The sequence below is a fragment of the Struthio camelus genome, chromosome 1 (assembly GCF_040807025.1).
Source record: "Struthio camelus isolate bStrCam1 chromosome 1, bStrCam1.hap1, whole genome shotgun sequence".
Classification (NCBI taxonomy): Eukaryota; Metazoa; Chordata; class Aves; order Struthioniformes; family Struthionidae; genus Struthio; species Struthio camelus.
Genome location: NC_090942.1, coordinates 154,556,412 through 155,133,127, shown reverse-complemented (window position 1 = coordinate 155,133,127; position 576,716 = coordinate 154,556,412). Strand labels below are relative to the sequence as shown.

The 576,716-nt window shown below is 40.5% G+C and overlaps 2 protein-coding genes and 1 long non-coding RNA gene across 12 annotated transcripts; 1 reads left to right on the top strand and 2 right to left on the bottom strand.

Moving 5' to 3' along the window:
- The first annotated feature begins 198,763 nt into the window (after positions 1–198,763).
- Positions 198,764–385,201, top strand: ST6GAL2 (ST6 beta-galactoside alpha-2,6-sialyltransferase 2). 10 transcript variants are annotated; one of them, XM_068925573.1, is made up of 7 exons: positions 198,771–198,865; positions 344,587–344,733; positions 355,685–356,687; positions 361,006–361,103; positions 364,306–364,407; positions 365,432–365,606; positions 380,056–385,201. In XM_068925573.1, exons 3-7 carry the CDS (start codon positions 355,742–355,744, stop codon positions 380,322–380,324), a joined length of 1,590 nt encoding a protein of 529 aa, XP_068781674.1. In that variant the 5' UTR covers positions 198,771–198,865; positions 344,587–344,733; positions 355,685–355,741; the 3' UTR covers positions 380,325–385,201. The 10 variants fall into 10 exon arrangements, with proteins under 10 accessions (XP_009663805.1, XP_068781674.1, XP_068781679.1 ...); XM_068925578.1 differs by lacking the exon at positions 344,587–344,733 and adding an exon at positions 289,753–289,918; XM_068925530.1 differs by lacking the exons at positions 198,771–198,865; positions 344,587–344,733 and adding exons at positions 329,755–329,773; positions 330,493–330,577.
- Positions 326,280–328,015, bottom strand: LOC138064166 (uncharacterized). Its single transcript, XR_011137465.1, has 3 exons — positions 327,278–328,015; positions 327,051–327,131; positions 326,280–326,565 (listed from the first exon to the last, which is right to left on the bottom strand). It is a non-coding gene; the product is annotated as an uncharacterized lncRNA (long non-coding RNA).
- On the bottom strand, positions 372,635–463,925 carry LOC104138067 (parapinopsin). The gene is made up of 5 exons (XM_009665507.2): positions 463,850–463,925; positions 458,192–458,973; positions 433,986–434,311; positions 399,690–399,923; positions 372,635–377,763 (listed from the first exon to the last, which is right to left on the bottom strand). The coding sequence occupies exons 2-5, from the start codon at positions 458,526–458,528 to the stop codon at positions 377,536–377,538; spliced, it is 1,125 nt and encodes a 374-aa protein (XP_009663802.2). The 5' UTR covers positions 458,529–458,973; positions 463,850–463,925; the 3' UTR covers positions 372,635–377,535.
- Positions 463,926–576,716: the final 112,791 nt, after the last annotated feature.

Below are 576,716 nucleotides of genomic sequence, written 5' to 3'. Positions count from 1 at the left end.
CCTGATTCTGGACTGGCACTTCACTGTATGCGCTGCATAATTATATACTAGTTTCAAATGCATTTGCATATAAGTAGTCAAAATGCAATCCCTCCCTCTCTGCTTAGAGTATCCAGTGCATGGAATAAAACTGAAAGGCACACATTCAGCTTCAGCTGTTAATTTTCCTGATTTTTTCAAATTCTTTTTGTTACTTTTAGCCAGGTTTGTGGTTTAATCTGAGACACATAATTTGGCACAAGGAATTATATTAATATTTATAATATTATATTAGTTAATACGCTTCATAGTTATTAATTGATGAATTTATAATGTAATAATTAATAATAAATAACTTTGCATTGCTTTATACATTTGGAGATCAAAAATTTCATTGAATTTCCAATAAAACTGTTATTTTTACCTTTTTTCCCTTTTGTGGCTTATGAAAGCAGTACCAGCTATGCTTCTGAGGTGCTCAGCACCATGGACAGAAACCACGTGACACTGTATATAATATTCTGATGGCACCTGAAAAATCAAAACGCGCAAATGTCAGAGCTATCCCAAAGGACTGACCACCAAAACAAATCTCAGCTTGCAGCAGAGCCTATCACTGGAATTATGTATCATCAGCTTCATTCACCCAAACAACCCATTTGGTGGAAACTGGAAGATAAAGATTAGTGTGAAGGTCTCTTGAGTTCTAAGACCTCAGAATATATACTATGGAGAGAAATGAAGTAAGTCATATTTTCCTGGCTAAATAGACTGTTTCCACTGTTTTAACTCTTTGAAGTAAGGATTGTGTATTCCATTGTTTTTAGACAGTGTCTAGAATTTTGCAGATTCTCTTGAAATATGATAGGGAACCTTTTTTGATAATAATACTCTGAGCAAATAATATTAGTCATGACCCTCTGTTTGTCAAGTAACAACTATTAGATTACTACAGACTGACTAGGATGCTAATGAGACCGCTGACCACAAACTTTTCTGACCAACATCTGAGAACAACTTTGGTCAAATTAACAGACTATTTTGTTCCTTCCCTCTTTAACCCTGGTGGTGACTTCCTGCGGTCAAGACCAACACTGGACAGGATCACTGGAAGTGGGCTAGACACCCCGACTAAAGAAATGTCAAAGGATGTGTGGTATTTGATGCTGCATTTATTATAAACAAATCTTGTCAAAGGCATTAATTTCTCATGATTCAGATCCAAGCATGGTGTGGAAAATAATTAAATTCCCCACTAGGTGAACTGAAATCTGGTATCAAAATGCAGCTGCTGCTAGGGCAGTAGGGTCTGCGGTTCTCCCATGACTGCCTTAACCAGAAAATAAGCTTTTGCATCTAATTCCAGACACCAATAACATAGATGTCTTCAAGTGAGCTAGTCACTCTGGGCTCCCTTTGTGGTAAATATAGAGAAGTGTCCATTTTTGGGGTGCCATTCATCTTAACCTTGTAGACATCTGCTGAAGATGAGGCGAACTGAGCTCTTAAAGTTCCTGATTCTGTCCAAAAGCTAAAAATGGACACTAGGGTGACTGCTTCAGAAGCACACACATCTATTGCAGATGCCTGCTTTTAGCCAGACAGATCCCTTGAACACTGATATGAAGCAATGTTCAAGGGACTTGACATCTGGAAGTGTCAATGTCTTCATTGGGATTAAGTACTTGGGATTGGGGAAGCCCTACAACTCCACACTTACCTGGAAGATGTGCCATCAGCTGATAGAGGAGTTAATAAATAACAATGGTGGTGGCCATGAAGGAGAAAAATAAAGAAGAGAGAGGATACAAACCAATAATCAGAGAGGAGGGATTGTTCTTGTGTTTAAAATCCTCAGGAAATCTGAGCTCTTCAAATACTTCTGCTCATATAGAAATACAATCTAATGGAAAAAGTCCACCAACTACCATGTGTAAACTTCTTTTTTTATGCATTTTTATACCTCAAATGTAAGCCTCTGACAAGAGTATTATATATGAGTCCCTAACTAATTTAGCTTCACATTCCTGTCACTCTCTTGAATGCTGGTTATACTTCAGTAGGTTATCTGATTTTTCAACATCCCTCCCACTACAAAATTTCACTCACAACAAGTGAAATGGCTCAAGAGACATTGAAAGCTGAAAAACATTTCTGAATTCAACTACCTAATATTTTTGGAGGTATCTACCGCTAATACAAAAAATATAGTGAAAAGATAAAGAGTGTTTAATACTTCCGATACAAATATCCATTATAGGATAGAGGTGCTTAAAGGAAAAGTATGCAAACCCCCCTCTCTTGGATCCAGGGTCTGCTTTGAATGAATCTTCCTCTGTTTATTGATCTAAAGAAAATTAAACGCTGAAGAAATTAATGCAGTGTTGTCCTTTTGAATCTGCAGACAGCCTGAAGCAGTAGTTCTGCTCCAAAAAATAGGAAGGGCACTCTAATGCCTTGGTGTAGGATTTGTAGAGAGGATTAAACCACACGTTGCCATGAATAAGTTCTATTGTGGTTGCCGTTGTAAGGATATACGCTGCCACAGTGATAGGCATTTACAAATGGCTATGATATACTAAACTATAAATTTGATGACAACCTAAAATATAGGAAACATTTACTTTTTTAAAAATGGAAAAGAGTTCACAGCTCCACTTGATCTGTTCATAAATCTTGTATTTAATACAGGAAAAGTATTACCTCTTTATCATAAGGAAGTTGCTCTGGCTTCTCCACTCTCTTACCTAGGGCACCTCCACAGCTCTTGCCACAAATTTGAGAACCACCTGGAGGCATAATACCATCAGGTTTCATGAAGCAGGTTTCATCCTCTGCTCTGCTCTGCTCTCCTCCTAACAATATAATTTGCTCTCATTAAGGAGTGGGGCATAACTGTGCTGTAATAACAGCAGATCAAGAAAAAGCAATGACTCTAATAGTCGCATTTTTGTTCCCTGCTTCTGCTTTGCTCCAGGGGAAGTTGTTTGTGACAGTCCTACTTTATGCCTAGATTACATCTCACTCTTCAACAGCTGAACTACATTGGGAGGCCATTTCCCTCTTTCTCCCCGTTCCCCACTGTTCCTTCCGCTTTCATTCCTAGTTCACTTGCAGAGATGGAAGAGTAATAAACCACAGATTGCAGACCATACTGCCCTATACCAGTGCATTATGTAGGTGGCAGATGTATACAAAAAAAAGTCAGCTGTTTGTTTATAATTTTCCTAAATATTACCCACAGCACAATAGCTGTTCAGTTATCATTTAAAATTTAGTGTTGTACATAATTTAAAGACAAATATATTACCATCTAGGGACCTGGATGCTTATTATTCACACATCGAGAGTCAGACTGGGAGTGTGCAAGCTGTCTTGGGTGGAGGGAGACATGTAGCTGCTGCAGTGCTAGGGCTCAGTGAAAGGAAGGAATCCATCCTCAAATAGGCACACTTCCAGTTTGGCTCCAACTTTGTTCCCATGCGCTGTCGGTCTAGACAAAAAGGAGGAATAATAACACCTGTATACTTGGTGTGAAGTAGGGTTCATGTCAATTCCTTACCAGTTTTCCTGGTCAGCAGGAGGAGTAACAGGCAGCCACCTGCCCCAGCACTCCAGCCTGTGGTGTATGAGGGTAGTAACTAGATTATGTGTCCCTAAAGCAGGCACATAGTCTGGACTACAATCCAGCACAGGGGGTAACAGCAATAGTCAGAGTTCAAGGAGGTTCTCACTCCAGGCTATTGCACACAGTTTTGGTTATTCAGGAATAAGGTGCCAATACTGTTGTAAATAAAACAAACAAACAAACAAAAAGCCAAAGAAGTATATACGGTGGAACTGAATGACTTCATTAGTTGTTTTTTATGTTTTGCATTGCATTGTAATGAAAACTAAACAGAAATACAGTTTTAGTTAGTTTACTTTTTCCTGCAAAACAAATACAATCTTAGCATTTTCAGATTGAAATACAGCTAAATTTCAGTATTGAACCACTGAAGTATGACCCTACAGGAACAATGAAATGCATGTAACTAACACAATGATTTTTGGAAAGACCAAGCAAAATCACTGTCAGCAAGGAAGATATTTCATGGGGACCTGACACTGACTTTTCAGTTTTCTGTCCCTCCCCCCACACTTTTCCCTTTTTCCATCTCCCTTGAAAGGGCTGCATGGAAAATGTAGCTCATTGTTAAATGATCTGAGAAAACAGATAGAGAAGAGAAAAGGGTAAGATAATTTCACTTGTATAGATGAGCAGACAGAAAAACAATAACAAGGCAATCAGTTGAGCAAACAGAGGCTGTGTCAGTAGCAGACATGATTATGTATACACCAGTCTCAAAATTTGAGATGGAAGCTGAAATTTGTATGGGAGATATTCATCAACAAATCAAATCAAATCAATAAATCAAATAAATCAAATTTATCAAATAAATTTGCTTATAGATTGATGTTTTATCCATGCCTATAAACCACTGAAATATTAAAAAAAAAAATCCTATCCTTACATGCAAGATTTGTATATTTTAATAGAGCTGCTTTTCCCTACTCAGTTACAGTTTTAGACTAGATCTCCCACTAATCTAAATCACCATACTTCCATGGCATTCCTGGTACTTTGTTGATGTATATTACCTGAAAGTTTGGTTCTTCGTATGTAATTTAGTCATGGTGAAGAAGTCACAATAGAGTTCTGGCAATGAAGCTCCTTCGCTATTCAAGATATGAACATACTCTGGACAGTGCAAACCTTCCTGCAAAATCACATGAAGATATCAAAAGCAAGAAGGCAGCAGCAGAAAACAGCATACAGATATCACAGTGTTTTCAGGAATGGACCCCAAGAGGCCATCTAGTCTATTCTGCATTCTGGTTTAGCCTTTGGCTCTGAGTTAGTGGACATTTTATGTTAACAGTAAATGTTCACATTGGTTCAAGTACGTCTTAGGTCTGGCTTGTATAGAGTACGTTCAATACACAGATCTGGTCAAATTTAGTAGCAGCTGACCACTTAATTCCTTCAGTGTTACTTAAAAACTATTTTGATTAAGGTCAACTTTCAAAATGCTCTTTGATATTGAATGCCTGGCATCCATAGGCATCTTTACACTAGAGCCGTTTCAGGGTCTAGCTCAAGTCAGGAGATCATTTTAATACATGCTAAAGACCCACTGAAACAAGCAATTATTAAGTTTATGTTTAAAATTAAGAATATGGAATTACAGAAAAAAATAGCCTTCCGTTCTATGATGTGGCTGCAAGGTAGGATTAGTTATACCTAGAAGTCTGAAAAATGTTTGTCTAATATCTTCTTAAAGACCTGCCAATGAGGAAAATTTGACAGCCTCTCCAAGCAATCTGTTTCAGGGTTTGTCTCTACTGTTAGAATCAATTCTATAATGTCTAACCTTACTCTTCATTTTTATTATGTAAGCACACGACCCACCAGTGAAGAAGAGGTTCTTCCTTCCTTCTTTAGAGCAGCTTTTAAGTATGCTGAGGTGGTTATCTCAGTCTTCTTTTATACTGACTCTCTTTTATGCAATTTTTTCTTCACAGGTCATATCATATGGCCTTTGGTCATTGTCTTTACTTTTTTTCTCTTTGATGGACTCATATCCTCTTCTAAATTTTGTGCCCAAGTAATATGTAGTACTGTACTATCAGAACTGAGTGCAGCAGGTGGATTACTTCAACATCTCAGAGACTGTAATCTTGTTAGTATTCCCCAGAATGGTGTTTGCCTTTTCTGCAGCTATATTGAGTAATATGACTTGCAGTTGGTTTATAATATTAATTATCTTTTCTCCTTTTTTTGCATTTTCTATATCTTAGTAGAGGCAGCTGAAAATTAAAGACTGAAATACTTGCCCTACTGAATTCAGAAGTAATTTTGCCATTGTATTCAGTGAAGCCTATAATTTATTGCAAGACAGCCCAATAAAGAAGCTACTCATAAGAATATCACCTTGAAGCACTATGCATTTGAGGTTCTTTTCTGATTTAAATTATTTTGTAAGCAGCCATAAAATACTATACACACATATGTATATACTTACTGCAACCAACTCCACTTTCTATTAAATTTTTGAGAATTGAGATGTTAATTAGTAGCACACACATAAATGTCAAAGAAAGCTACTCATTTATATTTAGAATATAATGTATATATATTTGGATATTATTATTCTATATATACTTTCTAAGAGTTGAAAGTATTACAGATCTCAAAGGAAGTTAAGCAGGAGTAGCCTTGTTTCACTGAAAAAAAGTCCTGAACAAAGAAGGCAGCTGGTAAAAATATACTTGTAATAGACGGTCAGTAATGTTAATACTATGTTAATTCAGTCAATAATGTTAGTACTACGTTAATGTTAATTGCCTAGGATATCAACTGTGCTGAAAATAGCCCTTTAGCTCATAATAACATCAGAATTTCTCAATCAAGGAAACCATCCCGGTGATTATGGCAGAAAGATTCAAGTGATGAAGGTGGACAGGACCACAAACAAATATATTGAGAAAGTTATATTTGCTTGGTCACTTGGAAATGTGAAAGCAGCCCATTTCTGAAGTGGCATGACAAGGAAATATTTTTCTCTAAACCATTTAAGATATACCTGATGATTCTCAAAGTCTTTGAGATATCTTGTTCTCCATGATAAGATATGCCAGCTTCATTTCAGTGAGACTGAGAATCAGTAGGAACATGCATCAAGTTACATATCCAGGAATTGATTGTGGTGATCTGCTTAATTCCAGTTTAAGAAAGCGTTATAAGGTGATACATTTTACAACGAAAGGTCTGACTTCCAGGCGTATATTAACACCTCTCAGTGAGCAGGCTATACAAATGGAAATGACCTTATGAACATTTAATGAGGAGGCTCATATAAACTTTGAAGTAAATACAGCAAAGTTTTCTTCAAACAGTTCAGATTTAGAACTTCAATGCTCTTTGATATCTGCCTCAACTTCCAGCCTATTAATGGGGCTTACATTCAACTGTTAGCGTACACCATGTCTGCTTATATGCTACGATATTATTTGCTTTACTTTACTGTGCTGAACCTGCCACAGCTAATATGACCCATCTTCTCTGGATAATGCCATGTTTAATAAGAAGAAGCTAATGAGCAATACAGCAATGTAGATTTTAGAGCAGTTGTGAGAAGAAAGAGTCACAGATAAAGTGGAACTCACCAAAATCACCTTTAATTCTGAACTTTTTCATATGTCTTCTATTTTTTAAAGGTATTTTATTCTGGAAAGCTGAGCACACCCCCATTAGCAATATGTTCAGTCTCAGAAGATCTTTACAGGCATAGACATAAGATACTGGAGGAAGTGGATTTACAAGTCAGCTATGCCACTGCTATTGATTATTGACACAAGCGTGCAATGGGAAGGAAAAACTTCCCATGCAGTAATGCTAAAGGAGACATGGGCCTACAGGAGAATGTTTGGAAAGAGAGACAGCTCAAAAGAAAAGGCCAGTAGAACATGTAGCTTGGTAGAGGGGAAGGGAGGGCACACGAGGACATGTATCAGACGCTGGGGAATGGCAAAATGGATGAAATGACTCCAGAGGCAGGATTTACAGGAAAAGTGGAACAAAAATGACAGATCTTCACCTGGGGTGTAGAAGGGGCTCGTCAGAGGTACCAAACAGCAATTAACTGACAGGTGAAAACATCAAGGGGAAAAATCAATTATGATTTTCTATTAATTAAGCAAATAATTTTATAAGGAAAACCAGAGGGACTATTCTGATAACATGATGCATTTTAGTAGAGAAGGATGAATCAATTGCCCTGTGTGGCATATGGAAAAAGAGAGTGAGAAAACAATATGCTCAGTCAAGAGAAGCTAAGGGAATATATTTGTTGTATTTAATAATAATAATAAAAAAAGCAACATATAAGTGTTCCCACATTTTCTTTTGTAGGGGATAACAAGGAGCAGCTGTACTGTAAAACCTCATGCTTGCAGAATGCAATCCATCAGGAGAAACGTGTTTTGGTTCATCTGAGAGAGAGATGACTATAAATCACCAGGTGGCAATAGCAATTGTCTGGGAAAGCTCTGCTCAGCAGCAGCAGGATGGAGGAGCAGAGGAGAGCTCAGTGGAAGAGCTGGCCTCTGCCCACCTGCCACAGCCTGGGCTGCATGCACTGTCACTCCCTTTGTGCCCTTACTGCAATACACTCCCTATTTCATTTTCCTGCCCCAGCACGTGGGTAGGACAGCTTCCCCCCCCCCGCTCTAAACTATGAATCTCTTGGCAGAGCTCCCTCCTCCCCAAGCAGCAATGTCTTTGCCTCATTTCCTCTGCTTTTGGAAACGGCAGTGCTTTCGCCTCAAGGACAATTGCCCCTGGCAGTTTCCTAACCCCTGCTTCCCTGAATAGGCTGCAGAGTTGCTTTATTTACTGACGCCACATTAGGAGCTGCCTTGCTGTTAATAGGTGTGATCTCATCAGCAGAGTACCCCTGAAGACCCTTGCTGCCTTTAGCTCAGGAGAATGCAATGTTCAACATAGGTGAGAATGAGCTCCTCAGTATTATGAAATGATTTTATAATTGAGGTTCAGACCTTGGAGGTGGCGAGAAACATCAGTGGGTAGGGTTTGACACTGGATAAGGTTGTACATCTGCTTTATATTAATGGAGGTGCGAAGCTGTTAAGAGCCGTGATTACCTCCCAGCAGTGTAAATGTAGATACTTTCCAAAATCCACTGGAATAATTCAGCTGCTTTGTCACTTCCCAAAGGTCCTGAAAAATGAGGTTTATTTGTAGTCGCCTGTGATTTATTCACCTTTCATTTGGTATAGGAAGGCAAAACTGTTTTAGATGCTCTGTTCTTTCTTTTTCCGCTTATAAAACCTATCATCTGTCTATCAGTCAATGGCATCTTGCCTTGCAAAATATTCCTTCTGTTGATGTTTCTTCCTAAAGTTAGATTTTGAACAAATGCCTTGTTATTCAGTCTATTTTGTCTTTTATTCATGGTAGAGAGTCAAATTTTGGCCCCAAAATCCTGATGTTAGGTGTTTGTTAAGATAGAGCATTGGATGTAAGATGTTTTTAGAACAGCCATTCTCTTGCAGTAGAAGTGCTGAATAATAAACATCCTTTGATGTTTGCTTTGAGGTACTGAAATTTGATTATAAAAGAGAAGGGTTAAATGGATTGTACTGAAGTGATTACTTTTATGTCTGTCCATCTTACTTAAAAATATTTGTGTGTCACAGGCCTAATCTTTGGAAGTTATGCATGTGTATGGTGAAATACTGTATTTCAATACAATCTCTGAGATAATTCCATCACTACAAATACTTGCAGATAAAGCCCCACATACATAGTGTAACAATAAAGTCCTAGAAGCACTGGAAGCAAGCAGATGTGACTGGAGCTGCTACCAGGGATCCTTTTATCCTGCTGCTGACCTTCATTTTAGACCCCAGAGAAGACTTCTCTGGTGTCTAACAGGCTATTTTGTATGCTCTGTGACTGGGAACTGATGTTACAGGATGAGGTCTGCAGAGCTCAGCTACACATCCACAAATGTTCGGACTCTGTGGCCAAGGTGGCTGACCATTGACTCCCTACCGAGGCACTGCTGCATCAGGATGCATCTAAAACTCCTTTGGGAGCAGGAAAAAAAAAAAAGGAGCAGTTGAAAGGCTCTGTGACTTCAGATCTTTTCCCTGAGAAGAGGCACTTGAGAGTAGTAAAGATTACAGTCAAGTACGTGATATCTGCCAGAGTGTGAAAAGCTCAGGATTAGCTAAGGCAATTACTCACAAAGCGGCAGCTCAGGGAAGGGGAGCTGCTTCCACAGAGCCATGCAGTGATAACTGCAAGACAGTCGGCGGGGAAAGGAAACACTGATCAGCACTCCTCACCATTTGGTGGAAATGGGGCTTCCTTCCCCTCAGCAAGTGCAAGAGGACATGGATGCGGAACTCATTCTTTACTTCTCTTACCAGAGTTTTTAAGATACCCTGAAATGGCTTGTATTCCCTGGCTCACTCAGAGACAGCAAAAACAACAGGGGTATAGTTTTCACTCCCTTCTCAGACCTTTTCTTTAGAAGAAGCATTGTGAGAAATAGGACCTGTTTTCCAGGGTTTTATGCCTTTTATCTCATCTAGTACTGGCATAAAAACTATATCCATAACCTGCTATTGAAGATGGACATTTACTCCCAGTTCAGCTTAGGATCTTAAATGTCTAATCGTCAAGGATTTTGTGAGGATCTCAGAAGATTTTTACAGGCATGGACATCAGATACTGGAGGGAGTGGATTTTCAAGTCAGCTATGACACTACAATTGATTATTGACATATTCTGTCTCGTTGGTAAATGTGAGACAGATTTATTTCACTTTTAGTGAGAGATAAGCTCTGTCTCTGTTATCTTGTGGTAAACACAAGCTGTTACCACAGTGGAGCTGACATCTTATAAATCGGTACCTTAGTTTATGCAGGGGTATCTTATTCTTGTGCCAAGAACCAAAATGATGTGCCTGCTGTCTGTCATATGTCGGTCTTTCTTTCCCTTGCAAGTGACTTCAGCAAAGACACCACTACTTGGATGACCTATTCAAAGGACGTATTTTGCTTTCCTGGTAACGAATTCCCTTCTTTGCTTACAAGGTGCATCTCGGTCTGGAGCTGAGAGGATTTATCACTTAGATGACTGTCACTTAGGGACAAAATGCCAAAAGGAAAAACAGGTGGAGGGTCAGAGCTGGCTGTGTCAGCAAAAAGCTGGAAGCCAAGTGGGTGGGAGAACTGTAGTCATGCTCAGAGACTTGTGGTGGACTTTGTAGTGGAGATCAGTGGGGATTTTCTAGCTCTCCAGAACTCAATAATTTCAGATAAATGATGATTCAACTTTTAGACTTCATGAATATATATTTCTTCCCCACCAAACAAGATCTTTGTCTTTGAGTCATATTGGTAGTATGGTTTCTTAAGAATTCCTCTCACAGCTCAGGGGGAATTGTGGTCAGTTGGAGAAGATCAGAGATGGGAAGTGAACAGCCTTAGGCATAACCACCTCCCCATCAAATGATAATGGTATAACGGTATTATGTCAGGTTTTAGAACTTACAACAAAGTTTGGGAAAGGCAAAAGGAAAGATCCTCAGAAGCCGTATGAAGTTAGGTGTGATGTCTACCCTGTATATTTTATGATACAATATAAAACCTTTATAGTAAGGTATAAATAATAGCTTTCTATAGTAAAATATAAATTACCTTGTAATAACAAAGCAAAAAAAAATTACTTCAAAGTAAGGTAAAGATTTAATGAGACAACAGGCATTTTGATATAAGACTATATAAATCATGCTTATATATTGATATATGTGTAGCTGTGATGGCAATTTAGCCTTTAATATTTAAAAACAAAAGGTTAGAATCTGGAGAATGATGAATGATGAAGCCAAAATTCCCCAAAAGCTTAAAATCTGTGATGTCGTTCATTCTTTATGTTATCTCTTCTTCTGTGGCAAGCCAGCGAATGACAGATTTGTCTGGGAGAAGAAAGGTAAATGACAAGCAGAAGAGTAGGAGTGTTGAACAGAAAAGCCCCTGGGAACGACAGAGCTTCACAGAAAGACGACTGGGGAACAGTCACAAGCACTTCTGGGGAAGCAGCGGTGCTGAACTTGGAAACCAGAAGCTATCCCATGTGGGCAAAAATCAACCTGGCACACATATGCATGCGATGGGAAGGAAAAACCTCCCATGCAGTAATGCTAAAGGAGACATGGGCCTACCAGAAAATGTTTGGAAAGAGAGACAGCTCAAAAGAAAAGGCCAGTAGAACATGTAGCTTGGTAGAGGGGAAGGGAGGGCACACGAGGACATGTATCAGACGCTGGGGAATGGCAACTCTCTTCCCACAGGACTGTGCTGGTTCTAGGTCTCTCCTTGTTGGTTACAAATGGATGAAATGACTCCAGAGGCAGGATTTACAGGAAAAGTGGAACAAAAATGACAGATCTTCACCTGGGGTGTAGAAGGGGCTCGTCAGAGGTACCAAACAGCAATTAACTGACAGGTGAAAACATCAAGGGGAAAAATCAATTACGATTTTCTATTAATTAAGCAAATAATTTTATAAGGAAAACCAGAGGGACTATTCTGATAACATGATGCATTTTAGTAGAGAAGGATGAATCAATTGCCCTGTGTGGCATATGGAAAAAGAGAGTGAGAAAACAAAGTTATAATAAAGGAACTATATTAAAAAAATAGTTGTCTAAAGCTGGGCTTCTAAATCCTCATTACAGTGCCTAAGTAAGAACTCTCATTTTGAAAGGTGTTAAGTGTTCAGGTTTTAAAGGATAAAACTCTAATCTATTGTCCAGAGCTGCTTCACCAGATACACCTGAATCACTACAAACCTTTTTGGGGAACTTAACAACAATGAAGGAAAGGATCCAAGTTCGCCATCCATTGGTGAAAGAGGGAGACACATGGGAGATGCAAGATAAGTGCTGACCGTGGTAGTCCCAAAACTGGACCTCGTGTTCCTTCTCAGCAAAGTCTTAACTTTACAAATGTGAAGTGCAGAGCTGCCACCCCTCTTCTGATGCAATCCCACATTTTAGAAATACCCCCTCCGCCTCTCCCTCTGGCAGTGACCAGCACCTCATGCTGCAGAACAGGGGACCCTGCATCATGGGAATATGATATTTAGTGGGGACCCTGTACTCAGAGGTCCACTTCCCAGCTGCAGCATATCATTATGATCCTTGCAGTGTTTCCTGATTTGATAAGCCCAATGCAGGACATAAGGCGGCTCTGTCTTGGTTGTTCGAAAGTCCTGAGAGGGCTGCTGCTAAGCTGAGGAAACACCGATGCAGGCTGATAAAGGTATTCCGGCACTGAAGAGCTAAGAGTCAGGTTGGCTCTGTTCAGAGGGGATGGAAAGACCAAAAAAGGCCCCTGCATGACTGTGCAACTAGCTCAATCTGTAACCACCAGTGAACTTGAGTCTCCTGCTGCCTTTTCTCATCATGAAAGGCAACGAGATGCTCTGACTCTGCCCTGGCCCAGGCTTGGAGACGCTCACACCATCTGACAGTACACCAGCAGCAACTCCGCCTGCAGAGACCTCTTTCACACCTGCCGCTCCTGCTGCAACTGTGGCTGACGTTGCAATGTGCTCCAAGCCTTCACCCAAGAGAGATACTTGTTAAGGTACTATTGCTAGGGTGTTTGTACTACAGTAATATCCAGGGGCCTCATCTCCTGTGAAGCCCCAGTGCCTGGGCTTGCGGACCACCACTCTGGGCAGTACTCAACATCCTCTCAGGTCCTGTTTTTACCCCAGAAAGCCAGCACTGATTTGGTAGGTGTCCTCAGAGAAATCAGCATCAAGACCAAGTTTTCCATGGTGCTTAACAGTGAGAATCGTTCATTGGTAATAACAGATGGCTTCATAAATGTCCTATTTGCCTGTAGACAGGAGGAAAAACAAACACACTTATCAAAGGAGCTGAACGGCTCCTTCTATTTTTAGAACACTTCGGAGCTTCATTTGCTGTTGGGCAATGAAACACAGCACATCACAGGAAATAATTTTCTCTCCCCCTTTATTAAAAGGTCATACACACCGGCAAGTGGGGTTACTGGTAACAGGAACAATGATGAAGACTGAGAACAGGGAACTGGGGAGCCTGCGCTGCCCCAGCGGCAAAGCCGAGCCTGGCATATGGGCAGTCCTTGCCTTTCATTTGCTGTCAAGTGAATCCGTAGGAGAAAAAGAAGTGGTAGGGTTCCACCTGCCGGACAAACAATTAAACCGATTTCTCCTGAAAATAGGGTAAAGAAAGATTCAATCTATACTTAAATGGTTTTCACCTGTGTGAGGCAGAGGGAGAGAGAGAGAACCTAACAGCACAGGTCGAACTTCATTGCTATCCATACCCAACAACAGTAACTGCTGCATGCAGAGGGGTTTTGAGTAGTGCAATGTCCTCATTTGCAATGATTTTCTCTTCAAGTTGGTAAGTTAGTATTATAGTCTTCCAGATTTCGTAGTTAGCTACAGATCCGAAAGAAATCAGCTCAGATCTGTTTACTTGTATAAACCACGTTAATCCTACCTTTTTTATTGACGATTGCTGAAATGAATAATACAGCTAATAAGGAGTCCTCTTCCTTCTGACTAATAGGTGCTGAGAACTGCAGGGCACAATGTTCATTATCTAATAGGAGGATTTTTTCCATGTGAGTCAGAGCTAATCCAGTGCCCCAACTTGGAAAAATGAGACTCAGTGTTTATTATTCATGTGTCACGGAAACAGAAACTTGTCACTTTTAGACACAGAAACTTTGAATACCGAATTACAAGTTACTGCTCTCCTATCTCCCTACAAGTATTATCCAAAACGTCACCTGCAGCTGGTTGAATTTCCTGCAAGTCCCACTTGATATGATTCACTACCTTGGCTCTTGACACAGTTCTGTGATTTTTATCTCAAGTTATTTCCTTTGTCCTTAAACATACTGAGGCAGAAGCTGTCTCATACTGGGGATTAGAGCTGTTCCAAGTCATACTACAACACAGGCAATACTAGATACAGCTTTCCACCATGCTAGGATTCTTCTGGAAGAAAGAAGAGCTAAGTATATACATATATAAAACACTCTCTATGCATATTATAAAGAGTTAGCACTGATTTCTTACCTAATTTCTTGCCTCCTCTGGAAAATTGAATTGGACATGAGTAGAAGACACTGGAAAACTGTGCACAGACTGCTATAAAGTCAGTGCTTTCTTTTTTCTCTCTAAAACGTACATTTTCACAATATATCCTGCAGCAGAGCAAATCAGTAATGCCAATTAGTGAACAAGTTTTTACCAAATCTTGTGTATGTCAGGAATGCCAAATGAAGACAGTAAGAGTAAAAAACAAAAAAAAAAAAGAAAAAGATTGCATTAAGGCCAGCAGATGAGTCTTCTGCTCATATAATACCATAAAAGCATCAGACACAAAGGCAATACCAATCTGAGGAATGCAAATCTGCAGAAGTCAAGGATGCCCGCAGTTGTAGTATGTAAATAGTATCTAGGTTTGCAGCAGAATTGATTAGAAGCACCACTTGTCCTCAAAAGAGCCAGCTAACATATTTTAAAATCAATCTTTAGCCGAATAAATGTATAGTTGAAAAGGCTCATCAGCTCTCCAGGCCTAATGTGTTCTTGCTACAGGTTAGCCATGATGTAAAGACAATATTAGTTTTCCCTCATTGCCCTCTTGGGACTCACTTTCTCATGTGCTATATATCAATCACAGACTTGATAGGAGAGAGAGATACTACCTTCTGAAACTGGTTAGGTGATCCCTCTTGATTTCAGATTTATTGTCTCAGAAAAATATTGTACATCCATAGGATGTAGAGATAAAACCAAAGGTCCTCTGTGTAGGGCTGCCAAGAGTTGACTGATAGGCATAATCGTTAGAGTAAACAACTTCCAACTCAACACATAAGGGAGGGACTAGTCCAAAATGCAGATCCGAGCCTTCCAGCAGATGGGGTATTTGCAAGCTGGCTTCATATTCTCCTACTCCAGCAAGAACGCTCATTAAATGCAAGAAGTCAGATTCTGCCTTTGGCTTTGCACATACAGTAAGAAAATAATATGGACCTGGAGATTACAGTGAGTGTCTTTAGGAAGCGGGGGAGGAAAGGCAATTACGTCTACTGTTTACCTCTACTTGAGTTTTATTGGTGGTGCATGGAAAACCTATCATGTGCAGCACTAGCTGCTCAGATATGGAGATTTAAATTCATTTATGCAACCTGTAACCTTTACATCAGTAGGACTGCAGTAGTCTGTTTTAGGGAGCTGCATGGCCATATACAGTGTACTGTCTGCATTTTCAAGGGAAGGAATGTGACTCACCTAATGTGAATTACTATTTTTGACATGCTGTTGCAGCAGAAGATCGTGTCAGCACGATGTAGATAATTGCACTAGCTGTCAGTCTCTGTACTGTTACTTTCTATAATAAAAATTAATTGAGATGCAGCTGACAGAGGGACCTGAATCCAAACATCCTCCAAGATACTCTTTAAAATGGAATAACCAAATCTCATTTACTAGTCAGAGTTAATATAGGACTGACAGCAGCAGCCTGGATGCTACCGTCCGAGTTTATTAATCAATGCATCTGATTTTTTTTTTTTTTTTTGAGTAAACTAACTATTCTTGAGCGATCTGTCTTTTTAAGTCCCTGCCCTCTGGCGATCACCAGCAAAGGCTGAGTCACCCCTGCTTCTGCGAGCTGAGCAAAAGGGCGCAAGAAGCGCGGAGCAGCCCTGATTTCCAAGATGCTGTGCGCTGCGCGGGGTCCTGTTTATTTAGGGAGAGAGTATGTCGCGGGGTGCAGTAAAGAGGAGAGGGGAAAGAAACGCCGCCGCGGCAGGCGACGACTCACCGCACCGCGGCCCGGCGGCTCCAGGGGGCGGCAGAGGCCAAGCAGCCGCGGAGCCGCCGCCGCCGCCGCGGAGCCGCCTGAAGGCAGCGCGCAAACGGCAGCAGAAATCAGACTTTTCGCTTCACGCCGCCTTAGGATAAGCTGGGGGGCCGCCGGCGCGGTCCTTTGCGTGGCAAGGTGTGATCGCCCCTGGGTTTAGCCCCTCGGAAAGGCGCGTCTGCGCACGGAAGAAGCCCGCTTATTCCGCTTTCTAATTTATTTCCCCCCTTTCATTTTTTCAGGGCCGTTTAAAGAGACCCTGAGGAGGCTCTTGCAAAAATGTTTGGGAGTCAAAATATACAAAAACCAGTATTACTGCATACAGTATACGAATCCTTTTAGTGGGCTGGCTGCATGCCACATGCTCGAATAATTTCTCCCTTATTCCTGCCTGGGAATGGATGACTGGGCACTTGTACCCTGCTTGTGAAAGGAGAAAGTTTCTCTTCAGGCCCGGGCAGAAAGCTGGCATCTGCAGTTTGCATTCCCTTGTGTTATTTTGCCAGTGCCATCAATCTACAGCACCCTTTTTAAGAGCAAAAAGCAATCTGAGAACAGTCGAGTTCTTGAATCAAAATAAACAATAAAACAAAATAAACCTAAAATCAAAATAAACAAACAACGGCAGATTAAACCTGTAGGAAAACCCCTTTTGCTCCAGCCCTAACTGTAACAATAATATCTTTAGACTACCCTGTCAGAGGGGGTCCTAGCGAAGAAGGACACTTGGATTTATGGATGCAGTTCCTATTTTCTGAATGATGCTGCGGTTCTGGGAGTGAAAGAGCAGCGGGGTCTTGCACTAGATGGCCAGGACAAGTGCTGATATGGAAAAGCTGTTCCACTGTCCCTTGGATGTGAAGGCTACACCCAGCCGGGAAGTGCTTCACACACTTGTGGGCAGGTCAAGCAGAAGGAGCGGTTGCTGCGGAACTGGTAAGTGTGGGAAGGGAGCAGGGAGAAGCTAGAGCAGGAAGGAGGAGGAGAGAGAAAAAGTGGGGGTACATAGTGCTCTTTGGGGAAGAGGGGGAAGTGATGCAATAGAACTGACCTATAAAGGAAGCGAGCAGTCAAGTATATCATTGCAACCGGGAGCAGTAAGAGGGTTTTTTTTTTTTTTTAAATACAGAACAATCAGTATTTCATTCCATTTCAAAATGGAAAGCTGTTCCTTATTTCATTAAAAATGTACATTCCATAAAATATGGATCAGCAGCAGGCCCCTCTGGTGAACAGTGAGTTACAGTCCTCCCAATTTGAACTAAATTATTTGTGTTGGTTTTACGATCTGGAATGCAAAGTCGCGTGCTCCAGTGTTTCTTTCCAAAGTTTTTAAAAAATTTTCTTATAATACTTGCAGCTTTTTAATGTCTGAACAAAGTAATACATTCAGGAGTTACGAGAGGAAAAGGGGAAAGCAGACCAGAAAAAGCACCACTTAAAATGGAAAATAATAATAAAAAACCAGTAAAGCAGTCTTATGTAGAGGGAGAGGGAAGAAACAGTTGGTAATGGAGCCTTAAAATGCAACCCCTTCAAATTTTAAGTGCTTCATACTGAATCATTTGACTAGAATCTGAATTTACAGTTAAATTACAGGTCAGAAGATCTGCAACATGAAAGACATTGTTCCCTTTTACGGATGCAGACAATTTTGCCCAAGGATCCTCCTTTCAAACAGAATCTCAGTTCAGCGTGGTCTTGTACTGCAGCTCAACTGATCTTGTACGACATACATCATTAGATACAGTCACGAAAGAGCATCAGGAGAGAAGATAAAGAAATGGTGAATTTTGTCACTACACTACAGAATCAAGCTCAAACCTGACTTCCTCTTAGATTTTAACTTCCAAGGTTTATTGTCCAAGTTTGCCCAAAATCAAAATTAGAAAAGCTCTTGGGCTGTCCTGAAGTAAAAGCAATTATAACATCTAAATCTTAAAGTAGAATAATGATGCAAAATGTTTAAATTTTCTTTTTCTTTCAAAATAGTTTTGTTTTTAAAAAGTGTACAATATCTGTATTTCTTCATTCTTAGCTTCTAGGAAATAAATCTGACTTTTACTCTCTACTTAAAATGTGTTGTTTTTCTTTTCTGTAAGCAAGTAAAACAAGTTGAAGAGAACTCCTTTCTCTTCTGATTAATGAAGGCTCAAGCTTGAAATCCATGTGAAGATTAAGGGCACTGTCTTCTCTATGGAGTCACACTAAATTGAATGTTATTTATAATTTATAGGAACGCTGAGTAGGAGGAGACTCCTGCAATATATAAGCTTTCATCCCTTAATTTAATGAATATAATTATTCCCTGAATCTTATAAGCAATTCCTTCTGTGTTAGAGGAGTACTCTGTACAGATTTTTCAGAGTATTATCACTAAACCTCTTTAAGATTTGCTCAACTTCTGTTATTTGAGATGCAAAGAAAATCACCTCATTCTTCTGGGTACTTCATTACTACATCCTTACCACACATATTCATAAATATTGTAGTGCAAACCACACATTAGATAGAATTATTCACCAACCAGACATAAATGTGTTTTACTCCTAAGGCCTGAGCTGTGTCCCCCCCCCTTCTCTGGCTGAAAATTGATGAAATGTGTTTGAACTTTAAGCCTGGTCATCTGTATCTGATGCAGCTCCCACTGGAGTGAATGTGAGCTTTTCTACTGATTCCAGGGAGCGCTGATTTTGCTCTACAAAACAAATACTGCAGTGCTTACCAAACGAGATCACCCGTTGGGCAACTGTCAGAGATGTTGCTGAGTAAAGACTGCAGGCTCAGACCCATTGCCATTCCACCACCTTGATTTGACTTTGATATATATATATTTTTTTTGTATAGCGACATGAGGATGTGATACATCTTGAAGAGACAGATTTTCAGCTGGTGGAAGTCAGCACAGCGTTGTGGTTCCTATTAAAGAACATGACTGAAAGACTCAGGACCAAAAGATGCCTTTCTGAATAAGCACAGTATAATTCAAAAACGCTGGCAGATCCTTAAAGATATTAGGGACAGCAAAACTTCTGTTAGACTCTTCCCTTTGAATCTCACAGATACCTGCGCACGAATCTGTTTCATAATTCCATTAGAAGCTTTAAGTGCAGTCATTACTATGTGTTCCACAATGTGCAGTTGTAACTTTGTCTTCTAGTATTTGAACCGTTCAGTCTGTGGTCGTTAGTTTCATAGATACAATTTGCTTAGTATAAATCAATTCTTATAAACAATATAATTTCAACAGGCAAAACGGCTAGTCTATCATTAACAACTACTGTTTAAACCCTACCCCATTCACAGGAATGTGCAAGTTCTCTCTTGAGAGTAACGTCTTTTAAGTAGTATTCCTAATTTTTACTGCCACAAACTTCTGTTGCTGTATCTTTGAAACACCTCTGATTTACCCATTTCATCTTCTTTTCAAGGTTTTAATACTTGGCTGTATATGTTCACAGCTGTGACAAATTTCACCTCTAAATCTTAGAGCTTTTTTTCCCACCAATATCTCACATAAATATATACGGTTATTCTTAATTTAAAGGAGTGCAGAAGGAGCAGCATACCAAATAGAGATATTTTTCTGCATTTCTGCAACCCATAACAGATACCTGAGGAATTACAGTTAGGACCCATTCCAAGTGGGATCTGGAGACAGAAATTTAAGGGGTACGGTGTTCAAGCTCCACGAGTGTTCACTGAAATTTACTGGAGCTGAAGTTGCACGGTGCTTCTGAAAGTGGGGAAGTTCTACCACTTTTCCACTTTTCCCTCTGGAGAAAAAGGGCTGCTGCACATCCGCAGAAGGTCCATTGATCAGCTGCTAAATACAGAGCCTGAAAAGGGCAGAGCTGTGAATCCTTTTCTTATAGCGACTGGGGAGGAATGTTAATTACTATATGACTGTGACAGAAAATAACTCTCACTCCCCATAAGCATTTATGAGGAAGTATCAAGGCAGAGCTGCCTCATGGCCAGTAAGAACGGTATTGCCATTGCTAATAACAGACACAAGCCTTTTGCTCTCTCTGCCTTATGCTAACTGTGCCAGGCCCCAGTCTTGGCCCGTGAGGCTTGCAATCACCTTGTTGTGAGAACATGCTGTGTGAACCGGAGTTTGGCACCAAGAGGTTCTTGTTACGATATACAGTGTAAGTATGGGATAACTGCAAAGGCTTTGAAAGCACGGGCCCAGGCTGTATTTAGACACAACTCTGTGATGGACAGCTACTGGTTACTGAAGAAGTGCAGCCTTGAGAGCTAGGAAGAAACTGTTGTAGGTATAACAAAGAAAAGAAGGAGTGGCTAAGCAAGAACGAACAAACAAACAAAAAAGCCGCTGATAACTGGATATGGCACCTGCTGTAGCCTAGGAAAGTAACATCCTCCAGCATCACCCAGGACTTCGTCCAGTGGTAGAGGCCAAAGGCTAAGAGCAGTCTAGAAACGCGAGCATCTTCTAAAAGGCATAGGTCTTGAATTTGGGGAGAGGAGTGGGATCACCACCATGAGAAATGTTGGGGCACTACCACGGCACTATTGGAGCTGAGAGTGTGCTGCTGTTCTCCCTGCCAGCTCCCAGAAGCCAGCTCTGCCTCTGTCCCGTGCCTGCCACCCTGTCCCACATGACGTGTCTCGGCTGACCCACTCTCGAAACCCGGGGGTCCCTCTACCTGTCTGCCTGCTCAGGGCACCCTGACTACTCAGGGGCCTTTTGACCTGCCAGCTGATTTTCCAGTTTTGCCTACAGCTGTATGAGAGTGTATGTGTGTTTGTGAGAGCGTGATTTCTCACCAGTTCTGCACATTTCTCCTCTCTGATACTCTAACCCATCAATAAAGCCTTATTGTATATTAACTTTTTTTCATTGCGATTTTGAGCAACGGTAGGAGAGTCCTGCCAAAACTGTAACAGGTTTTACCACAGGGCAAGAGCATAGGAGAAGAATAGGGTTAGACATATGGGGCAAGACCTCCAGATCCTAACCTGTATGGGCTTTAGAAGGAAGGGGCCCCCCGGGCCAGGCAGGAACACTGAGGTACCTGGAAGGTGTGACAGAGGCAGCAAAAAGGAGAGCTTGCTGAGTTGGGGTTTTAGTAGCAAATTCAGGGATTGTTCTGTGAAGTCAGTAACTGGTACTACTGAATAGGTCTCAAACACTTACATCGTTGTCCTCTGCCTTACTGGTAATAAGTCTTACTACTTTTCATCCATAGCTCTTTGCAAAGGTGTCTGTCATCCACATCTGACAGATAAGGAAATGAAGATGTGTAAACACTGAGGCCCATAAAGGTACCTGCATGTCACTGGTTCAGCAGGAACTGCATGCTAGAAGGCAAACACGTGAAGATGTTTGTGAGTCTGTCTAAATGACATATAAAGGGTTAACATGAAATAATTAGAGATCCAGAGGAGGCTTAGGACTTTGCTACTAAACCCTGCTACTCAAGGAGATATATGAGCGTAACAGGTAGGAGGATAACAATGCATTCAAATGAAATTTCCTGCTTTATAACACCTGCATAATTGTCCTATCAAGATTTTAATACTAGAAAAGTGAGACTGAGGAATGACCAAGCAGAAAAAATGTAAGATTGTGATTGAAAAGTGATTGAACATAACATAGAGGAAAAAACAGTTATGATGAGAAGATGTAAAGAGACAACTGAATCCAGCATATGCAACTATTTTATGCATGCTGATTTCTACTTAAAACCCTTCCAAGTTATAAGCAATTGCTAGAATGGATGTGGATACTCCACTGAGAAATTAATTGTAGGGCTGGGCACCTGAAGCACTCAGAGCAGATCCAGGTTTCCTTGTTTGAAATCCAGATGGTGAAGGGACAGACCTCAGAGCATTCCTCCTATAGACTTGGCACAATACTTCACACCTTCCATTGTTAGCTGCTGGAGGAAGGAAATCAGGTTGGGATTTTCTGGGAAGAAGGATAAAGTGATCTACTTATACCAGAACAGAGTAGTTGCGCTCTTTGATTCAGAGCCTGTCCAGCCTAAACCCCAAGGGAGAGCGAGACTCACTGAGTTATACAGAGTTTGTTGGGTCTGCTGACTTTCAATCTATTTGTCTAAAAAGATGGGAACCCAGAATACCCAAGTCCACACTTGGACTGGTTAAGGATGAAACCAAACTCTGGCCCGTTCTCAGTCTCCTGGTTTTGGCAAATAATTTTACTAAAAATTTGGGTTACCCTAATGCCAACAGAAATGTGGCATTCACATCCTGCAATAATTGAATCATATCTGCCTCGTCCACTGTGTTGGGGAAGTAAAGCAGTTGGACTGTAGATATAAGAAAAAAAATTAATAAATTTTCCCCAACCTGAAACCAAGAATAAACAACTGCAACAGAAGATATCCTGACAATGTGACTAATTCAAGAAATGAAGAAAGACACAATAGAAAAACAAAGCCACAAAATGTGGCAAAAATGCAGAGCATCATCTTTAGTAAAGAATAAGTTTGGACCTGAAGTCAGTGGAACTGCAGGAGAGCAGCACCTCTGGAAAACACAAAGAAAAGTCCGTGTGTTTTGGGTGGGAGGCCAATACATAAAACAGTGGAGTGTGAATCTTCCGAGGGCTTAAAGAATATAGAAAGAGTGGTGCTTACTAATTATCTATAAATTGACTAATATGTCACCTGATGAGTATGTACCTCTGCTGGGCCATCTGGGAGTTTAGAAGCTGCATGAGATATTAAGTTACATTACAAAACATGCAGGAATTCATTACCTGGGACAATTCTCTATCAGCCATCAAGCTATTTCCCCTACTCAAAGCCAACGAGTTTACTTTCCCATGAAACCTACTCTGTATTCACTCCCTAAAATAAGTACCAATTAGCTAAAGATAACAGTAAAATAAACCACTCTAATTGGGAAACAGAAATTGGCAGTTAAACATAAAAGTGTGCATGTAAATATGCTGATTAAGCTCAGGTTTGATAAATCATCTCTTTTCTCTCCAGAATGCAGGTATTTCTTCCTCCCAAACTGTGAGAACACTGCTATCATCTCAGTGCCTTAATTAAATAAATTGAAAAGGTTTCCCCCTTCCCCCTAATAACTAAACTCACACCTTTCTATCTGTCTGAGAGATTCTTTTTTTTGGTCTTTTTTCCTTGGTAGTATACTCCTCCAAGTACCTCTGGTCAAAAGCTGGAAGAAAATCTACCTTTGCATTCCTTCTTCATGACTAGGAATGAAAAGTGAAAAATTCTCACAGAGCAAGTTAAAAAGTGTGAGAAACATTGACATACCTTTATTGAAATTCTCCCGTCTGAGTTTCTTGTTTTGAAACTTATATTCTACATCCTGTGTTTCAAATCTGAATGAAACAAAATAAAGATTTATGACCATATTATACTTAGAATTTCAAGATTATTCAAACAAACTGCTTGAATAATTTTCTGTCCAAACCATAAAATCACTATAAAAGGTGTAAGTTCTGGTGAAATGTCTCAATTTCCGGATCATTTTCTGGTGGAAAAACTTTCTACCGCATTTGCTGAACATTTTCAGCCACCTCCACTCTCGAATCTGACAAGGTCCTTCTCTGTGAAGCAGCAAGGTCGTTGAGTAATTATCATTTGTAAACTCCTCGGTTTTATTAGCATGAGTGTCCTTATTACTGAGACACTATTCTCCATTTTGTGACAAAATTAACATATGTGAATATGACAATAGGTTACATCTGCTTGGACTGAGCTTCATCTGATGGTGGGCCTGATTTTTTGAGATACTTGAGCTTGCATTAAATTTAAATAGCACAGAACTCACACAGCTGAGCAGGTGCCTAACTGTTGCAGGGTTTATGCCATTCACAAAGCTAGTGATACTACATTTGTGGTGAAACTAGCATGAGATCAGCGCTAAGCATCTAAGTATAATTGTTTGTTTTGAAAGAGGAAATCCAAAGCAGATACTGAGACAACTCATGTAAATTTATCACAGAGTGGGTGACAGTTATCTTAAACCATGCCTGTGAGCTTAGGGCCAGGTGAATATCTACTTTAATTTCCATCAACAGCTTGTGACCTCCTGCCTGCCTTGCAATAACCAGGAAGCCTTTGGAGACCATGGCCCTGAGGATATCTTTATCCCCTTTTGGGGACAGACTTCAGTCTGTTCAGGCACCTGGTTGGAAGAACCCCATGAGACACAGTCCTGATGAGAAGAGGGGTCCATGAGGGGTTGATTTTTGAGGATCATTTCCACCAAACTCAAGAATGGTCCATGCTGATGAGTAAGAAGTCAAGTAAAGGTGACAGGAGGCCTGCATGGATGAATAAGGACCTCCTGACTAAACTCAAACGTAAAAGGGAAATGCACAAGAGGTGGAAGCAGGGACAGGTGAGCTGGGAGGAATATAGGCACTTTCTGAGCAGGGGTTAGGGAAATCAAAGCCCATCTGGAGTTGAATCCAGTGGGAGATGTGAAGGACAACAAGAAGGGCTTCTACAGGTATATCAGTAGCCAAGAAGGCCTAGGGAGATTGTGGGCCTGATGCTGAATGGGGTAAGTGACTAGGTTGGTATTATTGTTATTAAACCTCCAATCTCCCTAGCCTCCTGCCATTCAGAGAGACTTCAACAGGCTGGAGAAATGGGCCAACAGGAACCTCATGAAGTTCAGCAAGGGGAAATGCCAAGTCCTGCACCTTAGGAGGAATTATCCCTGCACCAGTACTGGGGGCAAACCGTCTGGAAATCAGACTTTCTCTGGGGGTCCTGTTGGACACCAAATTGAACATGAACCAGCAGAGTGCTCTTGTGCCAAAGAAGGCTGGTGCTATCCTGGACTGCATTAGGAAGATCCTCATTAACAGATGGAGGAAGGCGATACTTCCCCTCTACTCAGCCCTGGTGAGGCCACATCTGGAGTGCAGGATCCAGGTCTGGACTGCCCAATTACAAGAGAGGCATGGACATACTGGAGTGAGCCCAGCAAAGGCCCATGAAGGTGAGTAAGAGATTGGGGCATCTGACATATAAGGAGAGCCTGAGAGAGCTGGAACTGTTTAGTCTGGAGAAGAGAAGGCTCAGAGGGGATTTCATCAATGCATATAAATATCTGATGGGAGAGTGTAATGAAGACAAAGCCAGATTCTTCTCAGTGGTGCGCAGTGACCAGATGAGAGGCAATGGGCACAGACTGGAACACAGGAAATTGTACTTGAACGTGAGTAAAAACATTTTCACTGTGAGTGTAATCAAACATTGGAACAAGTTGCTCTGAGATGTTGTAGAGTTTCCATCCTTAGAGATATCCAAAACCCAACTGGACAAAGCCTTGAGCAACCTGCCGTGGGTGATTCAGTTTCCAGCAGGGATGCTGGATGAGATGATCTCCGAAGGTGTCTTCCAACCTCAGTAATTCTGTGGTCCTGTGATTTATTCAGCTAACCCTTTTGCTCTTGCAAGAGGCACTGGGATATGAGTGCTACTTTGGGTTTCTGGTGTCTCTTACTGTAAACAGCAAGAATACTCTTTTGATTCTTTAGTGGAATTGATAAAAAATCACATCTATTTGACTGAAACCCAGATAAATTATTTTTGGCCAATAAAAAATGCATTTGAGGTTAAAAGAAGTTTTATTCAGCCAGAAATATATTTTTTGGGGTATTCCTAATTACAAGGAAATAGTTATGAAAAAGAAATGGAGAAATACTTTCTTGCCCTTTCTGTTCTGTCCCTTCATTCCTTTTTTCTTAGTTTTTTATGCTTAATGGCCAAGACACACACTTGATATGGAGAAACCTGCATCCATATCTTACTTTTCCTGTACAGAGAAGAGGTGCCAGTCTTCCATCCTCTTGAGATAGGTCATTTGCCACTAACCAGCAAAGACTGTGGTGTAACAGGACCAGAGAGAGAAAGAGCCTCCCCCTCACTTTTATGAGTAGATGTAAACTGGTGGCAAGGCCTAATAAACTTCAAAAGTTGAGGATTGCATGGCCATTAAAAACCTCTGTCGTCAATGTAGGCTCCAAGTATGTAGGCTTCAACTTGTGGCTGAAAATCCGCAAATTAGCATGACGTCTTTATCTTCTCTCAGTTATCACTCACTCACTTCAAGCCTGTAGTGTCCTTATTGAATTCATATAGAAGCTTTTCTTTCCAAAATCCTTAAGACTATCTTTATTTGCCTGTTTCCAAAAAATAGCAAAAACCCTGTTCATGTAGACACAGAGGAAGTAAGACAGCAGAAAGACAAAGTACAAGTACTTGCTCATAATCATTCCTAGAAAATATCCATTAGAAACTGCAAAGTACCTAATATGAAATGCTTTGAAACATGTTTGCCAGAATAAAAGTTGCATAAGAGGTTAAAAATACTTGGAAAGCTACACATGCTGCAGTGTGTATTCTGTGGTGAGGAAGTACTGCTGGAATGAATAGGGCTATATTTTCAGCTGGGTAAACTATTTTCCATAGATTTGCACCGTTTTCTGGGGTCTCCACTCCTGTTTCCAGTTAAGGCCTTTTATTTTTCCTCATTCCAGTGGAAGAAATGTGTTCCCAACATCAATGTCACAACTAGATTTGATTTGAAAGTTCCAAAATCTGGGGTGAATAAAAAAAGAGGAATAGATTAAAAAAGAATCCTATTTTCAAACCAGCTATAGAACTAATTAAAAAAATAGCGAGATAATATTTTAACAGACTACATTTTTTGCTTATTCTCTTCTGGACATCAATGACTAAGTAAGATACCACAGATATCAGCTGTTTATGGTCATTGACATATTGACTACTTTCACTTTTCAGAGAACATACGAAGAGCTATGTGATTAGAGCAGCAGGGTTCCTGTAGTCTTTTAGTCCCAATCAAGACAGAGGCCAACAAGATGTTATTGCTACTACTAACGTGAATGCAAAATTCCTACTGGCAGAACTAACTGCAGTATTGACTGATTTATCAACTCCATCTGGTACCTGCTCTTATTTTCAAATCCTAGCACCTCTGCACAAAGGAATCTCCTTTTCTGCAGGCAAAGACACCTGCAACAAGGGGAAACTCTTGCAAATGTTAGTTAGAGGGCTGGATGAGACTGCAAATGCTACTAGCAACCTTGCACAAACTGTGGCTAGTTCACACAGCTGAAAACTCTGAGTGATAAAAACGAAGTTGCAGCGTGACTTTGAATCCTAATTGCCTTTGCTAGCAAAAGCTCCCTATGCAAGTATGCCAAAATACATCATCAGCACGATGTGGCAGTGCCGGGTGAAGGGATGCACGTTGTTTTCATCATACTGCAATGGCAAAAGCACTCACTAAGAAGTGGATTTCAGGTTCTCCTCAGCCTGATGATGTTACAACCCCTGTCCCTCGTGGGTGTCACCAGGCTTGGGAGCAGGCTGCAAGGGGACAGAGAGGAGCACCTCTTCTGTCAAAGACAACCAGCCAGGACTGCCTTCCTTTCTTGATTGGCAAACATTGTGGAGAGCTATCTTTACTAGGTCTCAGCTTTTACCTGTGTCCAGGACCCCTTAGCATCAGGCTTCACGTATGGGCATAGCACTGAGCCAATTAATGATCTCCTCAGGGCCATGGTCACAGTGTGAACATTTGCACTTACATTTTTAGAAGAGTAAGCCACAGGAGATCAAGAAGTACCGAGACACCCAGCAGGGCGCACATACGTGCACCTAGCTGGAATAAGATACTTTGATTTCTGTTATCGTGTGGTAGGGCATTTACTCACTTGTTTTTAAGTTGTTCCCTCTGCCCCCAGTTAAATGCGTTTTCCCTCATGGCAGAATTGATTTTTGGTCCCAGAAAGGTGAAGGTTGCTATTAAGAAGAAGAGGAAGTGTGCTTGCTGCAGGGCTGAGGAACATCGTGTTCAGGGGAGCTGCAGACACAGCACGGCAATTCATTTCTTTGCTACTCCGTTGTTTTGTCATGAAAGTAAAACCTAATTGAAGATAGTTAGTCTTTAATGAATAAAGCACTCTGTAATTTCCAGCTGTGGCCATGTAATCAGCATTTATATGCATGAAAAGGATTTTTTGTGCCCATATTTCATTTTGATGTGCATCTGTGCCCATATTTTGCCCTTCTGATCTGGTCAACAGTTTTCATCTTTATTAGTTCTGCCTTTCATTTCTGTCTTCACATTTCTGTTAAAAAGCAGAAACAGAACCCCAGAAAACCCCAGATATCACCCCATAATGCAATCGCATTATGTAATAGTTTATTGAAGTATTCCTCTGACCTTGATCATTTAAATTAATTAAATTCTGTTTGTTTATACTTACTATTTTACAAATCACATTTTTGTAGTACCTTAGATCTTTTCTATCCTGTTATTTTTGGTCACTCTCTCTCTCTCTCCAGCACCACTGTGCCACTGCAACACACTTTTTAATTAGTTTCACCACAGTCATCAGCTTTGTGATTATCTCTGCATCTTGAACACCTGGTCTGACTTTAGAAATGACTTGCCATCTGGTCAAATACTGGGTAATTATAACAATTTAATGGCAGGATAAAACAGTGTTGGTTAAGAGACTTGATCGTTCCCTCCATTCCTTCCCCTCATGCAGTTTGGTTGCATTACTTCAAATTAAATTAAAATCCCATCATCAAGTTACCACTCTCTCGCTCTCTCTCTCTTTTTTTTTTTTTCTTCATTCACAATACTCATAAACATCTCCTGGAGATAGTTTAGTTTAGACTCCAGACATTATGGCTCTAAGAACTGCGTGAATTACTACTATAGATTCACTGATATGATACTTATTCTATAACTTCCACTGCATATCAATAAATGAAGCAGTAAATGGGTCTTGTCTGGCAAGTAAATGCTGAGACAACTGCAGGGGAGCCATTTGTCAGGAACATACACAAATGGAATCTCACTAATGTGCTACAAAATGTTTTTTTCCTTATAGTTTAATATTACTATATGCATAGACTTGGCAGCTGATATCCTGCACCACACTATAAATAAGCTGATTCTCGTGAAAAAGTCAGTGGATCGGATAATGAACTTCATGCAGTCTGGTCATTTTATGATTGGCTCGTTTTATGACACTTGGGTGACTAAGTTTTTTGCCCACTAGATATTGGCTGAAAAAAGTATTTGTGAAGCAACTTCTCAAGCTTTTTATTATACCACTAACAGCAGGCTTAGAAAAATAAATAAATGTGGTTTATATAACTTTTATTTTTACATTACGCAAAGCAAAAAATGTTATCTAGATTTTTTTATTAAATTCCTTAACTCCTTTCAGCATTTGTGCTTTCCCAAAGTACATTGTTGTAGTTATTCAGACTGTGATAATTACAGTAACAAAAGCTACAATAAAATATCTTTCCGTTGGGAAATGAATGAGAAGAAGAACCCTTTTGTAACTCTTCTTTTTAGGTACTACTGGCAAGAAAAACAGCCTATTTAATTTTCTAGGGATTCTCTTTTTAAATAAATACCACAGAGTATTAGATTGATTTTTCATCCAGGACCCTGGGAAACTAAATACTTTTGTCATGTAATACTTCCTCCTAGCAAACACCAAGTCTAGTCTATAAAAGCACCAGGTCTGGTCTGTAAAACAAAGAGAACATTATTAGAGGTGAAGAGTGGAAGGGGACATGGAATAAATCTGGAAAGCCAGTGATAACAGTATTATTTGTGTATCAAATAAGAATCCCCTTATTCTGTCCAACACACATAGGATGTGGCAGGGCAGTCTGAAACTTATCCTCACCCAGCAAAGCAAAGACCCAACAAGGCATTGTTTCCACTGGGATCCCTTCCTCCCACGCACCACCACTCGCTGTGGTCAAGGTCACTGTGTCCTGAAAGAAGGGCTGGACACTAGGTGCGGCCTAGGGACTGCAATTCTCTCCATTGCTGCCTGCTTCATGCCCAGTACCCTTGCTTCTGCTATGGTGTGGGAAGAGCTTGCAGGTATACCCACTGTGCAACTTCACGCTACCTGCTGCACCCTTTAGCCGGGGCCATGACTCCTCATCCGAGGCACGTTTGCTTCAGGTCTTGTGGGTGTCTCTCTTGTTGTTTACTCCGCCGCAGAGATATTTTTACCCAAACTCTTAAGACCGAAGTTAGACCAAAATACCCTCCAAGCTGACATATAGCAGAGATCTGTATGAGACCTGGCCCTTTCAACAGATGCTGACAAAACATCAGCCTCTCCATCAGTCTAACATGCTTTTCCTTGCTCACTCAAAGATGTCGAGCTCCCTGCTCTCCAGAGCTTCAGAGCCTATGTTTGTAACACCCAAACTCTTGAAAACTAATTGGAAGACAGAAAGGAGAAAGAAAAGGGAGGCTTTCTTAGTATAAATGTGCGTCACCAGTACAACCTTGACTTTTCAGGAGAGGAAAACTATTTTTACAATAAATTGTATAATCAATCAAAACTCAAACCATTCTTATTTAATCAGGATACTCTGAGAAACAGAGGATTTACCTAAAGTATCTTCAGCAGTACCTTGCCACTGTTATACACTCTAGTGGGTAAATTTAGGACTTAACTTTGCAATCAGTTCCATCTGGATAAGCTCTTACACAGAACTGCACTGGCTTCTGATTGCAGAACTAGGGTCACAGCAATACAACTACACTGTGGCCCCAGGTTCCTTACGGCATTTTCCTGAATGACAAATACCTCAATGTTCTTCTGATAATTGCCTTACATCTAAGAAGTCTGAGACAAAACCCCGAGGTTAAAAGGGGATAATTTTCTGTATTTTTTGTAAAGATGTGGTATCAAGTTAAAAAAAAAAACAAAACTAAGGAGAGAGAGTTGAGAAGAGAGATGGTTGGAGTGCCGAGATTTCTTTCATAAATAAAACGCTCTTCTGTGAAATAATAAAAGAAAGGATCCAGCTTGTCTTGCTTAGGTATCTAAATTGCATGTATGTTTTAGATGTTAGGAGAAGCAGCAGTGACTGCTTCCCACTGTCATTTCTAGGTGGCATGAATGAGGTGCTGCAGAATGGAGCAGGCCACACTCACTCCTCTTGTTCCACTGCTTCCCAAGCCCACTTCTTTTTTCTCTTGTGTTTCCTTTCCCGACGTGGTTGTGGGTAGTTATTCCTTAAACCAGAGCAAGAAGCCAAAAAGCCCAGTTAGTTTTCACGTAGACTGGTTCCCCAGCCTATTCCCTGCCTTGTTCTTGCAGAGCAAAAGGCAGGGAGCAGGCAAGAAGAGCTCTCCCTTGGGCAACTTTCCGGGCTTATGCTGGCTGAAGGAGCTTGTGGAAGTAGCAGGTGCCTTGTATAGTTACAGTTGTCACGGTCTCTCAGAAGCCTTCCAAAAGCATTTTCTTCTTCTTCATGGCTAAGCCAGCATGACCTTTGCAACCATGCTTTCAGTAGGGAGCTATACTGAGTTCCAGGTTTGTGCCTGAGTTGAGCAAATTATTTCCCTGCTGCTCCAAACACATCAGTACAGTTTTGGTAGATATGCTTGATGAAAGTCAGAAATAAATGCAAAAGCTCCACTAATTGCAACAGGGACAGGATATCACTTGGAAGAAGAATGAAAACAATACACAGAGATGGATTTCATCTGATAGGAAATAAATTCGGGGTGTGAGGCAGGTGATCAGAGGTAGACATAGTACCGAATAAAATAACTGCTAGAGGAAGCTTCGAGAAACTCGGGGAATAAATTTTATTCCTAAAACTGTTGAAATGTTGGTACTATCAATTTATGTTTGAGTAATTTTATTTCCCATATCTTCTGTTTTATTTCCTAATAGTTAGGGCATACCGTATGTTCCAAAATCATAAATTTGAAGCCGCTAAACCTAACTTCAGTTTCAAAATAGCAAAGATCTAGACTGAGAGTTTCACAGGGTTGATCACATTGTTTCCAGTGAAAGGTGAGACATTCCTAGCAGAGGATTAGTTTTAGACCAGCTTGCTTATCTACAGGTATAATAAGCAAAGGAGCTAAGACAGTTTGCAAAGACCATAGGCACTCCATACAGGCTAGGAAAATAAGCCCTATTTGAAAGCATCAGCATGTAAGCACAACTTTACATGTTCACATTCTTAAAGATATACTGGCTGATCTTGGCTGAAACTATTAGGGGCACAGGGAAGTGAAAAAGGAGAGAACCCATTCTGTATTCCCTGTTACTGAAGGTACTGTGGCTGTGCCTACAGGTAGGACTCTGCTTACAGTGTTGCCTTTGTGCTTTGTGCAATAAAAGGGTTGTGGGAAACAGAGAAACAAAAATTTTGGGGAGTGCGATGAATCATATGGCTTAACCTCTGGATCTGATACAGCGATATCAGCAGGAAGAAGGGGAGATACGTACTCTGCCCCTGGCTGCAGCAAGCCAGCCCCCAGGGAAACTTGCATACGAATCGCTGATGAAAGTATCACATTGGCGCAGAATCCCTCGTGTTAGACACATCGCCCTTTAAATGTTATGACTTCAGAGAGTGAATTCAAACTTTTTTTCTTGCCTCTCCTCTGCTCCTCTCCTAATACACTTTTTTCTCATGTTGCCAATGTAACATAAGGCTTGGCTGGACTGTAAGCAAGGGCTGCACTTAGGAGCTGAAAGCGTGAGGCTCAGCCAACTGAAGTGAAAGGACAAATTCATTACTTCAAAGGTTATGGCAGATTCAAAGTTTCAGGTGAAGTCTAACCATTCCTGGGAGAAAGACAATAAGGCCATGGTAGCATGAATTACTCTAGTGTCTCACACCCCCCCCCCCCCCCAACTAGCATCCTCATGGACTGGTGATGACTGTGTTAGATATAGCTGAACTACAGAAAAATTCTGTTAAACTTGAGGTCTTCCTGGTGCAGACTCAGTAACTATGAAGATGAACACAAAGGGAGACCTCATTGCAAGCCAGATGCTAACCTCAAACAAAGCTTTTCTATGCAGGTATATAATTGTTACCGTTTCAGATTTGATCGGTGATCCATCTAGTTGGATACTTTTTCTCTGAATATTTCAAATGAAAGGACAAGAAATCCTTGTTATTACAGTGGAATAACCTATTATTTCCCATTGACTCGTATTAGACTTATGCCTCAAAACAGGAGGATTAATATTTCTTCGGTGAAATCTCCTACTGTTATGGCAGTGCCACCAGATAACATTGATGCACAGCCTGTTGTATATTCTTAGTATTTTACCAAGTTTTTCTTCTTTCAGGAAATACTACACTATTGCCTGTTTTGAGGTGCAATGAGATACAACAGATCAAGTTGTCTGTCTGTCCTGTTCACCATATCTGTAGGCAATTCTTCAGACAGAACAGCTCCCTGGGGGCCAGGAATTGCCTGGTAGCTTCAGATTTCTGTAAACCACTTCCTGTGGTTTGTTTTATAGAATTCATGTATGAATACAAACAGAGCAAGATGAGCTATACCTACTATGCCGTATCATTGACTTATCCTTTTTGATAAAACGATATAGTGTCCCCCAAATCCTACTATTTTGCAAATGAGTGATGACCGTGTCGGAAGTGCCTGAGATAACGGTATCTCAAGAAGAGTCAGCATGAGTGTAAGTATCAGTATTCTTTTATGGACAATGAAATGCAGTTGCTCAAGAATACTATTCATTACGTTGAACCAGCAACTAGGATCGATGATAGCATTATTGCTAAGGTATTTCTGATGCAGTCTGAACGGCCACACTAGCTCCCTTTGCTAGACAGAATCCTTACAGGCTTTTTCCTCAGCCGAGTGCAGGAGCGCAGATGCCCATCTGCACGGGACACTGTTTCTGAGCAGTGTCTTTGTTCCCCTGTTGTTCATTCTCCTGGCCAGATGCAGTCCATCATCACCATGATGAACCGTCAGGCATCATGCGGTGGGCTGCTGAGTAACAGGCTCTTGCTGTTGCAGCCAGCTCACCTACAGCTGGTCAGAGACTCTCTAACTCCAGCAAACATGTTTCAGCAGAACAATGGTGCCTTTGTTAGGTGCTAAGAGCATTTGAACAGCTGCAGTTCCATAGGAATATAGCCCCCAGATAAAGCTTGCCTGTATTTAGGCCCAAACAGAATCCCTCCTTCACACCCAATTTCAGGGGCTAAAGATTGAACCCAGTATTTACATTTCATATACAGGCAAGATGTCTGGAACCCTTATAAAAACATCATTATATTTATAGTCTGTATATGCAGAACCATAGGTTCATTATGTCAAAGTGATGCCAAATCAGAGACTAACACCTACGCCTGATTATGAAGCAATAATATTTTTTACTAAAAAGTATTTATATTATATATGGTATTTCCATCGTGTGTACAATAGCACCAGTGATCAATTATAAATCTTGCAAAGCTTACCTGTCTCACTCGTCAAGTGGATTATTGTGAAAAAGTCCCTAAAGACCATCAAGTGACATAACTTATTTCATATTAAATGGAAAATTGATCTAGTGGCTAAAGAAGCTAACTTTGAGATGTTTTCTGTACTAGAAATCTTGAAATTTCAGCTTGCTACAGCTTAAAAAGAAATCTTGTGCACTTCATAATGATACTACAGTATTTTCTAATGAATATTGCTGTAAGAAGAGAACTATTAGCATTCTTTTTAACATTTGTAATGCACTAATAAGCTGTAGATACAAATAACAATAATTCCTAAATATTGAACCATCTGTCTTCAATTTGCTTGACGTATTTGAAAACTCCCTGAGAGGTTTTCTTGTTTCTGTGATCTGCTGCCATGCTTAACATTTAGTTTCAGTACACTGCTGCTTTCTGTCTGACACAAAAGCACAGCTCTGCATTGTATAAAGTGCTAACTCAGTGACCTTGGGAAGCTCTATTGACAATGACACCCCTTCGCCTATCAGTGTGTCCCAGACCGAATCTCTCACTAACTCCCTTTGACATATGGACTGTGTTCAAAACTTCAGAGCTAGATATTTTTTCCTAAATGTTTTTGCTTCCACTTTTAAAAATACACAGAATGCACCCTTTAGGAAAGGTGCAGAATAAAAAAAAGAGACAATGTTTCTTAAGTTAAGGGTGGGTGCATAATGCTGGGTATTTTAGTGATCATCCAGTGACCATCAGGGTGCAAAGAGGATATTTGAGCATCTGGCTTTCTGGCAGTGACAAAGACTGCAGATTTCTGTTGAGGCAGTCTGTCAATGCAGCTGGTGGGAATGAAGAGTTTGTTAATATGCTCAGTAACTATCCTATATCCTGACTGCTGTATCCTTGAGGTCTCATAAACAACATTTCATTTATAAAACAAGCGTTACAAGCAAAACCAATGCAATATACAAGCGCTCTCTCCAGAAAGCCTGTGGTATTGTATCTTAGTGAAAGAACAGTCATGACTTTTAAATCTGAATATGTTTTAATATTTACAGAGCTATTATATACATATGCAGTGTAGAAGAATACCCCTTGGTGAAACGTGAAATAATAATTACTCTAACAAGCTAGAGAGCATCATATATTTCTGAAGGAAAACCCTCTTAGGATCCAATTAGATGTCTGAAACTTCACCTGCTTAACGATTTGCATACTTAACACAATAGCGTGGCTTCCCTTACCTGCTCCCAAGCCGTTGCTCAAACAGCTCAGGTGCAGTTTGAAGAGCTCTTTGCCAATGGGGTCGGACTAAGTTCTAAGCAGTTTAACAAGTGCTTTAACCTCCCTCCATATCTGGGTTAAAGAACGTTATTCAGATCTGATCATGCTCTGGTTAGATATCAAATGTAATAGCCACGGTTTTCCTTAAAAGTGTTTTTGTAGTTTAGGCAGGGCCTAATGAAATATAGCATGTCTATCTGATCTACATTTTTGTCCACCACCGTCATCTCTCAGGTTCTGAAAAGAAGGATAACTTGCTAGCTCACATTTCACTCAGAGGTATATCTCATGCCTAGCAGAACTACAACTCCATATTTCACTTTGCACAATAACTTTCTAGTTCTCTTTTTTTCCCATTTATTTGAAAAACACTTCAATGAAAAGACGAATATCATATATCAAAGACAAAAAACAAAAAAACAAAAAAGGCAACACAGTATCACAACCCCCTTTTCTGGCAAATCCGCCAATGTCACCCTCTAAGATGTGCTCAGTGCTGAGTCTGACATTTAGGTGCTGTGTTTTTTGGGATGCAGATTTCTTTTTCTTATGCAATCTAGACTGTACTGTCTTTGTGCTGTGCATTGTTATTTACTATTATGCATGTGCAAGTGGTTCAACTAAAAGTGGAGAAGAGTAGCTGAACAAAATACAAAGGCAGGAAGATTGGGAGGTGGCACGTAAGTGAAAAGATGTTGGAAGGTACTTAAATAAACATTACACACATTTTAGCCACCCAAAGCCAGTGTCAGCCATGAAATATGTCTTCCTTATTATCCAGAGCAGCTGTTCTGGTTGATATGTGACATCCTCAATGACTGCAGTTACCCATGCAGCTACTTTTCATGCAGAGTTGTGATTTTTTGTTACAGGCCTTTCCGCTGCAGTGGTGTGGCAGCAGAGATGATAGCCTGAGCTGTCCCACAGTGACCAGGTCTGCTCGGCACAGTGCGACCGGCTCAGCAGTGTAGGTGACTGGTCCAGGCATGTCATCTGCTGATAAACCAGTGACATGTTGCCCCTCCTGTGCTTTTGAGAAGTGGCAACAGTGTATCACTGATTTTATTCAGGAGGTGATTCTGATGTTAAAGGGCAAAACAGTAAGAAAGCAGCTATTGGTTCATTATTAGTCTCTTAAACACTATTACTATTCTAATTTTCCGATCCATTTGCTCATCAGCTGCTTTTGTGTGAGAAACGTTTTGCTTCCCAGGAGCACAACTTTTACCACCTGAATAGCAGAGGGCTATTACTGACTAGCTCAGTGTTTGCACGCTAACCTGAGCTTGCATGTCTATTTTGGAGACCCTTGTTGCTTTTCATGTTTTGAGCTGGCTAGGGAAGAAAGTGTTTCTTGGGAGCTTCACAATCTAGAATTGTACCTTGATGTCCTGACTTGGAGCTTGTGCTTACTGTAACCCATTCAAGAAGAAACAGAGTTCTTGCGATTGCCTGGCAGGACTAAGGTAGAAACATGATGACACTGTCCTTGCCATGCCACCATGGGGTTTTTACCTTTCTGGTGGCTGTGTCCTAGCGCAAGATACCTTCAGTTTTTTCTAAATCTCTCTAGATGCCATAGCCTTGCTTCAACGGCCTGAAGATTGTTGGGAGCAGAACCTTCATAACAATTTCAAAAAGCTGAGAGAGGAACAAGTTTGTGAGGGAACTCGTTCATCTGTAATTTGCATTTGCTCTGTCTATTGACAATCATTGCTATGGAGATATCTGTCTGAAAGCATCATTTCTATAACAACGTCGTAGCACCTTTGCAATTTTGGCCAATAGGGCAATATGCCAGTTGGCAGCAAGTGCTGCTGACAAGTAAAGAAAAATGGCCATTATCACTGTTTGTTACAAAACTGGAAGAGAATGGAATCTTTTCTGCAAAAGCAATAGGGGTAAGATAGTGACAACAATATTCAAGGTATGACTTTGGCAAACAAGCTCAGAAGTGACGTCACCTGGCAGCTAGCTGGACAGAAACTCTTCTGGCGTAACAATCACCTCAATCTTATGTGATACCTCAAGTAAACTTGTCCTCCCAAATGCGATGTGATATTCAAAGACAATCATGTTGTGTTATTAAGTGGTATGGGCTCTTGAGAAGGCTTCCCTCCTTTAGATGACTTAGCATTAATCAGGTGGAACCAAAGCAGCAAACGGCTGACAGACTCCAGACTAACTCAATCCTGATCACAGCAGTTGGTTTGATATTTGCTGGTATTCACTTTCAGTCTTTCAAGTAGTAATGAAAATAGGCTTGTTCCTTGCCAGTAAATTCACAGCAAAATGCTACAGCTTTGATATTATAATCTTTGCAGAGAGCAAAATCAGTCATTGGTCATATGGAAGATTTAACACCTCCTTTGCCACAGTGTAGCAAATTATTCTCAGTGAATGTAAACTTATGAAGGTTTTCAGGGCCCAATAGACACTTAGTAAAGTCCCACTAATACAAAAAATTCAATAGCTGTCCAGGTATATTCAGACTTTCAGCAGAGAGTCACACAGCTCAAAGAATCTGACAAAAATGGATGGGATCTTATAGGCAGAGATGCTCCTGTAATTGTATGTATTTATGATTATACACATACCCAGGGACTGAAGTGGGAATTTAGAAGCAATAAGGCAAAAATGCTGCTCTCCTGGCATGCTCCCTACTCTGCCTTGCTTTTCTTTAGCAAAAAATGCTTGTATTTACACATCTAATGCGGTAGCACAGCGTATCGGTGTATGGTGGTCTGCTCAAGCACTGCAGGACTGTCATAAGTGATTGGGAGGCCCACGGCGCAGAACACAAACATGGACTCATGTAAATGAGTCTGATCTCAGACACAAGACCAGACATAAGTCTGTTCTCACTGCTCACATGTGGTTGGGTCCTCTTCATGGCACATACCTCAGCTGTGACCATGCATAGCAGTCCTAACGCACCCAGGATGGCATCTTCTGCACGTTGCTTCGGATTTGGGGCTGACTCAAGGCTTCAGTCCTGTAGACTCATCCCGTAAGATGCTCTGAAGCATCCTATATGTGCTGTCGCTGTCCCTGGTTTGCCTTGACCGTGGAAGCAGATCTACCTGCCTGCTGAATCATCTCAATAAGAGTTTGGCTGTTACCAGCTTCCAGCTGGACTCTAAGAAGCTTCTTGACCAGTCAACATTGCTCTGATTGAGAGAGAAGCAATGATCCCCGCAGACAACAGCCATCCACAGAGCACAGCAGAATGACAGAAAATTAGTGGAAAATTTACTTTAAAGTTAATCAACAAGCACATAATGTGCCTATGACATAACGCTCACGTAGCTTATGCTCAGTCCTCCAAAGCAGTCCTTGAAGCAGGCACCAAATCCATCTCAGGCAGCTGTCAAAAGACTTAACGTCCCTTTCCTAGGTGAGGAAATTGCAAAACCTCTGAAGCAATGTGAAGTGACCAGGGTTGGCAAATCACCTTCAACTTCTTCTCTGGAAGAGGGGACATGACAAGGTCCAGCAGGCAAATACAGAAACTCATAGAGAAGCTTCAGATAGCCCAGAAATTACTGCTCACATGCCAGCATAAAATATCTCTCATGCAGTCAGTTCTACTTTCATAAAGTCGATGAAAGAAACTGCAAGTAGTGGAAGTGAATGGGGAAGTTTAATTCAGTAATATTTCACTCCCACTTAGGAGGCATGCAAATGACTACACAGAGCTCAGTAGAAAACAGAATGAAAAATCAGGGAGGTGAGATTTAGACATCAGTGTCAAGTGGAGTTGCTCATTTATTTCTCTCAAGATCAATCTGCCTCCTGGGATATCATATGAACAGGTTAAAGGTTTTGATTTCCAAAGAACGGAATCAACACTCTTCAGATTTAACACTTTAGTTTTCTTAGTGCCGTTTTTGTTGGCAAGATTACTAAGTGCTACAGCTGTCCTAGACTCGCTTTTGCAGAAGGAAAGATGAATATTCATACCAAGGGCTGGGAAGCCACGCTTGTGCCCTGTACTCTAAAGCCAGCTGTTACCAAAAACCTGGTGAGTTCCTAGCTCTCTTTCCTGTTAAGAAGTCCATGATAGATTATCTGATAATAGCTATTTTAATATAAAAAATGCATTTCGTCTGAAAAAGTGACACTTTTCTGAAGTGTGTACAACTACGTATTGCCACAGTAAGTTTCTTTTTCAAGTATTTGCTGTCTTTCTAAGAGGTCATTCTGTGCAATTTTAATAGATTTAGTTAAAACTAAAAAGGCAACTGAGCTGATTTTAAAGAAGGCAAATGCTGTGTTTTATGGAGTTCTACTAGTTTCTTTGAAATGCAGATATGTATTAGCCGAGCATGGAATAAAAGGCCGTGGTGGCTGTACATGAGAGATAAGTAGGAACATTGGCATATTAATGCTTCCCCTCTTTTTGGGGGTGGCTTTTGTATTTACATTACTATGGGCACTGCCTGAGGGGTAAGAAAGACTGTCACCTGCATTTTTAGGCACAGTGAGTGAAGCATATTAAAGGATTATATTACTGCTGCTAATTTCTTTGTAGCTTTGCCCTTTCTGCAAATAGCCCGAAAAATATCTCCTTTCGAAGTAGGTACTTTCCAGACAGAAACTGTGAGGTCTTACAGGACATTATATTCTTTAAAACACTTTTGGCTTCCCATTTTGGAAATATCTGTACCTGGGGTCTTGTTAACTGTTCAACTCAGCCCACTCTGGCAAGCACTTTAAATAAGAGAGCATGTTAATTTTCTAGGCAGTTTGCATCAAATAAGTAAACATACAAATGTTGATAGGATCAGAGGACAACTACCTTGTATTAATTCATCATTTGTGTACCCAATCAGAATACATACTGACAGCAGTGACATGTCACATCCACTTGGTTTTAATAGTAACTGAACATACAATACTCAGTGCACTGAAGAGTGAAGACTCTAATTTTAACTTTATTCAGCTAAGCCGCTATATCCAAGCAATCCATTTCCTGGCCTATGCAACAGAGTAGCATGGGAATGCATAAGCTCAAAAGTCTGTTTTCGCTTGAATTGTAAACAAACGCTCTTCAAATCTTAGCTTTCAAGTTGTGTTGATTACAATTACTGAGAAGACCTTTGAAGTGAAGACGCTAGTTCTTTAATTTGCTGACATCCAGAACTCACACTCGGTAAGTAACCACTTCCCCTTCCTTATTTTCCTGGAGGAAAAATCCTGGAAAAAAAATTATCTTTAATGAAGCTCTATAACATTTTACTGACCTGTTTAGCAGCTTATTTTAATAGCTGTATTAGTATGCTCCTAAATGGAAGCTCATGAACAGCTGAAAGCAGGTGCTATAAACTTTTTGCCTTCTATTCAGCTGCTCTCCCCTCTTCTTCCATTAAAACTCATTTACTGAAGGGATCAAACAATACCACACAAAACTTTTTACCTATTCCAACAGAAAATACTCCTGAAAACAGATCTGATGCTAGTTTTCAAAATTCCCCAGAAAGATGTATGTCATACCTTACATCCATGACAGAGTTTTATAACCTATATACCTAAAGAATCCAAATCGGATCCACTTAGTGCTCCAAGCATGAAACGTTAATAATTTTCTTGGGAGAAGGGACAGTTAATAAACCTTAGACTATATCTAAGTGATAACTGAAGCAACCCACAATAGTTGTGCTGTTGGGCTTATATATGGTATGGTTTTACTGGAAACAGATGCAGGGATTTCAGAGACCTAGCAGCAACCCTTAGAGTAAAATGTTTTTCCAGTAGAACCTTTGTTGTAAGGTTCATTCCTTTGTGGAACAGGCATTTCTTGTCTATTTCTTTTATGCTTTATCACAGCTTTACCAGAAGGAAAAAAGTATTTTTAGGACCATTAAACAAATAAACAACTCTACCTCTTTTGCAACCCACCAGCCTGAAATGAGAAAACTGCAGTTTTGCTGGGGCTTTGTTGTCATCCTCTGGCTGCAACTGAACACTGAAATAGGATGTAATTTGGGTTAATACTGATGTGGATATATGCAGTAAGACTTTCTGCTACAAGATCATTGAGCGTGCATCTACAAGATAATTAAGATTGGAATTAGGCATACGAAATAATTTTCTGCAGCTAGGGTCAAGTGGCTAACAAACTCTGACTGAATCCAAGTGAGTCCAAACATGCTTTTCAAGTTGTTTGGGAACAGGAACAACAGATTTGGCTACTCACAAAACGGCCTTTCTTAGCTGAGAACGTACAAGGGCAGGAAACACCTGAGAAGCACCACTCTGTGGCAGGGAAGGTGTGGAGCAATGCAGGACAGACTGCCTACAGGGCTGTCTGAGGAGGACGGAAGTTCATTGAAGGGTTGAGGGTGGATAAGGAAGACTGGGGTGAGAGGACATGTGAATATGAAAGAGATGGGAATGTTCCTCTAAACAATAAGAATTTGGTGAGGGGTTAGTGGGGGGAGGGACAAGCTGGAATGTCACTTATCATTTCAAAATATCATTTCAAGAGCTATAAACAAAATAACCTGTTTAAGCTTTTATTGTAATTCAGCTCTGAAGAGATGATCAGACATCTCATATCTGCAAACTTATTTCAAATAGCTGAAAGAGTAAAATTTAATGAAAATATGCTATCAAAAAAGCATCACATGGCAAACTATCAAATTAAGAAAGTGGTGTATTTATTTCACTCATAGCATATTTAGAGTAAACTATTTAGCAGTAACTTCCAGTGAGATAAGCATATTTTAGGAGCCTGAAGTTTTATTTGTAATGAATTGCGTGCAGAACGGTTCTCTTATAATGAAAATAGGAAATATGATGAGCATGAATGAATATCTTGCTACCAGTCTGGGAATAAAATGCCATCTTACTTTTGTTGGAATGTGTGTCTAATAGGTTCAAATAATGTCTATGTTATTTCTCTAGTATTGCATGTGCTTCTGTAAGTACTCCCCTTTCTCTTCTTTCAACATTTATGCAGATTGCTGCAAGTGTCTATCCCTTTAACTCACTTTTGTGAAAAAAACTCTTCTCCCTCTTCCAGATTCCCCCTTACTATTATCCTGAAGTTTTAAATGGCTACTCAGGGCTATTCAAGATCTGAACACTCTGAAAGACCAATATTCTGACATTTCCAGAAACAAATGACTAATTGACTCATTTCATGTGCTGCTTGACCAAAGCCAGGTTAGCAGAAATGTCTCGCTGTGTGTGGCTATGAACAGCAAGCAGTTCATTAAGCTAACTGATGAAACTATCGTCTCATTTCACCATGGGGAAAATGCATACGGCCATTTCCTCCTTTTGGACCAAGTTTTGTCCCCTAATGAAAATGTTTACACAGTCCTTGGGAATGTGCAAATCTCTCAGTGAATCTGAAGTGAGTCAATAAGTAAGTATAGCAGGTTTGGATACACATTGATCTCAAAGCACCAAAAAAGTAGAGCTGTATTAAATCATTCAAGAAAACATGCAAGAAATGCTCAGGACTAGGCAAGCAGGGAGGCAATATTCTATAATGGAAGTTCAGCACCAAAAATGCTGAGGTAAAGGAATACAGCATTATGAAATTAATCCTGAGTTTGTATGCATGGGAGAAGATAATGACTATTTATCTCAGTACCATGAGATAGTATGACGTTTGATAGTATGATAGCATGATAATATGATAATATTAGAAACCAATACTTGAGATTCCAGTGAAGAAGTCGTGTAATGACTTTTGTAGTAACTTATGTCACTACAGATTGTTACATATAACAATTAAAGATGCAACTTTACTACCTAATATCCCTCACCATAACTTATGGGTATCCCTCACCATAACTTATGGGAACAATGACTCTCCTTCTCTGTTACAAAGCATAATACCATTACATTTGGGCTTCACATACAGGCATAGTAGAGGCGAGAATAGCATGAATTCATTTACTACCAGAGTTTGGTGTGCTCAGCTGGAGCAATGTTACATGAATGTTCATTGTTACGTTGGTGGAAATATGAAGAAGATGACTTGCTGGGGGGAGCAGGGGGAAAGAAGGTAGTCGCTTCTGGGATCCAAAAGATTTCTCCCCTGAAGGGTCAAACTCAGAGCACAGCACTGAAGTTTGCTCTGGTTCCACATCCCCAGGGGCTACAGCAATCCACCTCACCGGAAGCAGCAGAGGAGCTTTGCTTGCTTTCAGATATAAATATATTGCACGTGTCATTCCACCTGAAGGAAAGAGTAATAGCTGATAAAAAAGCCATTCCAATCCTTTGCAAAGTATGATTGTGCACAGCCCACTTCACCCTGCAATATCTTCAAGCAGCCATTGGGAAGCACAGAAAAGTTTGGAACTTGTCAAGATTAGTCAGTCGTCGTTTCTAGCTAAACTTGGACATGATCTGAGCCTATAGAGCTGTTTTTCAGTGAATTACTGCTAATGACATTTATTACCAGCATTAACAGTAATTTACCCACCATTAATCAGAGCAGCCAGTTTTCAGTACTTCTCAATCATTCTGAGTCCTCACTTTGCTAGTTGACTAAAATATTTTATATTACCATTAGTCACAAAGCCTCAACAAACAGCCAGTAAATTTAGACAGAGCCTGGGATCCTGAGAAGATACGCTCTGTTTGTGTCTAATATATTGTCACCGTTTATGTTTGTGCCAAGACTTGGGCTTTCCCACTGATCAAGATTTGAAATACCTAGTCATAAAGTGTTCTCTTGGAGTGGGCCATCAGATTAGTAAGAGAAAACTGTGTTCTGCTTAGTGGACACATTAGCTGCACATTCATTACGGAATAAAGTATATCTTCCTAGGCTGATATGTATTGCTTGGGTCATTTAACTCATTCCCTGTGGGTCTTACCGAAACTTTCATTCGTTTCTGTATTCATTGAACTTCAAGACATGTTGCAAGTACAGTAGCACAGGAGACATGCCCAGGAAGTTAGAAAAATCACTCACTAGAAAAGTGTCTGCTCCCTCCCCCTCCCCCCCCCCACCCCCAAATCCATCACTCTTTACCTTGAAAAGAAATTCCATTGCAAAAACATCTTTTGTGTGTCAAGCCATAAAATCAGTGATAATCAGTCTCCCCTGAAAAAAGAGAAAGCAGAGAGGGTAGCAATGAAAGGCAAAATAATTTCAGGTTAGTTCTTCCTTAAGTTGTCAGAAAAAGCAGCTTAGCAGTGATGCACTTGTAATAAAGATACCCAACAGGAGGGACAAAGTCGACCATGTGCTTTTGTTAACACACCTACTAATTTGCTATTAATTCTTGCCAGAAGTGCAGTTTGTACTCCTTTCACAAAGCTTTTGTATCAAAAAGCATTTTAGAAGTCATATGTTTTCTGGAAATCATTTTAAGATGGCCACTGTGCTTAATCAGCATGAAGTTCAGTCCTGCATCAGATTACTAAAGCATACCATTACCCCCCAAGGGCTTAAAATTCCTGCAGTTTCATATCAGTCACTTTGCCATGAGCAATGCAATTCCCATAACATGATCCAGGTCTTGGAAATAAGGGTAGGAACACTTAAAATATCAACATTAGCTTGTCTGACATAGGCTACTCTGATAAAATATGTATTTCCAGATGTTTGGCTTCAGAGAGTCATTCAAACTGTCGTATTGTGCAGATTTATCTTTATTCAGCCTATATGTCACAACCTGGTCAGACACAATGAAAACAAAAGATTTCTTTTAGAATAAAATGGGAATATGTTGAAACGTAAGACTGGAAGTCTGTCCAGTTTTGACAGTGATTCACCAAACTCGAGATCGGACTCTACCGTAAACCTTCCAGCTTCCCTGCCAGCTTGCCTACCCGGTTTCTTGGCATCTCAGAGGGGCAGTGGGTGCCTGGACACCTGGATGCTTTGGACCTATGGCCTGGGGAGGCCATGCCTCAGAGCAGGGCGGCTGTCCGAGGCACGGTTCCCAGAGCTGCACGGAGAACAGTAATTCCTTCTCCCAGATCATTCTTTAAAACAACAAAGTTTCTTGTTCAGATTGGAATCAAGGCAAAATATATATGCCCTCCTAAAAATGGAGTTATTCTCTGCCTGAGTCTAATATCAATTCCTTGTCTATTTGTAGACAGGTAAAAATTACAGTGTTTCAGTAGTTACCATGGTCTCAGGTTATATGTGAGTACAGGCTTGTAGGGATAGATAATCGCTTTAATTAGATCTGGATCTGGGAACCAAGCTGGACCAAAGAGATACATTTAGGCATCCAGTCCCTTCTAGAGATACGAAACACCAGTCTGTGTAGGACCCTGCCTAATAAACTGCTTACAGTTACTTTTCTAAAAAGGTCAAAGCCTTTATAGCGCTTCCTTATAGCCCTCTGTGCACCCATTAAATACATATGACTGGTTTTGGTAACAAGAAAGCCTATAATCACTGTGGCACATATCTGGGATCCTGGGTAATTTCCCAATGAAATACAGATAAGGAGGACTCTGTTCTGAATTTAGATGCTCAAACTGACATTGAAGGCTGTCTTTCCAAGTTCTTAAATATCAATTAAAGGCACTAACAGTGGCACTGGATGCCCCAATTTAGGCTGCAGAGGTTAGACATAGAGCTGTCTTCGTACTGGCATATTCTTTCACGCCTTGCTGCATACTAGAGAGGTCTCCTGGTTATCTCCTGTCACTAGTTGCCCCCTCTCCCCATCACATGAGACCAGGTCTTAACCTGGCTTATGGTTCTTACGGTCTCTCCCCGACCCACTGGCCAGGCTGGGGAACGTGTTGGGGGAGCGAGGTGTATGGTTCAGTTGTCCCATTACCCCCACTTGTAGAGTTGTGCAACACCCCCAGGTGAGGAATGCTTTACCGTTAGCCAGAATTGCTCTTAATTCAAGCCACATTAAGGTAAAATGGTAGGGGAGTCAGTGGAAAGAATGGATTTTCTTACACAAAATTGACAGCACAGCTGCCAATGTTTATAAAAGACACGGGTCAAGAAATGAAAGAAAAGAACATGCTTACTCTATTTAATTTAATCAAAGAGGTTTCTCTCACCCTTCTGCTGGCTGATTTGCTGTAGACATTCGTAAGGCTACCTGGTCAGAGATTTTGTCTTTCTGCATATTTTCTGTCTCACGTTGCATCCGCTACAGAGGAAAGTACTTCCTGATGGAGCGTATTTGTTTTCCCAGCTAATCTTCCTTTCAGATTCCACTGATTTAATCTTTCTCTCCAGAATGCATTTCCTTTTTTTCTTTTTCAAGACATGCAGTCTTGCTGCTCCCTCCTTAATTAAAATAAACAATGTTATAGTCACTCTGCTAAACCAGCTGTCATCCTTGCTTGATTGTAATTAACTATTGGATGACAGTGGTACAGTGTTACTAATGCCTAAACCAGAAACTTCAGAGGAAATTTGGAAGGACCTACCAAAAGGAGATAAGAAGTCAGAAGGGTGACAAATATAAGCCAAAGCAGAAAGTAACTCATATTGGAAGGAAACTTCAAATTTTTTCATCAAGTCATTTAAATTTACTGTCAAAATGGGGATGAAAAAATATATCCTTAAATATCAAGGAAACATCTGCCCTTTGCAGAGAAGCAGTACAAAACCAGATAATTAAAAGAGATTGCATTTATCATGGCTTGAAAACAGCTTGTAAGTCAATGCTATTTCCTCATGCTACAGCCTGTATTCAGCTCTGGTCATCCCTGTCACTAAAAGATAAACCACAGTCTGGACGAAGTAATGAAGTGATTGCTGAAGTGAAAGCTTTCTACGTGATGTTAGGGTCAGAGCTAAACAATATAATTTTAATTTTTTTTCTTAAAAAGTGAAATATTTTAACAGATGATTTTTGTGTAAGCCCTTTTTTTTGACTAGCTACTATTATGACTAGTCTAGAGAAGAAATGTATAAGGTGATATTAAACTGTCATCTAAAATAAATGGGAATATATGGGTTGGATACAGGAGCTGAAAAGAAAAAAAATCAATTGAAAAAGGAAACATTTAAAAACTAATACTTAAAACCAGAGTACATAATTCACTTGTGTAACCCCATGACAGATATCAGTCAAGAAAAGCACTTTGCAGAAGGTTAAAAAGGATTAGACACAGGTAGGTGAACAAGATGAATATCATTCAGTTATACCTGTTAAGATTAAATTTATAAGGAAACCAAGCTATGCGTCAGCAAATAGCTCCCTGAAGCGCAGGAGAAACTTCCCCATGGTCGGATCGTAGTGTAATTTAGTTCATTATAGATGGTTTTCACCTTGACTTCAACAGTTGCTGCTGGGCATGGAATGCCAGATCGAGACTGTTTGGTTCCTGATGGCAAGATGGGGGTGACCTGTTCGAATAGCTTTCTTGACTGTTTTCTTGAACGAACCTTTTACATCTTTTACTCCTCCTACTGCTTCCATTTTATGTCCCACTTTTTCCTATTTCTGTTTTCTATTTCTCCTCCAACAGCGCTTGCCATTAAACCTGTTTCTCTCAGTCCCACTCCAGATGGCTTGGCCCCTCTCAGCAATCCTTGTCGCTACATCTGACTCATGTTGTACATTTCTCTTACACTTAATGCAGAGCAGTTTTCCCCTTGTTGTTGCTGTGTTTCACATACATACAGGGATAATCTAATAACTTGTCCAAGCAGACATGTTGTGGGCAGAGGTCAGAAACATCTTGAATCAACGAATCACTGGACTTCCTCTAGCCATTTGAATTTCTACTCTTAAAGAAACTTAGCACATTAGCACTGTCACATTTTTGGTTCATATATATCAAATGGATCATCACATGGCAGCATCCCCAAAGAAAACCAGCTAAAATTCCTCAGATTTTCACTGCTTTCCCAATTTTGTGGAGTTTAATGAGTGACTCAGCCGATGGCAACACACTCTTTGACAAAAGGACGAACAAGTCCTTTTGTGGGCTGCCACTTTTTGGCCCAGTAGTGTTTCACAGATAGCTAGCCTTTTTTAAACATCAGCTCCCTTAATATTTATTTCCTTCCCTTAATATTCAGCTTGAAAGCAAAATCACAGTTGTATTGTCATTTCCCCCCAGCTGCAAAACCTATGAAGATTATCTAGTGGAACAAAGATACAGTGGAGACAATCTTGATGTTTATAGATGCCTGAATTCTTATCATGGCTGCAGCAACTTTCAATGCATCGGACACATATGCATGAGAGATGAGAAACCTCTTGCTGATGCATCTAACCCATCCCTCTTTCACACAGTGAATGTGAAAGCAGCAGCAGCAGCTCTGAGACAGGGACAGTGACTCCAGCTCTTAGACTAATGGAGCTCTATGGCTTTGTCTGTGAAGATTTATCTTCATCCCTTGTGCCGCGGAGAGATTGGTCCTGGTTCCTGGCTGCACACGAACCATGCTTGCAGCAGTGGGTGTGCGGGAGGGTGGGCACTGCTGGCTGTCCAGCTCCACTGGTGTGCTGCTGCACAGGAAGGTGTAACGGCTCATGGTGCATCACCGCGTGAGTGCTGTTCCCAAACAATTTCTTTCACCTGCTGGTTCTTACACAGCTGACAGGTATGAATGTGTCTGGCATAATGAGAGGGTTTTAAAAGACCATCAGAAAGGCAAATTGAACTAATCAAGGAAACACTGAATCTTTATTACAGAAAGTAATCAGTAATCATTCTTTTGATGTCATTAGGGTAGGTTTGCCCATGGGATTTTGCTTGTTTGTCTTTTTTTGTTTTCTTTTTTATTTTCAATTGAAAGTAAGTGGAAGGAAATGAAAGACATAGGCAGAATAAAATCCCTCTGACCTCAAACCTGAAATGTTTCTGCTTTGGAAATTCATGCAATTACCTCAGCAGTGTTAAAGCACAGTAATACACAGAGGCATGGATAGTATTGTATATAGCACATTCCACACCGTGTATGTGCCAGCAAATACTCTTTAAACTACAGAGAGAGACATTCTAGCACTTTACTGTTTTGTTTCAATGAGCCAATTTATAAGAAGCTAGTTCCTTCATCTGAAAGGTCTGAGACCTCAAATTATCTGCATAGATTCACTTTGTCCAGACTTGACAGGTTTTAGAGATTAAATTAAACCCAGGCAGTCTCCACACAGATAAGAAGGGAGCTCCTCGCCCATAGAAGTCACAATCAAAGGGTGGACAGATGGGCAAAAAGGCAGGGGGGGAAACTAGGAGACACAAAGCTCAGCATAAATCGAGAAGATGAATTAAGGAAATACTTTTAACCCATTCGATTCCCCAAAATTGAATAGTTACATTTATTATTTTAGCAGCTTTTTCAGCTGCCCCTCCTCTTCTCTTTTCCTTGAGCTTTTCCAGTGTCTGTTTCCTTTTCTTTAGTTGGTGCATAGCTGACCCAGTGTGTGTGCAACTGTAGGTGCTTAAGGCAATGGCTAAACCTTAAAAGGAATTCCTACCTGCAATCAGTGACTGCCTGAGAAGGATTTTTCCCCTGCCCAATAATTGTTGCTCACCTATGACCCCTTTTTGGTAAACTCATAACTGGCTCATTATTACTTAAAAAAAAGAAAAAAGAGTGCTTGGAGTAAGAATGTGTTCCATTAAGCGGGCAAGTCTAAGCGAGTGTCTAACACTAGCGCCCATGAAGTTCATCAGAGGAATGCTGATTGATTTTCTTTAAATAGACTAGACGAGGGGTAGAGCATTAGGCTTGCTTAAACAATATGCAAGTCTGCATGGGGCTATGCAGTTTCAAGGAGAGCAAAAATGGACTTGAGCCAACCGCGTAGTGCAATGCTGAGAATAACCTAGGTGTAGGAATTCAGGCTCAGACTTTTAAAGGCACAGTTTCCTACTCTTCATGAAGAGATTGTTGTACTTTTAAAACCAGGTCATTAGCACCTAAGTATAATTTATGCTACAGAGCTTCTGCTTTCTCAGTGTCCCAAAGGATCTTAAAATGGTTGCCAAATGTTTACTCATAAAGAACTATAAAGGGGAGCTGAACCGAATGAAAGTCACCTTGGTCCCGTAGAACTAGACTCTTAATGATTTTAGTATTTGAAGATGCATTAAACACCTAGAACAATGTTCGGGAAGTTAGGAGGTGTCTTAGGCAGCAGTCTACATCTTTATGTGTTTATATCCTAAACAGAGGCAGAGTCCAGAATCCTAGTGGCCCAGCAAGTCATGAACCACCTCCTCCCACCCGGTAATTTTACGCTAGAAGAGCATCTAGCAAAATGGAATTTCCTATTGAATGGGAAGAGATCCATAATTTGTCCCAGTACCTCAAACCATTTGACCCTGTCGCAACAATTCTAAACATAATTGACATGAGTCCCCAGTCTCCTTGGGCCTCCAGCTGTCCGGCTGTAGTGCTACTCAGAAGCTCAGCATCTGGAAACCTTTACCTGCCCTGATTTTCTTCCCAGGTTGCTGGGGCCTCTGAAGTCACCAGGCTTCCTGCTGCGGGGTACAGCCCTAACTCTCAGGATGATCTGGCAGAGAACCAGGCAGGAAACACTCGGTAAAAGTCTCCATCCACTGAGAAGCAAGTTCAGACTTGTTTCTTATTTGACCTCAGCTGATAGGGCAGAAAAGCCTGAACTGTTTAGCCTTGGGGACAGAGCAACAACTGCTCTGTCCAGAATGTAGTTGTTTGCTTAAGCTTCTGCTCCAGGATATCGGGTGGAAAAAGGAGTTGTGTTTTTAAGAATAACACTGGTTATCACATTTGGGTTGTAGTTCAGGACGTAGGTAACATTAGAAAATCTTTCAAATACATTTTCCTTGGCATCTTTCCCTGGCAGAGAAAAAAGACCTAAAGCTCCATTCTGCTCTTCTGCACCAACACCCAAACTCTGCTTTTAGCTGCAACTCCTGTCAACAGAGAAAACCAATCCAAGGCAGCACAGATAAATCACCTTCTTTGCTTTAAATTACAGTAAGACCCAGCTCTCGTTTTATTGCAGTAGAGGAGAACACTCAGTTTATTCTGGGGCATTTAGGAACAAATTCGTTTATGTATACTGTCAATCAATTATTCAACTTCTGTTCTGTCCTTGACATAACTCATAGAACTAATATTTCGTAGGTACAGGTAAGAACTGTCACCCTCTCTCAGCTTTTTGCCTGCCCTATTAACATGAACTATGCATTGAATTGCATCAGTTGTAAATATAGGGTCAGATCCTTAGCTGCTACAAATTGGGCCTTGGGTTTCTTGAACTGCCTGGAGGTAAGACTGTGTGCCTACACTTCAGCAAGCACACCACTGTGAGTATCCAGCTGCACAAGGAACAAGGTAGCGGAGTGAGTGGGAGAGGAGATGCCATTCCAGGAAAAAAAAAGAAAAAAAAAAAAAAGGAAGGATAGTTCCAGTATAATAGCAGCTTTAGCACCTTTATTTACTGAGTAGCCTGACAGCAGGGTGCTGGCAGAGCAGGGAGGGAAACCTTGATTGCAGGTTTTAATCTCATATGTAGCCACTTGCAGGACAAGAGGGGTATGAAGTGAACAGCAGCTACATAACTGACGCTTTTGGAGAACTCTTTGCTCTTTAACTGTGGGGTATTTGTGGATTCCTGCTGCCACTGCATAGCCCCTCATGTTGCTGTGCACACATGCACTCATTGTGACTATCAGAAGCAGTTTTTAAGTTTGGTGATGACAAGTTCTCCAGGTGGCTGTTTAACCCAGACCAGAGATGTGCCTGTATCTTATTCAAGTCATCCACATACCTCATTCTTGGCACAGACTACAAACCCTTTGGTATCTAAGGAATAAAAGATATGGGCTCAGTGTGCACTGTAGACTTTCAAATGCACCTCAATTCATTTCAAGTAAATCTCCTTCCATGCTAAGACAGAAGATAGTTTAGAGTCTGCATCTGTAGATTACATCCATTATCATTTTGGTGTAAATATGAGGCAAAGATCAGAACCACATCCTAAATGCAGGATGTAGATTTAAATAAAGCTTGATTTTCAGAAGCTTGGCTCATTACTAACTCATTATTTGCGTTCCAGTATACTTACCACTTTTTGAAGGTATGTACTTGTTGCACAAATACTGTGAAACAGGATCCCCTAGGTTATTTAGCTAGTACAGCCCATGCAAATGAATCACCTCTGCGGCAACGAATATATTCTCATCCATTTAATCAGATCATGATTCTGCAGCTTGATTCTGCCCCAGCTTGGGAATTCCATGTCTGTTGACTTTCCTGTGGATGGTGTGTAATTCTAAAAGTGATAATTTGCTCAGAGTTTGTGGTTATAACAGTGGTAATATGAAAAGTACACAGTTGGAGGTTCCTTTTTCTTCTTTTACACCAGCCAAATTCACTTTTCCATATTTCCCTTATCACAGTCACTTGCATCAAAATTGAAAATAATACATAATGGTGTGAAGGTGCAGAAAAAGACACATTTAGATACTCATAGAAGGGGGTAGAAATGATTATAAAGAATGAGCTTTTCCTACCTTTGGATTTTATCTCTTCTAAAATGTAATACTGCAAAGACAGAGTTCATTCTATAATATTATATGACTTAGGAAATTCTCCACAGGCATTTCTTCTTTTCTTTTCTTCTTTCTTTTTTTAAGAAGTAATTTTTTTTTTTTCACTGAGATTTCATCTTTGTTCCCGTGTTTTCATGCACTGGTTTATTATCTGTCACTCAAGAGAAAACATGAATTCCTTGCTTCAGGACTTCACGGGTATATGAGGAAGAAATGTGCCTTAAGGCTCATTATCTTTACATGTAATTTATTTGTAGTTCTAAAGCCAGATCAACAGTTTCATTGGTACTACACTGATTATCACTGACCAAAGATCCTGCTCTGCCAAGCTGTGTTGCTCTTGATTTGGGATATTCAAGAACAAGTTAAAACTGAAAACTGGCTTTTGTTAGTTTACATTTCTTCGTTAGTCTTTTTTTTTTCCTGTTGATACTGTTTTTTACATTCATATGCAAGTAATGAATTCAGGCTGCATAAACTGAACCCCAAAATAATCCTTACAGATTCTCTAGGTTTACAAATTGCACTCTGCTGTATTTAGTAATGATAACAAGACAAGCAGTGAAGCAAAAGACCTTGGCAAAGCTCTGAGCTCAGTGACAACTGTGCAGGAGAAGCTTGCTAGGTGAGATCGTTCCGGATTTGGAGAGAGGGCATCTTAGAGATGAAAATTACCTATCTGTCCACGTAAAATCATTCTTAAAAACTCAGTCATTTCTTAGAACATATAACTTTCATATAAGAACATACATTTCAAATAGCTGTTTCTGCATCTCTGTCTTCTTTCACAACATTTATAGTTTTCAGCAGAAAGTCTTAGTGTTTACCAAAATGTGTCCCAGCATTTTCTCACTCACCTTTCAGATTTACAGTGTCTTTGGGCTGACATATTTTAAAATCATAACTCAATTCCAAAAAGATAAAAAAATAACGAAAAAAAAGTTCTAAACCTGTCCTCTCAAACTCTCAAAGTTTTCAGGTGTAAGCCTGCTTTCTTTTCTGAGATGTCCTTAGTTTCTCTGGCAAATCTTCTTCAGTACTGAAATGGCCAGGATGGCAACCATATGCAGAACTCTAATTAGAGAGAGAAACGTGCCTGTGGAGAGTCACTTAACGATACACATCTGCCTACAGTCATGCTACCTGCAACTGGCTGATGAGGCAGTCATTTCCAGTACTTCCTGAGACGCTATACTTATGAGTTTCATTATGGATCCATCTCTGTGAAGCATGCCATGGAGCTCTGCTCCCTCAGCAGGGTTTCTCCTGAGGCACAGTGGGAGGAAAAGTTTAAAAGCATCTGTGAAATACTAACATTTCACATGTTTTTCTCGGCATCTCTTTGTTCTATTAGAGTTCTTGGAGGACCCTAAAGATTCTGCATTTTAGTCTAGGTTTTCTCAAAATCTGGTAGCTGTAATAAGTTGAATGCCTGTGGCCTGTGTACTGAATAGCTATATTCTGGACATGACCGCAGCAGCCCAACTGGAGCTATGGTGCATGCTCGCTGTGCTGTGCAGACATAAAGTCCAACACGTTTGGGAAATGTCATACTAGCTGCACTACACAGCCCTTCTCCTCATAGGCATCAGATCTGGACACACCTAGGAGAGAGCTCATATCTGAGTATGGGCCAAGCACATGCTGGAAGCCTAACATGTTTTGAAAGCATCCACAGAATAACTGGACAGGTTGTTTGGTGATTACCAGAAGGGTTGGACTGACTGGGCAAGAGGCACATGTGCAAGGATTTCTTCCTAAGAAAATGACGGTTGTTCTTTTAGCAGACCAGGTTTCAGGAACTTTCCTCTCAGGTGCAGGGTGCTGATGGGTGGGCTGGAGTGTGGTGGTGGAGATAGAGAGGAGATGCATGACTCTTAGGGGAATCCACGTGGCAGAAGTGATGTAGTAATATAGTGCACCTGGAATACTTTCAAGGAACAAGCCCAAGTGAGGGAATTTTCCTATATATTTAGGAAAATATAAGGTATGTCACATTGGTTACTGAAAGATATAAACTCAATAAGATATTCAAAATGTGCACAATGACTGTAAGCACATACTCCGTGGAATAATCCATTTTGGCATGAATCCTATCAAAATTGGCTGCTCTTGCCCAAATGTTGAACAGATACTGTCGTAGAAGTATGCTCAAAACATGCACACTAGCTAATGGATACGGTTACGTGATTTCTAATCCAGACCTGCGCATGCTGAAAGGGATAGCAATAAACCTGGCTTGGCTTTAGAAAATAAGATTTGTTTTTAAATACAGCATTACAAGTGCACAACATCCAAGACAGTGCAGAAGATGGCCGGACTTGGTGAGTAACTGTTTGCCATAGTAATTCAAATACAAAATATCTCTGTTTGTCCCCTCAAGGGGATTGGGGTAGGAACAAATGTGAACACACCTGAAAACAATTTCACCAGATACGCTACTATCCGATAAACTCAAAGTGAGGCCAAGGCTGTAGAAACATTTATTGTTAGGTTGCTGCATAGGTACAAAATCTGAATTTGTCAGCTTCATTTGCAAAAGCTTCTCTAATGGGCAAAAGGAAAAAAGCTGCGATCTCTTTTTTTTGCCTGTTTTAACCATTTACTACTGCTTGATCTAGACCTGTACCAGTTTATCTAATCTTTGTGGTTTTCATGAGTGCTATGAACTGACTGCTACTTGCATCACCTTCGAGATACAGGCACTGAATTAGACTACTACCAACAAAAAGAAGAACATCTGTGGCAATAAGTAATTCAGTGGTGCCATTCATTGTGCTAGATTGTCTTTCATACTTCTTCAGGAAAAGGCATCTAAATTGTTCTGCTGTAAAGCAGAGTGTTAGGATCTTTATTTGTATTGAGGATCCCCAGGTATGTGAACTGGTGGTTGGTGAGGACAAGTGCTAGACAGGGTAAACTATGAAATGTAAAGACATACGATCAGTTTAAAAAAAAAGTCAGAAGAAGCAGCAAAGAGCTAGGGCAACACCTCAATATGGTATTCAAGCTTCTTTCCTAGTGGATTTGCTGAAATTCAAGCTGCTCTGGACTCCAGGTTATGTTATGTTTTCCTTCTTACGCTTAGCATACACAGTTTTCCTTTTCTCTGGAGGACAAGTGAGCTGTCAGATAGCAGAGGGTATGACCTGTGCTAGCCCAACATTATATGAGCAAAGGTTAGAACAGCTGGAATAAAACACAGGGATCTGGAAGCAATTTTCATGTAAAAAAAAAAAATCTCTTTTCATTCTGAAGTTTACATATTTCTGCCCTCAACATGGTGTTTTTAGGGGATGTATTGATAAAATCTGCAATCTTTCTGGTACTTACTGTGGACTCCATGGGAGCCCAGGCCAGGCCAGGAGACGAAAGTGGGGAAAGAGAGTGCTGCAGTTTCATCAGCTGCAGGAACCTCTCAAAGCCAGTCCAGGACGGTACAAAAGTGCAAAAAACACAGTTCAATCAGTATGTCAGAAAGCCTAGCCACAGCTAACAAAGGAATATTTGATGGGGATGTGCTCTTAGTGATTTTTAGAACTTGCTCCTGTGGCCAGTGGTGTATCTTGCCTATGCATTCGGAGTTAAACCAATTGTCTGATCTGGATATAGCAAGGATTTTTTTCCCCGAATTATAATGGCAAGGACCTTTGATTTGTGGATTTTGCCTTCCATAATGTGGTACACGGTTCACTTGCCAGGATCAACCAGGCATTTTCAGTTCACAAATTTCTCAGTATTTCTTAGTTTTATATCCTGTTTGCTGGCAGGATGTTATTTTGAGAGGTTCCAGTCATTGTACTAACAGGTTCAAGATTATTGTAGAGTGTCAGGGAGGATATTAAAAATAATATAGAATAACGTTAGCCAATCAGGCTGCATATGTAAATAATGCCTTCTGATTCACCAAGCTTGCTCAAAATAGCAGTCATCAGTGATTAACCCATCCAATAAACACAGGCACATTTTCTTCCTGACTAGTCTTAAGTACCGAACAATAGTTCTTTCCCCCTCCCCAACACTCCTAAAGCACAAATTCCGTTTCTCAGTTTTAAAAGAATACTCCCACACAATAAATTCCTAGTTCTAATGGAGAGACTTCAAGGCCTTCTGATGAAAACATTCAGCACCCACTTCCCCAGTGCTTTGTGCAGGGAACTGTGGACGAGTTAAACCAGAAAGCTGTGCTGAGAACCACTGCAGAACACAGCCTTGAGGACACACAAAATTAACTAGATTCCTGCTTGTAAATGCAGAGAGGTGTGTGCTTGGGGAAAGACCAGAGAATGATGGGGAGCAGGTTGTTTTATACTAGTTTTAGCTGGTGTGGGCTGGAATAGGACAGCCAGAGATGCCAGGCGGCTGGGTATATTACAGTCATGTATCTTTTCCACAGTCACATCCTCCATCTGGAGCCTAAAAAAGGACACTAAAATCGTTCACTGGTGGTTTTACACTTGCTGGGAATTTGTCCATACAGGTAGAATCCCAGGGATCTTGTTAATACAGCTTTAATTTTGCTTCACGTTTTTGAGAAAGGCTCAAAATCTATGCCTCTGACCTTTTGCTTTAAAGAGAACAAAATTTATTATCCCTCAGTTGGGGTTTGACCAGTGTTTGTCTTCTGGATTAATAAATCTTATTGTTTACTTCCTAAAATATTTGTTTGAAGAATATTTTACTTCTCTGAGTGTCGTATATAGATATGCATACCAAGAAAAACTCCACCTGACCCTTTTCTTCAATCTGTGTAGCAAAACAAGTCCATATGAGAACTGCAGCTTTAATGTAAGCTCATAAAATCGTTCATTTATTATTTATATAATTATTTGCAGAGTGCTGTTGCCATGGCAACTTTTACACACAGTGAGATAAATCCTTACATATACAGTAGTCACGACTCCAAGCACAATCACATGCAGATAAGACTGCACGGACATTTCAGGGCTTGCCAAGTTTTTCTAAAGTAGTTATTGACATTAAAATAACTTCCTTCTGCTAAATTAGGGAGAAGATGCTGTTTTTAGCCTAATTTCCTTAAGAAACTAGGCTAGGCAACCATATTCTCCATCCATCTGTCTGCTTGTCCCCTCCTATTACCTTTGGCAAAATTTCAATTACCTTTCACCAAGAGGCTTCAAAGATAGTTAAATTTGACGCATTTGATAAAAAGCGGTTGTATGAAGGAGTGAGAGTCCTAAAATAATGTGTCACAGTGGGAAATGTTCCACCATAAGCTCGAAAGTGGTGAGCTCTTTTTGGCTTGTTAACCAAACAGCATCAAACTGGTCACAATATGTACTATTTCTTCTACTATTAAAGGAGCAGGGGGAAACCAGGCAGAAGTGGCAGAGCTGTGGCAGGATGGAGAGACAAGGAGTTCTGGTGGAAGCTGGAAACGTTACAGTCAGGATGCGAGGAACAGAGGGTTGTTATAGTGATGGAGGGTATGGAGTTGCAGGATGCAACAACGGCTGATATGAAACAACGGCTTCATCAAATCTACTACTCAAGGACAATGCTTATAAACAGGTCTGGCCATCTTGGTTGCAATTTGTTTGCACCTCCCTTTCAAATAGTCTACTGCATTGTATCTCACTTACAGCATATTGGAACATTTTCAACCAATTGCTTTTTGTCAAAATATGTCGATTTGTTGAAGGAGAAACACCTGGAGGAAAAGAGTTCTTTTCAGAAAATGTTATGATAGAACACAGACCAGTTTCCTGCCACTTAAACTGGTCAGCCTCTCCAAATCCCTGGCCCAGGGGCAGCATTGCCATGGGGGTTACCTCAGACAGGAGTCTATAGGCTCCACAGCTGTTGAGGAGGCTTACCGTGTGGATTGCCTCAGAGAAAGGGCTACTTCAGACCAACTGTTTACCACAGCACAGGTAGTGAACAATCATTTCAGTTATCATGTCATTTCCGTGGCAAAAAGCCTGAGAGTTCGCACTCGCACTCAGGGCTTCTGCACCATCTGCCAGTGTCAGAAACCTAGAAATCCTTGAGGTTTCCAAATTTTGCAGCTCTAGAGTACCTCTGTTTGGGTACCTATGGCTTTGTGAAACCTGCCTCAGTCCCACTCAGTTCCTGCAGTCTGGCTCTTTTGGGTGAAGATTTCCAAGCATAATGATTTTGCTGCATGTGCGCAGGTCAGTAAGCCTGCACATCAGACAATCCAGACAGCCTGGTGCTTTGATAGCCATGACCCAAGGCAGACTCTGGGCTGAGACACCTTGAGCTGAAATGGACTTTGACCCATTGACTGAAATTAGCGGAATTCTTGTGAGTTTCTCAGCTGTTCACATTTAACAACACTAACAAAAGAGGCAAGAATCCCATCTGGTGCCTGGGCAGCTATCAGATTCTGGGGATTGTGTTTCATATTCAGAAACATAATATGACTTTATTTGGAAACATAATATAATGACAGATATGAAAATGTTAGACAGTTTCTATAGAGAGAGAATTGCATATGTGTGTATGCAAGTATGTATAACATTAATTGTCCCAAACTGGCAGGACGCAGGGCAAGAGACAAATTTTTGAAATACTTAAATCAGGCCAATTCCAATTACAATGTTCCAAAGCACTGGAAAATAAGGCTAATATTTTGTACCATAATGTCTAAAAGTATTCTGTGTTTTCAATATAGGTACACTTCATTATTGAAGGTTTTGACCTCCCTTTTGCCTATGATTTGGGCTCAGCATATTTGAAAGTCATTTCAGCTTTAGGAGCCTGAATATAAGTTTGGTGTCTATATTGAAACATTTTGTTCTAACTTAATTATTGTTCATTACAGAACAGGTCAAAAGCGTTAGAGTAAATCAGAGAACTGGAAAATAACTGTGCAATAATGTTTTTTCTTTTTGGACAGAAGGTTTAGTAAGGTTTTTTTGAATTACCTAAGAAACGGGCAGTAATTCTTTTTATCCTGAATCTAGATATAACATCTAAAAATAAAGAGATTAGACACTAATAAAAAGAATAAACTATTTCAATATTTTCCAGAAAATGCTTCCCAGAAGCTGCTACTCAGATTGTGTGGGAAGTGCTTGCTCCCGCCAGAAGACATGGCAAAAGGCAGGTGCTCCTTTAATGACTAAATTCATAGTGTGCATCTTTTTCTATATGTGTAGATAAGACCAAGAGGACTAAAAGAGTTACAAAAAAGTAGGTCCAGTTCACAGAGCAGATCAGTGATGCAGGAGGACCATTTTCTTTTACATCTTAATCTACTGGCTTTGCTCCCTAACTTCTGCCTTATAGCACTTCATATTCACGCTTCAACACTCCCTCTTTTCCACTCTAAAGGAAGCTTAGCAGTCAAGGATGAGAGAGTCAGGCACTGCCCGATTTCTTCTTCAAAATTAAACTACATAAATTCTCAAAATTCAAATGAAATTAAAACATTTTCCAAGAATATAAACTAGTCCAGATAGCCAAACAGCAATGCAAGAGGTTTGCAGGCAGTGCAGAAATGGCCACTGAAACCAGCCAGTCAAGGCTGCCAAGAAACCAGATGCTGCAAGAGGAAGAGCATTTTTCGTAGCTTTCAGTCAGTGTCATGTGATTTCCAGCTGAGGAAAGAAAGAGGGCACTCTAATGATATTTATTTGTTGAGACTGGTGATACCTAAGTGTTTAATTTCTTGCACATTTTCTTTAAAATGCAGTAGTAATTTAAGAATAATTAAAACCACTTCTGATACCTGAGTCTGATTTTGGTAGCCTCATCCAAATCCCTACTCCTTTGTGTTACCTATCCACCACACATAAGATAATAATTCATTATCTAGGCACTTTTTGGTCAGGAGAGATCCAGGACTGGAATATACAGGATTTTGGAGATCAGGCTGTAGGTACTTGAGCAAGGTTTCCCCAATAGCTCTTCCACCACTTGCCAGCACTATGCCTGGTTTGAGCTAGTATTGATAATACTTCATTTTCATATGCACCACCTTCACTTACAATTTGTCCAAAAAAAAAAACCAATGCATGCAATCATCAAGTGGAAAACACATTATCTGTGAGTATTTTCATTCCCCCCTGAAGAAAATTAAAGAGCTCTCAGGAATGGGCAAATAGAACTAATATTTTGGCATCAGATTTGTGCAAAATGTTTGCAACAACAGAGAAGAGCAGGTGATTTTCATCTGTTTTTGAAATAGCTGTAGTGATAATAATAATATCTTTGGTATCAGGTATCTGTATTGCTCATGCTGCTGAGAATGTCATGGGACTTAAGGGAAACAAATAACAAAAGAAAACAAAAGGAAAGAACTTGGAACTACTTGCCTGTTCTCACAAACATGACACCTCATTAAATGTGGTTGCCACATAAAGGGCCTATCTCCTTAGGAATACTTCTAGGGGAAATCCTGGAGATTCTAGGACAGTGAATACCACTTTGGTAGAAAATAGGCCTGTTGAAAACCACCACTGCTTTAGTAAAAGAAAATATTTTTCTAAACCAGTGATTTTTCTGAAAGTGTCAATAAATAAGGCAACAAAAGTTGACGTATTTCCTGGATACTATTGGCTAAGGCATCAACTTCCTTATTTCTCTGCACATAACTTTTTATATAAACTTTGGAAAGCTCCCAAGAGGATTTAGATTTAGACCTATCTTTCCTTAATGTGAATAGATTCTCCTACCTGCAACTCTCATGTTAGTATAATGAGGGCCATTTTCACTGCTAGAAGGCTTTTAGGAATTATTCACTAAACAAACCACCTGTAACCCTCAATTAAGTTCACAACTCCCTTATTCTGAGTGAGAAAAATCTTACAAAAATGGAGAATGCTGAAGGAAGAAGAGATCATACCTAGTGAGCCAGAGACAGTGAAGTAAAATAAAAAACAAATATATTCTGCCTAATTGTAGTTGGGCTGGACATACCCCATCACTACCAAACACTTAACACTTCTGGTAGCTAAAGAAAGAGTGGGGAGAGTAAAAGGAAATGCATGCTGCAGAATAAAAACATAAACTTATTATCTTTATTTTCTGAGGAAGAAATATTCCAGGCTTCCAGTGACAAAGGGACTTTTCTTCTCAGGTCCTTTTCAGCTGAAACAATGAGAGTCTTGCCCCACTATTTGACTTTCTTATCTCAAACTACAGGAGAAAGAAAGTTATCTTCCTGCAAAGATGATGTATGTGAAGTTAAGAGTAAATCAAGGGCCTGAGGACAGTGGAAAGTGGTGAAAATCAATTAATTCATTTTAGCAAGCTAAGGTTTACTTTAAACAGATAACAGCAGGATATAACTCTTCACCTCATTCTTACAATCATGGAAGTAACAAGTGTAGGGAAATGGCTTTTTTTCTTTCCCATCTTTCCACTGCCTACAGCAATTCTCAGCCTCGCATTCCAGAGCACTGGAAACTTTCACTTCTCTCTCCAAGAGAAACCCAAGGGCAATACATGCCCCAGATTTGTCACACTGGAACACCAGTGCAAAATAGTAATCTTGGTTGGTATTTGCTGTCAATTAAATCAACAAACCAGTTTATCTACCTTATCACAGATCTGGAAAGTTATTCTGCCTGAAGAGCATAAGGTCATTACGGTGTGTTTTGCTCTTCCTATACACCCATTGCTGTAGCCATGCAATATTCCCTTGGGAACAGCAAGAGAAACCAAGCTGCTCAAGCTGTCCTTGACCACATCGACACCTCTGCAGAAGATGAGAGTCTGTGATGAGTTCTGTTTTGCTGTGATTCTCACCTCATTCCTGAACGTATATATTGTGTGAGCAACCCATTTTCTATCTCGAGAATGACATAATCTCTCAACCGGAAAGACTTCTTGAAAGGAAACTGCGCTCCCATTCACTTCCCAGAACAATTTCTCAGTGACTTCCAGAAATTGAAAGCTATCAGGAGTAGCCAAGTACATATTGCTGCATTATAGGAGGCTGCCTGTTGCTACCTGTCTTTCTGCCAGAACAAAGCATCTCTCTCAGCTTCATTGAAGCCGTTGTGGGATGCTGGCAAATTCTAAGGTAAACAGAGCTTAATCCTTGGGCCCTGTAGCAAAAAAAGCCCAGATACCAGCAGCTCAGTCTGAAAAGCTAGCTTCTCAGAGTGAGACACATCATAGACAAAGCTGGATGGGAGCTCACTGTCTCAGGGTGTTGTTTTTGAGTGGGGAAGGCAATTTCATTAAATTACACCACATAGGATGCCCTGCACCTCCCTTTTCTGCCCACCCTGGTGCTTTCTTCAGTGTATTTCCATTGTGGGGATGGCTCTAGCCTAGCCTAGAGTGCCCCCACACAGGGCACTACAACTGCAGCTACTGCCAGGCACCAGGACAGCTCCAATGAGTTCAATTCAGTATGAACAAATACATATGTATACAGTGACTTTCCTAGTTCACTAGTGTAACACCTCTGTCATAAGGCACATCAGGGGTATCTGCTGGCAGATGTTCACCTCCTGTGCTCCTAGAGAACCTCAGGCTTCCCCAGACAATGAAGCACATTTTTTCCTCCTTCTTAGGAAAGATTTACTATGGCATTATTTCACTTTTCCTGCTTTTTAAGTCCGCTACTTCTAGTCTTGACTACTATGGTCATGCAGCACAGGTTCTTCTCTTTGTCCTTTCCGTAACCTTTTCCATCTTTGAAAATTGTTATTGTATCCTCCCTCAGACTCCTCTTTGTAGGCTGAAATACCTCAAGTTCAGATTTTTCTTACAAGTCATGAATCATTCCTATTTGGCTTAACAAAACTAAAAAGGCACATTTGATGCAGCCGCTCTGAGAAATTTCATTTGAAACAAAGGGTTGCTTCAACATTTTCAAAATAAAGTTTGGGGAGGGTTGTTAATGTCATGAGTAATTTATGAGTTTATATCCTGAAATGGGACGAAAATAGATAAAAGACTCTCTGAATTTCTCATAGGAATTAAATTTTAGCATCCAGTTGACTCCAGTCACTGATTCATCTCCCTGTGGCTGGAGGTCAGATGATGCACATGTACCTGCAGGTCATCAGGCTAAACACTGAAAGATGGAACAAATTACTGAAATGCAAAACATCTATTCTGTTGATTGATACTCTAATAGGCAAGCTATCATCAGTTTGAAGTACCAAATCTGTCTCAGAGAGATCTTCTCAATGTGTTAAGATCTCATACACTCATATCGTAACTGTACATGAATTAGCAGCACAGTCTGAAGCCCTAGTCTTGCAGCTCCCTGGGGTTCACATTGCTTTTGTACCTGGGTCAGAGCCTTTACCTTGGGTCAACTGTTCGTTTCAATGACTATAGTCCTAAGCATCTGGCTTTTCTGACCTTAATGATGTTGTTTCATGATGGGCATAAGGTGGTTTAAATCCCTACAGCTACTGACAGGGCTGCTCCTACCCCTATAGATCTAAATTCTGAGCCCATGCAAGGTGAGGTCATAATCTTCCCTTTCCTCCTTCTTATCATTTAACACCACTGGTTAGGGGAAAAATGCTCCAAGCTTTCTGACTGCCTTCCAAGCCAATGCCCATCAGAAAGGTGAGCTGGCTGGGAATTAATCATTTGCTAATGTTGTTGTACTAGTCTTCAGCCCCGCAGTGTGTAACTCTTGTGTTCACGCAGCAGAAGTGCTGGAAATGTGTGACTGGAAGTGAGGTAGGGGAGGAAACCTTTTCTAGTCGAAGCCCAGAGTTTGATTTAGGTTATTGTGTGACCTCCATCAATTTAACTAACTACTAGCTACCACAATTTCTCCTAATACCCTATTGCTTCTGGCACTTGTTTGGCCCTTTACTGAGCCCCAGAGCCATGTGCTAAGCCAGTAGAAAACTAACTCAAGAAAATGAAATTAGTTTACTGATGTGGCTCAGCAGAAGGTTAAGGGAGTACTGGAGCAGCACAAGCAAGGAACGGGACGGTGGCACACAGCAAGGGAGTCAGCTTTGGCTTCTGTGAATCATCAGCTGTAGATCAAGTCAAACCCAGCACTTCAAAACCCTCTGATACCTTAGGGAGAGCAGCAACAGCAGGAGCACTTGCTTAAGCCCCCCTGTATGCAGTATGCCTATGCTAGTGTACAGCTGATCACTTTTGAAATACCTTCATTCTCTGAATTTTGTGCTGCTTCTGTTGTGAATTTTCTCTACTTCCCAGCTTTCCATTTGTAAACAATATCTTCCATTCCTTCATTTCTTATGTACTCCTGGACAACATTTAGTTTCAGCCTCATAAGTTCTCATATGCCACCTCATACAATGTCAAATGACTGCTCTCGTAATAATAGAAAGAAATCTCTGTAGAGGTCTAAATTAGATATTGGCAGGTAGCTGAAAATTAGTAGTAATGTGTTTAACTAGGGCTGGGCAAAAGAGAATGTGACTTAACACTCTACTTATTGCTAACAGAGTGGCTAAAAGATTTCCTACAGTGATTTTGCTACATGCTTGTAATTTCTTCTGAGATGTGAACAAAGCTATAGAACAACTTTGGGATTCATCTATCAAATGCAGATTTCTACATCAGAGCTAGTTACTATAGACCTCCTTTATAATTTCTCCTAATGCAGAGAAATTACCCTTGCCAGACGGCACCTGACAACATCCTTCACTGGATGTATAAAATAGGTTAGCTGAATTGCACCCTTAAAAATATACTGGCTATATTGGGAACTTATAGCTACTAGCTCAGATTTAGTAGTATTTTGCTGTGGGTGTGGTCATCCAAGAGAAAAGCAGAGCAAGATTTGTTAGTAGAGATAATACTTCTCATTAGGCTGACTAGAATTGTTGGAAAAATTAGACCAGCTTTTGGGCACATGAGCCTTTTTTCAGCTCTGAAATAAAATAAGATTTCAAAGGTAAATACAAATTGAGAAAGATTTCTCAGCATCTAGCTAAACAGGTGGAAGAGATGCAAAATTAATAGAATCTCTAGCCCAAGTTATTGCTCTGCCATTAGGTTACAACATCCTATATAGCAGTGATGAAGACAGGAGAAGATCACAGAATCACAGAATCACAGAATGGTTGAGGTTGGAAGGGGCCTCTGGAGATCATCTAGTTCAACCCCCCTGCTCAAGTAGGGTCCTCTAGAGCACGTTGCACCGGATCACGTCCAGGTGGCTTTTGAATATCTCCAGCAAAGGAGATTCTACAACTTCTCTGGGCAACCTGTGCCAGCGCTCTGTCACCCTCACAGGAAAGAAGTTCTTCCTCAGGTTCGGACAGAACCTCCTGTGCTTCAGTTTCTGCCCGTTGCCTCTTGTCCTGTCGCTGGGCACCACGCAGAAGAGACTGGCCTCATCCTCTCAACACCCTCCATTCAGATATTTGTATATATTGATGAGATCACCTCTCAATCTTCTCCAGGCTGAACAGGCCCAGCTCTCGCAGCCTTTCTTCAGAGGAGACATGCTCCAGTCCCCTCATCATCTTCACAGCCCTCCGCTAGACTTTCTCCAGTAGTGCCATGTCCCTCTTGTACCGGGGAGCCCAGAATTGGACCCAGGACTCCAGACGTGGCTTCACCAGGGCTGAGGAGAGGGGCAGGATCACCTCCCTCCACCTGCTGGCAACACTCTGCCTCATGCAACCCTGGATCCCATTGGCCTTCTTGGCCACAAGGGCACACTGCTGCCTCATGCTTAACTTGTTGTCCACCAGGAGTCCCATTGTCCTTCTCTGCAGAGCTGCTTGCCAGCAGGTCAGCCCCCCAGCCTGTACTGGTGCTTCCTGTTAGGGGGTTATTCCTGCCTAGGTGCAGGACCCTAAACTTGCCTATGTGGAACTTCAGGGGGTTCCTCTCCACCCAACTCTCCAGCCTGTCCAGGTCCCTCTGAAGGGCAGCACAGCCCTCTGGTGTGTCAGCCACTCCCTCCAGTTTTGGATCATCAGCAAACTTGCTGAGGGTGCACTCTGTCCCTTCCTCCAGGTCATTGATGAATGCATTGAACAAGACTGGACCCAGGACTGACCCCTGGGGGACACTGCTAGATATAGGCCTCCATCTTGACTCTGCACCACTGACCACAACCCTCTGAGCTCGGCCATCCAGCCAGTTCTCAATCCACCTCACCGTCCACTCATCTAGCCCGCACTTCCTGAGCTTACCTATGAGGATGTGATGGGAGACAGTGTCAAAAGCCTTGCTGAAGTCAAGGGAGGCAACATCCACTGCTCTCCCCTCATCTACCCAGCCAGTCATCCCATCATAGAAGGCTATCAGATTGGTCAAGCATGATTTCCCTTTGGTGAATCCATGCTGACTACTCCGGATCACCTTCTTGTCCTCCACATGCTTAGTGAGGACCTCCAGGGTGAGCTGTTCCATCAGCTTTCCAGGGATGGAGGTGAGGCTGACAGGCCTGTAGTTCCCTGGGTCCTCTCCTTCTTGCCCTTTTGGAAGACTGGGGTGACACTGGCTTTCTTCCAGTCCTCAGGCACCTCTCCTGATCTCCAGGACCTTTCCAAGAGGATGGAGAGTGGCCTAGCAATGATGTCCAACAGCTCCCTCAGCGCTTGTGGGTGCACCCCATCAGGGCCCATGGATTTATGGATGTCAAGTTTGGACAAAAGATCTCTAACCCGATCCTCCTCAACCAAGGGAGAGTCTTCCTTTCTCCAGACCTTCTCTCTTGTCCCCAGGGTCTGGAATTCCTGAGGACTGGTCTTAGCAGTAAAGTCTGAAGCAAAGAAGGCATTCAGAAACTCTGCCTTCTCTATATCCTTCGTTCCCAGGGCACCTGCCCCATTCAGCAGCTGGGCTGACATTTTCCCTAGTCTTCCTTTTGCTATTGATGTATTTGAAGAAGGCCTTCTTGTTGTCCTTGACATCCCTTGCCAGATTGAGTTCCAGCTGGGCCTTAGCCTTCCTTGTCGCATCCCTGCACACTCTGACAACGTCCCTGTATTCCTCCCAAGTGGCCTGTCCCCTTTTCCGCATTCTGTGTACTTCCTTCTTCTGCTGGAGTTTGGCCAGGAGTTCCTTGCTCATCCATGCAGGTCTCCTGCCCGCTTTGCTCGACTTCTTACTCGGAGGATGCACTGCTCTTGAGCCTAGAGGAAGTGATGCTTGAATATTAACCAGCTTTCTTGGACCCCTCTTCCTTCTAGGGCCCTACCCCATGAGATTCCCCTAAGTAGGTCCCTGAAGAGGCCAAAGTCAGCTCTCCTGAAGTCCAGCGTTGCAATCCTACTCATTGCCCTGCTCCCTCCTCGCAGGACCCTGAACTCCACCATCTCATGGTCACTGCAGCCAAGGCTGCCCCCAACCTTCACCTCTCCAACTAGACCTTCTTTGTTCGTTAGTACAAGGTCTAGCAGCGCACCTCTCCTCGTTGGCGTCTCCACCACCTGAGTCAAGAAATTATCATCAATCCTCTGCAGGAATCTCTTTGACCATTTGTGCCTAGCTGTGCTCTCTTCCCAGCTGATGTCAGGGCGGCTGAAGTCTCCCATGAGAACCAGAGCCTGTGAGCGTGAGGCTACTTCCAGCTGTCGGTAGAAGGCCTCATCGATGACTTCCTCCTGGTCAGGTGGCCTGTAGTGAACCCTCACAACAGTGTCACCCGTATTAGCCTGCCCTTTAATCCTTACCCATAGGCTCTCAACTTGCTCTTCATCCACCCCTAGGCAGAGCTCCATACATTCTAGTTGCTCCCTCACATAAAGGGCAACTCCACCACCTCGCCTTCCTGGCCTGTCTTTCCTAAAAAGCACATAGCCATCCATGACAGCATCCCAGTCATATGAGCTATCGCACCATGTCTCTGTAACTGCAATGAGATCATGGTCCTGCGACCGCACACAGATCTCTAATTCTTCCTGCTTATTCCCCATGCTGCACACATTGGTGTACAGGCATTTCAGAGGGCCAGTCGAGAATGCAGGTTTCCCAGGAGAGGTGCAAGAGGATCTTCCATAGGCATGTCCCATGCTGCCTCCCCTGGCTGCTTGCACCCGCTGGAGGCATCCTGACTTGAGCGGTGTTTTACTGAGTACCCTGTCACTGTACCATTCCCCTTCCCCCATCTTTACTAGTTTAAAGCCCTCCTTACCAGGCTGGTCAATCTGTTGGCAAAGACGCGCGTGCCCCGCTTGGGGAGGTGGATCCCATCTCTCTCCAACAGCTATTGATCTTCAAACAGGGTTCCATGGTCATAGAAACCAACACCCTGCTGCCAACACCAGCAGTGCAGCCAGCTGTTAACTTGGAAAACTCATCTACTCCTCCTCCCGTCCTTTCCCCTCACAGGCAAGATTGAGGAGAAAACGACCTGGGCTCCCAGACCCTTGACCACCATTCCCAGAGCTCTGAAGTCCCATTTGGTGGTTTCCAATTTACCTTTCGTGTCATTAGTGTCCACATGGAAGAGCAGCAGAGGGTAGTAGTCCAATGCATGGACAAGCCTTGGCAGTCTTTCCGAGACTGCTGAGATCCTACAGGGCACAAAACATCAGACCTGGGACAGGCTTGACTACCATTAGAGAGGCAAAAGCACACACCAATGCTCATTGCTTTCATCAATGCTAATGACAATGCTGATTTAAATAATGTTTTCATTAAGTGATTTTAATTCCTATTCTTCTCTTTCCTAGTAGTTACAAAGTTCTTCTATTTCAGAGGGTCTGGTTCTCGTTTCGTGGGTTGTTATTGCCCATACACAGGATATTGGGGAAAATCAAGAAAGAACTGGGAAAGAGAAGAGATGTTTACTCTTTCCCAGTGGTGTGCCTTAACCAGGGCTTTCTGTGAACACTTCCTGGTCATCCTCATGTCTCTTCCTGACTCCTTCTTTCTCCAGACCCAATGTGCAGGTGTGAAATGGTACCTCAGGCTGGGTTCTTCCTCCTTCCTCTGGGTCGGAAGTCTCTATCTGTGACTAGGGTAGGAGAAGGCCCAAGGAATGAATGAACTCTGGGAGAAATTGGGTCAATCTCTGGGCACTGTGACAGCCCTATGTGGTGTTGGGGGATAAGGCTCAGCAAAGGGAAAAGTAAAGGGTCTTGCAGAACAGACTCATGGAGATGCCTTGATCTCACTTATCAGTGTGAAATCACAGGGCTCTGTGATCATGCTCACTGGGAGCTGAGGCACATGCTGGGGCAGCTCTGTGGAGCTGCAGGCAGGCACCCAGAAACTGCTCAGCGCTGTGGCTTGGAGAGGTGAGCTCTCTGTGTCTGGCAGTGACCCCTTTCAGAGCTCACCAGCTGCTTATGAGACAACAAACCTTCACAATGATCAACATAAAATGACTTTTTTGAGTCCATGATCCAAGTTACAACGTAATTTACATTTAATAAATGTTTGTCAAGTGTTAATGAGATAACAGTTGGTAAATATTAATTATTTAAGGCTTGACAAATATGATTTGATGGCTACTTGGCTAAATTTTCAAGGGAACAATTATCCAGCTAGTGAATTAGAGCAAACTGCATGCTTTTGTCCATAGAAACTGGCTAGTTAGACGGCTCACTAAACAATTCATAGGTGCAAATTTGACCACATATACTTTTGGATATGCATGGGCTGTAAGCAAATTTAAAGCTTACATTTAAGAGAATAGTCCCCTGTGATTTGACAAATATATCTTAATCTCTATAATTAGATAATTTCCTATTAGCAATTTTTCTCTTCAGCAGATTATATTTTGTAATATAGTTTTTCTATTTCATTATTCTGTAAGAAATACATTCTCGATTGTAAACTATTTATTTTATATAAATTAAATATCTTAGTAAATCTAGCTTAAATGGACTTAAAGACTGTAAGTGCTACTTAAACAAACAGGCAAATCAAATTACATGGAAAAGTATAATCCAAAATCAAGTTTATTTTGGGCACAGTTTTGTTTAGATTTTTATCATGATTTTTGCATACTAATGGTTTTAATAGGATTCAAGAGCATGCCATATACTCATTTGAGAAGCTGAGTATCTTGTAGAATGAATCTTTTACATCTGCTAGCTCTGTGATTCCACCACTTGCTATTGAATAATGTATTACACTTTTCTAGGCTCCTTCTGTTTGCCAGATGAGAGCTGCAATGATTTCTTTATTCTCTACATTCGAGTAATGTCATATTGCAGCCACAATGCAACCATTGTTAAGCAACATCAAAATCATAAATAAACCGGAGAACCAGCCTAGATTTGCCTTTCCACATAAAGCAAAGAAAAGACACCTGGTATTCGTCTATCAGCTGTCTCCTTCTAATGTATGCCTACCTGGATTTGAAAATACTAACTATGATGCATGGAGAGCTACTGCTCTACCTTCCCCTAGGAAGTGTTAATTCCAGAAGCAGAGGGGTCAGGTGTTCTCCACAATAGCACTTATTCCTCTGTGCTTAGATCCGCTGTTCTGCCTTTTTCATAGTTTCCAAAGAAGCTTGCATAACACCCGGTGCTTTGATCATGTAAGTTTTTTAATGGAAAACAATTACAGTAGGAAAATTTCCTTTTCCACTAATATTATGATTTTCATTATAATTTAGAGCCTTAAATAACGCACATGTATATTCCATTACATCATTGCTTGCAACTGAGACTGCAGATGTGGCATGAGTAAGGCTGACAGGTATTAGGGGAAACTAAGGAAGCTTGGCACATGGCAGAGAGTAGTCACTTTGTCACTCAGTACATTCACGTGAACAACATGGGATTCGTTTAAAGGGCTACTGGAAGTTAAATTTTGGAAAGCAAGGGTATGGTCAACATGCTTGTGTGTATGAGAAGTGGATGTGTCTTCTAGCTAATGGGTTAGGAAGTAAGTCTCGGATTGCCTAAATACTGTAGAGGAGAAAATGTCTGGGATTGGAAACAGTCTGAATAGACAGGAAGAGTAAGAAAAAGGAGACCTATAGGTGATCATAAGGATGTGGAAGGGGGAACAGATCAAGCATGTTAAAGCAGAACTGCGAGTCATCAAAACATAAAAATCATGTTAAGACATCATGAGAGAAATACTTTAATCCTATGCCCAAAAGAGGACAGATTTCTTAGAGAAGAAAGGAACTTTCTTCAGCCACAGACTTGATAATAACTATGACAATGTGTAAAGGTATTAATCTATTGCGTGAACCCAGCTACAAGGTTTCATGAAATCCTAGTGCTACACAAATACTTATCACTCAGTAATAAAGAAAAGAGTGGCAGAAGTCCCAGGAATAGCCATTCACTCCAGAAGCAGAATGGAAGAGGACAGTCTATATATGCTTTTGAAAACACAATTTCATCAGGGACTACTCCCATAGATTTTACTTCCATTCAGAATGCGGCATGGTGGAAGAACAGTATTTTTGAAATTCTAATCTGAGCAAAGCGGACACCGGTATATGTAGCTATTGCACTGCACTGCACTAGCATGGATAATCAGTAATGATGGCCCTTTTTCAATGAGACAGAAAGACCACAACAAACTAGGGTAAAATGTGCTCTCGGGTTTGAAGAAATTTTACAGCTCCAGAAACATTCATCACTGGTAACTCAAGGCTAATAGCTGTGAAATTTCTAAAGGGAATATTTTGCTTCAACATTCAAATGACCTGAGGTTTAACAAAGTTTCATTGAAGCTGAATTAAATGTTTTGATATCTGGAGAAATGATGCAAAACCCACCCCTAACTCATGCTGCGTGCTTTCTGTAGACGTGTTAATTCTGTTAGTTTGATGAGAGAGATTGTTGGATGTTTAGATTTTCTCAGGAAAAAAGAAGTCAAAGAAAGCATCTGTAGTCTTAAGTTTCTGATTTTTTTTTTTATGAAAAATACCCCTAAGCTTAAAAAAAGTATCTCCAAGGAAATTGTCAGATGTAGGTCACCGTGTAGTCCTGGGAACACACTCTCTAATTCTACTGAGTTAAAAAAAAAGAAAAAGTTATATGAAGCCATTCAGCTAATGTGTACATTTTGGGGATGATAAAAATCTTTGGAGTGATTCTTCAGTGAATTAAATTCAAAGGAACTGTTTCCAGGAAGATGAAATGAAGCTTAATGATTGCCATTCGCCACAATAGCTCATCAGACTCAAGGGCACTATTACCAGAGGGATGACTAAAGTCTATTATTAATGATGAACATTTGGGGGGAAATTTACACATCCAAGACCCACTTGACATAGGTTCATATTTATCGTTGCCTGTCTTTTCTGTGCTTCATTAAATTAGCATAAACATCTTACAGAGAGATTAAGTATGATACTGACGTGAAACAGGTTGCAGCACCTTAAATGTTCTGTTGAAGCCTCTAGCAGGGCAAAGGCCAAGAAGCAAAATGAAAACCAGCCATGATGTCTCATACAAGTGTCATTAGTCAATTATTGTTTATTTTTAGTCAGACCTTGGTAATAACGCCCAGCTCTACTTTTATCGGTTAATACCTTCCACCTCTGAAGTTGTCCCAGATAAGCTTGTAAGGCTGAATAGAGACTATAATACAACCCTGCTTATACAAATATGACAAAATCTGACCTTAAGAAAAATATCCATCCTGGCCCTGCTGCCTTGCCTACTCTTTCCCACACAAGAAGCAAAGTACCAGCCCTGCAGAGACTTTTCACCAGCATTTGGGATCTTTCACGGAAGCACCAAAACAAGATATAAATTTGGACAGTTGGAAGAACAAGGTTTTGGTGTTGTGTGTGTGTGTATGTGTGTTGTTTTTCATAGCCACTGCATTCAATTTTTTCATTGCCCATAACTTTACAATATCAAATAGAGCAATTCATGTTTTTTAATGAGGGCTTTGCATTAAGGCTGAAGTGATTTGAACTCTGTATGCTTCCTTTCAGCACAGCATGGAGCCTTGGCAGCTAGTCTACTGATCACTAGGAAGATCGAGAAGAAAGTACGTTAGGGCAAATTAGGGCATTCTGGTGGGAGCTAAGTTTTGTCTTCTACCACCAGTGAAGACTATATTTTATTTGCTGAATACATCCAGCTGTGCTGCTAAAGTAGTGTAATTGCAGATCTGCATGCAGTTCCTTTTCCTACAAACTCCATCTCATATGTAGAAGCTGTATGAAGTAATATAATCCAGCAAACCCAGGGCTCTAATCAGCATACATGAAAGTGGGGAGAAGAGAAAAAAGTAATCTGTCCGAGTTCATAGCAAAGTAGCACCAAGCTTCTTCCTAGAGTTTGGGGATATTTTACTGTCAATTTTTATTTGCCTAGTAGCATGTGGTCTTTTGTAAGTGCTCCGTTAGCTTCAGACCTTCATGCAGATCAGGTTTCTTGGAAGAGCCATCATCATATAATAAAAGAGGGGAGAAATCAAAGCAAAGCAATAATAGAAAAGGCAATAATGTGAAAGAACAACAAGAAGAAAGCAGAAGTACAAAAGAACTCTGCTTGAACACGATAGGGGATTTTTTCTTAATATAATTCAAGTCTGTTTCACGTCCTGAGAGTTTTTAGGGATTTAATGATCTTAATTAGCTTAATTAAGTGGTTTTTTTACATGTAGAGTACAGGAAAAGGGATAGCATGTTTGCATTTATTTTTACTCAGAAAATGGTGTTTATTTAGAAGTTTTGCAGTAACACACCATTGACAACACTTCTCACTGCTATTGGTCACTTCTTGGAGAGATCCTCATGACTCCTGTGCACTGCAAAGAGGGAGTTCAGATGGCTATATCTCAGTCGTAAAAAAAAAAAAAGATAGAAGATAGTACGACCCCAGTTGTTTCAAAACCATATAAGAACTTTTTTTTTTCTGGTAATGGACAAGAACATATGCCTTCTGCAGGATCAAATTTCAAATAGGTTGATAAATGACATCTTTCTGTGGATGATGTAGTGTTTTAGACTTTTAGGATATTCATCTAAAGACCTCTAACATTAAGCCACATCCAGGATATCTTGCCCAGCCATTTCCAAGGGAACCCCTGCATAAGAATAGAAAGATTTTACAATTTGGCTCCCCATTGAGGAACTTTGTTCCCAGAAAGAGTTGAAAAACTATAAAAAAAAATTTTATTGTCACTGATGGAAAAAATGATAAAACAGGCCAACAGTTGCTACCCTTATACAATAGGCTTCTTTTTATTGTATTGGCAGCATTTTCAATTTCTAAGAACTTTTGATCACCAGAAAACTGGGCTAGAGGGAATTCTAGGTCAGGTTTGAATATTTAACCATATGGACGGGGCATACAAATTCAGCGTACAGCTCAAGCTTAGCATGAAGCTATAGCCATACTCTAGGTTTTCTTTTGCATTCAGATGCACCTTACTTAGTAAGAATCATTTTGTGCCTCCTTCTCCTTGACTCTTGACTGATCTTACATTTTTCTGGTTTCTTTCTCCATGTTTCAGCAGAGCAAACTTTTCTTGAAACTCTTTTTGAATAAAAATCAATGGACTGACAGAGGGTTTGAAGCAGAAATTGAAAAAAAAAGCTGACTGAAAATTCATACTTGCACTGGATTTGATTCAATTTAAATTAACTTTACTTTAAACTGGGACTAACAGTGAAGCTTTACAGAAGGCATCACTCTCATTTACCTTCAGTAGCAATCACATTGTATTATCTAGGGAAAAGGGTAAACCACAACTCATTATACTCTACGATAAAGAATTGGAAGATGTTGAATAGAGGAGGAATTGAGGCAAACCCAAGACAGATGTTGGAAATGTTGGCATAAAGTAAAATGAGATTTAACCTAAAAAAATTGCTGACTAATGTATTCAAGGAAGAAAAAACTCACATCAAAACAAAAACTCAAACATGAAACACACATATGGCAAGCAAAGGAGGAACCTGGAAAAAGTCCTAAAATGGCAGAAGTTCTTAAGTGATCTAATCTTGGCTCTACTTTAAGGAAGTCTGGTTTCAGGAGACAGCCTATCAAATTCTTGCAGTTCGTTTTAGCTAAAATAAATAGAGGAGGTTAAATGGAAAGTGTCGTTTTCTACCATTGCATTAGGAGTGTATTACAAATGCATGTAGTGCGGATGCAAAACAGAATTTGAAGCAGTTTGTGCTTATTGCACCTAGAGAGACATGACTCAAAGGTGTAGAGCAAAAAGCCCCACCCAAAACCAAAGTAGCAGCTTCCCTTCTGCCTATTAGAAGACATTTAGGGACTTTGAAATCCTTTCTTCTTTATAATTTCTGCTTGTTTGTCTCCTTGTCTCTAAGAGAAGACAGAGAAGAAAAGCAGATGACTGCCCAAAGTATTCTGAATGCACTAGCTTTTGCTTGCTTTCTCAGTGTTATGTATGGACAGTCCTGCTTAGATGTCAGAGAATGCCACATGGGAGTGACAGGTGCTCAGAAAATATGTGTTTTTCTGGAAACATAACGAACTTAAAGCGTTCAGTCTGCTTAGCTTATCAAAAAGAAGACTGAGAGGTGATTTCATTACAGTGTGTAAGTACCCTCATGGGGAGAAAATACCAAAGGGCTCTTTTATCTAGGGGAGAAAAGCTTAGCAAAAAACAGCCTTAGGAGTGAAAGCCAGGCAAATTCACGTTGGAAATAAGGCACCATTTTTTGAAAGCAAGGATATTTAAGGACTGCAATAACGTCCTAACTGCAGATTGGAGCTGCAGGCTCCATTTCTTGTTTCTTCAGGTAAGAGAGCATGTTTCTCTGTAATGTATGCTTTAGGCTGGTGGACTGATTACAAGGAAAATGGAGTGAAACATAACAGGCAAGGTACATGGGAAATAGCTTCGCGCTTTAAAGGTCATATCTGCAGGTGAGCTAAATTCCACTTAAAATCTCAGTTTTACCAAGCTCAGTTTCTAAGCCAGAGCAGATTGTCCAAGATGCCCCCTGCTCTCATGTGCCTTTGAGGAGCCTCAGATCAGTCAGTACCTCCCTGCTGATCCAGCTGGCACATTGGCCTCTGTTGGTGCACAGGCTCCATAACACCTTGCTCTGGGGCATGAGGAACTTGTCCCAGAGTCAATCAAGCAGCTTGCCTTTGTACAGTGGCCCAGAGCACGTGCGCATGAGGTGGGGACCTACCTGGATTCTGGGCCTGAGAAGATGGGGACTATGGTCTCACCTTCTGGGTGTCACAATCATCACAAATCCAGCATAGGACCATATTCAGGGCCTGAAAGGGCCTGAGCAATATATAGTCTGACTCTTTAGCTAGTGGGTATCTGCAGACCTTGTTGTGGGAGAAGTTGCAATTCCTCTTCCTGGTGTGCTTTTGGCATTTGGGCCAATGAATTTTAAACACAGAAATATAAAAGCGTTTCCTGGAGCTGCAACTTGGTGTTCCTCCTCTACCCCAGTCAGACTCGTTCAAATACCTACACTAGGCATGAAAACTTCCTATATAAGTTAGGAGGGTACTCATTTGTTGAGAGTTATGCACACATTACTTCTGGTATGCAAAGCAGTCCTTGAGCCAATTCCTATAACACCATAGCACAGCAGTCACACATTAGACATTGCTCTGCACAGTAGCACACAGTGCTTAATGGAGAGAAAAAGCTGTCTCCACAGAGCTACATTAGGTTTTATATAAGGAGGCCTTTTCTGGTATGACTTAGAGGAAGCCAAGGTAATGGGCCCAATTATATCTAAGTTTGCTATTGTTTTCTGGGACTGAAATAATAACAGATTGTCAGAGACTGCGCATATGTGGGCTTATGTTCTTTCCCATTCAGTTAATCAATAAAAATAACTATGAGAACAATTTCCACGTCAAAGAGAGATTGTATTGCCCTTTCTCTCTGAAATACATCAAATGTGGGGGGTGGGGGGACAGCAAAAGGCAGCAATTTTAAATTATGAAAAGAGGTAAATGGATGTGTTCAGCCTTGGGTAAAATGACAAGAAAAAAAGGAGGAAATTAGAAGAATGAATCAAAACTGACTCAGCTACCCTAACTGTTTTCTTTTTCTAAATGAGGCATGCCTCATCTTATACTTAATAGGACATTGACCAAGTCTCCCCCACTTCTAAATCCCACTATAACTACTGATACACGTCTAGAGCTCATTACCTCAAAATCATGTTTCCTCACAGGGAACATGGCTAATCTGGCTAATGAAAACATATTTCTTGGGGTAGTCAGACTCATAATGGCCAGCTTGGGGTTTCCTTTCTCTGTATCTCATTTGTGGCCAGAAGCTGAAGTGAAGAGATATGGATCAGGCTAGGAAGCCTCATCTTTATAAATGGGATGGGTGGGTAAGGCTTGTCTTCCTCATGGATTAGGCATGTACAACAGGAACGTATTAAGACAATAAGCCATATCTTATTGCTGGTGGGGTGGTGGTGGTGGTGGTGGTGGGGACAGTTGCAACAGGGCAATGGTTTGGAGCCTAGCAGAAAAGGGATAGAGGTGAAGAAGAGGTGAAATGAGGGTTAAGTGACAGGAGAACAGCTTGAGTGGGGTGAAGCTGCCATTGGGAGACACAAGCAATGGACTTCTACTACTTGATTTGCAAGTTTGGATGATGTAATGAGAAAACAAGCGGATATGAGCCTTTAAATTGCTGGAAGGTGCCTGGATAGCTGTGTGTGCTGTGATACAGAGGATCCAAGTCTGGGAGAAGGGCATGTCTTAGACATAATAAGCCAACAAGCATGTCAAATTTTAGAAAATAGTTTGAAGTTTTACACCAACAGAGAGTGTGTGTAAAAGAATCTAGTTACAAAAGGTAAACAAACAGAAGTCTTGTCTACTTTCTGCTCTTTCAAACAGGCTCATCATGTAAGGACTTGATGAAAAAAAGAAGCATTTTTATACCAGTCCGTTACTTTTTCTAGGGTAGATTTGCTTTCCACAAGAGGGTCTCCTACAGAAATTTACCAGAATATTGATCTTAAACCTTTGGATTTCATCTCGCTTCTCCGTGGATGCCTACACTGAGGGCTTTAAAATCTGAGTTAGACATCTAGATTTCATGCCTGGTCAATGCCTGGTCAACAGAGAAAAATAAACAATTCTAGCACACAAGTCATCTCCTCCTAAAAGGGTAGCTAAAATAAATCAGTTGAGCCCTAAGCCAAAAGTGCTTATTTCTCTTTATTGACTATGAAGGGAGTTGGTGGTGATATAGGCTAAAAGCTTACCCAGATGATGCTACCCATATTTTATTTTCTGAGCATTGCTCAAACAATTTATTAATCAAGCTGTAGCCACCCTCTAATTGTCAGTACCAGAAGTAAGCAGAAAAGGTTTCTGGAGAGCTCAAATATTGGGTTTCTTTCTGATTTGGAATTGAAGACCAGACTGTCTGAAACTGCCTGCAAAAGAGAATGGAGATTCCTCGCAGTATCCTAAGGGTGTGTATACATGCCAAGGAGGGCTGCTAGAAGGGCTGCTGAAGGGCTGAGGGGATATGCTGGAAAAAAATCAGGCTGGTCATGTCCATGTCCTGCTGGGAGACCATCACAATAGAGATCTTCCCTTTTTGATGGTTTATGACATTTCATGATGTTGTCTTCGCTTCATGGGCAAACAACATGCTTGCTTTGGTCATGCTGACTCTGCACATCCTGTCTTTGCAGGAGCACTGGTGGAAAGACTTTTAGTTGCAAGATAAATGGCACATAGCTATGTCCATTTTATAAGCTTCAGATTCCCGTCTTTGGAGTATGCTACTTATACCCATGGTCTACTTTGGTGGGAGTACAAACAGAAGCGCTGTTATCCCTAGCGCCCTTGCACCTGCTCACTACCAGCTTTTTTAGTATGATGACACACCCGACTTGAATTTTACACATACATGGTAACCTTACCTCTCTGGAGAGCTGAAACACAGAGGGACTGACAAGAACCGTAGATATATCATCCATGAGGCAGCCTATTCTTTTCCCTATACCCCAATGACGCTTTGATTTATTTCAGCCTATTCTCTGTTGAGCAATGGTTTTGGGGTCCTACTGCATTCAATAGCAGAACCACATTATCTTGCAGACCTGAGACACCGTGAGCATGTGCAAAACTTTAAGGTGATGCTGGGCCCTGTAACAGAAAGTTAGTGACTTTCCTGCGGTGGGATTATACCTCCTGCAGGACCCCCACCTTGGAGCCCTGGAATGTAGCCATTGCTTTCAGCTTCCTGGCCACTCCTGGCTCACATGTCCCTCCCTGAGCAGTCAATCTGGAATGGGGAAAATGGCAGCTGGGGTAGGAAAGAAAGAGTCATATGATGCTCCCTGACACAGTCATCTCTGATGTCAGTGACATACTTTGGATCATAGCTGGTCTTCATATTCTTACCCGGTGCCCACTTTTAGGGATTTATAACCGTTAACATAGAGAGACAGTGCTCCATAATTCTGCAGGCCGTTATAGAGCATGTGGGAGCGTGCTTAGGCACCTCAGCTGGATACACTGGAAGAACATAAAGATATCTGGTCTGCTTGAGGGTCGATGTCTTATCTGCACATGGTAATGATACTTACACAGCTTCTGTTGTCTAGTTTATACACCCCACTTCCCTGGGTCACTCCTAGGCCACTTACCACAGCATAGTATTAAGCTTTGGTCAGGGGGCAGCTGAATGCATCACCAACAATCTTCAGGCTGACCTCCCAAGCACCAGTCATATCACTCAAGCCTGCAATGCCCCGCATAGCTTGAGGCTGTGGAGGAGCCATTACAAGCAATGCACAGAGTAGAGACCTAGAGCCCTTAAGACCCCCGCAAGGTCGTGAACCCTTGTGGAAGAGCAGGGACACCATTTGAACCTGCACAGGAAAAAGGCAAAGAGCATCATGGCTATGTAGGCCCATATCAGCAGGAAAAGTTGTTCCCCACCATCATCACTGTATTAAGCATCTCCTCTCTTCTCCTGGTTCCTTGTAAATGAACTTCATCATCTTCCTAAGAGAGATATGCTTCCCCTCCACTACCCCCTAGCCTTTCCTTTGCAAATGATAGTCTAAGCAGAACCTGAGTACATATGAGGCCAGCCTATCTAATAGGAGAACTTCACTAGTCCAGATAAAGTTTCTATTTCAAGAGTACAGTTCCTGGGCGCATGATGATCCATGTCTGTAGCTCTCCACATATTTGAAGGGACTCATTTACCTTTCAAGGGTGGCCTGTATGTCATCTGTCGCCTATCTCCCTGTTGTGGAGTCTTTACTGGGGTGTTCCTCTCTAGAGGGGCCAGCCTGTTAATTCAGGTGGGGAGAACTAGAAGGAAAATATCCAAATTTTCTCCCCAGAGCCTTGCCTGGCTCTGCAGGGAAAACCCCTTGTCAAATCTCAAAGTGGACCCTGAGCCCATAGGCTATATGGATGATTAGGGAACCATCAGCGAGATGCATAGTCAAGCGTCCATTAACAAGGATATGTTTTTCATCAGCAGGGCAATACAAGTACACTCACACAGTCTCAGCAAAGCATTAGGTACTGCTTCAAGTTACATTGTGACTGATTTTTTCTCTAAATCACTATTTGAAAGCTGAGATCAGAATTTAGAATGCCTAGCTTTAATTCCTGATGACTGAACAAGTATACCAGAAAAGAGAATGTAAGAGAAGATGGATAGCATTGGAAACAATTAGGAAAAAGCGGTGAGAAGTATGGCAAGACTGAAGTAAGAGCCACGAAGAAGTGGTCTTAGCAGTTGTATTTAGGATCTGATTTCAAGTCCCCAGAAAAGTCCAAGTCGCTCAGTTGATGATTCCACCCTTCCCTCTTCAATCTACTTTTCACAATGCAGGAGTCTTTCTGCAAAGGAGGCTCTATTTGCAGAAGCAGGGTGCCCTTTGCTAAACCTTATCTGCATATCCAACCACTATCTTCCGCAGCCATTACAGTGAATGCAGTTAGTAAAACTGCTTGTACATCACTGGAGTAAGACAGAAAGCCACATAAAAGCTTCGGGACACATATTGTGAGAAACGTGGGTGAGAAAAGAAGGTACAAATGAACAAAGGGGCACAAGAAAATCTCTCATGACCATCTGACTGGTACACAGAGGTCTCATTTGTTGGGAAAGACATAAACTCACCTCCAACAGAGTATCCTACAGCAGTCCTGTCTCTGTAAGGCTGAAAGAGAGGCACTAAGCTTGGGACACCTCTGGGCCAAATGCCAAATGACGGGCAAAGATAGAAAAGAGGAAAATGCTGCAGCCTAAAGTAGATACATGAGGACAGGAAACTCTAGGAAAATTATCCTCCCCTGCACTCTTTTTGTCTAGATGAAATACTTAACTAATAAAATGGGTTGTATTTTTCTTGCAAGTGGAGCTATTTAGAGTAAAATATCTTAACAGCTGTTTTGTATATAAGAATGCAGAGGAAAAAGTCTACCCACATCATCATTTGCTGAAATGTCATTTTTTAAAAGAAAAACCCATTCTACAGTCTCTTTCTAAGGTTTTCAGCTAAAGTTGTTTCCACCTCAGAGCAAAGCAAGCCTTTGGGCCATTTGTAAACTGAGAAAAGAGGCCCTGTATATATACTCCAGTACCCCTAAAAGACTTTAGAAATATTTCACAATCAAAATTTTTATTTCTATTCCTAGCCTTGATCAATTTATATTTGAAAAGGTACTTCCAAAACTCTCTTTAGACTCAAAAAACACAGTAATTATGTCACAGTAATCTTCGATACTTTAACTTAAACAGAATGGAAACTCGTTAGTCAAAGAATGAAAATACAGTAATCTTACTTTTTTGTCCAAATACATTGATCACCCTAATCACAAACTACAGGGGAAGTAAACAGAAATAAGGAATTTTCTTTCCCATTGAAAAAAAAGTCCCCATAAAAATGAATTTTCAATACACAAAGCAGACTGAAAGCAAAGGATGTGACCACCCCTTTCAAGCCTATGCATCAATAGGCTGGTACTGGCAGGGAGCATCAAGATGGAAGATCAGCTCCAGACCATCTTGCACTGTTTGACAGTCCAAGCCAACAAGATAAAGGCTACATGGGAGAAGTTAGGGGTGGAAGAAAATCATTCCAATTTTCCTTCCTTTCCAGGTGCAGTTTAACAAGTCAGTGCAACTAACTCAGTGCTGCAGAGCATGAGTGCCTGGAAGCTGTGGGACAGTACTTGCTATAGTCATCACCTGAAGGCTAGGCCTGACTGCAGCTCTGAGCTCCTATAAATGGGTTTTGGAAAGCGCTCACTCCTGTGCTTGTTCCTGTGGTTTCTGAGTCTTCCAGCTTCTTCCTGGTATCTGTAACAATGTCAACGTTGGCGATTCTCCCTCCTGGCAGAGAGAGATGGTATAGGACAGGCACATCATTGGCTTCAGAAGATAAATAGCAGTACCTAAATATTATGTATTGCTCCAATATATTGCTGTACTTGTCATTCCCTACAGTTTTCAAGGAAAGGAAGGTATTTCAATTTTCAAGTAAGAAGGAATTCCCTACAATTTTCAGAGGGAACCTGAGAGAAATTTAAAATCTGCCCACACATTTTAGATGGCCAGCGTTGGAACTGAGATCCCCTGAAACCCTCCAACATCTGCTCGGAGTCAGACAAGAGAATGGTCATCACAGACATACGTGAATAGATGTGACTGAGAACCCATAACCCTTTAAAAAACTAATACAGTTTTGTAGGAACCGCAATTGCAGGTAAGAGAGTGTTTTCAGGTAAACTTTCCCTTCGAGGCTTGCATATTCCTAAAATAAATACAGAAGAAGCTCAGTCAAAAAAAACAACACTATTGCCTGCTTTTAAAAGGAAAACAGGTGGAAATAGGTGACTTTGTCAGAACTTAGTAGGCCAGATTCATGACTCTGCTGACTTCAGAGAAGAATTTAGGTCTTTACTACTGACTGTAACTGTTTGTGTTTTGATAATAAGACATCATAGGGGAGCTGAGTCCCTGGAAACAGGACCTTGCCTTTCTTGAAAATTTTATGAACCTTTCACTGAACCACTGCTAAATTTTTCAGGTTTGCAGTGAAACTTGATATTAGGGAGGAAAACAGCAAAATGAGTTAATGTGTGCCAGAGATATGAAAGCAATACAAGAGCTTTTGGAAGCTTACCAGAGGGAAGAAAGCAGGTCTACTCATAAATAAGGAAGACATGAAATTAATAATGTCTCAAAAGTGACTGAGATAACTTACAGTGATATCAAGCCTGTCATCAGGAAGAATATACATCCAAAAGGCTGAAATATTAGCAACAGAGAAAAACTACTAAAATATCCTGGAAAATATGAACGCATACAATCCAGCTGGTCTTGATGATATCTTAGGGCAATCATCCCCCAGAGTTAGGTAAGCTTTAGGCCTCATCTGCAGTTGAAAGCTACAGCAATAAAATTGATAATGTGGCCCCATAAGTGAGTGCGATTGAATTACTGCAGGTAAGCAAGTTATTACATGCCAGCTGAACCATGGTAACCAGCTCTACACCCTCTCGGCTAAGTAAAGTCTGCTCACTTTCACTAACAACATAATGGTGTGATTTAGACCAATTTAGAGAAACTAAAGCAAATTCTTTGAGTGGGTGCTCTTATTTCAGTTTAAGAATAGTTTATTTCACTTTGGGATAAGCTGACTCACGATTTGATTCAGGTAAACTAAAATGTTGATATAGGTTCAGAGGTAAAAAAGTTCTTAGGTAAAGGCAACTTGCTCGACAACTGGTAAGAGTAAATACCAAAGTGATTTTCAGAAGAAGAAGAGATTCTCTTTGGAAATATTCTGTCAAAAAGATTATTTCAGGAGGTTTAAGTAAAAAAAAATACATATATAAGAAAAATGGCCCTACAACCTAAGAGCTGGATTCTTCCACATTTAATTTGTGAGCAGATCTCGGTTTTCGAAGTGATCGTACTGATTTTCATTCAGCATTTTGTGGACTAAAATATTTTCAAAGTCTGTGAACTGATCAAAATATGGTTCCAGTGAACTGTGTACTAGACACTGTGTGGATTGGTGAGGAGCAAATGCTGGCCAGCAAACTTCTTTCGTTAGAAATATTAAGAGCCATGGTAACTGACCGTGCTAAGACTAGCATAAGGAGCACTGCAGATATTTGTAAATTTAGCTAAGCATTAAGTATCCTATTTTGCAATATATTACCTGCAAGTGAGTTCAGACAACTCTGGATAGAAGCTATCACTTGAATTGAAAATTTGGAAAGAAGTGATAAATGCCAGAATGAGTTTTAGAAGTACTGTATTTGGATGCTACTGATGTTACTGATGTTAGACAAGTTTCTTTTAAAAGCCTTACTAATGAGCAAGTAAGCAGCACATTCCTGAAAACTTGCAGATCATACTAAACAGAGATTTGTACTACTATAACCAATTCAGGTACTAGTTTACCACCATAAAGTGCAGAGGTATAACAGAAAGGCATTTAGAGAGATAATAAATCCAGATTCAATTGGAGACTACTCCCTGCAATCTAACAGACATTTGGGATGAGCAGAAGAGAAATCTGAGAGCCAGCAACGCTGAAAGATGCAGAGATGGCAGAAAACGGCATGCATACGCTTGAAACGTAAGGCTGCAGCTAAAAAGGCCAATGCAAGTTGATGCAGTATACCCGAAGACTTGGTACACAGCACAGGAGATAACTGTCTTTGTGTTCTCGTGCAGTGGCTCGGAGGTATCATACCCCGCTCATGCATCCTCGAAACCCAGGGATGCCAACAAGTTTTAGGAAGCAGAAACCAGGTTATGAGATTGAAGTATTTAGGAGCATTTGAGCTGTATCATTTAATGAAGCCATGACAAACCAAGGGAGACAGGGAAAGAAGGGGAATGTGTGGCAACTGCTTAAAGACTGTTGAAAGTAAAAGAAGGCAAATGACTTAAGAAATGGAAAAAGCAGATTAGACATTAGGAATGAAAAATGGTAAATGAGGTTTCTTTTTAGCTTCTGGAATAACCTGTAGGTAGTCAAAGTTCTTTGGCTTGTTGTTTTCCAGACTAGAAGCCAAACTCATCAGAAGGTCTTTAGTATGACCCACGTATTGGCAGTAAGCAGGTTAATGGGATCTAACAAATCATTTTTCCACTATTATTTTTACCATTTTTTTCTCTCATTCTGTAACTAAGTTTCCTCATATCTCCAGTTATGAGACATATAAAGTGAAAAAACTGCTGGTGTTTTTTCTGGATAGTCATGGTTCTGTGAATATACCTTGCATGAGCTGTATAGAAAGCCTTTCCCTTGTGGGAGACTGCTGTTTCCAATCGGTTACATAAAAATCAGGTCCTTTCCTCTCTTTTGCTTGCCAGCAGTTTTAGAAAGCCTAAATGTTCCAAATCCACATTTCATTAGCTTTCCCTTGTTCAGCAGTTCTCTCAGCATCTGAAACCACCATCTTTTGTGCCTTATGCAGAGACAGTAGTTTCTCCAAAGCAATGTCTGTGTAACTAAGCTCATTTTCTCCTTTGTTAAGTTTGCCAGAGCTCAGTCAATCTGTCTGAAATTTCACACACGCATTTTTCTGGCAGAGCAGACTTTAAAAAAGTTGTAGAAGGAAGTCATCCAGGTTATTTATTAGGAATAGTAGCTTGAAAAAAAATAATGAGGACTGCACTCTTTGAAAAAATGAAAATTTTTTGAAGGACTATTGCATCTCCAAAATAACATAGCCTAAAAGCCCAAAGTCTATTTGATTAAACAAGGTCTGGTGCCTTTGGCTGTATTGAAATAGTTGGTCCGTCATTTTTCAAAGTTAAATAGTCCAGATTTTATAAATGTGTCTTCAGTGGAACAGGTTAGGAATGATGTCATTGTGAGCTGCATGTTATGGTCACTCTCAGAAATGAGTGTGCAGTTGTGAAGGCAGAGGTCTTCCAAAACCGACTAGTCTAAAACCAATAGACTTTTCAGTTGAACGTGAGTTTCCGTATTTCCCACCACCAAATGAAAAGAAATAATTTTCAAGGTTTCTCATAGAGTGAAATGTCATTTTGAAATTGCTCTAGTTTTACTTCACTCAATGTCTTTCTACTCCTGTTCCTACATTATTGGAGTTTCAGGCTTTTTTTCTTACTTTAAATCTATTAAGGAGAGATGTGATTAACGCATCTTACTTTTTTCTAGATCTAAAGATCTTTCCTGCGTGGTAATGAGTAACTTGAGTGAGGTATGGGTTTTCTTTCGCCAGCTATAGGAGTGGGGATCAATTCAAGATTAAGATGCCTACATTTATGTGTCAGCAGTATGAAGGAACGTAACGTGGAGCTCCAGGCAGTTGTCCACATGGAGATTCCCTGGGGTATCTGAGCCATCTGCCTGTGGCAGGCAGGGAGAGCACAGCACCTAGGGGAGAGCTATGCTGCTCTGGATTAGCACTGCATGCCATCCGGGATATCCCATGGCTTCTCAGGTAGCCCTGGCTGCTACATTTAGGCATTGGGATTGTTCTCCAAGCTCTGTTGACTGTGTGGACTCCGTTAGGAGCTTAGACATTTAGTGCACAAGTAGAGACCTAAATTCAAGTGTCTTAATCTGGAAGTGAATTGCACTTTAACAAGGCCTGCTTCCTGTAACATGACTATGAGGCGATTTAGCCGTCTAACATCAATTAGCCGTTGAGAGTTCTAGCCATCTAACATCTATTTTATGAGATGAATCCCACTTAGAGTGCCAGGCAATATTCATAGCTGCTGCTCTTAAAGGTTAAAACACTGAATTTATTTTTTAGTTAGGGCATTCTCCAGGTTGGTGTTTGTAATGTCTGATACAAAAGGCATGATTAGTGATATCACAAAATGATATAAGCATGTACAAGTAAAAGAGCTCCATACCATTCAAAAGTAACATTTATAATCTTGAAATCTGGGAACTTTCTAAACAGGAAGAATGTCAATGCAGCTTTTTTTGTGGGAACTTTTGCAGAATTATTATTAAGAAATGTTTTGATGGTGCATTTTTGACACTTCTACTTTTTGAAGGAAGTAGTAAAATTATACAAAGCAATAGATCCAATATGACTGGTAGATGGGTGGTTATTGTTAATTTCACCAGTTCTCATTTCTCTTGCCGTATATGTGAGTAGCAGTTTGGGACATGCCATGGTATATCTCTTGTTATTGGTACATGAAAGAAATCGAAGATTAGAATGAGAAAATGTCATTAAGAAATATGGGGGTGAAGAACATGTTCTGCAAATGCAAAGTGCAGTATAGCAAAGAGGAAAGTACCAGTAAAATTTTCAAAGGTGTTCAATTATCAGTCTTACAGTGCTCACACTGGAGTAAGCAGTAAATATCCTACTTGTTTCAAGAGTCAGGGTGTTACATGCTTTGGAAACAATCCTACCCTATCATGGAGAGAGAGAGAGAGAATGAAAGGCCTAATTTTGTAATCATATGACTTCAGATGCTGAGGGAATGGATTTATTTTAGGAGCCTGTTCCAAGACTTTCCTATAATGGAAACACATAGGTGGAGGAAAATGGAAATTTCTTCCCAGCTATGGAATTTCCCTTCAAATTACAGTGGCTTAGATCTGAAGACCCACCTCAGCTTAGGGTCAATGGTAAAATTAAGGTATAAGTGCCTTGCAATGTAATAAATAAGCACTTACTTACTCACTAGATAGATAGCCATTGGAAGATGTGTGTCCCAACAGATACATTGGTCCAGGTTGTTCAGTTAGTGGACTAGAAAATTCACTTAAGAGGATACTGCAAAGCATTTAACTGAAACCCTTCATCTGCACACTGCCATCATCTCCCTCTCCTTTCCTTATCCCCAGTGATGCATCTCTGCAGGGAACTGGTACTCTGCTTAGATCAATTTCCTTCACGGTTGTTATGACAGAAATTGGATATGAATTAGTGGAAATGATTTTTTGTTGCTTCATTTTGTTTTAAGAAGGTCCAAAGAAGGCTGCTAACTAGAGATCAAGCCTTATGTTTTGTTCTTTTCTTTCTCTGCAAAGAAAGCCTTTGCAATCTTACTTCTTACTGAGACACATTTGTATTTTCAAATTGCCTGTGCTGAGGTTTTTCATGCTCCAGCAGTGACATCCGGTTTCTCAGTCCGTAACCACTTTCCAGCAAGACTACCAATAGAGCAGTCCATATTTATCAGTTATTTGTCTTCATTTGTCCTCATTTATTCTAGAGAACAATTATTCATACTTGAAAAAACAGTAACTTTGGAAAGTGCATTAACACAGTACATAAAAAAAAAGCTGGAGGCTTGTCCTTTTGAGGTCAATGGGAAAACTCATTAAAGAGAAGCAGAAATAGGCCCTGAAACCCAAAGGTAATAGGACAGGAGCTAGCTAAAGAGAGCCATGCCCATCAGTTACCAAGCCTCCATTCCCTTTCTCACCTCAGTATTCTTAAAAAACAACTATAGACATCTAAAGTAAAAATAACAGACTATAATTCTAGGCATTTGTTTTAGCTCGGTATTGAAGAAACTGAGGGATACAAGCTGGGATACATAAATACAAGCCGATAATTTGGTGAATGCTCAGTATTAATTAGAATCATCTTTCTACATTAAGCAAACAGAGATCATGTCCTTGGGACACCGTTTCCTCGCCTGCAACATGAGTAACAACATTACTGTTACCTGTAGCATGTTTGCTCAGCCAGCCCTGTGCTTAACACCCAAGCCTGTCTCTCTGACCGGTTGGCAGGGGATGTGACGGCTGCACCTCCATAAGTAACGGAGCTTCTTCTTTGTGTGTTGTATGTGTCTTTTGTGCGGTAGGCGGGGAGGGAGATGAGAAAAATACTTCATCAATAAGAATATCTGTCCAAACAACGTGTAAACATCCGTGTCTAAACACCACTTAGTTTTATTCCAAATAGAGACAGTTGATAGAGCGGTAGCAAATCATTTCAGCTGCTAACCAAGACGGAGGAATAACATTTAAAAACAGAATTGTCAGGTGAGGACAGAAATATTTCCTTCCTAAGTACGATGTAAGATTAAAGAATTTCACATCAATATATGTGAGAATCTCAGTAGGAATTCATACCTTTCTGCTTGCTCCCTCAGTTTCTCACTGCTAGTAATTAAAACTAAAATTGTCTCAATTTACCAATGGGAAATTGAGACAATACCTATATTAAGTACCATGTTATAAGAAACACAAGAAGCGGTGACCGAGCTAGGAACTGAACCATATCTTAAGCTGTGTACCAGTATCTAGTTCTTTAAATTAAAAATACACAAAAATTTTGTTAGTCAGATCTCCCACAGCTGAGCACTCATCTCTCATCTACGTTATAGGAGTGTCCTAGATACACTGTAGAGGATACACAGAAAATACACTATAGAGGAGTACAAGCACTGGATGATACCAAAGGCCTTGAAAGCATAGGCGCAGGAAGATACCAGTGGCCCCAGGGTTATAAGTAGCTGCCTAGGGGTTAATTACTGGTCATCCAAGGAATGCCGCCTTGGGAATTGGGTGAAACTGGTTTTAAGGGCTACAAAGAGAACAAAGAACAAGTAACCGACAAATGTAAAATTCACTAGAGGTAGTAAATTTGAATGCAACATGAACTTGCAGACCAGTGAAGAAAGTGAAAGATGTAAAGGGTTAGCAAACATATAAAAATCAGGCAAACAGGTCCTAGGCTGATGAGGAAGAAATGATCAACCTTGCACTCCACCCAGAGAAGAACTCAAGATGCTGATGACTCACTGCACACCCTCAGCTAGCAGCCATCAATCTCAGGGCTCTGAGGGGCAGTGGAAGGATAGGTTAACACCAGAGAAAGGAGTAGATGCTAAAAAGCTTGTGTATATATCTTTTAACAGTATATAATTGGAACTATAATTGTTAGCACCATTGTAACTGGAATAATAATTTTTTGACTAGACTGTTAAGACTTTAATTAAAATAACAATAAATTCTTGGCTTTGCCTGTGTGGTGTGTTCATTTTGCCCATAACAAGATTTCAGAGCACAAGAAGTTAGTGAGAATTCAAGCAAACTATTCGATAACTTGCATGCAACCAGCTGCTAAGAATATGTATCCCAAAAGCTCTCCAGCACCTTTGATGTGTGTAAGGATCGCTGCCATGTTGCTGCCCTTCAGCTGATTTCACCATGGTAGGATGTTGCAGTGTGTAGTCACAAAGTTGGCAAGAGAGAAACTGAAAGTTGCAGCAGGTCTGTAAGCAAGAGGAAGAAGCAAGAGACACTGAGGGACTACCTTATCTCTGTTGCTACAGTCCTAAGACTAGCACCATTTGCAGGCTGTCACTCCCCAGCGTAGTAAGAGGGACTATGGATGACTGCTGATGGGCTGCCATATCATGCTGACCTTGAATGTACACTATCAGCAGCGCCATCCTGAACCACAAAGTGTTCCAGCTGTGGGTTACTGCACAGCAAGCTGTGTGGCTCTGGATGAATGGAGCCACAGCAACGAGCTAGCATTGACTACAAAGCAGCAGTATTCCCATTTCTGGATCTTCATTCCGGTACAGTATTGATGAATACGGTTCTTAAGAGGCCGAATTCATAATAGCATATGGCCAGTGGTTTGGCTTTGGTGAGTCCATTGTGCAAGTCATTGCAAGGAGGTGCACAGCAGCATGTGCCACATCTGGCTTAATGTGCTCTATGATACCCCAGGCATCATCTCAGCATTTAAGAGGAGTGTCAGGCTCCAGCCTGCTGATGATGTTTGTAGGAGACATATTCTGAAGGCGAGTGGAAGGCAGCAGCTGTTACAATTGTGAAGGGTTAAAGCTCACTAACCTCTACCACTCCAGAATTTCAGAAATCTGGAACCTTCCTCTTATGACAAAATGCCACCCTCTTCTTGTACATGAGATTGGTGTGGATGGTGTGATGACACTCCTAGCTCAGTAGAGGCAATTATTCCTTGTACAGTAGCAGATGTGCCTGATCCATGGATCCTTGCTGGATGTTCATCAGCTATGCGTTTGGGTAGCTCATGTCATTGTCTGTGAGATCAGTTCACTGGCAGAGTGAAGAACAACATCTTCACCACGGCCTGCTGCACGTTTCACACGCATTGATGCCTCATTGATGTGGCTGAATGAAGACCAGGCATGCTATTGGCCCCCACCTATTCTAAGGTAGATTTGAGGCATTGCTTCAGCAACTGCAGCAGTAAACACATTGAAGGGCTGTGGAAGAAGAGACACCGTGCCATCTTCCCTGAAATCACACTTATCTTGGGAGGGGAGGGGATACAATTGTTTTAGCAATACCTCCCACACACCCTTGCCCATCTCCTGCTGAATATCTACCTTTTTTCAACACATCTTTTGCTCACTGTTGTGCAAGTGCAAATCTTGGCTCAGGAGTTTGTCCGAAGTTCTGTGTAACCACCTGCTCAAGGTAAGCTTACGAGCTGCCCTATGCTCCCATATTTTGAGCAAGAGTCATCCATGCATTTTCACTGTTCCCCAAGTCCTGAGAGTAAATGAAGATTGCATATGTTACCCTGCCTCCACCATTGCCCTGATGTGCTGCAGGAGGCTGCATGCTAGATGCAGATTCAGCCAACGACCTCCTCAGACAAGCCTAAGTCCTAAATGGTGAATCTTGCACTCTCTTTCAGTTTTCAGGGCAATAAGGGCAAGAGTATCCCCATCAAGGAACTGGACTAATTGTGGAGGCTAAGCTGCGTAATTGCTGTCCAACACAAGCCTAGTTGGAATATGGAGTATGAGTTCTTTTAAGAGAAAGTAAACTGGCGGAAGGGTACACGTCAGCCAGTTCACAAGTAATAGCTTTATTAAACAGGATGTTTCTCCCACTGGAAGAACAAAAGCACTCAGAGAGGGTTTTGTTTTGGTTTTGGTTTTGCTTTTTGTGTCCTGCACAGAAGGTGATGCTGTCTCATAGAAGCCTTCTTTGTTTTGGTCAAGCTTTGAATAAAGGCCATTCTTGTTAGGATCAGATTGGTCTCAGAGTCCACAGGGACAAATGATTTTCAAACAGGTTATCCTTGACTAGTGAGGGTAGCTCATATTAATCATAGTCACAGTCAGCTGGGATTGTTGTGGCATCATCGAGAATCCTTGAATTTATTCAAAAGAGCAACATCTCTATACACCCTCTCTAGCTTTTGGTAAAGGAAACAAAGACAAAGCCTCTTTATTTATTAGCTCTTTATTATCTAGCTCTGCAGAGAAGGACCTGGGAGTGCTGGTGGACAACAAGTTAAGCATGAGGCAGCAGTTTGCCCTCGTGGCTAAGAAGGCCAATGGGATCCTGGGGTTGCATGAGGCAGAGTGTTGCCAGCAGGTGGAAGGAGGTGATCCTGCCCCTCTCCTCAGCCCTGGGGAGGCCACGTCTGGAGTACTGGGTCCACTTGTGGGCTCCCCAGTACAAGAGAGACATGGCACTCCTGGAGAGAGTCCAGCAGAGGGCTGCAAAGATGCTGAGGGGACTGGAGCACCTCTCCTCTGAAGAAAGGCTGAGAGAGCTGGGCCTGCTCAGTCTGGAGAAGAGAAGACTGAGAGGTGATCTCATCAACGTGTACAAGTATCTGAAGGGAGGGTGTCAAGAGGATGAGGCCAATCTCTTCTGCGTGGTGCCCAGTGACAGGACAAGAGGCAACGGGCAGAAACTGAAGCACAGGAAGTTCCACCTGAACATGAGAAAAAACTTGTTTCCTGTGAGGGTGACAGACCATTGGAACAGGTTACCCAGAGAGGTGGTGGAGTCTCCTTCCCTGGAGATATTCAAAACCCGCCTGGATGTGATCCTGGGCAATATGCTCTAGGTGACCCTGCTTGAGCAGAGAGGTTGGACTAGATGATCTCCAGAGGTCCCTTCCAACCTCAACCATTCTGTGATTCTGTGATTCTGTGATTAACAAAGAAAGAATCTATACTGGAATTAGAAGACTTCTAGATGCACACATGGGATCAAGTGCTACTGGTACCGGGGGAAAAACAGATATTTCTGAGTATGATACCTGATGAATTTGTTCATCAAAGAGTCACTAGGAGAGCAGAGTCACTAGGAGAGCTAGTTGTGGTTTTGAAGAGTCATGAGAATGTCACAGAAGGTCATGGAGGGTGGTCTTGGATTAAGTAATCACAGATTTTTTTTAAAGAGAGCAAACGTTCACAAACTAGGAAAGCTGATCAGGAAATTCAGATGACCTGAGAAAACAGGGCCTGAAGTGACTTAGGATTTCTTCAGGTCAAAGTTACTAAAAACTGTCAGAAATATGTATGACAAGCAAGCTCCAAGCTTTGCTGCATTAATAATCTCCTCCCCTTCCTAAGAGAGTTACTAGGAGGAAGCAAAGAACTTGCAATGAGTGGAAAAAGCATGATCAGCTCAGGCTAAGACTATGTTGCTTGCCTGGGAGCACTTCCAAGTTCCTCAGTCTGGATATGCACCTCTGATACATTCCAAATCTCATCTCGTCATCCTCCAAACATACTCTGATTACTACGCTGAAAAAAGCTTCAAAAAATGTTTGATCTGAATTACTGGAGGACAAAATTCCTAGCACAAGCTGCAGGTAAGTCTGTGCATGGCCAAAGAAAGCTGGAGTCAGAAAGCATAGGGAGAGAGCAAGAATTCTCCATGGTTGAGCTGAGTTAGACTTTTGTTAATACTAAAACAAGAGGCAGGTTGTTTTTTGGCTATCAGGTAACAGGAAACGAAATGGGATGGTAATGCAAAAAGGATGCATGGAGAATAATTAGGACTGTTCTTGGTTTATTCTTAATGAGAGAGGCAATATTGGTCAGTAAAGATGCAAGGCCGATGATCTTTGGAGACAGAATATCAGAATAAGAACAGGGAAATGGAAATCGTTATAGGCAAGCTAAGGTGACACTCAGGCTATGTTGACAACAGTAGTGCAGAGATTTTTGAAATGATGTACCATCTTGGTCTAGAAGTAGTCTAACCATGCTTTCAGGACACTCAACACACTGTATTTTCCCACATAGGGAAGTAGGAGGACTGGGAAAAGGTGCAGTGAAACCCTCTTTTAAGCCCCACATGGCTCGCAACACTGGCTGAAATGTCCCCAATGCACTTCTTACTCAGGGAGGAGGTTACTCACAGCTCAGAGGTGTCCATCTCAAGTGCAGACACAACCTGGAAAAGCTGACTCAAGTCAAGAGGGACTGTGATATCAAACAGTCTCCAACACTGAAGCTCAGAAGGAAGACAGTACTACAAACTGAAGGACAGCACCTGAACCTTCGACATTGAAAGACACAGGAAAAAATCAGTACAAACTGACTGAATAGGCAGAGACTGGACACTGAAAGATTTTGATATATCAAGGCAGAGCAGTTCCAAAAGAATCCTCCAAAAGCAGTAAGGGAACCAAAAAAAACTAGCTAATTTTCTGATGAGACTTGGCTGGATTATACAGATCTTGTTGGAAAATTTCCTTTCTCTATGTGCAGTTTCTTGAAGGCTTAACTTGGAGAATGTTCCTTCAAGGGAACCGATTCAGTTTACTTATTAATGCCACTTTGAACTGGGTTGTTCTTAATCACAGGAAGCAGCCAAGAATAGCTCTAGGTCAGGGCTGGGAACCATTGAAGGCTGGAACAAAAGTCAACTATCAGCTCAAGGAGATTTTCACAGTTTCCCATTCCTTTTATCTATATAATTTTAAGATTATTAGAGCTGGAAGAGTACTTGCCTTCTTCCTACATGATATGTGAGAACTGGTGATATGCTTTGGAAAAAAAGCCTTCATGGAAGTGGTTAAGTTTAAATCCAAAATGCTGAATCACATTGCCCTCACTGTGGCAAGCTGATTGCCTGGTGTTACTTGTATGGTCTTCACAAGTTTGCTTTGTAGGCAGTTTGAAGCAAAGAGACAGAGGGCAGGGAGAATGAGTGAGGTTCCTCATAGCCCCCTTGTTCTCTCTGGCTTCCTGGACCTGGGCTGTAGGAGTGGAGAACTGAAGAAAGCAGTATGAGAGTCTGAAGTTTGGTGGTGGTGATGGAAAGTGGAGTCCAAATAGCCCATGAGCCCATTTCCGTGAATAAGCATTTGATAAGTACACTAACCTATTTTAAAATAATTCCTTTTAGTTACTGCTGTAGCTTATGCTGCAAAGGGTCATAGATTTGCTAGAGTCAGTAGCAATACAGATTTAAATGGTATTATCATAAATAATAGCCGTTCTTTGGCTGATTCTTTTTTTCACAAGACAGCATTAGCTATGTGTCTTCATGGGTGTGATCTTGCTTGCTTCCCAATGTATTATGCATTAGAGAGGAAAAAGCTATGATCCCAAGCCCCCTTCAAGGACAGGCTGAAGAAATTTACTTTTACAACAGAGTCTTATAATGATCTCTCAGCTCACATTATGACCAAGATATTAACATTGGAATTTACTTTCTGTTATTACAGGAGACACTCACCTATATGTTAAGTACCGTAACTCCATTGTTTCAGTCAGCTCCCACATTTCCTAAATTGAATAGAAGTGGTATAGGGCCTGTGAACACTTCCCTTCAGAGACACAGGCTTGCATTTTAGTTAGTCAAAAAAAAGTTCTTGTTTACCCTGCTGAGGAGAATGAAATCAAGTATAATACACACTGAAAGTTAACCTGTGAAATCTGGATCGTATTTTCGGGATAAAGTCATAGAATAATGTATTGCATTGACATTCTTAATATATTGCATCTCTGTGGGACAGTAACGTCTCTCACCGCTGCACCAATCCCTTGCAGCACCACAGCAACCCACAATGAACTTGCGGCTATTGCTTACTCTGAGCTACAATAGCTTTTTAAAAGAAGCAAACGGCATCTCTGGACATCCACCTTCACTTTCTTATGGATGTTTGATACATAGCTCATATATGTTCCCAACCAATAAGCTGAGAGCCCCTGACATGCTCCCAAGAGGTTAGCACAACTATTTAGTCTTCAGGCTGTGATATTCCCTGCTAGTTGTAATCCTTTCTGCTTATTTGCTACAGTCCTAAAGAATATATTAGCAGAATCGTATTTTATAAATATTTAACCCATCCTACAGAATGCACAACTATATCCCCCGTATAATTTTACATAGAAAATTGAAAGAAATCTTACCACATTAAACTGAGTTTCATGCATTTGAAAGCAATTTTTATATAACCCTCTAAGGTTTTATCTTTAGAAAATGCTTGTAGACTTAAGGACAAGACTCTGAATTTCAAGAGGCTTTTCATGACAGAAAAGGCCAATATTTCCATATAGTCATTCTACATATACCTTTAATTTGTAAGTGTAAATTATAATTAATTATTAGGTTTACTGAGACCTGTTTCTGAGAGATGGATTAAACCTATGTGGAAAGATCCCAGACAATGGTATATAGACTGCTGCTACTCAACATCTAGCTAAAATTCATAAAGGAGAGAAAAAAGTCTCCCAGCTACCAATCCTGCTTTATTCCTTAGAATCTTAGTCAGTATGCAGGGCTGAACTCTTCACAACCTATTGAATTTTATTATCATACTACCACAGTTGAGCTTTACTGGTATTATTATAGAGATATCAGTATATGGTTGGCAAAGTGCTGAGAAGCAAACAGTAATTTCCATATCTGCATTTCTGAAGGCTACTTTGGCCTCCTGTCCATTAACTAAACTAGGCCAGAGCAGTTCAGCCCTTGGAGACGAATGCTTTATTAAAACATGAGGTGACCAGCTACTAAATGCTCTAAATCAGAAATCAGAAAGGTGTCTAAGAGTGGTAGGAGGGAGATTTCAACAGCTGGAAATCCTGTCCCTCAGGTGATGTTTGACCCCACCCCTGTTCATATGAAAGCCCAGTAAAAAGTACTATTTCTACAAGAATAGGGAGTTTATCTCCGGGATTCTGGCTAAACTCAGATGTTATCACGATGGAGGTGGCAAGGAGAGAGTATGCCTTTTATTAGAAAATTAATATAGTTAAAAAAAAAAAAACAGATGCTTTCAGGCACATTGCCACTTTTCATGTTTGAAACAGGTATCCAAGTGCCTACACTTTTCTAACACTTCAGTGAAATAAAGTAGTCACTGTTTGTGCTACAGAAGATAGACCCAGAAAGGACCACAAGAGGTCTTTTTGTTAATGTCCCTACCCAAATAAAAGTTCAACCATGTGAGGGAGAAACAAAGTGTCTGGATGTAGTGGGCTCGGCTACCCAGAGCCCCAGAGCAACTCCTACCTCGGGAGTGAATGAGATGAGAAGAATGCCTCATTTTGCAGAAAAAAAAAATCTCATTTAGAGCCAATTCTGGATGAGAGTAAATGAAGAAACACATTCATGTAAGGGATGTCATTGGGATTTGAGCAAAGTATAAATGCAAGATGAAATGTGGCACATCGGTATAACCTAGACACCAAAGTTTCTTTTTTTAAGACAAACCTTAAGCCAACTTTAATGTTTCCCCTCTCCTCACCTTCTGCTAAAAGCAAAAACTCTTTAAACCACAAAGACTATTTGTGAAGTGCAGGTGTATTTTTCATTCCCCTTGGCAGGAGGAACACAGCAGGAGAAACGCTAACAGTGCTTTGCCAAGACAAAGAGTTATACCGCACTGATTAAAAATAGATGTTAAGATTTCCATTGTTAAATTGTATTATTGGGGTATTATTTGGTGAGACCCTTGAAGTCAACCAAGTGACCAAAGTGAGTGGGGCAGCGGGAGAGTGGGAGGTAGGCTGCCCAAGCAGAGATCAGTGGAAGACTAGTGCTTGCTAGCTGCTGCAGCAGACGGGGACAGATTGGGTTTTGTAATCCACAGCAGTAGCTATGGAACCAGTGCCTGCAGACAGATGAGGGCTCACAGGTTGTTCTTATCTCATCCCACCAGACATTTTCTGCAGATGAAAAAATTTCAAGCAGACCAAGACCCGTATTTCATATGTTGAGGGGTTAAGCCAGCTCTTCTGATGGAGAGTTGGTCTTGAAGCTCTACAGGGGTTCTTTTAGCCTCATAGATCCTCTATTGCAACTCCTGTTCTTGTCTTCTCGCCACCTATCCCCAGCAGAATAGGGGAGAATGGATTTCCTTGGCATCTCCAGTTTGCTTTACTAATCTGAAGCCTAAAACAACTCATGGAGGAGGCCTTACAAAGATCCTTTTAGTAGGAGTATTTAATCTTACAAGCATGGATATATGTATTTTGAGGAGAGATATTTTCAGATATTTTCAATGGCAATTTGAGAGAGCCTTAATGGTAAAAACAGAGAGATTCAGTATGCAGTTCATTCTTTCCTTTTGTTGCAAACAGCTACCAAAATTTGGCACAATCGCATTTGTAAACTCATAGTATGTGGAGGGGAAGGGCACTCTCTGAGTAGATTTTACAGATAGATGTTAAAAGATAACTCTGATGAGATAACAGATTTGAATCGATTACCTAGATATACTCTTTTTCTCCTCCTTCCCTGCAGCTTTTAGAAAAATCTATTGCAAGCAGATTTCAGAGACTCTCAGCCCAGCAAACAAATCACCAAGGCAACCTTGACACTGATGTCTTGGAACCCAGTGTGGAGAGAAACAAAAAACACCTTATATCAGTATCCCAGGTCTAAACCCCATTCAATATTTCATAGTGCACACAGCAAAATTGGCTTCTGAATCAGTTGACTATACTTATTTTTTAAAACTTCTGCTTCTACTTCAGAGGTCATAGCCGCTCCTTGAATGACCCGTGGGCTCTTATTATAAACAAAAATCTTATCTATTAATCTCACAGACAGATCTTAATTAAAGGATCCTCCCCTCTCGAAATCTTTAGCTACAAGTTTGAAAGCTCTAGCATTACAAATACTGTGTCTAATTGGAAATGTGCATTTTGAATCAAGAGAAATGGATAATTGAATTGAATGCATTCAACTCACCTGTGTGAGGAAGCAGATACTTTTAAAAAGCAGCCATTGGGCCAGTGGAATAGCATTTGAATTGTTTGTTTCCTCTGCATGAAAGCTACATATTCTTGATGCAAGAATCTTGTATTTGAATAGGTTCATTCAAAGAAGCATTTGTTATGCTATTTAAGTTACTGTATCATTGTTTAGCCAGGCTGAAGAAAATGGAGCAGAATAAGAACACTCATCAATTCACTTTGTCTGTTTGCATTAGATTCTAGGTTATCTGTTGCAGTTCTTTTATCACATCTGGAATTTCTAAATTCTTTCCAGAAGCGCATGGGATTTTGCAAATTCCACATGCAGCTCTTTCACCTATGTTTTTTATTTCCTCTAAACAGGAAATCAAAGAGGAATTTGAAGTAGAAATTTGTGCCAACAGTATTTTATAGGTGCATTTAAATCAAAGTTTGGGACACGTAGGACTTTTGACTGAAAATAAGAAATTTGCCTTCAGTTGTACAGGGAGCTACTGAAGGCTCATGTCCATCTGAAACAAAGACGGGAGGTCATTTTACCCTACGAAACAAGCTCTTCCCTGCATCTGGTAGCGGCTTTAACATCACGCTGATATGTTATATGCACCCAGGAATTTTAACTTACATACAAAAAGCTTACCTCAAGGGAGCTCTACAGTTCAAAGCAACACACGTCATTTTTCTCCAGTAAAGCTAAGCTTCAGCAGTATAAAACTCATTTGTGCAAACTGTGAGGTATGATTTTTTCTGTTATTTCTTTAAAAATACTACAGGCTAACCCTCATAGCTGAGATGCAATTCTTTCTGCACTCATCAGTGTTGATAGGGAACACGCATTTGTTTCCTCTGCTGCCCTGAAACAAATAAAAGAGAAACTAAGAAGTTTTTCTTGATGTCTGGATTGCACTCTGTCATAAAATCCTTCCATATAGTAGGTCATTTAACAAAGCAGCAGGCTTCCACTTAAAATCAGCTGATAATTGCTTTCTGCTGAGTGACTCACCCTGCCAAGCAGTGTGCCTTATTGTTGAGACTTCACTTTTAATTTTTTTTCAAGTTACCCTGAGTGCTCAGAGGTGAGCCTAGGAAGTCTGGCTGTATATTTATTGTATGTATTGTTTGATGCCATTTGTTTTTATTAGATAAAGGAGGACCCTTCATGTGTCACTGTCATTGCTGGTGGTGGCAAGAAACAGCTCTTCTGCCCTAGTCATCTCTTTTCCTTACATTTTCTATCAGTCCCTCCGTTCAGTACTAATCCCGTTAACATCAGGAAAAGGAGAGTTGACTGCTTGCCCGCACAGGTGTACTACGACGTAGTTTGGCATATGGATGCTTGAATATTTCTGTCTCAGCATACAAATATATCTATATATGTTTACAGAGGTGCGTGTGTGCATGTGCCTGTGTGTGTGTGTCTGTGTGTGGGTGTGTTTGTGTGTTTAAAACACACTGCAAGAGCTCCTGCTATGGTGCTCCCACGTTATTCAGGAAGACACTCATCACTGCAGTGACTGGGACCACTCCTGGGCTACAGACATACCACTCGAAGATCTCCTCTCATGCACCAGAGGTAGAAGGGGTTTGCTTGTCTGTCTTCCTTCTCCAGACTGTTCACAGCTTACCTGCTTTCAGCCTGGGAGCTAGTCCACTTCAAGCTGCCTGTCAACCAACCCGCTGGCCCCAACATGGAGGCATCTCTCAAAGAGTTAAAGTCAAAGGTCCCCTCTGCCTCCTCCCACCAGTTTGAGGCTGAGCAGAGCTTTTCCCTTTTGATCCTCCCTTTTGCAAGGACAGTGCAGCAGTGGATCAATCCTCACAGCTATTCCTGACTCTTAGGCAGGTAAAAGCATCGGTACCCAAGTAGAGATGAGGGAATTTTCAAAGACCCATTAAATTCATACTTTCAGTTAGAAGGTTTAGAAGTGCTTACAGCAAGTACTGTCCCTTACTCCACTAAGGCATAGAAAATAAATAGTAGGGTCCGTAATTTTAAAATGTAGCATAAAGGAAAAGGTGGGCCTCTAACAGCATCTGATGCTTGCCATACCTGACCATGCCATTGCTCACTGTCTCAGGTACCTCTCCATGTTCCTGTCATCTTTCTTCAAACAGCCAGAAAGTGGGAAGTTTTCTGTGTCCCAGATATGGGGCATTCAATATAACTTTGTTGTTCTTACAAAATTTTTTCATTCCTCCTACTCTTCTTTTTAGTTAAACCTCTTATCTGGAGGTCCTTACCTAGTCTTCCCTACAAAATTGCTCAGCAGGACTCAAGAGTGAGACACAGCTTTTCTCTAGCCAGCATGTCTTTACTTTAGCCCCTGCAACAGCACCTATCTCACAATTCCCACACTTATTTGCAAAGTGGATCAGTGCAGGCACTTGCTCCACTCTGAACCCTTAGCTAGGCATTCACTGCAGTGCGTGAGGAAGAGGGCCCTCCTTAGGGCGCTGCTCAGGCATTGACTCAAGGATTCAGTGCTCCTCTTCCTTCCCAGTGATTGATTCCAGTTCTTGGAGTGCCAGGAGAAACAGTGGGCTTTCCTTAGAGAAGCCAAAGAAGATAAGTTATGCCCTCAATTGCTATGACTTTGTCTTAGGGTGCACTGTCATAATTTTTTCCCTTCTAACTATTTCCAGGTGACCTTATCCCTGCACTCTCCTCAAGATGGCTGATAATAGCCTATCCTAAGAAGGCAAAAGAAAAATATTGAAGGACAAGGCTCTTTTAAAACAAAACAAAATGTGTCTTTGTTTCCCAGATGTATGCATAATAGGAAAGTCAGATGGGAGAAGATTGTCATTGGAACTAGTATCTGACAGCAAGTAAAACAGATAGCTATAAATGTCACCCAGACATATACGTGAACAAAGTGGGGGAGAGCAATGAGTCATTTTGGAGCAATAGGAGAAGCAGAATCTTAGTTATGCATTTTAATGTCATCTGGGGTGGACTTTCTCCTTTCTGAAGGGAGGGTTCAGCATTTTATACTGGATCCTCATTTTGTGTACAAGTGGTAACTATTACCTTAAGAGGACTTGAGTGAAATATTAGCCAATTTAAAACTATGTTCCACAGAGGGATGTAGAGTTTATGGATGGCTGCTGTGCCAAGAAAATTTTAATATCTGGAAGCGGTCTGACAGATTGGGACTGGAACACAGATATGCAAAGTGCTGCTTGAGAGAGGATCAATAGCACTCTTCAGTTTTAATTTGGTCTGTGGTGTGTATTCTGGCCAAAACCCCTCAAACTTTTATATCTTAATGGCTGAGGTCTGGAAATAAAGGGTTTCATAGCATGAAGGCATATACTCAGTAATTGCTTCTGCTAGGACTATTTAATCAACATCAGAACAAGAGAATTATTCAAATATGCTTTACATTTACTATACGGAGACTCCTCAAACACTATTCTGCTCAGAGATTCTAGCTCTGAAATCTGTCTGTGTTGCAGTCGAAGACATGACTGAAGGTTTTGTAAATGCCTGAGCTAGCTTTAGGAAAAGCAGTTGAATATTGACATTAGCTTTCTAAGTATTTTCCTCAGGCCCCAAGCAGACTTACAGCTTGCACTGAACCACTTATTGCTGCAGAAGTCCTCACTGGCTACCCAATTGTACTATTATAAGCTAAACACGGGTGTGCTTAGGCTATGCTGAGGTCATAACTTTGGCTGCAGCATAAACCCACTGTAAGACAGTAAACACATGTAATCAAGAAAGTCCCTATATTAAACATAGAACAGTTCAGCGCAGCAGACCCTCCCTGTTCTCAGGGTGTTTGGGAGTTGGTCCAGAACCTGCATATCTTGATCTCTAAGGACTGGTAATTGTAGGGAAATTTGCACAAGCACAGTTATTCGTAATGCTGAAGCAACCTTTACTCTGCAAAGTGGGAGAGTTAACCACTCCTGCGCATGTCTAATCCTCACCAGTGCAGTGGATTTATGGCCAGAATTGCAATGGCATAGTTGTAAGGCAGAACATTTCTCTACAGCTCGCAGGCCCTTAGTCTTGACGTTTAATTAGCTAGGCCCCAAACTGTTTTCAAAATAAAAACTCTATAACCATCCTATAACTCTAAACCATCCTATACATTTATTGATATTTTAACTTAACACTTTAACCTACCAACACATCTGATAGTGTTTGGCTATGAGATGATGCAGTCTAGAAGAAACTAGTTTTGCTGTAATGGTTGGCAGCTGTATTCTCTCCTGACACTACACTGGACTTTCGTTATACTTGTGATAGGCACCCTGAACAAATAGGACAATGCAGACTCCCATCACATCTCCACCAACATCAGCTAAGTTCAGAACAACACGTATGCCTGGAAATGTAAACAGGTGGAGCTGTTCCCTCCCATGTGTCATTTTCCTCTGGTCTTTTCTATCTCACAAATAACCTCTGCTCCAAAGAAAACACCCCACCTTTTGCATCTTGGATGTAAACCCTCCGACAGAAAAGATACCTGAAGCAGGTGGACACTCGTAGGGGTCGACCAAGTCTCTTCTGGGCACATCTATAAGACTGTAGCGTACCTGGAGCTGGAGACCACAAGATCACATAAGCAGCATGTCCCATGCAACCTAGTGTAGCCTCCACAGAGTGGAGTAGCTGCAGCCAAGCATCAAAGTAATGAAGTGCTATGGCATTCAGGCCCTGAGTGAGTGTGTCTATGTAGCCCTGAGCTGCCCATGCATGGGTACCAGTTGGTTCCCCTTGAGCTGTGCTAATAAGCTACTCAGCACCCTGGACAGAAAGCTGGTGGCGCTGAGGAGAGCGTTTTGGGCCTCTGCCTCATAGCCACAACTGGTAATTGACTGGAAGAAATAAAATTCAAACAGTTACCATTCTTGCTCTCTAACTTGATGTAGTTTCCACCTCCTCAAGGACTGTGTGACCATATACTGCCCTTGACAGAGAGGAGCAGAAATCGTTAGAAAGGAGAGGGAGAGGAGCGAAATGCTATTTGACTAATCATTAATTTTTGCCTCCACTTGCAGAGGAGAGGAAAGGGATAGGGCAGCAAAAGAAGGGTAGGAAGGAAATTAGCAGCTTGGTAGAAATCTCTTAAAATGATAGGGAAAAGCTAAATCGCATGTTTCTCTTTAACAGCCTTCATTGCAAGCTTGAGATAGCATATGACATGAACTCTGTTTTCTGTATTTTTCCCTCTCTCCTTTTGTTTGTGTTTGCTTTATCTCAGATTAAGAATAGGACTGAACATACCACAGCTCAGACAGTTTTGGCTATCTTTGCCTTTCCCCCCATCACAAGAAGGCAGCAAGCCTCAGCTGTTTCCCCACTAAATATGAGCAACCATTCAAAGCTGACTGAAAAGAGGGTGGAAGAACTCTTTTAAAATGAAGGCTTGCACCAATCCCTTACACTACAGATGCAAACATTTGCTCTTGCTACTATACAAGGACTAGAAAACGTATCGATGGTTGTTTGGCATGGTTTTATCGAAAAGTGCGAGGGGCTTTTTTGCCTCACTCCATTTTACCTCCTTACATGCCGTGGGAGATCTGCAGAGCTGTGCATCTTCTACACGCACCTTTAGAAGTTGCTGTAAGGGGCGCAAGACAGGAAGAACTGATGTGATTGTTGGACACACTGCAAATGTTCCATCAGGAGAGTTTTGCTAACAGCTTATGGCTTTCTGGGCTCAAGCAACCCCATTTGCTATGTCTTTTTCTTGTAGGCTACTCTCTTGCCCCCTTGTCTTTGCCCATTTCTCTCTTGCTGACTGAACCCAGCTGAAGTCCCATACACTTGCTTGTTCACTGTTCACATATTACCCACAGATGGTCTTTGCTCTCAGCTCCTGAGACCAACCCCACCATCCCTCTTGCCTGCCTGACACACTGCCATTGCCATTGGGCGAGGTCACCCTTTTCTGGTGGAGTATCCTTCCCTGCACCTTATCTGCATGAATCTGCCCCTCTCTCCCAAGGATGCCTCTGCGATGCTACTGAAAGCTTAGTTTATTGAGCACATAGGATCAGGTTTGACAGTCCACAAGCGCACTATGTGGGCTGAGTATTGATCAGCCTATGGCTGTAGTGACACATGGGAATGGTTCCTGGTACTCTATATAGTGTGGCCCTTCTGGCTTAGGGCACTGAGAACATTACGAATTCCTGCACTCTGTTGTCTACGGTGCTATCAGTGGGTTTTTTTTTTTCTGTATTCCACTATTGTCACTATGCTCGTACAGATTAATTTATCCATTTTTGCATTCTCCATATTATCCATGTTGGATAAAACAAAATTTTCTCCTTCTTATTAATGAAGCCTACTTTCCAATGGATGTATGTCTCATGCTCAACTGACTTTTTAATTAAATTATACCAAGGCTGCAACATGAACTCAACCCTTTCAGGACACTGGTGAATCCACACAGGAGAGACTACCTAACTGGATCCTCTGATGCCAAACAAGGTAAGAACTAAGCCTGAAAGACTTGCCCTGCACTTCCCTCGGGTAATTGATCACTAAGTGGCTGTATAATATTCTGTGCTCCAGTTCCTTAGGAAAGCAAGCTAAAAATGTGGTAATTGAAACGGGCAAATGCATTTCTAATAAATCTTTATGGAGATCTTGAGTTATATATTATATCTCTTTCTGTCATCCTTTGTCTCTTTTACTTTAGACTGTGCAATCTGCAGAAGAAACACTGTGCGTTCTACTGAGTTGGAAAAGCACCTAGAATATTTTAGGTCCTAAAACAATGAAAGCAGCGATAATAATGAAGCTAACTGGATGCTGCAGACCAAGACTTGGGCATCAAAATCCTAGAATTCATGGGTATCAGATGTAGACAGTAATTCAGAACTGTATTCAATCTACAACCTTATACATGGAGAATAAATCCATTATTTTTTGCTGGAGTAGTTCAAGGGACTTTAAATTTTCACCCAAACTGCTGAAATCAGAATCTGACCCAGGCTGATAGATACTATGTAATCAGAAAGCAGGAATAAGAGAGCAATAAATCATGTATCAGAGAGCAGGAGAGTTCAGACTCTAACTGCAGAATTTAAGAAACTGTACTATAAAGTATGGGATCTGCTTTAATATTATATATTTTTCATTAGATGATTTTCCTGTTAGACTGCCTCACACTTGCCAACTGATATGAAAGTTACACCCACTTTTATCTACTACCTAACCCTCTTAGAGAGGAGACTGGATCTTTCCCAGACCTGTGCAGAACTGAAGCCGTGTATATTTAAGATAGGAATCCGACAACCTTCTCCTGATATAGGTGACTGCATTTTACAGTTTATTGCATCTGTATGTAGAAGTGGGGTAAGCATGTGAGTCATTCCACGTGCCAGCATCTGCAGACAGGCTTACTGTGCCGTGCACCCTTGTGCTGATTTCCTTTCCATAAACCACAAAGGTACCATTCACTTTCTTAAGAAGCATATTTAATTTTTTGTCTCCCTGACCCTTCCCTGATGCTGTGGATCAGTCAAAAGGACTTTGAATTATATAAACAAATAACTAAAGTCAGCAGGGGAAGGAAGAATCTCCTTGCAAACCGTCCTCACAGTTGCAGTAACCTTCTTCCTATTGCAGAGTCTGGGGACTGGAGGGCAGGCAGATGAGAACTTGCTGTTTTATTAATGTGTTTATGTCTCATTGGCATTTTCGGAGAGCATGCTTGATAGTCCTGAATACTGATCACTGGCCACATTACGTTGAGGTTTTTACACCCCTTACTTTTATTCATGTGTATGCTCTCACTTCCAAGTAAAAAACAGCAGCCCAGTGGAAAACTTGTGCACAGAGGATATGAGAAGGAAACAAGGGAGTGATGCTTATTTGATGGGTTTTATATTTACGCATCCTGTTCAATATGGCATATAAAACATGCAGCACACAAAAACATTGTAAACAGAGTAGCAAGAAGTAGCTGCCAGTTCTTTTTTTATTCAACATTATAAGTCTGGGGAGGGGAGAAGATCTATCTTTGCAGTTAATTCCCTTTGCTAATTCAGCTGACTAAAAGTGCATAAATCTACCCTCCCTGACTTCTTCAGTTTTGCAACAGTGACCCATCACCTCCCCTTGAACTTTCTTGCAGTGTAACCAAGGGTTCCTAGTAAGTATTCTGGAACATTCGTGGTAGAAAGTATTTTATGGATCTACATTGCCTCCACCTTCGCATTCTCTAGCCACTCATCTTTCATGGGAAGGTATCTTGTAAGTACAGCAGATAGACCTCTTTCTCTACAACCCCCCTACAGAGTGAAAAAAGAAGTGTTCTGAAAGATGATGAAGCTCAGATTATGTAGACATATCTAAATATTATGGGAACTTTTCTTAGTGACAAAGGAGACTTAAGATTATTGAAAGATGGAGATTTTTAGGAACCTTGGGAAAAAATAGTTTGACTATTTTTTGAGGCTTGTTTGATCTAAACAAGGGGACTGACATCTTACACAAGACTCAAATCAAATTTCCAAGCTAGGTCACAAGGTTACCTGGCCATAAGCTAGGTCAAACGGTTACAAATAAAGTACTCTCCAAAGTATTTTGGTGTCTTTTCTGAATCAGAAGTTCAGAAATATATTCCTTTCCCCACCCTCCTTGTCCTTTTAAATACACAGAAGTTTTAGCTCTGGTCAGCCCAGACCCTACTCTAGATATTTAAGCTGAAATACTTTTTTAAATGGCTTTCTGTAATTAGAAAGGATGATCCAGCACAGCAGTGTACACAGAATTGTTAAATGTGCTGAAGTAAGGAAAATATGTATGTCACAGAGTTTGTGCAGTAAGATATCACTGTAAGTTTACTGGAAGAGAAATTTGCTTCAGTAAATGCAATATATCATTATCACACACTTGGTCTTTATACCCAGTCCTGAGAGGTGCCAAATACCACCTAGAAGGTGCTGATAGGGTGTTGAAAAATACGCTCAACCCAGAAGATTGAGGCCTGAGGGCAGAGGGGTTTCTTCCAAAGGCAGTTTAATCATGGAACTGTCTGAGCTGTCATTACACATTGCTTTCTGGAACAATATTTTCCTGCCCCTAACTACATTTAATTAGCCTTTTGCTTTCAGTAATGGGGCTCTAAAGAAAAATCATTAGCAAGGGTGTGTGAGTCAGTGGCAGCCAAGAACTCCTTGTAGTGATTTCCAAACTAAATATTTCTACAGAAAACTTCAGACTCAGGCCTGTGATGCCCACGCAAAAAAAAAAAAAAAACCTGCTCACACTGAATAGCCATTTGATCTTATGGCTGTAGCCTTCTACATCTTAACTGCAATTGGGATACAAGCATGGTAGCGAGGCAGAGTCCAGTGGTTGGAAAGGCTTATGTGTTGGCAGGGGAGTGACCCCTCCGCTCCCCACCCCGGGAGGGGGTGACCACTAGCAGCTGGCTGGACAAAGGGAGGTGCCCCATTCCTTTCACCAAGGCCTATGCCGTATATGCTGTGCTCTGGTCCTGGAAGCATATCTACCTGCTGAAGGGCGTGCTGTTCTCCTCATTGCAGTGCATGCTGAGCAGCCTCTGAGATTTGCACAGAACGGCACCAGATGCGGTTGAAGGCTGAGGCACTCAGCTGAAGGCAGCACCACAGGGCACTGGGATCCATGCATCAAGAGACACACTTGGTAAACAAAGACTTTTCAAAAGGCAGGCCAAGCATGAGCATGCATGGGCACCGGAATGGACAAAAAGGGAGTACTGCTATGCTGTACTGCTCTCTTTGATGTTTTGGCTTGTGCAGAGCTTTCCAAGCCCGGGGTGTTCCTAACATCCATCTTTGCGCAGAATCATCATGGAGGACATTGCAAAGCCTAAAGTTTCCCTTCCAATATGTGAACGGGGATATCCCTGAGGGTCCTCCAAATGGAAATGTGGACAGTCAACAGAATCTCTAAAGCTTAAAGGAAACCAGTATTAAAATAACCTTACTGGATCACTTTAAAGTGAAACATGAAGGTCTTGGTAGAGTTAAGGTTTTCTCTATTAAAAACACTTTCATGACAGTTGTGTACTTTCAATTAAGTGCAAAAGCCTTTGCTTTCTTGGATTTCAGTTAGAGGAACATATTGTGCTTAATTTTCCTCTAGGAAAAGGTAGACGGGACCAATAGGGAACACATGCGCACAAAAAAGATTTTTCAAAAGCCAGCTCCTTTCAAAACAATTTTTTGCAAAAATAAAGACATAAAGCTCATTTATTATGCTACCACGGGGTGATTTTTTGAGGAGTTATAGAACCAGCTGAGAAACACAACCAGTCTGCAGTAAAATGAAGTGCTGAGGCAACGCAACATAGCTAGAAAGCTCTGACAGCATAAAGCTAGAGTCAGCATGAAAAGTACAGAGAATTCGCCTATTATGAGTTTATAATAAAGAAAAAATAATCCTATTGTAGAGCTCTGTTTAATGGATATTCTCAATACACAGCTGTTCAGCATGTCTTTGAGAAGCTGATCTGTTTATCTTCTCATTTGTAGACGTGCACAGGAGCTCTGCAGCTCTGCATGCCTGGCAGGAATATCCCTTGGTATATGGAACGCTGGGGAGTTGAACTTTCATTTAAATAAAGAAATAAAAATCTGAAACATACTCTTTCCCCTTTCTTTTCAAATTTTCCTGCAAAAGGAGTCTGAGAACAATAAAATCCAAATTAACTGTTATGATGCCAGAAAAAACTGCCATGTGAGAATAGTGAGAGAGGTGACCAGCCTGTGCTTTCGGTTTGTTTACTTTATATTCCAACTTTGAGATGAGACCATCTCATGCTCTTCTGCTCCTCTTTCTCTAGCCATCATTGTCTTGTTTCTCATTTACCATTAGCAAAGCTGCATTTTCTAAAACTGAGTTGAGAGAATATCTTATAAGCTTTTAACTCGTGTGGTTTCAACTGGAAGACTGGGTTCTTGGTTTGTAAGCCATCTGAGGTAGAGGTTGTCTTTTAAGTTGTGTGTCTGAGTGGTGCCAAAATGAGTGGTAAGCTCATTGAAATGGTAATTCATATTACTCATGCTAGTTGCTATGACTGCCCCAGGCTTGACATGAACACCTAGTGTAATAATAAGGCCCATAGTCAAGGTCTATTTTCATACCAGCCTAGAGCTAAAGATTCATATGGTTATTTAATAGTTTCCTGGAATATATTTTTAACCCCGAACAGTTATCACAATGTCCACTAAAATCCTGATATAGTATGTCACTCCTTTGGTATAATATGGTGAGCAGTGGAATTGTGCATGCAGAGACCTATAGGATTTGGCAGCAGGTACCGGAATAGAAAGAACTTCCTCTACAATCCATTTTGGGTTACGTGTGCTATGCTATATACTGCTATACCCTCTCTTCAAGCAAAAAGAAACCTGCATAAGTCATAACAAGCTTTTATCAACAGAAGGAGAATGATGTAGAAAATCTCACACAAAATAGTACCTTTTCTCTAGTAAATTTAATGAGAAAAAATAAGAACAGTATCCTGGCATAAGCAGAGAACATTACTTAAGAATCAGAAAGTCAGTAAGGAAGCAATTGTCTCTCTTCTGTGTATATCGCTGTATCACAAGTGCATAATCCAGGTTTTATAATGTGTTGACAATCCTCCTTCTGCATTAGAACACATACGTAGCTTAAGTGTTTTTTGATTGATAGATTGCCATTTCAAAAGCTCATTTTCATTGAAAAGTACCCACTTTTCTTAGAAAACCATGTCTCTACTTTGTGTTTTCATTTTTAAATAGATAGAGAATGGCTCACTTGTTTCTTCCTGGGGTTAAGAGGAGTGAAGGCAGACAGCCTTGCTCATTTTCTGTGATCTTCCAGTACAAGATATATAAGACAGAAATCTTATGTGTAATAAACCTATTTGTTTTCATCTTTCTAAAATCTGTATTCATCCCTGTAGGGGGATTTTTTTTTCTGTCTTAGGAAAAGAACTTGGCATCTGTTATAAATCAGACAATAGCAAAGTTCTTCAGTCGTATCTCACAATCTTTTCTTATGCATAATATTCCCTGCGGAGTAACTGTAGCTTGCCCAAGTTCGGACAATGGGATTGTGCTCTCCTTCCTCCTTTGTACTCATGGATCCCCTTCTCTCAACAACAGGACACTAGCTTCACCTACACGCTGCAGGCCCCTTGCTAAAGCTCAGAGCGCTAGCCCGCCCTGAAAAAAAGGTCTGTTACATAGCGATGCTGCTGTTCTATTTATTATTAATACTTGCCACATAAGAAAATAATCTTTTTCATCACGTGATTTTACTTCTTTTTAATGTTGTAACAGCCTGTGGATTTTACCCAACTGGAAAAGAAATGTCTATTGAACTGGAGAATAAACACAATTTTTGTGCAATGAGTCTGGCCTTATCCAGGGCGTGCCTCCAAATACTACTCCTTGGAGGCTGCTTGTGGGGATGAAAGGGTAGGTAAACATTCATTCAGTTCTTGGCTTCTTCTTTTAGATAGTATAAAATAGGGGGACTTAGTGAAGCACGTCTAGACTCTTCAAGGCTCGTCATAGAAGACCTGCTAAGCGGATGCTGAGGGAAGGTCTAGCCAGGTGAGGGTTTGCCAGCAAGGGGAATTTTGCAGCTGTTTTGCACTGCTGAAATCTCCAGCAGTGCCCCTGGCTGACCTCCTGCCTCAAGGTCCCTCTGGTAATCTGTGTCACCACATGCCAGCCCGGAGAGTGGAGAGAGAGAGAGAATTAGAACAGAGAAATTCCATTTTGCTTGGAAAATAGGAAGGAGGAAATTCTTGCCAGCTTCCTTGAACATGTGTCCAACCTCAAATTGCCAGGCCCATATTGTTGCGCAGCTCCTTCTTTTCATTCATTCTAATAAATGATCAGTATGAGAACACACCAATGAGTCTCAGACCATGCTGAAAAGCACATCTTCTGAAATAGCTAAACAGCCAGCATAGGCTTTGACAATTTCAGACAATTTTCCATTAGAATTTAAGCCTCTGTGAATAGGGGCTTTAAATCTCTCTCCAAAATAATGATTGACGTACTGGGGATACAAAGAAGACTTAATATCTCAACGAGCTATATGGGTGAAGGATGTGAAGTTTACAGAGCTATTTGCTATATGTTTCCAGCCGACTGAGATACTTTGATGAATTTAAAGCATATTAATGAGAATATTAACAGAATGAAATGCTGTCTTCACAGTATAATGAAAATTTCAGAGATGACATTGTCTTTAGATTTTTCTGAGTAAATGAAATAAACTGGAAGATTCTATTTCTGAAAAGGAATGGACAAGGACAATAAAAACGTAGAGTTATAAACCTAGCTAGTTAAATTTTCAGTTTTCCGTGATCCTTAATTTTAGATACTACAACACAACCTTTTCTTCAAGGGCAGGATTTTTCAGAAGCAATCAGTGTTTACGTGCACCTGCTCTTAGTGAAGTGGATGACCAATGGCAGATGTAAGTTTGCTTGAGGGAAGGTAGGAAGTGGTTAGGAAGGAGGGATATAACCCCCAGCCCTTGCATGACTCCTAGGTGATGTGTTTTATGTCACATGGAACAAGCAACCTTCTTTTCCCTTATCCATCTTGCTCCTGCACACGCTGGTGGAAGGTGAATTGGGCACAATGTCGAATACATCTGGAGATCCCCAAAAGCATTCATAATAAAACTGGATAAATACATGTGCAAGCACCTAGCATAAATAGTCTGAGATGAAAATGGAGTGCATTCATATATGACTGTACAAAAATGCCACAGTTTTAAGGTCCCCCAGCTTTTGGAAGTTCACCTGTGGAACTTCAAAATTCTCTTAAGATACAGTTTTCCCTTTGTAGATATTGCCTACAGTTTTACAAGAAAAGGCTTAAAAGACATTTACATCCTTTTAAAATGCATCTTTTGTCTAAATAGCAATATCTCACATCTTATAAACGAAACGACCCTGGTGATTTTTTAGAGTATCAAATGAAGCTAGTTCATGTATTTCACAATATAGGCACTTTTCCAATTATTAATGCTATGCAGTAAATAAAGAAATATGTAGAACCACAATGACAAGATGAATGTGCAGGATGATAATGAAAGATGCCTACATCGAGCCTTAGGAGACTGTGTCCTGTAAAATACTGTATTAGACTATATCCAGGAACATAGCAGAACTATCTCCTGGGCTTCACCATATATGAATATTTATTTATAACACAGCTTTATCTCATAAAGTATATTTCCATTAGAATAGAAATATTTTCTTCAGGGACACCTCCTCTTTGAACAACCTCGTGTTATATACTTTCTTACCTTGTCCCTGTATTCAGTGAGAAAAGCAAGAAAATATTGAAAAATCACATAATATTTCTTAGTTTACATATCACATTTTTGCGGGGGTAGGGGAAATGGAACACTGGTACATTTAAGAATAATAAACTGCAGATAAATAGTTCAATCAACTTTTTGAAAACACATTATGTATCCTAGTTATTTCAAAGGAGCCTTTCATGTTCGTATCTCAGCACCAACTTCTTAAGAAAAAATTTCTTGTGCCTCCTGTTGTCATCTTGGATTGATGAAGATAGACAATAAAGATTTTAAAGTCTTGGGTTAAGTTTAGCCTTAAGTTGCCCTTCTTTGCTCCGGTGTAAGTGGATATACCTAAAACTACACAAGGGTGTCTTTCTCTGAGGGCAAGGTGGAGGGAATTTCACCAAAACGATGCTTTTAAGAAAATATTCCCCTCTTCTTATATCCTCTGGTCATTGCTACTAGCCAAGACAAAATAACATCAGCCAGTAGCCCTCAAAATAAAGCCAATCTATAGAGGTGATAGAAGGAGCCAGCTGTCTTACAGTGCACAAAGAATGCTACCCCTGTCTATTCAGTGTCATACGGATGAGTCATCTTGTCATCATTACACGGAAAATGACTAAGTTTGTTAAATATGCCACCTAATCTACTAAAGTTTGATTTAATGGCAATCAGTATAATCTATTATACATCACATTAATCCATTAATGAAAGCAACATCTGCAAGTCAGCTGGCTCTGCCTTTTTGTCTGTATTCAAACAGGCAGCACATTTAAAAAGAGTGCCCAATAAAATGTGACTATTTATCAAACTATAAGTGTTTTATTCATAATTTAAGCAATTGCTCATTCATAATCTTCCTTTGTGTACCTTAATTGAGCACTGGGTAGACGAGTGGCACACCTATATAGAGCGACTAAGCAATACATTTTCAGCCACAATTTTAACCACATCACTTGAATGATTGAAAGTTTTCCTCTCATAATGGATACAGGCACCTGAGTACCTTCTGCTGTAGCTGCCAGCTCCAGCTGCAAAGCTTTTAGTTAGTTGCAAATGAGCCTTAGACATTTCAGTCAAGTAAACAGTATAACCAGAATGATTGGAGTGTCCCCCGAAGAAGAACACTGCTGGAGAAGTGGCAGAAGTGTGATCAGTATCCATCTTGCACCACTGGACAGTATCACACCTGGAAGTCAGAGCACTAACTGTACATACGTGCAGCCCCACACAGGCATTTTGAGGAATAATGCCCTGCTAGCCCCCTAGCTCTGCAAGCTACCAGTGTTGGTCACTACATGGGTGACATCTTGCAGCCGAATGGTCTCCTTCCTTCATGATTTCTCCCTACTATCTGTCCTGGTCTCCTAATAGCTCTCTGCTGTTTGGTGACAGATCCCTTTCCTCAGTGCTCATGGAGAGTGGTATCTGCTATCTCTCCCTTTCTTTGAGTTTCCTACTTCTGATCTCAGCCAGACTTGAAGCCTTGCTGGTGGAACCAGTGGCTCAGTTCCTGCCAGGAACCAGCAGGCAATTTTCATGGCAGAGAAGTTAGACCAAACGCAGCAGTTCCTCCTTGTCCCAAGTATGACAGCCACTTCCACACAACCCATTCCTCCTTTAGCAGTCTTTTCTAGATTGCAGGTGCATTGCCAAGACTTTTGTTAAAAGAGACCAAAATGTCTCCACAGAGTTTCTGTCCCTCCCTTTTCAGTCTCCTTTCCTCCCTTTCTCTTTTATCTTCATTCCTGTGTGGCTCTGCAAACTTTTCTTGTAAGACTGTCTTACAATTCTGACACCATAGCTAACATAATTAAGACCATTTATTCACAAAATCAGTTTGCGTATTACTGAGAAATGTTTATGGGGAGTAATAATATCTTTTATTAGAGCAACTAATGCAGCTGGAAAAAAAATACATAAACTTCTGCACACACAGTCCTTTCTCAGAGCTGTTGTTCAGGTTACATGTTTCTCTTTAATAACAAGAGAAAAAAGCTGTAGAGGTTTCATCATTAATCTCTGTTTGAAGGCTTTCACACCCAAACACTTTAAGAAACAATCAATGATGGTCTGCCTCCACCTCCCAAGGAGTGCATAGTCAAAGGTAATTTATGTTTCACAAAAGTAATCTCCTTCTCTTCCTTATCTTCCTTCCTTTCCCCCTATCTGTTATGGTCTGTTAGCACAAGAAAGAATTAGTGGTTTAATTTAGGATTTGAGCCTTCTTTTCACAAATTCTTAATTTAAGGTGAATTTCAGGAATGCAAGAAATAATACAGAATAAGGCTTTTCACCTGTAAGCTCCAGGTAGAAAGATCTCAGACTGACCTGCCACTAGTGTAGATTAGCACAATTAAGAAGTAAAGTCTGTGCGGAGTTACACAAATTTACACTGGTGACTGATTTTGCTTTTTGTCTGCTTTCCTGTTTGCAGGATACTGTAGGTGTTGTACAGGAAGTGAATAGGCAACATGGGATCAGCTATGAAATTTTGGGCAGCAACGAACATTTATTTACATAGATAATACAGTGGGACCACTCAACCTAAGCACTCACCGGCATGAGTATGGTTTTATAGTGATCTGCTAATACCACAGGAATCAGGTGTCATTGATGTTGCTTTGGCCCCTGTTTGATGTTTCCTTGTAGTAGTCTAGCATTACTGTCCCTCTTGCTTTTTCATGGGGGCAAAGCAGGAACAAAGTGGACAGTATGATCAGGACGGGAAGCAGACACATATATATGAAAATGCCACAGACACTTTTGTGTATTAGTGGAAGGGAAAAAGAGGTGAAAGCAGAACACTTTTGCTGTCACTTACACATCTTCCTACTCCATTCCTCATTTCCTTTTTCCTGCCTCCATCCTCAGTGGAGCAGGTGCTCTGCTCTTGTCACCTATTTTTCTCTTTGTTCCTTTCACCTCCCAATACTTTCCATTTATACTTTCTCTTCCTATGCAACCTCACTCCCAACGTGGAAAGGTAATGCAGACCGATGTGCCACCAACAACCATACTTCACTGTCTCGAGGTGCTCTCCCCTTCTGCCATGCTAGGATGACTTGCCTATTTCAAATGTCTGTCTGTTCCATGTGTCCTTTCAGGCCCATTCACGGCTGTCCTACTTTCACTGCCATACATTTTGCAAATAAACCCTCAGTTTTTATAAATCTGGAAACAAAGATTAAAGGCTATTATCTTCACTCTGTCACATGTGACTACCCCACACTTCCCAGTGCTGTTCAGGTTTCCCAGCAGCCCAGTTTTGATGCCTGCCCTTGCCAAGGCTCAGCTCCACGTTGGGAATGCATGTTGTCTTCTCCACTTAGCACCATGGTACTACCCAGTGGAAGCAGTTGTACAGGCATAGAATGAGCTATGATGTTCTCCGAAAGCCTCTCTGTGTATAGAAGTGGAATACGAGAACCAGGATGATAAGCTGCCCCACAGAGCATACCTATCCCTCAGAATAGTCGTGGCTACTCTAGAATAATGGCAAAGTCAAAATAATAGTGACGTACATGCCTTCAAATTGACAGCTCTATGCTGCTGCATCTAGGTTTCACTGGCTTCCTGTTGGAGACACTGGGCAGCCAATAAACCCTCCTGAAGATATCATCTGCAGCTGCAATGGTCGGTTCTTTTACCAGTCACACCTAGGGATCTAGAGCTGGGTCCTACCACGGAAGAACCCTGAGTTTTGGTTGGCTCTCAGGATTTTGGTGTGACTTGTTTTATGCCTTCCAAAAGGCATAAAACCTCTGCACATGGTAAAGGCACAGTTAAAATACAGATAAAATATCAGATTCAGCATCTCTAATGTCAATGTCTTTCCTTCCTTCCTGAAGTCCTTTACCTTGCTCTCAGCACACCTCCTAATAGCTGCATTCACTGCACAATACACATGATGCTGAGTAGCATCTGGCCTGTGTGTTGAATAAAGCAGGTGTCTTTGGAAACATAAGATGTTACAGAGCAATTAAGACTGTATCATAGATACAGAAGAAGTAAAGGCAGTATGAAAACCTACATTTGGCATTTGCTGATTTCCAAGCTCCTAATTTGGCAACTTATGCTAAAGAGTTCTTTCAATGTAAGGGTTTAGTTTTAGTGTAATTCTCTCTGTTGTTTTAGTAGGAAAGAAGGCAATATGAAGCCTAGCAAAACATCAGTGCTTATCATCATCTGAGCTTGAACTTCCAGAATAAACTGCTACCAACTAAAAGGGGAAGAGAAAGTTGTTATGCTGGAGGGATAAAACCCTGCAACAGGTCTAAGAAGCAGAAGTAGGAAGCTTCTTTCCTCTTCCTGTACTGTCCCACAGACAACGATTCTCCAAGACCATGCACTTCTGGAAAGGGAAAAGTCTGCTACCGTGACTGTGTGACAGGCCAAGGAGGGCTGCGTAGCTGCCAAGGGAACTGTCCCCCTGCACCACGCTGAGCTGCTGAGCTGTCTTCCCCCATTCCGTGTGCTGCCTCACCCAGCATCATTAATTTGGTAGTTTTAGGTACCCTGAGTCAGACTGGAATGCTTATGTTCAGTTACTCTTAACATGCTGATACAGTTGAACTCACAATGCAAACAGGAGAACTGGGATTTTTTTTGAAATTTTAAGTGCCAGCTTAACCTGAAAAGAATTTCATGGGGTATTTCCTGAGCCCAGAGGCTTTCTTCTTGCTCATTTTGAAAGGCCTGCCTGATGCCAGCAATAGAAGTTTCTCCAGAAAAAGTTACAAGAATCTTTTCTAACAGAAAACGGTAGGCAACTTATATTTATGGATTGTGGCCATATTTTTCAGTGAGAAGTTGACATAAACAAATGGAGTTAGCTTAGTATAAAACTGGATAAACACAGTGGTGAAAAAGCTGTATCTGTGCGGTTGTAAACCACTGATGTATTAGAGTTCTCTCTTTTGTAAGAAATACACATCGCAATTGAAACTAAAAAAAATCAGTAAATATTACTGTCTAAGTACGAGGCTTAGAGCTAAGTTTCCCCCAGCAGCTGTAACTCAGGCCTTCTTGTGCATATGTAACATTTACTATTATTATCTATAAATAAATAGATAAATTCTGTGCCATTACTTTTCAGCTGTTTACCTTTTTTATTATTTACTTTTGCGCTTGTGACAACAGGCTTATCTGAACACCTGGTTGCACATGCACATGCAATTAAAAATAAGGCTATTGCATTGGATTGACAAAAGTCCTTTCTAAAACATCCCTGCAAATCCCAAACATCCTTTCCAGCACTGTGACTTAGTCATCTTGCCTCAAGCAGAGGTAGAAAAGTAAACCTTGAATTGTGTCCTGAAGTTCAACATTTCTCATTGGTAGTACTAAGCTAAAATAGATTTTTGCATCTCATTTCCTTCTGCTTCACAAAAATGAGATGATATCTCTGCTCTTTGGAGATAGCATTAGATATAACGCTTTATCTCCCAGGCATTAAATACCTTACCATACCATACCTTAAATATGTTAAGGCATTTGGATCTCTGTATTGTGTATCTCACAATCTGTAATATAAAAATCCCTACAGGCTCTGTTGGAATGACAGCTATTTTGTAGAGTAAAGCACAAATATCTGAGGTAAAGTTCTAAAACAGTCCTTCATAGATGTATGAACAACAGCAAAATTTTAAAGTCATAGCGGACAAAGCAGTTGATTGGAAAAGCATTGAATTTTACATCGTGTTCAAAAGTGGTAAACAAATTTAGCATTAAAAAAGAAAAAAAAAATCAAACCTTCTAACTTTTTTAAGTCCAGGCAAGAGTGTGGAATGTGGCAATTGCAGGTGATGTAGAGATGTCCAGACTACAACTGGAAGTAAAAGAGCTATGACATGCTAATGTGACTGGTTTGCTTGCAGACTTAGGCTGGCATCACTACTATTGCTGTGATACATGATTTCAGCTTTCTAGATCAGATGGATGCAGGTGGACAGCAACTGAATTGCCGAGTGTAGATATGTTTATTGGTCCCACTGGTTTCAGATAGGAGTTCACAGCAGTCAAAGCATCACAATGGAAGGTGATTCCTGCTTTGATGCACTGACAGGATTGGTTAATAGATAAAACAAAATAAAATAGAAAAATAAAACAAATGGTAACAAAACACAACATGCTACATGCATGAGTCTCAGGTTATAAAATGCTTTGCAAGGGAAGCAGGCTTTTTAAGGAGATTATTTTTGCTTATTGTGACATTTGTTGCAAATGCATAGGATAATTGCTGTAATATTCAATTCATTTGGTTGTTTCAGGGCATTAGGAAAAAGTATCAGGTGCCTGGGGGCACTGACAGCCCTGTCTGTCCCTGCCCACTCCTGGGCCCCACCTCTGCCCAGCCCCAGCCCCATCTCAGCCCAGCCTGGGGCCGTCAGTTGCTGCCCTGCGATGCCGCGGTGGTGCAGGCTCCAGCCCCGCCATGGCCCAGCCCCTGCCAGGACACGGGCCCCCAGCCGCAACGCTGGCCCTGGCCCCATGACGGTGCCTGCCCCCCAGCTGTCTGTGGGGACCTGCTGCCTCGGGACTGTGGTGGTATTTGGAAATTGGTAAATAATTATAAAAATTTCATTTTACAAGGTTTTTTTTCCCCCCTCATGAAAGTTAGAAGTGTTTCAAGGTAGGACTTAAAAGGAAAGTGTATCTTCAATCACAGTGATGCCATCACTACCGTGAAGTTATAATCACAATAAGAACTGCTGCATAAATCCTATTATAGAGGAGCGCATCTGAGCTCATCACTACCAAAGTTGGTCAAATTTCAACCAGCAACCTCATCCAGTGTTCCTAGACACCCATTCCCCCAGGTCCCCTTCAGGCTGAGTATTAGCAGTTTCTTACTGAAGCAAAAGCTGAGTCTGAGCACCAGCAGCTTCTCACCGCCCAAACTGCACTGCCAGCTGAGCGGTGGTGCCCACCATGCAACAGTCACTGCTGGCATTTTGCATGAGAAATTTAATTGTTTTTAGTTACTTCATACTGTGGGAGTTGCAGAAAGAATAACTGCTCAGTGTTTGCTTGCCTCTCCCCAAAAGGCACCTAGATTAAATTTTTCAGAAGCTGAACATTCAGTTTTAATAACATCTTGCAGCTAAAGGAACTCCACGGTTAGCTGCAGAGCGGTGACTGTTTATCAATCCTATTCCCTCTCTCTGCTCTAGCTTATGGCAAGATCACTATCTTCTTACAGTGATGAAAGAGAATATTAAGTACATATATCAAAATGAAAGACATGATAAGTCGTTTTTTATCTTACTGTTTATTAAGACTCTTCATTCCTGATTTATTAAGAGTGGTACTTTTAATTGATAGCAGTGCAAATTAAAGCTTTGTAGTAATAGATTATATCAATATCTGCTGGTACCCAAGACTAAAAGCTAAAAACAATTATTTACTCCTTTTAGGGAAAACATCAAACTGCTTATCTGCATATGAGAAGCCAGTCTCTTAGGTTGTACTTGCAGACTTAGAGTGGTGGCATGGAAATGTAGGGTGATAATTCTGATATGCTGGTACAACGGGAAGTCATATAGAAACAAAAATTAGGAAGACTGATGAGTGAATACCATAAGGGAGAAAGACTATGTCAGTTCTTGGGCAATTAGGTGGAGAGGCAGGTAAGATTGACCAAAAGTCATCCATCTGGCTCTGTACACTGCTATGGAAACAATCACACGTATTCAAGTGATCATCTCTGATAACACTTTCCCTCTTTTCCACTCACATTTTAAGTCTAGACTCTTTCAACAAGAATAATGCAGATGATCTTTTCTGTGAGAACTGGACTTGAAGAAAAAGGCATTTGAAATACATCCAGAGGCCAAAGTATTCAGGTATTCAAAGATTTATTTCAGCATCCAAACTGAAGTCAAGCAAACTTGAGAAGAGTGTGCCTGTGTTTCATGTGCATAAAATTCTAACTTTAAGAGAAATGGCAGATACTTCCACCCATACTCATCTTTAGGATGCAATAAAATGGCCTTTGGGTTTCCAGCATTGTTTCGCTGGGCCTAGAGCTCATGTGGACTTCACTTCTTCAGTGTCCAGCCTTGGATAACAGCCAGCTGACTAAGTTATTTTTTAGATAAGAGTAAGGTGATTCTCATGGGCCTACTAAACCTTTGGGCAAAACGGTGAAAATAACATGTGTTCCCTGGGAGATCAGGGAACATTCTTTCCCCCGTTCAAAGAAAGGTAGGTAATATCATGTAAAGTGATCTTAACTATTTATTTGCTTGTTCCCGTTTTTATAATTTCCACAGTACCTTGCCACTGAGGTCAGTCCGTTTTCTGCACGCAATTTTCTGCCCCCGTGGAGCTTGGCACTCTCATGTTTATATTCATGCTGAGAAGTACCTCGTTTGTGGGTATTACCACGGAGCTTTGTGAAGCACGTGAAAACACAGGATACCCTGAGATCCCTGCTCCTCCTGCTTCAAGGAGTATCAATCTGCATTATCCTAGATGAATCTTCTTGGCCCCATTAAATACAGATATTTCTCAATAAAGATTCAGCATGTATCCTGAAGTAGGTTTCTATCTTATCACCCGGTTCTTGACGAGTGGCAGCATCCCATGGAAAGAGTGAATATACTTTTGCTGGTGAAAGTAGCTTGTTCGTAGGAACAGAACAAGCAGGATTAGAAGTGAGATCCTGAGTCACCACATCTGCTGCCTTGTCGTCACAGAAAAGCATGTTATATAAAGAAAGCCAGCTTTAGGCTTAGTCAGGAAGGCAAGTGCATTTGCAGCAAAGCGGGCACAGTCCCACTGACTATTTTACCTATGCCAATGGCTTAGAAAGCCAGACTGGTTGCTAGTGTGCCTGTTGATATCAAGAAAACAAATTGAAATTTTTGGGGCGTTGTTTACTGCTGGAGCAGCCTCTTGCAGAAGCAGAGTTGGGCATCTTAACCCTCTCCATTTCCCAACAGGGGCAGAGGCAGCAAGCCAGTCTCTCCAGGGCTCTCCCCCAGTGATTTTGTCCTTTTTGCCACCCCTGGCACAGCAAAACCACTGCCTTGTTCTGGTCCTAGCCGCTTATCCTTAAGCCAGCAACATCCAGGTCTGCTTACCCTGCAGAGTAGGCTCAGCTCAGTGGGTGACATCAAACACCATCTTTGTGACCTTTTCAAGCTCTAGATGTACAGTTGGTCCCCATATTAGGCATCAACACTTATTCTCTGCTCTCTCTGCTGCTACTGAGAGGTGATGCAGGCAAAATGGTCTTGACTCAGGAAATTTTTACTTAATTTTTAACAGAATAATTAACACAATAATTGTCTTTAATTATCACAGACTTCTGGTCACTGATTTGTGTATTGTGGGCGGGGGAGAAAGATCGTAAGCAATCAGAAAACCACTACAGTGAATGACCTTCTTCACCCTTGCCCAGGCTGAAACACCTATCTTTCCCCTTTCCTAGGCTCAGTTTCTCTTATTTTTACCATAGGTTACTCAGTCACTCCCAGTTCCTTCAGTAAGGCCATGGGCGGCACAAGGGTTGGGATCATGCGCGTAACTGTTTCTATCTGCTGCTCCATGTGTTTTGATTTCTTTCTGCCTGCATCTTACTGGTTTTCCTCCGCTCTGGGACGTTTTGCCTACAACTGCAGTCTCTCAGGCGTGTCCTTCCCCTGCTGTGGCTCCCCCATAGGCTGCAGTCCCTCAGGGGCATCCCACCTTTGGCCTGGAGCACCTCCTTGCAAGAGTGCATCCCCAGTCATGTCCCCAGCAATGTTCCCTCAGCAGTCTCTCCCTCTGCATATCTCCAGCCATACGTCTCCAAGAGCATATCCCCATGTGTCTCCCACCCCAGCAGCTGCCACTCTTCCTCAAATATGTCCGAGCTGGGACACCAGGTGCTCCCCTGACGAGCTGCAGTTTTGGTCGATGATGTGCTGCACACAGCAGTTTTAGATCTGGCTGGAGCCGGTGTGACCTTCATGGGCCAGATCCTGGCCTCCTCCACACTTTGCATGTCTACAGCACCCTCTACCCAAACCCTGCCAGTTATGCCCAGTACAGGAGGCCTACTCCTAACAGGTAATATTTTTTTCCCTTGCTGCCTAGTTTTGTCGATGTCCGGTTTGTTCCTGTACCAACATCACCCTTTACTTTTAATGTTTATACCCCATCCCAGGTGTTCAGTTGGGACTTCAAGTCATAGATAAGGAAGTTTCCAGCAAATTCTAAACATTGTTTTTTGGCCATTGTTTTTCTCAGTATTACAGGCTGCTTTTTCAGTTGTTTAGTTGTTACTACACAGTGGTATCATCTGAATTATTAGCCATTTTCCATGTCAAGTATTTAAAGTAGGTATTTATGGTAACTTTATGGCAACAGTACATTAGGACTGACCTTTAATGAACTGGTAGGTTGGTCCCAGTGGAGAATATTGTGGTAATTAAATGGTATTAAGAACAAGCACTTATGATTGAGGGATCTCCAATAAAAATAGGTTGTTCACAGAACCCCTGTGGCTCAATTTATATTCATTGAGGCATTATCACAGCCAAAATTTGAAAAAGAAAACCCCCAAGGAGCAGATTAAATGAAAACACACCTTTATGAAAACTGTATGCTGAAAGAAACAACCCATAGAATGCTATGCCATTTCCCCTTTCATATTTTCAGCAGTTAAAAGACATATATTTACATATTCTGCCTTTTACCAATGACTTCTTAAGTAAGACCAACTTATCTGTCCCTGTCTGTCTTGTTTTTGCTTTTGTATTTCGTTTTGCCGTTGTATGTGAAGTGCAATAACATACTCTGGCATAGATTGTATTTTCCATTACTTGTGATTACTCACCAAATCATTCTCGAGTGTTCATTGTTTTTTTCTAATTATTGGGTTTGAGCTCTGCTTGGGGAATAGGGCATTCTTTTCTGTGCTGTTTTGAAAATAATTGCATTTGCAATGATTGTTTTCTAATAACAGTTCTGTAGAATAAGTGCTTTGGGGCCAAATCCAGCTTAACTTATGAGAACAACAGAATTTTGCTTGAATAACAACTGAGTAAGGATTTAGTGTGTCGGGTCATTATTGGTAAAACATTTATAAAGCCCGTAACAGCTATTCCGTTTTTGCAGTACAATAAAGAACAACCACCACGTTAAAGCAACAACTGTTATAATATTATTGTCTGATTTGGGCAACATAATGCCTTGATTTGGACCTGAAGCTTTCATGGATACTTATGAGAGTTGATGGCTCTGACAGGAGAGAGTATATGAAATATAAGCCATCACGTGATATACGTCTTTAGTTTTTTCATATTAACATCCCTAGTTGATTGAAAGCGATGCTACGACACCTTTAGTAACACTGAAGATCTAGTTGCTTTCCCCCAAGCAGTTGCATTTGTTTTATATGGAGAGGATTCAGTGACATAAAATGCTAATGAATAAGAACAGGAGTAGTTGAATTGGGTCCTTCAGTGGTGGATCTGAGCCCATAAATTCTGCACGGGACAAAGACATCATCAGCCTCCAGCTCCCTTTTATTCTTATACTGCAATTAACACTCAAAGTAATCTTTTCTACAATGTATTCCTCATTTTTAATTTACACTTTGTGGAATATTGAATATTATGAGATGGATACTTTTTCCAAGTTTTCTCTTCCTAGCTGCATAAATCTTGCACAGAGGCTTTGTCCTTGATAATTTATGCCATTCCAGTGCAGCAGTATAATTCTTCTAATATACTCTGTGGGTATAATTCTTGCTTTCTATATTTCAACTGTAAAAGTACACATTAAGAACTTTTAAAAGTTAGTTCTAGAAATAGTTTTTGCTTCTATGAGGGGCCAAGATCTGAGCATTCTGTCTGGATAATAATGATTCTAGAGAATTATTGTGATGTGCTATAAAATAAATGAAATAAGTAAAGATCAAACATCCTGGTCTTGAATGCAGGAAATAAAAACCATGCAAGCAGAGCTGCGTGGACTCAGTTCTTCAGGTGCTGTCAATTAGTACGGACAACTTCAGTGATTACATTCTGCACCATGCAGTGCCAGAACTTCATTACTCTCTTAGGCAGCAATTGCCAAATTAACATGCACACACATACATGTATAATAAATAAGTTACATCCTCACATTTACATTGCAGTTGAAGTGTCGTTGTAATGGCAGTTCAGTGATTCTTAGACTCTTCAGTGATGAGCCCATTCTGAATGCAATACATAGATCATTACTCTGACATTCACTCACAGATCTTCCTGCACATCCAAAATTCACAGATCCCATATTACATGGATTAATGTGTCATTGTCACTGTTTAATAAGGTGCAGTGGCTTGTTCGGGTCATCAGAAACTCAAGAATAATTATAACTTAATATATCATTAAGGTTTAATATTAACTGTGGTCTGTGTCTTTTCTTCTCCCCCTCCAATAAATCTGGTCACTCCTTTTATTTTGTTCTGCTGCCTTTTACATGTCCTTCTCTCTCTCTTGCTCACTTTGAAAATCTTTTCTTCCCTCAGGTAGCAGGGAATTCTAGTCTGTAAGGAGAAACCTGGTGCTTTTGATCCTTCGATAAGGCAACTTCGACTAGTGTTCATGGGTGTTCTACAACAAAGAAGAGGACAGAATATATCCTCATTTTTAGGCCCAACAATTAAATACTTAGGTACGTCTTACTCAGGTAAAACTTCCACTGATGTCACTTATGGTTTAGTACAAAAGAAACGAAGTAAAGCCAGAGGAAGAGTATGAGGACTTGATTGAATCACTGCCATCATTTATTACTGCAGTGGTCAGAGCCTTGCTGATGCTCGGCTTCTGATATTCACCAGCCTGCTGGCTTTAGGCCCCAAACAATGTGAAATGATGTGGTCATAAATACCCTTAATCAGGGTTGACCTCTTCTTTGACCCCTCCAGCACACTTCCTTTAGTTATCATCAGCCCTGCGTGAAACTGCAGTCATAAACTCAGCCTTTTTTAGCTCCTAAGTCCAGACTTAACTCCCGAACCCCATGATTAAAAGCATCATTTTTTACTGCTTCATCCTCTGTTTTATAGCTTATGCTATCAAAGGAGGCTTAAATCACATAATACAGAGAATGCGTAATGATTTCTAACAGGTTTATTCTTTGATTTAGGTAAAGCAAGAGACATAAAGGTCAGTCAAAATAACAAACTTTTCTGTGCCTTTGCCTCACTTTCCTTCCTATTCTGGAGCACCCTCTGGGTTAACGTGGGAGTCATTTCTAGTGTCAGTCCTTTCCTCTGCATCTGATTTCTTCTCCCTTCCTCTAAAGTGCCCACTGAGAGACATTTCCTCTTCTCTGAGGAGGTTATACATTTTGTTATTTGCCTCCCTGATCTTAAAATAATCCCCCAGTGCATCAACATTTCTGTAGCACAGTATATGAGGATACAGCCTCCCTCTTTGCTGAAGAGGGCTCCAGCATGAATGGTATAATATCAAAGTGTAACAGTACTCTACTGTCAGCAGTGGTTAAGTGGGAACATTTCTCCCCACATCTCTTGAATCCTGCAAAACACTATGAAAGTTTTCACACTCCAAATGGTCTTGGAAAACAAAACAGAGTTGTTTTCAGCTGTACACTCAAAACAATCTCAGAAAACAGAATAGGGTTGGGGATTTGAAGAAATACCAAAAAGTATGTTAATACATCAGATATAACTTATATTGAAATACACTGAACAAGCAAGCAGGCACTTTTATGTACCTCATCGAAGTGCTAAAATACACTATTCATCAAATTTTGCTGGTTTTTGTTGAATACTGTAATTTATTCAGTAGGTATTTCTGGTGGTTTTTTGATCGTATTTGTACCTGGTCAATTACTATTCACGAAATCATTTATTCAAAGATTGATGGCAAAATAGATCAAATAAATTATGTGATGACTATTTTTTCAATGTAGTCAACTAGCCCTAAAACCTATTACAGGCTTTCATTTATAATACATACAGTTCTCTATATAATAAAGTAATAAGGACTATGAATTATAGAGTTACAATTTTATTGAAGGCTTGTGGGGACATCATAAACCTCAAAAATGAGGCTCGAGCATTTTGGAGAGACACTAGTGTTCCAAAATGGAAGGACAGCCCCATAATTCAAAATGTACTTGCATTTTAATTAATACCGGGATTCAGTGTAACAGTAAATCTTCCCTCCATTTCTCTACCTCTCTTCATTCCTTCCCCTTTCTGGTTGAGCCTCACTCTGCACAACCACTTTTCCTCTGTTCCTGCCAGTCCTGACAATGCTCCCTCCTAGCTCCAACACTGGAGTTGCAGCAATGATCAATGCACTTCAGACTGGTTTAAACTCCATTCGAGAAAAGTGCTCAAATGCTTGCTGACTTTTAAGTATAGGAGTAGTCCCACTAAAGTCAGTGTGGCAATGACACACTTGAGCACTAACAGTGCTCAAGAGACTTGCAGGACAGCTAGGGGATATCTCCTGGTATGGTACACTCCAGTGACCCTATTGTCTTGCCGATTTCAATGTCCCTTTCACATGCTGGGCACGCGCTAGATTCCACAATGTCATTTGCTCAGGTATTGTATTATTATAGAAAAACAGGGATAAATGTTTCTCCTCCACCCCTTGAATGGCAATTGCTTTTCACTGAGCCTGCCTGATTTTACATTTGGATAGTAAACACGTGATTTAAAAAAAACTGAAGGTGGTGTTTTGGTGTAGGTCAAAAAAGATGATTTTCTCTCCTCTCTAAGTAAACATAGGTTTCTGAATAACTGTCCTTTTACCTCTAACTGGCCAGGAAACTTTGCCAACCTCAGGCTTTAAGTGTTTACATTGTCAATGTGCTCACAGAATTGTAAACAAACACTTGATAGGAAACTTATGCCCTGAAATATGCTACTCGAAAAAGAGAACTCATTTGCATCCTAGGAGAGATACCTGACTGGACCACGTTAAGAAAAGCATTTTGATATTACTGGCTTTTGAAAAACTACATTTTATGGGTGGGAAATCTGAGGCATAAAGAGATGAAGAAATATGCCCAAATCTTACAAGCTGTGTTTGGCACTTACTGTTATTCCTCATCCTACCCCTTTTTCCTGGTCTTTAAACCACACAGGTTCCTTTAGCCTCTCTTTTCTGGCTGACTGAGGTCAAACCTGTTCAGGAATTAAGCACAGGCCTCTTGATCAAGATGAGTGCAGTGTCCTGTGCCGTGGAAGATACTGCTTCCCAACCTTACAAAGTCCCTTCAGTTTCCCCCCCATAAAATTATCTATCTAGAGGTCAGAACTGCCAACATAATTTAATTCTATTTGGAAAATAATTTTTTTGTACATTGAGTTAGACCGCTAGCTGGAGTTCTGCGGCTCCTATGATGTGGTTGCCTTCTATGTCATTCTCAGAGCTCATTTCATAAAAGGTTGGGTATAGTTAGTACTGTTACTTTGAAAGTATGCCAAGCTGGCAAAAAAGGCATCTCACATTTCCCTCCTTAATAACTTTCTTGTTACTATGATTCTTCTTCTAATCAGCACGTTTTAGCAGTAGCAAAGCTCCTGTCAGAATGCAGCAGACTCTTAATCTGATTCTAAGGTTCCAGATTAATAAAATTAGGAAAGTCTCTAATGAAGTGCATCTTCTCTTTCATTTTTCAGTATTCCAAATTTGACTGTAATACTGAGTGCTTGGAAAGTGGCACGCATTTCCCTTTTGCTCATTCTTAAGGAATTATATATTTCCTTTAAAAAATCCAAACCCTACCTAAGTATTGGCTAACGTAAGTAAATGTGGTAAAGGTAAAATAGTTTTTGGTAACACATGAAGATGTCTATGTTTGAGAGATGGTGAACTGATCTAAATCATTCCTGCTCTGAGTGGGGGTGTTGAATCCGGTGACCTCCAAAAGTCCCTTGCAAACTGAATTGCTCTATGAGTCTATCACACGCTTCTCTAGTAAGAAAACTGCTTCCTCTTGCTGACAATACTCATCTTGAAGATGCTTCCTGGAATTATATAAATTCAAATTTTTTCATCACTGATAAAGGTCACAGGTACAACCCCTCTCTGTTTAGGATATATATATAAAGTAGATATTCTATTGTTTAAAGAATATGAATGAAGCTCTTTGTACCACTGATACAAGAGAATATGAATAAGGGTCTTTGTACTTGTGATATAAAAGAATAAATGAACAGTGCTTCATTCTCTGAAGTAGAAGATCCCGTAAACTGAACAGTAGCAATACTGATTGAAAAGACAAGATATATGTGCTTGTCACAGAACTCTGGCAGCATTTTATCAGTTCCTTTATTGTGCTTTTTCTCCATCATATCAGGAAAGACTTTAGAGAGGAAAACTGTAGCAAACTGATTTATAAGTTCTAAACAACAGCAGTGGGTCTTATTATTACAATACGCTCCAGGATCACTATTGCCACCGTTACCAATTTGTGCTGGTTAATTTTTTTTTTTAAATAGTGGGAAAGAAGGTTGTTTTACCTTTCTATATCAAAGTTCATCAGCAACAGGCACTATGATCATAGGTTCCAGCTGCAAACTTGTGAACTTTAATTCTTCTAAAGCTTTTTTATCTTCTGACAGAGTTCTGTTCCCTTCGTCTCCCGTTGCTCAGTTTTTTTTAAAGTGCCTTTCCTGTCATATGAAATACCATTTCACAAACTGACTGACAGCAGACATGGAATCCTAAGGCTCTTCCACCCAGAAAGACAAAAATAAAGGAGAACATTCACCTCCAAAGCCCCTAAACTGACGTAAAAAGATTTTGACTATGGCAGCTATCTCTTCCCTATTGTACTTTTAAAACAGTATTCTGAGTTATTTTCTTAAAAGGGTAAAAAAGCTCGCAAGCAACTTAACCCTCTTGCCAAGGCAATCTGCATTGCCGTTCCTGAATGCTTTGGCTGAAATTGTACCATCCAGCAACGGATGGGGCGCTTGAGAGAGCCAGGATTATAGGCCTGGCTGTCCTATAAACCTTTGATGTGGCTTTTGGCAAGACAGCTCTGCCTGGCTTGTGTAAAGCCAGAGATCTACAGAGCAGGGGTTGACTCATAATGTATCTCTTGACAAAAGCAAGAGGGTTCCAGTTTTGATGAGAGCCATAAGACTTTGCTGTATTATTAATAAACCATGTTAATAATATGGTCAGAAAAAGGGCAAATGCTAAAACCAAAAAGTGAACAAAACAGAATCCAAAAAGATAACAGTATTTAAGCCTTCAGCTGTTGAGGAACTGAGACAGAAGGAGCTATTTTTCCAAGGCCTTATAGAATTGCAAATAAATTAAGATAGGCTCACTTATAAATTAAGACTGCCGGGTGTCTTTTCAGAGCCTTTCTCAAGACCAGACTTGCCTGCATTCATTTTATGAATTCACAAGTCTATGTTAACAGTTTGCCTCAGTCCAAGCCTCAGAAAGCTCTTAAGGGGCAGGGCTGAAGTTTTTCTAAATACCTTAGAAAGGGCCTTAAATTTTGCTCCTGAAGACAAGACAAGTCAAAGCTGGGCAGGTCTGAATGTGCTGTCTGCCACAAGCTGAAGATTTCTTTAAGTGAGCTGTTCCTAAGCACAGCGCAAATGTTTTCAGCCTGAGTAACTCTATGGATATAGGCAGAAAGCACCTGGTCATGAGATCCTCAAGCTCGTACCGTTTATTCGAAGGTTAGTCACAGGTTAGAGATAGAAAACATTTCAGCCTTGAAGAAAAGGGCAACATCTTAAGAGCCAGGAGAAGGCGGGAGCTATTGGACCATGAATCTGCAGATACTGAAGAAGTAACTTTAAGTAATACTAACCTAGAAGTTAATTGTCGCAGGCTGTAACCTGGCCCAACTGCATTAAACTGTGGTCACAGCTGATTCCTCCGATCAATCTAATTGGAGCAGACAGCAGTAGAATTATATGTCCTCTGAGGATGACTATGATGTCCTCTGAGCGATCGTCCAAATGGGGAATGAAGAGGAAGAATAAGAGTGTGACATTTGCATAAACATTAAATTGGAAGAAATGGTAAATATTAATCTAGATCCATACAAAGGAAATAAAATAGTAATTTAAGAGATTTGTGGTTCAGTTAAGAAGTCTGCAAATTACACTATTAATGTTAAATTGGAGCGAAAACAGATCTCATACATAGTAATGAAGTTGAAGTTTAGCCTGCAGAGTTAAACGGGCAAGCCCATCATTTCATGTTAGCGGGGATGGAAATCAGGAGGGACAAAGGAGGGATAGACAATATGACAGTGTTGGCGCACAAAAGCTGTGGCAAGCTGTTCACCAGAAATCCAATCTCTACTGAGCAAACTCATCATCAGTGTGCTCTGAAAAGCTCACAGATTCCCTGCCTTTCACCTTTAGGTTGGGATGAAAGACGTGCTGGCCAGCTGCCGACATTTGATTCAGCTGTTTTATCTAGGAGTGAGATAGTGGTTCAGTCAGGGAGAAACAAGGAGTTTGTGTGAATCCAGAACAGAGTCTTCATTTTTTCTTGGAGATTTCTCAGCTGACCCTAACTAATCTCTTCTTACTGGATTTGCACCGCTGGAAACCTTTTCTTTGAAGAAATTTTCCTCACCAGAGAAAATTGTCTGGACAGTCACAGATCTGAGAGACACTCACTAAAGGAAAAAAAAAGGTCTTTACTGACCAACGGAAATGAGAAAAGTGTCTCTAAAGCCTTGTAACAACAAGTCTGTTTAGTATAATAAGGTACAAAAACCACCGGGCCACATCTGGCTACGCCCGGGGAGGGTTCCCTGGAGAACAGGGGGTTTTGCTGCATGTTTGACCCGGTACTTCCTGCCCCCTCTCAGCCTCTTCTGTTGCACAGGGCTGGCTTGGAATAGAAGAGACACACTCTCCCTTCAGGAGAGGCCAATTTTTATCTCAGAGGCTCTTCCCCAAAGGTGGATCATGACAGAACTAGTCTTCGAGTTCCAGCCTCAAGACTGTCCTACTGGTATTGTAGGGCAGTAGGAGGTACTGACGACTGGCTTAGCAGACCAGGAACAAGGGCAGAGGTGGGAAGGGAGGCAATACTGCCTGTTACTGGTGTCCAAGGAGAGCTGTCAATCCCCGAAGAAGCCTGGGATTAAGTGGCTGATGTTTGAATGGGGAGGTTTGCACTCCTCAACTTCCATTTTTGCTTTGAATTTTTTCTCACACTTTAGTGTGAGCTGCAAATGCTTAGCTGATTTTGCAGGAAGAGAAGGAAAACCCCTCTGTTTTTCACAATTTGTACACAAAGACATTGACCAGATTTCTAGGAAGCTGAGGCCAGGATCTCTGCATATTTCCTAATTCCTGCAAAGTATCAATGAAGAAAAATCCAGGGAGCATTGTGCTTCAAAGGCACTATTTTCCATTGCTCCACTGACTTGGTGACGACTTGTGATGACAATCATCTACATTCAGCTGACTTCAGACTTTTTCTGGCATGCTCAGAAGAGAAGAATTCCTCACAAAATAGCCACCATTTCTTGACATTGTTTATTTGAGTTATTTTTTGGAGCCAGTTCATACCTGTCCTCTAAATTGCAGAGATAGATTCATCCATGTACAGTCTTTAACCACCTCCTGATCAGATTTGGCAGCATTTGGCATCCATTACTGGTGCTTCTATACTCTTCCCCAACAATGGGGCAGAATTCAGTTTCCTTGGAACAAATTCATGTTTTTGCTCTTCCTTTACCTGCCTCTCCTCAATTATCTGCAGTGCAAGGCCTCATGAAATTATAAAACGGTACATCAAAATAAAACTATTGTTCAAGTGGCAAAACAGTCAAAATTAGTTTTCAGATAGCTATATAGAGCACTTCTTACGTTATGTAAGCTGATTTGTCTATTTCTTGTATGTTATCATCCTGATGTGGGTATCTGAACAGGTTACGTGAGTTATTAAATGTTATTTTCCTTCCTAACTTCATTCCTCATTCTTACACTTGTACTGATATGCTGTATTTTCCTGATCTGTATTTAGAAGTGAAAAAATATGAATACTAAATTTGTATGACCTTTATCATCGCCACATACAAATTAGGCTCATATTCTTTACACTGGCATTTGAAATGAGTTATTCAGCCTTCACCGACCACTGTGTAGAGGAGCAATAACGCAACAGTGCAGTACTGATGTAAAAATAAGCATAATAATAGTCTTAAAAAACATTTCGTATAAAAAGAGCTGATAGCAACTCACTGTCCTTGAGATGCTGGTTTAAGGTTTTAGCCCTCCCTGGAGCGGTGTCTGGGAGCGGCAATCTCTTGTCATTGTTTTACAATCCAAGCTGGATGTATAGTAAGAGAAAATGAGAGGTCAGAGAACGGGGAAAAAAGAAATTAGAAACTTCCTAAGTACATTCACTTATAGTCATGCACACCAGCAGAGCTTTGGATTTGTTTTAAGTACCTGAATGTAAACTGGTGGAGGGACTATGCGTGTGTATATCTAATGTTCTTTGTGTTGTCTCTCAGCAAGGAAATTTTATTGCGACATTGCAGCTTTGCAGCTTTCAAGTTAGTAGTTACTTATTGCAGCTCTTCCTACATTATCCTCTGATAGGCACCTATGTTAAATGTTCAAGCAATTCACTGACTTTTCAGCTACCAACCTCAGCTTTTATTCCTGAGACTTGAAGTAAATGCGCTGGGTAAAAAATAATTATCACAATGATTTTTTTTTTAAGTCTCCTGATCATATGATCTTTATGCTGATAGTTTTACCAGAGCTGAAGGCTGTCACATCACTTGGGCCCAGTATATCTCTCTTTTATGTTTGAAACTAAGTCTCTGAGTCTGGCACTCTTTTTAGCCTAATTTCCTGAGGAAATAAGGTACTTGTGATCCCAGCCTTTTTTAAAAATCCATTGGCCAATTTCAGGCAAAGTTCACAGAGGCAGACATCGCAGATGTGCTGATTTCCTGCAGACCTGATCAAAATCAGGGGCTGCTTACAGGAGATAGACCTATTACTGCTCTCAGCAAGGTAAAGATGGGGAGTCTGCACCTCTTCTTCAAGCTGTGGAGCTTGCCCGTGGCAGCCCTTGGCCACCCAACGCACCTATGCGCAGCACTGCCTTGGCCAGTTGGCACACATGTAACTCCTAGATGGTGGGCAACAGAGTTAGTCAAAAGGTGTGGAAAACATTGGGGAGCTGTAGAATGGAAGGTGTAGAAGATCTGAAATATTCTGGGGATACCCCAAAGGGGTAGAAAGGGAGCTAGAGGGGACGTGTAAGACAGGAGAGGGGGGAGGAAAGATCATTGCTCTAGTGTTGAGTGGGATTTTAGGAGCCACGAAAGAATGCGAGGAAGAAGAGAGCACCACGGTGTGGGACATGCAAGGCCATTGACGCAAACATCGGGGACCTCAGACTTCTGGAGTTTTGCTTCTTACAAAATAAATTTTTCTTTTTCCTCTCACTACCCTGCCACTTCCATGATAACTTTCCAAAAGTTTAGCAGTTGTCCATCTAAGATATCTGATTTATCTTTTGTTCTGACAGGACCCAGCCATTTCCTCTCACTTGATTGTCTAAGGAAACGATACTTATACTATCACACTGTCTGCGTAGGTGCATTTGTGTTTGCCTTCATCTCCTTTGTAACTGTTAAACTTCACTGCTGATTTCAATCAAAGGGTGGAGGAAGAGAAGAAATCTCAAGGATATTAAATTCTTAAAAGTTTCATGAAATTCAGCTGCGGGGTAGGGGAGAGATGTCTTTGAGGTGTTCTGACTGAGGAAAATGCACTAGTGGGACATGACATAGCCTCAGAGAGTGGAAAATACCATCAGGTGGTAAAGGAGACTATATAGTTATCTTTGCCACAGGAAAATTTCCATCAAAAGCCACAGTCCAGCCTGAGAAACAAATCCAGATGAAAGGAAGCTTCTGTGGATCTAGTGCTCAGATGACTAAATGTTTTTTAAGAAAAATCTGAAGCTGAGGAGATGCGATTTGTTACAAAGGAGCACACAATGTGTTTTCTCAGTGCACTTTTCTTTCTTATTTCGCTTTCCTTGATTTGAAATGAAGCATTTAATCTATGTCCCTTGTCCATGGTAAATTGCACCAGCTGATTTTGTTTGAGGCAATAGGGATAGAAAGAAGCAATGGGATGTGACCTGCACTTTATCTTGAGTATTGTTTATCACCACATGGATGCAAAAAGATGGAACCTCAGAAAGTCCACAATTTAAAGGACAGTCATCAATTAGTAAATGCTTATACAAATGTATTGGAAGATTATGTGTGGGAAAAAATATTTGAAGGCTCCACACATATTCTGTATTTGCTAGCTGAATTAGAGCTCACCAGCAGACGGGTGGGGAAGATACACATTCGCAGGTTAGAAACACGGTGATTGACTAATAGAATATATAAAGATGAGAGAACAGTTTCTCAAAGTTTATAGTACTTAGGGGTGAGAGTGTAATTCCAACTTTATTTATTGGAAAGTCCTCTTTTGGGTAATTTAGTCCAGTGCTGCTTGTTTTATGGAACTAGACGGAAAATACTTGTTATCTTAAGAGAGTACAGAGTTTATGGGTTTGGGGAAGAAAGAAGGGAGGAACTGCTCATTTTCTGAAAATGTTAAAATCCCAAGTAGCTGACAAAACCCAATATTATTTTATCATGACTGAGAAGACATCTTTGAGAAATTGGAGAGCAAAGTTTGTACAGTTGCATGTATGCAAGCACAAAAACTAAAGCTATGCATTTAACCAGAAATCTGTAGCGGAGCTAAGTGGGGTAGGAGGAGGGGAATCTGTAGGAGTAACATAAGTAGGTTACTGTCTAAGAGTTGTTTAAGTCGCTTGTAGTGATATGTGTTACACCATTTACAACATTTTCTCTGAGCATTAAATTTTTATTTACTAGAAAACTATAGAGAGTTTCCTTCTGACACTGACTCAAGACTATTAGTATCCGCATAGTGGGTTTTACATATAGCAGACTTGTGGTTTAAGGGTGAGTAATTTCCAAAAAGTCCTGAAATTTGAGAAGTCTGGCCAACATTTTAACAAACAGGTATGCTGAGACAGAAATACAATGGTTAAGCATAGCAGTGACCTGGCATCCCCATTTCCCGTTATACCTACTCTTTGCTACTTCAAGCCTTAAAATTTCCTGGTAAGTCTCCACAAAACATTCACTCTTCTCTTGGGAAAGTGTCAGCACTCTCATGTTTTCTTTAACATGTCTCTACTTCGTAAAGGTGGTCTATTTAATCAAGCAGTAAAAAATTATACTACGTGAGACAGCTGACATGATCCAACAAGAGAATTCTAAATAACAAACACTTGAAGGAGTTCTTGCTACAGTCAGGCTCAAATGTGTTTGTAAAAAGCCATTCATCAGCCAAATAATAAAAACCATGATCGGTTCACAGCTAATTCTCTAACAGAAAGAGGGTCAAATCTGACAAATAAATTGTTCATGAAGGCCATTTTGATGAGCTGTAATTGTATGAATGAAATCCGTTCGCCTTTTGTCTCCTGATTGCGTGATAGCCACATGAAAGGAGAAGAATAGAAAGGAGATGAAGTTCGTGCAGTCAGTGGGAGATGTCGTATTGATTCTAAGTTGTTGCTAGGTAAATAATTAAACCATGATTTCACTGTCGATTTTATTTGCCTGCTGTGTGTAAAGGCTACTTAGATGCATCAGTGAAGAATGAATTAATATATTTCTACCACTATTCATATAATGGAAACTTCTAATCCATAAAGATGAAATTACTCTGCTGGTTTGCAACCACTCATTAATGATCCATCTTAGCTTCAGAAAATCTCTCCTAAGTCTAATGATCCTGACAGATCAAGCCATCTATTTTTTTTAAGGTCTTCATTATGGTTTCTTCAATAAATGGTTATCTGCATACGGAAAGTGTAGCTTAATCAGTCAGATTTAATGTACTGCGTTTCACCAGGGTTATATCCTAATCTGATCTGCTCATCGCACCTTCCGCACCCCCCCTTTCCTAGTCTGCCTTTGTAGATCAAGAGCATTACATGGCTTTATACGCTGAATCAAGGGAAGGGTAACGTTGAACAAGTCGAGGATAGTACACAATGATTATCAATGAGATCCACTCTACCCTTTGCTTTTCCACAATAAAACTCAGCTGCAATATGACATGTACACATAAACTGAAGGGAAAAGACAAATGGCAGGAAGGTCTGAATAACAAAGCCTCTGAGTAATTAGCGTGGTAATACCTAAGGCATACTTGTATGCGCCACATCCATGCTAATTGGCCATTTACCAGGCTAATTTAACATCATTTATTTCTGGGTTCATTCCATCATCAGTATATTTCTCTTGTTACTAGGCTACTGTAATTTCAGCCTCAACTGTATTTTGACTTACATACACTTGTAACCCTTCAGTATCCACAGGGAGAGCACAGTTTGCTCTGAGCTTTTCAGTTTAGCTCTGCCTTATATTTAAAACCTTGTGAATCTACATTTCAGACCCTGACATGCCCTACACCTTCCAAAGGTACCTGACATAAAACTCAATTACTGCCTGATAGCCCTCTGCAGTTTTGGCAATATTTTTCTTGTTGGCTATAGATTTGACACTATTCAATTTATCCCAAAATTCGGTCATTCAAAAAGGTGTCCCAGTCATTAAAGTGAATTGGCTTCTCCTGTACATTTGAGTGGTTGTGGCAAATAAGCAATAGAAAGCATGAATTATATTGTGCAGTGGGGAATAGCACTTCATTTGCAAGGAGATTAACTAATTGATCTACTGTGTCTTTTCCATTTTTAATGTGTATGCTTCCATGATATTTATAGACCTTGGTATTTTTCTTCATCATCTACCAATAGGACTACAAAGAGAATTGTTGTAGCTCTTACTGAAAAGGTTTTGTACAGATACTGAGTTTCATGTTTATTATGGGAGATGAATGGTACTCTAAACATTTATGGAAGCAAATGAGAGATTTGTAATCATTTCTATGCCAAAATATTGTGCTTTTATTTCAGTCTGTGAATGGAAATCTTAACCATCCCAAAAATCTCAAAACAAGAAGAGGCTGGTAAATTTCTTGGTAATGCTGTAGGAAAAAAGGACGTATAGAACAGCCTGCAAACTGAGTGGAAACACTGGGCATCATAGCTGTATGCCTGTGGGGCAAAATCTGCTGTTATCGAACACTAGAGATTGAGGCTTATGGCACTCTAGGGATTTCAGGGTGCAAGCCAATATACAATGCTACAATGCAGTGTAAACACAATAGATTACTTTACTATGTTAGTTTTCACTGTGGCTTCCTGGGGTTATCAGAGCACTTTTGCTACGATCAGTGGTCAGTGAGAAATGCCACACATCCATGTTTAATATTGGTTAGCTACTGAATACCAGTATATGTATTTTTTACTTACATGCCTAAAGTTAAAGAAGAGCTGAGCAGCACAGAGTGGATCCAAAAAAATAATCTAGATATTTCACTTACATGCCAGGACAAATATACAAAACATAAAAATACCTTGTTCAGTTGCTGCCTATCCCTGGGGACATCTGAAACAGGGTATTTTAGTTTCTGCTAACAGAAACCTGTAAGTTCTCAAATGTGATGTCTGCCTGAAGTGCATGGGGAAGTGAAGTGCGTGGCTCACCCTAAGGTAACTTTTCTATCCATGATGACAGTGGGCTAGGGAGCTTGTTGTATCTTCTGTATGAGGTATTTATAGGAGATTGGTTTTGTCCCTGCTTTCCATTATTCATGTCTGAGGTCTCTTGGAATTCACGAGCTGCTTATTCCTGTGGCTGCCTTCTCCCCAGATGTTAGTTATCTTGTAGGGGTTTGAGAAGCGTGACTATCAAATGGGCCCTTAAAAGACAGATGAAACTGAGACTAGAAACTGGAAGTCCTCCACAGGAGAGCTCCACAGGAGATCCCGGGAAATGTAACCTCATTTCACTGTATTAAAGCAAATGGAAGAATTTCAGTAGAAAAAAATGGAAGGCCAATGCAAAGATGCCATTTACTTAGCAGTGGAACGCTCTCTTGATAGGTGAGAGCTGTGAGCTTTCCAAAGGCAGAGAAGGGATGTGTAACCAGTCCCAGGTACGTGCCAGAGGAACATGTTTAACTCCAAGAAACAGAGGTACAAAAGAGAAACATCGCTATTGCATTCTCCAGCTGTGCTTTGTAAAAAATAAGCAATTTTGCTTTTTAACTCCATGACGAGTGAATCTTGAAGACACAAAGAGTGGCTAGATCCTGTCTTTCTGTCTGTCTATCTATGCCCATATATGACTTCCTGGCAGCTCCTCACTCACCAAGCTGCTAAATGAGTTACTTTGATGTATGGTGTAATGAGCCCGTCGACTGTTATGAGGGTGGAGAACCTCAGCAGACAGCAAGGTATTTTGCTGGGAATCATCTTATTTTATTTAATGGACTGTTGGCAGTAAATAATGTGATTTTTCTTAACTTCATAGAAAACAGCTGACAGTAATTTCAAAAAGGGCCAAAACCTGTGTCATTTTCTCAAATGTTTGAAATAGAAGAGCAGAATATGGAAGCAATTAATGCTGCGTACGGATATTTTTGAACCATTGTCTTACCTGTTCATTTAAATCCCTGGCCTGAATTTTCCATTCTTTTTTTAATAGCAACTTCATTTAAGAAAAGCTGATGTTCATCTGTAAAGCTAGAAACTGAATATAAAACAAGCTTCAAACAAACAAACCTGAAAGGACCGTTTGATGATTATGCCATAAAAAAAGAGCTGAAAAGTAGAAAGTAGGAATGTTACAACCTTTTCCTGTGTTAACATTATCATCAATATGGCACAAAAATGCAAACTGTAAAGCAATTATTGTAGCAGCAAAAAGGCACAAAAAGATATATTGGAGAGCCTAAAATCTGTCTCCGCATTTGCATACAGCTACTAGAAGTGTCTTGAAATTTATTCTGAGCGTCTGGAGGACTTGATCAAAAATGGGGAATATATATTTTACACAACAAGGGGTTTTCTACAAATGCACTGAAATTACCAAGGCAATTAAAAGATGTTTCAGACAAACTTGACAGATTACAGGCTGCTGATGTTACTGTCACAGTTTCCATGTAAATCTGGTTTAACAACAAAGAACTGACACCACAGAAGGACAAAACTGAAAAACAATTCAGAGGTGCTGTAGAACTTTTCCCATTATATAGACAAAAACAAAGGTCCTTAATATGAAAGTCAGCGACTGAGTCCAAAATGTGAAATAAACTATATCACATGAAAAGTCAAATTTTGTGTCATACTTTCCATGTATCCAAATGATGGATATATGAAAAAATACTTCAGCTGAGTTAATACTTCCCCCGCTTTTTAAATGACATTTGTTTGTCAGCTCAGAATCACTTGGGTAATTTCAGCTATTTTGACTAAAATTTTATAATGGATGAGAGGCTGAAAAGGAAAATAACCTAGTAAAAGTGTAATCAATATCAAAGAAGTGACAGAAATTTGTGGCTAGATTGGTTAGGGACTGAAATATCCTGTTCTTGTCATTTACTTGGTTTGAAGCATAAGTGCACGTTTGAAGGAGATTACAACTGTAGTTAGTGAAGGATTTTATATGTCATGTTGCAGGGAGGTATGCCTGGAGACATTTGAAGGCCTCAGATTTTGTAAGATACTTAAAAACAAAGCCAATGCTTCCCTTCAATTAATGAGCTTCATTCCCCTCCTTTTACTTTGTCACAGTAGTATTTCTGGGAAGAAGCACAATGATGTGCCACGTGTCACTGATCTCTCTCTGAGCTGTGGTCACCACTACTTAAGCCTGTGTTTGAATTCTTCTGTCTTCAAACAGCTCTTCTTTCCCTGAGGATACCATTGCCTTCCCCGTATGCTCATCTTCCCAAGGACAAGCTTGTTGAATGCTGCTTGGTGCCCACTGTCAGCCACAGCCTGGCACAACCAGAAGATGTGCTGGGAAATATCTCAAATTTCCCACCAAAGATCCCGGATATGAGTCATCAGCAGTCGGCGGTGCTGACCACAGGATTTGAGACGCAGTGTTGCTGAAGACTCTCACATGTTCCTTGGTTGGAAAAGGATATTAACATTGTCGCTGCAAATAATATTGGAGAAACCAGAGAAGCAAACTGATGTGCGTGGGTGACTTGGGGACTTTGAGGCAGCAATCATGGAAAGGGTAGCAGCAGCAGAGAAGCAGCTGACCGCTCAACTGCGACCTGCAGGCAACTGAGGGTCTATTTCAGAATGCTTGAAGCCTATGATGGAGCAAAAATATTTCTGAAGAACTTTTATAATTGTTGTCACCAACAATGATAGGAATAAATGGATACAACATACAGTAGAAATGCCAGATACTCCTCATGAGGTTAATTTCCCAGGACATTTCTCTGTTTTGACACTACTGCACATGGGTTACTGTGTGCTCTTAGGACGAAGTAGTTCTGATGCCTGTTGGGCCAGGTGTTTAGATGACATCAGCATAACTTCACTGCCTTCAGGAGGTATAGTAAGTTTTGTGGAACTAGTCCTATTTAAAACAGCAAAAGATCAGCCAGTAGTATATAAACACACTGTATTTATGGCCTAAGGAAATTCCTAGGTGTTTGTTTTTCCCTCTTTCCCTCACCCCTGCTTCTTGAAAGTGATTTAGAGAACATTTGTACTCAGACACGTGTTGTATGAGTCCAGAATAAGTAAAGGCTTTTCCACTTATTTATTTATTTTACACTCGTTACTGGAAAACTAATCTGGAGCTAATCTATAAACCTTCTGGTTGGAATTATATTCTTCATAAGTCATTTGCACAACAAAAGGCTCTGTTCCTTACAATCTCAGTCTTCTGCCCCAAGCACTTCTTATATTTATGGCATTTTTCACATTGAATATGTGTAAAATAGCTAAGATTAAATGAAAGTTATTAAAAAATATTAACACATTTCCAGACACAGTAGCAATAAAAATGTATGAAAAAATAATTTGTAGACACCATTGTCTGGTTCTTCTGTAAGATGAAAACCTTACCAAAGATCTCAAAGTCCTCTTTCTTACAGACATTTCATTAGAATAGTTTTGTGTCATTTTGTTGTTACTCAGTGACTCACTGGTACTCAGTACAACAGACCACTTAGCTTCTAGTGCAATTTGGCAAGCATTTTGGACATGACTTTTATCTTCTAACATCCATTTTTGCGTACGAAAACCTTAGAAGTGTTCTAAAGAGAGACTACAAACCTCTCCTGACAATTTACCACTTTACAACATTATGCAGATTTCAATTTCCCGCAGATTTGCATGACACTAATGCTTTCAGCCTTGTATCAATATTGTTCCTGCGACAAAATGTTATATGGGTCCGAAATTCACTCTACTTTAAGCAGTCTCTACTCCCTTAAAAGTATTTAGAACAATTTCAGTGTTACTTAAAGGTTTAAATTTCACATTGCAGAGTGTTTAGGAAACCAAGGAATCACCCCTACCGAGTGACAAGATCCGGGACAACAATGATGTTGGGCTGCACTGATACTGCAGATTATAGAAATGAACATGAAATAGATCTGCTCTTATTTCCACTGATGGAAGTCAAGAAAATTCTTTTAGCCCACAGAGTAAAATCAGCAAGACATCAGAAGTCAGTCAGCAGCCGACTTTTCCTCCTCTGACACAGGCCTATGTCTGAGTGGATCTTTGCTATCTGTTGGTGGAAATTAACATCACTGCGTGATCACTTTGATTCCCCGAGATCCATATATATCCGTAAACAGTCCTTTGCCAGTTCAGAAGAGAAAATGGAGTCCGCTTGCACGTCTTCTGTACCTCTAAAGAGCTCAGCCACACCGTACCACGTAAAACTGAAGAGGAGTTCCTACTGTGTTCAGTTTCAGCTGCAATTCAGAAGTGTCCCACCTTCCTCCCTGCAAAAGGACAGTTATTTTTATTGCATAATAACAAGCACTACACTCACCAGCACACATAAAGTTTCCCAGCACTAAGTTTCCCATTAACATCTCATCTTGGATATGTGAGGGAATAAAGAGGAAAAAGCACAGAAGAGAAGAAGGATAAAGTTAGCTATGTTTTTCCTGGATACCATACGGGATATGGGATAAAGACTGTACTTTAGAATACCCTGCATTTCTCTTCCTCCCTCCCTAGCCCCATAACATTCACTTTAGCTAAATGTACCTGAAAGAGGCCTACACTAGTATGCTGTACAGTAATGTTTCGACAGCGGACGCTATGGTAGCTTGGGAATAGGTAGTGATAATCTGACCAGTGCCCGGGAAGTAGGGTTTAATAGCCTGGGAATCATCACCTCATGCAGCCAGAAGACCACTCTCAGAACGAGGGTAATATCACTACAGCGTTTCTCTGCCTAGATCTAGCAGCTCTGGTCTGTGACAGCTCTCAGCATGGTTGTCCGCAACACAAGTTCTCTTAATGATCCTCATTCTTCATTTCTGTATCTTCATTCTTTATTTTCTGTATCTTCCCTCACTGTCCTGTTTTATTCCATCCATGAAGAAATTTCACGCACACCTCTTCCTCAGTCCATATTCTACATTCTCCATGTTAGCATCCTACTAACTCTGTTTTTAGGTTATGGCATTAGGTTTCCAACCAGATGAAGGCTGTCTATTTCTCCATACTCGTAATTCACATTCCTCAGTCCTAATGCCTGACTGGGAGCTGGGTAAAGCAATAACCTGTTGATATTCTATATATGACAGGAAGTGACTGAATAATTCAAAGGTACGGAAACTTTGTAAAAATATGGAAACATTTCTAGTGTTATTAGACATTAAAAACCCAGACTTTCAGCTGGGCTGAATTTTGGGTTTAAATCAATTTAGTTATTAAGAACTTCTGGAGTGTGAGAGCAGTTTCTAGCCGGTGATATAAGATTTCAACAGCTTCCCTTCTCACTCACTATGAGGACTATATGTATTTGTAGCTGTTGTTAATGACTGATGAGATCAATTGCCTAAACAAAGCTCTTTTAATTATTTCTGAAATGGTCCAGTCTGTGTGCCAAGTACCAAACTCTGATGTAAAGAAGGAATTATGTGCCTAAAAGCTTCTCTGTTTTTTTTCCAGTGATCTCATTGGTCCAGTAAAAGCTTTTACCTCTCCCTGTAAACCTAGCTTGGCTTATATGCTTAGACTGTCACTATTACAACAACATTATTACTATACTTTATTTATATCAGACACTTACTTTAATGTGAATCATTTTGTTTTACCATAAATTTCCTTCCAAACTTCCATTTTCCCTTGTTTTAAGTACACAAGGGGTGCACTTAAAGGGGTGTACTTTGTGTTACTGACATCAATCTGAAAAATATGTTCACTAGTTAGTGCTGCCGTCCAATCGTTATACCAGTGTAACTGAAAAATCAGACTTTAAGACCACGTGGCAAAACCTCTTATCGACAGTAACACTTTGCTCCTCCACTGTCTGTAGATCTCACAGCATGTAATGAAGGAAGTTATATGGAGGAAGATGATCAGATGATTAATTTGGATGCAATGAGCTGGGAACAGATATCTATCCTTATGTCAGTCACAGGAGCACGAGGAATTCCCCCACCTCAGTGCGCTTCTCCACACCAGAGAAAGTTCAGCACAGGACTCAATTTTCATTTTAATTATACAATAATTTATCAGCACTTTCCCACAATGAGCAGATAAAGTACTTCATCTCCACTTAGCAGCAGATAATTCACTCATGGCTGCTAGCACTGATACTATTTTTTCCAGGGCCAAACCTCAAGGTCCTTCCTCAAATTCCCACTTAGATCCCACATTGACAAATTCCCTTTGAAAATAAAGAAGAAAAGGAGAGAGTTTAAAGTAATTAAGGGCTGCTGGTGTTGTCCAAGTCATCATTAACATTTGGCCTCAGCAATTCTTTTTCTGCTCAGGTATTTTCTTTTTCATTTTTGTTTTGGTATATGCTTTAATGGCCATGGCCTTCAGCTAGTCCTCACTCTCTTACGCCTTGCGTGCCTACTCTTGATCAGCCTACTCTTTATACGGCACATTGCCTGGTGTGATGCTTGCCAAATGGACTTTTTCACGCAGTTCTGCCTTTGCCAGGTCACTGTGTTTGCTTCCACCAGTGAGGCTGGCACATTCAAATAATTTTGAACTCCCTTACTATTGAATTATTCTCACTCATTTTATATCTCAGTCTAGGATATACCAGCACTACAATTAGAGGGCTGTTGGTATCATGTTTAGATGTGTCTGAGGTAGCTTTAATTTAACTAGCTGCCATATTAGTATATATGGATGTTTCAATATCTGTAGCAGCATAGACCAAGCAGCTTTCCATTTAGGCTATGCAAAGTTTCCCTGGACTGCCTACGGACACTGGCAGCATAGTGCAGGTTTTGTATTTCATCTGCTTGAAAAAACACACTGGGTTAATCATGTCCATTTGTTTGCAACGAGTCTCAGTATCTAACTCGTGCTTTTTGAAGTTCTCCTTTTTTGTTTGTTTGTTTGTTTGTTTTTTCAACTGCTCTAAGATATGCTGATTATTTTATGAAGATTGTTTTCTGTTTCTTGCTTCTGGTTACCTTGTGCTGTAGGGTTTCATGAAGCTTTTTTTTTGTAAAAAATCAAAATAACTTAGGCTTATTAGTGTTTTTGCCGAAATTCGGTAAAAAATATCCTGTCTGCAGTGCAAAAGAGAAGAAATAAACAGAAGGCCTGCAAAATCAGTAGTGTTATCATCTTAACTTTTATTGGATCCATACAGCAAGAAGAACATTAAGAGCTATAATCTTCTTAAGAGAGAAGAGAACTTCTTATTTTATTCTAAAACAATCTCACGAGAATTGCAAGATGGCAAATATGCAACTTAGTATTATCGTTTAAAATTATATTATAATTATGTTATTTGATTGTGATTCATGAAGTCCTCCCAATTAATTTAAACTATTACTAAACAGCATAGTGGATTTGATAATACTGAGAACCGAAAGAAAACTTCCTTCTTTTTTCCACAATCTATTTAAAGTCTGAAAGGTATTAACAGCATAATGGAAGCTATACAGATGGATTTTCAAAGACTTGAAAAAAAAAGGACTAAGTCATCCATGATTGATCAAAGGGATAAGTGGATTTTCCCCATTAAATTTTGAAAGAGAAAAGCTTCATATCCAGTATCTTACCGAAGCATCAACTCTAAAGGAATAATTTTCCTACAGTTACACTTATGAAATATTATTAAACTCTAAATCAATGTGAGTCTACAATTTTTTATATTTTGAATTAGGCTTCCCAGAACATGCAGCAAGTATTAGAGTGAATTAATGCAGTGTCTTCTTATTAAAAGGATATACTTTTCAGTTTATCCCAAGACTTCGTGTTTATCACCTGCTGTCATGCAACCCTCATGAGTCCTCAGTTGGAAAGGAAGTAAAAATCTAGGTGCTAGAAAATCTCTTGCAGTATAAGAATTCCTCTAATTTTGGTAATTTTCTTCTGCTCCTTAAAAAAAGTCTTCCTACCATGAATATCTATTTAGCAAGGAGAGTCTCAAAAATGGACAAGATATTGCACTAGCACCACTAGAGGATAAAATTTCACCTCTGTTCCATAAGGTAAGGCTTCTGAGTTGAGTCTCAGATCATATTCGGTTTTTATCACTTTATCATATTGTAAACACAGCTAATCTGCTGTAAGCTTTCTCTTAAACCTGGAACACATAATTGTTTAGCTAATTCTAAAAAAATCATGGCTAGATGCCACAAATTTTGTCAGCTAAGACAGGGCTTAATCTAATCTTGCTGTTAGAGAAGTTTTTGTTCACTGGAGTAGTCAATTAATTGGCTGTTTTCTTTAAAAGTAAATTTTGGTGATGATCGTGGGAGTGTGATTTTTTGAGTTTGCAAAGGCTGAAGGAATAAGAAGCTGATTCCTGTCTCAGCCAAATTAAGGGCAAAGCCATCTTCAGCAGAAAGCTTTAGAAAACAGGAATGCAGAGTAATCTGTCAATAGGGGCAGACAAGAATTTGCTTGTCCGTTAAGAGAGTCAGATTAGAGAGGTGGAACTTCTCATATTAGGAAATCTTAAGCTAAATGGAGATGGCAGTTATAGCTGCAACAGAGGAAACCCCAGATATGGCACAGGCCATGGAAATGGCTTGATGTAGGAGCTGTGGGATCGACATCATTTTAGACCTGGTTTGTCATGCAAGATGTTTCCTGACGCAGCTCCTGGAGGAGACGTTTTGAGTCCTGGAAATGCCAATGGAGACAATGGTAGACTTCAAACAGAGTTTTAAGGATGTGATAGAAAGAAAGGCTGAGATGATTTGCAGTTACCTGGCATACAAGAGGACCCAAAAGAAAAAGTCCCATAGAAGAAAGGGAAATACTGGAAATATGTGACTATGAGAAAAAAGACTGGCTATGTGAAAGGAAACTCCAGCTCTGGAGTGAACTCAATCTCTTAAGAAAAAACATCATTTTAAAAACATTTTAAGAAAAACAGCAGCCCAATATAGTGGGTAGCAACACAGGAGAAAAGAACAACCAGCCTAAAATGAACAGGCAAGACAATGTCATTTTTCAGAGGCAGCACCCAGGAATGACAGAGGAATGCTTGTGAGGCAGGAAGAAGCGTAGAAAGAAAAAAAGAGCAGGAGAAAAAATACCAAGAAGTAATAGATTCGTCTCTTGTAAGCGTCAGTATATCACTAGAGCCTCATTATTAAGAGGAATAAGCAGGCCTGTAACAAAAGAGAATCAGAAAAGTGCTGCCTGCTGGGAGCAAAGACACATTAGGTAGGCTCAGAGTTGAAGAGGAAGCAGACATAAAGGGGGAAAGAGGCCACAGTCTTCTTCACATCAAACACGGCAAATGGCAAGGTTCTTGCCATAGACAATGAACTATACAATCTGCTTGGAAAACATAGTCGAAGAATGGAAGTCTCAGGAGTTATTCCTATCCTGTGAGATGGGCAAAGTGTTTCAAGATTTTGAAGACTAATGGGTAATTTCCTGGTGATTAAGGTATGTTCAACTGCTAGGAAACTTTCATGGGTAGGGGCTTTTCTCAAGGGACAGTCTCCCTTTGAATGGCCAACAGAATAGATTCCTGAGATTGAATTTAACATGATTTTTCCAAAAGGGTATAAATCTTTAATAAGGTAATAAGAGGAGAAAATTGAGAGAGACTCAGGTAACCTCTATAACCTGCAAATGTATCACGAGAAGCTGAAACAATCTATATTCTACGATTTAAAGATTATATACTAAGATTCATGAGTGAGTAAAGGAACACCCAAGAGCGTACATATTCTAGCTGGGAGCTCAGATATGGGTTGGTGGAAGCTGCCAAAATGAGCTGTATAATTCCTGGTGAAGATCACGAAGCAAGATATTGCAGAAAAAAATGAGAAAATGGTGGAACAGTAGTCCTAACCGGAATGAAAGCATTGATATATTGACAGTAAATAGAAATAAGGGAGGTTGTTGCTCTGAGTATTAGTTAAGCAGCTGATGGAATGAATTGTGCTGTGGTAGCAAGGATAAAATTGAATCTTTTGGATAAAGATTAGCCTTGAAAAGGTTGTTTAAAACAATATTGCAGACTTTTCTGTGCTGAACGTGGACCTAGCTAAAACTCTGAGATAAATACATACAAAGGAACTTTTCATTATAAGAAATTTTAGCTTCGCAAATACATACTGGGAGGAAAAAGCTCCACACAGCATCAAGGATGATAAGATTCAGATATTTGGGGTATTTTATATTTATCAAATTTCTTTGAAAAAATAGCCAGTGAAACAATGATGCCATTTTAGATTTGGATTTCACGAGCAGCGAGGAAGTCATAGCAGAAATGCTCAGAGAAAATAATCTGGGATGTGCAAACGGGAGAGATTTTGAATTTTTAATTGGAAGATTGACAAGAGTAGGATAAAAGTAGGAGAAAGTATGATTTTCTAAGGTAAGCCTGGAGAAACAGAGGAAATTTGTTTGTAAGGTTGATGGGAATGAAACTCAAGGATTTTAGCAAGTAGGGGATGATACTACTGTAGGATAGAAGTGCAGTACTTGGAATTTTTACTGAGCAGGTAAGAGGGAAAAAGGGTAAAGATCTACAGTCCCCCTGGAAAAATAAATAAAAGGAATGGATAAGCAATATATTTATTTTTTATGTTTAGAAGGTACAGAAACTGAAAATACAAAAGAAACAATGGTGAGACTTGCGAGGAAAATTAAAATAAATTGCAACAAGTGCCTGTAATCACAGGCACTTTTAAATTAAGTATCTTCTCTAGAGAGATTTGGGAGGCCAGGACTCTGAGCCAGATGATCCCTTCAACCTCTCCGTCTCCCTTCCTCCCAATTTTTACGCTTTCTGTCTGGCAATGTGATCAGGAAAGCAGTAGAAAACGAATCCCAACATTAGTTAGCTTTTGTCTCTGTCTCTGGCCCCATTAAGTCAGCCTCCAGACATAAATGTACTTAGTATACGTGAATGTAACTTAGAATAATGTGGCTAACAGCATTGCCAGGAAATACTCTCCTATTTATGGACAAAAGGTTCATTCTGATGCAAATGCATCCACTAAATATTCAGCAGAGTTGTCTGTCTACCCCTGGCTCAGGTAAACAGCGTGGGAAGGACCAAAATGGAGCTGCATGAATTCAGGTCCATTCCTTCCCTTCAGAGAGATCCAAGAGGTTCACAAGGGTCAAAAGCTTCTTTTTCAGGAGCTTCTTTATGCATAGAAGTTCCACAAAGCTTAGTCTTATGTCATTTCTGGTTCAGCATGTAAAGTACACCTGTTGATGAAATGGGTGTTACACCCTCATGTGCTCTCCAGGTAGCATCCACCCTTACACCATCAGTAAAGTAAGGTTGTTGCCTACCTGCTGCAACTCTAAAAAGGGATAATTTCTTATAAAAATGCAATTCAACCCAGTCTGACCATGTCAAACTTGTCTCCATAACTATTAACAGACAGACTTTTAAAAGTTAGCAGTTATGACCACTCTCACTGAACATCCCAACCTAATAATAGCAATTATTTCTGATTAACAGCAACTATTACTAATTAATAGTAATAATTCCATAATTCTACTTGACTTGTGATTTAGATTATCAAGTGGCCAGAAACACTGATTTCACTTTTGATTGACAAGAGAACTGTGCACCTTCCACTTACTGAAATAGACATGTTGTAGGTGTTATCTATCAACCTGGAAGCTGCCACCTCCAACTAGCTGCAAATTTATCCATATATTTTGACTTTTATGACATATATCAGCTAGTTACACTGGCTTAGGAAGATAACACTGATTTTCTGGAGTTAACACTGTTTCTACGTACAACCCGGATGCACCATATGTTCATGATCTTCACCTTTAGTAAACAAACTAGTAACTGCTAGAATTGATTTCAAGGACCAGTTACCCCTCCTTATTTCACCAAAAATAAGCAAGATGGGTATATTTCAGAGAGCTTAGAGTGAAACTAGTTCTAGTTGGGCTAGTATACTATCAGCAGACACACGCACGATAGAACCCTAAAACACAGCAGGAAAAGCTTTATGGAAAATATAGGCAGTTATTAAATGCCTCATTTTGCCTTAGAAAGTTTAAGGAAAGATGCTTTTTTTCTTAATAAAAAAACTCCATAGTTTGTATTTTGTAAAAGCAGATGCTATTTTTGTACAATCGTTACCTGACTGTACTTGCAAATCTGTCTTTCATTATTATGCCTATTAAAACAAAGGATGAGTGAAGGCTCCTTTTTGAAAGTGTAGTTCAAAATGACAACCGCTATTTTGTTGTATAATTTACCCCCAGCACAAACTCCAAAACTAAAACTGTATTTGGAGCTGTAATGCAACCAGACAGCTCAGGTAATGAAAGATCATCTTCGTTAGAGATTGTATCCTTGATTAGTCTTTTCAGTGAAAGAAAGGGTCACAACTGACTTTTGTAAGTGAATAAAGGCATCAGCTACATAACAGAACAAATAAAGAAAGACACATTCTTCTGTCCTTCAGCTTAAACAGAAAACAAATATTTTTGAGATAAAAATTCACTGTCATTTAAAAACTGACCAATTTACTTTAGAAAAAAAAAATGCAATGAGAATAACCTCAGAAAAAGAACACCACCTAAGCTGGAATCTGCCACCTATATTCATATTTGTTAAGCACTGAAGCTATATATGGCGTAACCTACTCTAAATAAGTAAATATGCAGGAATTATTTCAGCTGCTCCTTGTCCATGGCACATTTTCCATGGACAAATCAAGCTGGATGACTTTAAGAAAGTGCATTAGCAGCAGAATATTTGCCACCTCTTTATGCAACGCTGTCAATTTATTTCAACGCATTATCACTTATAACTTTCATTTGTGGACTATCTCAGAGGTACTGAATAATGATGTACTACAACTGCAAAAGTCATGCCTTGATGCTGACAGCTGTCTTGATTTCTTGAGTACATAGATACTGAAATTTCCTGGGTCAAGGTTTGCTCTGCTAGCATATGTCTATTAACAGAAATCCAGAAAAATATCACTGTATTCAGCAATATTACCCTGAAATTATAAGGATAAAGCTGAGAGCAGAATGTGGCATCTTCCATTTTGGCAGATCTGGTCCGCTTGGCACTGAATTTTCCTAATAATTTTATACAGGACTTCTGTGTGCTTCCATTTGCGTTCACGACTAAAAACACTTCAAGCAGAAATGGCTGAAAAATGCAAAGAGAACTTTGGATATTTTCCTTTCATTTTTGGTCAACAATTGATTTTAACTGAGATTTTCTGTTTTTGTAAATTTTGGACAGCATATTTTTATTTCTAAGAATATTCTCTGTTGCAATAGGGCAGCAATTCTTTTGGTTTTCATTCTTTGTGTTATGAAGGGGAAAGTAAAATTTAGCATATTTCATGTATGCAGGCACTTGTACGCCTTTCACAACCTCAGAAAGAAAGTGTGTTTGGTTCTCTCCTACTCATGAGCAGTGGGAGGTTCTGGGTTTTTTTTTTGTCTCCTGCCATTGTATAGTACTTATTGAAACCAAAAGGCGACATAGGATTTTAAATGTATATATTTTGCACATGTTAATTGTTTGCCATCAAGTCCAGGTTTGCTGACACAGGTTTGGTATTAGATACGTCAAAGATTTTGCATGATTATAAAGGTAAATTTCTGAAGAGTTTTTTCTCTGCAAACCTCTTGCTACTATTACTAATGCTCACTAGAAGCCAGCTGAATTAATCTCAAGCACAGCAGAACCTTCTATAATGCCTATGAAGAATTTGTCACAGTGACATTCTTGATTCCTTCTGACAGTTGAATGACACACAGCATTGCTAATTCACAAAGTAATCCTGGGCACTTTTATGCAATGTGACTTTTCATCTTCCCCACAATTGCTTGCTCACATATTTTGCTCCATATTAAATTACTCATACGCATAACCGATATAATCTCCTTTCTGCATTCACATGTGTCTACAAGATTTAGTCATTATCCTGTCTGGAATGAAGTCTGGACTCCCCTTTTACAATTAAACAATTATTCTGGCATTTTATATCTCCCTACACTAGGTGCAAAGGAACACATTATAAAAATTGCTCTAACCTGTATTAAGCAAGCTTTCTTAATTTCCATTCCATTTACCCTTCTATCCTGGTTGAAAGCTAGATGCCTTGGACTGCATCCAAGTAAAAGAGAGGCAGTGATTACTGGCAGGTGCATATATGACATATATGACAGAATCAATAAAATTTATTAAGGCTTTCCCTTAGCTTTGGCCATTTTTAGCACATGATGCAAGATCCATTTTTGTCTTCCTTACTAAATACAGGATCTGGGACCTCCCTGCTGACTAATCTCTAAATTTGCACTTGCAGCCCTTGCGGTGTGGCTAATGTGGGACCAGATCAGGCACATCATCTATGTGATACTCTGAAGAATGCTGAATCTTGGAGAGCACGTTTGTGGCCACATCTGAGAGAAAACTTGAGACAGAGTTTCTGTGAAGATCTGGTTAGCTTTTGAGGAATATTCACTTCCCTTGTTTTGGCAGACTGTAAGTATTTATATGTCTCTCAAATATTCCAGTGTGTTAAATTAATGACAGAAGTGAGCCTGGAAACATCCCATTCTAAGCGAGCATTGCAGCCTAATAAAGGAAAAAGGTTTCTAATTTGTATTAATAAGGTCTGGCGTAGCTAAAGTGCTTCTAAGAGCCATGCTTATTCAAAGGCCAGCAAATATCGAGCCACAGATAGACACATATATATGAAATCAAAATGAGGTGGATTTAGAATATTCACTATGAACTACTCATAAATCAGCAATAGACATGGAATTCTCACTCAGAATTACTTAGTTTTGAATGACAGCATACTGATGAAAATCACAGTGTATTCCTTCAGCATTCTCCAGCCTGTAGAGACAATATCTGCTCGATAGCTTTGCAGTGGCAACATGTGACAAATAATATCTCTATCATGAATTCTTTGCTCTCTTCCACCAGGGAGAATCTGGCACGTGGAAAATCATGGTCTCCGTGGTCACAGTGCAGAGAGCGGGGTGCTGGGAGGGCTCTGCTGTTTATCTCCTGCCCAGTTCCTAACTAAGCTCTTGCACTGTTCAGCTGCATAGGAATTCAGCTCAGGGAGATCTGAGGGTCTTCGCAGGAGTGGAATATAGTCAATGCCTTACTTGGCTCTAGATATCGATAAACTGTGGGACCAAGGAGTACTTTCCAGATCCCAGGTCTGCAACTTGTGATATGGCCTGGTTGCATGTCAGGACCAACTCTGTATGTGTGCTATTCCTCCTTCTCTGTCCTTCCTTCCCACACCTCACTTTCCAATGGAAGAGGATATTAGAATAGGGATGTTTCAGTCAGCACCTTGGTCTGTTCCTGCCACACAGTGAGTGAGAAAGCTCATGAGTTTTGGCTAATCAATTCAAATTGAGGTTTTACAATGCATACTATTACAATCTCTCTCTCTCTCTCTAATGCATTCATATTCATGGCTCCTTTTAGTTAATCAACCAACCTAATCCATCCATCTGTTTGGAGAAAGAAGGCCAGCAAAATCTAAATTGATTCTTAAAATGTCTGGTGATGGTGGGGAAGAAAGGGACCCTAGTTCTACCTGATAGTATTTCATGCGTTTGAGCATTAGGAATCTCAGCAGACTCTGTGTTGACTGCCTTAGCATTTGTACTTGACATAGATTTCTGGTTCTGACTAAAAACCAGCTATTGCAAAACACATGGCTCCCACAGATGGTCTAGTAAAGCCAAAGTATTTTCTTTCTCCTGCAGTTTCTGCGAATCCCACCAAAGCTGTGTGTGACAGATGCAGTTACAGTTGAGATACTTTTTAGTGGCTACTATATTTTCACTGTCGGCAGCAGTCCCTACTGTGCCGCCACATGCAACTTTTCAGTGGCTGTCTTTGTACAGTATAGAGTTCCTCAAAGACAAAGTCGTGTTGTCATGAACGAATAATGTCTTCACGGCACATGGTATTCTGTATTTTATTTTGGTTCTCAATGAGTAACTCCCATTAAGGGATATTTTAAATGTACTATATTTGTATAATAGGCTTCTCATGGCAGTTTTGAACACATGCAGTCAATTTAATTGATTATGCTGCTATTAAAAATAGACAGACACCAGCAAAAGTCTTGACAGTCCATCTGCAAACAACAGAAGCTATTTAAACCCAGCACTGTAACGCTATCTGGTAAAACACTACTTTTGCCTGTATATGAATCTCTTGAGTGAAATCCTGACACATTTATAGTACAGGGTATGTTAGGGGTATTGGAATGGACATGAAGTTCTTTAGAAATCCTCCAGGCATGAGGATCACCTTTGGAAGGCAAGATTTTGGAAAATAGAGGTGCTTTGGCTTTATTGTAATGGCTGGTACCCTTAGGGGGATGGGAACATGGGCTGGTTATTGCTGCAGCATATGCTCATTACAAGCATTGTCCTCTTCTTTTGGCCATTTCCCACTCCATATGCCAGTGGCAAGCAGTAGGGCACTAACACAGGAGCTTCCAACACTGTTAAACTGCCGTAATTTCCTCCTTACGTTATGGTAATCTTTCTAGGCCCAACAGACTGATTTTGTAAGGGAAATCTGACTGGGATATAGCACAAAGCAAGCACACTGGACCAGCCCAGAGCATCCTGTAGCTCTCTCAGTTACACTATCACTGTTTTAAGGGAGCAAAGATGCTACAAAAAGAAAGGGGCTGGATTCTCAACTGTGGTCACTTGGCAGCTCCCTTGATGCCATTGGAAAGACAGTGATTTACACTGGCTGAGGGTGTAGGACTTACTGAATTCCCCCTTGCATGCAAACTAACAAAAGATTTTCCTCTTAATCTAATTTCTTCTTCCCTCTTAACTCTCCCTTCTGTCTACAGCTTCTGTCTTGAGAGGTTTGTAAGGCATATTGCACATAAAATGCATGTGCATGGATAGTGTTGAAAACAACATTAGATGTCAAGTACATAGCAAACATTTATTGAAAGTTTTCTCCCCGATTCCATGAACGTAAGCTAAGAGGCCAGCCACACTTTTGGCCTAAGCCTCAGAGATGCTAAGTATCTGTGAAACCCACTAAAATAGGGTGATTTATTAGTAACTTGCAGGCTCTAGCTTTTATTTCCAAAAGAGATGGTTGAGGGCGTGTCTTCATTTTGCTCCGACACACTTCTCAGCGTTTAAAAAGCTGTGGTTCAGAGACATTCCCTAAATTTCCAGTTTTCCATTTAATTTTGTTTCCTTTAAAATGTAGTTGACAAAACTCCTGTGCATGATTTATCTGAACTAAAGAACAGGAAACCCACCTCATATTTAAAGGAAATCCTTCAACCTTCTTTGAGAGGTACTGGCTGATATCTTAATATGGAACAATAATTTTATTACCAGTACAGTATGAAATGATAATCCATTTCATTTTTTTAATGCTTCTCTGGTTTTGAATACTTCGGAGCTGACACTTATTACTTAGAGAGGCACTAATTATAACATGTATTTGTATAGATCCATTTTTGTGTTTCAGTTGCTCACATATAAATGCCAAGATAAATCCAGCTAGTTTTTCATCTTTTAAGTAATTGGAGTACATATTTATTTCTTTAGACTCATTAGTTTAAGTGCATCAGACAATTCATCACAAATTGCCACTGCAACATGTCATGATGTTTAAATCCACTTTAGTCATTGTAGGGACTTATTCTGCCATTAATGACTAACTGCAATGCATGTGTATCCAGCACCTACAATTTCTGCTCACTTCCCTCTTTCACTAATGACTCCTTTCTGAACCTTTTCACAGTGTTTTATTCATAGGCAAAAAACTTTCCGATACTTGTCCAGCAGTTGCTGCAGTCTATCAACACAGCATATGCAAACTATTAGGTTTTTAAATGTTTATAGACACAAGTGGTCTAAATCTGTGCTTCCCAAGTAGCTTCTGAACAATAATGACCCTCTATATCCTGAAATACAGTTGCAGCAAATGTCTAAAACACAGTGTGCTATGTTTATATGTAGTTTTAGCTATTGGTTTAATCGTTTTGCTGAGATTTACCAAGGACTCTTATTTCTTTTTCTTTTTAGAAGCAAAACTTTTCTGTGCAAGATAAAACTTTTATCATGTTTATCAAGGTAAACCTGAAAAATTGATTTCATTGTGCTTTTTGGTTTTGGGGTTTTTTATATATTTGTTTGGTTGGGGTTTTTTTTCATTGATCTGGGATGCTTAAGACGACTATAGAACATGTATTATGTGCTGACGAGGCAGTGTTTTTTCTTGGTGTCTAGCTCAACACAACACTCATTAAAGCACATATGTCACCTACGCTTTGTCATTCAGATTTCTACATACTTTTTGGCACTTAGCCCCCACCCTCCTATGTTAGGCCCCTGCCACCTTTAATTACCCAAATCATTTGTCAAAGGGCTGCACTTTCTATTTTTTAAGTCATTAGCTTGCCCATAACTTTCCCCTGAAAGCATACTCATTGACAATCAAACCAGCATTTTATGCAAAACCTTCCTTGAAGCCTCCTGCCCATGGACCAGAGCAGCAGATCAGCCGGGTGGCCAGGGCCGACAGTGTTGACATAAGGGTTTTCAAAGGTGCCTTAGAGCTGGACACTCAGAACCCACCTAAAAGTAACGTTAGGTACGTATCTGCTTTTTTCCTTCTTTGAAATTCCAGTTCCAAAGTAATTCCAAAGGCCTGTTTACATGCACAAATCATGCCAGTATATTTAAATGGATGTCCTTAAATGAATTTATATTGATTTAGCTGGCTTTAGTAAGGCTGTCAAGACACGATATTTATTCTTCCATGCCCATCCCTACCAGTGGAAGGGGCTACGTCCTCCCCTTACCCCTCATTGCTCCTGTTGATCTGATAAAGCAGCGGTGTTTGCCTCAGCTGACTTTTTATACTCCTAGGTCAGAGGGATTTTTCTTCTCCTCTTCTAATGTTTGCTCGCTCCCTCCTTGTAGCTCCATCACCTCTGTGTCCACTTCTTGTTGGTGCCTTCCAGGCTACCTTCTTTTCTGCAGTGTTACCCCTCTAAAGTGTTTTCTCCCATAGCAAAACTTGTCACTGAAGGAAAAAAGGTCTGGCTTTTTCACTCGCCCCATCTCTCTCACTTGGTTTAGACACATCACTTGCAATATTCTTGTCTTTTTCAGCTCCATCTCCTAGTTTTACAGACCTTGCCAGAGCATAAGCAAAGGATCATATACCGCGCATCTAGTCTGCGTGACATGCGGAGGTTTTCAGTTTTGTTTGTTAGTTTGCTTGTTTGTTTGTTTCCTGAGGGAAGGGAAAGGTTTTCTTTAAGTAACTCTTTTCTCTTTGGGGTCGTCTTAATTCAAGTCTGGTGTGCTAGATAAGGAGTCACTGAACAAACTAGTGGGAGGCAAAAGATGAAGCTGGAATTGTTGCTTGTACACATATCCATAAACAGCAATTAATCAAAGGTTATGTTTCAGGGGGGGAAAAATCACAGCAGTTCCACTGCCAAAGCCCATCATATAAATTTACCCATCATATAAATTTACCATCATATAAATTAAGCGTTGAAATAAGAAGCTGTTTCTGACATCCCATCCAAGAGACAGGACATGCTATTCTGAGCCCCCTTCTATACTGCTGTGCTTATATCTCACATCTGTTTGCAAAAGCATCTCAAGCGCCACCAGGCTTCTGTGATGTTGCAAAGACTTTGTACGCGATGCATAGTTTTAATGATATAAGAAACATTATTGTGGGGACCAAGAGACAATGGCTCACTGGGACAACTGAGGCCAGGAAGGGTTGTGTCCTCACAGCTGGTTGCCCTCTATCATGTTACAGTCTTCAGGGCTACTTGTCAATCAGTGTCTCTTTGGGCTGTAAATTTCAGGGTTCCGAAGCCGACTGAGAAGCAGAAGAAGTGGGACAGACAACCGGGGGTTGGTAACCTCAGCAACTGCCCTGACCTAAGTCCCACCTGCTTGTCAGCTAGAGCCCTGAAAAACCTGGCCATGTGAGAGGGATTAACAGCCAGAATCACCAACAGAAGCAAGCCAGTCACTGAACAGGGTGAATAAATCCATGAATATCTTATTGTCTGTTTAATTGCATCAAACAGGTCTCCTGCAACATGGTATCACTTCTGCCAACAGCCCATTTCCACAGCATGCAGAAGGGTCTCCTTTCAGAGGGCTTTCTCTACGCTCTTTGGTAGGTGGGCAGGTGGTACAAGGGGTTTCACTGAAGTTCATTGGCAAGGGGGAAGGGAACAGGAAGCTTCAGGGAGGTGTCTCTCATGTGTCTGCCGATAAGGCATGCCTAGAGATATGGCTTTGTGCGTCAAGCCCACAAACACAGGCTGAGCAATGTCCTGCTGCCTGTTTGGTGAGCCAAGGCTGCAGTGGAAAGCTGTTCTGGGTCCCTACCATTGCGTAGGTCACTTGGCTGAGAAAGAGTTGGGAAAAGAGTAACTGAAAGAGGTGGCTGTGTACAAGTTAAGTTGCAGGCAGCATGAACAATGCATTTCTCCCTTTTACATTCAAAAGCTTATTTCTCAGACTAGGAAGTCTTCATTTCACTACCTCCTGGATGGAGTAAAACTGTGTTTGTTACTTATCTTTGACCTCTGGCAGTAAGTGTGATCTCTATGGGAAGCTGATTCATGTAGGTCATTCTTCTCACAGGGACATCTAATCTGTGTAGCAGGCAGCCTGGTCTCAAGAGAGATCTGTCATCCAGTGTGGATTGTAGGTTTGAGGCATATACTTTGCACTTACCATTGCATTATGGTATTATTCATACGAGACAGTAATCCTTCTCAGAATATAATTATACACAGTCTGCTGAGCTCCTAAAACTTAATTACTTCTCTATGGGGCTGGATGGCATTCACAGGCTGAGTCAGGGCATGACTTTTCCTTTCAGGGCCTGGCTGTCCTGCACTCTGCTAAAATTATTTTGTTCTCTCCTGTCCCTTCTTGACAGGTGAAGAGGGGAAGGGAAAAATAAACATATTCCTGACACTGACATCAGCTGTACCTAGAAGGCCATTGAGTTGATGTGGATAAAATGATCCTCTGCCCCTTGCAGGTTTCATGAGCTGCAAAAAAATGTAGCACAGTTTGAAATGCAAAAACATACTCCCACGCAGCTTTCACTGGCCTCATTGAGTTGAGAAACGGGGCTTGATCTTTTCTGGGGACCTCAGACAACTTTCACTCTCCAGATTATGGAAAATAAAGCACTGGCTGCAGGGACAAATGGCATCATAAAAGCCTCTAATTAAATCTCATGATGACGATCTAAAAGGTTTCTAAAAAAAAAATAGGGACTATCACTGGATGTTTTCTAGTAACTTTCCCCCTTCTGCTGCTTGTCTCTGCTCCTGAACTCTGCCCCTGCTACTTGGCTGTGGAAGGAGGAATATCTGTCAAGTTTCCAAATAGACACAGGTAATTCTGAAGTTTTATTCAATATCTTCTAATAATTTGTCTCCCCTCACACACTGTTCTTGGCTATTGGCCAGGAAAATCCAGAATGTTTCCAGGGAGATTTGAGCTCTGCTGAGTGCCATATATTATAGTAGGCTCAAAGAGAATAAATTCAGTATTTTTATGGAACAGTTTAGATACAGGAGCAGGCAAATTGCCACCCTAACACATTCCATGCCTCCAAAGGGAAAAAAGTAAAATATTCGCTCCATCTTTGGTGAGCTTCCATTGTTCTAAACACCTTGAAGTTAAGAAATTCTGCATGGCCCTGGGTCTTAGCTATTTGCCTCTGCTGCTCTCCACAGGGAAGAGCAGACTCTATAGGATGCATCCAGCTCTGTCCTGAGGTCCTCTTCTCTGGGCAGAGCAGCCAAATGGCTTACCAGCTGTTTGACTGCTTTATAGAGACATAGACCTGTAATATATAACCTCATAGAGGAGACAAGAGGAAACCCAGGGTAGGGTATCAAGCTGGGGAAGGGTAATTTCTTCTAGCCACTCAGACTGATAGCTTGAAAAAATACAGAGTGCCTCACTGATGATGTTCAGGAAGACAAGCACTTCAGCAATAGTTAGGGCGTGACTTTTTCCCCTCTCTGTGGAAAACTCCATTGCAGATCTAAGTTTTGTTACCACAAAGTTAGACTGTTGCACTTCACCTAAACAAGGGGATAAATGACATCTGCAGACTAAAATTACCACCTTCTTAGATTATATTTTTGTCCTTCTGCTTTGTCTTACCCCCGTATTATAAGCTCTATGGATAAAGATGTATTTTGACAGTCAGGGTGTGACTTCTGTAATGAACCTCCGAATATGGAAACATTTCACTGCCATTTTCAAGGTTAGCAACTGAGAGAATGGTTAATTCCATATGAAAAAATCCTGTGTTTGAACTTCTGGGAGTTATACTGTGCTGGTAACCACACAGTGGCTTATTATAAAATCCATCAACTCCTACCTGCTATTTTTAACATAGGAAATAAAGCTTTGAAGCACTGTTGCATGTTTCAGTTACAGTATAAACTCTGTCATTATGCTTTTTTTTTCCCCTCTGCGGGTCTGGCCATCTTTTCATTTCAGCTGAACTGATGAAGGTTTTTATCCTGCTTCTGCTCCTGCTACCACCACGCTGATGCAGTTCAATCGATAGATCAGGAAGTGGCCTTGGTGCTTCCACCATTTCATGCGTTGCCTGCAACCATCTGAAACTCAAGCTGGCTTGCAAGGAAGTATATAAGAGGTGGCATGATTCAGTTTTGCAAGCCACAAACAGCAAAGATCATTGTTTATTGGCAAGGGAGGTACACCAACTTCTCTTGTTATTTTATTGGGCACTTACCTGCATGAGAAACTCATGGTCTATATCCATATCACTGTGAAAGAGATTCTCCAGAGAGCCATAATCTCAGCAAATGATCCACCATGGGTGGCATTAAGGCTGCCTGCAGACTTCCTGTGACAGTGCATCACGCTGCCATCTCACCTGATGAAGTGCTTATGCTGTGTTAACTACTTGCAGATTCCCCATTTGCACAGTAGATAAACTGGGACTTCAGGGTCCTCCCAAAAGTCAAAATAGCCACGGTCTCCTGGCCTTGCACATATCCCCTCCTGCAACCACCACTTCACAAATCACTCCTCTTCTTCTGTGGAACTGAGGCCAGACTATTTTCTGCTGCTGTTTTGTGTGGATTGTGGATAAGGACTATGGTTAAAATGAAATAGCACTTGAAAGAGAAAATTTTCAGGTCTCATTTTTTAAAAATTTACAAAGCTCAAACCTTAAAAAGTCTTTTTTGATTATTGCTCCAGAAATATCTTCTTAGCAGTCCTGACAGATTTCAGAAACAAAAGAGCCTTCCAAGAGAATTTTAAAGACTTTTTCAAAAACACTTTTGCCTTTGTGTTTGAGAGAGGCTTTGGCAGCACTGTAAAACAGCAGTGCTTCTCTTCATTCCTTTTTCTCTTTGTCAATCATCTGAATTTACACTGCATTTAGAGTTTGTCACAGAAAGTACTGGAGACCTTAAAATCATTCCTTCCAAAGTGCTAATTTTTGTATGGAAAATCTTGCTGTGAAACCTTGTGAAACTGAATCAAACAAATGAATAACTTGGAGAACGATGAAATTCTGAATGTAAATATTTTAAAGAGGAATTATTTTGTTCTGCTCTTCCTTCTAACAACAAATCTTTTGTTCTTGTGCAAAAAAGAATACAACAGTAGACACTGCTGAAAGAAATTGCTGACAAGGTAACTGCACATGCATTTTCTAAAATGGAGTTTTGCTGTTGAGAATTCGACTGCAATTCTAGTACGAAAGCAAGAACAAAATTCCTAATTGACTTTTATTTGGAGACAAATTAAATGAGAAGTAACTCCACCTATTCATTACGAATACACCAGGGTAAACACTGTGTATATAAGAGGAAGCCAAAAGAGGCAGTATACTGAACTGCACTGAGTGGTGCAAATAATACAGTAATAATTTGCAATATATTGAACTGGAAGCCTATCTTACAGCCAGGTATGGAAAATATACCCCTTACAAGTGATAAGTCAGTTCCTTCTTTCCTTCCCTCTCTGCAAGCATGGAAAATTTCAGTCAAAACTATGAAAATAAAAGTGTCATTCAACCACATGTTTAATATGACTTAATATCCATCAAAAAGCAAAGCTATACTTTCTGCCTTTGTTCATCTGTACAGACTTTATTAAATATACATTTAGCAGAACTTTAAAGCCATTTACCACACAAAACATTTCATGGAGTATCTTCAGCCTCTGACAGCATAAACATAGGTGAACTGGGTCTGAAGTGTACGGGCATTCAAGTGATTGTATGCAAAATGTAATAACTATGAATGCATCTCCTGACACCAGTAAACTTATTAACATTTATATTTTAGTATTTACATATATTCCCACAATTTTAACAAATGTTTTGTATTAGTGCATTCATTTATTAAATATGTGATTTCTATGCATTATTAATAAAACACATTGCAAATATTGTTCATATTATGTTTATGACTAATCAGACAGAAATAAAAAGTCACACCAAAAGATGCGGATAGCCAAACATAAAAAAAATTGAGAGATTAATTTAATCAGAATTTCCTTTACTGCAAACTCAAAGGAAGGAAACTGCACATGTATTCAGAAAGATGCCTTTAAGTGGGATTAATCTGACTAAATGTAGATGTCTATATCTGTGCTAGAAGTTTATACTCCCTTCATCGTAAATGAGAAGAAGCAGGCATTTCTAGGACACATTTCACCCTTTTTAATGATAGACATCTAAAACAGATCAGATGAGTTGCTTCCTTTAAATGCTTATTTCTGTGCCTTAGTAGCAGAGAGAATTTAGCTCAAACCCGGAAATCGATTAGTAGAGATGACTCTCACACTTTAAATCTTGCATACTGCTCAGATATACAAAGGATGAAGTCCTGCCTCCCTTGAAGTCAATGGCAAAACTTCCTTTGACTCTTCTAAAGCCAATATTTCAGTCAAAATTAATAAATCACCATTAATAAACTCTTCATGACTACTAACTATCCCTACTGCTCACCTTAACTGAAAGAAAAATGCTCTTTGCATTTTCTCAAAGTCATTTTCCAGGACCAGGACTGGCTGGGTAGATGAGGGGAGAGCAGTGGATGTTGTCTTCCTGGACTTCAGCAAGGCTTTGGACACTGTCTCCCATCACATCCTCACAGGTAAACTCGGGAAGTGCGGACTAGATGAGTAGACGGTGAGGTGGATTGAGAACTGGCTGGATGGCCAAGCTCAGAGGGTTGTGGTGAATGGCGCAGAATCAAGTTGGAGGCCTGTAGCTAGCGATGTCCCCCAGGGGTCAGTCCTGGGTCCAGTCTTGTTCAATGCATTCATCAATGACCTGGAGGAAGGGACAGAGTGCACTCTCAGCAAGTTTGCTGATGATCCAAAACTGGAGGGAGTGGCTGACACAGCAAAAGGCTGTGCTGCCCTTCAGAGGGACCTGGACAGGCTGGAGAGCTGGGCGGAGAGGAACCTCCTGAAGTTCCACATAGGCAAGTTTAGGGTCCTGCACCTAGGCAGGAATAACCCCCTAACAGGAAGCAACAGTACAGGCTGGGGGGCTGACCTGCTGGCAAGCAGCTCTGCAGAGAAGGACAATGGGACTCCTGGTGGACAACAAGTTGAGCATGAGGCAGCAGTGTGCCCTTGTGGCCAAGAAGGCCAATGGTCTCCTGGGCTGCATGAGGCAGAGTGTTGCCAGCAGGTGGAGGGAGGTGATCCTGCCCCTCTCCTCAGCCCTGGGGAGGCCACGTCTGGAGTACTGGGTCCACTTGTGGGCTCCCCAGTACAAGAGAGACATGGCACTCCTGGAGAGAGTCCAGCGGAGGGCTACAGAGATGATTAGAGGGCTGGAGCACCTCTCCTCTGAAGAAAGGCTGAGAGAGCTGGGCCTGTTCAGCCTGGAGAAGAGAAGATTGAGAGGTGATCTCATCAACGTGTACAAGTATCTGAAGGGGGAGTGTCAAGAGGATGAGGCCAGTCTCTTCTCTGTGGTGCCCAGCAACAGGACAAGAGGCAACGGGCAGAAACTGAACCACAGGAAGTTCCATCTGAACCTGAGAAAAAACTTTTTCACTGTGAGGGTGACTGAGCACTGGAACAGGTTGCCCAGAGAGGTAGTGGAGTCTCCTTCCCTGGAGATATTCAAAACCCGTGTGGATGTGATCCTGGGCAATATGCTCTAGGTGACCCTGCTTGAGCAGGGAGGTTGGACTAGATGATCTCCAGAGGTCCCTTCCAACCTAAACCATTCTGTGATTCTGTGACCAACACAGGTAGTCTCATTATGATTGAACCCTTCCTCGGAGGAATTTGTGTTTTGGAGCTCTTCAGGTGGTACTTTTTGAAGCCTGATAACCTTATGTTACCAAATTTAAAGAGCCACCAAAACAGGGAATGCAGGTTCACCCAGGCTGTCTTGGGGGAAAAAAAAATACAATACTATCAACTCCATAAACACCTAAGCCTAAACATCCTGTGTAGGCTACGGTTGGCTCATTAGATGTCTGAAGAAAGTGTTGCCACGTAGTGTTCAGGGCATCTCTTCTGAAGAGTGGTCCCTGAACCCCTGAGAACTGCAGGTTGGCCTGAGTCCTCACCTCTCTAGAGAAGGGTAGCCTTGTTCGACTGCCTCACGACATCATGTTCAGCCCTGCATCTCCTCCAGGACCCCTGTTGCCCTGGGACATAATAATTACTCTTAGGGGCTCTTTCAACTAATAATGTGAGGAATGCATTGCAGCCCAGCAGAGAAGTGTTCTTTGGCATGAAACTGAACTGCACACCCAGACATGCATGGCTCAGGGAACCAAACCCAGAGCGGTCTCAGCCATAATGCCTGGTAGAAGGATTTCCTGTACTGAACTATTCCCAGAACTATATCAAGGTTTGTTTTGGACAAAGATACAAAAAAGAGCCTGGAAATGAACTAACTTCCATGCAATGTGAACAATCAGAAGTCCAAAACGAAGGAATAAACAGAGAAACAAGGCTATTTGGCAGCGTAGAGTCAGCATTAGGCTGGGCACTCCAGTTACACAAATAGTTATCTGCTATTTTTTAGTGGATTCCTTGATTACGTTTTGATTAGCTTGGGGCTTAACCTTAAAGTCAGTTGGTATGGGCATCTCTTAGCAGGTCTGACCAACTGAGGAATTCTTTAGAGGTTGCTGTGGTATGGAAACTTCTGCTACAGGAGCCGAAAAAAATGAGCAGGGATCATTTAGGGTGACTCCAAATCCTGTCATCGTATGCAAGTCAGTATAACTAAAATACAGCAAATATGATTTCTTCTTTCATCATGTGTAGATGCTACAGAGGAGTCTCTTTTCTCAGATGAATTTTCATGCTGAACACAGCACTGAAATAACAGGATTAAAAAGCATATTAGTGCTATTTTCTCTTCTTAATTTTTCATATATGGCATAGCGTTTTTCTCTCCACTGGCTATGAAAGTTGCCTACAGTGATTAGTTCAGATGTAGACATCTACCATGTATGATTAATCAAATGAATTCAACCTTTGGTTTTCCTGTGCAGGACATACTTAAAATGTGTGTGTGTGGTTTTTTTTTGTATTCTATATATACAAGCCCACCTTTTAGTAGCATCTTGTGTTAATTGGTTAACGGATGGGCACAGTTCTATCTCTGTGCTCTGAGACTGTGAAACTGCACAGAGGGTGCAAAAGATCAGAAGTGAACTCTGCAGATGTGCTGAGGAAACCAGCAGTAGTGCAAAGTTTGAAAAGTGTTTTCTGATGCCATTTTGGGCATAGAGTTGCCCAATAAAGTAAGATATTGTAAAAGTGAATTTTGTCCTTTTCAGATAGAAATATAGGTAGAAATCAAAGCCCACGTTGTGTTGAAACTGTTTTATAAAAGTCTTGCAAACGGTTGGCTTTGAGGGAAAACCATGGGGCTCCAATAAAAAATATAGTGTCGTGCCAATGTGACCACCTCTGTCCCACGCCCATATTCTACTTTCCACATGCTGAGCTTTTCAGGTAGCCTTTTAGGCTGTCTGGGGCAGCCTCCAACTTTGCCAAGTTGGGAATTGCTACAGTGATCATTAATGATCAGCTAGACTATTACAGAACAAAGAGAAGCCCTGCTTAACAGTTGCGTGACTCTGCACTGCTTGTTCTTTTCCCACAGAGCTTTACTAAACACAAAATAAAGCTGGATTTGTAGGGAGGTATGCTACCTTTTTATTAGACTGATAGATGCTCTGGTAGATGTCTCAGTTTTTTCTGGTTTCACAGAGCGCCTGTTTCAAATGCAAATTTCAGTATCTTGCATCTTGCAGGATATTAAATTGCTCTTATGGAAATAATCTCTTTCCCTACAAACCTTTTCCCACTTGTGGTTTTAGAACACCAGCACTAGTCAGAAATAGTAACTAAATACAGAGCACCTTGAGTTCCCAGGTGAAAGTAAGTATATTCTTGATAACAAGAATACTTTTTCAAATGACCTCGGAGCTGGTATTATTTGTGCAGCAGCAGGTAGGAATCTAAAGCAAATATTACATACAAGCAGCCAACAGAGTACCAGAAACATGCAATGGTGAGCTGGTTACTGATCCTTCTGTCAGCAGCATAGTCAGGAAGAGACTGAAAACTGTTCTTAGAGAAGCAAATGGAACAAATCACCAGGAGACTGAGACATAAATGACATCATCACCACAAAATAATTTGAGAGCATTCCAGTACGCAGAATTACTGTTACCATTGATCAGCACTCATTACTATTAATTATCACTGGATTTAAAATGGATCGCTGAACAATGTCCCATTAAATGATTTTTCTGATTAAGCACATCCCAATTAAGTAGAATGTACTGTAATGTACTTGAGAAATGGCACCATTTATGTACAAGTTGAATACAAATAGAGTACTTTTCAGATCCCTATTTAGGAGTCATTTGCTAACATCAGAACGTTCTCTTATTGGCATTTTATAGTGAATATAAAAGAAAAAAATGAATGATTTGTTTGGGGTAGTAAGGGGGAATTGGAACTATAGGAACTGTAGTTTTATATCTCCTGTCACCTGCCATGGAACAGGATAATTTGCAAGGAGTCAGTATTCAGTGATCCCTGCGTGGCTGTTTCAGTTCATAAAACCAACCATGAAATCACTAGATAATCACTCAGAGAGGTGAGCTTGTGATGTAGAACCCTACATTTCTTGCTTTCAGTTCTTTAATTTTACATATTTAGTAACACTTTATCAGAATCTTGCAAGTACATTGAAGGCACTTCATAAAATGTTTGTTATAGCTTTATTCTGCTCTTCTATCAGGTGTTTTTTAAATGCCTTCAACAGCTAAGCTGCTATTATTTTTGTAATGTATTAATAATTGTCACAATAGGATGTAATAGGCTTTTCTCCTAAAAGAGATGAAATTGATACATAGTATCAGTCTCTGCATGCATAGAATGCACAGGGAACTATAAATACTTTATTCCTATGAAAAATGTTTGGTGATGTCATCTGGATTTTACAGAAAATCTTTGCTGGAGTTTCAGAGCTTCATGTAATGAGCATGAGATTTACTTACCTTTTTGAATACAGGTTGCAACTGGGTAGTTTAGCAGTTTCTTTATGTACGAAAAACACAAATAGGAAGATATTGGCATGTGGTTAATTATCTCACTGAAGAAGTAATTAAAATGGAAGTTAAAGCCTCTGCGTAACTTATTAGACCCCCCGCATATATCCTGTACTGATCATCTTTTAAAGGACTATTAAATTCTTCAAGTTTTTGTATTCCTCTGTGGCCTCTGATGTTAATGTTTTGGTGTGTTTTTCTTTTCCTTGGGGAAACCACATCACAGACATGCTTTTAGCTTATCTTGGCTGCGGTCCACAGTTTTGGAAAGACAGTGATGCTACAGTTTTGTACAGTGGAATCATTGGAAGCCTTTGACATAGAATGCATGAAAAACACCACATATTTTTTAAACAGTTTGTGAATTCTAATGGGCAGATTTTCTCCTGGATGGTGCTGATCTGAGATTTGTCTGGGCAAAACACAATGCTGTTTCATCTGTGTATTTGTGACCTGAAAGTACTGAGGGAGCATGCGGTACATGACGGGCCTTTGGCATTTTCTGGAAGGGAGAATATCTGTACATGGATAAAGTTCAGCATTTCAGCAAATCATCAGCTAGATGCTGGTGCACGTGTTTTCAAAAGTGGCAAACTCAAGGTGTGGCTTTATTTTGATTCTCAGAGTGTTAATTAGGGTTGGGGAGAAACCAGACCAAGAGTCCCTCTATCTTTGTCCCTGAGCTAGATTTGACTTTGGCTAATTCTAGTCACAAGGCAAAAATAAATACACTGACATCCTCCAATCCTCCATCCAGCCATTTCTTTAGCTAGCTGTCACACTGCACTCCATTGCTATCTGATCCCTGATAGTCTTAGAGGAGAAGAGCCTAGCACCGCACACCCTAGAACTGAGTCCACCAGAGACTTTTAAAATGTTGAAAAAATTTAAATATCACTTGTAACTTCCAATTACAGACCAAGTCTGCACCTCAGATTCATTCCTTGCTTATACCTTTGCCACTCCAGTGACTTCAGCGGGATATTTTGTGGGTAAGGAAATGTGAGTAGAATGTATAAGATAACGATATATAATGATATAAACTGTACAAGTCAAGTTACACTCAGAAGACTTTCTAGTCCAGTTTTGTATGTCTGAGACATTCAGACGGTTCATTAAAAGCATTGGGATGTTTACTTAAACCTTACTAGCCTGTTTAATCTTTTGAGGTTCAGTCATCACTTCTTGAAAACCCTCTTCTGGAACTTAGGAACACAGGGTCTCACTCTGCCCTTAACAACGTGAAATACACGGTGAAGACAATGAATTTGCCCTGGTGTAAAACCAAGACATTGACACAGTGCTAACAAAATATATGCCAAGTCATAAGTAAAGTATCTCTAATTTGACTTACAGTTGCCATGGTGATGTACATTGCATGCTTGACTGGAGTAAAGCAGCATGAAATACTGAAGATTGCAATACAGTGTGGTTTCGTACCAGTGCACAGAAACTTGGAAATGTTTTAAATCTGGAAACAATACAAAGAAATGTCAAGTCATGGTAGTATCTGTGTACAGGATCTTCTTACACTGTTCTGCTCAGAACAACTCAGTACTCTCAAGCATTGCTCTAAATCAATCTATGTGAAAACATTCTACTGATGCTGATTTTTACTGTCCTAGTTATTAGTATAAGAACTAATAACACATTCAAAACTTTTTGCCTATTCTTTGACCTTGGACAGCCTACAGAGAACAGGAGAAGTTCAAGAGAAACTCATAGGAGTTTTGATATTACTCAAACCCATGCCCTACCTGCATGGGGACCACTAAGTGTCTGTTATTACGATGCTCAACTGGTGTGAAATAGGACTAATAGCCATGATCTGGGTTTGGTCTAAGTATATTTGAAATTTCCTATGGATTCTAAAAGGAACAATTTAAGAGCAGCTAAAATACACTGGGAAAGCTCCAAAATAGAAGAAAAGCAGTCTAATAGAGAAATTATCTCAGCCTTACTCTAACATACCATGATTTTAAAACCACCACTGCCCCAAATCTGATTTTGTCCCCCAGAAGCTATCATTATTTATCAAACATGTTCATGAAACACATTTTTGGATTCCATTTCTAGGATGAGGCTAGTAAACACTGAAAAAGTTTTTGTTATTAGGTAACAGAGAGTAAAACAAGAGAAGTCTTACAGTCAGCATTCTGGCAAAAAGAATCCCAACGATTAAGACTGCTTAATTTTCATTAGCTGTTTATATAATCAGTTTTTACTTTTACTTACTGGTGTAGTATGTGATCCACTGAGAATAAAAAAGACTAGAAAATCTAAAACTCTAACACATTGCCACAAATACATATTCTGAGTGTTCTATTACTTATTTTATAAAATAAATATGTTGCATATGGTGTACGACTCTCTCTTGATCTTGCTCCTCCTCTGAGTAATAAAAGCAGTTATTTCTCTATAGCAAGTTACTATTCTGTGTGGTGTGCCTAAGAGAACCATATCTATTGGTATATATTGGTGTCACAGAAAAATGTAGAGGACTGTAGTGAGAGAAAATGTGTGCAGTTCAATAGATAGAGCTGGAAATACCCCTTAGTTATTGAAAAGAAGAACAGATCTTACATAAAGGATGCTTTTATTAGCGCTTTACTTCTAACAAAGCCTACTGTAGATTTTCTAACAGGGCTGCACACCACCCATGGTATGATTCAATTCTCACTCACATCAGCAGAAAGAAATCCTGCTACTTTGTAGGTTGGCACCTGGTAGTATGGGTTCTTATTTATCTGCTTTGATGTCACAGAATCACAGAACAGCTGAGGTTAGAAAGCACCTCTGGAAATCGTCTGGTCCAACCCACCTGCTCCATCAGGGTCAACTAAAGCAGGTTGCTCAGGACCTTGTCCAGTCTGGTCTTGAATACCTACAAGGATGAGGACTCCACAGCTTTCTGGGCAGCCTCGTCCGGTGTTTTGACTTCTTATATTTAAGTGGAATTTCCTGTATTTAGCATCTAAAAGTCTGAACAAAACTGTCGCTAATTATTGTTACTTTAAGTTAAAGTCGCAAGAATTTATATGTCTTTGTATGTCACAAGACTATAAATGATATAAAAATACATTACATATGAGATTTACTGCTTGAAGAAAGGCTGTAATACAGCCAATGTATAAGGTTTAAAATAATCACTGAAACAGTAAATGTAGAGAGTCCTGAATGTTTTCTTTCTTGCTTCCCATAAAGTGGAATATCTGTCTTTTTCATTCTTGTTCACCATTCAAGAAGAATTGAAAATGCCAACAAACACCATGGAAACAACTGTGACAACTGCCATAGTGTAGTGGGTCTACACTCTACAGAAACTGTACTATAGCCGTGCCTTGTAGGTCGAGGCTGCACACCTTGGTCCCAGCCTGACGGGACTTTGGTATGCATCATATCCGTATCCCTTGGCGGAGGGGAAGCTGGTCTTGCAGACAGGGAGAGAATCATGATGTTCTCCACTAAAACCCTCTTCATCAGACGATGACTGGGGGATTAGGACAGATCTCTCTCTGCTCACAGAGTTTTTTTGCCCCACAGTGTAGCTGCAGCCATTGAAATCCCTGTTGTAAGGCAACACCAACAAGATTCTCATCTAATGATTTTCAGTAATGATGATTACAAGCAGTTCAAGTGCCACCCTCTTGCCGGAACAAGAGTCTGAATGATGATATCCCTTTCTCTGTATTCACACGAGAAAAAGGAGGGTCTTCACTCAGACCCTGTTTGCAGGTCTGATAGCTCCTGAAATGTCTGTAATGAGTAATGTACTGACACAACACAGACTGAAAGGCATCTAATAAACCATTCAACCAGTAGCAAACCGTATCAATGGATCATCAAGACAAGACTGAACGGTGCACACAGTCAAAAGACATTCTGAAATTTCATTCCTTCATTGCAGCTTGAGCTACAAGCACATAATATAGGACGATTTATTTAAAAAAATTGATGCAACTACATCTCTTCAAATTTACAAAGGGCAATGAGGAGCCTGAGCCAGCAGTGCTAGGGAAAGTCATTTGAGAAAGTTATAAATGGAGATAACTGTTAAAAATGAAGGAACCGTAGCTCTTGCTTCTCCCCCTGTCTCCTCCCCAGAATTCTTTAAGATAACCGTAAGGCCTTAATAACCTTTAATATCACTTTTTTTCCCTTATACGTCCTCAGACAAGTAGCAATTCCATCAAAATCAGCAACATCTCTGTCACAAAATTAGCATTGGTAACAGAAGATGCAGCCCACCTCTGGTCTCATTTTACCATGAGATTGTTTTAGATTTACCACGATTATACTTTACTACTGGATAGTCTGTCATTAAAAGTGCTAAATGAAAAATGATTATCTAATCCTTCTCGGTAGAGACAGGTCTTGTCTTAGAGTGTTTCTCCTAAGAACTGGAAGGACCCTTTTTAATGCTGGTCCCTGGATCACAACAGTCCATGTGATAGTTATACCTTCATTAAATCGTATAAATCCATCCTAAAAAATATTTGGCTCACTTATTCCACTGACTCCAGCTGGAAGCTTATTCTAGAACCTCACTGCCCTAGTGGTAGGAGACAAATGATTTCCAGTCTACAGTTATTCAGAGCCAGTTATTTTACCTAAATAGCTTCTCTTTCTCCCAAGGGGAAGCTTATTCAGTGATATGTGTTCCCTTATTTACTCAGATCTTATCCACAGAAGGAAATTATCTCTCCTTCAAGCCTTCCACTGGCTTGCTTAAATAACCAAGTTCTTTCCGTCACCTCTTTGTTGCCTTCTTTTATATATCTCACCAGAAATTATTGAAACTACAAGGCATAAGTACTAACAGAGCAACCAGCATTTGATGGGTTCTTTAAAGCAAAATTTGGACTTGTCTGGCAGTGCCAGTGACTTACTGGGTGAGAGGCCAGACAGATTCACTGTGATTTCCTCCAACTTTAATGGATGAATAGCTGAACAGAACTCATGGATATTTTTCCTTAAGTTTGTACATTTTTTAAAGACTAATTGTTACCAATGTTCAGCCAAACCTAGGTGCTTCAGTGCATGTAAATATGTTACGGTCTCACAGAAGAGCACGAGAAAGCCTCGGGGAAGGTGAAACGACCTGGTATGGTGAAAGTAGTCAAAATAGCAGCTGTTACTCAAAGAATGGAGAGGTGTGTCACTGCCAGATATAAGGGGCCCACTCTGAAGGGACTCTAAAGGGAAAATGCTACAAGGAGGCAGGTCTACAACCATAGAAGTTAAGAGGTCTCACTTAATTTAAAAGGAAAAAAAAGGTACTCCCATGCTACAGACATCACCTGCTTTACTTGATATTTTAAGCTTTCTATTCCTGTGCCAAAGACGTGAAATAAGAACTTTATTTCTTTTTTCTTTTCACGAAGAAGGAAAGGATTCTTTGGGGATATACAGAATGGGAAACTCGGACAGATTGTTTGCAAATTGATGGGTATGTTTTTTCCCCAGAAAGAAAACTCCAAAGTGCTTTATACCATTGCTCTGTTTGTTGGTGTCTGGTGTGCAAGCAGGGTCGCTCCTGGAGAGTGTCACACAGCTCTGGACCACACGACCTCCATGGGAACTGTGGGCACCAGAAAGATTAAACAGAAAGGCGTTTCATACTTTTCCATGTGCATAAGCTTCTGGGCTCTTCTGTTTTGCTCTGTTTTGCTTTCAAGTTCTTTTAATAAACCCCAAGACCTGTCATCACTGGTGCTGCATTAGACAAAACAAGTGGGAAGGATCACATGAAATTTGATCATGAAGAACAAAAGGACAATGTAACTGGGTGGGGGGGGCTACTGCTCTGCTTGTGATGTTTTAACTTTTGTGACCGGCAGAGGCTCAGTTTACACTGGGATTTCCTGCGTGATTTACAAAGCAGGAGTGAAACCCTTCATATCCATTCTGATAGATCTTCACAGATTAGCTCACAGCGCTAATCTGTGAAGAATTAGTGACCTAGAAGTTGAAGTTAGCTATTCCCTTCATCGGCCTATAACACTGTTCATGGAAACTGGATATTAAAGGTGCCAATAAATGTCAGTGCGCAGTGTGAACAAAAATGATTGATTGTCCATTTTTGCATGAGAAAGTGAACAAAAAGCTCCATTATCAAATCACTGGCATAAAAATGGGAATGTAAATAATGGAGTCTTCTGTTAAGAACTTGATTTCTGCTAGCTTAATTGTTGCTGTTCTCCTTTCGAATGGCACAGTTTGACCAAAAGCAGCTGGCAGCACTTATATCATGTCATAGACAATGTCTATCTCCAAATCAGATTAAAGTTTCGTGTGAGGCACCTGATTCCTCAACAGAATGAAAGCATAGCTAGTGTGGAACTGGGGAGGATCAGCTATGCCCAATTCATAAATGAGTTTGTTTAGCAGCACAGCACAGACTGAGGAAGACATACTGACTTCGGAGAGCCAAAAATGCCTCTGATTGGCTGTTTTCTGATTGAACTTGGGAATATCTGCTACCTCCAGGTGACCATTTCAAAGAGTTCTAACTGATGTAGCTATTGAAGCTATGAGCTGGAATTGCTTTGCACAGCACAAAGACAAGACATGTAAATCTTCATTCCTTCCATGAAGAACAGCAGCATATTTTCTCAGCTAGCAAATATATGAGGTGCTGTTACTATACAGCTCCAATGAGATCAGAAACATAGGTTTTACCTTTTCCCCTCTCCATGGCTGCAAAATATGCAGGCTGAAGAAAAATTGTTTGAGCAACAGGAAAGGTCAGTAGTTCCTTACGTTCCTTACGTAGTCTGAATTATAACAAAACAATGAGACTCTGCTGACTAGATCTCACAGACACTCAACTTTTTTTTTCCAGTAAATTGGTTAGCTAGTAAAACTAAGGCACCAGAGGCAAAATACTGAAGTAACTAGGGAACGTAGCATGCCAATTCTCCTTTTCTTCTCCCTGAAGTACCCTTTTAGGCTCTTGGTGGTATTTGCTACCTGGTGTATGTACAACTTTTTGAGAGGTTCCCACTCTGGGTGAAGCACAGCTGACTCAAGGCAGGGCTTGCTCTGGGGCAATGCTCTTTAAGGGCCCCCCGTGATTCCCTGCAACCTCCTGGCTGCAGTTCAGCCCGCAGCTTCTCCTCTGCAGTTTTGGACCCCCCTTCTCTCTCTTTTTTTGTCAAAAATTATCCCTAATAGAATGGTTATGATGTTTAAAGGAGCTCAGTGTCGGTCCAACAGATGCCCCTTCAAAGCTCTATTTGAACTAGAGTTAAGTGAGTTGAACTCACTCAAAGCTCTATTTGAACTAGAGTTCCTGAGTACAATTTAAACATCAGTTTAAAAAGTTCATAACCCGACATGGAGATACCTAGTAGTAGCACACAGCTCCTGAGATGCTGGATGGTTGGTCATGCCGATTTTTTGGAGGTAACTATAGAAAAGTACCCAAGCATCTCTCCCATACTGAGGCATGTGATCCCTCTCACAGCAGGTGGTATGGGTTATGGGATAGCACAGCTTGTTACCCAGAGCACCTGGTGGAAGCAGATTTATTCAGGCTATTGTGGAAGAGCCACTCAGGACTTCAGCTGTGAATTTCTGCCTTCTCCTTGCCTTCAGTACTATGATGTCTTGCATTACCATAAAATCTTAGCTATCTGGAAGCATGTAACACTTGTGTGTTCATTTTCACAGTGTCCTGCCAACAGTAAAACGTTATATCATGGTGGAGCAGGAAAACATCAGAAAAATAGGCCCCAGAAGAGCACTGAAAATGAACTCATGAACAGCAGGTACATTTCATATGAAGAAAGGCTGTGTGGCTTAGAGGTCCTTGAAAATCAGGAGGGAGATTTGAGACAATAGTTCTGTAGACTTGTTGTATTTCCCTGTTGATAAAAGACGCTTCACAGGTCCCAGGAAACTGGCTTTAAGAGACAATAGGACAAACCTTTCCCTTCTCCATAAATCCAAACACAGGACAAGGTAGAAGATGGAAAAAGGATCTACTGAAGCAAAATTACTTGAGTAGCATATCCCAAGGCAATGTTCATGTATCAAAAGGAGAGAAGTCTTTAATGTGTTCATATATAAACAGTTTCAGTTAGGAGAAGCTCAGAGCAGACTGTGTCAGACAGCGGCACTTTTCTGCAATGTCTCTTGAGTGTGTAGCAAGGTAGTTTAGGGCGGAAAGGTGGGAGGATGGATGTCTACCTGTGACAATAAATGGTAAGAAAGGGACACTTCTCTGTTAGCAGTAAATTTACAGTTTGATTTATGCTTTATTTCTACGATGACTTGGAAAACTATTTTTAAATACGTTGTGGGAATTGACATGAGACAGCAGAAGGAAGTGTAGCAGAATACTTTATATTTTTAATATTTAACCCAAAATTAGTCCCACAAGAGTGACTGAGCTTTCTCAGCTCGACCTAGAAAGTTTATTTGTGACTGAGTAGATTCCAAATTTAGCAGTAAATTTAGCTCTCTCTGTGTACACAAATGTGTACACATACACAACAGTACCCAAAACACAACTCCTATTCCACAGCCCAACAGTCTGGGACTGGCAGCAATGATTTTATTTATCATCACTTTGAAACTGGGGCTTGAAGAATGAAATCTACGTTTTCTTAATTAGGTCCCCTAAGAACAGCAAGTAGTCAGACATTCTTTTAAGTATTGCTCCTTTAAGCTGAGATCAGTAAGCAGTGGTTCTTCTTACTGGATTTTAAGGCAATTTCACAAATCCTTTTGGAGGAAAAGGGTGTATCAAAAGCATCGAAACAAATCCAGATAGGAAAGTGAGTATGTCGTATATCCTTCAGTCATGAGAGCTAAGAGCAAATGGCATGAAGAGGCATCATTGCTGCAATTAAGACCGTTGGGGAAAGAAGCTAGTGCAAAAATAACTGTCTTGGAGAAATATATGAACCAAAGTGGTGACTCAGAGAAATAAATAATGTCAATTCCCTCCTCTCCCTGCAACTCAAGTCACAGTCCCTGAGTGTGGCCAAAGAGGACTGATTGACTACACAGTGGATTGTGGCATGGGCATGTTCTTCTAGCTGAAGGATAATCTGCAGAACATCCATACAACTGTTTCATGGCTGCTACTGCAACTTTCTTGATTTGGTAATATTTTACTTCAACAACACACAGAATGCCTCTGCATGTACGTGGCCAGACCATCTGTTTTAGGTAATAACGCCACCAACAGTGTCTGTGTCCTGTTTTGCTCTTACATTAAAATGATAATGAATACATTCAAGAAAGGAACTATGCACAAAAAAAAAGTAGTTTTTACTAATCTTAATAATAATATTATTAGAATGGGAAATGATTGTGGTAAGAACAAGCAACTGTTAGTTAAAGAAACTGCACAATATTTAACCGAATATATGTGAAGCTTTATGGTAAGAAACATGTTTTACTTGATATTCTGTCTTATTGCTGAAGACAAGCAAAAAACTGATACATTCCAGTTGTGAGGTACTTTCTTGTGGGAAAGCATTTGTAGCACTTATATAAAACATCTAATTTGTTTCCTTCATGCAAATTCTCAAAGGTGGCATTGTAAACCTCCAAGAAACACTGCTTACATCACCGTACGTTCAGAACAAGATGTTATTAGCAAAATTTTCTGGTTTCATATAAAGTAATGCAGTTGTAACAAACAAAATATATGTCTTTAAACTTTATCCACTGTCCAATGCTATTTCTTACCCAGGCTGTCTCTGATTTTCATTTTTTACATGTTTTTTTCTTTGAAATATTTGACTTGCATAGCATATAAGGCAATCTAGAAGAAGCACATCTGGTAAAAAAGCAAATATTCAAATATCTTATTTTCTTTTTCAGCTTCTAGTTATCAGAGTGCCATCTCTCTGTCTATGCATGTGTAAATACAAATGCAAAAGTATATACACAGGCTTGTCTTCAAATCCTAAATTATCCCTCTTTCTGTATATATTTATGTATGTATATAATCATCATATAATTACACATCCAGGTGCAAGATCATAACAAGACTTTTTTTGCAAAATTCCTTATGATCTAAACCTAAAAGTATTCACTTCTGAAAAGATATTCCAGAGGAAGGAAAATGTAATTAGAAAGGCTTGCTGTAAGACACAAAGCTTGAGATATGCAGCTATAATTTAGCCTTCCACCTTAAACAGAAATTTTGCGAGAGAAAACGGCCATTCTAAACAAAGTAATAAACTGTTGGGGTTATTGCTGATGAAGGAAGATACATGTATCTAGTAGCTAAACTTAACTGACGACAGGGAGAGAGAGCTGGCACAATCCGCCAAGAGAACTGTAAAAACTTGACTCAATTTATTTAAGGTGAGCTGTAGCAATAATTTTATGGTCTTTTAGCAAGCTAGCAGAGAATTTTTGCATTGAAGTTCTCTGGTATTTCCATAGCAAAAAAATCACCCTGGAATACAGAGATAATGCCTAGAAAAGCTAAAGTAAAGTAATCAGGAGAACCGTCAAACTCCTGCAACAGCGTCATTCACAATAGGCCTCTCATGCCATTCCGTCCTGTTGTCTAGGCTTTCAGTATTGTACAACAAATTTAAGAGCCATTGGAGAGTGGATTCTCTGCCTTTGTTGATTTGGATGTTTTCATAGCCTCTTGATTAGAGAAGTTGCTTTAGATCCTGAGGCAGCACTTTCACCACACACCTGAGAAGTCAAATCTTGTTGAAATCTGTAAGGATCAGTGTGAGGTGTTTGCAGACTGTCCTATAAAAATTTTTCAGATTTTTCAGAACAAAACAAGGCCTTTTTGAAAGGCAGAAAGAGTAAGAATACTAGTTCAGTGCTGTATTGTTCTTTCTCCAGAGTACTCATGGACTTCACTTGAAATGGTAAGTCAGAAAACAGTGGTCCATAAATGATGATCAGCAAAAGATATGTTGCCGGTGAGACACTTCGAGCTTACTTATGTTTTGAGAATTAAAATAAAAAAACAGAGGTTCATAAGGAAGACAGAAGCTACTTGTACTGTGTTACTTGAGCGGTATTACTGTTTCTGTTACTTGTAAAGGTCGAGGTCAACAATGGTTGACTATGAAGGAACAGACTTGACCTACAGAAAAATTCTTCTGTGAATGTTGAGATGATTTTGCCGTATTATTGTTCGGTCACTTAATTTATAACTTCATCTGAGACCTGACCCTACAGAACTCTGCGGGAGCTTTAATCTCAACTTCACTACGACCAGAGGAACTCTTGAAGTTCACTGCTCTGAAGGGCAAGAAGAATTGGGAGGTGACAAAATGCAGGTGCTTCTCAGTTATTTCAAGTCTGAGACTCTCAAAATTTGCGACTGCAACCAGTTGAGGAGAACTCCATATACTCCTGTTATTTCATAATAAAAAATGTTTGAAATGAGGACCTGAGAAAATACCAACATGGCATCCTTTGTACAACTGATGGAAAGAGGTTATTCCTTTAGCAAAACATAGTTCTTCCTCTGTGTTAGGTCCGCAATGCTAGTAAGCTAGTTACTGTTTAGCATTATGAAATTATGAAATACACCCAGAAAGCGCAACTTATTTGTCATTCAAACCAAAGGAAGTGGGAGAAAGTGTAGACATTAGGTTTCTTGACAGCTGAAATATTGTACTATTAGCAGCATCTAAATAAATAATAGATATTGTGGAAATGATATTGTGAGTGACTATTGAAAACATTTCAAACTGAGGTAACTGGAGAAAAGATGAAAACATTAAAGAAATAAAAAATAAAAGAAAAGAAGCAACTCAAGGTAGATTACTCAAAATAAACACAGAGTCATTGAGGAGCCAATGGCAAATCTTTATGTGCTCACAGCATCCTCGTTTAGGGAAAGTGCTATATACTCAAACATTATTTCTTTTTACCAAATGGGTGCTGTGTTGGTAAATAAAAAGTTTTTTCTGAGCTTTCACTTAAGAAACATGTATATGCACAAACTCTGTGCCAATGTCAAACTTTCAATAAATCCATTTTCTGTCAAGTCTGTTATCTACAATTAATTGCACTGGTTAATGTTCTATTCCACGTATTCCTGATAAATTTAACTGTCATTCCATAACCACTCCCTTCATTGTAACTGGCATGATATTTTGCTGTGAGGAGTGGGATTTTGAGGGAGGCTAGTCTTCCCCTTCAGGTGAATACCGGATTTGATCTTTAATAATGCCTTTGGTGAATATTACAGACGTCTGCTGCTTCAGTCCAGCCTGCAGTTGAAAACAATACAACAGTCCCCCTGCAGACAGTGCTTAGAGAAACCTGATGAGATGAATGAGGATCTCAGTTGGCACAGAAACCAAATTGCAGCTCCAGCCTGGGAACCAAGGTGGAGGTCACTGGTGGGGCAAAGCAATTACTGTGGCATAATTACAATCGTTAGGAATAAATCAATGTATTTAATTTCAAGTGATGGCAAGACCTTAATCTTTGTATCTACAAGAAAAGTGAAACAGAAAATTAAGATGAGAGTGGGGGTAGAAAACAGGAATGTATTGTTGGAAGGCAACTGCATTCATAAATGTTTCACAGATAGCATCTAAGTGATTCAGTGCAATTGTTGTCACTGTTTTGTAAATTCAACCAGAAAATGTCCTGCTTTGGTATAAGTCTGTATTCAGCAACAACAGTGGGTCTGCTATGAAATGCATTGCATTAAAAATACGCATCTCTGTTTCAGTGGGATAAGAGGGCATCCTCTCTAAGGCAGTGTTTAGTTTTCTGCTAAAATGGGCTACTGCCAGTGAATTGTTTTAACTCAACCTTAAAAAGTGTGTGTGGGGGGGCATGTTAATTATGCCTTCACTAATATTTCTACCTCTGTTTGTTTGTTCGAGTCAATGCTATTTTAAAACCTAGTGATGTAAATTAACGTATTTAGTAAAAAATCAATCAGAAAAGAACTTAACGTAGTAATTTTTTTAAATGATGATGGCAGGAGATTGATCTTCACAGTTTAAATATCCCAATTATTAGGCTATTACATTAGTCATCACTAGGACCCTGTGAAGACGGCACGTTTAGAAATAGGGTGGTAAATGAAAATGCATCAAACATCTTTCAGTCTAGAGCTAAAAGTGGTCATCATGCATTATTGTTAGCCAAATGCTGACAGAAAAGTTCTCAGGCTGCACTTCCCACAGAGTACTTTTCTGTGGTCTGTGGAGCAACTGATAAGCTATGCAGGTGGGATGTGTCTCATTGTTCATAGCATTAACAGAAAATCCTGATGGTCCTTTCTTTGAGGGTGTGAGGACCAGAAGTGCAATAGGTGGTGAACCAGTGCTCCTTGATACTGTGGCAGCCAGACAAAGCCAATAGAAAGAGGGTTTGGGGAGCTGAGAGTAAAAGTTAATTAGAAAAAGTGGGAGGGAGAGGAAGAGAGAGAGGGAATAATCTGGGAATGAGGAGAAGAGTTTTTAGGATAGCAAATTGGGGCAAGGACTGTGCAACAAAGAAGAGGAAGAGAACAACAAAATATCAAAAAGGTGAGAAAGAAAAATGGTAGTTTTAGATTAAAAGAGAGTGAGAGGTGCAAACTGGGAACAAGAATAAAAGAAGCAAATAAAAATGGATATGCTAGGTTTTAAACCCCTGAGATACCTTAACTATAGGGCTACTTTTGCTGAATTTATCTTGCAAAAATTATTAGATATTAGTTTATTTCAGTTGCCAATTACAAAATCTGGACAAAAGGGTAAAAAGTAGATGGCCCACAAGGAAAAGGAAGAGGAGGAAGAATAATTATTTATAGCCATCATCTCACACTGCAATCATTGCTAGGACGAAGAAAGAGGAAGGAATAAGAAAATCTCCAGCATTCATATCTTCATTCAGAAATAAGCAAGAGAGATTTCTACCTGGAGAAAAGGCCAGCTTCAGCTTCAGATGAGGTCCACACCAACCACATATCATAGTTTACTACTCCTCGTAATTCAGGCTAAGTCAAATTCCTCATTTATACCTGAAGACAGTGTTGCCCTCAAGACTCAACATTTTTTGTTGCCCATCCGCTGGTAAGACAGCAGCTCAGACATACAGCCTCCTTGATATCAATTCCATCTCCAAACTCTGTCAGCGTTTTTACAGGGCTGACCTTTAAACATAAATCTTACCACACACTGTTATATCCCATGTATAGAGCAGTTTGCATGTGTGCAACTCTGAAAATGCAGCTAAGGACTGTCATGTGTGTATGTATAATTGGGACTAGAGCTTTTATTTTTCTTTTTCTTTTCTTTTTTGTTTGATTTTCTTACCATCCCAGAAAATATCTTTTTATTATTGCTGATATAAGTCCTTGTTTGCCTCACACTGTGTAATCATTCACTTCTATGCTGGGTATCTGACATCTACTGATGAATTTGGCAACATAATATGTTGGTCCATCAATTTTAAATTGAGCACAGTAGATATGCAGAAGAAAACAACATACCTGTACCTAGAATAACCAATTATGTTAATATGACAGCCATTTTATTACTGCATAAGTATTACTCTTACTCTCCACAACTCAGCAACAGTGTAACTAGATCCAGGAAAGCAACAAGCCTCAGAAGATTTTTGCTCTGTAATTAACTCTGCTCTTCCAAAAAGGATGTCATGAACTTTAATCAAAGAAAGTGGGCAGACTCTTCACCACTTGAACTGGGACTGAATCGGATCCACAGATCTGAACGCTGCTCAAATTTGTGCCACTTAGCAAACTGCTTACAAGTTCTGTGGCTTCTTTGCGCAAAAATGGCATTCAAATTCATTCATGTCAAGACTCATCCCTACTGTTTTGTAGGAGACTCAACTGATGACAAGAGCTATTTGCCTGATAAGGTTATATTGAGGAAAGGCCTTGTTCAAAGCCAAAGTACTGCTGAGGGTGCCTCACACCTCAGTGGCAGTTGCATGTGCCCTCGCGGATCATATAAGCACATAAATTAACATAGATAGTTGCAGAGAAAAGCAGCAGCTGTCAAAGTGCTTTGGAAATCTTGGGTTTAGGAAGCAAAGTCCCCTGTGGAGTTAGGTCTAAAAATTCTGTCGTTATTGCTAGCAACAGCCTGGATGAGTCCTTATTTTGCTGCAGCCTGTATCTGTGAGATGCAGAGGCCTCCTGATTGTGACTTTAGTGGGGTTATGAATTCTGGGCACGTACCAGGATCAGACCGTCATAATAATTTGACTCTACTACACAATAGCTTCTGCATTCACAACTGTCTGATTCCTTTAATATGTCCGTTCCTTTCTCTGTTCCCAGGAGAAGCCTGCAATAAAATTAGAGATACAGATAATGGCAAAGCAATTTAACTGAAAAGAGCAAAAGTGTAAGGACCTTTTCCCCAAATGAACAAGGCTCAGTTTAGCTGGCTACTGTCTGTCATTGGCTTATGCGTTACTATAGCTTTACTATTCTGTTCCCTCGTCACACGGACATACCTCAAAGCACAGCGAGTATTCTATGGCATTAAAAAAAATTTCCTATTTATCTGAAATGTCACCACCTGAATGGAATCCTGTGCCTATTCTGAAAGACAAACCAGACACAGGGGCAACTGTCAGCGTGAGGCAACTTACAGAACTGGGATTTTAATTTTTCATCCTGCAAAAGTTTGCTAAATGTCATCATTCATTGGCATGGGCCTGCTGACCTCTCTAAAGCACTCACCTGAGTAATGAGTTAAGCTTGCAGGTCTTTCATAAAAACCCAACAGCACTAAACTTTGAATACTTTTTAATAACATTTTACAGGGCAGGAATAAAGCCTTTCTGGAATAACCAATAATATTTCTGCACTCTCCCTACCCCCATATTCTCTCATTTTTCTTTATAAAGGCAAAGTGTTCACTTTCCTTGAGATTGGTCTCCTTAGAAATGTAGCACATTTCTTGAAAAATAAAAAAAAATAAGGTTAGCGAAAGGAATAGTAATTTATCTGTGGCGTTTCAGCAAATGTGGCAGTTTTCTCCTGTGTCACCAGTTTATTTCAGCTGTGGGAATACAACCAACCAATAGGTTTCTGAAGCACCAGTGAATAAGAGCCCATAAAAAGAATCCGTCTGTAAGCACAGAATCAATCAGTGCTGCTCTGGTCAAAAAAGATATATTTTTCTCATGGTTAAAGAAAGTGTGTCAAATTGCTACAGACCCAGAAGTTAAGTGTGCTAAAGGCAAAATCCAAGATCAATGGGAACGTTTCTAGGGGAATGTAACACTTACTACGAAGAAAGCTTTTGATAGCACAGTTTAATTAAAGAGATTAACTTTAGAATAAAACACAGGTACATACATGGTGCCTCCATGGTAAGGCAGGAGATGGGCCCTCTTCTTGCATCTGGGGTTTTGCTGAAGGACAGTGTTGGCCGAGGTATCACCATCTATGAACAGTTTCATACTCTGCAATTGTTTCATAGGTCCTCTGGACCCATCCTGTCTCTAAACAGCGACACAGTAACTTGTAGGCTTACATGGTATAAGGCTGAAGATGGGAAATTGTTCAGTGGTCTGTTCCTCTCTTTAATCGTCATGGCTGTCAGTCTCTGAATTTATTTCTTTGTATGAAGGTATTGACCTTATTTGAGATACCTTATATGAGTTTAAAACACTGAAGAAGAGATTCAGGTCCCTAAATATAGGCTTCTACCACCATGGAGTAGAGATACTCTACTGCATGTGAGACATCTGTGCATAACAGTCTGGTACTTGGACCTGGAAGGACACAAGACCCTTCTGAAGGAGCAGCTGAAGGCTAAGCAGAACATCTGAGGACATTTAAAATAGCCCTGTATTTACTGTCTGTACGTTTCTGAGTCAGTGGTCACCTCTGGGACATCCTGACACCTAGGGACACCACATACCCCTGGTAGAAGTGCTCTGAGCAACAAGAACCTGTACCACCGCCCACTGGAAATTTACAAACACATCCATTGCTCCAGCTTAGGGAGCTCTGGGACAAAAGCCTGCCCTACTCCCACCTTCACTTCCCTCACGCTATTCCCCCTGCACCTCCTTCCAAATAGTGACAGAGGAATTTCCTTCAAAGGCTGATCCTTCTTTTCCCAGAACTGACCTAGGGCCTCCTCTACACATGGGTACCCCATCTTCCTCCTTTCTCTTCGCGCTTCTGATGCATACTCAGAAGGAGAAGCCCAAAGTCTCTTTTACTTTACAACCTGGAAGAGGCCCAGAACCTCTTACAGAAAACATTGCACAGGTGATTGCTAAGTGGAACTGATAAACACCCAATAAAAATTCACAAGAGCTACACTAAGCATCATCCTTTAGCCACTGGCTTTTTGTTTTCCCTTCCATCTCTGTGTTGTCTAATTAATTTGCAATCTGTCAGTACTGTAAATATGATGATGAGTATTATTAGCAATTGCATGTTGGCTCCTTTTGTGGAGCAGTAGCCAGACATACACTCTCAGGGGCTTGAATTAGTAAGTTTCTCAAAAAGGAAAGATATTTTCATTGTGTGACTTCAGTAAGGCTGACAGAAACAACTTCCCCTGCTTTCCCCAATCTTGCTTTAACCCTCTCTTGAGGCCATTAGGAAAAAAAAACCAAAAAAATAAAAGGAAAGGACAAACTATTGACTTCACTGGGAAATGTCACCATTACCTTCAATTGGAATTTTTATAAGTGGGAAATATCTTTTTCTCCTGTCCAGCACAGCAAGGATGATTTACAAGGTTGTATTTGAAGAACTAAGCACTTTCAGGGTGTTGTTGGTGGGCCAACCTTTGCACCTGAACACTAACTTATAGAAAGATATGGGCTCTGCTTCTGCTTCATTGCAGGTCTGAAATGACCAGGCTACTACTGGCGACAAACTAGTCAGTCTACTGTTCAGGGAACCAGCATTTGCCTCTGTGAAAGAATTAATCTCACACTGTTTTCCAAATTATGTTTCAATCTATCTCCCACAAAAAGGAGAAAAAGAACAGCGCTCCCTAAAAGTGGAGCTGCATATTATTTTTTATGGCCATTATGTACTACTATCCAGGGCTGGATTCTTGGTCGTCTTTCCCGTTGGCCATTGACTCCACATGCAAGCTGGGTGTAAATTGCTACACCAAGAGCTAATGATTATGTAGCGCGCAAGGTAACAAGGAATCTGGCCGAATCTGCTTTAGGCACAGGAAACATAATAATAAAACTGAAATTGATTTTTTTATGTCTTGAAATGAAAACGTTTTCTTTATATAATCAACACTGCACTGAAGACAGCTTTATAATCAATCATGGGAGCTGGCATTCCAGAGTTTTACTCACATGGATAATTCTTAGACACGTATACCATCCTATCGAAATCAATGGGATAGTTCAGCTGAGCAAAAGCTGGCAGGAACAGGCCTTTAGTTTTTATTTTAATTTTCTCCTGGGAGCAAAATTCAAGCAAACATACAAAAAACCCTGTGAAAAACACATTAGTTCATTCAGTTTTACACTTAATATTGCTTAAAAATGCCTTGCATTGGCTTGGTGAACAGCTTGACACTTCCATAACAACTGTATAATAATTTTACAAGTAAGTGCATCTAAAACTGGTGTGTTACATACATAAAGAGCCAATAATTAATAGCTGTTAGCTCTTGCTTTTTTGTATGTCCTTCCTTCAAAATCTCTTTTTCCACTTTCATTTGAATCATCTTTAATTATTCCACTGGGCAAAAAATACAGGGAGGAAATTCAGTCAACAGCAAGCGATCTGTGTTGAGAAAAACTCCTCCTGTAAACACAGTACGATTTACTGGATGCAAGATAAAACCATCCTAAAGCACTGGATTTTGATCTCTTTAAGCAACAGAGATTAGAAGCTGAAATGTACCATCTGATAAGTCCTCCTTGATCTCTTGGAGTAAATGTTTTGACCCGCTGTGATCTGTGTTGCAAAGTGGGAACGGCTAGTCCCAGTGACATCTCTCCTTCTCCAAGGCATAAAGATGAATCATAAGAAGATCTCATAATAGGACATAAAAGACTCTTGATAGCAGATAGTTCACTTACTAGCAGGATGCATATGAAAAGATAGTTCAGTAATGGCAGTGTTATACGTCTTGCAGAATCATACAGGGAGATTAGATGTCCTCCCATGGTTGTCTTTTGAAAGATGCCTCCTCCGGAGGCCAGCTTAGCCACTCCTCCACCCTTCACTTCAGCAAGACCTCCACAAATGTTAGCCAGAGACTGCTCATATTATGGGTGTTGCTTGGGCTGGGTGACATCCAAAAGTACTCCATTAGCACCCAGTCATATTCCTGTGCCATTCTGCCTAATATCTGCGAGGGAGATTCCTCAGTCTTGAGACACCAACTTTTGCATGGATGATCTCCATGTTATTGTGTGGGATGCCAGCCTGCTCAGCCTGTAGTTTCTTATGTTTCTCATTACTTCTGTCCTGCTTTTCCTTTCCCATGTTTTGCTTTGTTTTGTTTTTGACACATTTCCCTGGGCAAAGGCTGGCTATTGGTTACTTCTTTAGGGAAATGAGAACCTGGAGCGCTTGTGTCCCCCACCCTAAGCCAACATGGCCCTTTGCCATTCCCTCTGAAGGTCCAATGTTACCTCTAACACATGGCACTCTCAGCTAGTTAGGTTAATCTTCAGGGGCATTTGAAATCTGTAAAAATACTGGCAGTGATACTTAAAGCCAGCTAGTTTTCCCAGGCTTCAGTCAGCCTGCTTGCTTGTCTGGCCCAAATTATGAAGGCTAGCCCTCTATTTTCCCCAGTCACTCAGCAAGCAATGGAGTCCAATCCTCTGCAGCAACCTTTTCAAAGCAACAACTTCCGCACGTCAGCCAGAATTCATAAACTGAGTGTAGCTGGATTACCCTGATCATCACATTTCATGCCCCTTTAGGCTGATATCCTTGAGGGAGATCCCTATGGATACTAGTCTTTTCTGTCATGCCCTCTTCAGCAGAATGTGTACTCCACCACAGGAGATGGCTGTCTTTGCCAGAGCACTCTCATGCAGCACGAAAGATAGCATAGGCATCCCAGACTGCATCTAATGCTGCTGGCAGGCTTTCCTTCCACGTGCCTCTGCTTATCCTGAAGCAAAATCCTGCCCTGTCTTTCCTCAGTGGGCTCACTGTTCATGCAAAACATTAAGGGGAAGGTTTGCTGCACCTCTGGAGCTGCTGAGCACCCAGGAGCTTTAATCATATTCTTTTTATGCCCTATTAGTAACAAAGGGTATTACTACTTCCTCACTACTGCAGGCTTATACAGAGGAGAAGGAGGAAAGAATTAGCCATAAATTGTATTTAAAATTTACTACCTATTCAATTATGTTACTACGGATTTATTATTGTTTTCAAAATGCTCTTATTATCTGATCTTTCTATGCCTTTTATTCTTCCGTGGACTCACGTCTGACAGGAACAACCACCCTGCACGTGAATTCTGTAAGCAGAAATATAAACCTATAGTTAAGCGCATAGCAGCATGGTGAATTTAAACCCAATCCTTACAAAAGTGCCTAAAGTATGTACAGGCAGTGTTGGGGGAATTAACCAAAAACAAAAGGAACAAACTGATTTAGCAGTATTTTATTTTTCCATTACATTTTTCTCAAATATATGGATGCTCAGTTGGTGTAAACTGGACCAATTCCATTTTCACCAGCTAAAGACCTACTCCAAATATTTCAACTGCTGTACATGTTTTCCTCTTACAAGGAGTAACTCTGTACTATTTTACCTAGGACTGAGTAAATAATAAAGGAGAACAATTCCTACAATGCCCTATTTGTGTATTTAGGATAATCTTGAGTCTTCTCAGGCTTTAAAGACCTGGCCAAGTAGAAGATGCCAAGTAGAATGTATTTAGATTTGTACAGAATACAAAAAACCCTCAAGTACTAATGGCTTAATTTATACTTTGTAAAATAAAAAATGTTAAAGGGCAGGATTTTCTAAGCTGAATAAACCTTTATCAGCTGTTCTTGTGCTTTTGGCACCATTTCTCCTCATCTCTTTCCCTCGGGGAGACAATAAAAATAGCTAATGTTCATTTTATCCCCCATTTCTTACTTCCACTGTTTCTGTTCAATTTTATCTGGCAATCTAGCTTCCATGGTAGTCAAGAGTACAATTCTGATGCCTATTAGCTCTGTTTCTGGATGCAACTACTCATACTCTCTTCTTTACTGTACGTCTCATCGCATGGGCTTGTGTCACCATCAGGTATATCCTGGCTAACAATACAAGGCATGGATCAAAGACAAAGGCAGCTCTTTATTAGGGCAGCTATTCGCCGAGGAACGCTAAAATGCAGCTACCACTCCAGTGGTATTGAGAGACTGACTTCCTGAACTACCCCTCACCTCCTCAGTGTAGTCCTTCCCATAAGATCCTTGCAGGATGCTGCAATGTTAGGAGGCAGAGACAACACAGGGGCTCAGCTGTGACTCAGCAAGGCCTGGTATGCCTGAGAAGGAAGAGCAGAGCCATGGGACATCAGCACATACCAGGCTGGAATTGCGTCCTGCGGGGAGGTCAGCCTGGGACCCAGGCTTAATTGAAGGGACGTGATTTACACTATGCCTAACAAAAGTGATTGTTATTTGATGCGACCTCGATCTAGCTTGTGTTGCCTCCATTCTTCATCCATCCTTTCCCCAACGCTGTCATGTTCACTGTGGCTATGTTTGTACTTCTGTATCTGGGAGTACATCTGAGTTCCTTCGCACAGGTGCACATCCAGGCCACATCCCAACACCACATCACGGTGAAACTCCTCTTCCTCCATGCCCTGCTTTCTGCTTAGAGAAGGACTGAGCATGTGGACAGAAGCTGCAACATTTTCCAAGAGGTAGACAACCTCCTCCAAGCACTACCACTGCACGAATATGCCAAATACCCTTCTCCTCCTTGCATCGTATTCATTCTGTTCTGTAACAGAGATTCCCTTAGTTTACTCACCTTCAGCTGGGTGATGTGGTGGGTGCTGCTCTATGCTTAACCCATGTCTTTGTGCTCTATTCACATGAGCTTGAACTCAGATTCAGACTGAAATGAGGACTTCTGTAACATGGCCTTTTCCCTTCCATCTTGTGGTCAACCCCATCATATTTGACAAGAACAGGATAATACATGGTATCTCATACAGAAGGAGTGATAGTGAAACCTTGTTTTTGACTTTCTCTTTAGGCAATAGAACAATTAAGACCTTTATCCTGAAGGTTGTTGATTTTTTTTTTCCCAAATACTTTCTTCCGTGATAATCTAAGAGAACAGCTGTGGGATGTATTGAACCTGGTTTGTTGTAGAGGTGCCTCATTTCTTGATGGGATAGTTCATTGTTTTTGCTGATTATACAGGGCAATGTCTAAAGTAAAAAGAGTTTTTAAAGGCATTCATGATGGCAGAGAGTTGCAATGCAGTACACTACCCTAGAGTTATATTAAGGTACGATTTTGTGATAGGGTGAGTTGAGCTAATGGTTCCCTACTGGTGAAAGGGGGGCCCTCACGTCCTTTCCTATCCTCTGCTCCTCCCTTCCGCAGAAAGCTGCCTCAGCTGCTGGCTTGGACACTCTGCTGCACTCAGAGTAAACCCACTCAAATCACTAACCCAGAAAGACATCATCCGCTTTAGCTGCTGGGTTAATTTTCTGCTGTTTAGTGAGCTGAATCTCTTATTGTGCAATCAGATGAGACCCAGCTCTGGCTCAAGATAAGCAGTAAAAGTGGAAGAGGGAAAGAGGAGGTGGGGGGGAGGGCAGACTGTCCCTTTTGGCAGAGACAAGTTGGTAATTCATCTCATACTGTATCATGAAACCATGCTACTAGGCACATCCCAGACATTTTAGCGATTGTCCCACAGTTATGGCTCTCAGGTCTGGAAGAGATCAGCATAGCCACACATTTCAGCACTTCCAAAGCAAACAGTAAAACCCATATTTGCAGCTTTCTTTTGCTTTCACGCTTACGTGACTCTTCTCCATCAAGCACAGCAGCAACACCTACATATACTTTTTAGCCACCACCACAATCATCCGGAGTCAGGAAAGGGGAACAATCACCTTTTATCACTTAGGAATTACTGACATATAAACTTGATGGCGAAAATATGAGAACCTAAACAAACCCTCCGCCATGTCAGTTATCCCGTGTGCTGGCACAAGTGCATCAATGGATAGGAATTAAATTTGCCAAAACACTGCTGTCAGGCTTCTAAAACTTGAGCCACATATTCTTTGCCAAAACACTCTCCTCACTGCTTCCTGATCAGACCTGAACAGACCCTTCTTTCCAGTTCACCCAGCATGCTCTCTCCTCTCCCAGGATATCCCTGCCATGCCCCTCCTCTCTCACCGGGGTCCTGCTTCCTTCTGACTTCTCCTTTTCTCCTTTAACCTCTGAATGGTGTAACGGGTGCCAGAGCAGGATGGGGAATACTTCCAACTCCTCTTTCAGTCTCACAGCTCCTTTTACCATGTAAGGATGTTCAGTGTTTCCCTTGTGCAGAGTGCTTCAATCCATTCATAATGCAAGGAGTGTTAAAGCAAGCCTTGCCGTGCAGAAACTGCCTGCCTGACCAAAGCACGAGAAGATAAAGACTCGCGTGAAGACCACTAGTATAAGCAGCTGACCTGCTATCTACAGCCACCTAACTAATTTGATGCTGCTTCTTTGTTCTACATACAGGCTTTTTGTTAGGTATTGCCTCTCCAGGACCAGTATATTCCTGGTGTTAGTTCAGCCTTTCCTTTCTTACTATCCTTCTTTAGCACCTCTCAGATATTTTGCTATGTCTGCTTAAGGGCAATCACCAGGCAAACTCCTTTTCTGCCTTCTCAGTTTTAAATAGTTCATGAGAGCCATTAGAATTCCCCAAATACAACTATGTAAGTGAAAACCCATCTTAGGGCCCACTCTGATGAGCTATGTCTTTTGGCGTGCTGTAACTCAGCTTTGGATTTTTGCAGTAGAAGCATGGGCAGCTTTACATGCACTGAGGGCCTGTCAAGTCTCAGTCTTTGCCTCTTAATCTACTACTTCAGGCAATACAAAAAAGAAACGCCCTGCAACGGGACCCACAGTCAGCCAGAGCTTCAGAATGGATCCATCCAAAATTTTCCTTTCCGTGAACACCTCAGAAATTCCAGAATGTCTTTGCAAGTCAAAAATGCAGATTTTACTGGAGTAGATCTAGACTAAAGTGTGTGTTTGCTTTTAAACAGAGAAAAACTAAAGTGATATAGAAGTGATATAGAAAAAAAAGTGATATAGAAAAAGTGATATAGAAATACAAAGAGCTTATAAACAGATTTCTCCCTGCAGGGAGGGTCTTTGCTTCCAAGATTGGATTCAATCACCTCAACAATTTAAGGGATAGCTGCAAATTTGGTACTGTTTCCTTAGGTTCGTAGAAATTTGACCTGCTCGTAGCCACCAAGGTCTCTGTTCTTTGTTTCTCTTAGCAGTTTCTCTGCTCTGTCTTCCTGCAGAGCTCTGTACTCTGCTTTCTCCTCTAACTGTCCCACCTTGAGCTGTAGCCCTTGAACATGTTTTCTCCTCTGAGCAGGTTGAGTTGCCCCCACCTAGAAACAATCTCCTCTCCTTCAGGTTCTTCCTCACCCAGTCACTCCCTTTGACAAGGAGCACAAGATACAAAATGAAGAAGAAGAAATTAGAGAGTGTTCACCCCACCAATATGAACCAAAAGGCAGAAAAATCTCTGGGATTACAGAGCCTTATATAATTCTTATTAGTTTAATAAACATTGCTGTGAATGATGGGCTTTTTTTTCAGCTGTCTGATACTGGCAGTGCATTAGTAGTGATGTGCAATTCAAAAATTGTCATTTGCCATCAACTTCTTTCACACATGGAGAAACAGCCTGCTCAGAAAAAGTCTGCAAACTACCAGTGGCACAAAGTGTGACCTGGAAACCTTGATAATGATACAGTTTGACCTTGAGGTTTAGATTCTGCAATGACATTGCAGAAGTTCCTGCTCATGGCATATTGACTTACAAAAGTCACAAAGTCAACTCGAGGACAAAAGCTCTGTGTGTCAGGTAGCATTTGCAGTTTTTTACATGCTATTCTAGATTTGACAGCACTAACTTGATTAATTTTGTGTTGCAGACCAGAGCCAGCTCTGGTCTGCATGGGTGCAAAACAATAGCAACTTCACTGAAATTAGGTGTAGCTGGATGCAAATGAGAACAGAATGTAAGTACTGTCACAAAAAACTTCCACCTTCCCTCCCGCCTTTAATCAATGGAGTAAAATCTCATACTTGTGGCATTAACATGTGTATGCGTAGTTTGGCAAAGTCTAGCACGCATAACAACAAAAAAAAGTGTCTGAAAGCCAGACTGTGTTTATATCCTTGCATTGTAAAATGATTAGTCTTATGTGAGAAAGGAGGGAAAGGGGATAGATATGTCTTGGTAAATCAGTTTTACCTAAGCCATCATCCTAGAGTGAAATGTTTTTGTTAGGAGGGTATGTCTTTAGTATCACTCGTCAGGCAGAGCTACGGTTGTTTGTATGTGCTGGTTACCTATTCCCATATCTCAGACTATTTAGATTTCTTTTCATTGTAACCATAATACTGAATCTCCTGGGTTAGTAGCACTGACGTTGGAATAATTATGACATCATTACAAAATATGCACTGATATCTGCTCTCCTAATCTAAACTTTCTGGCCAATAAATCATGCGTGGAGAGTGTTAGGAGAAAGATGAAGAGATAAAGAGAAACACATCATTAGGATGTGCTAGTAACAATCAATGTACACTCTGTACTTACTGCCAAAACATCACATGCCATATTAAATGTTTCTTGTTATCTCCGGACTGTAAGAAAGATGCCAATATGTAAAATTCCTAGCTGATAATAATGGAGATTAGCATCCACACCAGAAATACAAAAAAACTGTATATCACTACCATCCTTTAAATACACTTACAGTTCAGAGGTGTATTTAAACCAAAGTTTTTCACATCCCAGGCAAAATGAGAGCTGTTTCTTTAAGAAGCTGCTTCTACCAGAGGTCAATGGCCTTACTATTATACATTAAAAGTTAAGTACAGTTATTGACAGGCAAACCACAGAAATTCGTTTACATCAATGAAGAATGGCAAATAGATACATGTATCAGGAAAGGAGCCCTAGAGGAAAAGTTCTTTGCACAGTAAAATTAAATTCACAGGTCACAGATGATTTGTTAGTTCTTTCCAAGTTGTAGAGCAGTAATTTATGGGAGAGCTCTGCTGGCCCCCCTTTACCTGCACTACAAAAAGGAATCTTTTTTATTAAAGTGTAAGTTGCATTTCCTCATATGTGACAACCCATTGATCTGAATGAATTAATATAATCCCTTAAGAACAGAGCCCTCTTATCATTCTAAAGGTAATAGGCATTTCTTTGAACGCTTTGTTTCCATGTGTTTTTGAGAAGCTTTTATTTAGCAGCTGGGATGGAGGAGTAGCTAGAGGGTTGGAAAGTTTGTTTTCAATGCAAAGAGATGTCAAATGTCAGCTATTCAGGTTGCCCTCTTGATGTAAACAGATTTCCACTGCCTGCTTGCAACTTCCAGAAACAAGCAGTGGAATATACTTTTCAAAAATAACAACTTCAGCTAATACAGCTTGTGAGGCAAGGCTGGTCTTCCTATGGCAGCTCTGCAGCTCTTCTCCAAGCCATCCTCTACCCCAGCATGGTGGCAGAGACATGCGGGCCGCGAGAGTGCAGCGAAGGACATCCTTCATGATCCTACAATGAAGCGGTCCATAAGGTAGGAAGAGTTGGGGCTCTGCCTGGGGGACTGACGGGAAGTCATGGCGAGGCTGAAAGAGCACCTTTGATCTCGGGAGCAGCTCTTCTGCATTGGAAGCACTGAGGCCCGTCGGTCTCCTAGCTGACCTATCCATAGGAAGAATGGATAGACTGAGCATATGTTTTGTTAAGGTGAATTTACGCAGCGTGTCATACCAACAGGGAGCTCCTGAGATTTGAGGGACACTGTAGGCAATTTATACTCTGTCCTTTTTATACAGAGGAAAACAAAGACGTGGAAGTCGTATTATTTTCAAAGCCCTCCAGACACTGCAGCTGCCTCCTACACCCATCTATGTTGGGGTCCCTCTTGGAACGAGAGGTGGCCCGACAATGCTGGTCTGCAGCTTAAACATGAGGTTATTCCCACTGCCTGCTATCTCACCCTGCTATCTCACCTCCTCTGATCAGGAAGGAGATAGGGGCGTTGAAGGAAATAAGATTTCCGTCTTTTCTACCCTTGACTTCTCCTACCACTGAGATATGTCAAAACCCATGAAATAGCCTCTGCCTGTAGAGTTTACCTTGCCTAGAGTAGAGGACCTCCTACTAAACCTGGCAAGGCCCCAAAATTATTTGTCTTTGTTGAGGAGTAATTAAGTACTAAATACATGCATTGGAGATTAACAACTGGGCAGCTGTGTGAGAAAACATCCACTGCAAAAAGGTTAGCAGACAGAACAAGAGTATCGAGTAGCACTGCAGGGCTTTAAAACATTTTAGATGGAACTACCCATAAGGCAGCTCTCAGTTGTAACTGCTGTTTTAATAGGCTTTTGTTAATTATTTCTTCTTCTCCCCATTTCCATCCCTATTGCAAAGTTTCCTCGTGCCTCGTGCAATGGTGGTACCAAACAACAGCCCTTAAATTCATCTTCGCACTGGGCTTCCGCAGAGCTGGTGGTATAGTGCTGGTTCCTTTGCTCACAGGAGCAAAGACATTAATACGCCCTGCTTGATTTTTTTCACCCATCTGCCCCACAAATGACCCTGTGGTTACATTGTACCAAGACCTAGAGAAAGCTGTTACTGTCTGAGGATCAAGATTGTTAGTAAATTGAAGGAAATGCATGATTTTTCTCCCAGTTGTTATATTTGCTATCTCAGTGTGCATGTATATAGGTGGGTTTATAGGTGATTATGTGCGAGAAAGAGATGAACTGATGGAGGGAAATGTTCCAGAACACTTTCATCTTTTAGTTAGAAAGAGGATTTTTTTTTATCTGATTTTTATCAAAGGTGACATAACAAGTAATGGAAGGATAAATAATTTTAAACCTTCAGTGAAAGAGGATCCTTTAATAAAGAAAGGATCTGTCTTCGAGATTTAACTTTCTTAAATCCTCCAAATCCTGAGCCAAATGCAATAATATTCTGAAATTTTACTCAGACAGTTTTTACTCAACGTGTATTAGGGATAAGTAGCAATCACCCCTAAATAACACACTGGACACTCATTCCATGTGGAACGTGCATGTTGGAGCACTATATATTTGCTTTCTTTAAAATACCTTCAGGCTCAGGAGGTCCTTTCTAAATCTTCCAAAAAATGTACACGCGGTATTTTTTTTCCTTGGCAATGCATGTGTGTACAAAAATGTACTGACACATATTTACTAAACCGTTACCTTCCCAATTAGTGAATTTATTAGTATGGATGCTTTCTTCCATAAATACTGTTATTAAATACATGAAGTTATTGTTCTGAACTGCTTTCCTGAGAGGCTGCTCCCTGTAAAGAGCAGAGTCAGTTCTCTATTTGGCTGCAAACTAGGCTGAAATTCATAATAAAACTTTCACCATAAAAGAGAAAAAAATCAAAACTCCAAACAAAAATAACACCCCTATGATTCATCAGTGACTAAATCCCCAAAAAGATAGCTTTAATTTTTCTTAGGGGAAAAAAAGAAAAAAAAAAAGAAAAAGATAAAGAAAGTGAGAAAGATGCAGCGTTTCTTGTAAGATACTCCCTTTTGAAGTCATCGTATTAAAAAGGCTGCTAAAGGGATTGCTTGGTGCTGTAATTTGTGGAAAGGAACTCTCTTAATTATAGTCAGAGTTTATTGCATCTCTCCCTCTCTTTCCCTGTGTGTGTGTGTGTGTGTGTGTGTGTGTGTGTGTGTGTGTGTGTGTACGCGCGTGTGTGTGCTGAGAGCTGGAGAAAGCTGGCAGCACTACCTGAATAGCTATTGAAAGAGTGAGACTTCTCAGTTCCTGCTTCATTACTGGGTAGCAGCTATTCCAGCGTGTGAGAGCACCTAACTGCATTCTCCCATCACAAAGCCCTTGGTAAGTCCCCTTTGCCGACAGAGCTGCAGATTATCTTAGCAAAAGGCAGGACGGGGGTGGCAGGGAGCCATGGGGGCACTCAGAGCCTGTGTGTAGCTTCGGATCAATTAGATTTAGGAGATGTTTGTAATAAATGTGTTAGATCTTTTGTGCTTTGCTGGGATGCGAAAGGCAATTGCATGGAATGTTTTATGTGCTCAAGAGCATTGTTAAGTACATTCAGGAGCGCTTGAAACCGGGCAGGATTTTTTGCACGGGAGATGAGACTGGTAAATGCTCCTCAGAGCTGCAAGAAGAGTGTTTCTGCTTTGTTTTGTTTTCCCCTATCATTTTCCTCTTGCGTCCCTCTCTCCCTTTACTGTGTTGAACGTGTTAATAGGCTCAGAAAGAAGAAACTGTGTCTTCCTGCTGACTGATGGCTTTTGAAATGTAGAACTTTTATCAGAAGAGGGATGACAGCTGAAGCTATAGAGGAGATATGCGTGCTTTTTATTTGCATGTATGTTCTTGTCCATGTTTCTGGTGTTGATTGTGCAGATTTACCATGCTCAAGAAAAGTCCCCAAAGCTGGGAGATACACATTTACTGCTCAAGACACCAATGTGCATGCTTGTTAAATGCGCTTGTATCACATGTTTTATTAGTCATCCGCCTGACAAGTGGCGCTCTCCAGGTAGCTCCTTTCACTATATGTAGCAAAAAGCCCTCCCAAACAGGCACTCTAAAGAAAAAGAAGGAAAAATCTTTATCTTTATCCTATGAACCAAGCTTATCAGGCTCAACCGAAAATGATAGAGGCCATCGGAGAGGTCAGGTCACAATTCTCCTTGCCCCAGGTGAGCAATGGTACTTGATACAAGAGTCTGGCATGATGCAATTATTTGAGGGTCCCAATGCCCCTTGGAGCTGGGTGCATTTTGATTTGAAAAGTATGAATGAGTCACTCCAGGGACAGGCTGCTGGTTATTGGCTAGCAATACAGAGCGTTAACAGAATGACTGTCTCCTACCTGAATCCACATCTACTTCCCTGATGGATAAATCCAATCTAAAAGAGCAGACTCTCCGACTAGCAGGATATGGGACCACTGACTTACCTCTCACTGTCAGTCCAGGGCAGTTCCTTGTTGGCTACAGCTGTCCGTGGGATCATATAGATGGCATAGCCATATTTATATCTATGAAAGGGAAAGCTCTTCTTACATTTACAGAACATAACTCTAGTGACTTGAAACTGTTGCTCAGTGTCCCCAGACATCATTTTCTCTGGCACTGAGCAAACATGATAGCTCAAAGGATTAGGTTTTAGGTCAGAAATGGTTGCTTTCCCGTTACTGTGGGTAAATTTAAATCTCCTTATACAGGTCAAAGGGGCTATATTGATTTTTTTTCCCTTCCAGATGACTTCAGTATTTATTAAGGGACAACTTTAATAAGCTGGTATTAAAACAGGTCTCAGATCTGCAGCCAAGCACAAAATAGGTGTTGCTTCCAGAAAAATAGTCATTTTACATTAGGTTGATAGGGGAATGATGCTAAAGAGTGCAGATGACCAGGGGATTGATAAGTCAGCTTGTATAACTTGATGCAGTGTGGGTTACAAATAGGAAAATGTCATATGTTCCAGGTTTTAGGAGACAACCTTACTTCATCAATAACAAACAAAATTGTTGTCAAATTCACATCATTGTTTGGGACACTTAGTGCACTAAATATAGTTCCAAGGTGCAACAGAAGGAAAGATAATCACCAGATTAAAAAGAGAAGCTATAACCAAAGAACTTTTTTTATGTATGTTTGTGTCTTCTACATAAGCCTGTTGCTAGAGTGCTCTTGACTATAACTGTGCATCGCCTTTTCTATGTTTCTTTCTTTTTTCCTTTTTTTTTTTTTTTTTTTTTTGCTTTCATCTACCTGGATGTGTGAGAGAGCAGAAATACTGTAATGAGAAGAATTCCAGTGTGAAGGGGATTCAGAACAGGTAGTTCTGATCATCTCTGCCATATCCCAGCCTCAAACTCAGCCTTGACCATACTCATTTTAGTAAGGAGATTCTGCTGTCATCTGTTCACTATCAGCACAGCAGGACGTTCTCAAAGCAACCTAATGCCAGGTCAGGAAGGTAGAAAAATGCTGGGTGCTGTTTTTCAGGGACCACATGCCATGACCCTTCTGCCTGCTGAAAATGTTGTACTCTGTGAGGATGCTGTGAGCCCCCATTAGAAAAAGTGACAAGGAAAGAGTCTTAGCTGGCACACAGGATCTATGTTTTCCTGTTCTGTAGAACCTCACCTGTGGCACAAAGGACCTGGCTCCTCTGCCTTCCCCACAGATCTGCCTCAGCGCAGATGGGATGAGAAAGGAACTCCCTATTTCTTCCCACATAGGGTATGTGCACATGTGCACCTGCTAGGCAAGACTGCACGACTCTTGAGTGGGCACCCACACATCCGTGACATAGATAGCCTGGTAAGCTGTGGACAGGAGATGTTGCCTACATTCGAGATGATCTAGTTGTGTGTCGGCATGTAGTCAGCATGTGTTTCCAGGTAGTGGCTTAGTCCATCTACTCTACCAGCCACAGCAGAGAGTTATTTCTGGGGGATGATGAGGTGTTGTCCTAAGTTGTCACTGATACAAAAAGTCTTCAGACCTTGCTGGCATGAGCCGCAGAGATCTACACATACCTTCAAGCCAACCTGGATTTTGATCAGAAATTCTCTCTGTTGCTTCTCTGACTTGAAATGAGCTCTCCCTGTCCCCATTCCCCCCGCCTCCATCAAAGATTACAATTCATGAAGCAGAAAATGCCAGACACTCAAGCACTGGCAGAATTCTTTTAAATTATGTTTCTACTTTATCATCCTTTTATATGTCAAATTTTTCTGTTTCCCCTCTCTATATTTATATATAGCAAAATGTATCAATCCAAGCATTTCAATACTCATAATTAAAGCATAATGGTCCATATATTCTCAACTACAGAACAAACAGGGATTTTCAAAGGACATTTCCTGTGTCACGGGTGGCTTCTGTGTGCACGACTTGACCACAATTCCACTTATAAAAACTGCAAAACAAAATCAAGGAAGCAGGGGTCTGGTAAAATTCGTGTTTTGGTACCCTAAAAGCCCTCCTTGTTGTCCTCAGGCACCTTCTTTCTTCTCTCCTCACTTCCTGTGAGTTCTCTGTGGGTTTGGTTTAGACTTAAGCTCTCTGGAACAGGTATCACGTCTCCACTCATTGCGGACCTTCATTTCTTTCATGCTGCTGCATGGAAATATAAAATATTAACCAAAGCGAGAGTACTTAGAATGGAAAAAAACCTCATGCAATCTTCTGATCCTGATTGCTCCTTTTTCTGTAAGTCCTTATACCCTAGCAGGGTCAAAAGGAGAGAAACCTACCCTAGAGAAACAGCTCAAAATCCAAACATCTGTTACCTCCTTGTATTACAGGGGAGTGGTAAGGGTGGAAGGACCTTGAAAAGCTATACCCATGCAGTTAGCGGGGGAGTTCTGAATGAACAATAAAGACATTTTCCAGCACGGCATTCTCGTGATTAGAATGACTTACAAACTGTTTTTGTCATTGCTAGGACAAGAGTGGAACTGACATTTAGTAGCATACGAATTCCCTGGTAATTGGTGCCCCATAATGTAAATTACGTTAGAGGCAGCTCACTAACTCCCAGTACAGCAAGTGTGCATTTTACTTTTCTCTCAAAGGGAGACACTCATTTCTCTCAAAGGGAGAGAGGTACATTTTAGAAGACAACTACAGCATAGGGAAGATACAAGCCTAGGACTTTGCAGTCAAAATTCCTTGCTGACCTGAAAAAAAAAAAAAAACTATAGCCAGAAATGGTACAGTGAGTCCAAGTGTTGCCTTAACTGCACTTTTGTATTAAGCCTGCTAAACAATTAGGAAAAGGAGAGGAGAGCAGAATAGGTAACTAGGTAATAGAAGGTGTGACCACAAGTACCCTTCCCATTCTTTTAAACCTGGATCAAAGTTCTTTGACTTGAAATTGGAGGTTTTTTCACCGAGAAACTGTGGCAGGATATGTTCTCAGCACTATAACAGATGCTAGCAAAGCAGCTTATTTCCATTATGAAAACAAAGCTGAAGTGCTGTAACATATGTTGTGTTGATTCATGTCTTAGAAAATATCATTCCATGGAGATATATTTGATAAATGCAATAAGAAAGCAACTGATTCCTTGGAAAAATGCTTTTGACTGCAGCATTAGCCACTTGCATCTTGTACTTGACAGACACTTAGATGCAATATATTTTGATATCTTGCCATAAGATTTAAGAAGTTTCATTCAGATGCAATACTATTCCTTCCTCTTCCTGAATGTCTTAAAGGATGATACTTGCAAATGGAAAACATTGGTAAAAAAATTCCTTTTATGGGAATCTGATCCTGATGTTCAGTTGCTAGCATTCAGACCTTAAGACAGGACAGTTCTTTATCTGTGAAACCGAGATAACATATCTGTCTCTCCCTCCACATATACACCCTTTGTCTGTCTTCTTTGCTTATAATGCATACTGAGGGCAGAGACTGTATCTTATTATATGTGCAGCACCTCCACAGTCAGCACCTACACAGCTCTTGGCTGCAGCCTGTAGGGGCTCTTCTAAAAGAATTTTCTGCACATGCCACTAATTGATATTCTCAGTACCCGCCTTGGATGACCGGATGGTGCCAAAGATCCTAGGAGCATTTCCCTCCAGAATACTGAGCCTAGAAACACCTGCAGGCTTCAAAACACCTTCCAAGTGTAATCGTCTGCTGTGGTCACTGAGAGCTTCAGTTTCCCCATCTATTACTTTGACACCTTTTACAAGTAATAAAATCCGCATCCAAGTGTTTGAAGAAAAGACTTATCATACGAGTTCTGGAATAAGGGCGTCTGGGAATGGATGTGGCAATTATATCAATGATACTGAGAAGTACCAATTTCTTTGACAGTTATATTGGCTCCAAGGACTGACAACAGTAAATGATTGTTTTTGACAGTTAACTAGGTAAGGTGAATCCGTGGGGAGCTGATAGGTGCCCTAACAAGGTATATTCTTGCAGAATTTTCTTTCTGACCAGAAACCCACTCCTGTAACTGACAGCTGGCACCTTCAGTAAAATTTAGCACAAAAGAATCTAAACAACGACATAAATGTCCCAAGCCTGTCTCTGTACGTTTGGCTGAAACATGCTGTGCAAAACAGGAGCAGATTCTGGAGAACTATCTGCTCTTAGCTCCCTGTTTAGTACATGTTATGCTAAAATATTGTAAGAAAATTTAAGAGGTGTTCTTCACCCCCTTTAAAGATGCAATAAACCATCTCTCAGTGGAAGCAAAAGCAATTAGTGAATACATCCTTGATGAATTTCATCCACATCAGGGGAGTTAAATCTGGTTGTAGAGAGAGAACAGGGACCAGGGAACCTGTACAGAACAGCTGGCTCTACATCCTTGCCTATCTCATTGCTCCACTGAGATCACTGGGAGAAGGACACAAGTTACAGCAGCCCAGCACAGGACAGGGAGAGAAAAATCAAAAAATAAAATTGATCCAAAAAGCAGCAAAAGATTTTATGAGGAACACATTTTATGTTGCTTTTCTTGAGGAAGATATAATGAACTCGATCATTTCTCTAGCTCAGCTAAAAGCCTGATTTTTGATACAGTCTTAAAAAGAAAACTCAAGTAGTTTGATGTAAAAAGATCTCTTTTATTGTGCTCAAACTGGAAATTTTGGGAAACGCCTTCACATAAAGCCAAATCAGCCCATCTCATAAACCTGTTGTCCGTTAGCTGCATTCAACCAGATGTCAATACGGTGACTCAGGATTCAGCACAGAACAGGAAAACTACCAAGCGCTTTTCCTTCAAGGTACTGTTTTCTTCTTAGAAGTTTAATCAGCTCCCCAGAGCTTATTATCAGAACAAGTCCTAGCTCAGAAAAGACACTTAAGTGTCTTTCTCATACAGTTGGGAAATCCTGCAACCCCATGTGTTGAGCTTTGATCCTCCTTTTGGACATTACAGGTAGGAGAGAGAAGGGAGATGTAGGAGGGCACTCATCCTCTTCCTCACTCTTTCCCCTGCTCAGCTGCTTCCTCCTGCAGAGGCCAAATGGCATCTCTTGCATCTCTTGCCTCTGTGCTTATCCGCAAACCCGTGGATGGAGCTCCAGGAAAATAGTCATAGTGTGTGGTTCTCTAGTCTCTGTGCTTTCAGATGCCAGGTTTCTCTTTTTTTTTTTTTTTTTTTTTTTGAGAGTGACACAATATCTTGGCCATATCCACAGCATTAAACAAAGTTTAGTCACTTAGCAATGGAGGAGAGAGAGCTTATCTATTGATTGAACTCCCTTTAGCTGCTACCTGACGTTGCTGAAGTTAAGTTTATAGAATCAGTTGTTTGTGCCAGCAAATTGCAGTACATAGCCTTAGAATGGGTAAATAGCTGCAATGCTATATTTAAAAATGAAAAATTGATTTCTTCATGTGAAAGGCATGTGACATAGGCAAGTATTCACTCCTCTTTGTTCACTGGGAAGCACCACTGGATTATACTTTCCAGGCCACTACAGAGAGTGATACAGATGCGAGTTACTGCCTGACTCTCAGTACAGACCCCCTTTGAATTCTCTGAGCATATTTTTCAAACTCGATATCCTGTGCCATGTGTTTCTGAGGTCAGAGCTCAGCACCTCTGTTACTCAGCTAGCTGCAATGGTTTTTAGCCTGGCCTACCCCAGAAGGGGCTTGTAATAAAAAGTAAAGAATAAAGGCACTCATATGTGCTTCCTCCCAAAGATTTGATTCTCTTGACTTACGGCTGGGACTACCTTAAAACAAAACTGTGATTTGCTCTGGATAGCAGTGGGGTATGGGGACAAAGAGCAGGGGTGGGAACAGGGGCAGTGGAGGGAAGAGAGAACATGCACCAGTCGGTGGTGGTAGTGCATCACCTCCATTGTGTGCCAGATAAAATATCGGAAAAGTCATCAGGCTTTTACCATCTGCTCAATTTTTGGGTTGCTTCCAGAAAAGGACAATGCCTAAAAAGACAGTATCCATTTTAGCTAACGGAGTACACTCTCTTCACAAGTACAAATCACATGCATTTCACTTGTGACCACTGACAAAAGAATAGTCTTTCCACTTCATGTGATGACATATACTAGATATAAGGCTCACTTTTCCTAATATGCAACTAATACACACAGCTATACATGGACTTCTAAGCAAGCAACTCTTCTTTTCAGTAATGAGTATGTTATTTATTAGACTTGGCTAAGCCTGCCAAGTTTAAATCTGTATTTAATCTTATCTTAAGATATTCAGTGTTAGGATTTTGGTTCAGGAAAGTGTCAGCATAAACATATATATCGCTATGTCTGGAAGTACCCACTGTACAGCTGCGTTCCAAAGCTATTCCCCCCGAAACATGCAACACCTGTGTGTCAGTATAGCTCTCATTTTTCATTTTTAACAAGTGAGAACTGAGAGCATACCAGAGTGACTAGCTTATGATCATAGATTGTATGAACTGCCATCCTTGTGAAGTCTGCTTAAACCAGTGACATTCAAAAAACCCACAAAAAACTGCAAAAAACAAATTAAGGACCATCACATTTCCAGAAAATATATCTTAAGATCTGATCTCATAACGTAACGGTCAGACAAAATCAAAACGCTATTTACAACAGTGTCCTTTCTTCTTGGCTCTACAGTTGTTAAAGGCATTTAGCCTGAATTAATAAAAAGAAAAACTGCTCATGACTAGCTTAAGGAGTAACATGTGGCATGTAATTTGGATTTCTGAGTGATTTAGACAAGTAAGCTGCATTACTCATCCCTCTCATTTAAGATATGTAGATTTGATAATCTTACATCTGGATTTTCAGCCAAACTTTGGGCTGCTTTTTTGGTTGTGTGCTGGAGAAAGACATTCATCTTAGAATGAGCATAGCAGGGTAAAAATTGACCAATTGGAAAAAAAGAGCAAATGACAGAAAGTGACCCTGGGCTATAGCAGTGTATGGGAGCCTTCAATTTTTCTTCAGTAGCAGAATGATTCTTTTACTTTCTCTCCAACAGCAAACAGTCTCTTTGGATTTAGTGCAGGATCCATCTAGAATTGCAGCAGCACATTGGTACAAGCCTTGTCCACCCCCTTGTTCCAGCTAAAAAGATCATCACCGGAACACCTTGGCAAGGATAGCATGAGCGACTAGACTGGAACAGATGCATGGGCAAGCAAATCAGAACCTTCCACTCTCAGAAAAAAAGGTTTTTAAAAGGAGAATTTAGGAGAAAAAACATGCTACTTTTATCAATGGTCCTGCTGTGTTAACAACTTTCATTTGCACATGCGGCAGAAATAATGCCCAGCTGCTTGCATAACTGTTAGTTCTAATTGTTCGAATCTGTGTGTTCCCTTTCATTAACTACTATATTGGGGCTATCCCCAGACATTGTCTATCTGCAATGCAACGGAGACAGTCTAGTCTGCCCAAACAGCCAAGCCAGTGTCAGATCTGTTGATACAGGTGAGAAAAACTTCCTATGATAAGCGTTCAGCTAATATAATCTGATCCATCCTGAAATGAAATTATAATAAATAATGAAACAAAATGAAACAAAATGAAATAAAATGAAATGAAATTAAAAACAAAACAAAACAAAACAAAATTATCCCAAAAATGTTTATATGAACTCCAAGGGCAAACCTAACAGGCAGTTAAGTCGTATCCGTATGAAAGGTAAAATTTTCCAAAGGAAAAAGGAACCAAAGTCTGTATATTTTTTAGGCTTTTGAAAACAACAGCAAAAAAAATCCTTAGCCAAGTTCATCTACAGAAACAGATGTTCCACACAGATAAAGAGAGGTACAGAACCAAGCACAGATTTTTTTCCCCATCTCAAATGAAAAAACAGTAAGTAGGAGTGGCAGCTTCTTTACGCCCGTTTCTTTCCCTTGGCAGATCTCTCTGGTTGCTGAAGCCCGACCAGGTTCCCTAAACATCCTGACAGACCTTGTAAGAAGTTTGGGAACACCTTTGGGAAAATGCATCTTAGCGTGGGGCTTTGTCTCTAGAGAGACTACTATTAAGGGCGTCTGGAAGGAGAACACTAACGATTTCATGATGGACTAAGTACAATGTCCTGAGAAGAGCTGGCTTCCCTCATGGTTGATTTTTAATTTAAAGGATCAAGGGAATAAATTTGAGCATGCAAAAATATCAGTGTTGCAGCCAAGCAATATGAGCTACTTTTGGCACCATTTGCTCATTTGGCACATTGGCACACAGCAAGGTGAGATCAGCTTTATGCAGCTGAACCATTGGTCAAATGTGCTGCCAAGTCCCTGGTACTGTTTTGAATACATGGGGCCCTCTGTGGATGCTAAAGCCAGAGTCTGCTAAGGCTGGGAGCAAGTGCCAGCACCTACAGCAAGGGCCAAGGGCAGCCTCTTGCTGAGGATGGGGTCAAGCCACAAGACTTTACAGTGGGGGAGGCCTGACTCAACTCTGAGTGATGTTAATACAAGCTTCTCAGTGACTTTAAAGGGTTTTCTCTCAGGAGAAGCTGATATGGACTTCAGGCCTCTATTATGCAGCCTTGTGAGCAGTTTGTCAGAGCAAGAGAAAAGCTGAAGGTAACATCAAATTATGCTTTTTTGCCTTGATTGGGATTTTCTAATTCCCCTGCTGCCTGAAGGAGGGTCTTAAATGCAATGCATTTCCCATGAGTAGAAGTGAGGGCCCACTTGATGTGCAGGTTCCCTTTCATAGCAGCAGCAGCATTGGCTGATGGCTCCACTGGGCCAAAACTACCCTGAGGAGCAGGTGGAGACTGTTCTTCTCTTCCTCTCCCTCCTCGTTGCAAGGCACTTGGCAGTGTGGGCACAAGGAGCTGCTTTTCCCGTGGCTGGGTGTACATTAAACATAAGGTGAAAGCTACAGTATTTGCTTATGCGGTAGATGTGCCTCCAGAGCAGCAGCAAGCAAGACGTTGCCAGTAAGATTACCAGCACTGTTAAGACACACATAATGTTTGCATCTAGGTCCTGAGAGAAAAATACAGGGAGGATAGAGGTGATTTGACCTGGCACACAAGCCCATAATGATCAGGCTGCAATTTAACACAAGATATATAGAGATGTGGTTTTGGCCTGGTAAGAAGGGGCAACTCACCTACTAAAATAAACAGTTTCTGTAGGAAGCATTAAAAAAACAGATGTATAAAAACCAATAGGATTGGGTTACTAATCTAAAGCTATTACAATTTTACGAAGAAAGAATAACCAGGACATAAACCGTTATTCTCACGGTGTCCCTGTTTGCATTTTAGCATGCAGTGTTTGGAAGTCAAGGTGGTAACAGGGCAGCCCCAGAGCCCACAGAAGCAAGAACAGGGACGTTTCTGACAGCACAAGTTCTCAAGCCAAGTGATTCAGAAATTGGCAGCCCCACGCATGCAGCAAACACCAACAAACACATCAGAATGAATTTGAAGCTGTTATCCCACAGATCTGGAACAAAAAAATAAATATAAAAAGGTGTTACCAGTGTGAGCCCTGGGGAACTTGTGTTTGACTTGGCACAAAAAAACATACTGTAAGATTTTTGACCTGACAGTATCAGCTGCGACCTTTTATCAAGAAGGTTTATGCAGCCTTGAAAGTGAGGATTTGGCAATTAACAGTAATAAGTTTGTCAGCTGTGCTGCCTTGTTTAGATATTGTAGAAAATTATGTACACACCATGTGAAAAAACATGTATTAATCCCACTGATGGCAAGAGGGCACTCAGAAGATGTCATCGTTAATGTTGTTTTCACAAAGCTTCTAGTTTCAGTGCTGATGTTTTCATTGCTGAGAAGATACAAGCTTTGAATCATCGAAGAGTGAGACGCAACAGTCAAAGTGTGAAGTAGCTCTATGTAAAAGAATTTTGACTGAACATTTCACTCTCGCTTTAATTTATTACAATTTCTTCATGTTTTTAGGCTAGGATCACCCCTTCTAAATGGGACATAATCTTTTTACAACATTGGGCTTCATGATGTCTTTCGTGTTTATAGGAATAAATTAGCTTTAGCATATTTTTAAAGGGATAGTTTGGCTGGTATTAGATTTTTAGTAAAAAAAAGAAGTATTGTGGGCAAAGTGTTCAAAAATATAAAGCTAAATGTGGACTTCTGAATGGCATCTCTATCTGCATCTACATATGTAAAACTGCCAATACGACTTTCTGGGCTTACTAACATGGTGCAATGATGAAGTTATTGGAAGTAGAATAGTGGGATTAGGAGGGTACCTTCGCCCAGCCAGAGACCTCCTGAACAATGCCATGCTGCTTCCAGGATACATGCTGGCCTGGATACCGTTACATAGTAATGCATTACGCCAGTTTAATGTGTCCAATGAAACCTAGCTTGAAAACGTGACATCCAAATTGGCAACTTATATTTGTTTCTGTCATATTTGCTTGAGGAAAGTTGTATTAGCCGAAGTTCGGGGAGAGTAAGTGTTTTGTCCTTCAAGGCTTGGCTCATATAACTGCTTTTCAAGAAGCCAGTGGTACTGTTAATGAAAATGCTTACACTATAAGTAAACATTAGCATGGCTAATATTTAGCAACATAAACAGAACCTTCTTTATTTAATTCCTAATCTGTGCTAGTTTCATTATTGGGTTCAAAACCTTTCCTGTTTCTCTCTCTTTCCAAGGGACTAAGTAAATCAGTTCTGACATTTGAAGCAGTGTATTTACAGCAGTGGGGAGCATGTGGCTCTGGAGGGTGACTACAGTGAAAAACACGCAGTGGAAAAGGCCTGGGAGCATTCATCACCCAGGGAAACTGAGAAGGGGGCTAGCCCTCTCAACATCTTCTTTTTCTTTCTTGTTGTAAAAGTAGGAAATGGAACATTAAAACATTTTGCTCCGCTTTCAGATCTAAAAGTAAGGAATTTGACATGGCTATACTAATAGATGAACGTATTATCCACATTGGATGGTTTTTGTCCCTGTCTCCTGTCTCCCCGGGAAGAGAGGAAGTACCAGTTGTTACTGCTTCATTAATTGTTCCATTTCTTCCAGTGGTGAAGAGGCAAATTCTGAATGCCAACTGGCACAGTATGCAAGGGTGTATAATTTATGAGGAGTTTGTGAGAAACTGGAAAGATGTTTCCTAAGCTACAATCAACATGAGCATAAGCAAAACATTCAGCCTGCAATCTCTACCACACAGTGTGGTTGCCCATGCCTAGTTATCACTCTGCACATATTTTTTACTTTCCTGAACTATAATTCTCGAGTTTAAAAAGTACTACATTTTTTTTAGACTGGAAGGCTTCTCAAGGGAGAGGGGGACAGTCTGGAAAAAGCAAGATTGAAAAGGTATAAAAATACACATATCTTGCCAAAAACAGATTAACACAGTTGAATATTGTGGTAGGGAGAGGGGATATAAAAACAGAGGCAGGATTCTTATAAAAGATAGTTCCTAAGTGGAAATGGAGATGGTCTGGAGAAAGATAGGGAAGGCAGCTTTTCACAAACAGGAGAGGAGAGGAAAGAAAAGTAAAAGTGTAGGAATCTTGGATACACAGAGTTACTGCTATTAGCTTTTAACTTTCGTAACCAAGCTATCTGCGTAACTGGCAATATTATCAGGACAAAAGCCAGGTGTTGACAGATTTTCGCAGATCTACAAATGTTTAGTGATATCTGAACCATTCTGCAAAGACCTATCTGATTGTATACAAAGGGGAAAATGGACACACAGATACTTCAGGATTTAAATTCTCTTCTTCTTATATATTCTCCTTCCTCCCTTCCAGTAAGAGAATTTCATTCTAATATCACAGCTCCCTGGAAAAGAGGTTCTCTTGAAGAATAACCCCACAGCCCTATCTCCTCCCTTAAGTTACCTACACTGCCTGTCTCCCACAGAAAATCAGAAAGTCCAGCCTGCTGCTAAAGTAAACCTGCCTTGAGCTCCATACATTTTTGGCCAGATGTGAACAGAGATAACATTAGTTTCCCAGTGTTATATGCTTCCAATCGCTTTCTTAAAGAAGAAGCATCTGGCTTAAATAGAAGGAACATCACTAGGAGGAACTGGTAGCGACTGTGGTCCCTGTTCTTGGTGGTGCCATAGGTAGCAGACAGGATTTGTATTGTCATACAAAGAGTCCTTGGCCTGGCAAGCAGTGTGGTAGTGCGACTCGTCATTGCATACCTTTATTAATACCTTCACCTGGGTGCAAAGAACTGAGCAAAAGGCAAAGCACAGTTCACCTCAGCATCGCATCTCCAGTGCGTGCATGTGTGGGTGTGTGAGAGGCGATCCCTTGACCTGTGAAGTAGTGTGTCCTCACACTGTCTTAATTTGAACACTTTCCCTTGATGATCCGCTCACCGAATGAATACAGGTTGGCCAGGAGGGGGTTGGGAGAGAAAGCTAGTGGAGGGGCCACAGGGCCAGTGCTTAAGTAGATCTCATGGTTATTAGAATTGAAGTGCTCACATAGTGAAGGTGGCTGGATTTTGTCTTCACCATCTCTTCTAGAATAATTGCAAAATCCATTTAGTTTGGCTTAATACATTTTTTATGTGCATGTGAGTTTCAGTCTAAAGTGAAAATAATGTTCAGGACTCTTTTCCATTAAAACGATATGCATATCTCCAAAAAATAAAATACACACTCAGAAGGGCATCTGAAGATGGATTTGTTAGACTATCTGTCCTGCTGGAACACTGTTCTAATTGGAGAGGCAGACTTAGGTTTCCAAATTTAGTCCACAAATTATCCTGCTGTACCATACAGGGGTAGCAGGCAGGGTGATAACACATAGAATTATTTATCAGAATGAATATAATTAAGTCTTGAAGTGAAAAGTGCAAAAAAGAAAAAGAATCCAATAGAGCAATATGGGCTAGGATTGTTATTTAGTGAAGAGATATGGGAAAACAGAAAAGGAAAAGCATGCTAGAAAAAATGATTACCTTCTTCCTAGTGCAAGTAATAGTTTTAGCAGATCTCCTCTCAGAAAACGTTTCCCCAACTAGTTTTGTTAAAAGATTCCTTGAAAGGGCAAATTGTCTAGTAATCAAAAGTCATTTCATGACTTAATTTACCTTGATTAGCATGGTACTTTTCAAAAAGTGTTAATCAATTTTAACGTCTAGTAAACTGGAAACACCACACAAATTGCTGCCACAGTCTTAAACTGCAAATCAGTTTGAAAATCTAAATCAATGTGCACTTTTAAACTATTATTTTTCAGTCATTGGCTGAAATACCGTTCTTGACCTTGAAGTGTGAGAGATATATTTTCATGATAAATAATTCTAGTGTGGCATTTTCTCTAATGCCACACTTCGGCATTATAAATTTTCAGTCCTATTCTATTAGAATGCTGAATACATGAGAAACAAAAAGGACAAGATTTTTTTTTAGTAAGTAAGGTAGTCACAAGGTTACTTCATTTTGTTTTTTATCTGATGAAGAGTATTCCTACATGTTAGGATCACACACTAATTCAATGATAAATGGAAAGACTTATGCTGTATAATCTAAACTGCTTGGCATGTCATATTGATAGGCTTTCTGAAAAACTGCAACCAAAAAAATACTTATGTTATATGATTCTTGTATTTAGCAAGCATAAAAGTATACCAAAGAATACCATGAAATAATTGATAATGCAGTCACATAACAGTTTTCTCTGTTATCATGCATCTCTTTCATGTTCTATGTTACCACAAATAAACCTATCATAGGTCTTTTAGGCACTGTAACTGTGCCTGAAAATTGCGAATTTTCAGATGTTAAAGACTTAGACATTTTTTAGCAACCAAATCTAATCATCAGCCATCTGGAGTTTCTTTCACTTACATGTTTATTAGAAGAACACAGGGACCTGCTCTTTTTGGCAAGAAGAAAAGTTCCCATCCTAATTCCAGAGTTATATCCTATTGCACTATACTTACTTACATATATTTTTCTCTGTACATTCTGAAAGAGACTCATAAAACTTGCCAGCAGAAGGCAGGCCATTACATATATCCATCTGACAGGAAAGAACTGGCTGGATCTGAACATCATTCTTTGGATTGGAAGGGAAATGGCATAAGATGGGCCAAGTTCTGGGGGAAAAATATCAAACAGCCCTGTCTAATGTGGAACAGTAACAGAGCAGAGTTAGCTTCCCACAGAATGCACTAGTGCAGTTTCAGGACTATGTTTTCTGCAATATGCAGCAGCAAGTAAGGTAAGGTAGCCAGAGCCCAGATAATTGTGCCATATGCTCCCCCAAATGATACCCAGTAAGGAAGAGGATACGTTGAAGATACTTGTAATTAAACAGATGCCTACATTTGGCAGCAAGTCTCACTATTCTTCCTAGACAGCCCATGGGAAAGTTCGGGGTATCCCTTTTAAGCTATACTGTCTTCTAAAGAAGTTTTCTCCCGTTGACTGTGTATAGAGCCTAGGAAGTCACCTCAGGTAGGAGCTTATGTAAAGGTTTCTCCACTGCTAGGTCCAGTGATGTCGGAGCACCATTTGAATCCTTGCAAGCATCTGTCTTCGCTGTGTGCTAATGCTGCACACTTGGAGACTGTGTTGCGGGGATCGTTCCCAAAATGTTCCCATTGTTGCTACCTATGGTCTAACAATAGATAATTTTCAACTCCTTTTCCTCAGGCATGTCCTCTTGCTTGAATGTCCCATGTGTGTTCTGCCTTGACTGATTTATAGGTAACCTACCTGATATATATATCACTCCATGGCCTGTGACATGCCTTCTTACTGCTTTTCCAGTCCCTGTATGTACTGAGTGGTTTTCTCGGTGTCCTTACTCCACAGATCAGTTCCAATAAAAGTATACTCTATGTTACTCTCTTTTTTTTGTAGTGTATCATTCATGGTTGACCAGAGTAAGCCCTTGCTATCTGACGCTGTACCACTGCTATTGACTGGAGACATCTAGAGAATAACAAAATGAACACTAAAAAGCTTTCTTCTGGCACTGTTTTTGTACCATTTTTCTTCCAATTATGCTGAGACAAACTGGACCCTCGCATTCAGCTCTACTGTAGTTTGGGCAATAGGTGCATGGTGCATGCAACAGGCGCAACAGAAAGCATAAGAACTTGTGGATGCTTTTCAAAGATAAACATACAAGATAAATTGTGTGTCCTTATTCATTTGTTAAAAGCAAACTCATTTCCAATGCCTATGTACCTTGTATGTCCCTTTATTTCTGACAGTGGTTGAACGCCTGCATTTGAGGTGAAGGCCACTTTTTTCATGAAGTAAGGTACCAGTTTCTTAAGCCTACCATAAGTGAAAGGCATCAGTTTTATAGTCCTTGTCCAGTTCACTGTGTGTGAATCTGCTCATCTGTATTTCAACTTGAAATACACTTTTAGATCTGACCATTCAGACACCTAAATTTGAGTGAGATGACTTGTACACTGAAAGTGCTTACAATGGCAACCTTAAGTGACTTGCTCAGACATAAACAGCTACACTGTAGGTGTCTGTATTTGGTCAGATTAATCCATCCAGTGTCAGTCTGAGGAGATATGCTGAAGTGCTACTAAAACATAAACGTAACTCAGGATATAGGTATGCCATCAACAAGAAAAATATTGAATATGCTAAAAATAAGCAGTTAACACTTTGAAGATATACTGTATTTCTCATATCAGGCAATTGGATGATTGGAGAGACACTTATTCCCTGAAAGCTGATAAATACGAGTTCTGCCAGAAAAAGACTGCATGGGGAAAATACACTCCTGGGCCAAGCACTGACTGCTGAAAAAGCATTGCTCCAGAACACAAAATCACAGAATGTCTGAGGTTGGAAGGGACCTCTGGAGATCATCTAGTCCAACCTCCCTGCTCAAGCAGGGTCACCTAGAGCATATTGCCCAGGATCCCGTCCAGATGGGTTTTGAATATCTCCAGGGAAGGAGACTCCACTACCTCTCTGGGCAACCTGTTCCAGTGCTCTGTCACTCTCACAGTGAAAAAGTTTTTTCTCAGGTTCAGATGGAACTTCCTGTGCTTCAGTTTCTGCCCGTTGCCTCTTGTCCTGTCGCTGGGCGCCACGGAGAAGAGGCTGGCCCCATCCTCTTGACACTCCCCCTTCAGATACTTGTACACGTTGATGAGATCACCTCTCAGGCTTCTCTTCTCCAGGCTGAACAGGCCCAGCTCTCGCAGTCTTTCTTCAGAGGAGAGGTGCTCCAGCCCTCTAATCATCTTTGTAGCCCTCCGCTGGACTCTATCCAGGAGTATCATCTCTCTCTTGTACTGGGGAGCCCACAAGTGGACCCAGTACTCCAGACGTGGCCTCCCCAGGGCTGAGGAGAGGGGCAGGATCACCTCCCTCTACCTGCTGGCAACACTCTGCCTCATGCAGCCCAGGAGACCATTGGCCTTCTTGGCCACAAGGGCACACTGCTGCCTCATGCTCAACTTGTTGTCCACCAGCACTCCCAGATCCTTCTCTGCAGAGCTGCTTTCCAGCAGGTCAACCCCCCAGCCTGCCCTGCTGCATAGGATTATTCCTCTGTAGGTGCAGGAGCCTGCACTTGCCTTTGTTGAACTTCATGTGGTTCCTCTCCACCCAGCTCTCCAGCCTGTCCAGGTCCCTCTGAATGGCAGCACAGCCCCCTGGTGTGTCAGCCACTCCTCCCAATTTCGTATTGTCTACAAACTTACTGCGAGTGTACTCTGTCCCATCATCCCAGTCACTGATGAATAATTTGAACAAGACTGGACCCAGGGCTGACCCCTGGGGCACACTGCTAGCTACAGGCCTCCAACTTGACTCTGCGCCATTCACCACAACCCTCTGAGCTCGGCCATCCAGCCAGTTCTCAATCCACCTCACCGTCCACTCATCTAGCCCGCACTTCCCGAGTTTACCTGTGAGGATGTGATGGGAGACAGTGTCCAAAGCCTTGCTGAAGTCCAGGTAGACAACATCCACTGCTCCATGATGTTCATATACAGGAACTATGAGTCTAAGTGCACTGACTTTTCTCAAGAATATGACAATATTCTTGAAGCAGAAGGGGAAACTAAGCTTACCACTACACATTTCAGTAAGTAGGGCATTCATCGCCTCATCAAGTACCTTTGTTTTCTCTTCTAGCACCATAAGCCAGCACAAGTAAGAGCTGTCCCGTACGTTACATAGTACATCTTCACTGTATTGATTGTACATAGTGCACTGGTCCATTAGTTTCCAGTGAACAAGAGAACTGCATCCAAAGATACTACAGGAGCAAAATTAATGACCATTAGGCTACTGGTCAGAACAGCAAAAATAAAAATCTTGGGCATATTTGAAAGATAGCACAGAGGAAGAGAAAATGAAAGGAGTGAAATGAAACTGAACTGAGATGAGGGAGGTTGAAAGAGAAGAGGAATTAAAGAGGAATGGGTGAAAGCAGAGGTGACAGGGATTCAAGGGAATGGGCAATGTAAAGAACACCAGTATGAGAAATGTCATACCAGATCAGAGCCACTGCCCTTGATTCCTAACGTACTATTTCTGAGAGACACCAGTATTAAATGCTTCAGGGGATGGTGCAAGAAAACCCTCTAGTGAAAAAAAACATGATGTAATCAGCCCATCAGGGAAGTTTATGCCCAACTCTTTTCAAACAGAGATTATTCTAAGCCCTGAAGCATGAAAGAGGGATGACAACTGATGTGAAAATAAAAAGATAAGGTGGAGAGAATGGAAGGAGTGAAGAAAAAAATAAACTAGGATATAAGATGAGCCCAGAGGATCAGGATTCATTATTCTCCAGTGTCATGCTGAATAGGAGATCCAGTTCAAAGCCTTTATGTTGGACTTCTGCACAACGTATGGGAAAGCGCATTATCTTTAATGAGAATATTTTCTCTAGTTTTATGTGTCGCTTGCATAAGTTGCAGGATTTTTAAGCTACCCAGTTTGCTTCTCCATGATATTCACAATTTAAAAATCTATACAGGGAATACACTTGTTCATGGCTTAATTCCCACAAAACTTTTCAAACAATGCTTCCTGTCCCTTGCTTATGTCTTCTGTGCTTATTATCAAAAGTAACCTGAAAGACATTGACTTGGCTACACAAGCTGCCCAGATTCAGATGCTCAAGCTGCCCTTTGTCCTTTAAAGGTCTCATTTTAAATCTATATACTTCTATGATTAATATTAAACATGTTCTCCGGTATGCTCTGTCAGGGCAGGAAACACTCTTAAATGCTATAGATTAAATACAGTCAACTACCAAGGAGCTCCACTGCAACTTCTTCCCATCAACAGTGCTGATGAGTGAAAAGAGCCCCAGGAGAATCGTACCTTAGGCAACCAGAGTTTCCCTCTAACACTCGTCACTGAGAGGGGGGTAGGTTCAGTGTTGCACCTCTTCGGAGAGGAAGGAATACTGCATTTTGTGCCTAGCCAGCACTGCTCATGGTACCTGAAGTAAGACAGAAAGAGTTTGGAAAGAACTCAGGAACAGCATTATCCAAGTACTTCTACCTCAGTAATTCAAGATAATGCAAGACCCAAAATTGCTTTTTATTTTTTTCGGTAAATACCTCTCATGGTAGCCCTAGCATGAAGATGTAAAGTAAAAGAGACAGCCAGATCAGGCCTTGTGCAGCTTTACATGTCAGATACTTTTTGAGGATGAAGGAGATTGGAGAGGAGAAGCTGCTGCCCAATAACATTCACCATGAACAGAGAGAAGACAACATATTTGGATGTTTTCATACAAATATATCAGCTCCTAACAGGATATTAAGACAGATCGGCAGGCTCCGTGATCAACGTAACAGAGCTGACTGATGTACCAGTAGCGTCAGCCTGTTGTTGAGGACAAGTTTTCACTGCTTATGGTTTTCACTTCCACAAAATGTTAAATATGAGAACTACTAGTTTTGCAGTATTGCTCTGTGGGCATAAGCTATTAAGTGTGCCTTGGACAAAGGATATAGAGGAAAACTGCCTTTTTTCCCCATATGAGGGAGAAATATAGACATAGAGCCCCACTGCCTGTTAACTCCATATGGCTACAGCTTCTGCACCTTAATTTGCTTGCTCTCTAGCAGAAACTTTACTTCAAAAACCCTTCTAGGAGAGTAACTTCTCAGGACCTATTACTCAAGAAAGCATGCCATGTCCTCATCTTGAGAGAAATAAACCCCTGTATGACATGACAGGGTAAAAAGGAGAGTAGCTGGCAAAAAATCCCATGCTCCCATAGCAAAACGACCCTTTGGAATGCTGATTTAAATGGCATGCCTCTCTTCATATCGCATTAGTGTTTGAACTTCTGCCTATCCTTGAGTTTAGCTTCCGGGATTTTGTGATTTATAGTTCAGTGTTCTGCTTTTTTGTTTTTGGTCTTATGTTACCTGCTTTGTGCTTATGTTACCTGCCTGTAAAACTAGATGACCGTCTTGCTCTGATGAATTTGCTCAGGGTCAGGAGGGTAAAAAGGCTGATGGAGGAATTATAAGAAAATTAATGCACAAAGACATGGACAGAATTTCTCCTCAAGCACAGCTAAGTCAGCTCCAATCTCATTCTTTGTTTACAGCATGACCACTCCTGTAAGTGAGGTGGGTAGGGAACGTGAAGAAAAGATGTACTGGAGGAATATGGATATACTGTGGAGAATGCACTTGTTTGCTGTGGCCCCTGACAGACCCTGTCATCACACAAATGTCTGAGTAAAACAGATTGCTTTTTCTCTCAGATTCAGATTGGAAATGCTTGGCAGACAAAATAAAGGAAAGAATGCATTCTAAAAGTAGTTGATCTTTTTTTCATGTGACAAATAAAGACTAATGTGGTCCCAAATTAATAACAATATGTTTCACATTTCCTGGTCTAACCGCCATGTGTATCTCATCAATTTGTATCTTTATTCATAGGATGCAAAAAAAAAAAAAAAAGTGCCAGAGTAGCATTTTTCATACTTTGAAAGAGGGTGGTGTTTCTAGAAAATAAGGTTGTGCTTTGTATAAGGCAGTGCAAATGTGGGGAGCAGGAAGAGGAATGCTGTGTACCAACTCCCTTCTGAAGTGAGATGTAAACATTTATATCTGGTTTAAAGCAAAGACTAGTGACATATTAGCCTCTCATGAATTGGAAAAAAAAGGTACTTTTGTGGATTAGGTGCTAAACCAGTATTCAAAAAATATGCTCAATCCTCAACAGGTCTCCTATGTGATACTGGGTATGTCACTTAGGGAATGACTCATCTCAGGGCATTCTCAGTCTCTCTCTCTCTCCAGCATGCTTAAATAGCAGCATGCAGAAAGCAATCCTGGATCTCCTGTGAGACTGCTTAGCAGTTCTGCAGTAATAAGTGAGTAATAGCAGCAGCTAGTTGCTTCAGACTTGGTAAACTTCAAGTTTTATAGCAGGAGGCATCTTCATTCAAAGAACTGCAGAGTGTGAACAGCTATCCTAACAGAGCATCCTCTATTCTCTTCTGTTTTGACTTCTGTAATTTAGAAATCCAATAATAAAACCTAGGAAAACTGGCCTCACGGAGTGAAATATACACTGTTCTGTGTCTTTATTTACCCTTTCATAGCTGGAAGTCTGGTGTGATGTATTTGTCGACGTGAAGTTTTTCAAACTTCTGTAATGTTTATTTCTCTGTTGAACCCAATGGCATCCACAAAAGCACACTAATAGCACAGTGCGTCTGAGTGCATCAAAAGGGCTATCACGGCCTGCTCAGTCTCACTGAAAAGTCCCACAGGAGTAGTTTAGTTCAGCAGAAATTTATCTTTGCGCTTAACCGCTGCTTCTGCTCAGCATTCCTGCGTGGTCAAGCACCCTGGGTATTTAACTCACAAGAAGGCGGCTGGTTCGAGGCAAGGGCTGTGCTCTCAGGAGCACAGCTGCCCCATGGCACACTGTCTCAGGGGTGGTGGCCAAGGGAGGTTGCATGTATCAGTTGTGCTCTGAGAACTAACCGCATGCACGTGCCCAGCGTATTGCAAGAGCACAAGGAAACGTGGTCACAGTGAACACCCAGAAGGGGGTTTAAGCAAATGCATTTTACTGTGCAGCTGAGGTGCGAGAGAGCAGCACTCACACAGCAGATGACGAAGGCTTAGCTGAGAAGCGATAGCAAACAGGCTGCTTTTGCTCCTGGAAGAGGCCCTGAAGACGGTGTGACATTCAGAGCGCAGCCTCAGCCTCTGTGCATTCTTCCTGTGGGTCTTCGGCCAGCATTTATCTGCTTGATTTCCCTATTTGTAAAAGAGCATGACATCATTTTCTTTCTCCCCTCCTTTCCTGTTTTTTCTGTTTACCTAGTAGGCTCTTGAATGCAGGAACTTTCCTCCTCCCCTGGGTACACACAGCCCCCAGTGTAATGAGGCATTGATCAGACCGCTGCTGAAATGGAAAGAATAAGTTATTGTTAGTAATAGCCCCGATGCTTTAACCTGACTGGTCCCCACTTCCCGATGTCAGACTCACTGAAATCCTGTACTTCAAAGTTCCCATCTCTGGTATGGACTGAGTTGGAGCGTGTGTAATTCTCTTTCTGATCTGACATGGCTCAGAAGCAAAGTAACATGAGTAGTAGGTTCAGCCTAATCCCTCTTAGACTTTCCTCTCAGGAAGGTCATGACAGTATACAGTTTGGCACTAACTGCGTTAATGGTACTCAGCGCTTAGAAAATTCAAGGCACAAGAATAGCAATAGATTTTGAGGTCAAGCTATTCCAGCAGAATACTGAGGGGAAATTTGCTGTGTTTATCTACACTTTCATGTGCATAATTCTTGTTAGTGCTATCTGCCTTTCACAAATCAAACCAAGACAAACAAATTGGGCTCAGAAGAAGTGTTTACCCCCATCACAGAGGAAGAGTTCCAATCTTAATCTTTGTTGTTGGGTGGGCCTTGAAATTTTCAATCCCTTCTCATGTAAGTTGATTTTTTTTTTTCTGCCTTCGTTCTTTGAGAAATTAAATTTTACGGAAATAAAAGAAACACATTGAGAATGGATGCACGTTTCATTTACTCTAATTATGCACAGTGAAAAGTTTCCATTTCAACAAACCTCATTGATATTCTGCTGTGAACTTGACTGGGGGAAAAAAAAAAAGGAACACAAAAGGAGATTTTACCAGTCAATTGACTTTAACTAAAAAAAAAAGCTGTTGTGGATTTAAGAATATTTCATTTTTAATTTTAATATTCTTCCCTCTCGCTTAATGATTGCTGCAATGACAAAACACCTCCCTGGATCACCTCAAGGTTCTGAAAGGGTTGTAGTATCCTTATACTCTGATACAGGAGCCAGTGTTATTTTATGGATTAATTCCAAATAGCAGGATATAGTGTGTCAATATTGCACAGGGCTTTGTGTTATATGTGAACGTGCCAGCTCTTAGTCCTCTGGGAGAAATACTTATTTATTTCACAGATGTGGTTAAATCTTTCAATATTTCATGACCCTTGTCATTAACATGCTTAGACTCTACATGATCTTTACAAACAGTGTTCCTAAAACATACACATACAGGGATTTAATAGATCTGAGAGTAAGCTCGAGAATCATAACGTGAAACATTGAATAATTTATTGGAAAATATAGAAAACCTCAAAGAGAAAAATAAACGAGTATTTTTTACTTACAAACCCTATGAACATTGTTTTCTCAGAGATGGAAATTGTTAAATTCTACTGATCTTGGGAGATTTTCTTTATCACTATCAATAATGAATAAATTAAAAGTAATGTAAGTATAATTTCATAAGTGTTAGTATCCTTCCTTCTTTCTCCAGCAAAAGATTCTGAGCGGAACGTACTGCAGTAATTGGCTGTACTGTGACAAATATGGTGCTGTCATGAAAAATATCACAGTGAATCACCTTCTGTTTTCCTGGATATGAAAAAAGGCTTGTTAGGCTTGAGTTAAAGTTGTTAATATGTACTAGTGTCTTAAAGAGGATAAACACTAATAGCATTTTATTGTTTAATAGTCTAAACATCAGGAATACAAGATTAAAATTGCACTGCTAAAATTAAAAACTGCTGCAATCCCAGTAAATACGGAAACAAGGAGAATAAAGCAATGACTTGAACTTGGTCCCTGTATATACATCCTTCCTCCTTTGAAGCTTTTAATCTGAACTCCCAATTTTCTCTACTTAAGCAATTGGAAAGAATTTCCCTGAAAATGCGTGTGCAAGACATGTCCCTGAACCATGCAGGTGCAAATCTGAGATGAGTTTGGGAAACTTGTCCATAATATCAGCAGGTTTTTATCTTGATTCTTCTGAGCTGTAATACAATGTTAACCTCCTCTGACCACCACCCAGCATGATCTGGAGTCAGCCTCCTAGCGGTGCTCTGGCTTGGGGGTGAGCTCACGCCATCCCCATTGGCTCCCTTCTGGAGCAGGACCAAACTCCATGGAGAGTTCATCCACGCTGCACGTGGGTGCTTTCTTCCACCTGCCCCCATCAAGTCTGGGACGTTTCTTTGGCAGGTGTCAGCCTATGCGGTCTATGCCTGTGTTCTCATGACAGTAGCATTCACACCATTGTTCTTTTTTTCATTTTCTACAAGAAGGTAGCAGCTCAGCTTTCCAGATCCCAATATCCCAATATCAGATAGGATGTGCTCATGTATGAAGCAAGACTTCCCCTGACAGCCAGCTTCACACCTGGGCTGGTTTGTTTCTAACCCTTTCATGCATGAATGCAGGTTATTCAGAACTCCCTGTAGCACGAGCTCTTCCCTAGTGCCAAGGAGGCACAGAGACACTTTGCTCAGGTCTTCTCAAAGGCTGCATCTCTCAGAGCACAAGCCTTGCAAACTCAGTGGACAAATGCTTATACGCTTTTTAAGGGGATACCACTCTCTAATATTTCTCCGTCTCTAGACTCATTTCACAGCTGCCCCCTTCTTCTGGTACTATTAGCAAAGTGGAGCCAATAAACTTAAATAGATTTACTAACTTCAAGCTGCTGCAGGGGTCTTGGTACTGTATGCTATTATTATTACTTTTGCTTTTCTTTTTCCACTGTTTCTTGTGTTGGAATGCAGTTGTACACTACACTACTATAAATTGTCATAGTTACTAGTGCAGCCACAAAAAATATCCCACTCTGTAATATGTTCATTCTCTTGAATGAAACCCAATGGGAGCCCACTAGAAGTACGGTGAAAGTTTGAGGAAATGGCACGTCTGCATTTGGCGTATCTGAGACCTGAAAAGTGCCTTTAATCCAATAAGATTAGTGTTCCTAATGTTTTTATCTAGTCTACTGATCCTACAGAAGACTTCACAAGAAAAAAGAGTTGTTTAAAGCATTTTCTATATAAAAACAAATAAAGTCATGACGTGAAAATTAGCTTTAGCAAGGCTAAGGTCAAATTTGGCTATAACTAAACTAGTAGCCAAAGCCCTCTGAAATGAACAGGAGTTCTTCCATGACCTTCAATGAGCTTTGGATTAGGTCCTCAGAGAAGGGGAAAGAGATCAGGGTGGGAGTACCTCAGTGGGTTTGTTAATCAGAAAAAAAAAAAAAAAGGTAAGAAACAGGCATGGCAGAAGATGCAAATGCTGCAAAATAAGTACTACAAGGTCAGCTGATGGAAAATACTAAGCAAAAGAAGGAGAGCTATTACAGTCAACAGTAGGACGGGGGACATATAATTCAAGAATTGCTTGGCTATTTCTTTACACCTAAAAGACGAAGAAAAAAATTGCATTAAAGTCGTTGCAAGGCATTTGAGGCAAGAGGAGAAATTTGCTGTGGTACAGCCGGTCAATGTTTCTCAGTTAAAATTTTTTGAGGGCTAGGACTGCAGGTATGTTCTTCCCAAAAGGTTTAATGAATTAATTTCCTTTTCATTGAACTGCTCTTTTCATTAGAAGAAAATAAGAGAAAAAAATAGATGTTTTGTTTTGACATTTTCCAGAAGAAATGATTCAAGTTTTCAATCAAGCTTTTCATTTTGAATTTCATTTTCTCTCACCTCTTTTTCTGAAGAAAAAAAAAAGTGTGCATATTTCCAAATGACTGCAACTGGAAAGAGCTGTTTCAAATCAAGTGGAATAAACTGCTTTAACTGATCAAAAAAATTATTGAGAAATTGTTTTTCAACTCAGCAAAGTTTTTTTTAACACAAATTTGTTCTGAATTTGATTTGAGATGATATTTATTTCTGTCTTTCTGGGACTGCCAACGATACTGTCAGGAAGGCTGTATATTATTAATACACTATAAAAAGCTATCGGAGGAGAACTCCAGAGATTTTATGTGAAGTCACTGTGACTGGTAAACAAGTATGAACAGAAACATTTACAACGACAATGCCCCAAATTATTCTGACTCCACAGTCAGTGTAACCAGATAACATGATAAAAGAAAAATATCCAGCTTTGCTAGCTGTCATGAATAGCAGCACAAACCTCTTGCTGCTCTGCAACCCACTGTTTTTGCTTGTGTTTGCGTCCCTGTAAAAGGACAAAATAAGCTCCTGAATTGCATTTATTTTTTCTTGCTCAGCTGAGAAAAATGATTTAATGACTGTGACCATGAAGAAGGTTTTATATTGCCGTGTTCAAAATGAAAAGCTTCCCAGGTTTGCTACATGAGAGTAGTCATCCAAGTGATACCTTAACTGCTGAATATGAGCACAGAATAATTAAAGGAGCACGGGGTGCACTGCAGTACTAAGGGTATGTCAACATTTCCATTTAAAATCTATGGAGCAACTCCTGATGGCCTCACTTGGAAGCTCAATGCTTTTTTGCTCAGGGAGAAACTCTGCCTGGAGTTTAGCTTCCCAAACTGATCAGAAAGTGACAAAGAATTTCCCGATTTCGCCCTTTATGGTTAGTCACTCTGAACTGCATTTTAGAAATGTGCTTGTGGAGTCTTTTAGAGCAGAATAAATTTGGCTGGACATAGCTGTAAACAAGTTAAGAACACACAGAATGCAGGACTGAACACAAGGAAGAGAAGAAAAGCAGCAAAAATTATTGAGTAAGGTAGGGAAGGAAGAGGTGAGGAGGTGAAATGGTGGGAAATAGGAGAAGAGAGTGAACTGTTAAACGTTTGATTTGGGATGTATGTTTCTGATATTTCTGCTGTGAAGGAGGTTATTCAGTAATGTTTTTACAACAGACTTTCTCTTAGCACACTGCTTGCACAGCTGCACTCGGGTCTGGGAATTTTCTCGAGTTAGGGGCACATCTGTAATTGCATCAGTCACAGAACACCACCAAACTGGATCTTCTTTACTGGAATAGTCTTCACTTTCTTTCTATTGCCCTCTATAGTGGAGAGAAATCTGGAAAACCCCTGCAGCAGAAAATGCTCTAGTCTTGCCCCCTTCATAGTGGAATACAAATCATAATAGCAGATCTATGTGATAAGCCTGGCTTGTGTCACATCTGCATTTGCTTATGTCTCCAGCCACGCACCACTCCCAGTGAAAAAATATAATTTCTAATGCAAATAGAATTCCTTGGCCTTATGAGATGGGCAGGTCCAGGAGAGAAATACCAGCAGGATTTGTTCTGTAGTTCTTAAAATAGCAATTTATTTGCAGAATATACTTGTAGGTCTAGGGTAAATCTCAGAGTTTAAAAAAAAAAGAGAGAGAGAGAGAGAGAGAGAGAGAGAGTAGCCAAGACACTGAGATTTAGAATATATATTTTTCTCATTTTTTGCAGAAGTATCTTTTCAGAATGATCTTAATATATGTTTGTGTATATAATTTCATGGATTTACATCATCCTTCATATAAAGTATCTTTCAGTGCTTTACACAGGCAGCGCAGCAGATAACGTTGTACAGACATGATTACCGTGAAAGAGAATGAAGGAGACGAGAGGGGAGAGGAAGGGAGGGGAGAGAAACGCGTTAGCAACAAGATAACAAAAATGGAAAATAGTTCTTTAAAAGTAGAATGAACATAACAACATAAACGCAGCTGTACAGGGTCAGATCAAAGTTACATGTATCTCAGTGTCCTGTCTCCAAGTATGCCCCGAAGTGGATGCACAGAGTATAAGAAAAGGGCAAGCACTTACAGTGCTTTGCACAAGAACTCTCTCAGCTTCCAACCACTTGAAGCTGTAGGACTTCCTGAGTGAGTCATGGTTTTTGCTTTACCAGTGCCCCTTTATGGAGTTCTGTTCCTGCTGCTATTTGTCCCCTTGAAATCAGGTAAACTTTTGGACTCTCCAGCAACCTGTTTCAAGAAGTTTCTTAAATTAACCAGCCATGTATAAGAACAGCTGGCTTTTGTTTTATTTGAACTGATCTCCTGCTAACTTCACGTGATGCCTCTAATTTTGCAAAGTCAAGATTTGGAAGTAACAGTTGACAATCTATTCCTATTTGCTTGTTTCATGCTATTGATGACTGTAACTCAGTGTTTAGTTTTCAAAGATGTAAGTATTTATTCTCTCTGTTTTTGTTTTTAATTTAGTACAGTTCAGATAAATATTGATGATTTTCAGCACTGACAGGGACTTGCAGCACTCCCTCAGAGTCCTGTGCACTCTGCACCTCTGAAAAAAATTAGGCTTGTGGTAAAATCTAAACCTGCTCAATCTGTAATGCCATTAATATTTTAAGAAACCTTCTGCATGAATTCTAAAGCACGAGGTAAAAAACATGGTTAGGTGTTCACTAGCAGTCAGTCCTGCAGAAACAATAGATCCCACTATTATTAATGATCCCATATTGCAGCAATGCATTTTTATATGACCTTAAGTGCAATAGAAAAACTGAAAGGAGGTTGAGAAATATCAGGAAAAAAAGCACACACGAAATAGCTGAAATAATAGAAGGTTTGACTTAAATCCATAAAAGCCAGAAAAAATCATAGTTTAGCCTACATTTCCTTTCTTAAGTCATCTCATTTTGCTTCAGAATTTCAGAAGCCTTCCAAAATTGATAGCTGATCTTGTGATTACTGCCCTATTCTTCAATCAGGTAGGATAACACAGCACAGCAGACAGACGTTTAGCTGTCTGTGGAGATCAAGTCAGGCCCTAAGCAGTATTTTAACACAGCTTTCCAGGATGTTTCTGACATACAATTAATTATCTTGTTTAGACAGATGACATACAACAGTGTTAAACAGCATTCCTCTGAGGATACAAGGGTCAAAGAGAATAAAGTTATTTTTTCACTTTGTGCAATTGTCCTCAATATTAAGATCTCATTCAAATTAGAGGTTCAATCCCTACTAAATCCTTATTTCAAATGGCCCATTTCACCTGAATCTAAATTTACTTGCAATTTGTAGCCTTAGTTAACCTCATGAGATTAATATTAAAGAACTGGATATAGATAAATTAATTCTACTGTATGCAAATTCTTCAGTTTCCCCCAGGCAACTTTCCCACATTCTCTGTTGAAATTTGACCAGCTTTTTGAAACAATAAGGTACTCATAAAATGGAGGAGAGAATGTAATCACTGGGGAACAACCTACCAGTTACTGTACCTCTGCTAACTACATATGTGCCCAAGACAAAAGCTAGTCTGAATCTTATCAGATGAAAATTTAAATATTTTGTAGAAGATTCTCTTTTCCATGTTCAGATATGTATAGTACGCAATTAAAAAAATTCAGAGAGCAGAGACAGTCAATAATAGCGTAAACTCAAGTGATTAATCTGACAGCTCTTGACTTCTCAGAATCCCACTCGAGGTCCTACCTGAGATTTAACTTGTAGAGAACTGTGAAATGATGAGATTTGTACTGAACAGAATAGAAGGAGGAGATTCCACTAGGTGATAGTTATATTATAAGAGTTTTCATTCGCATAAGCCTATGGCAAAAACTCAACAAAAGCAAAACACCAGAAAACAAAAACAACAGGACTTTGATGGGGTTTCGGGCCATCAAAACAATTTCTAATTGAGTTTAGTAGAATAAATGCTATTCCTAGAACTGGTGGAAGACCATCCTCACGATCCCAAGGAGACTGCTATGGGGAAGGAGGCAGGTGTTGTATTTTACTTTGATTGGGTCATGAGCGAATGAGGACGATCCAAGAGCCCAGTAAAATAAGAGGAGAAGGGAAGCTGGGGAAAAGGTTGTAAAGAGGGAAACACATGATTATGAAAATCTGCAAGAAGAGGAGGGAAAGAGTTTAGAGAAGCAAATAGCAGGTGTTTTGTCACAGGGGGGAGAGAAAAAGCTATGAAACTATGTGAGGTAAGGGCCGGAAGGAAGGAAGGAGTACAGATGAAATTAGAAGTTGTGGATTGGGGAGAAAGAAGTGATGGAAGAGAGAACCGGAGGTGATCCAGATAGGATGAGGGAAGGTTGAAGAATTATGGGAAGTCTACATATAAGCTATCTTTACATGAGAAGAGATTATAAACAATAAAAAGTTTGAGAGGTTGGAAAAATCTATTTACCAAGGCCTACACAAAAAGGAAGGTAGTTTGCACTATTAGGATGTCTAGTTATTTCATTTTTATTTGGAAAGTACAGACTATTATCCACTAAACCACTTATTTCCTTAACAGACAGAATTAAATACAGCCACAGAATGCAGTGCAGAGCAATCCAATGTTCTACAATAGCTTGCTTAGATAATCTCTTTTGTTTACCCAGGTGAGATTACCTGCTTGTGAAAATGTTCCTCTTAATCAAAATGCAGATGTATTCACCACTACAGTTTATATAGAGAGAGCCAATAAATATATATTTATGCAGTCATGCATCGAAACTTAATGCGTTCATGAGCAAATATTTGCTCGAGCTGTCCTGACAGTTCCACATCTGTTACTTTGGCCATCTCTACAGCAAAGTGGAACATTCAGATGTCTGGCAGGTTGATAACAATGGATTATTAGCCCTGTTCCTAATTTTGCAGGTACACTCTTCTTACCTCAAGTACCTATTACTAAAATGAATTAATCGTGTTTTCTTGTTTACCCACAGAAATAAGGATTACTCTTGCTCTTGATTTATAATTTGATCATTTGAAACCATTAACGTTTCACCCTTCCCCAAAGCAAATTATGAAGAACAGCATGGATTTTTGCATGATGTAGCAATGACTCATTTGGAAGGCAAAGTAGTTTTGTGTGTGTGTTTGTGTGTGTATGTGTGTGTGTGTGTGTGTGTGTGTAGTTTTTTTTTTTTAATGGAGAATTTGTTTATGGAATGAAAGTATGTGATACCATTGCTAGAGAGTAGTTTCTCAGGAGACTGAGAAGTTAGAATATGACGTTTTAGAATGTATTTCCTAAAGCCACTCTTGGTAGGATGCAATGAATGGAAATGGACCGACCATTTACTCCTTTGCATCTAACTAGTGGTAGGAGTTGTAGTGGTTGCATAAGTTTGTTCATTGTTTATAAACCCACATTTGCATGTATCAAGGTTGAAAACCCATTCTGCAGTTTGGAATTTACTTTAATGATCGATGAGGCACTAGGGTAGACTTCAGGTCACCTCCAGCCACTAGAAGTCTCCAAAGAGGTTTGCACAAAGATAGAGGAAAAGCTGAATCCTTTAAGCACTCTCCAAACTTCTAAATAACAGTTTGATTCACTTCTTGTTCGGCATCTTGCCATGGTTCTCAGCATCATATCCATAGAGATTATATTCCCCCATAAAATTATAGAGATTTCTCTTTCTTCCACCTTTCTTTCTTTGCTTCTTACCCTTTTCCTGTCATTCTAAGTCTGTGGCTTGTTATGTCTTGACATGCTTCCTAGCAGCAGCTATGCAATTTACAATTCCCTCTACATCATTCCCTTTCCATACCAACTCTCATAATGCAAAAAAATAGTCCTGACAACTCTGCATGTAGAGGAGTGAAAGGTATTCTCTTCCTAGGAACATTATATCTGACTTTAAAAATTCTGTTTCCACCTGGAAGGGTATCTTTCCCACCAGGAAGACTAGCTACTTTTCTTGCATATATTTTTGGACGGGAAAATGGCTGGGTTCCACTCTTACAACCCAGAAACGTAGGCTACTTATATCACTTGAGTAGCTTAGATGTCTAACAGGATTACATTAGTAGCAACCTGAGATACCACACAAATTTTTTATTATTTATTTTTATTATTTTTCCCAAAGTATAGATACAATTACAGTGCAGAATTTCTTGAACTGAAATACTTTTAACAATGTACTGTCCCCTAGGTAAGAGAAAGCAGTGAAAAACTATTACTCCCTGAGAATAGAGAGTTTTGTCTGGGAAAATGTATTTATTGGACAAATATGGTTTCAGAACCTGAGGATCAACTAGTGTCTGCAGATAATAACGTGCCTGTGTATTCATATCTGCACAAGCTGAATTGAGAATTACACTTATAAACAGGGCCCTCTTTGTACTAACATGCAATTACCAAGCCAGCAGGTGGGATTTTGAGCACATAAACGTAATACACATTGTTTAATGTACAAATCACTTGTCAGGATTTGAAATTTTGTCTCCAAATGTTCCTTAACACTATAATAAACAATCATCTGTATCAAGACAGCTGGACGCACAACATGATTCTATAAATCATGGCAACAGGCACTAAAATAAATAATCCTCACTTGCACTAAATTAAACAAATTAACCCTCTTTTAGGTCTTCATCCTACTAATGTTGCACACCATAAGCCTTGGCCCCTCCTGTGACACAGAGCAGATTATTTTTGTGGTGGTCATTTTAAAATCTATTCTTGCTTAATTTCAGTTATTCTAAATAAACAAACACAAGAAAGAAATAACAGTATCAATTACAGATTTAATCATAATGAGCCTGACTGTTCTCTCACTTCACTACACATGAACCAGGCATAACTAGCAAACTCACCAAAAGAATACTAGCCAACGTAATAAAAAAGGAAGGACAGTAGGGACCTACAAGAAAAGTAATAGGTAATCTGTGTATTTTCAAAACTAGAAAAGAAAAATCTCTCAGAGATTTACAGATTCAAAGATTCATCCAGCTTCAGAACAGACAACAGTGTTATAGTAGCAATCCCTTCAGTGTCCATACAGAGGTGATATGACCTTTCTGTTCTTAATGAATATTCCTCTGTTTACACATGGAAGAGCAGCATTAATCCTTCCAGCTGTCCTCTCTCTCTCTCTGTGTTAGCTGTGTTTTACAAGAGCTACCTCCTTAGTAGGGTGCTCAGGATCATCACACTACCAAAAAACCATGTTGAGTTGATTATCTCCACAATCTAAAGGCTTTTGAAGAGGCCCTGCTTCTCAGAGTAGAATAACCTGCTTCAAATATTCCTCTTCATTGGTGTATCTCTTTAAATTTGTGTTTTATAACTGCATCTAGTTTACCAATCAATTCAGATGAGTCTGTAGTAGTAACCAATATTTTCATTCTTCTTCATTACTCCTACCTGCTTGTCACATGGAAACTTTTATCAGTGATGATCCTATATTTATTTCCGGGGTTATTGATAAGAATGACAGTGAAATCAGCTTACATTGGGGTACTTCAAGATCATTCCCTGAGGTGTTGATGAGCTGACCAGTTTTAAGCCTCTTATTATGAGCCATGTTGACTTTGTATTTACCTACTCCTTCAGTTAAAAGAGAAAGTAGTACCAATGCATATCTTACCAACATCTCTGTATTTTATACAGCTACTCTACTCTTGTCTTTCACATTGAGACTTGTAATTTCACAGAAAAGTCACACATTGCTTTTACACTTCTATTTGCTATAATCATGATAATTGGCTCTTTTTCTAATTCTGTGTAAGCGAATCTCCTTCAGTTCTTTGAAACCTTCCCAGTGTTCCAAGACTGACATAAAATCCATACTAAAGGCCCAAGGAGTTTCTCAGCTTCTTTTAAATTCTTGGGTACAAATTATCCAGAATTGATGACTTTAAAATGTCTATCTTTAGTAACTACTGTTTAAACTAAGCCAGGATTGAAAGCTTAACAATAGAAAAAATCTTACAAAAAATAAGTAATTAAATAAGTATTTACAAGAATAACAACTGTATCGTGGTGGGTAAATAATAACAGGTGCTTTTCTCTACCATTCTTTTATGCACAAAAATTTTAACTCTGGAGGAGAGGTTAGCTTCAATGAAATTTTCAGCTCCCCTCGTTCTGGGTTGCCCCAGAGATGAAAATTACCTCCAGTGTGGTTCAGTTAACCCTGGAAGCTTATTAAAATTAGTACAACTGCTTCATATCGTTCAGTGGGCTGCAGCATTTCCCTTGAGAACTTGGAGTTCACTGACAGTATGTGTCCTATCACAATCCTCGTAACCACTGAATAACATTCAATCCATGTTCAAACACCTGTGGTGTCTGTGTGCCAGGAGACTTTTCCCCTCACCAGATCCATGGCCTGAAGCCAACCCAAACACTTTCCCTGGAGGCCTGAAGTCAGGGTTAAAGATCCCACCACTTTGTCATGCCCTACCATTAGCCAGGAGATAGGCCCCTCGTACTTTTATTCTCTCTCTTGAGAATTAGTGATGTTTATACAATCCCTCAAGGACAAGTGAACCTACTAGTTCAGTATTCAGTCTGCTACTTCACTCACCAAACAAACAGAGATTTAACATCCTCTCCAAAGAAAGGATGCACCCAACCGACTTTTCATTTCCTTTCACCAGCTCCTGGAAAATGGCAGCCCGTGAGTTGCTCTGGCAACTGGAGCGCTGCCAATCTAACTTTCTCTGGAGCACGCCTATTATGCTAATTAAATGCCTTTTAAAAATATATCTTTTCAGATTTTTGTGGGAAGGAAATCTTCTACATCTGTTTGAAATACAAATTACATTGCATCCCGCCAGTAAACCCAACCATGGCCTGATTTTTCCACAAGTGAAATCAAGAGCAAACAGTTACAGCCTCGCATTGAAAAAAAATGTGAGCTGTTTTAACTTCTATTAGCAGGGTTAGTACTTGGTAACCATCTACAGCTTGGCGGGGGGTGGGAGGCGGGCAGGAGGGAGGGAGAGTCCTCTCATACTCTCTCACACAGAGTGAGGCCGTGCACATGTTTACCGGTGCCAAGGTTTCTTCCCATTGCCAGAGCAGCCTGTGACTGGGAAGCTCCTTGAAGCAGTGGGCACGGGTTTCTCAGCAATAAGGAAGGCAAAAAAAGCACTGGTGACAATATTCTCAGTGGGAGGCGCAAGACGCGTGCCAGCATTTTAGTGGCTGTGGAAACAGAAGGGAGATGCTGAATTTCGTAGTTCAGGCAGTAGAATTGGAAGAGTTTGTTTTTTTCCCTGTGGGAGAACAACAAAAGAGGACCACAGAGGTAAGTATCTGAGCAGTAGGGAGGTTAGTCATGGTAGGCACGGAAAATATAAAGATTGACGGGGTTCACACCCAAACTGACAGGGAATATCCTGGAAAGAGAGGCTGGGAAGCCTAGCTGGTGCTGAACAGACACAGACAAGTAAATTTCCAAGCCTGAGTTGTAACTCAGCCCATGAGAACAGATGACAGCTTCCAAACAAGGAGCAGAAAAGAAGAAAAGATTGGTGGCAATGGGGAAAGCAATGGTAGGAGTAAGAAGGAAGCCTGTTCAGGAAATATTAGGTAAGAGGGAGGGCCAGAAAAGGTAGGTTTTGTAAGTAATTTAGAGAAGGAAAAGGATATTGCGATGAGGCAATCTGAGTTAAGAGGTGAGAAAAATCAGGAAGACTTATGATGCTATCGTGGGCAAAACAGCCTCAGTTCGGGGAATTTTTACTTATTGTGTTAACGATTAACAGAAACGTCTGATTACTGATTTGGGTACTGAGAAAAAAAGAGAACATAAGCAGTTAAACAAACACTTAAGCAAACACCTATCCTCCCCATTTCCTCGTCTCAAAGTCCCTTATTTTCCCCCTGTGTTACGCTCGGTCCCTCACAGCCCCTTCGGTGAGGCGCCAGAGAGGTTTGGGGCCGTGTGCGTAACGGCTGCGGTCTGCCATCTCATGCGTATTGATTTCTTTCTGCCGCTCTTTGCTTCTTGCTGCTTTTCCCCCACCGCTGTTTGTTTTTTCTTGTCCCCACCCGGCGTGGGTCTCCCCCGGCCGCGGTCCCGTGGGGCTCCAGCGGGCGGGCCACCCCTCGCAGCCCCCACCCCGCCCCGCTCCCCAAACCCTGCCAGTCCCACCAGGCGCAGGGAGCGAGCCGCGTGCCGAGTCGGTCGCGGCTCTGCTCCAGCGGGGTCCTCCACGGGGCAGGCCGCCGCGCCGTCCCGCTGCCTGCCGTGTCGCCAGGCCGCCGCGCCGCGCCAGCGTGCTCAGGCTCGTAAAAGCCTGTCAGAATAACCCTCTTAATCCTCAGAGGAAGGATTTAATTAAGTTATTCTCTTCTGGCACGCACGCTGCATGTTGGGCTGCGTATTCGATGACCTCATCTCTGACTTAACGAGCGTCGGTGTTTTAGTGGGGCGTATTAACATTTCATTGAGAAAGCCGTGTTAAACAAGGCATTAGGCAGAAATATGGAGAATCAATTTGCTGAATGATGAAAGGTTTATCAGTGTAATTATAAATAGGACCTCATATTGATGCCAGCTCCGTAGAACTATATAGATTAGGAGCAAACGCATTTGGAGAAGAGCTTGTTGTGAGGTACCCAGGTGACATCTATTACTGAATAACGTCGAATGTGGCCAAGATAAACTTATACAACATTGTTAAAAAAAATGCAAAGAGAAAAGATAAAGCTTTGCTATTCAGTTTGGACATTTGCAGGGCCAGAGAATGAACAGACATAATAACACCCTGTGTAGATTGTAGATCCTTTATAACACTACAGGCACATACTCAGATTTTTTTTTTTAAAGCAACTAGACGTATTGACAGGATTAATTTATAGGTATGCATTGTGTCCCTGACAGAGATCGGTATAAAAATAGAAGGGCTCTAGGTCAGGCCGCTGAGTCATTATTTGGAGTGTTTAGGTTAAAAACTTTGTGAGGATTTCTTCCTAAACCTTAGTGAAAACCTCGCAAAATATACTTAGATCTAATCCATTATCTGACAACATCCATGGCACAAAGTAGAGTAAGAACATGCTGTTGCTGTTAATTTTTCAAACACCACTCCAGTCAGAAGAGAAAGGAATTCTTGTACCTAGGAGGCAGAAGAGGTTTAGCAAAAACTGAAGCATATTATTTGCAAGAAAGAAAATAATTTTAAGAAGTTTTGAGTGCTGTACAGCTTACAGAAGAATCCTTAGAAATCTATCTTTTTTTGCTATGGGTAGGCTATGGTCCCTTGGGTACCCTGGGCTACGCTCAGAGGCTACGGCCAGCCTCCTCCTGCCGCAGCACCGAGGCGGAGCAGGGCCTCTGCTGTTTAGCTGGGCCCTGCCACGCTCTGATCATGTCATTGTCTCATGTAAAGAATAGCGACAACAAGCAGAGCTCTGCAGGCTTTGAATAACCTTAACTTGAATGAGTGTCATAAGCTTGCTTTGGAGGGTAAAACAAACAACCTCCCAATAACAACTGTTCTAAAATTTCTGCGAGCTTTTATGTAGATGTCAGCCCTAAACCTACAAACCGGGAATAAATTATTCACCTACAAGAAAGAAAAGTACCGCCTGCATTATATCAGCCCAGGTGAAAATAGCACAGCCTACAGACATATGCTAAATTCCATTACTGTAAAGAGAGCACTGGTTTAATATTTTTTCTTTTTCTAACAGTTTGACACCAGAAATGATGGTTTTCCATTTTAGTCGTATTAATTGTATACATGCATTGGAAGCTGATAGTGTAAGATTGATTGTAATTGAGCCATAAATTTAGCACAGAGAAACCCCATCTATTTAGCTGGACAGTTTTGTGATGAAATACGTTTCTAAAGCATGGATAGCACGCACAGGGTCTGATAAAAAATGATGAATGCCTCACACCTATAGTTACAGAAAGACAATCTTCAATAAAAAGTGGGTAACTTCTCAAAGATCTACCATAAGTTATTTTCCTCTGATTATGCATCACAAGAAATTTGTTGTGTTGAAATACTATTTAGTACATAACTCCTTTTAGTTGATATAAATGCACAGAAGAGACCATTCTGAAATCTAAAATGCTGTGTACCCTGTTGTCGCATTACGTGTCACTAACCCTCTGCCCCACAAGAAAATACTTCTACATATATCTGCTTAAATAAATCAGACTCTTGATATGTGTAGATTTGTGAGGAGGCAAGCTCGCAAATACTCAGAGATACTTATCCATAGTTATTGTATATTGCTATAACGCTACTGTAGTCAGCAGAGCTTTAACAGTTTATACCAGATAAGGATCTACTTCAAAGTGTGTATAAAGCTATCTGAAAGAAAATCTCATCAGTAGTTATAACATACATTTTGGAGGTGACCATGAAGGACATAATTTTCGCTCATATATTTTTGTTCTTTTTCCTCACAAAGAAGGAATTGAGTTTCATAAACAAACAAACAAAAAACGGTAAAAAAAAGTGCTAAGAGTGCAATTTATTTACCACAGAGATAAAAAAGTTCTCCTGTGTACTTGAGACATGTAAATTTTTAAATTTCATCTGTGACCAAATTCTCATTCCTGAAAAAATAACTATTTGTCCAGTTCCTTTTATGGCCCTCATTAGCCAGGTGCCTGAGTACCTTTTTAACTTACAAGATATCAGCTCTCTTTTCATAAAAGTTTTTTTCTCCTATAGACGTGCATTTCCTCCTGTTGGTCCATGGTATACTTCTGCTCATGGAATGAAGCTCTCAGCAGTGGTGGTAGTGATGAAAGAGGGAAGTTTACCAGATAGAGAGCTCCTAGTCCATGTTCAGCTCTCTCCTGTAGAATTATGCACACAACAGAAATACTCTAATGCCACTCCAGAGGTTCGCTGGAGGTGTATAAAATTGTTTCTTCCTACTTCCTTCAGAGACTACAGACTTTCACTTACCATGTATGTAAGTGCAGGAACAGAGAACTGGAAAGGATCATCTGGATCTTCTTCCAGCCCCCACTGATCATTATAGCCTCAATACTGGACAGATATACAGGGCAGCTATTTCTAGTGATTCCTGATCTTCTGGCTATTAGCAAAATAGCAGACATTTTTTTATATCAACAATGCTTGCAATTATAATTATTGGCAGTGATAATTTATCTGTCTGTTGTGCAACAAAAACAGCCTGTACTATGTTTGAAAGAAAAAGAGTACAGTGTTTTGAATAGGAGTGAAGTATGTATTTCAATCAATAGTTCATATCTTAAGAGCTAAATGTTTATTTTAAGTCTGTAACAATAATTTATTTTCTTTCCTCTAAACCTGATTTGAAATCTATAAAAAATGATTGAACAATGTACCAAATGGCTCTATCTTTGTGTAAAGTGCGAAAGAAAGGTTATGTGTTCTGAATGTCAGTAACAGGTTTGTTTTGACTGTCAGTAAAAGGTTATGACCAAGGAGTTCCACTGCTGAAGTGATATCGCACTTGCTGGCAACAAGTGCTTTGAGTCCCAGAAAAACTGCTCCAAAGCTGACTATTCATTCTTTTCTTTAGGAAAAGTAACTTACTGATGTATTAGAAACCTTAGTGATGAACATGGCAACTTTGTCAAAAGGTACTTAGATTTACATTAAAAAATAAAGCAAAAATAAAAGCCCCTAAAAAGAAAGGGAGGGAAAAAGGTTTTGATAGAAATGAAACAAAAAATAATTTCTAGTCATTATTTCAAAATTGTTAACATAAAAAATAACAACTCCTAACCCACTCTAAAGCTCGCTCTCTCTCGGGTTAAAATGATACCAGTTGTCTGTGTTTTGGCTTTAACTGAAATACAAAAAATGATAGAGAATTTGTGTCATTCTGTAGTGATCCTGAGCTAGATGGTTCAGGGGAATGGATTTGTGCAGATGCAAGGAGATGCTTGCCAGCACATGTATTCTGCTCACATAAAATGCATACATACCCAATATTTTTGATACTCTCCTGACACGTAGAATAATAGCTCACATTTTCTGCGGGAGATGAATGTCTGTAAATGAGTATTTAAAAGACTCAACTTCATCACCGATTCCACAGGCTTTTTTGCCACTTGCTCTCCTCCATCATACTCAAGCTGCTCTCCAGTTTTCTATACCTTTTCATTTTGTTTTGCAGTAGAAATAGATCATCCAGTGTATGCATCTGAATTTATAAAACATAAAGTAAATAGTTAGGTTTTCAGAAGTAGCATAGTTCCAGGGAACTTTACAGTACTCTACAATTTCTATAATAGTACAACACACTGTGGGGCTGGAAGTGTTAGGCTTCTCTGTCTTTGTTTCCTGTGCAATCATAATATCAGCCAAAATCAATAGTACAATAATGTAGGCAATTATCAAAAAGACTAAATAGAGAAGACTAGGAGATATGTAGCGCAGATGACCTGAAACCTCCTCCTAATGAGAGGCTCATTCTGCTCATCACTGGCCGTAACTATTGTGTCCCGGACTTCAGTGGTGTCTTCATTTTCAGCAGCTTTCCCCCTCCAGGAGTCAAAAAGACTCCTGTCTTTTTGAGTTGCTGAGCTGGAACCACATATTGGGATGTGCGTTTGTTGCCCCAAGAGATGAGCAGATATCCTCAGCTCAAAAGTAGTATGAGTGGCCCCTGGGTCATGTAGCTCATGTCCTCCTGGATTTTGTTCAATGTCTCTGTTCCTCCTGTAGTACTGACAGTCAGGGGTGAGTATGACACATGCACGGGTGCACGCTGGATAGCTTTTACCTTGTTAGGTTGCCAATCCCTTTCTGCTAAGTTTCTCTTCTTCTTGCCTTTAAGGAAGAGTTTGGCTTTCTTGACTTAGTTATGTCTTCTGCTTTCAGCCTCTGATCTGGTGACCCAGTAAAGTACAGGAGTTCTTTACTGATGACTCTTTCCACTTTTTATATGGTTCTGCTGCTTGAAGAATCAATACAGGAGCCAAAGGGCTTGTATGCTCCTTGTAAGCAGCAACTCCACACCCTTTTACTTGCTGCAAGCTTTCTCATTGCTTGGCAGGGCACACTCACAAATAAGCCTCAAAGCTAACCTGCGGTGCTAAAGTAAGGAGATCCTAATGTTAAGGCAGCTTGTCTGAAGAATCCCCTATGAGCAGGTATGGTCTATGAAAAAAAAAAAGGCAGCCATATATGAAAAGGGAACTGAGAACGTCATAGCCATCTAAGCTCTTTCTCTCAGACCTCATGGCAATATTCCACCTGGTCATGCTTCTCTTCAGTAGCTTCTCCTTTCTTTATTCTTTTCTTGTTTCTTGGGCCATGAATTCCTAAATTCAAGGTACTTTTCAACCCTTTCCTCTGTTCCTTCTTAGGCCTCAGGGTATTCTATTTCAGCTCCCCGTTTTGGTACGTTGCAAAAAGGACTGAATGAGACTCAGACAGACCTTCTCTCTCTTACAAGCCAATGAATGGATGTATTTGCTAGCAGAAATCTCTTTGGAATCACTAAGCTTGCAGCTGGCATAGCAATGAGTCCCTTCCAAAAGAATGAAGTTTGTTACTATTAATATTAACCAGTGTCTGAGTGATTCATTAAGTGCTATTCAAAAATTCAGAAAGTACTGAATCAAAAGGTGGGGCAGGGAAGGGTGGGTTTTAGAAAGATAAATAAAAATAGTGTCAGAAATTGTTTACTACCAGCTGTTTTAGTAATCTGTCCTATCACTGGCTAGTAAATGGAATGAAAGTGGTCACAAATATTTTCAGAAAATTGCAGGGCTAAGTTTGGAGAGTATACATACTTCTGAAAAATATGCCAAGCATAAAACGTTGGATACTTTCCTGATGCTGTCAAAACTTCACTGACTTCACCAGAGCCAAGTTTTTACCCTAAATATCAGAATAATTCATTAAATTTCTGTGGTGCTGGGTCATCTCCTATAAATTTATATAAATTCTAGGTACAGAATTCTTAAGGCTGCCATTTGTAATGAATATTGTGTGCATTCATTTGCTCTCAAGGTGCAAACCTTAAAAAATGAAATGACTTCAGTATTATTTTATTCTTGCCCTAGTTTTAAATGAGCACCAGTCCTTTTTCATGTTGTGTACAGCCTATTTAACAAAACTTTTAGAGGTTACAATTCTGGAGATAGATAGAATTTCAAGCGAATGGCCTTGAGTTTGCTCTGACTTGTAGGAGGGTTGCTTCTGACTGCGGCATGTCGAATACTTGAAACTTGGCATCCTATACCAGTACTTTTCCTTATCAATATTAATTCTGTAGTAACAGTTCTTGGTCTGTACAGCTTACAGAGGATAGTTTTGGTTTATTTTACTCCTTGAGCTTTTTTTTACCTTCAGTTGGAAACAAGGAATGGATTAGATAGATAACTAGTTTGCAGCAAGATTTTCTTTTTTTACATGAAGAAGCTAAAGAGTCATCTATGTTTCCTGAGTATTCTCTAGTCTTACACAGGTTTTCAAGCTGTAGATCCTCGGGATTGTAGTAATGGGAGAATGATTTAATAGCAGATTCCAGATGGTTTCTGTACACATAAAGAAAGTACCTGCCTGTCTTTATTTCAGCTGCTATCCCAAGCAGCATAAGGGATAGCAAATCTTTACAGCAACTGGTAACTCTCAGAGCCTTTCACAGCAGGATTGTCTTGGCATAAGAAAGGTCATGTTTATGGGTTTCAACAAAGAATTCCTGGGAGGCTTTCTTTTCTTCCCAAAGTCTGGATTTTCCTTTCATCTTGTATCATTGTTCAAATACACTGAAGATCATCACAGCTCTGAAGAAAATCCTGAATAGGAGGTGTGTCCAAGCAGAACAGCTGTCATTCATTCAAGTTCATGACATAGCAAGTTCTGCAAACCAGAGAAGCTGATAAACTCCTTGTGCAGGGCTAGCCAGGAACTGAAATTGCTGTTTCTTTGGAAATGCTGACATTTCAAGGAGGGAAATGCAATTCGTAATAGGAAAAAGATACTAAAAATGTGACTTCTGCTCTAAAGTGAAAATAGCTTCAGAGCATAACTGCAGAATCAAAACATTTTAACTTGATAGTTTCCAGAAGCTTTTCTCTGACTTAAATACTTTGGGTCATTTTGTTTCACTTTCATATTACATACAAACTTAAAATGTAATCAAAAGCATGAATAGATGAATCGTATTAAAAAAGTAATCTAGATACATAATTTACCATTTATACATATAGAATTAATATGTAATATTAACAAATACATAAACAATTACACACATAATGTATATATGCACATCATGTATACAAATATAGTAGATACATAATATAAAAGTCCTAACGAAATGGAAAGTTTTCAGGTTTTGCAAAGAAAATCTTTTGACTTTTTGAAATATAAGAAACTAAGCTGCTATGGAGTCTATATATACATATACATACACATATACATTTCAATTCTGATAAAACTTTTTCTGTTTTTCTGTGAATGTTTTCGCTGGAAAATGCTCAAGTCACTCACGCTGCTTTATTCTCAGCCTGTTAAACTTGAGAACAACAGAAACTGTCCTTGTGCTGGCCACTGCATTTTCTAAAATCTGTCTTAAAAACGCTACTAATGCCATCAGGTTTTTCATGTGAGTTTTCATACTACAGGCTCCATCTCTACTAATGAATAAAGTGGATCAGGAACCATTTTCTGCCCCTGACGCCAAATGGCATGGCACAGCTCTGGGGCATACCACCAGACTCTCTTGTCCTCCATTACAGAGAGGCTATATCTAAATAGCGTTTTGGGAAAGGTCTTTCAAACCATATTTTTTGATCCAGGCCAAAACTATTCCAATAGCTTTACCAACAGGGACAGTACTCTCTCCTATACTTCAGTTCTGTTTAGTTTGTTAATACAGATGTAGCTAACATGGCTGCAGGGACTATTCTAGAAGAATAGAGCCCAGATCTCTTTTTCAAATACATAGTTTTAGAAAGAACAAATAGGCTCTGAAACAGTAAATATGGGGAATAATTAGATCCAGAATTAGCTTCCCAACCAAAATACCAAAAAAGTTTCCAGACCAGCTGCATATTGATACATCTTCCAGACTTTAAGTCAAGATTTTTAAAATTTATTCCTATTTAATCAGAGAAGCAGTTTTGTTCCTTTCAGAACATAAGGGTATGTATTAAAGCTATACAATCAGGTTGTTAACCCTTTTGTAATAACATATACAGCAATATACAGTAATTTTGTGACACACCCCTTATCACATATATACAGCATTCAGCTGATGGTGATTTCTGCCTTCCACTGCTGCTGTTAAACCAGTCTCATGACAAGTGTCCTTGCCTTACTCTTTAGGTTTACAGCACAGCAGTCTTCCTGAAGATCCTCCTATTTGGTTACAGCGGCAGGGATAAGGCATCAGCTCCATCCCATCTGATGGAAACCTTTATAACAACACTACCCTGGCATTATCTAAGCCCCTGCAATTTGCCAAAGCATTGGGAAAGTCAGTATCTTTTTTTCTTTCTGCAACCAGAACAGAATTGATCTAAGCATGAAGACTATAGGAGTGCCAAAGGTGTGTAGAGAAGCTATTTGTGTGGACTTACTGAAAATGTGATATAGGAGCTTAAGGAACCTGAACTCTACTTTCAGGGTTGGTTTATGTAGTATAGGGTATAATGAATTCAGTGATAGACCAGATTCATCCTTACTCTATTACTCTAATTTCTGTGCACATCAGCCTCACAGTTAACAATCATCAAAAGCAAAGCCTATGCTAATGCAGCATTACGGCCAAAGCAGCACATGTAGTAATATTACTCTTAGTTTCTTAGTTGCCACCTTTTCTTCTTTTTGCACTCACAGCTGGGTTTCTCTCTCATTTGCACCAGAATGCCTCTCAAGTCAGTCCAATGCTGAAGCAGTCAAAAGTGGATATAGATATCTTTGTCATGCTTTTGCCTGTATGATCAATGCCTGACATCAAGAATAAGCATCCGGGAATATATGTAAACTGATGTGGAAGGTCAGCCCTGCCCTGCTGGCAAGCAGAGTAGATAAGGGCGTGGGATGGTGATAGAACATGCAAATAATGCTGGTACATTTTAATAAAAGATATTTTCCTACATGGCACAGAAGGCAAATGTGGACCAGGTAGTTAGTATAAGTAAAAGGATAGCACAAGACAGGAAAGGAGGGAGGAGAAACATGAAGAGAACAGCAATAAGGAACAATAAGAAACGAGGATGTGGTAAGATTCCTGTAATACTTTGTATTCTTTTAAATAGATGCTATTGTTCAGAGCTAACATAGCTATAATTTGAGCTAAGACTCAAATTCTTTTCTTCTCCTTCCCTCATTTAAGGCATATCAGGCCCAAAGTTGAGACCATACTCACTCTGGATTACGTATACAGTCTGAGGTCTACGGTTTTCACTCTCTACATTGACTGTATAGGATATTTAGGATACCCAAGTGCCTAAAGTGAGAGATGAGAGGAATCTGGACCAACACATTTAAATATAGAGTCCCATGCCTCACTCTGAGAGTCTGGCAAACATACTGTATGCAGTGCTTTGTTTTTCATTTGAAGTGGAGGATATTCAGCCGCACAGAGCTGGAGGTACTTTGCAAACATAGCGATGGATCAAATATATCCTATACCCACCCACACTAATGTTGTTTAGAGTTCTTCTTTGCCTTAGGAATTCCCTAGCTTGTGTTTAAAGGTGTAACTATACTTCTGTAGTGACTTAATTTTTGACATCTATTCTCCTTTCAAAAACAGTTTTCAAATAGAGGCGAACATAATGGTTTGATTTTTGTATTGACCACTGTCGTATTGTGACCTTGCTGAAGGAGGATCTGCTTCAAAGGAGTCAGGGAATTCAATGTGACCTGCAGGAATGCCATCGTTTCTTGGGGTTTGGAGAGGATCTAAGCTCAGGCTGGTGATGCATGCATATAAAGTCCACAAATACCTGCGCAGAGCTGATGTACTGGACTCAAGGGAAATTCTAGTTTGGAGCAGGAGTAAAGACATTTTACAATGAGCAGAAATGAAGAATGCAGCTGAGAGAGAAAGATTTCCTCCCGCCAGGCTATAGCAACATCACAGATGCAGTGAGGACTCTTGTGCAGCAACATACATGCTGTAGGTTCAGTTAATGGAGTCAGGGGGAGGTTTGGTGGAGAGTAGGAGATGTGGAGAGTATGCGTTAGTTTGCTTGATCTTGAACATAGTACAGGTTACAGAGTTTCTCTGAGCTCTTTTCTGGTCTCGCCTGAGCCTATCCTCTAGAGAAAGAAAATGGAGAAAAAAAACTGCCTTGACTTAAAAATTCATTGTCAGCCATTGCTCAGTTGTCCCAAAGACTAATTACCATCACAGCTTTACGTGTGCACCCTATAGAAGTTCTGAGTTTGCTGAACTTCAGCTTCCAGGTATTGACTCTTGTTATACCATCCTCTCCCAGATTGTGATCGAGCCTTCCTCAAGCTTTTTTTTTTTTTTTGAAAAGGGAAATAGATTGAGCCTTTTGCATGTTTCACCCTAAGGAATGATTTCCAATCATTTAATCATGCTGGAACTCTTTTCAAGCTTTACCACAAGTACCACAACCACTCACAAACATATTACAGTCATTTTCCAGGAAGAGTCCAAAACAGAAGTAATAAAGCCTCTCTCCTTCCACTGGCTATTCCCCAGTTTATATAGTCTTGGGTATGGATCACCTTTAATTATTGCATTTTTCTGAGAGCTCACATTTGCCTGGTTGTCCATTAAGTCTTTGCTACATCCCCTGTTTCCAGAAGAGAGGCCTATATCTACTCTTTAAAGTATATTTCATTTAATGATTTATCGTAGTAAAACACTTTGGCCATATTCAAGTGGCCTAACTTCAGGATTCTGTATAGTCAATGCAGACAGCTAGGCGCATCTGAAAGCCATTGCAAAGGCTGCCAGCAGAGCAAGATGCTAAGCAGGAAGCCAGCTAGACTCATCAAACTGGAAATATGAAGACTGGTGAAATTTGAACCATTGACAGGACTGTTGTCTTTTTGTGATAAGCTTATCAAATGATCCAGAGGAACCTATATCTGTTATTTCTCTTTATCTTTTTCCATTTTTTTCCCGTTATTATATGCTTTATAAACTCTAGCAGTAATGATTTTGGATTTTTGAAGATAAAAATATTAGACTGCTAACGGTCAAGAAACAACTCTACAGGCTACCACTAATAATGTATGCACTCTGTGATGATTTGAACTGCTCAGATACATTTCTGAGATTTTAGTTACCACTTTTTAAACCAGCTAATGTGTGCCAGGTTGAATTTGTGTCATTCTACTTTTTTAATCAAACTCTTGCACTCTGTTGAGGTCAAATGCTATGCAGAAGTCTATCACTTAAATACTAGTACCTTTGTCAGCTCATCAGAAAGAATAAATTGAGTTATTTTGACATGGTCATTTTTACATAAATCTGCATTGACATGCATTATTTATAGCATGTGCTGTCAGCCAGGTGAGAAAAATTCAGTGCTAGGCCTAAGCTTCTTTTCATTCCTCACAGTGCAGTTTATTGATGGCAAACAGGTTTCTTAAACATATGCAATGCTAGGTCTCAGAGAACTTCCTTGGATCACTGCACTGGGGAAATGAGTATCTCTTCCTGTGATGCCATCAATCGTTGTTAGGTATTCCACATATTAATTCGCATATCAAATTTTGAACAGAAATTACGTCGGATAACTAGCCAAAAATGACTATTTTACCCGTATGATAAATATTGACATAAAGTTCTTTTCCTCCAGTCCTCTTGATATTCCTGAAAATATCAGTCCTAAGAAGCAAAAAAAAAAATCTTCCTAAATCTGGGCATATTAAACAATGGTACAATTTTAAAAAAAAAAACTTCTTCTTTATTTTCTTCCTCCCCTGGGCATTTTTTTCCTCCCCTGGAGCATCTCTCCTCCGAAGAAAGGCTGAGAGAGCTGGGCCTGTTCAGCCTGGAGAAGAGAAGACTGAAAGGCGATCTCATCAACGTGTACAACGTGTATCTGAAGGGGGGGTGTCAAGAGGATGAGGCCAGTCTCTTCTCCGTGGTGCCCAGCAACAGGACAAGAGGCAACGGGCAGAAACTGAACCACAGAAAGTTCCACCTAAACCTGAGAAAAAACTTCTTCACTGTGAGGGTGACAGAGCATTGGAACAGGTTGCCCAGAGAGGTAGTGAAGTCTCCTTCTCTGGAGATATTCAAAACCCATCTGGACGGGATCCTGGGCAATATGCTCTAGAGGACCCTGCTTGAGCAGGAGGTTGAACTAGATGATCTCCAGAGGTCCCTTCCAACCTCAGACATTCTGTGATTCTGTGATTTATAGTCTCAAGTTTCTGTTTGACCTCATGTTGACCGTCTTTCTCTCACTTTTCAAGAAAACACTTAGATTTTCATTTTACAAAATTGCCTCCAAGAGTTATGGATCTAGGAAAATCCCCAAGAGTGGGATTCAGTTAACAATGAGGACCCCTCAGTATAATGGTCTACATGTAGGCGTCTCCATGTGAAGTAGGTGTCACAGTTTCCACTGTGGAAGCTCATTGGAGATCTGGTCAATATAGTCAACGGCACTTAGAGAACTATTCAACTGCCCAGCTACTACGGCCTCATTTCAGCTATGCATGCATCACTTTTCTAGTGCCTTTTGAGACACCTTGGAGTCTTCAGTGTATCTGTATGGGGTTTTCAGACACAACACTGGATCTAGAGGTAACTGGCACCCTTCTGAGATAGCAGCCGCACACCAGGTAGGACGTGCTAGGACATTTCAGATGGCAATAGAGGCTTGCAGCTAATTTGAGTCCCGAGTGCATACCTCAAGGTGAGCTGACTCTCTCTAGTGCCTCTTTTGACCAGCTCTCCATTGACTGAAACGGGAGCTGAAACGCCTGCCTCACGTGCGGTCACCTATAGATATACCACTACATTTAAGTAGCTTCATGTAGAGCTGAATCTCATCCCACTGTTGTGACAGCTGGAAACACTTGGGCTGCATCTAAAGTGACCTGAAGGTGCATGCTGTAACCTGTCTGTGGGATCGTAAGGCATGGCTCCCGCTCCCATTCGGCCCATCTTCCAGGGATTCCTCTGCGCAGAAATTAGACCACGGTGGAAATGCAGTGTGCCTAGCACTTGCCTTGACGCAGAGTTGAGGCATCACTAAAACAGTTAACTAAATCCAGGAGGCTGGAAACACTCCAGATTCCCCAGCTTTCCTGAACAACTAGCTTGTAAACCCCCATGGTTTCAGGTGCAACAGGTCTGCCTGTCCTGTGATTGGGAAACAGGAGAAAGACTTTTAAGTTTTCCCATCATAATTAGAGGAATGTGTAATTTTTCAGTGAGCAATTGTTCCTATGTGACATGACAAATTCATTTTTTGGCTCTCTAGGTTCTTAGAGAAACAAACAAACAAACAAAAACGGCCAGAAAAGAGCATTCTTTGAAATAACACCCAAGTTTCCCATAATAGAAAAAATATCAAGGATGGAGTACTATAATCAGATGTAAATTTAAAAATTTTAAAGAATATATGCTAAAAAAGACGGACAAGCGTAGTATACTTCAAGAAAGTTTTGGGAAAATGACTACAAGTTCCTGATCTGGTTCATTATCTCACTCCTCCCCATCCCTCTGACTCTCTTCAGAGTCACAAAACAAACAGCTCTGAGGAGTTCCAGGAATACTGAGACTAGTTAAGGTGTGTTTCCTTGTCTAATGTTATTAAAGAAGATTCCACTCTCCTTGAAAAAAAAACTGAAGATCACCTAACTTTTTGGAAAAAAGTCTACAGACCATCTTGTGAGGTGTGGCCACAATGGTTTCTACATACAGATGAACAGAAAGTGGGTTACACTTTGAATATGACCCTTATTCTCCCCCATTTTGTACATTTCCTTCTTTGAAAGCAAAGGATTCTGTGTATGATGTGATGAATGTTATTAAACATTATTTGGCAGATCAATTTCAGATGTTGTGCAGACAGCTGGTGGGTCATCAGCTGCGGGTTGAGAAACATGGTCTTAGACCACAGGCATTGGTTTTACAGCTCACAGGCTTTATAAATCCTCTCTCTCTGGAAGGAGATTTTGGGTCTGTTGTACTCCTTTGCAGAATATGGAAAATTTGAGGGGGTATATTTAAATCACTATTGAAAAACACTGTCCAGAACATTTGTAATGTGCTATTTTCATCTCTTCATAAATTCTTTTTTTTTTCCTACCCCAGGAAGGCACATGTTCTTTACTGAAGCAAACACAGGGCTATGTCTCAGTCAGAGAGAATCTAAATAGCTCGATTAACAGCAGCGGAACAACTATGATTTAGCCCATCTGGAGATTTCATCCATAATGACATGTCTGAGTATTTCAGAGCAAACCATTTCAGTCAGTGTTGGTGCATATTTGAATCTGGATGTATGTGCATCCATGTCTGTGTAGAGATGTGTACAAGTGCATGTGTGTGTTTATGTGCTAGCGTCTGAAAAAATAACTAGAATAGAATATGTTACAGTCACATATGGATAACTGAACTGGCTGAGTAGATTTCATCCAAACTTATGTCCTCAAATTACTTATGACCAAAAAAACCTAAGCATTAGAACTGTCAGCACAAAGGTAATTAGATGAGAGAAAGCTATATGCTACTGCAAATTACAGTGTAGAATAAGAGTGCCTCTCCAGTCAGAGAAGCCCATTTTCACCTCTCTTTGGCATTGAATTTTTCAGGGAGAAATTACCTTCAGAGCTGACTTCAAATATTTATAAAAATGACAGAAATGTAGAGAATAAATACAAAAGATAATAATTAAAGTCATAAAGAATTTCAATAATTTAGATTTTAATCATTTTAAAGTTTAATCTGTGAGGGAAGGAGCTGAGAACAATGTTAACTAGAAGCCACAGTTATGAAGATGGCCTTTAATCACGGATCACATTGAATCAATTAGTGTTACAGTTAACTAGATGTTTGTAAATCCAGAGGCAATTTTGTTCGTGGGTGAATGGAGTGCAGTCCATGAATAAGTGCCTTCATTTTTATTTTATGTACATGATACACTGCAGAATTGTCACGTGTCATGAGGTTTTTTTTTTTAGTGTAGCAGTTTCTGAGTGTGTTTTTTTTAATTGTATTGAATATTAATGCTGTATTTAATTATGATCCATGAATCGTAACCAGTACGGATATTTCTTCATTCAAAATTGCTATGAAGAAGTATTCATTGGTTTGATTTTTTTCTGCTTCTTTTATTTATGTTTTGTCACCCTTGTTATTACTAAAACACAACTTTGTTATTTTTCTTTTAAAAATAAATTTACATATGTTAACCCATGATAAGAATGCAGCAGATAGATAGATAGATAGATAGAGAGGTAAATTTGTTGCTATTTAGTATTTTTAAATAGTGAAGCTGCCCATCAGGCTAAACAGACCAGTCCCAAGGCACTGTAAAGTAGTATGTGGAGAGCACTGTATTTGTATACTTCATAATACGGGTCTAACCCCAGAATCCTCTAGCACCCATGAGGAATGGAATTTATAACTGAGGGTCGCCCGCAATTTAGCACTACCTTCCATGCCTTCTTACCTTCCCCAGTTAGTGATGGAAAAAGACACTGCTGAGCGGAGTAGTAAGTGGTGAATGGTGAACACCAGACACACAGTCCTTCTTCGTGGTCTCTGCGTAGTTTGCTCTCCCCTGTGTTGACCCTATTTACTCACTGACTGTCAACATTGCTTTCATATAACATGTCCCCTTGGAATACAGAACAAAAGACTTCGTGTCAGACTCCAGGTGGAGGCTACAGACCTTTTCTCAAGCTAATGGTCTGCACTATCTATCCATACATCTAAGATGAGCTGTCAGTTACAGCTAATAGTATTCAGCTGCACATCACTGATCTTCATCAGCAGAGTGCATTATCCTCAGTGAAGTGTCTTTTGTGTTTACTGGGAGTAAACATCCCATCACTCAATCCTGGAGCTACTTCTTTTTCCCTTGCTGATAACTTTTCCATTTTAACCCTTTAATTAATTGGTGAGCTGATGGCCCTGACTTAGAACTACCCAGGCATGATGCACATCAATGGAACCTGAAGATGCTGAGGGAGAAAGAGTGGGTAACAATGGTTGCACAGTGCCCTTGAAGTCTAGCTATAAGCCATGGGTGTATTGGTGAATATTTATTAATAGCAAGTTTGAGAAAGGCATCAAGAAATATCAAACAGGCTGGGCTAGGTTCTATATACACTTAGAGCTAAGCAATGACTAAAGAGCTCAGCCCTTGAAGGCACTCATGATTAGAATGGCTAGGAAGACATAATATAGAAATACAAATGTCAAGTCTATATTTAAATTGTTATTACATTAATAAATAAACATGGCCATTTCCCACTGCTTTGGGAAACTACCTGCTGCTGGTGATCTACCACTGTCTTAATATAGTATGTTTCAGGCTTGCTGTAGCCATTTTTATTTTAAGATTTCCCTGAACATTTTTAGGCATGCTGAATTCTGAGTTTAAAGCATTAGTCAGTATCTAATGCTAGCCAGCACATAGCATTTATTATAAAAAGCCCTTGGTTGTCTCATTTGAAAGGAGCTTTTATAAAGTACTGAAATGAATAGATTCTTCTGATTATTCTTCAATTTGTGAAATATGTAAATAAGTACCAAGTGATTCTCTATAAACCAAGACCATGGGAAGCCAAATTCATAGCACATGCCCAAGGCTCCCTCACACGATACTGGCTTGTTAACCTTCTGTGCCTCTAGTCCTAGTCCTTCACTGGACATCCTTAGCATGTGCCTGTTCTTGGGACTGTGATTTTACAATAAGGTGGAAGAATCACCAAAAGGAGCCCAATTAGCTGGGAAAATGATTTGGTATCTTGGCCTTCTCCCTTCCTGTGGATGTCACGTCCTGCTGAGGGTCCCTAACATAGCCTAGAGGACACGGTGGGCATCGCTGCAGAGTCTACAAAAACCCATAAAATTGCGTGAGCAATTTCCAGCCTGTACTCAGGCAGATGAAATAAGAGATACCAGTTCATTGCCTCTCCTTTGTTCTGTGTCTCTCTGTTCACCCCTTTCTGTGCCTTGTGGTCTTCCAAAACCAAGGCAGGAGCAGCTCCCATGAAGCAGCCACCTGATAAAGTCTAGAGACAACTGCTTGTTATAGGGCTGGAAGAAGAGGACGTTCTGCTTCAGGGGGAATGGAAGAAAGGACCCCCTCTTTTGTTTCTTCTGTTGGGGATAGCAAAAGGCAAATGTCTCTGAGAAACAAGATTATCATGCCTCAGTCGAAATGCATTCATTTATACTATTTGTTTTCTGTCTCCTCTGTTTGACTAATAAATTATATGCGGGACAATTTCCTTCTAAAGGGCTGACATGGAGCATAAGGTTTCCCTTTCATCACAAGCCTTTGCTCTCTGGCCCATGGTACCTAGCTGCAACAGTTCTTTGAAGGAAGGCTAGTGTATAAGGGAAATGGGGAAAGCTGGATGTAGGTACTGTTTCCTGGTTATATTAGCTCAAATCAGGAATAGCTCATGTGACTTCAGTGGAAGACTTTGTCTTTAAAGCAGTGGAGAACAGAATTTAGCTTCATGCCTCACCATCCTGCTTCCGGCACAGCACGAACCCTCTAGAAATACTTCTTTGTAGCTTACGTATGTCTGTATGGGAGGAAAATTAAAAGGAAGGATGAGCAAGACTATATTTGCAAACAGTCGTGAAAAATAATTTTTAAAAAGCTTTCTGTGTACCCTCAGCTTTACTTTCTAAGAGACTATGCTCACTGCTTCTAAAAGAAAAGATCTTGTGCTCTGGAAGGCTAATTGCACTGTTTAGGCTCATTTGTTAAAATAAGTCAATTTCTCTCTGAGACAAATCCACTTTTCCTGTGCTAGAACTTGTTAGCATTTAGAAGAGAAGGGAGAAGTGCCAACGAGGCACTTACAGCCTTCATTAGCAATTAATTATAACTAACAGTTATGAATCCGAATCAGCATTAGAAACTAATGAATTCACCCTTATCATGAATGAAAATGACTAATGAATATGGTCCGTACATAACTTAACAAGGCAAGGTCACTATTACTTACCAAGAGAAAGACTCAATAATGGGAGATCCTGGATCTGACCCTGCTCCCATAGAAGTTAATCGAAAGGCTCCTAATAACCTTCACTACTAGAAGGTGTGACAGTGTCTTCTTGGGTCCATGGGGATACTGACTTCTGTCATTGAAAAAGAATTTTTTTTTTTTTGCTTTGACCCGGACTTTTGTGACAGATAGATAGAAGACAAGGAAGGGAATGTTTATTCAGTGAATACTGGCAAAGAGCTGGACTGAGACTACCAGAGATGTATGAGAAGTTTAGACACATTATCAAAGCAGCTTCACAGAGATCAAGGCTGAAACGTTCTCATGGTCGAAAAGCTGTCAATGCTTGGGGGTAATAATTAAGGGACAGATGTGTAGAAGAATAGTCCTCATTTGTTGGGAAAGCAAGTACTGGACATTTATGTGTGTCTTGCCACAGCTGTATTCATTTTAGTCACTGATTTCTAATTATTTTTAAAGAAATAGTATAAGCAGTAATTAATGTTTTCATACGCTGGCACATCTCAGGAGACAAGGTCAGGAAGAAGAAAAGGTCTTCTTCTTCCTAATATTTTAGAAATTAGCAATCATCCAATTCCTGTTTTGCTAGTGATTGGAAAGGACTGTATTGGAAGAGGCCTTGCCTAGGAAATTAAGATTCTCTCTCTGCCTGTGAGGGGGTAAAATCATCTTTCCTTTCATGTTTCTTTCTTTTGGCATTTTCTGCTGCACACCTGCAGTCTGTAGGGAAGTTAAGACCAGCAGCAAATCCCAGTTGTGAGTTAGCATCATATGCCCTAGTCTGTTGTCAGGGCACCATATGAAAGATCATAAACTTCTAATGAATAAATGTATAGTTATCCTCTGTACTGTTTAGCCGCTTCGTTTCCCCTGGATGAATCTTAGAGCCTCCCTTCAAGTTTTATTGTGAAAATGAAAGATAACAGAATGGGAAAAGTAAAGCTGATGTCATTTTGAAGTTGGACTATTCACCTGATCTCAGCTAGATGCAAAACTGCTACCAGAACTCTCTTGTACCATATCCCTGGGGCCATCAAATCAGCATAACTCCTGTTTAAATCAATAAAACTGTAATGAGCTACACTGGCTGCAGAGTAAAGCCTAAACTGCGGACTTTGTTAGTTCAAAGCACACAAGGAGTGCAGCACTATGTGGGCTCTCAGCGTGGTGAAATAGAACAGGAATGGGCAGTTACTAATGTAGTTTCATATTTATATAATCATTTTGCCCTGGGATACACAGCTTTTACACAGACGTAATCACCTTTGATTGACCTATACATTTTCAATTCCACTTTGAATTTCAGGAGAGGAGCAGATTTGCAGAACCGCAGTCAGGTTCAGCATCATTCCTGCTTTACTTTGTCCACGGCAGGATTCAGGTTAGAAATCTCCCTGAAACCTCAACCTCGGAAGCCTTATTTTCTCTGTGGACAGAGACAGTCTCTAAGAATTCAGGCTTCAGGTTAGCTAGTCCTCCTTTTCTACTTCTCTGCCTGAATTACTGAGGTATTTCTCCTATTCTTGACCTTCAAAGAAAACAGTCTCCTTCATTAACAAAGTCCATGGGGCCTGCCAGTACAGTGCAGGCTCTTGGCCCCAAGAAGTGCCTACACCAAGATCAGTCAAAGATTAAGAGAAGCTAAAAGCAAAGGATGAGGATTTATTTTTAAGTAAAAGCCAACTAGAATCAGGGAAGCTGACAGAATTAGGGTTTCAAGAAGGATTTAAATGTGGGTACGGTGTAAGCTTTGCAGATAAACTCAGAAAGTTCATACCGTACATGAGAATGACATAAAAGAAAGCACAGAGGTGATAATATGCTATCTGCTTTAGCTATACAAATATTATATGCTTGCGCTAAAAATTGTGCAAAACCCTTCCGTCTCCCATAAAGCAGAAATTTATGAGTTTTCAGTTTATCAGTCCATCCCATCTCCAGAATTTACTGATCTCCTGTTACTACGCATCATGACAAAGCTCCTACATGCAGCTGTCCTGGCAACTTCTCCACCACTTTCCCTTTATTTTCTGGCATCTCGGTGCCAGTATGAAGGGAAGAGCTGCTCACAGATATCATTGTAGGGTCATCACATGATCCTGAATTTCCACAGTGCCAATCTCGTTGCCTGTCTATCCTTCACATGCACGGTGGCTGCAACAATGCAACCTTGGCAATTAATATATCCTGGATTCTTCTCTGCTCTTTTACTTCTACTCCTCCTGTTTTATAGAAGACCTGATCCACGCTGCTCCATCAGAGAAACCTCTCAAGATGTTCTGCAATAGTGATGCTCTTTCTTCTTTTTTTCCCGTGCTCCAGATTTTGGGGTTTTCTCTTTTTCAAATGAGTGTATTTTATATCTGCAATTTGTTTAGCTGACATTTTAATAGTCACTGGTTTGTTCTCAGTGACTTCTAATGCTAGAGTTATTGTAAAATGCATGGTGGGAGCAATTAAACATTTTAAAATTGCAAACATACATCATTTTCTACAGAATCTACATCAGGTAATGCCTGCAATTTTCCTTGAAAAAAGCATTTTCTACATCAAGGACACTAACTGAAAACTTTGAAGGAGCAGGAAATTTATGAAGGATATGAGACTCTGAAATAGTCAACTCCTTTTCAAGGCAAATCAGGCTAGTGAAAGCTAAATGCTTACTTTATATCTCAAGTTAATCCATCGATCACTGTGGATTTTTAATCTAATATGCCACTCTACATTACAGATTCCTTTTAAAACTCCTTCAGAATATGTATTTAAAAGCCCTGTCATCAAACTGAATCTCTTCTCTTAAATCTGTATAGGTAGCACAGAGGGATTAGGCTCCTTTAAACATATTGTAGCTGGGGTTCTTGAAGGACTAGGTTACTTTTTACTAGGCATTTGAGTCACAGTGGTTATATAGCATTTCTCTGGGATCAGTAACGTTTTAAAATCACTGGTGTATGTTATAGCATGCTGGAGGCATATTAATAACCCATAATATTATCCTACCCTGCTGTAAATTTTGAGCTGAAGAGACAGACTTATTATATGTACCAAGAATAGAAAGTTTAGATGGTCTGTTTTTGCCTTCACAAGCTCAACAGCTTTTTTGTTTCATACGAAATATGAAAAGATAATTTCACAGAATTAACTGAAAATCCTTTTTGAATAATTCATTCTGGAACATCTGGCTGACTCATAGAGTCTTTGTTGCTGCAAGAAACTTTCAAGCCTAAGTTGCTCTGAACATAGCTGCATTTGCTTTGATTGTTAATACGATGGACAGGTTTCACACTGGTTTGTGCCAACATGAAGTAGCTGTGCAAATGAAATTTACTCTGAATGTGCCTAATGTTGTGTGAACTACAAGTTTTCTTCTCCTGAAAGCTTTATTTTCTCTGTCATTGAACTCAGGGAGGGGGTAAATCAATTTTGGTCTCATGACTAAAGCAGCTGGGTCGACTTGCCATCATCTGCATTAGGCCATTTGCAAGTCTGTCTTTAACATTTCTTAGATTTAAAATATTCATTTTTAGTCTAAGAGAACACATTCTTTTTGTAATTCTGGTGCAAAAGCCAAATAAATTAATAGTTCAAGTCAATTAAACAAAGAAAAGTAAGAGATATTAAGAGTAAGTTTTAGTATAATTTGATAAGCAAATCAATTTACCGTGTGAAGACTTCTCTCTCCAAATCTGCACCATGAAAGTGTGTTAGGTAGTCTTTAAAAACATCTGCTGAGAAGCACCCATTCCACCTCCCTATTGATGTCTAAAAATCTCATAAATTTCTTGATGTCTATGTATTGTATCTAAATGCGTTCTACAGTCTTCCCTTTTTGCCACTCTATATAGAATGCACTCCTCCAAATCATATGCGACATCCAAGTGAAATATGGCACTGCAGGGGTTACAGGTGCAGCCAACTAAAACCCTGCCAAGGGAATGTGAGATACGAATGTTAACAGTTAATATATATATTAATGTTAACTTTTTTAGTTATCCCATGAATTAATGGGTATTAGCTGCACTTACCAGCTTCACAAGTTTATTATAGGCACTATGGGCGGAACCTGGCACACACGAGAACAGTTTATACGCTGGTGATGAGCTAAGCTAGCGGCAAGACTGTACGGGACCTGGATTTAAGTAGCTGTGTAGTTGTCGGAGGGTCTCAAACACCCTTTGCAACCTTGGCTGGGCTGTACAAGGGCTATTGGGAAAATTGTGAAATCCTAGCAGGAGCTTTTGATTTGCTCCCACTTTGAGCAATTTGCTGGCCAGGCAGAGTGTCCTCTTGGAGTGCTGTGTCTGCCCACTGTCCTTTATGAGGGCAGGGGCTGATTGTGGATATCTCTGCTTTTCATAGCAATCCCAGTTCTCAAAGTTAGTCTGGGACGACTCATAGGCTTCAAGTCAAACTTGTGCACAACTGCTCACTAGGAAGCTCTGCCTGTTGCTCTGAGGGAACAAAAGTGAGTCACAGGAGCAGACCAGACTGCAGGACTAAACTGAGTCTCAGTGACTCAGTGAGAAGGGAGTGAATAAAATAGACTAGAAGGATGATTATGGAAGACTGAGCATTAAAGGCACTCATTAAAGCTAAGTAAGTTTCCTTATTTTGTAATTATAACATATGGCAGCTTGATAATGAGTTAAACTGAGCAAGACACTCCCACCTCGAAAAGCTGAAACCCTGAAAAAGCTGGGCCTTACAAAAAGTCATTCAAGAAGCACAGTGGTGCTAGGTGAAGTAGGAAGTGGGCAGAGACCCTAGCAACTAGCCAGGTTGTCAAATAACCTGCTGGAGGCAATGGCAGCTAACCCCTCCCATGTGACTGGAGCCTAAAAATTCGTATCTGGCCTGTAGCCAACATACCCTGCCCTTCTGCAAGACTGCATGTTTTTCTGAAGCACTAGCTGTAATACAAAAGTGCAATTCTCAGCCTGGAAAATAGATGCCAGCAATTGCTCTTGTTTGTGAGCAGTTTCATAAATATGTTTATAGAGAGAAATAGGTCACAGTAGATGCAAGCCATAAACCTTCAGAAGCCATATTACAGAAACCATTGTGCAAAGCACTACCTAGACTTCAGAAAATGATCATGAAATTGCAAAAATCCTCATTAAATGTGAAATACTGGCCCAATAAAGAGCTTCTTATACCAGACATGCTTTCTAGAGTACTGATAAACAGTGAAAGCAAGAAGCTGCAGGAAGAAGAGTTTGAAGTAAATGTGATTTTAAGTGCTACCCATTACTGATACAAAATTTGACAAGTTCAAGCAAGAAATGCAAAATTACCTAACTTCACAGCAGCCTGAGAGAATTATCTTAGACTGAGGCTAACAAAAAAAAAGCCTAAGCACCACCAAGTATACAAAGGCTGTGGGATTATGGAGATGAAATAGCATCGTGTGATGAGATTTTCTATTAGAAAAAAGACCACCACAATAGCATGTCATAGGAGGTCAGTAACGTCGAGCAAAGTCCACATGGGATCGTGAATAGAGGAAAGCGTCCAGTGCTAGTCACAGTGAAGAACCTGAACAGGACTCCGTCCAGGCACAAACTATGCCACTGGAGATAAGGCATCCCAGTGTGAAATCTGCAGTGCATTCAGGAAAAACATGTCGGAAAACAAGTGACACCATGTTTAATTCCTGATTACCCCAAGGCCATGGATGGCACAGGCTGAATGAAATGCTTCCTACCTTGAATACTTGAATCCATATCTGGGGCACACTTTATGTCGCTCCGGTTTCAGGAGTGAGAGGCAGAAGTAGAAAAAAAATCTTTAGTATCAGCTCTGAAAAGCTACGTAAACCAAAGGTAAGCAGCCCTGAAATAACTGCACGAGAGCTCTGTGCCAGGCACTAGGAACAGAGGACGGGGATGACAAACACTTACCCCACCAGCAGCGGAAGAGTGCTGAATTTCAGCCAGCAGGTATCAGCACCACGTATCAAGGATGGAGTTTATCATGTCCGCTTCGAGGCTAAAGAAAGGACACTGAAACAAAACCAAGGAGAGGTTGCAAACCCTTTCCTGTAAGCAAGCAGGAACTTTAACAGCACTCCTGCTGTCATTTAATGACTGGAGAGGGGCTGAAGAAATACCAAAGAAACGATGTACCTGCTTCTGAAGAGACTAACTTGCTGCCAGCAAATTAGTGCAAGTTGGCAAGTGCACAATCAGAGCAGTAGGACATTTCAGACGCCTTGCACAGACACCATCTCAACATCTACGGCGCAAACCTGAGCACAGGTTTACAAGAGCAGGTAGCGTGTAGCTCCGTATGACTCAGTCCTGGCACCCAGCCTATCTCCACCAGCACACCACACACGCGCGGGCACAAAAGAACAATTGCTACTAAGGCTACGCAGACATTTGTTTCTGTGGTAGTACCGGTTTCAGTAACACTCCTGTGTTCACACAGCACACACCACCACTGTTGTACAGGTGGAGCTCTGTGGAGACGGCAGCTGAACCAGATCGGTGAACTGTTCTAGGCTCTCAGCTTTTGAGTTTAGCTGCTCCCTTCTGAGGGAGTGGAAACACTGGAACTGTTCAAAATAGTAGTAGGGAAATTTCATTCTGAAAGTATCTTCTAGCCAGATGGAAGAGTGAAGATGAAGCTGCTCTACCTCCAAAATGGAGAGTATCTCTGACTTCCGAGAAAGTCAAATATAACTTCAATGTGTTATACCTTTCAGGTTTATAGAGATATAACTCTGACTGTGAAAGATCTGATTTTTCTTTTTGTACTATTCTTTTTTTAAATGATAAACTTCCTTGTATAAACGCAGCTGGATTTGGTATTAAGGTATCTTTTGCTAGTTCTTTTTTTCTGCCTTTTCCATATGGAGTATTTGCTTTGATGTTAGTCAACTTTTCTATTGTTGTTCCTCTGTCTATCCTAGAGAAGTTCAACTGTTTCCATTATGCTGGCATACAAAGCTGGACTATTTCTGGAAATAAATAAGGCCCTTATCACCACTGCAGATATTCAGATTTTTTAAATTAATTTTTGTGGCCTTACAACCCTATTTTTATCCTTCTCTTTAGTCATTTTAGACAGTTAAGGTTGGACAAATTCAAAAATAAGCCCTAATCATCTCTTGTGTGAAGCACTATAGCATTTGTGATTTGAGTTTTGCAGCAAGAGTAGCAGTAGGAGAATCTCTGATCAGGTTAATGAGGTGCCAGTGATGAAAAAATATTTCTAAAAGCCACAAAAAACACCCTAAGGATAATGATGTAAATGTCAGAAGTATTAAACAAGTAGTCACAATGATGGATGACATACTACTCAAGTAACTGGAAATGCTTGCAGTACTATCTAAATAATAATTTTCTAGCATTGAGAGGTACTGCATCAGTAAAAGTTAAGAAGAGATGTAGACAGATCTGAAAAAGATTTGGAGTGCAGAGTAGCCTGACTATGCAGTCCTCATTATGATGTTTTATTGTAAGCCTTTGGTATGTGATGTATTTTGCCTCCTGTTTCGATGCTGTAGTTCAAAATATTTCCTCTGCCTCCCCCTCCTTCCTTCCTCGAAAGGAGGAACAGGCAAACAACAAAGTCTCAGCTATATAATTCTGACACCATTTCTGCAAATATGCATGGTGACTTAGGAAATTACAGGTTTTTGTTAAAAATAACTTCTTTAATAATACCACAGGTGCCCTTATGCTGCAAAATACTATCCGCAGTACAAATTATATTTGGAGAAGTATGGCATGGAGTAATAAGCCCAACAATACAGGTCATTCAGTGTCATCCTGTATTTTAGTTAAAGTAATATTTGCCAGTACTCAGATGATTATGTTATTTTTGGCAGGTGTATCAGAAAAAAATCACTCTCATCCCAGGTTAATTTAATCAGTCCTCTTTTCTCCTTTTCTTGCCCTTTGGAAATATATGGTATCTGAACAATTTTAAAGTGCTTTAGAACTTCCTTATGGTTTTTCTGACTTCTTTTCCTAAGTATTCCAAACTGACTCTTTGACTATTCTTCTGCCAGGACCCCCTCAAGCATATTGGCATCATTCCAACTTAAGTGGATTTCCCTGTAGAATAAATTTAAAGTTTGTATTACTGCTATGAAAAATATTTGAAATAAATACAGAAGTGTGAGGAATGGATAAATTTCAGAAATCTCAATAAACTCAAAAGGCAAATGATTTTAACTGATCCATATTCACTAGATCTGATTTATATTATTCCATTTAAATCAAGCAAACTTCCTTATTTCAATAAGCCTATCTGACTATCAGTGGCCAGTAGCAAGTGTCTCAGAAAAGGATAGGAAGAAACCCCAGAAGAGGGGTTTATGAAAGAGGGAACCTTCGTAAAACCCTCTATTGCTCCGTCGCCAGTATGTGCCCAAAGGCAGAAAGCATTATATTGGTTGCCCTATGAACTAAAGTGATATCTAAAGTCAGCTCGGTGAATTCGGGTCTGTGTTTTTCCCCATTTATGCACACCCTGACACTTGACTTTCCTTTCTAATAGGGTAAACCTTTTGAGAATTTACTGAATTTTCCATGATGATATCTGGGTCTGTTTCTCATGCAGTTATATTTAATGTATAACCCAGAAGCAAGTCTAGGTGATTCAAGTGTCAAAAGATCCCCATCGGTGCTCATTACCTGGCACTTGTGATCAACAGAATTTCATTTGTCATTACTGTCCCTCATCACCTCCTTTCCTACAGTCCTCTGAAATTCTTCAAAGTTGTCTCTAGACACAAATTACTTTGTGTCTTCTGCAAATTTTATCACTTCAAGGTCCTGGCAGTTGGGAGGACAAACTGAGGAAAGGATCAGCTTAAACTTACTTTTATATTCTTCCTAAACATCCATTACTGGTCACTGTTGAAATACAGGGCTAGAAGGACCTTTCGTCTTAACAAGTGAGGCTATTAACGGTCCCATAGGCAAAGGCATGCATTATCACCATTATCCTAAGCTGTTAATTGTTTCACCCCATAAAGTAGGTTAGAAATGGAGGATAGGAGCACAAGCAATGTTGATGACTAAAGTGTGAAGTTGTCATTCCGCAGCAACCCCTTGTGTTCGCGGATGCATAGAAAATACATGGTTACCTCATCAAAAGTAGCTATGAGCTCATGCCTTACTCGGAAAGTCAGCCTTGCTCAATTTGAATGGCAAAGTAAAACTGAAAAGATGCAAACCTGTGGGACTGAAATTTGAAAACAGCCACAATATCCCCGCTATGAAAAATGTTGGAGTGTCACACACTTCTAGTTTATACAATATTTTGCTTACAGTACTGCCCAGCAGACTAAATGATGGAGAAAGATATTCTTCGCAGAGTTGTTCAACTTGTTTCCGGAAACAATTTCATGCACAAAAAATATCTGAAATATGTAATACTCTTTTGATAATTTGACTGTGGGTGGAAGAACTGTGCTTGAACTACGTACCACCTTGTCTCTGCATTTCTGCCTGTGCTATCTGTAGATGATCTTCAGAAAAGCCAGAGGATTGCAATATTCTCCTAACTAAGAAAAGCATTGCAATCTTTATTATGAGTTCTTTAAACTCAACTTTTCTTCATTCAATGCCATGAATGTCTTCTCCTTCCCCCACTGTCTTTCCCATCGAAGGATATTAGTTACTTGTGAAACTATTACCACTAATCTGACCATTGTATTAGTGACAATGAAAATAACTAAAATTCCACGAAGAACTTTTGACCAGCCTTTATTTGATTTATCTGCTAAACCATGAGCAATTACTAACTTACAAATGTAATTGTTCTGTTGAGGTTTCAGACTTGAATTATCCACAGGTATTATCACTGTAAGGTGATTGGACTGTAGTATCTCATACAGGGAATCTCTTTCCTTCCAGGAAAGGCTGAAAATATTTAACAATAATAATAATCTTGGAAATCAGAAAGAAAACTGTAGTAAAGAAAGGCTGAGTCCTTGGATAGTTCTGTGCTTGGGAGCATAGTTTTCTAATTAAGAATGTGATTTCTGATAATTCATAAAATACGTGTCTTCACATCTTGAAAGCTGGATAATTATATTGTTCTGTTATTGGGCACAAAATAGTAATTAATAGTTTTACTAAAGCTGATTTCCCCGAATTTTCTTTATTTGATACATTGTTTTAGTGTAGCTGTGATAAATGAAAAAAACATTATATGAATGGCAGCCTTATCCTGCAAGTCAAATCACAGCAATTTGCAGCAATCACACTTTGATAAATCTTACACTTTAATTTTTTAAAGCATAAATATGTATTTATCAAAGAGTCATTATTCACCTCAATTAACATTTCTTTTTGATCTCCTGTTAACTGTATATTTGTTTTCTCCAAGAGTTTTCTGTCGTCTAGATGCTAACTTACTATACATACAATATTGTATTTGTGTAGAAGCTCTCCATAGCAACCAATGAGCTCCTGAGAGTGAGAAAAGCAATGAAGCTCAACTTTGATTTACAAAATGAATCAGCCATTTGCCCTTTTTTGATAGTGACTTTGAAATGATTTACAGTTCAGCTGCATTGTCATTTGCTTCCAGTACAATTGCCGTAGAAAGTTGAACCTGATCTATAACAGCCCTCAGGCAACCTTGGAGAACTCCCTGTCTTTGGAGGTTCCATGCCTCCCACAGGTACAGTTTGCTCTATGTTGGATGCCTTTATTATTCTGTGGCTCAGACAAATTTTGGAAGTTAGATGACTTGCTGTTGGGAAGTGCCGCATACCAACTGAGCTGAGATTTTATGTGGCAATGCTAGAGCTATTTCTCCTCCATTAACGGTCATGAGTTAATTTTGCTTTTACGCTGCTCTGCTTGGATTGCCACCCTCATCTCATCAGACTCCCCTTAAATTGCTTGTCTGAATTTTGAGCCTTTGAAAACACAATTCCCATCAGTGCAGAGTAGGAAAGACACTGGAAGCTTATCAGGGAAGGTCCCTTTATGATATCTGCTAGCAAAACCCTAAGTGATGTTTTTTTCTTCTAAAGTTTTCATTTTAAAATATTTTTGCAGCTAGGCTTCAGGATCAATCAACTTTCTTTCATTATAAGGAAGCAAAGAGGAGGCATAAGAACATTTAAAATATCATGTCAAAGTAATTGCAGTTCCTAAGCTTTATTGTTGATCATTTTATTGTATTGACCAGTACCTCACTGAGTCTGATTGGCTTTGTTGTAAACTCTTCAGGTCTGACTCTGTGGAAGAGGTACATGTAACGCTTTCACGCTGTATTCACCATCCTGTTTTGTAATTCCTGTTTTCAGCCAGAATCTAGGACTCTCCACTTTTTCTCTTTCGCCATGATCAGTTTATGCCAAATATTTCCTGGATAAGCAAAGCTGGGGATCCTAAAAGACTAACTCAGACATTGTAAATGGAAAATATCAATTTCCAATCAACATTTCTATCATTTTCTTGCTAAACAATGAACACATATCTGCTTTACATTCTGTTTTTAGGTAGAGCTTTTTGCTTCACCTTCAAAAAAAAACTGTTCCACTTCCAAAAGCTCTGTGAGCAAAAGAATTTGAAAAAAGTACTTCCTTCTGGCTTTCATGCATAATGTTCCTCCCAGGTATGCACGCTGAGTGTCTAGTAATAAAGCTGTGCTCAGTGGGAGTTCAAATAGGCTCGATCTCCTGTACTAGTAGGGACTCAATATCTATGATAATTCTACCGTTATGTCCACTAAGTGACATTAGTTAACACATTCTAAAATTGTAAGACAGGCCGACAGACACAAAAGAACTGAGGCAGCATAGACAGATAAGTCTAGCTTCATAAGAAAAACAGGATAAAAATCCTTTTATATATCTAGTATCCCTTCTATTGTACAGGTTCCGTTTTTTACTCTTATTGCCCCCTTGAAATATAATAGAACAGGTAACTTCTTGCTGCAGACCTTTGTACAGTTGTTCAGTTGTATATGCACCAGAAAACTGTAGTGAAATCTTCACTTCTTTTAATGACAGACTTGCTCAGATATTAGAGAGAAAAAGGCTGGTCTAAGCTAGAAAGGCAGTTCTTTCGTTTCTTGAGGTTATTATTTTAAGATAAACAGTGTTTCCGCATTATTATCCACCCTTTTTCTCCGTAAATCCTAGGTAATCTTTTCTCTAAAGTATACATAACTATTCAGCTTAGGAGCCTTCTTGTGGCTTCTCAGAATTTAAAATGTATTCTGTTATTTATGCAAATTATTATCCTAGCAGAGTATTGTTTACCAACATTATGCATCATGCCTCTGCTTTTAGTGTATCACTCAATCAAAATCTCCTAGGATATTTTTTTCTTTCTTTCACAATTCATGAATAGTTATATTTTTCCCTAGTGAAACACTTACCACTTGAAAACAATAGAGAATGCTTTCCAGTTACCTGAAAATAACTTCCCAAAATCACACTTTCTTTTTCATTAAAATTATTGCAAGACAAGTCATAATCTTGTTATGTTCACACAAATTTGTGTATTGGTCCAACTGTATTTATTTCTCATCGTTCTCCCCCAATTCAGGTTAGAATTGTCTTTAAAACGTTATATAGCATCTTGGCTTCCCGTGATCCAGAGGAAAAGAGTGAGTGAACGGCTACAAAAACATTACCTTTGGTTACTAATTTTAAGCCTAGCCCATGGAGCAGTGAATAGGAAAGACAAAGGGATGTTTCAAAGAAGAAGAGCAGTCCATTCAGGGTTGAATCCAGTCTGTCAAAAGGGTAACCATGGTCTTATCGTCTCCCCTAAACCGGAAGAATGTCATTGGAACCAATGGGCTATTTCAGGATCTTAGTGGCATAATCAAGGAACAGGCACTGGGCTCTGGGACAGTTTCATCAGGACTTACAAACACCATTGTATTTTCCATGAAGCCTCTTATATATGGTCATTGACTTTGCCAGTCTTGTTGGCGTTGGCAGTGCTTATCTGTCATGCCTGCTGAAGCATTCCGGAGAAGGAACATTCAAACAAGTGTATGAAATTCCCCGAAATTAAAAGTAGAGCTCTTTTTGTCTCTTTAGCTTTAACACTAGGATAACCTTTGCCCAATTCTCTTTTTTTCTTTTTGCAAAAAGCGACATTCAGCAATTTCCTTGTCAGAATGCTTCTGATCGCATCAGAAAAGGCAATGCTATTAAATTGCATGTAGCAGATCTCAGTAGTGCTTAAATCATTAGCACCAGAAATTCTTTGCAATCTGAAAAAACCTGAAAAACTGCTATTAGCTTCTCCGACTTTTCAGCTTCTCCTTAGTGAAGGCCAAGAAGAAAAATGTCAAAGATTTTTCATTTTGAACATCTGATGAAGTTATGTGCATTTGCTTCCTTGTGAAGGCTCATCCTTGTAAGAGTATTTGTACTGAATATTGTATGAATATTTGTACTTACTGCCCCTGAGAATGGCTGAGGAAGACTTTCTAGTTTTGCAGCTTTACTTTAAAGTAGAGTTAGGAATTAAGACATGCTATATTTGCCAAAATCTGATAGTATGCTTCCATAAATATATGAAATCAAGCATTTCCTGAGCTAGATCTGTAGTGCATGTGACATCATGGTATATATTTTGTTGAGCTACTGATAACCCATTCACGAGTGCATAGTTTGGTTCAGATAGGAATCAAGTAAATATTTGTCTAACATTCTTTCATGCTTAGACTAAAAATCACTCCAGTAAAGCCAAATTTAAATATTGTGCGTACAGTGCCACTTCATCTGCTCAGGCTCTACACTCTTCAGGGCAAGTACAGCAGATGAAGATATGGCAACACGTTGGAGCTCTGATATTTGACAGATATTATTCTAGTAAAAATAAAAAATATTCTATTAAAAACAAAAAGGTATATATATCTTTTTAATTCTGCCAAATACAGACATTTAGTTGGTGATCTCAGCTATGGGCTTCAGGCGGGAGCAACATCTGAACATAGAGTGCAAAGATGGTAAGAATAAAATGAAGAAAGGACATGTGAAAGCAACTAGAAAATGACAAAGAAGTGGCTCATGGGGAGAGGGGAGTGGTGGGAGATTAAATAACACACACCAGGACCAAGAAGTCAGTAAGATATATAGAAGAGTTCTCTGAGAAAGAATAATTTATTGGCAAAAAGGTTTTTCTAGATGGTGTGCTATCTCCAGAAATTACTTCTTTTTCTCCATGTCCATGAAGGAGGACAAGGGAGAAGACAGAGTGCCATCAATATCCACGGAAGGAAGAAGAGGGAGAGTAAAAATTCAGGATCTGCATGAGAAGGAGATTATATATACATCTATTCCAAGACACTCCATTGTGTCACATAGTATTAAGCACAGTCAAAATGGGTTAGATTTGAAGGCATTTTTCCTTATTATGTAGAAGGCAAAAACCATGGATTTGGAGTTTAAAGACAAAGCACAGGAAAGCAAAGGAGCACTTTTCAGCCTTATCAGTCAGTGTATCTAATGGTCTATGAATGTGAGCAAGCTCTTTCTCTCCAGCCTACTGCTGAGTTAGGCCCAGGGAGGTCCAGCAGTCTCCTTCCCACATATTCAACAGCTTGCTTTATACAAAAGATGCTGTTACTGTTTAAGTGAAGGATACTGACTGGCTGGCAGATGCCAAATGCTTTTCTATCACATTTTATATGATCTTTAATGCTATAAGCTTTTTCCTTTTATATTGTTCTTTTGTGGGTGGAAGGGAGCATCTTGGCATTACCAAAAGGAACTGGCAAGTTCCTGGTAGGGAACTAGGAAAATGCTCAACAATGGCTTGGTTGTCTAAACACTCAGGGAGTGTGTTGGATCCTTCCTCTTACTGATTTACACCAGAGAAGTGGACATAGGTCTCCCATCTCCCACATGAGCACCATGACCACAGGGCTATTACTGGGCTGTAGCAGATGACTTTCATTTCCTTCTGATGGAGGTGTGGCAATTTGTATACAACATTAGCTTCAAAGACACAAGAGCTCACTAAGTTTGTGCAAGATGGTCCAGGTTCATTTCTGCATGTTTTATTGCCTGTGCACAGCTATTTGTCTTCAATAGGGTCAGGTAGGAGCCATAAAAACACCATACAGGAGCCTACTGATTCCAGCTGGTATGTGCAAGGATGGTAAAAGAGGGGGAATCAATGCAGCCTTGCACCTCACAGTTCCCACCCATTTGCTCTCATACCGGATTAATCCAAAATATCTCTTACTTTGAGTGGAATCTCTCCTGAAAACCTGAAAGACCTTTTATATTAGCTGTTTTGCAAGAAAGTGACACTTTCTAACCTTTGAACTCAGTGGGAGCATGCAGTCCCCAAGAGTTTGTTATATATTGTCATATGTGACCAACAATTTCTCTGGAACGTGTCACTATACCCTACAGCTTATGGTATTTCTGGGACATTTTACTAGAAAGGTAGGCCTCTGATGCTGCATCTGCTTCTTCTGCATCTGTCTGCAAGTCCTTTGATATCTATAGCTGTTTGAAGATGCAGTCTTTCTCTGCTGTCCTGACAATGCTACTGGGGCAGTAAATGCTCCTCTCTGTTGCATGAGAAGGTACCTGCTGCGTTCAGTGATACATTGCCCTTAGTATTCTGCAAGGAATTCAGTGCACAAAGAATAAAGAGAGTAATGAACACACACTCAGAGAAAGGCAGTCTTGTCAGATCAAAGCAAGAGGGATGCCTAAAAATATTTAAGTGTGCAACACACACATCTCAAAGATGAGAAAATGCAGTCAGATAGCTATAGACTATGAAAAGTTTTATATTATGCAAAAGTGACACATCAAACACTCATCGAGTATAGTATGTTTTGATAATGAAAAAGAAATATACAGTCAATTATGAATCACATTAGTCAGTTCCCACTTCTTCTTTGACTACTAAAAAGGCATGAGCTAATTATTACCTTGTTACCTGGCAGTAATACTTGCGATATAACTTACCCTTGTGAAAAACAAAGTCATCATGGTTTCTCTTCCCTTACTGAATGCAAAGGAGTGAGAGCACTGTAATCTAGATCATGTGACTAACCATTATCCAAGTAGAATAAAAATAAAGCTGAAAAGAAGGACTATCTATCTGTTTCAAAAGTTTCAGCAAAAACATCTAATGTAAAACTTATTCAGAGTTTTTTGAGTGGGAGACAATTTGACAAAAATACTGCAATTTTGCAGTAATTTTGCTCATCCAAAAATTGCAAAAAGTTCAGGAAAAAAAAAATTTTCACATATTTTACTGGTTACTTCCTATCTATCCATTGACTGCATAAACATGGTCTTTCAGTTTTAAAACAGATGGGTGCATCATATAGAATTTTTACCTGATGGCAAGATGTTCTCACAGAGGCCATCATATCTTTAGGGTCACAGAGCAAATGAAAGCCAGTGAAGAGCTGCATTATAGACCTAAGCCAGCTTGAAATTCAGCTGCAGCAATAGTGAAACCATTATAGCACAGCACCCATGAAGGGTCCACAAATCAGATTTTGCAGCTGATGCTGATGCCATGCTGACTTCCCTGTTACTGTTCCTAGTCCCACGAACCCTACGTACTAAAGAGCTACTTGAAATATTCAGGAGTTTTGCCTCTAAAATTGCTGTGATAAGGCAGATTAAGGCTAGTATCTTGTCAGGCAATCCACGCTCACACCCTCTTTGGGGGGATCAAACATGTTAGCTCAAATACTCTGCTGGCATAAATGGCTGAATCTCCATTGATGTCAGAAAGACGACCCCATTCACGCTAGCTAAACAGCCAGCCTGCTGAGAGTACATCAGTGAGCTCGCAGCTAAGGCTTAAACGGGTATCTTTGTATGCAGCAGCTGCACAGTGATCCAGAAAAGAGCCTTTCCCAGCACAGGCAGAGAGATCTGAGCTGAGCTCATCTCAGCTGGAAGCTTCCCTTTGCATACCTTCTGGTCCACATGAAAGAGCAGCAATACCTGTTGCTTTGCAGATTGATCATAAAGAAAGCTTTATATTGCAAATAGAAGGTGTGAGCATTAGTCCCTTTGAAGTCAAAGCCAAAACTCTAGACTCTGAGGGCAGAAATATCAGCACCATCATTAGTGACTTTCTTGTTTCTTCAGCACACAGTTGAAAGGCTGCTGTCATGGCAATTTTTAAAGATCCGCACTGAAATTATTTTAGGTACTTCTCCTAACCTCAACCTTGCAATTTTTTTTTTCTGGTTTGTTTGCAGCTTAAGCAGTGCGGCTTTCCTTAAATTTGAGTGAAGGATTTGGTAAAACTAATTTAGGTTTGGTGTAGCAAGGTAAAATCAAGATGCCTCAAAACACAGAGTAAAACAAATAGAAGGATAGACAGATAGACAGATTTTGTCTTCTTATAGCTCAGTAAATCAAAATTTGATTAACTTATTTTCTTCCTTGCTTCATGTTATTGATACCTTCTGCTCAAGGAGACAACCTTTTTTCCTGTTGGCTTTGCAGACAGTGCTGCAGGGACTGGGAGCCCTGAGAGCGATCTCAGCATCAGAACCACTGCACTCTGCAGCTGGTACCAGCTATGTAAAATCTTCAGTCGTCCTGCTCAAAACAAAGCAAAGATGTTCATAATTTGAAAATAGAATGGGAATGTTCAAGATGTGGGATTCTTTTCAGTGCAGATAAACTTCCTGGACTCAGGCCTATTTATGTGTTAATAGCCAGTGCGGGCAGCTAAGAAACAACCTGACTATGTGTTTCTGAAAAAGGAAAACTTCTGTGTTCAGCTTTTTCTCATGATAGGATAAGAAAGGGATACACTTCTGAGGCCATCACCTTGTCACCTCAGGTACTAGGGAAGGGCAGGAGATGTTTCTTGTAACTAATGATGTTTCTGCTCAAAATGCTGCATAAAATCCAGATGGTTTGAATTATCTGGGCGTTGGCAGTAATAAAAATATTTCTTTAGCACTTAATAAAAGTAGTTCTTTGTGTTTTTTTAATCAGAACTGGATTACTGGAGAATGCTTCATGGACAGGCAAATGTATGAAATCAGGGGGCTTCTTTTGAATTATTTCAGCCTGTGTGGAGGGAGAGGAAACTGCAGAAAATCCCTACCCTTCTGCTCCTGCTTCCCTGCACAGCTTCCCTGGCTTCCCTGCAGCCTGAGTACAGCCTCTGGTTCAGCAGTGCTCAAGGAGACAGAAGCGAGGTCAGACACGGCTCCACCTCACCTGCTAATGTCGTAGCATGAGTTTCCTTGCAGCCAGGGGAAAAGCCAGGCTGGCCTCCCGCTGCTCTCGGCTCATCACCACTACGGAGGCGCCTGCAGCAGTCTGTTCCTCCATCCTTTTGCTATCTCACACACTTAGGAAGCCCGGAGGAAGTTGGGGGGACAGTGTTTCACCTTGCTCTCCTTGCAAGTTCCTCTTGCAGCATACTCTTTGATGACTGGCAAAAACTTCCGTTTCTTCTTAGAAGGTAGTTCTTTGCCTTCCTGCAAGAATAGCTTCCCTCATTAGAGAATATTTGATTATTCTTATACGTCTCCATCCTGTGGCTAAAAAAATAAATAAAGAAGCAATGATAGCAAGATTAGCAGTAGCTGGGTCACACAGTAAGGGCTTCTGCTGATCACAGAAATCAGGGCAGAACAGCAGACCTCCACCTCCCCAGCAGAGCTCTGCCAGAAAAATAAACTAAATAACTAGTGTTTCATAACAATGATAGTAATAAAAGTCACGGCAGGGAATTCTGCCTCCACCTGCGCATAGCTCCCTGAAGCCACAGAAATGTCTCGGTCAGTCCCCTGAGCTTTGAATCTGCATTAGAAGAAGTAGAAGGAAAAAAAAAAAAAAAGGAGGGAAGACTGCCTGCAATGAGAAGTCCTGGGTATGCAGGGAAGTAATGTGAGTCAGAGCAAAGGCAGGACTGTGGTGCTTTTCCCCTGGGGAACCTCTCCCCTGTGCATCTGGACAGGAAGAATATCACCACAAGAAAATTAATCACAGTCACATGAATGTTATGTCACAAACAACCTCCCGTATCCCAGCCTCTGCCCAACTAGCTGCTTCCCCACTGCCCTGCTGTCTCAGCATAGGACTCCTGCTCTTCCTTAACTTAGTGAACATGGATGAGCAACACATTTTTTAATGAGAAGAACAAAAGGTGATTTTTAATTTGCTACAACCTTTTATTCTTCTAATTTCAGAGGCCTATATAGGCTTCACACTAGAAGAGAGGGGGGGAAACACAAACCAGTAATGTGTTTTTTAATAAGAGCATCTGATCCTGCAGCCATACTGAGTGGGAGGAGGAGGGGTTTTTTTCCTCCTTTTTAAATAGAGCACTGATTATAAAAACATGACAGGAGAGTGTCTTCATATGGGAAAGCCTGTCATCTTTATTATTTCTGCTGGCAACTGGCACTTGATGTCCCTTCTGAAACATATAGGCATTTCCCTCGCAGGCACAGCAAGCGAAGCATTTCTCTTGTGAAATGTAACTAGAAAGCCAGAGGTGGATGCAACTAATTGTATTGGGAGAGGTTTTTAAAATAACCTGTTGTTTCCATCTCTATGGCTTATGCCACGCAACGCACCTTTGGCCAGGCCTTTTCTTTACAGTGCCATCATAGGAAAGCTGTGATCTTTCAGAGCACGCAAGAGTTCTCTCTCCTGAGAAGTACTTGAACTAATGCCTTGAAAAGGCTGTGTTTTGTTCGTTTGAAAATGATCTTTTTGTTTAACACTTTCTGCACTTGGAGCCTCCCACTGAGATTTCATTATTTAGACTGCGAGAAAAACTTTCCTCATTTTTAAACTCGATTTTCCTTTTAACTAAACTGACTAAAAGTTACTCTCTCTCTGGGCTGCTGGAAACAGGTGAAATTTAAAAGCGAGGATAAACAAAAACAAAACAAAACAAAACAAAAGAGTAAACCCAAGGATTGCTTCAGAAATGGTTGCTGAGAGATCAGAGATCGCGGGGATGTTGATGGAGACAGAGAAATGATAATATTCATGGAAGGACAACAGCTGGGGAACGAGGAGGGCAAACTTCCCCCCTCTACCGTAGTCCCATGGGATACCCAGTGTGCAGAGATGAGAAACACAGGGGATGGTTACCTTTGCCTGTGCTACAGTCGCAACTCAGACTTAGTTGGCTAAATTCAACCTGTTCACACTTGATTCACTTTATCCAACAGAAAGAATTAGCCTCCAGTGATCCAGGTGCCTTATTTCTACCCCCACTTGCTGGGTGCTCACCTCCTTCATTAGACTTTACCTGCTGCCCTTCTGCCTTGCTCTGCTCACGTTCCCCACCTGCACAGCAGAGAGAAAAGGGAGTAGCAGGAGCTGAAGGCAGACTGCCAGCGCTCACGGGGAGAGGCGGCAGGAGGTAAGAAAATGATTAACATGCAAACATCATTAACAAATCGGAAAAAAAATAGTAATCAGCTCTCCGGCCAATCAACTCTCAAGACAACTCACAAGCCTGGAAATGCCCAGCGAGGCAGAGTCTGTGCATTTGTAACACACAAATTTCACAGAAGGCTCTGGGAGCAAGTTATGAGAGCGACCAGATTTTGTAGTGATTCAAACTCCCATCAAGAACGAGCGCAGTTTTATGCCAGTTACTATAGGGCAGGTTTGAAGGGAACCAAGGCCCTCTTTAGAAATGGGAGGCTGAATGCAATAGTTGAGCAGGAAAAGCCCCTTTGGTCTGGTACAAAGAAGGATAGAAGAAAAAGTTCCAAAACACAGTTTAAAAGCAAAACAGGAGCCTAAGATCCTGAAGGATAATCTGTAGGTTTTCCTTGGGAAGTAGATTTCGAGGAGAAATTTAGAACAAACAGATGATGAGATTGCATACCTCTTGGTGGGAAAAACCACTAGGCATAGGCTAAGTTGCAAACTGTATTTGTCCATTCAGGCCTATATTTTCAAAAACAGCTGGGAATTTTGGGTGCCTTGCTTTGTTCTACCCACTTTGTCTACTGATTCTTGGAAGCATTTAGTGCTCACACTCTGAAAACAAAAAACAAAGTGTCTCTTGGTGGGTACTCAGAATCACTAATCACTTTTAAAAGCACAGGTGTAAATGTGGTTGGAAGGGATCCCAGTGAGAATTCATTTATTACTGCTTTTAGGTTTATTTTGGCATTTACTTAGAAAATATTTGGAATTATCAAAGCTCCTCACTCTGAACACAGGGAACACTTCAGAAAATCCCATTTTCAGTGTGTCACCATACTTTACTATCAAGTTAACTTGGTTTTGGTCACATTTTAAGTGGATAAAATTTAGTTATTTTAAAGGTAAAAAAAAAAAAAAAAGTCTAACTCTCCAAAGCAATCTTCCTATGGAGGAATTCCCTTATCTTTGCATTGGCTTTTTGCCAAGCCACGATCTCTCTTCCATTACTCTTACTGAGAATTGCATGTCTTCCTAAGAATCCATATAACACCAAAAAGGCTTTGGATATTATGGTGAGACAAACAATTAAATCATTTCATAATAAGTATGAGTATGGAAATATACTATAATGCCACAGTATTACAAAATTTCCCTATCATTCCATATTCTTGCAGCTCTCTAGTACAGGTGACAATCAGTCTGGATACTAATGCATCCTTTCCAAACATATATGCCAATTATATTTGATGAGAAACAAATAATGCATTTACCAAGATTTTCATCTGAGTGATAAACCAGAGTTTTTAAAAAAAAAAAAACACTTGTACTTGCGCACAGGAGTAAACAAATTCCTATACAAAATACCCCACATTTCTTCCATTGTAGTGAGAACAGTGGTAGCACACAGATGACCTCATCATGAATCAGTGTTGGACTGGCATTCAATCCTGATCCTCCTGGAATTTATAAGAAAGTAGTGACAGGCTTGAGCCGAGCAGGCTTTTTTTGTGCACTCTGTTCACTGACGATTCCTGCACTTCCTCCACTAAAGATGTCCTAACTTTTTCAGACTGATGTGTGACCCTCAGCCTTCTGTTAACAATTTTCAAATATAACTGTTCAAATATAACATTTTCTCATCTGCAGAAACAGGCATTTCTTCAAGCTAGGCTGCTCAGGAATAAAAGCAAAGTTCACACAAAACATAGCGAAGACCTGGAAACCCTCCCTCCTGAACTGATAGCTCCTTGTTTAAACATAAATAAATAGGACTGTCAATGCAAAGAAATTACCTGGCATTCCGATTCTGGAACACTTTATTCCAAAATAAGTCACAGGATTCTGAAAAAATCACTCCACCCTAGAATTTTTCCTGATTAAAAAAAAAAAATCTTGAATACAATCACTGCATTCTGGGACTAGCACCTGTGCAAAAAAGAGTAATTTTGAATTACTCCTGGCACTGTTAACATATCTGTATCATAAAAATCATCTGGAAGAGCCAAACCATGAAGATAAGATCTACAGTTTGCCATCCCTTCTCAACATCAGGCAGTTTTGAGCTGGACCATCCTCTCTGATGAGCTAGGTAGCTGGATAAATATTATCCTGAACACATTAGACCACTCCTACCTCTTTTGAACTCCCATATCACAACCATTCATAAGGCAACAAGGCCACCATACTCGGATGTACTTCCAGTGAAAGGACCTTCTCCTTTAGAAGGCTGGATTTTAATGTACGGGACATGAAGACCTTAGAGGATCACAAAAGCTTAATACCTAACAGCACAAAGACAACGTGGGCTGAAAGATTAAATTGTCTTTAATGACTCTTCATTTCATGCCAATGAGCCTTAAGTAGCATTTGCTAATTAGCAATCCAGTGCCTTAGCTAATTTTCTTTCCCTGGGTCCATGGCGCAACCAGTGCAAATGAGCCTATGTTTTTCTTGCACCGTGAGAATGGTTTTATACCGTTTGCATTAGGGCACTGAACAGCTGACTGTGACAAAGAGCTCAACATAGCTCTTTCATTTTATAAATACTGCCAGTGGGATTCTACAAACCTACCTGTTACAGCTTTCCTTTTGGGAAGCAGTTTCACCTGAAGGAGATAAATATAAACAAAAATTTCAAATGAGGAGGAGCTAGTGGTGCCTGAGCAGTAGGTGGTCTGGGAACAGGCCTCTTTTCTGTGTGTTATCTTGTGAACGAACCAATTTGCTTTCCTCTCAGCAGAAAAAATTAGAAGAGGGTTTCATCCCACTTGATCAATATTAGTCAATATTAGCCTGCCTTGACAAAGCTAAAAGGCAATTAAACTGCACACAGCTCCCACTCTAATTCTATACTCATAAAGATCAAAGCAAATTACCATTAATGATCAGCTTCCCCCCACTTAAACACCATGGTCTACCTTTGGCAAAAATGAGCTACTTCATACAACCATGTTGCTCTCAGAGAAATAAAATCAGCCACTGTATTATCTTAACAGCTGCTGACAGTGTCTAGTTGCTTGCAGGATAATGTGTTAGCATCTGCTACATGCCCTCTGAGATAAGGACTGCTACATATTATTTGGGGAATTGGATTCCAACAGATACCTTTGTTTCTGCAAATTCAGCAAAGCTCTTCACACGTGTGATCTCCGATCCATCTACTTTGTGCAAGGTGAAAAAAGCGTGACAGAAGAGCACTGGAGGATAGCATAATTCAGATTCTTTGGTTGTCACCCCTGTTTTGTAGAACTGAACGTGATGTTCTGATACCTATCTGGGGTGGAAAAAGTCTATCTATCTCCTTGCACAATGTGGAATTGTTCACACACTTTTTACTGGCATTTCAGTGGTGCTCTCCTTACTCTGCAGTCCCAAATATCCAGGCCTGTAAGAAACGTATTATCCCATTACTAAGTGAAGTTTGACTTTGAGAAAATTGGTACTCTAGAATATAAACCAATACACAGACAAAGAAACTCAGAAAAATCCAATATTAAGGGGATTTTTTTGTGTCCTGTGTATGCATTTTGCCCTGCTAAGAATACATACATATATATATATATATAGAGAGAGAGAGAGAGAGAGATCATTCTACCAGTTTCTCTCTTCATCTTTCAGTAGCTATCAAAAATTATGACATAATTTTTTCAGCAGATTATCTCGATCTAGTATCCAACAGGGTAGAACCTTCCTTTAGGCAGAGCCTAAGTTTATTCAGGTCCCCACTGATTGCTATACCACAACCTTCTCACCGTCCCACATTCCTCTCCCTTCCTCCTCCCATCACAAACATAGCTAATTAACAGCTGGGAGCTGATGCCACTCTCTGTTGCCATTTGGAGAGTAAAGCGCTCAGCGATATCTAATGTTTCTTTCAACCCCTTTGTATCATCCTTATGGATCTGATCTGTGTAGTTTGCAACAATCTAGCTAAGTCTTTGTGTTAATCCCATTTACAAGTAATAGCATCCTCCAGTATAATTAGATCGTTCGACTAAGTGAGGTTTGGGGTCTTCACAGAAAAGCCAGTGTTGAACTGTATGGGGGAGCTCTGTATGGCAGAGGTCTTTCTTTGAAGAGCACTGCCTCTGATCTGAAAGGAATGCTGTGAACCTCCTGATCATTCTTCTTTCCAATCATATGAATATCCAGCAGGGCCAACACAATTCTTACCGTTGCATTATGAGTGCTCTGCTATAATTAATCTTTTTGTTGCACTCTTTCCTGAGTGATTTCCTTTCTAACTAGATATTTCAAAGAGAGGAAGAAAAATAAGCCTTGAGTTGCAGCTACATTGCTGGCTTTATGAAGATACATAGTACAGCCGGGCAAACAAATTCTCCAAACTTGAACAGCCTTTCTTGAAACCACAGATATCAAGTAGGCACTGTTCAAAACAAAATGATAAATGTTGGAGGGAAAAAATCAGCCTCTTTTAAGTTGTATAAACCAATTATTTCATGTTCAACTGCACACATTCTTTCTATTCCCATCTACTGCTATGGACAGAAGGAAATAATCTAGGCAAAGGCTACTGAATTTGATGTCAAGGCTAAAATGCCCTTCCAGCATCCGTTCTCTGCTGGCCACCTCCCAAAGGCTGTTCAGCATGATAATATGCTGCATATGTTTCAGAGATCTCATGAGAATCACAGTTAACAACAGAGTAAGGCTAGGTATTGTCTGAACACCTTGGAAGTGCTCCTGGCTTCCTGATACAGAGTGGCTGTAATCTCAGGACTGTACGACCTGCAGGATGCAATGCCTTTAGAAGTACTCCACATGGTTTCAAATTAATTAAGCAAGGTGGAAGAGGGGCTTCCAGTGACACCAAACAAAGCCCCATTTTTGGTTGATTTACAGATCCAGCACTAGATTAGCCCTGTCATGATATTTTGACTGATAAGGTTCTGCAGAGCCATGCAAAGCAGAACTCCTTCATTTGTAGCATGAGGTCCACTATATGGGATCCCATATGGGCCTTAATCCAGTAGATCCACAAAGTCAAGTCTTTTACTTCCTGCTTGATGCTATCCCCTTCCCACATTAATCCCATATACCGAGGGACCCTGTGCATGTAGTTGCATTCTTTGGTCAGAAGAGAACTACATTGTTCTTCACCTTTTTCTGTTTTCTTCTTAACCCCTGCTCAGGAAAAGCTTACATGAGTAATTATATCTTAGGCCTATATTATTCAGAGATGTTGCACATCTTTATCTTACTTTTGTAGATCTAGTTGGAGCAGCTACTGCACTCAGCTTCTCATTTTTATTCCCACAGCTGACACGCTGTACTGGTAAGTGTGAGCGCTCCCAGTCTATTTCACTGCAAAGTCAGCCAGTGGAGGGTCCTCTGGATTTGGGTTCAGAGAATCACTCTCAGTTGGGGATCCTTGGGGTTCCAGCAAGGATATCAGGCATCCCTTTGTAAGTGAAGACACATAAACAAATGGAACAGATGTTCCCCAGGTGTTCTTGGCTGTTATTTTTTATCTTTCCCCTAGAAAATAAGCTTAGCTCATTCTTGCCCTCAAGGAACAGGTTTGTTCCTGTTGTTTTCACAGCACTAAAGTCCATATGCTCAGAGATGTTATCCTCCTTTATGCAAATTCTAAAATGCTAGTTGTGCAACCTGCAAAAGAGAGTACTCAGTGGCTTACTCCAATTATCTTTTATCCAATTTCTTGGTTTTCAGGGGATGGGGGAAAACTATGTTAGGACTAACCGGAGCCTCACTGGGCTCATTTTTTTGCTCATTTGTAGACCTGATAAAGAGTGTTTTGCTGATTTTCATCTTTCAATGCAAATGTTTTTGGGGGATAAAATCAGCATGCCCAGCTTGTCAGCTGGAGTCATCAGTACAACTCTGTAAAGCCCACTAGGACTACTCCAGTTTGCATCAGCTTTGCAGCTAGTTTGCCAGACAAGTTTTCTCGTTAGTATATTGTTTTTCCAGCACTACTGTTATCCTTGCTTTATAATAATTTGTTATTTTATTCTGGCAACTGTGCATTAGGAACTTGTTGAATGCAACGGGAGGAATGGTCTTTGTCTCCCAAAACTTGTGAAACAGGTTCCCATATATAAAATTCAGAAGCTCTGTAACTGTTTTTTAAATAAGAAGTTATCATCAACCAATGCTTCCAAAACTATAATTTCCAAATAACTGCAATTGTGTGTTATCGAAATGGTAAGAAGTTAACATTTTAAGACTGTTGAGACTTCACTCAAGCCAGTGCTCGAAGGCTTTGCAAACAGATGGTTTAAGCTGTGTAAAGAAAGACTATAGTACTCTATTCAGTAGTTGTCGTATGTGTAGTAGAAATTCTTCTATGGGTTTATTATTGACTTGTGCTTACAGTGTTATTTGTTTTAGCTATTGATTGTGACCTCAAAACTTCAGGTATGTCCAGGAGAAATGACTGATATGCAAAGACATTTGATGTCAGTAGATAGACATAATGCTCACACATGGAATAACTATTCCTCAAGTATAGCTGTTGGACAAATTCTATCCTAAAATACATATATGCAAACACCACTGAGAGAGAACTAATCCTACACTGTCCTTAGTGTAGGCAGATGTCTCTGTCAGAACAGATCTTGTCTTTCATTCAAGACATGAAATGGACTTGTGTATCTTAAGACAAAGATAAAACGTGCTCAATTAACTCCATCTTGTTTGAAAGCTGTAGACTGAAGTATTTCATCTAATAAAGAGCAATCAGGCTTTCAAGTGGGTCCAGTCAGAGGATATTAAACCATTTCCTATTTATTTTAATTTTTATTTTTAGATTTTACAGTGTCTTTTCCCTGGAGCCCATCAAACAATATTCCATTAATATTGTCACATTCCCATGCTTCATGCCTGACATGACATGCTGTGCTGTAGTTGACCTGACCCAAGAAGATACAATTCAAAGCAAGGAGACAAATATAGTCACAAATATTAATAGGACAAGAGGGAAAAAAAAAACTAATCCGATCCAATGCAGCAGCTTAGTGTTGTGCAAGACCACTGTCAAGGCTGGTATCCATGGCAGAATGCAATACTTTGTGAGATGGGCGTAATTACTTTCCAGGGGTCTGGAAGTGAACCTGCCTGGGTAGACAGCACCACTCTCCACACTGGCTGCAGAGATGAGTAGCCTTCACTTCACTTGTTTAGCTACGGCTTTTCTAGGACTTTGAGGGAGAGAGAAAGAAAGAGTATTTGTTTCACAGGTATTCCTGCTATCTGCTGTCATGCTAGCTGGGACTATGGAGCAGGATGTGCTAATAAGGTTGCAGAGAAAATAGGCAATACTGATGAGAAAATGCTAGCACAAAACAGTAAGATAGGTATGTTTTGAACAACCATGGACTGCCAGGATGCAGCACAGGCAGGGGGCTCCCCAGGTCGGAAGACCAGCAGCAGAAGGGCTGGGCCTGGCCACCAGGGCCCATCCCACCACCTCGAGGGAGCAGAGCACTAGGGGCAGCTGGCGCAGCCTCCGTCCCAGACGTTGTGCACTGCCGCGGGAATGGGGCCAAGCCGTGGCCAGACTGGGTGAGTCGGGGTTCAGATCATGCCCAATGAGGGCAACTGGGGTCAGACACAGCCCCGTGATGGACCATGGAGAAGGGGCCCGGCTGGGATGTCACAGGTCAGGGTCCAGATCAAGGCACAGGCACAGGCATGGCTGCATGGGCAGGATCAAAGATGAGAGCCTCAGCATAAAGCAACTCCCAGGGGAAAAATGGGAGAGTCCCCTCTGCAGTCTCCCAGAAAGGCTTTCTGCAAGGGCTCCTCAAGGCCACTAGCTGCGCCATCTCTAAGCTGGCCTGGAGCCCAGGCAGCCAGATGGCAAGAACGGGGTTTAGGACCCTCTCCTGGCCCCAGGCAGAGTCTGGGAGATCCCTTCCCTCTTGCTGGAAAGGGGGATGAGAAGGCTGCTCTGGAGGAGGTGCTGTGTGGATGCTGATGGAGAAGGATCAGGGGAGTGTTGAAAGCTGTTCAGTCCCATTGAGTAGCACCAGCTGACAAAACTAATCTCTTAGCAGACTCCATTCCCTTTTACTGGAGCTGCGCCCAACCCATGCTCATGTGCCTTGCCTCCAAGAGTTAGCTGGTATTAGCCTGGTAGCACAAACCTGGGGAAAGCGGGAAATGAGGAAGGAATAAGACTTGTAGACTCCGAGGAACAACATTTTAAGGACATGACCAACGTTATTGAGAGTAAATTGGGAGAGAAGTATGTGAGAAACTCATTGTGAACGAGTCTGAGCAACACCCAAAGGACAGAATTGAAGCTTGAAATGGCCTGACCCAGAACTGGTGAGGAAGAATTCAGGCAGTGAAAAAACCATGTTTTTCAATGAGCTTTAGGAGATGAAAGGAGCCATGAGATGAGTCTCCCGCTGGTCACAGCTAGATTCTGGGACAAGGGAGAAGTAAAAATGCATTTTGTACTGAGGTGAAAGAGACAGAGGGGAGCGAATGGTGAATCAGAAACACAGGAGAGAGAAACAAAATGGACACAAGGCAGACCAAGAAACAAAGCGGGCTGTGGCACAGTGAGGGCAAACTAGGAAATTAGGCAGATTTGTGACAAAGAAGGAAATAAAGGGTCATCAGTGAGGAAGATATTCTAATTTTTCATTGGAAAGAAAAAAGTTTAAAAAGGGCTTACAAGTTCCATCTTAGTTCCACCTAAATGTATTGTCTAAGTAGGACCTCTCTCTGGAGGCCCTCAAAGACCCTTACATATCTCCACTGACAAATGCAGCTAACAGAAGCACTTATATCAGAAGACTTCTTCACCAGGTGCCTGTAGATGGATAGAAATAAGATGCCTAAATTAGGTGGACAAATCTCATACGGTGGCACTGAGCAAAGCGAACTGCATCATTCTGATACTTCCAAACTTAAAACACAAAAAGAGACTGTTCTTATGACAATATAGTTAAAGGCTGTAAAATGCTAAGGGCTCAGCAACTTCTCTTTTATCCTCTCTGACTCCCTCACAAAAGCTCCACCTGGTGTGGCAAAGCAGAACAAGGACAGGTAGAGTTGTCCTTACCCCTCTGCCCCCCACTTCTTTTCTCCCTGCAGTTTTGGTAATTATGATGTGAAGGATAATTAGATGAGAATATCTCTAACTTCTCTTTTCTGTTCCTTCCTCACAAAGGCCAGGAACAGAGCTGTTACACTCTCTAGGCTGGGTCATCTACTCATTGTAAGATTTTAGCACTGAATAATAATGGAGTGAATATCACTGTGCTTTTAAGCACTCAGTTAGGCACGACCATTTTTAAGCTGGAGTAACAGAGAATTGGAAACAAAGGTTTTAGATTTTCAAAAATATCAGATTACTTTGGAAAAGGAAAACTAGGTCAGGTTAGGTCACTCAAAATAAGTCCTCTGGAGACTGGGACAGGCAAGAAAATGGATATTGCTATTATAAAATATGACGCCTTTAGAGCATCAGATCTGCAACCTGAGGCTGCAAGTGCTAAGCTTTATACTGCTAAGAGTCAGAAGAGAAACATGCAGCTGATTTGCATGGTCCACGTTGAATATAGGCAGTATTTTACTGCATTGATCTGATAATGAACATCATCATCCTCTTTTGAACTCCTCTGAAGCCTTGCCAGTAGATTTGCACAATTTTCGCACCATCTGAAGGCCCTGCTGCCAAATGCAGATCCATCTTAAAATGCAGCACAGGGAGGGACATTGGCTATAGGACACAAACATTGCAGTGAAAGAGCATGAGAACTTACATGCTCTCCAGGACGGTAACTTTTGCTGAAGAAAATACTTCCCATGCTGAGTCTGGAGCACAACAGCGTATTTCTTTCCTTTCAAGAGGGAAAACTCATCTCCAGCTTGAACCTGAAGGGAAGGATGATGGCACAGCCCTGTGACCCTGTGGCCACACCACCTGCCCTGAAACAATGGGTTTTAATGGAGGAGCCACAACCTCCTTAGCCTTTCACATATCTTTGTCCCATCTCCCCTCCCCCCACCCCACCCCCGCCACTGCTAAATCCACATCAGTAAATTCACACCTGTTTGAAGCCTGTTTGAAGATTAATGGACAAATAATACACATGTCCAGCCATGTTGAAAAAATCCTATAAAAATGAAAACACCTGTTCATTAATAAAACTCCCAACACTAGATAATTAAAGTCTTGTTAACCTAGTGACTTCTGGAACCCTACCCTGGAATTCCTATTGTTTGCACAGCTCTAAATCCCGTACAGAGAGGCTCATTCAGAGAGTTGCTCCTGTCTGCAGCAGATGCTTTCATTGTTTGGGTAACAGGAGCCTTAGGGACGCTGTGTTGCACTCCTGCAGGAACAATCTACGTAGTAAATTCGAATGCAACTCAAATAACAGCTGGGATAAATATTGTTTGCAATGGAGTAGCATTAGTTTTGATGGCAGTATTTCTAGTGCTACCATTCTCCCAGAACAAGGTAATGTTGTTCTAGGCATTGTTTGTACACCTCTCAAATAGATGATCCTGGACTGAGCAGCTTGTTGTATCATGAGAAGCTGAGAAATATGACCTCAATGCAAAAAAGTGGTATAAGATAACAGTGATGCAATTTTGAACAACATGATAAGTGGTGGTTACCACAAGCCAGGTGTTGCCAGATACTGAAGGACTTCAGGGTGAAGACGGCCAGTGATAGATATAGAGGAAAGAGGAGGACTGTTGAGAAAAATGTGGATGAAACAGGAATGTGGCTGCCCTGGCAGTATTTTGCATGGATTTTGGTAGGGCAAGAGGGCCCTGAAAGAAAGTTCTCCCTACCACTTTGTTCATTTCATTTTTTTCTTAGATGCAATTTGCTTCTTCACCTGAGTGAGGACAATTTCACTCTCACGAGGGCTGGGTAGAACTTAATTCTCAATTTAAAGAAAGCAATTTGGAAGATTCAGGAATCAGATCCAAACACAGTTGAAGTAATTTCTTATTCTATTTTACTTAACATGGTTTTATTGATTTGAATGTGCCGTTAAGAGAAGTAATTGAGGAGGGTGGGAGATGGAACTGCCCACTATAATTCAATTTTCTGTCAAAATCTATATACCTGCTGCACTCTCAGTTTCAATATTTTGGTTTATTGCCACTGGTAGACTACTCATTGAGAAGATTCTGCTTCATCAATAGCAAAATGCTCTTGTGACTTGTCCTATCATATTTTTGAAGACAAAAATGTATTGACTTCGGTTTAATGCAATGTCTAGCTGCACTTTCAATAGAGATACCTGAATAGACTAAAAGCAGTAAAAGAGCAAGCAAACCCACGAGTGCATTCTGCAGGCCTGATCCTATAGCCATTCACCTCTGAGTGACCTTCAAAGGGATTTTTCCTGTATGAATGAGGATTTGTCATGTCGGTGAAAGCTGTGGGACTGAATTCTCTGTTCCGAATGCTGAAAAGCGAGATGAAATGACCCCTTCTTTTACAGTTAAGATGAGTCTGTTTGGGGCTTTGTAACACTGCAATTGCAAATTTAATATCACGAAATTAACTTCACACTAATAAAGCAAATACACATTGCTTAAGACTACAATGTAAACAAGTGCAACTCTGCTTTTCATGTTGTGCATATTAACATATCCAATCCAGCTTCCCAAAAAAGCCCTGGAGCTCTTCACAGCCTCATCCTTTACCCATGGTTTTGCTCAGACCAATGTTAGCATGTTAGGCCAGATGCCTAGTCCCACTGCAGGCTCTCTCTGTGCTTGCATAAAGCAGGACAACACAATGGACATGAGGGAAGAAGAGGAATGGAGCTAGCACACATGTTCAAAGCAGTCTGGAAGACATCCTAACAGTATGTCCTTGAGAGGAAGAACAATCCTACAGAGCTCAGAGTCAGCTCTGTTTTGGCCAGGTGCCATCAGGAGTGACAGTTTATGTCACACATAGCAGCAACTCTGACAGCTGAACCACCTTTAACAGAGGTAACTCCTGACTCTATCCAGGTGTGAGCCAACTTGAAGTGGCTGGTGCACCGTGGCTCACTAACAATGGCTTGGGAGCCCTTGCTAGAGAGGAAATAACCCATGCTTTCCCTAACCTCCAATTTTCCCTAAGAGGCTTTTATCCCCAACTGAGATCTAGGCATTATTTCTTTCGATGTGCCTATTGTCATTAAAACATATGTCTTGTGCTTATTTTCTATAAAGCAAAGGCAATGTGTTCCATTTAGCCCAAGACCCTTGAAAGAGGTGTGGGCGGAGAATTATGATCTGAGACTCTCACAGTTTACAACACAGATATGTCTACAATGATTTGCTCGAGACCTGACAACCTCTACCGGTTCAGAGAAGTTATTTCACCCTTACCTGTCTTTTCTTAGAAGAAGTATAATGAGGTCCCAATTAACCTTGGCAGGGAATTAGAAAGCCTAGTGACCACGGAAGGGCATCTTCTAGCTACAAATTTGGCTCGCACAGATCTTCTCCCCATGTCAAAGGATGGCTTTTTTTTTGGTTAAAGAGGAAAGTGTTCCTGGGCTCTAGAAGTATGAGAGTCACTGGATGTTATAGTCTCTTATGACAGTTCCTGACTGCACAAAAAGCATGCTGGAAAGATAGGAAGAGGGTTAAGAAGTCTGCAACATCTTAAAAATGGTCTATATGCCTTAATGGCCAATTGATTGCTTCTCTTGCTTTCCAGCTGCCTTGTAAGATCTTTACTGGCTGACTGTAAGTACTGTAAGATGAATAGCACGTCTACAATGACAATAAAATGTAAATTGCCCTCACATATGTCTACTGTGATAGATTCCATCAAGAAACAATACATCCTGAATAGGCCTGCACCACTGCCATCCCACTCACTTCAGCAGAATTACTTGTAACCTACACCAGCAGGGCACGTGAAATCACACTCAGCCCCCATGCTACATCTTCTTCCTTTTCCCTAATTCTCAGAGGCAGTTTCTAGCTTTTAGGATTTATTTCTTGCTAGAAGAAAGAAGAGTTCACAGGTTTTCTCTTCAGCTTTTTAATAGCATTTGAATCTTTATGGGTGGAGAGCAGCTTTTCCCCTTCCAGTAGAAGAAGGGATTAAGAAACTCAGATTTGGCAGATAATGGAAAGAGATTAAAGAATGTGAATAATTGGTACAGGGGTTATAGCTCAGTTCTCACAGTACACGGAAGTGTTTTAGAAAGAAATCAAAAGAGGTCAAAACATTAAATTACTTTCCACCATATTCCTAGCTTTCCCTTGCTACTGTAGAAAAGCACACTAGAGGACCATTTTCCCCTTCCACTTCAAGTAATACTGTTTCTCTCATTACAAAACCATAATGTAAAATTTTGTAGTGTGTCAGGCCTGATTCTGCACTCTCTTGCATTTCACAAGAGAAATCACTAACTGCAAGTGCAACAACTCTTAGAAGTTACACTGACATGAAATGCCAAGGGTAGGAAGAAAGGCAGAGGCCATGTGTTGAAACTTATTTTGTGATAGAAAATGTTCAACTTTTTTTATTTGGTCATGCATTCAGAAACAAGTTTCTTTCCTTTTTAACACAATATTTCTGCAAAGAATGTTTTTAAATTGATTTGACATCATTATACTGCAGTAACCTTCAAAAACCCATGCTAAATCAAATGCTTACAGTGTACAACCTCTCATAGTCCCTCATAGCTCTATTTTCTATGGTTTCTCACTGCAGTAATTTCCCCATCCTTCTCTAGAGAGATTTCTTTCTATATTTCCATACCATTGTTTACAATTACTTCAAAGTGCAGTAAGATAAAATGAGCTTGGAAGTCTGTGAAAAGATCAAAGAAGACCTTCTTAACAGTTGTTTTCTGTGCAGTTAAATCCTACAAAATTACAATTCCAGAAAGTTGGTGTTATAGAAAAGAGCCCATGCTCTCCACTGCGAGCCCATGCTCACAAAGCTTAATGACTGGTCTGTGTGGAGGTTAAGGGAGGCGTTTTGAAGCCCAGGAGCTTGCAGGGGGCAGACATGCCCCACTGGACCTGACTCTTCCGTCACACCAGCACAACTGCAGGAAGTCACTCGAGTTACACTGACAGGCACCAGTATGACAGAGCACAGGAACAGACCACCTCGTGATAGGAGATGATGTAAAGAGCTGTATACAGGAAACCACTTGCAGTGCAGAGTAACATGTTTTTATTGTTCCAATAAAGCCCAGGAAGCAGAGCAAATATTTTCAAGTGCCACCTACTGGCACTTTATCTACTATTTACATAAATACAGCTATTTCTCATTTTATAGAGCAGATGAAGGGCTCCAGAAATTGGATAAGCCTCATCAGCTGCCTGGCCAACAGTTGAGCAGACTTCAAAGTCGGATATTACATCATTTTGTACACAGCACAGATTTAGCACCTTTCTTCTGAGCAGTTCAGAGACCTGCAAACTGGAACTAAATCTTTGTAAATCCATGTGCAGCAGGTGCAGTCAGTGGAAGACTGTTCTCATTACAAGCAGGAAAGCTGGACCCACCAGGACAGTAGTTACCAATTCATGGTCCCACTGCAAATCCCATCCTATATTAGAGCTTCTGAAGCCAACAGATTACAGGAGAATCTCAATTCCATTCGAGAATAAAATGGTGTATGTGTGTGGTTCTGAAGGGTGGTTGTGGGAACCTGTAAAATAGGACCGCGGTGAACCTTGCAAGCCAAGAAGCAAGGGGTACCAACAATCACTTTTTTTTTTTTAATCTTCGACTTAAAGTGAGAGGAAGAACTGGATAACTGATTTGAATACTTGAGTTTGGCAGTATTGCAAGAGCTGAATGACTGGGCCAGCTTCTCACAGGAACTCCATGATACAGCTGGCAGTAAATCCCAGACTTTCTCACTTCCAACATCCTGCCTGCAAATTGCCTCACTGATCAGCATATCTGATCTTCACTAATGATACATGCTGAAAATAGAAGCAAAGCCTGTTTGCTGTTGTTGTTATTTGGGGAACCCAAGCTCTCTTTTTGATGTGGGATTGGAAGAACAGGAATATTAATGCTACTGTCACTTAATGTGAAATCCCTCTTTATGATTATTTTCTTTGCAGAGCTGAAATGCCTAGAATATTGGAAGAAATGATTTTATAGAATTTGAGAGAAAACAAAACTAACTTAATGACGTCAGAAAGTTATTCAATAGAGCCATGCGTTTTTAGGATAAATTATTAGCCCTCTGTAAAAAATCCACCCAGGATTTATATTGCCTGCCAAACTCACTAACAATATTGAGGCTAGGGTCTTATGAACCAGTTTAAAAGAAATTATAAATCTAAATGAGCACATCTGAGCATGAACCCTGCTATTTTCTGCAGACTAAACCAAGATTTATTATGAGACTCATGAAACTTTGGACCCTATTATGTATTAAAGAATCCTAGTTATGACCACATAGTTAAGTCTGAATTATTGTGCTTATTCTAAACGCTACTTTTGAAAGATTTATGGATCAGTCATTTTACTACTTTCAAGGATGAAAATTGCCATTCATAACCACAGCCTAGAAACAATTTTTCTTCTGCTTTTTCTTTTAACTACACTCAATCACATTTCAGAACTAGAGAGGTGAAAGAAATGATATTTTTCTTAGACAGCCCTCACACCTAGTGAAAGAGATTTTGACCATCCTTAGCTTTAAAAAAATCACTTAATTTTACAAGCAGCATTGCAATACCAACAGCATTGTTTTTTAAATGTAAATGTTTGAGAATTATTTCCTGTGAAAAGCCATTGTTGCATGCCTATAATAAAAACAGTAACATTCATGAAATTATTCTCTTGATAGCTGAAATATTATCTCTTTTGAATAAAAATAAATCCAATTTTTGCCATTGAAATTTGGAACATATTCAAATCAACTACAGTGGTGCTTAAGATCAAGAAAAAAAGGAGTGATTCCTCTCCCCTGCTATCCAGGCCTACTAAGAACCAAATCTTTAGAGAATTAATTGAGAAAAGTATTTTTGATACCTGAGTTTCATGCTCCTGAACAAAACATAATTATTCATCTCTATCAACTAAATAGATAGACACGATGTGGAAGCTCTGGATTATAGCTGATCTGAGTCACTCACTACTGTCTGGACCTTAATCACAAATGCAGGCCTCATACCTGGAACACCATAGAAGCTGTTTTTAATCAGTCCATGAGTTCAGATGAAAGCAGTTTTCTATGAAGAGTAGCCCACAGGTTTTATTGAGTGTTCACTGCAGGTAGACATTTGGCTGAAAGAACCACCTCAGTCTTACGGATTTGTGTCCTCCCCATATCATGCTTTGACGCTACTAAGTTTATCTGTTTTCATATTGTGAAACTAAATGGGTTTCTCTCGTGGTTTTCTTTAGTGAGAGAAAGCCCTCTTGCAATAGTGGCAGCTGGGTTTTGTAGAGTGGAAATCTGAAGTCCATCACCGCCTTCGTAGATTCACAGACCAACACCTTGAAGGCAACAGGCAGCCACTGAACATGTTTGAGCTAGATTGATTTCCATTCTCAGAAGATCACACCTCAGGTACTTTTATGACATTTCTATTTCCTTACTGTAGGATCCTGGCCACTCTAACATATAACATGGCTCTAAAGATGATTCTACCAGACCTGAGAGGTTTGCCTGCCTTGTAATATAAAATCAACTGACATGCTCTTAGAAGATCTAGTTGAAACTAATCACCTAAGCTCCAGGAAAAATCTGAAATTGAGGCAGGGAAGGGTCATTGTTTTGTTTGGAAGAATAGCAAGAAATTTCTAAAAGTTACCAGGAAGTTTGCTAAATACTGTTCTGAGAGAGTGAAAAGATTTGATCTAGGATTTTTTATAACAAACAGAGTACCCAGCTTTTATACACAGGGGCTCTAGCTTAGTCACAGCTCCCATGGCTTTCAGGCTCTCACTTACTTGATGCCTGAAAGCATGAATTGGAGCTCTCAGCCTGTCCAGGTGAAAGAAAATTTGAAGCACTAGGAAACTAGGTCAAGACATTTTGCCATTTGGCTGACCTGACATGCAAAGTGAGGTATTTTTGAGTGCTAATGGCCATGCAACATCCCTATTTAACATGAATAATCTTCTAGTTTGGGGAAGTTATCCATGGAAGAAAATCCTGATTTTAAGCCCCCAGTTGCACACAGCACAGCTTCTGCATTATTAATATAGGTCACACTGGAAATGACATGTGTTTCTTTTGGAGGCAGCAGGGTGGTGGGGAGGTTAACATTATGGCTGTACAATATGTTTCTATAACAAAATCCTCCTGCACCATGAACCAGACTGAATTGTTACAGTTATGTTGAAGTCAGTGTAATTGGCACTGATAAAGGTTTCCATTAACTGCAAATATGATCTTGTATGTCTTTTGTCTATTTGTTGTTTTGTTTTGTTTATGTTTTATTATGCAATGAGAAGACAATAATAATAACATTGTTGTTAATAAAGCAACTTATCTCATAAAAGTGTTAGGTTAGTAATAGTGTATTAGAGCTGGCATGACCCTAGCTGTCTAAGTCATGCCTGAGTGAGTTTCAGAAGCTGCACTAGCAGTGACTGTCTCTAGTTTTCTTCCATCCAGATGAGTATCAAGAGTCTTCACTGACTTTTCCTAGCTGCTGCTTGATATCATTGACCATGAAGTATTGCTGGCATGTCTGGAAGCTTCAGCAAGGATAGACAGAGCAGTGCCTGAGGCTCTGTTCTCTCTCAGAGAAGACCCCAAAGATAGTAATACGTAACTGCTTGCCTGTCTTGAGGGCCTTCTTATTTGTAAGCATCAGGGGGTTCTTGTTTCTTGTGCATCCCTAATCAGTGTGTGCATCAGGGCATCGGTTGCACTCACTGTGCAGCAAGCTTTGTGATGTGTTCCCACGTTACCTCTGCCCCTCCTCCTACATTCCTTGTTTTCCTGCGGACACATTCCTGTAAGGTACAAAATGTTAGATGGGAAGGCTAAAGGCAGCACAGCAAGTATTCAGAGTCTCAGAAATAAAATAATAACAAATCATGGGAGAAGTTTCCTGATAGTGTAAAATGACTTATCTTTGCAGACTTCACCTGGTCCTTGGTTTTGATTTGAACCCGGCATAATGCCTCATATTGTATAGCTGACTTTTGAAATGACTAACTTATTTACACAGCAACTATGCACTGAGCTCACCGCAGCAGAACCAGGAGGGAAGCTGCTCTGGTTCTCAAGGTGGAGGAGAACTGAGAATGACAGGAAGACAGCCAGTGGGAGATTTCTCTGAGATCAACTCTGCAGTGCTTAAAGGGAGGCCAGAAATGAGAACAATACTTCCAGCCACTGTTTAAAGAACAGTGAGATCCCATAGCAGAATTCCAGGTATGATAGCAGGGTCAAAAAGCCCTTGCACTTGCCTCTGCAGAATGGTCCAGCTGGTGTCTATGAGGTGTTGAGAACATTTGTCTGCACTGGCAGGACAACACATGAAACCCAATAGCAGAATGCCCCCTATGCAGCACCAGCATATAGCCCAGCACGCAGAATCACCAACAGCCTCCTAAAGAAATTGCAAAGGGAAACCCAGTACTCCAACAGGGAGGTTAGACTGTGCTTAATTTCTAAAGTAGATTTAAATAGGTTGTAGATTTACTTTTTTTTCTGTTAATAGTAATACCAGTACAGTTCTTTATGTAGACATGACTTTTCTGGGGCAAAGATGCCTTAATAATTGTGGGAGATGTGACTGCGTGCTCTAGCAGGGGACTGCAGCCAGCTATTTGAAAGTGTGGTTCCAGTCTGTTGTCAGATATTTCATGTGCCTGTATATCTGCCCTGGTAATTAAGAATAATCAAGCCTAAAAGTCTGCACACCTCCCAGTTTACTCTTGCAAGACCATAACAGCTTTGCATTAGAAAGAAACTACAGCCAAATGAGAGTGATGCTGGTTTCAAATTGCATTAACTTGTAGAGCCTTGTGCACAAAAGGACCACTTGCGTAGTTGTTCCTGTGAGGCATAACACGGAGTTTGGCCCTTTTTGAGAAACTCATTACTTAACAATACATTATTGTGTTTGATTGAATTGGCATGGATACTCTTGGCAAAGCTGCAAGAAGAATCTATGTTGTCAGGCCAAATGTTTTTCAACCTGTGTGTGCTTGTGTTCAGGTCTGATAAGGTTATCCCTGGCACATATGCTTCTCATTAAAAGGTTACATTCTTGTACTGTCCATACAGACTTCAGGGAGGTTGCACAGAATGCTGAAAAATCCATCTGGAAAGGCAGGTCTGCCCTAGCCCAAGGCTAGAATTAGGCTCCCCCTCCCCTGCGCTGCTTCTGGCCCCTCGACTTTGGCCTTCTAGGCTGTACCGTGCCCCCAATTCAGTAGGAGAGCTGCACGGTGCCCCATCACAGAAGAGGGGTTCTGCTGGCTAGTTAATATGTGTGACGCTTATAGGACAAGATATGGGGGGGCTTAATCCTCTGGGGCTTGATGAGGTGATTGAGGCAACTCTCTCATACCTTGTGTACATGTTTTAACCACTGTGCAAAAAAAGAGGACCTTACCCTCCTCAAAGGTGTTTTGGAATTAAAGTGAACATAGGTTCTGTGCTTCAAGCTGGCGCCTTTGCTGTCCGTGCCTACCGGCCAGGTCATTCTGGAGATTTTAAAGAGAAGGCTTTGCCTTTGCGTAGGAACTAGGTATCCACCTCACTAATCTTTTCTCCATATATACTGAGATTCTTATTTAGGCATCTACTAAATATTGCAGTCAGTATTGCAGACATGCCTCAGGTTGGAAGCTGCTGGGCCATGGATAGATTTCAGTGCTGCCGTTTTCCGTTTTATTTTAGGTGCCATTGCAGGTATTCTGACTCTCTTCCCTAAGCAGTGGTGTACTGGAAAATTAAGGCTGCCTAAGCTGTCAGTAAGGCCTGATCTAAACACAGGTTTTGCATTGGTTTAGCTCAATGGGAAGAAAATCTTAATTTTCTTCTTTAGACAGTAGTACCGATATAAATCTTACTAAAGACACAATTATTTTAGGACAAAGGGGTCTTAATAGTTGTATATCATCCACGTATGAAGGAAACTATTCTGGGAACTTAGTCCATATTGGGAGATTTTACCTCCTTGACCACATTAGTCTTATCAAAAAGAGAATTTCTGACATCTTTTATAGATTTCAGTGTAGCAACAGTCCAGATCTTTCTGCTTACCACTCTGCTGAATTTTGTGCTGTATTTCTGAAGGCCAAATGAGCATTTCCGCCACTAGAATGGCCTTTTAAGGTCATCCTTTGCTGCATTAAGCAAACCTGACATCAGTTTTTATCTGGTCAGGGAGAAATTTTCTTCCTTCAGTCTAAAAATGTTCCAGTTTCCAGCCAGCTTCATTTCATCTGCCTTTGTCTCCATGAATCTTCCTCCTGCCATTTTGTCTTCTCCAGAGAAGGATATGGGGCTGAAGAGAGTCTTCCGGGTCTTCCTTACTCCTCTTCTTTCCCTTTTCTCTGTTTCTTTCTTCCTATTCCCTAGATAGCAACTCTTTTGCCTTTGTAGTAGATTCCCAAATCGCTAATCAGAACTTACTCATCCCGTTCTTACAGTATCTTCCCAAACATTTCTTTATCGCTCCACTTCTAATCATCTCTTCCTGCCAAAATGTTTCTCTGATGTCAAGAAGAAGATAAAATCTCTGAATCTATGGTTTCAGTTCTTACCGGGAAGGTTTTGTTTGCCAGCCTAAGGACTAGAAATGATTTTCTTTTCCTTCTTTTAATGCTGTATCCTGCAGAAAATGGTTGTTAAGAAACAACTGGTTGTTTAGGAACAGATGTTCTTCCCATGCCATAACAAGAGCTTTCTTTCCTTGCTTGAGCATGATTTGCAACTGAAGGAATGGTACAGGACTGACTCAAAAAGTTCACTTCTGTAAAAGTTCCAGATTGAGGCCCTTTGTGAGTTACTAGCTTCAAAAGCGGGCCATGAGGAGGAAGCAACCTCTGAGTCATGCGTTGACCGGATGCACGGTTCATGATGTCACCTCTAACCATTCTACATAAGCAGCCATAGCTGGAAAATGCCTATCTTGATCCCAGCTTTTCTTGGTCTCCCTTCATTCCGTTTATTTGGCTGAACAGGAATACCTGTCTGTCCCTCCTGTTTAAATAATAGCAACCTGTTTGCCCAGGGCAGATTTGCTTTTGTTGCCTTGTCTGTGGTAAAAAGCTGTGGAGGAAGATGGCTATGTCTGCTCTGCTACAACCTCTTGTCACAGTCAGGGCAATCCTTCTGGTGTAATCCTGCACAAGCAAAAGAGAACTGGAGACAAGAAGCCTTCTTCACTCTGCATCATTGCTGGCATTCAGACAAAAAGAGAAGCTCCATTTCTCCCCCCGAGTGAGAGCTGTGCCACCAATTCGTGTGACTCATATTCTGCATGTTTATACATGAATATAACAGCAGTTGCTGCTCTTTGAGCTCCCAAAAGCCTTGGTAAAAATGCCTTCAGGAGCAGCTACCTCTGAACCTTCCCCCCACTGCCGGATGTGGCTTACAGCCACAATCCAGCCCTTAGATTGTAAATGGCTTGGAGCGGGGATTATACTTTTCTTTTATGTTAAACAAGAGCAACCCACACTGAGCGTGCTCATTAAAAAATCATGTTTTTTAACACTGATCCCTTGGGCTACAGCTAGAGCTCCGCAATATAACATGCAAGAGACGGATTGGATTCTCAGGCCAGTCACACTTAGAAGGGGCTGAGAGGACAACAAAACAGCAGGCAGGAAGAATAAACCCCATACCCAGAGTGCAACAATAAGGGCAGCCTTCATTAGAAGATGTTCTTAGTAATGTGACTGCTTGAAGGAATTTAGGAAGGACTCTGTTGGGTTTGAGAGAGTGAGTGTTCCTCTCAACCAGAAGGATAAGTTGTTAGCACAACTGTCGTATGGTGCATCACAATTCACAGTGTACATTAAAGACTGAATTATACCATACCTTGTGTCATTTCTACAAGGTATTTCTTCTGGCCTCTTCTGTCCAGGAAGCCTGCCCATCTATAAAGACAATATGCAGAGGTGGATAAAGGACATAAGACAGAAAAAGTAGACTAAGTAGCTAAGTTTATTGTGCATCATATTAACTTCACAAATGTCCCTAATGATTTTGCTATAGGTGAAATATGTGAGGGAACTAGAGGAGATAAAAGATGCTAGAGTGCATAACAGTTTCCAAGTAAAAAATACATCTGTCGCTTGAGCTGAAAGCAGACCAATGTCTTGTGAAAAATATTGAGACTTCATTTTTCTCATTTTAAATATTAGAAAGTGCAAGGTCCTGCACCTAGGGAGGAATAATCCCATGCAGCAGGGCAGGCTGGGGGGTTGACCTGCTGGAAAGCAGCTCTGCAGAGAAGGATCTGGGAGTCCTGGTGGACAACAAGTTGAGCATGAGGCAGCAGTGTGCCCTTGTGGCCAAGAAGGCCAATGGTCTCCTGGGCTGCATGAGGCAGTGTTGCCAGCAGGTGGAGGGAGGTGATCCTGCCCCTCTCCTCAGCCCTGGGGAGGCCACGTCTGGAGTACTGGGTCCAGTTCTGGGCTCCCCAGTACAAGAGAGACAGGGCACTCCTGGAGAGAGTCCAGCGGAGGGCTACCAAGATGATTAGAGGGCTGGAGCACCTCTCCTCTGAAGAAAGACTGCAAGAGCTGGGCCTGTTCAGCCTGGAGAAGAGAAGACTGAGAGGCGATCTCATCAACGTGTACAACGTGTATCTGAAGGGGGGGTGTCAAGAGGATGAGGCCAGTCTCTTCTCTGTGGCGCCCAGCAACAGGACAAGAGGCAACGGGCAGAAACTGAACCACAGGAAGTTCCATCTGAACCTGAGAAAAAACTTCTTCACTGTGAGGGTGACTGAGCACTGGCACAGGTTGCCCAGAGAGGTAGTGGAGTCTCCTTCCCTGGAGATATTCCAAACCCGTCTGGATGAGATCTTGGGAAATATGCTTTAGGTGACCCTGCTTGAGCAGGGAGGTTGGACTGGATGATCTCCAGAGGTCCCTTCCAACCTAAACGATTCTGTGATTCTGTGATTCTGTGAAATCTTAAGAGAATGAGACCCCACCCACAGCTGCTACTCCAGCAATTTTGCCAGGCTCAGGCCTCATTAGGCAAACTCTTCCATTCAAGATCTTCCCTTTGTAGCTTGTTGATCTGACGGCCCTCTCTCCAGGCACCTGCATCCAACTGCACAGGGTGGCTTGCAGGAGTGGGACCTCAGCAAACAAGTGTGGTACAAAGAAGGAGGAGAGAAGGCTCCTCTGTCCTAATGGGACTGCGAAACCAATTGCATTAATACTCCCTATGTTCCTTGGTGCACCATTTGGGGGTGACATTTGTTAAGCAAATATTTTCTGCATCATGATAATGGCAAGGTAGTTCAATAGTTTGAGCCCCAGTGCTCTACTAGGCTGAGCTGAGCAAGGCAGAAGAGAAACTTTTCCACTGTTAAAATTGCAAGTGTGTTATTCACTATTGGAACAAAAAGGGTTGAAGTTTGAAAGAAGCTGGCAGAGATAGAGACATCACAGAAAAGCGCCAGTGTGTCTGTTGGGTTTAAGATACAAGATTAAAAGGCTATATGTGACAGAAAGAGAGCTGAAGTAGCCTAGAGCAGCATTTCTCTACCTGCAGTCTGCACAATGCCATCTACGAGATGTTCAGAGGTCATCCTCAGAAAGATTGCAATGATTTTAATTACGAAAATAAAATAATTTCCCCTGATTCCTTCCCATTCATGCAGGGAAGCATGCCAATGAAATATGGGAAGGAGGTCAGAAGTAATAAAGAACACTCAAAGTGTTTATCTTATTGACTGTAAATGACCACTACTGTGACAAAGACGCAATGGCTAGTCCACAGCTATCCTATGAGGAGGTCAGATTCAGAAAGACTGAGCAACACCAAGCGCGGCAAACAGTTTAGCGTCTGACTTGCTTAACTCGTGAGAGTTTCTGTTTTCCTCTAGGATGCTTTTTGCATGGAGTTAATTGTATGTTAAAGACCAGATCACATACTAAGTGCCTGATCATCTGTGTTTTTGGCAAACCATTGCCTTCACGGCACTCCTCTTTTTCTTCCTCCTTAGCAAGGCAGATACAAATCCTGCTGCTTTCTGTGGACTCTGTCTGCATGAGAGGAACTTGCAACTGTTTTATGGGAAAGCAGGGAAAGGAAGGCTATTCAGAAGGCTCCGCATTAGTCTGTTGCACCTGAGCCGCTAACAGTGGGATTGCACATGAGGGCACCTTTTGCCCTGCGGAAACTTTGCTGCTCAGAAACAGTGGACTAGGTAAATCACACTCTTTCTCTTTGCATTGGAAAGCTGGCATGTTACCAGAACATTGCCCTGATGCCTAGACAGTTTTGACAGCTGGAGCATGTAAACCATACTGTCCTAAAGAATCAGCCTGTGCAGCCTCAGCACTTGCGCTCCCTGTGTCATCGACACTGTCAGTGGTCTGGCTTTGGAACCGGCACACAACAGATCCTTCCTCTGACCCTGAATCCAGAAGGGGCACGAGGGACAAGTGCCCCCTTCCCTCCTGGGAAACCTCAGGCACACTTTGAAAGAATTCCTTGCTTGCAACTGGGAAGATAAGCATTTGGACCTAAAAATACCATCGATTTGGCCTGCCGTGGTACCATCTGGAGATCGTTTGTAATTACTGTAGTTCGTGGGTTAGCACACACCCCTTCCAATAGCTGGAGGAGAACTGATGATAACTACCATGAAAATGGCATCTTTATTTATAGCAGTGCTAAGAAAATGCTTAATTGGTTAAAAAAGCTGTAAAATGGCTTTTCTTAATATAGACTTGGGTTCAGCAACAAAATTGGAAATAATTATCAGAAATGTATCCTAGAAGTGCAAAATTTTATCATTCGGTAACAAATACGTTGCTTACTAGTGAATATCAGGAGAGCAGAGTGTTGTCCTTTTCACTGTGTTCCCTTTTCCAGGTGTTATTTTATGCCTCAAATGATAAAAGGCGTTTTACTGCTGCTCAACAGCAGAAAGCAAGCTTGTAGTTCAGAGTACGCAGACACAAGTGAACCAGTTTTTTCCAGCTGGAACTAGGCTGTTGCTATAGCAACATCCAAATGATAGACAGATTTTCTGAATGTGCAGTGGTCTACTGTGATAACAGAGCTTCCAGGATTTCTACCAAATAGCTTCAAACTTGCTAAAGTGCAGTAACACCAAATGCCATATCTTTGAAACAACACAAGCAAACAAAAAACAGTGCAATAACAAAATCATTTTTCGCCTATCTTTCAAATAAAAACCCCACTTAACACATGGCATTTATATTCCTAGACAATATCTTCCTGCCAATCTCTTCTTTAGCGCACTGGCATTCCAAATGACAGACCACACTCTGGTTTAACACCACCTCCAGACAGATTCAATACGGTTGCATGCTAAGTGAGGAATGCACAACATGCTAGTTCCTTGGGGATTTTTTTAGGCCACATGCTGATTGCACGTTGGTGAGAATCCCATTGAGCCAGTGAAGCTTCACAGGAGCACACCACTCGGTTCATCGCTGTGTGCTGCAGCACAGAGACCTTAGGGATTAAATGGCTGAGCATGTGGTGTAACAGTTATTATACTCATAAATCATCCAAAGAGAAGTTTCCTAGGGGCTGGTTCCATGAAGTATAAAACATACCTGCCTTGGCCACATCCCCCTTGCACACATTGTGCATATGTTTTTCATTCAAAGCAGTTTTGAATGAAACCTTCCTTTCTTTCCTCTGCTCCTTCTTCCTGCTCTGCTTCAGGAGCAAAAGGTCCAGGATTTGCGATTTCTAGGAAGCAAACACTTCCTGAGCGCAGCCGGCGTCAAGGGCATTCCAGAGACACTTTGGCTAGGCCTCACCACCTCTCAGTGCTACTGCACCGTCTGCAGGCTGCAGCTTATAGAGTGAATGTAATGTCCTTTTGCCTTGACAACCCAGTCCCTCAGGCAGTTCCTCTTCCTGGGAAACTGCTGCCAATTATATCGGTGAAATCTTCCAGTGAACTTAGCCTGATGTGTGTAAAAGCAATTTCATCTCCATTGAACTGTATCTGTAAATCCAAGACAGAGATTTCAACTTGTTTACATGTATGGAATGTGATACTTGCTTAGATTACCCTCACCACCCTTAGGTCTAATCACCTAGTTCTTACTAATAACTTTATCCTCACAAGAGACCTGGAACATATGAAGGTTTTAACAGCAGCTTTAAAGGCAGCTGGTAACTTGGAGACCTTTGCAGAAATGTTAAATGAGAAGCCTTGGGTGGAGCTGGAAGCCCAAATCTCTTCACTTCTGCACTTAGATCTCATGCACACAACCCTTCCTCCTCCAGTGTTCCAGATATTAAAGAAGATAGGCTTTCCTACTCCTATATGTTAAAATCTCACCAACTGCGGGAGGAATTACGTGCTGAAGGCTATCAGAAGCAGAACTTCACATGCACTTCTAAGTAGGGTATAGATTTATAACTTAGGAATGGATTAATAAAGGAAAGAAGAACTTATACTATGATTAAGTGCACAGTTAAATTCATTTGGTTTGGTTTTTTTTAAAGTTATCGTAATACTTAAGATGGCATTGGAATATATTTTCCTTCTTGCTTACTCGGCTGATATAGCGTTGATAATGTCCTGCAATTGGGCTAAACTAAACCTAAAGATGAATTGACTTCATGATTCACAAGGCACTCTGGATAATTAATTACTCAGCATTTATGGTTTGGCATGTGGTCATCAATCGTTCAAAAAATTCACATTTGTAAACATACCCTCTGCAGCTGGTCTTCTTATGTCACACTTCAAAATGACTAATGGAGATATGAGAGAGCTATAAATGTTTTTCTTTGAAATTTACTGGTTGTACTCCAGTTTATTTCTTATGGGAAAAATTAAGCAACAGATGTGGGAGGACAGGAGCACCAAGAAAGGCTGGTAAAGCATCTTGAATGGTTCTCAAACTTCCTTTTTTTCACTCTTTTTGTTAATCTGGAGTCTTTAAACAGTCGCTGTTGTGGCTTGGGTCTGTGAGCATCTGTTCTGGTGTAGGACGGCTTACAGGAGGAGGAAGTCCAGAAATAGGCAGAGAAGGGAAGTGAACCTGAGTTTCCCACACATTGAATGAGCCTCCTATCAGTTCTTCGCAAAATGTTTGGAAAGTCTGACGTGTGTCCTGTTGCAGACTGGGAGAAAAAATGAACAGCAAACTTCCATTTACTTCCATTCAGCTCTGCTCAACAGAGAAGTGTTAAAGCCACTTGGGTTTCTTTGCTGAAATACAAAAAAATACTGAAAGAGTAGGCTTTATTTTTTAGAAGAAAGACTAGCAGCTTTGCCACTAACAAAAATTTCTTAATACACAGCATTGTAAGGCTTACAATCATCTAGTCATTACATAGCAGAAATCACAACTGACTAAAGCTGAGCTAAAAATTTTCATGCTGGGGGTGAATTTTGCTAGATGAGACTGATGTCCCACAGCTAGCTGATTCCACCACTGCACAATACTGATTCATTGCCCCCCAGGGCCAGTCAGTGCCCTGAAAGAGGCAGGTATCCTGTGTGGGGAAAGCAATGCCTGGGCATACAATTAGAGGCCACATAATCATTCGGGTGGAATAATCCTCAGGTTACTTGCGGGATCTTATTTCTAGCATTTCCTAGCTTACAAGCACTTGCCATGTCAAATGAGAAGCCTTGGGTGGAGCTGGAAGCCCAGATCTCTTCATTTCTGCACTTAGATCTTATGCACACAGTCCTCCTTTAGTGTTTCCAGATATTAAGAAAATTAGCTTACAAGCACATTACCTCTAGACTCTGTATAAAGTCAGTATCAGTCATTATTTTATATATAGCATGTATGTTTATAGTGAGAGCTGTACCCAGCATCTATTTTTACAAATGATACATGAAAAGTGAACTAAACACCGTTCCTATTTAAATATTGGTGTGTGTTTATTTTTTCTTGTTTGTTTTTTTAAAGTATATTTTTGCTTTTATACTTAAATGCCGGGTACCATGTCACAGTGTGGAGCTTTGATCTGCCTTAAATGCAGGCTTCAATTATAGAACTATTAAAGGGCACACTTTTAGAAATGGAAGGACCTCCTCGGTTGACATAAAGCATTGAACCACCTCTGTAGGCTGTACTGAAAGGGTAACTGCTGTAAGGAAGCAGAAGTTCTGCTGGGATGCCATGACAAAGGCCTTTGGCCAAAAGCAGGCACAGTTTCTGTCATGCCATAGGCCCCATATACCAAATAACATTGTATCTCTCATGATTGTTCAGTTTGGCCTACTGTGACAAAGAGATTTGTATATGGCAAGTGTCACACTCCCAAGTTGTTCTGCCCCTAGGTTGGTGGCCCTGTCTCCTTATCTTTCTCTTTCCACCTAGTATTGCACCCCCTAACCAGGGTAAGTCGTGTTCCCTTACACCCACTACATATTTTCCAATCCTGTTTTGGGCTTGAAGGAAAAGTCGTCTTCAGTGCAGATAGTTTTGTGGTTCAATAATATATCAGAAGGTGAGGAAACCTGCCTGTTTGCTGCATGCAAGGCACTTGAAGGTGCCAGAGCTGTTAGCATCTTGTCTTGCATGGTCTAAACCCCCAGTCTGCCCATACTGAATATATGCTTGGTTCACACAACTCTGGGGACAGAGGGGAGTCATGAGCAGATTAGATGGTAGAGTGAGCCAAAGTCTAGATACTGCATAGTCATATGCAGTGTGTATGCAAGGTGGTACTATACTAAGACAGCATAGCCTATGTTGTCCATAGGAGAAGCAGGGAAACTCACTTTAACTGCATTCATCCTTGCCTGCCTCAGACACTGGAGTAGCATATAATTGTTACAGGCTTGTCTTCACTGCGGCTTAGGGATGAGGAAGATATCTGAAAGACTCTCCGCAGCAAGGACAGCTCTCCCGGCTCTGAAGTCTGGTTCATAGTGTCAGATCTTCCCTAGCGAACAGGTTAAGTGAGCAGTGTGCTCTGAAGAGCGCTTGGGGAAGCACTGTGCAAAGGAACTCTTGGACCTATCAGACCGTCAAAAGCTCCCTGAATACTACAGTAGGGCATTTTTGACTTTTGTGGGATGGAGGTCAGAAGTGCTTAGCTTGCACTGTGCAAGGACTCACTGGCTTGCATGTTAAGAAGCAGTACTGAGGTACCCAGACAGAAGAATCTAGCGGAAATGAATCAGTAGTGCTGCCTTATGTGTTATGAAAAACCTTCAGAAAGGTTTAACGTAGTTATCTAGATGAATGCAGTGAATGAGTTTCAGCATAAATGATGCAGTCATTTCCCTCTCCGACTGATGCACACGATAGGCAAAGAATTTTAGCATTGCTAAATACAGAAAGAATGTGGGGCAGAGATATCTTTGTATATCTGGACTAGAGCTTACAGATTACATGAGTCTGTCTATTATGTGACTTCCATTCAGAATAACGCTTGTCTGCCTGCCACTTAGGCCTGGCCTACGTTAGAGAAGCTTTATCCTGCTACAGCTGTTTTCACCAGCACTCAATGATAGGCTTTCTCTGTGGATGTTTGTTTTATATGTACTTCTAGAAGCTGCAGTTTAGGTGTAGTTATACTAGTATGAAAGTATCATTTGGACTAGAGAAACTCATTTTGCAGCCTGAAGCAGAATAAGCTCTACCAGCAGAAGCACATTTAACTATCATAATTGCACTGGGATCCTGGGAAGTAAGAACAGCTTTTTTACTCCACTCATGCAGTTAGAGCTGCTAGTGTAAACAAGCCTTTAGATACGTTTTGCCCACTCTAGCTGTTTCCATCCAAAAATATCGTGGCTTTCTCAGACCCTTTACTGCAACCTGGAGTGCAGTGAGAGAGATGAGACTTACAAATCAAAGGGCCATCAGCTGCTGTCATCTAAAATCAACCGGGTGTGTGTGACATGCCAGAAGTTCCTTTGATTCGAAACTGCAGAAATAATCCTATTTTTTCTGTGAGTACCAGACTAACAGAATGGCTAGGCTATGTAATACTGTTTTTATTTTTACCAGCTTGATTACAGTGACGAACACTACTGAAATTACATCTTCTCATCATTTGTGAGTAAGCCCATTGGATTCTAGCTGGAGATAAACTCGCCATGTAAACATAGCCTGAACTTGCTGGCCCTCCCCCAGCTAACTCACCAAGCTCCCCGAGACCACTGCATACATTCTTGTGCCGTCTTATTACCGCTGCAAAATAATCTGCCCACGTTCTGAAGGATGCTGTTTCAGCTAGAGGCTTGCCAAGTGCACAGCGCCTCAACGTAAAAAGAACAGACAAGAGAGGATTTACTTTAAATTGAGCAAACTTAATTACACAAGGAGAAGAACTTTCCTGAGAAAGAGGCCTTTCTCTCTCTCTCTCTCTGCCTCTCTCTTTTTTTGTTTTTCCTGTTTCAGGGATTCTTTTACTTGATTTTTTTTGCATTCCTTTTAAATATGCATGTGACAGCTGAGGGCTTCGCGCAGGACAAGATGTTGCTACATCTACCCGAACAGTTTAAGCAGTCCTCTGGCATCTCGTTTGCTTGCCCAGAGCTTGAGTTCAAGAGTTGTGGCTCTTGGTGTTCCCCACAGTGTACTGAGGACATGTTTGGGAGAGGAGCATCTCCAATCCATCTTGTGGTCAAGCTGAGGTCAGTCCTAGAGTGAAATTTATACGAACAAACCATTCCGTCATCTTCCTTCTTTACAATGTTTAATCTCATAAAAGACTCAAACTCTTGATTTTGCTAGAACATTCTGCTTATTCTCATCGATCTGTCCTTTTTTAAATCTGTGGGCAACTACTCTTTTACTGGTTTACCTGTTCGAAGTAGCATTTAGAAAGCTATCTTCTTCCAAAATTTTCTACCCATGGAGATATACCTAAGGGAAGATCCAGTTCCAGGCTACAGACACCTGAATTCTGGTATCTACATGTAGGTATTTACAGGTAAGCTAGATCCTGGAATTCCCATTATAGTCAGTGGAGAGCTTGTCAGTACAACGACAGAGCGTGGGGAGGGATTCAACTCATCCTGAAATAAACCCTGCCTGGTCAGCTGAATCACTTTCCAGAGTTCACTGAGTGAGTGCATGGAGTTAAAGAGGGAGAAAAGAACAGCGTCAAATCAAACTTACTGCAAAAGTGCTCAGAACTAATGGCTTGCAATGCTTAGGAAAATAAACCAAATATAATAGCTTTGGAGCATTTTTCATGACTGCAGGTGGAGACAGCATTAATTGGCTAGGCTTACAATGGCCTTGTGGTTGCCAGTGAGGCACAAAATTACTGTAAGACCTAAGAAGCACACAGCTCTGTGGACCAACTAAAGCTATTTGGTGTGGGCACAAAATTTAAGACGCCTAAGAAATGAAAAGAAAGCTCCAGGATAGGGAAGCTTAGCTATATAGACGTGAACATTGTCCCCTTCCCCCCTGCACCTTACCAAGTTTTTCAAGTACGCTCTTGCAGATTTTTTTCCAAAGTGTCAGAGACCTGTTTCTAGCAATGAACAACTGATGTGTAAACCCTGGAGCGTTTAAATGAGTAGTAAAGTTTTCGGAATTTGGGGAAGGGGAAGAAGGAGCTGTGTCTGGGAGTGTTTGGAGAGCAGCAACCTGAACCTGTAGCATTCTTCATGAAGTCCTGGAAATCTGGGTATAGGGAGCCCGCACAGTGAAAGGAGATGATCTATCTTGCTTTGCTTAGTGCCATTCATTAGCACAAGCTTTGTTTCATTAAAATGGATACTCAACTGCTGTATGGAAATGTATTTGTAAATACATATTCATTTCCCAGTTCAGCTCTTTTGAGTGCATTAAGAATTGTTCCTAGAGACATTATTATATGAACGCCTCTCTGAGGGCTCTGAAAGTAATCAGAAGCAATAGATTATGTGAGTAGAGAGAACTCACTCCCAATGCTCTGTACTTGGCGCTCCCTGGAATCACTACGGAACGCCTGTGGTGTCACTGATTTTGCTGCAAATACAGACTAGGTCCATAGAAATGCTTACTACTTGATATTGAATCTTGCACATTCAGTAGTTTGTCTTCTAAAAGGAAGGAAACAAATTGAGTCCTTCTCTGCCTTGACTTCTAAGCATGAAAACATGTATATAGCCCACATCCAAGCTTAACCTCTACAGACATTTCACTAAAAAGCAAGGCTAGCTGTTATTGTGAAAAATAAAGCACCTACAGACACTAACTGTTTCTTTTCTGTTCTTCTGTGCAGAGGAAGAAAGAAAAAAGTAAAATCCAATTGTTACAGAACTGTGCAGCTAAGGGGCAAGGTCAGATGACAGCAAGGGATTGAATTATCTTGCGTTAGGACACTGCTGATTTCTTAGCTAGATGTTACTCTTCTTATCTGAGGGATAGCTACCACGGCCTGCTAGTCAATCACAAAGCAAAAATAAAGCTCAAATGCCCTAAATTATGTCAGAAATGAAAGCCAGGAAAATGCTACAGTTAATTGTTATTCCTTTATCCAGCTTTCCCCAGCAGCAGAGAAAAAACCCATGATTCTTTCAGAGACGTCAGAATGCGCATCACTTTCTTCAGAAGATGTTCATCTACCTGTTTCAAGGATGAATGCAAATGAACGAACTGAAAAAATGTAGGTGGAATTGAAAGCAGGAATGCAAGTATAATTCGTAGGTCTGCCTCTGGAATCACGTGACCATGCATGAAACAGGTTGTTTCTAGCTTCAAAATATATTGTCTCTTTTGAAGATCAAAAGCATATGTTTGGATTGGATATATATAGAAGCATAGATTTGTACCTATGCGTTTATAGACCAAAAAAAAAAAAAAAGATCTTATTTTAATTGTATTGGGGAAAGAAATACGATAGGTTCTTGAGTGTCTCCTGTCACCACAGCTGTCCTGTTTCAATATAACCCAAGTGGAAAATGGCTCATGAAAGTACCTGAGTCACCTCCATCTCTTACAACTCTATGGTACTGCTAGGGATGCGGCAAGACCCCAGCTGCCACTACAGGCTTGCCAATTCCTTATGTGATATCCAAGGAAGCTGTAGCAAAGCTACAGCTTCCTACCAAGCTGTAGGAAGCGGTGTGTTAAAACTCATGCTGGAATTTGGATTTCTATATAATCTTCCTCAGGATATGAAAGCTGCAAAGTAATCTTCATGTCCTCTTACCCTCAGTTTGTGCTCCCATACTAAATAGGATTTCACTTTGGCTGAAAAAGTGCATTATGCTATACCATTTTCTTTAATGTTTTTTCTGCACAAAACTACATTTGGGCATGTGATCCCACTCTCCATCAGCCTGTTCCAGATGCACATTGCTTTCCATGCAAAACACTCACATATATATCTTATGTACATATTTAAAGCTTTGGGAATACATCCCAATTAGTGATGCGTATAGCTTTAGGAGGGACCTTCCTCAGGACTGGCAGCATCTTCATTCCCCTGCTTTAGTCAAACAACATACAGAGGGCTCAGCTCCAAAAACATCGTTGCAGCTGACAGAGCTGACTGTAGGCTACTGGTTCATTTTCCAAAGTCTACTAAGGGCTTCACCAGTGGTTTCTTAGGTGGAGAGATGAGATCCCAGAGATAATGTGCTGAGAAGAGCGAGCAGGGAAGCTGCAGTTTCCCGCTGTAGGCACATCTCTGACAGAAAGGCTCCAACAAACTGCAGGAAGTTCAGGAAAGGACAACAAAAATGATTAATGGACCTGAGGGATTAATTTCAAAAGAAGATTAAAAGAAATAAATATGCTTAGCTCAGTTTCTCTACACGATTAAGGTGGAATTAGGAAACTCTATTTAGACATCTGCAGGTGCAAGAAAACTGAGACAACCTGTTTAGGATGACTTAAGGAAATACTTAATGGTGAAAAAATGGCATTGATCAGAGGAAATGTAGATGTAGACTAAACTCCTGGAAATCTTTTGTAACATTGGTTGTAACCAAGAGATGGATCACTTCATTCTAGGAGCTGCTGGAAGTCTCATTGCTTTGAACATTTAAAAGAAAACTGGACAAATTCTCCAGCACTAACTGGGGATGGAAAAGCTGAATAAAGTCACAGGGAAAAATATACATCTTTCTAAGAAGTAGGAACATGCCACTATGAAGAAAGTGCTCCTGCACAGGTCAGGTGCAATGATGACTACAAGCGCTCTCTCAAAAATGTACTGCAGCAGGAACTGAGCAGTTTGATTCAGAGAAAGTGCTTCCTTCCTCATCTTTCTTTCCCAAAGCTTTCAGTATCTACCCTGATGCATGTTTCCTCCCTTTAGTACCTGTTAGAAATTCCTTTGGAATTTCTTCAGGGTTGCAAGCGCCCACTACCCTCTGGATGATTTAGGTGCGAGTGAGACAGGAAACAAGAGCTTTTAGCCTTTTGATCCTGTGGTGAGCTCCCTTACCGAGAGATCCATGAGAGATGCAAGCAGATTTCTACTGCCAGGACTACTGGCAGGCCCAGTAGTTCATATTTCAGTTACAAACTAAAAGGAGGATGGATCCTGTCCTGTCCAGCAGACACTTGGACCCTCTCTTCTTTTACTTCATGAGGTACTAGAGTAAATGTGATTGGGCAAAAATCTAATGACTGCCCTGGGAAGACAGCTGGTGCAGGACGCAAGAATAGAAAGTGCCCTTTGTTGTGGTGAAGTAGTACAAACTGTAACAGAACTTGCATTACCATTTTGGGGGTGTGTTATAAAATGACCTTCTGCATCTTCCTTCTTCTGCCTCCTCCATATCAACACTCATCATTCAAGTTTGTAGATGACACTAAACTGAGAGGAGAGGTACATATGCCAGAAGGAAGAAACACTGTAATAGAGTTTGACAGGCGGGAAGATTGGGCCAACAAGATTTGCACGAGGTTTAACAAAGATTGATATAATGTCCTGCATCTGGGATGGAATAATCCCAAGTAGTGGTACAAGCTGGAGACTTCTTTCAAGGGAAATGATTATTCCACTCTACTCTGCACTTATTAGGTCACACCAAGAATGCTGTGCCCCAGTTTGTTTCCCCTAGTTCAAGAGGAATAAATTGGAGAGGGGCCAGAGAGGGTCCACCAAGAAGATTAGGGAGCTGGAGAACGTGTTATGAAGAAAGGTTGAAGAATTTGGGTCTGTTCAGCCTGGAGATGGAAAGGCTCAGGAGGGACCTAGCCGCTGTCTTCCATTGCCTGAAAGGTATTGGTATTCTCTATAGAGAATATAGAGGTACTTTCTTCACAAGGATGCACAGTAACAGGAGGCAACTGGCACAAGTTGCTTCAGGATAAATTCTAATTGAATATAAGAAAAAAATTCTTCACCATGAGAACAATTGAACACTGGAATAGGTTGTCCAGAGAAGTGGTGGGATCTCCCTTGCTGGAAGTATTCAAGACTTGGCTAGACAGGGCCCTAGATAACCTAATAATCTAAGGCCTTGCCTTCAACAGAAGGTCAGAGCAGAAGTCCCTTCCAGTCTAGACTTTTCTATGATTTCTATGATGCCATTACAGTGACCATATCATCCTGCACAGAACTGGCCTCGGGACTGTGGAGAGAATTAGCAAGCTCACTAGGGTTATATGGCAAATTTAGATGACCTCTCTCATACACATTTGATTCTTGTTCAACTCTGCTGCAGAAACATATCCCTAAACTTCTTTCTATCTGTAGTTTCTTAGTTCGCTTTTTTTTTTAAGGTTTGACTAGCTTTCTTTTTAGGGTTACCTAAGAAAAGGCCCTTGAAAATTTCCTGTATTTCTTTCTGAATGGCAGTTGTTGAATTTTGTTTCCTCAGATACAAAGGAATAGCATGAAGGCATGAAGGCACATTTCTTTTAGTTTCCTGTAGCCAGTTTGTTTGGTACAGAATGGACACACATCTCCATATTTATTTGCCCCTAAAAGAGGTTTGTACATAGTGAATGCTTTTCCTATCCTAAATAACGATTAAAAAAAAAACCTTCAACCATGTTTTTGAAACAACAATCCAAGCAAATGATCCAAAAAAGTTCAGTTGTGAGTTAACTGAAACTGTGGGTTTCAGCTTTGATCTCTTGCATTTATTATGTCTTTTTCAAGTATGCGTTCACCTTTCTCCATAGCAAAGCAAATCTGTAATTATGAAGCAACAAATTTCAATAGGTTATTTCAGCTGTTTCTGTGTGAATCAGGAGATCTGGCAAAGTTCCACGAGCTTTTTAAGTGCCAAACAACAGCATTTTCCAATGTCGGGTCAAGATGCCTTTATGCAATATTTCTCAGCCACTGAAATGTGGATAGTGACACAGCAGAGCAGTCAAGAAAAGTTCAGTATATGTTAGAAAGATACAACAGCTGTTTCTTTAAATGCCCTGATGTTGCCCTTGCTGTCCAGGAGCATTTCATCCCATATTTGGGCCTTTGCTTAAAAAAGAAGACTGTGTCCTTTCAAAGAACAAAAGTATGAGCTGTGAAAGAGGCAATCTGCGTACTGTAAGTTAAACACTAATGAAGTTACCTAGCCCAAGAGGAACAGAGTGGATGCTCCATCTTCCTCTGTCAAGCCAATGTTTCTATGGGCTTTTAAATTCTATACTTAATGCTGATTTGCAGCCTTGTAAAAGCGATATTTTTTCTCCTGAGCCAAGCATATTTATCAGTCTCATGACTTGCATTTTAAAAAGTTAGAGATTTGAATCCTTTAAAGCACACCAATGTGCTTTAGGGAGTTCCTTGATTAACAGGACCCAAATTGTGCCCTAACTTGTAAGTACGTAACTATATTAAATATGTAACCCTATTTAGAAGTAAAGTGGAAGTCAGTCCATGCCATATAACTTATCGTTTAGTTGTGATATTCATAAAATTCCACCCAGACACTGAAAGGAAATCCTGGTACAAAAGATTTACAGTCCTAAATTCTGGACGTATGAGATTTCCAGACTCTCAAGCATAGGTGTCGTTCACCTTGTAGAAAAAGTGGGTACAGACATAGCACGTTACCTGGCATTTAGAAAAGAAAAGATAAAAGCTTAATAAAAATCTGGAGGAATAAACTCCTAATTTAAAAAAAAATGAATCAAACCCAATTTCCGTAGGCTTAGAAGCACACATGCATCATGGAGATTAGTGAGAAACTTAATTGTCAGTTTAGTGCCTTTGAGAGATTTGCCAGATCACATATTTGTGATTGTTCTGATTTTCTTCTAGACAAAGTCCCAGCCTGACTTTCTCTCTAATTCCTGGACTAAATCAAAAGAAGAAAGCTTAATTTCAATGCCCCAGAGACTTTAAGAGAGTCTTTCACGTTGAAACAAATTTGAAATTATTTTAATATGGAAGAAAAGCAATTTACTTTGCCAGTAAATTTTTTATATTTGTTTTATATTTTTTCCGCAGTGATTTTAAATGAGTTCTCTCTACCTCACTTTGCTTTCTACCTTGTTTTTCAATGAAATCCAGTATCAGGGTTAGTCACATTACAAAGTCTCGTGGAGAACTAACCCGAAGATAGATTTTACTCCTAGCTGAACCTACATAAGTCTGATGGAATGTGATAACCAGCCACTTTGCTACTTACCTGGTCAATAAACTGTAATCTTCTCTAAGGCTACAGACAAGTTGAACGATTTTGAGAAAAACAAGTTGGTTTCAACATCATATCTATGCATTATAGCTACTCTGTACGTGTTTTGCCTCAGCAGTTTATCATGCTTTAATCAGAAAGGCTTAATCAGGCAATAAACAGAGATGCCATGTTACTGTTTCTGTACCATGTACCCCTGTATTCCTGAACAGGGCTATGGGCTCCTCTAACTCCTTGCTTTGGGTACCATGACCTCAGAAGCCCTCCAAGCACTGGTGAGTGCTAATGAGGAGGAAATACGATTCCCTGCACATTTTAGACTTGAGTGCGTCTTCATCTCTGCTTCTGACTGCTGGTGAGGAACCTGATTCTGAGTTATGCCTTAGAAAAGCAGTGTCAAAACTCAGCAAGAAGATTCAAGTCATTATAGTCAAAGCTAATGAGAAGTTTCTAGCTTGGGCTTCTGGCACAGCCCAGTAGTAGGGTATCTGTGGTAAAATAAACTTCAGACGTGAAAAAATGTCATGCCCTAAGAAAATCACAATTGTATTAAAAGTGCATTTCTTCCTAAGTTTTGTATTCCCCGTTTGCCTTCTGTTTTCAGAGCCTTGAAAGTATAGCAGACTCCCTCCTTTCAAGAGTTTCTTCCTAACCATAAAAGCTGTCTTTTTGTGAGATTGGAAGTGGGAGATACTAGATGAAAACTGAAATTCCCCTGATGCTAGGCAGCCGTGCCCACGTGTAACACCTCCTAGGGGCAGGCCATGCCTTGGGCTGGTGTGTCTAGCCAGTCTAATGTCTTCAGCTATCTCCTGGCTGGCAGATCTTTCCTGCCACATCTCAGTGCTGACGCTGTCAGTGTCCTTCATCACTCCTATGTCCTTCCAGCTGCCCTGCTAGCGGTGGTGCCTGGGGGTCCAGCCCCACACTCAGTCCTCTAACTACCATGGCTCCTCCATAGCTCATCCTCCCACCCAGCCAGCAGGCTCAAGCCCCGCTTCTCAGCCTTCATGCCTCCTAATTTCTGTGGCTCCTTCTGCTTGATGAAGCCTATTGGTTGTCTCTGCCGCTTAAGTGCTGAACTGAATTTGTGCCTTTCCTGGAAAGATCTAGGCCACATTTCCTTTCCCAGATTTCCTTCTCAGAGAGGAATGGCTGCTTGGGAGGGAACTGACAGACTTGCTACCACAGCTTCGTACACCTTGTTTTCACATTATCCATCACAGCCCAGAAGAGGAGACGTGCAACCTAAACCCTTTACCACGCAGCAGCTGTTTGGCTGCATTTGTACCTAGTCTTGGTCCAGGGTTAGCAATGATCAACGTGCATTACTTCTCTTCTTTAAGCCTCTATAAAGTAAGGCTGTCAGTTACATACATTTTAATACATTACAGTTTCAATTTGAAAAAGAGGTTGTACATTGAGGTTTGTACTCCAGTCTGCTATCTGTAGGAAGCATTTCCCTACTAATGGATGAGCAGCTTGTTTAAGCGTATACTAAGCACAGGGACAGCCCTTAGTTTATTTTACTGGTCTGGCTTTCGCCTATCCAAATAGCATCAATGTGAGGGCAGGAAATGGCCCTTCAGAGAAGGATGTTAAAATGTGTTAAAATTCTTGACTGAGTTTATGCATTACACACATGCTTTGGGGGAGGAGGGGAAAGTCTGAACGGAACAGATTCCCTGGGGTTAGAGGCATAAGAGGAGAGATACGACCCCAGGTGGAGATCCTTTCCATGAAGGACATGCACCTGACCAGGGTTTTGCTCAAACATTTGATCTCACCTAAAAGAGCTGTGGAAGCATCCTGGCAGCAACATGGGTCAGAGACAGGATGTCTGAAAACTGGGCTAACTTGGACACACCTGTAAGTCTTTCATTTCTATGCATCTGTCCGGAAAAACGGCAATGCTATCATTGATCTTTGGGCTGCTAAAATAAAGTCATTCTTACCTTCACTTTTGTCTGATGATCAGAGTGATTTTGGGACACTTGGCAAACTACAGATGTTCCATTTTCCAAGGAAATAATGAGCCATAAAACATGTTTACTGAAGCGTCTTACAACTCTGAACACGTCCATCAAGACTCAGGGAATAACAGGGTACTTCCACCCTAAGCAGCAGATATCACTTTGAATGCCAGTCATACAGGGCATCGGTTGAAGGCGACATCCTCTAAGGACCAGTGTTTGCCCGCTTTTCCCATGTGTGCTGCACAGGAATGGGAGGATTCAGGCCTCCTATGAGTTGGTAACAAGAGCCGACAGGGAATACGATTTTCCATTGCTGGAGGAACACCACTTCAAAGGCTAAATAACCAATACTCCCATCTAGTGGTGAAACTGTACCCTATGGCTTAGGCATGTCAGAGATCAATCAACTTCCCAGGGGCTGCAGAGCTGGATGGACCATGTCCCAGGGCAGTGCTACCTCTGGGACTTCTGTAGGGCTTTGCATCTTGAGGTAGAAACCCACATACATTTAAAAGTTGAGGAGAGACCAACTAAGAACCTCAGTCAGAACTACAGTGTTAATAAAAATAAATAAAAAGATAACATCAAGAGCATTTTTTTGGAGGGGAAGTGCAGAACAGCATTCTCAAAATTTCTTAAGCAACTTCCACTGAGATGTAAGTGCCCACAATATTTTGGCTTTGGTTCCTAAAGCATGTAGACCCCTTTCAGAATGTTATCCAGGGTTAATAACTAGCAACATATTTTTATTTGTGGTGTTATGTTGATTACCATATAATTAATATGCTAATTTTCTAATATGCTGCTAAACTTGTGATTATTAGACAGAATAAAAATGCTTTTTTTTCTTTTTTAGCTTACATTTGAAAGCTTACAGTAAGAGGTGAACAACTACCATATGCTGAATTTGTGACGTGGGGAGTCACCCCATGACACTATTGTAGATCACTTCACAAGGTCTGCTCAATTCTTCATAATATGCTTAGTTTCAGTTGTTATGCTTGGAAGCTGAGCAGATCAGCAGGAAAATGGTGCTGTTCTTCTCACTGAATCTTTTTTTTAAAGGCACAGCTGCTGCCTACAGGATATACCCAGAAGCAAAATTCATTAATGACGCTGAGACACTACTTGCTCACAAGAATGAGTTGTACAATTGGGAGAGAACTTTAAAATATCATCTCTTGTTAGACACTAATTGCCACTGCTCTATTTTGACTTCACTGCCATATTTTTTACAATACCTACATGTAATCATGCAAAATAGTAAAATAATTATAATGCCTGTCTCTTACATTCCCTTTCCATCAACACATTTCAGAGCACATTATATCATCATAATCCTCATTTTGCAGAGCCATAATTCCCAAATCTGGGTCCAGTTGTGACAGTGCTAAACATGAGCCAAAGGACAGGCCACTCTTTAGATGATGGAGTGCTCTGGAGTCCACATATACGGTAGCTGAAAAAGAGGAAGGCACAGCTCTTCTGAGACTGACAGGACTTTGAGCAACAGACAGAGCTTGGCTCAAGTTTTCCTGGAGCCCACAAGTGTCAAGGAAGAGCTACAAATTTATTTGTTAGCCTGAGTAGGAGGCAGAGGGATACATGGATAATACTTGGCTAGATGTCAGCACAGTTTCTAAACTGTTCACTCCAAAAAGCTAATCCAGTATTGGTAAATGACAAATTTAATGATTTGGTACATGATCCAAAGTGAACCCACAGAATGGTTTATGATAGATTTGTTAATGCAGGATTCTCTGTTTATTGATAGGGATGAAATAACCAACACTAGGCAGTCTTTGAGACAAATTCAACAAGAGTTAATCCAGGTTGAGTGAAAGTAAGCAAAAGCACTGCTAAAACTAATGGGATGACACAAGTGCTGCTAAAATCTATTTCTAATGAGAACATAGTGTGCGATGCAAGCATCTTATATGGATGCTGCGCACCTGTAAGTGAAGAGAGACTATGGCAAATGCAAGAGAACACTCAAGCCAGGTGAGTGGCTGTCACAAGAATGTATGCTACCAGAGTGAAAGAGAAATCACTTTGCAAAATGGCAGCAATGCCAAAGAATGCATGTGTGGCAAAGAAACTAGAGACGCTGCCTTAGTGAGGGAGGAAGTTAAGGAAAGTAAAGACTGGACCAGAAAAAATATCACCTCCCTGGTGCCAACAAGGTATCGATTGTTACAGGTAGAGATTATCCCTACAGTGAAGTGCCACTGCAAAGACGAGGCTGAATTCTGGTGCACCAGTCAAAACGCTGCTTACAAAAGTGCAGAAGCAGTCACAGCTCTTAAAACCTTGCACAGATGTCAACCAAAGATTTTTTGGTAATGGACAGATGGCTGATCATCCTATGAAGTGTGTCCATAAGCACATGCATGCACAAACACATGCGGACTCAATTTTCAGGTTGTATAAAACTGCCACTGCTGTACTAAAAACCTGAGAACTTTTTGTTGCCAGGATAGAACGTGATGTGAATCTGCATCATGCTCCAGACAGCTAAGAAAAGGAACAAGAGCATTATCAGAGTAAAATATTTTCATCTTGTTCTTTCAGTTTAGGCTAACCTTAAGAAATTGGCAGCAGGATGTGCTACTGTTGCTGCATGTTCTACTTAAAAAGATATTGGGGATGGCAATTTATCCTGCCAGTTTTTTTTTACCTTGCCTTCTAGAAGTCTTAGTAGCACTGAGAACTCTTGAAGACTGAGTTTCAATGGGATGCTGGCAGGAATTCACCTTCATCAAAATGAAGGAACTAATATAAATTCAGATGGATGCATCCAAGCAATGACTTGTGGATCTGTTACTGCAGGTAGAGCAGTGAGTTGTTTATGTATTCAGGTCCTCCACTTCTACAGTAATAACCTACGCACAGATTGAAAAAGAGATGTATGCAGTTGTATTCGGCTGTGAGGGTTTCCATCAATATGTGTGTAGGAGAGAAGCGATTGTGAAATCTCATCATATGTTACCCATCCTGGCTGTATTGTAAAACCACCTAAGAAACTTCATCTGTAAATATTTTTATTCCTATTTGAATTCCTATTTGATTAACGTGGCTTGACATTAAGCACCAGGGCTCTAAAATACATACTTTAAGTAGATTTTAATTCTTTATTAATTTAATACATCTTTTTATTACTTTACACTGATAAGAAAGGGGAAGATGTAAAGAAGCCAAGAGGAGGTGCTACAATAAACACATCTTGATTCATTTCAGCACAAATTTGGGATTACTGATGACAAAGAATCATCAGTAAATAAGATGACCTTGAAACCTCCAATTATGTGAATCATTTAAAAGAGAGAAGACATGATAAAAAAGACAGAGCGCTTGACTGTTTATTTTTGCTTTCCCCGCATTCTCCTGTCAAAAGATGAAGAACGGAAAGGCATAAGCATCTGTGCTAAGGAAATATCTATGGGCATTAATTAATTATAATACTAGTCCTCCGTGCGCTGAATCTGGTGTCACTCTCTCATGAACCCTTTACTCGTTCCACTATCATCAACTCAATTATTCGAGATGCTTCTCAGCAAGTGTATATGACGCGCTCTTTGAAAAGCTTCTTTGTGATGAAATTTTCTAAATGGCTTAACGCATATTCCCCTACGCCGCAAATCGTTAAAAGCCCGGTCACATACCTAGTTCAAAAACCCCTTGGTAACATTCAATACAACAAGACTCAGTTACACTGATAAAAAAAGCTGTGGCTTATCTACTGAGGCCAAACAAACCACTTGAGAGTGTACCGCAGCCTAAGTGGGCTGAAGTCTCCCCTTTTGTCGTGCTAAAGCCTTCTTGTAGGGAGTGTGAAGTAGGGGTTAATCGTGCGAGTCTTGCACCTAGGGTGGGAGACCTGAGAGGCCTGCAGAGCTGGGGCCGCAGCACTTGAAGAAAAGCAGAGCAGTGCAGCTTAGAGGCTCCTTTGCAGCCAGTGTGGCTATGGCAGATGATAGTAGGCACTAGGGAAAAGTTGGCAGGCTCTGAGACAGGGCACCACTGGCCTGCCTGCAGCAGCCGCTGAGTAACAGCAACTGCTCGGACTGCCAGAGGAACATTGCAGTGTGCTGGGGGTCCTACTTTGTCCTGCGTGCCGGAACCACCTCCCTGTGTTCTGAGGGAAGCTCTCTGTTCAAGTGAAAGCTTTAGCTTTTGAGGAAATTTCCCAGTGCCTTTCTGCTGCAGGAGCAAAAGAACAGAGCCTTAAAGCAAGGGTGCAGCAGATACATGCACCCCCCCCCCCAAAAAAAAAAATCGGAAATGGCTAAATATATATCAGTTCACAAATACTTGTATTTCATTTCCATACTTGGTACATAGATGCATGTGTTTTATTTGCAAAAATAAAAATACTCCCCATATGTAATGTTAAAAGAAAAAAAAAATGCCTCCAATAGTTTTTGGCACATTGGACATATATTACATGTTCAGGTTTTACAGCCCACTCCCATAAAGGCAGGTAACTGCACAATAGTGAAACATGGAGCCCCCTTCATTTGTTTCACATTCATACCTCATTGAAATCTTACCTTTCCCGACCAATAACGACCGCTAAAAACTGATCTGTTACCACTGTACCAAATGATGAGAAAACTGTAAACGAGAAATCTGGCTACAGATATTCAGAAAGTGTCCTGCCGAATGCTGCTCTATTTATCCACAGTGCAATGTATATGCATTACAGATGTGGAGTGTAATTAATGGGCAATATTACCTGTTTCCTCTTCTTGAAGTTGTAGTTTCAAGATGACGTCACACACAAAAAATACTCCCTGGCTAAATTATACTTCTATGGCAGCAGGGAGGGAAGAAATTTAGGACTGTTCACAATACAAGCACAGGTCCCATTGCTTCATTTTGCCATTAGAATGACATACAAGTAGGTTAGCTTGTGCTCAGACCTTTCTCTTATTTACAGTTCTTTTGCACTCTATTTTCATGCATTTAGGGGCAGTCAGATCAAAAACATGTTGTTGTTATAGCTATGTACAATCTGTTCTTCCTCCTTTCTGAATGTTTACTTTATAAGGCTGTTTTTCAGAGAGACAGAGGACAAATAGAAGCCCATTTTGTATTGGTAAGACTAAATTCAGACCTGATACAGTGCAGAAATGCTGCAGCCGTTCTTCCAATTAGGTGTTTGATCCTACCTCAGAGTTTCATCCTGCCTCCATAGAAAAGAATAACAAATTCCCATTGATTCCAGGGTTAGAGAGCAGAGTTTGATTTCAAAACATCAGCTGAATAGCTCTCTGGTGAGCGAGCATGTCTCCGACACTCACACCCTTCATTAGGATGGTATGCTGTAGGAGAATGTTTTAAAAAGTTTGCTGGCTTGGTTCACTAACCGCGCAATGATAATGATGATCCTACTTCTAAGGGATGATACACCTCCACACAAATTCCCTTTAGGAAGTGTAGGTGCTCCATTATAATGCAGATACATTTACAACTATTCGCACCCCATTTGGCACTCACTAGGCTTCTGTGTTTGGATTCCAGCACACAGGATTTGTGTGCTTTTAAATTATTTAAGTCTCCTGCACTGTCTCTGGCCCCAGGTACTCTGGCACATTTCCTTGGGGTTACACATCTTCACAGGTGCATGACCACATTGGTACCAGGATCTTCCATATTCCCAGAATTTAGAGACACCTTTTTCCAGATCGCGACCTGCTGTGCTTTTACTTTGGGTTTACTGCTCACTTTTTCTGAGAACAGGTGATATTTGGAGCAAAAAGACGTTGCTGGAGTCAGGGGAAACAGTCTTTAGCAACCACAAGAAATGTAGGGATCTAAATGGAATAGGTCTATAAACTCTTACCTACATTTATTAGACTCTTTCCTAGGCACTCTGGAGCTTTCTTTATCCTTAGATCCAAGTCCAACCCTCTCTCATTGTCCTTCTGCATATGACTCCACTTGCCTTGCCTTGCCTTTCCCCTTCCCCTCTCTTCCCTTCCTTTTCCCTTCCCTTCCTTTTCCCTTCCCTTCCTTTTCCCTTCCCTTCCCTTTTTCCTTCTATTTGCTTTTTCCATTCCTTGCCCTTCTCATGTCTTCCATTCTTTCTCCTCCCCGACCCTGCTAGCCTGTCTTTCTGCTCTCCTGTCCAGGTTTTATTTCTATTTCTTCAAATGGCTGGTGACAGATCCCTGCCTTAGCAACCCTTCCTTCTGACATAACCTGCTCAGATTTTGGTAACAGATTTAAGGAACTGTCCAGGTATTTAAGGTATAGTAGCCAGTTATCAGTTCAACAGGATTTCTGTGCAATAGAGAAACACAGATGTCTAGCCGTTCCCTGTTACTAGATGTGTGGCACTGTTCCTTTAGTTTTCCCCCAGCAGGCAGTTGGGCCAAATGTTCCAGGGGCTGCAACCTGATATAGATATGTATCACAGTCCCTGATATGAAACAGAAAAAACTTTATACGGAGGCCCCAAATTGATACCACTGTTTGCTGTAAAATTCCCAGATGTTATGATTTAAATGTTTTTTATGATGCTTATATGGGTAGGGAAGAATTACATTTTCCCTGCAGTCAAAGGAACTCAAGGGTTTCCAATTGTGGTCGCACTCTCAGTCTTATTAGCACAAAATTTAATTTGCGTTAATCAGACTGAGGTGGGTAGAGCGCAAAATTAACTTGACTTTATTTTGCATTGTACAGTAAACTGACTTGGTAGAATCACAGTAGAAATCTGAATTGTGAATGATGGATGAGATGAAAAAATGGAGAGTAAACAGGGTGCTGTGTAATCACTACTGTACTAAAAGGGACACAATATTCAACTCAATTATTGGAAGAAATGCTTCACTTCCCTGGCAAATCAAAGGGCACATTGCTTTCAGTTGCACTGATATTTTGTCACCGAAGCTGAGAATGGAGATTGAACCCAAAGATTTTTCTGTAGCACCCCCTCTATTCTGAGAGATATATATGTTCAGTCGAGCTTGCCAAGAACTTTCCAAGCTGTTATTTTGCCAGAAAATTACAATTTAGTGAAAACAGAAAGACATTAGTTTCAATGAAATTTCCATTCCCATTTCAAGAACCTTGTTCAAAACCGGAGGGAAAGAGGAGCTTTCACTAGAGGCTGGCCAGTAGCCACGGGGTCTGCAACAGGGATATGGGCTTCAAGTGCCCGCTCCTACAGAGGGAGAGTAGGAACTTACTCCTGAAATCCTCGACGTCCCAGAGAAGTACTTTGACAATTGGGTCTTCTGGAAATGTGTTTTCCCTTGAACATATTCAAAAGGCTTCTGTTTTGCCTCACTGAAGAACATAGTCTTGACATTTTCTTTTTTCTTCTCTTTTCTTCTCTTTCTTTCTTTTTTCAAAATGGAGCCCTCATTTTCCAGCCAATGCTAACATTAATTACCTTTTGCCAATTCTCTGCTACCTTATCTTGTGCTGCTAAATGACACTTTGAGATGGAGACTGCCCTATACACTGGAACTACAACTGCCTCACCTGAAAGAGCATTCCCTGATAAATAACATCAAAAACAAAACGCTTCTCAAATAGTGGCCTCCAACTTTTTCAATCAGATTTGAACACTTTTTTCCATCCTCTGTCAAGAATGGAGACATTTCTGTCTCAGAGCCAACCAAATTTGAGAAGGGGCTAGCATAGCAAGAAGGCTGTAGAAAAGTTCATGAGATACAAGGGGCAGGTTCTGAGAAAGAAAAGAGGATCTATTTCCTTCAGCAAAGGAATGTCTTTCCTTCAGCAAAGACATACAAAACTGACAGAGAGTAAAGTTCACAGCAGTACAGAAGGGTCTGAGCAAGATGATCTTAAATGAGTGAGAAAAGCAACAAAACCTGCCGTTTCTGAAGGCTTCAGTCCACAGACCTGAGAGAATCTGCATGCCACCTCCAAGCAGGGAGAGGACAGCTTCAGGTCCTGGCTGTGACAGAGGCCAAATCTGCTCTATTTTTACCCCGTTTAAGCTCTCCCTATTAGCTGATGTTGGGCTGGCGGGGTAACTTGTGGAGGAAGAGAGGCAGAAAGCAGCAGAGGGCAAGCTGAAGGTTGCGGCAACTTCAGCTGGGGCGAGAGAATTGGGAAAAGAGATGTGCGGTTACCATCGTAGATGATTTGTGCATAAATTCCACCTGTCTTCTTACAGCAGGATAAATCCTACTCTTGTTTATATCCAGTGCTATAAAGGGGACAGAATGTTCCCTGTACAATACAGTCTTCTGAAGATTTTTGCAGGAAAACACTAAATTTTATCACCAAGTAGGAAACACTGCTTACTATTTACTATCTTTAAACTGTGAAATGTACTGGAAAATAAAGACTTTAATTAAAATTGTCATTTAAATGCCTGTTCCTTGTAGAAAATTGAGACCATTCCAAACCACAGCTTTTCTTATATATCTCTATTTACTTTCCCATTTTTCATACAATAGCTTCTATTTAAATAATATCTGCAACATATTTAACACATTACAGATGTAATTGCAACATATTTAGGTGCCTTGCAACACCGAATAAAGTTGTAAGGTATATTCTGTGTCTCCAGAAGCAGGGGAACACAAAATAAAAGAGACTGAAAGGTGCTTTTCCAGACTGATGTCAGAACTCCTGCCTTTATTATTTAAACAAATCACGTAATGTTTGCACTGTAAAGTTCTGAACTTAAAATAATACCAAACCAAGGTAGGAACAGGTTTTGCCAACGCTTTCTACTGACAATGGGGAGTAAAAATTGCTGACTCTCTTTGCTACAGCAACTGGCTAAAAAGCATGTACTTTTATTAGTGCTTTAACTATCTTAAAATATCTATTCACATATACAAAGTATGATACGTAACTGAATGTATGCAAATAGCCATTAAACGACAGCATTGTTCATATTTTTTTGTTGATCTTAAAACATTTGGAAAGTATACTTGATGAGAACTGCTTTACTACACTGCATCTATCTGCACTCTCCTGTGAAGGAGAACAGGTTGGCTTTTTTTAGGCTATGTGCAGCAGAAAGCAAGACAGCATTTCCCAGTCCAGCTACAAAGTTACATGAAACAGTATACTAGCAATAACTAGCTTCGTAGCAATGAATAACCAGCAACCAGCCTACGCCTGGAAAAGCTCCCTTGCATTTTAATTCAATGAGAAAACATCGACCCGTTTTCAAAGTCTAAAGTGATTCCTATCAGAAAACTAACATTCTTCACTTGTTCGTAGGCAGGTGAAAACAGTGTTTTCTGCAAAACTAAACTGTCACGCTTCAGGGTGTGATTGACAGAATCACAGAATCACAGAATGGTTGAGGTTGGAAGGGACCTCTGGAGATCATCTAGTCCAACCTCCCTGCTCAAGCTGGGTCCTCTACAGCATATTGCCCAGGATCCCGTCCAGATGGGTTTTGAATATCTCCAGGGAAGGAGACTCCACTACCTCTCTGGGCAACCTGTGCCAGTGCTCTGTCACCCGCACAGTGAAGAAGTTTTTTCTCAGGTTTAGGTGGAACTTTCTGTGGTTCAGTTTCTGCCCGTTGCCTCTTGTCCTGTTGCTGGGCGCCACGGAGAAGAGACTGGCCTCATCCTCTTGACACCCCCCCTTCAGATACACGTTGTACACGTTGATGAGATCGCCTCTCAGTCTTCTCTTCTCCAGGCTGAACAGGCCCAGCTCTTGCAGTCTTTCTTCAGAGGAGAGGTGCTCCAGTCCCCTCATCATCTTTGTAGCCCTCCACTGGACTCTCTCCAGGAGTGCCCTGTCTCTCTTGTACTGGGGAGCCCAGAACTGGACCCAGTACTCCAGACGTGGCCTCCCCAGGGCTGAGGAGAGGGGGAAGATCACCTCCCTCCACCTGCTGGCAACACTCTGCCTCATGCAGCCCAGGAGACCATTGGCCTTCTTGGCCACAAGGGCACACTGCTGCCTCATGCTCAACTTGTTGTCCACCAGCACTCCCAGATCCTTCTCTGCAGAGCTGCTTTCCAGCAGGTCAACCCCCCAGCCTGCCCTGCTGCATGGGATTATTCCTCCCTAGGTGCAGGAGCCTGCACTTGCCTTTGTTGAACTTCATGTGGTTCCTCTTCACCCAGCTCTCCAGCCTGTCCAGGTCCCTCTGAATGGCAGCACAGTCTTCTGCTGTGTCAGCCACTCCTCCCAATTTCGTATTGTCTACAAACTTACTGCGAGTGTACTCTGTCCCATCATCCCAGTCACTGATGAATAATTTGAACAAGACTGGACCCAGGACTGACCCCTGGGGCACACCGCTAGCTACAGGCCTCCAACTAGACTCTGTGCCACTGACCATAACTCTGATGGTCAGCGGGAGAGCAGGAACGGGCAGTGATAGCCGGACACGAGCGGCCTCCTCTCACCCCAGCAGATGCAAACTGTCCTGGGCAGCCATCTGGCCACCTGCTCCAAAATGATTTATTCCGGCTTTTCACATTGGCCTGACCTCTCTCTGAGCAGGTCAGGCTGCCCCGGAGTCAGCATGCGCTGCAGGGTAGAGACTGGACAGAAAGGGCTCTTAGCCTGCAGGAGAAGCAGGGAATGAATATGCATCTGCCTCTGCTGATGTGCCATACTGGTAAAGACATATTTCTCCTTTGGCATGAAGTACCCTACTTTTATTTTGAGAAAGTTGTCGTTCCAAATCCAATCTTTTTTCCATTCTCCTTTCTTGATGATTCAGCAGCTGTGGCACATTTTTTCTCCTGAAACCTGTTCCATAAAAACATGTTTATTTCAGTTAACCTTTTCAACAGAAGAAACAGCCCACTGCAGCTCATCAGTAATGCCTCCATAAATCACAACTGTGCAGAGTGCGGGCAGAGATTAATTCCAAGTAATTTTGTATATAAAATTTTCTCCAAAACTCATCTATCTCCAGGCATTTATTTACATATTTGGAATATCCAGTTTTTGAACTCCAATGAAGTTTTACACTGACTGATTTTTAATAAAAATTGTATAAAGGCTGCAAATTACTTTAGCAACCTCAAATTCTATTGAAAGCAACAAGGAATCAAGGCACAAAGCAACTAAAAGTGCTATTAGCAGTAATACGTAAGGGCAGGGAAACCAGAATCTTCCAGAACTTCAGTGGAAAGTTGTATGAGATCACTGTTTGAGTTCATCAAAGCAACTAGACATTAGGAGTGTTTTACTGCACATGTCCTTAGGACGCCACAGTCTTCTTATTGGAAAGGCTTTGCAATCTCATTAAGGTGAAGGATGGAGCTTTATGATGCTTGTGACTTTAACTGTGCCTCTGCCTGTAAAGTTCTGGAAGTGTCTTCCAGAGCCACTGTGAAAAACTGGCCAGAGTAAATCAGCTGAGGTTGGGTGGATGAAGCACCAGAGAGGACAGGATAGGGCTTCCGACCCTTGCTCATGCCACAGTCCCAGCTGCCTTACTGACTTGTGCTACAAGAGCAATTGAAATTGCTCTTTCTGGAAGCTTGAGGATGACTTCCACTTTCTATGACAACTGGTAGAAAACCTGATCGGAAGATAGCTCAGACATCTTTGTTTTTTTCATTTTAGCTTTTTAGAATCTCCTATGAATCTGGTTCCCTAACAAGGAACGGTCACACAGATGGACTGTGATTCAGCCTATATGGCTGTGCAAGAAAGTCCATGCTGTGGCTATGCACCTGCTTCCTCCCTGCAGCACATGTGGGGGAAGAGGAGAGCAAAGTGTCGACAGGCTCTGACTCTGCTTACTGGATGCCGTATCTGAGACAGCACTACTGTATAATAATTATTTGTACAGGCCAGGCCAGCAGTAAGTTAGCACTTTCCCTCAAGGAAAAACTAGAAGGAAATAGTGCCCCCATATCTTTGAGTCCCAGGGCTGATTCAGAGGTGGCATGGCTTATGCTTGATGGCAGGCTCCAGATTCACACCCATTGCACTTACCGCTACACCATGCTCAGACTTAACAACTACTGGCCTGTAACTGGGCTGGCTTTTCAGACACATATGTGAAAGAATTCACATTTATTTCAGAGACTATCTATGCTATGCTGGGAAACACCCTCCCCTTCTTTTTCCATTCTCTTCTTTGCGAAAGAATGGAGTTGTTAGACAGTCCTTGTACATTACCACCTCTCAGCCAGGTTGTAATAACCACTATGAGCCCAGCCTAAAACCTGCACATCTAAAACTGAGCCACCTTACCGTTGCACCAGTGAGAATTTCATCAGGATATTTCTGCAGGGCAAAGAAACAGCTTTCTTTCGAGAGAACGCAGTTCTACCAATCCTCTTCCATGAGATGATATGGGAAAAAGAAACCAGGCCACGATCTCTCCTAAGGGAGAGTTGTTAATTGAGCTCTGTAGGCTCAGTTCCTCAATTCATGTCTGTATCTGAACAGCTGCAACACCAGAATACATCTGAGGTGCACAGAAGCCAACAACAGTAACTCAAGTTTATTAAAAACCTACTTCATCGTTAGAAAGAAAAGGTAGGTCAGCACGAAGTAGGAGCACAGCGTGTGACGTCTGCAGGTTTCCTCTGGGTGCAGCAGAACTGGAATAGGAAGAAAATGCCCAGCCAGAGGAGCCTTGGCTGGAGGTAGCACTTTGGAGGAACTAGGAGATACGTCGCCTCCAGAGGCACAGAGGGAACAGGCTGAAGGGAACAGACTCTGTACTTCTCTGCTGCAAATCAGGACATCATGCACTCCCCCAAGCTGCTGGAGGGTTTGCAGAGAGAGCGGGTGAACTCAGCTGAACGTGTCTCCTCAGGGGTGAATGGCAGAAAAAGGAATTGAGGAATTTTGAGAAGTGGGAGATAAACGATCTGTGGGTACCCACTGCTCACTTAGTAGGGTACCCTTAGGAGGACCTTTTTTGTTCAAAAATAGAATAATTCTAAAATAGAACTACAGTTATTTGGGTGAAACTACTTTGGTAAAGTCAACAGAAAAAATCCCTTTTACTTCAATGGGGCCAGATTAGCCTTGGATATACTTTGAAAGTGCTGAATGAGTTTAAGCCGGGGCTTTGAAGATCTTTGTGTACTGTACCCTGCCAGTTTAAATGATGGCTACAAAGATATGTTATAAAACTTTTTCCAGAAGAGGCAAAAGCTTTTTCTATGTCACAATTTTTAATACACTGTGACTCTTACTCAGAGTAAATTAGGTTATTTATCCCCTTTATTTATATGCACTGCTATAACAGTGTAACAAAACAAAGTGATAGATGCATCTATATCAGTAGTTAAACTCAATAACAAAGAAACAGCAACTGTGTGTAACTTTGCCCTATTGTTATCAATTTATATAAAAGGCAAATTCTTCAAGCTGTGAACATGTGCAATAAATTCTCTGCCAATCTGGACTTTCTAGCAATTACTCTGTCCTCTGATCTCAAACTTTCCCCCCAGGCGGCTCTGACATCACTGGGGCACTGCTAATCTCACAGGCTTTATCCCAATTCACTTTACTCATTTCCATGGAAGTTGTTCTTTATTACATGACTGTAAGTGAAGGCAGGATCCAGCCAATGGTAGGAAATACAGGATGCAGAGCTCTTCCATTCTGAAGTTCAGAGTCTAAGCCAAAAGCAAAATGTCAAAGGTAAAAGCAAACCGTAGTGGACTGCAGACTAACTCCACCTGCGCTCTGCAGATAAATTTTACATGTAGATGTGTAGGTACTACTCCCACTGCAGTCAATAAAAACTGTGCTCAACTAGCATTGTCACCAGCCCAACAGCCCATTCCACAATTGTTCTGCTGAAAGGGAGACAAGTCTTTGGGTGACAACCTCTCCTGACATCATGCTTAAATTATCTTAGTCTCACATGTAGAGTATCTTAGTGCTACTAGCTTTCCCATAATATTCACCTAATTTATGCTATTCATTTAAATTCCATTCTAAATTGAAATTCTATTTCACTGGTGTATTAAAAATAAGCCTAATAAAGAACAGCACATTTTTAAATAGTAACAGATGGAAAAGCCTGTAGAGTTCTATAAATTTAGGTTCCAACTTTAAAAACTAAACCAAAAAAAAAAATTGAGTAAGCAGCATCTACCTTGTACTTTGTTTCCATGTTTATGTGCTTACAGATTATTGTACTAGCCAGCATATCATTTTGGAGATAGATGCAGCAAGCCTGAGCAAAAAAAAAAAAAAAAAAAGAAAGAAAAAAAAAGAAAATAACCATCACTTAATTGTTATATTTTTAAATTTAGATTTTTGAATATATGGTATACACGAATATCCCTCAAGAAATAGTGTGTCCATAGAACCAACACGTACATGCTCTTACATCTCAGCCCCTTTCATCAGAAGTATTTTTTGTTGTCATCCTCTTCCAACCCAGTTGCATCACACATCATGCCGTGTTGATGATTTGGATTTTTAGATATCTGGAGAGACAGGTTTGAAACTCTAGGTTTGCAATTTGTTTTCCTGGTGTCCTAGGCTGAGGGGAAGCAAGTTATTGTCATTCATTAATTGATTTGCAATTCATGGAACTTTTCTCTTAAATGGAATAAATAAGTGGATAAACTTCTTAGGGATTTACAATCATTATTTGCTTTTGGCATGGAGTGCAATTTCAACAATCACATTTTTTAAAATGTTAACCCATTCTTGTCTTTCACATCACAGTTTTATTTCTCTATTTTGAACATTACACGTTCATTTAGCAAATTGCATCTTTTTTACTTTAGTACTAATTGCTTTGACTTCAACACTTGTTTTATAGCTTTGAAGGCATGCCTTTTGCATGCATGTTGTTCTGATCATCTTGCACTTGACAAATATGTGTACAATGAAGCTACAGTCTCAGAGATAATTACACAGATGCTTTACTTAAAGCACAGATCGAGCACAACAAAGGTTATCTAAGCATTGCACTAACTATAAGTAAAAGCTTACTATTTGCAAAGTAAGGTACTATTCAATCTGAACACAGACTGTAAAATCTGCTTTTAGATTTTTTTTAAAATGTCCAGCAAGCTGAAAAAGCATAGCAACAATTGCACTACAAACATTTCTCTTTCCTTCTATCGTTAGAAAGACATTGGATGAACAGGAGATGCGACGAGTGTCATTGGATACTTAGAAATGCAGTGGTGCAAGCAAGTATTTACTGTAGTTAGTTCCTTTAACATTCATTTTATCTCTCGTTTTCTTTGCGCTTGCTGATCTAAGAGCCCTGAATTGCATTGTTTCCCAACCCCCTTTATGAGCCAGTTAATGTGTTTCTTCTCGGGAGACCCTTTAAGCTTAAAATATTTCCTTAATTAGCGCAGCCTAATCTTGAAAAGCCAAAGCTGTCTGCAGCGCTTCCACCCAGCATGGGCACAAGTGCCCCATCACCTCGGTTCGTGGGGGTGGCGGCAACAAAGAACCTGACCGTAAACTTTCCAGAGGGGCCACAGGGAGACACCCCCCCCCCCTCAACTCCCCCCTCCCCCCCGCAGCCCGGCCCCGCCGGGGCCCCCGCTTGGTGCTCGGCAGCCGCCGCTGAGCCGGAGCCCCACGGCGCTTCCCGTGCGCGGCTGGCGGGGGGCGGCGGGCGGGGACCCAGCCCGGCCCGGCTGCCCCCGCTCCGCTCACCACCCACCCGCGGGGTCCGGCGGGCACCGCGCACACATGCGCACGGTCCCGACCGATGCGCACCCGGGGCATGCACACTTTCCCTCCCGCTTTGAACTACTTCTGTGCGGCCCCCTGCACCCGGACGGCCCGGGGCATGCTGCAGCGCTGCCCCCATCCTTGTGGACCCCCGGCCCGGGGCATGCTGCAGCACTGCCCCCATGCCCGTGCACCCCAATCCCCGTGCACCTCCGGCCGGGGGGATGCTGCAGCGCTGCCCCCATCCCCGTGCACCCTAATCCCCGTGCACCCCCCGCCCCGCCGGCCCGGGGGATGCTGCAGCGCTGCCCCCATGCCCGTGCACCCCCAATCCCCGTGCACCCCCGGCCCGGGGGATGCTGCAGCGCTGCCCCCATCCCCGTGCCCCCCCGGCCGGGGGGATGCTGCAGCGCTGCCCCCATCCCCGTGCCCCCCCGGCCGGGGGGATGCTGCAGCGCTGCCCCCATTCCCCGTGCACCCCCATCCCCGTGCACCCCCGGCTCGGCCAGCCCGGGGGAAGGCGCCACGCTGCCCCCAACCCCGCGGCCCGCCGCGCCGAGGTGCCCCCACCCCGGGCTCCCCGCCCCCTCCCGCGGCAGCGCCCGCCCCCTCCAGCCCGGGGCCGCCCCCGCCGCCGCTGCCCTTCCGCGAACAATGAGCCGGGGCAGGCGGCTCGGCTCGGCTCGGCTTGGCCCGGCCCGGCTCCGCACGGCCCCGGGGCAGCCGCAGCATGCCCTCCCCGCCGCGGCCGTGCCGGCGGCTCCCCTGCGTGCGGCGGCGACGGCGGCGGCCTCCCGCCCCGCGGCTGTAGCGCGAGGTAACGGCGCCGGGAGTGTGGGGAGGGAGGTGGGCGCCCATCCCCGTGCCGGGAGGGGCCAGGGCGGCGGCAGCGCGGTACGGCGCAGGGCCGTGCGCGGGGGGCGGCTCCCGGGGGGCGGGCGGCGCCGTGTCACCTCGCGGCGCTCCGGCGAGTCGCAGCCGGCGGGGACGCGGGTGTCGTGTTTCCCCGCCGGCCCGACCACTCCTCCCCTCCCCACGCGCGTTGTGTTTGGCGGCGGTGCCACGATGCGAGGGAAGAGGCAGGTCCGAGGCGGGAGGCGCGAGGCGGCCGCCGCTGCGCTGCCCGGCTGCCGCCGCCCCGGGGGCGCGGGCCGCGGGCAGCGCTGAGCGGTAGGTAGGCGCTCCAGCGTGCGGGTTTGGGGTTTGCTTATTTTGTTTCATTCATTTATTTATTTGTTTTGCTGAGGGGAGGTTTTGCTGCTCGGCAGCGTTTGCCGGAACGAATGAATAATCCTATACGCGAAGCGGTGTAGCGGCTTCTTGGCGTAACAGTTTTCAGGCTGGGAGTAGGCAGGGTGTGCTGTTAAGTAGGGCTCGCCTGCTCGGGGAGGGAGCTTGAATAGATACGCTTAGAGAAGCAGTGCTTTCCAGGAATTTAAATGAGACTTTTTTTTTTTTTTGGTGGTTGCCTTTCAAGGCTTTTTTTTTTCCTGTTAGTTCTGTATTTGCTTTTGCCCATTGGACTTATAAATAGTTAGGCAGCCGTGCTGGCATGCAGAAATCAATGTTCTCGAAGAAAGAAAGGTCTCTGCAAATTTGCCTCGGCTATGCAATGTAGAGCACTTTGCGGACTGCTTTTATGCTTTATTGGGAACATTATCTTCTATAATATTCAACTGCCATTTCTAATGCATTCCTGTCTTGTTATTGTGTTTCAGTTGTTTTATTAGGAAAAAGATTCTGATTGTGTTACTCATTCGAGTAATTTAGTAGTTAACTGTTGGAGTAAGATTTAGTCATTTCATTTTTTCGTCTGGAAAGAAATGTTAAATAGTAGGCTGAAGGCAATACCAAACCTCAAGGTTAAGGTTTTATGATTTTTTTTTCAGTCTGATCTTCCCTTTTCAGTCTTGCAAACTTTCTGAACTTTAACGCTTTGCAATGAAAATTTCCAAGCTTGGTGTCTGCATCCAGGTAATTTTAATGTATTTAATATGTTTGCTTTGGAAAACTCACGCAAAAGTAATTCAACTTGTTTTGATAATGTGCAGCTTTTGGGTGGGGGAGAAAGATTTTTTTTTTTTCTATTTAAAGGTGAAGCTCTTGCAGGTGTTTTTTGACAGCTTTTTTAAAATTGATTTTAAATTTGAAACATGGTTTAGACTGCTTTCAGAAGTTTTTTTCTGATTAAAACATCATTTGACCAGAAATCTGATGCTAGTTACATATGTTCTGGTTTTGTGTGTGTCTTCCTAAGACCAAAAGTTGATCTTTTAGGAAAAGATGTGCTGTTTGTTCTTGAATGAGAAGCTGTGATGAAAAGTGTACTCGGAGAGTCTGCCGCTGAGGTCCTGTCTGCTTATTCAAATGTAAGGATATTAGGCACTGATTCTGCAGCTGACAACAAAGGGTGTCCTGGCAGACGTGAAAGTGCTGGGTTTGAGATGATGTAAGCAAGGATTGCTATGCACTTTGAAATTGTTGTAGGAAGAAGTCTTCTGTGATGGAGTTTAGGACCTCCCCAAATCCTGATGTGATAGTAAGCAACCTCTTTTTCTTCTGCGGTTCATCTGGGCAGAGGACAGGATTTCCCCGCATTGTCCAAACGGAACACTCATAGTTGGAGGATGTATATAAAGCGGTAGAGGTCTGCTGCAAAGTTGCAGGCTTCTGCATCTGTGTTTTGTGATGAGTGTCCTACTGAGGAAAGGAAAAGAACAGCCACACAACTAGGTAAAGTATTATAAAAATTTGATAAAATGAGCTAAAGGATGTTGGGGTTGCATATATTAGCATCCCAGTAGGAAAAAATTATTAAGGATAAAATTGGATGTTACCTTAACTCTGTCCTTCTCTGAAATGTGGAAGGTGAGTGTCTTTTATGAGTTCTTACATTAAACATAGAGCTGTGCATAAATAAAATCTGAATATATCATATGCCATGCTGATTTAGAATTATTTTCTATTTTGCTTGCTTAATTTTTATTCCTATGGAATTTGATTCTTTTTTTATTTCACCTGACACATTTAAACAATATAAAACCATAGCATGATCTTGATAGCATATTGAATTGATGCTGTATATATTAGTTACTGCAAATACTAGTGGAGCATGCTGGATTTTACTTCAGTTACTGGAATATTACTTGCCTGATCAGAAATGATGTGTAAATCTCTTAGCTATAATTTTCAAACTGTGTTTTGGACATTTCTCTGTGTGTTAAGCAATTGGTTGGTGGTCTACAGAGGACTATTTGGCCATATGTTGTTGGTTTGTTTTCCTTGTATTGAGCTACTAATGTTATTAAAAGAAGCCAAAATATATTAAATACCAGTCTAATATTAATCCTCTTGATAAGAAATTGCTGTAAAGGCTATTAGAATTGTAGGTGCATACAAATACTGTGTTGAGCAGTGTGCAGGTAAATCCAGGAAAAGGGTCAGTGAGAGACACATTGAGATCTGTGCAGGTCTGTTGAGATGCTGTTGGTGCTGCAAAAAATGTGAGTGCTTCTATGACACGGTAACTTTGGAACAAAAGCAGAGGGACTTGATTCAAGGAATGCAAAATCTGGCTTTGCTACTACTTTCATAGTGCAGAAGTCATTTTTTGCCGCGTAAGACTGTTGGATTCCTCTGAGTAAAGGTTCTAGCCCGTAAAGAGCTCTTCCTGACGCTAAACAGTATCCCTTTCCTGTGTTTGAAGTACAGTGGAGAGACTGGCTAGTAACATTCATACTGGTGAATGAAGAAGGAACTTACAATGTGAGATACTATTCTTTAAATTATTTCTCTTGCTGTTAGTTATTACAAAGTACTAGAGTGCCACAACTTGAATGTAATTAATGTAGTAAATGGTTTACTAGGCACCATCTGACCTCTTGTCTTGTTTAATTATAGAAGCTTAGTGCAGTGATCTGTGTACAGTATTTGGCAAAAATAATTGCTTTCAGACTTTTATCTGAGCACAGTTATTTTTGGAGCACGTGCATGCAGGGCTTTTGCCTCAACTCTGTACCTTTTAGGCTCTGATTTACAGTCATGCCGCTACATTTCACAATTTACATAACTCAAAAATAGTTACTTTGTGATTTTATTGGTAGTCATTCAAAGCAACTGTTCCACGTGCCATTGTATACCCTATGTCTTGATCTTCCTTAAAATTCTTTAATTGATAGTTAGGTATCAACAAAACCATCAACAAAACCATGGCACAAACGGCAAAGTTGCAACTATTTTTCTTCTGAAAGTTTTGGAAGTTTTTAAACAGTCACTGATGTTAAAGAGAGTATTTCTTCCAGTGATGCTGTGTGTTTTCAAAATGGTTTTAAGAATATAAAAGGAACAGCATAGGCTGAAGTCTGTGCCACAAAGAATTTACAATAAAAAGTTCAGATACAGCAAACCCTTCCTTCTTCATGTGTTTAATCACATATATCAGTTCCATAATGGATGCCATCTCCATCTAGCAGAACTCATGCTGTCTTGTTTAGGATGTGAGAAGATCATATGAAACGCTAAATACAACTACCGCATGATACCTGAGAATAACATAAAAAACCTGATGTTTATTATGAGTCTTGTGAGCGTTTTGTATTCTAGGTCCAGTCTTGAAAATGTGCAACTATAGCAAACTGATTTTCTTGATCAGTAATAGTGCTGAGGAAAAACAGTTTTGAAAGGATTTATTTTTATTTGGTCTGAAAAATGACGCAGATTTTAAACAGTGTATGATTAGCTGGGCTTGAGGGTAAAGCATGCCAAAATTGTTGTTTTCAAAGATTGACCACTTCCAGACAGATTAACGCTTTAAGAGTTAAATGTCAGGGACCTGTTGTCAGTGTTCTTGATGGGGGTCCTTGACCTTGGACCTTGCTCCTAAGAGATGTTCTGACAGAGCCTGTTTGTTCACTGGCCTTCAAAGCCGCCAGTCCCTTTGGAGAGGCCAAATCTTCCACACTGCTGAAAACTGCTAAAAGTTCAGTGGGAGCTGAGGGCATGCAGCAGATTTGGCCTCTAGGATGTGCCGGTCTTTCTCGCTATTACTTTTCCTTGAAGATGGGACCTTATAGTTGTCCGTATGTGTTGTTACACTGTGCTCTCTGGAAGGTTGCACTTCATAAATCTAAATGTAAATGGAAAGTAATTGTTATTCATTGCATAGCTCTGCAATTGTCATTATAGTAGGATTCACTGCATTTCTTGTATAAACCACTGTTTATTATATTAAACTGTATAAATACTATACTAGATTAAGACAGTTTATAGCTAGGGTTGTGAAGTGACTGCAAGTGCTTTCTGAAGACTGAACACGGTATCAGTTGAACCGGCTGTTAACTGGGGAAGTGGGGTTATTCTTCCCTGGTGATGCATATCTATCCTTGTAGAAGATGTTTGACCCACAGCATGTAGAGGACTTACTGAAATGTGGTGATTTGTTCTGCAGCTTTGTGAATCCATTGTGTTATTGAGGGAGCCAAAGGTGCAGAGGATGTAAAATTTGATGAGGGATCTTTATTGGTTCCTCGGTTTAAAGTAGCTCCACTGTACTAAGTTGTATAGTTAATTTTGGTACTGGAGTTGCCCTTCAGTTCATCACCGGAAAAACTACTTATGGCCTGATCACTGCCATACCTGTCCCTCAGTAAAGGCTCTGATGCTGTATGAAATACCGAGCATATATTCTCTTCTGCCCATGATGTCTACTTTGAAGGACAGGGACCACAGTCTACACCTTTTCTGTATAAAAATATAGTGGTGTTCTCTACAGCAGAGGTCCAAAATGCCCTAGTTCTTCAGATATTTACATGACCACGAAGTGCAGAACTTGATGTTCTTTAATGAGTAAACAAGCACCCACAAGATTTACTTTATAAAAATTATAGGAGTAGTTCTTATATAAGAAGATGCTATTTCAAAATATTGCTTCAACACAATGCATTGCAAATCTCAAAAATATTGTAAATATTTTATAATTCACAATGCAGAGCTGGAGTTGCTTAGCTTTGGGCTGGAAACAGGATATCAGGTCTTCCACCCTTATGGTGCCTCTGTGAATCCAGGTCAGTAACAAATGAAAGCTGTTACCATCTGATGGCTGCCTAGTCACCTGTGAAATGTATTTTCTAATAGACAGGTTTCCACATCATAGAAGCAGCCACTGCAGTTAGATAAGCAAAACCAGCACCCTTGTAGAAAGACTCTCTAGAAGGGCTAACAACCACAGCATGCTTCATCCTACTCTAAAACTGATCCTGCCAGGTGAGTATTTCCAAACATTTATGGTATAGGGTAGCATGGCTACTAATCATACTGCATCTGCTCATGCAGAAAGAGTGCATTTCACTGTCAGAATTGTTGACTTCTCTCTTCTGTAAATGCTTCCTCTGTAAAAGCAGGAAGAAGCGGGATGCACAGCAGCATCATTGAGGTCTTATCTTCATCTGAAGTTGTCGACAAAATGTTCAAAGGTTTCATCGGGTTTAGGCTTTTATCCTATGGAAGTATTATAGAGAGCACACTCTGTCTCTCAGTGAAGGTAATCATGTCCAGGCTTGATAACAATTACCGACAAATTGGTTGAGAATCAGTGATTAATTTTAACAAAAGAGTTTTCTCCGAATGCAAGGAATGCAAGCTTACTTGTGCTAATTATAACAATAAGCCTACAATAAAATGATGACCTTTTTCTTTGTTTAAACTTCACACCTGTTGATGACTAATTATTTCTTTTAATGTCTTAAAACATCTATGCTTTGTGGGGAGTGTCATTGGGGAAAACAAACAAGTGCTTTTTCTCCCCCAGAATACCCTAACACACAAACAAATGTTCAGAATGGTTGCAATATTTTTTTCAAGACACTAGGGATTATTTGGCATGCAGTATCTTACAGTCTGGAAGGCCTCTAGTGTCTTCAGTGAGCTATGGTCCTGATCCCAAGTTCCCTAAAATCAGTTAAAGGTCTCCTGCTGATTTCAAGTAGGCTTTGGATTTAGACCCATGCAATTCTTAGTTTGTATTTCAACTGCAAGCTCTTTTCAACAGGAGACAATAAACCTGGGTGGTAGGAAACAAACCTCTTGGAAAACATATGTGGGTTAGGTCACATTTTGATATATTGAAGAAGCTGATTTTAAAAGACAGCCTGCTTGGGCTAAATATATCATAAATCGTTATAGAAGAAGTATTAGGAATAGGAAGAGCACAGGAATATTTGGAAGTAAGCAGTGTACACTATGTGATTTTTCTATGAGTGATGGTACTAGCATAAAAGTTGAGTTATAGCTGCATAGGCAAAAAGTATTATTTCTTAAAAATACAGATGTGGTTTATAGCAAAATCAAGTAGTGACGTGTTTTAGATATTTAACTTAGATATAATATAGTACATGAATGCAAGACCATATTCTAACTACCTTAACTCAATGCACAGACTTTTTATTAGCACTGCTGAAGGGCACAGAATACCATGAGTGGTTTTACATTGATGAATTTGCATGACTGTAGCTGTGTGTTGTTGACATTTTCTTTATAGTATTCTGCTTTTTTTCAGAAGCTTATAATTCGCCCATAAAACACACGTTCTGATTTAAAGCATAGTTGAAAGGTCTACTTAGTGGAAGGAAAAGTTTTACTAAATATAAAAATAATTGCTTTGACAAAATGGAGAATGATTTGGCTTTAACAAAAAGAACTCTCTTCTCTTCTTTCCTTTTTTTTTGTTTTTTTTTGTTTTTTTAAATCCATAATCCATAACTCTCAGTAGCCTTAGATTTAAAACTGACATTTAGAAAACTGGAAGTCCCTTAAAAATCGTTTCTTTCATTATCTTGACAAACCTTGAAAAGTAGTTTCTGTGCCTGCACAATGATTATGTTTCAGAAACAGTTCTTAGGGATTTTATTATGTGCTGAAACATATGTTTATAAAAAAAACTATAACCTGGTGGAAAAAGTGTCTTATAATAATAAACCTGTCAATGGGCCATATGCTGCCATCAGTATGTTTGAAAAAATAAATTCTTATACAAGTGCTAAGTAAGTTTACAGCCCAAGTGTTAAATTAGGGTCAGACTGTGACTGGCCCTCTGTGGATTGATAGGGGGAGGAAAATGCATACAGATCCTCCTCATGCTCTTTTCATTAGTTCACAGAGCAGCCCGTGGAGTGGGCCGGGTACAGCATACCTTCTCATGGCGGCAATGGGGCTATTCTCAAGCCCCCGGCAAGAGCGCTGTAAGATCTGTGTGTAGATTTGCGCCAATCCAGCACAGGGCTGTGGCTCTTTTTTATTTTTTATTTTTTAAAAAAAAGCTTGCCTGACCTTTATGTGGTCTCCTGAGAAAAGCAAGCCTCGTGGGTAAATTATCTGCATTTAAAAGGTGACAGAACAGATATATAAAGTTGGTACAAATAAAAGAGCGCAGATAAATACACAGTTGGCCAAGAAATGTGGAAAAACTTCAGCTCTTCCCATCTACTGGATAGATCATTTATATTTTATGGATTTTCTTTGTGCTCAAATCACAACTTTGTTTTTTAGATGTAGGGGACAAGATGATTGCAAAGTCTTTTGTTCTTGAAGAGTGAAAGTAAGATGCAGTAGGTCAAAGAATGTGTCATTCTTAAAAGGCACTTCTGTGCAGAATCAATGTTTGGTAAATGTAGACACTTTCAAGCCTATTCTACTTTTGATGCGCTCACATAACTCCTGTGAATGGGAGTCATGCATGTGTGCATCTCAAACTGGGGCTCTTTGCTTGTGGAAACATACTTCACTGAGAAGTGTTTTTAATGTCCTTATGTTTTCCACCACTGATCAGCTGTGCACTGTATATTTTTTTGGCAACTCAGCAGGTGATAGTCATTGTCAAAGGTAATAACAAAGATGAATGAGAATCATTTAAAGTAGGTGACCATGCTGAAGACTGTGTCAAGAGATCCATGAGGTTGCCATAGTATCCGTTATCAAAATCAAGAGTGTGGACGGAGCAGTCCCCACAAGGAGCAAATTCCTCACTCAGAAACTTTCCAGGGTTCATCAAAGCTTCTGGTTTGCTCAGGGGAAATTTGCTTCTTGAGGGCTGAGATCTTCCCCCTGGGTTTTCCTGCCCAGAAGTCTAATGAGGTGTGTATGTGTGCAAGACTCCGGATTCGGAAGGCAGCCATGGAGACAGAGGAAGCGGAGTGGAGAGAGGGAATGAGCCGCAGAAGAAGCCTTGAAACCCCAGGAAGGAGGTGGAAATTGGTGTTCCCTCAGCAGCGAGGTGGATCAGTAAGGTGGGGAGGAGCGGGGGGATTTTGGAGTTGTTTCGATGTTCCCTGAGAAATTTTGGGGAGATTGAGAGAATAAGGCTAAGCATGGATTGGAGGAGTAGTAGGCGAACAACAGTAAGTCTGAGGAGAGAATTCATCCATGCCTGGTGTGTGTTTAGGTTTTCAAGAGAGGCACTTCAGTACTGGTGAGGCTTGTAAGCACTCTGGAAATGCCTCTCTTCAGCTTAGGGAAAGGTAGCTTTCCTGTGGAGACTGTGAAGTCCAGCCAAGTTCTTACTCCCTGTTGGACCTGAGGGAAGAGTCCTCGGCCTCAGTTTTACCTCCTGAGCAGAACTGATGAGGTGATTAAGCAGCCTGTAGTGGGCCAGACTGGCGTGCCTATGGTATATGTAAGCCAACATGTGGTGTTAACAACTACAGTGCTCAGAATTTGCGCAAACCCACGTTTAATAGTAAAATAGCCTGCAACTAGTCAAAGGCACCAGTAGTAGCCAAGCAAACTTGGAATGTCTAAGCCACCCATTTTAAAGTTATGATGAGCCAAAAAAAATTAGGAAGCAGTCCAAGAAATGAAGAACACCTCAATTTTTTGGAACTCTCGTATCTCCAAGATGCCTTGGCCAATCTACCTCAAACTTTCCAGAGAAGCTTTCCTTGGCATAAGATCATGACTGTGAAATTTCATGTGACTGGGTTTAGGTTGTTGAAGTTAACGAAAGTTAGAACTGGAGTTTGTTATGAAAAGGTAATCGTTCCGTTAGAAATATTTCTGCATTGTTGGCATTCATTCCATCTTAATTGTTCATTGCTATTTCTTGTTCAGGCTGAGTATATTTTTGCTATTCATTTTAGATGAATTTTTTTTTTTTTTTTAAAGTTAGATACAGAGCTGTGTAGCTGGGAGTCAAATTGTGCATGGCTATGTACAGGTGTATGTGGTGAGGCAGAAGCTTTAGCTCCATATCTGTGGGATTGGTAGTCACAATTAGAGCCCTATCCCCATCTCACCATCACTTCAGAGCTTTTTGGAGCATCTGATTTGAGAGCTCACTGTTTAATACAGCTTCTCCTTATCTGCTTGGCAGAAGGGAGCCTCTTAGTTGGCCTAGTTAATACTCTCTCCTCCAAGCGAAAAATGTTTCTAGTTGATTGCCTTCTTCTCCTGCAGGGTTTCCCCAGTGGCAACTCCTTCTGCTGTGGAAAGCCATAAAGGTAGCAATAGCCTAAGATTGGCAGCAGTATTCTCTGTATATGTTCCTCATTGTGTCTAAACGTCCTTAGCCTGAGATGTTTAGCTGCCAAAATTGGAAAATTTCAGAGAAAAATAAGAAAATCTAGAAGGAAAAAAAGCTGTATCTGAATTGGTGGGCCTGGTAGTGGTTCTTATTTCTTGACTGAGGGGGCAGTTTGGCACATTTAGTTCAGTGACTGAAGGAGATCTGGTTATGAACCAGCCCTTTCCTGCACTCCCTGAGCGCTGGTGTCTGAATGATGTGGAGACTAAGGCATGCGATTGCAGATACCTGCTATTGTTAGATGGAGCCAAAAGAACACTAATGAGAAAAGGTCTTTAAAGACACTATATTTAAAGATACTGAATTAATTTGACCAAGTCCCTACACAGACAGAAGGGGAAGGACTGGAACAGATGTCAAGCTTGGAATGAGCCCTCACCCAGAGGCACAAGTGGAGTGCTTTTGAAGTTGATGCTTAATTGTATTTTCCTTTCCCTGGTTAGAGTCTAAAAGTGCCAAGAGAAACTGAGCAGAAGTCAGGAGGTGGTGCTTCTGGAGGAGACAAGGTGCTGCTGATCACTGTTTGGTAGGACTTGGCCTTTTTTTCGGGCAGGAGTTCCCAGCGCCTGCCGAGCTCTGCATTTCATGAGGCCAGGAGGACCTCTGCTGCTGACATCTCCCTTAGTGTATGCTGGGCTTAGCCTTTCTGCTGTTTACCATTTGTACTGGCGCTAGCATCTGTACTGGAGAGGGGTTACTGTTTCTTTCCTAACATGCCCCAGGATAAACATACACTTGTCCATTAAGATACAGTAGATTATCATAGATTAATCCCTGAAAAAGGGTGTCTGCCTAAAATACCTATGAGCAAGTTTTCTATTTGCTCAGGCTTTTTATTATTAGGAGCACTAAAAGGACCAACAGAGCCAGCTAAAAATCAATCTGCCACTGTATAGACAGCCAATGAAAAGAATGCAGGGTGGGTGTAATGTGATCACAGCGATGTGAAACCAGTGATCAGATATCTGCTACATTCTGCAAAAGCTGCAAGCAGTAGAGAAACCCTGCTGGAAACTCCTGGACCACGGAATTAAAATAATTAAGCCTTGCACTTACTGGAATATATGTTGCACTTGCAAGGTCGTCATGAGATAAACAGGGGCACAGCTTGAGCACATTGTATACACGGAACTTTGCTTTTGTGTGTGATAGACAGGTTCTTATTTTTAAAAATAGTAACTAGCTGTGATTCAAAGTGCCTTGAGGATTCTTCAGCTGGCTGGTATCACCAAAACCATAGCCATCCAAGAGAAAATGTGGAGCAACATTTATAGATATGAGCATATTCTTCTGATGCCTGAGCTAGCTCAAGAATCGCTGTACAGGATTGTGGCGCTCCGCACAGAGAATCCTTGAATGATTTCTTCAGTAAGCAGGGACACAAAGGCAGAGTTCACCTCAATGAATTTTTATCCTCTTGGCATTTCTAGAAATAGTGTGTCTGCATTCTTTTCGGACTGCAGAGCTGCAAAGCTTTGAGTTACTGCTAGCGCTACTCCTTCCAGTGCTTGCAGATCAAAGTTGCCAAGGAGGCTCATAAAGTCGTTGCACAAGCTGAGAGAAGGGATGGAAAACTGCATAGCTTGTAATATTGCAATATTATACTATTATTTACTGCTGCAGTAACCCCTGGTGTGTTTGGAAGGTCTCAGGCATACCAGTACCATGTCTAATCAGTGAAGCAGCCAATAGTAATGCATAGCCTTGACTGCTGAGCAATTTAGCATGGCTAAGATAGACATCTGATCCAGACTTAAAGCCAACAAGAAGCTCAAGAAAGAGCAGTCTACTTTTTATGATTATTTACTTTCTGATAGATCCACTTCTACCCTGTTTCTGAATTTGCTTGTTTATTTCCTAAAGAATAGTTAAAAGGTGTGACCTTTCAAGTAATTAAAATACCACCATGGAATCTTTGATACTGTTTCCTTATTGTCTGCTGACATTCATTCCACATCATTTAAGTAAATGAAGCAGGAACATTGAAAGCTGGGCAGTGATATGGCTATACAAAGACAAGAAAGCTGTTAGATGGACACTAAAGGAGTTCCATATCTCAGAACTATATTACCGGTGCTGAATGGACCCAGTAAGTGTCTGTGATAGAGAATGAGGTGTTTCATACCTTACCACTAGGTTGAAGTCAGTTTCTGTCCTCAGGAACCCCTGTATATGTGTTCCCTCCTCCCCTCCTTGATTATTTGGGATCAACTGTAAAGCAAAAGTGTGACCAGTAGTAGCTGGGGGAGCGGCAAGAGGGTTGTTCACTACCACAGCGTCCAAGTTTACCCCAAAGTAATATGTGATACCGTGTCAGTTCCATCATGTCCTTGGGATATAAATTGAAATTGAATTTTTCATTCAGATTTTTTAAACCGAACAGTTGTAATATTTTTCTTCTTTGAAATACAATACTTTTCTGACCAAAACATTCCGCTTGCTTTCCATCCCTCTGAGGAGAGTTTACAGAGGAAGAAAATAGCAAGTATCATGCATGAGAAGTACCCATGAAAATGTCAATGTGACTTGGAAATAGGCATGCTGAACAAAAGTTTCATCACGATAAGGACAGATTGGGTCAATACTTGCAGTAACGTGTTCATAGATCTTTGAGACAGATCAGGTTAGGAATGCTGCTCCTCATGAGTTTTTTAAAATCAAGAGGTGATTATATTGAAAAGGTGATGTTGGAGAAAGCACACAACTGTAATCTGGAGACACAAGTCACTTGTCCTGATCAAAATGCCATACAGAGTACATAAAGTGTGTGTATGTGTTTCTATGTATGTATATATAAATATATATATGTATGTTTGTGTGTGTGTATATAAATATAGATTTATATATATAAATATTAAGAATGTTACATCTCCCAAAAAAGCGAGTGCTTTTAGAAAGTGCATATAATGTACTAACAGTCTCTATTTTTCCCAATCCTTTGATGCCTAAGCAAAGCGAAATTGATTTTAAACTAAAGACACCGATGTGCCTGTTTCTTACAACAGTGTGCTTGGCAGAAAAGTGATATATTAGAATTCACATAAACTTGGATTCTGTGACTCCTGGAAAGGAAATTGTATATGTTACCTGCTGACGAAAGTGTTGGCTCCTCTACAGCATGCCCTTGGGCATGTTCTATTTAAGTGACTTGAAAATATGCAATTATTCTTCATGTGCTTGTCCCTATTCTGTATCCTTATGGAGACAGTGACATTTACAGAATCTGCAGGCTGGAGCATTGCTTTTGCCATAGCTTTTAATTTTTTTAGGAAATGGACATAACCATTAAACACAAACCTTGAACTAACAATGTCACGAAGGATTTAACAGACACAACTTGTTACCTGCACGTGTTGATAGAGTTAGAAAATACTTTCAAAATATCAAGCTTTCCATTTGCTTGATTTTATCCATACAAATTATTTTCCTTTAATTTCTCTTTACTAGGTATTATAAAACTGTGTAAATCTGCTTATTCTCTCATCAAAAATGATTCAGACCTGAGGGGCACTTGTAATTTGGAAGTAATTAGTAAATAAGTCAGATAAATACTATCCATTGAGAATTATGAAAGCACATTGGACAAGATTCATAAGGAGCTGTATCAAATTCTAACAATTAAAGCTTAAACAAATTATCAGTAGTTAGTATGATAAGTCCATTTTATCATAAATTAGCTCACTGTTAATAATTGTTGCTGCTTTCTGAGCAATCCGAACAGATCTTGTAATCTCAAAAAGTGGTTAGAATAGTAAGAAGAAGGAGAAATTCTACAGAACTACAGCATCTTTACACTAAATTGTGACTGTATCCAGCTACCTGGGTGTGCATTCACAGCCACTACTTACATGCAAATACAGATATAGTCAGTGTAGTTGTGTGTGCAGAGCTGGGCCTCACATGCGAAGGTAATTACTCCCCCCTCCCCAACTAACTTTAAATAATATTTCCTTTGGTTCTTATGGGGCAAAATACTTTATTATGTGCTATTGTTTATATACTTGCTTAAGAAAAGCAGAATGGTGCTCATTTTCTTATGCTGCTTTTAAAAAGTCTAAGGGACTACTGTTTCATTTCACAGAATCAACCTCTTTAAGAGGGAAAGCAAAATCTGACATATAAGGCATTTTTGAATAAATGTAGGTGGTAGGCCCATCTACCATGCAGTTCTTTTCCTTATATCACCTTAAGATCTTTGTATTCCTCCGTTTAAGTATCACGTCAGGATTGTAAGATGCTACAGAAGTCTATTACAGCAACACAGAGATGGGCTTGTATGAACACATAGGACTATGCCGTTCTTTCCTAGGAAACATGCAGTTTGATAATGTGATGTTTCTCATGATCTACCAAGGTCTATTAGAGGTGATATCAGGTTTCATATTTCAGAGTTCAGTGATTTTTGTATCTTAAATATCTGTATTTACTCGTAGAGCTATGCAGTTGTGCAATGCACAGGTAACTAAAATAAAATACAAGTTACAATGTGTTAAGGAGATATGCTATTGCTATATCGAGTTCCTTCTGCTTTGTTGGATTGGTACATTACTTGATCGATTTACCACATTGGGTTTGGTGGTTGTTAGGTTTCCTACTGATGAGTGTGAATTACCAAGACTCATCCGTACTACTGTTCCTGCTCATGTAGTACAGAATCACAAGAAATTATTATTTTACCTCATTTCCTGAACCACTGTTGCACCACAGAATATTTTGTATAGATTATTAAATAATTTGAGAAGTTAGGAGTAGATTGAGGACAGCTGAAGACCAGAATGAGAATTTAATCACTGCTTTACATCATTTATGATTGCTATCAGCATATCTTTCTCCATTTGTATATGCAGTATTTAGCAGGAACTTCAATGCATTTCTCTCCAATAGTTAAAATCTGAGGAAAGTAGGAATATTTTGTTGTGCTTGTGCTCATCTTGTGTAGTGTATCCCATACCTGCTATAGTAGATTTGACTGTAAAACGTCTCTGTTAGCATATGTTGACTAAAAATGCAGATGCGCTTGGAGAAATAAAAGCAGGAATCAACATTTTGAAACATTAGCATTAGCTTTTAGTTCAAACTAAATGTTAGTTCATTTATTTTCTGTGTAAACAGGATTGAAGCAGGACTGAAAGCTATCAACATAGTATGTTTGATAGGATTGGGTGTTGCTAAGGAATCAATCTATGTTAAAAGAAAGATTTCTCTTTTAGAACACTTTTTATGGTGGCAAAGAAAACTTTATTGTGATTGATATAGGGCAATGAAGTACTTTCATTTTATTACTTGCCCTCCGCTTTTAGAATTTAAAGGCTGCAGCCATGGATTGGGGCTCTATTGTGCTAGGCAAGGGCAAAAAGCGCGTAAAAGTTTGTCTCCATCCTTACAAACCTTTTTTCCTTGATTCTGCACACAGTTGGCTTCAGTGCCTCCACTGCTGCCAATAGCCGAAGTTGCAGATGGTGAAACGGAGAGGAGCCCAACGTTATCTGGGAAGGCTGTGAACCTCAAGAGACGCAAGCACTGGGTCCAAAGAGGCTCCACAAGCTGAGCAAGCAGGCAGGTGCGCTTGGAGAGCGTGGGCAAACCCTGCCTACGGCCAGCCAGGAGCCCGTTCCTGTGGGGACTTAGTCACCTGGCTGCTGCGAGGGGGAGCAGAGGGTGGCAGATAGAGGATTTCGGGTGTGTCTGACATCTTCCTGAGAGGGTGGCGAGGCTCCGAGCCAGGAAAGAGGCTGCACTTTATCCGTACCTGGAGGAAGCTGCTTCTCCTTGTGGAGCTTCTTCCAGTGTGTCCCCATCCACCCTGCTCCCCACTAGGATCAGCAGCTGCTTTTCTGTTTTTCCCTTCTTCTTCCCCTGAGGAAAATTGTGCTCTAAGGAGAGCATGCAAAAAATAGGCAGGGCTTTTGCATATTTTGACTGCTTAAAAGCAGTGTAAAAGAGTGCTCTTTAATGAAATCGGTGGTGTTTCAAAGAACTACCTCTTGGCTGAAAACCAAAAAAGACGTAGCAAGCATTTGAAATACTAACAAATATTTGTATGGAAATGTTGAGAGTTTCACCTGCTGAAGAACTGAAGTAAGGGAATATATTACATGTATACTGATTAGCTTCAGACTTCAAAGTCAGTATTTAAATGGAGACTCTTTCCTTTAGAGGTAAAGGCATCTCAACAACCTCTGCCAAGTATCTTCATAAGGGAAGTATTTACTCTTTCACAGGTTCATCTATAGTAGCCCGTAGATCTGAAAATACACAGTTTTGTGTTCTGGTGTCTGTTATGATGGTGTAAATTAGCAGTAAGTGGTAATTCCTCAGATATATCCAGCTAGTACGAGATCCGAATCCTGTCTTTTCAAATGTTATAACAAAAGCAAGCAGTGCCACTAATTTGTATACCAGCCAGCCCTGTCTTGCTTCTCGCTTATCTCAGATTTTTCACTACTGTAATAGTGTCAGAGCTTTCAGAGATCCTAACTTTTTTTCACCACCTTCTACCTTGTAAAGTCCTGTGTACTTCTAGGGAATGAATGGTAAGTGCTGGAAAGGAGGAATCGTTATATTTTACATGCAGTGCATGTGGGCGCTAATGACTGCACAAAGATTAAAGCTATGGAGAATCTAACCCATAACCTTCATTTAATTGACAGTATTCCTCATACTGGTTTCGTGACGGTAGAGCTCAGACATCCTGTTTCTCTGCAAAATTTCCAGTCAGGTAGAATTTGAGTTCCAGTGGTTAGTATCAGGTTACAGACAGCTGTATCCTCCACAGAAGAGATTTCTGTGGATCTACTTGTAGTTTAAACTAATATTGCTCTCAGCCATGCATAAAACAGTGCCAGAATGTAGGGGGAAAAAAAAAGGAGAAAACTTTAAATATGAATATCACTTTATTTTGTTTTATGAAGCCAAACAAAACATCCCAGCTAGGTTGGCTTACCATTAGCATAGTCATGTTAAGTATTAAAATAAAAAAAAAATATGTTCCAGTCCAGGAAACTTCAATTTTGGATTGTATTTGTAATGTGACAAGGGCTAAACTTACTTCATGCTTTAGTTTGGCAGACCTCCTCCCAGGGTGAAACTTTTCATTCAAACTTTTAGCCTAGAGAAGCAAGTCCATGGAAGGCATGTCATACCTGATGAGTATGTAGAAATGAGACATTAACAGTGATAATTTCCTAAATGATCTCTTACAGTTATGTTGCCATTGTATAAGCAAATAGGAATTGGCACTAAGATAGAGCTAAAAAATGGAGAACAATTTATTTACCATGGTTCTTCTTTTTAGAATTTTTAAAACAAGGACTCGCTTGCTTGCTTTCTGGAACAAATGTAAAAAGACAAGCTAGAGTCTAATAAAAAGATAATAAAAAGCAAAGCAGAACAAACTGCTGTAATCTTTACTTTATTGGAATGGACAATACAAACATACTCTGTGGATGCAAAATTTATTACTGTACAGATATTCAGTATATCTCAGAAACGTTGCTTTACAGTGGAAAACCAAACTTCTCAAACTGTGCTTGGAACAGTTTGTGGGTTTGGTCAAGCTTTTGTGATCCTCTTGAAATGGACTTTTGTAACCATGCACTCTGTTCACGTGGATGTTAGTATAAACGTTTCTTTCAGGAAGCAATTCAGATTGCTCTTTTTCAGTGCAATTACTGCTGCGTTAAGTTCAAGTAATACAGTATCTTGAAACATTTATAGAGCAGAGAAAAGGAGCCTTTTATTCTAACCTTGCCAAGAGCAGAAATAAAATGAGCTGTTGTGTTCTCAGTGTAGAACTGCATGCGGATTTGTAACGTTCTATTTCTCGTGGCTTAGTCTTGTGTGCAGACTGAGACTTGTGTGATTTAATGAGACTGTGATTCGTTTATCCTGTCAGGCTTTAAATAAATAAACCCTCAAAGCACTTCCTTCCTTTTTTTGAATTATGCGTTTTTTGCAAATAGAGTGTCAAAAACTGTCCCCTAAAAATAGTAGGATGTATATTAGTTGGATTTTTTTTATATTTTATTAGACACTGAGTAGACTATCCATTTATCTGTGTCTCTCTGTCTTGTTTTAGGGCATTAAGAGTTTCCTGCAATCATGTTTGGTTACACATGACATCTGAATATAGATGTGAGCTGCTCTGAACTGTGGTTTTGCAGGAGGAAAGGGACTAAACTCCTGTGAACTCAAAGGAGAAGGCAGGGGAGGATCGGTTCCACAGAAAGCCAGGCTGTGCTGAAGATGGGCAGCAATTCCTGCTCGTGCTCTGGGTCACCAGGGCACCTGCTTTGGCTCCAGCTTGGAGCTGCTCTGCGTGGGATATGCAGCAACCTGCCTGGGGCAGCTGAGGCATCCTTCTCCCCCACCAGATCTCCAGCCTTTTGCAGGGACCTGCTGGCCTCCGTCCCCTCAACTGCTTGGTAGAAGCTGGGTAGGACATTGTGGGCCCTGAGGAAAGGCAAGGTTCACTTATTGTTCCCCTGCAGGGAATGATTTGATAGCTCTGATAAGAGGAAGGTTTTGCTTCCAGTTCTCATCCCTTCTTGGGGCAGAGAATTCTGTGCTTCTACTGGACGTTGTTTTGCTCTTTTACTAGAGCTGTGGGCACCTTTTCAGTCTCTCTGCTGCTAGCCCTTGTCTTCCTGCCCTCTGCAACGTCCTGCAGCCAGCCTTCCTTCCTCCCTGTCTCTGCTGCCTAGCATCCTCCATCCTCCTCTCCTTCTTTTTCCTTACTGTCATTCATTCATCTGTGTCCTTACTTCCTCTTCATTAACCCCACCTCCGCAATAAAAAAAAATACATTATTAAGGTGGTTATGAATGAAGGGAAGATGAGCAAACAAGTGGTGGCCCTCAGTCTTGGTTGCCCTGTTTCTACTCCTGGCTTTTATCTCCACCCAGCTTGCCTATTCAGCTTGCGCTCCTTGTGCAAATGCACAGCATATGGCTTCGCAGGACCCTAATGCTAATCAGGTCCCCTGGGAGCAGCCGCAGTATGAGTACAACTTTCAGTTTGCCGGGGGGAGCAGACACTCACAAATTTATTGCGGGGAAAAAAAACCATGGGCTGTTTTAGGGCTGAATCCCTGAGATTTCTTCTGCATAGAAGAGCTACTTAGATGCAAGAGTGTAGCCAGCTGAGATGTTCTTTGTGCAAAGCTAGATCTCTCCAGGATTATCCAGTGGCATACTGAATTTCACTTCATAGATGACTTGCAATATCTTTGGATATTTGTAGAGGTTTCATACTGATATAGATAAGAACTGATTTTTTTTTTTCCTCATGCTTGGACCAAGAGGCTGTACTGTGGCAGCAGAAATTTGACTAAAAGCTGCCCGAAACAGCCAGCTGGTAGTCCTTCAGGTGGTATAAAGATACCTTAATTGCCTTTCTAGTAATTGCTGGGACATGCTAGGGACAGTGGCCAAAGCGGTGGCTCTGTACCCATGTCCTGCAGAACCAAGCACTGCTGGTATTTGCTAAAACTTGAAGCAACCTTGACCCTTTGTTATTGTGAACAGAGTCAGGGTACTGCAAAAATATGAGCAAATGGCAAAGAAAGGGAAGCAGGTGAGGCTGAGTATGGAGAGGACATGGATGTATGAGGGGTTCTCTGAGAGGTTATAGGGGCTGCTGATCCAAGTTATGTTGTGAGAACTGCATATTTCCAGGAGAGCTATGTGATACTTCTGCCCCTTTTTAGTTTCCTTTGAGGAGCCTGGAAATGATTTATGCTGAAGTTGTTCTGAATTTCACATGTAGTGAAATCTAATACATTTCTGTAGCAACCCTCAGTAACCAGGACTGTAGTTGGCTCATAACTAGTCCATAAAAGACAAAGAGGTTGCGTTTTCTCCTTTGACCTAAAATTTGGGGCGAAATTCTGGCTGGAGTATTGAGTCTCGGTGTCCATCAGAGATGGAGTTGCTGTTGTGGCTGGTGAGAAAAGGTGCTGCAAGGTGGATAGATAGGGATTGAACTGAAAACTACAGCCAGTCACCACTGAAGCCAAGTTTTCCTTGGCCCTTGATACTGCAACGATCACTTCCACTGGCATCAAGAAAACCTGCATGTGAGGCTAAGAGCTGGTATGGTTATTTTTACTTCCCTCCTCACAACCCCCACACATATAACCTATATGTGGTCTCTGGGCTGTGCAGGCAGTACTGAAGGCTGTAGGAAAGTGATAGGTGGCTTCAGTGCAAAGCAACTTGAACCTGATGATGGAGGGTGGAGATGCATATAAGATGGCTTTGATCTCCCACTAAAATCTAGAGATTTATGGATCTAAGCCTCCATGCTCCTACAGAGTAATCTAGGACACGTTCCTTGGCAGAAGCCCCGCTGAGCATTTCTCCAGCTGCAGGGTTGCCAGCTCGAGTGAGTTTTACCTCAAGTCTCACTATATTTGGTAATTTTTCTTACAATCATCTAAGCTACTGGAAGTGGGTCATTACCAAAAAAAAAAAAAAAAATCCAGAAAAGTTCCTCCTCCTCCCTTTAGCTTGAAATGTAGTTTTGTCAGAGAACCTGAAAACAGGCATGCTGTGGGCCTGGATCCTCAGAAGGAAACAAGAACGTGAGACTCCACTTTCAAAATGTCAGGACTTTGGATGCTTGGCTCACCTTTAGCGAGTGATTCAGATTAGCAGTGCTATCATTTGTGTCCTTCCCGAGGAGTCTTCCCTAAGAAAAAGAAAACTGGGTATGGATTAAAAAGGCACAGAGCAGTACTGCAAAAAAATCATACTTCTGAGTTGCTTGGATGTTTCTTCTTTGTTTCAGAAGACATTTTCTTACTTTACCAGAAGAAGTAGTGAATGCAGCTTGACTCCTCTGAAAATAACGTTGAAGGAAGGAGCCAGATTTATCGGGACTAACAAGGAAGTTGTCCAAAAGAAATTCATTAGTTAGGAGGCCTAATCACAGCCAATAAGACAAGTGCCCAAGCCATCAACAGACTAATATACGTCTTTTGGCAGTCACTGCTCCCCACGGGCTTGCCTGTCTGTTGCTGCCTACTCTATGTCCTGTGCTGCAGAAATGATGTGATAATGCTAAAACCAATTTGGCACTTCCCACATGAGAGGATGAGTGTGCTTCCCCATCCTGGAAATGCAACCTCCAGCTGTCTTGCCCTATGCCAGAGGTTTCTTAATATCCTGGAATTAGCTGACTAAGAGATGAAGCAGACTAAAGAAGCATTTGCTATCTGTTCAGGCTGCCTAAGCTTTCCGTCAAATAAACCCTGGTCTGATTCTCAACCCTCTGGGAATGGTTGCACACAGCTAACGTTTGCTACCCCAAATAACCCCGGGGTGACCTTCCCGCTGCAAAGCTGCAGCCAAGAGAAACCCTGTTTAACATAACAGTGCACAGCTTAGAACATCAACTTGAACCGTTCTGACCTCTGAGCTGCTGGGGTCTGTACAAATTAATTTAACAATAGATAGCGTTGAAAGGGAGGAATGTTTCAAAGGAATAAAAAAAATCTCCCTCATCCATCTCTTCTCATTTTAAGAAATAGTCAGGAGGCCTACTTTAGAAAAATTAAGACTGTTCTTTGTTGCAAAACAATGGGCTATATGGGGGTGAGGGCATTCATTGGTTTCTTGCATCTTACCGTAGCAAAATGAAATTTCCCATAATAAGCAGTGCTTCTGGAAAATGAGCTTTCTCTAATTTTAACTGAAGAGTTGTCTTTATTTTATGGGGGACTTCAAAGGTACTCTTGTGGTTTGCCTTTATTGTTCATAGCTGCTCTAAGTACTTGTATTAAGCAAATAAATAAGTCTCCCCTTCCTACCCATCTCACTGATTTGTACTTTGCTTCATGCTTTTTATGGCTTTCATGCAAGCAACCTGACTGGGCAGGAAAAAAAGCCTCGGTCCGTATGGCAGTTGGAGTTTAGATCAGCGGATGGTTGAAAGAGCCCATCAGACAGGAAACTTAGCAAAATAAGATCTTCAGCCACAGAAGCAACTTGTTCTGCTGAACAAGTAACTGGGTTTGTTTAGGTCTTGGGGCTTTTTCCTAATTGCAGGCTTATTTCTCCTGTCTCCTGTCAAAGCCTGAGCTTTGACTCCCGTGTTCTCAGTGCTCGTAAGTAGGAGAATCATTAAGGGAAGGGGTTGTGAAGTTGTAGACAAGAAGCAATGTTAATGATAATTTAAAAATGGGTATAGATTTGCTTTGACAGCTTGAAAACTGGATGATGAGCACAGATGAGAAAGGTGCAGGTTTCTTCCTGAAGGATCCAGTGGACTTCAGTAATTATGTTCATGAAAATGCCTGCTTTTCTTTATCCAGCCAGTGTAATTCATTATGCTTATCGTTTCTCTTTTCCTACACAGATGGCTTTTTTCTCTGCAGTTGAGGTGCCCCGTCTTCAGAAACATACATTGTGAGCCCGAGCACATGCCTCCGATGGTTTGGGGGAGATTCCCCACTGGACAGCAGAGGGGTCTGCTGCAAGTGGTGGGGAGTGTGGCGAGAAGGCAGGATCAGCGAGGTGTGAGAGGCCACTGGGGCTGAAGGGGGAGATGACTTAATGTTTAGCACAGAGGGAGATAAGATAAACTGATATTTCTCTGGACTTAGTGCAGCTTTCCGCTCGGAGCCTTCAAGATCCTATGAGGTTGTAAGGGTCCTCTTACAACTAATACAGTAATGACCTTGAATTTGCTTCCAGCTCAGCTGTTTTGCTGGAGGACAAGGCTTTTCTTGTGAGCAAAAAACATTAAAGCAGCACAGAGCCTGCATAGCTCAGGTCTTCAGGAGATTTTCGTATCCTTTTTGAGGCCCCACTTGCAGCAAAGGATCGTAGATAAGCTTCTGTAGTAGTTAATATGTAAAGTTTTCGGATTTATTCTTACTGATGTCTCTGCTTTTGCTTGCAATGGTGACAAATACATTGCTGTGTGCCGATTCTTTGGTTTGCACAGATGACTTTTTGCCACATTAAAAAGGTAAATATGTGCACGCTTCTGTGTGCACACCAGTCATGACCATGTAAGTGTGAGGGAAAAATAATCCATGATTTAAAAATAATTAATAATGCAACTCATCCCTTTTTCAGATTGTAACTTGAATATCAAATTTAGGACTCCAGGCTAATTCTTCCTGCTGAGGCTGTCTACTGCAGCGAGCACACGTTAGCACAGATAATTAAAAACTTTCATATTCTCATACCTGAATTAAGAAAATGAAACCCTTTCTGTTTCTCATCATCCTCTGGTATTAAAGTATAACAAAACTTGGAAAAAATGAGAAAAACATGAGATTTTGTGATGGATTATGTTTAAACTGGTGGTTGAACTTGTTGCATGAGTCAGTGGAAAATATTAGTGACTCCTTCCTTTATAGGTTATACTTCCTGCAAGCTTGTCTGTTAAAAATGTTCTGCAAGATGCTTCCTTTGCAGATCCTGTAAGAAATGTATATTCAGCAGGAGAAACATCTGACTGAGCAAAGACTAACTTATACAGTGGTTTGGAAGCCACGTGTTGAAAAGTGCTGGGGAAACACAGCAGGGAAAATGATAAAAAGGGATGAAAGCCATTCAGACAGGCAAAGAATGCTGATTTAAAAATGCAAAACACCTCAACGCTGATGAGTGGGCAGGTTGCAATAACTTTAGGGCAGATCTCAGTTGCACAACAGTCAAATACTGTAAGTAGACTCCCACAGGACATAGCCTGTAGTGATTTAAAATTGGAAGAGGTGGGGGAAGTGTTGAGATACTGAAGAGAACAATCTTGCAGCAGCAGAGTGCAACTAGGAAACGGGTCAGCTGGAGTAATAGCTTTTTTCCATGTGTTTTGTGTAAGCCAAGCCAAATGTGTGCAGAGCGCAGGGTTATCATACTCATGAACTTTTTTTCAATGTATTAGAAATGAATTTGTTTGCAATGAAAATTAGCCATCCAGGTATAACATTATGAATCATCCCTCTGTTTGGACACTGTTGTAAGTCCCAAAGTCAGCTTGCTTTTTAATAGTCTAGACAAAGCCTAGAACATTAACAATAGACTCTGTTTGGAAATGTAATGCTGTGGCCTCACATTCCAAAGAGGTCAGCAGAAATATTGGTCTAAAGTATCCCTGCTAATACCACCTGCGGTTTGCTCTCGCCTCTGCATTGTGGTGGGCAATCTCCTCATTTGTGCTGAAACAACTGTATGTGTGGCCGCACTGAAATGGATAAAGGAGCTGACCCAGTTAACACAAAAATACCCTCTAACACGTACGTTTCTCCCCCACTCCTGCCGTATCAGTTTACTAGTGCAGTTCCTTATTGTGCCAGCTCCCTACCTAGCAGTGTAGCTCAAGCTGGAGACCGAGGCATGGTGCAAGGGCAGGAGCGAGGAACTTACACCAGAGTGATTGCCCATTTCTTCACGATGTGAAAACATAGCCTCACTTAAAACTTGGTTTTAAACTTTACGTTCAGTGTTGACATACTTTAACAGCTTCCAGAAAGGTGATGGCGTATGATGACTGTGTTTTTGGTCCTGCCCAGTTGTCAAGTATAACCAGCCAGTGTGTTGCTAGAGGTGTGTAAATTGCGTGTGGTAAAACTGTGGTAAACTATGTGTGTGTGAATTGTGTGTGGTGTTTGGCAGAGGTCTGATGAGGTGGAGGCTCCTGACACAGAGCCTGTTAATGAAATCTAAGCCTGCCACCACTCAGTTTCCCCTTTTCTGACTGCAGCTGGCTGTTACAACTGGCTTTTAAGTCCCGCTATTAATTGGCCATTGAAATGAACGGGTTAGAAACAAAACTCCAAGAGAAAGGGATTATTTTTAATCCAGATCAGCTAAGTGATCCATCACTTAGTAGTCCATCATTTACACCGCAGTGTTGCAACTGCGGTGGTGGATGAATACGATGCAGGGAGATGAAAAAATAGCTTATTCTAAGGAGGGACAGGATTTTCTTAAGTCAACTCTGCCACCAAAGACAACATCCACTTGCTTATGCAAGTAAGTTCATGTTTTCTTCTTCAGACTAGGCCCTAGGAAGCAGTCAGTGGACATCCTGCAGTAGGGACACTATATGGTGTGTGTGGTTATTGATTGATGAGACTTTGAGGTAGAGCATTTGATGAATTTTTAATATAACAGCTAAAACCAGTGTGTTAGGCAGAGGGATATCTCTGTCAGGCTCTCGCTAACAGTGACTCGTTCAGGCCAGACTGCTCCAAGGCACTTCAGGAGCTAGTTAACCTTATAGACTTTGCACCTCTGAACATCACATCCGAGGCGTGGGCAGCAGCTGTTCATACTGCAGCGTGCAGCCTGCAAAGTGAGGATATGGGCTTGCAGGATCATTCAGGCAGGTCTGTGGAGTCACTTAAGCCTCTTTGGGTGGCTAGTAAGATTCATGCATAGTAGGCCCATGATAACCCAAAACATGTGTTGATGAAAAACAGTAGACAACTTCCAGTCCTCCCAGGCCACTACCTCCTGGGTTTACCTCCTTTGGTAGATGACCAAGCTGAATAGCATAGAAGGAGGTAGCGTGTGTGATGGCCCTTTGGTCCAGTCATGTGTTAGTGTTTTCCTTGGAAAGCAGCCCCCCTCAGTCAGGCTGCAGTTCATTTTGGAGAAAGCATCCCGCCTAATGGACAAGCTGTCCAGAATCCCTGGGGATTAGCAGAGCACAAGTCTAGGTCTGACTCCTTTCCCCACCTCCTTTAAGGAAATCTCCATCATTATCCTAGAGGTGTGTATATTCAGTTAGTTGCGCCAGCCGTCTTCCTTTTCAGAAAACGTGAATAACTCATCCCTTGACATGCAGAATTCCAGAATATTCCTTCAAGTCATCTTGGTGAGCATGCAGCATCTGTAGTAGAAATACAATTGTTTTTCTCATATTAGAGTATGATTCTGGGCTGCCCTCCACTCCCAGCAAACGATTTGTCCCAGTGATGCTATACCAGTTCATGCTGGCTGAAGAAAAGGCCCCCCTCCATTCTGCCGGTGTGATAGTTTCCCTCACACCTCCTCGATGATACCCGCAAAGCACTGTCTTTTTAGGGACATACACAGAGGAGGACCTAGGGGAGTGTATGCTCCCTGTCCTATCCCTTTGTGCCCAGGCTCTTTCTCAGTCCCACTGCGAAAGGACTTTTTAGGACAAAGAGAAAGCAGCTAATATTCCCTCTAATACGCATGCAGTCAGGCTTGGGGCTTGATTTTGCTCTTATTATGGTATGCTCTGTACAGGCAGGCAGGCACATGATCTCCCTGAAGGCAGGATCCAGTGTTACTGTAGAAACTGGCCACCAGCTTCTTTCGTAGCTAGCAGCTGTCATTGTGTGGTTAGAGCCAAAGCGTGTCACTCCTGCAGTGCCTGCAAGCCCTGGAGTCTTGTTTCTGCTTCTGAATCCCCCATGCTACAGAATAAAGATTAATTCTGCACCTTCTATTACAATTTGCTAAGACATTTCTGTACCGTATCTATTTTTAGAACCCTTCCTGATTAATATTTTATGTTCTTTCCAGGTTTTATTTTCCTTCACCGATACTTCAAGGCACAGAGGAGCTGGTAAAGGCATTGCCATGAAACCTAACTTGAAGCAATGGAAACAACTCATGCTGTTCGGGATCTTTGCATGGGGTCTGCTTTTTTTGGTGATCTTCATCTATTTTACAGATAGCAACACTGCTGAGCCGGTTCCCAGTTCCTTTTCTTACATTGAAACTAAGAGGCTTCTGCCCATTCAGGGCAAGCAGAGAGTCATAATGGGAGCCATACACGATCCATCATTCTCTGAAACTATTGATGAGAATGAGGTACTTCTTAATGAAGATCTTTTAGGTACATTTAAGTCGGGGACTGGAAGTATTAAAAAATGGACTGATTTAGAGGATGCCTTCAGAAGTGAAGATGAGTTTTTTCCATCCCAGATAGGAAGAAAATCAAAAAGTGCTTTCTACCAAGTGAGTAATGATTATTTATTTGCTGCTGGTCAGCCTCAGTCACACAACAACCTTCAAGAGATAGCAAAATTCATCTCAGCCGATGAGGATAATCCAAAAGAAAATGTTTTACAGAATAACTGGAGCCACCAGAGAAGAATGAGGAGAAGGAACTCAAAGCACAGGAGAAGCCAGATGCTGGATGAATCTGATGACTGGGATGGGCTATATTCCACAATGTCGAAATCCTTTCTTTACAAGCTTTGGAAAGGTGATGTCTCTTCCAAGATGCTAAATCCTCGACTGCAGAAGGCAATGAAAGATTATTTGAGCACCAATAAGCACGGAGTGCGGTTCAAAGGGAAACGAAACTCCAAGCTGACAGGAGACCAGCTTTTTTGTGAGCTAAAAGAAAGGGTGCATGTGAAAACAATAGATGGCAAAGAGGCTCCCTTCTCCACTCTTGGATGGGAAAAGCACGTTCCCCAAATTCCACTGGGCAAATTGTATACACATGGTTTTGGGAGCTGTGCTGTAGTTATGTCTGCTGGTGCAATACTGAACTCCTCTCTAGGGAGTGAAATAGGTGGGTGAAATACATCTGTTCATGTGCATATATGTATGTACATATATGTATTCACATTCATCTTTCGAAAGATTCAGTCTTCTCAGGGATAGGTCTGTAAAGTCCGGTTCTCTCTTGCCAGTGTTATATCAGTGTAAGCTTATAGCTTTAAGTAAAGCTATTCCCTTTCAGAACAATATAACTGAAAGGAAAATCTGGCCTGAGGTCATAATTTTATTTAAATAAAACAATGATGGCCTTTAATTATATTGCAGCTAGTAGTATAAAGGAGGCATTGGTTTCATCAGATATCTGTCACAGATAGACATTTTGCTGCGATGTGTGTTTATTTCTTCAGAAGATTTAGAACCATGTTCAGGCTTTTATACTGAAAAGTTGTGTTATACCTATCTATATTTTTGGGTGGTTCATAGAAAAGCTGCTTGTGGTCTTGCTATCCCAGGCTGAAATTTGCTTCCATGCCAAGAAGCAATACAGCATCCTCTTCATCTTCTACATGTGTAGAGTTCACAGGCATATAGAAGTCAGACCCCTGAGGAGCTTCATGAGTCGAAGTCAGGTCTTCTGACCTCTTTTACAAGTGTGAATTTAAATGAGTTCGAGTACCTCCTCCTACTGTTTTTCCATGCTGCACTGAATCGATGAGGTTTACAGGTGCTGAGACATCAACATTACACAGAATTCCCCGCTTCCAGTTGGTAGTTTTGTGATAGCTATTCAGAAACGGATTATGGAGTCATAAAATTAATCCAGGTCAATTTTACTTTTTCTTTTCAAAAATGAGTGTTGCTAGTCACGTTAGTAATTCTTAATTTTAGTAGTATATATGCAGCATGCTGAAAGTATTGAAAGAAGGATGAAACGCATGTCTCAAACCTGCTTCTGGAGCAAGAAGAGTTATCATCTCCTTCAGCTTCCTATAAAAACCTTTTCATGTGCACTTGTTAATCCTCTCATCTTCTCGGACTTCACATCCTAATACCTGCTTTATCGCACTGTATCACCTCTTTGACTCAGACGGGTTTCCTTTATAACTTTGGGATATATTAGAACGTTATTATCAAACTACTCTAATAGGCTTCCAGCACAGCACAGGTGCCCTGCCTGCCTTCAGCTAAAATCAAACCAGGGTAACCCCTGATTTCACAGGAAGCCCCACTGATTTAGAGACCTCTAAGGTGAAATAGCTTAACTATTCCTCCCTTCTACAATATGTTATCATTGACTGAAACAAAATCTTCTGTCAGTGCTACCCAATACACCTGGTTTACACCAGTACTGATTAGTGCTGTAATGGAGAATTCATAGCGATGAGCTGTTTGCACTCTTGGTATATACCAGCACAACAAGTATGGAGTTTGGTGCTTGGATAATACCTGGTGGTCCTTATGTTCCTGTATGTATCCATTTTCTCTGAAACACTCTTGAGTACAAAAAGCTTGTGCTATTCACTGACAGAAGAGCTTTTGATTTAATTGGAGATTTTCATCCGATGCCACCTGAAGGGAGGAGGTATCATGTTTGCTATACACTTCCAGATCTGCTCCTACTTGATCCCAGATCACCCCTGTCTGTTTTACAGGATAGCCTGTGTAGCAAGAGTCACAAAAGATTTTTTTTTTTGATTTATCCTCCAGGCCATTGTCATGTACTTTTGGCTGGGCAGGGAGTGTGGCCCAGAACGGTGGCGGGGCAACTGACTCCTTAAAGCCATCCCGGGCTGGCCTCATTCATGTGTATGGGTCTTAGTGGTCACTGCAGCTCCTTACAAGTGCAAATACACTGGAGAAGTAGTGCCAGTGTTTCCCTCTTAAAAGGCTGGTCTATGGAAAATGGAAGGGCCAGCAGCTACCTATATTACATTTCCTACAAGGAAGGAATTATGCTTATAACGCACAGTTCAAATAATATGTGTCTTGGCTGAGCTCTTGGTCTCTCCATGTACCTTTCCACCTCCCCTCCAGTCCTTGACGTTGGGAGAAGAGCCTGTCTGGAGAGAGAGATGAGCTTGTTTAAGATTTTTTTTTCCTGTGCATGCATAGCAGTAGGAGAAGACTGTCCCCTCCCAGAGTTTGCCTCAGGGCTACCATGTCTAGGTTGAAAGGTTGAGCAGCCTGCCAGTCTGGAGGCACCTTCAGGGGCCCATCTTACTGCTCTCTGGAGTTAGCCTAGCACCAGTGCTGAGCTCCTTGGTATCCACAGATGCATGGAGAAGTCCTCATCACTAATGAAGGAGGAGGACACCATGTGCATGAGTTCTGGTTCTTCAGCCATACCCTGTACTGACTCAGTTTTTGAGTTTCCTGCAGACAAAGGCTTTTTACTACCTACCCTCCCAAAAGAAAAAAAAAGGCATAAGAAAGCTGTAGTACAAGGCCTTTCTCTTCCCTGGCTTTTAGCGCCCTCTTCTGTGTTCCTGTTAGAAATGCAGGCAGAAATGTTAATTTGTGCTCTGCCTTCTTGGCCTCTCTTCTGACTGTTTTTGAGTTAAAGTAGGTTTGGAAATACTGCGCAAATACTGCGAAGACTCCCATCATGACCGTGTTATTTAATGGGAGACATAACTGTTTTGGTATCATCGCATTTGTCTAGGAAAACAAAACAAAACAAAAAATCAAATATTTTATGCCTTTAAACTGGTTCTCCCCAAATACTAACTAGCATTAAAATCAATTGTCTTAAAAACAGCTATTATCCATGTGTGACTGCATCCTGATCACATGTTTTATCGTGAAAGAAAGGCTTTTAAATTTGATATGAAGAACCAGCGCAGGTGATGTTGGAAATGTAGCACACTTTCTCAAGTTGTGAACCATGAAGTTCCCATTTCCCCATCCACTTCCCAATTCCCAGTCAAAAGATTGTCAAAAAATTGTTGAATACAGGTCCAAATGTACATTTTATAATTCGTTAGCAGGTTCCAAATGTGAAGGACCTTTGTTTTCTTTGTCTTCTCCAGAAACGTGGAGTATCTGTAGCTTCTGTTGACTTCACGTCCTCTAGCTCTTAGAAGATCAAGATGCTTAGGTTTAGGCAGATGGAGGGTGGGTATTGACACATGGATAGGGACATAGAAGAAGCCTACACTTTTCAGCTCCTGAGGGCTCAGCGGATATCTGGCAAAGTCTCTCTTTTCAGGCACACCATATTTAAGCAAGCAAGTCTGGCCGAGAGTTAGACTGCTGGCTTCATGTCACACATACTTTCTTGTCTTTTTTTCTGGAAGAGAAGGCGTGAAAGGAAGGAAAATCAGAGTTTGATGGGATCAGGACTGAAGTCCATTAAAACATGTTGATTCTCTTTGGAAACTCCCACCTACTCCATTCCTGAGCTAGAGATAACCACATTTTAAGTTACTGGAAATAACTAACCGTATAAACTGCCTGTGGGTACCCATTCTGTCCTGGATCATATTCTCTACTTCCATTGGTAGAAGGGATAAAAATAAGTGGGTTGAGCAGGGGATACCTGGCAGGGACCACATGTTTCTGGTCAGTGGATATCTTTTCTCACTCTCCACATCTTTTGGGCTTAGAGATCTCCTTAAAAGAAACACTGGGAGGGTGATTACCTTTTATCCAGCAGAGAATTGCATATAGTGTCTGCCTTTGACCCATACATGACCTATAGCTACTTTTTATTTTGCATGACTCTAAGGTCAACAACTTGAAAGTTCTATATAGGGGAAACTTTGACAGTTCAGTTCTGTTAGATCTTTGCTTCCAAAGGATCTACAGAGTTTCTGTACTACAGCAGGTTTTTGAATTAACATCCCTACATAGACTGTTCAAGACATACTAACCTTGAGAACAGATAGAAGATGCAATTAGTAGGTCTGGGGTGGTTTGAGGTTTTGAGGTCTATAACTAACTATAAGCTAACTATAAGCTTATAGTTAAGCGTTGTTATTCGTTCAAATCTGCAATTAGACCTCCCTACAATTAACATTTGTGTAGAGTAATTCTTTGTAAATTTTGCAATAGAAATAGTGAGCAGTAGTGTGTACTGAGTGTACTAATAACCTTTCCGTACTAATTTTATCCAATTAAGCAAACTGTTTAAGGATTGCAAGCTAAATGAATAGATTATCCTGAGCTTTTTCCAGTGGATTGTAATAATAGCAATAGCATATGGCAGATGCAAGAGGATTTTATTTCCTCATAGTAGAATATTTGTCATCCTTAGAAGATCAAGATTAGGAAAAATGTGTAAGTTTTATGTTAGCTTAGATCATTTGTTTTATTTTACTGTTATGTTATGTTATTTCACTGTTTTATTTTACTAAGAAAAACATTATGACCTCTCATTGTGCTCTTAGATTCTCATGATGCAGTTCTAAGATTTAATTCTGCTCCAACACGTGGCTATGAAAAAGATGTTGGAAATAAAACAACCATGCGAATCATCAACTCACAGGTAAGATCTTACTTTTGTGAGTTCGAATCAATATTACTTCTGTAGAAGATGATAATAATTTCTAAGGAAATGTTGGGCTTTTTGGGAAACAGCTAGTGATGTAACAATCATGATGTAGAGCAGGTACAAGTTCTCCCTTACAGGGATGTTCACACATGCTGTTAGTGTAGAGCGACTGCAATAGTTACTTGATATTCTTGTTTGAAGAGTAGGTTTGTAGAGTTTCTGATGTGTCCTGACGTGTAAAGGCTCTGCAGGATGCCAGAGCCCCCACACTGCCTCCAGGATCTTCAGAAAGCCTGAGCTGTGTGGGTCCCAGAGCTCTTTTCTCATATTCTCCTGTTCCTCAATTGTTTCCTCGCTGGAAGGTGAAAGAGATGGAAACTGAGTTGTCTTAATGCATAACTTTAAGCAAGTCGTCATTCTGTACAAATTTAGTAGGAACAGGATAGTAAAATACTTCAATGAACACTGGATATTACGCTTAAGATGAGGTTGCTCATCTCAACGGAAACAGAAAATGTGATCTTCTGCATAGAGGTGCCAATAAATAAAGTGTGTATAGAGCTATAGTGACACCTTATGGTTGAGAATGGCTTTTAAATTTTGACAAAACTATTTCCTGAACTCCAGTCTTGGGCAAACTGAGCTTCTTTCCTCTTTGTGAAATGCAGCTGAAAACAACAGAATTACTGTGAAATTTTGTGAAATGTTATGAAAGGAGAAGTTTAAGTAATCAACGGCCACAGTATGATTGGCCATATTGGTATGCTGTGTACATACATACATACTGATTCTTGCCAAATGAAAGCAGAATTTTCATTTCCTGTTACTGTTATGAATTCGTTTTTTTCTTCTTTGCTCATGCAAAGTCCCTCCTTGGCAGGTAATTTTTCTATGTGTATAAAATCATGTTCCTTGCCACCACGTAAAGAATGCTGTTCACTGTCATTCCCTTCACACTGGTTCTGTAGTTCACCATGAGGCTGCAGGCAGAATAGATCATTGAAGTGATCTGAGTTAAATATACTCCCTTTCTTTTAGTAAGGAGGAGGAAGTAGAAATATCTTAAGCTGGCTTTGCTGCTGAAACTGATATATCGCAGAACATTTATCTTCATGTCATTTATTTTACCTCTATTTTTTAAAACTGTTCTTCATTTTACTGTTACTTGCTGCTAGTCAAAATAATTAGTATCTGAGTGTGCTGGTTGCTGACCGTGCCTGAACTCCTGTGCCAGGCAAGGAGGAGGGTTTAGAAACTATTTAGTTGACTAGTCTCCCTAGGCTCCTTATAAGAGAAGAGTGAAGTTCCTCAGCAGGGTAATTTGGACTTTATTAGCTACAGAGTGAAGGTGGAGAGACAAAATGGCTAAATTAGCTGATCTCTGCTGCTAGCGGTGAGTTGGAATCCTCCCAGCTTTGGGCACTGTTGTGAGATCTGCCATGGTGATAATGGAGATTTCCATGGTCTCTGCTGCTCTGTATGTTGCTTAATCTCCATACAGCCTCTCAAGAAACTGCAGGGCATTACAAAAAGTCAGAGCAGGTCAGCTCACACAGCTGTCCTCATTTTCCTCACAAACATACTTATTCCCACCACTGTTCTGCTCCTTCAGAGAGGTCAGAAGCCAGCCTTGACACTCTAGCCTCCTGCAGAGAGACTGGCCTTTCCTTCCCCGGGAGTGAAATGTGTGCAGCCTGCTTGCTAAAGGTTATTTTCCCTACAGATATTCAGGACGTGATGTCCATACAGATTTTCTGACCTTTCTTCCATCCTTGCTACTGGAAATTCCTACCTTTAATTGATTAACAGGCAGCTGTGGCCCTCTCCTTCCTTCACGTTCTCTGCGGTGGAAGCCTGAAGGACGTGAAGGAAGCAAGCGCAGCCACAATGGATATTGCTGTTTCAGGAGAAACTCATCTCATATGTATGAATGCAGGCTCACTAAGAATGAAACTTGTGTAGACATCACCTCTAAAGAACTCTTGCTTACTGAAAGCCAAATAAGAGCTTCTTTGTGTGATAAGTGTAGAGTAAAGCTTTTAAAAGCTTGAGCCTTTGGTCTGTTTACTCTATACTCTAAAAAAAAGAGTTTATGTCCCCAGACAAAAACTGCTCTGAGAAATGGAATTTAGGGGTGCTGATGGCAGCAAGACTAATTCTGCTCTTATCGTGGAAGGCTGATAGACAGTCATTAAGCTCAAAGTTTATGGTAGGAAGAATATTGCTATGGCAACAGTATTATTTTTCTGAAGAAAAATATGCATAATCAAATGTGGCTCATTGGAACCTAAAGGGAAATGAAAATTAGTAGGAATTTATTTGTCTGGAACGCTGATTAGTTTAACAGCTGGAGCCAAATTCACGCTGTTTTCAACTAGTGTTGAACTCATTCGACTCAATCCTTCCTGAGACTGGATGCACCAGGGATCAGAAAGATGTGGTTCGGCGTAGAGAGTCAGGGAAAGAATAAGCCGGCAGGAGTGAAAGAGAAACTTCCAGTGTGGTGGGGAGGATTAGGCAGTGTACCAGGAGGTACAGGAGGGAATTATCTGAGAGCAGTAGATCAATGATATGGCTGTTACTTCAAAAACAGCATTGTCATGTGCCTGTTCTTGGAATTCTTATTCTAGGTAGACAAGCTTTTCCTGTCATGGTCTAATTTGCCTTTTTGGAGTTATTTCAAATAAGACTGTACTTTTGTGAAAACGAGAAAACAACCAAAATAATGGAAAGAAAAGAAAGAGGGGGGGAAAGAAGGGAGAAGATAGTATCCTTGGGGGCTGCAGCCCTTCAAAGAAGGTTGTTCTGTGTCCAAAAAGAGGCTCTATGGGCAGTCTGAAATACCATTGCTTTCATTTTACAGTTCCAGAACATGCTGTAATGTTCATATACAATTATGCAGCATCTCAAGTGGTCCCATCACATCCCTCACAGATGGAGAGTAATTCAGCGAACTGCTCCTTCAAACTGTCACCAGTGCTGTTTACAGCTAATCTGTTTTATACACACACACACACACAAACACACACACACACAATTTTTTTTTTAACAAAACAAGTTTCGAATGACTTGCTTAAAATCAACCAAAATTAAAGTAGAACAAACAGCAGAGTGGAGAGGAGTGTTGTTTTTAGGGAATGGTCTCAGTTCCTTTTGGAAACTTTAACTCTGTAATTTTTTGCATGCTTTTTTGCAGATTCTCACCAACCCAAGCCACCATTTTGTTGACAGCTCCTTGTACAAAGATGTTATCCTAGTGGCCTGGGATCCTGCCCCCTACTCTGCAAATCTGAATGTGGTAAGATGTATTCTTGGTCCTTTTCCTAAGCAGTCTGAAAACAGTGGACAAAATGCATGTATTTAGTACTTCAGTCTCCTGGTTCTCACTCATCACAATGAACCCTGAAGTCTTACTCCGAAGAGTGAGGCACATCATTTCTGCATGAATGCATGTATTTATTGGTCAAAAGCTTTTTAATAGCTACGCTTGTACTGGAATGGGCATGGTAGGATAGGTGAATGACTTCTTTTTTCCCTATAGAACATTGCTATTTTCATGTAAAAGTGAGACCTCCGGTGTATTTGCCCAGGAGAGAACGTTATTAAGTTTCAGAAGGAGACTTTATGAGGAAAACTGAAGAATCCATTTTTTTCCACTTTCCCCCCTGTCTTTCCAAACAAAACACAATCTAATGAAAATCTCTCTTGGCACCTTCACCATTTCGCAGGCCTCCTCCCCACCAGTCTTTCCTTTGTGTCCACTCGCCCACAGCCATCTGTGCCCAGCCATCCACCCCCTTGCTGACAGCAGCAGACATCCATCTGGTTGTCACTAGAGGAGGCTCTGCTTTGGCTAGTGGTGCACAACTCCAATGGACCGATTGATTTGATGTTTATTGGCAGGGGGAACTTGGAGCTGAGTAGGCTGCAAGTAGAAAAAGTAAACCTTCATCCACTGAACTGCCTTAGCAACTGATGCTAGAAAGCATGCCTCCTACGCAAGCTGCCTTAAGGCTGCTTCATATACTGCTGCTGTCAGTAGGGACAGAGGCACTTTTAGAGAAAAGTTCACCCCAATGCCCATGTCCTGTGTTGAGGCTTTTTGAACCCACAATTTAACGTGGGCTTGGGAGCGGGAGATGGCGTTGGCTTGTCCCACTGCAGCGAATCACTTATTGGGAGTCCTTGTATGAAGAACATACTAATTTGCTCACTTTAGTTCTGTTCTAAAGAACCTGAAAGAAGCTAGTTCATGTTACTTTTCATGCAGTGTTCAAAATACATTGGATACCATTAAATAACTTCTTACTTTTTCCTACTAGTGGTATAAGAAGCCAGACTACAATCTGTTCACTCCCTATGTACAGCATCGCAGGAAGAATCCAAACCAGCCGTTTTACATTCTTCATCCAAAGTTTATATGGCAGCTCTGGGACATCATTCAGGAGAACACTAAAGAGAAGATACAGCCCAACCCTCCATCTTCAGGTTTTATTGGTAGGTGTATCAAGTCATGGCCCAGTAGACATGTTAGATTAAAAAAAAAAAAGTGCATGCTGCATGAGGGGTCATGTTTGTATGCATGTACTGTTCATGCTTCTTCATACAGAAACAGTGACTACCTGAAATACTCATTATGAAAAGGAAAAAATAGTTGGGTGAATTTAATGTTCTACTTTCTTGCCCATCACATCCATACTATGCATTCTGCATTTTTAAATCATACATACATCTGAATGGTTACTTCTTAAAGAAGTGAGATTTTGGAACTGACTGTAAAAATTTCTAAGGAAAGATCTGCTCATGTGGAATGATCTCAGCAGCATCATTCACATTTTGCAAAAACAATTCCTGCAGTAATGAAGTTGTTGATAAAAATAGAATAACAGCTGCTGATCGTAAGAGTGGTGAAGAGGCTCTTTCTGCTGTCAATCCATATTTCCACCATATATAAGAAACACTTCAAAAGCTGTCCTTGAAGAAAAGAGAGTTAATATCATTGAAAGAACAAAGCAGAAGCCTACGAGCCCAAATCTAAACCTTTCTGACAAAAAATATCCCCCGAGTCGAAAGCACTATGAACATATCAATCATTACACAAGCAAAAACATTACCAAAAAAAGCTGCAGAGATAAATATACTCTGTGCGTACAGATACAGTTTGACTGCTTCAACTCTACTAGGAATTCTATTTATACCGTTCTTTCCCAAAGAAGATGCTTAGACGCTGTGGTAATGGCTGCTAGTATTAGCCTTAAGATAACAAGGCAATAAGATAAGCTTATTGTGAGTCATATTCACCTGATTGGATAAACAGCTACTGCTTTGATAGATGCATTTTAAATATTGTATTAGGGAGAGGCTTCCTATTTTAGTAACCTTATTTTATGGATGTCTATGCATTGCGCATATAATGTAATGTAAACTGGGAGCCAGCACAGAAACAGCTGTGTATTGTCAAAGGTGGACATAAAGGACAAGATAAAGCATACATAATATAATGCAGCTTGACAGAAATCTGAAAGGGCATGATGGTCTTCAGATCAAGTATCTATCAACAACTCATGCAGCAAATATCCGCTTGGAACTGAAGCTGACAGACGCAATTGAGTGGACCTGTATGAAAGACATGTACTCTGAATGTCAAGCTTCTACCTGATTATTATAAAATCTATACAATTAGTTTCTATAAAATTAATAGAAAGAATGGTTAAATGGTAGCCATCATAAGGTATGAAAGTATCTTAATTTCAGCAAGAGATGGGGGAAATGGTTTATTAAACAGTCACACTGCTAATGATTGTGCTCAGAACATCTAAAGGAAGGAATATAGGCTGCTGTAAGCAGAGTATCTTGCATGTATGAATTTTCACAGGTAGAGGGACCTATGTCCTTGAATCGAAGCTGTTTGCAACATGGACCACAGGCAAGACAAAAGCACTTTATTAGAATAACTTTTTCTAAGTTTGCATGTAATGCTTTGTCATTAGAACAAATACTGATTCTGCATAAGGATCGGGTGGGTGATCTAGAGTTGCACTGGCAGTGAACCAGTGAGCAAGTAGCCCTGTGTAAGTGTTGAGATTACTTACGGAGGAAGAGTAGCAGTTCCACAAATCACTGTTGCTGCCAGTAACATGGAAAAGGAAAAAAAGGATCCTATACAACTGAATGACTTTTGTTTCAGGCTTTTTAACATTCTTGAGCCTCAGTTCACAAAATTGGACAATTTCTAAATTAAAACATGGAGATATCACACTATTTCCTTTTAGGAATGTCAGAAATGTTCCAAGATGGTCTTAGGGTGTTTCTTTAATAGCCAGATTTTTCATCTGGCTATTTCTTCTGCTTAGTACTGTTTCTAAGAAACAGTCTCCCCAAAGAGAGGAGTTTTGGTGGAATGTATTCTCTTAGTGTTCTTCTGCAGCAGTGAGTCACCATCCTTCAGCAGTGATGGATATCAGGTGAACGTTTTAACATTTTAAAAAGATATAGTAAGTTACTTAAGACACAATATTTTTAAGTCATTTGCAAAAGGGCTCAGTGGGTAATTTGTGGGAAAGGAGTACCGTCTTACATGCTGTAACTTTAGGGGAATGAGGGAGTGGAAAGGGGCAGGACCTTTTCCCTGGGTTCTCCAACTTATGGAGGAAGCTAGGGAGAAAGACTTTTGCCTTTCCTCTGGGGTGTGGGATGCCCTCTCTCGTGAAAACGTTCATTTACAGTTTTTAAATATTATTGTAATTGCATATGTCACTGCTTTAAGCCACTTCTGAAATGCTAACATACAACTCTAACAATAAAGAAATACTGATTCTCAAAGAGAAGTTTAGGGGAGAAAAGAGAAGGGAATATAGTATGGGGGAGACATATATGTGTAGGAGACACAAATGAAGATATTTGTTATGAAGATGCTATTAAAATATCCTAGAGGAGAAATCTGCTTACATTTTGTGTCCCCTAAATTGTTATACTTCTCTTACGGTGGTCTGTTTTCAGTGCACAGCAAATGTGAGCTACTTTCAGGTAATAAGAAATTAAATAACAATGTTCACACAAACTTATTAATAAATTACATTTTGCTAAATGTATGCTATCAGTCTGGACTGATGCATAAGCTGCTCAGGGATTGCACCTTACAGGTTTATACTGTGGCACATCTTCAAGCATAAATGATCCATAATACACTTTGATGGATTGCTATTGTCTTGTGGATGATAATAAATTACATCTAGTGCAGCCTTACCAAATTTATTGTTACATACGTTTTCCTGTTTTTACTCACTGATCTCACTAGCACAGCAGCCCTGAGCCTTTATGATTTTCAGCTGGCCAATCAGAGTTTATAGCAGGGCAAAAAATACAGGAGTTAGCTATCAGACATTTGCTGGTGGTCTTTGCTGTGGTTGTTGGGAAGCAGTGGTTAACTGGGAATGATTATTCACTTTTTCATAATTTATACAAGGGGGACCAAATCAAGTTATCACATGGTGGGAGCAGAACGAATTCAAGAGATCAGAACCAATTCAACAACATACATTTTCACACACAACATAATTAAATTGTGATATTTATTGCCACAGGATGTTGTAGATGCCACAAGTTTACAGGGTTTCGCAAGTGATAAGACAAATTCCCAGAAAGCTACTTAATACAGATGCAGTGTTACCGTCTCTGGAAGTTCCTAAGCTGCAGGGGGCAAATGACTACATGCTTGACTCTTTCCTAGGCATACATCACATTTTGTCAGAGATATCTTTTCTTGAAAAGCCATTTTTGAGTTCTTACAGACGCTTTCACATGGATTTCAGGCTTAGAAGAGAGCATTGTGTGAGCCACATCACCCTCACCACTATCATTCTGTTTTATTTTCACTGAATTGAGTGCTTTGCATCAAAGATATAAATTAGAATTTTTTAATCATCATGGTTCCATGTTTTGTGACTCATGAATCAGCACAGGATCTTGCACAGGAAGGCTGACCATGGCCAAAAAAATTTTTTAAAGATATATTCAGTTTCTTGGGTTGAGTTAACTTTTTTTCGGCTTTTACCTAGCAGGTGGAATTTATCTCCCGCTCAAAAGAATGAGCAATGTGCATGGGTAGACATGGTGCCTGGGACATTACTGTACTAGTGATGCACTTGCTAAAATCTGAAGTTAGCTGTCTTCTGGGGCATTGAGTAAGATAAGGCAGTTTTAGGATGCTGCCCCTCTTCTACATCCAAAGTAGTTGTCTGGAGACCTGATAGTCCAGGTATCCAGACTGGTAGAGGGAGTGGTTCATTAGGAGGGAGTGAATTAGACAGCGTAAGAGCCTGTTTCTCTCCACTAACTATATCAGTAGTTTAGATGACCAGCTCGGACATAGACATATTATACATTCTGCAGGTCTAAAGTTAGATGAGATGAATGCTACCCAAAACAGATCAGCTTCATCCAAGAATAGCGTTTCTCAGTTCCTCTGGTTCCAGGTTCCAACATTTAGGTGTTCCTGCTTTCCATTTTCTTCTGAATAACATGTCAGCTTGTGTGACCCGTTAGTCACTGATGCCTTTCTGTACCTTACCATTGGTATGTATAAGCCCTTATCTGACTGCAGGTTTTTCTGCTAAATTTCTTACTACTTTACACTGTTCGCTATGCAACTTAGCGGTAAGTCTAAGTCAGGACATCACTGAAAACAGGCTAAACGCATTGTCTGTCATACTGCAGCCAGCTTATCAGGTGTTATATTTGAGGGTGTACCATGTCTAGAAAGGATTTTTCTCAGATGTGATGGAGTGTAAGCATAAAACCGCCAAATCCCAGTTGTGGATTCCATTGACAACTCCTAAATTGGCTGTTGAAAAAACATCATTGTTTTTAGGCGAAGACTTTGCCCTGTCTTTTAGCAGTGACAGTAAGTGGTGTCTGTTCACTTCACATTAATACTGATAAAGACACAACATTTTTCACTGTTAAGTAAGAACTCAGTCTTCCTCCTCTCCTTCTGAACTTATCAAAGTTCATTTTTAATTGATGCTGCTGATGCATAAATCAGCAGTCTCCAATTTTACCAGTCTGTTGTAAGAGAACTGTTCCTATACTCTTCTTGAAAGCTTGTATAAACAACTTAGTTCTTGTATAAACAACTTAGTTTTATCTTCTAATACTTTTTTAACTGCTCTCTTCAGTTTCTCAAAAGCAGTATCTTGTGTACATTGGATATTTTTGTACATTAGCATTCTGAAGGTATTTCTTTTAGTAATATTCAGATTATGTACAGGTTCTTCTATTAAGTTCACTATTCCAAGAAGTTTTTGAACCTGTCCCTTGTTTTCTAGCTGGACTGGCCATGAAGTCTTGCCTACTGAAGTCCATTGGTACACTTCGTTAGCTTACCTCCTCTGTGATGATATTACTTGAAATTCACATTCATGTACCCTTAACTTTAATTCAGCATCTTTGTCCTTTTCCAAAGCTGGATGCAAGCTCTGATCAAGCTATTCTATTTATTTCACTCCCCCAAAATGTCTGTGTAGATTATTGTATTGCAGGTTGTCTTATGTAGATAGTAATCTTTGCTACGTGTTGTAGCTTTTAGTGTAACATATGAAGCATTAAACACAAAATGATAACTAAGCCCAGATTACTTTATTATTGGGAGAAAGAAAGTCTTGTTTGAGATTTACAGTTCACATTACAGATTTAGAACAGCTATGCATCATTAATTGTTGATAACTATTTTAATCTTTATTTGCATGCATCCAGACAATAGTACAAGCAAGAATATCATTACACTGCTATATAAGCAGATCATTGTTTGACTAAGAACTTTTATTTAAAATTACTTCAGAGAACATGTTGAATAGAAGATCTGCATCTGATCTCCAGCTTTGCTTAGAAAAATACACTTGCATAAACTGAAAGAGACAATTAGATATACTAAGAGTTGCCTTTACTACTGTTACTTAAACTCAGCTGTTTGCCAGCAGCTGGCTAAGGAAGAGAATAATGCTTACTCTTTTCCGCTCAGTTTTGTTCAAGTATCATCACACAAATAAATAATACCTCCAAAAAGATAAACTTTAAATTCTTATCATGCAAATAAAAAGCACTCCAACATTTGAACATCTTCGTGATACACAAAGGAAAAGGAACAAAGTCTCTTCTTAAAGCACCCCAAAGCATATTAAAACATCTTTACTATTTTAGTATATCATCCTAATTTGAATAATACATTAAAAAACATATGATGTTACTGGTCAGTATTTTCCAATCTATGTTCCTATTACAGGATATATTATTATGATTAAAGTACAACTTTTTGCATTTAGCATTAAGTGATAAGTATGTCCTTTTCTAGGTCTACTATATAATGCAAAAATCTGTACATCAAAGACAAGTATTGCACAACTTACTAAGCTTAGGCACAGAGCCACTTGGTGACAATTAAATCCTTAATAAACACTTGGTTTTCTGTAGATTCAGGTAGTGTTCTTTTATGGTTAGCATTTTTCATAGTTGGTGGACTACAGAGATGTAAAAGAACACTTTTTAGAATAACAGTATTTTAAAAAGTCAAAGCTACTTTGTTTATATATTCCAAAAGAATAACTGAGGCACATTTGGCCCAGTTTCAAGTAGCAACAAATTTTCCTGAGGTACCCGGCCTCCAGCAACAAGCTGATGTGTTTACACAAGAGAGGACAAATATAGACTTTAGAGAAGTAAACTAATGTACTAATGTATAGATACTATGCATGCTAAATGCTTTATGTTTATTTGTAATACCTTCAAGCATGTGTAATATCGAACATAAACTTATTGGTGCATCTAGTTAAATTCTTTTATGTAACAAAATTTCTGTGATGTGTGCAAAATGAGACACATTATGAGTGTAATAATCGTATTTGTGTGTTTAAATGTGTTCAGTCTCTCTTACATTTAGTTAAAGTGATGGTGAATTATTGGTGAATGTTTGAATTACAGTTATTATTGTAGATGCTTTCATACAACATCTGTTGTATTCAGGTACATTATATTTTATTTACTTATAACCTAGAGAACATTCTTTTTAAATTATTTGCTAATGACAAAGCCTAATTGTACTGTACACAAGATGCATGTTGGAAATTGAAAACCTCTTGAGTCATTAAAATTGCCAAGGACAAATTAAGACACTTTCTCCTGTTGATTAGAATCTGTAATATATGCTCATTTGTGTAAGTCATCCATGCAAGGAATTTATTCCTAATTTAATTGTTTTTAAATGTTTTCCGCACAGACTGCAAAAGCCTAGGAGTTTAGTTATGCCAATTAGACTGAATTTAAACCATACCTAAAGCTTCCTGTCACCATAGTTGTCTGCCAAAAAGGACCAAAAATTAGCACATCTTTTTGAGCATTTTAACGTATTAATATATAATATTTTGAAATATATTTTATTAGCATCTACCACAGTACTGTTGTAACAAATTTGCAAGTTGGCTGTTTTCTTGACAGCTACATCATTTTGGGGGGGGGGGGGTAATATACATTTAAAATATTTTTAAATGTATATTCTATGCTGCCAACCCTATTTTTTCTATGTGGAATCCTGAAAGATTGTTATTCAACTATAAAAAAACTCATAAATCACACCTTTGAATGATGTACTATAAAAGAGCTTTTCTCTACCCAGACAGAATTATTTTGCATTTTTCCATTTTACAAATGTATCCAAACGGGACTTTTGAAAGACAAAAAATCCAGCCAGAGTATTAGCATAGATTAGAAAGTCCTGTAGATAAATATCTTCAGTCATGATTTTTAATGTATGGTTGCACTAGTGATGTTTGCCAAAATTAAAATCATGCCAGTAGACCGACTTTTTCCATATTATTAAATTTCGATTGGATATTTAAGATCTAAGAGTTAAAAGCATAAACATCAGCCCTGGAAGACGTAGAAGTAATTTTCCCTTCTACTTGCTGATTCACAGTGATGCCTACAATATATTTCTGCATGCTTCAGTACTTTTGAAAAAATTCAGCAGTTCCTTCTCCATCCTTGGAGATATTCAAAACTGTACAGGACGGGACCCCAAGCAACGTGATCTGACTTCAAAGCTGCCCCTGCTCGGAGTGGACGGATTGGACCAGATGACCTCTCGAGGTCCTTACGCTCTGAACTACCATACAGATCCCTTCAGACCCCGCTACAGATGTCATTGCAACGTCAGTACTCCGACTGACAATATTTCTGCTATTTGTACTGTAGCTCAGCAGGTTTTTGGCCAAATCACTTAGGCACAGTAGTGATATTGCTACTACTAGCCTTTAATGTAGATTTTAATGAGCTTATTTAGGGCCCACTGATAAAAAGCAGACGTTGACTTGGCCTAAGCAGACTTTGCGTTGTGCCCTGTGAACCTCTCTCAGCAATCTAAGGCATGCTCCCTCCTTTTTTGATTCTTGCATGCTATAGATAGCTTATAGGCTTTCCCTTTCATTTTTCACCTTTTGCTAAGTTGTACATGTCCTCAGGCCTTCTCTGTTATACTCTGTTATTCTCTTCTTCCACTCCTAGTCCCATACCTTCATCCTAATGAATGTAAAAAGGTAAAGGCAGATGCGGCCATCTTTTCTCAACTTGGTGCTTGCACATAAAATTGACTTCTCTTTGAAGTGCATAGCAGGGTTGGTCAGAGTAGTAGAACTCATGCCACCTAGCTTTAGATGTCTCCAGTGCAGGTGTATGTTTATGCTAGTCAGCCTCAGATTTATTAGAGCAAGAAATAGGCATCTGTTAAGTATGATTATTAGACCTATGTTCAAATCTACATGTGAAATTTTCATTCTGTACTGAGAGCTTAGATAGAGCTACAGGTAACTAACAGAATACAGATATCTGTGGTCCCTAAAATGCAGGTATTGGCTCTTTATAGCCAATAGAAAGAAACAGGAACTTCTAGAGGATGATTCTTATGTTCCATTTTTAAATGTCCACTCTAGGATCTGCTTCCTAAAAGTACCTACTTCCTTCCACCACAGTAAAGGAGTCTGTGATAACTTGCTTAGATGGGTTATCTGCACTGCAGATGGGCACATTTGGTCAGATGAATCACCTCTTATTTTCATCTCTTCACACAGTGCTCCTGGAAAATCCAATTTCATTATTTTTTCTGAAAGCTACAAAAGCTTCTGACCTACAGGAGGGGAGAAGAAGGTGTTTGATTTCAAGAGCTAGAGTTTATTCTCAATTTCTGTCTAGTCACTAGAGAGAAACTGCATTTATAGGGCACAATTCACTCCATCCTAAAGTAAACACCTAAAGTAAGTCAGATGAATTGTGCCGTCAGATGAATTGTGCCCTAAAAATGCTTGTCTCTCCCTGTCTATAGAGAGTTCCCTAGACAGCCAGCTCAGTGGTGGGACAGCTCATTGAGATTAATTCTACCCAGACTATAAAATACTGGGAGAATGAGTGTCTCACCATGCGCATTAATATCTCCTTACATCTTGTGTAAGCCAATCTATGCTGTTTTATATGTAGCACAATGCACAATCGTGCATGGACTGAAAACTAGCTTAAGGACTGTGAGCAAAGACTAACCATGCAGCATACTGTATGGAAATTCTTTACCTTACAGGCTACCAAATAGTTTGTATTTCATTTGTATTGATGCCGATGATAAAGGAGGAGAGCTGAGATATGAAAAACACTTGCAGATGATATGAAATTGGGAGGTGATGTGAAAAGTAGACCAAAAAAATAAATAGATAGGCATGTACTCTGTTGGCAATATATGGAAAAGAAGTAAACAAGGGACACAAGGAAACCATGGGTTAATACATGTGAGAGGAACTAGCCAAATGCAAAGAGATTCAGGTTGAGAAACTTAGGAATCAATAATGCAGAAAGAGATGCGGAAAGGTAACAAATGGGAAGTAAGATGGGACTTTGCAGAACAGTCTGGCAGCAGAACAGGTTAGTAGAAGCAAGAGCAAGTCAGCAAGCAGTCAGGTGACAAGCCTTTTCCTTGTGTTTGAAATTGCATCCAAAACGTAAAAGCTCAGATGTAATGTAAGAAGGTCACATAAGTGCCGAAAAGCTACTGATAATTTCAAAAAAATTCTAAGATTGCTGAAGGTAAAAGGGAAGAGAAGGGAAGATGGGCATATGGAGTTGTGAGGCAGATGAAAATCAAGACAGCTTGGCACACCTATAGGTGGGGGATACAGACGTCAGTAACTCGTTGCAGGGTTGTTAACAGCAAGCAAAGAGAGAAATTGAGTTAGAGTGGTACTAAAAAAAGGTGGTCTGGAATGTGAGAGCCATAGCCTCCATAGCACCTTCTTCCCAAGATCTGCTTTGTTGTTGTTGTTGTTCTTTTTTAATATAGGGCTGACCCACCTTCTGTTTTTAAAAGAAATAGTGGGAGCAACTAATTCCAAAAGTTTTTGGGGGCTGTGACTGCTGAGTGGAGGGACTTGCCTCCTTGGGTTTATTTATGTAGCTCAAGCAACAAGCGTGTAACCCTGTGTGCCCTGGGATCTAGTCTGTAGGTTGCTGAGATGGGAGCTCTGATTGCACTGCGCTTTTGGTCTTTGGCTGGTGGTCTATGATGTTAGAGGTACTGAAGGAGAGAAGGTGTGGTCCTGGCCTCGCTTTTTCCTCAAAGCTGGGTTTGGGCATTTGGCATGTGCAGCAGACCTGGAAGTCTCAGGAATGCTCTCATGTCCACCAGGACAGAGTAAGCCTCTGCCGCCCCGGGACACCTCTCTGTACGGTAGTCTTCATTCATGGTCTTAGCTCACCTTTAAGTTTGTTGCCTTTTGTAGACTTTGCCACAAAGATTTGCTGTAAATGAGCTGTTTTCAGTCAGAAACTAGACTGTGTTTCCTCCCTCAGAACATCAACAACCAGCATGAGCAAAAATTTTAATGGATTGTTATTAGGGGAAAAAAAAGGTGAATAAAAGTGAGAAAAGCACTGTGTCGCTACGTAAGTAAGTCCATGGCATGCTGCCATCTTGGACATTCTGTATGCAGTCTGGGAAGCTCATCTCTAAAAAAGATACTATGCAGACAGAAGAACAAGGCAGCAAGTGTGATGGAGAGGTAAACACCAGCTTCTGTAACACACAAGACTAAAATCAACCTAGATTTATCCATTTGGAAAATACATGAAAAATGCTATGATAGATATCTGTAAAATTTTGAGGAATACAGGAAAGGTATTTTATTTCTTCCTATCAAAAAGGGAAGGGGACCCTCAAGATATTTTCATCTAAGAGATTTAATGCAAACAAAAGGAAGTACTTTGCTTACAAGACAAAATGGACCTGTGGAACTCCTTTCCACAAGATGCTGTGTAGGCCAAAAGCTCAAGTGATTTCAAAAGGGAATAAGCACATTTAGGCTGGACAGGTTCACCTCTGGGAATTAAACAGAGTGGTCTAGATACAACCAGTGGCTTTGGAAGTCCTGAATTACAGATAACTCACCATGAGTAAGTAAATGGTGAATTAAGGGTGTAATGATGAAGAACCCTCTCTGTATTGCCTTGTTTCCGTGCTTTCCCTTTGTCTCATCTGCTGCTGACCCTGTTGAAGACCAGGATACCAAGCTAAACAGATAGTTGGTCTGAACCTGTGTATAAATCTTTCTGCTGTCCTCTGTGAGGAATACAGATCCATCCCTAAATTTAATATTGTGAATTCCACTAGGCAGCTGGGCACCTAAATGTGGAGTGATATAGTAGATGTTGTTGTAGACCTTAGTGCTCATGTGGGCAAATCTAGCCACATCCCCCAGTACTTTAACAGATGAATTGTATGTGGGAATGAATAGATAGAAAGTGGACAAGGCACAACATCCTAATAAACAGACATCCATAGATGCTGTAAATCCTGGAGATGAAATTAATTTTGAGGAATAACTGACTTGAAGTAAAAGTTAAAAATTAGGCGGATCTGAATACAGAAAAACGTGGAGATATTTGGCTGCAGAACAGTGCCCCAAAGGAAAGGGCGAAAATATGTCACTTTGCCATACTTACCGTATTTGTTAATGTCATATTTTGAAATCTCAAGGAGTGGAGTACATAGGCAAGGAGCTAAAATAGATAACCCAGCGTGCCTTTTAGATTGATTTTGGGGGCCACTGATCCACAGATCACTAAGAACTAAACCTTCACCACTTCTAAGTGCTTCAAATATGGGAAAGGCAATAATATTGCTTAAAAATTTTGTCATTATTGAACCATTTCTGCAGTGATGTGACCATTTTTTACTGCTATTAAAGAAATGATAACAGAGTCCCAATTTTTTATTCTTGACACTTTTTCTATTCCATAAATAGTAATTTCCTTCAGGAATTTTAAGGTTAACTGGGTAAAGTAGCAGTGAAATGAAGCATATGCTGGTTAAGGCTTGTACTTTCCATGAGAGCAGATTTTTCTATGACATCGGTGGTGTATTTTTCGAAATTGGCTCCAGGCTTGGCTCTAGGCGCAGGAGAGAAGTCATTTTATTGTCTGGTTTGGGACGTGGTTCATTACTGCACACATTTCCACAGTCCATTCTCTGATTCAGCTGGATAACGGTTACCTTAGAGTGGCTGGTAGGCTCTCCATCAGTGGAGGAATAAGGTTGACAGTGGAAAAGCAGACGGAAGCATTTGTAAAACTGAAACAACAAACAAACAGTTCTAGACATAGTGGCTAAGCAGGCCAAAATTCAGAGTATCCTGTAATAGTTTGAAGGAAAAGAGAGGTCTGATTTATTAAACGTGTACTTTTTGGACAAATTGTGATTAAATATTTTTTTCACTGTGAATCCATGCTTCCTGCTGCTTAAGACTCAAGTTCACTTACATTTGTGGGCTTTTCCTTTGAAATTGATATTCTTAGCTTTTTTAAGACCACAGACTCCATAGAATGTAAAGCTACGAAACAATCTAAAACATTTTCTGAACCTTTCATTTATGATAAAAGATTTAATCATAGAAATAATTGGTTTTGAGCTACTTCACACATCAGCCAGGAAAACATCATTTTGATAATTTAATGATGCACAGCAGGAAGAACATAAGGTTATTTTCATTAGTAAGCTGTTGAAATCTCTGTGTTCCCAGTCTACAAACTAAACTTCAAACAATGGCTTTGCTTAATTAAAGAATCAAAATAATTTTATGTTAATTCATTTCACTTATGAGAATTACCCACTACACCTTTGATAATTTATGATTCCAAAGCTCTTGTACAGAAAAAACAATTACTTCAGTTCTTATTTGTAAGTGCCAACAGTATGAACACAGCTGTCTCCTTTGCTGAGAGCTAACAAGTTGTATTCAACAGATAGATAGGAATGCCAGTTGTGCAACAGGTGCTTCAATAAATTTTCTATAAATTTTGAATTTTTTAAATGAAATCTTCAAAAACATTGGTTTTCAAGGCTTACTCATCTCCGTTATTTTCCTTTCACTTGGCTGTGTCAAACAGAAGAGACTCCCATAAACTGTGATTGATGTGAAAGTGTTGCAGTTTAGACAGTGCTGTCGATCAGTATCTCATATTGGTCCCTTTGAAAATGCGCCAGCTCCGCAGTAAGATTTCTCTCATTTTCAAAGCTATAAAGACCTTGTCTTAGTGCAGATTTACCATCCTGCCTCAGGAAAACAAATTTTGCATAAGTCCACCTATCTTCCTCCTCTATGTGTCATGGCCTGGTTTTGACCTCGGGAAAAGTGGAAAAAACAGCATCCTAGGATTGTGAGTGACCTGTGGTTAGCTTTAAATAGCAAGTGAATTTCCATTTGGCCTTTCTGAGTGGCTGTTGACACTGCTGATGAAAATCTGTCATTGACAGAGTTTTCCGCCATGTGGCAGGAAAAAATGGATAGGCATTTTGTGGGTTGCTCTTTGCTGCGTAGCAGGTAGTCAGGGGCTTTTCCTAGTGGCAGTGTTCCCCTAACAGGGAATTCACCTTCCTCAGCCTCTCTCCACAAGACTCTTCGCCAGCTCCTCAGAGGGCATGGACTTTTGCACCACCGATACGTGGCTGATCCTTCTCTTACATATGTCTGTCTGCATGTATTTAAGCTGCCATCGTGGCGATGTTTACCTGTTTGGAGATAAGCCAGTGGATGGAAAAAGTGGAACAGGTTCAATTCCAGACTGAGAAAAAACAATATTATGGTAAGGGGAGAGTATTCAAGGAGTACAGTAATACTGGACTCTGGTCAATGATCTCAATCAACCATCCAAAAGTCAAAGGGAGAAACACAGGTGATACTGGCCTATCTTTCTATTCTTGTTTCCCCGTGCCATGATATAGAAAAAAAGGAAAGAGAAATCAGTCAGATTCTTCATATCCTTGAAACTAAGCATGTGTGTAAATATTTGCAAGAAACAAATATCAGAAAGCACAGCGAAGGATGAAAAGGGCATACCTTTTTATACCACTTGTACACGGCAGGTCAGAGTTTAGCTGTGGAAGAAATACCAAGAAAGGTAGAAATACCAAGAAAAGCTCCTAAAAAACCCAGACAGTTCTGTGTGTATGTATTTTATACTCTGCGTGTAAATGTAAAGACCTAGTCTCTCTTGCTAAGTAACTTCAAGAGTCGATAATACACAAACAAGGGATGTGTTCCAGAAAGTGGTTTCCTCGCTTGGGGAGGCTGATGATGGTTTGCCAGGCATTTATAGGCTTCTCATTCTCTCCTTATGCTCAGCGTTGTAACCTGTCAGCTCTGCAAGGGATTGCAGTCTTTATATTATCAGTGACAAGTGAAAGCTCCCCTACTAACTAGAACTATTACCTCACATAACGATTTTATGTAAGCACAAAGTAATCCTTAGGGTGTGCAGCACTGAATGAAAGCAAGGAAGAAAAACTAGATTGGATGATTGCAGGGGAAATGCTGGGAGAAAGGTGAAATCTGGGGCTCATTTTTGTTTTCACTTTCTGCTCCAGGTATCCTCATCATGATGTCCATGTGTAGTGAAGTGCACGTGTACGAATACATCCCTTCAGTCCGACAGACCGACCTATGTCACTACCATGAACTCTACTACGACGCAGCTTGTACTTTAGGGGCCTACCATCCACTGCTCTATGAAAAGCTGTTGGTTCAGAGGATGAACAAAGGTTTGCAGGATGATTTGTATCGGAAAGGGAAAGTCATTTTGCCAGGGTTCAAGTCTGTCAAGTGCCCCGAACGGAATAATTTCCCACACTTGTAGAAGAGAATCTTTCAGAAACAATGTGCAATAAGGTACTACTGTTGTACTATAAACAAGGAGAGAATACTTGAAAAATGTATCTTAGACCAATCTAGTCTTGCGTCTATAAATTGTAAGTAAGTAGCAGGCATGAGAAATACTTCTTTTCTGAGCCTGAGTATTTATTACTGCTTTGCAAATAGTTAAAGAAAAAAAGCTTAGCTCATGAAGGGTGCAAAGGACATAATTAGGCAGAAATATAATGTGTTGTGGGTGTGGCTGTCAGAATTCGTCCGTGGTCTCTCATGCCACATGTGCTAGATTGTAACTTTTTTTTCATGAACTTATTTAACTGTTAAATCTGGCATTGTGAAACAGCCTGTATTGTTCATGTGCAAAGCTGCCAGTGGAACAATGCAGCATTTCTCGTGGCTCCATGGGATTTTCACACTCTCCAAGAATGAAGTAATCACTACTCTGAGCCATGCATTCATTGATTAGAGTAGACTAATTCTCATTCATACACAGGCTAAATTATAGGCCTCTAGCAATGTACAGGGCCTTATGGTGGCTATGAAGTCAACGCAAATGACGATTGCTGAACGCGCAGCCAAACCACTTAAGTGACTGGACGTATCTTTGATGTCAGACCCCCGTGCTGGCGCTGTATGAGGAAGAGGGAAAAGAGAAATTTCTCATTTCTTCAGAACACAACAAACATTGTGAACTCAATCAGAAAAAATAATTGTCCCTGGGAGACCTATCAAGAGGGTGTGAGCAAGACTGAATTGATGCCTGAGGGTGCCTCTCCCCAGTCTGCACAGATATAGCCACTCGAAGAACACCAAGGGAGGCTGTGTAGCTCGCACACCTCACACTGAAAGCAAACCTAGGCGGAGCTCACCTTTTTATAGCAAACATAGCATTCAAGATCACAGACTTCACTTGTTAGGTATTTCATTGTGATCCAGATCAAATTCACTTGCTCACAAGTTACTGCTTTTAAGAAAGCATGGGGAGTTTTCTGATAAAAGAGGAGGCTATCAGCATTTTTTTATTTAACATTTGAAAGACTATGCCCCAGAGAAACTGTTATGCCAGCAAAAAACTGACTATGGCTTGCATATGGAGATAATCTGATATTTCCCTTTATAACACCCAATGAGGATATTCTCTAAGGCACTTCTAAGTAACCATGTGGATACTAATGAATCTGAAACATTATTTTCCACAGCAAGACTTCAGTTTCAGATTTTAAGAATGGCAGGACATTAATGTTCTCTTTTTTTAACAGCACTGTGCCCTCAGGTACTGTACCCTTTTTTTAGGGTAAGTTCAGTTGAAAAATTTATGTACGTAAAAACACAGCATATCCAATCCTGGTCCATTCAGTGAAAGGCAGATAGCTTAAAGAGGCACTGAAAATAGTAGTAGAGTGGTTATGGTGGAAAGTATTTTTCATGTTTGCTCTTAAGCAACAGAAAAGCAATCGGAAAGTGCAAACACAATATTAATGACTACTTCCTCTCCAACAATAATGTAAGTGTGATCACAGAATCAATCTTCTCTCACTCTACTCTTATGGCCTGATGATTTTCCCTCCTCAAAAGTGAAGAATATGTTTCTTACATATAGTTTAGCCTTTGTTTCCTATCTCTTCATTTAATTCGGGTTTTGTGATCCTCTAAGATTCCTCTCATTGACAAAAAATATGTCCAGATGATCTAAACACTGTACTTCTATGTTGTATGGATAGTAATTCCATAAATCATTTTGGTGCGTATCAAAATGAATAGGTTTTATTCACAGTAGCCTTAGCCTCTGGATATATTACATACTGACTTTTAATGTTATATATGCAGCAACTTTTATTCTTAAAGGTTAACACTGTTATTTAATCCTGTGGAGAATAGGTAACCTAAATAGAACTACTAATGTATTTTTTCCATGTATTTGGTTCCCTGTTTGCAAAACATATGAAGTCTGAACAAGTACTATCAAACATGTCTCTCTTTCCTGTATGCTGGGTTAGCTACTACACACTTATAAAGAAAAGGAGGTGATTAGCTTTCTAGGACTAATGAATATGCTACTTTTCCATAAGCAAGAATTTCTCAAGTCCCGAAAAAGATCACATCACTTTTGACTGATCTACAACCACTAATCTTAAACTGTGATTTGCGGAAGCAAAGAAGAAAAATACTAACTGCATTACTCAATTATCCACAGCAGGATAATGTTTTATTACTCCATCAGTAATTTGTTGACATAATCCATACAGCTGTTGTACAGAGCAATGCAAATTCTAAAAGTTTCACATAACAAGTGCTAAGCATACTTACTTGATACATCATTTAAATAATAGTGAAAAACCAGGTCTAGGACGTCAGAAAATAGACTGTACCTTTTTAATCTATCGGACTCTGCGCATCCCAGCGCTTCCAGCAGAATTTCTTTCTTCGTCCATTTGCCCAGACTCTTTCACCTTTGAAGACACTGTGCAACCTGTTCCATGAGAATTTTGTGTGTATTCGCCCAGCTGTATCCTAATTTATAAGGCAGTCAGTGCCCCTTCCACAAGTCAAAAGTCCATGTGGGTGATGTAGCACCACTACCTTAGGAGATGCTTCACGGCTGTGCTACAAGCCCTTCCTCGTTCACAGAGGAGGAAGACCAACTTGTGATGTCCATCCTCTTGAAAAAAAGTAGGGACCCTTAGAGTGGCTTCTGAACACTGGTTTCCACTGTGATGTTTCACTGATCTGTCTGCTCAGACATCTTATGTCTGCTTAAAAGAGAGTATAGTCTTCTTGCCTTGTCTTGTCCATCTTCTGGTTTTGATACAAGTACACTCAGTTTGCTAACTGAGGGCTCACCTCCACCTTGTGCAAGGGGGGAAGGGGCAGAAATAAAAGGGGAACATGAAGGACCTACAGAGGTACTGCAACCACCAGTGTGTGTGTTCTCTGTGGTTTTGGCATTGGTGGCTTTTGTAGGAGCCTACCAAGGATTTTTGCATTTCTGGGCATTATCCCTATGATGGCAGAGCGATCTTTAACAAAGGATCAGCTTCAGTCAATTTAAAACAGCAACTGAGTATGAAGTAACACTGAATCTGTGTATCTTTTAATAATAGTAACTTATGAGAGTGCTGTTTTTACATACATATAGTAAATGCGGCTAATGTGAAAGGAAATGTACTTTCCAATCCAATCTTGGGGGTTTTGGGAAATAGATAAAGGCATGGCTGTGCAGCTCTCCTTCATGGCTATCGCACGCCAAAAGAGGGGAATGCCAGCATAGATGAGGTCTGCACAAACACAGCTCTGCATACGTTATCAGTGAAGCAAATGCCAGTGCTAGTTGGCACTTTGGGCTCCCCTCACACCTGTTACAATGCTGCAGGCTTTAAATTTAGAGGAGGTTACTGATAAACAGGAACAAATTGCCTTCAGAAGCTAGAGAGCCTCGTTCTGTGCCCTGGTGCTGTGAACAGCAGTTGCACTTGATTAAAACAAAATAGAAACACAGCAGCAGCTTAAGTAAATGTGCTGAATTTATGTCGAATTTCGTTATGCTCTTTTTTTCCACTGTAAATTCTGTAGCTTTTCTGCCTTGTGGTGCTCTGTTATTTTTTGCATTCAGCCTTTGGATGGTTAAATCAAGGTATTCTTCTGTTTATTAAAGGCAAACAATGAAAAGATTTTGTCTCATTTTGAGCCAAAGTCTTCTTCCTAGAAAAAATTACTTCATTGTTCCATTCATTTATAGTTCTAAGGCTTACCTGGACATAACCTCACAGTCAGGCAGTCCATCCTTCCATGGACTAAACTACTAAGTCTTCTTTCTTCCCCTTACTGGGCTGGTGAAACTCTGAGATGAAAGTCAGTGAAGCTACAATGATGCACCTTTAGAGAGAGACATATGATTTACATACTCTAGACTGATCTACACTCTGTCTGCACAAATTTAGCTAAATCATTGCATGTCTTTGGTCAGGACAGTTTCTTTGGTGACAACATCCAAATTTTGAACTTGCTGCTGTAGATCTCTTGCGAAAGTCATCAAAACCAAGAGAGTTTCTTCTTGAATGAAGACAAATGTCTACACTCAATGACTGCACAGATTGAACTCAGTCATTTTAGAGATGGATTGAAATAAATAGGAATTTAAAACACATGTAGACTAATCCAATTCACAGTGGTATATTTTTCATTTCCTTCTTCCACAGCAGTTCTTAAGGACAGGAAATGCCATGTGGACAAGTGACACAAGGTACCATGAAATGAATATTAGATGCATTGACAGCAAAAATAAATGGCTAGCATTTCTCCTTTCATGTTCTCTAAAGTTCATGGGTATTGAAAAAATGGAATTGTTTTTTGCAGTAGTTATTGCAGAAGGCTGTCATTAGAAAGCATCTAAAACTTTCCTGGGAGCTATCCTCTCACACACAAGGAAGATACCTGATTTAACTATTTGAACTTTTAAAGTAGCCCGTGTCTGGGCATACCTGCATCATTAAATAACTTTTGACACTGCAAATTTTGTCTCTCTGGCTTAGTGATCAGGTTCAGAGTTTTGTTCTTGAAATAAGAGTTGTGTGTAAAAGCCTTACATTCATCCATATCATCCCATCACTCTTACGATATGTAGTCATTGAACTATTCAAATATAGACTGTGTACTTTTTTAATAGCTTTGAGAATTATTTTGTATGATGATTTTTTTAAATGAATGTGTACTCTAATAACAAAGCTTGAGATTTTACAGGAGTCACATTTTTAAGCAGTGTTTGTATACATTTTAACACTTTTTATATTTTCTATTATGATTTTGTATATTTCTATGTATGCACAGTGTACAGATTTTTTCCTGTAAATAAAACATTTGTTTTCATTTGTTTAGGAGTTCTGATCTTTTCATATTGGCTTGAGTGGATGACACTGAACTGCACACAGCATGAAACAGGGAAGGTGACGCTCAGTTCTGCCCACAATTGCAGTGTGAAATCGCCAATCAAAATGGACAGCTAGGCTGACAAGGAGCTTTCACAGTAAACCACAAAAAAACACATAAATATTGTAAAGTTAGTTTTATTCTAAAATGAGCCTATCTACCCAAATAGAAGCTCTACAGTTCCCTTGGGAGAATGGATTATACTACTATAGCTACAGCAGTCAATTTCTTGGGATAGTTAAGCCCTCTAAGGGCTTCGCCTCACGCTCTGCTGAGTTGAAGCTGTACTCAAAAAGCTGGTAAAATTCAACAGAATGGCACTGTCATCAGCTCAGAAAGTCCAGTAGTGTGTCTTAAAGAACAAGAATACACTTTATTTTAATTAATCATTAATTAAAGTGAAAAACAACTTACCCAAAGGAAAATAACTTGCCACTCAGTCTATGATGAGATACCATATAATTTAAGCACTACAAGTCTGCTTAAATCCATTAAATATGGGGCATTCCTCTGCTTTTGATAGTCTTTAAACTATGCAGTCACTGGAGTTCAGCTAACAGGAGGTGAGGTACATTGTTTTCATCCCAGAAAGCCACTGAGCATGCATGCTTACAATAAAGCTATTTACATATTAGTGAAACGTAAAAATTTGGATTGCTGTCACATAAACTCCTGGCAGCCACTAACAATGCAGCTCATCCTTTGTATTACACCACCTCCTGGTAGGCAATGTGAGGGGATAATTACTATATGTCATAATATGCAAGTAACATCTCTCTGAAACCTCAGAACAGTGAGCTGCACTAGGTGATATACTGAATGGGATGCATGAAAGAAGCAACTAATTGAAGCTTTTCAAATCCACCAACTTTGCTTTTTCCATGCTTTTTTTTTTTTTTAATCACTGTGTTCCATACGATAAATTGCTCAATAAACTTTGCTGTCTCTATGAGATGTGAGTGTACACCCTTGTCTCACTGCATATCACGCATGCATGCAATCCAGTATCTTGGTAGCAGGCTGGAACACATACACTACATTGTGCTCAGTATAAGTATGCTGCCGTACTCCCTATTCTTTAGCACTAATGGTTGTAGGAGATGTTGCACTGCCTTTTTGATAATATCTCAGGGAATCTTGGAGGTAACTCATTCCACATTAGACAGCCCCAGAACTGGAATTCGCCTTTCTGATGAATGTGTCTTTGAAGGAGGCATTTTTTATCTTGTTATGCATAGAAATCAGCTGTACTTCACTTCAGCAGCTCTGACAGGCATGGTCCTGTGGCAGGTAAAAACTTCATACAGGCACCTTGTTTTTTTATCTGCGTTACCAGCTTCTCTGTTGTAATCGGGCTGAAAGACGTATCTCAGAAGATGATTGCTCCAACTTGCTGTCTTGACTGCAGTATGTACATGTTGAGGGACCCAGAGCAACTCCCAAGCCAGGAAGAGCGAGTCTTCTGCTATAATCCTACAGCCATCTTCCGCAGGAACCTACATCTACAGCAATGATTATGTAGCGGCTTATTGTGGGGCTACTTCATGGATCAGTATGAACAGGCCAGTAATGCTTGTGGTTTGGTCAGGCTTCTATTCCAGCTCTTCTAGCATCATGATATTTTCAGGGTGACAAGTGGATAATTTGTTTTTTTCATTGGAATAGCATAGGTTTACCCACTGAGCCCCACAAACCTACCAATGTCCACTTAATACATGTATCTTTGCTTATTTTTAATAATTAGATTCTAGTTCCTTACAGGGGTAAGTTACACCAGGTAATGCACTTCAAAGCCACTACTGCACTTCTGTGGAAGTTAAATACAGAAAGACCTCTTGGGTAGCTTCATGCCTTGCTAACTGAGACAAGTTAGAAATGCATGTGCTGCTCTTTCTTGTAGCTAAAAAATGACCTAATGTTCAAGTAAATGCTTTGATGGAGAGTTTGATGGAGTTTGATGGAGATGCATTAAAATCACAGGGAACTAGTTGTAATACTAGAATGTGGTGGTTTTTTTCGCCCAGAGTCAGAATAGCCACCAGAGAACTGGCAGCACAAGCAGGTTGTGACAAATCAGGAGGAATGCCATAGCTGATGTGACGTGATAGAAGTAAGGAAAGGGAGACATGGGAAGGAAGCGGCAAAGACAAGGAATGACAAAGCACTGCAAGGAAAGAGAGAAATGCCCAAAAGACGTAATATACCGGACACATGCAAAACTGCTGCTTTTTCCTTGTAGCCACTTAATTGTTTTCGACTGTTTATTTTCTTATTTTTTCCACAGATCTAAGGAGGAACCCAGCTAATTTGTTGCTCTTGCTGCTGTCAGGTTTAGTATGGTGGGATGTGATTTTAAAATGGAGAACTAAGGCAGAGCCCTGAACAGTAACTGGCTTCAGCTCAGGCTCAGCTTGCTTGTAAACACAAGCACCATAAAGTAAACTCAGAAAAGCCTCATGTCAGCTGAGTTGTGGGGTTACTTTGCTACAGTCTGAACAACCTTCTCCTCCACCTCCTTAAACTGGGCTGTATGATAACTGAAACATGAAGGCCCATTTCCTCTGGTGACCTGTTTCTGAGCATAGACAAACACAGAATTAAATATCTTCTTGGCTACAGGATACTGATAGATAAGGGATAATTACTGCAGCAGCAACTCCTTATACGCTTGTGAAGGCACTTCAGAAGTGAATCAGCAGGGCAGGCGGTAGACATCACAGCTGCCTTCATTTTATGGGAGCAGCCAAAGGGGAAAATTGCTACCAGTGCTGACTCCAGGCTGTGTCAGTTGCTGTTAATTGAATTGCCTTGCTCCCAGACAGTCGTCTGGCTGTGACTGAGCTTCGCGATTAAAGTATCGTGCCGGCCCACCTTCCAAACAGGGCTCTTTTCCACAGTAAATCCCAGCATGCTGATGCACATAGTGTGCTGGGTAATTCTGCGCTGTTGCTGCCATAAGCAGCAGATGTGTCTGTGCAGATGAGGTGCTAGGGAAAAATGGAAGAGGGCTGAATTGTTTTCATGTGTTTCTGTAAAACAAGAAGACTTTTTTTGTCTTTTAAGCATCGTTCAGTCATTCTTGCAGCACTGCAAGCAAACATGACATTAATTTGCCCAAAGAAAAGTACAGTTCATGATTTGTAGGTTGTCTGATGTTTTATGGATAAGGTGAGGTTCCTGATCTGAGGTATCTACGACCTAGATTAGGACAGGAACAGAAGCAGGGACTTCAGGCAAGTCAGGAATGAAATACGAGATGCATCTATTCCGCAGACTAAATGTGCCTGAGGACTACCCTTAAGGCCAGCTTTGCTGCCTATCAGGAGTATGGGCAGCCGGCAAGAGGGGCGTTATATCCTGAGTATGCAGAGAACAGACATCTGGACAGATGACCAGGAGGGAAAGGAGAGGAAAGTTATTCTCAGAGCCTGCTTCAGAGCCTCCTTTTTCAGAAGAGGACAGAAGGATTTGCTGAAACTTCCTTATGGATCAAGCCACGTTATTTTCCTTCCCTAGCAATATGCCTCTTTGAGGGTGTTGGGTGGTTTTCCAGTTACTTCTCGTGCTTATTTTCTTCTATAGAAATGAAATTATAATCTATCTGATGGACCTAATGTAGACTTTGCAAATGCATGGAGCTGAACATAGCTATCAGGCCATTAGGTGGTTTAATGAGCAGTTGGAGCATCCCAAGAGCAGCAGAGATGAGAAGAAAACAAATTAAACTATAACCAAAATAATACTAACAAAGTTGTTCCTCAACAGAAGAACAGGGAAGGCAGAAACAAACACATATCAAGGAGTGAAAAATATTGCCTTATTTTCATGGATGTATCATGGATATATATTCAAATAATCCTTGATCATTTAGGAGTATTATTCTTTGAAGATAAGTCCTCAGGTAACCTACAGTCTCAGATAAATTGAACAAAGCCAGAGTTCAAAGCTACAGGGATTTTAAGGTGGGGGTAGCTATTTTGTGAGAAGAAACAAACTGAGAGAAACTTTTCTTCCTTTATCCAAATTTTTGACATAACCAGCACAGCTACTGAGTTTCAAGGGGGTTAGCTGTACACATGAAAGCAAAATACCAACAGCAGTATATCTTATGCAAACATCTCACGTTGCTTTAGAGGAGCATTGTCTGTGTCGACAGAGTTTATCACTGGGAAGAAAAAGATCAAAAGTCATACTGATCTCACACTAGCTCTCTGCTGGCCTTAAATAGAGCTACTAAAACCTGTACAACATGCAAAGGGGCAGAATATGTGAACTTAATTCTTCCTACATAAAATGAACTTGAGAAACAGTTTCCTAAAGCAATGTCAGGAGCAAGAACAGGCAAAGAACTTAATACCAACAAAATGCATTTTGCCTCTATTTCCTCTTCTCATTTCAGTAAATCAGAATTGTTTAGAGCTTTGCAGTGAGATTGATGGATCCTGACAGACAGAGCCAGCAGCAAATTTACTAGTCGCTACAGTAACATTTTACTTCATGATGAGAAATGAAAGGTCTATTACATCCACAATATGTGATGAGTGATTCCAGATCATTTTGAAATAAGTCCCATTTTGCTGAAAGTTCGAAGCATAACAGTGAAAAATATTTTGACACTTAAAAAGTATGTGTTTCTTAGTCATAGTCAATATGTTGTTCTGTCTGCCTGGACTCCTGTTATATTTGCAGTTCTTCACCCATGGACTCTGGATCAGCCCACAAGTACCAAAAGAAAGACTCCAGCTGACTGCGATGGGCTTAGGCTGATATGTTCCTCCATCATTTCTGCTATGATTAAAACATATGAAAAAATATTTGTAGGACTGTGACCTTACTGTATTCCTGTTGCTGTGTGTTATGAGCTCTCTGCAGCCCATCCTTGGCTACAATATGTGTATAATGCATGTCTGGGGAAAACCGTTCTTCCAGATGTTTCTTACAGAGCTTCACTTAGGCTGAGACCAGGAACACTGCACAAGAAAACCCAAAGCTCTTATATTTCCATTAGGTTATATTTGCAGTATTCCATATATCATGGCTATCTTCCCTAGCAAATTACTCAGGTTCTCCTTGCCTGAGGCTGGGTCACTGTCGCAGGCTCTGCTAAAATATTTTATATATACGGTTTTATGTGTCTATATATATACACACACATAAAACCTTCAGCAGCTTGTGGTTATTTCATCTCCTGAAGAGTAAAGCCATCTGCCTGTTAAATATGGTCAGATGAGTCTACGGCAGCTTTCCTCTGCCCTATCTTTCATTCTGCCTCTGGCTAAAATACAGGTTTTGATGAGCTTCCCCCCAAATTTCCCCACCTCCTGCCCTGTTGCTACAGCTTCTGTTATCCAAAATGATCTTCCTTCTGGTTACTAGGAATGAAATACTGGAGATGCTCTGATAGTTATCTTGATCTTGGCTTCTAGTCAATTAGATACCGATTCTACCCAAGGCAGAGGCAGGAAGCGCTGAGAATGCTTTGATTTGTGACCATGTTTTGGTAGAAGCTGTTTGTTTTTATGCGTAAGTAATGCAGTGACAGAACAGACAGTTAAGAAAGCAGAATTTCTGCTGTGAAGGAAATTCTAATACTTCTCCATTTTTTTTTTCCTAATCTGGGACAAAACTAAAACAAATTACTGAACAATTCCAAACAAAATCTTGGACTGTCAAAATATTTAATTACAGGTAGATGCCTTCAGTGGATTATAGTTCAGATTCATTCTGCCTGTTGCCCTACAGACTGTATTTCCCAGCTGGGCTACATTTCACTGCACTTCCTCCCCTAACTGTGAACCAACCACTGTGCTTCACAGGAGGCCCATGGCTGCACTGGTGCCTGGGAGATGCAGTCTGGTCTGTCCTGCCTAGGAGAACGAGTGTTAGTCACTGAAGTTGCAGCTTATGGGAAAAAGGGTATAGAGGCTTAGGCTCAGACATTAGAGCTGAAATGGGATATTTTGCCCTATATTCTTCCTAGCTGAAAATAAAATTGACAAAGTTATCAGTTTCTAACTTTGCAGTTTCTAACTTTGCAGAAACCACATTTTGCACTGAGAAGATATTTTAATGGAAAGTCGTCCAACAGGTTCTAAAATTGCCTAGTTTTTACTTTTTCACTTGCATATAAATCCCTTGAATGTGATGTTGGCCGGCCACTGCTGAGGGAGCAAATAGTGAAGCTAGAAAGGAGGATATAATTTCTATCACCCTCTGGGTAACTTTTGAGTCCCGATTTTAGTTTATTCCTGTTGGCAAAAAGCTAGCATGCTTGCAAGCCTTGTAAAGCCCTGAGTAAGTATTTCCCGAAACAATATAAAGTATTACATCTGAAGCAGAGTGTCATCCATAAGGTACTCAGTATGTAACAATTGTACCCCATACAATGGACTACTGTATATTTCTCAAAATCTGTTCTAATTTAGTCACAGTCAAGGGATTTAAGAAATCATTGTAGAGTTGATGTTCTTGTTTTCAGTTCAGGTTGTGGAGCTAACAATAGTCAGGGAAGTTAAACGCTGCGAACAGGACTACAGAAATAAGAAATAATTCCTAATGCATTGAAGTGTTGGTCCTCTACTAACTTTCAATGAACTGCTAATAAGCTCTTTCCCAGATGAAATATATAGTCTCAAGCATGATTACAAAAAGGGTTAATGACAAATAATAGTAATTATTTGCTATTTGAATTTTTCATGATTTCAGAAAGCTTGGAGTCATTACAAGAGAAAATACAAGAGGAAGGCTATAAGAAGCCAACGTGTCATTCTTTGGAGTGCTGCCTTTGCCATTGCATACCAATGCCACAAGAATGGCCCACTGCCTACAGAGCAAGGATGTCTCTTCACCCACAGCAAAATCAAAGACAGTGTTACTATCTTCTCATAGGGAATTAGTAGTAAGTTAGGGCCTTTGCAGGGCTGTTTTTGAAATGACTACACATTAGTGATGATGGTTAGTCATACTCTTGGTCACAGGCATTTGTGCATATTAAAAGGACTGACTGTCTTTTGATCATGAGACTGCATGGCGAACACATTAGTATTGAAGAAGCCTGTAATTGTGTTTAGATTTGACATCAGAAGAACAGAGAGCCTAGGTTACTGAAGGAAACTAAAAGAGCTAAACTAGATTCACTTAGTAATAATGGAGACAGAAGGTTTTCTGATTGCTATGTCCCAGTATGAAGTGAAGACATCTACCAAAGAAGGAGAAGGGCTACCAAGAATAAAGGTTTATAAAACAGCTACAGATAAATTTAAGCTGTAAGTCAGCAGAAAGTTACAAAACATCAGAGGCAACAAAGCTCTGAAACAGCTTCTACTTCAAGAAACAAGAAACCTCAGATTTGTTTTAATTTGCATATAACTGAATTTCTGAGTGGGATTAAATGGTGCGGTTTATAACGAAAAGGGACTAAGTCTAATAAACGCTGGTTCAGGCCCAGCAGAGTTTTATGTTCTACCTTCCACAGTGGGCCAAATATTATTTTCTTCAGTGTGGCAGTGGTTTTGCCCTGAAATGAGAAAGACATTACGGTTAAATCGTAAGATAACATTCTACAGATTTGAACTGAATTTGCCATGCAAGTTCCGGAGGTTTTGAGGAGTAATCTAATCCTTGGTCCTCAAATTTCTCCGACTGTAAAACTAGGATTAGGTTAATTAGCTGCTTTACAAGCTGCTTTACAATTCATTCAATATTTGTTTAGAGAAGATTATATAAATGCAAAAAATGTGCTCCAATTAGGAAATCTCAGGTTGTTTTCCTCTCCATCCATCTAATCTGAAATGATTGTTGCTTGAATTGTTAGCCGTATACATGATTGCAAGAATACACCTGGCAGATGCAGTAAAACACTGAAAAGTAATGTGAACTGACATAAAAAATGTACAAAAATGTTCTGCTCTGGATAAAATTCTAGTATTTTGCTACTGTCACATCACTAGGGATTATTCAGTGATTGAATAGGAGAAGCAAATGAGAAATTCCGTTACCTTCAGGGTTACACTTACTTTTCAAACCTTTTTCATCTGTTGAATTTGATTGTTTTCACTATGCAACTAAATTCTTCTTTTACATAATCTGTTGCATTGCATTAGAGATTCTCTTTTCTTCAGCATGTATTCAGCTTTGAAATGGTATTCAGGCAGCATAATATATAGCAGCAAATATATAGCAGCAAATATATAGCTGGAGAGCTATTTGTAAAATGTTGACATATTATAAAAAAACGGAAGTATTAGAATTAACATGGAGAAGTCTGACTCTAAATTAATTATTGATCTTAGTCAGACCAAGGAGTGGGCTAAAATTGATTATGATCCCTGACCAATTGTCCTTGGATCCTACACTGTCTTTCTGGATCTGTAGTCCCATGTTCTCATGTCCTCATGCACCCGAAATATCTTATTGTTTTCCAAGCAGGAAAATAAATAGCTTAAAAACAAAACAGTGTTACTTGTCCACGTCATACTCTGGCAGATTTAAAAATCCAAATTTACCTTTTGTTGAAAATACTGCAGTCTGCGCAACATCACACAAAAATGCAGCTGTTATGCAGACACACAGGAAAGGTCAAGTTGTTTTTTTTTTTTAATATTCGGACTATTAAGTGTAACTGTTTCCCAAAGTAAGTATACATTTCTCCCTGCCCAGTGCATATGGTAAGATCAAGAAGGACTGAAAGGGATTCTTAGAGAACTAAGAATATAATGCACAAAAAGATTATTATTAAAGAAGGACTCCTTGTCCCTCATCTGGCCACAGGGAAGTCCCACAAAGGAGTAAGAAGAGACAGTTCAAAAGACTTATCTGACGTTGTACAGAAAAGGGGAGTACTTGCTCGGTAAGGCTGACAAATGCAGAGGAAAGGAGTACGTCAGATCCCCAACTCCACCCATCTATAGATTAGCAAGGTTAAGTAAGTCTGTGCAGGAGAACCCATATGTAGAATGGTCCTTTGCTTTGCAACCTGACTATACCCTTTTGACCCCAGGATGAGACAATGGATAATGTTTTGTCTTAAATAAGCTCATTTTGAGTTGTCTCAGCCCTAACACGTTGCAGGGTGCCACCCCAGCTGGACCAACAGAACGAGGAACGGTGTCCAGGCGGCTGTAATCCCGAGTCCTGGCCAAGGAGGAGCTGAACTGCGTTAACTCCAGCCCAGGAGGTGGCTGGTACGGGCAGGGATCCACCTGGGGAGAACAGGGCAGCAGACGTACAGCTTCCCGGGGGACTGCTGCAGCTACAGCTTGTCTGCATGGGGTCTGATAATGTGCTCGTAGTCACTATCAGTTCTCTGAATGACAAGTAATAACTTGCATATCCTAATGCAGCAAAATGATACAAAAATGCCTTTCCTTTTACTCACAGTTCTAACCTACTGGGGAAAATCCACTTCCCTGCTGAGTTAGCTTCTTGGATGACACATCAAACTCCAAAACTCGGTTCCTCCACCTCTTTGCAACTCTCTATAGAGGCTCCCATCCAGAGCCTAAACAGCTTGCTTTGCATGCGCGAACAATGAAGACAGATGTGAGAACAATTCTGTATGTGTCTATGTCCTGTTGCAGCAACAGGGCTGCGGGCCTGAGCCAGTGCTCACTCACGAGAAGCACAATTGAATGTGCTGGGTCCAGATCTCACTGAGGAAAACTCTTTAGTACATTATTACTTTCATCTCACTGTCCACTGGAAATAATGGAAATCTTTGCAGCTGACTTAGTTTGTTCATTCTTTCTGTGTACCTTTCCCCTCACTCAGTCCCCAATTACCTGATAAGTTGTAAAGGTCACAGTATTAATTATTTTCAAATGAGTGTGCATATTCTTTTAAGCATCACTTCTTTCTCCAAATCCTTGGGCAAAACGACACGGTCAGCTTCTACTTTTATAACTGCAGTGATTTTAATAAAACAAGCAGACAGAGAAGAAATCAAACTGCTAATCAGGGACTTCTATTCGCATCTAATACATTCCTTCCCTCGCACTCTCCCTCCTCACTTTTGCTCAGAGACACCTTCTGACACCAGAAATAGCACATTGCTAATCACATTTTTTTTTCCAATTGTAATATGCAAAATAGTACTAGATGTGCTAGCCTGAGTTTCAGTCGTCCAGGGAGCCTTGGGTGTACAACCTGAGTGACTGTGTGGAAATAACTCCTGAAATAATGTAATTAGTCTGAGGCCCATTAGGAGCAGTGGAGCAAGGCTACTCTACATCAGCAGAGGTCTCTGATCAGCAGCTCCCAAGTGATTGGTTCTGTAGATCTTTAAGTGATATGGGTTTAATTTGGCTGAAATTTCCCTGTCAGTAGGAATGTGACAAATTCCTGTTTCTCTGAAAGCTAACTTGAAATGATTTGAAAAAGAGTGCAGATTCACTCGATCCCAATATCCATACCCATATCCACTCAAGTGCTCATTATTCATATCTCAACTTCACTGCTGTATCTAGGGGAAAAAAAAAACAATCTTCAGATTTGTAAGATAAGGTTAACCTTAAAAAGCTGCCACACCATTATGTTATCTGGCTAACGATCTCTGGTTCTCAGGACAGTACATCTTCAAGTACAATTATACCATCCAGAAAGTTCTTCAATGTTTGGGTTCCCCTGTTATTCTATGGAATATATAAAATATAAAATCGAAATACCCCTAGTGCCCCCTATGCTTATGTCTGTTTGGTGAATGCTTAATACCTGCTTGAATGTCACGCGTGAAAAAGCAGCTTTCTGTTAGCCCCGTCACAGTGAAATGACAGTAATAGAAGCTGTCATTAAAAATCTGTTTGGGTTGGCTGCACAGGTGGAAGTCTGGAGAAAGCAAATGTGAATTTGACAGGGAGCTGTGATAGGAATAAAACGTAACGAAAGAGATAAAAGAAGATGAAACACAAAATGTATATAAGTATATAACTATAAATGAGTGAGGCACTGAAAGCCTAAGCATGCTGTCCCTGCCCAGATTGCTCCAGCAGCTGGCAGGCAGTGCCCGCACGCCCAGCACGGCAGTCTGCTGCGTGCTGGCCTTACGGGGAGCACTGCACCAGCCGCGCACAACAGCACTGCCAAGAGGCAAAAGAACCAGCCGTAGTGAGAAAACAGGTAAATCTGTCTCGTGGGGAAAATACTGTCTTTTTCTCCACTATTTCTTCTGCTCCCCCCCCCTCCCCCCACAAAACTTCACTTCAGCCTGAGGCAGCTTAGTGCTTCACAGTTGTGTCAATGAAGCTGGATGTTTGCCTGGCTTGAGGTTATCAGCAGCAATACTCCGCTCAAATAGTATATTCTCCTCCCTCCTGTTGAAGAGAAGAACAAGAATGACAAAAGAGTGCCCTATGCCATCCTGCATGAGAGAGTCCCTTCGACTGGGAAGAAATCCACCATTTTCCACCAGCGTTTATCACCTCAGGGCAGTGCAGAAAGTTAACGGCAAAGACTAAACTGTCTCGCTGGGGCTCCTGGACCATGAAAGTGCCTGGGTACCTGCATGAGAGTTAATGTAAAGGTGTGTTCTGCAGTGTGAGTCTTAAGGCTGACTCAGAGGCGGGCAATTCCATGATATTCCAAAGTGATTTATGACAGATTGAAGCTAACGCCGCAGCTGCAGGCAAGCAATGCTATATTGCAATCTTCGGGGCTTGTTCCAAAGCAGAAAAGTTAGCTTATGCACATGGAATTAAAGAGTAAGCCCTGTGTTCTCAGTGTATCTATTTATAAAATGCACGAGTAAATAGCCTACTGTGACATCTTGCATCCCAAAAGACAGGGCTGTGGAAAATGTAGGCCAGATATTCTATGTTGGGAGGCACCAGCCTCCTGCAACAATTTTAAACTGAGTAGGAAGCCCAGAAAAGCAGAGCACTGCGCAGGAAACAGCTTTTTCTGAGGCGTTAAATTTAAAAAAAGGATTGAGAGCAACCGCAAAGGAATTGACGCAGCCAATGAGGGTGTTACTATTGTTCCTCTTCTGAAAGGACAGTGAACAGATGGATGCTTCACTCTTTCTTGAGTGAAGTTCATTCCTCAGTTTCAGATAAAAATAATTATTTTACTGCTAGCACAGTTGCAAAGCAGATGAGAGCTGGAGATTAATGTGAGGCATTAATTATTATTTTGGTTTTATAACAGTAAAAAGTATTTATGCCAAATCTGACTACACTACTTTTCAGGAGGGATTTTTGTTCTCATTTCTACAACAATAAGGATTTTTCATTGGATATGAAAAATCCAATGCCATACAATGACTACCAGGTGGCAATTAATGATCCCTCAAAGACTGACTCAGCTTTGCCCCTTTATACTTTTTGGTAAATGATGGCAAGTAGGGAAAGGTAGGCAGTGAGAAATGAGTGGAGCAAGCTCTCACTGTTCCAAAAGAGAAATCTAACACATCAATCTTGCATATCACTGCAGACTAAGCAAGGATGTTTAAGAAACTGTTTCCAGTTCCCTTCCATGGTGCTCCTGAATTTTTGCAGTCTTTTCAGTTCCTGCTGCTAAGAAACTGTCTGCCTTGTCTCAAAACCATCCTCATAGAATTTTTCTCTTATACAGAGATCATCCCACACTGTTCTTCTCTTACAAGAGATGATAAACTGGATCAAAAGTCACCCTCAAATTGAGAAATAAGTTAAGCATTCAAAAGTATTTCCTTTATAGCTGAAAGAGCTAGATATTGCAAAGAAAGAGCGATTTTCAGTTTGCTGCACACCTGTGATGTGCAGGCATCCTGGTTTTACTCTTGCTAATCAAGTTCTCTCCAACAGTGAACCTTGGCTGTTTGCCTCAGCACACTCACAGCAGCATGACCGTTTGTAGGCCTTTGATGCTACAGAAGACACAGTTCTCACTAACTGCATGGAGAACTTTGAATATCTTTATAAAAAGAGCCTTAGCTGTGTGTATATCTGCGGATGCCAAGTTGTCACCACCTATAATTGTGCCTGTGATTCTGTTCTTGAGATGTCTGAAGACATCCAAGATTCTGTACTGAGTTCATGTATTTTAGGATCCATACCTCTCCTCAGGCTTCCGTAGTCTTGCTATCTGGGTTGTGTTGCATGTGTGAAGATAATGTCAAAATGTACCTATCTTCTCTGTGATAGCCTGCTCTAGAGATGACAGCATGGTCAGATGATCTCATGGAAGTTAAAGACCTCATCAGTCAAAATTCTTGGAGCATAAAGTGCTGCAGAGGCTGCTGTTTAGGAGTTTCCATAAGAACTGTAAAACATAAGAGAAGTTATTCTTTTGCTTCCGTATTAGCACTTTTCAGCTGGAGCTATCTTTTTCAACATTAGCACAGACTAGATTTTGGAAGTGAGATCCTGCCCTTGGCGTGAAGGTAATAGTATTTTTTTCTTCCAGGTTTCACGGCTTGCCTAGGATTTTTCCCTGAGGCTCCATGAGTAGATCCGTTCCTTGTTTAAGAACTTTAGATTAGATGAACAAGACCAAGAGTGATCTCAGGCTGTGGTGAAGTTGGAATAGATTTGGTGGCTACATTCCACTTTTCCCTTGCTGCTGTTGATAAATACTAATGGTAAGCTCCAGCATACACTGAACAAGAAATGATAAAAGGGTTTTCTTTGCTTTATAATAGTATGCTGCATGTAACAACGACAGAAAATTGAGACTGTCCCAACCCTTAAAGTAATCAAAAAAGATGTTTTCATAAACTATGCTGCATTTTACAAATGTCTTTACTGAAAAGCACTTTTAAAACCTCCAGATCTACCATTCATCAAACTTTTAGCGTTAGAGCTGTCAGCAAAGAAATATCAAGAAGCTCACTTTTCTGTACTGAAAATTCCATTTACTGGAATTAGATACCTAAACTGGATCTAGCCGTTTTAAAAAATTTAGAATTAGCCTTGACCCTCATGAGCCCGAATCCATTCTTCTACTCTGGCATGTAGCTGAATTGGAAATTTAGCAGAGAGGATGTAGGAGTCCCTAAAAATTGTAATTGCTATGACCATTTGTTTTCAGGGCAATCTGTCAAGAAAATAAAAAGTAACTGCAACTAGTCTTGTCCTTTATATTGTTTTCAGGGTCACAAAATACTTTTCTCCTCTTGTCCCTTTTTTTGCCTCCCTCCAGACAAAAATGTTTGAGTACTTGTCTTGTAAAGAGAAGCCAATACTTTCAGCAACTTTGCAGCTTAATTAACATCCAGTGTGCCCTTAAAAGAACACAAGCAATTTCAGTTAGCAAACTTATACCTGTTCTTCCTATCTAGCAATATATTATGTTGACTACAAACACTCCCACCCCAAGACTCCAGTGGTATCCTTTGGGCAGACCCTCAATGCCCTTCTCCCAGAGACACATCCACAGGACAGGCAGCCACAGTGGTCAGGTCAAGAAAGCATGACAGACGATAAGGAAAATATGTTTAAAAAATAGCATGCCTTACCTGCTTATTCATAAGTATGTAGATAATGGGATTGCAAACGGTGCTGCTTTTTGCCAGGATGGAAGGTATCGTGCTTGCAACTGGAGTCACTACACCTGGCTTACCAAATGTTGCAAGCAGTGCTATAACTCCATAGGGAATCCAGCATATGAGGTAACAGATGACTGTAGTGATCACCATGAACAGTACATGATATTCTCTTTTGCGGGCAGCATTCTTGTGGATTTTTCCAACCTAATGAAAGATGAACCAAATATAGGATTTAAGGAGCTGAGCTATTGTTTTTATTGCTTTAACAAGCTGAGACTCTTGGTCTGAGATTGTGTGAGTTAACAACGTTACACAGTAGTTGATAAGTATACATGAAGGCAGAATAATATGGTGATGCTCTTTGTTTTTCATTAGTTAGGATTCTAGTCTTCTGGGGAGCAGGGGGATTATGCCTGGAATTTCAGTACAAATGTTCCTGTGGAAAGTAAATAAAACAGACACATACTTACTCTTCCAAAAATTAAAAAGTATTTTTCCTGTGTTGTCTTCTAATTGCCTTCTACAAAATGTCAATTACAAATTAAAATCTGGCCTTCCTGAAGACACTTGGGACTATTCTTTTCTTTGCGAGAACAAAACTTGTTTATCTCACAATTGCTTTATCTTGAGAAAATTATTAATAATAGATAAATACTCCAATCCTGTACGGCTTATTTGAACTAAATATTTCCTGACTAATGCAAATTTTGTCCAATTAAAAAGTGCAAGATCAGCTCCTAGGTTAGCTGCAGCTATATTGCAAGCTTAATATTAACCCAGGAATGTAATGCCCAGCTAGCCATGGCCTACACAGCTAAAGGTCATCAATGACGGCAGAGGCATCAGTCAGCACGTTTTTTTCTCTCTGTTTAAATAACACATCTGTCCTGAATACTTTATTTATGCATAAATAAAATACAGAATAGTAAAGTAAGAAAAGATGTGTAAAAATGAAGCGATTGTGCTGGGATTTTGGTATGCATCCTTTCTATTTTCTTCAGGTTTTTTTTCTTAGGAAGAGAAGGGAGGCTTGCACTGTCACCGTGTCTGCGCTAATACGAATGGGTGTCTGCCTGAAATTTGACTGAGTTTCTCCAAAAGCTTTGAAACTTATCAGATGGACAGATGTCTTTGGTACTGAGTTCTTCACATGTGACTAGAGAAGAAAGATCCTTAATAATGTTCTCATCAAGGAGAAAAATTCAATGTAAGATGAACTCAAATTAGACACCAAAGAATTCCCTCTAGTAAAGTGTCGGTTTGGTTTGGTTTGGCTTTTTTCTCTTCCATCTTGTTTCTCTGATAATTAATAAGAAGCAACCTCTGATCACAGCTGCTCCTGAAATAGGACATTTATAAAGTCTCCCTGATATCTATTAAGGGTGACCTTCCATTGCAGTCTTCTATAATTGAGTTTAAAAAATCATTTGTCATGAGACAAACCTATTGGAAAGCAAATTTAGTTAGCTGTCATGCTCACAGAGTCTTTTGCTTCCACGTTTATACCGGCATACACAATTGTTTTGATTTTTATGTGCCTCATATTATAATATGATTTACTTACAGTCCTGGGAACGAGCAAGTTAGAACTTTGGAGTTTTTTTAAGTCCTTTTTTTTTTTTTTTTCCCCAGAAGCACATTTCTCTTCCTACTGTTTCAGAGAAGAGATTAAAAGTATAGAGTGGCAGGGCAAAAAGCAAGCAATGGACTAGAAAAAGTGAGGAAGGTTCATAACATACGGTCTTCTCTAATGACTCTAAAACCCTGGTGACCTGGGTGCCCCGGTTCCTCAACTCACCTGCTTCCTCATTATCAGTATTCTCCCTTTTCTTGGTGTTCTGGCTGCCAGTCTCCTCTAGCTTTCTCTCCCCTTGGCCTCATGTTTACTCCTCAGACTCAAGGTTCAGTGCTCTTTCCTTAGCATCAATCCAGCTGATCAGCTGTCTGTTCAAAGACAGGCTGTCAGTTTGTCCTCCAGCTCAGAGCTAGCTTGGGAAAGTATCTTACTGTGACAATGAGTTACCAGGCATAGACCCTAATTAGCACAAAGAGCAGAAGCAGTGGAGTTCATTATAAACAGAACAGGACAACACAGAGTCCTTGAGAAGCTGCAGTGAACTGTGAAGTAAAAGCAACCAGAGCACTGAAACTGGGGTGATGGAAAAAGGTTCAACAGTAAGGTAGGAGCTCTAGCTGAGACCCGAGGAGCCACAACTGACCATAAGATGAGATTTGAGCATGGAAGGAAAAGTAGTAGTAAACTGCAGACTCAGCACTACTGTTTTAATTAGACATGCCCCAATATGAAGAAGGCATGCTGGTGGTTCATTTGGCTTGAAGAACAGGACATGTGCTGTTCTGGAGTTGTGCTTGTGACCGTTGCTGTCCACTAGAGGCACTGGAAAGCGGTGAGGGAAGAGTCATATTGCTTGGTGGTTCCGAGCATACCACTGGACTGATCACTGCTGTGAGACTGTCCGTCCCTAGCCTTGTGTCATGTCTTGGGAAACAGGGCTGAACAATGTCATCTTGTTTACTAGATGTGTAAGCTAGTGTTTACTAGTGTTTGTTTCAGCCCAAACACTACTGTTGCGATGGTAGTAAAGGGAAGCAGCAGAGTCTCAGAGTGGCTGTAATATCACCGTGATGCGGTCTGGGATACCCTAACAAAGCAAGAAATGCCAGAAGATTTCAAGAAGTGTTAGACTATTCAGTAAGAAGTGCTCGAAGAGTCCTGTTTTTGAAGGCATGTACTATATTTTTCTGCACAGTTTTGGTACCGTTGTCTTTGCAGCCTTGCAGCCCACCTTTAAAACATGCTATCTTTAAAAATTCTCTGCTAGAATGCCTCAAGCAAAATGTAGTTCAAGTTGACCTAACCTCCAGAAAAAATCACAGTTTTTCAAGTGAAAAAGCAGTAGGCAATTTCATGTTAAAATGATTCTATTTCTTATTTTAAAACTTTTGGGCAATTTAATGTAATTGCTACACACTATTTTCCGTAACCAAATGGGAGTGCCTCCTAAAATACATTTAGCATCTGGACAACAAGGTGGTAGAAGAGCATCAGATGATGATTAAAAAAAAGTCACTTCAAATAATGCTCTAGAATAAGTCAGTTTGTTAAGTTAAATCTAATTCTGAAGATATAAACTGTATGTGCATATAATATATTTTTAAAATGTATAAAAGATCTAAAGCACATCATTACAATGACACAAGAAATACTGGATTGTTGGGACCAAGAGATGTTTATTTAGAATGGCTGGAAAACATGTGCCTTTGCTATAAACTCAACATTTTTCTCTGGGACAAAGGCCATCTCCTGCCAAATCCAGGAGCCCTGTTCTGTCGTAGGAAGGGCACTACAGTTAAGGAAAAAAATGTTTTTTTGTTTTTTGAGATTCTTTTTTAATGAGTAAGTGGTGTGTCTCTCCTAGTCTCATTTTGGGAAGTAGCAGAAGTGCTTTGGCTGAAACTTCAGAAATCAGCCTGAGGTAGCCACAGACAAGCTTGCCTTATCTGAGGCACTGAGTGTAAGACTGGCACAATTAACTCTCGTCTTGTTTTGCCCTGTAGCCAAGCTACATCTCATATATATACATAGTGATCCTTTTCCCCCTCCTTTTCCACTCCATCTGACATGCGAGACACCACTAGTTAGATGACTATGGCAATCTGCTGAGCAGTTGCATTAGATTTGACAGAGCGTGGGAGAAGCCATGGGGGTTTTCAGGGAGGTGGATGGCAGCGGCAGAAATGTGCTTAAAGGGGTCTGAGTGACACATTGCTTGGTTGATGTCAAAAGCTGCATGCTCTCCCCTCCAAGCTGCCAAGGTGTACCAGATATATCTCTCACCATGGGACAGGGTAATATGTCATGCATCGGAAAAGAACAAACTGGAGAGCTCCATGCAGAGTACAGAAAATTTCAACACCACTGGTCAAAGCGTGAAATAAACCACTGAAAAGGGGAACTTAAGAGTAGGAAATGGAAGCACTTAGTAACAAGGGATGCTGACAGCTTTTGCTGTAGCTGTGGGGCTTCTGTTAGGTTGGAGCTTCTAATAAGAACCCCAAATGTCTGCTATGGCAGGTACTTTGCCAGGAACCTCAGCCAGGGCATAGGCAAATTTATGGGGCTCTCATAACAGGGATCTGGGGAAAAAGATCTACTTAGAGGAACCTCAGCTGACCTTGTAGAAAGGATAAGTCTGTCCTTTTCCTTGCAGAAGGCCAACTAGCACCTTCCAAACACATTAACCCTGTTGAACAATAGCATGGGAGCGAATAACATGGCTATGGGCTATACAAAATGATTTCAGGGTAGCAGATTTATGCACGTGGTAGCTCTGAAGGGTCCAGATCTCACCACTGCCAAGTCAGTCGGTCCTGTAAGCATCTGCCGGAGGGGGCAGCCAGACTGCACCCACAGGTGAGCCAACGGACTTTTTCAAGCTAAAGACTGGAGTGTTCCTATTTTGGAGACAGAAGGCCCGAACAAAACAGGACAGCAGCCTCAGGTGAGAGTATATTGCTTTTAGTACTTTTTTTCTTAGCTACCACTTGGCTCCACATGGGAGAAGAGCCCTAAATGGTACCCTGCCCAAGGGGACAGCCTACCCCCTCCTGTGCTCCAGAGACCAAAAATTTGACCTATTCCAACCCCTGCTCAGCTCACTCCAGTTAGCTGGACATGACCTGTGAGACCTGGGGAGTACACTTCAGTTGCTTTGTCAGGAGAGAGCTCTAGTACCAGGAAAGATCTGACTGATGGGTGTACAGAGAGTGTGGGTGTACATGCTGCGTGTTGCATGCAACTGAGAGGCCTACGAAGCCAGGCACATACATCTGAGTCAGCCTTGTATGGCACTAGCACTTCGTGCATGCTCCCGTCACCCACAGGCAATTTTTTTTAAATATATGTATTTATAAGACAACAGAGTTTGGCTGAAGTTCGCTATAAAGAAGAGAAACTTTTAATGATGGAGATTTAACCTGACTGCTTTTATGGATTCCCACTATTCTTTTTGCCCAGTCCCACCAGTCTTTTTGCCCACCATTTACCCTAGTCTCCACCCCTTACTTAATGTAGCAAGCTCCTTTCTGTAACAAAGCATTTCCTTTCCAATTGGGAACATCTTTAAAGGGTTTGAAGCATATATGGCATCCCATCCGTCTAACCACCTGGATGGAGAGACTATGTAGTAAGAATCCAGCAATCAGAGCCACTTGAACGAAGGAACACGTTCAGCATAGCATCTGAAAAATCAAAGGGCTATTAATGCATTTTTTCCTTTAAGATCAGCTTCTCTTCCTCCAGCTTTTCATTAAGAAGTAAAATAACAGAAGTCCTACGCTTTGTGAATCTGAATAGTGGATGTTGCAATCATCCTTCACTTCGCCCACTCTAAATAAGCAGTATGGAAACAGTGTGCAAAGTAATTTGTTTGTTTATTTATCATGGCTGATGAATTATTCCTGGAGCTGTCTTCATACATTTTACACTCAGATAGCCCTGTTTTTTCACCCCTTCAAAACTGCACTGTAAAGAGCAGGCTATTTATGAACAGCAATGCTTTTTGCCAATCTCTTTAAGTGTCAGTTATGAATGTTTGTTTTCACATGATCAAATATTCAACAGTACTACCAAAAACAGGGACAAATGAAATGTTCGCAATCATTTGAGAGAAGTCTGTCAATCTTTGAAAATTTAGTCTATTACAATTTCTTCAAATGAACAGAAGGGAGCTAGATTTTTTAATGTGAGAGCTACAGAACAGAAAAAAGCTGGAATAAGATCATTTTTCTTCTTTCTCTAATCAGTCAAGTCAGACAGTCTTCTCTGTTATGTTTTCTACCATAAGGAAATTAGAAATACTCTCCACTTGTTGGAAGGAATTGTGCCTTCCACCACCAAACCCAGGAGTCTCTCAAATCAAGCAGTGATGCGGATGTCAGCTGTGATGAGCTTTCTCCTCTCCTATCACTGTGGGTGCTGTTTTCAGGGAAAAATAGGGCAAAAGAAAGGAAAAGAAAAAACCCTAAAGCATGAAAAGCTGTAAATGGACGCTTCAGGTAATTCACATCTCAATGTAACTAACACGCAATGCTACTCCAGAACTGCCACCATATGAATTTATACTTTGATTGTTACTTAAGGCAGACAATCACGGGAAAGAAGGGCTCACTGGCTTAAAACTGAATACCTTCTGTATCAGTATGTAGTTGGCTAAGTTCAAAACAAGAGTTAAACTGAAGATATATTTAGTTTCTGTGGAAATGGGGACTGAACAGAAACATCTGATTAGAGTCATCTTACCATGCAATGAGCCCTAATTCCGCAAGGTATGTACACTTATATGTTTACTGACTGAACTGAGATTTAAGTATACATCCAAGCACTTTGGTCACTTAAGGCCACATAAGGAGTTAATAGCATAATCATTTATGCTATGTTGTTAATAACAGCAAATACAAAAGGAGAAAGTTATAAAATCACACAAACGGGCTTTATTCTTAATTATTTTAGTGTCTGAAGTCTATATAAAGGATATTTCATCAGCTGAAGCCTGGATTTATTGGAAATTTTTATTATTGACATGGGAGCAGTTATCTTAGTGTTTCAAGTTAAAGTGAAGCTATGCTGTGATTGCTAAACTTAGGGCTTTGTACACTGCTCTTGAAGCATAAATATTATTGCTACTGATATCAGTGAAGTTCTGTTGTGGACTTAAGTAACACCATAATCCTCTTTAGTTGTAGGAATTCTTTTACTGTACTAGCTGAAGGACTGTTAGCAGTAATTTGACTTACACAGTGAGCATATTTGCATACACTAAACAAACAGCTCATGGTGTCACTTCAGTCATATACAACTGGCATTTCATCCTGACCTTCTTTCCTCACTGTGGGATTTCCAGCATCAATGTGCATGAGAAAATTAAAGATGTATTACATATAGCTATCATTTAGTTTGCCTAACAGTCTAGTTTTAGAAAGGGGAGATACCCATACCTTCCCCAAATGGGGGCATTCCCTTTCCTTTCTCTAGCTACAGCCTTACCCAGCAAGGATAACAGCTACAAAAACGCGAGCTTGTGCCTCTCTCTGCACTCAGTCAGCAGGATATAAGCCAGCTCCAGCTCAAAACCTGAGCAGGCACCGCGCTCAGTCCTGAAAGCAAGCTCAGCCTCCCAGCGAGCCAGCTTATCCACTGGGCCAACAAAGACGTGTGAGGTCTGCAGCTGCCTCGCATCCCACCAGCTTGGGGTATGAGCAACATATACATACCCCCTCCAGCAACCTGTCCGGACAGGTCTGAGTCTTCAGACAGCAGCTGGGGCTGTTTTTTCTTGTATGGGAGGCAGGAGGCTGGGAGAAATTGTTTGCCTCCAGTGCTGTGAGGAGGTCAAACCAAACAATCCAGCCCCCAGAAGACATTGGCTCACATTTAGGAACCGATACACTAAATAGTGTGCAGGCATCACAGCAACAAATAAAACAATTCAAAAATGTTAAAATATAAGTTCAATAAGGAAAAAAAAAATCCTTCTGAGGTGAAATAGAATCATCTTAGAGCTGAAGAATCAGTAATCCTGGCTAGTCATGTAAGCAGATATATTATTTATGATGATATGCACTTCTCTAAAACCTTACTTGTATATCCTTCAGTACTTGTGGGACTGCACAGAGCTGCTGTCTCTGACATTTGCAGCAGCACTTCCATGGCACTTACCTGCCTGAAATAAATCAAAGATGTGTAGAAAATAAGATATGTGGAAAATGGGAACTGAAAGGGCAGAGAGGTGTGCTTGCTGTCTAGAAGATACAGTTAAACAAACAAAAAAAAAAAACTGGGGGTGCATGAAGCCTCAAATGTTATGTCCAAATTTATTTAAATTCTAATCAATTTTCTATCAAAAAGATGATCAAAAGAAACTATGTCACATAAAATATTAAGGTTGTTGGGGTTTTGTGCATCTAATATGCCTTTCCCTATTTCCTAAAATTCTCTAGACAGTTTGGGAGACCGTAATAGATACTAACCTCTCCCTTGAAGCCATCAGGTCTAAGTTGTCCAAACTGATGGCAACCACAGTGTTCATTACTTGCTGGTACTTGGTTGCTTGTCTAAGTCTAGTTTGAGTGAGCATGTTATAACTGGCCTTGACTCACACTAACTGACATTCCTACCAATGGCCTGAGTGGGAACACAATGGCCCTAAGACCAAATTATATTCTACAGATGATGAAGGTTTAAAGGAACTTCAAAGCCTTAAAAGCAGGATGCACTTCTCTGCTTCCAGCATAGGCTGCAAAGGTTTTTCAAAGAGCCTAACTCTTTCTTTTAACTGTAAAAGGAGCCTCGAAGACTAACTGGCCAGGGACACCTAATATTTAGACTGTTAAGGCTATGTGAACTGAACCTCACGCAGAAAAGACCAGGAAGGGGACAGAGAGGCAGCTGGTGTTCTTTCCATTGCATGGAATGCAGTATTTATGGGAATTTTTACAGTAATATTTGGTCAAAAAGTGATAGCATTGGCCAAAATAAGTATTATAAAAGAGAAAATCATGTGCCTTTTAAGAGGGGAAGAGTAGGAAAATTGAAGACACTTGGCAAAAGACTGACACTGGAAGGGTTCTGGGGAACAAAGCTTGTACATTAGACTCCTCTGTGGCTCTGTGCAGAAGCCTGGCCTGCTAACAAATGGTTACAGGATTTTCACAGTAAGACAAACAGACAAGAGTGTGGGCTCTTTCGACTGTAACACAGCAGGGTAGGTATTTCTTTGGTCTTTGAAAGCTTTTGTTGCACGGTTGACTTAGCCAGAGTTTGGTGGTGCTAAGACTACCTTCAGCAAATTGAGCCAATAGTTTTGTTTAAGACTCCTCTTTTCTAAAAGCACCCTTAAAGATTATACCTATGATGGATTTACTTTTCCAATAACCAACTTCTATGTTGTTTGTTTATTCTGATAACTTTTGCAATGGTTTGGAGTGATCTAGCACAGCCTGAAGTTAAGAGAAAAGAAAAGTGAAAACATACTTCTGATTTTTGAAGCTGGCTTCAGTGTATTTTGCATCAAAGAATTTCTGGAGCAGAAGGAGAAATATCAGACATTAATTCCATCTTGATTCCCATGTACATTCTTCCAGATAAAGCATCATGTAGAATGCATATCTGCAAAATTGCTAATATGCCTGAGCTCTTCAAAAAGAGATGAACTGACAGGTGCAAAATTTCTTTTCCAGGTTTCAAAGTTACCACTTAATGCTAAGCAATAAAATGCTACTATCTACATAGGAAATAGACTGCACATTGGCTTGCATATAAAGAGAAAAGTGTCTTCAAACATAAGTGACAAAGAATGATGTTTGGAAAGACTGGAACACTGATACAACTAAAGCAGGAAATAACAGTTCATGTGTTATAACTGGCAAGGACAATAAATATAAATGTCAGCTGAGACAGAAAACTTAGGATCAGAATACATTAAAACTTTCTCCCCATTTGTCATTTGGAGAAATCTATATCTGAAGTCTAGGTTATGTCCTCTCCTTTCTCACTGAAAAAGTGTATGTATGTGTGAGTGTGTATACATATATACATACATATGTATATATAAGAAAGCTATGATGCAAGTATGGCTGATTGCCATGCTCACCTCTTGAATGAGATTAACAGCAACAACCTTTCCTATCCTATTCCTGACACACCAATACTTCCTCTAAATCTGGGGTATGTTACAAAAAATACGTGTCAAGATAATGCTCTCCCTAAAAATGGTGCCTGGGTGTTCCCTCAGATCCCATTTTAATTGCACATGTAAAGTTCTCACTCATATTTAACACTGCTTTTCACCAAGGCTAGCACATGTGGGTGAGATCTTGAGCTTTGTGTTCCTTTACATTAGTAGCTGCTCTCCTTGCAGTGAGGTTAGATGCTAAAATCATTCAAGCATCAATGGTCTTTCAGCACCTAACCACTATTCCCCCTTTTCCTGGAGAGTGGTCAAGTTTTCCTATACTTTACTGAGGCCTGACTCCCCCTTCCCCCCTCTTCCTCACACCTAAGAAAACTTATAGAGATGTACAAGACAAAGGCAGTAATACGGACATGTGGCATGCCTTTGACATTAGCTATTTATATTTAAATAAGCCTAATATGTGTGCTTGGACCTGGCTTTCAGCTACTGTAGACTCTTCACAGAATATAAATCAAAAGTGGCTTCAAAGTTCCCCTTTCATTGCCATCTTTAAAAATTCTCCTGGATATAGTACTTATGCCTCAGTTGGCCTGAAAACATTCTCCTCCATACTCAGGACAGACCCTTTCTCTCAGTTACAGATGTATCACTGTATTCTATATGTATGCTCTATGTATTACTGCATACACCTGTATGCAGTAAAAAAGTGCAAAGTCTGGAAGCCTTCACTTTCTCCTTGGTGGGAGCCCCACGGGGGTTGGCCCAACACCCTCCTGAGTTTTAATCTCTCTTTACAGTCCAGCATCATTTCTTCAGCATGCATTGATAACTAAGAGGGAGAAAAGTATGTAAACTCTTAACTTAGAGGAACTCAATTTAGGCAATAAGCTCAAAGCTCAGGTGTACAAATTGTTATTTTTTTCCCTCAGGAGATTGCATATCCAGAACAGTGTTGTACCTGAAGAAGTCTCTCTAACTCTCACTCCAATATGCCAGAGAGGATGAGCAAGACGAAATAGGCGTAGTGAGTTATATCCAGGCTGAGTATTTATAAACATTTATCTTAGCTCACAGAAAATGATGACAGATTCCTTTTCTGTAGCTTATATAATAAAGACAGTCTTTATAAATTATGTATCATTCTAAAACTTCCAGTTAGGAAACTTATACTTAAGCTGTAGTGAAGCTTCATATTTGTTTCAAATAGTAAAAAGCAAGGTAAGCAGAACCATTATTACAATTTTATGAGTGCAATACATTATCCTGCAAGGCAGTCATTGACTGTGCAGTCATTTGTGCTTGTAGAAGGCTATGATTAAACACGGAATAATCCAGGAATAAACAAGACTGAATCCCTTACTAAATGCTCTGTAATCCTCTCCCCACATCGCCGACCATTAGACGGGTGAGAAGGGCAGAGTGTCTCCAGAGAGTGGTGCACATGAGAATATGAAATGGTCCCCATAGCTTGGCAGGCATCCCTGATATGCTTCCGTGTAAGGAGGAGATGAGCTGGCATTTAGTTTTTAAGAGGGTTACGGTTATGCAGTACATTATGGATATTTCTCTGTGTCTGGTCAGCTTGCACCAGCTGACAATGTACCTAGGCATGGCAGAACAGCAGGTACAGAGATGGCCAGAAAATCACAATGCAGTGAGAGCATTGCCAATATTTCAAGCCCACCATATTTCCAATCATTTTGCAGCTGTGTGCATGTTGGCACTTACCCTCTGCTGACAAAACAGGGAAAGTCCTGACAAGAAAGAATCGCACATAGGAATCTTTTATCTAGTTTTCGTAACATAGGCTCAGATGGTCCTAAAATAGGACTTCTACCTTCTGAAAGAGTATCTCTCTCCTTCTCTCTCTTTCTCTCTCTCTCTTCTGATTATAACACCATCCCAGAAAACTGGCTTAGAAGAGAAGCCTACAACTTAGATGCCTTCAAGTTAGGTGAGCTGATCAGCTGAATCTAACTTTTAGTTTTTTAAACCAACATGCTTGTTATTCATAAACATGCTACAGGTATTACAAATATGGAGAAGTTAGTTCTTAAAGGAAGTTCTTGATTTATTATTCAAGTTCCAATACAAGTAAATGAATCTGCTTTATGAAAAAAATTTACTCAGTAAATTAGTAACTGCTCTTGCCTTGTGAGTTCAGGAGCCAAACTGTGGCTATTCCAAGATACAGTGGTTAATCCAGTGGCTATTCCACTAAAAAGTATGAGATACTTTAGGTCATTTTTAGATCTACCTAGAATAAATACATTTATTCAAAACAAGCCCTCCTTTTTTGTTAAAAGATTAATCCCTGTCTCCACAAAAAAATAAAGACTTATTCTGGGATTGGAATATAGATTATACTAGACCAAGGATTTTGATGTTAGAAGGAGAAGATGGCATAAAAAACCTGTGAGGAACAGGTCATGGGACAGGTAAGGAAAGAATGCTGCTCTTCCTAATGGCATTTGAATCACAGCTTCAACCCAGGAAAATCATTCTGACTGTCCCTTCGACACTACTTTGGGGACCACCTCCATGAAGCAGTGTCCTTCTTAACATCAGGGCCCACCAAGGAGGGTAGGTAGCTGGGACTGACAAACCTGAATACACACACACTGACGGAAACCTTCTCTCAGAGAGGAGAATCATGTTCACTGTAGGCAGCCAGCCATCACCCATACACAAAAATGAGCTGTAGGAGATGGTGGGCGGGAGTGACTTTGCCCAGCCTACAACACTAACGATCTTCAGACTCCCAGGAGGCATGTTTCTAAACTTCATTATTTTCAGAGATCCATAATCTTCAGCGGAGGTCTTAAATGACTTTCAAGCCATGCTACCCCTAAAAGGGACAGGAGACCACCAAAGGAGCCAGTGTAATTGATGCGAGAGGCTTTGGAGGTGTTAGACACGGGGTAAGGGATCTGGATAGCAGCAATCTGACATGAAAAGAGAGGCATCAAGAAAACAAGTGCCAAATTTAAAAAAGTGACCAGACTTTATCCATGCCCTGCTACCTTGGAGACATACGAGATCCAGCAGTTACATGTCTTTACCATAGACCTGTGATATACAGTTAGACTCGAGTCGAAACAGACCACAGCTCCCATGAAATATCAGAAAGATAGGAAGTTGGATTCTTAACTACTCTTCATTATTAGAATTATGAATGAAACAGCAAGAACAATAAAAATAAGATGCTTTCTTGTATGCGGCAACTACTTCTCCAGAGGCTTACAGCGCAAAAAGATGGGCTAGCTGACAAACTGTAAAATTTCTGCCCTACCTAATTCAACTCTGTAGAACCGAAAATATATGAAAAATCACGAGTTATAGATATATATGGGAGGTGGGGATATACATGCCAATTTTTGTTTTGTTTCAGTTTTACACCAAATGATGACTTCAAGTGGAGCAGTCTAGATATATTCACAACAGAGTCAGAAATGTCATTACAAAATACGGTGAAGGAGTATGACAAGATATATGTATATCTTTTTTTTTAATAAGATGCTTCTGAATTATTCTGTCACTGTCTGACATGAGTGTTTCACTTCATATCCAGCCAGATCTTGCTCTTCGTCCATCTTCTGGAGTTGGATACAGTATTTCAAAAGAAAAGGAAAGACATGTTTCCTAATGCAAGAGGAACATTTAAATATGTCATAAAGTACAATAAATATGTCATAAAGTATTCTCCAACTAACTGAAAACAAATGTCAAACGTGACAGAGTCAGTCCTTTTTGTACCACTCTGGGCTATAGCTGTTGTTACATATTCACAAATCTGGCAAGCTGAAAGTTTATTTTACTTTGTCAGATGCACATTAAAATAAATAGCAGCTGGTGGAGTCAAAGGATTGAATTTCTCTGCTTTTCCACCATTTCATTTTCATATTACCATAAACTACTCTAGTACTGCAAATTTCCTGTTACTTTGATGAATTTGCTTTATAATCTTTGCAAATAACTGTTGTGACTGCCATGAATTTTAAGCATTTAAAATCAGAGAGCCAGAGGACTGGAAGGATCCTGAGGAGAGCTGGTGGTGTGTGTCACTACTCCTCCAATGCACACCCTAAAGCAGGACAAGCATACCTAGAGCAGTCTTGAGAGTTTTAAGAGAAAGAGATCTCTTACTCCTAAACAATCCATTCCACGATTCACTGCTTATTTGCTCAGAAACTTTTTGGTAGTATTCAGTCTAAGCCTTAATTCCTATAAATTGTTTCCTTTTGCTCTGCAGTAGCAGAGCTTTATATATGGGAAAGCTGTTCACATGTCTGTTCTCAAGCTTTACTTCTCTTGGCTAACAGTTTTATTACCAATTTTATTATTAAATAGATCATGTTTTGCAAACCTCCTAACATGTATGCTGTTTCTTTTCTAGGTCCTCCCTAATTTAGCTACACTTGCCCAGAACCGCACACACGCTTTTCCTGAGCCCTCAGCCACACAAAACAGACCACAGCAGAGGCCTGGTATACCACACCTCTGCTCACACATCCCAGGATATTATTTATTCTCTTCACAGAAGTATCATGTTCCTGAGTCACATACAGTTGGTGACCCATTATTCAAACTAGATCCTTTTTACTATACCTAACATGTCTTTACCCATCCTGTTTTCTCCCATCTAAGCAAAACTTTACACTTGCCTTAGCCAAACCTGGCACTCACTGTTAGTTTTAGATATAGATTTCCACTCCATCATCCAAACTGGTAATGAAAATGTTAAAAGCACTTGACAGATCACCATGAAATACTCACCCAGTGTAAGTATTTTTCATGAAGTTGGACACCTCTTATGGGGATTCCTTTAAGACCATATTTCCCTAGCCGCTATGAGAATATCATGCATCAAAAACTTATATCACAAGTACTGTTTCCTTTCTATTCAATAGACTAGGCATGCTATGAAAATGGAAATGACTTGACCAACTTTTCACCAACCCACATTGGCAGTTCTGACCTGGAACATTCAATTGCAAAGAGACTGAAACTCTTTTTTAAAGAACTTCTAAAGTAGTGAGAGCAAGAATAAAATAAAATAAAATAAAATAAAATAAAATAAAATAAAATAAAATAAAATAAAATAAAATAAATCTATCTCCTGGTTGGTGTGACTCAACCCTGACTTAATGGGCTATCCATTGAAAGGGGGTGGTTCAAAATGTCCTGGTAATGGATCTTCAGGAAAAAAAATTCCTTGACTGATATTTTTGGAATAAGTGCTCAGACTACAGAATTTTTTCCCCCTCCCATATCTGTGGAGCCTGAAGAGACGATCTTCTCTGATAAATCCTTATTATCTATATTTGGTAAGATTGCTGTGTGTAGATAGGATTCTCCAACTCTAAAAATGATTTGAAGAGCACAAAATGTAAAAAGCTTTTCAGTACAGGAAAAACAGGAAGCTAGATAGAAAACTGGTGAGACCACATGATGACAAAAGTATAAAAGGTTTATTCAGGGCTGAGAAGGCTCTAGGATGGAAGTGTCATGACTTCTTTGCATCAGTCTTCGTTGCTAAAGATCCCATGCATTCTTTGTAGCAGATACATTAGAGGACACAGACCAGTTTGAGATAAAATTGCAAGTATTAGACCAAATAGATAAGTTAGTGGATGCTGGGGGAGCCCTAGGGGCATGGGTCACAGAAGGTGGCCAGGTTTGTGTGCACTCCCCAGATAACATTTCCTGCTGTCAATGTCGGTAGCAGAATACTGGCATGACAGACCACCAGTGGAGAAGTCGTTATGCTCATATGAAGCGCTGGAGGAGCGCCATGCATAATTAAGCTTAGGGAACAATGGTCTGGTTGCAGATTTTGCCCTATAATGTCTGCATCAAAAAAATAAGCTAAAAGTTTTCCTGGGTCTTTTAGCAGGAATTCCCCTGCACAGTTTGCTTGCATTCCAGAATGAATGATCACTCTAATAGACATTGCATGTGTCACTTTATGCTGAAGAGGCTCTCCTGAGATTCATATTGTACTTTACTATCCATATGTACTTATTTATTCCTAGAATGATATTTTATGTGTATGCTGTTCACATCTAGGAAAGAAATTAATCCTCCTCTGAAGGCAATAGCCACAATTATTTCATCTTGTGGACACATAATATGGAGGATAGACAAAAACAGTTTTCTGACGGATTATTTTTTCCTCTCAAAGATATTTTTGTACTACCTCAAACATGAGATTAGGCAATTAATAAGCCACCAAATGCCACACAATTTCAAAAATTGCCCATAGCACAGAGTATTCATCCAAGAAGGGTGTACCCACAGACTACTTGCAGCTGACTCTGCAACCGGTCTCTACTGCTCTTCACTGAAAGTTCATCAAGCCTACCTTAAGGCAGCTCAGTGATTTCTATGGGGATGCCAGCATCACTTGGGGAAGAAGTGGCAGTTTTATAGCACTGATAGCACTGCCAGAGAACTCCCAGTATTTTTAAGAGCGAGTCAAGCATTTGAAAAGGTGATGAGCTGCATTAACTTCACTTAGATAAATCCTTGTCATGCCTTTGCGGAAAGAGCACACACACACACACGTAAAGTATACTGCCAGTCAAAGACAGTGTTGGTATAGAAGATAGATACACTACATTTTAAAAGTAGAATGTGCAGTTCTGCAGAAATTGTTAAGTTGGAGAGCTCCTTTTCAGTTTCATTTTTGGCCTGTAATCCTATGTAAAGTAAAATGAAGGAAACTACTGGTTTGTGACAGGCATACCCTCTTTGAAAGAAAACAATGAAAGACAGTAACAGTCCATAACATTATATTGGCTTTGATACTACTCATTCTTTTGAATCTTGTCAGCTCCAAGAAGAACACCACAGCCGTGATGGCAACTGAAAACAGTCAGTGCCGATTCCAAATTGTATTTCCAAGCAGAAAATTTGTTATGGCACTGTATCAGTTCATATGACCTATTTGCAATGTATTCCCACACCCCTGAGGTGCCTAAGGGCACACTAGTAGACTTCCATCAGTTAAAATCAGATCACGGCTTTTCTTCAGCATATTTTTACATTTGTATGCAGTGGTTATAATTCTAGAGCAGTGACGTGGCAGTTTAACAACTAACAAACTAATCTTCCACCAGTGAGACCACTGATTCCATATCTAAGAAGCTATCAGCTCATATAGCTGCAGTTTTTGCTCAGAAGAAATCTAACAGTAACCTTACATAGAGACTAAGGATATAGTTCTATCAGAATGGTTCAATCAGTAAACCTGACCAGTCACCTATACCTTAATGCAGTTAAGAATTCAGATGGAAAAAATCATTTTCAGAAAGTTCTCTGTTGATCAACACTAAAGTGAATGGGAAAGAAAAGTAAGTGAATGCAAAACTAAAGGAACTTACAGGAACAGAAAGAAATTGAAAGGAAAGAACCAAGGGGAATGAGCAATGGGCAAATCTGGCTACCAAACAATATAGTTTATGAAAATTTCTAAAAGAGGCATGGCTTAAATCTTTCATTTTATTTCCAGTTTGTGGATTGTAAGAATTCTGTATAATGTCTAAGTACTAGATGACCTGAAAACATGTTTTTTTTTTTTTAAAAAAAGATATTTTTAAAGCTATGCAGAATGTGGTGTGGAACAGTTAGATCTTGCTTGCTTATGTAGGTCGACATGGAAATTCAGAGCTGAAACTCGGCTTCTGAAATGTGACGCCGAGAATTCAGTGGGACTGTACATGAACAAGCCTACTGTCTTGCTTGGATCGTATTATAATCTCAAACTTTGGGATTTTAGCTTGAAGAAGCTGAGGGCCTCTTCCCAGGCTTCTCTTTCCAAAGTAGTTTTTTGGGTGTCAGTTAGTTACTGTTTGTGATTAAGTGACTGGCCAACTTAGTGATTGGTTTCTGAATTGTAGTTATGCCTGTATCTTTGTCTCTACAGAAAGCATACTGCCAAAGAGGCAATGTGAGTCTATCTTCTTTTTGCTTGTAAATTATATATTTAAAAGCTCTGAAAAAAAATCATATGTTTTACTTTAAAGATAAAGGATATATTAAGCCACATTACCGCCCTTTTCCTCATCTGTTGTCTACATTAATTCTGGGAACTTTCTCAGCCCAGCTGAAAGAGTTAATGCATTAAATTCTTCACAGAGAGTCTGTCTTAAATTTTTTAGTAAATAAGCTTGGCTATGAAGAACCAACGATAAATAAAATACTACGTTTAAGTAAATATACACTCTTTTCCATTATATTTCATCTAGATTCACATTGCTAGTTATTAGAGTCATAATTCTCCAGCTAACCAGACAAAATGCCAGGAGCAAAGGACTTTGAACAATAGTTGGTGCCCCATGCCACAAAACTGAAGTGAGGAAAAAGTTATGTTAGGAATAAAGTGTGTCATTGTTAACAGCTGAAGCGATGAACCACTGAACTAGGCTTTCCAGGGAAGCAGTAGAATCTCCCTTTCTTAAATTCCATAAATCAAGGATGGATGCATTTCTGGAAGATGGACTGATGCTTTGTCAAACGCATTGTTTTAGTTTGAATGAAGAGCAGCATCTCAGTGAAACATTCTGGCCACAGGTTGGCAGACTAGATAATCTAATGATCCCCTCTGGAGCTGAATTCTTATTAATCTTTAAATAAGCTTCCTAGGGTAGACAAGATCTGAATTTATAACGTGAACAATAAGTAAGCAAAAACAATATAAAAAAAACTAGAAAACTCATCTTAAAGAAACAGCTTCTTGAGCTGCGTTTTCCTTTACAGGTTACTTTTCACAAATTGAAGACAGCTTCAGTTAAAATAAATGATTATTTATTACAAATGCAGCTAATTAACAATACTGGTTAACTGCTATGACTTAACCTGGAAAATGAATGAGACCAGTAAATCTTATCACTAAAATCTATGTCCAGGGCAACACCTTTATTTGCTTATATGGCAGAATTAAAGGCACAGTCTGTCCAGGAGGATTATCAACACATCAAAGCCCTTAAAAACCTCTGATTTTTCAGAGCAGCTATTTTTGGCTTAATGAGCAAGCTCTGATTTTATTTGAAGACAGCTCCCTTTAATGCATACAAGTATGGCATGAGCACCAGAATGAAGGACAAAGTCAAAATGTAGAACCACTCTCAAACACGGCCCCACACCTGAAAGATGATAATTTTTGAACACTGGTTTCTAATGATGTTTTTCTCACTATATAAACTCTCCTTGAATGGCACTTGTTCTGTAGCTCTGGTCACAGTCATTAGTCTTTTTTGTGCCTTTCTATTTCACTTAAGTCCTTTCCAAATAAGGGAGCAAAATTCCTCACAGCATGTAAGTTTATGCAATGGTATAATAACATGTGGGATTTTGCTCTCAATTCCTTTCTTAATACTTCATAAACAACTGAATTATTTTCTTCGTTATGCTGAGCCCAGAACTGAATTTTTCACAAACTTACTAAAACTGACTCCAAGAATTCTTTGAAGAGTGTTAACCAAAAGCTCTTAATTATATATGTATTGCTAAGATTTCTTTTCTCCAAACAGAGGACCGTACCTCAGGCACTATTATCACCTACTGCTCTCATAAGACCTGCAGACTCCATTCTTCTCCTCTAGTACTACTGGAGCCATTGTCACCCACCTTCACCCTCGAGCTATGACAGTATTGCCAAAGCTTCTTGCTCCCTTGGTTCCTAGGTTTCCTGCTTCAGACAACGCTTAATGACCATTGTCCGGCTATGCCAATTCGGGCCTCAAACATTGCTGCATGCTTTCATAATCAATGGCACTCATTTCCCAGGTCATGTCCTCAATAGATATTTGCTATTATATCATTTGCTATTATATCTGTTTGGATTCATTTCTTTTAAAGGAGGCTGAAACAAGCACTACCAGAGATGATCTATGCTGGGCATTTAGATTTTGAATCTCTGCACAGGGATCTGTGGTTGGATACGTATATCACTCTGCCTGCAAATTAATACGATTCCCAATTGCAAAACATGTCCTTTATCTTTCTGGGAAGAGTTTGGCATTAGGATAATACTCTTTTACAGCCTAATTTTGCTTGAGATATACTGGTCCAGGCCCTTTTTTTTTTTTTGGACAATAATATATATCATTTGACTACATCCAGGGAAGCAACATAGATATTTTAAATAAACTAGTTTTTTTTTCTAATTCCAGTTTCAAGGGATCTGGCATATGTCTGGACAGTACCAAGACGCAAACTACTCTAACAAAGATTTATTAACAGGTCTGTTCAAGTCAATATCTGTGAAACACTGATATTACACATTCAGGTCACTTGTGAGAAATATTTTCATTTCTGAGTTCTATTCTGGAAGAATCCTTCAGAGTGCAATGAGTAAAGTGAAATGGCTAACGTCAGAGCCAGTATGAAGCCTGTCCACTAAGAATTCTATCACCTCTGAGAGAAAAGGATGGTTTAAACGATGGTTCCTTATAAAATTCCACAGTTGTTCTCGAAAGACCTAAACTAATCGAGCAATACCTGTGCATCGCCAAGGAAAGGTCAAAGTAAAAAGACTACTGAGCTAACAAGATGATTCAGCAGGCTGAAATCGTATTTCTTTTAACTTGACATTTAGACTGAATTAACATCCTGAACTTACTCAGCAAGCAATGGAGCTCAAAGTAAATCCATTTACTTTTATATTGAGAAAATCCAAAATGTGCCAGAGTGATATGACTAAGCATCTACTGAGCCTTGACCATCCTAGAGCACAGAAGCAAGAACAGGGCAGAAGAGCTTTTTCGCCACTGAAGAGTAAAAGAAAACATATAAAAAGAAAGGGCTCCCACAAGTAGCATGCAATTAATAAAAGGCCAAGGCCAGATTGCCAATCACAGTTACAAATTTTCTCAACAAAGGGCTTAAAGACTGATGTGAAAAGACCAGGTTGAAAAGATATGAAAGTCAATTCTTTTAACTTGACATTTAGACTGAACTAATACCTTCAACTTGCTCAGCAAGCGAGAGAGATAAAAGTATCAGGATAGGCTTCTAGTGAGCGCCTGCAAGCTATACAAATGGCAAAACTAGAAAGCAATATCCAGTTGAATTAGGTGAACTTTTCCAGAAGCGGGTGTTTTCTCTGGCCCAGCTCTTATTGAAAGTATCAGAACAGAGTTGAGTGCTTTTGGCCCTTAACTAGAGATATCTATGATCAGAAACTAGCAGCAATACTCATCCTATTTTCCGTGCAAGGAAATGGCTTGTTTACAAACTTAAAACCAAGCTTTAAACATGCTCAATGGGACTGCTGATAGGAACCGAGACATGCACATGCTTCAGTGTTCTCAGGGCAGACCAAGCTCCATTCGTCATGGGAACATTTGTCTTTTCTTTTCTTTTCTTTTTTTTTAATTTAGGCTCAGAATATCTATGAGTTTCTTTCCTTTCTACTTCTACGTAGGTTGTTTTTATTCATACCTTCTTTATGATTAATATTTAATAGGCCAGAGATAAGCAGCAAGATCACAGCTAAATGGATATTTCTCTTTCCATACGTTCTGGTTGATTTCAGGAGAGGTGTTACATGATTAGATAAAATGGATGTTACAGCCTTCTGAAACACTACGATATTGTGCCTCGTCCCCCTTTTACACGACTAGCAACAAACCTGTCTGGTATTACCAAGATCCTCTTATTAAACACCTTACACGCCTTTTATTATCGAAGAAGCTGTTTAGTTCACAGATCTCCTATCTGAATTTCGATCACCACTCTTAGGTACAACAGAAGGCCTGGAATATACCCTAAAGGCAGCCCTATCACAAACTCAGCTGTGATTAATCTAACTGCTTAGCAGACGTCACTTCTACTATTAAAAGACAAACAATTACCTACTCATGGTAAGCTAAGATCATCCCATCTCAATCCAGAGTCAGTTGTTCATTGTTTTAAGATGCATGCAGTGTAGGCTTTATAAAAGAATAACCGTGACAAAAAGATGCTGATCTAACAGAAAAGTGAAGCTTCAGATCCAGCAAACTTAAAAAGTGAGACTGAATGTTCATTCTTTTTACTTTTGTATCTTGTAATAAAAGAAGAAGAATGAATTAAGGCCACAAACAGGGCAGTGGTTGTTACAATGAAAATTGTATGGAATAGAAAAGTTAGGGAAGTCAATGGATTAAGTGCTGTCTTCTCAAAAATAACTTGAGAAATACAGTCATACACTTTATGTAGATTTCTCTGAAGAAAACACTGGCTGCCTGTGATTATATCTTGTCTTTCCCTAGCCTTTACCTGTCCAGAGGGGTACTGATTTATTGCATAAGGAGTCCTGTGATTTTGAAGTTGTAGATCTCTGTAATTAAGCAGTTCAAGAGTTCATCTGACAACTCCATTAATTACTCAGAGAAGTTCAAATGAATCATGTGCCCTGATAATAAGAGATGTAAAACTGTCTCTGTGGTATGACAGATCCATATCATTTCTCCTAGGAAGGTTCAGACTAAATCATCTTTCAGTGAAGGAGGCTCCCTTTAAAATTAAAGTGTCAGGTGCAAACTGGAAATTGCCTGAATGGTATCGGTTTTCTTCCAGCAGGACAAGATGTTTTGAAGCGGCAGATGCTAGAACTTAATTTAAAAAGCTGTAAAAGCTGCTACTCTATAGCTGCTAACTATTTCGCAGAGTGTTTTCACGCCGACCAAGGCTGCACTCAGGCAGAGCGCAGGCTATTAGCTCCTAGACCTGCCCAGCTGTGGCTCCTTGACCGGCATGAGATACTCTGAGCCCCGGCTGCTTCCCACCTTATCCCCCTAGCACATTCGTAAAAAAGATTTCTGTTCAACCAGATGACTGCCCCAGTTGTACTCAAATGATCCCTTCCTCCATGCCCCCAACAGCTCATACAGTTGGTATCCTAGCAAAAAGTTGTCAACTTTCTGTTTAAGCATCAGAGTTTGGCCTTAAATCTGTGTTTAATCCAGCTGAGTTAGACTGCATAATGAGTGCAATAGGATTATATTCTATCAAGGCTTAGGCTATTGCCCAATTAAAACTACTTAGGCTGTTGTCAGTCTATTTTCTTTGATACAGACAAATAAAATGAAGCCTAAAATAGAAGTCTGTGTGTTTACAATCTTATTGGACCCATTTCTGCCATCCTTTGCCACTTGTGACAGCAGCCTCACTTAATCGTTAGGCCCACTCAAATGCGTAGAGCCAGCTGCCTACTGAGATACTAGTAAATTGAAGTATGACCCCAGCTTTAATCTACTGGAACACAGAAGCTAATTTCCACTGACTCACTGTAAGATGGGGCCAAACAGTCTGGTCATCTTTCCATCTCTTTCAGCTTACCTGCAAGAAATCAGACCTTTCTGAAATGCTGTCTCTAAAAAGAGGTTTCCCAGATAAAGCAGCAATAATTTAGTAAAGGGAAAGAATTCCATAAAAAGTCCTGGCTGATTATTTTAGTAACAGAGGAAAAAAACAAGTAATGACCAAAAAAAAATTCCTGTAGTAAAGCTGATCTGGACTGAATATATGAAAGTGATGGAGTGTGTAATTAGACCATGTGAAAATTAATGTGACTTTTCAACATTTTTTTCACCATACTGATGAGGCTCAGTAAGCTAAATACTAGTATTTGAACTTTTGCCCTTGCAAAACCTCAAGGGCAATGAACCACTATGTAAATGTGAAAGCTGCAGATCTATTACCATATCACATTATGCATACTGAACAGGGTGGTGAAGATGGAGAAAGTAGAAACTGGTTTAGTTAAAACCACAAAAACTCTCTTGGCATTCTATAAGCAAGCAGCACTGCAACAGTGAAATATAGGAATTTAATTTGCAAAGAGACAGATTACAAATCAAGTAAGGTCAGAATTATTCTAGTGTGACATTTCTGCTCCAGGAAATTGATTCATAAAAGTAAAAATATTCTGTGGGAACATGCAAATTTGAGACATTTCTGGTGGAACCCAAGAAATTTTCTAGGCTTCTCTCTCGCTCCTTGACAATTTGCCTAATAGATCTAAAATGCCTGGGCTTTTGGTTCCCAGTTATTTCATGGAGCTACTGTATTCAGGATCTTGGAATTAACAAGTATTTTAGCTCATCAGCCTCAAGAACTTCCAGGCTTTCTCGTGTCACGTCATGTTGTCTAATCAACTGCTGTCATAGGGCACCATGACCTTGAGTGGTTTCAGGGTCAAGAGGGGACTGTTTTATTTTATAACATCTAAACATCCTAGTGGAGGATTATGTGAAAAAAATCAGTTAGGAAAACTGATTTCCTAATCTGTGAAAAATAATATAGTTTAGATTTTTTTTTTCCTTTTTTCAAGAAAAGAAATCTCTCCAACAAAAATTGCAAGCTGGGAGGACATCAGAAAGTCTATTTCCCAACCAGCTGTATTTAAAATAGTTTTCACAATTATCTGAGGTCAAGGAAAAAAAGCCAGAAACTTAGAAATTCATGTGCACACACAGAACTCTTTCATACAAGAAGCTGCCTTTAGGGAAGACAAGAAAATTCCAATTTTCTTAAAACTGGATTAAAATCAAACCTCTCTGGAAAGGGAAGACACGGAATTCTAAAAGCATGAATAGCTATTTCTATTTCTATATCTATGAAGTAAGATCACGCTCTCAACCCCTCATCATCCAGCCTGCTTACCTGTTAGCATGCTTGGCTCCTTGGCACAGTTTTGCCCTAGAATTCTTTACAATGATGCCTTCAGCAACTATTTGAAAGACAGCAAGCATTAGAGGTAATTTGCTGCAGGGGTTATGGTCAAGGCTGCCCCAGGCACAGACTCCTTTCTCCATCGTCCTTGGACACTGTACCCACTTTGTTCTTTACTGCATGATTAAGTTTGCAGGTAAAATTGTTTTCATGTATGTGAAAGAATACTGTCTTTGGGCACTGCACCTTGAAGCTTCAGGATTTCCCAGATACTGGAAGGAAAGCAAACACAAGGTACCAATGAACGGTAACGGTTACTACAAAAGTCCATGGCCAAATCCTGTCTGTGGTTACAAGTAACACAGGACTAACCTAGAGAATAAGGGTGGAAGAAGTCATTCTACGTCAACATTGCAGGTAGCTGCTCAAAAGTGCTTTTCCCATGGAAACATATCTACAGTGCTACCTGCAGAATAATTTGTTTTGCTCAAAGCCTGTTGCCAGGGACCCTGCCTAAGGTCACAGCTTAGTCTCTTACGTGGAGCCATACTACAGGAGATTGAATAACTGCGCCTCAATTCTTAGTGCTGAAATGACAGTAAACAAAAAACCATTCTCTACTCCACAGAACACTTTTCTGTACATTTAACCTTTCCAATTTTTATATCTAGTGATTTAAAAAAAAAGTTATGCTTTTACCTATCATGAAAAATCTTTACAAAATGATCTCCTGAACTGCGACATTGTGAGTGCTTGGTATTGGTGTACACCATTCGCTCTTAACTGAAAGACCTGTCAAATCTAAGCCTATTCTTTATGGAGAATATGCATCCAGAGATTAAAGCATCAGATCTTAAATTAAATTAGATTAAAGCAGAGAGACATGGCACTCCTGGAGAGAGTCCAGCGGAGGGCTACCAAGATGATTAGAGGGCTGGAGCACCTCTCCTATGAAGAAAGACTGCAAGAGCTGGGCCTGTTCAGCCTGGAGAAGAGAAGACTGAGAGGCGATCTCATCAACGTGTACAAGTATCTGAAGGGGGAGTGTCAAGAGGATGAGGCCAGTCTCTTCTCCGTGGCGCCCAGCAACAGGACAAGAGGCAACGGGCAGAAACTGAAGCACAGGAAGTTCCACCTAAACCTGAGAAAAAACTTCTTGACTGTGAGGGTGACAGAGCATTGGAACAGGTTGCCCAGAGGGGTAGTGGAGTCTCCTTCCCTGGAGATTTTCAAAACCCGTCTGGATGTGATCCTGGGCAATATGCTCTAGGTGACCCTGCTTGAGCAGGGAGGTTGGACTAGATGATCTCCAGAGGTCCCTTCCAACCTAAACGATTCTGTGATTCTGTGATTCTGTGATTCTGTGATTCTGTGATCTTAAATTTCCATTAGTTTGTTACTGAAGCTTGTGACAAGCTTTTTTACTCCCTACTTTAATTATAGAATGAAAAATGGCAAACCCAATGAAATCCTATTTTCAGCCCAGCCGTTAGCTTAATTTACAATGAATTTGTATAGCACCAGATTTATGGCAACCTTTCATTGATACTTCTCCACTAAATACAAACAATTAACTAATGATTTACACCTATGTAAGTACAGGGGAAACAAGATCATAGTCCTTTCTCATTCCTGTTTTGTTTCCAACATGCTCTGGCTTCAAAAAATGAAGAGTAATCTGGTCATGCATGCTTCAACAGTCAATCCACACTTTTTAATTAGAAATGCACAGAACATCTCTGAATGAATGTTTCCATTATCCAGGAGCTGGACGTGTGTGTATACAAGACCTGACAGCAGCTGAAGTCTCTAAACACTTTGGAAGGTATTTCACATTGAATAGACTCACCTTATCTTCTCTCCCTTAACAACTGAGCTGAACTTATGTGCCTTGCAGCTATACACAGAGAAAAAAATGTTAACCATCTCCTTTATTTCTCAGGATTTCACATTTTTCTCAGGTACTGTAGAAAACGCTGGATTTTGTGCCCACGAGGCAGACTCCTTCAATGAAAAGTGGTATTAATGTGGCGCACAAAACTGAAACCTTTTTTTATGGCTGAAGCAGCAAACCCTAAAAAATCAATGCTCATACTAACGATATTATACGCTTGCGATACTCATGCTCATACTAGCTGTATTATGCTTATTATAGCTATATTACAACCTATTCATCTTCTGGGAAAACCCTAACAGTTAAGAAAGAATACAAGGATAAGTTAGTCCTTTAAAATTAACCATGCCAATAAACCTTCCTCTGAGGTAATCAAAGCAACTTTATATGCTAGCAAGCTTATTATAGAAAAAGAACCAGATAAAAGGGATAATCAATGTTTGCTTCATTGCAGTATCCTCGAACAGAAATGTAAGGCTAGAACTGTCTGAAATTTGGATTTTTGACATCTGAAAGCTGCTGTTAATGAAAATTAAAACAAATATTTTTAAAGTCCTCATGAAATAAATTCCAAAATTCAGTTTCAGAATGCTACAGATTTTGTTTCAGAAGTTATTGTTACATTTGTATTTTACATTATGTGCAGGCATAGGATAACAATACCATAATGGTATAAACATTTAAATACTGTACTGTTGTTTTGAAAATCACTGAAAACAGGCACTTTTTTATTAAGAAATTATTGATACATTGTATCCACTTTTCAGCTTAAAGTGGACATAAACTGTAATACAGTTTACTACTAGTGGGATTCATCTTACACGCTTTTGTTTGACAAAAGTTGTCTATTTTGGGATTAAATAAATTACATCCTTGGAGTTGCCTGTCTTTCTCTATTGACTGTAGAAGGAGTACAGACAAAAAACTTAGACTAGACAGATGCCTGAAGTGCTTTGAGCTCTCAGAGTTAACTTCTCAATATTAGACGATTTACTTCTGCAGAGTGAGAATAGTAGTATCAGCTTTACAAAGCATTGCAAAACCTGTGTGTACGCAGAACATTTACAAACTGCCAGAGAAAAATAATTATCAAAATGTCTTCAGTGAAAGAAGAAAGGAGGAGACCAGTGTGTGTAGAAAATGGCATCAGAACACAAGAAATGAAGGGAAGCAAGGGGACTCAGGGCCTGTGAAAAACAAGAGTGGCTATGGAAGCGTTTAGAATATTTTTAAAAAGAAAAGAAGCTGATGCTCTAGAGGAGTTTACATTTCTCTAAGACCACTTACAGATTGTGACCTGATTCTAAATATTCAACACAATAACATTAACTCTCTAGGAGAAATGGCAATGGCAATGATTTTTTGTTCTCCCTTCTTTTTTTTTTTTTTGGTGTTCCAAGACTTTCTACGACTTTTTTCTTAACAGTTTTCAAAATAGTTGTCTGAGACATGACCTCACCTGCAGGCTTTTGAAAAGCTTCATCATGGTAGAAGCCAAGAAGGCTTGAGAATAACCAGATCTTCAAAGAACTACATGGAGCTTAACGGATTTCAATGCTTCTCTTCTTTGAAAGAAAAATATTAAATAAAAAAGTCATGTCAGATGCTTAACTTTTCCACTTGAGAAGTGACTGAGAAATTCAGAGAGAATGTACTATCATATTTCAATTGTGTTCATAATTGAAGCTTAGTACCCAAAATCCCAAATCTGACAAAAAAGGCAAGTTCTAAGCGTTGTTATCACAGAATCAGAGTGGCCTGTTACCAGCTTTGTCTTTAAGCTATGCAATGACTTACAAGGCAGAATTTGGCAAAGGTCAAGCAACTGCTCAGCAAGGAGATGTTGAATATTGACTGCTATGTGCCAGCTGAAGGAAGTTCAGAAATTTTGGTTTTGATGATTTTCTTGATGATGCTCGCTATAAACTAGGTGATTACATTACTTTTATCACATTTGAAAATCCAGCAGACCGCTTTCATTCATTATGCTGAGATTTATTCCAGCTCTCTCAGCTTTACATAAGGCACATTTCAATTAAGTTCCCATAGCCTCATGATAATGTGACAGAAACAATCTAGCCATTTATATGAAAACTGAATCTCTTTTGGCTTGCTAATTTATATGTAATTGTGTTATCTTTACAGCAAGTTTTAAAAAGGAAAGGCAAAGTTATTTATCATTCTTCCTCTATACTATCAGAAGCTTGGAGAGAATGCATATATGAGGAACCAACGGTAAGGAATCGTAATTATGAAAATACAGTCAAAAATAAGCAGATATGGCTGTCTAATTGAATATAGATGTCTGAACATAGATGCAAGTAGGCTCAAACATATTTGAAATTAAGTCAAACCCCAAATGTTCACAATCACATTTGAAAAAGATGACCTCTAGGAACCAAGTGACCAAGTCTACATCATCTTTACCTGAATTAGATTTCTTAGGACTTCCTCTTTCATTAAATAACTGGCAGGATTTCTAGCTGTGCTTCCAAAACAAGACCTATGATTACAAAGATGTTTTTAGTTAGAGCTTTTGGAAGAGAGAATTAACGGTACATAACTGCATTATTAGTTTTCTCAAAGTAAGTCATCACTACCTTTTCTCAGGGAAGTTATCACTGCAGTGCCATCAATTTTTGATAAAGTTTCAGAAAATCAAGTTTCTCTATAAATAGATATATGAAGCATATGAAGGAATGATGGAACAATTGTTACTTTTCCCTTCTACTCTTTGTATTATCTGAAGATAATTTCTTCTCAGTTTAAATCATTCAGCATTCTGTCCTAATGTATCATCTTCCTAAAAATAATCACTTCTAAATGAGCTTGAGAACTGGAAAAATTCGCAGGAATGATCTTTCCACTTTATAATCCTTTCCTGACTACTTGAAAGAACAACGATGCAATAATTTCTTTTACAGATATTTTTAACCTTTTCCAAATAATATAGACATAAAACAGGATTAAGGAATTAGAAATCAAAAGTCTACATCTCTTCTTTCCTTTTTTCTCCTTAACATTCTTAGTGGGCACAGGGTGATTTCAAAACCACCACTGTTATTTATATTGGATGCTTTAAAAAATACAGCAAAGTTGAAACCTCACCCCATGAAATTCAATATGAGTTTTTTAGGTTTGTAATTGAGTCATAATTCCATTCTGGGGCTTTATGCCTTAATCAAATCAAGAGACATAATTACTTTTTTTTTTTCCAATAAATTTAGCAATTTAATATCTGGAAGAGGAGTAAGCACTGTAGAACAAAGCAGCTTTGTAGAGCATAACCTGACCCTCCCTGTTCCATTACAAGGTGACAACATCAAGAAAGGCCAGGGGATGGTAAAATAAAAGATGATCTGGTTCTCCTAAGATGCTTGGAAGTTAGAAATCTAGTGGCACTTTTCAGAAAAAACATAAGAAGTTGCTGTACCGGGAAACCCTGAACTCTCTTTTTGGTCACTGGTTAAATTTGCAGTTTCTGATGAATTAAGTATTAGAAAGCACACCACAGAATGGAGGATAAGGTATATTGTTAAGGCTAACTTCTCACTCAGCTGGGCTACTCTTGATATTTTCATTTAAATTTTTTCAGGTTTTTTGGCCAAAAAAATCAAAGTTTCACATGGTATAATTTCAACTTTTCCTCCTGTGGAAAAATCTGAAGAAGAAATAGGGTAATGGTATGAAAGCATGTAATAAATATTTTCATATCTAATTTTTCCTTACTGTTACCAAGTGAGAAGAAAAAAACCCTCACATAAAAGTAGCAATACCAGGTCAGGCCACAAGTCCATCTACTCCAGAACCCTATCTTTACGAGAGGTTACAGCTTCTCTGTGAAAAGGGGCAAAAAAGATCTAATGTGCCTCAAAAACAAAAGAGAATCTTGATATTTGAAGACAAAATGAAACTAAATTGAATATTGCAGTAGATGGCCTTGTTTCATTCAGCTCTAAAATGACAGTGGCCCTTCGCTCACTTTTAGCAGTCTGTTACAGTGCGCAAGAACTACATGCGCAGATGTGCGTTACGCTACGCGTTTGATTTAAGTCTTTGTACTCTGTTCACAATCCTTCCTATTGTTTTCAATGTCCTGGTTACATTCCATGAAGATCTTTTCAGCTTTGTTCAGGCATAACTTTTGATGAAAGAGACTGGCAATGAGAAGAGCCGAGATGAGACTTTCCACAAAACCAGCCTGAAAACTTTTCTTGGAATAATGTTCTGGGACTCTCTCGTCCTTGGGCAGGATTTTTGTATGTAAGTGGGAGACAATGCAGACTGAAGAGATCTCTTTCAAATGTTTTACTAACTTTCATTAACTTCATATGAGTTCTCTGGGTCCCTCAGTGGAGAATTTTAATCATATTGTGCCTTCTGTGCTACAGTGATCACAATGCTAATCTCTGTAATTCCACGTTTGGGAGCCCACTTTTCAAAGTATAAACAACTGACATTGATTTTATAAAGAACATTTTACCAGGGGTAACACTTTGGTGGAGTCACTGAGAACTTTCTTAAGCCAAACACTAAAAAAATCTAATTGTAATATGAGAAATAGGCCATTCTCAGTTTCTTCCTCTTCTTCTCTAGAACGCACATAAACAGAATATATATGAATAACATTTTGTGAGGTAGAAAATCTTGCCCCTTTCTTCTCCAGGTATCAGATCCGTTGCACTAAACAAGAACTTAAAGAAGAAACTGAATTTCAATATCTGCAGCAATGGAACAACAGGCCTCATACAATCTGAATACAAGATTAGCATGAGTAAAAATGTGCACTCAGAAGAAAGGTCTAATAAAATATTTGTGTTTCTTTATGTCTTAAAATCTGATGCACTGCCAAGATCCCTACAAGCTTCGGAAACCATAGTTTTTTCCCTTGGCTCTCCATTTTTGAGCGTTACTTTGCTTAGTATCTCCAAAATGCTCTCACCGTCCGGAGCTCATCCACCCTAGCACTTCCCAGGGCTGTGACTGGTGCATCCAGCCCCATCTCTCAGGCTAGACTGAGCTTAACTGCTCCAAGCACACTGCACAAGGACAGCCGCAAAGACCATCTGCAGAACCAGACTCAGCCATCCAGATAAGGCCTCTCTTGAAAAAAATGCCATGTCCTAAAAGAAAATACTTGAGCAGTTCCTAAGGGTCTTCAAACGTGATAAATTCAAGAACTCGGAGAAAACAGTGCAGTCATGTTGTAATAATGTATAATGGCATTTACATTTGCTGTTAACATTATTCATACAAGGATGCCATTGACTTGTAATTCCCTTGAAAAAAGATCTTTTATAAAGTCTGTATTACTGAAATTCTTGTGCCTTTTACCACTGCACGGATTGCAGATGATTTCGTAGGAGCTATTAATGCCTAGAGTGACAGAATGCTACAGCGCCTGACTAAATTTAGAGAAGAGAAAGAGAAAAGCAGACCTATAATTACAGCCCCTGCAAAGAGAAAATGCAGGCACAATGCCAATTCTTGCATTAACTATCCCAAAACTATTCAGACATTTCTTCTACCTCAATTAATTTACATTGCAGTATTAGTAATGGCATAACTCCCGCACTCTTGTGCTCAAGGTGCAAACCATAAACACTACAATGCTGTAACATACAAACTCCTATATATCTTGCAAACATATGAAATGCATATTTTTGAAAATTTAGATAGCAGCTGAAGCTGAGATAATGTGTTTATTAGGTTTGCAATGTTCTCACGTTTTTTCTAATATGCTACAGAGAGGGTCACAGAAAGACTCTCTTTTTAATCTATGAGACAAGAATATAGTCTTGTTGCAAGCTTTTTTGCCCAGTGGTAACAACATTACAATGTATGTGCTAACCTCTCTACCTTCTTTGTATTACTGTACCTAATCTCTGTAGGTTTGTAAGAATTATTATATTTTAATTTGCCCATTCCTCATCTGTTCTTCTAGTTTGAAATATAGTCTACTTTAGCATTTCACAATCTACTTTATTTATTACAGAAGAGTTAGAGGACCTCAAATTGAAGAAAAAAAATGTATTCAAGTGAGTGCATAATGATATAATCTTTGGAAATTTAGATATATGTCACAGCAAATGCAAGATTTCAGGATTGTGGTATGATACTGAGTTTTCTTATTGAGAATCTTATAGCTGAAATATAACTTATCACAGAAATCTTTTGGAAACACCAAGAAAACATTATGTTGTGCAAAAATTAAGGGTTTAGCTATTCAGGACTTCACAAATGCTCACGCTGCTGTTATAGCCCTGCTTCTGTACAACTTCAGTGAAGAGATATAATACGATCCTCACTGGAGTTCTTTTGTATTTAATAAACCTCAGTTCCCTAAGACCTGCCCTTCCAACAGATTACGCAAGATATACGTTTGATTCTTTTCCACTACCACCATTTACAATATTTCTCAGAGATCCCTAACCTCAGTGTCCCAGAGACCTCTTGATCACTCTGGAAAGCACGCGGAAGAAGGAGGAGAGAGGGTTGTGGGTAATGCTAGTCTTTCTCCCTTTTTTGCCTTTATATAGCCAGTTCATCAGTAAACCTAGTTACCACAAATAAGAGAGATGTCTAAATATGTGTCATGTCAAAATATAAAATGGCTATAGATGCACATATCTTTTCGTCCCCGCAGTACTTTTGTCCCCTCAGTATTTTTGCCACACTACCTTGATACCCATCAGGCAGATTTGTGAGATTACTAATTTTAATAAAATTGCATTTCAGAAAACGTGATTAAAATAACATAAGTCTACATTTACAACTACAAAATAAAGCACATGCTACAAACATTTTATTCACGTAAGTATTTGTATGTTGCCATCATGACTGTTGGCAGTGAGGACTAAGGGAAAGAAGAGAAAAAAGAATATGAAATATGTAGTTTATGCACATGATTATTCATATATGTTCTAGGATCCTACCCCTTTCTTAAAGGCCATGGTAAGGGATATTGCTGCCCAGGGACTGGATATAATCTGCAGCTTCACTTGGTTTGCAATCAAGGGAAAATTTTTCCATATTACTATTTCACAGCATCAAGATGAGTATTAATGTGTGATTTATCAAAGGCATTTTACTGGCCTGCCCAGCATTCAACCAGGCAAAGGCTTCCCACTTGGGCTTCAAGTGTTCAGAAAGTTTTGACAAATTATGGAAAAGGCTTGACCTTAATTCCTTATGACTAATCAGAAGTGAACTATATCCACTTTAATTCTGAATGAGAGTCTCTATTAGGGATTTACTGGGTCTGGGTTTTTCTTTTGTTTCTTTGCATTTAACACCTTAGTTAATTCATCTGAACTTTCTAAAGAATTATTTTTTAGAGAAAATCTATTCCTTTCTCATTATTCATCACCAAGTCATTGCATTACTGTCTCAAGAGTACTAAAACTTCACAATCCCCCATGCCTGGTAGGGTCTTTTTGAACATTCATTTTGGAATATCTGCAGTATACCTTAAACCAGTTAGAGGAGTGTCTTAGTATTGTTTTAATCAATTTAAGGAAACTTTTAAATGTGGCCTAGAATTACAAGGAGAAGCTGATCCTTGGGATGACTCTGCAAACTGTGGCAGAATTGCATTACTGCAAAATTCGGTCTCCACAGATTAAGAAGCAGAAACTACTAAAATGTTATGACTTAGAAACAGAAAGAAATGAGAGCATGCATGTCTTGTTTATAGACAGGTAAACATGTCGGTTGGTTAGTGGTGTTTGCTTTATTACTAATTTAATCTTCACCCAGATATACTGGCTTGCTTACAACACACTATTTCCACATCACAAAGCCAGTGTCTATTTGGATGATAACTTGTTGTTTTGACTGGGGTGTCAGGAGCATGAGAAAGCTTGGTGAAGATACCATCCCCACTTTTTCCTGCTCTTCCTTCAGGCTTTCTGTGGTCTTTCATTTGGTCTAGGTAACAGAGACAAGCAGCACTTGTCTCAGCTCAGTCTGCATTATCGGCAACGTGCAGCGGCTTACCTGTTTAACAGCGTAAAGAAGACGGCCATAGCAGTATATCATCACCATTACAGGAATGACCAAGCAGAATATGAAGAGACAGATGATGTAGGATGTGGACTTGGCTGACTCAGAGGACCAGCGTACTGAACAGCTGGTACCTGCACCTTCTATCCCATAACTGCTCCATCCGATAAGAGGGGGCACAGTCCAGATCAGGGAATACATCCATGAACCGCCAACTGCCACCAAGGCTTTCCGATAGTCAGCGTTGCGTTTGTTGCACAGGGTGAGAGTGCTGTATCGCTCATAGGACAGGACGGCCAGGGAGATCAGGGACACAATGCCTGCAACAAACCAAGCAATGTAAATCTTTACTTTCATTATTTTACCTGGCATCGGTTTTAAACCCCAAGAAGCTAGACACTTTTCTGGTTATTACATTATTTGAAGCAACAATGAAAACTATTTCTGTTATTCTCTACATTTAAATCCATGCTGGACCCTGTTACTCTGTCCAGCATCTCATATTTAACTTACTGGAAGACTTTCCTGCTTGAGAGCTATTTCTCTTCCAGGCAGGTTTTCAAAGTTAGCCGTTTTATTGTTACACAGGAGAAATCCATTTTCCACATGAACTCATAAACTGTTGAAAGATTTCCTCCCTAAGAAATATTCAATCTTTGAGTTCCATGAGCATTTTCCAATATTGCATTAACATGTAGACATTCAAAAACCTATATTTTCAGAATTGGGAGCCCAAAAATGAAAGAAATGTTTGCACTGCTGTTCTATCAGCCAGATATATTATCTTCAGCTCTGACCACATGAATAGGGCAACAACAGACAACTCTTGCCATGAGTTTGATACTGGCAGTCACAATTTTATTTACATATATGTCACATCATCTGGCAAGTATTGATTTAGCACTGAGGCATAGGCACTGGGAACCACCTGTACTCTCCAGCAAAAGATTTTCTGCAAGACATTTCAACTCTCTTTTCCAAGGTTCAAGGACCTCACCCCCTTTACAAATGTTTGTGGATTTGCATCACTGGTTCTCAGTCATGATTCAGTGTTTTGCAGCTCTCTTTCAGGTTTTCCTTCTCCTTACAGCTAGTCCTTGGCCACACAACACTGGATACCACTTCCTGGGACTTATTGCAGAAGGTACTTGTTACAAGAAATTTAAGATCACCTTTTCTAGTGGGGTCCAGACCCCTCCTTTCAGGCCTGTAAGATGAAAAACCTGAACGGATCTACACCAATTTGCTCTTTCCAGGAAAATTTCTTCCTCATCCTTGCTATTACTACTATGAGACCTACCCTGCCAAATTCTCTGAGTGAGTGGCACCTCCTTCCTGCAAATCTGAAAACAAAATATCTGATCTTCAGGGGAATCCACAGCTGCAATCCATTTTTCCCCCCTTTGGACTCTTAGTTTCTCCTGCAGTTCCCTCCCACGTGTGGGATGGAGGTGAGTCAGAAACTCACCAGAGGACAGTGCTGGTTCATCCTGTCCCTGGCCAAAACAGCCTCCTCCCTCCCCTACACACCCCGGGAGCAGTGCAAGATCATCTACTGACACAGAACTTCGATTCTCCTTCCCCTGAGATTCAGGCACTCATTTCCTGGGGACCTGAACACAGGCACAACTGTTCCTGCCATTCTGACAACAATTTGTAGTCACTTTGTGCAGAGCTGGTGTTGGTAAAAGACCCAACGGGAGCGCAAGCACTGCTTGCTGAAATAGAACTACTTATGTCTCCGGGGAAGAGAAGAGGGAGGAAAAGGCAAGGAGGAGTGAGAAAAAGGCAACTTTTGATGAAGAAAACATACCTTCTATTGCAAGAGCCCCTAGGTTCTGTTCTCTATGTAACTAGGAATTGAGACCTACAAAGTGGGTACACTTACCGCAGTAAAATGATGAAGCTCCACTGAATTCATCTGAATTACACAATTTAGGATGCCACCTTTAAACCTATTTAAGGCTAGACTATCTATTTTAGAGGCAGTGGAGACTTTGTGATCATTTCTCATCTAATCTGATTTCCCACAAAACATATGAATGCACACCTTTGGCAAGCCTTTGGCCATAATTCCTGCACTAAACGTATATCTTGAGACAGAAGGAAAAAATACTGGGTTCTCAATTACAGACTCAGGAACAAAGAATCTACCTAAAGAATCTACTGGATCAAAAACATTAGCTCATATGGTAAAATCTAGATCTTATATTTGGAACGTAGGCCCCAGTAAGGTGATCTAGATCTGTTTATGCATTTCAGATTAGATCATCCTGAACTAATACAAAATAATCTTGGGAACAAGAAATCTCTCCCCTCGCAGCTGAGTGCTCTACTGCTATGTTACATTATTCTTGCTTTACCTCTGATGGCAACTGAGGGCGCAAGGACCCCATTTTAACAAGCAGATGAGAGGTCTTTTTGCCAAGAGTATTCTACAGTGTTGTGGGTACAGAGTTGCCTAGAAAATCCGCATAGGGCACTCAGACTTCCCTAGCTCAGGATCCTCCTTCCTGGATGTATGCTGGCTCTCAGGTAAAATCTGGCTGCCCGCTTTGCTGCTTGTCCCTGTGGCTGCCCTATTACCCAGTAGCTTCTCGTGATTTATATTGTCATGATTTACGGTACTCCTTTACATTTCCTCACACTTTTATCTACTGGCAAATGGCAAAAAGAATGTTCAGCTTTTTTTCATGCTGGTATTTATGACAAATGCCTTTACAGAGCGGATCTGGAGGTAATTACAGGCCATGAATACAAGTTTGCTTGCTTTGAGCCAAACAAAACTTCTACCTTTAACTGACATAGAATTAATACTCAGTTATTAAAACGCATTGACCAGTGTCAGTCAAGAATTAATCAAGTATCAGCAATCAGACAAAAACACAAAAACTCTCACGCGTTGTCCTTTAAACTACAGCAAATAATTTTTCTTCTCTACACGGAGGAAGACTGCAGACTCTTAATTGCACATCTTGGCAAGAACCATTTCATCTTTACTCACCTTTTATTGTTGAGTTCCACTGACATGACACATACTACATTTTTCTCTCGGAGACAAAAACTGTGATATATGGAATCCCAAACCACAGGAGTTCCCCAAAAAATCAATATCTATCTTATTTCTCTTTGTCATAGTAAGACTTACGGTTTGTTCTATTCCTGAACTTTTTAACAGCATTGAAATTAATACCAGGCTACATTGATTTCTAGTGCTTTTCAAAACAAGTGGAAAAGAGGAAAGCACTAAAGGGACAGTTCATAAAAGATACTAAAAAATTAAAAGAATAGTCTAAAAGAATAGAATGAATTTCATGCATTCTTTGAAGGAATGAAGCTGGCGCTTTGGAAGGCAGACTAGGACACAATTAAGAATCAAAAATAAAAATAGGTAGCTTTTTCCAACAGTGAAATTCATTCAAATGAATTGGGTGGGAGTAATAAAAGCAACTATTTACCCACATTGGGGAGAAACAGAGACAGCAGAGGCTATGGCATCCATCTCTCTGTCTACTCAGTGTGACCTTGCACAGTGCACACACAAAGTTATGAGATGTGCCCTGACCCTCTGCACCCCGACACTGTAGCTCCAGCCAACCTTGCTAATGGATGACCTGGAGGACCTGGAAGACTGGACAAAATTAATATAAGATGCACATCAAGAAATAACCCTATTCCAACACTGTGGTAGATTATGAGCCCTGATAACTCTCTACAGCTTCTATTTGCTAAGAATATCTTCAGTCTTTCAATTTAAGAAAGAAAAATTTCCAGTCTGATTCCTTTATCAGTTGAATAGCTGAACTCTGGGAAGATATCACTGTGACGAGGTTAATTTTAGCAGATACACAGGCTTAATTTGTTGGACTGAACTGACATAATTTACTAACAAAGGCAAAAATGGGTTTGACACTAGGTAGAAGTAAAAAAATATAAACCAGATAGATACATGACAGATAGTGAATGAGCTATCAGGAGAAACTAGGAGCTCACCACTGAACATCAGGAGTTAAGCGCAGAGCTCAGCATTTTACTCGGTTTAAGGCAGCGCCTCCCGGGACCATACTGCCAATTTGAGCATAGGGACTGCGCTCCTGCAGCACAGGATTTTTCTTCACGCTTATTCCCTGTCTAGGTGAGGAAAGAGAGGGCAGGAACCGGTGAAAGTGTACAAAAAGCATCAAGTGCCTAAAACAATTCTTAAGCTTCAGCAGCGCTCCTGAGAGGCTTTCTAGGTTCTAGGCTTACTCTTGAGGACAGGCTTCCATGCATTTTTTTTTCTTTGTCCTGAAAAGGTTGTGATGGTTAATTTGAGTAGTTTCTCAAGAAGTTAGTGCATACTCTGTGGACTGTGAAATGATCTTGTAATCCTATTTAGATAAAGTAGTATAAAGTTTCTTATCTTTCTTTGTGCCTCCTATCTTTGCATATCAGAGTTTTCTTAATGTCATATACATTTCACTGTTGTGGCCTTTGTCAGAAATCCCAGTCCCAGTTCTGTTCCACACCATATCTGTTGCGGTTATGTGAATTAGTGAGAGCTCAGCTTTAAGAATAAATAAATAAATACTTTAGACTCATGGCTGAGGAAAAAGACTCCATAATCTTAATCACCAGAAAACAAAATAAAAAGTTCACAAAAGTTATAAAAAGAAGAAAATAATACTTTTAAAGTTACTTACAAAGCCTTAAACCAGCATTTCATTCTTATTTTGCAGTAACATTTGTGACTGGCTAGACTGCATACATGAATTTCAAATGAGTAATGTTTTCTAAAATTACAACAAAATTTAGTTCAGGAATTCTACATCTAAGTAGAATCTGTCCCAAAAAACATTCAGGAGCTTGAGCTGGTACCAGGCCACGGAACTCTACAGAAGTCAAAGGCAGTGAGAGACTTAATTTTCTCCCCCAACATTTCAAGCATAACAAGGAACAAAGCTGGCCTTCTCTCTAAACAGCACTGAAAGATGACATAAAAACCCTCTGCAAATTGCATTAGAGGAACAAATAGTTCTTTACAAATTAGCCATGGAAATAAGTCACTTAGAGACAAGCTGGGTCTGAGGCATGAGACTCTTGTATACAGCAATGAATTGCAGTGAGGAGATTGCAAGAAATTCAATTTCAAGTTATAAACCAGGACAGACATTCATTTATAGGATTACCATCTGAGACATTATCTACTATTTACTTTTATTAAAAAATCTGTACATTTCTTCCTGAAAGTACAGCATGGGGAGCATTGCACTAGGTGAAGGACACAACAAATCACTGAGCTTTGTTCCTGTGAGCCCCAATTAAGAGCATTACATTTTCATATTACTTTTCGCTGTTTTACACTGCTCACTGTGATGCAGTAATTGGAAACAAGATGCAGGTTGCCAGTGGCCTGAGGGTTATGAAAAACTGAGAATTCTAGAGGTTCAGCCTGTACCGGGTAAGTGTTTTGACTGCTAACTATGTACATTCGCCCTCCTGAAGTTTCTTGGTCATTATCCCACACCATGATTAGGCTCCTAGACATTAAGGTTGCATGACATAAAGTATATTCTTGTTTTGAATGACCATTAGCAATGAAAATAAATCACAGATCAGCTGTGGCAGACTGGGCTTGGAGGAATACAATACTGCCTTCTTCTACAGGAAATTAATGGATCAAAAGTCAGCGCAAGCTCTTAAAAAAGGCAAAGGTGATTTCATTGCACAGAAAACTCCATGCAAGTTGATTTTACCCACTCACACTCATTCTCTCATTGCTTTCATTCATTTGCGCTCTCACACCCACAAATTCACAAGCACAAAGGTATCTGTGTTCAAGAGGTCTAGCCAGGATCGCTTTTTTGCAACAGGGAGAACAGGGACACTGGCTATCAAGTCCTCATCATACCTCTAGGGTTCTTCTTCTCCTTGGCAACAAATTGGTTTTTACACTCTTTTTACAAAAGGGCTTTTTACACTCTTTCAGGTCCACAGCTGTTAGGAAGCAGTCTTTTGTTTAAGAGACTTGCCCACATCAGCCTCAGGTAAGGTGCTGCTCACTGTTTCTTTTTCCTTGTTTGAAAGATACACCCAGAATATGCTCACCTTTATGCATACTGTCTCTTATTCCAGTGAGTTAACAGGGAAGGAAATGGCAAATGTGATGTGTGGTACCCTTCCCTTCTTGTCATCCTCCTCTCGTTAGGGTGCAGAGACCTCTGCTGATGCGATGTCTGTGCTGTGGCCTTATTAGCACACTGACCTTTGGGCTTCACAGAATCAACATGTACCTTAATTTTGTAACTGGGAACTGCGATCTGAGTTATCTACACAGGCCATCCTTTTAACTCTTGTTTTGCTGTTTCTTCTGGTGTTTACATGTTTCCAGTTGTATGTCACTCATAGCAATGTTGTTAATTCCCTTACAGGTCTCTACGCTTACAAATGCCAATGTAGCCCATAGCTGGGCCAAACTCGGTTGCTGAGATCGAGCCAGGGATGAGACTCAGCCAGGCAGCAGGTACGGGGCAGGGGACCAGCAGTCTGCCCAAGCTCTTTAGCCTTTGCCACACTGCTGCTGAGATTCAAGGCATGACGGAGCCAGCTTTGCACCACTGGGCACCTACTACGCTGTCTTCCAGGATCAGCCACTGAAACCCAGTTACAAAAGCAGGGAGGAAATAAAGTGGACAGGAAGTGCCAGAGTCCCCACGCGCCATCTACAAACCCTCTCCTAACCGCAGCAGGACCTGCCAGCCACAGAGGTTAATGCTTCTCACCCCAAGCACTGCACGAGCCCAGAGAAACTCTACACTGACTGTGTTATTTCATCCTCGAATTGTGTGAAGGTCACCACGCTGGCCTGCCTGCGCACATCTTCCAGGCTTGCATGCTCAGGGTCCACTGCCATGCGCTCCGAGATCACTCAGTGCAGCAGAAAACAGCAGCAGCTCTGGCTACTTTCATTCAAAAGTGTTTCTGAAGGAGAAGAAAGTGGGGAGTCTTCATATATTTATGAGGGTCCATACATACGTGTGTGTGTATAACATACATTATTATGAAGCACCTCTTCCATAATGTCTCGGTAAGGAGAACACATGCACAGGAAATGGAAGAGGATCCAACAGCTTGAACCAGCGGCTGGCAGGCCGGGACTCATGGATAGCCACTCCTGCCCTCCTTTCCAAAGTAGGCCACCGTGCGGTGGTGAATAGTGAATTCAGAGAAACAGAAAGCAAGAAAGAGCACAGTACCGTAAGAATATTCACGTGTCTGGTGTCTGCTTAGAAATGCCATGTTGTAATTTTCCAATAATAACAGTACTGGTAAAACTATATAACTGTTTGTTATCTATTCTAACATAGCCATGGTCCCTCAGTGCCTGTGGCTTCAACTACTAAACGTGCTGCTCCACCAGCTAGAGAATATGATAAGATGTTCTGTGGCACTGTGAGATGAAGAAATAAGTACGTAAAAGGAGGAAATGGTCCTTGTGATAAAATACACCCCAAGCTAGGAATGCTGGAGGGTATGGAGATATTCTTATGCAATTTCTTCTGGCTGAAATCTTTCATTGAGTTTGCCCAAGCACTTAGAAGTAAACAGAGTACAGTGGTAAGACATAGCCCTCCACAACAGAAGGCTCCTACTTCCTCAATTTTAAGGTTTTCAGTTCAATTCCAAGTTGTGCTACCAAACGGTATTATATAAATATATTTTTAAGTTGTATAAAACTAGTTTGATGAGTGACTCTCTGCTGTTTTCAGGGAAATAACTTTCCTGAATTTAAATTAGAGCATTTCTTTTAGCTTTCTATAGAAATAAAACACTCTAAATATGAAAATGAAACATAAACAATTTAAGTAATTTAAAAGAAAAGATGTGACCTTTCCAAAATATTTATACTTCTGTATCTGCTTAGAAGCTTCTCATACCCTACTATCACCCCTCAGGGAATATTCATGAAATACAGTTTGTAGGTCTCCTGTATTTATAGGATAGGTTTGGGAGCAGTGAGAGGAGAAAAAGCAACAGGCTTTCTTTGTAACGGTAGTTTAATCTTCAGGTGAAATTATATCAAGTCTTGGCCAAAATACCTAACCTAACACCTGCTACAGAATAAGAGACGTAACAACTGTGTATAGGGAGCAATCTGTTCTATCAGCTTTGTTCCCTGCTTTTAGGTACCAGTTATGTTAATACTAATAAGCAAAACTATTGAACTCTGCTTATTCTGAAGATCAAAGCATTTCTTCTACACAAATACAGTCATTTCCACCACAGGAGTTGCTGCCATCAGAGACTTTCTTACAAGTGAGAAGGTAAGAATATTATAGTGATAAAAGCACTATCTTTCAAAAGCTGACTCACTGAACAGAATAGGGGTAAGCATTTGTTTACCTGGTAGCTGGGCTCTCCACAGCAAATGAACACATTTGCAAAAATCAGCAGCTGCTGAGGCACAACATAATGAGTGAAAAATGAACAAAATTTGTTCATTGTTTAAAAAAAGTTATATTTTGCTTTCTAGTTCTGAGTCTTAACCACTGGCTCTAGTGGTCAAGATAGATCTATCTCCTGTGCAATCTCCAGCGAAATTTGCAGGGTACATCTATTCTTCTGCTAGGAGACTGGAGTGGCCAAAAGTGTTAATGAGGATGTTGATCAGCCTACAAAATCTGGGACTGCCAGCAGAGAATGAAGTAAACGTATATAAATTAATAGAGCCTGGCTTTAATTTCCACAGCTGCTAGGGCTAGGGGGAAAGTAGCATCAAATGAGTAAACCTGAGAAGGAAACAAGTGACATATCACGGATATGAAATTTCACAAAACCTTTTTTTTTTTTTAAACCAATTTTTCTTCTGTTTTTCAGAAGAGAACCACAAATAAGAATTCAGAAGGGAAGCAAACGGGCCTGGAGATTGGAAAAGTGATTATCTGGCTGCTGTTCCTTCCTCTCTCACCCCCAGTAAATTATCTACTTTTTTCTGTCCTCTCCCCAACAAAAAAAGGACAGGTATTTTATGTGCCAACCTTTAGCTGCTGACAGATTTTGGCAGAAAAATTTCCAGAGTTAAGATAAACAGACTCAAAATAAGCATTGCCCTTGGTGGACAACTAACCATTACTAGCCCAACTAATCTGAACTTTACAGCTCCGTATCTACACTTCAGCAACTAAGTCAGTCACAATAAACCATTTTATGATACATTAAAGTCACAATATAAGTATAACAACTTCTCATTGGTTAAATGCTTGTATAAAGAATATGAACGGCAGGCCTGTGCATGAATGTCTCAATAATCCACAGAAGCAGCTGAGAATGGCATCTGCTTACAATGTTCCTAGTAACTATTTTAATAATAAAGACAGCACAACTGATCAAAATAATCAAATATTCTTATCTTTGTATTCTGGTTGAATGCTCACATATGTGTTAGTGATCACATCACTATTTTTTTAATTATTTTTGAGGCATTAAAAGCCCTTCTATTGATTTGAAATAGAGAAAGTATTTCCAACAGTCATTTGTTGCACATCAACAGTTACAGCCAGCATTTAGATGACTGCAGTCAAGGCTTTCAAAATATAGGCTACTTCAAATATCAATAATTCATTTTGAATATAAGTAAATAAACCAACAGCTATTTATCTAATGCCAGTAATCATTTGTTTTTCTTTCGCCTGTATAACTTGCAGTTGTGAGTCCATTAGAGAAGGAAATCATTCTTTTCTCTAAAGAAAACTCTTTCCGCTTGATTCTAATGGGCGAATCAGTTTAACTCTGACTTCTCTGACAGAAATTGCTACGAAATCACCGTTGCAACCAAGCCTGCTGGGACAAATTTGACAGCAAACATTACTAGTGCTGTTTAGCAAATCTACCCTGCTCTTTTCTCAACAATCATCTCTCTGCATCCTCCTTTTCATGACATACCCTTCCTTTTGTCTAGTGATATATACTGTCTGTAGTGAAGATATTACTTTTATGGAAATAATAAATAGTAAAGAATCATCTTTTTTCATACACATCCCAGTCCCATCCCACCAGTCCCTCAACCTGCTGATTTTTTAAAAGTGTACTTGTGCATTAAAGGGTGAGCTTAACTGTCAGCTGTATCTTGTGAATTAATGTTCATCACTGGGTATTACCACGCTTCTGTGCTATGTTTTTAACCGTCTGCATTATCCATCATTCAACAAATGAATAACTGTTCCTAATGGCATAAATACAGAAAAGAATTTCCTTTTGCATCTGGATGATATCAGCACAGTGCAAAAAAGCAGTATCAGTTTCAATCTCCCTTTCCATGTGTTGTGCAGGATCCCTTTGCATTCTGGAAAGCAGGGCTACCACACGCAAACTAAACCTCCTACACTGGCCACCTCCTTATCATTTTATTTATCCAGTCGCCTTTGGGATTCAGACTAAGAAATAATGCCGGCACTAGATGGAGCTCCTGTACAACAGCATCACAGGAGAAGACTTGGGGGTTTGTGTGCATGTGGAAAGAGGGAGGGATGTACAGAGCTGGCTTGGCTAGAGGATGCCTTCAGGATAGTCCGGTCCCAGGCAGGGCCATACCCAAGGTGTGACGCAGGGGCTCCTGCCAGCACTGCTCCTCTGCTTTTGCAGATGGGGGAGAGCCCCTGTGCGCTGAGCGTCCTTGTGAATGTAACACGTAGCAGGTAGCTTCAGGGTTTGTCTATATGTGGCAGATAGCATACAGCAGGCTAAGAGGTGAATTTACAACATATTTGCATCTCTCAGCTGGGGAGCCAAGTTTCTGCAAGATCACAGCTAGCTAACTTCCGGCATATGAGCGTTTGCTTTTTCACTGACTGCACCGGTTCATTTTTATTAATAAAGGCATTTTTCTACAAATTTTAGAACTCTCAAAACCTATTTTTTCAGTGGTTACCATTCCTATAAATGGAACACTCTACAGATATATGCTCTTCTGCGTCAAGTTTCTTGTCATAAGCTTTGGCAGTCACATTTTTTCTTATAATACTGCAATATCTAGTTGCATATGTGCTAATATGAACCTAGTGTCAAAATATGTGTAACAGCCTTTGTTCTGCCCTTGAGTCAAGAGTTTCTTGTAGTTTTACAGAGTAACAACCTCACATTCTCCAGAGGTGGGAAGAAAGGGCTGGTGAGAAGGCTCCTCCCATCTCTGTCCAAAATGACTTTGCTGGCTAAAGGATGTACAAAGAGAAATGGTTCTCCATTCCTTAACCCTCAGAAGGGCCATAAAAGAGGAAATCCTTTGTTACTTCCTTTAAGAAATGGTTTGTAACTGACACAGATGGAATTCCTTGTCAGCCCATTTCATCCATCCAATGAGACCAATCTGCAATACTGGATCAACTGGTAGACATTACAATACAGAATGTGGTAGTGGACATATAAGGAGGTATGACATATTGTGGAAAAGCCAGTATGGCTTCTGTAGAGGGAAGCTGTGCCTCACTAATCTATTAGAGGTCCTTGACAATGCCTTTGAATATGCAGACAGGAGAGATACATTCAGTAAAGCCTACCTAGAATTCCCAGAAGCTTTCACTAGATCTCACCAAAGGCTCTTAAGGAAAGTAAACTACCTTAGAATAAGAGAGAAGATCCTTATATGGATAAACAAACGGTTAGAGGCAGGAAATACAGAACAGGAGAAAATAATTAGTTTTTTCAGTGGAGCGTGTTGGCCAGCAAAATCCTCTGTGGATCTGTGCTAGGCCCTGTGTTATGTTCAGCACACTAATAAATGATCTGGAAAAGATGGTGAAGAGTGAAGTTTGCTGATTATAGTGCCCTGAATAACTCTAAATCAACAAAAGCTGACTGCAAACTGTTGCAGAACAACCCCACGAAACTGAGTCACTGAGCAGATGAAATTCAGTATTGATGTAAACCGCCATATGTGGAGAAAAACAGTCCTAGCTTTAAATACACAGTGATTGTTTCTGACTGACTTATCACTCTGGAAAGAGAGTTATGACAGATAACTCTATGAAAACCTCTTCTACTAAGCACCAACGCTCAGTAGCAGTGAGAAAAGCAAACACCAGCAATTATTAGAAAAGGAAAATAGAGAAAAGAATAGAAAGCAGGAAAAAGGTAGACGGGGGATTGATTATTTGCTGTTTCTCATAATACAAGAACTGGGTTATCAAATGAAATTATCAGGTAGCAGAATCAAAACAACAAACAAGAGAAGGTACTTCTTCCATAGTACATAGTTCTTGTGTGGAACTACTTGATATATTATACCGTGACTGATATATTATACTGTGAATATCAACATTTTGCAGAGGTCCAAAGAACCATAAGACTAGTCTGGGAGATAAATCCAGGATGATTTAGACTCAACAGTACTACTTCAAGCATGAAGCCCCCACATCACATATCACAGGCTTCTAGGACTACATATTGGAAAAATATCACTGTATGCTGATTATCATAGCTTTTAAGCTTAGCATTTTAAAAGCTTAACTGTGCAACAGATCTTTGCATGGCAAATATTTAGTATGGTTTTATTATTTTATTTATTTGCAGTTATTTATTAATATTGATTTATAGTGCAAATATTATTTATTTAAATGATAAAAAGCAATTATAGAATAGTAAAAGACAATTACTTGCTTATATCTGCTGTTAATAGTTTTTTCCAAAAGGTCTGCATGTTTTCAACCCCACAAAAGATATTAACAGTTGTAAAACTACTTGTTCTCCTCTTCAAATTCATTGTTAAGCGCTCCACAATGCTCTGACCAATAGAGAAAAAGAGCTATACGGAGCAAAACAGATGGTGGTATGTCTGCATTCTGCTCTTATCACAAAGAATATTAAGCTATGGCTTTGTCTTGCCTCATAACCTGCTTTTTACCATTACAAAACGCTCATTTAAATCCTGACTGGCATATTTATCTGGCAGCCTTTCATCCTGTTCCTCTGATGCAGCCTTTGCCTCTCACACGGACATTAAATATGCTTTCAGTTTTAACAAATACACACAATAAAACATCTCCACTCCTCAACATCTTCACTCAGCCACTGCTGGACCATAGCCCTCTTGTGCCGCCACATGCTCTTTCTCTGAAAATTGAACCGACAAAAAAAATAATAATTGGCAGTTTTGACATCTGGGCAATTGAATGAAGGCAGAATGTTCGGACTTGTTACAGAGATTTGTATGGAGGAGAGCTGATTTCTGCACGGCACTCAATATAAACAAAATACACACCTACGTACCATGTAGATACTCTACCCTTGCATGAAGGGACCGAATTTGTAGCTTGTCATCTCTACTATACTACTCCCTACCCTGTAACTCTTTGTAGTGAAACACTGCTGACCACATACCAAGATACACCGCCCTGCCGCATGGATGCTGACTAGCCTTCTGCATGTTGCTCCTTCCGCCTCTGCAGGAGGAGTGGGAGGTGCTGCTCCCAATCCTGAGACGAGATCCCTGTTCCAGGGTATCCAGCCTCCCTTCATCTGCTGTGCAGCTCACTAACAACTTACATCGCTTCGTTAGGGCAATTAAACGTGTCAGCGTAAGGAGGTTCCCCGTTACTTCATGAACGGCTCGAACACAGAACAGAAATTATCCACAAAGTGCAGATCTGGTAAACAATAATGCTTCGGTGTGTACACGCATGTAAGAATTAAGACTAATGCAGACCCAACAGTATTCAACGGCTGTATATTCTAAATTTTTGTAAAGGCAAGTTGACGGGGACTAGCAATGTTTTTGTAAAATTCATAGTATTTCTTAGCTTGAAGCTGGTCTTTCCAGATGTTAGTGTGCTGTTTCAGTATATTTCAGAGGTCTGTATTGGACTCAGGCAACAGAAATTTAGGAAGGAAAATGAAACATATATGAATTAGTTAATAGTTTTGAATCTTTGAAATAATTAGAGGCCTACTTTAAGCAAAGTTTTATGTTGCTGTTGATTTGCAAAGATGATTGAACTATTTCTTATGAAAAACTTGCACAATCAGTTCTCCTTTTGTTTCTTTTCTTTTTACTAACCTTTTGGTCCTAAATAGATTTTGATGGTTACAAATCTCTTCAAATAATTCAAGTTAACAAAGTTTGTCTACTGATTCCTCAGAGGCTTGCTCATTTTGATTCCTTTTTCCCTTTGATAGTTATCTGCTATTTCTGCCGTGTATTGCATTAATGAAACCATAAATAGCGGATCAGCACCTAGTGAATATTTGCCTTTAATAAAACACTACTGAATACGTGTAAAGACTTCCAGTTTAGCCCAGTGAGCCACTAGCCTTCTGCATTCTGCCCGCTTGGCTTTCATAAAGAATAGTAAAAGCTTGTATATGGCCATAGGAGGAGATTGTATTGCTAACATATGGCCTGACATTGTTGAATGCGAAACAGGTTTAAGAAACTGAGAATAGGAGACCTAACAATGCAATTTTGCCACATTTTAGGAAGGATTGTTGGCTGAAATTTTCCACAGCAATTGAGCCTGCGGCTGATAGCTGGCATGAAAACCTTCAGCTGAAGCACTTGAAGTTTGGCAGTGTAATAAAAAAGCCATTTCAACAGATACTGCCCAGATGACCTTGACTGGAAGAGTTACTACCTGCAGCACGGAGAACTGAGAGGGGGAGGTCGACACCACCACTGAACCTAAGGCTTCACCCCGTGACGCGCTGAGCACCCTTCCCTGACACCGTGGGAAAGCCCGCTATCTTTGAGAGGTGAGACCCGTAATAAACCATCACCCCTCAGATGCCTGGCAAAGGGTGTAGAGATAGACCTTGTGGCACTTCCAGAAAATGAACAAAAACAGGCCGTGACAGGTAGGGGGGTAACATCAGAGAAATTACTCTGGCAGCCGATCCTTTCCATGGGTGTTTAATGAGCTCAAGCTCAGCTGCCTCCTCTGCTCCTCACCAGACCTGCGCAGTGCTGGGAGAGACAGTCTCTCCCAGAGTAGTCAAAAAAAACAGACGCTTAACAGAAAAATAACAGTGGGATGTCAGTGTAATGAAGCAGCTACCTGCCGTGATCCTCCCTTGCACTCACTGTCTGCTGAGAACAAAAGTTCATCCTGCCTCTATCAATTATGGAAAAATTTACAGCAGCTAGAGGTCATTTTCACTTAGTATACCAAACAAACGAATGAACAAACAAACAAACAAACCTGCAATAGGATGCATTTGTGCTACATATGCAGTAAATCATATTGACTGTGAAACCTAGAAAAACAGTAAGTGGTCTGTGAATCAATAGAGGCTGCAGTTATTAACTTATTTGTCATTTACTCAATCTCCAGTTTCAAAACAGCTCCTCAACTGCTCTTGATACTTAGAAAAATACAAATCTAAATAGGGTAGCTCCATCTTTCAAAGAAACTTATTTTTGCATAACCAGACACTCTGTTAACAAACTACTGCAAATGATATTCTCATCTTAATAGACATTCTTAATGAGAAAAGCAGCAAACTAACAGAAAACAAAAACATGGTGGTTCCTTGAACTATAAAGTATTGGCCACAGTTGAGAAAAAAGGGGAAAAAGAGTAAATTGCTACTTAGTACCTATTACTGTGCCATTATTTGGAATTATGCCAATCCCTTCTATCACTGAATGGCTTGTAAGTATTCATTTGCTTACTAGACTGGAAGATGCAGCATTCAGCTTAAATGCTTTCTTAAAGGAATGGCATATAAAATGAATGTATTCAGGTAAGAAAAAGACACTAGGCATATAACTTGGATTTAAATAGTCAGAGACAGTATCTTCTCTCTGGTAGATTACAGGAACTACAAAGAAAGTTTAAAAGTTGTACAAAAGATATGCAATTCTATTTAGGTCTGATAGGGCACAAACAGTCTTAAGAGTTACTAGAGGTCACTAGATACAGAGCTCAATAGAATATGATTTTACAGCCTTTCACAAGCTAAGTCCAGCATTCTCTGATGTACTTTTTCTGACTGAATACTGCTTATTCACCACGGCCTATTTTATTTACTTGTATGCACTGAGTGCCCAGAGAACCAGCTGCATTTTAATAACATATTTCCTCACGCATATGTGGCCTGACTAAGGACACAGCTGGATTCTGCATTTTCCTAAAGCGGTCGGTTAGAAAACCGACATCAGACATAGCATTGTCCGGGTTAATGCCATGACCTAGGATTAGGGAAGAGGGTCTGCAAATGCAACTGATTAAACTTAACTCTGCCAGTGACGCTGTTCCACCATCTCAGACAAGCTTATAGCCATGATCTTTTATACTCAGTTCATTGTCAGGATAATGCTGCAAGAAATTCTATGAGGTCTTTGCCTTTAAACCCCTTCCAGGTCTCTAGGTAAAGTTATGTTATTTGTGTGTTTCCTTGCATTTGTGTATTTCCTTGTCCCTAGCTTTCTGCAACATGTGCCTATAAAGCCTAGCAATGTAACCTCAGGGAGGAGGCTTCAAATCGAGAGGGAGCTCCCTGCACATCACAGAAATTGTCTTTGGGCACGGGCAGCACACCTTGTACAAGGCAAGAGGCAGCATCATGGGGACAGCCAGTAACAACACACAACAAAAGCCAAAGAAGTTATCAGTTACCTTACTGAATTCTTCTATGTTTCTGTCCTTCCTCCTTCTAGGAGACCTGTTGCTGTTGTTTGGTTTTTTTTTTTTTGTTTTTACACACATACAAACACACACAAGCTGCTTTCCACCCTTTCCTGTTGAAAACTCTGCATGTTTTTTGTTGTCTTTTTTTTTTTTTTGGTCGGGGGATTAGGAAAATAGTCTCTAGATTATCATACGACAAAACACAGCAGAAAACGTTAACATTGGCTGAGAAGGGAAAACCTGGTGACTCGATCTTCGCTCGTCTGCCAGTGCGTGCTGAAGGGCACCCTGGGATCAGCTACCTGTTCAGCACCCCTCTGGCTCCTGTCTGAGCCACGGGCTTGACTTCCCCCTGTGCAGAAAGCCGGGAGTGGGAAGGAGGAGGGAAGGGTGGGATTTTAGCGCACCCCACTGTCCCATTACAATGGGAGTCGAGATGGGGCTGAGGCACATGCCCAGATCCAGGGGTTGGGAAGCAGTCAGGGGTGGTGATGCAGACACAGACTGAGCACCACACAGCTGGATCTAACATTGCTAGGATCAACATCCACGGTCTGCAAGGATTTAAAAAACATGGGCAGACTGTATGAGACCTTAAGTGATGCTCTATCCTAATAAAGGCAAAATCTTCTCTTATCCTAAAGTGGCGTTAAAGCACCTACCAAAGTGAGGTCTCTGATTTCAGGATCAAAGTGGTTCAAAGCACCACAGAAGCCTTCTGTTTCCACTTTCTCTGCTTGATATGATTCCTTGCATAATAGTTTTTTTTTTTTTAATTTCAAAGGTGACTCTCTGCTTCAGGCATTGAAATTGCACACAAAAGCCCAATACTTGTGCTCTTCAAACCACCTGTGGGAAAAGCAGATAGCATGGTGCCTACATGATAAATGTCAGATCAAGTTCTGATGGAGGATTCAGGCACCTCTTCATGCAAACAAGGCAAAAGTTTCCCAGAAATACTCTCTGGCAACTATTCCAAGTGATTTAAACATTGTGCTGTGTATAATGCCTACAGGAACTAGAAACAAACCCAGCACACAGGAAGAGGATGCTCAAGTGGGGAGGGTATGATAAGGTAAAGTGAGGAAAGGAAAGGAAGCAAAAAAGGGGCAATGAGTGCCCTGGTTGTGAGGGTCATCTCATGACTGCAGAGAGGCACAGAGCAGATATCTACCCCTGAGCTTGTCATCTGGGGCTCCTTTCCACAGTCAGTGGAGAAAAAGAGGCACTTCTAGGGCACAACTCATCTCACCCTAAAGAGAACATATCAAATATATAAAACAATTTGCATGCTGGCAGTGCCTATTTGTTTTTGTATTGATTATAAAAGAAGCCTGGAGGATTGGAAAATGTCTGGTTTTAGTCAGATGATTCGCATATCTATCTCCAAGGGGTTCAGCAGTTCATATTCCCTGTGAATGTGGCGCTTTCAAACATATTTAATAATATAGAGTTACCTCATTGACTAATTATTTAAATAAAAAGAAAGGCAGCCTAATTTCAGCCCCCTAGAGAAGGGATGCCAAAGAGGAATTCAGATTACATATTATCTATGTCTTCTCAAGAAGTACCTATTTTTTTTCCATTTACTATACAGTCTAGGGGGATATCACGTACTTCATGTTAGGTGGAAAAAAATCCAGGACAAAGCACCAACTATTCCACTACATCAAAATAAGAAGAGCCCCCTGGGTAACAACATTATTCCTCCTTTTCTGGATAAAGGAACTGTAAGCACCTTTGATGTATTCTCTCTGGTTAGATCCCTTTTCTTTTCCTTTCTATTTAAAATAGCAGCATATTTCTGATATAGAACAAACACCTAGGAAAGCTTGCACAGGTAACGTTAACTGCAGAGATAACAGAGTCTACCACTTCAAATAGAGAACACTTTCGAGGCCTGAGAAGGAACTAAGTTTTCTTAAATATTACTGATTAGTTGTGCTTGCTGCTAGCTTTATTTATGGAAATGTTACTTTAAATCACATCCTAAGCCCACCTGGGAAAGGAACTATCCACACTCAGTTGCCAGGTAGGGGACTACAAAGTGTGGTTTCAGACTGGCAGATGAAAATTTGCTCTATCAGGGCTCAGAAGACTCAAGCTCTTGCAGAAAAAGAGTGAGTTATTTCACCGGGGATCTCAATTGCATCTTATCAGCAAAGATTTTCCACTACACTAGATGTCTATACTCTAAATTTAAGTGTGTTAGTTTAGTGCAGCAAGTCTAGCTAAAGCATATAAAATCAAGGCAAAAGATTAAGAAGAAAATTATTCATTAAAGGTCACAAAGAAATTTTGCCACTCAGCTTTAAAACAAAACCATGAGGAGTTCTGTTTTTCATTCAGTGCGTTCACTGGAGGCTTACAAGAGAATAGATCAATAACTGTTTTAACGTGATTTAAAAGATTATCTACCCACATAGCTGGGTATGATGGGGTTTCTAAAAATACTAGTTCTGAAGTCCTCATTTAGATAGGACTTTAGTTTGGCAAAGCACATAAAGAGATATGTATGTGCTTTACCTCAGCTTGAACAGGTTTCAGGATGTAGCACTTCCCCGGATCTAGGGCAAAGGCAGGATGCGGACCTGGAAGATATGGCCTCATATCACACAGGTTGCACATGGCAGAGGCATGTCTATGCCCTCTTGCACAGTGACGCTCACTGACATAACACTAGTCTGAAGTCTGTACATTTTTAAAAATGAAATATGGGAATCAACTTCTCAGGCAAACAGCCAGGTGTTTTAATTACCATGGAGGCTGAGGTAGAGAGAAAATATACACTCAATCAATACACAAAAAATATACCTCAAAATATGAGCTTAGAGTTCAACAGCCACGAAAATTTCTTTGTTAGGGAAGTACCTTGAAGCTTTTCAGCACTAGAATCTAGTAGTGTTGGATTCCTCGAGCCAGGGAAGGCTTCATCTTTCCCACGTGAATTAATCCATTGAATATTTAATGCTGATATGGCATAAAGTAGCAGTTCTGAAAATGAACTCCAAAAGTCATCCAAGCTCAAATTCTGACTGTCCTGTGTGTTTGGGAAGCCTACGTTTGAGAGCCTATTCTCTTGAGAAAAGATGAAACGTTTCTGAAAGTTTTCATCTCTCCAGAGATTCAAAACATTTAATAGGTCACTGGAGAAACTACATATGAGATGGTCAAAGCTGCAAGACAAATTTAATTTTAGGACAGGATATCACTTTGTGTGTATATGGTCTCTATGGGAGTGTGTTACTAAATAAATTATTTTCCGTAAATTAAAATCTAATGCTTAATCAGTTCATGCTATATTTAACAGTTCTTATTTTAGCCTGCTTTCAAAGTTTACTCAGAGTCCAGCTGGGAAAATGTGTCCTGCGCATGTGTCCCTTCGCATGTTTGTTTAAATTCATAACCACAAGCCTGTCAAACTGTGGTTAAGTGGCGGGTAATGGGAGTGAATGTAGCAGACCATCCATTTCCCCAACTCAGTGGCATGTGCAGTTTCCACTGCACTGAACTGCTTGACAGAGCTGCAATCATGCACAAACACCAGGATAAAATCATTTTATGATGTGAACAGCCTACAGTGTTTCTCCTGCAGTTCCACTTCCAATGCACAGCAACTCTAATGTTTCTATAGCAAGCCCCATGCTATCTAATATTCTCCTTAAAATCCACATTGCATATTTATTGATCAGAATCCACACTTTCCATTGGTTTCTAAGTCGGCTTTCAGAGAATGGCTTGAAATCATAAAATAGACACTTTTGGAAACCAACAAGTAAATGAACAGAGCACTTACTCTTCTCTGTTTGCCATGATGCGCATGGTAACCCCCTGGTGCTGGTTCTCAGCTCATGACTCCCAGGTGTCTGGTGCACACAACGCAGCGCTCCGGATTGCCCCGTAAGGACTTGCACCTTGATTCCACAGTAAGTGACAGCGAAGTGTATTGCACTGTCAATTTTTGCTGGGGAAGAATGAGATCTGCCTTCCAGACTACTTCCCAGGGAAACAGTTACATAATTTTAAGAAAGATAAGATGCTTCGGACAAAAAGACTGATCTATTGCCATGCACTTAAATTTGAAACAAATCTCAGCTTCCTACTTTCACTGGCTCAGGTTTCATCCAGGCCAGGGACCTGTTGGAGAATACCTCCGCTCTCAATTTGACCTTAATCAGGAAGAAAGAGGTGGCTTTCAGAGCATCACAAAACAAAGTGGGAAGGAACAATATAACCACTAAAAATTTAGTCCTTCTCAGTCTTTTAGAAGATGAAAATAGGATTTTAAAATGTTTTAACAGTTTGAAATTGACTTAGATGTGTTTTACACGTCAAATACTCACCACATCACCAAGTTTAGCATCCCACTTCAAATTTATCTATAATGTAGTACTATACTACAGTTATACTGTAGTTATACATCAGTATCCAATAGCAACACTATAGGTTAAAAAAAAAAAAAGTATATCCATTTGGTAGAAGAGAGTGCAATTCCACTGAGGTTAATGAAATTTCTTTGTTTAACATCAGCTGAAATCCTGGTCCTGGTTTGTTTACCCTAGTAGTATATTCACCTAGCCCATCAGGAAAAAAAAAAAAGAATTTAAATGTTTTTTTCTTAAAAAGCTTGACCTTAATTGAGAAGAACGGAAGTTTACCACACACCCTCTCTCTTCTGTACCCCTAACATTAGAACAGTTCTTCTTGGCCTTCACCTTGAGGTTACAGGTATGTAACCTCATACAGTACTCTTTGTAACTCTTGTGTTCATGCTTATAAATCTAATTAGCTTTGCCACTCACAAGCCAGCTAAACCAATCAGGCCAAAGGCTGTAACCTGTACATAAGTTTCAATACATAAGTGAACAACATAGGTGTCAAAAAATCCTCTTGCTGACAAAAAGCTTCCTTATCTTCAGCCCTAAACTGCAACTGTCACGAGGTCTTAAGCCACTAGCTTATGAAACACAATTTATTTACTTTTCCCCCTCTCAAGTTTCTGAATCACTCTGATAAGTTTTATTAAATTTTTCCAAAGTCCATTGAAGACAAGGAAAAAAAACTCTATGATTAATGAGATGCTCTCTGTTTTTTTCTTTTAACAATATTATTTCAAGACTCAAAGAGACTCAAAGCACAAAAAATTTTCATGTCACTTTTCATGTCTCGATGGCTGTAAGAAAATGAACTATTCCATTAAATGGGTGCTTGTTCGGTGTATGATGCTTACTGATTGTATACCATAGCACATGCAGCAAAATGCTTAGAAGAAGTGGAAAAGTCATCAGCTTATTGCAAATCTGCATTAGCTCTTTTTTAGCACATCTTGGAGCACATAAATTCAAAAAGAAAAAAAATAGATGATCAGTGGTATTCATCTGCAGATACAAGCTGTCCATGTACATGCATGAATGTGAAGCAACCTGCTACTACTATTTGCTTTTACTCATGTTATCTTCTAGTGCATAGGTTTTTTAATTACAACTCTGCAAGCCAACTCCTTCAGTATGCCCTTTATAAGCACTAGAAAAAGAAAAACATGGAGCACTGCATGCCTTCCAGAAAGGAATTCTAAAAGCTTTTTTTTAATACAGTCATGAAAAGTTTTCATGTGCACAGTTCAGTAACAATCTGCATTCTGGCTACCTCAGTCACCCAAGGTCTCCTGCTGACATCAGTATAACAACTCAGAGGAGCAGAAGTCACATTTCTGGGCGTGTTCCAATTAAATTCATCATACTACTCCTTAGCATTCTGGTTTTTGAGTTTTTCTTTGCTTGCTTTCTTGCTCTCTGAAGATCTAACCAATTTTAAGAATTAAGCCAGAACCTCTCACATGAGCACAGGTATGAGCACTACAGCATAGAAACCTGCTCTCCTGACATCCATCTGATTTATACAGAAGATTTGACTCCAAAGAATTATTTGCTAAGCAAATTCGCCCATGGGAAAAACTTGCTCATTCATTATTTTAATTCCACAGGAACTGAGGTGGTAACAAACAGGTATTCTGACAGAAGCAAACAGGCTCTAAGGGCATTTCCGACACACTTCTAATCCTTTATCTTTTTTTCTCCTCCATTCGAATGTTACCTTCCCATTCCACCCCTAAATAATAAAAAAGAGGATAAATCAAAGGATGGGGAAAATACAGTCCTAACGTTTTCCTCCCTGAGAAGACCAGTGACTGAAATATTCAGCTTTCAGTTCCTCCCCTAGTTATGAAAACACGAATAACAGAGGCTTGGGGAATATATGCAAACCCCGGTGCCTCTTCTGCAAACATTTTCCTTCAAGTTATTGTGAGGAAGCTGTACACCAAAACTTCAAACAATTCAAGGAACAGGAGTCTATTTCAGTACCCTAACGGCTCACAAAAGTGGAAATGACAGAGGGAATGAGAAGACTTCTCGTTCTGATCTGCACAGATTAAAATAAAACAAAACAAAAAGTAAAATAAAATAAAATAAAAGAGCCTAGGTATTCTTGATACCAGGGTATATTTTCGGTTCTTTGAGATCTGTGTTTTTGTACTTTACAGCACTGCTAACTCCTCAGAGCTCACTTCCAGTACAGCAGCAATTTCCCAGTGGAAGCTGATGGTCTTAAATAACTATCATTATTGGAGCACAAGTTTGAGGAAGAGAAGAATACCAGTGAGCACACCACTGCGCAGAGCGAGACCTTAAAATTCAGGTAGAAAATGCAGGTTTGGAAACACAGCACGTGTGTTAGATACTCAGCAGCTCCAGGCTGGGATGAGATGCAGGAGCATGCCAGGATCTGCCCTCGCAGCCTGGACCACCTTGGATTTGCCATCGCAGCCTGGACCACCTTGGAGGGATGAAGGTTGCCCTCTGACTGTGCTTTTTCCTTCGGTCTTGTTTGATTTTTTTAATAATTAAAATAATTTTCAGTTAAAAAGATTCATATCTAACACAGAAAACCAGCTGCAGGAAATTTTCTGACAGGACAGGAAAAAAATGTCAAGATATCATTTTTTTGTGACTTTGACACACACGTTGGAGATTCTGACACAATTATTTCATTTGACTTCCTTTGTTATTGACTCCAAAGGCACCTAATTTTAAAATAAAGATTTTTGTTTAGGAAGAACAGAAAGTATCAAAAGATGAAAACTGTCATTATTTGGAACAAGAGGGAATTCATATCACAGATTGACAGACAATTACAGAGGGTAAATGGAATACTTTCAGGAGGCTTTGTTTGTGACAGAAGCAGCACTGAAGGGGTTGTAGTTCACTGTTGACATAGATTTTGCTAAAAAAGATGGAAGTGCAGTTTTTATTCATATAGTTAGTCAAAATCCTCCTTCCAGTGGCTTGCTTCTTTTTATATGCCACTTTTCCCTCTTAAAAATAAGCCACTTCAAAAATGGGATATGTTAGGGAGTGTTTATCAGCTCTAGGCTATTCCTTTGCAAAGTTTTTAGGCAAAATGTTTTTAACTATGTATTTCACTTAGGCCTTTCCATAAGACAGGCAATCAAACTTTCTATTTACCTTAGAGTAGTCAGCTACCTGATCGAGTTCAAGCGCTCGTGTTAGAAAGAATAGTATGAGAGAAGTATCAGGGAAGGCTTACCAAAGCAGGAATTGACAAAGCCATACCACCTACAGCCATGTTCCCCTCCGATCCATTTGCCATGGATGTTAGACACAAAACTGAGGGTTGTGCCCAAGATGCACACTAACATGTCACTGATACTGATGTTCAGGAGGAGCATGTTGACTGGGTTACGAAGGGTTTTAAACTTGCAGAAGAGGATGAGGACTGTCAAGTTATTCAAGAAACCAAAAAATAAGATAAATCCCAGAAATATGGCCACTACTGTGTGCCCGTTTCGTGACAGTCCAGTCCTTGGCTCAGCAGGGTCTGTAGGTGCACCAAAGCTCAGATTGTATGCCCAAGAGTGGTTCATTTCTGACTTTGACACAGGTGAAAGAGGGCAGAGAAGTCAGATGCCCTACTCTGAAGTCCTCTAGCAGTTTCACAGAAGCATCCCTCCATTACAACTCAAATCATCTCAGGATCCTTGTGATCTTCGTTCATCTGAGACAGATAGTTCTTCGATGTTAATGTAGACATGAAATACTGTACTGCAACACTGCACTGTCTATTCAGTGGTCAGTTCTGCACGGATCTTCAAGGCAGCGAAATCAAGCAGAACAATCACTTCAAATTCAGCTTTGCTATTTAAATCTAGTATTATTTTAGATGATTTTTTTGGAGGCTTAAAATGGAAGATATCTTAAAAAGGTGCTTGAACCCGGTCTCTTCCTCCAGAGCAAATTAAGGGCTACCAGCAGCCAGCTACCAGTCAGTTCCAACATCAGCCAGTGCTTCTTCTGACAATGGGTTTCTTTCTGACAAAAGAGAAGAAAACAGGTGGTAAAAACAAAACAACTCTTTCCATATTAAGACCAGACTAGGTACATTATTTCATTACAGCTACTCCCTCATTGAATTTTACCAACTATTTCTCAGTCTTTTTCGTTTTCTCTCTAATTTTCAACAAAAAAATCAGTCTGCTAAAGTTTGCTTGGATAGTCTAAATATTTTTTCCTTGGCTCTTCCCCAAGCTTCCCTGGCTTAGCCTGGATAAGGCTATTCACACCTTTTTAGTCGAGTTCCCCAGGTGAGAAAAAGCACAGTAAGACATATATTTTGCAACAGCTTCCTAGAGGAAGCTTTTTCTACCTTTAGTTAACCCATACCTAGTGAAGCTTGAGTCTTGCTTAGAGCTTAACTTAGGGCTTAATTAAAATGATCTAAAATTTAGGAGGAGGACCAGGAATTTCTTTACCCAGAAAGAATAATTTCCAGTGCAGCTACTGAAACTTTCATGTGTTTACAACAGCTGGCAGAGCCATGATATCAGTTTCACTTCTCCCACATTTGCCAGTGGACAGATGCTCTCCTTCATTATTTATAAAACAGCCAAGGTCCCAAAGCTTCACACAGCTTTCCTACCACCGACATGAATTTGGATATCCATATGCAATGAATACAATATCTATGTATTTTGTGAAGCAATAGCAAAGTGCTTAGATTTTTAATTTTTAGCCAGTCTTCTGCACGGTTGCACACAAATTCTGCACAGACCTTTTTTATAGAAATGGAGGTAGATACGTGTAAGAATTTCCATTTTTCAGTGCATGATTCCCACAGTTTGCTGAACTAAAAAATATGAAAGCTTTTCTTTCAGGAGTCACACACTCCTTAGAATGACACACATTTCAAAATGCAGTATATTCTCTATTATTCCTAACCACTGCTTTTTAGAAATTGTCTTGTAGAAAAGATGCATTAACCAGCTGGAAAGATGAAAGAGTTCAGAGTCTACTGAAGACGAAGGTTTTTTTTCTTTTGTCGTACCTTTGTGTATCATACCTTTTTATAGCAAATATTTATAGCAAGTATTTCTTCTTACTATTTCTTTACTTTTACAAAGTCACTGTGCTAAATATACCTCAGCACTGCAGTGATTTTGAACTGTAATGCACACAACCTCTTTTAAATTTGTCCTATGATGAGTAAATTACGTACACTTTACAGGAGATCTTATACTCTTATACTTTTCATTTACAGTATGAAAAGCTGATGCTTTCTGCTTTCTGCCCTCCATTTAGGAAAGAGGGAGTCATTTGGATTGATAACATTCACAAATGTTCTTGAAGAACATTTAAAATCCTCATTCTACCATTCTTTTTAAATATCTCCTGTCCAGCTCCGGTTGCAGGTTATAGAAAGAAACTGACTGGAACTCACTGTGAATATAATCTAAATTTACTTTAAAGAACAGAAGTAAAGTTTAGTGTAACAAAACACAAATGTGAGAACAATGATCAAAAATGTGATGTTGAGTGCTTCTCAGATACTAACTCCATGACTGAAAAGGCAAACAGCTGTATTTCTTTTCTGTAGGAAGAAAGCATTGTGGCATTGTGCTGAAGCAGAGATTCAGAAGAAATAATTCACAGGAAAAGGAGAATGTACAGTAAAACACACTGAACTAGTAATCACTTCTGCATATTTTTAGTTTGTCAGAAGCTGGGGTATAAGCAGATTTACAATCTATTATTTTTCCATTACTTCCAAGACAATTTTGTCTAATCTGTTTGCATGTCACTGTTTACTGAAGATGGTAAATAAGGTCAGCCCTATCTGCTCCTCTCAAAAGCACATTGCAGCACCTGGCTTCAAAATTTGGACAGACTTAACTATGATTTACAAACAGATTAACTCAGTTACAGATGCAATTTTTTCAAGGCTGAACTGGCTACACCTAAACAATCTGTAGCAAAGATTACAGCGCACCAGTATAAATGTTTCTACGTGGGAATTAACTTCACCAGAATAATCACAGGCAAAGGGTTTGAACTATATAACATTCCTGTTAAGGCACCGCAACCCTGGAGTTAGACAAAATTGAAGGCTTTAATCCCTTTAGAAAATATAACTACCTTTATATATGTATCTCTAAGCTCCACATGAAAAAAAATATATATATGGATCTCTTATACACAATTATATATATATTGGATTCTTAAAGACATATATTAAGAGTTTATATTTACTGTGTTTGTAAAGGACGCGTGCTCGCTGAATGGGATTCAGTCAACTCACATTTAGCAATCTAACACCAGGTGTGCAGGCAAAGCTGACCGTCGAGACTGCCTCTTCAGTGCCAGCAGGACAGGCACTTTGGCCTACTAGGCACCTGACTTCTGCAACCCGCCAGATGAATTCTGCCCTACTGTGCATGTGAATGATGCCTCAATGCTTAGGCAAAAGGAGCAGCCCCTGGCAATTGCTAGTATACGTTTTTAGAAGTTACTGCATACACTGTAAGGGTCAAGCCACGTTGCCAAATGAAATCAAACGAGGACAAAACAGATGCAGTAAATCGCTATTACAAGTTTTGTGAGAACTTACATGAGAGACAGCGATCTACAAAGGAAAAAGTCTGAAGAACTGAGCTGCATACCGATAAGTCTTACATTAGAAGAACATGTATGAAGTGCTAAGTTATTTACACATTTGGATAAAGTACAAGCCAAATTCAGATTTTGATAAATCTTCTAAATTCCCACGCAAACCTTTTGAAAGAATTGATCTAATTCTTACTTAATATTAGTATTAAACTGAATAATACGTATTATTACTGAAGAGGACATAAAGATCAGCTTGCATGCTTGAAGGCTCATCCGATTTTTTTTCCCCCTTACAAACACATACCTTAGTTTAATAGAGATTGCTTTGCCCTGACAACTCTGTCTTCCTAGTGACACTCCGCACTCCCTAGTCTCCATGCTCTAGCAGGAGATATCAAACACTCCCAATTTCTAGCAAACTCATGAATGTGCTGGAAAGAACTCTACCTAATTTTAACAATTCTACTTTTCAATAAACTTGTAAAAAAAAAAAAAAGCTTTATCCAATTAAGCCTACAGTTGCACTCCGTAATTATAAAAGGTAAACAAATAAACAAACAGCCAGTTTGTCTCCTTGTATAAGCTTGAGTTTATGTGTGAAGAAAAATGCACAAAACATGGTGAAAAGGGGCCAAAAAGTTCATTTAATGTTTCCAGTTATTAAAAGCCTCATTTGTTAACAAAGATTCTGACATTAGTAATCTAAAGACACCATCACTGCTTGCCTTCTTCTCTGAAGCTATCACAAAGAAGATGTTACATTAGCTTCTGGAAATAAAGACACTAATACTGAGAGTGTAAGGCTTGCCTTTGCACTTGCCACCACACATTAGTAAGTTTGAGCAACATTCTACAACAGTGAAGCTCACTCTTTTTCCCTTCTCATTTTGCCCCCAAATAAGTATCAGCTTATTGAATATATTTGCTTTAAGGTTTAAGGGGCAGGATCATTCTTTATTTCTAATTGGCAATTATTAACCATCCTCCCTCGCAGAGTCGTGTAATATGACAAAAAAAAAAAAAACTTAATTCACTTAAAACAGATGATAAAATCCTAGGAAATATATTTAAGCATCAAAAGCATTCTTCTAAAAAGAATTATGTCATTCTCCTATGATACAGAGGAGTTAAAGAATAAAGCTTCTATTTACCTATTCAGCGTGTTGTTAGAGTTCACACTAAAATCAAATTCTGAAATAGCGATTTTTATTCACTTATTATTTCAAAGTCAATCCCAGCTGGAATTTCATGAAGAGAGAATCAATTATTTGACCTGATGCCAGGATTTCGGGAGTGCAGTATTTAGTTTAATTTGTGGGGGGAATAATACTGTATTTTTCTTTAAGTTTCATACATTAAACCTTGTCTTCCAGGTGACAAACCAAATTAGCATAACTAGAAGTGTCCATAACCAGAGGAATCACCTGAAGCAATCCTTTTTGCAAACGCAGATAAAAGAAGGGGGACTGTGTGGGATTGCACAATGCAGAAGACAAAATTGCCATCTGTTCTTGACTATTTTTTTGATGTCTGAGAAACACTGGAAGATATCAAAAGAGCCAGAGGTAAGTTTTTAGAAGCAATCTATAAAAGCAAGGAGGATCTTTGGTCCAGATGCTCAGATATGTCCCAGCTTCAGAAGACTGCCATCTGTGGGAGCACCTCTTGCATGCCGTCTTACAGGCTTACTTTTAGGAATTCACATTGATTAAAAAAGGCTAAGATGAAAACAAAAACAACTTAACCACAGAACACACTATGAAGTCCACCACCTTTGAAAGCCAGACTATTTACTCAAGAGAAATCTTTAACAGGGTAGTAAAACAGTGTAAGAAGACCCCCAAAGCATTTCTTTTGAAATAAAAGTTACTTGTGCTTAGCATTTTACAAGTTCAACAAATCGTCCAACCTGTGAAGAGGAATTTGTAGCACAGACAGTTTTATTCCAACAGCCAGTGAGACAGACCCATTCCAGTGCTGAGCTGAAGCAATGACAAAAAGTCTCTTTAAAGATTTAACGGAGATCCCTGCTGGTCTGCAACAGAGCAAACAGAGAACGCCTCCTCCCAGCACCCCAAACCTGCCCAAGCTTTTAAATCCTGTCACAAGCAAAAGCACAAGTCTCTTCAACAAAACAAGTAAGAAGAAACAGCACCGGCCACATCCCCCTTTATGATTTTGCCTGAGCTTCGCAAACTTTTTACACTTCTTCTTTTTTAAAGAAAAACCAGAAGGAATGCAGAAAACTACAAGAAACATCCACCTGCATCCATCACCCAGAGGCTGGGGGAGAGGGGAAACCCACCTGGGTGTCCGTGCGGCAGAAGCATGCTCAGCGGCGGCACGGTGCCGCGGCGGCTGCGCGCAGGCGGCGGCGGCTCAGCCCGGGGGGAGGCAGCGCGGCCACCCCCGCGCCGCTCCGCGGAGCCCGGGGCTGCGCAGCGAGGGGCGCTCGGCGGGCTGGGCCGGACCTCCCCCCGCCCGCTCGCTTCCCTCCCCGCTCCCAGGCGAGCTGCGAAGACACGCGATTTTTTTTTTTTTTGGGGGGGGGGGGTGAGGAAAGAAAGAACAAATAAATAAAAAATAAATATAAGAAAAAGGCAGCGGCCCGCCCCACGCAACCCCCGCACCGCCCCGCGGCGGGGCGGTGCTGCAGCCCAGGCCGCCCCCTCCCCCGGCGGAGTTTGGGGGGCCCCGGGGTGCCCCACCAGCGGCCCCGCACTCCCTCCCTCCCTCCCCCCAGGTCACACTGCCCACCGGGCGCTGCCGGGGCATCCTCCGTCCTTGGGCGCTTCCGCACGGACAGCTCGGGCTACACACGTTTTTCACTCTTAATTGTTATGAAAGAACGATTTTTTTTTTCTCTCTCTCTCTTTTTTTTAAGTAAACACATATAAATACCTATTCAGCAGCAGATTAGTAATGCGGTTTAAAAAATTATCAAAGACGTAACAGACGTTTCTTGTGTGTTCTTCTGTTTCTTCGACTGCTTTGTCTGTATTTTCCGCGTGTATCTTTCTTCCCGTCTTTAGCATTCACAGCTCGAACAAAAACTAAGGTCCCTGTGTGCTGAAATCTATGTTTTCAGTAACACATCTATCACACGCACACACACAAAAAGCATATGACTCGAAAACTGTGTAATACTGTATCTTTCTGTTACTACTACTATCTGCTATTACAGTTCTATACTTCTCCTGCTGTGTTCTTTCCACAGGAGAGAAAAAACCTCTGGGGGATGAATCTGGATAAAAACACTAGAGTAAAAATATTCTGGGGCGTGCCCTGCTCTGCAGAACATCTCTTAGTCTGCTTCTTGCCAAGCTTCTGAAAAGTCTTTTAAATTTGCAGACCACAGTGAAAGCCTGTAAAGTGATCATCGTGGTCCTATTTTTCCACCTCAGTTAGATTTAACCTTTCACCTAATCAGTCTTGTCACCTTTTCAAGTTCTCTACCTTAAAGATGGGCAAACTGATGCATTTATTACAGGAAAAACAGCCCAGTAAAAATTATGCTGTGGAGTCTCTTCCCCCAGGGAAGCCTGAACTGAGTGAGACCCCCGAGCTATTGTTTGTTGTACAAAGAACAAGTAATATTTTTGTTCCAAAACTCAGCTTCAGTAAAACTATTTCATGAAATAAACTCAGAGTTATCTGATGAAATAAATCACGACTATGCCTATTACCACTACTTTCAGAAAATATACAGCATCACAGTCTTGCTGATTAGACCTTCACTCTACACTAATAACTGTTTCTCCTAGGGGGAAAAAAAAAAAAAGAAAGAAAAACCTCTTGCTGATGTCACACTTGGAAAGAGAGCAGGAGTGTAGCTCCATTAGAGACAGCTAATTGAAAATAAAAAATCTAAAGGATTACTTTTTCAAGGCCACTTAGAAAAGGTATACCTCCAAAGTTCCTCATTATGGCTTCTAGTTACAAAACCACACAAAGTTATTAAATTCACATACTGTAATGCTTTTTAAACTGCGTGAAAATGTGCTTCTACAGGTGTTAAATTGTACGTCAGTACTACATGCATCTTCAGATGAAACCAGTTACAAAAGATAGAGGGGTTAAAATATGGTTTGGAGATCCTTTTTCTTCTATGAACTTCTGATCCTATTTCTTCTATGAAATACCTTCAAGTTTTAAGAAAAGTTAACTTTTGGAAAAGCAGTCTGTACCAGCAAAAATCTTTGTGAACACAATGTTGGGTAGTTTTCCTACCCGATTCATTGCTGTGAATTTCCCTTTGTTTCACAGTTTATACTTCAGAGCAGCACGGCAACATCACTAACTGCAAATCTGTGCCAGGGAAGAGCAGACATGCTGCCATGTTCTGGATAGTCCCTTTGGGTTGCAATTCTGAGGCCCTGGTGGTGTTTCAGAAACTATACTGAGAGCTTTGAGTTAAACTACTTGCTTTGTTTGACAAAAATTAAAAGGTTGCCAAGGAGTGCCAGCAGCTTCTATGCATCTCCTGCTTATTTCCTGCTTCCAAAAAACGTTGTGAGTTTTAGCAAAGGATCTGCTGTCATACGGAAATGGGACAGTATATGAATCCTGCAGGGTGCAATACTGGGAACACCTACTCTACCGTCCTCAAATGCAGCACGCAAATAGCTACATCTGTACCATTTTTCATAGCAGTGCCCAAGAGCTCACCACCACAGCTCCCTCGCCGCAGCAGCTGGGGGTCATAGCAAGGTGGAGAACTGGGCGTACACCAATAGGTAAGCCAAGTGGGCAGACAGTGCACTGTGATTCATCCATGAAGTTGATAGTGTATCAATATGATACTCATCTCTTGCTTTCCAAAGTTATCCTTAAATTTGAGAAACCATAAGAGACCGGTAAGTTACTTTCTTACGTTCTTAGGGTGGGAACTGCTTTTACTATCCCCAGTTACAATCACTGTAACTTTCCTATTGCTCTATGACAAAGTCCAGATTAGGCCAGGCTGTTTTGCTCTGCATTTTGTTCCTCAGTCTACCCTTCTTCAAGATCAGCCCAGAATGAGTAACATTCATGCCAAAGTTCTCAAAAAAAAAAAAAAAAACAGAAAAGCAAAGGAAAAATCAAAAAATCCTATTTCCTGACTCTTTCCCTAGATTTGCTAAAAAGCCTTCAAATTTACTTCTGTCATTATCATTTTATTGGCTTAACTCACAATGACAGAGTTGTGACATTTTGTGCGTACTGTGCATATTGTGACACACGATGCATATCCAGGGACAGTGAAACTGAAAAGTCATGGCACGTTATTCTACTGTGGAAACAAAGCTCTGTCAGGTAGTTGTTTTGATGTCAGTGAATCATTTTATTTTGCATGACAGTGATAAAACAAGGGAAACTATAAGGATCTTTTCTCTTCTGGCTATCTGCAGCTGCAAACGTTTATACTTCTTAAAATCCTTACTGTAAAGGTATCTACCAGTGAATACTTGAAGTCAAATAAAAATATTCTTGAACGTATCACAACACCTCACAGACTATAGCTGCAAACCCAACTAGTCGATTACTTACAAAAAATGGCAGCAGATCACAAATGTATTGGCCTCGATTCCATATTTAGATGTTTTGGATGGCACAGATTTCACAGTTTGTGACTTTGGAGAGGGAGCAGCTGATGTGAGTCCAAGATTGAATTTGCTCATAATCTCCTTATTCTGCAGAAAGCATATGAAGATAAGGCTCTGAAAGTGACTACTAAAATTTAGGGCTAGATATAATAATGTAATCATTTTATTTTTGGAATAAGAGATATATTACATCACAAAAAGCCTACCATCAGAAAATTTTGAAATGCCTTCTGAGTAGTGGAGAGCAAGAGTATTTCTTTTAAGTCAGCACGGAATTTGATAGTCAAACACAGTTTTCTTTATTTTACCTAGAAATAATCTTTAGGTTCAGTTACCCACAGAGATGTATCTAATGCCTTTTGAGACATTCTTGAGTATCCTGTCCAACACTCTCCTACCAGACCAGAGGAGTCTCCCAAAGACACTGTGTCGTACTTCCCAGCCCTGTCCTGGCAAATGCTTTAGATACCCCACTGCATCTCAAATGACGCTAGATACCTATAGGTAGTCAACTGAATCAAGCCCTTTGTGTCTCCAACAGACCTCAGAGCTGAGAAGAATTTGGGCAGTTCATATAGACTGCTGTGAAAAGAATACGTCTATCAATTATTGGGTGATTGTTACAGTGACCCAAGCAAGATAGTGATCCACAAAACTGTATAATAAAAAATACTGTCTATATTTAAGACAAGGACTTGTGTACATAAAGCTCGTCTAATTTTTCAGCTATACTATCTGGACTAATAATATAGACTATCTGTCTATAAACCTTATTTGACCTGACCTTAGACTATCACACCAACAGCAACACAACCATTCAGTGAAACTTTTTTTAGTTTGTGTCTCACTTCTGGGGAGATTTTGCTTAGGCTTCTGAGAGGGTCTGAAATGCTTACAAGAAGTTCTTTCTCATTTTGCACTTCATTTGAATGTCTAAATCACAACCTGATGGTGTTTATTTTAGCTACAGATTCTAAAGATACATCTAAGTTGTGATACAGAGAAGCATTTCCCACGGTCTGGATGCAAAGTGCGGATCCCAGGTGCATCCTGACTCCACAGTGTGTGAAGACTAGATGTGGTCACTTGCCCTCTTCTATCACTAACCAGTCTCAATGATCCCCCTATCCAAGTGACTGAGGGGTATTGCAATTTCAGGGGCACCCCACAGCATGTCTGATAGGCAAACTTAGCCGAACTAGAATTATTCTCATTCCAGTAGCTTTCCTTCTGAGGGTTATAGAAAGTCTAAACCATTCTTTCTGTAGCTTTGCACTTTCATACATACTTACTTCAGATTATTTTGAAGTTGCCAAAAAAGGTCTAGTGCCTCTTCCATTCATTAGTCTCACCTCATGCCCAAAGTCTTCTGCTATCAGCGGAAAAGGGCAACAGGAACACTTTCAGAAATCCAGGCACTAAGTTGGACAGATGCTTCAGCCTCAGAAGACATGATGCTTCAGCTATTAGACACATCTGTGCCTCACTTCAGCTGCTTTAATGGGGGATATATGAGAAACACTTTCATTCTTCTAGCAAAGGGGAAATTGAGGAAGCAGAAAGAACGGTTTGTTCACCAAAAAAAGAAGAGCGGGAACTGTGGAGGATATTAAGATTGTTATTTGGGCTTTGTCCAACTTCCCTCAGTATTACGCAAGGCAAGAGTTAGCCCATTTTCTTGTTTTCTCTGGGGAAAGTGTGGTTCTCTGACCTACTGTAGCTCAGAATGAACAGGGCTGACCAGAGCCAAACTAGGGGTGGGAAAATCGGATAGTGACTTCTGTTTCCCTTGTTGCCCAGGCACAAGAAAGGTGACTCCCAGACAAGAGCAGGGTTTTGAATCATCATTTTGCAGGATGCCACACTCCAAAGGCTCAAAAATCACATCAAAACTCTCCAGACAATGAGGACTTTTTAAGCAAAGGTTTGGGTGTGTTTTTGAACCCTTGACTCACATTGCCTTCCTACAGATAGGTGTGTGTCTGTATGTGTGTGCAAGTGTCAGAGAGAGGAAATATTGGTGATGCCCGCTGTTCTGTAGTTAGCTTCTGCAAACACATTTGCTCACTCTGTATGTAGTATTTAATGCTATCCCTAAACATCCTCTTCTACCATGTCTTCTTCATGCAGCCCTCAGACCAGCTGTGCAGCTTTCCCCGGGATCCCTCAGATCCTACCACCCAGCAGTTCTCCTCATCAATTGCATGCGCTTCCCAAATTCCCACGTCAGTTCTTCTTGCACTCCCAGGGGTTTGGCATCCACGTTTTCAAAGTCCATGGGGTTGCAGGAGGGTGATACACCGACCCCCAGAGCCCTTCAGCCTTGATCCATTTTCCAATCTGATATTTCTTCAAGGAAAGATTTTTCTCCTGGGCAATGGGAAGGGAACAAAACTACTGAGTTTCTCGATCCCTGTTGGTAGAAAAGCACCTTCTTTTGAGATGAGCAAGGGGAAGAGCTATTTTTCTCTTGCTTTGTCCTGGATGGCGATCCTGCTCCCATGCCAAGAGCTGAGACAATTGGATGCCAGTCAAAACTTGTCTGTAATTTGGTAGCTGGCTGGAGTAGTTTGCTTTCTGACACTTCTTCCAGCTCCAGCTTAAATCTGATACCTCCTTACGGATGGTGAAAGCTGGTAGCGTGGATTCTAAGGGAAAATACTTGGCGGTTTGTCATTCCAAGTTAGCAATACACACAAAAGTCCAATCTGCCTCAAGCGGAAGGTAGGGCATGGAGCTGTTTGATATTTCTGATTGTGTTCTTGTTAAAGTGCTATGCCTAACTTTTCTTGACATCCACTGAGCAGTCCCTTTGAATTAAATTTTGTACATGAGTTACATTTCATGCCAGATGTGAGACTTATACATCCTTCAACCAGCAACCTGTTTTCAGCAGTAGGAAGGAGGCAGCTCTGAGGCCAGCCAGGATCAGAACTAGACATACAGAAGAGGAATAGACGAGGACGAAGAAAAGGATCAGATGATGATGAAATTATATGTCTTAGAAAGATAGCCTGAGTCTTAAAACTTGTTTCATAATGTAGAGATTAGCTGATAGCTAGAAGGTTATGTCTACACCACAGTGGGAAATTTAGTTGTAGCCTGTTGACACTAATTTCTAATACTATTATCCTAGCTGTCCTGGGTGTCAGTCATACTGACTTGTGCATCAGCCATCTGGGGCCTCGGCTGGCTCTGTACAAACCCTGAAATATTTGCTACCATTATTTTACTGCTAATGGTACCACACTAATGAGCTTAAAAGTCAGCTCCGTTGTTTCTCAGCACAGGTCAGTTACATCTTACAGCAGACTGCTGCCCTCTCCGATTTCCTCTGGGTTTTCTCATATATATAGAACTCTCCAGGTATATCTAAGTTACAGAGGCACAGAGACCTTCCAAGCTCTCAGGCCTAGGAGAATATCTTGATCAAGTCCCAGCTCCATCTGAGGCTGAGACTCAGCCCCCACCTCTTTTGCCTTGTCTTATGGCCTGGTTTTAGAGGAAAATTGAGCATGTATATCAGCTGGTTGTCCTGAAATACCAAGCCACATCCTTGGACAACCAGGGGCCCCAAGGCAAGAGATGATAATTAAGATGTTATGATAAAGACAGTGGGAACAGGGGCAAGAAGGGTTTGGGATCTAGCCCCAAGAGTTTATCAGTTGTTGTTATTGCTTATATTTAGGGTGAAATAAAAGGCCATGTCCATGATCAGAATTAAAACTGGAGTAAGGATGCAACTTTTTCTCTTATGTTCCTTACATTCTTGGTGATGAACATCGTGATTTTTATCCGTTCTCCTTAGTAAGGGGAGGGATTGTTGGCTTGTTTATTTTTTTTACTTAAATATCTAGTGTAATTTTGGTTCTTGAGTATCAAAACTTTCTTTTTTAAGAGCTTTAACTTATACAGAAGTGTTTCAAATCTGGCCCCAGTTAAACTCAAATCTGGCCCCAGTTAAACTTGGCCCACAAAAACTAAGCAAAAAGTACTGCAAAAGTACTGTTTTTATATGCTGATTTTTTTTTCTAAAAAAGCTTTTTATTCAATCAAATAACCTAAGTAAATCTGGAAGACTCAGAAATTAAATAAGGTTGAAGCTACTGTAGATTTTAAAAGAATAACATGCCACAATTACAACCGTGGTTTTACTCCTGTGTTTGGTACACACACACAAAAGAAACATTCTGTCATTCAGAGAAATTCATTAATATTCAAAGAGTCTGGCTAGGGACTCAAAATTACTCTCTAGTAAATTTCTATCTCCATATAAGTCAGAAGCAGAATCTATATTTCTAAGACTCTGTCTTTTCTTGCCCTTTTCTTAGCAATTGGACCTGCAGGGTAAGTTTTTCCATCAATATATTCTGTTTTCAGGAGGATGAAAATTATTTCCTTCCATTTTCAAGCAAAGTATAATCTATCAAAGCATAGTAACAAGATTTTCCATGCAACACAAATTGAACTTCTGTAACAGCAGGCATCCCAGAGAATTTTAAAAGGATATTACCAGCGCCTCAATTGTAATTATTCTGATCGTTTCCAGTCCACATAGTTAGCACTCCAAACTATCATCATGGGAAAAGGAGACCCTTTTCTCCCTTATTCACAACTCTTGGTCGCAAGCAAAATGCTTCTCTACTAGAAAATGTGCTGTGTCCTTACTGCAGACAGATTCCACTTTTGTCAAAAATATATGTGGAAGATGGATAATGCTTCTCCCATATATGTTTCTGCTGCTTTAGCTCCACTTTTTCCCTGGGGTCTCTCTCAAACTTCCATTTGTTGAGTCTTCCTATGTAACCCTTCCTCAGTTAAAATCTCACATCTTCTAAGCCAGTCGTGTAGACCAGTTAATCAGCTCCTGGCTACTGTCAAGTAGAACTAACTTAATGCCTTTCAGTGTTTGGGATAAGTGTTTGATTAAGCTTAATTAAAAAGAAGCCTTCGGGAGTTTTTCTCTGAAAGTTTACTAATAAAAATGTAAGGTGGGTTCAAGTAGATGAGGAAGATGGTTTCACCAGGGTATGTTTCATTCTCAGAAAATTGCATCAGCCGCTGTCCCACAAAAATATCAGCTCCGTGACATTTTTCACTACTCAAGAAAAGTGACTTCTGAATCACCTGTTTGCAAAACTGCTGTTGGCAATGGCTTTGCGGCTGGTTTCTGAGACATGCTGAGCGGTAAAATTGATAGTCTCTTTATTTTAATTAAATTAAAAGTCAATGTTAAGTATTTTGTTCTATGAGAAATTTTGAGAGTTGACTGTAATTTCTTAGATTACAAAATTAGAATCCACTCTCCTATGATTTTATTAAATCCCCAAAAAACTAACGTTAGTTTTCACTAGAAGCATTCATGAGCAATATATCCACGCAGCAAATGAACTTATGACATAAATTGCCCATTCAGTGTTTGTCCATGCAGTTCACATCTGTGGCTCAGATACTCCTAAAGCATGATTTGTGCTTAAATTACAGGAAATAAAGTTTTAATCAACTGAGTTTCATGTATTACAGGAGTTTCAGAGTGTTACTGATTCAGAAGCATATTTTTTTGTCCAGGAATCATTTGTAAAATTAATATTTGCTTTCTATTTCTGATTTTAGACCTAATTATAGAACAAGATTCTTCAGCAGATGTACTACATACTGCCAAGAAGAGCAGCCATGTTACACAAGAGTAGGGATTCTCACAAAATTAAATAGTTTTTTTAGCAAGATGACAGCTGCTTTTTCTTGGCCTTAGTGATTACAAATCCCTAAGAGAACACTTTGGAAGTATTATGATAATCTACGCCAAAAACGTAATTGAATAGAGACCAGCTTTCACATTTTGCAAAAACTGATGTGCAGAATACTTGTCAAATTCTGTAGTTAGCCTTACCACCTTTGGAAAACAAGATTAGACACCTCAGTCAAATGGCTGCTGGGCATGTGTCATAACTTTGACAGCAACTAGCAAATCCATAGTAAAATTGGCTGGCTGATTCAAAGTCAGCCATGTGAATACCCATGTGATAAACTCAGGGTAAAGAGTTTTGTGCCAAATACAATTACTGAGGTGAACAGAATCTTATTCAATATTGCAGGGGCTACTGAAGTATTTATTTTTCTTATGCAGAAATTTGTTTTAGGGGATATATGTGAGTATTAGACATGCACAGCATTACCTTCCTTGCTTCCTTAGTCAATCAGCAAGAGGTTGATTTTCCAGGTACTGGATCCTGATGGAAGACGTGACAGCAGAATCACGGTGCTGTTTCAGTATGTGTCCTCAGGCATAAGCATCTCTCCTGCTCTGGCGTTGTGATCAAGATTGCAGGCATTAAATGGGTACTCAGACATTTAGGCTTGGGACTCAAGAGGTTTCTGAAAGTCAGCTCTGCTTATATTGCTATATATAAGGTATCCTACCTGTGATGGACAGGTCAATGGGCTATAGAGACCCAGAGAACAGGACTATGCAAGGGAGAAGTATTACTAATACACAAGCCACTGTGATTTCTGTGACTCACTTTAATGATTTGATATCAGTGCAGCAGAGCATTAAAATGTTGCTGTCTTTGGTTTCTGAGTCAAAGAGAAGAGAGACTTCTTTGGGCTTTGATTTAGAATTATTCTCCCAGAACTAAGGGCATGTCCTCCTTGCCGTTACCCGAGAAACCAAGACTATGCTCAGCCCGGCTTTGAGCTCTGCTTGAGGAAGCTAATGAGATCAGGCTCCGGGGCTGAAAGGAGGAACAGCTACTCTCTGCCTGGTTTCTGCCAGGAAGCTGGAAGCACACCACAGTAGCTATTTCCCCCTGGAGTAGGTCTTTCCTTGGATGCAGCTGCTCCCGCGGGCTGAGAGGGCACAGTTTGTCTTTGAATTATAGATTCAGTGTTCGGAAAGTTCAGCTTTAATATTTATGATTAAGATTAGACTAAATTTGGCAAAAATACAGACAATCAGATGCATAGACAGCTATTGTTTTAAGCCTGTCTCAAAGAAATACCAGCCTAACTTCCAGAATTTCTGAATGCTTACAATAAGCCAGTTTTCAAATGCCTAATACCTACAACTCAAGCTAATGAATGATGCTAGCAAGCTAAATTCTACAGTAGCTTCAAATACAGGTATATGTGAGTGGGGATGATCTTCCACTCTATAAACAATGATACTGGCAAAGCATAGGTGTTTATCTGTTTGACAGAGTGAGTTTCTGGATAGTATTAAAATGTAAAAGGAGAGCTGAGAAATATTTATGTGCTGAGAAGACACTAACTGCTGTTGAGCGTACAATGCTTAGGTTGGTAATTATGTTTTAACAAGAGAACAGGCAATTAAGATTTTGCTGTTCATTAGTGTGCAAAATGATGGCAAACATATAAACAGTAGTCTTTGGTCACCAGCTGGATTTATGAATTTTTTGTTTTGAATACAGATATCCTTGTTAACAGTATGCTGCAGATCTCTGATAGGGAGCTGTTTTTTCCAGTAAAAAAGACTGGGAAAGTGCCAGGCCTATCCTTAACATAAAAGACAAATTTTAGATTCTAAAATGTAGGAAGAGAAAAAAGCACCCTAATACTTTTCCTTATATCCCAGGGTTTTCTGTCATTAGATGGGCTCTCCTATGAAAGGGGCAACCATATCATTTAAATTAAAGTAGCAGAAGGTAATTTCCTAAAACAGGAAAGGCATTAAACCATAAATGACTTATTCTACCAACGCAAGTACACATGAGTGCCTTAGCAGCAGCCCCCAGGAAGTTCCTGAGCAGAGAGCTCTGTAGAAGCTCAGGCTCAGTCCTTCTGAAGTCTACAGGATGGGAAAAAAAATCTTTTCTCAGGGAAATTCGTTTCCAAGGCAAGGCCTGTGTCTGTGCTAGTCTTGTGCTTCCACCTCTGTCCTATATCTACCCATATATCTCTCTATCCATCTATCTATCTCTTATTTTCATAGTTGGGGGCAAGGGTCACTTTTTGTTTGGGTTTTATACAGCACCTGTGGAGTTGCAGTCGATGACTGAGGGCAGAGATAATGGAGTCATGGCCAAAGAATATAGCTCTCGGAAGCAACATCCATGGAGGTGGCAGCTGCTGCTGCTAGGTCTATGTCTTAGGTCTTTCATACCTGTTTCTGTTGAATATAACCAAAAGATGGCAGCATGCTACTCAGCACTGATACATGTGCCATGCAACTGTTTACAGTCTGCAACTCTATACCCTCTTTAAAATGAAGCAAAAAATGCAACTTCTAATTAAATAGTTAGGATTTTGTTATAATCCCTGCTAAATATAAACCATTCCAAAATGTGTTTATTTCATGAGTGAGAATAAATACTATCCTGGAAACATTTTTTTCAATAATTTTACTAAAATTGCTTACCATTGTTTTGGGGGATTGGGTGATTTGATAAAGCACCGCAGTGGTTTATTTTAGTATGTTCAGGCTTATTTTGTGCACATTGCTCTGCTTCCCACAGACTCCCAGCTGTAGCCAGACCTGAAACTCAGTTTTGTTAATTTGGGATATATAAAAGGAGAGAAGTAGGAAATTTTGACAATTCCATAAGAGCTTTCTCCTCAATAAAACCGATAGAGATTTTTTGCTTAGTACTTTTCACTTTCAGAGAACTCTCAATTTCTGTGGGATGCAGGTGAGCTTTATTTCACTCACAGGTGTGTGGAAAGTGAAGCAAATAGTGCCTATCGGGCTTCTAAACAGCAAATAGTGCATATCAGGCTTCTAAACAGGTGCTTTTTGGTACCCTTCTTGGGTTCCTTCGACACTTTTGTAAATCCCTGAAAGTACGTCTGTGCATTGCCACATTATACAGGGAACTCTCAAAATCTTGCAAGTAGTTTTAAGAAAAACAAAGGTAGTTGAGCTGACCGTTTTTATAACTTCAAGTTATTTATATCTTAATTTTCTAAAGTTATAAACATTCTTCTTGTTCTTTTTTTTTTTTTTCAAATGTGTGAACACTCAAGGATTTGCTAAAGTACTTGCAGTTAATTTTCAGTCAAATGATGTCTTGCAGCCTCACATAGGTAAAAAAGCTAGTCAGTGCTTGGAATACATGAGCTTGATTAAGTGTGCCTGGATTTAAGGACATTAGTGTGCAGCTGAAGCGTACGATAATGTTAACATTGACAGTTTTTCTTAAAACCTTTTACAATCGTTCGGCTAATTCAGATGAAAGGAAAGAAAGCACTCTTCTCAAATCTATTGTCTGTTTGTCTTTAGGCTCAAAAATACTCCTGGGTACTGGCTGGCACTTTGAGACTTATCGGCCTAATTAGAAGGACTGCAATTTCACTTTGTAAATGGAGTCTAGGCGATCTGTGCTGAATACTTCCTCTCTGACACCCGGTAGATGTCTGCGCTCACAGGTGTTGGATCAATGCTCCAGTGCCCATGCATGAGTATTCGCTTGCAGCGGTGGCACTCAGGTGAAAGCTGTTCAGGGAGCCTGGGATCTACAGGTTATCCATTGCTATCACTGCCAAGCTCCTGGGGGCCCTGGACAAAAGGTTGTCACCAACATCCTGTTATAAGTCTTTTTGTTTGCTGATTTTCATGCTCTTTTAACAATACAGCTGGAAAAAAATGTTTTCAGCTTTAAACAAACGGTAGAGTGATTTATAGCAGGGAACAAAATTAGTGTGTGGAAGTTTAAAGATAGTTGGCTAATCCTTCTGGATGTGAGACACTAGCTGAAGTTAATGACACTAATTCTAACAGCTGGTTTCAGGAAAAGATTTCACACGATTGTACAAGCATGGATCATATTAGTAAAAAGATTTGTCACATGTTATATATAACTAAATTTCATTTTAAAAAAGTATTGTGTGTAAAAGGCTGACCCCCCTCCCCAATATCCTATAACTTGTTTAAACCCTCAAGTTGACTTGATCATTAAATCCTTATTATAGGGAAACTCAAAATAAGGTATCTTCAGTTCAAGTGGGACTGATGATACAAGCAATTTGCTACACCATGGGGTGGGTGAAACAGGGGATATCTGGAAATCATCCTCCCCTTCCCTAAGATATAGCCAAGATGAGATAATGGTCTGCTCTTCAGCCTACATAGGACTGGCTGTATCCCCACTTATCTCTGAGGCAAGCAGAAATAGCATCACTAGGGTGTGCAGAGCTTTGTCTACGTAAGGTTAAATAATCAAGTTGTGGGCTCTGAAAAAGTTAGTAATTCAGACTCAAACAAATGGATATAAAGCAGTTTTCTAAGCTGTTCATTGGTTTTGATTGACTACTATTAATTGTCAAAATAAAACTGAGAGTAGCTGAATTCGTTACTTACACTGAAATCTCGATCTCGGGAAATAAGATTTTGGGACAAAGAGTGCGTTAATCCACTTGAAAATAACTCTCAACACAGAAAATACTGTCTAGAGATTAGTTTATGACCAATGAGCATATACAGCCTGTCCATTTTGCCAGCCACAGCCTTCAGTGGGAATGGAAATGAAATTGCAAATTTAGATCATAATATCTCTAGCTAAGAATAGATGGAGAGAAAGCAAGGTTGTGGATCCATCTCTTTTGCAAAGCTGGTTTGAAGATACACATTATTCTTTCTTGGGGCCGCAGAACTGTTCCTCTCTAGCATGTTTTTTCTGATACTTATAACATGACTGTCCTGAATACACATTGAATCTGAGTTGATGGAGAGAGCGCATACGCTGGGTGGAATCTCTCTGCATGTTTTTGCACCTGTAGCTGTTGGGTGCCTTCCTGTAGGATCCGATGGCCAGGGAGCAGATGCAATCTGAGAGAATAAAAAACTGAAAGTAAAACTGCTCTGAAGCATTCACCTATGCCACAGTTCAGTGTCTGTGCATCTCTACTCAATTGTATCACTTTGACTGGGATAAACCTCAGTGTCATTTGTCCAAAAAACTTGATATTTTTAGATACAATTCCAAGCCTGGCACCAAGGCAGCGGGACAGAAAAATGTACAAATGAAATAACTTATCCTGTCCTAGTTAACATGTCATTCAGGGGTTTATTTAAGACCCTGATTTTCTTCCATCTAGAAAAAGAAACTAGATTGATGTAGTTTTTTCATTCACAAGGCTTTATACTGTATGTATGTTTCACTTGGTCATTATGTCATGAGTGTTCCTGAAGATTTTCATGTTTTATAAATACCTATTTATACACACTCAGAGCTACTGGGGAAAATTAACAAATAATTTTGAAAGTTCATATGAAGTTGAGTAGATTCAATCCAAGATTTTCAATGCTTATGTCATTAATTCCTTTGCAGCCTATGCCTCTAGTGTTCCACCACTAGAATGGAAAGCAAGTCATCTTTTATTTGTGTGAAAATCGGTGTACAGGGTGTTGCATCTGTTAGAGAACTTCATTGCTTGTCTTTATTTCTTAATTACTTTACACCTCCTAATTACATTGGGCTATCAAAAAAAGTCTTAAAATTCTACCTTGAAGTTCTACCGATGTCATTAGCAGCCTTGATTGCCAAAGATTTCCATTTATCACAGATAACAATTGTTGCTTTCTCTTGGTCTCTTCAAGAGGACAGTCAGAAAGATGTCTGCATTTCCCAATAAAAAGTGTAAAAGTACTGTTCCAGTTAAGTGGCTGAGGAGTAGAAGCTGGTAAAAACTACTGCAGATTGCTAAATCCCATCTGACTGGCAGGAGATTACATTTTCTTTTGCTATCTCTCTGCATATAGCTTTCCTCACAGTACTTTCATTAGCACTGCAGATGAAATAGGCATTCAACCCCATTCAAATTCTCTATAAATTAGTCAGATGTACTCTTAATGCTTTTCTGTGGCTCCAGCTGCTAATTAACAGTTGCAGAGCATTGTGAGTAAGTGTCACATAGCTTTCTTTTGAAACTTTAACAATTTAAGTTCTCTTCCAGAAGCACTTTGCAGTTCAAAGCCCCTGTTGGAAATAGTGCTGCCACTTCCATTGAACTGGATGAGTGCAGTTGAGTATACTTTAAAAAAAATAAAGCTTCCATATAAAGAAAGGCTTGGCAGGACTTTGGCTGCAATGTCCAAATGCATCAACCAGAAACTGTTGCTCAATAGCCACCAAAATCTGGAGGCCTCCAAATAGGATCTTAGATGTCTGTTTGATGGGAAGTTTCTGTAGTCCTCTGTGGGTCTGTTTTTGCATATGTCCGGAATCGTCCCAATTTAAACAGTGAGTGGCCCAATCAGGGTGGTAATTCACAAGCCAGTACTCACTTTACACAGTGCAGTGAAATGTACTGCAGAGACCTGAGCTAGTCCTTTTACCAACAGCGCTATTATAGTGCTATTAACCCCATTTCGTTAATATAAGTCCTCACTGCACTGGAGACTCACACACAAGCCAAATCCTGTTTATCTTTGTGCGGGATGGTGTTTTCCACCTGAACACACTCAGCTGGAGGATTCATCATTCATCCTGGATTCACCCTTGGATTCTTTGTGTTCATCTTTGACCACTGCTTCTTTTACATTAAATAAAGTGTGATTTAAAACAACAGCAGAAGCCAGAACCCTTCTCCCATGAAATAGGAGGCAGTTATCCTGTCCTTCAAGTGTTCTCTTTTTATGTGCATTGCGTCTTGCATTCCCTCTGCGCAGAGGCACAGCTTTAGCAAGAGGGTGGAGGCGCCTGAAGTGGTAGGTATTGCCACCCTCCTTGGTGGTGGAGGGATGAACTCCGTGCATACCAAATGTTAGGCTGGAAGTTCACACCTTTTTTCCTTCATTATTCCTTCTTGTTAAATAAATACAACTGAATGTGGAAAAAAGTCACGTCTGAAGCAGATGAAAAGGGGGTATGTTTCCTAAGTCTGTAACACTGCTTTTTTTTGCATAGGCTGGAGCCGTTGCCTTGAAGAGAGGCGCGCTGGCTTCCTGCTTCCATGCCAGGCAACCTCTCAGTTCTTGCTGAGCTGGAAATATCACCTATTTGGTGGCATCTATCCTCTGTGGAAAAAGCAGCTCCTCCTAGGTTCCTCCTTGGACACTCACTCCAAGGGATAGTGGAGAAGCATGCACGACTGTTTGCAGACCTCTGCACCTCTGTCTATTATAGAGAAACTAGAGACAGAGAGAACTGGCATAACAACACTTGCTCTTTTCTGAATCTGAAAAGAATACATTAGACACTCTTCAGTGCATTCAAATAATAGGAATAAGTTTCAACCTTCAAGAGCTCTGACTCTGTGCCAAGGCAACGGGCACATCCTCGTCAGTGCTTCATTTAAAATCAGGAGCGCGCTTTTGAGTGAATCTCTCAATTGTCACTGCTTAACTGTACTTTGGTCTGCATTGCAGAGGGGTCTCACAAAATGGGCTCTTTCAGATGACACTAACCCAAAAGACGCAGTGCAAGAGCATATCTGGCATGCTGCAGCTGCTCGTGAGTGCTCTGCCCGTGGGACTGTACTACAGCTACATGAAAAGTGGCCCCACAAAATGCAAACGGTGTGAGACTGTGGGACCCTCATCTCTGACTTCCATTCTCCAGGACTCCCCGCGATGTGCCCAGGTCCTTGCTAATGCTGGCAATGCTGGTCATGCCTGCTTCTAGCCCTGACATGGGCACCTGAAGTGTGTAGGGGGCAGAAGTCGTCATTCACCCCTGGGCTTGGACTCTCTTGCCGGTGAGCACTGCCCTTTCCTGAGGTGCAAAATAAGTACTGAGCAAGGACCACACTTGTATCTGGATTCTGTTGGAGCTGGCCCTGTATCAGGATCACTATATAATTCTCATTTACAGCCCCAGAAAATATAATTTAAAAAAGTATGTATCAAAGCAACTTTCCTCTTGAAAAATTCTTGAAGATTCCCAAATGAGAATGACGCTCTATATGGATTACAGTCTACACAGAAACCAGTCATCTGATGTACAGAGCACTCTTCAGCAGCCAAAATCTTATCTTCAAACTAAGTCATGGGATTTTCCGTGTTCATACAGAAGAAGTAAACATCCATTTAGGAACCCTAAACAACCCTTTACATTCAAATTTGATTTTAATCTTAATAGCTAATCTCATAACTACTTGCTGAAATAATATACACTAAACTTAAATACCTTTTGGTTCTAAGTCAAAGGAAAAAGAAACATGAATCTTTGAAAATATGACAGACTTTAGGCATTTTTTTCTGTCCTTCTAAGCAGCCAATACGATTTTTTTTTTACCAGTGCAAATACTGCAGTTAATTTCATTTGTCTGAAATAAATCTCCCTGAGTCATGATATTTTCCCACTAAACTATGGACATAACTTAGAACACAAGATGCCAAATAATACTGGAGAGACAGAGAAAATGAATTACCAATACTGGAAATATTTAAGATCATAAATTGGGAAGGGACCTATTGAGTTGTTGAGTTCGGTCCTCGCTTTCTTAAAAAACCATCCATATTAATCCCTTTCATAATCTAATATATCTTTATCTTCAAATATATTGTTTTTTCCCTTTAAAAAGGCTAAATAGAAACTTCATGATCACACCTCTGTGCATGTGTTCTTGTGCTAGCATTTCACTTTGATGTAAATATTTCATCTTCCCAAGATATTTCCCCTCTTCAAGTATTTTAAGAGAGCAATCATATCCCTCCTCAACCTTTGCTTTGCTACACTATGTAAACCCTGCTATTTAAGGGATATCAGTGGAATTTAACATGTATGACTCTTAGTGCTGAATGGAGTCAGTGATTCCATGAACGGCTTAGGAGAATGATTTAACTGCTAGCGTCTAAGAGCAGCATAGATGCATTCATGAATTTCTGACCCTGAGCTGATAAATCTCTCAGCTGGCATTATGACCCTTACCAGATTCATATCTGCCATATTCTTCTGACATAATACCTTTCAAAGGTTTTTTTTAAGTTTTCATTATAAACAGTTTGCAGATAATGACATGATAGCTTTGATATTTCACTCTTACTCATGTTTTTGGCACCATCCAGAAGTGGAATATGATTCCAGATATAGGTGGGCTTCAGAATGTGATTTCGTGAATATGTAGTCTGAAGTGAGACTAGAAGAGTGCTCACACCTTCTGAAGTTGCATAAATTATCACTTCCTTTGGAAAATGTGCGGACACAGATCTACTGTTTAGAAAATCCTGAACAGAAGGCTTTACTGCTTAGCTCCATCACTACGAACTTAATGTTTCAAACCTGCTATAAAAATGTGTCTACACTGCAAAACACATAACAATTTACCAGGATCATGTAAATAAGAGCAGTAATAAGAGATGCATAAATAAACATGGCATCATGGCATTCAATTTTCATTTGGCAACTATCTCAAAAGCTGTTCGTGGGAAAGTTATTACACATAAGAAGTCTTTACTAACCCATAAAAATAAATCTGTCTGGTTTCAATTTGCCACATTACTGAAGTAATTTGGAAAATTGCCATCTTGGGTAGCAGACTTGATTTTTAAGACCCTTTGTGGAGCTAGTGTTATTACAAGGTCTGTTGCTGTGTACTGAGATGTGTGTGGTGTGCAGTGGCTCCCGAGAGGGCAGGGTTTGTTCATGCAGGCACTGACAGCAGAGATTTGATGTCTGAAATTTACAGAAAGTCCCCTTTTGACTGCCAGCTTTTTTCACAGAAAAGTATCTTCCTGTGCCGTGTCATGTCTCTTTCTGTCAGATGAATAGATACATAAGGAACTGAGCATATTCTTTCCATTAACGATCTCTGTTTAAAGTATTAGGTAAATTAGTTTAAGACAACTTAGCTAATATGCAAGTGTAACACCAAAGTTTGTAACTCCAGTAAACATACTGAAGAGAACAGTTCTCACGTTATAGAAAAGCTTAAAAAATCATCCATACAGGAAAACTGTCATGCTTTCTTTGTACTAGCATCATTTCAGGTTTTGAAAACTTTGCCTTTTTCTAGCAATGAAGCATTGTAGAAGACTGCCTATAGAGATGACCTTGTATGAGTAGAAAGACTGAAACACTCAATTTTTTTATCTCCTTGAGGACAGAGGGAAAAGAACAGAGAAAAAAATTTCTTTCTTTAGTGGAAAGGCACATGGGACTCATGAAACTGTAGCTTATAGGCTCTAACAGCACCGTATACACTTGAGAATATAGCAAATGGTGATTGGGCAAGAGATTGTTTTAAAGTTATTTCTATGAGGGTTATAAAAGTCTGGAGTCAGGAAGCAGAAAGGGGGTTGTAGTGCGTATTTTGTTATATAACAACTGTAAGCTGCATATTGATCTAGTTTTGAGCAGTGATAAACAAAGCCATGAACTGAGTCAAGGCAGACTGCAGAGTTCAGCACAAACATGCATCAGTCATTCTTCAGGTTATTATGTTCGCGGCACAACCCCAGTTAAAAGGGAGTTGTGTGAGTGGTGGCTTTGGGAGACTTCACTAGAGAAACAAAACTGAGAAGCAGCTTGGAGCTTCCTCCTGTGAGATTAGCTTTTGCAGAACGTTGGACATACACCCAGGGGGCCACAAAAACTTTGTTAAGTGGCATCAGCAAAAAAAGAAAGGAGGAAATTGAAGCAAAAATAGTTCAAATTAATTAAAGAAGCATTTAAAAATGTACTTTTAAAATCGTATCGTCATTCTCTCCTTTTCTCTCGCTTTCTTTCATTATTTTACTTTTCTTTCCTCTCTTCACAGGTTGAGCTCATTAGGAATGCTCATTAGGGCAGTTAAAAGCTAGTGGATATTCAGGCTTTCTCATCTGTCAGAGCAAAGTCAGTGTATGAAATGTCATGAAAGACAAGATTGTTCTTTGGTGTTACCTGTTGTGAACTACATTCTGCAAAGTTTTACTTTTTCGTGCCATGTTAGCAGGGCTACATGGAAGAAAGGGAGAGCAGAATGTAGGATAACTTGTAGAGGCAACTTCAGAAATGTTATATAGGAAATAATAGCCTAGAAATGATTCCTAAATTCAGGCTGCTCTATGTGTCAAATATTAGAAAGCCATACATTGTAATTCATCTGCATACTTACATCCTAAGGGTTTTATGTTCAATAAAGGAAAATAGATGCTAACTTGGATGTAAACACTAGCATGAATACCACATATTCTAAGGCTTATTTGTGTTTATCTTTTGCTTTTCCTTCAAGTATATTTTTCTTGATTGCTTTATAGTGCCCCTGGGAAAACACGGAGCTCGGACCGAGCATAAGTATATAGGCTGTTTATTTGGTCAGCCTCTCCTGTGGGGTCTGTTATCCCGGCTGCCTTGCTTGTGGCACCTGAAATATGTCACTTTAACTGGGGAGTCTGGGTATGTCAGCACGGCAATCTATGTGAGAGCATCCAGCTCTGGTGGCGCACTCCATTTGGGGAAAATTTTTGCAGGAAGTCTAAGAAAATGTCTTACAAGTAATACTGCCAAGCACAGCAAACTATCTTGACGATAGGCGACTCTCATCCCATTTGTCCACTGAGTCCTCTCCAGTCTAACTTTCTCAGTCCTTACTTATCAGATTTATTTTGTCTAAATATCTGATCGTTCTTTTTGGTTTTGTTCTGGAACTGCCTCACCTTTATTCTAGACGTCTCCTTGGTTTGTAAGTTGAGGCTTGTTGGACTGACCTGAATCTGCTGCAGTTTCAGCCAGCAGCCTTGCAGATCTCTTGCTGGTTGTCTGTAGTGGTTTGCTTCTAATGTTGGCAGATCTACTTCTTGCTTATAACAGAGTGAATGAGAGCAGAATCAAGCCCAAAATCAGGCTTCTCGTCTCTAATTATCTGAGACAGCTGACTAAGTTAGGTTCAATGCGTATTATTTTCACTGCAGACAAGGCTGATAACAGGCAGATTTGATCATCTTTGCTACATTAAAAATCTCCTCCAAATAAGAAGGATGTATTTTTCCAAGTTTTTATAAGCACCATTCAGTTTTTAAGAGCTTGTGACAAGCTTTGAAATCTTCAGCTTTCTCACATATTTACATGGTGAGATCAGTTCTCTGCATCCTGCAATGTGCACTGCAGCACCACAAAAGTAGCAGTAGCAGTTTAGACATGGTACCATCCCTGAAATTGGCAGATTTAGGGCTGATGTGATAATTGCTTTGCTATGCTGCAAGGTGTTGACAAGCTTTTGTTCTGCCTAGACCTTCCAGGAAAATTGAAATTCTTCCCATTGAAAGTCTACGCATTTTAAACGCATAGTTCTGCCCTGAAACGAAACTTGTGGGGTTTGTGAGCTGCAGAACTGGAATCTTTTAGTAATTTTAGTAGATTTCAGCAAAAAAGTGCAGTTTACTGATTTTACTGATTTTTAGTGGAAAGTTAATGGCCACTAAGAGGTGGAAGTTGCTGTTTCTGCCTTCCAATCGGAAAATGAATTTTGTTTTTGTTGTTTTAACATGGCAGACCGAAATTCCCCCAAGGTAAACTTTGGTGTTCTTCCAGCAAATTATTCTGATGGGTAATTCCTAAGCAGCTCTAAATGAAAAAATGTGCAATCAGCTGTCATCCAAGTAAGGGATGCTATCTGACACGATAGAGACTTCTAAATGTTGGCTTGTCTGATGAGTTTTCGTATTTTTATTCAGTAGCCATTTATGTAACATTGCAAAGTTTCTTGTAGTGATTCTTTGCAACTATGTGTTGCATATTCACCATTCCAGATGTATCAGTGTATCAGATACACTTAGAATTGGAAATCTCTCCACGTGTTACAGGCTTTTGCTGCAGATACTTTTCTCCTAACCGCTGCTTGGGCATATCCAGCTATGTCTGTTCTTTCTGACACAAAATCAGTTGCAACTAAGGAACAGCAAGAGGCCCCCCATCACTGTTTGCTAAATCGCTGGGGCACCTCTTCTGCCATTCGTGATGACCACTGACCAAGCCACGAAACCTTTGCTCCTGTACATCTTCACTGTCTAGACCAATTTTTACCTCCTTCTCAGCTGTTTCACTTTCTGTTGCTATCACATTAGCCTGGGTGTTCCTGCAACCTTGGCGTCTTTCTCAAGAACTGATGCCATAAACGCGTGATTGCATCCCCCTCCTCGCACACCCACTGTCCCACACCAGTGATTTCTGCTGCATATTGCACCATCCAGCCACTGCTCGCTGCCTCTGCTTCCTGAAACAATTCAGGCATCCACGAGATCTAGTTTGACCTTTGTCATTACTGACTCCCAAGAGGCAGGATGACATACATAACTGGGAGCTGGAACTCATGGCCAGTCTCTTCAGAACTGGAAATAACTTGCCTAGTTCGTACACTGGGAAACAAATAGTAAACTTACAGATGACCCCCTAAAGCTGCAATTCTGAGTTTCCGTGCTAGACTCTGTTTTGGAATTTGCTGTGTGTGAAGTAGCCAAACATCAACTCATTCCATTAGTGCTATGTATTTCCCAGAAGCTTCCAATTATTGCTTAATCTTAAACCCATGTGAACCCTAGATCATCTACAATTAAAAGCTCAGTTTCAATAATGTCCTGGCTATTTCCATTGCACCTGTGCAGCAAGAAGCTTTCTCATGGGAATATACTTGAGGTCTTTTTGTCCAAATATTTCTGTTACTTGGTTCACGTGTATTTTTAGGTGATATTTTTAAACAATAGTTGGTCTGCCAGTGGTGCTTGTGGAAACTGTAAGGTAGAAGCCCCCTGCCCCAATCCCACCTCAGAAGTGCTGTAATTCATCTAGCGCCATATGAACTATTAAGCAAAGATGTAGTTCAATAAATGCCAGCAATGAAGATTCAGCAGCCCTCAGTGGTAAAGATTCTGTCAGCTACTCCAAAAAATTCTTATTTAAGCTCTGGAATACAGGAATTACCGTGATGTCAAATTTACTGTTAGATCTATCTGAAGACTCAATAAGGAAACTGTTTCTCAGAATAAGGACGGATGTCAATACCCCTCGAGGTTACACGTTTTAATTTGAAACAGTAATAAAAAAAAATTTGAGCTATACCTTCAGTTTGTTCCTTGTCTTTACAATTAGGTGCTGAACTTCTTCAAACCTTGGCCCCGGGGCTCATATGATTGAGGTGCTATATCAAATTTAAGATTGCATTCATGCATATTTAAATACGATGATGCATGAATGCTAACTGGCTGGTTTTGACCCATTATTTCCTAATTAACAACTAGTTAAATATAGTTCTAGCATTTGGCTGTAGGCCAAAATGTGTTGCTACTTTGGCCTGTGATGGCTAGCTTCTGAGAAAACATCTCTAGCCTGTTCCCACAAAGCAGTGGCTCATCCTGCTCTCCAGAAACAGCAACAGGCCTCATTAGCTATACAGGGAAACTGAACAGTGCCTTGGGATGAACCCATGCACTCCTGCGAGCCCCACTCCCATGCAGTCAGTGGTGCAGAGTCTGCCTGGGATTGGTCCAGTCTGGCCAGCCCTCGTCCAGGCCAGCCTGGCAGGGGCCAGTCCTCAGAAGCAGGGTGGATATGGCCACCTTCTTTAGGAAGATGTGAGAGTTTGGCCATAGGGATGTGAGCTGTGCTAAGCCAGGCGGCCTCTGGGCTAGAGAGGCCCAGAGGCCTCTCTAGAGAGGCTTATCTGTTTTATTTTGCAGTAGGGCACCCACACCAAACCTGGTCTGCTTTTGCCAGTTCTCCTGAATTCTTGTTCTCTTTTGTCTCTCTAGAGCAGAGATGGACTTCCTACCCCTCAGCCCTGGCGATTACCCTCAGATCACAGTAAGGGAGGGCAACAACCATCTGCACCAGCAGCCTGCCCTCTATGAATGCAGTCCCTCAAGGAAAGAAAGACCTAGTTTGCCACTTCCAGCTGTCTGAAGACACTTAGCAAAGGCGAGGATAGCATCAGGGATGATGATCATCCCTGGCAGCTGAAGCATGGGCCAGGCAGGATGGGACTGCTCCCCAGAGGCAGCCCCAGGATCCAGAAGCCTCCCTCACAAGTAGCAGAGTCCATGCGTGATCCATAGACATCAAGGTGGGACTATCCTGAAGTGGCTGAAAATGTTGTTGGGCCCCTGTGGCTGTAAAGAAGGGAGACCTGAGAGCACGGGCAATATTGCACAACTGCCTTCCCCCAGCCCTCTCGTCCCCTGTCCCAGGCCAGAGAGTGTTTCCCACCACCCCAACCTTGAGTGTCCTGCACAGAAGCAGAGAAAAACTAGGATGCAGCACTGGACATGCTCTGTAAGCAGCTGATAGGCATGAGGCTGCTTTACTGCCCAGGCCAGGCTGAAATGCATGTGTTTCTGCTGGGATGCAAGCCTAGCCACGTAAATGCTGCCCCTTGGGTACAGAAGGGGAATTGCCCTTCTGGCTAGGAAAAAGTGCATCACATTTCTGACTAAAATTTGGCAGCTGCCTAACTACACTTTGGATGGTAAATGAATCACACTGAGGATAGATGCTGCATCCTAAGTGTGGCAGCTGTTGGAAATAAAACCTTGGATGAATTTCTCTAGGTCTGTCACCCTCTATGATAAATTTAGGCAGCTGCACCTACTCACATTCACTTCCAAGTGACAGCTGACACTTTCTAAGACTATTACATGGACAAATTTGCCAGATCGACAGTCTTGTCAGGAACAGCATTTGCTCATTTTCTTTCTCTGCTGCTGTGCTGAAATTTGAGAAGACTTGAAAAAAAAAAAAGATCTGTATTAAAAATGTGCAAGTTGCAAAGCTGCACGCTTCGGAAATCTCCAAGGTATCCTTATGGTCCCTTTTACATATGCACTACTGTAATCTTTAACTACATGCACGCATGCTATTTTTCACTGAACCTTGCCTCATGCAGTGGCTGGATATTCAGTGTTTCTTTCTCTTCTTGTTGCTTAGAAAGGCCTAGTTTAGTACACTTCACCTTGATGAGCCTGTGATGTTCCTACACAGTAACTGAGTGTTTCACAAGCTTTAATGATGTTTTGATGATATTTTTCTCATTTGAAATTGGGGAAGTGAGGTACACACAGAGAGTGGTCGATTTCACAAGTATCCTTTAATTTTAAGAGCACAACTTTGGGATGATTTTTTCCATAGTATTTTGTTATACGGCACAGCCCAGCCAAGATCCTGAAACCTGACAGCCCTGGAGGCACTTTCCCCCCACTTCTGGCATTGCTGACGTGTCCTAGCTTCCGCGCTAAGGCTCCGGGGCTGTTTCCCTTGCCTTCTGTGGGAGTCAGCACAGGTCAGATTGATTCAGCAACTTGTATCAGCTAATGGTAGTAACTCACAGGATCACAGAGGGGTTGAGAGACCTCTGGAAGGGACCTCTGGACCATCTAGTCCAACACCCCTGCTCAAGCAGGGTCACCTAGAGTTGCCCAGGATTGTGTCCAGGTGGTTTTTGAATATCTCCAAGGATGGATATGGAATATTACCAAGGATGGCTGCCGTCTCAGCAGTTAGAAGTTGCCACTTCCACAGCTCTTCATCGGACAGGGTAAAACGAGTCTTTCTAACACTGCTTTGCTTAAGGAGGTCTGCACCACCTCCATCCTCAGAAGCTGATGTCTTAAGGGCAGCTTCTGCAGAGAGCTAAGAAATAAGCTTGGATTGCCTTTCACGGCTGTCACTCTTTAGACTGACAGCAAAGACCTTTGCCTGATATGCTTTCCTACCACTACCTGTGCCAGATCTGCTATGGATACATGTAATTTGAGGCTGTCTTGTTTTGACAGTGCAAAACATTTCCACTGGCTGCTTTGCTGTACATTTACAATTAGTTTTGACTGAAATTTAGAATTTCAATTTTAGAAATGAACAATGAAATACATTCTGCGTTATAACAAAAATGTTAAACTTAAATGGTCTAAAATGCTGGCTTACCTACATTGATATGACTGGCTACCATTGGACATAAATTATTGGAAAATGATTTGGTATTGCAATAGAGATTTGATATTCCACCCTGGTAACTGATATCATTTACTGTTTGTAGTATATTTTGTTTGATTTTATATTATTTGTTATTATCAACAGAATAAATTAATATAAAACTCTGGAATATTCCCTGGTTTTATATTAATATAAAACTCTGGAATATTCCCTGGCACAAAGTGTGTCTGTTTGTATGAAGCTGAGGAAGAAACACCAGACCTGATTGCAGGCACGGGCACACTTGCACTCATTTAACCATTTGTTTTTAATATTTTGTCAGATGTTCTGTCACCCAATTTTGATGTTGGTGTGATGAAAGATATTATCCACTGAATGTAACATGGATTCATTTTCTTCAACATTGTGAATGACACGGGAAACTGATGGATAGCTGTGAATATTAATATGAGCTGTGAACAAGTGAAGTCTAGTACCTTACACACTATTTGCCACCATTTTACAATGAGTATTCCTTGTTATTCCTTTCATATCTTAAAATTGACCGACATAAGCCGTGAAGATGCCACTGGTTTTTATTTGGGCACTATAAAATTAGATTGTTAAAATTTTGAATTAGATTAAAAGCTTTTGTAGTAGATAGTGCAGGGATGGTACGCAATGCACTAGAATATCTAAAGGGTCCCTGATATGACTAATATTTCTATAAAATGTGACTGAATTAGGTTGAACTGGCTTATATCTTCAATGATTACATCAAACACTCTAAATAAAATTACTTGTTTCATTTTACTACAGTAATGGTTCCTGGACCTTACTTTAATAAAGAAATACAAGATCTCCACAAAAGAAAACAAACTCCATTCTGATGGAATGATAAAAAATAGCAGCTATTACTTATAACTTTATATTGTGAGTAGTAGTCATTTTTGTAGCCTTGTATTGTGAGAAGTAAGGTCAGAGATAACAGCTGAGAAACCTTTTCTGTAGTGTTTCCTAGTGCCTTTTGTAATTCAGCTTGTGGAGTAACACTGGTTTATGTGTCTCAGGAATTTTCATTATAATTTTCTTTTTTAGAAACACAGCAAGCAAGGTATAACAATAACTTCCATCTCACAGGAAATTTGAATATTTTTATGATTCTGCTTTCATCTAACTTAGGACAGAGGCCAAAATTGTGTCCACGGAGTAAAGGGATATATTAAAAATTCCCAAGGATTTTTGTTTTGACATTTTATGACTTTGACAGCTCATTCTAACATTTATTCATCAAAATAAAAAATAAGAGATAAAATATTAATGACTCATGACAAGAAAGATTTAAAGAGGGACAAGACACTGTCATGAAACAAAACCTGGTGAGCTTTGTAAAGGCAGTTTTGACATTAAACTTCATCTATCTATCTTAGTGGCTTGTAGTTGATGTCCTTCATTCTTATGCTATTTTTCTTTCTGCATTAGTTATACTTCCCATCAGGTATATTCAGATGAGAGAAGGTAGGTAATGTGGTTTCTCTTCTACTCAGCAAACCAAAATACCTTCATGTGGAGCTAGCATATTCAAAACAGTAATCTCTACTTCCTGCGTCATTCACTATACCTGAAGAAAATGAATCCATATCATGTTCAGTAGATAGTATCTTCCATCACTCCAACATCATAATAGGGTGAGTGTTTTATTTCTTCTAAAAAAATGTAGTACTGTACCTTTTTCTGTTTTTCCAAGAAACTCCTCTTTTATATGTCTTTCATTTTTATAGAGATGTATGGAATAAATTTACACTGACTCTGATAGAGGCACCAAAGAACAATGGTGCCTCTTAGAGGAGAAGTCAGGTCAATATTTCTATCTTAGCGAGGCTATAACAATCTAGCTATCTACCACTACTGAAGTGTTTTCTCGTAGATTCCTATTCCCTAAGTCTTTTTCTCTAATAGTATGTAGATTTAACAACTCAAAACCTGTAGTATACTAATACTGAATTCTGAAGGCTGCATTATTCCTGAAATAAAAGGAGGGACCTAAGAGACCAGCTGCCTTTCAAAAGGCAGATATATCTCACAAAGAACCACTTCATTCTTGCAGATATTTTCTAGGACATCTCCTCCCCCAAATCTTCCACACTACTATCCCCTAAATACAAGGTGACATTTTTCCCTCAGGAGTTCATTAAACAATTATATATCAAAGTCATGATTGAATTCAGAATGTCTGAGGGATTTACCTTTTCATCCATCCTTACTCCTTACTTATTAGAAAATTACATTTTGCCCTCAGGAATTGAGGGCAATTTAGAAATTCAGGCTGCAGAATATTGCAAACTGGCAATCTCATTGTGACTATTACTGAATTAGTGTCTTGTTTTGAACTACCAGTTTATCCTGAACACCTCTATGCCTAACGCAGAATGAATCTCACAGTATTTAATTCAGCAAGGTTCTTGGAAGCTTTCAGGTTTTCTTTCTGAGATCTAGTACTCTGAAAACAGAGACTGTTCACTAGGAAGTAATTGCCCAACAAACATTTTAATGCTCAGAAGGCAGCATGCTTCAGCCCTTTTTTCTGAAATTCTGAAAACAATTTTCAGGATACAAATCTTTGGGAATGTTCCCTAAAACCATACATTTTTCCCATGACTTGTAATGGGATATGCTTAAAATAACTGAGGAGAAGATGGCTCCAACATTTAAAAAGTTTAAGGACCTCAAAAGTGCCAGTGGGTTCACAATGTCCATCATCCCCTTATTGTGTTCACCTAGCAGGGTTGCTATTTAGCACATCAGCACTGGTCCCAGCACTGGTCTGGGAAAACTTCTTTACTATCCTAGCACTGTCATGGGATGGTATTAGCAGATTTTGGGGGGGAGGTTCTGTATGAATTTTGTCTTTCTACCTTTTACTTCTACTGAGTTCTATAAACAACCTGAAGCAATAAGCTGGACTGGCCTCTCCATCTCACAGGGAAATTGTAATTAAAGAGTTTGGGTTGGAAGGGAAATGAGCAAAATAAGAGCTGCAAGCAAAGTCCTGAAGTCCGTGGGTCATGGCTGGGACCTAGCCGGCTGGAATTCAAGCAGCAGCTAGAAAAATGCCATTTTATTTTTCATAGTGCACTACATAAAGGAATAAGGGGTAACATTGTAGAAGATCTTTTTCAACACTAAAAAAAACCCGAAGTAGTTACCCATCCATTCACTATGGAAATTAAGCCTTTACATGAGTTACCAGAAGCTACGATTGCTCTTGCCATGAGTGGGCTATACAAGCGCAAAGAAAAGCTGAAGAACTATGTGTATTCCTGTATTACAAGTAAGACTGATAGCTCTTAGGGCTGGAGGGATGCCAGAGAGGTGGACAATTGGTCTCCATCAGCTCCATGCTGGTACATGGGCAATGCTGACAAAGGACCTATGTTTTGCTCATTAGAGGAAGAGAAGAAATAGACTCGGAGAAGGAGACTGGACCACAGTCCAGGGAGGCAAAAGATGTACCTGAGAGTAATGGACTGGATGTGGAAAAGGAAAAGGGACTAGTTGGACAAGCAGATGAGGACTGGCAGGTCCCACCAGGCCCAGTGAGAGAACTGGAAACCTATAGAGAGTAAATGAAGAGAGGACAGACTGGGACTGCAGAGGAAGGAGGAGAGGTGAGGACTAAGAGTGATAAGGGGCTGAAGAACAGAAACTAAGAGGAAATGGGACTGATTGGCACAAGAATCTAGACAAGGAGGGAAAAGGAGAGAGGGAAAAGGAGAGAGGGAGGGAGAGCTTTGGGAGGTGTGGGTGAAAGGAAGAAAGAGTGAAATAGGTAAATGGGGCTGGGAGTAAGAGAGGGAGCAGAAAGAGCCTGAAAAGTGATAGGACACCTAGAGAAGAACTAGCTATAGGAGGAACACGTAGCTGGGAGGAGAGGCGAGGAGCTTAGAGGAGATGAGACTGGCACTAGATGGACAGGAACAGCACATTCATGGGGAGGCAGAGGCAGGGAAAGATCACAGACTAATGGGAAGAATTATCAGGTCTCAATGATAGAAAGCAATCAGGCAGAGGAATACATACACCAGAGCACAGTGCTCTCCAGATCCTGAAGGGAGCTAACACTGGTGTCATCATTCACCTATTGGCCACAAATACCTAGGAACTTATGGGCAAAGTGCATCTACCACTCTTTCCCCTTTTCCCCTCCTCTTATTACTTTCATAGCATCCAAATCGCATTCTTTCACTGCTGGTTTCTGCTGCTTTCTAGCTACATCATTTAAAACTGAAAGGGGAATACATTTTTAAGGGATCAGTGGGTTTAGTGAATAATTTCAAAATCAGTGTCATAAGAAGTTCAGAAAGAACACATTATTCAAGCCGCTTAGAGACAACAACACTCCTGTGTGTTCCTTAGAGTAATTTAAAACAATAGAACATAAAGCACAGATCCAGGTGCATTTGTTTTAATTGTTTTTTTTTGTCTTCTCAAGAGGGCAACTTTTGAATGTTGAAAGATTTTGGCTTAGAAAAGAGGTCAATACCTGCTTTCCCAAATTAGACATTAAATGGTCTAGTAGAAAATCAGCAGGAGCCAAGAGATTCTGTAACACAAAGAGGCACCTTAGATGTAGACTAAGGCATAAACAGACTGTCTGCGCTGTATATGCCAGTTTCTACAGTTCATCCTCCTGTGATAAAGGCTGCACAGATGATGTGCATAGCAACAGTGCTGTCTGCAAACAAATGTAATGTTTGAACTCTGGTACAGTGGTTCCCTGGTTCCCCAAGAAAAGCTAAAATCTGAGCTTGAAGCGCTTTCTATAAATCCACTTAGCTTATCTTTTGGTTGAGAACTGTGAATTCAGTGGATAACCCGGAGGAATGTTCTCAGCAACTGCTCATAAGCAACCACTGTTCTCCTTTCTCTGCTTGATCTTTTCTCACCATGAAAATCAGATCAATCAGCCCAAGCTAAGTGAGGTAGAAATGATTATTTCTAACAGAATCCAACTGGGCAGGTTCTGCAACAACTTTCTAACAGTGAAATTAGTAGTAAAAAAGAGAGTGGAGACAGTTCCCATCATGTCCTGCCAGTGCTAACCAGAACGGCATAATGCAGCTCTGCCAGCACAGGTGCCACAGCTGTTGCCTGCATTCACAGCCTTCCACTTCTGCGAATTTCTCCTGAAGCCTGGTTGCAAAAGGGACTGTAGGCTTCCAGCATGAGAGAAAACACACCTCTTTCCTTCTATTGGAGAACATCCTTCAAATTTTCCAAAGTCTTACTTCTGCCGTCTAAACAAGCTGAGGGTTGAAGACAATCCTTTGTGCCTCAGGTGCCTCTGGAAGCAGAAAGAGGGCTTTAAATGTATTTCTGTATGTTGTATGGATGGGCTCGTCACCTTTGGCTTACAAGACTTCCCAGCTTGCCTGTACTCAGGCTTTTTAAAAGAGAATTGTGAGATAATTAATACTAGCTAGTCAAGATAGGTTCTTTTTGAGTCTTATCCCAAAATGACTGTTGTCTTTATTCTATTAACCCTTTTTTTTCTACTGGTGTAAAATATTAAAAAAAAAAAAAGAATTCATAGAAATTTAATCTAGATCTGAGTTTCCTCTGCTAAGCCCAGCATATAAACCTACCTGTAAAAGGCAGAATTGGTTTTCTATGTGATTCTTTATGTGTGCTCATGCGCCAAAGAAAGGGAAGACCCTGACCATTTTTAAACACTAGTGGAAGGCCTTGGGCTGGACCTTGTCAGTAGCAGCAGAGCAACTCACTCAATCATTGCCAGAAATATGCAAGAAAAGGTACTTATCATGTATAAGCTTACATCCATTGCAACCTTTTTTGCACGAACCCAACTCTGCTCTTGACATAATTCTTTCACTTGCTCTATTGCTAGCATAGACTGCAAGGGACTCAGAATAAAGGTGATGTTTTTTTTGCAGGGATAAGCAGCTATATAATTTGTTAATTACGTACAATAAAGGTCAAATGCTTTCTAACACTTCTACAGAATTACATGGCACTTGGGAGATGACTTAAGAAAGATTTAGCTGTCTCAGTTGAAATTTGTTTTGACCCTGGGCTTAGATTAAGTATATTTTACAATGCAATAAGCTTGAACTAGTGCTGCAAAAAAATGTAATATATGAGATTGTTTACAACAAGGGTGGTGGGAGCTTTCTCGTAGAAATAAAGAATCTTGTTAACATATACTCACCAAATAGCATCATGTTTTGTGCAGCAATAGGAGAACAGTTCCATTCTATAAAGAATATAAACAATAGCAACTTTCTTGTGAGAGAAAGGGAAAAAACTAATCAAAGGAGAGAGCAAGGCAAGGGAGAAATGGGTGTGAATCAGAACCTAGGGTTGAAATAACAGGCTATTAAACTAGTCAGTATGCAGATTCAAGCTGAAAGCAAGGCCTATAGGTTAAAGTTGAAGTTCTTTCAAGACTTTGTTCTGCAGACACTGAAAAGTGACCTATCAGTATGCTAGTAAGAGGCAGTAGGGGCATAAGATGTCAAAAAAGTCATTTCTGTGCCATAGGAAAACCATTTAAGACCTCTGAGGATGTTTACCAGTTTCTGTGGAGTCCAAGGTTCATATCCAAAGGGAGAAGCAACACAGTTACTTTCTGAGAGCAGCCTTTGGGGAAAAAAAAGAATCACACCATGTGTACAAAATGGAGTAGTTCACTTTTTTATTTATTAAGATTTTTGGTACTAGTATACATGGAAGTGTATACAGGTTAGTGGCCTGAATGATCAGGCTAATCAGTGGCTTTGTAAGTTGCAGTTATAGAAATTTACCTAGGATACTATACATAATGATTTATCTTTGACATAGGATAAGATACATTTATATTTTAATACAATATTTAGCGATACGTGGTGCTGTTCGAATGTGTGTTCAGCATGAATAACAAAGATACTCTATCATCAAGCATCCTGAGAAGATATTTATGAGGTCAGGTAGCTCTGACATCAGTAAGTTTAAGATACTCCTTCAATCAGACTCTGATAATATTGTGACCCTGAAGTTGCTATTAATACAGAAGTGATGTGAATTCTGTTCTAACCAAAGAATAAAATCTCCCAAATACGCTGTGGGATACATGGCTACATTTAATGTACAAGGAATAAATAAATTAGCTGGTCCTGGAGAGAGCATGGACCATAATCTGTTCCCAGTGGGAAGGATGGAGGAAACAGTTTAGCAATATGAATACAAGGCCTGCCTATTTTATTTACTGATGAAAGCATAATCTTACTATGCACTCTGCTATCTGATTCTAAAGCTGAAATCTCAAAACACCCAAAGAGATACGGAGATTGTTGTTAAGTATTTTTCAGTGTTTTACTGTAATAATAAACCTGCACCGAGATTATTCTTTCTGTAACCAGCAATGAACGTTGCTAATGTAATGAAATGTAGGAACTCCATAGCTGTAGTTGGGTCAGTGTTTCTGGGCAGGTTACGATGTGCAGAACTGCACGGTATTAAGATACAGGAAACAGCAATGCTGTATGGAAAATAACTACTCTAGGAGTTATAGAATGATGGTGAGAAAAAGTAGACCAGAAAGAGCAGCAGCCAATGATTCTGCCAGCAGCTCTTGCTGCTCTGAAGAAAGAAGTCCCTTGCATCTTGGTACTTGCACTTGGCCATTGCCGTTCTAGCAGCATTCTAGCTATGTGCAATTCAGATTCTCTGCTATGCACACTGAATCTGACAACACTTCAAAATATGCAAGCCTTGATTTCCCAGTGCGTTCTGGGAAGATTCTCAGGCTATGTTCCGCTATAAAATAGCATACTTCCAGGCTGAGCCCTAAAACCGTTGCATCTTACTGTGAGGCTGCGTTTCTAGTGATCGTGAAAATAGCCTAGTCTTTGTATCCAGCCGCTGCACAGAGGAAACTCATGTGTCTGAGACCAAAAACGCAGGTAATTGTCCCATGCTAGACAAAAATTCTAAATAACTTAATTTTTCTCCAATAGAGGAGACTAATGACTAAGGTTTTTCTTCTAGTTGATTTATGATCTACTCTACCTAGAAGACAGAAAGATATTTGATATATATGCAACAGATACTTAAGGCAACAGCTGAATTGCCTTTTTATATCCTCTCCAGGTATTACATAGGAGCTATCTGTGCAATTAATTTCTGTTAAACGAATATAAAGAGGTAGATAATGTAAGATTTCTTTTAAAGAGCCATTTTGTCTCAGAACGCTAATTTTTTTGAAATGAACCAGAACTGACACAGAGAGAAGATAGGTTTTATCTGTACTAGAAATAGGCAGGGTTTCTCAGATGAATTGAACCAAGGAAATGTCATTATTACAGGAGAATTAATCAGACATACAGGATAATCTATAGACATAAAGATAAAGGACTAACAGGCTGGAGAGGGAATTGTCTGTCATAGATGTAACCTGGTAAGGAATTCAACAAAATTCTGAAAAGTTGAGACCAAATGCCACCAACTTTAGTGACGTGGTATGCAAAAGTATTCTTTGAAAGACATGGCATCTTAATTTATTTCAGCTCAGTGACTTCAGATTGGGAGGAATTATGGTAGAATTAGCCCTTTCACTTTAAAATAAGATCCACAAATAATATGCTTATTATTGCACTAAAATTAATATACTTTCAAGTACTGTCACACAATTTACAGACTTTATTTTGTAACGGCCGACATAATGTGATGCAACTTGAAAATGTGCACGATGACTGAAAAAACACAGCCTGTCAAAGGCAATATATCCCATCAAGGAATCAGCAATAAATATCTGCCAGGGGTCATTTGTGTGTGTGCATGCTTGTTCAATTTATGAATCTGCTGTAGGGGATGTACTCATCATTACACATGGCTTGCTTCATACTGTAAAAAATAATTTGGAGAAAAAGGAGGCTGAAGACCTTTGATACCAGTGATTACATCTGGAAGCATGTCCCTAAAATGCTGGCAAATGACATGTACCAGAGATGGAGAGACACGTATCTGAGAAATACAGAATCAAGAACTGAAGCTGCCACTTTGGCCATCTCTGCAATGCAGAATACTGCAGAATTTAAAGCTTCTGTGGACTGCCTGGAATTTTGCTGAATGTGTCATTCCCATTTCTCAAATGCTCTATTCTTGTTTAACCCAGTCCTGGGTAGAGCATCAGCATAGCTGGACAAGAAATCATTCTTAAAAACGCATTGATTTTCTTAGACTGGAAATGCAACAATCTGAAGCAACAGAGAAGAACACAGTAGTGCAAAAAATAGAGGCACTAAATGGGCCTGCTAGCTCCAGCAGAACACCTAACATTTTAGCGCTGCAGCAGTTGAAGGAACTTTGTTAGGCCCAAGCAACTGAAGAGACGGAGGGGCTCTATGAAGTTTTCTTTGCATGCTCCTGTTGCCAAATCTTCATAGTGCTCAGCCCCAACAAAGAGTAATGCGGGAGCTGTGCAGGTCATAAGAAACACTGCCTATTTGTGCAGCATGCGGTAAAGCCAGCTCTGTCCCCAAATCTTCACATGGGCAAATAGACTTGACCACAGACAGACAGGAAAAGAAAACGGATTACCCAAAGGGGTGTGCGTTATAACGAATCCATGGTCTCTGGGATCCTGAGAGCATCTACCTCCAGTGCGCTCCTGTGCGTGCTGTTCCACATGTCCACATATAGCTTAATAACTAGCACAGCTAAAATGACTTAATGTAGCCTTTTACACTTTTTTAAAGAATCTGAGATTTCTTGCCTCTAAAGGGAGATTTTCTCTCTTTGCTTCTACTGCTCCATCTAAGCTCTTCAAATATGTTTTGCCTGATTTGCACCCCCCTTTCTCTCATTTTGGAAAGAAGAAAATAGTTGAATTAGACAACTGGCCAGTTTTGCTTTCTAACTGTCCTTGAGCTGTGCATTTAAAAGATAATGACAAACGCAAACTATTATTTAGTAACTCCTTACATAGCTGGCCAAGCAGAAGAGGGTGGTATAGCACAGGTTGGAAGACATCTACTTGCAGAAGGGCAAGACAGAGCAGAGCACAGCACACAGCTGGCTTTTGTAGTAATTGGGATTATGGAACGTGGGAAGAAAGGTATCTGTTCCGAACAATTTACAGCAAAATCAGTGGGCAGAATGATTGTTATGCTAGCCACTTTCCCACTCTGATAGCTGCCTGCTTGTAAGGGCTAAGCTAAATGCAAACACATTCTCTTAGGTACAGAAAATCTGATCTGTTGTTATTGCTGATGTGCTCTTATTACACGTTTGGAGGCAATTCTGCTTAAAACTGCTTAGATAAAGCCAGCTGCATTTGATGGATATTATATAAAAAAATCCTTTGTAACTCTTTCAAAATCAGGCTGTGTTTTTTATTGCTCTTCTTGGGCTGCTGAGAAAAAAAATCCATATAACTTAATGAAATTAGAAAAGTTGGTGTGTTGTAATTTCAACTCTCAGACACTTTGTTGTGAATTAAAGCCAAAAAGTATAATATCAGGAGGATCTTGTTGGGGGTGGGGAGGAAAGGGGGAGGACTGGGAGAAGTATAAAGAGTAAACAGATGTGGCATGGCTTTACAGTGCCCTGTATTTTCTGATGATACACAGTTGTATCAGAGAAGTACTCAGAAGTGGTTGATGCTTATTTCATTGGCATACAACAGCTGAAAGTATGGATACATTATAATAGACCACTAGGGAGTGCTGGAGGAAAACTCAATATCCAAGAACACAATATAATTTTCCCTGTCACAGCAGTTCTGTGTTTTGCCCTTGTTTCTTTTTCAAAACCTGCATTAATTAGCTAGACGATAATTACCTGAACAATTTCCTGTGCAACAGTAAATGGGTAACTTATTACTCTCTCAGAGCAATGTTGCTGTAATGCATCTGTAACCTACAATGACCGCAACCGCAAAAAACTTTTCAAAGATTATTGCTATTACACCGCAGCTTATAATAAATGGTTGGTCCAGTTTTATACATTTGAAAGTCTATGAGGTAGAGAAGATGTGTACAGCAAGAGATTTATTAACTGAAGTGCTAACTGTTTTGATGCGAATAGCAGAAACATACCAACAGTGTGGCATTATCTTACGGTTCTTTTGTTTCATGGATTCTTCTTCAGGGAAAACAATCCTTAATGGCGTACATCTTCATATGCATCTCTCGTCTGCTGAAGCCACCACTGACTTTCAGGCTTAAAACTAAATGTGTGTTTTAAATAGAATGTGATAAGCACTATTTTAAGATGTTTATGGCCTCTCATTATCTTTTAAGCTTTATAGAGCAGGGACAGTTTTTCAGGACAAATACAAAGAGGATGGAGTGTTAGGCAAGCTGGGACTAATGAATAAAAATTGAGTAGCTCTACTCCTAGACTGAATATCTACTGCAAATAGGCAGTGGAGAGCAAGTCAGCAATGCTTCTGTTCCCTCACATGTTCACCTCCAAGGCAGGGGTTGCACTTGTTCAGTTCAGTGCACTTGACCTCTGAATCCTCCCGTAGTGTCTACTGCGGTGCTCATCCTTACAGGGCAAGTATGACGCAGGAATGCACAAACCCATCTCTCTACCCCTCTCAAGACTTCTCCATTGCAGGCATTTGTAGGAACCAAAAGCACTCTCAGCATAAAATGCCTTCTGCCTTTAATGCAAGTTCTAGTGCATTGGTCCATAAGATATATAAGAGGGAAAGCAGAAGCAGTGAAGGGCCACCAGCTGTTGACCTGCAATCTTTCCTGAAAGAGAAAAACTTTAGAAATCTTTAGAGGCATTTCCTTTTTGATATTTTCAGCCCTGCCTTCCACATAAACACTCCCTAATTTTGAAACTCTTACTTCAATGTAATGTATTGGGGTTCATGAGCTGGAGCTCACAAGAAAGTCCTGGACAAGCCATTTAAGATGCTTCCAGCTGGCAGTTTAGGAAGGCCCAGGCATCCTACATGCCTTATGTCATATCTGCCTATCTCATCCGTATGTCCCTGATATCCTAGGGCATCTCTGACTACTCTAGGTTCCTATATGTGGCCAACCAAAGAAAGATCCTAATCACTAGAGTCAATGGAGAAGAGAGTGCTCATCAGTTGACTAGATACTAGGGGTCTACCTGATGGTGCTGACAGTTACTGGAGTTGTGCTCCAGGCTCTGCTAGCTGTATTGACTCCATTGCCTCTAAGGGGAGATACAAAACAGCATGCCTGCAGGTATCCTATATGGAGATACTTACAGTTAGATGTGCTAGTCTCAAACCCAATCCCACCAAAGCACTCTCGGTAAAATGATGCTAACAGCGGCCGTGCTTTGAGTTGGGACAGCACAGTCCCACAGCTGAAGCCGTTGAGACATCCAGTGCTATGCTATCCCCACATGGCTGCCCTAGCAGTGGTTCTATGCAGAGATGTGATGCTAATCCTTTGGACTTTTAGCTAGCACAGAAGTTATATCACTTCACAGCTATTTTCAACATGCATTGCAGCTTCAGGCTTTGTCCCCCGAAGAATATTAATAAAATTCCAAACTACACTGCATGCCCCTTATTCCTTGAGATAAGCTATTCAAATATGAGGCACAAGGTAATTTCCTTGACTTTACTAGCTCTGCCAAATGCTAGCAATGCAATCAGCTATGCATACAGCTGGGTTCAGGATGAGATGTGTGACTGTAGGCTCCAGAAGTGGAATTCTAGCATGCATGCTCTCCCCACAGCTTCCTTTTCACTTGCTCTGCATGGCACAAGTATTAGTGAGTAAATGAGATAACTCACAGGTGGTGGATAGTGCAGAATGAAACATGCGTGCTGTTTTATACAATGCAGGCCAGTAGTATGATTTTAAATATAATCATAATGACACTTAGTGATCAAATCTTAGATGAGCTTCCAAGTGTTTCAAGATGACAAAATGCTACCATCACTGGCATTAAAATGTTTTATGAAAATATGAAATGGGAATTTTTGTAAACAGTGAATAATGAACTAAATTAATAGAAAGTCAGCCCATAACAAGGAATTTCCTTTTCTGTACAGTCTTTTCATGCAGTCAACACCACAAACAGAAGTCCTTCGAACCTGTTAGAAACACGAACTGCTTTGGTCACAGTCTCCTTTGAACTATCGGAACGAATGTTATCAAATATACCTCAAGTGCAGATTAAAGTCTGTAAAACTAAGAAAAATCTTACTATAGCAAGCAGCAATGATACAAGGCAGTACGCTTCAACAGACACAGAATTTATTTCCTCCTTGTCTAATATTACTTATAAAAAAGTTGTCTATAATCCCTGTTTCCAAACAATGACTTACATTTGACGGGATAAGCCCATAATGCACTTGGCCAGCCATGTGATGTTGATATTCTAAGGCCTAATTTATGTAAGACTTTTTGATCCAGATTCTATGGAAATGTGTGAACCACAACATGGCACATCATAGGGTATATTTTAGGTATGCTAGAAGGATGCTGAATTTAGGAATGTGCTTTTCTAGCTTTTCTAGTTGTTCATTCTAATTGCAGACAGAAGTTAGCCTAGGAAAGACGAGCGCTGCCACTAGAAGGCAGTTCAGGAGGCATTTACCACTTGAAATGGATTTAGGATTGGTATGCAGATGCAATATTTCTGACTTTCACTTTTCACAAAATTATCAGATCTTTCAGATGTAGTTTTCTATAGGAATAATCACTATCACTGTTTTAAGACTGATAGGGACTATGGCACGCAGGCAATTAGTGGGACTTTAGCAAGAACTAATATAAGCTTACCTAGTGGATAATGATTATATTCAGTGCCCCTCAGCTCTGGACCATCTCAAGAGGTCAGAAGGCCCTGGGTTCACCTCCTATATAGCCACATGTGCAAAGAACATTACATCTCCTGGTCGATCCAGGCCCTGAAGGTGAGGCATCCTTTGCACATGCACAGTCAGCTAGGCCATGGGTACACAGCAGTTTCTACGTATTATTTAGCGTTGTTAACGGCCCATGAATTAAGAATGCGCTTCTGCATCATGGCAGTGCTAACAGGATGCAACAGGACAGCAAGAATCTGTTAAGGTTAATACTGAATACACTATCCCATGCAGGAAGTAAAAATCTATGAGACAGTAATCCAGATCGCCAAATTAGATATTTTTAGTCTTTGCTCCAAGCTGCATTTCTTCCTCAGCAGAGGATTCTGATGTTTCCAGCTGTGATTTTGATTTCATATCAAAAGGATCCCTTGCTTTTCCTTTCGCTCAGGCTCTCTTCCGTAGCCTGGTGTCACTGCTGACCAAACAGCTGTCAGTACAACACAAATGTCTGACAGCTGAAAGTCCAAAGCCTATGAAGTCTGGTTCCTCTTTTACATAATCCAGTACATTTCCTGATGATTAACATGGCTTGTTCTTATGCCTAGCACATACCTTTCACAATCTGAAATATATCTATTCATGTAGCTATTCTTAAAATATTTTTGGAAAATTATAGTTCATTCTGTTAAATTAAAAACATTGCCATGACCCTAAGGCTGTCCAAGTCATCAGGGTCAATGTTAATGATATCTCGTTTCAAATACCAAATCTCTGTAAACTGGTATAATACATCCCTTCTCCAGTTGAGGGATTCTCCCTGTTTGGCACAAATATTTATTTAAGTTCACCCAGGCCCAGATCAAGGAATGTGAATGTTTCTACAAACCTCCACAAGTTTTGCAGAAGTCCTCTCATTCTATCTAGAAAACCTGCCAAGCAGATATTCAGGATGAATCTCTTGACTCTTTTGTAAAGTTCTCCTTTCCCACAGATTGCCAAAGAGTCTCCTGGTTGCCAAGAAAGCACAGGAACAGTCAGGAGCAGCTACATAAAGGCTGAAGGTCAACGCTTTGCTGCACAGGGCCAAGTGGTGAACTTCTGGAGACAAAAGCTGCCAAGATCTTACTGGATGGTATGACTGAGTAACGTGTGCCACAAGGCAGAGAGGTGCTGCCACTTGGATGCAGCAATCCAAGAATACAGACATGGCACCTGTATGCAGTGACCCGAAATAACTGCACTTAGCCTTGTTAAGAGTGGGGAGAAGCTCCCACTGCTCTGCATGATGCAGGAGGGGGTGTCCTCCTCCTTATCCCAACAATATTAATCTTTATAGCTGCATTGTTTTTCTCCTCACCCACAGTAAATTGATGCCTCAATATGGCAAAGTAAAATTCCACTGGCACAGAGGTAGTGGCATCAGCTTCAGTGTTTTTCTTCATTTCAGAAGGAAATTCTAATGACTGTGATTATGATTAAATCACTCCTAAGAATGGCTGTAAGAAATCATCTGAAGTCTCCTGCTTTATAAAGACAGCAGATTCCCATAAAAATCATCTCATAACACCAACAGTTGTTTAAACCATTTGTAATAAGCATGCATTTGCCTCTGCTGTGAGAGCTGGCCGAGTTGTTTTTTAACCTTTCAATTATTTTTTCTTTTAGTGCATAATTAAGCTATGGAATATTCAGGCTCAGATATGGGTGAGAATTTAGTAAAGAGACAGATGTTTGTGTGGAACACAAATACGTATGTCTATACGTTAATGCAAAAAAAGGGTATGGGAAGAGATGAAGACCTCCTACTTTTGTGTAGGGGCCAATGTTGGATTGAAATAAGATCTTTTTGGTGCAATTGTATTTCATATCTGAGGCATCTCTTGCTTTCCCTGCGGTTCCCAGGTGGGATTCATCTGACCACTAGCAGATGTGTACATCTGACCTACTCATCCCAAGGTCCTATTACAGCGTTAATGAGAATTTATACTGTAGCCTTGGGATGACTGGTAGGAGGACTCCCTTGTGCAATGCCCTGCTGGCCCTGGGTGCCTAATTCTTTACCAGGTTTCATTCTCATTCTCAGTCTGTGTGTGCACAACAGGAAATAATGAGATGTGTGTCACCATTGGAGTGTCTATGTGCTATGAAACATAGCTGTTGTGCAACAGGTTCTTTCTGGAATGCAGTAAGAAAGAACGCCTACCCGAACCTTTAAGTATAACACAATGTTTAATCAGAATATTCAAAGACAGGTGTGGAATAAAAGATTAGCAGTTAAACCTTATGTCCCCTCTGATACTAGGAACGCTGAGATGATACAGCATCGGACGGACCTCTCAATCAGGACACAGCACACTGCGCAGATCCCGCCTGTGGTGAGGTTCACCAGCATTTTGGTCTTTAGAGCTCTAATTGGATTTCCTTAGAAGAAAACTCTCCTAGGGCAGCTAACAGAGGCAGCCAACAGATGCAGGAACTTGCACAGCAGTTATGGCTCTGCTTCAAGATCTGGATATTCTGGGGACTTTGTTGGAGATTGTTGGGGGATTCCTGGGAGCTCTGTGAGGAATCTCAGGGTGCCTGCTGCCAGACGAGGAGATCCAGGTAACAACAGCCAGAGGAAGCCTTGAGTTCCAAGAAGCTCTAGCAAGCTCTAGCAGCTGCTACTGAGCTCTCTGGGTAGCCTCTGATCAAAGGGTGTTGGACCCTTATTCCAGCTGACCCTGATCACGGAGGGTCAAGCACCCTTTTAGCCAGTGCTAGGGAGAAGCGTGTGTAACAGTCAAGCCCAGAGCACAGCTGACAGGTATATTAATTTGTGTTGTAATTTGTGCAGAAGGGTGCAAAGAAGGGCTTGGCACCACTCCTCAGACCAGCACATACCTCTCCAGTTATGATGGTGACATGACACAGGGCATGGTCTCCAACAGGTACTGGAGCAAATGTCCCTGTGACATTTAAGGCTTTGCTGGATGCAGCTCTACACATCTCAGGCTGCAGAGATGGCCTGGGGCCTCTCCCTGGCACTAGGACTGATGGTCTCTTTGCCTGCAGGAGGTGTGCAGTGGTTGAAGAACTGAGCCACAAAGCCAAGGAATTGTGGGAGGGGGTTAGTGAGCTGCACAGCATCAGAGATGGTATGAATGAAGTTGACTGGATATTCTCTGAGACTCTGCAGCTTCAAGAGCTTGAACTAGCCACTGTAGCAGAGAGGCAAGCAGAGCCAGTGCCTATCAGGTCAGAAGGTAGAAATACCCATGATGGTAAAGGCTAGACTTCTCATACCAGGGGGAAGGCTCCTGGTCCTCCTGAAGGCTTACAGCTACTGAACAGGTTCATTGCCATCAAAGCTAAGGAGGATCTGGGTTTGGTTTCACGTGAAGCATCTGGGCTGATGGTCCCTGAGCCACGTAAGAACACCTGGAGGAAACAGTGAGTGATAGTAGTGGGTGATTCCCTGCTGTGGGGGACAGAGGCTCCCCAGATCTGCTGACTTGACCTGCTATCTAGCGAGGTTTGTTGCTTGCCCGAGGCTCAGATGTTGTGGAGAGACTGCCGAAGCTTGTCCATCCCTCTGACTGTTACTACCCGCTGCTCTTCATTGTGGGCACCAATGATACTGCCAAGGGCAATTTAGAATTTATCAAATGCAAATACAGAGGTCTGGGGGCAATGGTCAGGAGCCCAGGTAGTTTCCTCTTGTACCCTATCAGTGAGTGAGAAGGGTGTGAGGAGGAGTGGACTGATACTGTGAGTTAACAGTCAGCTGCGCAGCTGTTATCAGCAACAGGGTTTTGGTTTCAATGACCATGGGACCCTGTTCGAAGAGTGGTGTCTACTTGGGAGACATGGGATTCACCTCACTAAGTGGGGCACAAGTATCTTTGCCAACAGACTGGTCAACCTGGAAAGGAGGGCTTTAAACTAGGAACAATGGGGGATGGAGGGAGTTACCAGCTGCTATGCGAGGGAACACTGGACAGAGTTGGCAAGCAAAGGCCCTGGGATGATGTGAACAAAAGGGAATACAAAAATCTTGAAACTTACATAGCCAGAATGAGTGAAGCTAATAGAGGCAGCCAACAGACGCAGCAGTTTGTGCAGCAGTTCATGCAGAAAGGCGCAAAGAAGGGGTCATCAGCTCAGTTCAGAGAAGCATACACATCCTTGGATGTGGTTGTGACTTGCCACAGGGCACATTCCTCAGTAGCTGTTGCAGCAGCTGTTCCTGCCATGCTGGAGGCTTCAACCCAGACAGATCTTTCATTGGAGAATGCAGCTCTGCAAGTCTCAGGCTGCAGGGAGAGCTGGGACCTCTCCCAAGGGCAGACAGTCTTCTTTCCTGCAGGACGTGTGCTGTTGTTGAACAGCTGCATTGCTGATAGGTGCCATACAGGCAACCATGGGCAAGCATGGGACTCAGGATGGTGCAGCCCATAGTAGAGGGGTTTGCTCTTGAGGTGCTCCCCAAGAGTTGAGGAACCCTGGGTGTACCATGGCCAGAGTCCACACTGTGGGGTTGCTGTAGCCTAGTGGCACACTCTCCAACCACCCCATGATTGCTGAACAAAACAAGTCCAGACAAAGGAAAAGTGACACTGCAGACTCACACCATAAACATCTAGGTACTGAGGAATTCTCCACTTCACTGAATGACCTGTTGATGCGCGTACTATTAGCAACTGAGCACTGGGCTGTCCGTTGAATATGCGTACTGTTGTCGACTGAGTACTAGGTTATCTGTTGATGTGCGTACTGTTATTGACTGAGGCCATACAGCTGTTGTGGTCTGGAGTCGCATACCTCTGTGTGGACTCGGACACACCATCAGGCCTGTAGACTTGATAACCCTCTCATCAGTGGGGACACCCTTCATGTCAACTGCCAGGAAGGACATGAATCATCCCGGCACACCTTTAGCTAGGAATTTACACTAGGAATGACAGAGGATGAAGAGAGTTATAGGGACCACGCAATCAACAAAATAGCGCTTAGGTGGAATACCTCAACCATTTGTATATAGGTAAGAAAATGCCTGCAAGACAACATTATGAGGAACACAATTCTTCACGCACCCTTTCTGGGAAATTGGCACAATTGGGTGCATCTCTGAAATGCCTGTACACAAATGGTTGCTGTACGGGGAAAAAACAGGAGGAATTAGTCTGTAGGCAGTTGCAGGGCTAGAGCTGGGATCACAGAGACATGGTGGGATAGCTCGCATCACTGGAGTGCTGCAACTGATGGATACAGCCTATTTAGAAAGGACAGGCTGGGAAGGCAAGGAGGGGGACTTGCCCTTTACGTGAAAGAGCAGCTGGAAGGCATGGAGCTCTGCCTGGGGGTGGACGATGGGATGACCAACAGCTTATGGATTAAGGGGCAGGCTAACATGGGTGATACGACTGTGGAGGATTACTACAGCCCACCTGATCATGAAGAGGAAGTTGATGAGGCCTTCTACAGATAGCTGAAAGTAGCCTCAGAGTCACAGGCCCTGGTTCTCATGTGGGACTTCAATACTGGGTCCAGACTTGTTCAACTTATTCATCAATGACCTGGATGACAGTACTGAATGCACCTGCAGTAAGATTGACCAGATGATCTCCAGAAGTCCCTTCCAACCCCAACTATTCTGTGATTCAGTGAAAACACTTCTACTCATCTTTTCTACCGTCAAGCAAAAGCACACGAGCACATGCTGCTTCACTTTTAGATAAAGACGAGAACACACAGGTAGCATAATCACCGGTGCCAAGCGGGAGCTGCCTACAGGCTCCTCCGTTACAATCAGCCAGCTAAGTTTATCTGGGATCCAAGGGAGATGGGCAGCACAGCACAGGCCTGCACCTGCACAGGTTAACTGTTGTGTGGATCACTAACTCCTCGATGTACAATAGTCTTCCGGTTAGGATCACTAACTCCACCCTTTGATCCACACACACAGTTGAGCTTTCCTACAGTTGTTGCTATTTGCAGGTTACATCAGTAAGCTTGTTGGCTATTAGAAGGTCTCTCATATACAAAGCCATTGCTACAATTAGTAATACAAGGGCAGTGAGAAGTGAAAAGACATTGGGTACACAGTGGGTGTAGAATAGCAATGACGTGGGAGCTAAAACCACCAAGGATGTTCCACTATCAGGCAGTAGCTGCATTACCTACTTGCCTTGCAGGCTGGATGTGTTGATTCCTATGTAAAACTTGTATTTCTACAAAATCATGCTGCTTTTCAATTTTTATCAATGTTTATATGTCATTTAAGGCCAGCGCCATCCATTTAAAGGCTCTCCAATATTGCCAATCTCCTTTTCAAATCTGACGTTATTCATTGTGACCCATGACAACTAATCAGTCATATACAGAAAGACAGGTATTTTTGGCATCTGTTCTATAGGTAATACTTTGCATAGAAAACCTGTAGTCTGACTTAATTCACTTGCCTGCTATAACTTCTTGCACAGTACTTCAGATCTAGATTTAAGGGTTTTACTTAATCTCAACTTTTTTGTGAGGTCTTTTCACCTGGATGGTGCTTTGGGGTAGGCTTCTGTCTATGACTTCCCACCCCTTGCCTTGTGTTGACTTGTTGTCATGGGGTCACTGTGGTTAATAGAATGACCGCACAACAATACCTCAAACCTCCTGCGAGTGCAGTAGTTGGCCCCGCACACATCTCACCGCTCAGTCACGGCAACTGAGTGTTCGCTGATGAGGCCATGCTGTTGCAACGGCTGCTCTTGCCTCACAGATGTTCTGCAGCAGGTGGGTTTGTCCCCAACAGGATAATCACTAAGAAGTACACTATATATAACCACATACAGTTAGACAATACTTAACACAGTAAGTATGAACAACATTACAACTGGATACGTTTTCCTGAGTAGCAGCCCTGTGGCCCTAACATCACTACTCCAAGGAGAACCTTTTTATATACATACAGAATTATGTTAGTGCACCTAACAGAGACAGCGAACAGATGCAGCAGTTTGTTCAGAAGCGCCTGTGCTCTGCTTAGAACTTTTGAGGACTTTGTTGGAAGTTGTAGGGGCTTTCTGGGGATCCCTGAGGAACTAGAGGGTGATTGCCGCTAACAGGAAAGGGGAGCTAGGCAAGGACAGCTACAAGAGGCCTAGACTTCTCCTGGGAGAAGCTCTAGCTAGGTGTAGCTGCCTCTAACAAGCTCTCTTGGTTGCCCCAGATCAGAGAGAGTTGGGGCCTTTGATCCAGGTGGCCCTTGATTAGGGTAGGTCAAACACCCTGTGAGTCACTGCTAGGGCGAGGCCTATGTAAGAGCCAGGCCTAGAGCACAGTGAACAGAGGCAGCAGTTTGCACAGAAGGGTGCAAGAAGGCACCTTCGTTCCCAGTCCTAGTAGCGTATGCTTCCCCAGGCATGGTCATGACACATTGCAGAGCACATTCTCCAGTGGCTGTTGGAGTTGCTGCATCAGCTGTGTCTGAGGCTTCAGCCCAGACAGACCCTCAGACAGCAGATGCAGCTCTTCATATGTCAGGCTGCAGGGAGTGCCTGGGGCCTCTCCGTGAGGCCTGGGCTGACAGTCAGCTCTCCTGCTTAAGGTGTGCTGTGGTTGACCAGTTGTATGGCCAGATAAAGGAGTTACGGGAGGAAGTCAGTAGGCTGCATAGCATCCGAGAGGATGAGCAGGAGATTGACAGGACGTTCTCGGAGACTGTGCAGCTCCAGGAGTCCCCACCCGCCACTGCAGTGGAGTTGTCGGAGGGCTCTGTACCGTGTGTAAAGGTGCATCATAACACTGTTGAAGAGGGCTGGAAGCTGGTGACCTCTCGTAGAAGGAGTAAGGCTCTTGCTCCTCCTCAAGAGCTGCCTGTGAAGAACAAGTTTAGTGCCCTCCAGGCTGAGGAGGAGCTGGGCATGGCCTCAAGAGAAGCAGCTGGCCTGACAGACCCTGTGCCGTGCAGGAACGCCCGAAAGAAGCGGCGAGTGATTGTTGTGGGTGACTCCCTGCTGCAGGGGACAGAGGCACCTATCTGCCGACCTGAGCTCTTGTCCAGAGAGGTTTGCTGCCTGCCAGGGGCTCGAATAGGAGATGTCGTGGAAAGACTGCCAAGGCTTGTCCACGCATCGGACTACTACCCTCTGCTGCTCTTCCATGTGGGTGCTAATGACACAATAGGCAAACTGGAAACCATCAAACAGGACTTCAGAGCTCTGGGAATGGTGATGAAGGGTCTGGGAGCCCAGGTTGTTTTCTCCTCAATCTTGCCTGTGAGGGGAAAGGATGGGAGGAGGAGTAGACGAGCTTTCCAAGTTAACAACTGGCTGCGCCGCTGGTGTTGGCAACAGGGCTTTGGTTTCTATGACCATGGGACCCTGTTTGAAGATCAACAGCTGATGGGGAGCGATGGGATCCACCTCACTAAGTGGGGCACGCCTGTTTGACAATAGGTTGGCCAGCCTGGTAAGGAGGGCTTTAAACTAGGAAAGATGGGGGAAGGGGAATGGTATAGTTACAAGGTACTCAGTAAAACACCACTCAAGTCAGGATGCCTCCAGCAGGTGCTAGCAGCCAGGGGAGACAGCATGGAACACGGCTATGGAGGATCCTCTTGCACCTCTCCTGGGAAACCTGCATTCTCGACTGGCCCTCTGAAATGCCTGTACACCAATGTGTGCAGCATGGGGAATAAGCAGGAAGAATTAGAGATCTGTGTGCGGTCGCAGGGCCGTGATCTCATTGCACTGACAGAGACATGGTGGGATAGTTCACATGACTGGGATGCTGTCATGGATGGCTATGTGCTTTTTAGGAAAGACAGGCCAGGAAGGCGAGGTGGTGGAGTTGCTCTTTATGTGAGGGAGCAACTAGAATGTATGGAGCTCTGCCTAGGGGTGGATGAAGAGCAAGTTGATAGCCTATGGGTAAGGATTAAAGGGCAGGGTAACATGGGTGACACTGTTGTGGGGGTCTACTACAGGCCACCTGACCAGGAGGAAGACATCGATGAGGCCTTCTACCGACAGCTGGAAGTAGCCTCACGTTCACGGGCTCTAGTTCTCACGGGAGACTTCAACCACCCTTACATCTGTTGGCAAGACAGCACAGCTAGGCACAGTCAAAGAGGTTCCTGCAGAGGACTGATGATAATTTCTTGACTCAGGTGGTGGAGACGCCAACGAGGAGAGGTGCACTGCTAGACCTTGTACTAACGAACAAAGAAGGTCTAGTTGGAGAGGTGAAGGTTGGGGGCAGCCTTGGTTGCAGTGACCATGAGATGGTGGAGTTCAGGATCCTGCGAGGAGGGAGCAGGGCAATGAGTAGGATTGCAACGCTGGACTTCAGGAGAGCTGACTTTGGCCTCTTCAGGGACCTACTTAGGGGAATCTCATGGGGTAGGGCCCTAGAAGGAAGAGGGGTCCAAGAAAGCTGGTTAATATTCAAGCATCACTTCCTCCAGGCTCAAGAGCAGTGCATCCCTCTGAGGAAGAAGTCCAGCAAAGCAGGCAGGAGACCTGCATGGATGAGCAAGGAACTCCTGGCCAAACTCCAGCAGAAGAAGGAAGTCTACAGAATGCGGAAAAGGGGACAGGCCACTTGAGAGGAATACAGGGACGTTGTCAGAGTGTGCAGGGATGCGACAAGGAAGGCTAAGGCCCAGTTGGAATTCAATCTGGCAAGGGATGTCAAGGACAACAAGAAGGGCTTCTTCAAATACATCAATAGCAAAAGGAAGACTAGGGAAAACGTGGCCCCGCTGCTGAATGGGGTGGGTGCCCTGGTGACAAAGGATACAGAGAAGGCAGAGTTATTGAATGCCTTCTTTGCTTCAGTCTTCATTGCTAAGGCCAGTCCTGAGGAATTCCAGACCTTGGAGACAAGAGAGGAAGGCTGGAGAAAGGAAGACTCTCCCTTGGTTGAGGAGGATCAGGTTAGAGATCTTTTGTCCAAACTTGACATCCATAAATCCATGGGCCCTGATGGGGTACACCCACGAGTGCTGAGGGAGCTGGCGGATGTTATCGCTAGGCCACTCTCCATTCTCTTTGAAAGGTCCTGGAGATCAGGAGAGGTGCCTGAGGATTGGAAGAAAGCCAATGTCACGCCAGTCTTCCAAAAGGGCAAGAAGGAGGACCCAGGGAACTACAGGCCTGTCAGCCTCACCTCCATCCCTGGAAAGGCTCCCAGGATGGAATCCTGGATACCATCCAGGCTCCTCCTGGATACCATCTCTAGGCACATGAAGGACAAGAAGGTGATCAGGAGTAGTCAGCACGGATTCACAAAGGAGAAATCCTTCTTAACCAACCTGATAGCCTTCTATGATGAGACAACTGGCTGGGCAGATGGGGGCAGAGCAGTGGATGTTGTCTACCTGGACTTCAGCAAGGCTTTCAACACTGTCTCCCATCACATCCTCATGGGTAAGATCAGGAGGTGCGGGTTAGATTGTTGGAGGTATGGGAAAAAAGGAGATTAGGGTATTATTCAGTCTTTCACAGGTAGTTAACAAAACAAGGCCCTGAAGGAAGGAGCGAGACAACACTATAAGGCAACCAGATAAGGAAGTACCCAAATAAACCTGAAGAGAACAAAACCAGTTGATAAACAGGAGACAACTACTTGAACTACGGGTAAACTATCCTAATTAGCATAATAAAAAATCTACCTACAAGCAGGAAAGCCCCCTGCTGATCAAAGCCCCTTCCCCATAGAGCATGCGTAGTAGAAAAAGAGAATACTGTGACTTTAAATGTAGATGAGACCTAACAGAACCAATGGGAACAAGGATGACTTAATGTAGTTGTAAACTATACTGATAACTGTTGCTTAAACTGTATAAAGTGTAGTGTAGAGATGGGCAGCACAGCACAGGCCTGCACCTGCACAGGTTAACTGTTGTGTGGATCACTAACTCCTCGATGTACAATAGTCTTCCGGTTAGGATCACTAACTCCACCCTTTGATCCACACACACAGTTGAGCTTTCCTACAGTTGTTGCTATTTGCAGGTTACATCAGTAAGCTGATGTAACACAACGCTACTGCAGCGAGTCCAGTGAAGGGCTATAAAGACGATGAGGGGACTGGAGCATCTCTCCTCTGAAGAAAGGCTGAGAGAGCTGGGCCTGTTCAGCCTGGAGAAGAGAAGATTGAGGGGAGATCTCATCAACGTGTACAAGTATCTGAAGGGAGGGTGCCAAGAGGATGGGGCCAGACTCTTTTCAGTGGTGCTCAGTTTCAGGACAAGAGGTAACGGGCACAAATTGAACCACAGGAAGTTCCATCTAAACCTGAGGAAAAACTTCTTTACTGTGAGGGTATCTGAGCCACTGGAACAGGTAGACCAGAGAGGTTGTGGTTTCTCCTTCCCTTGAGATATTCAAAACCCGTCTGGATGTGATCCTGTGCAACATGCTCTAGAGGACCCTGCTTGAGCAGAGGAGTTGGACTAGATGATCTCCAGAGGTCCCTTCAAACCTCAACCCTTCTGTGATTCTGTGATAGTTATACTAGGCTCACTGTGGTATTTCATTGTTCATAGCCTTGGTGTTTAATTAACCTTCTATGACTGTTTGCCTATTTACTCATTTGCTGACTCTTTTACTAATCCCTTGTTAGTCTAACGACAGGTGAAGAAGGTAGCAGAGATATCAAAAGTCTTATAATTAGGCCTAGATGTCATAGAAGGGTTTATGTGAGTTTGTCAGCAGTTCATGTCTCAACATTGTGCAGCATCTTTTGTAGAATACATAGTGATACTCATAAATACACAATATGCACAAATATACATATATTGGTATCTATCAGATTGGAAAGGCATACTTGATTTTCTATGTAACTCATTGAGGATAAGAGATAAAAGATTGCTCTTAATAGTTATCTTTGTTCCCCAAGCTGGAATATTTCCATTCATAGGAGCTTCAAATATAGTTGGTCGCTTTTTATTTTCATTCTTCCATCTCTCTCTATCTTCTCTATAATAAACAGACAACTTTACACTTTAATTTGAATCGACAGTTCTTACACTTTATGCATAGGTTTTACCATGTTCTCTTTCTTTCATCAAGAGAAGGTGTTAGAACCTTACTTAGGATCATGCATTATATAGGGTTAATTTTTACAAACATTAGAATACAGCTGTTAAGCTTGGTTGTCAGCCAGATAGGAATATCTTCTCATGCTTCCTTATGCTTTCTTCCTTTGATATTACTTATATTCTGACTCCTAGATTTATTCTGTTACTTACACACTTAAAAAAAATCAAAAAACAAAAACATTACTCACCCAACAATTCTATCACTGTTTCTGGCTGCAAGTTGTTCTTTGGAGGATGACCCTGTAAAGCCAAAACAAAAAGGCCTACCAAGGCCATTAATTATGTTGTTACAACTTGACTTTTAACTGTAACCGCTGTAACCATTTCCCTTAAGCTCAGTTACATCCATCCAATGCTCAGGTTGAACAACTTCTTTACATTAATTTTTCTCTATGATCAGAAATTTTTACTACATCTTGGGACATTTTCCAGCCCCTTCTAGTTTCTCATAACAGTAATTGGTAGTTAAAGATGCTTGGTAATTAAAGATGTTGGCTTTTCACATTATAGGTCTTTTTTGTTTCATAATTGTGCTCCTAGGACTCTTATCTGTTTCTCATATTCTTGTGATCAGCCTCTACAGCAGCACAGCATGCGTCAGCTATCACTGCTCCAGGAGCTTTGACTTCCACTACTCAAACATTTAACTCTTCCATTTCTGTTCACCATTCCTGTAAGCAAGTCTTTATCATTTCATTTGCTTTCTGCACTCACCCCATGAGTACTGGATGTTATTTTCTTTCACAGGATGATAGAGTTGAGCTTTGTACCTTTTGCCTTTCAAAGGTATGTTTTTCAACACAACTGGGAGTTTTGATTTCCTAACTTAAAAGGAAAAGTTAACCTATATGGGACAAGACATCCTTTTGCAATTATTTATTTGGTATGTAACTGTTTATCCGATTTCCAGTGAACAGAGTATAGGAGGCTTGGCCTTAGCTTATTTTCTTGGGCCTTTGCCTGCTCTATGACAAATATAATTTGCTGGTTCAATAGTTGAGGTGTTTCTGAATATACTCCTTAACTGAGCTATACAGTTTGATCATCAATTGTAACACTTTGGGTACATTTGCAAAAGGATGACTCCCCCATGCCCTCACACCAGGGTGGTCTCGGGAACACTCTCAGCTGCACTGTCAAGGAGCAGTGAGCATGGTGCACTTCAGGACCCAGGGAATCCCCCTCCCTTCGTAGCCTGCCACTACCCTTTCATTTGAACATGCTAGTGAGGTTCAAGCTGGTTTACAAGTTGGCTGAAAGTCAGACCCATCCGTGATGTGAGATTCAGGCATGATGGTTATGTTCATGCATATGCCACATCTCTGGTGAGGCTCCACCAGCACAGAAGACCCCAGAAGACATTTTGCAGACCCATGCACTTGCTGCCCCAAAAGCATAGTGGTTACAGGCACACAAAATCCCTGGCAAAGTCCCAGTGGACCCCGACCAGCTGGTAGACCCATGCACTTGTTGCCTGAAGGCAGGTGCTTGTGCCTATGAAAGGTTATAGGCACACTGGGTCTCCACTGAGGCCCCCACCAGCTCAAGAAACCCCAACCAGCTGATCTACTCATCTGCTGCCCTGAAGCACAGCAGTTATCAGCATTATATTCCAGCACGCTGACACACACACTCAAGCGCTCTCGTGCTGGAGGGACTACTTAACAGGATTAGGGCTTTTACCCAATTTGATTTTTTCACACGCTCACTCACTTTCTCACATTAGCCATTGCCCTAGTGTGTCCCCTGGTTTTTGCCAGTAAGCTTCAGTAATGGTCTGCAATTCTCCCTGGGTGCAATCTCACACAAACTTCCTACACTGAGGCTGCCCAGGGGGCCCCTTTACTTTGATTATAGCTGATGGTCCCATGGTCCAGGATCCCAGCCTTTGCCTTGTACCTGCTGCGCACTAACCACATGCTGCCCACCCTGGCCTTGGACAGCACGGCCAGCAGGAGGACCCTTTGCCGGCATTTCCTGGTGCAGGGATATCCGCACTAGTTCTTCCCAGATCATATTAGTCTTTTGTAATGCTTCTATCTGGTCAAAACATTCCCATGCTCGTTTCAAGCATATTAGTAACAACAAACCACAACACACATCCTGCTGGGTTTTTCCTTTTCCTACCACTTGCTTTTTGGGACTAGTTAATATATCAGCTGGAATAGGACATCCAGATAACTCCTTCTCATTTTCCCAACTCACTAGGAAGGTCACCCAAGCCAAAAACTGCACAGCAGCCGCCCACACCTCTATGTGGGGCCAGCCTGGCACCCGTTCTGGCTGTTCTGCATTGCTATCCTTTTTCCCAAAAGACATTTCCTTATCGAGATCCTGCCAGCTACGCCAAATGTTGTGCCGATGCCGGTTCTTTCTGGATCTCAGTAAGAAAGAATGCCTACTCGAATCCTTAAGTATAACACAATATTTAATCAGAATATTCAAAGATAGATGTGGAATAAAAGATTAGCAATTAAATCTTACGTCCCTTCTGATGCTGGGAACCCTGAGATGATACAGCATCGGATGGACCTCTCAATCAGGACACGGCATACTGCGCAGATCCCGCCCATGGTAAGGTTCACCAACATTTTGGTCTTTAGAGCTCTTATAGGATTTCCTTAGAAGAAAACAATTCTATTCATCATCCTACTGTCAAGCAAAAGGATGTTCACATGAGAAAATGCTGCTTCACTTTAGATAAAGACGAGGACACACAGGTGGCATAATCACTGGTGCCAAGTGGGAGCTGCCTACAGGCTCCTCTGTTACGATCAGCCAGCTAAGTTTATCTTGGGGCCAAAGGAGATGGGCAGCACAGGACAGGCCTGCTCCTGCACAAGTTAACTGTTGTGTGGATCACTGACTTCTGAATGTACAATAGTCTTCTGGTTAGGATCACTGCAACAACTGAGTCTGAATCTAAAATTCAATAGACTTCTTGCTATTGAAAGCAGAGCCTCTGTCTTCGTTAGGAATAGTACTCATACAGAATAGGACATTTTCTAGTTTAGAAACCCTGTTTTTCTGACAGACAGTCAAAATATTACCATATCTACTCATGGATCCCTTTGGCTCAGTGATCCTTTAGGCTTTTCTATACAAATAGCCACCCTTATATAGTCCATTATTGATGCTTTCCCAGGTTAATGTATTTTACTTCAGCTGAACATCTTGACAACTGTCCAGAAAATTCATAATCTTAACTAGCAGAAATATGCACTATGCCATGAAATCTTCCCAAAGGACTCAGCTTGTTTTCTGTCTAATCCTGATTCAAGCCGACAGTGATGATTCCTTGTGTTTGTTGGTATTTCAGATATATTTTCCATACATGAAAAAAAAAAGATTAGAAAATAAATGTAGTCATGCATTTCACAAGCAAAATCATACAACCACTTCAATACAAACAGATTATTTTGTATATATCAGTGAGAAAGCATAACAAATATTAGCATAGTTCACCAAGCAGAAACAATGTTATTTTCTTCAAGCTATTGTCATCACCTGAGATGTAATAACGCTATCTGATTAAAACAACTTGTTATTGTTCTCATACTAAGTAATGTTCTCTGTCCTGGTCTACAGGATTTTTCAGAAGCAATGCAGCATGTCTTGACCTAGCGCTGCCTTCACTGTATAAACTTCAGATAACGTCACGCTCAACAGCACAGTAAGAAGCAAGATCAAAGACGAAACATTCCTTCAGAGCCTGTACTCTCTGTGCTCACCTTTCCATTTCAGGTACAGATGACTAAAGTCTGGCCGATTCCTGGAAATAATGTGACCACCAACATTGCAGGTATTGCCCTGGAGGTGGGGGTGAGGTGCTCGCAGCCACATCGGGGCAGGGAAATGAAGGCCCCTCTCTGCAAGGCTTGCCTTCTGCCAGGGCTTCTTCCAGAAAGGGATGTGAAAGCTTTTTGGGTGGCTGTGAGGAGCATGGGCATGCAGGGAGCAAGGCAGGAAGCATGGAGGGGGCTCTTGGATTAACAGGGGCATTGGCTCCAACCCTGCCTGGGGGAATGGAGGAGCTGAGGGTAACTCAGAGCAAAGGGTGCTGCTTTCTTCTTTAAGGAGTGACGACCCAAGAGAGTTAAAGGACCCACTGTGGTGGCCCAGAGCTAGCAACACTGTAGGAGGGCAAAGGCATTAAATATTGTAATCTTCCTTTCAAAAAAAGTTTTGCCAGAAGAATTTACCATTCTCTATCCACTCTCCTCCACTGAGTAATCTAGGTGAAATCTGGCCAAGCTGCAGTGTTTTCTGCCTCCTCAAGTAACCTTTCTCCAGTCACTGTGCACAGGATCAAAGAGACTGATGGCATGAAGTGGCAGAGGAGGTAAAAGCGGGAGCTTCTGAATCGATATGATATTGTCCACGCCAGCATGATTACAAGAGCTGTACTAATGGTTCACTAAGGAGGAAGGATGGTAGTTTTCATCCTGGAGGATATCAGACAGTGTAAATTCATCTGAGTTGTTCTCTCCCGCAGATAGGTAATTAAATGTCTTCATCTTGTACAGCTTCCACCGAGAAGCTGTAAGTGGAAACTGGTGTAGATTTATAACAATGCCTGTGAAATCCAGCAGCTGTGATAGTCATTGCTTGGTTCATCTTAATTCATTAGATTTGGATGTCTTTTGATTTGATACTTTAACACACTGAGCACGGGTTTTGTGGTTAGAGGAAAAGACATTTTGTGGCCAGATTTTGCACTTCTTACTTGAGCAGAACCCCATCTCCAGATATATAGGAGGTTCACTGCAGAATCTATATTTATTTGCCTATTTTTTTCCTCATGCAAAATTGCAATGATCTTTTGAGACAAACAATTCTGAATGTGCATTATAATTGAGATGAAAATAAGCATCAACTATATTCTCAGCACTTTGTTAGCTGAAGAGAGCAGGCTTTTCCAAATATATGTAATCACAGAGCATGAAAGATTTGATTCGGAAAGAGGTCAAGCTTCAATGTTCTGCCAGCACTTCTGAATCTGAGCAGTTTTGCACTTCAGGGAAGGCTTTCATCTCACCTCTCTTCAACCATCCAAGGAAGTTACATGCTCAACTTCATTTGGCAATCCAGCTGCCTCTGCAGTCGGCTGAGAAAGATGATACCTCCAGTACGAGATACTTATCTTAGGATGGGATGAATTACACTGCAAAGCAGTCTGTCTGTAGATGACTAGCTTATAACACTGGCCTACTTTTCAGGTGAGTGGGATGAAGCCCATTTAAAATGTCAACATCTGGATCTACTGTAGCCAACAGGAGATCTTCTGTGGCTATCAGTAGGCCCTGCTCAGCCACCCAAATCTGTAAAAATCATCTGTGTATCTACTTTAAAAGTACCAATGTAGATGAAATCTGTTCTTACAAATTTAAGAGCTGATGCCAAAACTGTGGCCTGTCAGGAAATGGCTGTAATGGCAGGTGGAAGAATTGGAAGGTTATTCTGGTATCATTCCAAAAGCGGAAAAAAATCCTTCTCCAGAGCCACCCTAGGGTCTTGTGCTAAAATGAAAGTCTTTTCCTGGAGAGGCTCCACAAACTGGCTAAATTTTGGAACCAAAAAGGTTATTTATTCACTGAAGAACTGAAAACGTCTGCTGAGCCTCATTTCTCCTGCACTAGACATCCATGGTGTCCTGCCCTCTTACTGCAGGCATCCTCTGCAGTCACGTGGTTACTGGGCTGAGTGGTGGCATTCCCCATAAAACACTACATTAAGATCTGGAGGAGATACCTCCAAATATAGCACTGAGATATCTCCAAGAAGACAGGAAGAGAGAAGCGATATAAAGAGATACTCTTACAGATCATATGCAGCTCTTTCCTCCCTATATGCTGGGCCTACTTTTTCTCCTCTGACTGCAAAGGATGAAAATAGCACTCAGGTAGCTCAGCTAGGGATTGCATTCACATGAGGGAGCCTCTCTCTCTTTGATACTCATCACGTGTGACCATGCCTCCTGCTTTCTGAAGTCCTATAGGACAGCAGATGGTAAGGGTGCAAAAGAAAGTGGCAACCCTGCAGCATGCCGGGGACAGAAGGCTGTACAAGCTGCCCTTCAGCAAACACCTTCCATTTCTTCTTTTTCCCTCTCATGCATGCCTCAGCTCCCCTTAGTGGGCATGTTCACCTCAAGGAGAGGTCATGTCTTATTGGCTTAACGATCTGCTTCTAAGTCCAATTATCTGATGACGGTCATGAAGGTACAACCCTCCAGCCTCCAGCTTGTATATTTACTCCTAAATTAGAGCCTGAATATTCTTCTCAGCCAGGACATCAGCGTGAGGCAGCTCCCACCATCCTGGTGTGGCAATGGCGAACTTTTCTGACGAACTGATCTGTCACACTCTCAGTGTTGGATAGTTTTTCGTAACTGTACTCAGACTGGTGTTTCCATCTCTCTCCTCCTGTTTTTCTACTTCCACTTCTCTCTGCATCTCATCCTCAGTTTGAGCAGGATTCTAATTTATCCAACTGTACTTATCGGTACAATAAATACACCTACATACACACACACACACACACATATGTATAATATTTAAAAGCCACTGTATGAATTATATATGTATATATTACTTAACAAGGTAAGCTATTAATTTTTTCTTCCCTTGCAAGCAAAAATACCAACAGTCAGCTCTCTTATCTTCCTCTTTTGTTACAGTCCTGTACACTGAGAGCTTTTCCCAAAGCTGTAAGGATGCTATCAGATAACCTCGACTGTATACTGTACAGTCCCTACTTTTATACGATATGTCAGGGGCTTTTTGAAGTGATCAAATTTGTCATGTCTGGAAAACATAAATCTAGAATATCTTTGGCTTTTAAAATCCATTAGGCGGTCATATTTTTGTAGACTTTTTTTTGTAATTTGAAGGTAAGTAAGCAAACTAGCACATGAACTCTCTAGGGGCTGGCAGAATGCATTTTAATTAATCACGAAATGTCATGCTGCTGCGGAGAAACTATTTCATATTTTAAAAGATTTGCAAAGCCTCTAGGAACTAAAATAATTTCAATTTCTGTACACTGATTTCAGTTCTTATGCTTGCCTATCGCCCTGTACTGTTCCTGATCCACAGAGACTTTTATTATCTGGACATAAACATAGCAGAAATGACTGCAATTCAGCAGCTGGTTTTTCCTGAAGTAAGGAGAAAGTGCTGTGCAAAGAGTAAGGGAGACTAATACTGCTGTTACAAACACACACGCAGACACACACACACAAACGTGCATATAAAATCTGAAGATAACAAAAGATTTTAATCAAATAAAAGCAGAACTCCCTCACCAATTTTAGAAAATCACAGCAAAATTAGATTTAGTTTTTGAGAATAGCTACCTTTTTATTTCATAATGGAATATACACTAGATGTATCATGAATCAAGTAAGAAAAAACACTGTAGCTTTCTACTGAATGGACTGAGTCTTATGGTAAAAGGTGCAATGGAGCATCTAAGAAGCCTCGCAGTCATTTGGAGTATTTGTTCAATTTTCTTTGGGTTGGATAAAAATTACTTAGCAAATTACTTTGGTTACAGATATTGAATTTGTAATATGTATCTTACTAATTCTATTCAATTAGATTATCCCTCATTCTCTGTAGACTTCTATAGGATATGTAATGCTCTACATACAATTGCACCTGATAACAAGACATGCAGATATTCACACATTGCTACCAGCCCTTCTGACAGTAAATAGGCTGGTAAGGAGAACAAGATAAAGGGGCACAGACAATTTCATATTTTTACTAATATTAATATATACATATATATAACCATATCAGTTGAGCTTATATACTTCAGCAGTCGTGTACTTTACAAAGTAAATTTTGCATCTCATGTCACTGTGTTACATTTGCCTATAGAAAAATGAATAAAATTACCAATTAACAATATCTCAAATTGGAATTTTTGCAAAGCTGAATTTATGTTACCTCTGTCTCCAAAATTCCCTTTACTATGAGCAGAAGCCTTATGCTCATCCTGGGGGAGAACATGGTCAGAATTCAGAACAGCTGGCTATAATTAAATGGGAGGGAAAGGAACTTAGAGCTAATTTTATTAGAATGAGATTCTCTGCAGAAATATGTTTTTAACTCAGATGTCCACTACCAAAATCAGAGAAAAACATTCCTTGCACTTGAATTAACTGTTTGTAATAATTATCTTTCAGTTATTTTTCTTCTTTTGAACAGTGTTTCCTGTTTTTACTGGCTGATAAAATAGTCCAAGCTCCTGCATTTAACGTGTTTGAAGATTAAATATGATAAACTAGGCCAAAATAGTCTGGGTAAATCCAGCAAAGATGTCTACTGGTATGGAGACGTAGAGAGACATTAGCCAAAAGAGTCCCTGCTAAAATGTTCCTCGTTTTCTGTGATTTTTCACGATGATTTCTTAGCAAACCTGCACAGTTTACAAGTAAAAATCTGCCTTCTAACTGCCAACATTACAAACTCAGCATGGGATTGAAAAGTCAAGCTGTGGTCTTTTTGGCCTGGATACTCTCATGACTAAAATTATTAAAATTAGATTAATATTGCAAATTCTTACACATATCAGCCATAATAAAATCCAACATGCATTTGTGGATCTGTTTTGGCACTGTCTTGGCAATGGTAATAGGCTAAAATGGCTTTCCTTGATGCTGCATTTTACACTGTTTATAATAAAATACTGAGAATTTCTACTTACCCCTCGTCATACATTTTTAAAATTTTTGTTATCAGCAGGCAAATGGCTATTCTTCTCATACATAGTATTGCTCCTGCAAGTAGATCCCCACTACCCTGAAAAAGTCTGCCATCAGTCCTTCTGAGAAACAGACAAATAGCATAATACGCATCCAGATCTTTTTGTTTTCACCGCACAGGCTACACCTTGCAAGGTGGAGGAAGGCTGAGAAAGGACGTGGAGGGCTGGGACTTCCTCTGAAGTTGTAGTCATTTGCAGAACACTGTTTTCCATTAAATGAACAGGGTTGAAGCTACTTCCATTATTTAACTGATACATGAAAGCTAGGTTAACGCGAGTTTTAGTGTTCTGTGTAATAATTTGTGACAAAGCTATATATTCTGCACTGTGTTTTGCTTTTTCTTACTATTTCACAGGACTGCATAGGCACACAGATTGTTGTGACTTCAAATTTGTATGTTTAGGCATTTTTCTGAACTTTCGACGAGTTTTGATTTCTGTACTCATGCCTGGGAATCCATAGGACCTAGAAAATCACGCGAGCTTTATGAAACGGATAACTGTATGATGAGGCTAGTGGGTTGTTATTTAATTGAAAACAGTAATGAGCTGCATTCACTTCCTTTAAAATTCTTCTTTTTTATTACTCCTCCCAGACCAGGTTTCAGAAAAGACATTCAAAGGTGTTACATGAATAGACATAGCCTTTTCACAGGATCACAGAATGGCTGAGGTTGGAAGGGACCTCTGGAGATCATCTAGTCCAACGTTCCTGCTCATGCAGGGTCAGCTAGAGCACATTGCACAGAATTGTGTCCAGACAGCTTTTGAATATCTCCAGCGAAGGAGACTCCACAACCTCTCTGGGCAACCTGTGCCAGTGATCTGTCACCCTCACAGGAAAGAAGTTTTTCCTCATTTCAGAAGGAACTGTTTGTCTCAGTTTGTGCCCGTTGCCTCTTGTCCTGTCGCTGGTCACCACTAAGAAGAGTCTGGCCCTGTAATTCAAATAGGACTAGATTGCTCTATTTTTTTGCCTTTGATATGGACAACATTTGCATTTCTGCCTAGAGTTAATCTCTGTGATTCTTTAGAACTGCGTTGTGTAACTGATCTGCCACTCTGACAACTATCCATCTTTTGTAACTCTGCTCCTTCTGCCACTATAAGTTCTCTATTCTTTTATTGCTAAATGTCCTGTATGGAGATACCTAACCTAAAGCAATTAAGTTTAAACATGTTCTTAAAAATCCTACCTTCCAATTCATGTCGTGAGCATTTATATAAGTCTTAAGCTCTGAATGGGTTTGACATAGCTAGTTCCCAGAGCTATAAAACGTACAAGAAAGATGTGCTGCATTCAAAAACCACTGATCTATCTTTTAAACCAAAATGACATCAGCTCTCCTGTTGGCACTTGCCCAAGCCTCTCAGCTGCTGCTGTATTTTTCATAATTAGAACTATTTTTTTTCAGTGATTTTGTTATACTACTGTAATTCACACACATGGTGACATAAACATGAAGGCAAATTAATTCCTAAATAGCACTTCATTTATCAATATAAATTTGTAAGTGGGTTTTGCATTCACATTTACAATTGCCAGCTAAAAGATTTAGAGAGTGCTAGAGAGCTCTGGATTTTATTTTTCTCCTCACAAAAGAGTATAGCAATGAATTCAAGCAGAAACTGCACAACTGACACTGCATATGTACCATACAGTTTTTGAATCATTGATCATACATATGGTCATATACATATAAATACACACATACACATACACACATATATATATATATGAGTTATATGACCATATCAGGTATCTGAGCACCTAATGGCTGAGTATGCATACTAGCTGCTTCCCCTCTCTCAAGTGTAAGCAAGACATAACCAATACTTGAGATTAGGGGCCTGATTGCTGATGACAGCACGACTGAGGGGAAGAGCAAGTGAGCTGACTGGGACCAATACTCACACCAATATGATAATGCAGTTGGTTCTGCAAACTTAGCCTGTTAGGGTGGAGAACCTTTCTCCTGTAATATATATAGAAGCTATGTGAACACAGTGAATTGAAGCCTAAAAGGTGAAGGCTTATGAGGACATGAAAGCATGCTGTCATAATAAAAGTTGTTCTGTCCCCTTAACTATAGCAACATTCAAAGTTGGTGCCTGCTATAATAACTGTCTCAAGCTTCTCCTCTTCCTTTGCTGTAGACTCCCTCTTACTTTATCTGCACATTACAGCTGCAGGGCTGGGTCGGTTTCCCCATGCTCAGCTCCAGAAAGGATCTCCTCTGCTCCCAGCTTTTCCAAGCTATCCAAGTCATTCGCTGAACAAGATCTCATGAAAACTAGCAAGCTTTCTTGTCCTCTCTGCTTCTGATTGGAGGCTACTTCCAGCCCTTGCTTAGCCTGCACCCTCATTGTCCTAATGCTGTTATTATCCATACAACTGCTTTCTTTCTTGGAGAGAATGAGGTCTTCATTTTATTTACCAAATTGTTTCAAGGTGTCCTGAAAATGTTTTCTGCTCTGCAGAAGCACAAAAACGTTCCATATCATCTTTCTCATTAAGGGAAAACAAGGCATGACTGCACAGAAAAAACTGAAAACTCATACGATCTGGTTTTTAAGCAAGCCACCTTAGCCCCCTCTAGGATTGAAACCTTGTCAGCACTTACTTAGCAGGTAAATAAGTCCATAGTGCATCAGGCTCACAGCATGACTGCTAGCCCTGCCAGCCAGGGCTAACTGGGTTAGAAATAGCCTGAGCACCCATTTCTGGGCAGCAGTCACAGCCCACGCTGCGGTGTAGGGCAGCCCATGGGAACCAGGGCTGCAAGGACCCTCAGTTCTCTCATGGTGTCATGTGCAGGCCGGCAGCTGAAACAGTAAACTGACTTTTAAAGGTTCCTAATAAAAATACTGCAGCTGTGAACCTGCCCCACTGCCCATCAACTGCTGCTACTACTCACTTCTCCCCAGCCCCATGGCACTTCCTGCGCTGCGCTGTGTGAAAAATAACAGTAAGAGAACGACTGAGCTGAACAAAAGGCCTGCAAAAAAGGACTTTATTTCCCCCCTCCAATAGAGTTTCTTGACCCAATCCCTTGTCCAACAACACAAACGGTGGTGCCAGCACAGTTCCAGGGCCGTTATGGGGACTAGATTAGCTAAGGAAGAGGGGCCAATGGCTGAGAATACACATGATGGCTTTGGGGTGACTGGGGAGTTCATCCCTGTTTACAGACAATGAGTTCACACCAAGGGTTTTTAACAGAAAAAGTGGGGAAGCACCGGCAATTGTGAAATAACCAGACGACCGCTTCTCCAAGGCGCACTGGCAGTGCAGTTGTCCCATACCAGTCTCTTCCCAAGGTGAGTGGTAGCATGGATCCCTCCCCGCTTCTCACCTGGTTATGACAGACTCCCCCCACTCTCTGGAGGAGTCCTGGGGTCCAGCTGCTGGGCACATCTGGCTAAGGCTTGTAATGGACAAACCTGTGCCAACAGAAGTGACCATAGCTTGCTTACCGAGGCTCTTGCTGGCAAGCCCCTGCCCTGCTGGCCGTGTTATTGTGCTCAGCCCCTGGCTTCCCATCCCTTCCCTGACTGAAAACACCATCACCAGCTGAACCACAGCTCTCCCGAGGTCTGGGATTAGAGGCAGGAGCGGTATTTCTGGAGGCAAGCTCCATAACCCTTTTTTCACCTCACTAGAGTCAATGATGCAATTTATGGGATTCATAATGATGACATCTTTACATGGCTTACTAGCTACTGTCATGTCGAGTGCATTGCACATACCATCTTCCCTGTTCCATGAGAGAAGCCGGAGAAGGGACAGGAGATTGGTTCAGCATCGGTGGAGAAATCCAGAGGAGAGACTCTCTTTTTGAATATCAGGAGCTGTGTGGAGAGTTTACACACTTTTCAAGACAAAAAATCTTTGCCCTTTCTGCAATAAATTTGGATTAATTACCGTGTGGTTCCCACACTTTCATTACGGTCTTCTGAAGCTGATCATAATTCAGTCGAACGTAACCCTAGGTATTACAAGGAAATGTAGGTAAAAAACATATATCCACAGGCGAAGCAGAAAATTCAGTCTTCTAAAATTTAGAGCTTCCCAAAATTACCTTTACAAGGATTTATCACTGTGGCTTAGATCTTCCAACACCTGTGTTTTTTAAGTGACTTGTTAATTGCCAACTGGAGGAAATAATTTTAGATAAGAATATGTAATGAATATAAAGTACATAGATGCAGGGCTTCTTTCAGATGTCTATGTAATAGCAGTAAATACGGGTGAGTATACAATAAGTGGAAACAGGACAATCAAATCTATAGGTAACAGAATTTCATGCTTCAAAACTCAATATAGGACAATAAATGAAAAATGAAGATCCTGAACCACGACACAGAACATGTTCCAAAGACCTCTTCCTGAAAGCATGTGACCACCTGCCCTCCAGCTTGTGCTAAGTATTGTTAGTTCGTGCACTTCAGGTGACTGCTTGATCTGGCAGTATGTCTACCAAATAACGGGAGCATATCCAAAACACTGAAGATTTTCTTTAGATATGAAAAAGTGACATTGTGAATTTCAGTTCCCAACAGAAAACATGAGCGCTGCATTCTCCCGCTGAGAGATTTCTTAGTCTGTAGCCAGGCTGCCATACTCCCACGTGGGCGATCCTGCATGGTATCTCAATTTAAGAGCACTGCAGTAATTTAGTATCAAGGCAAAGGGGGAAGGGGAGCAGGAAATTCCTCACGTAGGAGGAAAAGATCCCTCAAAGCAGCTCACTGCAGCCTTCCCAAATTCCATTATTACTCTTATCTGCCCCAGGCTTCCTTTTCTCCTTTTCTTCCTGTCCAGTCCCTCTTCCAAACAGCTTCCCCCTAATAATAACCCTGATTTCAGGTAGACTCCTGGGTACAAACAGTCTGTCCTGCAGTAACTGTCCCTGTCTGTGCCTTGGAAAGAGACCATGAGAACACACCAGCCAGGGCTGTCTGCCTCTGAAGATTTCACCACACGTGAGCTCTGATTCCTGTCTAAAATATGCTTTCCTTCTTTTCACCAAAATCTATATAGCTCTACACATTTGTTCTTTGAATAAGCAATTCCTGGAAAGGAACTGGTCAAATGTAGTATTTGTAAGTTACTGAGTTATATAGCATAGTATTTACACAGTATGTCCTCAACAGGTAAGAGCTTGCTCTGTTTAATTATGTGAGACATGCGTTGAGTTAGTAAACCCTGCGTTTGTTCAAAATACACCATGCCATTACAGCCTTAAAGGCAAACAGAAACGCCATGGAATTTAAGGCCACCTTTCACTTAGGTGAAACTGTATATTTATAGATTCCTTGGGCATTCGATTTCTTTTTCTCTTTCTCATTTTGATACGACCTACTTCTACCGTCTTGCTGAAAACCTAGTGAATTGATGACCTCAAGTTGCTCAGGTTTCCAATGAGCAGCTTTCAGTTCCCCAATTAATGTAATGTACAGACCTGCATCACCTAAATAGGATTCTCAACACACTATACTAGGTACCAACATATCTTGGAAATATTCTTTTATGTTAAAATGTAGATAAGGTAGATGAAATGAGTTTAGATCAGAGAACATATTCCTATTTCCTGTGCTTGGAATTAAATAGAGAATGATGTATAGATTTAACTGCTGTTAAACTGTTTTGTAGTTGTATACAATTCCTCATTGGCTTTGGACGCTTTTTGATAACTTCTTCTTGTGATAACGTTTTTGTGATAATGTTCTGTGAAGTTTTTTTAACATCGTAGTCTTTAGATTTTTAGAAATTGATTTTATTTTCTCCTGCTGCCAGTACAACATATTCCGAGATAGAATCTCTGAACCAATCTCAAGCTTCCAGCAGAAAACCTTGACGATGATAGACACATGTAGAGTTAAATGTAATCCTGGGAAAGATCCCTTTAAGTCAAACAAGTTACCTTGGGGCTGAATTTATCCCACAATAACGAGAACTGAAAATGTATGTAGCAAGCAATAAAAGCATTGAAGTGCTGCAGTGCATTTCAATTTTGGTTTTTAAAGCTAGACATTTTTAAGATTTTGATGTTTTCCTTACATTCAGAAAGCTGTCTGTCTAATGTGCTGGAAAAATAATCATGGATTCTCCAGGGGTTACACATTTCCATTCTGTACATTACATTAAATTATGGTCCTTGACAAACAGAGAAAAGAGTTTGCACAAAAACTATGTCTTGGGGAAAGAGGAGAGGAATTTTCTTTATATTTTTCTTTCTTAGTCTATAGTCTTCCCTCATATAAAGCATACTTTCTAAAACTTATTGCTGCTGAACTAATTTCTGCTTCTGAACTAACTAACTTCTACCTCTATTTTCCCTGGCTCTCTCTACAGAATTATATTTTTAAAGGAAAAAAATATTCTCCTACCTCCAGAAGCTGGAGCATGAACTTTCTAGATGGTTCTACCCTAAAGGATTTATAAGTTATAGTTCTTCCTGCCACTGAAAACAGATGTATCTATCTATCTGACTTATTAGTGTAGAGAAGTTTTTCATAACATTTCAGTTTTTTTTTTCTCTTTTTACCTTAGTTGTGCAAATATTTTCCAGACAACTCATTCTCACTCCTTTTGGTTTTTTTTTTTTTTTGGAGGGGGGATCTGACTTCTTCTAGACATGTATTTTTTTTATTCATAGGACTCTCAGGAAGTCAGTGATCTTCTCTTAATGTAGTTTCAATGCTAGCATTTGATTTCCCTTTGACCTTTGGCAAACTTCTGCTCTGTCTAGCTTTTTAACACCGTATGCATTACATCTCTCTGCTGTTGAGCTTCATACAAAGCTGAGAAGGCATGAAAATCATTTCACAAAGAAACTAGAATGACAGATGAAATGGAATAAGCACACTTTCAGATTTTCATATCTTCATTTTTCTTATTCACCTCAACAATCATTGCTTCACTTTAATTAGGTACAGTGTTTTGAATGCGGATATTTAGCTTCCACGTTTCTGATTCAAAACTCATTAGACAGTGAGCTTTACGGTTTATCTGTAGTTATTATAATGGTATCCACATTATTTGAAGCCCTTCTCCTTCTCTCCTACACTGGTTAATAGTTTGCTGTGAATTGTGGAGAGCAAGTATGATCCTTTCTTTTGCTTGAAATGTGCTTAGCATGCTGTGGGCACAACCGCAAACAGAGGAGTAATGATGATCTCTCGCTTTTCTCTCCAGCTGTTTAGTCTAATGTATTTTCTCCTCCTGATATCCTGCTGATTCTTACCATACTAAGGAAGCAATTGTATTTTGCTTGTTATATATTTGACACTGGAAAGTCTTATTTTCTAAGTGAGCAAGGGATGTTTTCCAACTGAAAATCTGAAAGAAAAGAGGAAACATGAAAGACCTCTTCAGTATCACTCACAAACTAGGCCATTAGACAAGTATAGACAGATGTTCATATTAGAAGACTTCTGAGTGCTCAAGTTTATGGAACATCATAATTCTTACCAGATTTTACCAATCAATGGTATTTCTCTCAGAAGACTTTAACCACTTTATAATTACACATATAAGCTGATCTACTTATATAAAGTTAATAGGGACAGATAAATTCCTCCAAGGGCTGATCACCCCATGCTAAGATAGGGGCATGAACTGAGTGGGTTCAATCACCCTCTAGAGATGCCCTAACTTCCAGCACTGAATCAAACTTTAAAAAGCTCAAAAGAAGTTGAAAGACAACTGATATGTTTAAATGTCTTCAAAAGAAGCCTTGTCTCGTGCGGAACGTTAAAGAATGGCTTTGTTCTATCCCAGAAGAGAGATTTCCAAATAATGGACTACCCCATTTATTTATACCACTTCAAAATGAAAACCTGCCAAAAAGGTCTTTCACGTGTGTTTCTCTGCTGTTTATTCTCACCATAAGAAACTGCCCTTCAGCTATGGTGCCTTGCTGTAAACCAGCTACGGGAATCTCTGCACAAAGAACAAGCTGTGTGTGAGTGTGCAAATGAGCAGAAATCATTGTGGTGGCGCTCAACCTAAAACCACCACTGATGGTCTGAATCTTCCTTATAGCTTCAGTGTCTGGTGTTTAATAAACTGTGGCATAAAACCTACTGCTGGACTCAAAGAGGGAGAGTGTAAATGATTCAACATAATGCGTTTTCAGAGGTCTCAGAAGTTCTGCTCAACTTGTGCATACATATATATGTTGAGGTATTCAAGATACAAGCAGGATACTTGACTCACCTGTTGATGATGCCTTTATTATTTCTAGGTAAAGCTGTGACAGTTTTGCATCACCTTTACCCACAAATTATCATTCATTAATATTGTTGATACTATTTTGTATTTATGTGAATCTCAGCAGAAACACCAAGAGAAAGGAGAATATGGCAGAATCTCAGTGGGCTTGCAGAACTGACCTTAAAAGAGGGAATATGGATTAAAACTTACTTTTTAGATTAGATGGCAAAAGAAACTGTTTAAGAAAGGGGACCTCTCCTATAAGGCTGGCTAACCCAACTTAATAATGTATTCCTCTGTTAGTGCTCGTTGCTGGAGACTCTCCATAAGCTGCAGGGTTAGACGCAGGCTTTATATAACTCCGTGGTTGTATATCAAAATGCCAAGTATTTTACTTTTTTCTCCATGAGGCGGAATTAGTCCTAATAATGCCAGGTGTATATTAAGTATATATAAAATATAAGCACCACCCTAAACCAATGGTGTTAACTTTGTTTATGCAGAGAGAATTTCACATTTGTGCATTTTAGATACTTACAGTTTACGAGTCTTTCTCATGAGTCCATCTCACCTTTTGCTTGAGACTTCTGTGAGTTCTGGTCAGGTAGAAGAAGGTTCATGATAGTAATGAATACCTCCCTTGGGAGAGTGTTTGACTAACTTTCTTAGGATATGCACTGCATAATATAGGTATAAAAAGATACTTAATCTTTCTGAGTGAATGAATAATTTTTCCCACACAGGTATCTTGCAGTTTAAGATGAAATTAGAACGCATCTCACATAATAACGTCATGATTTGTGCTATAATTTTGTTCCATGAAAAGGCCATCATTTGTCATATAAAGAAGAACTGTTTGCAGCTGGTAACAGCTAATTACTTTTTCCAGGAACGACCTGGTCATTTAGTGCCTCATATTGTCTTGCCTATTTGACGGACAGAAATGAGTAACACCAATAAGATCCTAAACAGTTAGGTTATGAGCTGTCTAGGTATTAGATATTTAGTAACACTCAGGTTACGACTTCTAGTCTAATGTTTAAAGCTTACTAGTTGGTCTCACTTTAGTATTTCAGTGTCTATAAAAGGTAATAATGACATAGAATTTAAGAGTCTTAAAAGGAGAGATGCTGAATGCACCTTTACATCTGTTTTAATAGCTCTCAGTCCATTTGCATGGGAATAACTGAAGGGTATGAAAACAACTTCTCAGAAATGAACAGTGACTACAGTGTGAATTTTACTATCCGATTTAAAACTCTTCGTCTAACATGGTGATGATTTGCTCATTTGTAATTCCTTTCAAGAAGTAGGGCTATACACAGATTAAGTAAGGCAGGTTTTACCCTTGACTACATATGGGGAGCTCATTCCTTCCTTTATAGATGGGTTTGCATACCTCTGCTTAGTACTGTCATTATGGTAACTATTATGATAATGTCTATCTCAGGGTGTTGTCAATCCTTCTACTATTCTTTCTTCTCAGGTCTGCAGATTCATCTTCTCGTTGCTTGTCTCTTTTCTAAGTTAGCTAAAAGGCTCTGACCTTTTGAAAATTCTGTTTTTCTCTCTCCTGGTATTTGTGATCTTAATGAGTTCAGTTCAGTACAAAAAAATCAGATGAACAAGCACTAGTGGGCAATCGCATAGCAGAAATTACAGTTTAGAGCATCTTCACAGTCATAGCTTTGAATCCTTTGTCTCCCCTCTCTTTTCCTTTGTAAGATATTTCCATTCTACTTATTTGAAACTAAACCTAAGTGAGTAAATTCTCATCCAGATAAGGGCTGGATTTTGGCTTCATACATGCCTTGCAGCCTGCGGGGATGTGGTGACAGGAGCACAGGCCATTCCTCTTTACAGTTTGGGGCGTTCAGGTTGGACATGAGGAAAATCTTCTTTAGGAAAGTAGTGCAGCCCTGGAACATGTTGGCCAGTAAGGCTGTGATATCTCCATCCTTGGAGGTTTTTAAGAATTGGCTGGACAAAACCATGACTGACCTGAGGTAGTGTTGGTGCTAGGAGGTTGGAGTAGGTGACCTCAAGGGATTCACTTGCTGTGACCATGCCCACAGATGATTTCTGAAAAACTGCCTGTGTTTCCATACTCACACAGTACTCCATCCATCATGAGTTAACTACATCATAGATTTGAGCCATCTGTACAAATAAATGGTCCTTTTGGAATTCATGTTCATATGACCTAGCACAATCTGTCCCGGACCCCTCTCTGGGATCCTTACTTTTTTTTTTTTTTTTGAAGTTGAAATAGCAATGGTATGCACAAATGAGCTAAAAGTTTCACACTGCATCCCACTAGTCTTTTCCCACATACTATAACAGGCTGCTGTTATTATTTAGCTCCTGTATCTTCATTGCTGACTTTTCTCCTTGAAGCAAATTTCACTAAGAATACAGCTGTAACTGGCATACCAGATATGAAAGCGTAAAATTTGATTATGCTTTTTATTTGAAATCCTGACTGTAAATTTTCCTAACAGAGGTCCAACAGTCAACCACTTTGTTTTCCCTCTCCTGGAAGAAGTTTTTTACTTATTCACAGCAGAGATTGGTGAGTCAAGTTAAACACTGGGAGAGTAATAACAGCTTTCAAGCTTCAGAATGGATATATTTATCCAAACTGTGACAATTAATATTAGTAGTGTGACGGGAAGGGAAAACACCCGAGCTTCCAAAAAATCACACTACAAATAGTATGGGATCTTTCCAAGCAAATATTTGTGTAACGACATGGTCATTCCCTGGTCTCTCTCACACAAGTTTCAATTTGACGGGCGTTTGCAAGAGCATCTTACCCAGATGCTGGCGTCGGTGAATAGGGCAGCAGCGGCATTAAGAGGCTGCGGTCGTGGTCTGACCCCTGCTGGTAGGAAGCAGGGGCTGCACAGGATAATTTTTAAAAAGTGGGAGAAGGCGAGCCAAAAGGGGTTTTTTCGTTTGTTTTTGTAATGAATGCTATACCGTGACTGAATCAGTAAAACCTTTAAATCAAATGATAACAGTAGTGGTAGAAGGAACACAGAGAATGCCCTGTCATTCTGGAGCAGAAGACACAAATAAGTAAAAAATGTTAGTTAAAAAATCGTGCTTAATTGCCATCTGCATTTTATCACGAGGGGAAGAAAGCTTCAGCCACCCTCCTTGGGCACTAGCTTTTCCTGGTGCGGTGTGCCTCGTTCCTAAAAGTCAACCTGTCCTGTGCGATATGCCGCACGGACAAACTGCCTCCTTGTGTGGTGGGCCCAGTGCCCTGAGAGCTCATCTTCCAGCTGCAATAATGACGGTTAATATGGGTTAGCCTCAAAGCTACTCTACAGGAATTTCTGAAAGAGAACATGAAGGAAATTGTAAGTGTCAGTCTTTTATATGACTTCTAGAGTCTCCTAGTGTTTTTGGCACTATTGATGGCTACGGTAAATCCAGGCTTCAGTGACATCGAGCTGAGCACACTCCAAAACTGTCTTCTACTTTGCATACGGATCACACTGTAGTTAGTAGTACCTTTTGGTGCACTTCCTGCTGCACATTTGCTTGAAGCGAAATAAAGCTCTGTAGACACAGAACAGAGGATGCTTCAACAGACTATCAGTGATTTAGTCGTTCGTTCATGTTAATGCATAATAAAACACCTTAATTTGGATTGCATATTACTCCCTTTTTAAAATGCAGTTGATTTCCCATGCACTCTTAGAATAGCTGTGTGTTCATAAGCTGTCAGGCATTTTAATGAAACTTTTGTAAATAGGGCTGGTACTGCCCATCAGGCTAGTGCCTTTCTTTGATGCTCAGTGCTCTCCCCGTTCGGTTTGCTTGGCACTGCCCACCAAGAGGCAGCCCCAAGCCTGAGGCTGTTCCAGCGGAGCAGCTGGGTGAGAGCTCCCCCATGGCTTACACAGGTCTTTTCTTTCCCATCTATCTGGACTGTCTGAAACACCCACAGGATAATGAAATGACTTCAAAAAAAGATTTATGTAGCCAAAGTAGAAAAGAATTAATATTAAAGGATTAGTGCATATCTAGGTTACACCTGCAATGACGGTAGGATATTGGGAGTCCTGACCCGGGATCAGCTTGCTGTGGTTTAACAAATTCCCGTGTTTTAGCAGACTTGTGGTGACCCCTCAGAAGGTGAATGCTCACAGTGTGCAATAAATACTTACAAGTCCTGCACTGCCCGTTAGCTAATTCAAATTACCATGTATTTGTCAGGCTAAAAGCATATATACTGTTCCCCCTATCCCAGAGAGAGGGATTCTGCCTATCTGCAGATCATAAGGGTCATGTTTTATCCTGACAGTATCTGTCTGAATCATTGAACTAACTTATCCCTTTCAAAACTCCGGTGTTCCCTTGTTTAGGGAAATCCTGATATGACAGAAGGTAGGTGCCCTCTGCTAAAAACTCCTGACTTAACCACTACAAGACAGAGGATGTGCTAGAAGTAAAGACCGGCAAAGGGTATCACCAAAGACATCACTGCTCAGGTAAGTCCCAACGACTGGAGCAGCTCTTTGGATGCACAAAATTGCATTCAAAATCAAGCTAGCCCTCAGCTCAGAGAGCTGGAGAGATGGTTTTCTTCTACTTCTGCAGAGAGTAGTACTTCTGCACTTCTGTGTTTCTCTACTTCTGTGTCTGCACATTAGAGCTATACACACTAGGTGCTTTCTGTAAGCAAATGGAGAGTTCTTCAGAAAGTTGGCTGTGGAGAACGACTTCTAGTGGATGCAAACGTATGCCTGGAAATTGCAGCCTTCTGTGGTAAGCTAAGGGTTTTGGAAGCATAATAGTATTTGTCTATGATTGCATGTTTAATCAACTGTTGAATATTACTTTGACACCCTCCTCACAAGGTAAATATTTCTTTGCCTTAAACACAGAGGCAAATGTTTTGCAGATTTATGTGCTTGCAGGCTACGATTATTAATGACTATCTTTAATGTAACTTTTGGTGCTGGAGTTCCTAAATATTTTAGTCAACAAAAACAAGCAAACAAAAATTATTTATTTTTGATCAAAACTAATAGGAAAGTTGAATTCAGTCAGCACTCACAGGAGAGGTGTGTCCTGGTCACCCTAACCAGAAGAAAGTAGGTTCAGTTACAGAGCAAACTTATAAAGGAAACACATTCACTTCACTATTTTAACAATTTCTTTACTAAAGAAATTATTGTTCTAGATCTAAAATATCCCAGAATAGTAAAAATAAATTTAAAGGGCACGTATATTGCTAGGCAGAAAGAAGTCAATAGCTGAGGTTATCAAGATAAAACTCTGCTCCCCCCCGCCCCAACCAGCAGGGAATTTTAGAGTTCTCTGTGTGCCCTTATGATGATGTGGAGGGGTCACCACCAGCATACAACATGGACATGGGTGACCATAAAAGCACTGTGACAGAAAGCAGCCAGCCATGGTTTTCTTTTGTCTCTTTTTGCACTTAGCACACTATGGTTTTACAAATGCCTCAACCCTTTTAGCTGTTTTTGATGTTTTTAGCACTTTTCCTATCACAACATTTCATGTTGCCATTCAAAATCAATTCCACTCTTGGAATACACCGCATTCTCTCCCTGTCTGACCTTTTCTTTTCAAACTGAATTAAGCTAAACACAAACAGGCATTTTATTCTGGGAAAGTGTGTCTCCACATATAGCTACTCAGTAATAGCTGCAGCACATTGAATTCACACTTGAAAGTTAATTTAAATTAACTTTCAAGTACAGCTATGCTTGGAAAGCATTTCAGTTCTACATGCAAGGATATAATAAAGAAAGAGTAAGTACTCACTACAGCAGCTGTTTTATTATCCTTTCTCTTAAAAAAAAGAAATTAAAAGATGCAACTATCTTGTAATAGAAACAACTATCAGAAGGTGCATCTACACCACCAGTTTGATGTGATCCCTATTTCACTGTGGGGTCCTGGTTCTCCAGCTGTACACACTGGATCCATATAAGCTCTTTGGACTCCACTTGCTCCCTCCAAGGACGTTGCCTGCGCCAAGGTTTGTCCCAGCTCGGAGGTGGCACAGGGGACACAGCACAGACATGTGGCCTCACCAGGGCTGACTAGAGGGGAAGGATCACCTCCCTCAACCTGCTGGCAACACTTTTTGTAATGCAGCCCAGAATGCTGAAACTATCATACAACTTTTTAATATTAACAGTATCAACATCCTATAGAAACTGTTTAAAAAGTCAATGTCTCTTCTATATATGTCTTAATATACAGAAAAATCAACTGTTTATGTGCATTACAATTATATAACAGAATCTAAATAAAAGGAGACCACCTCTGCTAAAGAATGAACAGCATAAGAAAAAATTTAGTCTTTGTTCAATAACAAAAATTCTTTGTCTTCAAGCAATGGGGAAAACTGACAAGCCCCAGATATGTTTAAACATCAGCATATCAGAAGAATCAAACCTGATAATCTAAGCTATTTATAGTATGTGAGAGAGATTATATAACTTAAGAAAAAAATCAGTCATGAAGAAACAAAACTCTGTTCAATTTCCCTGGTGTATTTATGTAGTTGTTTCCTCTAGATAAGCTAAATAATTCAAAATTAGTCCCAATAAAATAAAACCTTAAATATGATAAGAAGTATCTTTCTTTTGCTGGGAGACCAAAACTGGATGCAGAGTGCCAGATATGGTACAACACGCGCTAAGTAAAGGGAATAATCACTTCCCATGATCTACAAGCTACACTTGTTGTATGCTTTATTGGGTATTTCTACTGAAGTTTGCATCGAAGAAATACCCGAAAGACCCAGCTTTATTGAACTCTAAAAAACCTGGTCTGATCTGATAACTCTGCTTTCAGCAGCAGGTGACTAAAGACCTCCGAGATTTCTTCCAATTTGAATGATTTCATGCTTCTATGGTTCAGCTGATTAGATTTGTTCTCTTGCAATATGTATACTGTTTGTAAACCTGAAGGTCTGTGCATTCCCATATTAAAAAGATCTTTTTGTAGCTTTATTGCATATTTCTCACTTTATCAGTAACTCTCTTGCATCCAAAAGAGCAAGACAAATTTTCATTTGAAAGTGGAAATGAACTGATAAAACACACTGCAGTTATTTATATCATAAATAATTTCTTCTTCTCCTCAACAGTGTCTTCAAAAGATGAGTAAACTGTAATATGACCACCTGAGGATTCAGCTTTTGCAGTCTGCCAAAATGGGAGGTGTGGAAATGTATCAGAGCCTTATACTACAGGATCTGAATGTCATCTGTGTATCACAGAATTCGTTCCATTCCTGTTGATTTGCTTTGCAGCCTTAGATACCCAAAGAATTAGATTAATCTTCTCTTGCCCCTTTAAAGTAAGTTAGATAGGGAACAGCCGTGGAAAGAGAGGTACCTCTTTACGTCACATCACAAGTGATTTCTTGAAAATGCTTGCTTTCTGCGTGATAATTTTACAGAGAGGGAATGCAGAATTTCATGTTACACAAAACATTTTATGAAGCAAGCACAGCTAAAAAGCTTTTAACAATTGGGAGGAATGGGAAACTATTCTCTATGGAGAGGAGAGTGGTACAGGAAAAGAAAAGCTTTTACAATGCAATCCGAATCCAAAGAACACTCACCTCACTTCAGACTTCACTCCAGTCTCCCCTCCCAAGCGTCCTACTAAGTTCTAGAAACACAAAAATAAGCTTAACATGGACTAACCTTGGGATGAACACTACAGGACTTAGATTACAGTTTGGAATCAAAATCCTATCACCATTTCAATTAGCTTTTCGATTAAACCTGTCAAAAGTGAAATTTGGGAAGAAATTTCCTCTATATTTTTCCATTTCCAGTTTTCTCATCTAAATCATTTAGATAAGGGGGAAAAAAGTCAAGAAATTCTAGCCAAATGAAAGCACTAAACTTCACACAGCTTTGTCATATTGACCTGGTATCCCTAGAGCATCATACTGTTTTCCTCAAGATTTCCCAAGTACCTCATCTGCAAAACAAACAAAAAAATAAATTGCACCAGTATAATTTCAGGAGTGAACAGCAGAACAGTTCAAAAGGCAATACGAAACTCTCTCAGTCTGCTAACTTATAACTACAAAATTTTCAAACTAATGGAGCAAGTAGAAGGAATTTTTTCCTTTATCTATGCCTGCACACACACATGGTCCTGACCTCCTGTAATAACCTCCACCTCCACAACTCTTGTCATTTTCCTCTCATACTCTGTTCTTCTTCAGGTCAGAACCCAAACTTTGTGCCTCCTGTTCAACTCACTTCCCAGCCACTCCCCCACAATCCTTACCAATTGAAGTGAACTGCTTTCTCATCAAAATTAGACCGTGTCCACATAGTCCATTTACAGCAGTTTAATTACAGCTATTATAAAAGCCAATTAATGCTATACCAGGGCAATTTTGTGTATGTTCAAGCCTTCACAGCCAGCTGTGAAAAGATAAGTTAGTAGAAGGCAGATACAGCCACGCTGAACTCTGTATATATTTCCTCTATTTAAGCCAGTAATCTAGGTCAGTGTTTACGAACTTAATCATAATGGAGTAGTTCGTCTCTAGTCTGAAGCAAGGGAGGCAACTGTGAGCACTAGTGCTCACCAGCTGCTATATCAGCAGTCCTAGCCAAATAGAGGAAATCCATATATATCGCTCAGCCTTTTGACAGGTTTATCTGTGGACAGCCAGCTTAAGACAAAGTACATGTACTTACTGGCATGTCATTGTCAGGCCTCTGAATAAGAGAAACCATATGATGTCTAAGTGAAATAGCTTCTCTTGTATTTACTGTTTCCTGACATTACTGCTGAGCAAGGAGTGATTAAGGCTTCCACTCTTCCTCAGAGCAATAGTCTCTCTCTCTAAGCATGTGGGCACTCATTACCCTGTAAGATCTTCAGTTCATTTGCTAGCCTTGTGCAAATGCCACAGAGAGTGTCTATGTGTATGTGCCATGGCCAGGGAGAAGCCAAGAGAAGGGTTCCTCTCCCAAGAAGATAGCAAAAGAGGGCAAACATATCTGTGGAACAAAATCCTCCTTCTTAATATCTGTTTGACCAAAGGGCTGAGCAGGGAGGATTCCCATATCACCTTCCTGTGGGCACAGTCTCCCTTTTGAATAAGCTTATTGGGGCAGAGCCGTCACCCTGCCCCAGGCACCACATTGCCTCAGTACAATAGTCCGTGTATATGCTGGGGGACGTTAAAAGGGCCACCGACCTAAGGTATTTCCTGCATGGAAGCAGAAGCTGGCTCAGGACCAGGCTGGAAGAAGCTGTCCCAGGACCATTTCCCTGAGTTTCCTGTGCCAGAGATCAGGCAGGGGAAAGACTCCAAGTATTTAACAAATAGAAGCAAATAAGTCCTATGGGGAAGGTGCAAAGAAGCAATTTTTAAAAGCAGTTTGCAAAATCTCTCTCTTCTTATTTATTTCTATCTGGAATGAGAGAGGCCAAAGATTGAAAGAGAGAAGTGTCATCAGGGAGTGACTGGAAACCAGTAATATTCTGGATTAGAAAGCAAACAAGCCAAAACAAGCGCTTTTTTCTCCGTGAAGATTCCCTGTAGGTCTCATTAACTGTCTGAAATTAAACAAAGATTTAAACGTTTTCCACAGTGGCTCTTGCTACTAAGAGCATTCACATTGATGTCATCATTTCTGAAGTGGTTCAGAGCAACTTGGAAGCAGCACTCGAATGAACCTTCCGCTGACAATAATACTGTCTGCTGCCATTTTACATTTTAATTATGTTCCCTGTGCTGCAGCAGTGCTCAGCCCATGTGACCTTCCTGGTACTGAAGTGTCAGACAGAAAAGCACAGGCACGATTTTTATGTTTGCTTTTGATGAGTTCTCACAGTGACCTTGCTCACTCTGGGGAGAGATAGGCCAAAAGTTGCCCTACATTGTTATCATTCTTTAAACTCTATCTCTGTTAGCAGCTTTGGGAACCCTAAGGCATACGGATTTTTGCTTTTAGGACTGTACCATGTTCTTCTTCAGCTCAGCTCTTGTGGCGTTGAGGTAAGAGGGGAGTTTTGCTAGAATGTCTCTTTTAGTTCATATTTCATGCCTCTGAGGCACAGATACTCAAAAGCATGTCAGTAGCTAACACAACCCAAATAGACGCTCTGGCGCTCTCAGGAGGTGCCCAAACATTTTAAAAAATCCAGCTCAACGGCAGAGGGTAAACATGCATGGATCAACTTGAACACAGCCATGAGTGCAGGAATCTTTCCTCCGATAAAATCAGTCCCTCTGGGTTTACAAAAGGAATCCTCTTAATAAAATTAAGGGGCTACCACCACAGTCAAGATAGAGCTCTACAAATACATGGTTTATAGCAGTAGCCCTTACTGTACCTGCCACACTTGCTCCATAGGGAAGTCGATCATGAATAGTTTTCATCAGTGAAATGAGAACAGGAGGAATAGGAATGAGAATAATAGAATCTAGGGCAGCGAGTGCATAAAATGAAACCAAAAAAAGTTAGCCGCTGATTTGTCACCTCCCGGCTTGTTTCAAAAGGCAAGAGTATTACCAAACTACATTTTTTGAAAGAAAGTAAAAGGTATACACTGAATTACTTCAGTGTGGCTGTAGCCCAATAAATGTCAGCTCTGCTTTATCAATCCTTCTACTCTAAGCAGTTGAAAAACTTTATCTCTCTGAAATACATTAAGCTTATCAAAATGAATTTTCATTGCGGTGCTCAAAGACCCTGTTAGACAAAATGAAAACCAAATCTAGGCTGGTCTGCCCCTTCCTTAATATGTGTACCATGCTCTCATCAAGCCTGATGAGAGCTGTGTCTCTCCGATAGCTTGGTTTTGCTCTGAATTTATCATTACAAATCATATAGTCAACATTAGTGTTTTCTCTGTGAAAGAATGGTTTTTATAAATTTTGAGTAATGAGCTCTTAACCTGAAAGAGGTACCTGAGTACAGCTGTAATCATAAGTTTAGGGCAAATACCAGGAGAAACCCATAGCTTTGCCTAGAATCTCCATTAGCTGCCCAGTAGTATTTGTTTTGTTTTTGTCTAGTTGTGGCAATGAAGATATGAGCAATTAGAGTTTTAGTAACACTTTTTAAAATCCAAAAAAGTTTTCAGTCCTGTTTTCTTTTTGGAATCCCAGCTAGAGCTTTATAAAGCCCTATTCTAGAAGGGCTTTAAAAATAACAGAGCTTTAAAAGTCCTATAAGCTCTGTTCTGAAATAGCTTAGAGCAATTTCTGTCAGAACTGAATCTAATTGGATATGCCAGATGCTCTCTGCGCATTTTCTCAAGCACAATTTAACCAGGTAATAAAAAAACCTGTGGCCAGCAGCAGCTTTTGAATTGAAACAGATACGGGAGTCAAGCTGGAAATTTAGTGTAGTAGTTGGTAGAAATCCAGGCATATGACGTTTACTTACATATAATTCTTGTAAAATAGACTTTAACACGTTCTCACTGTGCAGCCTTGTATATCCCAAACAAATGAGTTTTAAGACCTCTAATTCATTACCTCTGAGGAAGATACAAATCAGTGATTCTCTCCAATATGACTATGTACTGCTCCTCCATTCTCACCACACATGCAGTCATCATTTCAAAAGGCCAACTTAATTCGCCGTGGCCTGTGCAGTGCCATTTTGCTCTGCAAAACCAGCACCAGCTACTGAGGTTTGAGTATAATGAGAAAATATTTTTCCAACAACACATGAGAGCAAGTAGGTCATGCTGGAGAAAGCTTTTCTAAGGCACTGAATCATGATAGGCATCATTTAGCACACAGAATAACAGTGCTAAATAGAATTTTAGTCCTGTCTTTGCTTATAGTTAAACTGTTACCAAAATATGATGAATGACACTGCTGGTTGACAACTTTTATCTGCCGATAAAGGAGATAATTTCCCTAATGAGAACGAAGATTGTTGAGTCTCTGTTCCCTCTATCACTGTTTGTCCCCAGCAATAGGCAGAACAGTTCCTCCCCGCTGGAACCAGAACACATCGGACAGTTTTCCAAGTAAGTTCAGAGTGTGGTACCACGTGTTTCAGTGCGCACTATATTATTTCCATAGTGTATAGTTTTAGTTACCCTTTTATAAGACTTACTGAGCAGATCAGTGGCTTATGGCATCTTTAGAAACAGTGGCACGACCAGTCAGCAAGCATCAGGAAGTAGTACGGTTGTTCTGTGCCTGCCTTGATTTTTGTTTGCTTGTTTATTTGTTTTCTGCAATGTTTTCCTGTGCTTCACCTCAGGTGAGGTTTTTGGTAGGCTGACCACCTTCAAGAGGTATTCCTTGAAGCTTGCCCTCCTCAGCAGGTGCCCCCAGTCTTGGCCGTCATTTCAAACCACCAGCCTTCAAAACCATACAAGAGAAGGTACCAGTCTTCTCAGGGCAGGCAGGGTGTTGGGGGTGGTAAATGTTTCTCAAATATGCCTTTAGATGTGTGCAAGATGATGCCCATACCTGAGTGGATTCTCCACGATCCCTTTACTTCAGTAGCAAGAAACAGGCACTTTTAGGGTATGACTTATAATGACCTGTTTTAGGCAATTACTTGAGAATAAAATAAATTTTGTTCCAGAAATGCCAACTTCTCCTCACTGACAGGAGAGCCTAACAGGAGGCTAGGCAGCAAGCTCAGGGGTGGACATCTACCTGATACATTTGGTCAAAGGAATGCTTCCCTGCTGTTTTTGTATTTCATCTTCTTTTCATTTCATTTCCTTCTTCTTCTTGTTTTCATTATTTTCTTCCTCTCTACTGTCTTCCTGGGATCTTCTTTTCCCTGGGCACTTCTCTTTCCTCTCCCTTCTGCCATGCCAAAACGCACACATTCAAACCAAAGGTAACAAATCTCTCTTTTCCTTTCCTCTTTCTGTATCAATATGCCCTGCCTTCACCACACTCATTTCCCAAATCTCACAGCATCTGCCCAAGACAGTCTCCTGCCTGCTTAGAAGTAGCCACCTTCCACAGTGCTCTGTCACCTCAGTGACAGATGATGTAAAAAGAAAAGAAAGGAAGAAGTGATGTGGGTGAAAAAAGTTGAGGTTTGCTGTTTTTCTTTTTCCTTTACTGATTTTCCTCAAGAGTCTAGGAATTACATTTTTGCTGATGCAGAAGTAGTGGGCTTAGTGTGTCAGGTAAATAAATTAAGGTATTTCAGTAAAAGATTGCCTTCAAAACAATAAAGAGGCACGATGATTCTCTTAGTTCATGTTCATAACCGAGGAAAGGAGGGGCAGATATCTTGTGGTGAAACACAATAACTTTTCGCAGCACTCAGGAGACTGAGCCTCACTTTACACATTAGAGGCTACATTGGTAAGGCAACGGCACGATGAGAGCACAGGGATTAAAAAAAAAGTAAAAAGTAAAAAAGTAAAAGACCAGATTCAGCCATGGAACAAATAAGCATGAAACTTCATCATTTAAAAGTAGTCAGGTCTGTTTATAGAAGGACAACTCATCTTCATGTCCCTAAACGCTATGCCCTCATTCCTACCCGCTGGGCTTTGCTGCCGAGCTCCCTAGCCAAGGTACAGCAGAAAGGCCCTCTTTAACAGCGAGCCCTTGACGACAGTTTTAGCAGCCCTTCAGTATGGACTGGAATTGCCGTGAGACTTTTAATGTTTTTATTGAACTGAAGAACTAGAGCTGTGATCATTTCGAAGCTTGGGAAATGTATTTTCTCGATTAATCTTTCTTCCCCCAATGCAATAAAGGAAAGTGAAGCCAAGCAAACTGCTGCCTAGGTAGCACTGGTGGGAGTATCTTTGTGTCTGTGTATTGGTGTGCCTATGGAGAGGAGAAAAAGGTGGTTTTATACCCTTCCTAAATTGTTAAGCAATTCTATGTAGGTCCAAGAACATATATCTTGCCAGAGCAAAGATGGAGACATTTGGGCCTTTTGGGGTGGTGCTGGAGATGAACATGATAAAATCCTGTGGTAAGTAGATGGAAACTCATACTATATTGTCTAGCCTTAGTAACAGGGTGTTGGTGGGAAATCCAAGTCTCAGTCCTGTGTAATTTATTATTTACTCACTGATGGAGTAGTATGTATGAAAGAGCAGTCTTCAAAAAAGGAGATTGGGTGGAGATAGGAGGCAGCAGTATACAGGCATGCATTTATGGATGGACACTGACCAGAAGTAATTCAAATTTAGAAGTGTTAAAGCACAACTGTAATAATTTTGATATGCATCCTGAGGGCTACAAACGACTTTAGCAAGTAATTTAGCACCACAGGTGCTGATCGGTGCATCAAAGCAATTGATGCCTTGCTCCCATATATACACCACATGGTTTGAACTGGATTTCCCACAACCAAATAATCCTAATCTCCATTTGCTTCAAAGCTGTCCAGAGGCTCAGAGCCTTATATACACAGAAAGGGTGGAGCACATTTGGTCTAGACCTTGGCCTCCTGGTTTAATTTCCTCTGAAAAGAACCTAATTGCACATCCCGAAACTGTTCTGCTAAACAAACCAATGGTGGAGACAATTAGGGAATTTGCCTCAAAACCGCCTGGCCAAAAATATCAAAGCTGAGAGAATGGGAACTAGAGGTGAGATTTACATCTTGTTCTGTGGTTCTTTGCTGGATATATTTCTAAACTCGTAAGAGTCAGTGTCTGGCCTGTGCAAAGAGGATCCTGGAGGTTACACAAAATACTCTGCAATGCAACTAGGTGCTATCCAGAGCGCAATGACTGCAATGTCTCTTTTATTTGAACCCTCAGGCAAATGCCTTGCACTCTCAGGATAAGCTTGACTTGAAGGTACCTCTGAAGATTTTTCAGGCAATATTTTCTCTGTTGCACCTTAAAGTAGTACAGAAAATGTATAACCCTAAAAGATGCTCTGGTTTCTCTACCTGGAAATTACTAGCTCAGTACATTGAGCTGGAAGGCGCCAGATCATATTTCTTACTCCCTTCTCTTGTTTCTTCAAGATTTAGTTATTGCACTGTGCTTTGTGTCATGTTATAGTCCTCCACTGCAGTCACCAGTAGGCTGTCAGGATAGTACATTATTGGACATGCTGTCTCTGGAAAATGAGAGCAGTAGAGAGCGGTAGAATTTCTCAGCAGGAAAAAATTCTCATTACTTGAATATGGAACATTTAAACCAAGGCGAGTTGCTAGAAGTGAAAACAGACATAGCAGAAGGAATGTCCCAGTGTGTAAGGCTTATCCTTCCCTCAGTAGCTAGCCACATAGCCCTTTCTTCTTGGTGCATTCATCCCTATCCTTCTTTCCAGAGACCCTTTCTTCTTGTTGGAGGAAAAAAAGGAAGGGAAGCTACTATTAATTTCTTGTACAGGTAGAGGTAGGATCAATGGCAAAGACCAGTACCAGACACCTAACAATCTATCTGTTGGCAACAGATGGAATGAACTTATGAGAAGTCCAGCACAACCTGTATAAGAAACACCAGAGGTTAGTGGAACACTAAGGATGAGGTACATCTCCTTCAACTTTAACCACCTAAAGGCAATGAGGAGTTTAATGTAAGCTTGTTATTGAGCATCCCTCTATAATCAATGCGGAGAGAAAGAGAGGGGAAGAGATGTTTCCAGGGGATAATATGGATATTATAGGCTGGGAAGATGGAAGGAATCACTTAGAGACACTTAGCTCCCCAAAGCCTGCTCAGTGCGCACAAGCAATGTTAGACTTTATGCCTAAATTAAGCGAGATAAATCTTACCCTAACTCTCGTTAATATCTTCAAGACCCCTTTCAAATTTTCTGTAGTGAAGTAATGAATAACTAAATATCTCTCTTCAGCCTCTTGTCGTAGCCTGCAGATTGGCAGGGGAACGTGTACTTCACCTATCTGAACAGGCTGGAGAAACAGGCTGACTGGAACTTCGAAGTTCAACAGGAGCACCGTTGAAGACTGCGAGCTGACTGTCTGGGAAGCAGCTCTCCCCAAAAGGACCCGCTGGTCCTGGTGGATAAGGTGAACATGAGCCAGCAATGTGTCCTCAAGAAAAAGGCCGACAGTATCCTGGGCTATATTAGCAGCAGTGTAGCCAGCAGGCCCAGGGAAGTGATCTTTCCCCTCTATTCAGCACTTAGAGTGCTGTGCCCAGTGCAAGAAAGACATGGACAACCTGCAGCAAGTCCATCAGAGGCTATCAAGCTGGCCAGGGCCTGAAGCGACCATCGTATGAGGAGAGGCTGAGAGACCTGGAGAAGAAACTGCTCAGAGGAGACCTCATTTCTGTCTACAACTACCTGGTCAGGGGACACAGAGAAAATGAAGCCAGACTCTTCTCAGAGGTGCACAGCAATAGGACAAAAGACAAATGACACAAGTTGGAACACGGGAATTCCAGACTAGATTTTTGGGGAAAAAAATTACCATGAAGGAGGTCAAATACTAGAACAGGTGCCTTCTTCCTTGGAGGTGTTCAAGACTCAATTGGATGTGCCCCTGAGCAACCTGATTAGTTAGGTTACTGATAACCCTCTGCAACAGATCAGACCTGCTCTGAGCAGGGGGTTGGAGCAGATGACCTCTGCAGGTCCCTTCCAAACTACATTATTAGGTGATTCTATGATTCTGTGAAAGCTTCTGTACACAGGAAGACAAGAAGAGGATCTAGAAAATTTCCAGCTAATGTGCAAGATCAGTGCTTTAGAGACAACTCAGTCATGCCTGAAAAGGGACAGAGAGGGAACCTCTCTGCACATGCGTGCATTCTGCATAGCAAAGAAACATAAGAGTCACAGTAATATTTCAGAGCTAACCTGCACAGAGATAAATGAAGGTAAGAATTTACTTTTAAGCTAAGACAATAGGCAATATGGGTCAAGATTTTCTTCAGCTTCTGTTCCAATGCTGGGCATGCCAATTTTTCGCATGTTTTTTATGTAAACCCCCCAAAATAGGTAACTTTGAATAGGGATACTCCAAGTGTTAAAATATTAAAAGGACCCAAAACAAAATAAGTGATTATTAAAGGAAATTGCAACCTAAGACGGCAGGAATAAAACAAAGGAGGTTTCTAGTCATCACTAAAATTCCCCCTCATTACCAGTTGTTTGAAGGCGTGATCCTTTACAGGTACTTCCCCCCCCGCCCCAAGAAAACCTATTTACAAAGGCCCTGGAATTAATGACATCCCACTGTATTGTACAGCCCTATTGCAACTTTCAGCTAACAGTATATTTTTAGCAGAGTAAAACCTGTAAAAAGTGAGTTTAATAACATGGATCTGTCACTTCTCCGAAACAATGACTTTTCAATAAACAAAAAAGTAGATATACTAATATTTATGAAGAGGTAACAGCACTAATTTGACAGCCTTTTATCACATTGTTGCTGAAAAAGTCTATTCAGTCATGCTGTTTTAAAAAATTATATCGAAATACAACATTCCATTTCCTTTCAGACTAACGATGAAGTGATTTTGTCAAACACCTTTTTGTACGCTACCATGAAGTATGTCATAATCTTCCTGCACACCTCTGAAAAGGATAAATACCTAATTATATGTAGGTAACATTTAAAAATATGATATCTAATATAGAAAGAAAAACAGATGCACTTCCTGCAGTAGCTTTACCACTTTCTAAGCTATGGGGAGAACGCCCTGCAATTTCAGTGTGCAAACACACCAAACAGTTATGAATTAAGAGAGATTCGAGCAGGATGAATATTTCTCTGAAGGATGGCATGTCCGGGGGTTCAGCAAAAAGCTGTTTAGGTGTTAGTGATCATTTTAATTCTCTGTTCTGTTTAAATCAGTAGATGTACCATACATCTGGTTAAAGAATCCTTTCCCATGGACTTCAGTACACTTTGGCACAGGTCTTCTGTTTTTGCAAGGACTCTAGGAAAGTTGAGAGGTCCATGTAAAAATATCAGCTTTTGAATTGAAATGTAGTTACCAGCAAACTGTGATCCCTGCTTTCTTGTAGATAGCTGAGATGCTGAAGATGATTTCAAAGCAAGAAACCAGAAGGTGTTATTGTTCTGCCTGAACATGATAGTGTGGGTTTATGTTAAAGTCCCAGGAGTTTTGAAATAGTGTTGAAACAAGTCTTATCTCTCCCGCTTCAAGCTGCCTCCACTGACTTTTTTAATGCAGAGGAGTAACCTCTGGAGGCTAGGAGGGAGTTTTTCAAATTTCTTACAGAAACTAGATGCCTAGCTCCCACAGTATTTCAGAGCATTCGGCATGTAATTCCCTTGGGAATTCTTGAAAATCCCAATCTGATTTTTGGAAGTTCTATATCTTTCAAGAAAAACCAAACTAGAGGCAAGTTTCGGCATAGCTACTACCATACAAGTGACCCAGCTCTTTCAGTGACTGCACTGTACTTCCCAGAGATGCTGGGAATGGAGAAGAAACAAAAGTTACTTCAAATGAAAATTATTATATATAATAGAAATGCAATGAATCGGAAAAAATTACAAAAGCAGTAGCAAAAACATCTCTGCCTTTTTTGCTTAACCTATTGCCAGTATTCCTCACATTTATGCCCAGCCATCCCTAAGATTAGTCCACACTGGCTAATACAATCTTCTTATATTTTGCATTTATGGCAGAGCGATGCTGCAGTCCAGGAAACTTGGTAACTTGGAAAAAATAATATTTTCTATGAGAGAAAGAGACAATTAACTTGCAGGTCAGCAGAACCTCAGCCATGTGTGAAGCCCTGTGTGTGATGACAGTTGTGTAGTGCCAGGGGTTTGCATTGGAAAGATACTGTTTACATAATTTAAACCAGTTTAGAAGTACAGGTTTTCCTGTTACCTAACTATGAATTATCCTTTTTACATGTGCAATGGTATCTGAGATGCCATGTTTTCTGTCCAGTTGGAAATGCTTCTTTGTTGTTGTTGGGTGTTTTTAAGTTGGGGATACCGTCAGAGAAAAGACAGTTTGATATCCAGTGAAGAAAGCTGCTGATCCAGGAACCTTCAGCAGAAGATGAAGAGTGGTACCATACTTGAGAGAAGGCTACTATGCAGCTTAGGTCACCAGTAACTCCCCTGCTCGTGAAGGAGTGAAAGGCACAACGGTTAGTGTGTTTTACAAGCTGCAGTCTTGCAGATCTTAGCTGCTCTTCCCCTTTGTCATTCCTTAGGATGGTCAAGAAGACCTGTGAAGATAACACTGATGGCAAATTCAGGCATTTTCAGGCATGGGCAGCTGCAGAGGGGGGTCTCAGAGGCTGAGAGTTCACTTACTGAAAAAGGCAATGGGGAATTAAAAAGTAGTGAAACAGCTGAAGTAACCTAATACAAGATGACACTGGAAACTAAGAGTGGGCTATCACCTACCTTCCTTGCCTAGAAATTCAATGTCAATCTGAACTGGCAGTCTAGACACTTTCTGTAGGCAAGAGGGAGAGACTGGCATCTCCACAGGGAAACTCCTTGTTATTTTAGATACTTATCTTAAAATGATTAGAATTGCTGCAATGATTAACTAAGATTAGCTGCCTAAGTCCAGCTGAGATGAATCCCTCCCTTATTCATGGTGCAGACACCGGAAAAGTAGCTTTGTGGTTACATTCTGCAATATGTGCTGGCAGAGCAGTCTTGCTGGACAGCCTCCCAGTGAAGTTCAGAGCTTCCTGCCAAACATTTGTTTAATGAGATAACATTTTTATGCAGGTCTTGCCATCTGAGGGGAGAAAACGCTGAGCAGCTTCCCCAAATGTGTGGTCTCTTCTACAAAAATCACTCTGACAAACGAATCACCTGTTAAAATGAAAATTCCCACTTGACAATGAGCACTTTATGGCATTGTTGGTGGTGTTTCTACCGTGAGAAGAGCATTAAATGAATATGCAAAGCAAATTTTGCTCAGCCTGCCTGTCAGCAAGTCAGAAGGGCCTAATAAGGAGAACAGAAAGGCTGCTTTAGATAGGAGAGGGATAGACAGGAAATCTTTCACATGGAATGCAAAACACCAGCCAGCCTGTGCAGATAAAAAGCTGTTTGTTTTGATATTACTTTCAGCAGAGAGACAAACCCTAGCACAGTCAAACTAGGCTCTGTGAACATCGAGTTCAGGGAGGATAGATTCTATGCAGTTACACAGATAACTTGATGATCCTGTTTTTTTCTGGGAAAAAAAAGAGTCCAGACAATGTAATTGGATCAGGGGCAGCATCTGCCTGCAAGATCCCTGGAACAGTAGTGGGAGCAATTAAGCAAATTCTGATTTGGTTACTTCCAGTTCACTTGAACCATTCTCTTCTTCCAGATCTTTTCCTCTCAGATGGAAATTCCTGTATTTCCATTTGGAGCACTTGGACAGTGTCAGGAAGCAGCAAGGGCCAGCAGCTCCACAAGGGAAAGTGAGCCAAGAGCCAAGTGCGATAGCCAGGCTGGCAGGAGCAGGGACCTCACCAGCAAGGAGGCAGGATGCTGGGCCAGCAATTCAGGGTCAAGATCGGGTCCAAAGACAATAACTGGATCCTCACACACTCCAGTTGCCACCCTGAACATCCCTAGTGATGAGGCAGGTCCAAGGTCCAGCCAGGAAGCTGAGCCGGCGGGTCCTGTCAGAATCAAAGACGTCTGAGACCAGGCACAGCAGTACAGCTGCCTTCTGGGAGCAGCTCCCAGGGGACACGAGGGGCAGTCCCTCACTTCAAGCTGTCTTTCCGACAACAAGTGAGCAGGATTCACAGGTGAAATCTTCAGAGGAGAAATGTCTTGGTCTTCCACACACAAACAAACCCATACTCTTTGCAAACCTCCAAAGCAGGTTATCCTTCACTTTGTTAATATGGGAGACTTACAAAGACAGAAGAAATATAAGCCCTACAGGTGTTTTCCTCGGCATCTAGAATAGTCTTTGGGCACTGACCCATCAGTGAGTGTACACTCAATTTTAAGCATTGATGTATGTCTTAGTGATGCACATCCTTCAAGATTTTATCTAGGTTTTAAGCCTCAAAACCGCTATGCTTAGAGCTCCCTGAATAAAGCTTGCTTTCTTGCATGGATGCAAGGTACGCAGACTGATGGAACTGGAAGTGAAGCTAGAAAACTTAAAAAAGTAGCTTGCCCAGCCCTGTACCATTACAATTTGCATCAATAACCTTTCCATCCAGTCTCTGAACAAACAAATGGTAGGTAAGTAAAGGCAGGAAAAGGTATTGCCTTCTGATGCATTAAACAGATTTGATCTGAAGTGTTTGTTAGAGGAATTACATTGCAAGCTTTCTGGCTGAATCCCACAGAGGCCCTAAGCTTCTACATCTTGCCCTAAGCTTCTACATCTTTAAGCATACAAACAGCTCTTTATTCTATTATTTATTTGAGAAGTCTTACTAAAAGTTTTAATATTTCTTCTTCTCTGAAATGTCTGAGTACAGCCCAAACACTGTAGCACAGTTAGCAAAATGGATTAACTGAGATCCAACATCTTCCCCGCTCAGAAGAACATAACATGCAACAGGCATAACTGACTGAAATAGCAAGAAAGCCACAAAGTGATCCAAACCCTGCCAACTTCTGCAGGCCCACAGTGTCTTAAGTATGCTACAATAAGTATGCTTATTTGATTGCAATGTTGGGATTTGCTTCTTTAACAATGCCATTGTTTTTCAAATACCCTTTTGACTAGACTTTACAGAACATTATTATTACTATTATTGACATTTTTCTATAGAGAAGCCTTACATAAAAAAACCCATCTTCCTGTCCTTTCCACTCCAGTGCAGTTTTTCAGTCAATCTTGAGCATGTAGCAACTTGAAGTACGAATTACGCTGCATCTTTTGTAAATATTGGTCCAAGAAGATGATACTTTATCATCAAAGGGTAAAGTCTAGACTCCCCAAAATGGGAGCAGCACAAAAGTGGGATTGCATTTACTCCTGAACTTTGGAGAACTGCAAACAAGCGGGCACAACCATTATAAAGGCTGGGACATTTATTCCCAGTTATAAGACAGATTCTCATACAGTGAAAATGCATGCAGTTTCCTAGTTAGCCAAGAAAAAGATAACTCAAAATGTTTGGATTCAGTCCCTAAAGACTGACACGCTTTTCACTAAAACTTAATTGCTACTTTATTGACATTCAATAGGAGTACAAATGTGATGGGCCATGTGCTGAGCTGATATAAATGAGGTACAGCTCCACTAACTTGACCGTAACTGTTTACACTCAAAGATTTGGGCCACTTTCTTTCTGTGATTTATAAAGCATTGGAGCATCTTACTACAGCAAGCCATTCTGCTACTAGCACGTATGCTAGCTGAGCAACATTAAATAACAGCCTTTGCTAGCTTAATTATGCAAAATACAGTGCTGGGTACTACTAGCTCAAAGTGAGACTCATGATTATGTAGGTCTTTATATAGTATGATGATGCTATGTATTTTGAGATAAGCTTTTTATACATCTTGCTCCTTGCAAAGCATTCTGCTTTGACTGTAAAATGCATTAAGCTTAACTGTTCACATTAACCATTTGTGTTAGACAGGCAGATCATTATTTTATGTTATTACCCTAACAGCCATTCAAGGCAGAAGTGGCACGGGTGCTTTATTCTGTATTATAATAATCTTACCATTCCAGATGTCAAAATCAATCATTCACGTGTATTCTGGTTGATTGCAGCTGATTGACTCAGGTAGAGATTTTGAAAATGCACTCAAGAGCTCAGGCAAAAATAGATTTCGGTGACACGTTACTGAGTTATAAAGTTCTTTTCACAGTATTCAGGATGCTGTGCAAATATCTTAGAATAATATGTATTCAAATCAAGTGCAAATACTCAAGCAATGTTTAAGTTCTACCCTACAGATAGCAAGCAGATTCATTTGAAAAAGTAAATAAACTAGAAATTCTCTATTTGGAAAAAACAAAATATTCAGGCATAGTTTAGGCTGACAGCAGAATTCATAAGACCGATTTAAGTAACTACAGCACAGTGTGAATTACCAGATGCATCAGGGAACTTTTGGTGGCTAATGCTGAAAGCTGAACCGGCACTTGGAAGTAGCTTGTATAGGGCCTACATTCCCCATTTTCACCTGCACATGCTGGCTTTTCATCCGCTCTGCACCTGCTTCCACTTTTACACACCCACACAAGATAAATGCAAATTCTAATTCAAGTCTGACACAAAACTTTTGCCTCCCACCCAGACACTCTGACCCGCATTCTCTCCTCTGGCAACAGGGAATGGATAGGAAATGGACTGTACCATGTAAAACTGCAAGCTTTTCTGAAGTACAATATTTGGGTTTATGTTTTTGAATAAAATAATACAGGTTTCCTCACAGGGTTTTCAGAACAACTAGGATAACAGCATGAATAGTAAGATTACAAGAAGTAGGGACTGCAGAAGTCATACAATGAATAATTCTGTGAACTACGGTAAAATACAAGAGCACCAGTACTGCAGGTGCTAATGAGCTAAAATAATAGATTTCATAAAGTGCAGCCATGGACATTCAGTCTCTGATTTTGTAGAAAATGATTTTTCTTCCCTTCCCTTCCCTTCCCTTCCCTTCCCTTCCCTTCCCTTCCCTTCCCTTCCTTTCCCTTCCCTTCTCTCCTCTCCCCCTGGACCCTTGTCTTGCACTAGATTCTATACAAAGCTTGCAATACATGATATTGTACAAAGATCCTGCTAAATAAACTGTAGCTCCAGTAAAGCACACCAAATTTAAAATTACTAAACTATGTGAAGAACGTCAAATGGAAAACAAAACTAATTCTTTTAGCATACTGATGGGCTTGTGCATTTCCTTCCCGATTGCTGTTGCAAAGTGTTGAACTGCAAATTCTGCTTATTTGTCTTCACATTTAGATCTCTTTATGGTTTCACTATGCATTAGGTTTTGCACAGATTGAGAAAAATATTGCGCTTGCATCTTCTAAGAACTTAAGTTTTGTGTTGTAAGAGGATGGAAAACCAGAATAGAATGTTTTTACACGGCTCTGAGGCCAATGAGATGCCTTATTCCATTAGAAGGTTAGAATTTTGCAACCAAGTCCATGTGGGCAGAGGTCTGTTTATTTTAGGCTGCCCGTGGACATTAGGTTTGGTGCTTAACTGCTTCGTCTCACCAAGATATGGAACAAAACCAAAATGAAAGCACAATGACTTAATCTGTATGGTATTAGACAGGTAAACTGCCATCCTAAGGTCACCTTATATAGAAGTGCAATGATAGTCTTCCACTACTGTGCATACCCAAAGATTTATGTTTTCACTACATTTCTTGCCCCACATCCGCACTTGGCAATAGCTTGTAATCTACTGTTTAAACTAGGTAAGGGCCTAGATTATTTTAGTGTGGTTTTCTAAGGAAATAAGGCTTGTGGAATCATATTGTGTGTTTGGTGCTCCCATTAAAGGATGGTTTCGCCCTCTATTAGACACTAACAGTTCTGCTAGGAGTGGTGGGAAAGCAAGGAAGGGATGAGGAGAAACAGGCACTGGAAACTAGGCTACTGCAGTTCTTGTTTCTTATGTTTTCATTGACAGATGGTCTTCTTAGATAAGTGTCCATCCTAAATGGGATGACTATAACATGCCTTTGAAGAGTTAATGAGAAAAAATGAAAATGAAAAAATACCTTGTCATGTGTCACTTTAGGAACTGAATTATTAAGGCTGCTATGGGACCATATCTACATGATTCTCTCCCTGCTGCTTTCTCCACCTCCAAATCACACTGGAGTTGCTAAGTTCTCTAGAAATGACAAGCTGAGATGAAGAAAGAATCACCACAGCCCAGGTCAAAGCAAGACTGCCTAGACCCTTAAAGTCAATTTCTGTTGCCTCAGGAAAGCAAATTGTGATGTGCAATTTGGAGGAAAGCAACTGCCTTTCTGTTAAACTATATCCCAGAAATCTATCTGGAATAGTTTCTGTCCTAGTAAAGTTTGAAACTACTGAGGGCAATCATTCAAACATTGCATCACATTTGAGTATTTATCTTTTCACACAGCTAGTTTTTTCAGTCAGTCACTAGTTTTCAGGCCACATATAGTTCACTGAAGAATAAGACCTGCTTTAGTCCACTCTTACTCACTGCCATGATCCAGATCCTCTGGAGTTTTCTCAAAATACTGTGTGGCAGCTGTGCTATGCACTGCCTCACAATCTATGTTTATCTGTCTTTGTATGGTACAAGGTACTTAGCACAGTCAATAAGAGTTAACACTTTTCTGTAATACTTAGCACTTATATGCCATGGGGCTCTATTCACAGCAGCTTTGCTGCTATCAGTCATTGGCAGAAAGACCGCGCTCCGGTAGCATATACTTATTTCACTGCAGGCAGATTGGGGAGGTTTGTTTCTTTGCCGATTTCTATGACAGCTGTCACTGCCTAAAGCATAGCTACAACAGTATCCTCAGCCTAAGGAACGCTTATGTTTCTTTCTTTTGCAATGGCTCATCTGAGCATTTGCAGAGATGCTGAGCTACTTAGTTTAAAAACACTGGCTAGTTTCACTACTGCACCCTCTTCACTCCCTGCCAGGGGAGCCCTGAGCTGTGGGAGTGTGCAGGATGCCTACTGCAACAAAGAAACTCTCTCAAGCAGCTCTCCAAACAGTATGAAAAGAGGCTTCCAGGCTCACCATGCCTGTCAAAACTCCTACTGAGCAGGAGGCATACAGGCTTTTCCTACCTTTACCCCACACAGACAGAGACCTGATACAGCTAGGCAACACAGTGCTACAAACTCCCTCATGCTCTGTCACTTGGCATGCCACATGCAGCTGGTCAGTGGATGCTTTGATTTATCCTCTCACACAGCACCTTGTACTCTCCCTAGGTACTATGTACACTCTCCTGTTAGAGGAGAAATCTGGGAGGCCTTCAGCTGACCTTCTGTAGACCGTGGGAGATACACACAACTACTATCCTTGAGTGCAAGATGGTTTCTTAAGATAATGACTCAACAAGCAATTTTCTCTCTTTCTTTGCTCTGTAAGCACTCTGCCTCCCTCAAAAGGACAGCGTTAGTAATGCAACAGACTCCTTGTATTCCACTTTAGAAAAACATCTGTGCAGCTTTCCTGCCAATGGAATTGCCAGTAAAACTTTCCAGCTTCCAATTTCATAGCAGTTCTTCTTAACATTTGCAGACACCAATGAACCCCCATTCATAAACTTGGCAAATACTCAGTTACTCCTAAGCGTACCCTTACTGGGCAGTAATTCCCTGCCTATAAGTACCAAATCTGTATAGGAGACACAGAAAGACAAAGGCGGACAGTGACAACATGGGAAAAGTCATACTATACATAAAGGAGCGATAAATAACAGTCTTCCCTTTATGGTAACTCTAACTCGGTTCCTTGCCCATTGCAATGAAAGAAAACATCCTTTAAATGCATCACTCACTTATGTCCATTTTCTTTATGTACATTTTCTTTCCCACTTGTTTGCCCTTTTCCCTTGGGTGGCATGAGCTGGTAAGCTGTTTCCGGCTTCAAAGTGTTGGCTGAGCTCACACCCTCTCTCTAATACCTTCCTTAGCTACAGCCATCCCAGCTCGAGAGATGATCTCTTCTCTTCTCTCCCCACCAGGACGAAAAAATTCCCTTGCTGCCCTTTGCGTACCTCTTCGAGCAAAGAGAAATTTCAGCAATTTGCTGCGAGGAAAGCGAAAGAACGCTTCCACAAACGATTCCCTTCCCTGGATGTAGCGTCCCTTGTCCACCAGGAGATGGTGGCAGAGAGCCCCTTCCCTGAGGTGCAGCTTGCTACCCTTTACTCTGTGAAAAGCAGAATCAGCTCAGCACCAAGCTGCCATTCCTCAGCCTTTCTGGTTGCAATTGCGCCTCATTTCCTTCACACATGCAATCCCAAGATACCGAATTTCTGGGGTGCAATGGTCTCACTCATAGCTGTCACAACACTGCTCAAGCTCATGGCCAAAGTGGCCAGAGCTTTCAGCTGCAGCAGCTTGCAGATGTGTGAGAGAGAAAATACATTTAATGACATGTATTGCACTATAATGAATAAACGTATTTCTTATTGACTGATTCTGTAAGACAGTTTGAGAGATAGAAGCAATTAATTCTAAGTGACTGGTCCATTAATTTCTTGTTATCCTGGCTCTGTTAAATGAAATGTGGATGTTAATATCTGCTAGTGAATGCACATTCAAAAATTACCCTCAGCAGGATTTAGCAGATCCCAAGAGCCACTGTTAAATTAGTTACCAGATAAAGCATTTATTTGTTCATGATGTAGAAAAGTCTGAGGGTTTACATATGTGTACATGTGTGCATTTTTATGTGCATATAAGTAAAAAAAATATGCAAATGAAACCCATTGTCCATTTTAGTCATATTCATTGAATTTCTCCTATTTCCAAAAGAACGAGAGTTGATAACATTAGAACACAGGAAACAATTAACAATAGTAGCAATTCAAAATAATAGCTAAGCATTCTCCATATCTTAAAAAAGCTAAAGCCAAAGTGAGCGCTTCATCACTTTCAGTTAGGACTGGCTCAAAACCTCTGGTCGCTTACACTCCGAGGAGATTATCAATTGCAGGCATACAAAAATCTCCTTCTGCAAAAAAATTTAAATCAAGATTTAAATTTAGATTAGTCCAAGGAGCAAAGCTGGATATATAAGAAAATCTAGCGGTAGTATTATGAAAATAAAATGTAAAATGTGGCAATATTCTGCTTTTCATAAAATAGTACAAAAAATTTGGCTAACCAGCTAGTTATATCATTTATCTTTTTCCTAAAATATTTTCTCACTCAGATTATCCATTCCTTCTTTTTAAGCTACTACTTTAAATTCATTCAATGATACGACTGAATTTTTAAAACATATAGTAATACAGTTGGCATTAAAGGGAAAATTATGTTCAGAATAGAAGTTTTAATTAGTTCTAAAAATAGAATTATTATTCACATTGGTTATTTCAAATGGATTTTGAATCATTAAAAGTTTATTGTCAACATAATACCGACATGATTAAAGGAATAAAGATGTCACATCGTACTTGGCTCAGCATCAACCCACTAAGTAAATCGTAAACTGTTCCAGTAACTGTAAACCAGCCTGTTTTGTGAAAGCAGTTGTTAAAACACTATCTATGATGAAATCGTTCACGTCTATTCCAGAGATTATAGTAATACTGCTTTAGATAATTGGAATGCTAACTCCAAACAAACTGTCAATGAATGGAGGTGTTGCACTGATTCAGCACAGCACTTAGTAGGTTAAGAAATTGCACAGGCTTCAAGTTAAGTTCATTCTCAACCGTTTTGTTTACATGAGGGCAAGTTACTCAATCCCTTGCAGGGCTGATCCCCCAAACTCTTAACAGTGCTTAATTGGGATACGGATTTTGTATTACTGAACTCAATTATTACTCCAAAGAAACCCTTGAATTATCCCCAGTTTTACTGAGATGACAGAAGTAGTTGTGTTTGCAAATGCTCACATTAGCTGCTAATTCTCTTCAGGCAGATCCAGAGCCTGGCAGTAATGGGCAGCTGGAACCCTAATGGGCCACCTTGTCTCAAATGGGCACCACAATAGCGGCTGAGGAGCAATAGGTATTTGCAGAGGCTTGGGCAAAGGTGTAATATATCACCAGCTGGAGTGCAGTGTCTCATTCCCCAGACCACAAGGGGAATTTAGAAAAAAAGACTAGGCATTTCTCTTGTAGATTGCTAAAGTTACCAGAGAAGAATCCCATTTCATGGGTCTGTCTTAGGCTGTACAGTGATTTCTCTTCACAAGGAGCAAAGGCCCAGGGTAGCAGACCATCTGAACAGCACACTACTCTTGTGAATAGAGCCTGCACTAGACAAACATCCAAATCAGGCATCTGTACTGGAGGATCTGAAAACAGCCCTTTCCCACCACATTGCTTCCATAACATGAATCTTCTAACTCATATTATGAGACAACCAGTATCAGATCAGCTCCCTGCACTGAGCAGTCCGGTGCTCTCAGGGGAGTCTTGTTGCTCCCTGTTGGCCTTCAGCCAGACAGCAGCTAATTAACAAAGCACCTGACTGTTTACTGCTGCAGTCTCAACATCTGCACTCAGGGCTGAGTTCTGCTCTAACCACAAGAAAAGCCCTAAGAACCAAATAATGGAGAGGACTCTTCTTCAAAAAGTCCTGCACGTCGTCTGTATGGATTTTTAGTAGCCATTTTTTGGTAGGTTCTGTTCTAAAAATACTGAGGTGTTTTGTTTTGTTTTGTTTTTCAGATTTTGCTGCATTCCAATACAACAACAAGGAAGAGTTTTCTTCTAATTCCAGCATACTTCTATTTTTCCAAAACAGGGAGGCTTCAGCATGTTTGAAAATACCCTTCTCCTTTTCAGCTATTACTGCAAGAGCAATACTAAACCTGCAAAGCAAGTTTAACAATATCAGGGGCAACAACCTGTCTGTCATTGGGCTGCATCAGCGCCTAAACGTGCTGTGGCTCGTACCCCTACAAGTTCACAAAATACAAACGATATAAAGGCTCCAGAGCATCTGAGGAAAAAATGGTCATAAGAGATAAAAAGCAGCCACATAGTGTGTAAATTAACAGTTCTGGTATCCACTGCTAAATGACAGTCACCTCCTCCTACCCAGGGAACATCTCTTCCCTGAAAAAGCACTTACCTGCTTCTGAAGAAGTGAGGAAAAGAGTAGGAAGCTTTTTCTAGAGATACTCTGAAGAATGGGAGGGGAGGAAAAAAGTCACTAACCAGTGTTCTGAGGAACATCAAGCAGATCTGCAGCTCATAACCACTGGCAGAGCCTGCTGCTGTCAAAGGACTTAGTACATCCACAAAAAGGCAAAGGTGGCTGAAGTAGTCCTGAGTGACCAGCAGCAGATGCCTGAAAGTGTGAGAAGAGGTTGAGCAGATATAACAACTCTCCCAGGTATCACCCCATATCTAGCATTTTGCATTTATCTTCTAGTAATTTGTCTGGCCTTCCCTTGAAACCATGTAAATTTTTAACAGATAACTCCACTGTCTGATCATCTAAAAAAATAGTGTGGAAAGGAGATTGAAGCAAGTACAATTGACCTAAGAATACACAATAAGAATAAGCTGCGTATGCATACTGTAGCCATACATGGATGACGTAGAATCGTAAAACAATCAGGGTCATAGATGAAGGCATGCTGCGTTTTACTTCAAGCATATTAATATCTAATAACATTTACGGAATTATGCCTTTTACTATAACATATACTGTGTTAAACTCTGTGAGTAATCCACTGAGAATCCCTTGTAATAATATTCCTAAAGACCTTCTGAAAAGCAGCTACTGCAAAATTCATTAGAAATGTAAGTCAAGGGAGGAAGCTAATTTATACGGAAGCAGCTTCCCCATCTTCATGCCAATCCACTTAACAGGGGAATGGGCATTTCAAAGATAAGCGAGTGATAAGGAAAACATTCCAGGAAAGACAAAAAGAAAAAAATGAAAGGTCATAACCTATGTTTAGACACATAAACTAGAAACTAGAGAACTTGTTCAGGCCACTGGTTTGTTTCCAGGAACAAATCCAAAAAAAATAAGTCCTATCATGGCAAGGACCTAGTGTCTATATTCATAAGAGAGAAACCAGAAGGAGTGTAAGAGATGTAAATGAAGGAAGGAGATTAAAATACTTCATAGAAACTGAAAACTCAAAGGTAACGTCAAATTTAACAAGTACTTTGGTGTAAGAGGAGTGGCTCAGTTCAAGGAAGCAATTAGTGCTTGTCTTCTGTATCTACCTCAGGTGGTACAGGGCTTTTACTTTAGAACAGCTTTTGTCTGGTCCCCAGCTGCGGACTGCAGTTGTCCAAAGGACCAGTCATTGATCCAGGCCCTTACGTCCTTGTTAAGGGTTGGAGTGCGCTTGGTACACACCTGGAGCACAGCTTCAGGTTTAACTTTCTTCGAAAGGAATCTCATTTGCACACAGCCAACCACTCTACAGGCCAAATCAATCAATGCACAGCTGGGAACAGTTGTGAGAATTTGCTACAAAACCTCATTATTGTATCAAAGTGGAACATAACATAGACGCAGCTACAGAGCCCTGTAACTTGTTCCAGCAAATGTCAAGTAATGTCTTGTACGGTCTGCTTGTTTTTAAGTCAGGAGAATTAGTACAGAACCAATTGATTAATTAGACACTGAAACATAACTTTCTGGTGTGAGCATCAGTCCTACTTCATATTTTGTGGAAATGGAAAATATTCATGTGAGAATGAGGTGGGGGACTGTGGAAATGCTACTTTCTACTTCTGCCAATACTGCATTCAGTTAAAGTTTGCAATAAAACTAATTAAACTCTATGATTTCATACTAATTTTTAAATCATGCATAAGTCATTCTGGATAAAAACTTGACCTGCCAGATAGTTTCTGTAAAAGCAGAAAAAATGGAATCTGCAGGGACTGCATAATTCTGCAGTCATCGTTCTCCTTGCTGAGGAGATTTAGTGGTTATTGCCTATGCAAGTCATCAGTTTTGTCTGTCAAATTAAAATAGAAATAAATCACTTTTCAGGCACATAAGAACTTTCTCTAGGCTGAGCTTTTTGTCTCCACAAAGTGTTCTTAGCTCGGAAACGAAATCCAGACTGCGATCCATTCCTCCTGGCACTGATTCCACAGAACATGTTCTTGTTTCACTTCTTCTGGAACACCTCAGGAGAGCTGTTGTGCATTATTAAGATAATGAATGAATAAAATAAAAAATGTCCAATTCTAAGTAGAGTTTGCAGAATTTCAGTTCTTTTTTGGAGATAGAGCATCAAAGTCCAAGTTTGTGACTTCCTTGCTCTTTCATGAATTTGGGATGAAAGTGTATTATTAGACTTGTGGAATCATTTTGCCCATTGAATTCAATGTGTGGCTTTTTAGGTTATATAAAAGATTCCATCCGTTTTGGTCTTAAACGATCTACAGCACTGGTCTACAATAGAGATTCAAACGCACATATGCCTACTTTCATAATCGCTGCTATTATTTGAATAATCAATCCTACACAGTTATAATTTAAATTATGCATTCAAAATTTCTTCTTTGTTAGCTGCAAAGCACCAGAATGAAACTAATTTATAAGCAGTAGATGAGAACATTGCCTGGAAAATGGCAGAATAGGAAAGATGCATCAGCGAGCGGAATTCATTGCTTTCTCTCAGGAGAGAGAATTCAGGATGGTAGAATATGCTGAGAAACCAATGCCAGGTCAAAGGCTGAGGTGAAAAGTGGAAAATAATGACAAAGCAGCAAGTCTTTCCTTCAATATTACTTTTTTCTTATCACTTATGTATGCAAAAGTAGATGTTTTCAAATTTTAAAGCTCATTCTTGGTCAATGTGTTCTCCAACCGTCTATTTGTGAATGCAAGATAACCTAATAGTTTAACAGACTACACAAAGAATTAGTATCCCTCACCATCAAACTTTTGTATTAAGAAATACAAGGTAATGGATAAGTAGGGAAGAAAACGTTCTAGGAAAATTAAAAAGTCAGTGATGCTACCTCTTACTAGTCATCACAGATACTTCCTGCTGACTTAAACTGTGTGAAAGTGTTGAACAAAGATAATTTAAAAAGGTAGCAAATACAAACTACAGCAAATCTTGCATTCTTTCATGGAAAGAAAATGAACTCCTGAAAAGTAAAAAAAGAATTTATTTTTGAGAAATGAAATCTTGCAGCAATCAGAAAGACTTTGTTTCAAAAACACTAATGTAAAGTCTCAAAGGAATTTCTCTGTTCTAATAAGTGCCTTAATAAGTGTCCTTATTTTCCTTAGTCCAGAATCCGAAGCATGATTACATTTTCCAGGATGTATCTCATATGGGTACTCCCAGTGTAACCTGAAAATAGTCATCAATATGGGAAACAGTAGTTCACAAATGGGACTTTATTTGAACCAAGGAGCCCCAACTGTACAAGAAAACATGTCACGAGGCATCCAAACAACACGTCCTGTAAGGTACCTCTGACGTATTCTCAGATTTTTTTTTTAATTTCTGATTTTTTTTTCTAATTCTCTCATGGGTGAAAAAAATCCCTAATAATAACATTGGCATAGCATAAGAGAGAACAAAGTTAAAGGTTCTCAAGAGGTCATTCAGCCTGCAGTATCAAGTAGACACACACCAGTTCCAGAGAAGTTATTTAACGTGTTTTTAATGTTTCTGGTGATGTGGATTAACACTGGTATTTAAAGAGACATACTAAAATTAAGAGCATACGAAATATTATCTTCCCTGACAAATCTTCCTTCACCTGCTGTTGTGAGGGAAGTATCTTGAATTCTGGTATCTTCCAGAGCCTTGAAACCTAAATGTTTCAAGATCTGGATTTTCTGTACATGTACGCTACAAATCTTCCTGTCAGTTGTGGCCAGGAGAGAGAAGACATCTGCTGCAAGATATGTCTCATGGTGGAGGGGAAGACATGGAAGATCTGGAAAAGGATATGGCTATTCAGCCTTTGAATGTCAAACATTATCCCCTCCATCACTTTTGACTGACCTCATCTATTCACTCACACTAAAGTTCAAAAACTTCTGAAAAATAAGCAGAGCTGCAGCCTGTGAAAAGATACGTGTTTCTCTGTGCTGGTAAACTTTGGGGAAGAATAACGTCTGTTCACTTTTTAAAGAAAAAAGTAAATACCTCCAGTAGCAGAATTCCAATATCAAATTCATAGAAACTTGCTGCACAGCATCACATCAACCTGAAAAATATAAGACTTACTCAAGAGCTACCCATCTGTGAGTCTTTCTTCAGACTCATGTCTGGGCAAAATAACTAAATAAAGAATAATTGCCAAGCTGCAACAATATGCAACAGCAGGACAGAGAGGACTCATGGTGCTCTAAAAAGTCAATTTCATGGTCATGGAGATCTCTGCGTACACCTTGCTGGGCTTCTCAGCTCCTTTTATCTCAGTGTTCAGGTAGTCCTAACTTGTCCGTAAAACAGAGCAAGAACAGAGGACCCAGAAGGCAGAAGTTCTCCTTTCTCTGCAGCAGGACACAAGGGGTTTGAAGGAGAACTGTTCCTCCACTCTGAAATTCTTGCAACCACGGACTTGTAGGGATTGTTATTTTCCCTTCTTCAATCCAATAGCATGAGACCATGAAGTGCTGTGAGACTAGCTATGCTATAAACACTCAGTAGTGTATCCCATACTGTGCTGACGGAATCATTGTCCTCACTGAAGTATCCGAATCCCTCTTCCCCAAAAGTGACCTTGGATGGAAAGGAGTTGGTTCAAAGGAAACTAAAGCAATACTAAGGTGATCCAGTCTAGAAAGAAAAAGTGTTTCGAAGAACTGAATGCACTGGTTTTCACCCTCCATGGATGATGCACAGTCTTCATCATCTAAGTGTAAAATATTACAGGCCTCAGTAAGGATCAATTAGAGCATGGCATTCATACCTAAAATCCCTCTCTTTCACCTTCATCTTGTTTGGAAATCATACCGTCTTCCGAGATAAGAATATTATCACAGTGAATAGTCATAAAAATCATCAAACCAATTAAATATGTCTATTTTTAGGAAAAGACCTTCTTTAGGACTTCCTGTCATAAAAGAAACTTGGAATATAAATATGTTTTATTTCCAGAGACTCATGGCCTAAAGGAATACTAATAAAGCTAAACAGTAAAAAACAATAGGATAGAAGCGTCAGAGACTCTGTGAAATGTCCTATTACACATGGAAGATATTTAGATATTCCTACAATGTGGCAGTATAAACTCCTTAGATAGAAGGCAATTATTTTTGTCCCTCGTTTTTTGTACAACTTCATCTCGACTTAGTGTTTTAAAAGGCAGGAGGGGAAAATAAAAATAATAATCATGTGTCTGTAATAAAAGACCTATGAGAAAAGATTGAAATAACTTTTTTCAAGAAAATTGAAAATTTTTAGTCTACAGGAGAGAAGACTGAGAGTATGATAATTGCCTACACATATGTGAAAGCCCATTGCAAAGACAAAAAGAATAATCTGCTCTCCATGTTTCTAGTGAATGAGGTAAGAAGTAGTGAGATTAAGCAAGGAAGATTCATTGAGACAATAAGAAAGAATGGCTAACAGCAAGACTGGTGGAACATCTGAATAGATTGCCTAGGAGCTCAGAGAATCTCCATCAGTTATTAGGCAAAAAACTCTCAGGAATACAGGGTAGGGGAGGGAAGCAGATGAATCCTCAAGGCTCCTTCCAACCCCTTTTGCCATGGTACTACAAAGGCAATCCACCATTCTGCACAAAAGAGTAGACCTGAAGCTTTTGGTCACCCCCAGCAGACTACTCCCCTAAGTTTGATTGTCACCAGTACTGGCAGTGCTGATATTAACACTACTTCAAAAATTGCTGCTATTCCAAAATTTTCATCTGCTCCTACACCAGGGCTCTGGAATGCTTCAGAAACTGAAGAGGTGTCATTATCATAGCCAGCCACATCACAATCACAATAGGAATCGGCTTGCTCAATTAGTCTTAATGCGCTATATTTGCTTTCCTCATTTAATAGCCTTGCAACCTTTCCTGCAGCAGCTGTTAGCTGCAGAAAGTTCATCAGCTCCTTCATTAGTGCTGAATGGCAGAGAGAGCTGGCAACACACAGAGCCTACTCAAAAGACTCCGTTTCCTGAATGTCACTAATGCTTATTAGTATAGATAGCATTCCTTCCCTACAAAGTCACTCTGCCCTTTGGTGGTTTTCAAACTGGGTTAGTAAATGACAATTGTTCAAACTACTATAATTCCAAAGATAAGAAATTCAGTGAAGGAAGGGACAAACAAAAAACAGGAAGTTTAATAATATGTAGCTTTCTTCCATAGCAATTGAAAAGTCTGGGAATATGCATAAATCTGCAAAGGTACTGGTAATGGTCACTTCTGAAGCTTTTGATCAGCATTTTTCCAATTCGGTTCCCCATAAGGAACGATTGAAAGAATTACAAAATAAACCAGTTTGCTAAGTTAAAACATCTAAAGTAACAGCATTGGCAGGATTAATCTAGAAGAAAGCACCCATCATCTTCTCTTGGACTTTAATCATCAAAAATAAGGTTTCCCATGGTTAACTACTAATTTATTAACCCTAAATGTTCAACATGTAGACATGAAAGAAAATACAGAACTAAAATCATGGAACTGTGGAATTTCGTAACTGTGATGTGCCCATGGGTTTTAAACAAGATATTTTATAAATATAGCCCATCTGCTGAAATGTTACCTAGAGGAATAAAAATAGAAAGCAGATGAATTGTCAAATTTATACTGAGCTGGTTGTAGTTATTCCTGGAAGATGTATGAAGTTCATAAGGACAGTCCCTTGCACCTAAGTCTATAGTTTAATAAGTGAAGCCTGCATAACAGAGCCCCTCCAGCAAAAGAACCACTCCAGCTGTCTGCCAGCCCCCAGACATTATACATAACAGATCAAAAAAAAAAATTAGTTTCAACCAGATCAGTTCCCTGTCTGGTTCACTGTAACGCACATATACAACAGCTTTATAATAGCCTGACTCTTCAAAGCAAGGCAAGCCACTTACAGCCATGTTCTACCTCACTCATTTGAGCTAAGTATCTTATGAGTAGTCAAGGAGGGAGCAGTCATGGACAGAAGTACTTGTAACCTGAACAGAAGAAGTAGACTATGGTCTTCTTTGTTCTTTTTGCTTCGGTCCTCAGGTTATGAAATTGGACTAAGCAAAGTTCCCTATTCTCTTGGAGTTTCTGTGGGTTATCAGTGTCTGTGAGGCATTGACGGTCTGAGACGGTTTGTGAAATCATCAGTCCCAGTGAAAAATGAGTGCAGCCAAACCTAATGTCTTGATAAAGTGAAATATGTAAGACAAAACTGAATGGAGATTTGGATATTGTTTTAAGAGGAACTCCGCTACACCACAGTCAGCTCAAAGCAGGTGCCAACTAATAGGTTTCCTGTGCATGCTACACCGAGGTAAGGATCTTTACAGATGGCATCTGCCTGAAAAAAAAGCATATTCTGTTCTTATCTGAAAACATCCTTAGCCAGAACGAGTCACTCTCCAAAACGTACCTCCTGTGGTGTAAGTATTGAGGTTGACTTCCCTGTCTAGTAAAATCCTATGAACACACAAACATAGGTGCACACACGCACCATCACCACCAAAACCAGAATTATCTCAGGATCAAAGTATTATTGTATTTTCTTTCTGTAAATACGGGGAAAAAAATCACTCTCAAGACAACACAAGACATAATAGCAGCAATTACCTATGCAGTGTTCCAGAATACTCTTAGAGACACTCGAGCTCTGGATATGGTTGCTCTAGGGAGTAGGGTTTTTCTGGCATGTTTACTCAAAGTGCCTTTACCTTGATGCATATGAGTGTCTGTGTATTGACCAAAAAGAGCAGTTATGAAGAAAGTTACCAATTTCTGCTCTTGTAAATTATCTCCATGCACTTCAAATAAGGGTAGTTGATGATGAACCTATGAACACAAACAGTAAGATCACAGTAATGCGCTGCCTGGCCTCTTACCAGTTTTATTGGAGCCCTAGAAAAAGATGTATTTATATGCATATGGAAGTGGCTCATGGAGAACTGGAAAAACTGGAGGCAATAGTTAAATTATGGTGAGGATGATGGTCTGAAAGACTTTTTCTGCAAAAAGAATTTTCATTTTTAACTATTTGGGTTGCAGAAAAGAAACACTTTCAGGGTTTGTTTTCCCTTAGAATCTCAATGGAGAGTTGGAGAAATGGCAGGGCTATGACATGACACAAAGCAAGGAACTCAAACTGATCAAGTAAAGGAAATGAGATCGCTATTCATACTGCTTGAAACACTTCAGTTGTACAATTTGTTGTTGTTTGATTAGTTAGTTTACATTAATTTAATTAAATTATCCACAAGAAATACAGTCTATGTGAATCACTCAACACTCCTACTCTTTTAACTAAATGCTCAATAAATCTTTCACCAAAGCCATAAAAGACAAGATTTCTGTTCCTAATATTTCTAAGATTGAAAAGTGAAGCAGGAAAAAAAGCTGGGAAGTGCTCCTCATTCTCCAGTCATGAGGCTTTTTACAGTTCTTTGCTCTTTTGAACAGGGTGCACTTTGTTCTTTTGTTTTTGCTTTTTTAGAGAGACTTGATAAACGTTATTCTCCTTTGCAGATCACCTCTAGCGAAACAGTAGGTACATGCTGACTTGCTAATCCAAAGCCAGCTGAGTCTGGATCAAGACCACAGCACTATATTGTTTTACATCTCTGCACAGCCACACAGGATGGTATTCTGCCTTCCAGGATTGAGTGCCAGATGCCAATGCTATTTTGTCAATTAACCCTTCTAAAGCAATAGATACAGAAATTCTGTTCAGACATTTGATAAAAATGTTTTACTGTCTCAGGGTCAAGCTAACGCTATGGGGCTCAAATACACTTCAATTTTGTGACACAGGTAAGTGTGACTGAAGGAAATAACAGGAAATTCCATCAGGGATCGTGTTTAGACTGTCCTTTGCCATCTGCTAATACCCTACAAAGCATTTACCCAAGTCCCTGTTTGCAAATACAGGAAGAACCTATTATTTGTTGTAGTTGTGGTACCGTACATGGCATGGATACAACTCACCTCTGCTCATGAGAATAGCGGCTTTTGTTAGAAAAATTTATAAAGGAGTCAACGTTAATAATCTCTAGAACAAAATCAAGCATATTTCTGTGTTACAGGTCTCTGGACTAGGAAGTAAATTCTCAAAGTTGGGTCTGCATCTGTTTTCTATATTATTCTGAGAGAAAAGTGATGTTGACTTATGTTCTTCATGTAAAAGGTACATTGAGAATTGCACTAAAATGTACCCACAGGCCCCTTCCAAGGCATGCATTTTGTGGTGTTTGGTAGCGTCTTCAGCAAGAGCAGGGACAGGAGATAAAAGGACTAAGTCAAACCAGTACAGCCAATCCACACAGAAAAATCAGGTGTATCTGAGAGGCTTTGATCATGTGGGTCTTCAGGCTGTTACTAGCAATCAATTCATACTGAGCAAAGAGGCAGACAAATTAAATGTTGGTATAGCTAATCCTCCATTTTAAACCTCTGTATTACCGACCTTGTACTTCTTTGCTTAACATACCGTGTATTCTGCATTTTTCATGTTTTTCTGTTCCATCTCCACGGTACTGACATAGAATATAGATTGCCAGAAGCTGACATCAATCTTCTGATAGGCTGTGGTATGGTACCAGTAAGACACATCAAGAGGGGAAATAAATTTACAATGACATTTTCATGTTTAGCAGCCAAAAAAGAGGCAGAGAGGCAGATAAGTCAGTTCACTGCACTACAGAGCACTTGCTGGTTGGCAGACCAGATTCCTTAATGATATTCTAATTAAGTTCTTGCTGCCAAATGCTGTTTGCTTTTGCCGTCAGAACTGTCCGCATTAATAACGAGTAACTATTTTGAAGCTACTGATGTAAAGCATTGTTTTCCTATCACTGCCATAGACAGCATCTCCTGTCTGTGGCAGGAGAGAGTACCTTCTGAATGAATTCACGGAACAATCCTTCTTAATGCACTTAACGCTAGGACAATGTCTCTATGGACACAGTCACATTGGTTTGGCCTACAGCATCTCCAGGAGAAAAGCCTCTAGACCTAATGCACTTCTCATCTGTGTTGTCTCATACCATGTTTGCAATTGAATTAACTCTGCTGAAGATAGTCTATTATCAGCACTAATGAGAGAAGTGAGCTGAGGTAGTCATGGGAGACCTTCCAGACAAATGTAAACACGTTGAGTAAGCCAATGAGCTACTGTAATATGGTCCCAGAGGTAAAAGCCTCTTGGTAAATGGGGAAGGCTCACAACACATGAAGTGCGGTTTCTGGGTAGTCTTGTAAAAAGTGCACTGCACAAATAGAACAACGGAAAATGTCTCTCTCCCCCTGTACACTGCAGTTTTTTTTCTTTCTGCTCTTGTCTCAAAGGTATTGCTGCTTTTATTTCTCCCTGGTCAATACCAGCTCTATATGCAGAACATACATACATAATTAGACTGAATGTGTGAAAAGGAAATTTCTGCCCATGGAGCTGATCTGCTTGCAGAAGTTCGTTACTGTGATGATTTGCTCTACGTAAGTTTTGGCTAAGGCTGGAAAGTTGATATCATTAAAACTCTATATTGGTGAATACTCTTTTATGGAGGTGTTCATGAATCACTAATATATGTTACCCAGATAGGGTCAAATACAGATTTAACTCTAGGTGGCTAAATTGTTCTTAAAAGCAGCAACCTAGGCTCTTACTAAGGCTGAGCAGGACATAGCATGGTTGTAGTCCTTCTCAACTGTGACAAGATATTTACCAAGGTACAAGTTTAAAAGAGTGAAAAAAAATGCATAATGATAATTAGCGTTGAAAAGGGAGAAAAGCTAAAGGAGAGACCTATAAACCACAAAAAGGAGAAAATGTCAGTCCTGTCACGTGGTAGCGAAGACTAGATAGCAGAAGTGCAAAAGAGTAGACTAGAGCCTTGCTGAAATAAAGCCACCAGTACTTAACTTACGCCCAAGTATGTAACCACACTTTTTTTCTTCAAGGCATCATTGCATAGTGCAATAGTCAGACTACTCCTAACAAATCAAGCACGCTGAGATGAATCTCCTTGTCAAAGAGCAGCAAGATCTATCTGCCCCCTAAGAAAAAGGGAGCAGGAGGCCAAGCATAATTATACGGTGAGCAAGGGCTGAGCCCCACAGTACCCAAGTGAGGTGAGCAGGGCAGGTTCAGTGATGGTAGTTAGCTTAGGCTGAAAGTCTAGTTCATCAATCAAGTCCATAGGCAGGACTGAGATCAAGTGAAGAAGTCAAGTCCATGAGTCAGGGTTACGGTATGGATCAACGGGATCCATGGCCAGGGACAAGTATGGCTGCAGCGCAGCTCCAATGCAGCTCAGGCAAAAAGCAAGAATGAGAGTCTCTGCTTAAAAGCAGCTCCCAAGAGAAGGAGTGGGGATCCTTACCTGCAGCCTTTCTTCATAAGAGCTCTTCTCAGTGAGATGGCCTTGAATGCAGCCAGCTAAAATTTTGGCCCTAAGCCCAGGCAGGCTAACCCCCAGGAGGTTATGGGGGGATATGCCCCGACACTCCTTTGGACTTCTAACATCAGCATTCAATGTGTGTTTTCCTTCCAAAGGGTGATGAACTCTTGGAATAAATAAGAACAAAGCTGTACTTAGAAACAAGGCTGCAATATACTTTAAAAGTAATGATGGATCTGCGTGTTTCATTTGCTGCATGGTTAAAAAAGCCTTGCAGCTGTAAAGGAGCCTTGTAAGCCATATAAGATACCCCATCTAAGAAAAATGGGAAAATAAATTGCCATCTGGTTGTGTTCAAAAATGAATGGAGATTGTTGCAGCTTAGGTGACATTTGAAAGTTATGTCCATCCTGTTTCTCAGTGATGGAAAAAGGATTTTCATTTACACAATCAAAATCAGACAAGCCTTTAGCCTTGGTTTTGAAACCAAATAGATTCCTTGTAAACAAAAAATGTTGAATCTGAATGTGAGACTGACAGACATACAGACAGAGAGATATGCTTTGTGTAAATAGAGAATAACAGCTGAACTAGCAAATGAATTCAGATGCACTATTCATAAAAGACTGAGGTGAGCCTTGTTATGAAGTTCTTTAGACAGTCTGTATAGTCATATAAAGCAGTCACCACTCCAGGCTCACAGAAATCACCTCTGCTATTTAAATTCTGCCATGCTGATTTTGCTAGCTGTTGTACAATAGCATATAAAAACAGTCCTTAACCCAAAGAAGTCCCTAAGACTCCAATCTGCAGCACCAGGGTATTTTAGGTTTCTCCACTGTTTTCCTGTTTTTTATGAAACGTTGTCCCACAACAATGATTGGTGCAAGAGAGGGGAGGGCCGGGCAGAACGAAGGTTGTTCAGAAGAGAGCCAGTTCCTCTGGGAACCTAGCAGGCATTTTGAGCTAGAGCTGGTAAGGGTCTTAAAACTGCCTAAAAATTCAACTAGACTGAGACTATAGACACCTGATCTCCAAAGCTGAATCTGTACTACTGTGCCTAGAGTTCTTTGTGTAACGTGCGAGGAGAATCAGTGAACTCAGGGTAAAATCCATCTGAACCATGAACTACTAGCTGTTTCCTGTAGTCTTTGCATTGGGTAAGTCATGCTCTCAGCAAATATAGGACTCTCAAGAGGTCCTCCTACATCACACTGGCTCATTTGCTCTAAAGCTGTAGGGTGGATGAAGGCTCTGCTCACAACTTTCAACTCATTAGCTCTTGTTCAATCTTGCAACACAATTATAGCTAAAATGGGGGTCACAAGGAATGCAAAAGGGTTTCAAGACATGCTTATGCACCAATTCCTGATATAGCTGTTAGCAACTAGGACACAATTAGCATTCAGCATATAATTCAGCAATTTTCAGTTGAATGTACATGAGACTATGAAATTCTGGATTTAGTGGGTTTAATTTTGTTCATGTATATTGAACAAGAGGAGAAAGTCTTGCATAAAAGTGATGCAGTTTCCCTCAGAACAGCCAGACAAGAATCTGCTTTGACATTCATGTACCCTCTGTTCCCAATCCTTAATTCAGATTAGAGTGTGACACTGACACCAGTTCATCTGATCTTTAAGCATATGGGTTAGTACTGCATTTATAATGCATCACTCTTACTGATTCACTCTTTTGAAATTCACTGTCCTTGCTTGTAACTTGTACCTCAAGGAATTAACCTGATTTCTTGTGTAAGGCTCCTTACTGACTTGGCAGTGGACAACACTCACAAAAGGCATGTTTTGTATGTGCAGCTCCTACTAACCTCATGAGGAGTGGAAAGACTGTTAAAAAGTGTATTCTGGAAGAGGGACAACATGTTAAATATTGAAACATCTGACTCCGGATTGCAATGCTTTAGCTCCTGCCTTCCCTCTCCCTGCAGGATTGGATGGAGACAGTGGAAACTGCTAACTTAAATAACAACGATTTCTGTATCCAAAATAAACAGTGAGTAGGCAGATTATAAATAGAAGTTTTTCAATTTTACCAGGTTGAAGTAGAATTATATAAACTATATGATCACTTCTGCTGATGGAGATTTTAAATAACATTACAACAGGTCTTATCTGGAAAAGTAGATGTCCAGATGACAATCACCCTATTTTTATTTCTAAGTTACCGCCAGAGGAGGCTCAGCTGTTATAATCTACTAGACATCAACACCTCATCAGGCTCAACAGGAAATTAAACTAGTGAAGTCTAAAAAAAATCAGGCACAAACACTTTTTCAGTGACTTGTATTAATTGTTCCAAAGGTTTTAGTCACCTTCTTGAAATTGTAAACTGGGCAGATCTTCTTTCCATGAAGCTTGAAGCTGATGGAAACACCATGCACATCAAAAGGATTTAAAAAAAAAATACCTGCCTTATTTCTAGTATGATTTCAAATGATAAACCTGAACAGGTTAAAGGTAAACCATTCAAATGGGTAAATCGAAGATCTGAGCTGTAGAATGAGTGCTTGCTCTGGCTTTTCTGCAAGGATGCACAAATTCTGTACTAGCTCTTTCCTTCTGTACTGGTTACTTCACTATATTCAGAACTCTACCCTCCCATGTTGTCTGGTAGCATAAAACAGAAAGGTATTTGAAGAAGGGAGTATCTATGTGTCCGGGGAAAATGAACTCCTGAAAAGCTAAAGAGTAAAGTAACAGACATTAAAAAAGAATAAATAAAAGGGCATCTGAAGCAGAAGCAATACTCCTGCACAGGCTCAGTGCTGAAAATAGAAAGCCATGTAAGTCACTGAAAATATAAATTAGACAGTACAAAGAGCCATTACATCAAAACATGTCTCCCTGTTCTCCTTCTAGCCTGCCTTTTTTTTCCTCA

Bases quoted from the DNA above. Each gene is read 5' to 3' on its own strand.
- ST6GAL2 (XM_068925520.1), top strand. From the start codon at position 354,972: ATGCAGAATTCCAGAATATTCCTTCAAGTCATCTTG. The intron at 355,008-355,684 runs GTGAGCATGCAG...TGTTCTTTCCAG, and splicing joins TATTCCTTCAAGTCATCTTG to GTTTTATTTTCCTTCACCGA. The intron at 365,607-380,055 runs GTAGGTGTATCA...TTTCTGCTCCAG, and splicing joins TCCATCTTCAGGTTTTATTG to GTATCCTCATCATGATGTCC.
- LOC104138067 (XM_009665507.2), bottom strand. From the start codon at position 458,528: ATGAACCACTCTTGGGCATACAATCTGAGCTTTGGTGCACCTACAGAC. The intron at 434,312-458,191 runs GTAAGCCTTCCC...GGTTTGTTGCAG, and splicing joins CTTTGTCAATTCCTGCTTTG to GCATTGTGTCCCTGATCTCC. The intron at 377,764-399,689 runs GTAAGGCATGCT...TTGTTGTTTCAG, and splicing joins ACATACTTATGAATAAGCAG to TTTTACAAATGCTTCCGTCT.